The 576,716-nt window shown below is 38.4% G+C and overlaps 12 protein-coding genes and 2 long non-coding RNA genes across 25 annotated transcripts; 6 read left to right on the forward strand and 8 right to left on the reverse strand.

The window, feature by feature from the left end:
* The first annotated feature begins 2,354 nt into the window (after window positions 1–2,354).
* Window positions 2,355–22,370, forward strand: LOC131688706 (proteasome-associated protein ECM29 homolog). Its single transcript, XM_058973155.1, has 9 exons — window positions 2,355–5,678; window positions 5,802–6,046; window positions 6,104–6,222; window positions 6,274–6,657; window positions 6,726–6,989; window positions 7,044–8,977; window positions 9,038–9,221; window positions 19,690–21,938; window positions 22,004–22,370. The coding sequence occupies exons 1-9, from the start codon at window positions 5,651–5,653 to the stop codon at window positions 22,207–22,209; spliced, it is 5,613 nt and encodes a 1,870-aa protein (XP_058829138.1). The 5' UTR covers window positions 2,355–5,650; the 3' UTR covers window positions 22,210–22,370.
* A 9,339-nt stretch (window positions 22,371–31,709) lies between these two features.
* Window positions 31,710–34,562, reverse strand: LOC131691214 (probable cysteine--tRNA ligase, mitochondrial). Its single transcript, XM_058977443.1, has 2 exons — window positions 34,424–34,562; window positions 31,710–34,355 (listed from the first exon to the last, which is right to left on the reverse strand). The coding sequence occupies exons 1-2, from the start codon at window positions 34,457–34,459 to the stop codon at window positions 32,820–32,822; spliced, it is 1,572 nt and encodes a 523-aa protein (XP_058833426.1). The 5' UTR covers window positions 34,460–34,562; the 3' UTR covers window positions 31,710–32,819.
* A 6,118-nt stretch (window positions 34,563–40,680) lies between these two features.
* Window positions 40,681–41,347, forward strand: LOC131690169 (cytochrome c oxidase assembly factor 5). Its single transcript, XM_058975730.1, has 3 exons — window positions 40,681–40,917; window positions 40,988–41,089; window positions 41,178–41,347. Exons 1-3 carry the CDS (start codon window positions 40,813–40,815, stop codon window positions 41,217–41,219), a joined length of 249 nt encoding a protein of 82 aa, XP_058831713.1. The 5' UTR covers window positions 40,681–40,812; the 3' UTR covers window positions 41,220–41,347.
* A 46-nt stretch (window positions 41,348–41,393) lies between these two features.
* LOC131690170 (centriole and centriolar satellite protein OFD1) lies at window positions 41,394–44,153 on the reverse strand. Its single transcript, XM_058975732.1, has 2 exons — window positions 43,949–44,153; window positions 41,394–43,876 (listed from the first exon to the last, which is right to left on the reverse strand). Exons 1-2 carry the CDS (start codon window positions 44,103–44,105, stop codon window positions 41,535–41,537), a joined length of 2,499 nt encoding a protein of 832 aa, XP_058831715.1. The 5' UTR covers window positions 44,106–44,153; the 3' UTR covers window positions 41,394–41,534.
* Window positions 44,154–59,425: 15,272 nt separating this feature from the next.
* LOC131693822 (uncharacterized) lies at window positions 59,426–278,049 on the reverse strand. Of its 11 annotated transcripts, none has more exons than XM_058981979.1 (9): window positions 277,966–278,046; window positions 277,793–277,906; window positions 265,631–266,321; window positions 179,037–179,075; window positions 86,380–86,516; window positions 86,067–86,316; window positions 85,641–85,897; window positions 62,238–62,311; window positions 59,427–62,089 (listed from the first exon to the last, which is right to left on the reverse strand). In XM_058981979.1, exons 3-9 carry the CDS (start codon window positions 265,926–265,928, stop codon window positions 61,891–61,893), a joined length of 1,254 nt encoding a protein of 417 aa, XP_058837962.1. In that variant the 5' UTR covers window positions 265,929–266,321; window positions 277,793–277,906; window positions 277,966–278,046; the 3' UTR covers window positions 59,427–61,890. The 11 variants fall into 11 exon arrangements, with proteins under 11 accessions (XP_058837957.1, XP_058837967.1, XP_058837962.1 ...); XM_058981977.1 differs by having other exon boundaries at window positions 277,258–277,906; XM_058981978.1 differs by having other exon boundaries at window positions 277,258–277,906; window positions 277,961–278,031.
* Window positions 64,289–69,979, reverse strand: LOC131693823 (uncharacterized). Its single transcript, XR_009306337.1, has 3 exons — window positions 66,912–69,979; window positions 66,623–66,849; window positions 64,289–66,557 (listed from the first exon to the last, which is right to left on the reverse strand). It is a non-coding gene; the product is annotated as an uncharacterized LOC131693823 (long non-coding RNA).
* An 8,727-nt stretch (window positions 278,050–286,776) lies between the features above and the next one.
* LOC131691700 (membrane-bound transcription factor site-2 protease) lies at window positions 286,777–288,884 on the reverse strand. The gene is made up of 3 exons (XM_058978294.1): window positions 288,571–288,884; window positions 287,816–288,518; window positions 286,777–287,754 (listed from the first exon to the last, which is right to left on the reverse strand). The coding sequence occupies exons 1-3, from the start codon at window positions 288,643–288,645 to the stop codon at window positions 287,003–287,005; spliced, it is 1,530 nt and encodes a 509-aa protein (XP_058834277.1). The 5' UTR covers window positions 288,646–288,884; the 3' UTR covers window positions 286,777–287,002.
* A 4,936-nt stretch (window positions 288,885–293,820) lies between these two features.
* LOC131691597 (transmembrane protein 39A) lies at window positions 293,821–295,497 on the forward strand. The gene is made up of 3 exons (XM_058978126.1): window positions 293,821–294,359; window positions 294,419–295,204; window positions 295,261–295,497. Exons 1-3 carry the CDS (start codon window positions 293,985–293,987, stop codon window positions 295,495–295,497), a joined length of 1,398 nt encoding a protein of 465 aa, XP_058834109.1. The 5' UTR covers window positions 293,821–293,984.
* Window positions 295,498–295,571: 74 nt separating this feature from the next.
* Window positions 295,572–296,140, reverse strand: LOC131691598 (LYR motif-containing protein 2). The gene is made up of 2 exons (XM_058978127.1): window positions 296,009–296,140; window positions 295,572–295,878 (listed from the first exon to the last, which is right to left on the reverse strand). Exons 1-2 carry the CDS (start codon window positions 296,045–296,047, stop codon window positions 295,633–295,635), a joined length of 285 nt encoding a protein of 94 aa, XP_058834110.1. The 5' UTR covers window positions 296,048–296,140; the 3' UTR covers window positions 295,572–295,632.
* Window positions 296,141–312,143: 16,003 nt separating this feature from the next.
* LOC131686746 (sine oculis-binding protein homolog) lies at window positions 312,144–407,949 on the forward strand. The gene is made up of 4 exons (XM_058970696.1): window positions 312,144–312,776; window positions 371,410–371,980; window positions 395,567–395,884; window positions 395,941–407,949. The coding sequence occupies exons 1-4, from the start codon at window positions 312,684–312,686 to the stop codon at window positions 397,272–397,274; spliced, it is 2,316 nt and encodes a 771-aa protein (XP_058826679.1). The 5' UTR covers window positions 312,144–312,683; the 3' UTR covers window positions 397,275–407,949.
* Window positions 388,997–389,663, forward strand: LOC131686748 (uncharacterized). Its single transcript, XR_009305176.1, has 3 exons — window positions 388,997–389,103; window positions 389,213–389,368; window positions 389,426–389,663. It is a non-coding gene; the product is annotated as an uncharacterized LOC131686748 (long non-coding RNA).
* Window positions 407,950–408,070: 121 nt separating the features above from the next.
* LOC131686747 (guanine nucleotide-binding protein subunit beta-like protein 1) lies at window positions 408,071–409,937 on the reverse strand. The gene is made up of 2 exons (XM_058970697.1): window positions 409,298–409,937; window positions 408,071–409,135 (listed from the first exon to the last, which is right to left on the reverse strand). The coding sequence occupies exons 1-2, from the start codon at window positions 409,433–409,435 to the stop codon at window positions 408,281–408,283; spliced, it is 993 nt and encodes a 330-aa protein (XP_058826680.1). The 5' UTR covers window positions 409,436–409,937; the 3' UTR covers window positions 408,071–408,280.
* Window positions 409,938–415,805: 5,868 nt separating this feature from the next.
* On the forward strand, window positions 415,806–418,174 carry LOC131690585 (uncharacterized). Of its 2 annotated transcripts, XM_058976480.1 has the most exons (5): window positions 415,806–416,388; window positions 416,448–416,777; window positions 416,865–416,979; window positions 417,052–417,176; window positions 417,233–418,174. In XM_058976480.1, the coding sequence occupies exons 1-5, from the start codon at window positions 416,281–416,283 to the stop codon at window positions 417,557–417,559; spliced, it is 1,005 nt and encodes a 334-aa protein (XP_058832463.1). In that variant the 5' UTR covers window positions 415,806–416,280; the 3' UTR covers window positions 417,560–418,174. The 2 variants fall into 2 exon arrangements, with proteins under 2 accessions (XP_058832463.1, XP_058832464.1); XM_058976481.1 differs by having other exon boundaries at window positions 417,052–418,174.
* Window positions 418,175–423,303: 5,129 nt separating this feature from the next.
* LOC131686845 (uncharacterized) lies at window positions 423,304–424,764 on the reverse strand. The gene is made up of 2 exons (XM_058970839.1): window positions 424,467–424,764; window positions 423,304–423,920 (listed from the first exon to the last, which is right to left on the reverse strand). The coding sequence occupies exons 1-2, from the start codon at window positions 424,762–424,764 to the stop codon at window positions 423,304–423,306; spliced, it is 915 nt and encodes a 304-aa protein (XP_058826822.1).
* Between the last annotated feature and the right edge of the window lie 151,952 nt (window positions 424,765–576,716).

Here is a 576,716-nt window from a genome sequence, read left to right on the forward strand (position 1 = left end):
GCGTCCTGAAGGTGCGAAGAGAATGCCTTTATTATTCCATTGTCGCTCGAAAGTGCAAGAAGCAGAAATAAATCGGAAACAACCAGCTTTTCCTCTGAAATAGCGTACTCTCCCACAGGTTATGGGTCCAGATTGCGTTTCGGGAAGTGTAAAGTATTTGAGAATGTTTGTTTGGTCGGATAGTTTTGACTGGCTTCGCGAATTTTTCGGTCAAGGTTGATGCGGGTCGTAAAAGTGAGCGAACAAAATGGCGGACTTCAAGGCGCTCAAAATGGAGCATCGAAATATTGCTCACACGGGAAGATCTTTGGCACGTAATAGCCCATCCGAAACCGAAGCCAGTGAACGATCAGTGGAAAAAGGCTGATCATAAGGCAAGAGCTACGCTAGGGCTCTGTATAGAAGAAAGCCAATGCAGTCTTGTGAAAAATGCCGATTCAGCGAAAAATTTCTGGGAAAAATTGTGCTCGTATCACGAAACATCTACTATTACGAGTACGATGCTTCCTGAAGGTGGCGACATCGAAAATCACATTCGGGAGCTGTAAGAATTTTACGACAGACTCGCTGTCGCTGAACAAATTTAGTCCGAATCGTTCAAGATCGTTTTACTGTTCAGAAGTTGACCAGAGTCATGTCAGGGACTGGCTACAGAGCCAGCTGGATGCAGGTACGACTCAGGAGGTAGTGAAAGAAAAGGTGCTCAGGGAATATGAGCGAAAAGGTGAGCGAGGTAAGGTACTATGCTATATTTCACCCAAAGGAGGAAAATTGGGTAAATACCAAAATTTCTCACTACGGCGAAAGTTAGATGCGATGAAATTCGGAAGTGCGGTGGGTGCTCTAATGCATATCGCTGTATGTGCCCGCCCCGACATTACGAGGAGTGCTGCCTTTCTTGACCGCAAATTCAGTGCTTCTTCTGAGACTGACTATATCGCAGCAAAGCGCGTCATTCGCTACCTTAAAGGAACGCGTGATTCGAGACTGAAACTTAGTGGTGCGAATAGTGGTCTTATAGCCTGCTCGGACTGCGATTGGGTAGGAGGTACGGGAACCAGGAAGTCCAGGTTTCGTAGTATTCTACTCAGGAGGAGCTCTCTCGTGGGCCAGTCGCTGGCAAGAGTGCATTACGCTTTCGACGCTAGAAGCAGAATACGTTAACGGAAACATGTCAGGAGGTTCTGGTTGCGGCGATTGCTTGTCGATCTTGGTGATAAGTAGATCGATGCAACCGTAGTAAACGAAGATAATCAGGGGTGCCTAAGTTTCGCACAATCGGAGCGATCTATTAAGAGATCAAAACATAGAGACAAAGCGACATTTCGTGAAGGATCTCTGTGACCATGGTGAAGTGGTGATGCAGTATTGGGAGGTATCAAGCATCATAACTTCACAAGGCTATTTGGTTTGGTTGGCGATGGTCCGATGGCCAATCATTGAGGAGGAGTGCTACTAAGCAGCAATGCTGTCCACTCGTCATTCTCCGAACGTACAATCCGCCCATCGTTTTGCCACTGAGTGATCTGTGAACGTTTGCGTGCTGAATGTGCGAAGAAGAGAATACCGATATTATTCCATTGTCGCTACAACCAAACCAAAAGGATTTCAAAAGGATTTGAGACCGGGCTGTTGTGGCGTCATTACGGAGTGCAATTTCCCAATACCTTTCCAATGGCCATGCGCCACCCGGAATGTTTCGAGAGGAAAATCAATAAGGATCCTGAGTTACAAAAAAGCGAACAGTGCCAAATTGGCCAATACCTGAAGAGCAACTACATCTTAAAAGTAATTCCCTAGGAGCTGAAGTCTACTAACCCACTGCGGCAGTGAGAAATACCAAGAAGCCGGGCAAAATCAGACTGGTATGAGATGCTGCGGCGAAAGTCAAAGATATTGCATTGAACGCCATGCTCCTAATAGGTCCGGTTCTATTAGTACCCCTCGCAGCGGTGCTCTCAAGCTTTTGGGGACATTCGGTAGCAGTTTGGGGACCATTCATAAATTACGTAACGCAAAAATTGCCCAAAATTGACCCCCCTCCCCCTATATAACAAATTGTCACAAATGTTTCCATCCCCCCCTCCCCTGTTACGTAGCAAATTCCAAGAAAATTTTTTTTTCTTCGATGAAAACATATTACGTAACGATCTAGTTAACACCCCCTCCCCCCTATGTCACAACTTGTCGTACCCCTCCCCCCCCCCCCCTAAAAGCGTTACGTAATTTATGAATGGTCCCTTATGGAGATTTGAAACAAATGTTCCACCAGTTCAGAATACTCCAACAAGATATACACTGCCAGCGCTTTCTCTACCACAAGCGAAGGTTATAAGCGTCGACGCGAAGAGTGAAGCGGAAAGAGTGCTGGGTCTACTGTGGTTGTCGGAAGATGTCTTGGCTTTCGTAGTTGAGCTGCAGTTAGACGAGTTCTCTCCGGCGAAGCGGAGTGTTATAAGCTTGTTCGACTCCCACGGGCTGCTATCACACATTACTGTTAAAGCACAGACTAACAGACATAACACTATGAGGGAATTTCCTTAAAAAATATCGATCCGGCTATTTTCCCAGTACGCTAGCTTCACAGGCCCAAACACTCATTTGCTGGTGGGTTACTCCTCAGGCTTGGGAACAATTTTTCGCTAGTAGTCTATCCCCCATATGCTTGTTCATATGTCAGTAGCGCCATAATTTCAAAAGCGGCCACAGTCCCAACCACAAATATATTTAAAATGACCGTTAAAGTGTGCGAAGCATTATTTTCGAGTGTTATGTCTGTTAGTCTGTGGTTCAAGTTCGAATGGTTATCCAGGACACTTGGCGCAGTAAAGCGAGTCGGATGCGCTGGCAAAGATGGATCACACTGTTGCAGTCTGAGAATACCATACGTTTCCTATTTGTCGTCAAATAATGTGGACTGACATAGAAACAACCCTGGCTTGGGTTCAGTCCCAACATTTCCGTTACAGACAATTCGTAGCCTTCAGAGTAAGGGAGATCCTGAGCAAGACGGAAGCAATCGAGTGAAGCTAGCACCTTCACACAATGTAGCCGATGAAGCCACAATGAGGGGAAAGGTCCCAATATAGATCCATGTGTGTTAGTTTCGCGTTCCTGATTTCCTATACTTGCCGGAATCGGAGAAATTTCTCCAAATGGGGCGTCTGCTGAGAGCGGTAGCTTATGTCCATCGCTTCGCAGATACCTGCCGTGGTTGGATCCATAAGCAGCCCCACTGGTGGCGGATACCTGGAACAAGAGAAACTGTAGAGGGCGGAGCACAGCCTCTGGCCTTTAATGCAAGCCCCAGTATACTCGGACGAAGTAGCGGTGCTTAAGTATCGAAACGAGAATTCCAAACGGAACATCGAGAAAACAAGTCCCGTTTACAAACTGACACCATTTCTAGACGAGCATAGTGTGATGCAGGTCTACAGTAGTATCGGCGTCGTTTCCTATGTTACGTACGATTTCAGGTTCCCGACCATCTAATCATGTGACCAACCGTTGACGGAGTAGCTCGTTGGATGGTACAATCGCCGATATTTACACGTCAACCACGCGATGGTGCGCAACAAAATTATACAACGTTGCCACGTTTCTTATCTTCACATAGTGGTTAGAAAAATAGCGAAAAATTGTCAAGTTTACTAGGTTTTGGGGGCTGCACCAGCTGTTCCAAGGATGGCACTCTCTGCCATAGTCTCATCTCGCTGCTCGTCCATTCTTTTATGTCGGTTTATACTATTTCGAACCCTATTTACGTTCCTCACAGTGGGCGTCATACATCTGGAAGTTGTCCATTCACTAACTATGGAGTCCTGTAAGATGGCCGTTCGTCGGTTTGTAGCATGCTGTAGATCACCAATCGGAATCAGCTCTAACAACGGGACTGCTTTCCGGGGAGCGCGCAGGGGAAACAAGGAAAGAAATCGATGCGATCGGAAAGCAGTCAGCGGAGATTTTCATCAATTCGACCGCCAAGTGGATTTTCAATCCACCATCCGCTCCCCATTTGGGAGCGTCTCGTGAGGTTGGTCAAGGCGGCTCTAGGATCAATGACCGTCGAACAGATCCTGGAAGAGAAAACCGTCGTCGCGGAGGCCGAATCTATAGTAAATTCTAGTCCGTTAACCACAATTCTACTGGAGAACCCAAATCACCTAATCACTTCATACTCCTAAACTTGATTGGGATTGCACAGCCTCCCAGAGTCCGAGACACTGAAGATCACTCGTACAAATTTTAACATGGGCAGACAACTACTTAACCAGTTTTTGAGATGGTGGATCAGAGTACCTCCCAACCATCGCGAACAGAAACACATGGTTCGGAGCAGTAGAGCCGGTGAAGGTGAATGACTTGGTCGTGATCGAATTGGTTATGGAATTTGCGTTTCGATTTCGTCTCACCAGAATCCGACACCAACTTAGCCGGATTGACGCTAGCTCCAAAAACCGGAGACACAATTTGTGTTCCTGAGCAAACTGCTAGTCAAGCGTGATGTTCCGCAAAAAAGGAGCTCATTTTAAGCTGATAAAACTTATGTAATCGAAACATTTGGTTTGGCTTAGCAAGCCATTGTGGTAAAAACTACGAAACGCGTGAAGTGCACAAAACCTATAACTAAATTAGTTATTCAATTTGCGTTTCGACTTCGTTTCACGAAATGTTTCATTTTAAATAAATGCTAATACGTCGCGTGTTTCATTCGTCCACAGAACTTGTTTCGACCTGGGACGAGACTCGTGGAAAATGTTCATTTTTATTTTTTTCCCGATCATTTGGTTTTTCGTCTCGCTCTAGCTCACATATTTTTAACGAATTGGCTGCATTAATCAGTTTCTCATGGCTGCATTTGACGTTAAGTTTTTTTTGTATCCGCGAGTCTCGTCCCGCGTTTAGGCCACCGTCAATCGCGAACGGTTTGGTAGGCTATCAGTTCCTGTAGCTTGAACAGTGAAATTTTCTTTACAACCATGATCATCACCATATATGTACGATTGTTATGAAAAACTTATGCTGCATTTCCTGAAGTAACACGATCGTTACGTGCTGTTTTGGCTGGGTTTGGCATACTACCGTCATGAAAAAGGGCATGTAGTGACATGCCTCCAATAATGTTCAAATGGTGCCAGAAATAAGAACACTTCAGAGCATCATTTTTTTCATAAACAGTGACATTTAATGTTAATTTACTGTATCGTTATCTGTTGGACACTAAAATTAATTGTTGCGTGATGTTTTATTATGAATCTATTAGAAAAACTCTACCTTGAGCAATGTAAAAACAATAATTTAATATCTGTTATTCAATTTTTGTTTGTAGGGTAAATGCAATTGTTAATTTCTATTCGGGTTTACACTCCGAATGAAATTTTTGTAAACTATTATTTCGACGAGTTACGATTCGGGTTAGTAATAGCGACCCGCGCATACCCCTCGTTTAATTGTTGACTTTATGAAAATTTTGCCCCTTCTTCTAAACAACGCCCTTGAAAATTAAAAAGATTTCTGTTTTGACGTTTGCATGAGAAAACAAAAATTTTTCGCGAGTGTGCTGTTTAGTCTGGAAATTGTTTTTTGCAAAGTTTATTAGATTTTCTGGTAATTACTGTTCAATCCCAGCGTTTATCGTAAGCTTATCAGTATGGCTACCAATCCTGCAGAAGAACTGGGTAAGTTTGTTTTTTTTCACAACTTTCTCTTAATATATTCCAACTCGATTCAATGACGATGCATTTTGCTGGAATGGTTGCTGAACCAAATGACGCCAATTTTTTTCCTAATACTTTTTTAAGAACTTCTTGAGCGTGTTCTGCTCCGGCTCGGTTGTGCCGATACAGACGAACAACTGCAGAACACGGTGACCAAGTTTCTGACACCGGTTCTAATCAAGATTACGTCACCGCACGAAGGAGTACGCAAGAAGGTGATGGAGATCCTGACGCACATCAACAAGCGACTGAAATCTCGGAACCAGATTCAGATTCCACTGGGTCCGCTACTGCAGCACTACCAGCAGTCTAGTTCGTCATTTCTGATTGTATGTTTTAGTTGTATCGTTAGCTGAAAGTTGGTAGTCATTCTTATTTGTTTTTAGAATTTCGCAATCATCTACATCACGATGGGTTTTCCAAGATTAACAATCGAAGAGCAGACTGAAATGGCTCCGCTACTCATGAACTGTCTGGAGGGTAAACCTGAGCCTCATCAAGACAAGTAATATAACTAAATGTTTGATGTTTTCCAATACAAACTGTTGTTTTGTAGAATATTGATGTTGGTTCTCCCGCTACTGGGGGAAATAAAAATCCCCGAGAATCCGGAAAATCGCTCAGAGCTGCTGGGATTATCCGGGAAGCCGCATACCAAGCAGCAGTTTCTTTCGATTCTCATGGATGTCCTGCTTCTCCCATATGGAACAACCCAAGACGGCGAAGTTCCACCCGGGATGAGCACATACACCTTCAAGCGAGTAACCAGTGAACACCTGAAGGCGGAGGAACTGGAGCAACTGAAAAAAGGCATCGTTCGTTTGTTGTGTGGCGGAATTTTCCCTGAACCCGAAACGTTAACTCATTTAATCGTGGCTTCCGCGGACACCAGGTTCTCGGTTGCAACGCCGGCCATCGTGGAACTGAACAAAATATCCTCGTAAGTATTGAGTGGTTGATGAATATGAGATTGAAAGTTGGATGAGTCGTAACTATGTTCTTTTACAGATCATTGGACTGGACCGATCCGAAGCTGTCAGCACCGATCTACACCTTGTTTTCCGGCAACGGTTCCAAAATTCCAGATCGTAAAACTAGTCCCGTTAGCACCCGTGTGCGACAAAAACTTTTCCAACATTTACTAAAATGTCGCGGTAATGGAATCATCACTGCCAAAGGCATCCAGGTCATTTTTGAAGCACTGTTCGGAGAGAATACTAATCAGAAGTGTAAAATTCTGGCGCTGCAGTTTGCTGATAAATTGATCACAAAGTGAGTCCCGGTTTAATTTTTATTTATTGAATTTACAGCATTTCGTTTTTTTAGTGGTCAACCGGATCTTATTAACAAACTATCCAAAGTACTTCTGACTGGCATTTCAAAACTGATCGGAAAAGGTTCCGAGGAAGCCAATGAGGTGCAAAACGCGGCTTACAATGCACTGGCTCAACTGGCTATCGTTTGTCCAACGACCGTAAATAACGATGTCCAACTGGTTGCTTCCTATTTTGACCATCTATCACAGGGACCGGTTGAATTGCATACGCCGATACGAGACGCCTTGGTAGCGTTGGCTCAGGCTTTCGACTGGAGGAAGCAACCGAAGGCTACTGGTGATACCGTATTGCCCAAGGGGGAAAAGGACACCGTTATGACTGCCAGAGGACGATTCGTTCCGAATTCCAATCAGATTCTGCTGCTGGGGCTGTTGGGCGAGAAGGCGGAATCCAAGTTGACAATCGTTCAGAATGTGGCCTCGGTGTTTCTGACCACGTGTTTCCCAGATTATTATGTTCCGTCGAGGTATTTGCTGTTGATCATCTGTGGAGAAAGTGCTCAGTTGAAGGAAATGATGACTACCTATTTGTATGGAGTTTCCAAGAAAGATCACCTGAACTATGGGTCAATTCTATCTTTTGACAACTATAAAGAAGAACCAACGGAGAAGGAACAGCCTAAAAATCCTTTCTCGGCTACTAATGAACCTAAACGGATTGTGCTTCCGTGTTTCAAGGATATGGTGGAGTATGTTGCTATGAAATCCGAACGGAAGACAGCGACGATCATTGATCGGCCAGGCTACGGAAAAGTTAAGCTTCCCTATAGTTTCGATACCTACATCGAAATTTTGGATTACCTTCGGGTCTGCCTGCTGTTCAATGCTGGAGTCAACACTCACCCCGACGAAGATAAGGAAATGCTCAAATTGACAGCCTTTCTGAAGAAGTTCGTTGCTGAGAGCGGAAATGAGGATGTTATTCGGAAGTACAACGACCTTATTCGAAGGTTGATTATTGTTAGAAAAGGGATTACCGAGCTAACCTGTTTGTTCGATTTGGTCAACAGTATTCCGGAAGTGTTAGCGAAAGAAAACAAAGATCTGCTTCATACGTTGGGATCTTCGCTGAAGGAAATCTCCGAACCGACCAGAGCTCTGATTGCCAAAGTGTACGGCGTGCTTTTGGCCTACAACAGTGACGAACAGGAGTTGGAGACACAAATCAAGGAGCTGCTGGCTCTGACCAACAAGTCTCTTGAAAATCGACATGGTTCAATTCTGGCGGCGTCTAATGCCATCCATCGTAAGCTGATTCTGACTCCTGAACTGCAAAACTGGCAAATTTTCAAAGATCTTGTCTCGCTATTAATCTCCCTGCTAAACGACCAGCAATCGATGCTTCAATCGGCCTCTATCAAAAGTCTTAGTTTAATTGGTTCTACCTCCAAACTACCACTCAGCTCGGAACCGACACCGGAAGGTACCGAGAAAATGGAAACTAATCAAGGCGATGTAAACACGAAAGCTACTTTATTGAAAGCCCTCATGACACTACTGCAGAGTGGTCACACCAAGGCTAAAATTCGAGAGGATGTCGCCCACTGCTTGGGCTATCTGGCTGTCGGTGATGAGGAATTTTTTGCCAAACGACTGCTTGAGGCTTTTCTGGGGTTGCTGAAGTTGACGAAGGACCCGGCACTGCATATCGCCATGGGACAAGCATTGGTTTATACTATTCAAGGACTTTCGAGTGGAGAGCGACAAGCGGACCAGGATTCGGTAGGAAATATTAACGATGAAATGCTGAATTGGTTCTTGATAGAATTAGTGCGAAAGGTGAACGAGCCACATGCATATTTAAAGCAGGCCTGTGCTATTTGGTTGCTGGCTATAGTTAAAAATTGTAGCAAGCGGAAGCCGGTCGAGAACAACAGACAGATTCTGCAGCTGGCGTTTACTGATTTGCTATCCGAGGATAATGGTGAGTTAGATTGCGTTGCGATGGAATCGGTCGGTTTAAATATGGAGTTGTTTTTTTCAGAACTGGTTCAGGATGTAGCATCGCGTGGTTTAGGAATAGTTTACTCAATTTCCACCAATGATAATCAGGAAGAACTATCGAATTTGTTGTTGGACCAGCTGGTTGGTGGTAGACGACAGGTGCAGAAAGTAACGGAAGACACTAAGCTCTTCGAGGAAGGCGTACTGGGGAAGGCTCCGAGTGGGTAAGTAAAACTGAGTTAGTTGGGTTTAATGTTTTACGTTCCGCTCATCAGCATACGGCAGTTCGTCATGATCGCCGTATAGGCGTGAGTCCTTTAAATGGTTCTCTACAATCTACTTGGCGAGTGCCTTCTATCACGTCATTTTGGATGAAAGTTTGTGCCACCTGACACCTGAATTTCATTACGGGGGACGCAATGTATAGATTCCCAAGGGTTCTATACTGCCGTGATACGCATAACATTCCCATTTGCTATGGATTTCCTATGCAGGTGGGACTGTTATGCATATCACGGCAGTATAGGGTCTCACAAACTCTCTAGATATTTTTCATGAAATTATGCAGACTTATGCAAATTATGCAGACTTGTATTGATTGGATGTAAAGGAGTTCGTAACTACCTCGACAACGTTATAGTACTCGGAAAAAACACAAAAAAGGATGAGAACTTGAGCATCTGCATAAACGATGAGAAGTGTGTATTTAGTCAGCGGTCAGTAATTTTTTTGAATTCCAAGTGGGTCATGACGGACTCAGAGTTGAAGATGAAAAACTAAAAGCCATTTGGGGATTTCGTAAACCAGAAACGCAACAAGAAGTGAAGAGTTTTGAACGTAACAGAACGCTTCATCCCTAACAGAACTAACAAGAATATGATGTTAAGAGAACTTGCTAAATGTGAATATTTTTACAGGAGTGAGAAAGATGAGGTGGAATTTGTGTTCCTAAAAATGAGGCATTGAAAACTATATCAAAGCTTGGTTATTTCAACGTTAAGGTTGATACGGAGCTTTTCGTTGATGCATCTCCATTTGGATTAGGCACGGCGCATAATACAACAAAGAAGGTGTTCCAAGGGTAATTTTTGTGCGTCCAAGACATTGACAGCAGCTGAAATCATGTACCCGCAAACACAAAAGAAAGCTCTCACGATATTTTGGACAATTGAGCGGTTCACGTTTTATCTAATTGTGGAAAGTTTTGTGGTACGCACATTTTTCGAAGCCAACGAATTTATTTTTGGTAAAGGATGCAAACTGAGCGATCGTGCTGATCTGTGGGCTTTGCGGCTGCAGGCTTATGATTTTAACCCTTGTGAAGGCAAGCTAAAATCCTAACATTAAAGGGCAAGCGGGCCTCTCAGGCCCGTCTAAATTCAAGCTCCTTTTTGCCGTTCTCATATAGAAAGGTTATGATATCGGTCGAAATTTCGACTTTTTAACCGCGACCCGCAGGGCCAAATCTCTTATACCATTCGACTCAGTTCGTTGAGATCGTAAAATGTATGTATGTGTGTGTATGTATGTATGGATGTATGTATGTGGCAAACAATCTCACCGATTTTTCTCTGAGGTGGCTGGACCGATTTGTACAAATTTAGTCTCAAATGAAATGCGCAGCCTTCCCATCGGTCGCTATTGATTTTTTTATTGATCCGACTTTCGGTTCTGGAGTTACGTGTTGAAGAGTACAATCACACAGCAAATTTCCATAGAAACTGATACCACCATAATGTCCAAATTATGCAATATATATTAAAATATGTGCAACATTACTTGGCTTTGCATGTCTAGATCATTAATGACCCACCGAAGGCACTTCGGCCACATTGGCCAGCTATGGCGGTTCTTGATGCCTCGGGGGAACTTACCAAGTTCTTAAGATAATGTCATACCTATTTCTCAGCGAATTCTTTACCGATTTTTACAAACTTGATTTCAAATTAAAGGTACAGCATTCGTATTGGCTGCTGTTGAATTTCTAATTGATTCGACTTCCGGTTCCGGAATTACAGGATGATGAGTACGAACACGCAGCAAATCCCGATTTCAGCGTATAAGGCGATGAATGTAAAAAGGTCATTTTTCCCAAAAGGTGAGTACTCGGAAGATCACGTCGACTGTCGATTGGTTCTGAGCTCCATTTCGTTTGAACACGATCAATAAATGTTTCTGGGTTGCTATTAATTTTTTCTGATGCATAACCGGAGTACATATTCATATTTTTCTGCATCAGATTTATCGTCGGAAGCAATATCATTCACATCTTCTTCCTCGCTTTGCAAATCAGTTTCGGAATCGTCTACTGTTGAATTTGCTCGAATTTCTTCCATTATTTCAGATTCTTTAAGACGATTGAAAGCATGGGCATATCGTCTTATAGCCATTTCAATTTTTTGTTGCTTTTAGATCCTACAATTTGAATAATTACGACAACTATAACGCAAAGAATAGACAACAAAAATAGACAATAACGACAGAGTTAGGTTATATTGTATCCAAATAATTGTCAAGTAGATCACAGTGGGTGAATTAAAGGATTTACCCAAAAAAATATGACACACGTCATTATCGTATGCTATTTTTACATTTCTTATAAAAGAAAAGTATAGAATTCGCTCAAAATTTCAGGTAAAGATAAAACCAATCGAAACATGAAAAAAATTCCTGCTAATATGAAGATGAACTCATCAAAATGTTTTTTTCAGATAAATATTAATGTATAAAACCCGTGGTATTACTAGTAAATATTGCATGCACACCGGGCCTGCCAGGCCCGGCTTGCCTTTTTGTGCATGTAAAAAATTCAAACATAGCTGTGCATCACCCCATAGATGAAAATTTCACAATTCTTTATTTTTGTTATAGATTTCAAAGCTACTTATCAAAATTTCCATGCCCAAGCTTATACTGCATACATATTTTTTTGTAACTAAAAAATTGTAACGTGCCGGGCCTCTGAGACCCGGTTGCCTTTTTGAGGGTTAAATACCGAAACACTTGAAAGTAGCAGACTTCCTTTCTTGATTAATCTCAAAGGCACGGGTTGACGAGCGAACGAGGGAGAGAATGAAGAAATTTGTTGTATGCTTCAGATTTCGGTTATATGAACAAGATATTGAATGGGGATCGGAGAAGGACAACGACTTAGATGAGGTGCGTACATCGGAAAAGTCTAAAGTTTAATCGAAATTTCATCGTTCCTCAAACTTTTCTACCGCTGGAAACGGGCTCAGCGAACTTCACGAGTATGTTACTCATCTGGCGGCTGAGGTTCGTCGATTGAAGACTCCCAGTGGAAGAAGTCGTTCGCCGTCGCAACTCCGTGAAATCACACTGCATTCCAGGATGCGACAAGATGTGAAAGAAAGAAATGTTAAGCAGTTGCATCGAAAGCTCGTAGACTAGCACCTAGTGGAAATATTTTCTTCTGAGATAAAATTAATGTAACAATTGCTTAGTGATTTCGGACATTTCATAATTATGGAGTGAGAATCCAAGTGCCGTACTGTTTTGGAACTATTAAGGAAATAGAAGTCTGCTGAAGACGTAACGAAGCTGCTCGGTGTGAATCGAAATTATGTCTGGCGATGCAAGAAACGATTGCAAGCACTGGCGGCTCCAGGGGGAAGTGCAGGGGGCACGTGGCCCACCTATTCATCCGGAAAGTTATTTAGTAGAAATGCATGTATACGCAAATCTTTCGTGAATGCTTCTTTTGTGAATCATTATAATGTGTTAAGGTCGTGTACATCGTAGCTTATTGAATCAATACTATTGATGAATAAAATGGATACTAGTAGTCCTTAGAGGTATTGTCTCTTCGTTGCAGATACTACTGCAGAAGTTACTGGTTTCCAGTTTACAGGGGAAGTATACTTGCCTGGATGGATCACCATTCGAAGATTACCGCGATGTAAGTCCATGACTGGATTACGCCAATCTCGGGCACGGAATCAAATGTCCTGAAGGTAGGCGGATCGAATCGATTGCCCTCAATACCTGCTTGGGGTGGAAGAATTACTGCAATTGTACTGGTAACGGGGAGACCGGCGAATACGAAAATTTTCACGATGTGGGAAGATGTGAGTGTAGGCTGAAGAATGACAATGATCTTCACAAAGCGATGAAATCTTACTTCACGCTGGATAGCATGGGAGTCATCAACCCAAATAAGCTATTTCTCTCTCAGGACGATCAATAGGCTAAGTCATTGTTAGAATCCCTAACGTGGCCACGTGAGCAGAAGATCCAAGAACATGTCAAGAAGGGTTACGTGAGAAAACTGACTTCGGAAGAACTTCAAGAAAAGCGTGCGCGTATTTGGTGCCTACCTATATTCGTTCTGGTGAACCCAAATTTCGCGTAGTGTGGAACGCAGTTGCCACCGTCTATGATGTTTCCTCAAACTCAGCCCCCCTGAAAGATCCAGATCAGCTAACACTGCTGTTGTCGGCGCTGATCCATTTCCATGAGTTCCGAGTAGCAGTAAGCGGGGACATCAAGGAGATGTTTCACCAAGTGCGGATGAGAGACAAAGACCAACATTGCCGGCGCTTCTTCTAAAAAAAGTACCAAAGAGTCTAAGCCCAATATTTGCATCTTTTAGGAACTTCGTTGCATGTTGTTCACCGAGCACTGCACAACACGTCAAGAACCTGAATGCAAGATGATTCGAGCAGGACCATAAATAAGCGGTCGATGCAATCATCAAGCAATACTACGTTGATGATATGCTCGTTAACACTGATACAGAGGAAAACACAGTGAAGCTCCACAGGAACTCAAAAAGATTCACGAGCAAGCTGGGTTAGAAATTTGAAACTGAATATGAAACTCGGAACGGATGGTACGATCTGTGGTAACGACATGTCCGAACATCAACGACTGTTAAGACGAGGGTGAATGGATGTGGATGCGAGTGAGAATGGGCTCACGATTGAGAGCAAGTTGGTAGGAGCGAAAACGAGAGTAGCGCCATTGAAATTCCTGTACATCCGGAAAGTCCGGGCTGCAAGCATCCTTACTCGGTGACCGATTGGCGGATATGATAATGGCATCACTAGCCATCACAGTTAGCGAGCGGCACTTCTGGACAGATTTCACGGACATGTTATGCTGGCTGAGATCCGACCACCGAGGTGCACTGGCTATATAGTCCATTCGTTGCGTTTCTCGTCAGTGAAATTTTACAGTCGATGGAAGCTGGTGAGTGGCGTTGAATTTCGACGAAGCAGAGCGTTGCCGATGAAGGGACGCAGTTGACACGTGTTCCCAATCTCTCGCAGGACAGTCGCTTGTTCTGGGGACCAGAAGTTCTTGGACAAAACGAACACGTCTGGCTACCGACTCCTAGGTTCGAGAAACCGACAACAAACCGACAAGTCCACATCTACTTATTCAATCCAGAATCATGGATCCTGTTATAAGGCCGCAATAATACTCTACATGGACCACTCTTCTGACTAGCGCGGCTTTCGTTTTTCGGTACGTCGACAACTTGCAGCACTCCACGAGACAAGAACATCGTATTATTGGACCGTTGGTGCAACAAGAGCTAGCTAAAGCGAAGGACTACTTGTTCATCGTGCTAACCGCAAATCACTTGGCGAGATATGAGTGGACGAAGATGATTAAGAACAATCCACTGTTCCATTGGGCCTTCCTCGACGAGAATGGAGTTGTACGTTTGTCAAACACGATTTTGTTGAACCTATCATTCTTCCTCGTAACCTTCGCATCAAACAGCTGATCATTCGACATTCCCGAACGTTCCAACCACCAAAACCATTCGACAATCATCAACGAAGTTCTACAACGCTACCATATTCCTCGTTTGAAAGTAACCTACCATGCAGAACCGCAACCTTCAGCAATGGCTGATCTTCCACATTCTCGTCTGGCCGGTTTCAGATATCCGCCCGTTCACCTACATAGGGGCGGATTATTTCGGGCTGATTCTGGTTTTGCTTGCACGACACTCGGAGAAAAGGTGATTACCGACTCTTGCGTAATGGCAATTCGAAACATCATGGCTAGGAGGGGAGTACTGGCTGTCAACTATGGCGGTCGTGGAACTAGCTTCGAAGTTACAAGCAAGGTTATCGAGCAGCTCGATTTCAGAAAACTGGTAAGTGAATTGACCTCAAGTCGCACCGAATGGTGGACCTTCAATTTGTCATGCTCGCCCCACTTAGGAACATTTGATCCACAGCGTGAAGCTGAATTTAAGCAAGCTACAACCCAGTAGACTACCTACCGTCGAAGTGCATAAGAACGCGTTGATCGAGGTAGAAAACATTGTCAACTAGTGACCACTGACAAACATTTCCCTGAATAACGACAAATTACCTGTGCTAACACCTCACCATTTTCTGTTAGGATCAGTAAACGGTCTGAGGTCGTGGGTTCACTTCAAAGGAACTGTCGAACTCAATTACAGAACATGGCGAACTTATTCTGGAAGCAGTGAATCCGTGACTATCTACTCACGATCACACGCAGAACCAAGTGGTTTACTCCAGCAAAACCAATTGATGTCGGCGACATTGTAGTAATCGTCTAGCCAAAGTTTGACCGAAACTGCTGGCCTAAGAGTAGGGTTATTGCAACGCAACATGCTCCCAACGTACGTACTAGTGGATAATTGGTGAAATTTCGGTTCACGAATAGTAGCCTCAAAATTCCGTTGCCCCCGCGTGCGAAACGGAGAAGAAGCATGGAGAATGGTAAAATTCCACATGATAATGGCCGGGAGCAGGTTCTACTACCAGCAGTAGATCCGCTCATCGTGAAGGTAGTTTCTTCAGCGGCATCAGCAAAACAATGAGCAGCAGCAACCATTTTTTCCGGAGTGCAGGTTCATCCATCCACGTACAAGTACCACCCAACCCAGAGCAAATTCATGACTCCCTGGCAGGCAATGTGAAGGACGACGAAACGAAAGTCAGGTTACTGCTGCGAAAGCTGGGTAGAAGAGATAGTTGAACATGGCAGGTGTTTCTTTTATTCTACCGAAACTTCCGAAAGAACATCTTTGTCCTTGCGCTGAAGAAGCCACCCATCGACCAATTCTACCGGCCAACAAACCAACCAACAACTCCAATTCACCGCTGGCCCATTAATCTAAGTAATTACATGTAACTAAAATGCTAAATGGCGAATGACTAAAAGGTTAGGCCACAAATAAACAACAACAATGTGCCGATGAATTGGCCAGAGCAAGCCCAGATGTTAACTTTGTTGGTTCTGAGCCTGCTTTAACAATTTTTACAAGTTGCATAAAGGAAAAGAGGGGGCTTCAATCGAGCACTGCAACTATTGGTGAAATCTACAAATTTGTCGAACAAGTTTTTTTTTTTTGAAAATCCATGCCGATTGCGAAAAACCTCTTACTTTTTGAAATGTCTCTGTGAGGTGCTGATCAGTGCTGCAACCGGCCACTGCAAACTCAATTATGACATGGTTATTATTCAGCGGGCTGAGTCATTTTCAAGCGATCTTTGGCGAACTTGTGTATTATGCACGTAGTTCCCAATTCACCGGATATACAATGGTTCTAAATTTAGACCTTGCCACACAGTTTGCCGAAGAATGTAAGGTGCTGCAGTTTGACAAGCTCAGTTAGTATAAATCTCATAACCTCTAGGTTTCCTTATTGCCGATGAAAATATATTTATATGAAAATATTTGTAATCGTAGAACCCTCCCCAAGGTTTGGGGTTTTGACGGTATTGCAAACATCATCAAGCATATTGCGTGCATCAGTCCTACAGAACCTCTGACAGACAATTGCTTTATGATGGGTATTGCATTACGTCTCGATAGTGGTGCATCGAGGAGACCGAGAGGGCTTATGTGCCTTTTTGTTATATGTTTCTTCATACTCTACACCTGCGCATACCAACGCTAAACCACTGGTCTATGCACGGTGGCGTAGCCGACTGGCGGATCGACGTAGATTGACTTTTGCTGTGTGCCGTGTTTGCAAATATTGTTCTATTGGTGGTATTCGTGGACGGGGCTCACAGAGGGAATCATTGTGTGTCCATTTATCGGTCGACTTCGTCATCGTGCATATACTAATTAAATTAATTTAATAATTAAATTAATTTAATAAAGTAGAATAAGTAGAAACCTATTGTAGCTTTGTGATAATCGTAGTTTTTCGTACTAGTGTACAACTGTTATGTGCTAGTCGTATGTCTATCTATGTATGTATTCGTCTGAGTATTTGTGACAGTTGTGTCAGGGAATGGATGAAGAACTGGCGTATAAGATAAAATAATGGCTAATACTTCTGGTGTCTATCTGAGCATTTGGTTCTATTCATTCAGGAAAGTCGGGTTGGATCAATTAGGGTAAAATAAATTTACCGACGCACGTGAGTCATCCATTCCCGGCCAGCATAGTATGATGAAAGTCTAACAGCATGCAATTGTCGTTAATGATATACAACATTTGCTGCATTTAGACGAGTTTGATTGCATGATACATCTGTTTTTCTATTCTACTTCATTAGTCTGTTTCTTTTGTACATCTATTAGTTTGCTTTCCCATTATTTATGTTTACCAAAATAGTATTGTTCAATTTATACACTTCTAGTCAAGCTCTTTGCATATTTTTTTTTCTTTATTTGGCATGTTATGATTCCTTTTATTAGTATATCTCTACTATACGCTAACTATACTCATACAACACTCGTGTCCTTCGCGATAACACAAACCTGGCCACAAACGCGACCATGCAATTGCAATAATCCAAATATACTTACGCCCGCGATTTCGCCTACACTAAAACACCCGGTAGTTAAGTAAACGTGGCTTCTTTAAACTTCCAAACGCGGTCTCAAACATTAACCCACCACTCGCACGATCATGAAACGGTCACGTCCGAAAGTTTTACTTATCTGTACTAATGCCTTCAGTTGAACCAATCAAAAAAGTGACGCTCATATTCACTAAACAACACGTTCCATGGTGACATGACCTGGAACTCAAGTGATATCATCTGTACCATACACTAAAAATTAAGCATCAGATTCAGATCGCGCGCGATCAAATAAGAATACACGCTACATCATAATAAAATCAAAATTATACAAGCGAAGTCACATACACGTGACAAACACGTTAATATACAAATGCTTGAGCCCTTCGCGACCATCCCCGGCACCTACACCCGCGATCTCGTAAACATGATAACATCCCGGTTATAAAGTGAATGTATCAGCTCCTATAAATTTTCAAGCGCGGTCTCAAGCGTGAGCCTAAAAACTCCCGCACTCGCACGATCATGAATCGGTCACTTCCGGATGTTTCTATCCTTGATAGCAGCAGACTAGGTCCATGCCTTGAATTGGATCAATTAAAAAAAGAAAGCTTTCATATCCACTGGACGTCACGTTACATGGCGGCATGACCGAGGACTCTAGTGATATGGGGTAACTTACTTCCTGTCAGAATGTGAATTGTACACCAAAATCTAACTATCAGAATGAAGGCCCGCGTGACCATCCAAGAACGTATGCGTATATATGAAAATCTCACACGGTAACAAAATCTAGTCTTGTACACGCGAAGTCGCATGAACGCGAGCACACGTGACAAACACGTTAACATACGAACGCTTAAGCCCTTCGCGATTAACAACGCACACCTACGTTCGCGATCGCGCAAACGTAACAACACCCCGCAAATAAGGAGAACGTTTTAGTACTCATGAAGTTTCAAACGCTGTCTCAAACACGAACCTACAAACGTCCGTTCTCGCGCGCTCATGAATCGGTCACGTCCGGAAACCATTACTCTCTGTCCTAATAACTTACGCCCATACATTCAGTAGGACCAATCAAAAAATAAAGCACATATCCACTAGTCAACACATCCCATGGCGACATCACCGGGCACTCTAGTGATATGGAAGATCTCACACTCTTTAGCATCTTATCAGTACACCAAAAAATAAAGTATTAGATTCACGTTCCGCGCTCGATTATCCAAGAACACACGCGAATATGCGAAAGGCACACGGTTATAAAATAGAATTCATACACGCGAAGTTACATAGGGATCATCCATAAATGATTTAGCATTATATGGGGGAGGGGGGAGTTTTGTATTTTGTGATGATGTGTGACGACAGGGGGGTAGGGGGTCATGTCATGCTGCGTAGCTGTATTAAAGGAGAATAACTAACATCGTTTTTATTTTTTTTTAATTTTTACTGGGACAAGAGGGGGGGGAGAATTACCGTCAAGCTACGTAATTACCAGGGGGTATGTAGAGGTTTGTGACGAAATGCTACGATGGGGGAGGGGGTGTTAAAAATCACTCAAAAAATGCTACGTCATTTATGGATCGTCCCATACACGTTAGCACACGCGACATACAAACGCACACGCGATCGAACACGTTAACGTACAAATGCTCGAGCTCTTCGCGATGATACACGCGATCGCACATACGTGAACCGTACAATGAATATCACATTCAGAATCACGGCCTGCTACAATTGGCCTAATGCAGTGTTTTAGTGGGTTTTAGTCTCGTCTGCAAATTCTGACGGGGAGCCCTTCCGAGAACGTAGCTCTACAGCTCTAGTTGGACAACTCTCGAAAAAAAGAAAATATTTCTAATCGTAGAGACAATAACTAAATTCACTACATTTTCCCCTTTCGCTTCTTCCAGCGGAAACCTGACCACCTACAAGGAACTGTGCAGTCTCGCTTCGGACCTAAACCAACCGGAAATGATCTACCAGTTCATGCAGCTGGCAAACCACAACGCCACTTGGAACAGCAAACTGGGTGCCGCCTTCGGGCTGCAATCGATCTCCAAATCAGCCAAACTGAAGATGGAACCATACCTGGGGAAGATCGTACCCCGGCTGTTTCGCTACAAGTACGACCCGACGCCGAAGATTCAGAACTCGATGATCAGCATCTGGGATTCGGTGGTCAGTGATTCCAAGACGACGGTGGAAGCTTACTATTGGGAGATTTTGGATGATGTCAGTAAAAATTTGACCTCACCGGAGTGGAGAACGCGCATTGCGTGCTGTTTAGCGGTACGGGATTTGATCAAACGGAATGCTGGTTTGAAACTCCGTTCGGATGAAATGGCAAATAAGAATGACGAGGGTGTGGAACGAATGGAAGTGGACGAGAAAGCGGTTCCGGAGCCAGAGTTGGTTTTCCTGTGGAATCAGTTGTTTCGGGTGATGGACGATATTCACGAGGGGACTCGTTTGGCTGCCGAAGGAACGGCAAGTGCACTGAGTAAGGTTTGTGTTGCTGCGGCATCCAGTGATCGTAGCAAATCCGGATTGAATGTTTCGGCTTCGATCATACCGCTGTTTCTGGAGACCGGTGTAACGAATACGGTGGCGGAGATTCGAAAGCTCAGCATTAAGACGCTTTCGGATTTGATTGACTGGGCGGGGTCGTTGATTTTGCCCCATTTGACCAGTTTGGTGCCGTGTTTACTGCGTGCTACCGGGGAACTGGACTCCGCTAAGTTATCCTATTTATCAACGATGATGGCCGGTCAGACTGGCACACAGGAGGTGGTAGATTCAATGAGAGCGGAAGCAGCCAAGCAACATTATACGATGGAAACCTTGACCAAATGTATTAGACACATCGATTATGCCACCCTGGAGAAGATGACTCCAGCAGTTCTGGATGTATTGAAGACTGGTGTCAATCTGGGTACGAAGGTGGCCTGTGCTCACTTTGTATGCTTGATTAGCATTCAACTGGGATCTGAAATGCAGCCTCTAACAAGTAAATATTTGGGCTCTTGCTTCACTGGTCTATCCGATAGAAATGCGACTGTCAGGAAATATTTTGCATCTGCCATCGGTCACCTGATGGGAACGGCAAAAGAACAGTCGATCGTTCGTTTGTTCGCCAAACTTCAGGAGCTTTACTTTGAACAGCAATCGAACCGAGCTGTTCCGTTGACCATCCAGGCGATCAACAAGCGCCATCAGGAGATCCTCAAAGACTACTCCTCCAACGTTCTACCGTTGATGTTCTATGCAATGCACGAAGAGGTAACAGAGGATAATAAATCCACCAACGAACTGTGGCAAGAGCTTTGGCACGAGATAAACACGGGAGATGCTGGCTTGCGTATGAATTTGCCAGCGATTCTGGAGATTTTGGAGGGTAAACTGAATGATCCTTCGTGGTTGCTGAAAGCACAGGCAGGAAATGCAATCAGTACCTTGGCCACTAAACTCAGCAGCAACCTGGATGACGAGGTACGACATAAGCTGATCGATTTGATTTTGACCAACGTAACTGGGAGAACCTTCCACGGTAAAGAGAAACTGTTGCAAGCTCTGGCAAGTTTATGTAAGAATTTGAAAAAAGATACCAACCATTATACTCGAATAATCGATGCCGTGATGAAGGAGTGTCGAAAGGAGGAACCGGTCTATCGGACACATGCACTCAAATCACTGGGAAATATCCTGGATGAGCTGAAGGAAGACCGGTTTGAAGAAGTATACAACATGGTTTGGCATTTACTCGATAAGCAGGATCTTTCGGATGGCGATAAAGACGACAAGGAGGTAGTTTCATCGGACGAGAAGAACAAACAGATGTTGATTTTTGTCAATCTCAAGGAGACGGTTTGTGAAACGTTGGGAAAAGCATGGCCCGAAAATTCGATGGAGACGCAGAATCGCTATCAGGCGTTGTTTGTTGAAAAGTGTGTGCAATGTTTGAAGCTGAACACGCGACAAGTTCAAATTTGCCTGCTGCAATCGTTGGGCAGATTTCTGGAAAGGTTGAATCTGTTTAAAGTGGAGGAAACGGCGGCCCTGGAGGAGAATAAGGAGAAGAAGGCGAAGGTAGATTCGGAGAGCGGGGAGATTCTGGAGAACATTTGTAAAACCGTTTTATCGGCAATCGTTGAAGTCGCAGGTTAGTTACAAGTTGACGTTATCAGGTAGTGATGGGTTTTACAGTCGTTTTTTTCTATTTGAAAGGAATTCCCCACACCGGACTAAAGAAGGAAGCTCTCAATATTATGCTAATTTTGATTAATAAGTTGAAGGCAAGGGATTCGTTGACCAATGGCCCGGAACTGGTGATGGTGCGACAGACCTTCGAACAGATTACAACTCTGCTGCAGAAAGATGCGGCACCGGAAATCAAGTGTCGACTGAAGGACATCGAGGATAAGCTGAAGTAAGTGTCGTCAAGGGGAATGACTGATGGTAAGACTGCTGCTCTTGAAGAGAACTGCGAGCCAGACGTAAGTACTCATTTCATAACAGTTCTATGCTCTCGACTTAACTTCATTCACAGTATTGTGAACATACAATTGAATAAAATACATTCTTTACAATCAGAGACCGAGCTGCTGAGATTGGGGAAAATTTGAGAAACTTCATACAATTGGGTTTCGTCGTTGCGTGAAATTTGATAAAATTAATCCCGAGTAGATTTCCCTCTACGCAGCTCACCTGGGTTCGGTTTCCAACTACTGCACATGGGGCACAGATTTTTTTAATAGTAATACTCCCCAGTGGTGAACTCACCCTACTCCAACTGAAAGTTCCCAGACCTAGGAATTTCTCACGACACCGATACCCGCTTCTTTGAGCTGTTTGGCTCCCAATTTTATCAAGATTTACTCGGATATCCGGCGGTGAATTTTCATAATCCGACGCAGAGTTTCCTGGTAGCGGAATTTCCGATGTCTGTTTCGTGACCCATTAACTCCCATTTTGTCAAGATATAGTCGGATAGTCCACGGTGGTGAATTTACCCTACTGTGAACTCCCCGGTGGTAGATTTCTTCCAATACCGAGGTTTGTTGCTCACACACTACTCCATCTAGTCCCCAGCGGTGGACCTAACCTACTCAACGGGAGAGCCAGTAGGTGCTGAGTTCTGCCCAGCGATTCCGGGTGGAGCGTAGCTTCCGGTTCACTGGCGCTATACGACGCTATCTAATCGCTCCAATCCCCCGCGGTGAATCTAGCCTACTCACGAGCTACCCGGTAGGGTGTCGAGATCGGTCCGGCGATTATGGTGAAGCTTGACGTCCGGTGCACTGGCGCCCGACGACCCGGACCCCGTGCTACGTCGCATATTGCGCTCATTTGTAGGTCCCTTCGCCACTTTCTCTGCAGCTCGGAGAGTATATTCGTCACACCTCTGTTGACAGCATCGCAGATATGCTCGTCGTGGACCATCTCTTCGACAATATTGTCAACTGTCACACCAGGCATAACTTCTTCGAATCTAAGGCAGTCGAAGACCACGTGTTCCAGTGTCTGTTGCACGTTCACATACTCCGGGCAAAGGGATGACAAAGCGTAACCAAACCTTACTTACTTACGGAAGCATCCGTGCTCGGACAAAAACTGCGTTGAATTAAAGTTCACCTGTCCATGCTTCCTATGTACCCAAGCAGACACATTTGGGATTTGTCGGTCGGTCCATCTTCTTTTCTACGCGTTGTCCAGTCTCCTTGCATTACGTGCTTTTCTCCGCTGGTAGCATTCCACGTCCTCAGCCAGAGTGATGCAGATAAGAATCATCCCGGCAAATACGCATACCGCCTCCGACGATATCGTTCTGTACACCCTCGCGTCACGAACGGCCATTAGGCGAAACGTGCTTTTCAGCTTCGTCCTGTTTTGCTTTGAATTCAGCGCGTTAGTCCAGGCCGAACCGCTTTACCTCAGTATTGATGAGACACCCACCACGTCTCTAATACGTCTCGTGCTGCTTCTTTCTCCTCCGATGTTCAGCATGATCCTTGCTAATACGTTAGTTGTTCTCGCAACCTTCTCGCATTCGTAGTTGATCTGGGTGTTGTAATTTAACCGATCGTCTATTATCACACCTAGGTGCCGAAGCGCACGTATCGATAGAATTGAGTGTCCACCAACGCTGATTACGACGCGCTGTTTTTTTTTTTCGTTTGCTGATCATCACTACCTCCGTCTTGTGGTGAGCCAGCTGCAACTTTACATCAGCCATCTAGATTTCTACGATACCTATTGTCTCGACCTTCAACATTTCCACTTCTCGCCGGTTATCTGCATAGCCCATGATCTCGACTTAATTGGGCAGTTGCAGTGTTAACACTACGTTGTACATCATATTCCAGAGTGTTGGACCGAGTATGGAGCCCTGAGGTACTTCCGTTGTGACCCTAATCGACCTCTTTCCCATGTTCGTCTCGTAGATCAGTACTCGATTCTGAAAATTACTTTGCAGAACGTTGCACAAATAGTCCGGGACTCGCATTCTATGGAGCGCTACGACGCTATTGAACGCGTTCTCCACGTTGATCGTCGCTATTAAAATCCAACTGAGTAAACATTTCTGCTTATTTTAACAGGTCATGGGAACAGTCGCGCTGAGAATTGCAGCAGATTGGTTGATTTGGCGGATGGAATCGTATCTCGAAGAGTTTGGGTTGGTGCACTGTATTCGGAATTGTATTGTTGATTTGGCAGAAGATACCGTGGAAATAAAAGAAGAGTAGGAAATACTGCGTGAACGGCGGAAACAACAGGATGCCAAATGCAAATCCTGATCTACAAATTCGCTGACTTGCGCTTCGATTTTACCAAAGGGAATGCGTCCCCGAAAGAGATATGGACTATATTGGAGCGGCTACTTGAAAAGAAAGGAGTTGCTGGATTTGCCAGTAAACAAAGGAAGAGAAACAAGGAAACGGTCAACATGATTTGACATTGGTTTTGATTACGAGGAAACATATGCCCCCTTAGTTCGGATGAGTACTGTAAGATTATTGAAGAATAGCCGTGGCTGTCAAGCAAGATATGCAACTACACCAAATGGATGTCCGCACTGCGTTCCTAAACAGTGTCCACACAGGAAATTTTCATGCGTCAACTACCAGGATTTGAGAAAGGGAAGAAGGTCTGCAAACAAATCCTTGTACGGGTTGAAGCAAGCGCCGCGAAGCTGGAATGACCAGTTTAACCAATTTATTTTGAAGCTTGGATTCCAACGTTCCCAGTATGACAGTTGCTTATACACCTTGAAGAAAAAGAAGATAAACGTCTACGTCGCACAGTGGCGGGTTTTCAAACAAAAGTCGGACAAAACCTCAAATGTTACCTAATTTGGCTGAAAATCACAATTTAATCTAATTTTGAGGTGCTGAGCTCATTTTTTATGTCAAAAGTCGTAAAATATTAAATTCATTTTTCCATACAGTGTCATTGAACCTTTCTTATAACTATGATCTCGTTTTCATGATAGACTTTCCGTTACTGTTCACCAATGTCACCAATATCATAAAAAATGAAGAACACTACTTTAAATCCTTTGTATAACGTGTTGGTTTACTGCAGATTGTCTAACTATTTTACATAAAACACCATGCGCCTCCATATCAGCAACAAAGCTTCAAAATCTCCTTAAACCTTTTTGCGCACCTAGGCGCAGAAAGAGACCATGATATTCGAAAAGTAGAGGTTATTTCCCATAGAATGTATGCTATGTGACCGTTCCGAAATGATTCCAAAATTTGTACAGCATACATTAGTGAAAAAAGTATTTTTGATCTGACCCCCTAAAACATATTTAAACTAAAAAGTCATAGTTTCAAGCAAATTTACCAAATGCATTTTATTCACTAACCAAGTTCTTTTGTTCCTCTATACAATGAAACTAGTTGTGCTAGAATCGGACCAAAATCAAAAGAGCAACATGCATTTGAAGTGAACAAAGCAATGGTGATTTCGGAAATGAAAATCATTAAAAAGTCCGGACTTTGCTACGTTTAAACTCATGTTAAAAATCATGTTCTTGTCCAATGATCATAGAATTTTGAATATGCATCATTCAATACATGAGAAATTTAGGAAAAATATAATATATCAATATTTCAAAAACAAATTTTTGAGGTTTTGGCCAGCCTCCAGCCACTGTGCGTCGTCTTGTGCGTAGATGACATACTTCTAGCTTCAAACTCGTTGAAGACTCTGGACGCGATAACAGATTTTAATGAGCTAATCACTTTCTGTAATTACGCATCGAACGTGACTGGAGGCAAGGTATTTTGATTATTAACCAGACAAGCAACTGTGGTCATCACTGGAACCAAACGTGAAGCTTGAGAAGCTTGGGAATGATCAGTCCAGCATCCGTACAGTTAACTAATGGGTTGCTTGACATATTTGATGCCCTCCATCCGTCCTGACATCTGTGTGGCTGTCAACGTCCTGAGTCGCTTTCGAAGTGGCCCTTCAGAAGATCACTGGAAACGTTTAGAGAGGATCCTTCGCATTCTCCAAGGAACGAAGAACTTTTCTCTGATATACACGCGTGATCACAAGTCTGGTTCGTTAAAAGGCTTTGCCGATGTTGATTGGGGTAGCGATATCGTCAACCACGGGATTCGTATTCCAAGCAAACCCCAGTGTATCACTCATCCATTGAGGCTGAATATGTGTCGCTCAGTCGGCCTTCGTGTGAGGTTATCTGGATTCGAAACTTACTCTTCGAATTTTTATTTCATTCGCTATTAAAACCCAACTGGGGGGAAGGGAAGGAGTTGCTTCTCTAATCTTCCGGTCATCACATCGCATGCTTTGGTATACTTAGTATGTATAACAAACATGAAGATGTGACACAAGATGCCAAGAGCGCACTAAAATCCTGTCAATCCTATTTCTCATTGGATTGTCTGCTCTAAATATATCACCAGGGGATCATTCATAAATGATGTTGGATATTGACAATAGGGAAGAGCGTCACGTAACGAGATAAAAAAACTAAAAATGAATTTTAGACGTATCAGCGGATCAGGGATAAAAAAAACGTACAACATTGTTTATGAATGGCCCCCAAACAAAGAATATTCCATAACGAATATCACGTAACATCGGTGACAGAGCATTGGGATCAAGGCCAGGTCCCCCCTGGGTCGTGCAAAACTGAGAAGCAACATCAATTTAGGCACAGATAGCACACTTCCATTTATTTTCATTATGTTTTGTTTTGTCTTTTCATTTGTTTCTCCTGCTACGATGTGTGCGGGAGAGCGGGATGGCCAAGGAAACGGAAAGCCAGTGGCCCAAACAGATCAGGAACAGGAGGGAGGACTGCGAACAGGGAAACCGACAACAGAGGAGAAATCGTTTATTTATTTATTATAGCTACGATACTAAACACAATTGTTTTGCTTTTCTTGTTTCGTTTCAGCGAACCAAAATCTATACGGAGTAGCACATACGAACAGTTAGGCTTTGTAGGTTCTCATCTTGAGAAATGACAATGACACTGTACGAGATAGCGCTGGGCCTGTGGCCTTCGACTGGCAAGGTCCATTCTCATTGATTCGGAAGTCTTCTTGGCTGGTTGGTAGATATGTGCTCCTACTTGCAAGTTGATCAATTCGCTTGGGTGGGGGACATGTGGATCCTACTAGTTGTCGACTCTTTTGATCGTGAGTATGAGGCTAGTTCAGGAAAGGAGTGCAGGACTGGCACCTAAGAGATAGTTAATTATTCAGGACTTGTTATGATTACTAAACTCGACCAAGCACACCGGCTCTCAGAAATGATAAGCAACCCTTTCGGGTCGGTGTGGTCTATTCGAGTCAAACCAGGCGGACATTCGGTTCGAGCAAACTTTGTGGTTAATAGTGGATAAATATTTCTTATGCCTTTATTGGCAGAGATTCTTTTGCGAAATCCTAAAATACCTTCACTGGTATAGCTACTCAGGATAATAATAATAGAAAAATTAAGGGTTTGCCTGGTCCATAATGTAATGAATATGTATATTGACTAGAACAGGGATAATCGAGTTATGTTATAAGATAGAGAAAAAAAAAACGGAACAGTTGAAGGAAAAGTATTCGCGAGTAAGGACTAATAGTGCTAGTATGTTTACCGTTTCAATTAATAGTCGATTGATCTGCTTCGGACCTAGCAGACAAAAAGGAGATTAGGAAGAGACAGAAACGGATTCAATGCGAAATTTGCCAATATGACGTTGACCCCAAGGCGATGGTAGGATGATTTTCCATAGGATGACAGACTAGATGATACGACGTTACACGTTCTGAACTTGCGCCAAATAGTTTGTATGTATGTATGAAATTCGCGGACATCACGGCTGACTGCGATCTCTAATTTACTTAACAGTCGATTGATCCGCTTCTGACCTAGGGGACCTATGAGGAGATCAGGAAGAAAATAGAAGCGGAATCAATGCGAAGTTTTAATTGCATCACTGACGACTTAGCACGCGTTGTTAGGAGCAGGATACATTGGACCAGACAAAATAGAGAACTTGACGTTACGTTAAGCTGCAGTCCCATCTGCCCGATAAAAAAAACTAATCACAATTATTTTGCTTTTCTTGTCTCGTTTCAGCAAACCAAAATCTCTTTACTATCTCTTCATTTTCTGTCTCCAACTATCCTCTATGTAATGTATCTGAAACTTGTGGGACTGGTTAACAGCCGGCGCCTGCTTGTGGAAGAAACTGGTGTGCTATACGGACTAGCACATACGAACAGTTAGGCTTTGTAGGTCCTCATCTTGACAGAGTCTAGATGGGCGGATGAACGTCTGCCAGGGTGTGGGCTGAGAAATGACAATGACAATGATTCGCTATTAAAACCCAACTGAGCAAACATCTCTGCTTATTTTAACAAGTATCACCGTGCAGAAGAATCATGCCGTATCCAGAATAACCAATATCATCAAGACTAACAATTTTTCAAGCTGATCGAATGGCCCTTGAGACTCGACGTGATACGCTGAAGGAATGCTATAAATCGTACGATCAAGTACAAAGACCACTGGAACCCCGAGGATAGTCAAAATCGCGATAAAGTAGAAATTCATTACATCAATATTGTCTTACTACATTCGAACGGACAATCGTATCCACGAGCTGGGAAGACACGGGTTGTAATGCAACCAGTAAGGACTCCGTGAGGCTTCCTATTATTGATTTTCCAGTATTGTCTGGTCATGGCGAAAACTGGTTCGATAAATTCAATGCTTTAATTCATCACCGCGAATCACTTCCTGTAATACAGGGACTCGAGTATTTGAAGCTGTCCCTCCGAGGTGCAGCCTTGAGATTGATTGATTCCTTACTGAGAACCGTTGACAACTACTCAATTGCCTATGATGTGATCAAACAGCGTTATATCAATCCTAAACTACTGGTTCACAAACACGCACGAGAATTGTTTGAAGTGAGCTGCGGAATTAAGAAATCTGATAATGCTAAAAAACATCTTCGCTGTCTCGAAAATTTAAAACAGCCCGTAACATCCTGGGATGCAATGCTAATCCACCTCATGGTCAATAAGCTGGATCCACCCACAGAGGATGAGAATCGGTTGCGTCGGGAATAACATCGCCGCTGTACAATCAATTGGAAAATTTCGTATCGGTTAGATTCAAAGTGCTAGACGCGATACTCATCAAACGAAAACGGTTCATCAGTTGTTGCTGCTTGATTCTAGATCAGAGTCCAATTTAATTACAACATCGATTCACGAGGGAGCCGCGGTGTCATTCAAATCACGCATGAGCAACTACCGCAAAACGATTTCTGCGCCAGTAATAGACAATACCACTGGATTTCTACCACCAACTAACGTGGACATAGGCGATTGGAGCATTATAGATGAGCATCTGGTCGATCCAGATTTTCACCTGAGCAGAGCAGTTGATATCGAGGTTCATATGTTACTTGGAACTTTAGTAATATTCTATATACTTCCAAGTGAAAGAGACAAATTTACGAGCACTTACTATTAATGCAGAATACAGTATTAGGTTGGATTATAGGAGGAACAGTAACACAGATAAGTGCGAACCATATAGTGACCAGATTCATGAACAACTAACTTATTGCGCAGAGACTGGGCGGAGGAAGAGGTTTTATGTGAACAACATCAGGGCCGGCGGAAAGCGTGGGTAGTACTACCCACTCGAAAATAACCGAGTGGGTAATTACCCATTCGAAATTTTGAACCATTTCAAAAAATTTAGATGCGCAACGCATGTATCTCGCACTACACACATTTGAAAACATCGATGTACCACAATCCCATTTGCATAAACGAACGTGATTTAATGTGAATGTAATGTAAGCTTGTGCATTGCAAAAAGGGAAACAATCCTTACTAATGGACCCCTCACCCTATGCTTTCTACCCACTCGGGCGTAAAGTGTTTCGCCGCCCCTGAACAACATTTTGTGGAAACCACATAACGAACACCGGATGGTAGATTCAATGTCAGATAACCACTAAAATCAACTGTTGTTCAACTCGGCGATTGCAGAAGTTGGGCTTTGGATAAGCTGTTGAGACTTGAGAAAAGATTTGAAAAGGACCCTCAGTTACAAAAGGAATACGTAGCGTTCATGATTGACTATCTGAAATTGTATCATATGGAGAAGCTAGAGGCCCAACCAATTACAAAATGATACGTCGACATAGATCTTTCATTAGGGCTTAAATCGCAAATGTAAACAAACTGCGTTTTCGCTATTATGACATTATGCAACAAAAATACTACAAGATTGAGGTGAAAATTAGTTAAAATGGTTTTTAGTTAGATTTATAATTAAAGAAAACAAAACGGCGAAACATGCATTTTCTTCGAGGTTTCGACTTAGGCCCTTCCTCTCATATGGAATATAAAGGCTAAACTTACATTTTTAGACAGAACCGGGCGTACGGTTATTATTCACAAAATTATTCTTTAAACGGCGGTTCTATTATATAAACGATAAGCAATATCTACTATGATCATGTCTACTCGATAGTTGTTGCCCATAAACATTTGAATATTTCGATATTTTCATGAAATTTGAAGAAAAGATGTACGCGCCCTTTCATTTACATTGGGTTTCTATGCGCCCATTTGCTGAGCCCTATTAAAAAGTATACTGTCAAGCTCGCCCATTTACCCAGCCCTACCCAGCAAGACAGAGTCAGTTTAGCCCATTTACCGCGCCCTTCTGAAAATTATGTAAACGGTTTAGCCCTTTCGCAAATGGTGGTTGCTGAAGGGCGAAATCACGACTGGGATGCAAATTGGGCGTAAGCATTTTTTTTAGTTTCTACCCACTCAAAGCACATAGGAATTAAATTCTTTGTTATATTGTCATAAGGTTTAACCAAAGATGCTTCCGGAAAAACATGGCCATAAAGTAATTTATACCTACAATAAAAAACTACATTTAGAAAAGCATCGCCGAATATTGAAACTGATTTTTCTCCATTTGAGTACATTGCGACTTAGGCCCTAATGAAAGATCTGTGTCGACGTATTCTATTTCGCTCATTATGCAGTGCTTAGACCTGAAAGTAGCACCACCAAATTGAGAACCGTGTTTCATGGGTCAGCTGCAACATCCAATGGAATAGCATTGAATGATGTGATGATGACTGGACCTTCATTGCAATAAGAAATTTTTGATATGAGATTTCAGTTTCATAGATACGTGCTAACAGCCGATATAAAGAAAATGTTTCGACAAATAGAAGTTCATGAAGAAGATCGGTAATTACAACTGATATTATGGCGGTTTTCGCCAGACGAGCGAGTAAGCACGTTTCGATTGAATACTGTAATTTATGGCCCTTTCATTGCAGCTTGTTGCCTCAAACAGCTGGCGATGGATTTCGAGATTATATATACTGAGGCAAGTCGAGTCATTCAGACTGATTTTTATATTGACAATGCGTTAACGGGTCATGATCGACTTGATAGACTTATTGAACGGAAGGATCAGCTTACCACTATCCTAAGTAGTGTAGGGTTGGAAGTTCAGAAATGAAAGTCAAATTGTCCGAAGATAAAAAAGAAACAGGTAGGCAGCACGGAGGACGCTGGCTCCATTTTGCTCGTTGGTATGTACCATGCCCTTGCTAATGTTTCTGACAGCTTATCGGCATTCGAAATTGGAATGAGGCTGTCAGCACGAAGTGCTTCCACAAAAAGGTCCTTGTCGAAGTCCTTTATTTTCCACTTTCGTTCGCCAGTCCTCACTCTCCGCGTCACAATGCAATTCCACTGACCAGTGGTGTAGTGGATCGCCTGGTGGTCGCTGTGTGTACTGCTCTCTAGCTCGTCAATTCATGCTATCCATCAGCGACGCGCTGCAGAATGTTACGTCGATGATGGATTCCCCGCCGTCTTTACGGAATGTGCTAGCGGGGCCTTACATCTAGCTTCGCCAGAGCTTCCTGTAAACTCTTGCATTGGCCAGCCTGCTCCCCACTCCATAGCCCAAGCGTTACAATCTCCTTCTATAACAACCGGCATTCGTCCAACTAACGAGTCGGTTTGTGCGTCCAGAATCCAACTGTACTGCTCTGGTGCATCGTGGGGGAGCATAAAAGCTACATACGAATACGATGTTGATTCTGGCGATCACGAAGTCTTCGTGTGTGTTATCCACCATCTCTTGGACAGGGATACCGCGCATCCCTGCACTAGCTACAACCCATTTATTGTTATCGAGAGGAACACGATACGGCTCTGCAGAAATTGCTAATTTGCACTTCGTTTCTGTTGTTGACTGCCAAAAGAGTTGCTATAATAGAGTTTGAGCTGTGTTATCTCCATCATTGAGCACAGGTATAAAATAGGTATGTATCTGCAATCCTGATACCTATATCTTGATAGTAAATAGTCTTTATTATAGCACAGTCGACGTCTTATAAAAACTTGAGAAGCAATCCGAGTGAAACATGCAAATAGAACACATGTATTTCCAATCCTATATTATATAGATACTATCCGCTAACGTAACAATTATTTCATCATTTAACATAACTCCATGAGGAGCTTTTCCCGTGATCTTTCACTTCTACATTCACCTCCCGGAGACGATCTCTCATTTGATCGCAGATCGCAAACAACGAACGATCTTTAGAAACCATCGCTTGCGTCCGCACGGTACTTCGTATCGCAACAACATTTTCAATCAACCGTTCCACCGATTCATGGCCAACATCAGGCGAGCCGAACTGCTGCCTATCTCCCGTAACGTGTTCCAATCCGAACATTGCCAGTTTTCCTCGAATATAGTTGGCAATACCTTGAATCGTCCCACCCTCCGAAGCTAGCACCACTTCTACATCCCTTCGATTAATCACTTTGTTAACCTCCGAAGCTAAATCGCCTAGACTCGTAATCGCGCTGGCGGTGTTGAAATCATCCCTAAGAAAACCATCGAATCTTCGATCCACTTCTGTTAGCTTTGTTTGTAGTATGCTAGCATCAACCGGGACAGCTGGTTTTACTCCCAAAACATACGCCCTACAGTCATCAAAAAACGACCGGAACTTTTTCAACACGTTTATCGAAACCGTCATCGATTCGCTTCCGTACTCAATCATACTCCGATAGTGTGACAACAGACAAAGCATACGGAACTCATCAGCCGAATACTGATCAAGCAGTTCCCCTATGCTGATGGTATTTTTCAACGATTTTGACATCTTGCTCGTTTGTCCTTCTAGATGTAGCTGACCGGTGTGGATCCAATGGTCAACCCAATCCTGCACATGATGGTAGCAGCAACTTTGTGCCTCTTCATTCTCATGGTGAGGAAACCGGAGATCCAATCCGCCGGCATGAAAATTCAGTCTTTTGCCAAAAATTTGCGAAGCAAGCGTTGAACACTCAATGTGCCATCCGGGGCGGCCTGGCCCGAATGGGGAATCCCAGAATGGTTCGCTCGGTTTCGATGCCTTCCACAGAGCGAAGTCGGAGGCACTTTTCTTACCCTCCGCAGGGGTATCATCCGATGGAATGTTCTGCAACTTACCATATTGAGGGTATCGTGATGTTTCGAAATATATGGAATTGTCGATCGATTTGTATGCATAACCCGAACTTAGTAGTTTCGAAATGAACTCAATAATGGCCGGGATGTGATCCGTAACGCGCATTTTTACATCCGGTGGACGAACATTCAAACGATTGAGATCCGTCCAAAACTCGTGTTCGTAGTGGCGTGCAATTTCGTGCCATGGTTTCGTCTGTTCATTGGCCCGCTGAATGATTTTATCATCGATATCGGTGATGTTCATCGCTGTCACAATATTCTGATTGAAATGGCTTCTAAGAATACACTGCAGAATGTCCAGTCGAACGTAGCAGCTGGCATGACCGATGTGAGCCGAGTCATACACCGTTGGGCCACATGTGTAGAACGTACTACTTGTGGTGTTGGGTGAGTGGAGTAGGAGAGGTATTTTATCGCGCGTTTTGCATGAATATATTCGAGGTGCCGTGCCCAGAGTTGGTTTGGTGCAAAAGTTTCTAGTGTGGCGTAAATGTGTTATCATTTTCTGGAAATGAAAGAATATGGTGGAACTAAGCGGTGGATAATTGTGCATAGTACGTTAACTATTCGGACCTTCTCGATTCTAAGGTTCCATGTTCCAAGCATCATCGATGTGATATTCAAAACACGTTACCTGATGTTGGTTTACTTAAAATCTATAAATGAAATGGGTGAAAATATTGGGGTAACTATTCCGGCTGCCGACTGTTGAAAAAAAATGAAAACAGCTGTGATTTGACAATGAGAACTGTCAAAATTAGCTGTAGCGCGAGATAAAAACAATGTACAAGGGTGCCAGTATTCAGTTTTTCGGTAGTTTCGTCGTGAACCGTTAAAAGGGCCTAGTTTACACCAATTTCACATACGGAAAAATCGCTCAGAAATTTAGAAAACGAATTTGCAATTAATTTAGAATCATCTTCGCGCTAGTGCTATGCTACAATACAAAAACAATAAACTTTAAACAGTAAATTTCAATGCAAAATCGACTTTTATAGTGAAAAAGAGAAGTGGCTATGTATCTTAACCACTGAGAACTTAACATTAAAATAATCGATTTTTTTTCCATACATTTTTTTCTCGAAAACAGTAAAATCTATTGTAAGTTTACTGTATCAGTTTTTTACTGAGCAGTAAAATTTATTGTTACATGAAATATTATTGTAAATCTATTGTGAGAACTTTGCGTCGAACAATGTCGAAACAGTAATAACTATAATATTTGTTGTTTTATGATTGTTTGTAGGGTAAATTGTTTGTAGGCTATTGAAAAATTCTATCCGGGTTAGCAACACACTCCTGAAAGAACAATCATCGTTCACGACCAACACATTCCTTGGATCACACAAGAGATCAATGCGAATGGTTTCAACAAGTTGCAATAAAATGTGTAGCCCCTGACTGCTCAGGGTATCGAACCTAAGTTCGGGAAGGGTCAATAAGGGCTCGTAAACCCGTCTGCATGTACCAGGAGAATAATTACTCATCAAGCGGGAGCTCGCACACGCTTACCCCGTTAATAAAAATCAATCCGAAAGACAACTGCCAACCAAATCTCACAACTAGGGATGCTCAAAAGCTGCTCTTTTCGAGGTGTTTTGAACGACAACCAGGGCGAGGCCTTAAGACTACTTTCGAGTCCGGAATTAGCAAACAAGAGACACGTGTAACAAATACGATAAAATGGTGTTTGAGGCCACTACGATATGGTGCGCTAGTACCCGGTCAGCGTGGCAAACAGAAAGTTAGCAAAAGTTGAGCGAAGCGAAATTGATGCTGGCAGAGTTTCTGCGAGCATTTTGCGCGATTTGTGCGAGAATTCTGGCAACGAATTCGCTCAAATGCAACAACCGTTTCTGACGGTTAAACCAACCGATGCTGCTCACTTTTATCCAGGATCCAGTCAGAAATGTACGGCCAAGATCTTTGCTCGCTTCTTGCCACATCTTTGTCAGATGTTTTGCTCGATTCGTGCTAAATTCTAACAGGTAGGAATTGCCAGGATCTAGGCACAGTTTATGTCTGAGTTATGCCAGGGTTTTGCTCGGTTCCAGTCAAAATTTGCCAGAAACCGCGAGCGAAACCGAATTCGCCCTAGCTCAACTAACCCGACAGGATACGCGCAGAAATCTGACAGGGCTACCAAACCAAGACTTACAGAAATCTACCCAGTAAAGCTCAGCCGGAATTGAACTGGAATTCTGGCTGGTTCCAGTTCGTACACGGGCTCCAGTGACACAACCGATTCTAACTAGAATCGGTTGTGTCACTGGAGCCGGAATACGAACTGGAACCTGCCAGAATTCCGGTTCATTTCCGACTGAGCTTAACTGGGTAGCAGAGCGGTCTCTGCCAGAAAATTTGCTCACTGGGTAGATGTCTCTGCTGGTAGTCTAACGGTTCGCCTTCGCTGCGCCTTCTCGGCTAATCACCTGCGGCCTGAAAACACCACTTTATGGTGCGTTAATCAGCTTTGGTAGTCTCTCTGTTCGCCTTCGCTGCGTCTTCTCGGCTAATCACCTGCGGTCTGAAGACACCACGATATAGTGCGTTAATCGGTTTTTCCGTTGGTAGTCTCGATGTTCGCCTTCGCTGTGCCTTCGCGGCTAATTCGAAAGCAGTAGTGTCACGACGAGGAGAGAAAATTACAATTCTTTACCGATTTCGAGACAGCAAGTCCAGCGCTGCCACAGTGATGATGAAACGGTGATGCCAACGTAGATCCGTGTGTACTTACTTTCCAAAGGGAGTGATTGGATGGTTACCTCGTCGATGAATAGGAATAGTCCTTCCTGATGCTTTCTCTTACTTAAGTGAACTGGGTTTAGAACTTTGAAACTTAATTTATTCAGAAAATATTTACAAAAGTTATCTTAAAGCTACATGTTGCTCGCGCGATCCATATATCGCTACGGGAAAATTTGTCCCTTTTAGTCCTTAAGTTTTTCCCTATTCTCCTGAGATACGGTGTAGATTTCCTATGGCCTTAGAAGGGCGCAATTCCTATTTGTTTACTTATATATTTGGCCCTGCTTCTTCACGACTAACGTATTTAACCACAATACGGATTCGTGCTATTCAATCCTAGTCCAGTCCCGCAAGGGCTCACAAAATATGCGGTTACATTTGTACCGCTTTCTAAGATTTTATTACTATCCTAACCGCAGAGTAAGTGAGAAGGACAAACTAAAGCTAGCTAATCAGACTGCGTATGGCACGCTTATGTATATTAGGCGCGGGAGGTTGGTAAATAGACAGTGATCCCTTTTTCTGTGTTCTTTTCATTTCATTTTCGGGATTTTAAGATCAACATCCACCTTCCCTACGTGTAGCAGTGATGCATTTCTTATGCACTGCTGACATTGTATAATTAACTCATTTGCGCGGCAACAAGTAGCTTTCCTGTATTTTCCTGTTCGGGACCTTTCGTTCTCCAATTCTGATGTAAAGTAGTCCCCGATGACGGTATACCTTGTAACCCTTGGTTCCAGTTTGTGGTCTTGATGACTTTGCCACAAGATGCGTTTTACCCCTTTTATCCCATGTATGCCAAACGAGTGTAAGGGACTCACCCACACCTAGAGGGACTACCCGTAGCCAGTCAGGTACTCACTACGGTTGGTCTTTATTCACAGCGGTTTGAACTGGGAAAAAATAACACTCCCGATTTCGTAGTTGGTAGCCAGTTAATAAATAGGTCAACAGGAAGGAGGGGTGCAAAATTAAACGACTGTCTGCCAAGTAAACACCGGTCCCCGAGAGGAGGACTAAATTTTGCGCCTGTTTGTCTTGAAGTGTGTAACGTCGTCCTCTATTTTATCTAGTCCAATGTATCCTGCTCCTAACAACGCGTGTTAAGTCATCAGTGATGCAATTAAAACTTCGTATTGATTCTGCTTCCGTCTTTTTCCTGATCTCATCTTGGGTCCCCTAAGTCTGAAGCGGATCAATCTACTATTAAGTAAATCAGAGAGCGCTGGTTACCATAATGTCCACGAATATTAATTTCTTTGCAACTATTCTACCAGTTACTATTCTGTTCTAGTATGTATTAATGATTGTTTAGTTTGATAATCAGATATATTTGCAGAGAACAGGAATCCTTCGAACAAACCAGTTTAAAATATTTCATACTTAGTTGCGTTTCGGCTTCGCCTCATCAGAACCCGACACTAACTTATTGTCGGAATAGATTAGCGCCGGCTTGACGCAAATCCCTTAAAACTAAAACACTTTTTGTTTCAATCGAACGACTGATCAAACGTGATGTCCCGTTCGAGCAGAAGCTCTGTTTATGCCGATGAGACACAGTGAAGCCGAAGCTTGTCTTAGCTTAGCAGGCCTATGCGAAAGCACTATGCTATATTGCACCCTCAGAAGGAAAATGTGGTAAAAACCAAAATTTTTCAGTAGGGTGAAAATTTGTTGGTAAAACCAGTCTTTGTACAGGAGGGCACAAATCCTTATTTCATACTTAGTTGCGTTTCGGCTTCGCCTCATCAGTTTAAAATATTTGTTTTGTCATTTAAACAAATATCCGCTAGAACGATTTTTCCCATGCTTGATTATTCCTATAATCGGCTTTCCAACTAAGGCACGGAGGGCTAAGTGTCATACACCATTCAATTCAATTCGTCGGGACCGTAAAATGTGTTTCAAATAATGCCACTCAACTTTCTCAGTGATGGAGGAACCAATAGGTTCTATTGAATTTTTAGTTGATCCTACTTCCATACAGCTAAAAGACCAATCAAAATAGCTTTGTCCATATTAGCCACCTATTACGGCTTTTTATACCCTCGGGGAACTTGTCAAGCTCCGAAGATAATGTCACACCTATTTCTCAGCAAATTCTGGACTGATTTTTTTTACAAATTTGATAAATGCAATCCATACTTTGACTGCTAATGAATTTCATTCAAATCTGACATTTGAATACGGAATTATAGGTTGGTTTCGACGGTTACATAGCATTTTTCCATATAACCCGTACATTGGATATTAAATTATTTCTTTGAGATATATTGTCCACTATCGACATTTCCAGAAGTACCGGGCACCGAGCATATTCCACAATAAAAGTCACATCGATTATTCGGTGATGGTTGACCCATTTTTATCAACAACGCTACCCTCATACTCCCTTTTACACTTATAATCCCTCCTCCCACTGCATTCCAAAATACGTGAACACGAAGACAACATTTAAGTCATGCTGATTTATCTAGTTCAATATTATATTTCTTGTTCCATTGTCGACATGTTGGTCATCAGGTTCGCGGCAGTCGTACCCTTGTAAATCTGTCCCAAATGTAAAATCGTTTTTAAGTATTACAACGATTTTTTTTTGAAATAACGTTATATTATGTATATTGGACCTAAAATTTATCGAATGGAACGAAAAACTATATATAGCTTAATGACCCAATTGGGTCATTAAATGAGGAAAAAAATCTTTTTTATTACATACATCGATAAAGCTGATTTTCATGATTGCAACAATGTTTTTTCATACTCAGGAAACGTGAAAATAATATTAAAATTTAAAATAAAGAAATATGTTGACAGTCTGGATTTGACACTATCAGAAGCATTTGACATATGAAATTTCACGACAAATGATGCCCAGTCAGAAAAAAATTAGTACATGCTTTCCCGGTTTTCTCGCAGGTTTTTTTTTATTTGACATAAACACCATCCAATGCATATAGTTTTTTTTTTATTTTGGGTGTTGTCTTGATAGGCCAGACCGCAGTTTTCCTATGTATTGTTGCCAAGTTTCCATAAGATTTATTTTGAAAAACAAAAAAATCGTTTTTACGTATTAGAACGAATTTTTTTTTTGAAATACTGTTATATTATGTATATTGGAAAAAAAACCTAAAATTTATCGAATAGAACGGAAAACTATATATAGCTTAATAACCCAATTGCACCACTAGGTGGATTAAAACAGGTTTTTAGTCTTGAATGCGTTCAACGTTCAAATCAGTGAGAAAATTGTAAAATTCCTTTCTCTAGGTTCTAAAATAATGAAATGTTGCCTTATAAAGTAGCAGCAGAATTTTCGCAATTGTTTCATGCACATCTGTCACGCTTCTTGTGATCATTTGTTCCCAATCCCAATAGTATTTTATAAATGAAATTTAATCAAATGTATTGTTAATATTTGAGCATACACGCCACCGAAAAACCACCTAAAATTAAGTATTTTTGACTCAATCTCGTGGTATCGTGCAGGAAGGTAAAATTAGGTAAACCGTGTTGAAGGTAGTTTCCATTCAACTACAGCAAAAATCATAACTCAATCTTGAGTTTAATTTACTTAAACTTAAGTTGAATTTACCTAATTTTGAGTATACCCCAAACAACTCAAAAGTACCTTACTGCATGGAAGACCTCGACTGAGTCGAATCTCTCGTTTTGTTTTTGACAACACCAATAAGTGCGAAAGCGACGCACAACTCAAAATACCTAAATTTACGTTAAAAGAACTTATTCTGTATTGTTTTATTTTTGCGTGTACACATTATAAATTATTAGGCATTAATTAACGTTCAACGAAGACAAGAAGTTTCAAAACACATTTCCTGTATAAAAAGCATGGTTTAGGAATATTGTTTATTGTTTATTATTAATCGTACGATAGCCTGTCAGTTTAGTACTATAAATCAGGTCAAGGAATAAATATGTTTTTTGCGTATGAAATATCAGACGCTGGGTCATAAGGGTTAACGGAACGTTCTTTGCAAAAAAAATTGGCAGCCTTGGCGATGAAATAAAAAATAATATCAACAATCGCTCTGAGAGCGCACTCCGATACAGAAATGTCATAACAAAGTCACTGTTTATTGTGCAATCTTGGTTATGGAAAATAATATCCTTTGGGTGGAGAAGCATTAAAATCTACGATTTGGCACCATAACTAAAATCTTTATTAGCAACAACGCAACTAATTCAGGATGATGCGCTACGAAGGAAACGAAAAGCTTGCAGATGAGACCGCCTGTGCCAGGGTACGAGCCGATTTAAAGATGTGTCTATTAGAGTCCGACTGTTGCAAGAAGGTCGGTGCCGCTTGAAAACAGTTTGAATTGGAATATCGAAAATAAATCAACTCTTCCGATGTTATTACAGGAACACAAACTACCTCGCGATTGCCTCAGTCGAACGGATAACTCAGTACCGGACGAGTGTCGGGCGTTGCGGACGACATTTTTCGAATGTAAGCGGTCCCTGGTGAGTGCGTTTGGTCAATATCAATTCTTGTGTGTGGACCTATTCACATTCAGGTAACTATTGTTTTTTATCTTCCCATTTGCATTAGCTGGACAATCGACAGCGTTTCAGGGGTAGGAAAGGCTACTGAAATATAGTGCAGTCAATCATTTGGTTGATTGGTTCTAACTTTGAGCGAAGAGTGATGAAACACGTATTTTCAACCAATGTAATATAGGAATGATTTGATGAATAAAAACGAGTTGCGTTAGTATTTTATTTATAATTACTTTTGAATAGTGTATACACTAACCGCTAGTATAGTTAATAGTCGACAGTAGAAGTAGAAATAGCTTAGAACAATTTGTATGGCGTTTAGTTTTATTTCATATTTGTCTTTTTAGGTTAACTACTAAATTACAAATGTAAAATCTTTTCGCGTAATTCAAAAATCGCACTTGAACACCTAACTCCAACTTTTATCGGAACCGGAACGTTGGCCGGTTGAAATTTGTTCTAATCTATCTAATGAACTGTCCGCTCCATCAGTCACGTGTACCGATTGGCTATCGCCGCTGATGTCCAAATCACTTAGCGATCCCAACGACATCAGTTCCAGAGAAAGTTTCTTCTCTTTATTAACACCGGTCTCCTTCACCATGCCATCATCGATGGGGAAATTATCCCGGGCAAAATCAAGTAACTCACGGGTGGTGTTTAGATTGAGAATATCTACGTTAGCGTCTGCTGTTCGCTCCTTGGGACTTCCTTCGTTGGGTAGATCCTTATCGGAAAGCTCTAACTCTGCCGCGCTGGATAAATCATCCAAACTCGCCTTTTCGATTATTTTTTCCGTTTCGATCGTAGGTTTTATGTTGTATGTATTTTCCTGCCTATCCGACGACGACGTGCTGGACTTTGTGTAGGTCTTACTCATTTGATCAAGTTTTTGTAAGTTTTTCTCAATACTTTTCTTGAGATTTCGAGTATCAGTAGCTAATAGTTTGCTTAGTTTAGATTCCGCTTGAGGCGCGTTTCTCTCTTTGCTAGTATTGCAATTGACGTTTGTTTGGGATTCGGCTGAAGATGGTTTAGGAGCTTTATCTGTAGGTATAAAGGTTGTTTCTTTGTCCCATAAACTAGCTGCTTCCGCAAAATTTACATTATTAGGCGTCTTTCCTCTGACAGCTACGGATGAAGATTGTGGATTTGGTTCGAATGAGGTATTTACTGCTACATCAACTACATCGAGTGGTTCAGGGACAAACTGTATATTGCAAACTTTTGATCTCTTAAGATATTTGCGTGGATCAAAATTTCTGAAAGGGTTTTCAAACGTAGGCATTTTGGGAAAATCATCGTTGTGTGGTACAACAACTTCTTTAATCACCGGTACCGTTTGCGAGGATTCATTAAACTCCATCAATTCACGTTGGTTAAATTCCAGCTTATCTTCATTGTATTTCTGCCAAATTTGAACCTTTTCATCGTTAAGTTTTCGCTTATCCTCCCTTTGTTTATGCAAATATAACTGGAATGAGCGGTTAATCCTATTGTTTTCACTTTCCAATTGTTCGATAGTTGCCTTTGCATTTCGTACGACAGCTTGGGTTTCGTCTTCGAACGTTGCTAGAAGTTGCCTTTCCACGTCCTGCAGAACCAACAGTCTTTTCTCTTTCGTTTCGGCTGCCTTTAGTGTTTGAAAATGTTTGCTATGTCTACGTTCTTGCTGTTCCAAATTGTCTTTTAGCGTAACCAACTTTTCGTTGACATTCTTCTCGTGTTGATAGAGCATGTCTAGTTTTTCATCAATCTTTTTCATGAAAAGTGTACTTTCTTCGGTTTCGTCGGTTTGGTTTGGGAGTTTTGGCGAACGTCGAACATCAACCGGCAGTTCTTTGATTCGTTCAGAAAGCAAGTTTTCTAACTTGGATTTGTACTCTAATTCTGCACGATGTAATTTCTCTAAAAATTTAGCCTCAATTAAGGCTTTCTCCTTATCCATCAGTTTTAGTATTTGCTTCTGCAGTTTCGCAACATATTTCTTACCGTACTCAGTACTTTTTAGCTCATTCAAAAAATCTGTATATGTTTTCTTTGCAGGCTTTTTGGCTTCATCATCTGGAGGCTTTTCTTCAACCACTTCAATTTTTTGTTCTGTTTGTTCTTGTAGCTTTTCGACAACTCTCTCGAAATTAGAAGAACAAATCTCCAATTTGCTAACTAACTTTTGCACATTTTCCGTACAAACCTTCAACGATTGGGTCTCTTCTTCGCGGCTATCTTCACGATTGTCGTTTCGATGCAACTCTTCGATTCGTTCGATACTTTTATTAACGACTTTTACCCTGTGCAGCAGCTTCTCCACATTTCGGTGCAGCTTCTCCATACCTAACTCATTCAGCAGGGATTTGTTTGTCTCTCGTTCCACTTCCTGCTTCTGTTGACTTTTAATCTTATTCTCATAGGACTTAACGGATGCTAGCATGGATTTGAATATTATATAGATGAGGGATTTGGCACCGTCTTTAGTTGTTTTTGATTCGTACTTTTCAACCAACCCCGAGTAGTGCTCAATTCCAAGGGCTTCAAAGATTTCCCTCAGTTCTGTGCGCTGCAACCGAAAATTTGTGGACTTGGTGAAATCGGGCAAGGTATTCTTAAACGGAACCTCATTGCTAAAGACCGACAGGGTAAAGTGGCAGTTTTGGGTATACAGGAACTCAGCAACCAGCGTGTTCAAGACTAGAACCAGTGGCGACAGTACAATTCCTTGATGGGTTTGCAGCTTGAGAGACATCTTTCGTCCTGGAAGAACACGATGGTTAACATTGACATTATAATCTTTTTCTACCTTAAACATTCCTAGCTGGTACATACCCAAGGCAGTTCGACTGATCTGATCGATTAGGTCCTTCTTCATTTGAAGTTGTAGGTTAGCATTGATTCCCTGTTCTTCGATCCAACTCTTGATATGTTGCCTAAATTCGGAATTGGTGATTCTGTCCAGATCGACAAACTCGTTTTCACAGTTCATTGTTGGAACCTTGAACAAATTATTTAAATTATCGTATATGCAGCTAAACATTACCAGAATTTATGTTTACTGATGTTTAATATGCTTGGCGCTTTTGTGTAAGTGCAACGTGTTTCCGTGGTAACGGTATTTCAGGTGCAGCTGGCATAGTACCGTTCGTGTTGAATCGACTTGGTTGCAAGATTGTACTCAATATTGGAAATACATTATGATGTTAACCCTCTCATGGTAATAGTTGCTTTAGTGCAATTACGTAAATAATTTTTATTGAACTTTTGCGGATAGGAGATTATTTTGTTATAATTTCTTTTTGCCTTTCTCAATAGAAAGGTATTGCAATTGCTCTGAAAACCGGAGGCCCGGAGGGCCGAGTGACATATACCATTCGATTCAGTTAATCGAGTTCGGCAAATGTCTGTGCGTGTGTATGTATGTATGTATGTATGTATGTGTGTGTATGTGCGTCTGTGTGTGTATGTGACCAAAAATGTCACTCATTTTTCTCAGAGATGGCTGAACCGATTTTGACAAACTTAGTCTCAAATGAAAGGTACAACGTTCCCATAGGCTGCTATTGAATTTCTAATGGATCCGACTTCCGGTTCCGGAATTACAGGATGATGAGTACGAACACGCAGAAAATGTCGATTTTAATAAATTCTGTAATGAATGTATAAAGGTGAAATTTTTTCCAAAATACGACCACAGCTGCTTGGATTTGTAGTATTAGGTCACTAACATCCATTCAAAGTCTATTTGGCCACATTGGCCACCATCATCGGTTCCGGCTAGACCGATTCAACTAAAACTGGTCTCAAATGAAAGGTATTGCGTCCCCGTAAATGGCTATTTAGTTTCATCCCGATCCGACTTCCGGTTCCGGAGTTACAGGTTGTGGCGTGCGATCACATAGCAAATTGTGATTCAAGCCGATACTCCGATGAAAGCAAAAAAGGTAAAAATTTCGCTAAAATGTCTCTCAAACAACATAAATTTGCTGTTCTAGGTCATCGACGACCAACCAAACGTTCGTTGACTACATTGACCACCATAGACGGTTCCGGAAGTGGCCGGGAAAAGCGGCCACTTTCAAAATTGACGAACTCACATCAGTTTTCCGGAAATGGTTGGGCCGATTTCACAAACACAAATGATAGCTATAATATCCCCACAGATGTCTACAAAATTTCGCACGGATCGATTATATGGTTCCGGAAATATAGACTAAATCGTCCGGTCACATATGAAATTCCCATATAAGCCGGAACTCAAAATTTTTTTCAACGTGGGGACCCCATGAAATTTCAGAAATCGAATTCGTATTTTTGATGCCAACCATCTTTAAAATGTATGAAACGTCGAGATTTTATGTCATCACAAAAATTTTTTTTTTTATTAAAATCGACTTTTTTGGACTTAACCGATTTCGCACTTTTTCAGTTCAATTACCGTGACTCTTTTTTCTTTTACAAAATTTTAGAACTTGAATAATGATTTCTTTTCTTGTATATTTGTCATGTCATGTATAATAATAAAATATAATATTCGCATGTGAAAGCTTTTAATGAATATAAACAACGCAAACATTCTCGTGTTCATGACTGAGAAAGGCACAATTGCACCGCTAGGTGGACTGAAACATTTTTTTTACTCAAAATCAAAGGCGTGCCATATGTTGACACACAGATTCTAAATAATCGCTTCAAAACTACTGTAATTTTATAATAATTTAGAAAAGTCTACTTACTCGCGATCTTACTCTTCCGGTCCATTATCCCCCTTCTTTCTCTCAGTTCATTTGCTAACCATAGGTAAGCTCATGCAAGATGAACATCGACTTTTATTATTTTCCTGGTTGGTTAAAATGTTACATGATCTGAATTATTGCTAAATGACTTAAAATGAATGCCTTACTTTTTTTAAATTATATTTGTTTTCTATAACTAACCTAACCTAAAATAACTGGTGAAAAAGGACTGAACATTCGTATGTTTTAATGTAGTAATTGAGATAAACAAATATTCCGTGGGCTTGCCGGTGGACTCCAGTCTGCAATTTTTTATGCTTAGGGATTTGTTGCTTGGAGACCTTGGATTCGGTTGGTTCCTAGAATCTAATAGCAACACGGCGCGTGCTTCTGGTGGTGGATAGAAGTAAAGGGATACCCTGACGACTGGCAGATTGCATTATTTTTGCTGTCAATTCAACTAGATCCAGACCGATGCAGTGTCTTATGGTTGATGGTTCATTACATATAATCTAAATTAAATATCATTCAATTTGTACAATGCATTAAAACTTAGTTCAGCCAAAGTCCTGCGATCATAACAATTTAAACCTAAATCTAAAGTAAACATCATTCAATTGCACAATGTATTGAATTTAAAATTTAAATGAACTATTCAAAGTATTGGGACCATATCAAGCCAAATGTTCAAAATGTGTCTAGTAATCTTAAAGAACCATCATCCACGCGAACCAAACCGTCAATTAAAGTGGCTATAATCCTAAATATAAGCAACTTTGAATACATTCCTCCCGTTCTTTTCATCTACTTCATTTGTCTGTTTTTGTTTTACTTCTATTAGTTTGCTTTTCATAACACAAATTTACCTTGGTTCTACGGCCATCCCTACCGCAAAATTGCATTTGTACGGTAAGAGGAACAACGTTTCAATTTGAATCACTTTCATCGACTTGCAAGGAGGAACGCAATCTGCCAATTTTAACCTAATGAGAACGCAAGCCTCGGACTCGTACAGTCAGGCTAGGGTCGCCTTATCCGAGGGACCACCGGTTCCCGCGTCTGTCAAATATGAATTCACCACTCATTCGGACCGAAGGACTATTAGTGTACCGTATTGTACCTGTGTATATTAGATTCCAATCTCTTGTCAGGATCTTGACAGTATCCAGTTTGTCCTCAGTGAATCCAGCGCAGCAAATGAAATCGTCGTTGTAGGTGATCATGAACTTATTCTTTTCATGTTTGCCACATTAAACGAAGTGTTGCAGATTTCGACTTCAAGAACCGGCTCGAATTTTTGATTTGCCTGAAATTGGATTCATTATTATAATTCCTATTACTTTTTGTACACTATTGTAATTTTCTTTTTTAGGAAGGTGGCAGCACTGCCGAATCTCTCGGAAGTGATTTTGTGTTCCTCCCATAGTTTACAAAATTTTGCAGTGAAATATAGTATATTTAATAGGAAATCGAAGTTAATCGCTCGGTAGGTCGTTTCTCCTGTTGTGTTATGTGTTGGTAGGCAAAAATGTCGTTGGAATAGTGTAATTTGACGTAGTGATTTTATCTTCACATCACAATTATTTTACTATGTATGTGCGCGACTCGAGCGAGCTACCAAAAAAAATGTTTCCACTTAGCATCGACAGCGCCATCTGAACTTGACTAGTTGATGCAACGATTTCACTGATTCCCAGTTAAACTCATTCCGGAACCGGTTCGGATATCTGAATGGAGTCAGTACCCGGTCAAAAAAAAATGCGGACGAAGATCGTCAGGCGATTTAAATAGTTTGACGTTTGACTCAACTCGCCTGTGTTAATTGCCCCTAGGAACAAATGCTATTTGCGAATGCAATTTAAAGGCAATTTCAATACTTAGACGACAAATTTTCAGGCAGCTGCAATGGACTTGGTTGTTTTTGCATTTTTCAAACATGGCGGTTAGTGTTATCCACATTATTCATATTATTTATCTTATTAATTCAATAATTTTTTTATTGTTTTATTCATGTTATTTGTTTCATTTGTTTTAATCATTTTATTAAATTGTTCGTTTTTCCCAGTTCATATATTGTTCAGTTTCTTCATTTTATTAATTCGGTTTAGTCAGTTCTTTTAGTTATTGGATGACAGTTATTTAGCTTGAAACAATTTAGTTTACTCTCTTAATTTCATAACTTTTTTTAATATTGTCTGATTTTCATTTGAGCTAATTTGATTTGTTTTATCAATTTGATATATATGGATCATTCTATCCATTTTATGAATAACTTTTTTTTGCTTCATAATTGTTTTGATTTTTGGTTTCTTTTGTTATTGTTTTTTAATTTATTCAGTTTATTATACGTGTTATACGTGCAGGACTCGAGGCTGTGCTTGTCTCACATATAGTTGCTTGCCAGCTTTGCGTGCGTTTGGCAATTTAATGAATAATACAACAGTTATATGTATGAGAGGTGTCTCATCCCACTGATGGGTGGATTAAATCGGTTTTATGTATACATGTGTGTATATATGTGTATGTGTGTATGTGTGTATATGAACATATAAATGTTCAAAAAATGGTTGCATTTAACACGGGATTGTTTTGTAGTGTACACATATAATCTATTAATGTGAAAAACTGATACTTCTGGATAGAAGTCAGATCTTCCTCCAATTACAGCTCCTTGGATATCTCCAATGGAACAACTTACACAAGTCCAACAGGCAGTGACACCAGACTAGGAGAAACGGAAGCGCTGAGGAAAACACGGAGTCTATCGGTTCTTTTTTATTATCTCTCTTTTCTTTCTTAAATAAGCAGGAATTCAAGAAATGTGGATGAGAGTAAAGGAGACATAAATGGGAGATAGGAATGAAGGTAGAAAACTGAAAAAATGGTAAGTTCTAGTACACATGTGTTATGTTATATATATATATATATATATATATATATATATATATATATATATATATATATATATATATATATATATATATATATATATATATATATATATATATATATATATATATATATATATATATATATATATATATATATATATATATATATATATATATATATATATATATATATATATATATATATATATATATATATATATATATATATATATATATATATATACAAATTGAACTATTATAATAAATACGCGTCGATTTCCTGCTTAAATGGAATCGAAAGTTTTACTGTAATGTTACAATCCAATTGATACAAACATTACAGTAAGGCGGGGCTAGTTGATGGAACGATGACCTCGGAACATGTCTGGCACTGTACACGAAATGGGTCATCGGAAAGTCAATTGAGCTAACACCTTCCTAAATCCGTGAACCAAGTTATTTGCATGAATGTTTAAATACATGCAAACATCTTTTTTCTGTAAATCACTACCAGCTAGTGGGAGATAGGAAGGTTAACACACACACACACACACACACTTCTATTAGTTTGCTTTTCCACTACTCATGTATACCAAAAAAAAGTCAATCTATACGCTTCTACTTAATCTCTTCATTTTTTCTTTTAATTTGGCATGTTCTTTTTGCTTTTATTACTATATCTTAACTTAGATTCATAATAACACTCACTAACACATTCAATTGTATATTTTCTCATTTACGCTCATAATATGTTATTCAAAACGTACAAACGCCCGCTAGCCTTCGCGATAACACAAACCGGGTCACAAACGCGAACATGCAATTGCAATCAACTCACCGCTCGCGCGATCATGAGTCGGTAACGTTAGGAAGCCCCTGCCCTCGTTCTTAACAGCCTAGATTTATTTCTTCAGTTGGACCAAAGGCTCATATTCATTAGACAACACATTCCATGGAAACGTGACTGGGAACTCTAGTGTTATTGGGGAACTCTCTTCTAGTACCTGAACCATACACTAAAAACTAAGCACCAAATTCAAGGTCCGCGCGATCATTCAAGAACACACGCGAAAATGCATATGACCACTAGAGTGGGACATGGTTATATGAAAAAAAATAAAATTTCGCTCCGAGTAACTTTTTGGGTCCCATTTATCTTCCAGAACAACTCTGCAAATTTTTAGTTCGATCGGTAAAACTATATTTTTGCGCCCAAGGTTTAAAGTTAACATGGGATTTCGTATGGGGAAAACGTCTTTTACAAATTAATTCTTCCAAGAGTCGCCCGTTACCTCCTAAAAATAAAAAGATATCTGATTTTTATAGGAAATTTGTCAAGGAAACAAAGTCCACGAAACGATCTGATACTTGTGGAAAAAGTTATTAAGCAAAAACCGATTGATGCCCTGCAGATTAATGAAAATTTTACTTTTCATAGCATCACTGCTGCTGGCAGTCGAATTATATACAAAACCTTTAACTTTCTCTTATTATGTACAAAAGAAGACTTAATTTATCCCTCAAATCTCTTGCGAAATTGCCAAATAGTATAGATAAATGTTTTGGACGCATTAAGAGAAGATCAAAACAAAATTGCATATAATTCTAGAGAAAATTTTTAAAAAAGGACGTAAGTAACATTGAGAGCCTCTTTTTGTTTACTTTCTCTTTCGTTTATTACGACGTCAATACAACACTTTGCACTAGTTTTCCAGCATATATCGAAAGCTGACGGTTTTTACTAGAATATTATGCAAAGAGTAGAGTAGTAAATGTTGAAATGGCCGAGTAAGAGAAAGACCCCACAGAGAATCTCTCATTGTTACTTACGTCCTATTGAAAATTTTCTCTAGAATTGGACAATCAACAACAGTGTTGCTAGAAACAATAAATATTTTATCGATCGTCAGAGCATCAATTGGTTTCAGCTTAATAACATTTTCCTCAAGCGTCAGATCGTTTCGTAGTTTTCGAGACTTTGTTTCTTTGTTAAATTTCCTACAAAAGCCGCATACCGGTTTATTTTTAGGAAGCAATGGGCGACTCCTGGAGGAACTATTTTGTATATATAGTTTCAGGGATCGAGCCAAGAATTTGCGCAGATGTTCTAGGACCCAAATGGTACCCAAAAAGTTGCTCGGAGCTGGAATCTATTTTTTGTCCCACCTTACTGACCACACAGATACAAAATCGAATTTATGCACGCAAAATCACATACGTTCTGGCATACGCGACAAACACGTGAATATACAAACGCTTGAGCTTTTCGCGATCTTCCACGCACTTCTACGGTTGCGGTCTCACAAACTTGATAAAACGACGGGATAAAATGAACTTTTTACAACTTATAAATTGGCATCACATAATCACAAAATACATACAATTGCTGTCAGACCTTATGGAGAAACATATTATATTTATTTCTGAACAGCCAATAGTAGTACTGTTCAATGCACCTTTACATCACATTCTGCAGCGCAATTATTCGTCTAGTATACATCAATTCATTAACCCTACCCCAGCCCACACTCTGATCCTCTCCCATAGGGTTTTTGTGGTCTGCATGGACCATTCTGCCATTACCTCTCCTATCATCGCCCTTGGACCGACTTGCGCTCTCATTGACCCACCAAAGGCTGCAAAATGAAAATGAAAATGAACAAATAAGATACACAATAATTGAAAAATTATTGCTCAATCGGGACAGAGAAAAGATCACTGAGATCAATCGCGAGCGGAAAGGCTCGCGTAACTTCTAGTACCCACTAAGAACTGTGGTTGGTAATTATTAAAAAGGAAAAACAACTTCAGGGTATAGAGTTAACTTCGGAAAATAATACGCAAGCTGGTGACGTAAGCGCGTAATATAGCTGAGAATAGAATATTCGAAGAGGAAAACTAACTAAATAGCGGGACCTTCTGAAGCAATTCGTAGAAGAAAACGGTAAAATAGTATGACAGCTTTTATGATATGGCATTTTTTGTAAAATTCCGTTTTGTAAATTTCACCGTTGATTGTGCCTTTGTGGTTAATATTTTACTTCGCTATCCACAGTTGCAGATTGCCTGTCAAATGAGGCATTTTGATGCGAATTTCAACAAAATTTCTGTCTCCCTCTCGCAGGTTGATGGGATTGACGGTATTGTAAACATCATCAAGCCACAATATATTCAATAGAGTTATCTAAATATAAGGACCTTCGCTCTTTTTAGTTTTTATTTGCACCAAATTCTACTACTAGAGGTTAATTAGTTCTCATGTTAATAATCCACCAAACATTATGACTACTGAGGATTTGATTTATATAAGAAGCCCGCTTCAAGATGTTGATTACAATACGCCTCGATAGTGGTGTGTCGAGGAGGCCGGGAGAGCTGATATGAGCCTTTTGTCTGTTCTATACCTTTCCTCTATTCACCAGTTCATAACCAACAATCAACCAATAACAAATAGATAATTGAGAAAGGATGTGCTATGTGTGGTGATTGGCTATTCAAGTATTAGTAGTGTTTGAAGTACTAATATATGTCTCATGTGATGATCATAACTTCAGCTGTATCTTGTACCTATCTAATCTATTACGTCTCTCATATATTGTCTTTTATTTCTTCTTTTCGAGTCCTATACTGCCATTCTACACCCGCCTTCAGCTGAATCAACAACGATGGTGATAGTGAACGTCTTAACACTCACACATTCTCAAACGCGGTCTCAGCGGGAACCTACAAAAATGCCATCGTGCACGCGATTACGAATCGGTGACGTCCGAAAGTCTATCCTTGATCCTAGAAGCCTAGGTCCATGCCTTCAGCTGGACCAATTAAAAAAATACGCCCATACCTATTAGACAACACGTCTCATGGCGACATGACCGGGAACACTATCGATATAAACGATCCCACTCTCTGCCAGAATTCAAACCGCGCACTGAAAATTTAATATCAGACTCACGGTTCGCGCAACCATTCAAGACCACACGTTACAAAATCACGTCAGCGCACAAACGTTAGAGCCCCTCGCGATTTTCCAAGCAGCCTACGAACTCGCAAACATGATTACACCTCAGCACTCATAAACTTACCAACACGATCTCAAGTGTCAACCTACAAACTCCCGCGCTCGCGCCATCATGAATCGGGATCGTCCGGAAGTATCTATCCTCGGTACAAACAATCTAGGTCCTTGTTAATTAATAAAAAAATAATAAAATTGAAAAATAACTACCATATCCACTAGACAAAACGTTCCATGGCGACATGACCGGAAACTCTAGTGATATGGGGTAACTCTCTCCCTGTCAGAATGTGATCCGTACACCGAAAACTAAAGATCAGAATGACGGTCCGCGAATATATAAATCGCCGCAGGGCTTCAAAATCGAATTTATACACGCGAAGTCACATACACGCGAGCACACGGGACAAACACGTCAACATACGAACGCTTAAGCCCTTCGCGATCATCTACGCACACCTATGCCCGCGATCGCGTAAACTTGATAACACTGCGGCAATTGTGTGAACGTTTTAGCACTTACGAAGTTACAAACGCGATCTCAAACGCCAACCCGCAAATGCGCGATCATGAATCGGTCACGTCCGGAAATCTTTAACCTTTATTCTAGCAATTTAGGTCCATACATTCAGTTGGACCAATAAAAAAAAAAATAAATAAAGCTCATATCCACTAGACCACGCGTTCTACGACGACATGATTGGGATCTCTAATGATATGGAAGAGCCCACTTCCTTCTGGAATCTGAACCGTACACAAAAAATTAAGTATCAGATTCACGGTCCGCGCGCGATCATTCTAGAACACACGCGAATATGCGAAAGGCACACGGTTATGAAATAGAATTTATGCACGCGAAGTTACACGTTAGCACACGCGACATACAAACGCACACGCGATCGAGCACATTAACGTACAAATATTCGAGCCCTTCGCGATGATACACGCGATTCCGAGTCCCTACGCCCGCACATGCCTGAACCGTACAAAGAATATCACATTCAGAATTACGGCCCGCTACAATTGGCCTATTGCAGTGTTTTATTGGGCGACATTGCCTGTCTCGTCTGCAAATTGTAGTATGTGATTCTGACGGGGAGCCCTTCCGAGAACCTAGCTCTACAGCTCCAGTAGGACAACTCTCGAAAAAAAAAATAATTTCAACAAAATTTCTGTCTGGGAGTATGCTTTCTCGTATGTTTCGTCTTTCATCACACAGCAACTGTGTTGGGTAACCAAGCTAATTTGAACCCCCACATATTTAGGACCCTGCTAATCAGGGGCTGATCCAGAAAAAAAATTCGGGAGGGGTCAAAAATTCCCATTCTAAAATAAACATTGTACAATTTGTAATACGTAATAACCTTATTTAATAAGTGTATGTTTTGTTGGTCAAATTAGGTTTGGAATGATTTTGAGTTTGAACCTTATATCACTGAGAATGAAATGACAACAGCAAGTAGCAACTTGCCACTTGGCGGCGCTTCGATCGGCCAGCAATCGCTATACGGGACTTGTGTGCAAACTTGGATACAAAGGTGGCTCATGCATGCGAACCTATATGCGATGGTGATTTTCAACGTATTTTCATTTAAATGTTTACACAGGTCTTTCGGGAAAGTTTGTTCCAGCTTATATGTCTGTTCTCTGTGCTTATTAGAGTGACAGAAAAAAATGACCCCCATCGGCCCACCCCTGAGTCGATTCCTAGTCCCACCAGGAGTGTCTGCTCCAAATTTGAGCCAAATCGAACAAGTCTAGCTACCGGACCAACGTGCTTGAAGTTTGTATGGGATTTTTCGACAATTTACATGGAGAAAACCCTCTTGCTCACATTTTCGCCACTAGGTGGCACTGTATACATCAGAATATCACCAAAAGTAAAACTTAAGAAGATAATTCTATTGTCTACAACTTTGTTGAAGACTGCAAAGCGATTCGACTCGAATAGGAAAAGTTATTAAACTTTTAACGAAGTGATGTCTGAGTCTGTTTTGCATGGGGCCTAGCAGTGCATGATAGTGTATCAGTACTAGGTTTTAACAAACTAAACATTTTTGTGGATTAATGATTATATTTAGCTGAATAGTATGTTCGGAAGAATTGCAGTACATAATACGAGTTATGTTTTGGTTAGAAAATTTTAGTTCAATCTGTGACCGCATAGATGGCGCCAACACTAACTTTTCAACGGAGAGAGATAGAATAACGAAATGTTTGGAAGAATTACTGCAATATTCTTGTTCTACAACTTTGTAGAAGACACCTAGTTTCTATCTCTCTTCGTTGAAAAGTTAGTGTTGGCGCCATCTATGCGGTCAGATTTGGAACTACAATTTTCTAACCAAAACATAACTCGTATTATGTACTACAATTCTTCCGAACATACTATTCAGCTAAATCTAACCATTATTCCATAAAAATGTTTAGTTTGTTAGAACCTAGTACTGATACACTATCATGCACTGCTAGGCCCCATGCAAAACTGACTCAGACATCGCTTCGTTAAAAGTTTAATAACTTTTCCTATTGGAGTCGGATCGCTTTGCAGTCTTCAACAAAGTTGTAGATAATAAAATTATCTTCTTAAGTTTCACTTTTGGTGATAATCTGATGTATACAGTGCCACCTAGTGGCGAAAATATGAGCAAGTGGGTTTTCTCCATGTAAATTGTCGAAAAATCCCATACAAACTTCAAGCACGTTGGTCCGGTAGCTAGACTTGTTCGATTTGGCTCAAATTTGGAGCAGACACTCCTGGTGGGACTAGGAATCGACTCAGGGGTGGGCCGATTGAGTTTTCAAAAATTCATTATTTTTCTGGGCAGTCTAGTGCTTATATATACTTGAAACTAATTGAAAATTTCTCAGCAAGTAAAAACATGTCGGAGGGGGTCCGGATTCCCAGGATCCGCCACTGCTGTTAATGTATTTGCCTGCTGCACTGCCAGGTTTCCCTGCATTTGTTTGGTTTGATGCAACAATTATATTCCTTGGGTTGTCTATTAAGTTTCAATATCATTAGTTCATCTCTAAATGTTTAACATTAAACAGAATCCAGTTTTAAAAAATATCACCGAAAACGTTTCACATTTCAACAATTGCCAAAAGGAACTGGTAGAAGTTATACATTTGGATTTAAATATTCAATTGTATTTTTTTATTGATTCAATTAGTTTGTCTGATTTGGTATTATGCATGTTACATGTTTGAAAAGGTTTCTTTGTAAAGTTTTATAAATTCGATTTTTTGCTATTCGCATGTCTCGTCTCAGATACAGACAACTTGAAATTGTTCGGTGGTGATTCCTAGCGGTGATAGGTAGAAAAATAAAATACAAAATATGTCCTGATATCATACTTTTGCTTACATTAAAGCGGATCATTCCTATATTGAACAATAAATAACAATAAACAAATAACATTTATAGCATACAAGATAGACACTTGGTGTCTTCAGCAAAATTGTTCGCAAAAGAAAGAGCCATAAATTTGCTGAAGACATCATCTCAATATAATCACTTAAAAGAAAATATAATATCAAAAGAAAGAGCATATTACATCCAGTAAGTTCTCCGAAGGTGCTACTGACCAAAACTTATAATAGTTGATGGCTTATTTTTGGCCTTATTTCTAGATACTGGATCCGTATTGAATGTTAAATATCTCTTTTGATAATAGTCCGATTTCAACAAACTATAGCTCGTTCGAAAGGTATTCGTATAAGCTACGAACTTTGATGATGTCATCACAAATTCCCAATAGTATCGTGATTAGCGCGGCAGCCTTCAATTCCTCCCAATTGACCTATCGAATTCCAATGTCTCCTATAAGCAGATGTCCCGATCGATGAGAGGGAGAGGTTACGATCTGCTTATAGGAGACATTGGGGGTCGATAGGTCAATAGGGAGGAATTGGAGACTGCCGCGGTAATCACGATACTATTGGGAATTTGTGATGACATCATCACAATTCCTCGATTGCGGAGTGGTTAACGCACCCAACTAGAGACTGGGAGACCGCAGGTTCGATTTCTGCTTGAGGACATATCTTTTCTCAGTGTTTCCAATAAAAAGGTGAATTTTCACCGTTTCTTCATTCTCACCTCTGTCTGTTTTCTAGTCATTCTTTCTCTCTATCTGTTTTCCAGTGGACACGCTCATAAAAATCTTTAAGTGACTAACGACGAGCTCACAGTAGCATCGAAGCGCCTGAGATCAAAGAAAGCCCCCAGTCCGTGTGCTGCAGAAGTGTCTAAATGAAGGCAACTTCCCCGAAATGTAGAAGGTACAGAAGCTTGTGTTGCTGCCAAAGCTTTGGAAGCCACCTAGTGATCCGGCCTCGTACAGGCCCATATGTCTGCTGGATACACTTGGAAAACTCCTGGAAAGGATTAACCTAAACAGATTGACGAAATTCAGGGGGAAGGTGAGTGCGGAGTGACCAAGATGCAGTTCGGATTCCACAAAGGACCATCGACAGTTGATGCGATTCGGACAGTGCGGGGATGGGTGAAGAAGTGGAGGTGTCGGTGACGGAGACAATAGACGCGATCGAGAGCTGGATGAACGGGGTCAAGCTGCAAATAGCTTACCGCAAGACGGAGGTGTTGTCGGTCAGCAACTGCAAAGCGGTTCAGCGTATGCAGATCGTGGTTGTATCGAAGCGTGCACTGAAGTAATTGGGAGTGATAATCGACGACCGGTTGAGCTTCAATAACCACGTCGACTACGCCTACGAAACGTCGGCGAAGGCAACGAACGCAACAGCGAGACGCCTGCTATCTACTGTTTCGTCATCGATACTCCGATATGGGGTTCCTGCCTGGTGTGCTGCGCTGAAAACCAAGCGGGACCGTGAAAAACTGAACAGGACATTCCGGCTGATGGCCGTACGAGTTGCGAGTTCTTTCAGAACAATATCGTCGGAGGCAGTAATCGTTATCGCCGGGATGCATCACTCTGACTGAGGACGTAGAATGCTACCAGCGGAGAAATGCACGTAATGCACGGAGACTGGTCCGACCGGACTCGTTGGTTAAATGGCAGCAGGAGTGGGACAACGCAGAGAAAGGAAGATTGACCCATCGGCTCATTCCAAATGTGTCGGCTTGGGTGCATAGGAAGCATGGAGAGGTGAACTTCCATTTGACGCAGTTTTTGTCTGGCACGGATGCTTCCGGAAGTATCTGCATCGATGTGGACGTGCTACGTCACTCCTTTGCCCGGAGTGTGCGAACGTGCAAGAGATACTAGAACACGTGAGCTTTGAATGTCATAGGTTCGAAGAAGTTCGTAGGGGTATGCCTGGTGTGACAGTTGACAATATCGTCGAAAAGATGTGCCATGATGAGCGTACCTGGGGCGCTGTCAACAGAGTGGTTACGCGTATACTCTCCGAGCTGCAGAGGAAATGGCGAAAGGACCACCAAAGTAGCGCCATTGGCTAGAAAGTTGCTGTGAAACCACAAATCGGGTTTCGAGAGAAATTCAGCCACCGGGGGGCTCTCCGGCGATGTAGACTAGGTCCACCGCCGGGGACCAGTTGAGTAGTACGCGACGTTGGGTCGTCGGGGTCCCAGTGAACCGGATGTCAGGCTTCACTGGAATCACCGGACCGACCTCGACAGAAATCTACCGCTTGGCTTCGGGAGAGCCTCTCTCGCCTGGGAATTCTCCGCCGGAGTAGGCTAGATCCATCGTTGAGGGCTAGATCAAGTAGTTCGCAAACAAGTAAGAGCGGGAGCTGAAATGCTCATTGGGAAAGTGGAGCGAGAGGGGAACCAAAGAGCTCAAAGGAGCTAAATGGCACAGGACAGGGCTCAAGAAGTTGTGGTGCTTAAACCAAAGAATCGGTACGGGAGAGCTTCCTTCGCCGGGGAACTCTCCGTCGGCGTAAGCTAGATTCACCGCCGGAGACTAGACTGTGTAGACCGCGTTGAGACACCGCCAGGTGCGGGTCGTCGGGGCACCAGCGAACCAGACGCCCTGCTCCACCGGAATCGCCGAACTGACCTCGACATCTGGCTGGTTGGCTTGGTTTCGGGAGAATTTCTCTCGCCTGGGAATTCTCCGTCGGAGTAGGCTAGGTTCATTGTCGGGGAGTAGACCGAGTAGCTCGCGAACAAGTCGGGAGCTCAACGAGTAAGTGGCGCTGAATGGTACGAGAAGGGAGTTGCGGTGCTGAATGGCACAAGAGAGCCGAAGGGATCGGTAAATTAAACAATCTAAAGTTGCCGCCCGATTGTCTTCGTAGGGGAGGAGTCTAGACCCACAGCTAGCTCTCCGAATGGCATGGTCTGTGTGGATCACGAGTATACACGCTCCGTCCTTGGTACTAGCTTCTTCAGTGATGGGAGTGGTTATTGATTAAGGTTCCAGGTAAGGTGCAGTTGCCATTATTGTTGGAACTACAGGTAAAAATTCGTCAACCGTTTGTGGTTCGGACAATGGTGCTGGGGACTGTATGTTAGTTACCGTATAAAAAGTTTTTCCCGGTTGTTTTAGGGCCAGATTGTATTTAATATTGGAAAAAATAGCATTAACCATCTCATGATAATGTTTACTTTATTGGAATCATAATATGTAAGAGAAATACTTAATTGCACATTTACCCATCAAATGCCAGTAATAAACTAAGTTCTTTTGTTCTATTTCAGTCAGACGATTCGTTTGTGAGAGACGTTTATTTTCTTCTTTTTCCAAACTTTTTTTTATTCCAGGAATAATTCTCCAGTTGCAAGTTTCCGCAACCGTATCTGCTTCATTATCGTATAGAGAAAAGCTGTTCGATCGTTTTTGTTTGTGTTGAAATATGTTTCCGTATTTTCTCAATTTGCCCCATATCGCACCGTTAATCCTAAGGAAAAATTCAAAATTTATTTTAGCTAGTGTTTGATCCGCTGTTCTACTGTTGGAAAGATATTTAGCTAATTTTTAATGTTTTGTTGCTATTTAGAATCGAAATTTACCACCCTATGCAGTGTTTATCTATGTGTAGTGTGTGTTTTTTTACAGGATATATGTTCGGTTTGAATCCCAATACAATTTTACAGATGCTGTTTCGGGGTTGGCCATCAGGCATTTCCAATCGCCAGAAGTAATTGCGTAAAATAGCGAGATTCTAAAAGTGTTAAAATCGAGGCGAGATTTTTGAAATCTCTTCGCGTGGATTTCCATTTACAGCTGTTGTAGCTACCGGTGTGAATTTTCTTTCATATTTATCACATATCACAGCGTTAAATTTAATAATTATTTTGATCAACCTCGCGGCATGGTTGATTGTTTTGGTTGCCTAAAACAATAATGTTGCGTGTTATGAATGATGTTGCAAACGGGTTACGATTTTTTTTCTATAGTAAACTCAAAACCATGATTTGGTTGAAGATTTGGTATAATCAAAATTTGTTTACTGTTGTTGATATATTTTTTTCTCTGTTTCGCATTATGCTGTATAATTGTTCGCGTAGGAATCACAGAGCTGCTTTTCTTGTCAACTTCGAATCGAATTGCTTTCGGTTCTATCCTATTTGAGATGTGAAGATTTAAATCGCTTATTTAGCGTGTACAACGTGGACGTTCCTCCATTTTCTACATATATCAATTTGGCGGTTGGTGCTGTTTTGAAGCAGAATATTTTCGAAAAGATTTAGTTAGTTAGTATTGGTACTGATCTTGGCGAATTCTTCAAGTTTGTCGAACTACAAGATTTTCTGTTTGGCTTTATTAAAATTCCCCATGCTGGATCCTGCATCCTTCGCATCTTCTCTTGAAACTGTTACAGATTAGAAAAGACCTTCATTATGAAATATATTGAATCGGTGGTGCCATAAACAAAAATATCAATTTAATTACAATTTATCAAAGAGATAAGGGTACGCCAACATTTTAACCACTAAAATAGGAAGAGCTATCCCCTGAAAGTTTTAGGCTAATTTTCACTGATAAATTTGAAAGGAGACACTTGATTTGGCAAGCGATTCGTAGCTGCGGATTAAAAAACCAAGGTATTCGTCACTAACAAAATTTCATATTAGAAGAATCTAGAGAGACGCAGCTGAGTATCCAAGCACTGCGAACTGAAACATGTGTTCTTTCAAGTAAATGATGAAAAAGCATGAAATATCTTGGTACGCGGAAAAAAAGAACAAACCATTGATTCCACGGCCTACTATTTTACCATGTACCACTATATTTCGATGAAAGAAACACGAAGTGTTTTTTTCTGGAGGAAATGAGAAGAGTATCTTCTTATCTGTAACAGTCTCCTTTTGACACATATTCCTTAAACTTATTCATTGAACTGGTTTAAACTGTTCATCTGACGAGCAGTAAAATCGAATATAGTAATTTGGAAAAATATTTTCTTTTCTAAATATAGTATTATTTCATTACAGAAAGTTTTAATTTCACTGCTTCAGCACTTAAAACGTTTCGGTTTGCTTTGTATTGTTGATGTGTTTGTGTTGCGTGAATAAGTATGCGTCGTGTTAACGCGTGTGGTGTCTGCGTGACGAGTGTAAATAAAATCAGCTTTGATGATTGTATAATATTGTGTGAAACCATGGGTGGTTTGTTCTCGTTTGTATTCGTTTTGTTTGCTTATCTAGTCTTTGCTGGAGAAGAAATAATTACGTTTCACGCCATCGCTATGTCAGTGGCAGTTGCATTTGTTCTTATAGATCGTTTTCTACTATAAATACTGGTAACTTATTGCTCTTTTCTGTTCGTTAAAAAGATAAGCATATAAATGTACCGCGTGGTAACGGATTGTTTTATTTCTTTCTCGTCTTATTTGCGTGATTTCGGTTGATATTTTAAGCGCTTTTCTCAGGTATCTAACCTGCTTTGCATTGCATACGCATTTGCAATTTTTCATAGCGATAATTCCCTATCTCATCTACCGATTAATTGCACAACCGTGTATTGGAAAAAAAAGTACTAGAAAGTAGTAAATTTAAGAGAACGTTTGATTCTTTACCGTCACTTCCGATTTACACTAATCTGCAATTGATATCGCCACTCGTACACCGTAACTATTGAAAACAAGGTAATAAATTCGATCTCTTTTGACACAATTGAAAATGTACAACGTAACATAAACTTAGTATAACCGTAACACACCGGTACCGAACTAGAAGGTCTGTATCGGTCGATAGAGACCGGTGTAGCCGCAGAGTCTCGCCCGGAGGGCCGGTATCAGGAGTGCCGCCGCCGACAGATCCTTGAGCAGGTCGGCACATTCACACACCAGCAGATACATTTTATCCCCCCGCGGCGATACGCTTTTGTGAAGGGTGATCCGTCGAAGGCCGGCGGTTTTTGGCAGATATCTGTGAAAAGGGGAAAATGATTTAGTGCGTCAACGACCCATTGTGGGAACTTTTAAATGTTTTAATTTTTATATGCTGTCCGTTTCAACTCCATTCATTGCTTGCCGATATCCAGAAGAGGGTCGGGTGGACTAGTGAGGAGACTAACCTGTATATCATTCTGGCACCGGTCCAGTAGAGCCAATTCCGTTCAAATCGTTCGCCATCGTCACCTTCGTAGACCTGCCGAAACGAGAAGAGGGACGGTGAAAGCTTGTATACGAAAGAGCTAAAGGATTTATTCATGGCTAATTATCACGTTTATGGCGATAATACGGAAAATGACACTCGATTTTTATGCTAACTCGATTGTTTCTGTGTCGTTCGATACTCGAGAAATTTGATTTTCATTTCGTCGGTGTTAAGTCAGACCGGACTAAGTGATATTGTATTGTTTTCGAAGAAAATGCGTTTAAAATTTGAAGCGCTGCATCCTTTACGTTATAGTTCAAAATTAATGTTTGCCATAATTCTTGTTTATTTTTACATAATTCAAATCTAGCAAAAGTCGAATGTATCTGAAGAAATTCTTTATCCAATGCTATCATTATCTCATTTTTTGAGATTTTGCGACTTAGTCCGATCTGACATAACACCGACCATTTAGTGGGCTTTTGATTTGATTTTGTTTTTATTAACGTTGCGCATTTTATACGCAGTGTGTTCATGTATTTAGAGTGAATTAGTTATGGAATTTGCGTTGCGACTTCGTCTCATCAGAATCCAACACTAACTTAGTGACAGGACTAACCTACCGCCGGATCGACGCTAGCTCCCAAACAATAGAGACACAATTTGTGTTCCTGAGCAAACTCCTAGTCAAGCGTGATATCCCGCAAGAAAAGAAGCTCATTTTAAGCTGATGAAATCGAAACATTTGCTTTGGCTTAGCAGGCCAATGCAAGATGCACTATGCTATATTTAGGGTGACCACATCAGACGAGTAAAAAACCAGGACGTAAGGGGGCTCGCCTAATTCCTGCTCGAACATACCTGAGGAATTCCACGAAGATCCGTCCGACAATCTTTAAAATCGTGACCGACCATCTTAGATTCCAATGAAACTCTACACGTTTCACCGTCATGCAAGACTAAATATTTTCCACAGGTAATAAGATTATTTGGACTCAAGAGTAACTTTTCAAAAGGGCGTAAATGTTTCTACGTGCATGAATTTCAATTTTTTTTTGTTCGATTACTGTATTTTATACAGCAAAACTATCTGAGAACGAGTTACAGGGAATGAATACAACCAACATATGATTCAGCTATATAGTTTAATCAACAGACCCTATGGTTGAAATATATTTTGGTTACTTTCATGTAACTTTCAAATGGTTTACAATATCGCCTTGATGTCAAAGAGAAATTTGCACGAAAGTTTACGGGCCTTTTGAAAAACCTATTATTGTTGATGGAGAAACGCGACTAACTTATGAAAAGGTCGTAATAAAACAAAATAATTGTGTTGTTAAAACAAAAATTAAAATATCTCGAGAATTACTACATTTTAGAAATTTTTTGTTGAGAGCATTTCGATTTAAAATGGCGTTTAGAATCATATTCAAAAAGAAAATTGCATTTTTGACTGCAAATAGTAAGAATTATAAAAAAATGTCAAAAGTTGTTGTTACGAAAACTTTTTTTATTGAAAGCTTCTCCATGATCCAAATACACTAAAAAGGTTGCTTTTACGTCTTTAAAACGATAAACATTAAATTTTTGACATTTTTTGTTGGGGTAACGCGAATAACTTTTAAAAAGAGCATAATTACACGAATTAATTGTTTTTGAAGTAGCAAAATTTCAAATATCTCGAAAACTATCGTATTTTGGAAGATTTTTGTTAAATGCATTTTGATTTTCAATGGTGCTTAGAATTATATTCTGTAATAAAATTACAATTTTGTATGTCAATTAGTATGAAATTTAAAAACATGTACGAAGTTATTGTTAGAAAAACTTTTTTACCGATTTTTTCTCCATCATGCAATCACAATCAAAATGTTTCTTTTCTCTTTAGGTTTTTGGTAACAAAATAAAAAAATTTAAAAAAATGGGTTTTTTCGCAATTTAAATTTTTATCATAAATTTTTATTTTTTTGAAAAAATGACACATTTTTTTCAGTGCATATTTTTTTCGGACAGAACATTCCCTGTAACTTGTTCTCAGACAGTTTTGCTGTATAAAATACAGTAATCGCACAAAAAAAATGAATTCATGCACGTAGAAACGTTTACGCCCTTTTGAAAAATTACTCTTGTATCAAAATATTCCAATTGCCAGAGAATATCATGGTGATTCATACAGCGAACACAGCTGCAAAGTTTCGTTCGAATCGACGATGGTCATATTTTGCGGTCGGCCGGTTTCTCATGGAATCCCTCACCTGGCAGTTTTTTTTTTCTAGATTTTCGGTAGTGAAAAAGTGTCAATTTCTGCAGATAGTTGAAACCAACCGAGTCTTTCTTTTGAGAGTATGAGCTGGCCGAGCGCTACTTCAGATTTACACACATTTCGATACCAATCAACGAAAACTGGATGCAGATGTTCGAGGAAACGTCAATCTTCAATTGAGCGAATCAGACGAAATATTTTGAGATCCTCCGCAAAGGACAGTCGGGAAGTCTTAAGTATTAGATGTGCATCACTGAAGTATAGCATGAACATCAACAGTATCATGTGCCTTCCATGAGGTATTTGTTGATGTTGATATAAATGTGGGTATCTGGATATCCTTCTTGTAAGGTAGGATCGAAACAACGACACGACTAGACACTTGAATTTTAAAACTGTATCTCATATCACTACCCCTCAGTGACTCAGGTAACTGGAAAAGTCAAATTTGACATTTGGTTTGAATATGTATAAAACTAGCAACATTGACTAAACTATTATTTTTTCAAATCGTTCTATAGTAACCTCAATCCTAGTTACGCAGGAGAAAATAAATAAATAACAAAATAAATCGATAGCATAAGCTACCGGACTACAGTCGTCTTTTACCGGGACGTTATCGTGCCCCTCCGTTCATTCTAGCAAGCTCCGTAAATTTGTGTCCGTTGCATTCATTCCAGCAAGCTCCCTCAATTTTCCGGAACTGGTTAATATGACCAAAATAGTCTCTAAATTAATTTTGGTCTATAGATTTTCTTTGACACGTAGTAGGTTACATTTTGAGATTTGACCTCAGGATATTCCGAATTCACCGAAATCTACTGCGTGGAAAAATGGTTTCCTAATTAGATCATACGTTCCGGTTTGTAAATTTCTTTTGGGATTATAGTCCGGATTCGCCATTCATGCAACAATTTGTTTTGGATATATGTGGTTATTTACCATCAGTTTTGTAGTTTTCAGGCATGCAATACAATGCATTTAATGAAGGGAAGAATGGTTAGATCTCAAATTACTTCAGTATGCTGTATTTCAGACAACTACAAATTATAGCAATAGCATATTTCAATTTATTAATCAAATACCTTCCAAGTGACAAAACCAAATAAAGCAAACTCAATCAAAAATGACATGCAAATGAGTTGACTATCAAGTGTTATAAAATTGAGTGAAAAATTTCGGATTTAGGTTTAAAACTGATTTTGAATCAAATAAGCTTTATTGCAGCCATTGTCTCCCAACGGTTTTCAAGGCTTAACTTTTAGCATTTAAACGTTCATCTCCTTCGTTTACGTGTCTTTATACATTGGCATAAAAAGCTCGCGTACGAGCAACATGAACTATAGCAACGAATAGAACCAAATATATTGCAGTAATAGAACTGCCTATAATCGCAAGTCAGTCCCATGTGGATAGGGAATCCCATAGAACATGGTATTGACTTACGATTATGGGCAGAGAATGTGTTCTTCAACACTTCGCGAAGAATCCGTGAGATTTGCCTGGACAATGAATTGATATACGATAAGAAAAAGTTGCTCTGGCTATAACCAAAAATGAGTCGAATGTTGTTAAAAGTTTAAGAAAGGAAATGACGATGTAAGTTTTCAATTACTTTCAGTTAGAAGTGTCAAATTAGTAATACATTTCGATGCATGTTTATTACAATAGCTAATGATTAGTAATATTACAAAAACTTATTCACATGCATTAAACAGAACCTCATGAACGACAAGTGGAGCTACCCTTTTTAGGTGAGACTCCACCACTCCAGGGCTTCAGCAGCTTTCGATTCGTTCGGATAGAAATCCGTGTAAAAATTATCCAATAAAATTTCAACGCCTTCGTCGCGAATTCAGCATGGCTGGAAGGTAATTTAGTTCAGCTTTCAGAAACCAATTTGTCGTCAGCTTTCTGCAGTGCTCGCCAATTGCAATTAGAACTGTCTTGATTTATATTCCTATATTCGGTTGAAGATGATTGTTTGAACCCCTATCTTTCATTACTTCGAGAATGGAGATGTGCGAATTGCTGAAAATGAGAAGTATTACAAAAGAACGGACGTGAGCTTCGTGATACTGAGCTTTTTTGCTCACAATTGGAACGGAATTCACGAATTTCCGTACACTTGCTACGAAAGATTACTTTGTTCACACGAAATTATTGATAGGATGGGATTCGTATCAATAGTCAGATACAGGCTATCAAACTTGGGACTTCTCAGGAACGACATCCAATTGGCATCGTTAAAATTGCGATCGTAGGTCAGCGCCTGGTAGCGTATCTTGGGTGCCACATTGAGACAAATGCTTGGCAGCAGCTTCTACAATTTAATAGGCGATATAGGATTTTATTCCGCTACCTTCCTGCAGCAGCATTACTCACCTTTTCAAGTCTGTTTTACGGCCACATTGATCTCCTGGCATACAATCGGTGTCATGTAGTCAAAACTAGCTAAACAAGCACAAGCACAATATTGGCAACTGTTTGAGTTTTTCCCCGATGAGCACGTCAAACGATCCAGAGAACGGATCGACTACCGAAGCAACGGATGGAGATTCTGTCACAAACGGTATATCGAACAAATCGGCTAAAAGATCACCCGGTAAATTGGCAGGATATATTTTCCGGCTATTGTCAGGCAACAAACGTAATTGAACGAAAAAGCAGAAAAATAACATGGTTGCTATACAGCAACCAAAAATAAAATAAACAAAGAAGTGTTGGTGGAAAAATTATTTTTTAGTTCACATCGAGGGGCCACTCAATGTGCTGGTAACTGTCGGTAAAAAACTCGATCACTTTTTGTCCAGGATGTTTCATTAAGTGGTACGTCGTGTCGTTGATCGAAACAACTACAAACAATATTGATTAAAAATATCTGCATTTTAGCGAATGTTATATCGTGGATCGATTTATCAAACGCGGTAGGTGTGTTGTTGCCTGATCCCGACATTCCATACTCCTTATTATGCAGGATGTTTGAAACAGAAAGTTACCGGCTGTCAAACGTCTAGATCTGAAACTATGTTATTCATCACCAAGGTATTGCTGTCACATAGCCTTTTGAGGTTCCAGAATGACTAGCTTGAAATACTTCACCGTACTCTTTTGAAGGTATGGGAAGAAGAAAAACTACCTGCTGACTGGCTAGAGGGCCTCATTTGCCCCTTTTACAAATAGGGACACAGACTGGAGTGCGCCAATTATCGAAGAATATTGCTCCTAAATTCGGCGTACAAAATTATGTCACGTATTCCGTTCAACAGATTGAGGCCGTTGGAGGAGTCTTTCGTCGGTGAATACCAAGGTGGTTTTCGTGAAGGCCGATCAACAACGGATCAAATGTTCACCCTGCGATAGATCCTAGATAAATTCGGGGAATACAACTTGCAGACACACCATCTGTTCATTGATTTCAAAGCGGCGTACGATTCAGTGAAAAGAAACGAGTTATGGCAGATAATGGTAGAACATGGGTTTCCGACGAAACTGATTAGGCTGATTCGTGCAACGCTGGATGGATCGAAATCAAGTGTTCGGGTAGCGGATGAGATTTCGACGTCCTTCGTAACCTAAGACGGATTAAAGCAGGGTGATGCGCTGTCAGACTTGCTGTTCAACATTGCTCTTGAAGGTGCCACTACCCGAGCAGAAGAAAATAACTGCGGAATACTAAATTTAGGTATCAATACCAACGACTGTTTACCACAATATGGTATTAATGAGCTCTACATAAGAGGTAAAATACCAAAACAAAATAACACAGATATGTTCAACAAATAACTATTTGATAATAAAACGAGTTATTATAATACCTGAATAATAATAAAACATTTTTCAACCTTCCAGTAACAAAATTCACACTATGGAGGTATTCAATAAGGTATTGATTTGGTATTTGAAAAAATCACTGGAATACATAAATAATAATAAAATAAAGTATTATACCTCATTGAGGTATTAGGCAGGTATTGAAAAATGTTTCTTCAATACCAGCTTAATACCTCAATGAGGTATAATAATCAATTAATACCAAGTTTTGGTATGAATACCAAAAAATAGTATGCTCGGGTTATTGCCCAGTTATTTTCTCCTGGTCGGGTAGGAGAGCAGGCGTGCAAAGGAACGGTACCATCGTCACTCGGTAGTATATGCTTCTAGGATTTGCGGACGATATTGATATCATTGGAATCGACCGCCGAGCCATGGAAGAGGCATTCGTGCCTTTTGAAAGGAAGACAGCAAGAATTGGTCTCACAATCAACACCAGCAAGACGAAGTACATGATAGTTGAAGAATACGTGGGTCCAATAGTGATGTTGGTGGTGAAGTGGTGTTAGGTGGTGATAAAGCGGAAGAATTTGTGTACCTTGGAACTCTAGTAACGTGCGATAATGATGTTACCCGCTAGGTGAAAAGGCATCTTGCCGCTGCAAATAGGGCTTTTTACGGAATTCGTAGCCAGCTGAAGTCCCGTAGTTTGCAGACGAAGACAAAATTCGCGTTGTACAAGACATTGATAGTTTCGGTTGCCTTGTACGGCCATGAAACGTGGACGTTAAAGGAAGTAGATCGTAGAGCGTTCGGTGTCTTCGAACGTAAGGTGCTGCGAACAATACTCGGCGGTAAAGAAGAAAATCGCATCTGGCGGCGTCGCATGAATCACGAGTTATACCAAGTATATAAAGGAGTGGATATTGTCAAGCTAATAAAAAACGGCAGGCTGCGGTGGGCTGGTCATGTGGCACGAATGCCGGAAGAACGACAGGCGAAGATAATATTCAGTAGAGAACCGGGAAGAGGCCGACGACTTCATGGCAGGCCGCGTGCACGATGGCTGTTTGCAGTGGAAGAAGACCTAAAAGCACTCAATGTTCAGGGTGACTGGAAGAGATTGCCCACGACCGGGTCCAGTGGAGGAGAATTCTTAACTCGGCGTAGATTCAACGAAGCGAATTGTTGCCCATCAAGTATCAAGTATCAAGTAATGACCAGCTTGAAAAAACTTCGGTTCAACTCTCAATGAAGTAAATCGATAGTTATTGATGTCTCGCATAATGGCCTTGTTATGGACTGGAAGCATGTTCGCGAATTTCTAGGATCTTAAGATGGAAATATGCCAATGGCAAGATATGCTCGTAAGATGGGAAAAGTCGGATTCACCGAACCGTCGAAGTGATTTTGTAAAAGTTGTGGAGGAAATCCGCTGGGATTGAAAGACGATATAAACCAAGAAGAAACTCAGGTAATTAACGTTTACTCAACATCGATAGCGATCAGAGTTTGGTTCATGGCCGGAACTGAGTCGATTTGTTTACGGTGCGATCAGAATGAATCAAGCAACGATTTTGTTGCCTTGGAAGAGAAAAACCAGGACAAATCAAGCATTTTCGTCGAAGTCCCAGGACACCAGGACAGTTCGTTAAAAACCAGGACATGTCATAGGAATCCAGGACGTCTGGTCACCCTACTATATTTCTTTTTTTTTATAACTTTGCGTGAAGCGCATCGATCAAAATATATATCAGTTCAATAACATGCTGTAATTTTTCTATGCAAAAATATCGACGAACGACTTTTTGAGATCAATTTTATGAGTAAACACCCCCTTAATATAAAATTTATTTCAAAAACTCAACGTTGGGGTTAGGTATTTTTAACATAGAATGTGCATGCAAAGTTTGAAAGAAATCGGGTAAGTAGTTTTGGAATGGTAGGTAACACCGCAAATCATGTTTTTCCAGAGATGTTCTACAAAAAGCTTCGTCACCTAGTCGTTTGTCTATATTTTTGCATAGAAAAATTACAGCATGTTATTGAACTGATATACTATAATGTACAAAAGCAAAAAAGGGTTTTTTTCACGCTGAAACCCTTAGACCCCCCCTGACTTTGCACGGAAGGTATGTCCGGACTCTGTCCCTACACAGAAAATTGTGCGCGACGAAATTGACTCACCTTCAGACAATGGAATGCTTAGTTGCACCCCTGTCTGGGAAGAATAATGCTTCAGGATAGAATAAAATTAAACTTATTGAAGAGTTTGCCTGACCCCGCAAAGGGAGGTTTATTGAATTTGTTCAATAGATTTCTCGTGCAGAACGCTGTTCCAGGTGAATGACAAGTGAGAGTGATTGTTATTCGTAAACTGGGAAAACCAGCCTTTGACCGCAATTCGTATTGACCGATTGAAATGCTTTCCTGTATCCGAAAATTGGTGGAGAAAATAATCTTAGAACGCCTCGATGATTTGGTTGAGACGAAAAGCTCGTTATGAGATACTCGGTTTGGCTTTCGCATAGGCAAAAGGACGAACGATTTTCCTGCAAGGTTTCCATCAGAAATTCAATTATTTGTACAACTTTTTTCGAACTAAGTGCCAACGTCATATTTAAGATTATTTTTGCGGTACCCAACGAAAAAAAAACGAAATATTGAATTAAGCAGAAGTAATTTTGTACCGCAGAGGCCGAATTCGAACCAACAACTTTTGGGTATTCGGCTCAATGCACTGGATTATGTCGATATCCCAGGGACAACACATGATTATTGCATTGGCGACAGTGATCGTACTACTGCCTCTAATGCAAATTTGATCTATTTGAATTTCCTCGTTAGATACTAAGGTTCGAGTTTTATTATCGTCTGGTGTCCCACCGATTCTCCTTCATTGCACATCGGACTTCGGTGGAAGGCACAGTTAATAAAAACGATTTCTGTCCCTTGCCCAGTGGACAAATGACGAACTTCAAAGAAAAGAATCCTTCAATAAAAAGAATTCGGCTCGGATTTTCCCGTTTGGGAATGTTTGAATTTTACCATCCAGTTGTTGAAGTGCAAGGGTTGTTGCAAGATGACATACTTTTTGGAATTTAGTGTCTAATTGGGCCAATTTGGTGCTGGTTTCGACTTAACTAATTAGCATTAAGTTGGTGTTAGTTACTGAGGAGGAAAATCCGAAACACTAAAAAACCAAACTTTTATGTAAGATTTTCTGCCCTTACGTACAAAAATTGGTCTTGTCCAATAATTTTTCCGTTTACGTTTAAATACTTATTCTATTTGCTGCTTATAGTTACATAGGATCTGTGAAGCTTCGATTCATTAGGTTTTCTTGAGTATACATTTCTTGTTGCCAATTGTTCCAGAGAAAACAAGAGGAACAAGAAAAGCTTGCTTCATTTTATTTCGGTTTGCTACGTTTCTTTCGGAGAAAAGAGAAGAAGAGAATGCAGTAACAATTTCCATCCTGTTTACTTCGGAGCTCTCCCGGTTTCTTCTACTACTAGAACGAAAGTTTTGATCCCCCGAGTCAAATCAGATTTTTCCATAGATAAACAGTACAATTCAAAAACAGCAACAGTTCCAATCTGCCTGCCTGGAGCAGTTTGGTTCAGTTTAGTCTAGGAACCGGATGAACATAGTGGGCTTCGTAACTCAACGACTTTACGACCGCAAAATTAGTTTTCCTTTGTCAAACATATCGTCCTCATCGTGTTGCGCTACAAGTTTGCACCATTTTGTGCTGTTCGTCGGTTCTGGTTCAATCAGAATGACACAAACGACACCGCGCGCTCGTGAACATCCTTCAGTAATGCATAATGAATCGATATTGGTTTTCATTTTTTTGTGTGTACAGGATAAGACAGCGTACACTACTGAATACTGTTTTCATAGTCGAACGAAAGTTTAGAAAGCGAAAGAGGTACAGTATGTATACATTTTCATTGTATCTGCTGTGTTGCTGTCGTCGGTTTGCCTTGGTGATATGCTAACGACCGAGTATTTGCCTATCTAATGTACACATAAATCGATGTGTGCCTACAGGAGGAGAAAAATGGACGACGAAAAACAGACTTTCTACTGCGGGCTGTGATGAATGGTCGTTGAGAGGTCGCCTGGTGAATTTGTAATAACATGACCACAGACTATTCGGATGGAACTCATTTGTTTTGACCGTTTTGACTTAGAGTGTCTTTCATACTGGATGCTAATTCGTTTTTCAAAACGGAAGCAATATATACACTTTATTAGCTTTATGCCTCTAATTATTAAAATATTTTACTGATCGAATTAGAAGCGTTCAATTTTCTTTACTGACGCCATTTTTAAATCCAAGATGGCGACTTCCGGTTTAATGAAATTCTGTATAACAGCGGTTCTCAACCTTTTTCGTACCACGAACCCCTTAGTGTTACCTCTGGATTGTTGCGGACCCCCTCGGTTAAACATAGATTTTATATGCTTTCAATATATGATTTTCAGTTTTTTAATAAACAAGACTTGAACTTTCAAAACCCACTCGGAAAAAATATTTTTCTTCGCGGAACCCTAACAACCACTTCTCGACCGCTAAGGGTTCGCGTACCCTAGGATGAGAATCACTGTTCTATGTGTTATATGGGTATTTTCGGAATGTCTTGACGAATAGGAGACAAAGGTCGATGTGACGACCCCTTGGTCAGCGCGACTCACTGTAAGGAACAATGCGCTGTTCGTAGCAACACGTCATGCCGAGAGGTAAATGACGTACTAACAAACTGTCACTACGAATGATGACTGGCGCAATTTTCGGAAACCATGAGTAATCTACTTGGCGACGAAGACGAATAGTGCATTAGTTGTTTTCCGCTAGAATTATACGGTTCATTAATTGTGAAGTTTCTTCAGCAGCAGAAATTGGCTTTCGGACGGATGTGCATTGAGTAATGTAAGATAGAAAACTTATATTCGTATCCCTTAAACTGCTAATAAAAGTTATACATATGTAGGTTGAGAGGTTAAGATTTGGAAGAAAGGAAGAACTAAGATAGTAAAGAAGGAAGAAGAAAACAGAAATAGACTAAACGTAAGTGAATTAATTATGTGAAATAGGGATGAAATCTAAAAGATGGTGAAATTTCAGGATTTTTTTTAACGTGCAATAATATACGTTACTGAATTGGAAACCCGTTTCTTCTTCTACTCCGTTTCGTTGACCGGCGCGTCAACAATTTAAAAAAAATCGTTTATCCACGACACGGAGATCATTCGGAAGGTTCAAGATGCCACGGCGAGGTAAACAACAGCTAGAACTGGCCGCCCCAAACGATACAGCCACCAACCAACACTGCAAGTTGTGCACAAATGCGGACGATAGTCGCATGGTCCAGTGCGACAAGTGTGTTGATTGGTACCACTTCGTATGTGTGGGTGTTACCGAGGACGTTCAGCATCACGATTTTATCTGCCCTCCATGCGGAGCCGCCAAGGAAAAGGCTAATAAAAAGCGCAAGTCATCAAAGGCTTCATCGAAAGTCCCGTCACTAAGTACGAATGTGAATGTTCCGGCGAGCATTCAAGTACCAGTACAAACGGCTCAATCAGCATCCGAAGCAGCGTTGCTAGACCGTTCCGCGTACATCGATACAACTACCGCGGTTACTACAAGTATTTTGACGACTGCTCCTGTTATCCCAACAACAGAATTAGGATTAGCAACGAATATTCCACCCTACAAGTATGCCCCCACGGTCCCTCAAGCTCCAGTTGTATCGTGGAGTACCACCATACCCTCAGCCAACTCGTTTCCGCCTCTAGCGTATGGACAGTTTAACCAGATCCCAACGTCTAGTTTATCGTTGCCCTACCCAGTTCCACCACCCGCTCTGCCAAAGCCCTCGTGTGCAATTCTACCGCCAAATACGTGCGAGTCGAGCTACTATCCGGGAGTACTTGCAGCTCAGAATTTCGCAGTACCTTCCTGTGGCAATCAGCTGATTCCATCCCTGCATTATAGCACTCCTCTATCGTCTCGAAATGCGCCAATCACTACTTTGCCCAACAAGACAACCCAGAACACTGCAATCACGTTTATAGGAAATAAACCATCTGACACCAAGAAACAAGGTCGGGAGGAGATTCTCAGTCAGCGTTCCGTTGCAGCTAGTTCCAGAAGGTCTAAGAAGGATGAAAGGCTTCAATTGGAGCTGCAAATTCTTGACGAAGAAAGGAAGTTGCAGGAAGAAGAACAGGCGAAGAAACGTGAATACCTTCAAAAGAAACATACACTGTTGAGAGAGATGGCTAACGATTCGACGACGGATGACGAAAGTGAAGGATACGATGAAGATAAACAAGCACTAAATAATAAGGTGACCCAGTGGATACAAGAAGTGCCGCAAGCCGGAAGCAATCCTATCCAGAATGACAGAGTGCAATCAACGCAACCCCCCTTGTATCGCAACCAGCTATTTAGTCAGTTTGTTCCCGAATTTCGACAGCTAAGAGTAGGCGAAGGCATCCAAATTCCATCGAGGATTGAGAACAGTGGAGCTAATATCGGTATGTTTAACCCAGCACGGCGTTCGACACCTCGACAAGCAGCACTGGTGGACGACGATGAAAATAACCTCTCACGTAGTCAAATAGCTGCACGCCAAGCAGTATCACGCGAACTTCCAACGTTCACTGGCATTCCTGAGGAGTGGCCATTATTCTACTCGACATTCATCACCACGACCAATATGTGTGGGTACACATCGGAAGAGAATCTCGTTCGCCTACAGAAATGCCTGAAGGGGAAAGCGTATGAGGCAATCAAATGCAGATTAATGCATCCTTCAAACGTCCCCGGAATCATCTCTACTTTGAAGATGCTGTACGGTAACCCCGATGTAATTGTACACAATTTAATTGCGAAAATAAAGTCCACTCCCCCACCGAGACCCGATAGATTAGACACACTTATCGAGTTTTCTCTAGCTGTCCAGAATCTATGCGCCACAATAGAAGCCTGCCAGTTGGACGAATACTCTCACAACGTTGTACTTCTTCGTGAACTCGTTGAAAAGCTACCATCTTCGGTAAAAGTCGATTGGGCAAAGTATCGGCGAACGCTTTCACACGTCAACCTCACCATGTTTTCGGCATGGTTGTACGAGCTTGCGGAGACTGTTTGTCCTATTGTTTCGCTGTCAAGTATTGAGTCGAAAGTAAGTCGGGGCAAAAGGGATTCCGCTTACCTCAACGCACATATGGAAGACATGCATGATTATCAGACATCGAAGGCCTGTGTGCTGTGCAAAGGCAGCTGTACTAGCATTGATAAGTGCACTCGATTTGCTGAATTCAGTTACAACTCGCGATGGGCAACTGTAAAAGAGTTTGGGTTGTGTAGAAAATGCCTAAAAAAACACAAGGCATCATGCAAATCTCAACAAGTTTGTGGAAAAAACGGATGCCAATTCAAACACCACCAATTACTCCACAATAACCAACGAGATAGCGCTACGTCGACCAGCGCGCCACCACGTCAGGCCCCAACAGCGGCAGTTACTCTACAGAGTACGATAGAACGAGAGTGTAACACACATCTGAAACAAAAGAACAAGATGCTGTTTCGTGTCGTTCCGGTCATTCTGTACGGAATCCACAAAGCCGTGAAAACCTTTGCATTTCTGGACGACGGATCGTCGCTTACGCTGATAGATGCCGCACTTGCAGCCGAGTTAAACCTAAATGGAATAGCAGAGCCTTTATGCCTTCGCTGGACAAGCACTCAAAGTCGCTCCGAGAACGATTCGGTACGACTGAGCATTGAAATATCGGGTACGGGGGAGAACCACAAGAAGTACCGCCTCCAAGAGGTACACACAGTCTCCAATCTCGACCTGTTTCATCAGTCCATCAATATGAAGGAGTTAGCAAAGCAGCATCCTTACCTGAGAGGCATTCCAGTTGAATCCTATCAGGATGCCCAACCACGTATTCTTATCGGTATGGACAACGCAAACTTGACACTTCCATTGAAAGGAAAGGAAGGAGGATGGTGTCAACCCATCGTCACAAAAACACGGTTGGGATGGATCATACACGGTGGAACTGAATCACAGGAAGAACTTGTAGGCTATCATAGTCCCCAAAGGTGTCTCTGTAGCGGAATAAATGATACTGTACTGCAGCAGACGGTGAACGAGTATTTCTCACTTGAAAACGTAGGAATTTTCAAACCAAAGCAGTCTCTTGCATCAACTGAGGACCAACGGGCTGCAGATATATTGAAGACTGTCAAACAAACCGAAAACGGACACTACGTTTCTCGGCTGCTCTGGAAGTATGATGAGTTCCACCTTCCGAATAGTAAACCTATGGCTTTACAGCGATTTCGTTGCCTAGAGTCGCGTCTGAAGAAAGATCCTGAGTTAGCAGCAATACTCCGAACGAAAATCGAAGAGTACCTGGAAAAGGGTTATGCCCGCAAGCTGATGGAGGCCGAATTAGCAGAAACGCGGCAACGGATATGGTATCTCCCGATCTTTCCGGTCTTCAATCCGAACAAGCCGGGGAAGGTGCGCATCGTTTGGGATGCAGCAGCTAAAACCAATGGTGTGTCATTAAATTCGATGATGTTAACTGGACCAGATCAACTAACATCCCTCCTATCGGTACTCATCCAGTTTCGAGAAAATCGGGTAGCGATTTGCGGTGATTTAAGAGAGATGTTCCACCAGGTTAGGATTTCGGAAGAGGATCAAAACTGCTTACGTTTTCTTTGGAGAGAAAACCCGTCGGATGCAGAACCCAGTACCTACGTAATGCAGGTAATGACGTTCGGGGCTTGTTGTTCTCCCAGTTGCGCCCAATACGTCAAAAACTTAAACGCTGAGAAGCATGGAGGGCAGTACCCGAAGGCAGCTAATGCAATCATCAAGAACCACTATGTGGACGATATGCTAACGAGTACGGAGTCAGAGGAAGAGGCGATCCAGTTAGCTCGTGAAGTACGACACGTCCACGCTCAGGGCGGATTCGAGATACGTAACTGGATATCGAACTCACCAGTGGTTCTCAACGCTTTGCAAAAGGAACGGATCGATGAGAAGAGCCTGAATCTAGGGTCCGAACTAGCTACGGAGAAGGTTCTTGGCTTGTGGTGGTGTACCGCAACGGATACGCTCACGTTCAAACTTTCACCGAAGCACGATGAGGATCTGTTATCGGGAAAACGTCGACCTACCAAGAGAGAAGTGTTGCGGACCTTGATGACCATCTTCGACCCTCTGGGATTGCTGTCGCACTTGTTAATCTTTCTCAAAATTCTACTGCAGGAGATATGGCGCTCAGGAGTTGGCTGGGACGACGAAATTCCTGATGCTCTTAATGAGAAATGGGAAAAATGGTTAATGGTTCTTCCATCGGTACGGGATGTACGTGTACCGAGATGCTACCGACTGCTCGTGTCAAACGGTCCGGAAACAAATGTGCAGTTGCACACATTCGTCGATGCCAGTGAGGATGGTTACGCAGCCGTAGTGTATCTACGATTCCAGCAAGGCAACCGCATAGAGTGTTCAATCGTTGCGGCGAAATCACGGGTGGCCCCTCTAAAGTTTGTTTCGATACCGAGGCTTGAACTTCAAGCGGCGGTTACAGGAGCGCGGCTAGCGAATATGGTGACCAATAGTTTATCATTCAAGGTGAACGAACGGTACTTTTGGACTGACTCTCGTGACGTGCTGTGCTGGATCCGGTCCGATCACCGACGATATTCGCAGTTTGTCGCCTTTCGTGTCAGCGACATCTTGGAAACCAGCGAAATTGCGAACTGGAGGTGGGTCGGCACAAAGCAGAATGTGGCGGATGAAGCAACCAAGTGGCAACGTCTGCCGGATCTTGGAAATGACAGTCGATGGTTTAAGAGTCCGGAGTTTCTATGGCAAGAACGCGACAATTGGCCAGTTGAACCATTTACAACTGGAACTACTAAGGAAGAGATACGTTCCAACTTATTTCATCATAGAGTTGTCATGAAACCATGTATCAACGCAGAGTACTTCAGCAACTGGAAACGATTGGTTGGTACAGTAGGTTTCGTGTTTCGATTTCTGTGTAACTGTCGGAGCAAAGTAACGGGAATCCATCGTAAGCTCGGCCCCCTATCCAGCATGGAATTACAGCAAGCATCGAACTACCTCTTCAGAGAAGCGCAGAGAGAATCATTTCCAGAAGAAGTGGCCATTCTTTTAAATAGAAATGGTACAACAAAGGCGCTCCCTAAGCAGAGCGCAATATACACGATGAAACCATTCTTAGACGAGAATCAGTTGATGCGAATGTTTGGTAGAATTAGCAGGTGCGAGTATGCCACAATGGACGCGCAGAATCCTGTCGTTCTCCCGAAAGATCATCACATCACGAAGCTACTTGTTCGAGACTACCATGAACGTTTCCATCATTGTAATCATGAAACCGTGATTAACGAACTGCGACAGAAATTCAGGATACCGAAACTGCGAGTTGTATATCGAAACGTGAGGGCAAACTGTCAGAAATGCAAGAATCAGCGAGCAATTCTCCAGCCCCCTCCGATGGGCGATCTCCCAAAGGTTAGGCTGGCGGCCTTCTGCAGACCGTTCACGTTCGTAGGCGTGGATTACTTTGGCCCTATCATGGTAGCGCTAGGGCGAAGATCGGAAAAACGATGGGGCGTACTTGTGACATGCTTGACGACACGAGCAGTGTACATAGAGGTCGCACACACACTAAATGCGGACTCATGTGTTATGGCGATCAGGAATTTTATGGTCAGACGTGGCGTTCCGAATCAAATATTCAGCGACCGTGGCACGAATTTCACGGCAGCAAACAAGGAGCTCGGGGCGGCTCTGGCAGAGCTAGATCAGGAGAAAATTGTGCAGGAAATTGTCAGTCCCAACACTGAATGGTGTTTTATTCCTCCAGCGTCTCCCCACATGGGTGGGTCGTGGGAAAGACTAATCCAATCTGTAAAGCGTAACCTAGAACAAATTCGCCCACGATGTTATCTCAGTGATGAAGTCCTTCGGAATCAGTTGATCGAGATAGAAGGCACAATTAACTCACGTCCACTAACACATGTACCGGCAGATGATCCAGATGCTCCTGTTCTCACGCCAAACCACTTTATTCTGGGTTCATCTAGTGGGCTTGAACCGGCTTCTTTACTCGACGACAGTGCTCTGGCATTGAAACGTTCTTGGCGTAATTCGCAGGTGGAGGCGAACATCTTTTGGCGTTGGTGGGTTCGCGATTACATGCCAGACCTCACAAGGCGCACAAAATGGTTCAGCGAGGTAAAAGCAATCGAGGTGGGAGACATTGTGGTCATTGTAGATCCAGACCATCCGCGGAACTGCTGGCCCAAGGGGCGGATCATCTCCGTGAATAGAGGCAAAGATGGCAAGGTGCGATCGGCGGCTGTCCAAACAGCGATCGGAGGTGTGTATGAACGTCCAGCGGTCAAGCTGGCAGTGCTTGATGTTCGACGCGATGAGCAGGTAAGCCACGACTGTGGCGTACCCGGGGGGGAGTGTGACGACCCCTTGGTCAGCGCGACTCACTGTAAGGAACAATGCGCTGTTCGTAGCAACACGTCATGCCGAGAGGTAAATGACGTACTAACAAACTGTCACTACGAATGATGACTGGCGCAATTTTCGGAAACCATGAGTAATCTACTTGGCGACGAAGACGAATAGTGCATTAGTTGTTTTCCGCTAGAATTATACGGTTCATTAATTGTGAAGTTTCTTCAGCAGCAGAAATTGGCTTTCGGACGGATGTGCATTGAGTAATGTAAGATAGAAAACTTATATTCGTATCCCTTAAACTGCTAATAAAAGTTATACATATGTAGGTTGAGAGGTTAAGATTTGGAAGAAAGGAAGAACTAAGATAGTAAAGAAGGAAGAAGAAAACAGAAATAGACTAAACGTAAGTGAATTAATTATGTGAAATAGGGATGAAATCTAAAAGATGGTGAAATTTCAGGATTTTTTTAACGTGCAATAATATACGTTACTGAATTGGAAACCCGTTTCTTCTACTCCGTTTCGTTGACCGGCGCGTCAACAGTCGACGATTGACATCATTTTGAAATTCAAGATGACGACTTCCGGTTCACTGAAATTCTCTATGAACCAATCAATATGAAAAACCTCCCACATCCAAAGCTTTCTCGAATATAAGAGCTAATCATAAACCAGCGAAATCCATAATATTTTTATGTGTTCTTCCAGAAGAGTACGCTGAGAATGGCTTTTTTAAAAAGTTAAAAAAAAGGTCGAAAATTAAAAAGTTCGCCATTTTGTTTTTTTTTCCCGGTGCAACTGTTTCATTGTAGTACTGACCAGATGTTTTAAAGAAAATATTGGCATTCTACTACGAATAGTTCATCAAAAGTGTACTCCAAAATTTAAACCCGTTTATCTAAAAACATTATTTGTCAAAACTGCGTGCAATCTGATTTGAAAATGGTTCAATTTAAAGACTTCATCTTTTGACCTTTCAAAACCTTTTTCATTGGAGGAATGACCTATAAAATCTACAAATAATTTATATTCACTACTTTTTATGCAACCTTGAAGTGGAAAAGATTTAAAATATCGATCTCAAAGTAGGAGATCGCACCATTATGTAAAATTTGAGGTTTTTACCCGTTCTTAGGTCCTTCCTCCAATACATTTTCATTAATTTTGTTTCAGATCGCACCTAAGTAGACAAAACGTCACCACGGCGCACGACTTAGAATAGAAGGTGGACTAAAGTCAAAACTTTACTGTATCAAATAGTTTCTGATATTAAAATATATTAAAAATAATCATTTAATATTCATTAGGGTGTCTCAAAAATATCTATTTTATCGAAACTGTTCTTAAAGTTTTTTTATATTAACACTCATTAAAAACAATCTTCACTTTACGTTAGGGTGGCTCAAAAATTATTTTGTCGTGAATGATCATAATTTTTTGAAGACATTTTTGTACGCTGGATTCCTTTGTTGGCTATAACAATTTTAAAAGTTCACCTTACCGCTTATTAGGGTGGCTCAGAAGTATTTTAGTTTTACGGGTATAATGGTTTTTTAATAGTACTTATGGTAAGCTCATTATGGTGCTTCAGAAATGATTATTTAGTTTTTACGAATCAAATAAGTTGTGGTCGAATAATTTTGGAATGTAAAATTCATTATTAGGCTACTTGAGCTTGAGCTTGTGCGACCACCCCTGGCTGCTACTCCGTTATCGATCTGGACTAGCTGAAGTTGCACAGGGAATCAGTAGATAATTATGCTTGGGAGTAGCGAAACATCTTTCAATGTGCAACTCCTGGTAATCCTACAGTGTTTATTGATCAATACCAGCGCCGGCCAGGCCCGAACGTATATCGCGGAAGGAAAGGGAAGGAATTGTTAGTCCGATACTTGCTTTTGCTAGAGGCCGTATATACTACTGCGCACTCCACAAGTATCATGGGAGGAGGATATTTGTTAGTAAGTATAGAAGTTGGATTCTACTTCTTCTTTACCGACGCCAGAGAGGTGACTCTACTATCTGGATGAGATATCGATCCATCAACTCATGGACCGGGGACCAACGGCTTTACTTCCCTTCCAAAGGAAGACCTGACCACAGATTTCAGAAAAATCTCAACGACCTCGGCTGGAATTGAACCCAGGACAACTGGAATGAGTAGTGGCGGTCACGCTTACCACTCAACCACCGGCGCCACTGTAAAATTCATTATTAGGCTACTTGAAATGAAAACTACAATTTCTATATTTTTAAAAACAAAATTTTTGAGCGTGTTAATGGAATGCTTATATGCATTCACTAATCAACAGGATGGTTAACGAATTTTTTTTCGCAGGTGTTTTAAGTAACTTTGGTCACTTATTTCCTACCTTTAAAAACATTTTTTTTTTATTTTAGTCCAATGTTTAGAGTAATTTCCCGTAAAAAAATGTATTTAATTTATAAATTAAATACATTTTTTTACGGGAAATTACCTTAAACATTGGACTAAAATAAATTAGTGAACTTTTTTGTTCCCAAAAATAATCACGACTAGTTTTAGCTCTTTTTTGGTAGGGGTCGGACTCAGACCAAGTTTAGAGTTTCCCCCTAGCTCTATTTTCGTGTATTTGGTTCATTTAAAGTGATCCTATTTTATTTGGGTACTATCGCTTACCATTATGATAAATCCTATACAAATTCTGATCAAAATAGTTCTACCAAATTACAAGAACTCAACTGTGTTCACTCAACTCGACTGTTACTGAGTAAATTATCAATAAATAGTTCCCGAAACATTTAATGTCATATTCAAATAGGTTGAAAATATTTGCTTCATCTTAAACATTCTGAATACCTTCACCGTCTAAAAAACACTCTTTCCACTCGGCTCCTCTCTCCTGATCACTAGTAAAACCCTTATAGATCATGCTGTCAATGCTATTTGAAAGTTGTTTTTTTTTAATTCGTTTATTTGACACGGCTCATAGCGGTAGCTTAACGGAGCCGTGGATCTTTTATACGTTTACAATACATGTAAAAATAAAAACACAAACAAGAATTAATTAATTGGATCTCGTGCGCGCAACTTTTTATTGCGAGCGGAGACCTTCTTTCGCAAAGTCTGTTGGCAAACAGCGTCAGGGGATTCATTTAATTCTCTCTTGTTTTTCATGTCCCCGTCGAAGCTGGCTTGGTGTCCGGGATCAGATGTTCTCCCCTGCTTCTTGCACTTATTGTTGATCAGTGTAAATCCGTAGTCATCGTTACCGTTGTTGCTTACAGTTGCTTGTGGGGTGCTTGATGATTCTTTTGTGGTTGTCATTATGGTCTGAACAGCTGCCACAAATTTGGCCACCGTTTTTAGTTCAGGCATTGGTATTGAAAACTTTGTTTTAGGTTGGTTTGCCGTAGATGAGTTGGCAATCGGTTGAGATGCATTTTCCTCTGCATCTTCCGCGCAAGGTTGTCCATGATGAGCTGTCTGATTTCAATACTTGGACGTAGGAGTTTGCCCCTCATGGGTGCATAGCGTAGTTTGCATAATTGTAGTTCCGTGAGTTTTGAGTTTTATTGTCAAGTAGGAGGGTATAGGCCTTTCAACCCGCATTCTCACTACAAAAACGCCGTTAGGAGTACCCGGGAAGAAGTTTCTCCAAGTATCAGGTGTAACGGATTCTACTTCTCCGTATTGCGACATGCATTTTGCAATTGGCTCAGGAGGGGTACGAGGTGATAGGTCACATAACCTTACATCTATATAATCATTCTCATTATATACGGGAATCTTAATTCCAACATTTTCTCTTTCAACCACGTGTTTTAAGTTGTTCTTCAAAACGAAACGCTCGGCTTGTGCTAACGTGTTGAATGATATTAACACTACATTGCGAAGATAATGATACTGAAGGTACAAGACTTCCGCAAGCATAAGTTGCATTTTTACCTTCAGAAGGTATTCCACTTCACTAAAACTAGTAGTAGGAGGAGTAGAGCTTTTTCGTCAACTTTGCTCATGATGACAAGAATAATCCGATATTTTCTTTGTTCTCGAGACAATGCAGACTAGATCGAGAGGCCTGTTGTTCACTTGGCGCGATTGTACGTCTGACTGCGGCAGAAGTAGAAAGTAGACTATTTGAAAGTTGTGTATGTATTCGTGTCATTATAATAGCTATAATGTGATTATTCAAATTTAATATCAGTAATAACCACCCACTCACAGTTTTCTTAAATTATGGCTGCTTATCGTAAATTTTCGAAATGAGTATAGTGTGATCACGGGCATTCGTTCTGGTTATCGCGATAGAAGTACGGGTTCAATAAAAAGTTTATGACAAAAAGTTAGCTAAACAATAACTAAACCAACCAGTGACTTATTTTTTGAGATTTTACAATGTTATTTATTCACATGGATAATTTTGATGAAGTAATGCATAAAATCAACCATTTCGTCGAAAAATGAAAATAACATGATATAGCTCCTATAACCAAATTATGCAAAAAAAAAACTTGAAATATGCACCTCAAAGAGCTGTCAAAAATTCATTTTACGTCCAAATCACTTAAAATTCCACAAAAATGTCTGATAGCTTAACTGATACCAGAACAATACTAACGCGAATATCGCGTAACAATGATATATAGATTTAAGGTCGGACTCGTCTCACTATGCACGGGCAGGATTTTGTTTTTTTTTCGCCAAGAAAAAAAAATTGTAAATGAAGACGATAATATAAGCTTTTGGAACCCTAAAACTGTTTCTTTATATGTTTTTTGATTGGCCCACTACAAAAATCCAAATTTTGCTTACTTTTTGGTTGTTTGAATGAGAACCTCCCCTTCAAGCGAAAAATGTGAAGAAATCAGTCAAAAACCTGCTATTATCAAAAACAGAAAGCTATATATAAGCTTAGAACAATGGGAAATCGGAAACATTGAAACAATGGGATAACTGAAAAATTCAAAAATGAACGAAATAAAAAATATCAAAACCAGCAAAAGATGAAAACATAATTATTAGAAAATTAATAATAGAGAAAAACCATAAATAAAAGTGGAACAGAATAATATCACAACGGTTAAAAAAAACAACGAAAGTTAAAAAAATAAACAGAACCAAAAAATGTGAAGCGAAAAACACAAAAAATAAAAAAAAGATTGATATGAAACCAAGGGTTGTAAATAAAAAACTTGAATGAATCGAGAGTAAAAATAGGGCCAGAGATATTTCTGAATAGATCTAAAATGATAATATGGAACAAAATAAAAAAGAATCAAACAGTATGATCGGAATTGCCTGCAAAATGATTATTTTTGATTTACCTATCAACAAAAAGTTTTTTTTCGGTGAAATTTAAAATTGCTCCAAATTTGAGACAAGCAAGCTATCATCATATACAAGATTAGGAATTTTAAGTTCATATTAATTTAAAATAATTTTTTGTCGCAATAATATTGACTGGAATTACAGTTTCCGTTCAAAATCCGGGCCTCCTCTAGAACCCTGGGCTCGGCGGGACACACTCCGATCCACCATATTATTCTCAGATATTTGTCCGTAGTATCTCACAACACTAACCAGAAACGATGAATAAATAATTAGAAGAGAAATCTAGCAATCGGCCACCATATCGTCCAAAATTTATGTTCGATAATAGCTGCTATTTGTGCCTATGTATACCGACATCAGCACAACATGGGTTGAAAATTTCCAATACTATCGACTATCAAGTTTGTCAACCCCTGTTTATCGTATATACGGTACGGTCAATTAGTAGCCCTCGGTTCTCACACTAACCTTATACACACTAATGATGTAGCCGGTCGATGGAGTTTGGCCCTTTTTGACGCTGCCTATTTCATTCGGTGCCAGCGCTAGGGGCGGCCGGCAAATGGATGCCACCTCACTGTACAGGTCCAGGGTGTGGGCTGCCGTGTAGCGGGTGTTTTTCGGTTCGAACTTGGATAGCGAGGCTCCCCGGACCCCGGTGTAGAACAGCGTCGGATCAGTCTGGGTGGTGTTTATCACGTAGTAGGCGATGAAAGGGAATTCGGCTAGAAATTTTGAAAGAAAAAAACAAAAATAGTGAATTTCGGTAAATGGGTTTGTTTGGTTAGGCAAAATCTGGCTTATTATGCAAGTTTGCTTCAAAAGGGAAGCGAAGCAATTGAATTTTGATTGAAAGAACCGCTGGAAGCACCAACATGTTTACCAAACACTCACCCGAACTTCGCTCCATGTTGGCCAGCAGCATCCCACTGACGGCACTATTAGCCTGCTGTATTTCGTTCAGCAGCTCCGAGGCGACCGCTCGCTGTTTCGTCAGAGGATGTGCCAGGGGTGACTCCAGCAGGGGATCGATCGGTTCCAGTGGACTCATCAGGTGCGCAAGGATGCAAATTTTCGGATCGGACACCTCGAGCACGCTAAGCGGACCGACCTGGGAAGCATCGGTTGTCTCTGGGGTTGGTAGCTGGAGAGACGGTGCCAATTTAGAACAATTTCGGTCGTTATAAGGAGATCAAACTGTACTCACGGGGATTCCTGCCGGTAGAAACCGGTCTAAACTGTGCACCGGGATGATGAAACAGTCCTTGTCCAACGTTGCCAGGGAGATAGGTTCGCTGCGGGAACTGACGAAGCCTCCGGTACCGGGCTGACCACCGAAGCTCACTGCACGTAATTGAACGTTTTGCATTCGGTTGCAGTTTTCGATGGAAACGGAAATGGAATTCAAAGAGAAAAAGAATAACCAATCAATCAAGTGGCTTCCTGATGCTTCGGGGCCGTTGTTTGCTATTTATAAATTTTATTTAAATCTCTAGAGAATGTACAACCGCGAAATGATATTTATTGTGTGACTCTCTGTGTACGATCCTGATTCCGGAGTTCGTTTTTTGCTATTTTTAAGCGAAGCATTTTTCAAGATAAAGCGATAGAAAAATTCGAAACCTAGAACATACACCATAGAGCAATTCCAGTTCATTCCAAATAGTCGCAGCAGCGAGGAAAATATTTGCAAACACTCACACCAACGTCAATCATGCTGGCTCGACTTGCGGTTCAACATGCGGCGGGAAGCACATGCAAAGCGAAAGCTGGGTTTGTTTTCAAGGGGGTGACCGTGATGGCGACCAATGTCGCGCCAAACAGTATCTGAGCAAGAGAAAATATTTTTACTTTTGTTCGTTCGTGTCTAAAAGCGACAGGCAACAGATAGGCTTAGGGAAATGTGATAAGTTTGAGATTATATGCTGTACAGCTTCTGGCATGTAGGAATGCGTTTGCTTTTGCGGAGGATGTGTTTTGTCGGATTGGAGTTTCTTTGAAAAATAATTTTAACTTCTTGTAGGAGTTCTTGGATATTATTTGAGACTTTTTAAAATTCCTAGTGTTAGGGTAAAGTCGAAAGTTTTATTTAACATTCAAGGAGATATCGAAGTGGCTTCAATGACTTTTTTAAGGAACTGATTCCCCACACGTTTTTGACAATAACACATAAAAACAGACACATTTTTTAAACGAACTACGAACAACTTGCAATTCCGCATCCTCCGTGGATACTCTAGTGTAGGATCCCCCAAAAAAACCAGAAAATCCCTTTTCATGTCATGGTGGTTCAGCCCCCATTACTCGACTTGATTTAGTTGGCCGCAGCCTGCCCACATAATATTGTATATGTTAAATTCTACTTGAAATAGCTGCTCGTTGTTGTTTGTAGTTTGTTCAAACAAAGTAGAATAAAACAGATATCTTTTGTCGCATTGCAACCCGCCCACAATCCGTATACATTCTGGTATAAAAAGTACTATGCTATCAGAGCAAACGTTGAATGCTGGCAATCCGGGATTGAACAAGGGCAAATAATGAAATAAAAAAATAAATATGGCATAGGGTCCCATTCCGTGAGTATCTTCAGCTAGCACCGCAATGATGCAACATTGAACTTGGATCTGTTTCAAGACTCAGTGAAATAATAAAAAAAAATCGCCAAAAATGATTTATGTTTCTGTAGTTTTGGGGGCTTTGGAAAGATGAAGTGAAACCGCATTGCATTATTTTAACTTTTCTTTGTAGGATTTCAGTGTGATCTGCCTATTTCAGTTGAATCAGGCAAGATACCACGTTATTTCCTCAATCGATGAAATGGAAACAATTTCTTTGCTTCGTTGGTAAGGAATATCAACACTGACAAAGCGAACATTCGAATCGAGTGCTCTATTTTTTTCCTTAGTTTTTGAAGTGATACATTGAACAGAGATTACTGATTCAACTAACAAATAGGAGGTAGCATTATGGCTAAAATAGGCTCAGCACCTTATGTTCATTCTGCATGCCCCCGATTGTTTTTCGCGTTAGCAAGAGCATCTACCTACGATTTGGCTTATGCTCAAAAAGGAATGTAAGAGTAGGGTAGCTTTAGCTTAATCGAATTTCATTTTTACAAGCATGTTTTGTTTTTGTGGAGATTCCAACATATGTTATCTTGGCGTCGCGGAATTACTTGGATCAAACTATTTGTTACCCCGAGTCCGGATTTTCAATCGGCGCGTGGGGCATAGTATTTTTTGCAGTAGTTATTACTCATTTTCTAAAGTTCTTATATATAAACAAAAAAATGTTCCCAAAATCGTGGATAAAGTGCCATGAATTCTGGAACCATCACGTTTTTACGATACGAAAACACGAATGGAAACATTTGTTTTTGTTTTGTAAACTTCAGTCACGGTTTCCGCCATGTCATTACTAAACCAATTTTCTGTACGTGAGCTAGTCCACAACTTTATGAACAAAGGGTGACCCATGATGTTATTGATAGCTTTAGGAACATTAGTTCACAAAATCAAAACATTCTAGTTATTTTCTCGTGAATCATTTCACGAAACTCGACATTTTATTCATGACTCCATTTAATCCTCGTGAACTAATTCATGATTCCTAATATATAAGTCACGGTGCAATATCCGTACTCGTGAAATAATTCTCAATATTATGAAATATTATTCATGTATTCGGTAATTGATTTATGATTCCTATTACAATAGTCATGACCAACCATGCGTGCCCGTAAAGTAAATCACAAAATTATAAACTACTATTCAAACCGAACTTCAATACGAGACAGCCCGGAATAGTGCATTCGGCGAGTATATAAGTCACGTCCAAAGCAACCTTCGGAACAACCCTTCGACGTTCTGAAAGTTTGTGAACAGCAGAAAACGCGCTGGTGGCATTCCCGTAAATGTTTATCTTGGAGATGCCAGTGCGCAATACACACCCGAATCCGTCGACCTTTTAGCAGAACTTTTTCGTGGGGCATTCACCAACCCAGCTATCTCTCCGTCACAAGAGTATATAGACACATTACCATCATACAATATCAGTCTCCCTAGCTTGAATATGACTGAAGCAGACGTGTTGAAAGCTCTACCCAGTGTCGACGCATCGAGAGGACCAGGCCCGGATGGTTTGCCTCCGATATTCATAAAAGGATGTGCACGATCATTGTCATTGCCGGTCAGCATTATTTTTAACCGCTCAATCACTGAAAGCGTCTTCCCGAGTGCATGGAAACAAGCGGCTATATTTCCAATTCGCAAGGCTGGAGACATTCATAATGTTGAAAATTACAGAGGAATCTCACTTTTGAACTGTTTTGTTAAAGCCCTTGACAAATTTGTTTACAATGAGATGTACGCTGCTGCTTCTCACATCATCGACGAATGTCAGCATGGATTTGTGAAGCAACGTTCTACAACTTCAAATTTGATGATGTACATTAGCATCTTGGTCCTCTCTGTTGAAAAGTGTCAACAAACCTATGCAATATATTTTGACTTCTCAAAAGCATTCGATAAAGTACCTCACAACATTGCTCTTCTGAAACTGCAAAGACTAGGATTTCCTGCGTGGTTATCTGGATGGTTGCAATCATATCTGTCTAGTCGGAGTGCTTTCGTTGAAATTGGTTCAACATGTTCTAGCTTGCTCGACATGCCAACCGGAGTTTCTCAAGGAAGTCACCTAGGGCCGCTAATTTTTATTTTATTTATAAACGACATTTGAGCTAGTATCAAATCTGGACAACTATTCTTCGCCGACGATTTGAAGATTTTTCGTTCCATTGCTTCTGGACTTGACTCTGCTGCACTTCAAGATGATGTACTTAATATTGAACAATGGTGCCTCTTGAATGGTATGCAGATAAACGTTGACAAATGTAAAATGATAAGTTTCAGGCGATCATCCACTCTATCTCATTATGAGTACTTGCTCCAAGGCCGCGTCATCGTAAGAGTGGACTCCATTCGTGACTTGGGAGTGCTTTTTGATAGAAAGCTTAGGCGAAGGCATTCGCAACACTTGGTTTTCTGAAGCGAAATACCTCTGGCTTTAACGATTTCTACGCCCTAAAATCTCTATATTCAATAATTCATGAAATTATTAATATAATAATTCATAAACTTATTAATATTATTTAAGTTTTCGTGAATTGGTTCATGATTCCTAGCATAATAGTTACGACTAACCTTTCGTGCTCCTGATATAGTTCACAAAATCATCAAATATTATTCGTGTATGCGTGAACTGTTTCATGAATCCTAATATATTAGTCACGATCCAATATCCGTGCTCGTGAAATAGTTCACAAAATCATCGAATATTATTCATGTTATCGTAAATTGGTTCGTGATTCCTAGTTTAATAGTCATGACTGACCATGCGTGTCCGTGAAGTACATCAGCAATTTTTCATGAAATGTTCAAGTGCTAACGACTAGTAGTCGGTACGAGCAGTAGATATAAGAAAACTATAAGGACCTCGAATATTTGATAAGGTTCTGTGTGATGTCTGGACAGAAAACACAAACCATGCTGAGCACCAAAAATCGTGTTCGTGATATAGTTCACAAAAGAATATACTGAGAATCAGTCACACTTTTATTATCCAGTTCATATTGCACGGTACTCCGAATAAAAAAACGATAGTAACCAAAAAATAGCAGATCACGATATGGTGAAGAGAATTTACGAATACCATGATAAAACTGCTGATATCATAAGCATGAGTCACATTACTCCACGTGTCAAATTCGAAAGTAAGCTCTAACAGAAATTACGAAAATCGTGACTAAGATCCTGAAATCAAGAACACAAATCACACAACTCGTGACAGAAATATAAAAAATCGTGACTAAGATCCGAAAATCATGAACATAAATAAATATAAATCTCTTCTTGCGACTAAAATATCACGACAACGTGAATTGAGATTATGAAATTCATGACGAAGTTCCTGAAATCATAAACATAAATAATTTTTTTCGTGATTAAAATAACAAAAACCTAAGATCCTAAAATCATCAACATGAATCACTCTACTCATGACGTAAATATCACGCTAACGTGAAGTTACGAAAATCGCGACTACTAGATCCTGAAATCATGAACATACACCCCGCTAGTCTGACAGAAAGATTTGATAGAGACGTGAATAGAAATCGCAAAAATGTCGAACAAGCATCCGAAATCATGAACACCGTTTGATTGTTGTTGGAAAACACAAATAGGTTCATGAATACGAGGTTTCTTATTCATAATTTCAGGAACTTGGTCACGGTTTTCTTAAAGCAACTTCAGTTCAAGAAATCGTGATCGTTTGTTCATGAATTTATGAACGGATTTTTTCCGTAATGGTACGTTTATTTCCAGACCAAATAATAGATAGAAACACTGGCGCTAGTCTCATAAGCTACTCGTCGTATGCTAGAGCCCCAGCCAGGACGGATTCGTACAGGTCAATAGGGGCGCAACACTAACTCTGCAATTATCCTGTGATGAATGGAACGGTCAAAATCTAGTTAAATTTGATTGAATGTACGCTGGTTATGTTGTTATGTAGATGGACAAATTATGTTTCTTTTGAAGCTCAGTGACTACAAAATACAATATGATGTGATCGATGCAATGCAGTCGGAGTCCAGTTGTCAAACACGTGCAGCAAACAGTTGCGTAGATGACAATAGTGAAACATGGATTTCCAACGTTTATCAGTTTGAAAGTTTACACAGGTTTTTGCAGAAATTTTGTTCTAGCCTAAATGTCTGTTATCTGTGCCTAAACCATTCGTTAGGAGGCGATAGGTCTAACGGTAAACGTCTGTTGAGCCCGGAGTAAACGTGAATAAAATGAGTTTTTTTTATAAAAAAAAACTTTGACAATGCAAATTGTCAGACAGATAGGACATCTAATATCTGTGTCGAACATAGGTTAAATGCCACTCGTTTAACTTTTCTTGTTTGTTTACATCCTTCAAAACGCATATTTCATTTCAAAATATATCAAAATATCAGTCAATCATCTCATCTCGTTGTTTATTTGCAAAGTCATTAAGAGCACGGAAATATCGCTTTCAGTTTTAGTTTCAACATGCACAGTTAGACTAAAATGATTCTGTCAGCGTCGCGTCGTGTCAAATTTGATTGATTTCAACTCTGAACTAGGTAACCGACCATTCAAATATCGCACCGAAGTGATTAATGTCATGTTTACTATAGCAGGTGGGGCTAAGATGGCACTTTGATATTCGTAAGATGAATCGTACATGAGTAGTGTGAGTGATATCAGAATAAATCGGCTTGCCTACATCATATCGTTCGTTCAGCTCCCATTGAATCGTATGAAGGCTATGACGGCGACCCGTTGTGCTTCTGGATTGTTTACATAATTCTTGGGCGTTTTTTCAAAACGTCATATCTGCAATGAGTTACTTTCTTTGTTTAATTTCTCTTCTGTTAATAATTCGGTCACTTTAACATTTATCCCTCAACTCTTTGCATAATATGCTAGTCAAAACCACCGTCTTTCGATCTGTACTGTAAAATAAGTGAAAAGTGTTATAGTGACGCCGTAAAAATCGAAAGAGAAAGTAAACAAAGAGAGTAACTCATTGCAGATATGACGTTTTGAAAAAACGCTCAAGAATTATGGTTTCCAACATAAGCAACTCAGCTAGCTACACTTATTTCTGAATTGTTAATGATGTACAACACTCAGGCAAAAAATGAAGAATTTCAAAAGAATATAGTTCATTACAGACAGACTAGACATATTAATCAGTTCTTTGTCATTTATCTGTTAGTGTCATTCTAATCGAACACGAGAATTGTCAACGTCCTCGTTCGAGATAGTTTCTAAGAGTTTTTCCTAAATTTTAATGCTGTTTACATGTCTCTTTCTTGATTGGAACTACATAAACAGATAAATAGTAAGCAAAGAATTAAGATGTCAGGTCGTTATATAGAGTTTCAGCGTCTTTAATGTTTATAAGAATCATAGGATTCTTGTATGATATTGAATCGAGTAGTGATCCTATAAGGACTTGTTATTTGCTCACACAATGTGCACAAAGAGCGAAATACATCGATGAAAAATAGAGCAGCACAAAAACACTGCGATGTGCGGATCACTCGCACAAAGAGAAACTCGAAAACGAAAAAGAGAAAGTTCTGTGCAACCCTGTTTCCGTGCGCGTGTAACCAAGATGCACACAAAAGAGCCTCTTTATTTCTATTGTTTTATGTATGCAGCCATGGAGTAGAATGCACACATGGGAGCCACACACATCGGAGTGAAGAGGTTTATGGTAAAAGAGAAGAGCGGTGGTTCGCTTAAAAAGTGCAAAGAGCGGTTTTATTCTTCTCTTTATGTACTCTGAGGTGCATTCCATCCCTGATCCTATACTGGTCATACCATGGAGGATCTTCAATCCATGGAATGCCTTTAGCAAGGTATCAATATCTTTGGTTCTTTCTGAAGAGTTTGTATTATGAAAACAAAAAGCACCTAAAACGGTGAGGGTGATAATAGGAATAAGGTAACAATATTCAGACACATTATCCTATGTAGGTTAAAGTGCATATTTTTACCCTATTGGGGAGGGTGCCTCACTAATTCATTAATTATTCGGCCAACAATCGATGGAATGCGCACAAATTGGCACCAACAACTTTGCTTCGTTGTTGAGAACCAACATAATAATACGAATACCTAACCTCGGTGAATTGCTTGTGTTTGAGCGCAACGAAAACTCGAATCGAGTGCCTCAATTGTCGTCCTGCCGTTTGACTCAATGCGTTCAACAAAGATGGAAGACGGCGCTGCTCTAACCAACGGCTTCAAATAGATAGAGTGATAATAGAAACATGGCGAAAATAGGCTCATTATACCCTAATTCCTAATGGCATGTCATAAGTCTGCTTCCTCATCTCGTACAAATCCGAAGTAAAAAAAAAACGCCGCTTGCGAATAGTAATCAAAAAATACTAACCGCGCCGTTTTGTTCCAGCGTTCTAGTGTGTACGTGTAACTTATCGATACAGCAAAGTATCGCAGCCCCGAAATGCGAGTGAAATGAGTGAATCACAAATTAAATTTCATCCGGAAGAACACAATCGCAATTGACTTTATGTAGACCCGTCGTAGACTTATAGTGCGCGAGAGGTGAACAGTTGATCAAGGTGAAAATGGAACTTGTGCTTACAGAAGTATCACACATACGCTTACATCATACGAGGTATGTAGTACTGATAATATTCAACTCCTTAACCAAGGCAGAAAGCTTCGGTGCGAGAAACAATATGAATCATGACGACGAATACGAAAACGCCAAAACCGTATCGTGTATATGGACAACGATTTTGCGCAAATTCGCCTCCATGATTTGGCACCGGGCATTAGTACGGATTATATTAAAAGATTCACGTCGAAGTATGAATCCGTCACAAATGACAATTGAATGTTTTTCCCTGGCATTCTTATGGGGAGGCCCAAAATTTTCAAAAATTTGATTTTTTTTCTGTGCATTTTTTGAAAGGTATAAGTGTTTACGCTATGGGACGATCTTGGCTCGAGACGCGTGCCTCAGGTAGAAACCTTTTCACGCCATTATGTAAGTTCCCTGAATGCTTCGCGTTGCACTGTATATGTGTACAGAACGTATTTCACGGCTTGATCTGTACAGGCGTCGCAAACTAATCGTGAGTTATCAATCAACCACAGAAAACAGTGAAAAACGAAACATTTTGGTCAAAATTTTTTTCCAAGAGATCAATTTTTTAAATTTAAAAATCGAAGGTTTAAAGTATCTATATCGCTTACCTATATCGTGAGCGTTGACAGACGCTCAGAAACAAGTTCGTCGCGCGCTCTAAAACAAGTTACTATACCGACCGAAGGTAACTCTGGCAGTCCACATTAATTCTATAGGTGGCAATAGTGTTAATTGGTGTGTTGCCAGTATTGAGCATTGCAAAATGACGTCATATGAGTAAAATGCTCGACAAAATGACAGTTCAGCTAGCTTGTTTACATGGTGTTAGAATTCGAACCAAGTTTCTTATACTGGGTGGAATTAAAAATTGTCTAAGTCCATGTGAACAAGCTCTCTGAACGGTCAGAAAAGTGAGGTTATACATTTTCATGCAATGCTCTATGGCCTAACCAACAATTTTAGTGATTTCTAGAAAGCAGAGTAGGGCTTTCGAATAATAATGGGAGGGGTCCGCACAAATATAGTCGCTGGGGTACTGGGCGTCCTTAATATTAATATATATTTCGCTTTTTTAGTCCGCCTTATTAGATTCGCCATTTTGAATTTTACAAATCTAACCTCAAATTCATGATGACCTTGGAAACCGTAAAAGCCGGCTAAAGCAGAAAAATCATGCGAAATAACGATACTTTATATTCAATTGGCCTCCATTTTGTTTCTATAACGATTTTTTCATGTTTTTTAGATTGGGACTCCTCTATGAAATGTAATCTTCAAGATCGTTTTGGTTTTCTGCTTTTAGACTCTTTTTGCTGGAGCTGCCATTTTGACACCTTAAAATCGAATATTTTGATTTTATAGATGAAACCTTAATAAACATTTTGCAGAATAGCGCACATGTTTAAGTCAATTTACTTCTTCAAAAAAATGATCAAACATTAGGTACTTTCAGTACAATTATATAAGACAACCCCTTTAAGTCACATTTTTGTCCGCCATATTGGAATCGCCATTTTTATTCTTTTGTTTCTGATACATATTAACTCAAATTCGTGTGTATAAATCACGAACCTTTTTGTGGGTTTCGCTGTATTGAATCGGCCATTTTGAATTTAGAAAAACTGCCTTTAGACTTTAATCAGCGATGTCCAAAACCAATAATTCCGTGTAATTGTTACAAAATATTGACAATCAACCACGAATAATCCATCCAATGTGTTCTGAAAGTTTAAATACGTTTCTCTCAAAACGTAATTTTTCAAAACTGCGTGCAATCTCATTTGAAAACGGTTCAATTAAAAGAAAACCTTTTTCATTGGAGGAATGACCTATAAAATCTACAAACTCTTTGTATTCACTATTATTAGTGAAGCTTTAAAGTGGAACAAAGGGATAAAAAATCGATCTCAAAGCTTAAGATCGCGCCATTACGTCAAATTTGAAGTTTTTTTTACCGTTCTTAGGCCATTTTCTCAATAAATATAGTTTAAGAGCCCTCTTATTAGTTTTGTGTTTCATATCGATCTTAAGGCAGCAGGTTGTACGCAGTTTTGGAATTCCACGCGCATCTAACCTTAAACAGAATTTTACCACGGACGCAAATTTGTTGTTTTCGTCTTGAAAAAAATTATGAATGTGGACGAAAATATAAGCTTTATGTATCCTAAAACTGTTTCCTTATACGTTTGTTCAATGGCCCACAAAAAATCTAAATTTTTCATAATTTTTGATCATTTGAATGAGAACCTTCCCTTAATGGTGTTCGGGTGGTGCGAATGCAGCTGAAACAACCTATACCTTCTTTCTTGACTTTCCAGGGTAGATCATCTTATGGTGCTCACTACATCCAAAGAACGCTATGCACATACGCTGACCAGACGCCCACGAACCCGTTCTGTAATCAGATGACACGCCACAGTAAACCTTGCGCCGAAACAACTAAAAAACATCTGTTTCACGAAGACCTTCTACATCTGCTGTTACGCCACAGGCAATACGCAAAAAAAAATGCCGTTGTAACAATATTCCACGCTAATAGCTAACATACCTAGGGAAGTATTAAACAAAAAAAGACGTACAAGAGTTATCCGAAAACACAAAAAAGCAACAAACATCTAACAGCGAAAACCAAAGCTGCTCTAGTAACGACGACATAAACGTAAAAATGGGCGATGGAGAAAGCAGACGAAACTCAGGAAGCAGCAGAGGGTAAACTTGACCTTTACTGTTCGCCAAGAAAGAAAATTAACACAATGAGCGGAAAGTAGTGCGAGCAGGATAGACCACAGCAATAATTTTCGTTTAATTTTTTATCTTTCATCAATTGTAAATTAAATGTATCTTTGATATCTAAATTATTTTCTAGAAAGACCACCCTCGAGATTCAAGCCTAAAGACATAAAAAATTAAAGGGTTGTGTGCAGGATGCGACCACGGTGACATTGAAAATGTAGTGTGCAATATAATTCGTGGCGTCGGCGGTAAAACATGATGATGAGTTATGTTCTGTCAACGACCATGCGGTAAATTTGGGTGGAAAGCCCAACTCCTACCAGCAGAAGGCAATGGATTCTTCACATTTCCTTTCGATCATGGCTATACAAGCCTGCCTAGTCCTAGTTTTCTGTGTTATGTTTATAACTGATTCGTTCTAGAATACCTATCTTTCAATTTCATGACATTTGCTTCTCTTAGTCTTAAATTTGTCGGAAACAGCCCACAAAATCAATACTGCCAGGGATAGATTGACTGATGTATGGGAGTTTTCACGTCTTCCGAGATCTATTCATTTTTGCTTGTTTTTCAATAGTGTTCTATTGAAATACAAAAACACTACAGCAATAAAACATAATTTCAGTTAATCCCGAATTGTTTCGTGATAACCAGACGGAAATCCGTTCATAAATAACAAAGTTCAAAATAGTGACGCAAAAACGTGACATCGTTTGATTTTAGATTTTAGAATGACACCCCGCCCCAGATGGTGCAGTAAGACATTTTCAATGTCAATAACAATAACAATAGGTAATGTCGTCAATGTTACATAATTACATAATAACGAAACGAAAAGTTATATTTGATACTTTTCAAGGCAAAATTCTTATAAACTTAACTATACGTTTTACCCGAGTTTACTGAAGCTTCTTGTTCATTTCTATTTCGATGAGTACAGTTTATAAAGGTTTATCTTTGTTGGAGGTGGTAAGACACTTCTCGTTTTTACCTTTTTTGCACCTTTTTTCGTTAGAATTGATGCAGGACAGACCAAATGTTTTTTTTTCTTTCTTTATGCTAGGGTTCTGAAAGGTCCGTATACATATGAGGTAATTTCTCTATCACGATCAACCGACCAAGACGTGCGTTGTATCAATTTTCGCCACTGACCGGGTTAGTCCCGACCAACCGTAACGAATGATTCGATTGGATTTGATTGAAGCTATAAATTCTGTCTTTCGATTAACTTTAAGTATGTTGAACTGAGAGAGATTGCAGTATTTCAATTTAACATTTTGATTTAGAAAGAATGAAGAATTTCTCGACAAGCATATGATTAGGGCTCAAAAGCCAATTGTCAAAATTCACTTTGAGGAGACATTCCGGACGAACCGTTAAGCCCCAGCACAGCCGTTGATAGTAAACGATAGAAAACAGTTTTCTCTTTCGTTAAGGTTGAACAGAGAATGGGCGAAAATCGAAACCGAAAAAAGCAGTTTTTTTCCACACCGTGTGTTAGATCTTCATAAAAATCAGTCAGCAGTACTGTAACAACATTCTACGTAAGCTGATTGATTTTTATGAAGATCTAACCTTAACTGCTATGCACCGTGTTTGGGTAAGAACGGTTTCTCCGGAATTCCTCCTCAAAGCGAATTTTGACATTTGGTTTTTGAGCCCTAATCATATGTTCGTCGAGATTTCTTCACAATGTGTTTCTTTTAACATTTTACTGACCTCATTGATTCAAATAGCACAAACTAACTCACTCGACTAATAAACTGTTTCGATAATCGTAGACCTTTAAAGAGAATATTCCTCGAAATATGTAACAGCCGTTAGCGGATAGAGTTCTGAAAAACGAAAACGGTTCAATCGCAATTGGATTGCGTATCACGCTTTCCTTCCCAGGCATGTTAGTGTTTTTAAAAGCAAGCAGCAATCAGCACGCGTCTAACAAACACACAATTGAAAAATTTCACCAGTTGCAGTTAGTATTCTCTAGCTTTAGGATTTTATTTATTCACAATACAAAAAGGGCAATCCGCATATGCCGCTGGAGAGCACCCGGATCCGCAAAGGATCATCACCGCAGAATAGGAGACAAACGGTCACCATTATCATCATTATACTAATCGACGGTGGCTAGCTTTTATATCGCACCTACAACACTTCGAGTAACTTGGTTTCATTTTGGGTATATAACTATAAGGTGTCGTAAGCATTTTACATCAACTCGATGAAGTCGGCGTATCAGAACTAGGAACTGGAGGCCAGGATGGGACAAAGGTATTGTACATTCGGAACGGCTAGGAAATATTCGGTGAGCAATTTTATTAATCGCAATTATTCAAACCTTGCCTGGCGGTAGCGGGCGCGGTGTGATCGGCTCTCCGGCCCGGGGAGCCACCCCACCAGGTGCGCATCATTGACGAGGAGGGTCTACGGTCTACCAGGGGCTGTTGCAGGAGTGCTGCTTCCACTGCACCATCGGTGGAGGTGGTGGCGGTGGTGGTGGTGGTGTTTGTGGTTGGTATGCTCACGGGTGGTGTTTGTGGGGGAAACTGAAAACCCGAAATGGGGGTGCAGCGAAGTTCTGCGAACAAACATACATACATTTGTACATTCCGATTTTTGTTTGTTTGTTTGTGGCGGTAGGTTGTCGGAAAGGAATGGATGGAAGGTCACACGTCCTTGTTAGAGGCGGATGCAATGGGACATTTTATTTGGCAAATTGGTTCTATCTGTACATCCCGCTAGTAAGATAGGGTGGAATACATTGTTATTATGGCTTCGAGGGCAGAGTCGTATGGCATTCAGGGTGAATGAAGCTAGTAGAGGAATTATCGGAAACAAATACTTCTCTTGGGGTTAGGAATTAACAGCAAATTGCATCGCTGTAGTGGATACGATACATTGTGGGAAAGGAATAATTCTAATTCTAGGAAAACGTGTCAAACAGGCATATGATTATCCGCCCTTTGTAAATGATTAAAAAACAATGGTCAAGTAACGCGTTCTAAAGAGTTGAAATTCGATATATTCAATATGATCTTGATGAGTAGGTTCCTGAAAGTGTAAGGAAGAAGAAACTGTCGCAGTTCGCCAAAAATTTCTTGCCTGGCAAGTGATCTGTCAATATGACACAAATGTGTCAGCCCATCATAACATCTGATGGGGGAAAGGGACTGGGAGACCAATGGCCATATCCATCACGCTTACGACTCAAGAGTCCTTACTGAGCTGAGAGATAAGTTTAAAAAAAAGTGGTGGAATTTGGGTGGTGAGATGAGAGAAATGAATCTTAAGAAGCAAAACATGAAAGAGGAAAATTTAGTGATAAGGGATGGGTGCATGACAAGTGCAATTAATCACTTTTTATGAAAATGAAGTTAAAGTTTGATATTGAATAACTAGAAAATTATAAATAGTACAAACATTTCGGAAAAAAATTACCGATGCTTCTATTTATTCTGCATTAATCTTTTTTTTTGCGAAGATCGGTTGACTATATCAAGAATTATTATTTAAACTGTAAACAAAAGTCGCTCCCACACTTGCCATAGGCATGTATTGATGACAAACTATGTATGGCGTGTCACAATTATGTGTACGCGTCTTTTACTGATATCTCCGGTATTATTTGGTCGGTGTTAAGTCAGACCGGACTAAGTGACAAAATATTGATTTCGGGAGAAACGAGTTTAAAGTTTGAATCGCAGCATCCTTTACATTATGATTGGAAATTAATTTTTGCCATAATTCTTGTTTATGGTTACATATTTCAAATCTGACAAACGTCGAATGTAGCTGACGATAATATTTATCCAGTGCTATCAATATCTTATTTTTTATGTTTTGCGGATTAGTTCGGTCTGACTTAACAACGACCATTTGGTCCAGCAATAATCCGCAAGATGTGAAGGAACGTAAAAAAAATAATTTTTGGCGGCTGTGTTGCCGAATCTGATTTTTTCTAGTTTAAAAGATGAGAACAAATTTGAGAAATAGGAGAGATGAAAAGTAGAATGTGAGAGTTGATAATCATTTACCTATAGAATACACTCAGGTTTTTTTACGCGGGATACAGGCCGTGTATATTTAAAAATCCATGTAAAGGAAAACCGCGTAAATAAAAGAATCCGCATGAATGGAAACCGCGTAAATATACCGCGTAGAACAAATTGCGTAAAAAAACCTGTGTAAGTCTAAAATTATCTGGCTGAGATTTGTATCTGGACCAAATGGACAAAAAAATAAATATGATGTCTAAGCAGTCAATGAGCTCTTACCTACACCTTGAACCTAAAGCACCGGTTAATAGAGTCAAAACTTAGAACAGGTTCTTTAGTTGTTTATTGTTCTCTGCCGTGCTAGTCGACGGAGACAGTGCTTAACGGTGACAGTGGCTCACCTGATTATATACACTAACGTTGATCCAGTCTGTTGCTAACCATCGAAGTCAACGATTACTCTACTTAGTCCATTGTACAGTCCACAGTGGAACGAGCCCGGACTTAAGCCCAGATAAGTTCATCAATACTTTTTTTTGTATTTCCTTATGCGTCGGAGACAATTTGACAAGATTTTAGTCTATTTGGATGAAAAATGAATGTTTAAAGCTTTTAGAAGGGTGTATCTCCAGTGTTTTTTGCATAATTTTCTCACAGGAATTTGCTCATTTCCTGTAGCCAAACATTTGCTCAATTCCTGTAGCCAAAAAATCTGTTTTAAGCAGTCACATGGGCAAAAAATTCGAATCATGACGAAAAAAATATACGTAAACCAAACTACTGATTAGTGAAGTTTCGTTTTTATTATCAGTTTACGCCAAACATAAATTCCACATTCCGAAGTTATTCAAAATCATATTAGTTGAATCGTTAAGAAACAACAATCATTTTAAACATCCTAATAAGTTGGAAAGTAACTCTTTTGAATATCAAACATAAATATTTCTAAGTTGTTTTAATACCAAAAAGTAATACAGTGTATAAACATAACTACTAAAAAAATATTAAATGATGCGACAAAATAATTATTTTTGAACCACCCTAATGAGAGAGAATTTTTTATATGTCATCATGTTAAATTCAAATTCAGCGCACAATCATTATAATTCAACAATTTTATGAACGATTACATCAAAATAATTATTTTTAAGCCACCCTAATGAGTGATAATACCTTGTTTTACTATTAAAAACGAATCTACAGTTACACAACAGTTACTTTTAAAACAATTTTATGAATCGTTTCGACAAAAACTATTTTTGAGCCACCCTAATGAACAGTAAATGTTTGATTTTAATATATTTTGATATCAAAAACGAATTGAACGTACCAAAATTACATAAAACCGTCCTACTTGACCTGATACGACAAAGTTTTGACTTTAGTCCACCTTTTGCTCTAAGCCGAGCCACTGTGCAGTCTAGTGTACTCGAAAAACATTTGCGTTGAAGGCACGTATTTGTGATGATTATAATGTGCTCATCACAGCATGCTTTTACGCTTGATTGTTACTTTTTCTTTGCTTACTCTTTTGTACGGTTTAAATTTTTCGTTTTCAAAACACCCGTCTTGAAAATGAAGTGAAAATTAAGGTTTTCGTGGCTATGAGAAAAGGGTGTAACTAACGTAGTAATTGTAGAAACGCTTTGGAATTCATCACACGAGTGTAAAAAACCCCATAAACAAGTTTGGGGGACATCATTCTTTGTATGAACTGCCGGAAAGAGAAAACTAATTAGGATGAATAAATCGATAGGTGATTTGATCAACTATAGAGGAAACGAGCGTCAGAATGATCCAACCTATCAAAAAACGGAACAACCTGAAGGCCTATAAAAACATGAAATCTCCAAACAAACTGCAATGTGCTGCAACAAGGTCCCGGGATGTGAAAGTGGACTCAAAAATCCTTCTAGGTTCACAATACTACACTGCCGTAGTATAGGTGACGATGTCGGCGATAAGGTAGATTCAAGAGAGAAAAAATAGATCGAAAAATGCTAGTATGGCAAGCAATATGTTCTTGCGCCCTAGCATATTTTACACTACCGGAACTATAAATGCGGAGATCTTTCGATCTGAGTGGCTGTAGAATAGTTTACGGTCTTTATGCAGGATGCATAGTACATCTCTACTGTTTTGGTCGGATTTAGCGTATGCGCACTACCTCAAAACTGGAGTTTGTGTAGTCTGGAGTCCCGTACAGAGGAATGCGCGACACTTCATAAAATTAATAATTATACCTACTTCTTTGTTCCTGGCACCCAGCATTTTTCTGTAACTCTGAGTGACTTTAACCGAGTTACACAATAAATCCATACGGAGTTAATTTGAAAAATTACTCTTTCGTGGCATATTGCATTTTATTTATAATACTCTTCTAAGCAATTTATTATACATCGTTACAAAAAAGTAACTAAAACTGAATAAAGTGTTTGGTTTAGTCGTTTGAAATATTTTGCCATAATATTATTGTTATCAACACCAATACTTTTCTTGCATGTTCTCCGGAAGACTTTGCACGATAGGTAGTCATCTGATATGTTCGATTTGTAGATTTGGCTTCACTCTGGGCGAACCTTTAAGGGGAGCGTCTGGTGTAAAGTGCTCAAAACGAAACTTATTTTGTTTTACGATTTTGAAGGTAAGGCTACAATGGATCTTTTGTGTAATGTTAGGATCGCTTTATAGATTCATTGTGTTCGAAAAAAATATTTTCACTCGCACAGAGCCACACATACGATCGTTCCAAGAGTAGACGTCCAACCATTTCCAAGTCTAGGAGCGCCGCACAGTGGCGGGTCTTCAAACAAAAGTCGGACAAAACCTCAAATGTTACCTAATTTGGCTGAAAATCACAATTTAAGCTAATTTTGAGGTATTGAGCTAATTTTTGATGTTAAAAGTCGTAAAATATTAAAGGCATTTTTTCCATACAGTGTCATTGAACCTTTCTTATAACTATGATCCCGTTTTCATGATAGATTTTCCATTACTGTTCACCAATGTCAGCAATATCATAAAAAATGAAGAACACTACTTGAAATCCATTGTATAACGTGTTGGTTTACTGTAGATTGTCTAACTATTTTACACAAAACACCATGCGCCTCCATCTCAGCAACAAAGCTTCAAAATCTCCTTAAACCTTTTTGCGCATCTAGGCGCAGAACGAGACCATGATATTCGGAAAGTAGAGGTTATTCCCCATAGAATGTATACTATGTGACCATTCCGAAATGATTCCGAAATTTGTACAGAATACATTAGTGAAAAAAGTATTTTTGATCTGACCACCTCAAACATATTTAATCTAAGAAGTCATAGTTTCAAGCAAAATTAACAAATGTATTTTATTCACTAACCAAGTTATTTCCTCTACACAATGGAACTAGTTGTGCTAAAATCGGACCAAAATCAAAAGAGCAACATGCATTTGAAGTGAATAGAGCAATGGTGGTTTCGGAAATGAAAATCATTAAAAAGTCCGGACTTTGCTACGTTTAAACTCGTGTTAAAAATCGTGTTCTTATCCAATGATCATAAAATTTTGAATATACATCATTCAATACATGAGAAATTTAGGAAAACATATAATACATCAATATTTCAAAAATTATTTTTGAGGTTTGGCCAGCCTCCAGCCACTGTGCGCCGCTGCGAACACGATAACTCTCGATAAAATTGACTGATACGGGAAATTCAATAAGTTTCGTAAAGCTTAGAATTGTAGTTAGTCGATGAACCACAAAAAGTAGAAAAAAGTTCGAGTTTCGGAAAATGGTTTCATGAAAACCGAAAAATCTCATATTTTACTATAAAATTCACTCATTTTTCTTCAAAATAGTAGGGAATTTTTTTTTTATTCGGTTTTCTGTGGTTCTGTATTGCGTCACGAAAAACACGCTGTAGAAAATGGGAAACCCATTGGGTATTTTCTCTTAAAAATTTGGCTAGAAGTAGTTTAGAGTATATTGTTTACACTGTATTTTTATCGCTTTCAGTTTTTCGAAAATTGTAGCCGATAGATTGATATCACCGCGTGTTATAGCAAATACGAGCGTGGAATGCATGGCTGTTTAAAACAAAAGAAGTTCAGCGAGGCCACCGAGATTGCGGGAGACATTTCTATAGGTTTAATACTAACAATAAAGCGGATAAAAAAGAAGTCGACTATTTTTGCCCTTTATATCATACAACAAAAATTACGCCTTTGCCTAAAAGAACTTTCAATTGGCTCACGGAAAAATCTAGATAGTTCGTCGAAATAAGGGATCAAACGGTTTGAACAAAATTTCATTTTCTATCTGATTTAAAAGAAAAATCCTTATCTTGATGCATCGCCTGAAGAATAAAGGAAACAGTAACTTTCATTTTACCGTTGTAACCTATTGAGGTGAATTCTAATGTAAGTGTCAAAATGTTCTTGCCTAATGCGGTCTCTTCGTATACGGCCAAGTATTCAAGATGTACAGCAATCACTGTCGATGAAAATGGAACTTAGGTTAACGGAAGTAACTTATATTCAATTTCATCATATCGGCAACACAGTACTAATCACGTTCAGCAAATTGGTTAAGGTAGAATAATTCGTTTTGCATAACGATGTAAAAGACGCGGTTAAGTTTGACACCGTAAATAAAGATGGGAAAATGGAGGTAACTACTCCCAGTAATACAAAATCGACAACCAACCAGACAGCAAACTCGAAAGGCTTTGGATTCCCAGTCGTGACCTGTAAGCGCAACAGGCAAAGAAAAGCATCAAGGTGGCATTGACGCTGATGACATGGACGTGTACATAAATGACATAGATGACCCCTAATGCAATAGCAAGTCGCGTGCACGAAATTTGACGGACAACTACCAAAACTGGTTTGTTAAACATATTTGATAGATCTTATAAAAAAGGCCCACTGAACCGTGAAGCTAACATATTTAGCCGTGTCAAATAACCCAATTATAAAAAAAAGTTTAATTTGACAGTTCTGGCGTACGTGTGGCTCATTACTCATTGAGTTCTGTACCAAAAACGGTCCTGAGCTGATATTGTCACAGACAACAGACGTTTACTTCAGACGTTAACGGTCACATCTTCCAGTCCTTTGCTAATTCAATGTCTTTACAACATCAAAAGGTAAATTTAACTAATATCTTATTTCACACCCAAAACCGTATAACAATGGCACAATAAGCATTCAACGAAATATAACCATCAAATCGTCCTCAATAGAATGCAGCGTTAGGCTTTAAATATGATGTAAACCTTCAGATTTCATTTTGGAGTCCTATTAGTCATTTTTGTGGACACTGGCCGGAGCCCTGAGGAGCCTAGTAAATCGAAACTGCGTAAAAAAAATATAATAAAATATAAAATATTCATAAAGCACCCATAAACTATTGCTGAACAATATCCTAAGCATCCGGGTTATCTTGGGGACACTTTACGAATGGTTCTGGTAATTTCCGAACTCGACTCTTCGGAGGAATTTTTCAATATGAAGTCACACGTGGTCTCTCTAAATCCGACTTCGGATTCCGTGTATCCAGACAACTTGAAACGTTATAGCATTGTTCAAAGATTACCGCGTAACACATTGGTTATTAGCAGGCTTTAATTTCCCATATAAATTTAATTTTATTCGGATTACTTTATCTTGCCCAAAATATTGATCAACGCTTCATTAAAATGAGGAAAAATTATGAAAAAGTTCAATAAACTCGTAAATAACGCCAGAACAAGTAAAACTAAAACAAAATGTTCAAATGACCAAAAGTGCATCCAATTACCTTTAATTCAACATAATAATATTGCATATCGGTGCACTACAGCCGAAGATATTTGGATTTTACAGGACGTACTTTTTATTTTAAAGGTAAAATTCATTTTTTTTTGCTGTAACTCGAAAGCTGTCCTATTGTACATTTTTTAAACCTCCTTTTCGGATTCAGCACACGATTTTACATTAAAGATTACCACCAGCTTATTGAGTTCAGAAATGCTGTAAACTAGTGTAATTGATCCCAATAAATTGATCGATTTCATTAGCTCACATCAGCTTAAACATGAACTCCTTTCCTTGCGGGACATCACGCTTGACAAGGAGTATGATCAAAAACATAATAAATATCTCTGTTATTGAAGCTAGCGTCAATTCGACGCTAGCTTAATCCTGAGTTAGTGTCGACTTCTGACGAGACGAAGCATTATCAAACGTTATGTGTCGTACTGGGTACCTACACGCCGCGGCGGTACCTTTTCAGATCCATGAAATTCCCGTGCTATTCCCATAGCTGGAAATTGGCATTTGGCGATATTTAGGAACATCACCAAGCATAGTTCCTGGGGGAATAAAATTGATAATGCCGAAAATAGAGGGGCCCGAGGGAGGGCTTCTGTTTTTTTTACTCTGTAATAGGCCGGCAAGGGTATCAAGGTACCCGCAAAACTAAAATGCCCATAATTATGGAATTTTTACTGACTTGGACGCTTTTGGATGTTTTGGATTCAGTGACTTATCTGCACTTCGACACTGTGAAATTGACCGAATGCATTCATATGGTTCCCGGATATTCGGATTTCCGAAGGAATGTTTCAGTTTCGTGTCACTAGTTGTGAAATTTAAAATTGTCCAGGTACCCTTGTAGGCTTGTTAATTTTTTTATTGGGAACACAACGGCCAAATAATGAATTAATGAATAATTAAGTTCACAAGATGGAATAAATATCGATAGTCATGATCCCAATCGAGCACTCGAGTAAAAGCAATATTTTCTTCAGACGTCAACTAATTTTATGAAAAACCAAAAAGTTTCATGAATTCATTATCCATATTTCCGCGAGTTCACGAATTTCGTAAAAGTTTCACTTTACGTAATCGTGAGTTTCTGTTTCTTGTGTGGAACAACTGGGATTATGCAAAGGTACTTGAATTCGACACTTTAGAAAACTCTGTTAAAATTTTAACTTATGTTTGTCTCTACTAAAACCTTAGACGAAAAAGAAATTCTCGAATTCGTGAATAAAGTGCCATGAATTTTGAAACAATCATGATTTTACGTAACGAAGACAGGACCGTGAACAAAACACATACATTTCATAATTAGTTGACATTGTTTACGGATCGACTATACGACGTGTACTGGCTCATGATTTGTGACATACGGATCATGATTTTTGAATTAGTTCATAAAGTCAAGAGTCTTGATTTTTTTCGTGAACTGTTTCACAGAGCTCGTAATATCATACCTCATGAAATAATGTATGATTCTTATATATTCGTACTCATGAGATAGTTCACAAAATCATGAAATATGTAGGTTATAAAAATTCATAATGTAGGTCATAAAAATGCAATTATGCATGGTTTCGTGAACTGGTTCATGATTTCTAGTAAATTAATCACGACTCACTATTCGTTTTCGATAAATATAGAGGGATTCAACATGAGTTATTTACAGGACTTTTTTCAGTGGTTAACAACAAATTGTCATGATATTGTTCAAATAATTAACTTTTTTGGGTTTTTGACGTAAGTGCCAATATCTTATTTAAAACTTTTGGTGGTATCCAGCTGGAAAAACAAATCTAAATTGTGAGTTGAACGAAGTCATTCATGTGAATAAATCGCTTCACAGCCAGGATTCGAGCCTGCAACCCTTGGGACTCCAGCCCAATGCAGAAACCCTTATGCTATCCCTGGGCTAATTTTTCAGAAAACACAAATGGTTTCAAAAACCGAGGACTATTAATTATGATTTCGGGAACTTGGATTTTCGTAAACGGTTCAGTACACGTGATTGTAATTTTTCCATAAATATATGAAAAGATTTTTTACGTGTAATGGAGATCACACTTTTTTGCAATCTTTTTACCTAGTTCCGACTTATTGTATGGAATCGCGAGGTATCATGAATCCGTAAAGTTGGATTTGCATGTTGTTCACTAACCGTCTCTGCAACCGTTTACTTTCGCATTTGTTTGGTGGAGTTCTACAGCATAATGAATTGCGTGAGGTTTGGACGTTGGATTTTTATTATGATTAGCATTCATGAGCGGTCATAGCGTTGATCGCAGAATATTTGAAAGTATGTAAGAGAAAGGTCGTGAAATCTAGCTCACCTACATAGCAATAAAAGAAATGTTCAAATATAATGAAAATCAACGCGGGTATTAAATTACATTACCTCAATCGAACATTTGATTTAAAATTAAGTGAATTATTCGTCGAAGAATATTGAAAGAATTTTTCTTAAAGTTTTAGGTTAGGCTCCAAAACTGTATCTAAATATAAATACTAGTTCGATTTGCTGTAAGGCTTTGGAAAACCGTTGTTTGTTTTTTTTTGTCACAAATGCTGTGTACCTTTAGTCCCCCCTTTCCCCATCTACCTCTCACTCTCTCCCTTCGCCCTTTTCATTGCTGAAGTGCTGCGACAGCTAGCTGTTTAGTTCTACACAAACACACCCAGAAGGAAGCGATACAGCATACCTAGTCGTTATTTGATTAGTTTTCTAAATCTCTACGGATTAGCTGAAATTGCGATTTTTTTTGGTGTCTCACACGGTGTAGGGAAAATTAATTATGCAAGTATTTCATCACCTGCCTGCTAGTGCTTGGCGTGTTCATGGTTAATATGTTTCAGCTCCTGTACTCCGACATGCGAACGCATGACTGTTGGGTAGTCCACAGTTTTCCATTTTTTTTGCACAATTCATACTGCGGTCTAGACGCGCTCCAATCTGGTCTACTTGTGTGCACACCTTCGTTGCGTGCCGTAATTGATTTGTATCTCAGTTCTGCAATCTGGATTTGTTATTCTTACAACTTTTCCCTTGCTCGCTTTCACACTGTCTGTCTCTCTCCCTCCAAATCTCCCTTCCTCGTACTAAGCCAAGCCAACTGTGTGTTCTGATTAAATTACGTTGTTTGTCGGGGGATTAATCAGGACCTGCCATCGATCCTAAATGCTCTGCCTTAATGGTAGGCTATAAAATTTGTATAGTAATGGTTGGCGCTTGAAAAATTGATATTGGTTTTTGCTCGGTCGGAAGGAAAGTGCTATAAACTGTATAATCGGCAATATTGCGTATGAGGCTGAAGTGATTCCTGACATGCAAGTGGGTGTTCTAGCGGAAGTAGCAATTTGCCGGTGGTGATTGAGCTATAAGAAGCGACTGTTAGCAAAGGGTATGTTTCGCTAATTGAATCGAATAATTATTTTTGTGAGGTGTGGTAGAGCCCTTTGTAAGTAGTGTCAATGTCTGATCTCATTTAGAAAATTCCAATATTTCTAAAATTAATATTGGAAAATAAATACATACTTTCCTAATTTAATTTGCACGAGTTTCTCATATTGTAGGGTGGATGTACCAATAGTTGCATGCTTAAGGAAAACTTTTGATAAAAATAATGATAATAGACGGTTAATAGACCTATGGGCAATGTTAATACATTAAACGAAAGCTTTCAGTCCCTACTTCATAGGAAAAATATAAAGATGGCTTAATAACCAATTTATGTATTCAAAACCGCTTGTACCACTATAGGAACACATGTACCAATAGTGGTGCAATCGCTAATTTCGGTTCCTATTTATGCAAATCCCATTGCTTTCTTATGGGACTTGCAACTATAGGTACACTACATCAACTATAGGTGCAAGGGAGCTCAAAATTCTAAGAAAATCATTTTTTTCAATAGTTATTTGAGCAAATTTCAAGGATAACAGTTTTATTGTCGCATAATTTTAGTGCGATGAATCGATAAAAAAATATTTGTTGATGGTTGGTACCTTAGTTAGGCGTATAACGCACTACTGCAACTATTGGTACACCTCAACTATAGAAGCACCCACCCTATTCGACAATGATATAACTTTATCACGAATAATATAAATCTTATATATTGATGCAACCTGAGTCTGAAACTCGGCCGCATATCATGATGAATGTGAGCTCACATTCTATTTTTAATTTTCAATAAACAAAATCACAAACCTTGATGAGTCAATCGGAATATAGTATCGAAAAATCATTTCGATGCAGCCATCGTGTGACGCCAGAACATTAATCAACATTATCTGACACATAATGTCATTAAGTAACAGGCTCAGGAAGTTATGTTTCGATAGCAAGGGGATGCTCCAATTCGTGACCGTTTCGGCAGCGATTATTTATTAAATCTCATAATTCATACACTTTTCTCCCGCCCCGGACATCACGACTGGCGCTTGAATCATCACAGTGGTGAATTATTCCGAACAGAGCATCGATGATGAATTCTCGTCGAATTTATGCTCATTCTCATCGGATGACATTTTTGTGTATTTTGATGGTGTGGCCACCGGTCGGTCGCTTCAATTCATAAGGCACGACTAGACAATAAATTTAGCCACAGCTGCGTTTCCAACACCTCGTTCGCCGACTTGTTTGCTTGATCCAATTATCCAGTTCGCCGTTGGTCCAAATCGACTCTGTCGCGGGGGGGTGTTGGAACAGAGGCTATTCTCTCGAATGGGATATAATTTATTGTACTGATTTCATTGGTTTTACTATCGTAGATTAATTTTCGTTATCGGTATTATCGTTTTAATGTGTCGGATGACATGAGCTATCTTTAGGAATATTAGTTTGGTGGACAAATCCACGGTTGGAATCGTAATTAGTTTTATTAGGGAATGATATAGTGGCGTAGTCAGAAATTTGGCTGGGAGAATTGTTGGTACAAATTGTCGATTTTTCTACAAAATATAAAAACTAGATATTTCGTTTTGGAAGTTCAGGTGCAAAAATAGTCTAACAGGTATCATTCAAGTCAAAATACTGCCCTCCGTAGAGGTGATGACAGCATACCACCTTGAGGACATCCACAGACACTCAGTTTACTAATATCTACTTGTCTTAACTATGAGCACAGATGTCGGTTGCTAAGCAGTGCGTGTATCCAGTTCATTATATATGAAGCTTCTCAATGACCTCGTGCTGGTTCCAAAATGGATTCGAACGACACATGGAGGTCAGACTGATCGGTTAAATCTCTTTGCCTGTTCATAAGTAACGCGACCACTTTATTTTTCGAAATATGTTTGAAGTAGAACTGGAATAACTCCATCTTGTCTTGGAGACTAATATGGAGCAAAACTTTCAATCGTCCATTAGATCGATTCCAACCAAGAATCAGAACTACCTGAAAAGAACTCAGGGGTTATCGTCAGAATTGGCTCTGTACAGCCTAGAAAGTGTGTGTCAAAAATACAGTTGAGTACTACATTTCCATCAGACGAGTATTCACCATTAGCAGTTCTAATCGAACTGACATGAAAGTCGATTTCGACAGTAAATTATTTAATCTACTAGTCTCGTTGAAATTTGAGACATTCGTGCAGAGACTTTTCCAACCACTTCACTCAGATCATCGAAGGGCATTTCTGTATGCTTTGCGAGCCACCAGGTGCGTAACCAGTGTTGTCTGATTAATGGGCACATCGTCGTGTGATAACACTGTGATGGTTAAGTATGAGCTAATTGGCTTGGTCACATGCATTCTCACCATACGAACACCGTTAGGAATGCCTGGGAAAAAGTTCCTCCATGTATCGTTAGTAACGGAGTATACTACTACGATTCTTTCTAGATATTTCTAATCACGCTGACAGGGGTAGGCGGAGCCAAATCATGTACGCGAACTTCTATCGTGTCATTTTTGATGTATACGGGGATGCTATATTTAACATTGCCGCGTTCGGTTTCGGTTCCGCGAAACGAATGATTCAACTTGACCGATATTTTCAAACATAATCAGCATGATTCATTTGTAGCGTTTTCACTTGTGCCAGGTTAAGATCCATCTGCACTTTTAGTAATTGTTCCACTGTCCGAATGGCTGGTCTTACAGGACATTTCGAAAAATCAACAGCAAGACAGTTAAACCGCAGCGCGGCTGCTTTTTTGCTGGGTACCGACACTCGTCACTCTCACACAGTAGGGAGGACACGATACATTGTTATGTTGTTTGCGCAGTTTATATGGACCGATTTTTTGCTTTACAAAATAGACAAAGAACGGATAGGAAATTGGTTTGCCTTGTTGCTCACGGCAGATCGCTTTAGCTTCTGTTCTGAACGAGAAGAGCAGATAGACTGCCGGGATAAGGTTGATGATTTTTAGAGTGATTGCATAACCTTTCTTCACGTCAAAAAGAATTTCCAAGATTACGTCCAATCTCGACGTTTCATACATTTTAAAGACACCAAATGTCTATTAAAAATATAAATTCGATTTTTCAATTTCCCTTTACCAGCTCATTTTCCATGTAAATGTAGATCAATGCGATTTTGGTTTGTCATTAATGATCTAGACGCACGAATCCAAGTAATTTTACACCAATTTTAATGATTTTTGCATTATTTTGATATCACAGTTGTACTAGTTTATAGGAAAAAATTGTTGTGTGGCCGCACTTTTCAACCCGTAACTCCGGAACCGATATTCAGATCGACACAAAATTCGATAGCAGTCGATAGGAAGGTTGCATCTTTCATTTGAGGTTAAGTTTGTACAAAATTGGTCCAGCCATCTCTGAAAATGGGTGACGCTTCTTACACATACTCACATAGAGACTTTTCCGATCTCGACGAACTGAATCGAATGGTTTATAACACTAGGCCTTCCGGAATTAGGTTCACAATTTCCAGAGTGATTGCATAACCTTTCTAAATGAGAAAGTCAAAAAGGTAAAAAATCACAATCGATATTTTCCAAAATTCTTTTTTTCGAGATTTTATCAAAACTCGACGTTTCATGCATTTTAATGACATTTGGTATCAAAAATACGGATTCGATTTCTGAAATTTCATGTGGTTCCCCTTTGAAAAAGGGATTGCAAAACCTTTCAATATTAGGAAATCAAAAAGCTTTGACTAAACGAAATGAATAAAAAAAAAAGCTTTGACAAATTTTATATGTAATACCACGCTTTGTCTCATAACTCTGGAATCAGCACTCCGATCTAAATGAAATCCGACAGCAGCTGATGAGGATACTTACTATACCTTTCATTTGGAAATTGAGTTAGCCATCCCGGAGAAAAATGTGCATTTAATTCAGGGCCGTTGTCATTTCCTCGAAGCTTCCGGTTTCATCGTAGGTGGCCAAAGTCGTCAAAAAGGGTTTAATTGGACATAAGTAAGCCCGAATCTCTAATCACAGTTATTTATATTTTATTATTTTTTGCGTAATTAAGATAGCTAGGTGATACCGGTTTATCGGAAAATTTGGTGGGTGACCGCCCTCTTCAACCCGTAACTCCGGAACCAGAGATAATTCAAAGGTAGCTTAGACGTTTCATTTGAATGCAATATTAATTAAATCCGTACGGCCACCTCTGAGAAAAACGGGTGAGATTATTTGACCTATACACATATACATACATACATACATACATACAAACATACATGCATATACAAAATCGAGTTAGCCATTCCGGAGAAATAGGTTTGTATTTAATTCAGGGACTTTGTCACTTCCTCGAAGCATCTGGTTCCACCATAGGTAGCGAAGGTGGTCAAAGAGGATTAAATTGGGCGTCAGTAAATCAGCATAATAAGTTTCAGAAATTTAGAAGATATTTGAATAATTTTTGCGCCATATTCAGTAGCAATGTAATTCCGGTTTATATGGGAATATGAAGTGACAGCATTCTTCAACCCGTAACTCTGGAATCAAAAGTCCAATCCAAATGAAATTCAGTAGCGACCTATGGCGATACTACACCTTTCATCGAGTCGATTTGCGTAAGAGACTTGAACCTTCTGCGTAGAATGGCAGGCTACACTAATGCAGTTTTGTGTTGACCCCAAAACTAAGCCATACACTTTAAGAAGTCGTGCTCTTGTTCACCCTCTATCTCTTCTCCATATGCTATGCTCTCCGAATGTTGAAATAGTCCTTTAGTTATAATTCACTGTTTTAAATGAAGTAATAAATTTGTCTCCCTTGTTTAAGTGGCACACTACGTAAGCTAAGTATAAATGATTGTGCATCAGAGCTCGTGCACGAGACTTTTCGTTGCGCGTGAAGACCTTTTTACGCGGCGGGGAAACCTTTGCGTCTTCTTCAACTGTGTTTTGGGAGTAGTTCACTTTTTTCGTTATAGTACCCTTTCGTGTATTCATCGTGGTTGTCAACTTGACATTCGCGATCAGATGTTCTTCTTTGCTTTTTGAAGTAGAATACTTCCAACGTTTCAATATAGGGGTACCCTTTTTAAAATTTTCTGTCGGAATTTTACCCGATTTTGTAAACGTGAATATCTGCCGTTGTACTGAATGGAAAAATAAGATTATTGCGCTATCTGGTTGGAAATATGTACAACAGTTTTGTATCCAATTCGGTAGTATGTACAATTACTAAAAATAGCGGAAATAATGGATTTAATGAAAGTAGTAATTATCTGATCCATGATTGGTCGGTATAATTAACTCAAAAAGCAAGCGTTGTTGGAACTGCCTCTTTTTCATCGAATGAACTGCGACGCGTATAAAAAGGGAACACAAGAAAAATTCATTAGTTTGTGTTCTGACGTTGTAAGCGTAGCAGCTGCTGCGTTTCATGTCAGCTCACATTCTTAGATACCATGACTGCCGCCAGGCGCTGATAGAATTTTAATCTAATCATGAAATGACGTGCCAGTTTCAAGCATACACGGAAGATAGAATGATGACACACCACAGCAAAAGCAGAAAGCTCTTTTTTCAGAGCCGAATAAATGGATTTGGTTTAGTGTGAGAACCGCGCTCTCTTGTTCTTTAAATTATATGTGGCGTTAGGTGCGTGTACAGATAAATTCACCACAGCGCGCGTTCCAGAGTGCACCGTGGTGAATTTATCTGCGTGTTTCCTCTGGCAAGCCGTAGTGCGTACTGGTTGTTTCGTTGTGTAAATGAGATGGTGTTGGCTTATTGGATGCTGATACTATGATTTTTTGTTGATGATTTGATACAAGTTACTTCGGAAAGTTTATTTACGAGTTTATAGAGATTTTTTAGACTACAGGGGAAACTTAAAATACTCAGTCCTCGGAGCAAACGGAGAAAAAGTTTTACGTATCATCATGCTATAAACACATTTTCCATAAAACAGATTTATTGTATCCACATTAAGCCTATTTTATGTGCGGCTAAATGACGCAATGTGCATTTTACTTATTTTGTTTGCGAATATCGCGGCTACACAAGTGAAAAGCTCCATTATTGTGAAAACTCCACTCTAAGATACCTGCTTGGTTAAGGTTCGAGCATATTATTATTTATGAAAACATGGGGTAAAACACGCCTCCTAAGGAAATATGATCATAGTTTAGCTATAGAAGATTAGTTGGGAGAATTTAATAAATATCATTCAACCAACATTTCCCACTGTAATCGCAATCATAACGCTTTGAAAAATGTTCAAAATTTTAATAATTCACAACAACGAGACAAAAAGCTCGTTGGACTAACACGTAATTTTATTTTTTGTCGAGATGTCACAAAAGTGTAGCTTTAAATCGTCTTAAGTTATGCAATTATTAGGTTTTTAAAACAATTGTTCTTTTTTAGATTAGAAAGATGGGTAGGTAATGTCAACGACATTACCGAAATGAAGTAGCATACATTTTAAGTTGTTAATACGAATTCTGCAATTTTTACTAATTTCTGAAAGGTTTTATTAAAATAATTCTCATGGAAAAAAACGAAATAACCGTACAAGTATATACGATTCTCTACTGTTGTCAAATGAATTGTTTCACTCTCATTAAATGCTATTTTCAGGGTTACCATATGAAAATAAATATGTTGGAATATTTTGGGTTTCGTTGTACGTGTACCGATATTTCCATTAGAAATAGCGAAATAGCTGGTTTTAATATAACCTATCAGAAGATAGTCAAAATTGTAGCATTCGAACTAACAGCCTAAAGTGCATTCTACTTCACTCCGGTTATGTCTATGACATTACCCACCCATGTTTTTGCCCTTACGAGTCACTAGTTTGAACATTCGCCCCTTGGTAGTGGTTCCCATGCTGATGATACTGTTTGTCGATTTTAAAGTACTAGATACAGCTTATGCCGCTGTTAGTATTGCCTAAACATCAGCCCCATTTTGGCAACCGTTTGTGGTTCAGGTAATGGTATTGGAGACTGTGTGTTTGACTTTATATCTGTAGATTAGCTTTCCTCAGCGATTTCTGGGCAGGGTTGTTTGCCCTATTCCATCTGCTCACAGAACTGGCATGTATTAATCTGTCCTTAAAATGTGCACAGATTTCTTCGTGTAATGTCACAATGTATTGTTTTTTTTTATACGAGCCACCGCATTCTCACCACAAGAACACCATTTGAAATACTTTGATTCTACTTTATTGAATGTTATCAGCACCAAATGACTGACATGGTCAAACTGCATAAAGGGCTTCCGAAACTCAAAGCCCTATTTTCAAAATTTCACGAATTATTGGCCTTACGTAAAAACAAAGCACACAAGATAAAAAATTGTAACTGATTTTGCGTGATTCTTTAGATCCAAAAGAGCTAATGTTCTTATATTCTGTTTGTAGAATAATTGACATAGTTAGAGTGCACACTTTGTAATACTCCACCGTTCCCGGGATCGTTATCTATGATTGTTAATTGATGTCCAAGGAAGTGTTAAGACATTGCAAAGTAATATCAGATAGAGTTTACAAACCAATTCAGAAATGTGACTAAAATGTTGCGTCTGGTTGCATCTTTAAGTTAAAAAATTGGGATTGCCATATCGGTTTCATCGCTTCAGTACGTGTCAGCCGACTTGTCTACATATATCTTTATGTAAGACTTGAGATCAAGGCCTTAAAGAGCAGCAATTCGTTTCGATTATTGACCAGTCAAAAGAGCTAATGTTCCAATATTCGCTTCGTAGTAAACTTAACATTGTTAGAGCACACACCCTCTAATATTCCACTATTGTTCCAAAAAATCTTCAGAACAAGAAAAAGCTTTCCGCGATATTTTAAATTCGTAGATTCTGATAAAATCTGGGCTGATAAAATCGGATCTTCACTGTACCACATTTATCGTTTTTTACCAATCTCATGTTCAAATGGTATCTTCGAGTGGAGATTGCCAGATAGCAGTCACTGGCGCAAGACGTGATAATTTTTTTCTCCCGTCAAGTTTTTTTCGGTTGTTCGGTTATTTTGATTTCTACCATCAGTCCCTGGATATCCAAGTATTTTTATTTGATATTATTCCTTGAGCGATGTTGACCATCTCATTGGTATCCTTTTGGTCCGATCGAGCCTTTTCAATCTTGATGGAGTCGACGCTGGAAACCTCCAGGATTAATACTTTGGTGTGCAGATTACCAGGACAGGGATCGACGGAAAACAGTCTGATGCTGAACTACAGAAGACCGGCATAGCGGTCGGCCATTACTTGGTCGTCAACAGGGGAAAGAAATAAGTAAGAAATTTTTTTCGCGATTATTCGTACTTCAGAAGAAGCAGCGCATTGCACGGCAGGGATGCCACATTGAAATCTGTGTTTCGGTCAAAAAATCTTTTTGCTATCTATGATGACTAAAACAGAAAAAACTGTGAAAATCTGTGAAAAATTTCCAGACAATCTGTGAAAAATCTCAATATTTCCAAAAATCTATGGAAATCTTTGAAATTTTCTTCAAAATGCTAAAAATCTGTCATCTGTGAAAAAGAATCTGTGATCAAAAAATATCCAAAAAATATGTGACATTACAGAAAAACCTGTGAATATGGTAACCCTGTTGCACGGTCGGATGGCACATTTTCTCGGTGTGAGTGTTTCTACAAAGCAGTGTAGCTACGTACCGACGTCACGAGAACATAACCAGACCAAGGAGCTGTTACGAATTGTTGGGCAAAGCATCAAGCCTATTCATCACGTAAAAAGCTTCAGAGGGACTGGACAAACATACCGGTGAGCCCGTTCTAATTATATTTTTAGTATATTTATAGGATATTAACGCTAGTACACGGCTTTATGATGATTGTGAAATCTTTTACGGTCCTTAAGGTCGGACTGGGGCTTAATCTTGCTTTTATTAAACATTATAGGGGAAAGTAGTCGGTTGCCGGCACTAGTCGGTTGTCGGCACTCCCAAGTAAGTTTTGACAGAAAGTAGACATGGACATTCTGATAAATATCATTTATGTGTTATATTAGCACGATCTTTTTGTGCTGTTTTTAAGGAAGTGTTTTCGTTGGACTTTATTTTTTTTCGGCTCTCAGAGCTGTTTAGGCGTTTTTGCCTTTTGTCTTTATGTTTAGCAATAACTAACTGTTTTGGCCAATTTTCTTTATCATTATCTCAGAGAGCGAGTAAATGCGCTATAACCTTGGCTCATCAGCCAGGACAGGGCTAATAACCTCTGCCTCATCCCAGGAACTCCGGAACAAAGGTGTGACATTAACCCTCTTAACAAAGTCACTCCCAACGATTTATCAAACCCCCATCAAATTGAAACGGTTGTGTACGGTTGTCCACGTTTCTTCCTTATTCAAGGTTCAAAATAATTGATTAAATTATTTATCAAACGAATAATTTGATTGCCGTATAATTTTGAATCATCTTTATTTTGTACGCTGCACAGTTGGCCTGGCCGCCCTAATGCTTGTGTCATGAATATGTGCCACAAACATTAATAATGACAAGAAAAATTGTGGGCGATCGCTGCAATTTTCCAGGATCATGTATTGGCTGTGTATGTGTAGACTAGACTAAACTAGAATCTCATGTTCAAATGGTATCTTCAAGGAAAATTAGTAGTTCTTATTAGGGCTCGTTAAATTTCTCATTTATCTAACAATGTTACCGAACACATTGTGTAAAAGTACACACAAGTTATGAGTGCAGTTTCATTTTTAGCGCAAAATTCGCATAATACCATAATAATAATTGCAGGACGCTAGATCAAAACAGAGTGGAACGGTTTCACTACATCCTCAAATCGCTTGCCCGATAGTAAATTTTGGGGTGAAATTTGCCATTCTCTTTTCTCGAACCTACTTTAGCACGGTAAACTTGGACTATACGCTAAAATATCCTTGTCCAGAGAGTTGGGGGAGTCGAGTTTGTCGTTAGGTTCGTCATACATAACGATGCAATATTATTTGATCAGCAACAGATTTATATAAATTGAGCTTGTACGACATTTTCTCTGAAAGCAACTGCTCAATTTGAGGTTAACAGTGCAGCAGGAGTACAGTTAAGTGTGAATCGTTCCACAAGTGATCGGGTTCTAACTGGCTATATTCAAAAGCTGTTATCATTCATTTCTCGTATTAAACCGTTGTAGCAGTGTGCTTTTGTGAACCAAAATTGATTAGGTATCACTAAAACAACAAACAACAGCTGCAATACAAGTGGTCTTGTAGAGCGTCGTTTTTGGTCGCAAAATAAGCGAAACGACAGAGAAACGTGAATTCGCGCGTGGGTAAATAAGATTAGAATCGGGATTATTTCACCCGGTTGCGGAACATACGTCCGAGACCGTCAGTTGATGGTACAGAAGATTAGACGCTGGTCTCTTAAATCGTCGTATGTTCAAATCCCGACCAGGAAGGATCCGAAGTGACAGTAGGACCTGCCCTGTCAATGCCATGTATGCTTCTGTTCGACTATGTGATGCTTCTTGTCGAAACAGACGGTCAAGTTCCACATCGAAATTTAGTACCAAAGATTCATTGGATGTAGGTTTCCTTTTTGTATTGTCAGTTGAAATGATTGGAGACAGAAACCGGGTGGTTTCGGTGTGGCCATTGTTTACCGATCGACCAAGTGAATAATTCTAATCAATTGGAAGTGATAGATTTTTGTTTATCTGTCCCGGTTCCATTTTTTTTCGTGAATGTGTTGGCGTTTTCTGCAACCAAGGAAATTAAACAGCACAGAAAATTTTCTGATTTAGTGTGGAAAATGATAGTATCTCCTAACCCACCGTTATTATTAGAAGTATTTTAGACGTTTAATTCAACAGGAATAACTGAAAACATGGAAAATATTTTTGATGCCAACAATAATTATCCCAGTTCTTGATGAGTTTTAGTGCTTGTGCTGATTTATTTAGTTAAAGCAAAAGAATGTCACAGTGGATGCTAATTTTTAGCTTCTAATTTAATTGCAAGTTTGGCTTGAATTCTCTTGAATAATTACTCCTCCCATCTAGAGTTAAATAGTTGAGACGCATTTTGCATACCAACTTTTCTGTTTTGCATTTAGTCCTGGCAATCGGTTTGAGAACCGAAAACAGAAGACGAATTTGAATTTCGAAGTGAAGAATTTAATAGTAAAATAAATTCAAATGAACGCTATTGTTTCGGTGAGAATAAATCGAATGAATAAAAATACGGCGGAACACCAGCGTTTTTATTGTATTAGAAACAAATCATAACATATTTATCGGCCCACAGAGTTTTTTAGCATCGATTTTATGATGAACGCATCAACCGAAGAAATGAGCGTTAGCATTCGTTGTTGTGTCTGGTCAGTGAGCAGAACGATTTATCCGTTCCCTTCCCACATTTTTTTGTCTGTCGATCAAATTAGATTTATATATTACCTGTATTTCTTCGTTCGTTATTGATTTTTCTAACTTTTCAGCTATTTTGTATTTTTGGTGGGAGTGTGATGAAAAACGAAGGAAGATACATATACCACACCGGTTACCGGTAGTGAACTGTATACAGTTACATTTTCTTGACATTCGTTCTGCTCCTATTTTAACCGGAGCCCTAAAATTTGCTGTTTGATATAGAGCCATAACATCTTTTATCAACTTGGTAACAGCGGAACGGAGAGATCAAATTCAAATTTTCAAGCGAACCAACAACCCACAGTCATAAAATTCAGAAAGATGATTACGTTTCCTTTTAGTGAAAACAAACTAAATGTGTAAACATAAGGTCTGAAACCATTCACGGAACATCATCATGGTTTCATTATTTATCAAAATATCAAAAACCAATCTCGACAGTTTACGATGGCAGACTATCTATTCGTTATATTTATCGGTTCCTATAAATCGTTTTCGCCTTCATTTTTACATCATGTTTGTGTAATTTTATTATTGCGTGTATGGGACAGACAGTAAACAGAACGCTACATTCTAGTAGGCTGTAAAATTAACAGCATCTAGTGGTCCATTTTCAACAAGGGTTATCAGTGCCTACAGCTGTTTAATTTCAAAGCGGACGTTTTTGTTAGCTACGGAGGAAAAGTAAATCGTGCCCGCGGGGATTTGCAAGTTCAAGGATGTTCGAACAGTGCAGTGTAAGTCTCTTAATATGCCGGATGAAATCATCCCGTTATATAAACATCCCAACTATTTTTTTCGCCTCGTCGAAGGCGAAAGTACAGAGAATTCTCGAACACTTCAAACTATTATAGCTACCATGCTAAGATTGTAGCAAATTCTTCCAAGCCGAGGCTGCCCAGGAGAAGTAAACTAAAAGAAACAGAGTGAAAAGTAGTTTAAACTCAATCTTAAGTTGCATGAATTAATCACATCGCATTTAAAGCATGTAAACGTTAAAGCAAGCAGTACACTTTCTGGCATATCGTATCCTTTTCTTTATTTCGATTGTAGAGTTTATGTTTTATTTTATTTTGTTTATAGTTTAACCTTAAGGTTGCCTTTCATTTGAGTATTAATGGTTCCAAGGACCAGATCTAGAGCTGAAGTTATCGCAATTAGTCTGGATTCCGATGGAGCAGTGTTGTGTTGAAGACGAAAAATGATTTTTTCATATATCTTCGTTACGTCGCAATATTATTGAAAATTGATAAAACTTATCAATTTAGACTGTCTTTGGCTACATTTTCCACGCAATTGGACTATTGTAAATATTCTAGGAGAATTGTATTGAGCATTGGAAGATAAAAATTGAGCAGCTTCTAGCACTGCAAGGGAAGCACCTGTCTTTATGAAAAAATTGCTTTTCGTGTTTCTTGACCCCGCTTAGTTTTGAAACCCTGCATGCACTAGAAAAAAGTTGGGCATGAAAGGGTTAAAAATAACAAACATTCATCGCTGTGCCTGCACGTGTGGTTGCCCGGTCGGTTTCATTCACTTGCTGTGACGATTGCGAGTGTGACGGTGACGGTGGGCTGGAAACAAGCTTTTTTTCGAGTTGTGAAATTGATGAAAAGTTTGTAAAAAAAGAAAAAAAATCTTGCGTTAACCTGCCGAAGAGAGTAGTACAGTACGTTACAATGTAGTACAGTGGACGCCACAGTGCTTACCGAAAGTATTGGAACTGCAAAAAAAGAAAAAAAAAAGTCGCAGTCATTTTTTGCGCGTTATATCAATTGAAGACGCGGAAAAAGGGAAACTGCAATTCTGCTTGCATACACTGTGTTCCAAAATTGTGGGAACACTTCAGAAAAGTGGACGTTGACGAGGCAAATAAGGTAAGATATTTCCTTATCCTCATTTGTGGTTTATACAGGGTGACTGTGCCACATAGTTGTTTCCAACGTCTGATGGTGTGATCCAAAATGACGGCCGCTAGTGGCAGTGATCCGGGAGGGTCAAGCAAAGAAAGACTGCAGGAGTATATGGACCCGACGAACTGACGAACGGCGAATTGACGTTCCTGCAGCTGACAGGTAAAGACGGTGTAACATTGCCACGAAACCCGTTCATTGTTGGCAAACCGGTGGAGGTTGTGGCTGGAGGTTCAATTGAAGATGCGAATACCGGAGCTTAAGGGGCACGGTATACCCTTCGAGTTCGGAACCGAGTTCAATTTTCCAAGCTGATGAAAATGGCCCAGCTCATTGATGGCACCGATGTTGTGGTTGAATCTCATCCGAATCGGTACCTAAGCAGATGTGTAATTTCCTTCTGTGATCTGATTCATACAGAGGAGAAAAATGTCCGAAATACTTAGTCTTGTACAGCGAATCACACGAAACGAAGCCGGAAAGAGAATAAATGCACCAGCACTTATTTTGACCTTTTGCAAAACTACGTACCCAGAATTCATGAAGAACGGTCTGCTTCACGTCCTCACTCGCCCATATTTCTCGAACCCGATGCTCTACTATGGTTGCTATTTGCCATATGCGTCTTCGCTGTCCTGGCTCGCAACGTTGTTTCTACGTTTTCAAGGCGCAGAAGAGTGTGGTAAAGCAGCGTACTGCCAAAATTGTAAAGACGACCATTGTCCAACGAGCCGTCAATGCCCAGTATTTAAAAAAGAAGTTGAGGTTTTTAAAATAAAAGTTCGCGACAATTTGATATTCCCGGAAACACGGAAACGAGCAGAACAGCTAGGCAGTTATGCTTAGACCATAACTCAACAAAATGAGATCCTAAACAAGCTGAAAGAGATTTAAAATGCAATGCAGAAAAAAGATCAGCAGATCTGAAACCATGGCTTCAGACGACGAAATTGAGATAATCGAGAAGTTTCTTAGCGAGCTTTTTGATAATCCTTATTTTCAGCAACCTTTAAATCCCGAATCGCACGAATACTGACCACGGAATAGATCGGTTTAGAAATGAGGAAAGAGTAGTACTCTTTCCAACGCAACCACAGAGGGATCAATGAACCATCTGGGCCGTAATACTCCAACCCGTTGATGATGAATTCACCTCTGTTGCCGATAAAAACACCGATTTCACCACTCGAACCCACAAACCAGAGCAACCGGATCGTCATCTACGAGCATAATTACACAAAGTCCTGTGTCCATCCACAGGTCAGTTCCGAAGTGTGAAGTGAAGTGAATTCCCTAGCAGATACTGCTTGTTTTGATGTTCTTTCAGGTTTGACTGACAACATCGATGACACGCTGCTTCCACATCACCACTTGCCATTGCCCGGAGAAGGCCGATTGAGATATCCATCACCACATCACTAGCGTCGAAGCAGCGAACAACGAAAACTACACAAAGTCTTTCCCCAGTGCCCGTCGCTGTCGGTAGTTCTAGAAGTAATCGAGTAGTAGTTTCGACAGCGGCTGGCACTGTGAGGCTAGACGTCCCACAGGTCAGTCCCATTCCACGTCGTTTACGAACGGATTCTGTTGTGGCTTCTCTCGTTACATATGTGACCAACATGCATCAAATGAGTAACCGGTCTGGGGAAGGAGAGAAGAAAGTAGCTTCCCCACTTCGTCATGAAGGGATCGACCTGGGAAAGAGAGCTGTCCCTATCTCCCAAATATACAACCACCGCAATTCTCCTCCTGGCTTTCCACCGGTGAAGGCAGCTCCAGAGCACTGATCTCCCAACAACACGAAATCGTAGACGTCCGCCACAACACATCGCCTTCGTCAGCAACGATCACCAGTCGCGATAGCACTGCAGTTTCGCATTGCAGTAGAATAATCGGGGCCTGCGTACCAATATCAATGACCTTAAACAGCTGATCGCCCAATACGAACCTAACTTGATAGCATTACTAGAAACAAAGTTGGACAATCGAGTGATTTCAGCAGATTTCGTCGGTAACAATTACACTCTACTACTTGAGACTGGGAGCCGCCGATACTGGTAACAAGATGTACGGCTTTCCATTCGGGATCGTGTACTCTTCGAGAGACTTGAGGTCGGTAGCAATATTCAAACAATCGCTGTTCGGATACAGCTGCTACATAAAATGACTCCCAGTACTCAACAGTGTCAAGAGCAGCTGGGTGAATTCTTTGAGCAGCTCCCACGTCCGGTGCTTGTACTGGGTGACTTCAACGGGGACCATGTCTACTGGGGTTTCCACAAATCTATCGCACTAGGCTACTTTATCGCCGAGAAAACGTTGTCGGAAAGACTAATCATTCTCAACGACGGAACGAATACCCGGATTGATCCAGCTACCGGTGTCACTTCAGCTATTCCTGCACGACCTACTTTGAAACTGTAGCCTCGAAATTTATTTGGCGAACTCTCCCGGACACCCATAACAGTGACCTCTTTCCCACAAAACCTATAACTAAATTAGTTATGGAATTTGCGTTTCAACTTCGTCTTATCAGAATCCGACACTATCTTAGTGATAGGACTAATCTAGCGCCGGATTGACGCTAGCTCCAAAAAAACGGAAGCACAATTTGTGTTCCTGGTGTCGGATTCTGATGAGACAAAGTCAAAACGCAAATTCCATAACTAATTTAAGTGTCCGGAGGTTGAAGCGGCCATTAAAGCAAGAAGAAAACACTGAGAGAACTAAGGCGTATTCAAGTAGAAGACCCACGGAAAGCTGATGCACTAAAATGCTTACAAGAGGCACGGACAGCCGCAAAAAAGTCGATCCATGACGCCAAACAACGAACGTGCGAGGAATTCGTCGCGAACATATCTCCAAGTTCCACTGCGGCGGAGATGTGGCAGACAGTGAACAGGTTGAGAGGGTAATGTCAGCATCCACCAACTGTCATCAAGCGGTTCAGTAGCTACACGGATGAGGCGGAAGAAGTAGCTGAAGAACTGGCACAGCATTACAGCGAAAGATTCGCTACGTCCAGCTATTCGCCATTGTTACAAAGAGAGAAGGAAAATATCGAACAAAATCACGTGAATTTCTCGCCAGATACCGACGATACTTACAACACCGACTTCACTTTGAACGAGCTACTGTGGGCACTCGATAGAGGCCGAAGTGGCTGCATCAGTTATCCAATGCTTCAGCGACTACCATTGTCGGTGAAAATTGCATTGTTCCAACTCTTCAACAGAATATGGCGCAGTGGTGTCCTGTTGGCAAACTGGAATTGTCGTACCAATACCAAAGCCAAACACGAGTGTCGCGGGCCCAGCTGAATTTCGTCCAATCACCTTAACGAGCTGTATGGTGAAGGTTTTTGAACGAATAGTCCACAGACGGTTGACTACCGAACTCGAGCGGGCGTCGAGACGAACGACAAAACGCCGTTAGGTCCGGTAGGGATGCTGACACATACCTTACGGAGTTAGGGAGATCATTATTCGACCGTGACGAGCACTGGCTGATAGCGTCGCTTGACTTGTCCAAAGCTTACGGCACCACCTGGAGATATGGCATATTTCGAACACTTTGGAAATGGCAGATACGCGGTAGTATGATCAACGTGTTGAACAGTTTTCTGGCAGCAGGATCGTTCCAGCTTAATGTAGATGGACACTTATCGCCCGCGCATCCACTGGAAAATGGTGTGCCACAAGGTTCAATGCTCTCGGATACGCTGTTTCTCGTGGCTATTGAACCAATCTTTCGCGTGGTTCCAAATACTTGTTCTACGCCGATGGTATTCCACTCGTTGTATGGGGGAAGAAATACCAATCGCTTTACCGAAAACTTCAGTCAGCAGTAAAAGCCGCCCATAAATGGGCGAGTAGTGTTGGATTTACGATATCTGCAACGAAATCCAGCATCTTCTTTTGCAGCCCGAACGCCCTCCGTGCGCCCAGTCAAGTAGTCACGATAGATCGAGTTGCTATATCGACTGAAACCCGCCTGAGAACCCTTGGTGTCACTCGATCACTCAACTTCATATCTCACTGCAAATTGACGAAGAAGGTATACGAATCCAGGCTGCGCATCCTCAAGATGATCGGTGCTAAGCTACCCCGTGGTCAACGCTCCTCTTTACTACAAATCGGATCCGTAATTATTACTTCGCGACTTTTTTGTGGGAACGCACTCGTTATTAGGGATGGAGATACTGTCATCAAAACCCTGGCACCTGCTTACAACAAGGTGATCAGATATGCATCTGGAGCATACGTCACCAGTCCGATCATCGCCATTCTGGCCAAAACAGGTACTCTAACGTTAGATCACCTCATTCTCCAAACTATAGCTCAACTGGCCATCAGAATGTTGAGAAACAGCAGGGAGAATGCTGACCTTCCCCTGGTACACTGAGCTTCCGAAGTTGGTGACAGAAATTCCCAGAAACCTCCAACAGTCACTTGGCCTTCCACCGCAATGTAGTGTCTTCTTGGCAGAGGCATTCGCAAAAAAACATACACCACGGTTAGTGATTTAGTGATCATGTCCGACTTGGCCAGCTGTTTATCGGTAAATGAAGCCGGTACATCCCGCCATCCGTGGAGCCAGGAAATTGAAAACCTGCTACGAAATTTTCCAAAAACGAGGAGGTCGACAAACTCGCAGGTGAAGCCTGATTAGGTATCTCCGTTCCGGGGGCAACAGTTATACGAAACCAATGGTACCGGCGGTGGTCAGCGTTTACTGAGATAAAAGTGCGCGAAAAAAATTCAACACGGTGAAGTGGACTGACTGAGAGATTTCGGCAGATCAACGAGCTCTCATAAGGATGCGAATAGGGCATACACGTTTAACGAATGACTTCTTGCTGAAGAGGATCTCTCCACCAGTGTGCGATTGCTGCAGAGCCACCGTAGATGTCCGTCATATAATCCTTCACTGCAGGATATACGACGAAGCGAGGAAAACGCACGACATCGAGTCGACGAATTTGCGAGCAGCGTTAGGCAACGACAACGACAGCGAGAAGAAAATTTTAAACTTCCTCAAGGAAACTAATTTGTTCAAACGAATGTAAAATGAAATGTAACATACACTGAATTGCTGTTTTATATAATTTTTCTTTCGACACGAATGCACAACCTGTCGGTGTCAAGTGTCGTTAATGAAAAATAACAACCATAGTTGATTGACTTTATTTTCAATACCCGGGTACTCACGTTTAATCATAGTAAGTAATTATAAATGAGTTATATGAAATACTTCTAAGTTAATTTAAAATTGTTTAGCGATATTGTACTATTGAAACAAATACTTTGAAAATGGATAATCCGATTCTTGATTTCTTTTGGAAAAGAAAAAAAGGAATTTTTTAATTAAAGTTGGATAAACTTTCAAATAATGAGCAGCACTCTCACAATAATCGAAATCTGTACGCTGATTGATTTGAAAATATCCAATTTTATACAAATGCATAAATTATATGCTAAAACATACCGTTTAATACCGCTCTTGACATTGTTAGACTTATTCGCTATGCCCTACTCTTTGGCTGCGAATCACTGCTGCTGGTGACATACAACGCAATAGTGAATTAACTGCTGAGTAGCACTTGTCGTGAAACGGGAACATACTTGGAGAGCGCGATGATGCGGGGGTGACCGAACACGATGTCACCCGTTGACGTCACAGACCGTATTGCATCTTAAATTCTTAAATATGCCAACGTCTAAGCGTCGCTGGGCAGCAGAAGGTAATTGGATGGAAATATTACATGCACATACACACACACATATATATGAGCGGTGCCAACATGAATGACTTTAAAAATAGAGCGTAAATCCTCGGTCAGCATCATTGGCGGGAGCATCAGGTGTGGAAAAACATCACCGGCGATGATTGCACCATATATCATTGGGAGCACGAGGGTTTTAACCGTTCTCTTATGGAACATGCCGAGTAGCTTATCTTTCACTTTGAGATGCCAACCCGATGTCTGCGGCCTCGATGGAAATGGATCGTGAAACCTTCAATGAGCCGGTGACAATAAAAGCGACAGCTAATGGATGATGGGTCTATCCTGCTTGAGGAGGAGATCTATTTTTATGGTGCGAAATGATTGGCGGTGATTTTCGAAGCGGAAAATGGTACTTCACTGTGACACAATCAGAAGTAACTAGCTTACTTTACTGCTACATTAATGACCGTTAACTCGACGGCTCATTAGTTAATATCTACACTTTCCTAGTTTCGAATTATTTTCGATGTATCTGAGCTGAATAATTGCATTGGAGTCGGATAGTTGAAATCTTGTTATTTTCAGTAAATGAAACCACTATTAAACATAAATTCAAACTTCAAACTATAAGTATTTTAAATTTCATGAAACGATTTCATCACTAGGTGTCGTTGTAAATATCCAAGTACCGTCGAAAAGCGCAAGATAATTTCGGTAGATACTAAAAAGTTACTATCATTTGTAACCGGTAGAGAGAGCCTAAAACACTATTTGCTGCGGTGGGATTTCGTGTGTTCTGCGCACATTGTAATGATCTTATCCTCTCTGGAAAATGTAATCTAATTTTTATAGTTCAATATCAATTCTTCAAAAGGGTTAATGAGATTTTTATAAACAAACTTATTTCGCTCATTACTCCGCTGTCGAATTTCATGAAAGATACACATGAATCAACATCTTTAACCTTGGTAGAATCAATTTCAAATGTCTTCTGGGTTGAAAATATAACAAATTAAGAGAAATCAGCAAAACAAAAGTTTGTTTACAAATCTTATTAGCCCTATTCTAATGTTGATATGGAGTTGTAAGACTTTGTTTGAGGATGAAGAGTGTCTCCGTCAAGAAGGGAGAATGATGGAGTAGGGCGGGTTAATCGTCCATTGTTTGAACGTTACCCAGACTATTTTTGCGTACATAGTCCATAATTATGTGAAATCTAAAACGAAGCACATTGCTCTTGCTTATTTCTGGAATACTTTATGAAGTGTTCACATGTTATATCTGAATTACTTTACACTGAGGATATTCGATAGCAGTAGCTATCAAACTTCGTTAACATTTATACAAACATTGCTATTTTAGAAGACCATCTTCAAAACACCAACTTTTAAAACGGCACGTAGCTGGCAAAATATATTAGCAAAAATGTTGACTTTTTTTTTGTTTTATTTACGATCCAAACATGATGATGCTATGAAACATATGTATTTCAGAACTTAGACTACGGAACTTACAATCAGTGGTGCGACATTTCAAACTCAGTTGTCTTCTGGTTGAATTTACCGAAACCAGCAGTCAGTTTCAACGTCTCCCTCATTTATTCACTTCTCTACTGACTGAAATTTCATGCAGAATTGAATGCTTGAATACAGAGGAAATATAAATTCATTCACCAACCGAAGCGTTTATTTGTTATTATGTGTACGGTTTGAAGACAAAGGTTCGCATCTTTTTTACAATTTGGAGTATAAGTGAGGTGCATAATGTATATGCGAACGTGAATGCGCTGTATCGAAAAAACGAATGACGAGGGAAACGAACATAACATATTATTCATCGCGGCTGGCATGAATATAATTTCGTTTCTCTTTCAAGCTCACACGGGGATGTCCATTTTCTAAGCTCTTCTTACAATAGTTACATTGTCTCTTTCGGTGTTGTTCTCAACTTCTTGACGTTTATGATATGATGAAATTGAATAAAATCGATTCCACATTTTTTCTTTCAATAAATATTCCATTTTTTTTTCTAGATGAGCGAATATTACAGGCTTTGAAATTAATCAATATTATGTTGAATCTAAGCGCGCGAGTCGCCTTGAGATACGTTTATTTTTGATGTTAGTATGCTAGAACTAACGATTCTTACAAATATTGAATCTTTTTTAACCCTTTCATGCTCAACTTTTTCTAGTGCATGTAGGATTTCAAAACTATTTTTCCTTGAAAAAGGTGGGGCCAAGAAACTCGAAAAGCCATTTTTCATAAAGATAGGCATTTCTTTCGCAGTGCTAGAAGCTGCTCAATTTTTACCTTCCAATGCTCAATACAATTCTTCTAGAATATTTACAATTGTTCACTTGCGTGGAAAACGTAGTCAAATGCACTCTAAATTGATAAGTTTTATCAGTTTTCAATAATATTGCAACATAACGAAGATATATTAAAAGTTCATTTTTCGTCGTCAACTTAAACTGTCCCAATTGGAATCCAATCAGATTAACTGCAATAACTTCAGTTCTTCAACCGATCTTTGTAACTGTTAGTACTCAAATGAAAGGCAATAGTCACATTTATAAGCCCTACTTGGTTTTGTGAGCAAATCTTGTCGCAATCAAAAGTTATAGCTGTATAAAAACGTTGTTGTCCACAAACAACATGGGCATGAATGGGTTAAGTAATAATAACAATCTGCCTATTCAACAAATTAATATTTCTATTTTATATTAGATGGCGCCAGTGTTTATGTGTCAAGGCTTGGGCTAAAATAGTGCAGTCGACTCTCTGGTCGGTGCGCGGAATCAGGCCGACGGATAAATAAATTTGAATAATAATTTATTTTATTTATTGAACCTATTAATATTAGCGGTACAATTGATTTCTATGCTAGTCACGAAAAACAGTCGAAATAGGAAACACAATAGCATTTTTCCGATTTTCCCTACCGCGATTCACTGCAACTCGTCCAATTTTAAACATTTCCGAATGAAAATTTAGAAAAATGTTATTGAAATGTTGCATTATTAAATGGAAATTTACTGAATAAACCCACTTCGCAATGCAAAAAAGTTGAATATTTATTTAACCGTGGAAACCTTTCCTCTCCCCACTCATTAACCATACTTTAATTGGAAATATCCCACATTAAATATTTTGTGGCAAAAATATCGGAACCAATCGAAAAAAATTGTACACATAATATATACTACCAAATGTTTTCAAATATTCCTTAAAGCGCGCACATTTGCCTTGATTTCTTTAAACAGATTTGAGGTAATGGTATGGTTGATTTGTGTGAACGCTTTCAATCAAACTTTCGCAAGGGAATTTTTAAACTTTTTTTGGGGTTATGCGAAAATAAAATTATAGATTTTTCCTTCGACGGTTCCAAGCATCTTGAACAATTCAATATTTACCACATATTCAGATCGCTTGCCAAATTAGGATTTTGTAGCAGATTTCGACATATTCCGCTTCCACTGCCTGTACAACTTCCTTGTGCAAGTTCTAATGCGGTGCTCTGGTTACCGCTCATGTTCGGTGCCTTGTGAACTTTGAATCGGAATGTAGAATTGGCACAATTGAATCGGTTCAATATTATCCTGGGTCTGCAATGCCTGCTTTCCTACCGCTACCATCCCCCAGCGCTGTTAACTGATGCTTTTTAAACGTCTTGTTTACATGGGATACTCACAATGTTCTAGCCGTTACCGATCAATTGTTACCCACATGCTAAAGTGTTACAAAGAATTGAGAGCAACTTTTTTTAAATAAAACCCTTAGAATGATTTGTATATTCTTCCTAATTTTGGGGCCTCCAAAATCCCTGTGCCTATGCGTAAAGACGGTACTGTGGTATAGACTTCGCTGCAAAAGGTACCAATCCATCAATATACCCTTAGCCTCGGGTTACCGAACATTACTAGGCGGATGTGAAAGTGGGTGTTCGAAAACATTAGTAAGGTAGCTATGTCGAATATGAATAATTAAAAAAATGAGCTAAAGCGCCCAAAAAATGCAAAGAAGCACTTGTCTGGATGTTGTTGAAATGTGTTCGACCAAATATTCGGAAATTCGTAAAGGAACTTATTATTTTCTTGTCTTCACAATGTCCAATCTCCATCTTTTGAGAAAAAATTCATTTGAATAATCATTTTTATGAAAAAATAAACCCGCAACCAACACCACCCAATGTTGTTCCAAAAGAAAGAAAAAATGACACGGTCCAAATTCGGGAGGAATCGGCTAACCCTAACCCTTCATCCAAAGAGCTTAAAGTTTGTATGGGATTTTTTTGTCTAAATGTATGGGGAAACACTCGTAGTTCACAAAATAGCCGCTAGAGATCACTTTAAACATCCGAACACGGGCCTAGGAAGGAGTTGAGCTTTTGAAGATATTATAGAAAGTTATGATGTTCCATAAAATTGTAGAAAAATCAATAAATGGACTTTCAGTTATCACATGAACGTTTCAGATTTTCTCTGCATGGTGGCGGTTGTGAGCCAAACAATTTGAATGGAATACTCCTATCTGCACAATGGTATGAGGTGGAGCAGTTTGTTGTTCTACAAAGTTGTAGAGCACTAAATAAACTTTCATTTTTTTATTTATCCGCTTGGTAGCGTTGTTCCAGTTCCAGTGAGCAAAACTAAGGTAATACGTACTATATGTACAATGGTAAGCGATATCGCAATTTGATGTTCTAAGAAATTGTAGAGTATTTAAACGGCTTCGTATCTCGTTATAAAAATTGGAATTAGGCCGGATGGTGTGCATGAAGCTAAACAAATTGCCTGGAAATAATTTCTTTCATACCACGGGGGCACCTGTAAGATATCTAGAAAATCACGATTTTTCAAAGCAAATTGACAGTTTACGCCATGTTAAAATGAGCAGCTAGTTGAGACACTTCTTCGATAACTTGTCTAGAGAAAAATCAAGGGGTACTCTTTGGGACACAGCCATAAGAATTCGAAATTGAAGCGTAACTACTGATAAGAAGGAATTTTCGAAACGTTGGACTTTTAATTTTGTCAGAAATGTTTGTTCAGATTCTGCGCAGAATATGATATGCGATGCTCCCACAAGTAACGTCTCTATCGACTCACCCTTGACGTCATTATCAATTTTATTTAAACACCTACCATGCAACAATAATGCCTGGAGCGGAGCCAGCAAAGAATTAAATTCAACTTGATGAAAAATCTGTCTGACCTATGTGACAAGTGAAAGTTGTCGTCATTTCAAAACCGGGAAACAGACTCCGATCATAACTCGCGTAACCTGACTGAAATTGAAATTGTTGGAGAAAATTATTCTACGAAGTCTCGACAATTGGGTTGAAGCGAACTGTTTGTTATCAGATATCCAGTTTGGTTTCCGGGGAATAAAAGAACTCATGATTCGAATACAGTATAGTTGACTACGAATCGCCTTAGTTGTATACATCCGACCCATAAGATGAGGCTTGAAATACTAGCGGGGGTTCTTCCTTCAAATTCTTATATTTTTGATTTTTTATCTCTCGGTTGTGAATCCTTGAATCCACTGGTAACATTTTTAATAGCTCATTGAACTTTAATTCCAAACCAGATTCATGACAGAGTATTCCAATCATATGTCACAAGGAATAAATTGTTCCACATCAACTTAGTGAACCCATCTTGCAGCTTCTTCTGTACGGAAGCCCTCATCTTTTGACATTAAAAATGTCTTACTCCACTATCTGGGGCTAGGTGTCATTCTAAAATCTAAACTATCTCCCATGTAACGAAACTATGTAAGGTTTGCACGCTTATAACTCCGATATTACTAGATGGATTTTAATCATTCATACACCAACCGATTCAGAAACACCTAACTTAAATATTGGTATTAATTTAAAATCTCCCCTATAAAAGTAGACTTTTGGAAATTGTAAAATTAAAAAGTTCACGAAAAACGGGAAAATTACCATTCGTGAGGCAGATTTCTCAGACACAGCCTTCAAGAGAGGGCAGCTTAGTTGCTCAATGAAACACGAAATGTCTTAAATAGAAGCAACGCATGTCCGTTTAAATCAGTTGTTGCTCTTATCCCATACGAGCAACATCGTCTCCGGGCGATGCAATAAGCGCTATCGATTTTCGGTAACGTTGGCATTTGCACACACTCGCACCTAAGTGACTAAACCATACACTGTTAGTTTATAAATAGAGGTGACGCGTACGCGTTTGAATCAGTTTTTGTTCTTATGTCGAACGGGTAAGATCATGGCTGCAGCGTCTGGGCACTACAATAAGCGGTAGACGCTATGCATTTTCGGCAGTGGTGGCCGTGTGCGGATTTTTCGGGTACCAGCACGGTGTCACAGAATGATTTGCGAAGTGGGTGGGCGGGGTGGTTTTGATTTAATTCAATACGGTGTGCGCTGCTTAAGAGTGTTGCGTTTGAAAAAAATATATTTATTTTATGGTGTGCGTTGTAACTTGTTAATCCATGTTTACGGCGCTTTGTAGCTGCGTAGGGTAAAGAGCCTATTGGTTTTCATGTTTCATATTTCGGTTATATGTTTTTTATCAGTAAGGCATCTGACAACGTGCTTCTGTAGTTATTGCACTGTTCAGCAGCGTAGTATTTTATATAGGAGAGTACACTCAGGTTTCTTTACGCGGATTTTGAAATTTACGCGGTTTTCATTAACGCGTTTTTTTTTTAAATTTACGCGGTTTTCATTTACACGGCCTGTATCCCCTGCGTGAAAAATCTGAGTGTAATTGCATCGGAAACAATCACATTCCCAGCAGAACTTTTTGTTTTATAATTTCAAACACCTTTGTTTCGTACTGCACACAACGGAAAATTTTAAAACAGAACTTACCGTCCCAGCAGCAGTTGAAGCGGGTGTTCTTTTTCGATTCATATTCAAGCCATGTCTTAAGCGTTACTGGACTTAAAATTGTTTTCCCAGTTTATCCAGTCAGAATATCTGTCCTACCCTATGTATTTAAAATACAGTTCTAATTGCGTTTTAAAGTATACAACAAATAGAACGGTTGGGTATACTAATTTACATTTTAAAATAAATCTGTTTTAAATTATGAAACAAACCGCTGTACTGAAGATATAATTATGTCAGTCCTATTACCACATAAAACACCTATATAACATAAAACGCTGCAGAATTGATTTAATAATACAATGTTTACACTACAGAGTTATAACACCTTTTCATAATTAGCAACAAGAAAAATATCACCAAGATAGCATAAAAACCCGTTTTAACTGGTAGTGCGAACGATGCATAACAATGTAATTTATCAAATAATTTCATTTTTTCCACCACTAATCGATCAAGAAATACTTAAACTTAAGATTGTTTACTTAAGTTCATTAGTACATTATTGAAAATTTAAATGGAAAATGAAATTTCATATTTCATGGAGAATCTGTATATTTCCGTTGGCGGGCGTGGGCTTCCTCATCACAGCTCTCAATATGGAACTTTTCTTTTGAATATATTTTCTGGACAGACCAACCTATTTTTACTAGATGGATCAGCCAAATAATGCCAATCACCTAGTGAGATACTTGATTAATTAATAGATTTCCGTTAAAAGACCTTCAATAAATTATGTTTTGATGGGGAGGGTATATAGCAAATTGTAACATATGAAAACAGGCGAGTGAACAAGAACGTGAGTCGATATGTATGATAGATAAAATTCATTTGCAAGCTCTTGAAAAAAGCTACATTTTTAATGTCACCGTGGTCGTGTCCTGTACACAACCCTTTAATTTTTTTTCTTTATGTCTTCCTCAGATTTGCCCTCTTTGAGATGCTTCCGTAGTGTCTGCTTTATATTTGCCAATATTTTTCGATAGGCGTTAGTCCCGGTGCGTTGGAAGAGTTCATGCCCTTGGGTACGAAAGCGACCCCGTTGGCTTCGTAGCCCAACAGGACAACATGTGAATTGTGGCACGAAGCTAGATCCGATCAGAAGATTGTAGGGCCCTCGTGTTGTTTCAACAGAGGAAGCAGACGCTTCTGTATACTCTTTGAGGTAGATCTCCCCGTTTCCAGTCCCGGTAGCCACAAACGACGCACTCCGTTCGCCACATGAGCAGACCGCTTGCCAAATCAAGTATTTATTGGCAAACTTTGAAAGTTCCGAGCCCGTGACTTTCCCACCACATTTTTCCGTTTGTCACTATTTGGAGCCTTCTGCACTTTGTACGTCTTGGCTTCCTGAACGAAAGACTTGAACAGATTCAACTTTTTGGCCACATCCCTGACCGAAGATTTAGGATTCCGCTTAAACGCTTTCCGCTTTATAGTCTTGGTCACTAATTGAACATCCATTCTGACCGTATTTTACCAATTATTTACACCAATTTTCGATACAGTGATAGCGATAAAAATTACAGTGTAAAGACTAAACTACTTCTATCAAAATTTTCAAGAGAAGACACCCAATGGGTTATTTTCTACAGCATATCAGAAGATATATAAATTCAATGTCACAACCCCAACCCCTGTTAATTGGATGTAGCTGAAAGCTTGTATTACTTACGCGTGTAAAAGATGGTCCGCTTCACGCATCTACATTTGATTATTATATACATAGTGGAATTAAAAAAGGAGTGTGTAGTATGTCTAAACTAATTTTATGGACAATGTAAAAAATATAGTTTCGTCTTCGCGAAAGAATTGCATTGCACAAGACTTTTCTATTAATTTTAATACCGGGTAGTGTGGTTCAAATTTAATTAAAAATCGGAAAATTTTCTTTTATATGGTTAGAGATAGTTTCACAGTTCTCCAGAAAATTAAAGGAAATTGTATTTAACCGTTGTGTGTCCGACGCGGTACCCGGGTACCTTTTTAAGTTTCAATTAATTAAATTCCTATGTTTTATGCATAGCTGTAAATTGAAATTTTGTGACATCTTAGAACTTCACTAAGTCAAGCTTTTGAGTTAATAATATTGTTGATATAGTAAGGGTGGGAGTGAGGAGGGGCTCCTGAATTTTTTTACTACGTAAAAGGCCCGGGTACCCACAAAACTAAAATGCTCATAACTAAGGTAATATCCAACCGATTTCGATACTTTTGGCCGTTTTGGATTTAGGAACTCATCCACTTTTGGACTTGGTAAAAATGAATTGGGTTACTTCATTTGGTTCCCGGGAATCCGGGTTTCCGGAAGCTGGTTCCAGTGCTGGGGTACTATTTGCGAACTTCAATGGAATACTAGCAATATGGGTATCAAAATTCTTGGAATTGCATGAGTAGGCTGTATCTCGTGATTTTGGAACCATTTGGTGATTTGACCCCGGAACGGACATTTCGGAGCAGGTTCCCGTGGGGCCGTGAGTGGACATTCCATTCCAATTCCATTTTTCAAATTGCCATAGGGTCCCGTAACAATAAAAAACAGACTTCCGAGACAATTTGAAGAGTTTTGATACTCATATTGCTAGGACATTATTATAATTTGCAAATCATATCCTAGTACTGGAACATTACTCCGGAAAATCCAGATTACCAAAAATCAGATCCATTATTCCGGTTATATTGTACAGAATCAAAAAGTAAATGAGTTCCTGAATTCAAAACACCTAAAAGTGTCCAAATCGGTTAAAGGAAGCCATAGTTATGAGCATTTCAATTTGTGGGTACCCGGGTACCCTCGTTGGCCTGTTAAAGGTGTCTTTTTTTGTTGGACACATAACTGTTAAACCCCTACCATGCAACAATAATACCTGGAGCGGAGCAAAGAATTAAATTCAACTTGATGAAAAATCTGTCTGACCTTTCAAAAAGAGGTTGATTGAAATTATTCAACAGGTGTGTGACAAGTGAAAGTTGTCGTCATTTCAAAACCGGGAAACAGACTCCGATCATAACTCGTAACCTGACTGAAATTGAAATTGTTGGAGAAAATTATTCTACGAAGTCTCGACAGTTGGGTTGAGGCGAACTGTTTGTTATCAGATACCCAGTTTGGTTTCCGGGGAATAAAAGAACTCATGATTCGAATACAGTATAGTTGACTACGAATCGCCTTAGTTGTATACATCCGACCCATAAGATGAGGCTTGAAATACTAGCGGAGGTTCTTCCTACAAATTCTCATATTTTTGATTTTTTATCTCTCGGTTACTTATTCGAAGTGAATCTATGAATCCAATGGTAACATTTTTAATAGCTCATTGAACTTTAATTCCAAACCAGATTCATGACAGAGTCACACGGAATAAACATTGTTCCACATCAAATTGCATCACGGAACAAACGCTGTAGAAAATTACTTAGTAAACCGATCTTGCAACTTCTTCTGTACGGAAGCCCTCTGTTTCTTAATGTCTTCCTCAGATTTGCCCTCTTTGAGATGCTTCCGTAGTGTCTGCTTTATATTTGCCAATATTTTTCGATGGGCGTTAGTCCCGGTGCGTTGGAAGGGTTCATTCTGACGGTGCGTTGGAAGAGTTCATTCTGACCGCATTTTTACCAATTTTCGATACAGTGACAGCGATAAAAATTACAGTGTAAACACTAAACTACTTCTACACAAATTTTCAAGAGAAGATACCCAATGGGTTATTTTCTACAGCATATGTGTAGCATGTCTAAACTAATTTTATGGACAATTTAAAAAATATAGTTTCGTCTTCGCGAAAAAATTGCATTGCACAAGACTTTTCTATTAATTTTAATACCGGGTAGTGTGGTTCTAATTTAATTAAAATTGGAAATTTAATGGTTAGAGATAGTTTCACAGTTCTCCAGAAAATTAAAGGAAATTTGCCAAAGACATTGGAGCTCAAGACATAAACTTTTCACTTTATAACAAATTTACCGAAAAGTGTGGTTCTTAAAAATGTTTTTATTTATGTAGTTCTTGCAGTTTTGATTTATCGTTTTGATATCTTTTGAAATAGTTTCAGGTATTTTGAAGGAGAACAATTTGTCTCAAATGCCGAATCTCTAGCTTCTTTCGTTAGAAAGTTATAAACACTTTGTACAAAAAGTCTACTATTTTTCATTAAATCTGTGAAATATGAAAAAAAAAATATCGTCATTGGTATTTTTGGTGATGTGTACTAAAAACTACGATAACTTAGTAGTTGGTTTATTGAAACAAACCGTGAGCAATGGCAATTTCCTAAACTAAGAAAACTGGCCGCACGTCCTACTTGGATCCAAGCCAAATTTTCTCTTTCCCATCCTGCCAACAGATGGCCAAATCATGCAGTTCTTGAAATCAATCGATTTTCGGTTGAGTGGGTAAATCCCTTTGAGATTCATTTATTTTTGATCCTACCGTTTCTTTTTGTAGAGATTGAAATATCAATTCCTGGTTATATTCTTGTTGACGATGAATGCGACATTCGAACGAAAGTGGTGTTCGTATTCTCGTTTACGATAGCAAAATCAAATAGGCTTACTATTCGTTCGAACCGCTTTCGAACGAATCTCGCATTCGTCGTAAACATGGATAAGGGTGATTGTCTCTTATTGCACGAGTTGTGATTGCGGAAAGTTATTCGTTATCGATTTTGTAAACTATATTTTGGCGAGCGGGCCGAGAAGGTCTAGTAAGTGAAGTATTAGCCTATTAGTAACAATCTCCATATTCAACGTATTGACATTTGCACCCATTAAAAGAAAAAGCAATCAATGTCTTCTATGCTATGTAAAGTTTTCTATAAATTTCTTTCCGAGAAAACATCAAAATTACTCGAACCTACCAATATAAGCGGAACAACTTACTTCAACGCCAAAGCTGATGGAATAGATTAAATGTCGAATTTAAGTCGCTGCTGATGAGTTCTGGAGTTTGGCGTAATACAGGTTTTGAAGTTAAAAGAAAGTTCAACTATTTTACTTCAACAGTAAAAGAATCTTCTGCTTGCGATTGTCAATTCTAGAAATTCACATAATATTGTTTGTGGGAAAAGGAAGGGTTCGCTTCGCTTTATAGTTTTCGGGGCGAATTTATTGTTGTTTTGATTTCTATTGCAGTTATGTGGACAGAAATATCGTATATGTTTGACTCATTAACCAATAAATTGTTTTATGACGTAAATAATATCGGAATTTTGACAACCTGAGAATATCAATAAAATCTTGATCCAAGAAATTTCTCAAAAACTATCTTTACTTTTCGGTGGAACAGTTAACTTACACAATGACTAACTAGTGAAAGTTTTCGATTGAGTTCCAAACCAGCAATAAACAAATCGACCGAGTTCATCGAACATAAACGATCTCAAATAATTCATTCAGCTTGTTATGTCCTCGATAACGACGGCAAACAAATTCAAAACATAAACAGCTATTCAAAAGTAGGTTAGTCGGCACATATTGGCACCAGTCCCGGACATTATTATCATGTCACAACGATCTATTACTATATTTCCCTTAATCCGGTCGAATCGAAAAGTTCTGGGGGTGTAAAAAAGTTTTTTTCACATTATTTATACTAGCAGTTATTCATACAATATGTCAGTTACATAAGTAAGTAAATTTGTTTCGATTCAAATTATGTTCCGAAATTTGCCAAGACATTGAAGTAAAAATGGACCGAGGAAAACCATTCGAGTTTAATTAAAGACAGCAATAAAAACAACAAACACTCTTTGATTAATTGTGAAATCATGAACGATAAAGTTGATGATAGCTCCCTAGGAAAAAAAATACCAGCTTTACAGTCATAAAATTTGTACTCTTGCTGTGACCCCTATGCAGCGCTGCTGCAGTAATTGTAAATGGGCTATTTGCTGCTGTGCGGGTGGAGCTGAAGAAAATGCTCGTTGGAAGCTTGGCAGCGTTACAGTTTGTTAATATTCCGGCAACATCGTTCGGCAAACTGGGATATTCATGGTTTCCTCCGTTACGAAACGGTCCGGTAGTAAAGTGCGATTAAACCTGTGAGTAAAATTTATTTCTTTCCTAAGCGAAGGTTCTGTTTCGGCGGTGTTTTTTGGGGCGTCTATGTCAGCTTTAAAGGTGAAAATAATGGGAAACTTTGTGAAAATTTCAAAACTCTATAAATTTATGACACCACTCTCGAATGAGAACAAAAAATGGAAATTGTAGTATAAAATTGAAGGTTTGTTTGGCTTGAAATTAGTTTGTTACTAAAAAGGGAAAAGAAGGTCGGGTTTCAAAACACGGTGGAAGCTGACAAAACATCAGATCCTAGCAGGCAGATGAGTTTGTTTTCTACTGTTACTGCTATAATAAAATGACTATGTATTGCTATTCTGTCCCGAAAAAGAAATCTAAACATGACGTAAGTAATATTAAGAGTGTACTTTCCCATTCAATTTATAGCATGCGTTTTATTTTATATTGATAGAACGAGAAAAATTAACTTTGAGTCCAGTATCTTGGAAACTTTTCGAATTAGGCTTGACGTTGCGTCGGTGTCGGATTATTCTGTTTCATTACTCAAGGTTATTTCTTCTGCGTCGCAGAGGCAAAATCGCTTACAAAGTGTTAATGAATTCCACGGAAGCCACTTTGTGATCATTGGGTACCCAATGAAGAAGAAAAAATATTCAAACATTAGTCACAACATAGAACTAGCATCAGTCTGCCACTTCGACTTTAGCCAAACTATCGTACGGTGAACTTTTTGATGATTCCGATTGTTTTGATTCAACACTTTTACGTTCGTTTGCTCGTTTTCCAACCACAATTTCACCCACTTTTTTGTCCTATACATTGCTATGACTGACAAGGTTGAAAGGCGCTAGGTAATGAAGCGGCAAATGTTTGCGCTCTGGTTGCATGCAACGTAATCTGGTTGTCGTTTCTAAATGGGTAATGTACGTTTGCTTTTCCATAGTCTGTCCGTTTTTTTTCTGTGTGCAGTGGATCACAGGACAGTTGTTCTTCCCACGCAACCAGGCCGTGTATGTTTTTTGGGAAACATCTGTGTGATGAAATGTGACAACCGGACTCACTAATTTACAATCACTCGTGTGTCTGTTTTTCCTTCTCTGAGTAATATTATGTCAGATCGGTAGTGACGTTCAATGCTTTGATGAATAAATAAACTACTTCTAAAATTCGCTTTGTTGTAAAAGTTACACGAGTGCATTAAAAAAAAGTTTTACTCTGACTGTTCCAAATGGCCAATAAAACTCAAGTCGCGTTTTATTTAATGCTCTGACAAGACATAAACCATATTGCATCGGTAACTACCTATGTCGAAGGCAGAAAAGCGTCCATTAATACAAGCGACAAAAAAAAACAAACATATCTCATCCGTTACATGCCCGGTACTGTGCACAGCTAATCCACTTTAGTTTACAACAAGTAAGCGGTGTCATTGAAAAATTTATTATCTATCGATCGAGCAAGGAAACCCATATGAAAAAGGACAAGGCGGAAAGGTACACACCGAAGCTACCGAGCACAGCCTGCTGTGATTTCCAGGGCAATATCTCATTCTATAAACACTTTGCTACATAGACCTGCGGAGATACAAACAATAAAACTCAACCAAACTAAGAACAATAACCACAAAAACTGACAACACCCCATGCACAAGCATTTGGTTGCATATTTCGATAGTTCGATTGGTTGCATAAAACGTATATTCGTAAGTCTGTGTAGCATAGTGTCTGTATTTCCTCCCCCTCGAGTTTGGTGATGTCTTGTTCGTGGGTTGTGCAGTTAGTGGTGCATCAGGTGTTGGGCCCAAAGCAGTTCCATGAGCTGAACTTTTGCCAAGAATTGAATGAATTTTAATTAAAGCTTATTAAACATTCAGCGGATAGAGTTACATTTGATCCAGAATAAACTTGATTCGACAGGTTCAAGACGGATATTGCTGACTGTTCCATTTTTTCTATTGCATAATGCTTTAGCGGATTCCATATTTCAGAAAATTAGTTTTCAGGCTAATTGAAATGAATGCTTAGATATATGCCTTATTTTGAGTCATTAACCGTGAATTTCATGTATCTCATCTTTCAAAAACCTATTTTAATCCACCTAGCGGTGCAATTGTGCCTTTCTCAATCATGAATCACGAGATTGTGTGCGTTGTTTATATTCATTAAAAGCTTTTAAATGCATATATTACATTTTATTATTATACATTGTCATGTGATGTCATGATTTTTACAGGAAAATAAATCATTATTCGAGTTCTAAAATTTTGAAAAAGAAAAAACAGCCTCGGTAATATTGAACTGAAAAAAGGTGCGAAATCGGCAGTCCCAAAAAGTAGATCTTCATAAAAAAAATTTTCTAGATAACATAAAATCTCGACGTTTCATGCATTTTAAAGATGTTTGGCATCAAAAATACGAATTCGATTTCTGAAATTTCATGGGGTCCCCTCTTTGAAAAAAAAAATTGAGTTCCGACTTATATGGGAATTTCATATGTGACCGTACGATTTAGTCTATATGTCCGGACCCATATAAGCGATCCGTACGAAATTTTATAGACATCTGTGGGGATATTATAGCTGTCATTTGGGACTAAGTTTTTGAAAATCGGCTCAACCATTTCCGGGAAACTGATGTGAGTTCGTAAATTTTGAAAGATGGCCGCTTTTCCCGGGCACTTCCGGGACCGTCTATGGTGGTCAATGTAGTCAATGAAAGTTTGGTTGGCCGTCGGTGACCTAGAACAGAAAATTTAAGTTGTTTGAGAGACATTTTAGCGAAATTTTTACCTTTTTTGCTTTCATCGGAGTATCGGTTTGAATCACAATTTACTATGTGATCGCACGCCACAACCTGTAACTCCGGAACCGGAAGTCGGATCGGGATGAAATTAAATAGCTATTTACGGGGTCGCAATACCTTTCATTTGAGACCAAGTTGGATTTTAGTTAGTTGAATCGGTCTAGCCATCTCCGAGAAACCGATGTGGAATGGATGTTAGTGACCTAATACTACAAATCGAAGCAGTTGTGGTCATATTTTGGAAAAAAATTCACCTTTATACATTCACTGCAGAATTTATTAAAATCGACATTTTCTGCGTGTTCGTACTCATCACCCTGTAATTCCGGAACCGGAAGTCGGATCCATTAGAAATTCAATAGCAGCCTATGGGAACGTTTCATTTGAAATTAAATTTGTCAAAATCGGTTCAGCCATCTCTGAGAAAAATTAGTGACATTTTTGGTCACATACACACACAGACGCACATACACACATACATACATACACACAGACATTTGCCGAACTCGACGAACTGAATCGAATGGTATATGTCACTCGGCCCTCCGGGCCTCCGTTAAAAAGTCGGTTTTCAGAGCAATTGCAATACCTTTCTATTGAGAAAGGCAAAAACACAATAAGTCATTCATTTCTGTCTTTCATCTTTAACCTTCCCTTTTTCATATTTTATGTCACATTTTTATCCTAAATGTTTCCTCTTTATGCAATCTAACCGGTGTCATAAGCTTTATCAGCCTTCCGATGTCAGCATGTTTATACACTTTGACCAGCTCGTTATGGAGTTATGATTAAGGGGGGCGTCCGGTGTAGCGGGCACAAAAAGTCGATTTCCTTTTTATCCGCTTAATTACTAGTATTGAACCTCCAGAATAGACTCCACGCTGAACTTCTTTTGTTTTCTACATTCCTTCCGCGTATTTGCTATAACACAAGCAGATTTCAATCTATTGGTAGCAATTTTCGAAAAACTGACAGTGATTACAATACAGTGTAAAAAATACACTCTAAACTACTTCTGCCCAATCAAAAAATTAACTTGTTTTTTGAGAATGCGCAATATGTGTAGCCTGTCGATGAACCACGGAAAACTGAATAATTTTTTCTCTCTCCCTAAAGTATCGGTTCTCACGGTAAAGAGGGACAAGTCTGTATTTACCAGGAGACATGCTGGTAAACTTGAGTGATTCTTAGTTATGCTGCCTAAGTTTGACCGCCATCAGCAGAAATCAAAAGTTAAGTCCGTAAGGTATTAAGCCTGTTCTAATGACCCTGCCACTTCTAGTTTTCTGATCTGTATACTTCACATCCTTGCTCTCTTTTGAGTAATATGGCTCTAAATTTCCCTACCCATTAATCTCTAGCTAATTAAATGTCGTTAAAATGTAAAAAAGAAATTTCAACTACATCAGTTCTGGTGTTAGTTTAAATAAAAAAATAAAAAAAGGAAAAATAAGAAAAGAATTTTACAGTAAAATATGAGATTTTCCGATTTTCATAAAGCTATTTTCCGAAACTCATGCTTTTTTCTATGTTTTTTTGGTTCATCGAGTAACTACAAGACTAAGCTTTACCAATCTTATTGATTTTCCTGTGTCAGACAATTTAATCGAGAGTGTTCGCAGCGGTGCTCCTTGACGTGGAAATGGTTGGACGTCTACTCCTGGGACGCTCGTATGTGAGGCTCTGCATGACTGAAGATATTTTTTTCGTACACAATGAATGTATAAATAGATCTTAATATTGCTCAAAAGATCCATTGTTGCCTTGCCTCCAAGGTCGTAAAACTAAATAACTTTTGGTTTGTGCACTTTACACCAGAACCCCTTAATCTTGGTTCAGCTTAGCAATGCAATATGCACTACGTTATATTTCTACCTAAGGAGAAAAATTTGGGTGACGAAGTCGAAGCGTAAATTCCATAACTAATTTAGTTTTATGTTTTGGGCCCTCCCGCACACATCTGGTTTTATCCAAATTTCTCCTTAGTGAAGAAAAAATGGTTGTACCCAAATTTCACCTATGCATCCCATGTACCCAAATTTCATCTATGCATCACCACTACGTGTTCTGTATTTGTCTAATGGCCGATTTCTTCATCCTCGCTTAACGTATAAGCCAGGTTAAACGTACTGGTAAACCTACTATAAAAGTTAGGCGAGAGTGAATAAACCGACCCTAAGACAAGACGTTACAATCGGCTTCTTATTTTGCCTTCGACATTCTTCTTTTCGCACATTTTCTCCCTGCCGAAATCTTCCGAACAGTGTTGCTATTTTTATTAATGAAAATGGATTCTTGTTAATTTATTTTATGCCTGCAATATTTTGTATCTTGAATCCACTAAATTGATGAAGGGCACCGTTCTTCCAAGTCATGCGTGTTTAGTAAGGTTTTTTCACATTTTCTCCCTGCCGAAATCTTCCGAACAGTGTTGCTATTTTTATTAATGAAAATGGATTCTTGTTAATTTATTTTATGCCTGCAATATTTTGTATCTTGAATCCACTAAATTGATGAAGGGCACCGTTCTTCCAAGTCATGCGTGTTTAGTAAGGTTTTTTCACATTTTCTCCCTGCCGAAATCTTCCGAACAGTGTTGCTATTTTTATTAATGAAAATGGATTCTTGTTAATTTATTTTATGCCTGCAATATTTTGTATCTTGAATCCACTAAATTGATGAAGGGCACCGTTCTTCCAAGTCATGCGTGTTTAGTAAGGTTTGATGAAGTCATTTTCTGAAAAATTTCAGATTATGATTTGATTGCTGTCTTATTTTTTGTTAAAGTTAATCAACCACGTATACGACCAAAGTGTGGTAGGACTTTTTCTACTTTTCCGCACAATTTCTGTTCAATTTAATCATTTTTACTCATTTAACGATTATAATTTTGGCTAAGAGCAGAGACGATAACAGGCTTCTTGCTCTTCTTACTTTTCGCTACAAATTTTCGCCAACCGTAAATTGAAAGTCAACAAGCGTTCATCGTTGCCAGATTCCTTTTGTATGCTTTTCACAATTGGTGGAAATGATTGTACGTTGTAAAACGTCATTCTGGATCTTTATTCAACTTGCATTAAATGGTGATGCATATGAAAAGTAGCCAGATAGGATTCAGCAGCATTGTTTTTCATTCCATTTGTAAATATGATGAACGCGCTTGACTGACAAAATTATCAATCCGAAGCTGGTGAAATATTGAGGTTAGGACTGAATCAAATTAGCTACGAGATTGTTTCTCTTATCTTAGGTAAAAGATGGTAAATAACTCGGACACTTTTCCTTCGCAATGTTATATTAAGTCTCAGGTCATGTCATTGGCGAAGACTCCGGTCAACCGCCACAAGCCCGTCCAGCAGGGCGTCAAATCATTTTTGTGGAAGGCCGAATAATTTAACGGTAATTTGTTGAATTAAATTATCTTTTATAGTTTTTTCATCGCCTTCCAAAATTAATGCATTAGTCATGAGGATAGGTGTAGCAGCCCTAGTAAGGACTCCTTCGAACATTACTTGCTTTTCGAATCCCTGATAGGTTATGAGCCTAGGTCAAAGTAGACTGTCTGCAGTTGTTTTTTTTTCGTTTTTCGCTACCAACGGAGGGACGATTCTGGAATTGGCGTGGAAGAAGCAGGATTTCAGACGTGAAGCTGAACATGCGGACGTACATAGAGGACTAAGCCTATGCCGTATTCACAACGTTCAAAGAATATAACCGAAGGGATCGATTGAGATGGCAGGAAATGCAGAATTGCGAGATCAGGATGGCACCGAATTAATTTAAGTGTTGAGCCTTCGTTTAGATTTGAGTTTCACGTTAGTTTTAGCATAAACAATGAAAGGTTCCGGAAGCAACAACCGCAATACTTTGACATAATGCACACAACGAAGTAGTACCCTGTACAGGAAGTAATGGCAGAAATTAACGAGATTCAGCAAAAAATACTTGTTTGTCAAGCGATTCGTAGATGTTGAAAGATGATTGAACTCATCATGATTTCTAGGACCTTCAACGGACAAATCTATAAGGATGACGGTACCCAGAACCCATTTCGGCACTTATTGAAGTCTCTCATACGCCCAATAGTATTTTGGAAGGATTTGGCATCTTTCACTATACCTGGCCCATGCGAGAAATTTTGGGCCATCATTACCTTTGTTAAATCCCAAAAGTGGTTAAAATGTATTTGAATTCAAGAAAGAATGATTGAGAGTGACCACACAGGTCGAATCAATCTTTGTCCTAAACCTGACGAAAGGAGTCAAACGTGCAAAGGTGCGTGTGGTGGTTTGGAAAGAAGGTTCAATAAAGTAATATCATTACTGCATTTACAGAATATTTGAAAAAAAAAAATCGAACTTCACCATTTGAATCCTGCATATTGGTCCATCAACACATAGACCGCGATCAACGATAATTCTTGAGCGTTTTTTCGAAAAGAAATCTGCAATGAGTGACTCTCTTTGTTTACTTTCTTTTTCGATTTGTAAGGCGTCAATATAGCACTTTTCACCTATTTACAGGACAGATCGAAAGACGGTGGTTTTCACTAGCATATTATGCACAGAGTTGAGGGATAAATGTTAAAGCGACCGAATTATTAACAGAAGAGAAAGTAAACAAATAGAATCACTCATTGTAGATATGTCGTTTTGAATAAAAGGTCTAGAATTTCTTACAGAGGAAAACAGGACAAGAGACTCTTGAAGGTGAGACCAATGAAGGAGTTGCTTTTGGTGGCGAGAGATCACCACAATGCAGAATGCAACTAACAGTGCAATCTACAGCCCCGCGGTTTTTCAATGAAAAAACACATACGAAAGAGAAGGATTTCATCGATAAATTAAGTGGATTCTGTCAGAATCCTGAATCATTTTTTACTTGAATTCTTGACAGGTCTTTATTACACTCTTGAGTAGGATTTCTTTAAAACATGAGCAGGATTTCCTTGGATTTGAATGTATATTAAGTCGTCCAATATGCCATTGCAGAATGGACCGGAATCTATGCCAGAATGGATAAGATACCATGCAAAAAGGATAGTAGCTAGGTTAAAGGGTGGTCGAGTGAAAATGCGAGATATCAACGTTAAACGTTAGATATCTAAAAATCTAGAAATGGAAATTAACTAAATTGTTTATCCTAAAAGTAGAAAAAACTCTACAAAGAGAACTGCGGACACTAAATTTTACATCGTTTGGATTCTGTTAAAAAATGCTGTTTTAAATTGAGTTCGATATTTGTGTTTCGAATTCATCTCGTCAATAACTAGCACCGAGTTGGGACCAAGCTAGATGATGTATCAAAACTAGTACCCAAATTAGCACTATTTAGACACTATATCCAAACAGTCATATGTCACACATAACGTATAAAACTATTTTCTAACGAGGTAAATTTCAAACACAAAAATTCGACTTGATTTAACGGGCGTTCAATAAAAATGAGAATGATTTCAATACCTTTTTGTAATTAAAGTAAAGAGCGTAAGTTTTTTCTCTCTCCAAGAAAATTGCTCTGTGGACTCCCTAGAAATGGATGGCATGTATCTTTTCGCTCGGGTGCTGTCAGTTCAATCGAAGATGGCGTCGAAACAGCAAGCACTGCGCGAGCGTGTTGTACGGTTTTACGAAACGCATGGTCATCGTAGAAAAAAGTCTACATATTCCAGGAAATGACAGCTACTATTCCAGCGACAAGTCGGCCACACTCCCCGAAGTAAAATATAAATTTAAGCATAAATTTGAAAAAAAATGCTGTGCATCGCCATATCGGACTGAGGGATTTCAAAGCCGTGGTCCAAGCCAAGCGGTCTGGCCATCAATAAACAAGTGTACCAGCAGGAGTGTCTTGAGACAATTATTCTGCCGTTCTTAAGGTTGGAGAATGGGCAGAAATCGAAATCGAAAATTAAAAATCATAAAAATCAATAAGCTTATGTAGAATGTTGTTACAATACTGCTGATTGATTTTTATGAAGATCTAACACACGGTGTGCCTTTTTCGTTATTGATTTTTGCCCTTTCCCTGTTCAACCTTAAAGGAGCATCATGCGGAAGGGAAGTACGTCTGCTGGCCGGACAAGGCGTCTTCCCATTACGCCATGAAGGCGGGCCAAGGATACGAAGCAGTTGACGACCAGGATCCGGAATGGTATCCGGAAGATGGACGTCAGAAATGAATCACGTTAAGTGGAAATGAATCAATGAATTGATCGAACGTAAATGATAAACTTTCGTTGTGATTTCCATCGATCCGCGTAAATTTGTTGCTAAGAAAGTTTTCGTCTTTGCGCAACGAAAGCACAGATTGCTATGCATGCAACCGCTAACAAACAAGGATGCCACATTGAAATCTGTGTTTCGGTCAAAAACATCTTTTTGCCATCTATGATAACTGAAACAGGAAAAAAATCTGTGATAAATTTCCGAAAAACTGTGAAAAATTACAACATTTCCAAAAATCTGTGAAACTTTCATCAAAATGCCAAAAATCTGCCATTTGCGAAAAAGAATCTGTGATCAAAAATTGTGAAAAAAAATCTGTGACATTACAGAAAAATCTGTGAATATTGCAACCCTGCTAACAAATTAGATATACCTACCTACACATTCGCCTCAAACAACCAACCGCACAAAGCAAAATGAGTCAACACTGACGATGATGGGTAGAGCGAAAGAGACAACTAGTACCTCGACACTATGTTAACCGTGTTTGCAAAAGGAGCCCGAATGTACAAGCGATTTTGTGTATGAATAATTGTGCGTGATTGTACATAACAGTATGCTGCAAACGAGCACAACACAAAAGAAAGCCTAGTGTTTGAACGGACAAGCTCAGTCGCGTGTTGGACGGCACTGGGTAGCGTACCTCCTCAGCCAGTGTAACGGACTTCTAACTCAGCTACACTGGCTGTGAAACCACACAGCGCAGTGATCTGCTCCGCCTGCCGTTCAACAGGCAACTACGCTTATCCGGCCAAATCCGTTCTTTAAATAGTCGAAGATGACGTCATTCATAGAAGCGTAGCGCGCTAGTTACACAAATCTGTCGTGCCGAACTTGGGAAGCGCTATCTTTTGTGTGTAAATACGCGATATTTTGACTAGGTTGTAAATTATTTAAATTTTTAATGCCATGATATAAAAAATCATTGGGTTTGTCTATTGGAATCTATTCTTAGAAGTATTTCGGGGTGATATGCGCAAAAAAATTGAAAATTTATCGTGAGATGGCTGAATTATATGCGTTTAAAATTGGACCACTTTTCATTACATACCATTTTTGTAGTGAACCCCCATATCGAAAGCAAAGACGTAGTCCTACGTCAAAATTTTGAGCTCCGGCTTATCTGTGACCGGACGGTTTGCCCGATGCTGTCATTTAAAAATTATGTTGCAATATGATAAAATTCTTATCATCAAGGTGGATTTTTCCGAGATGTTCTTAACGTTAGTACCCAAATTAATACAGTCACACGACAAACATAACGCATAAAGCCTCGTCAGGAATTCGAAACACAAAAATCCGACTTAATTTAAGTCCTGTGCCCTTAATGCACAAACTGGTGTAATCAAATTTTTCTCATTTGGTAAGAAATATTGCATAATGCTTTTTTTATTTCCTCAGTTCATTTTCTTGAGCTTTTAACTATAAAATTCCATTAGTTTTGACAGGTCATTATTAATAATAATATCTGCTAGGCGAAAGAGTACAATATAATTTTAAACTCGTTTTAATATTGCAAAAAAAGCGCGATGAGCCTTTTATTTAATTGGATACTGCAAATAGAAGCGTCCGCTAGCCGGCTTTTTGTTTCATCTTTGTCGGCAACGTAATTTAGATGTCAGCTCTAAAAATTAACGCCATTTGCATTTCGAAATAAACAAAAAGTGACCGGTTTCAGTGTTTAGTGTCACTTAAAATCAAACATCCCCCGCTTTTGCGAGTTGTTGTTTCACACAGTATCCTCTACTTACGCAAATCGTTTTACGATTAAATACACGAAATCATGAACAAAAGGTTCACAACTCCAAAACAGGACGGATTACTGAAAATGTTTCAGTTCATTATTTCCAAAAACCGTTTTCTTGCACGTCTACTAAACAGTTTTCAAGTACACCCGGTAAACGAGGAAAAGTGTAATTTTCGCTATACCGAAAAATTGAAGTTATGCCAGAATATGCGAAAAAGAAGAAGGGAGAGAGAGTGACAGAAGTGAGGAGCGCGCGCTCTTCGGGATGTACCTAGTAGAACTTATTTTTAAAGAACACCGAATTTTCTATGTGAAACGAGACATGGTGACTTTTTCGGTTCCGATTGATTGGAGATTTATTTTGGAATTTTCATCTAAGCGGGACGTCAGACTCAGTAACGTAAAGGCCAATGAAACCTATAAATATCCCATTTCAAATTTGACGGATTAATGTATTCTGTTAGGAGGACGGCGAGGTGGAAAGGATTTGGGACTCCTTCGTGGGGATGCATCGCGAAGAACCAATTGCACGTGATGGGAAGGAGCAAGGAACGGAAGGGGGAGACCTTCGACTGAAGAAAGGGGTGGAAATAACCTTCGTTGTCCATCTTGAGATGTGCTGGAGAAAAGAAAATGTGCGTCCGAAAGTGATACTCGTCCGCACCGGCACCACCGTAGCTTTCGCGCGCCTTCCGCTGGTGACGGCCAGTCATCTTGCTTTTGGCTCCTCCGCCACCAGAACGCCCACCACCTTCGCGTATGTTTTTCCGGAACATTAAATTCATCTTGGTTTAGCTGTCGACGACCTCGCCCGTAAATCGTCCAACTCGTTGTCGTTTAATAAACAATCCACAAAACGATCAATCCGTTTTGGCGCCGTCCTCGGGAACGTGTATTTACGATTACTTAATTAAGTTAAGAGGTGCACTAAAAATCACAGTCAATTTAGAAAGGGAATACTAGTAAATATTTATAAACCAGCCAACTCTAGTCGGCAAACACTGCACGCTTGAATACGCGACCGATTTGAGCCGTTGCTCGGAGAAGACTAAACCCCACGCGCAGCCAATGAGGCAGGATCGAATTGCCGCCGTTGGAACGAGTGAAGCTGCGGTCAAATGTGTCCACCACTCTGGGAGATTCAAATTTCCGCGAGAGTCGAGCATATTTCACGGCATATGACAAGCGGTATATGATTGAAGTTTTTTTTTAATTCTCACACGGGAAGAACTGCCCATAGGAACTACACACCGTCTAGGATTCGCTGGTCGCTTAGCCGGTCTTTTCTCAGACCAAACGAAAGCGAAAGTGGTAACTTGATTTCTCGCATCATTTCAGGAGGTGGTGGATTTTTTTTTATTAGCGTGGGACGCTAAGTAGGTTTATGATGGTTTCGAAGAGGATACCACAGCTGACAGTTTCGGTGTGCGATTTGCGCTGTCGTGTGGATTAATATGTTCTAATATTATGAAGCGGATATCTTGATCTGATGGTGTTGGGTTGAGCATATAGTTCGAATATCGGAGAAACTGGAAAACAGCTGAAAGTTTGTTTTAGCAAATTATTAACTTTACAGAAGTAGGCCTTCAAGTGTTTTGGTTGCATGTTATCGGTGAGTGTGGTCTACTAGGAAACATTAGAATAAGAGTAAGCAGTAAGCTGTTTTCAAAATTTTAGTAAATAATCAACAAAGCGTTCCAAAATCCAAGACCAGTGTTCGAATAAAACCTTGGTATGACGGTTCGGAGGTCTGACCCTTTTCGTCGTATGTTTGAGTCACACCTAGGAAGGAGCTGGCGAAACAGAAGATTAAGTTCTGCAACGAAGTGTAGTACCGAGGTTTTGCTTTTTTGTTTGGTTTGATCAAATCAACTCTGTTTCATTTAGAATTTGGTCACTTTGTTCAACTTACTGTAATGTAACGAGAAAATAACGACGGTGCTTTAAACAGATTGAATTTTTCATCCAAATGAAAACGAAACGAAAATCTGGACGAATTAATGCGTTGATATTTTTTCAATAAAATCTTGATATTTTTGTCAAGTTGTCCATTTATAGATGCTCCAACGATGAAATTCATCGTTTTTCTTCCACAACTGCAGATGTCTTGCCAAATCATCAACTTGCAGACGAATTTATTTACGAATAGAAGTTTGTGGTTATCAGGAGCATTTTCCTCATCTTTGCGAAGTTTTAGGCCTGATATTTACTTGAAGTCCGTTTTAGGAGAGAGAGAGAGAGAGAGAGAGAGAGAGAGAAAGAGACATTCGTCGTTCATCAAAATGCATTATTAGGCACACGGCTGCTGTCCATAAGAAAGCCGTCTATACTCTTTCTCCAGACTAAATCAGCCTATTGGACATATTGTGTCCAGTTAGAAGACGTATCTTAACCAAGAATTTATTCATGGAATTCCTTCTCTCATGTCATACGATTCCACTGACAATAAGAGTCTATAGTAAAAGTGTGGTCACGTCTTCATTCGGAAGGGATGTAAAACGGTTTGTTCTGGCCCATGTGTTAATGGACCGATATCTAAGGTCCAGATTGTCGTAATCTACACTCTTAGAAAAATGAAAATTATACTTGACGTAAACAACGTCTGTCAGATAATAGGATTTTACATGTTCCGATATGTAAAATTAAAAATTGTAACTTTTTTCATGCAAAACTCAGACTGAACGACCTAAGAAAAGCCGTGCAACTCGCATTTCTACATGTAATTAAATGCAAATTTATGTCAATTGGGACACTCCTTTTATGTGCATTTGGGAAGACGAAAAGTTACAAGATTTTTTTTTTGCTGTGTAACGATGCTTCTCCTGAGAGCTGAGCATCTGTGCTAGCCAAGATTAGACTAATAACTGACTTTTTATCTGAAAAACATCTCTCTCGACCCGCCTGCTTATTAACAGAGTTGCCAGAAGCATTGGTAGATTACGACAATATGGATCTTAGATATCGGTCCATCAACACATGGGCCAGGACAAACGGTTTTACATCCCTTCCGAATGAAGACGTGACCACACTTTTACTATAGACTCTTCTTTATTGTTTATTCTTTATTGTTTATGACATGAGAGAAGGAACTCCCTGAATAAAATCTTGGCCAAGATACGTCTTCTAACTGGATACAATACAGCCTCTGGGCTGATTTCATCTGGAGAGAGAGAGTAGAGACGGCTTCCTTATGGACAACAGCCGTGTACCTAATGATGCATTTTGATGAACGACGAATCTCTTTCTCTCCTAAAACGGACTTCAAGGAAATATCAGGACTAAAACTTCGCATTGTTAAAGATGAAGGAAATGCTCCTGGTAAGAACAAATTTCTATTTTTAGATAAATTCGTCTGCAAGTTGATGATTTGGCAAGACATCTGCAGTTGTGGAAGAAAAAACGATGAGCTAATCTTATGATCTGCCTTTCTTTCAAGTTCGTATTATTGGTAGTAGATATTTAGCGATAGCTGCTAGGCTCATTGCTGCCCGGTTTTGTTGTTTTTTGAAATGTCTTGCAGTTTTCACCTCTGTCCGACTCGACCAACTAGAAAAATGGTTCGATGATGCGTGAAGTGGAATTTAGAATGCCATACTTGATAGTATTTTATTTTAGGAATGTGTTTGGAGTTTACATAATCGTTAATAATGTTATTAGAGGTACATGGAACTAGTTCATGTGTTCGTGCCTCGATTGTGTCATCGCCTATATATATATATATATATATGCATATATATATATATATATATATATATATATATATATATATATATATATATATATATATATATATATATATATATATATATATATATATATATATATATATATATATATATATATATATATATATATATATATATATATATATATATATATATATATATATATATATATATATATATATATATATATATATATATATATACAAGGGTACCGTAAAACGGGGTATCTTTGATCACCGAAGTGAGTATTGTATTACGTTACCCTAACGTGCACTGGGTAATAGGCCAGTGCAAAACTGGATTCCTCTGACAATGGTTCGCCTCAAGGTGAGATGGATGTCGAAACGAAATCGACTCCGCGGCTCATGCTAAGACAAAAATTAAAAAAAAAATTAATATATTACAGATTTCTCGAGTTCTGACGGAGTGATATTTGCCCGTGACAGAAATATCGAAAATTCGCCTTGATATGCTTTGGGTGGTGGTAAATTGTTTGAATCAGGCAAATGATATTTCTGGCTACGGGCCCTTTACGAAGAAGTACATAGTATATGTACCAGCAAATAGGGTTTAAGTCTGCGGGGTCGTTTCCAATTTTGAGTTTGAATTGCGCGAATCTGCTAACACTTGGGGTGGGCTTTTTTAAAGGCCCCATGCTCCAGCCAATGAATAAACTGCAGTGCAAACGTTTGCATTCAGCATCAGTCAACTCAGACTCTTTTTGAGTGACCTTCGCCGGATCTGCTCTACCCAACTACCTCTTCTTTAACAAAGTTCGTCTAATCTAAACTGCGCTAATTGCAATCAACTGAGACACACAGCCCCCAATATAACAATAAGCTTCGCTGTGGGAAATGCAGTGGGAATCATGTGGATGATTGCTGTGCACAGTGTTTTAAAACGTCGTTTTCGTGCTCAAAATTAGTAGCGTCTAAACCGTTGACTTTAGAGATATAGTTTGTTCGGAGAAGTTGTTGTTGTTATGATTGCGCATCCACAGGAGTATACCGTTCAGTGATTAATTCACCTATAAGTGATATACGAAATTTATTTTCCGAACTAATTAAGATAGAGACTTTGTGTCTTCGGCAAAGTTGTAGCCAATGTTACTACAAAAGAAATTACTGAAGACACCATATATCTATCTTTAGTAGTTTACGAGTTATGAAACATATTATATGGAAGACCCCTTAAAATTAGTTTTTTCATGATAACTTTTTTAGACATTCTCGCATCTACTTGGAATCTTCCACAAAGTTATTTGCGGTATCGAAACACATATTTTTGCCGAACATAGTTACTTCCTATCTGTTGAATCTAAAAAGATATTCGAAACAGGTTAACATCCCTTCCACAGCTGTGGAAGGGATGTTAACCTTTCCGTTGTCGCGCTAGTGCACTGAATGCACGCTGCTTTTAAAATCTACCAAAATCGTCTTAGGGCACCAGCGGGTGCTTGTTCAGTGAGCCATTTGCCGACCTCCGAAGACTTAAAAATGTGTCTCTACTGTGGGGGATACCTGCAAGACCTCCCGACATGTTCCGTGTGCTAACAGCAGGAGGAGAAACTTAAGCATCCCGCTCAGGAACGCATCTTAATAAGCTTTCTCCCCGCAGTAGAAACATTCTTGATGCAGCCCACGGCAAAATGATCCCTCCTTTCAGCGATTGTATCGTTTAATCTCTAATTCATCAAACGAGGTCCCGGATGTGATCACTGTTCTACTGTGGATTTGCAGAAGAATTATCCCGAAAAATTTTGATAAATAATTTAAATTGCCATGCTTTTGCATTGTGCTTCATGGCTTACTTCAGAAATACACCTCAACTTTCATGATTTTAATATTGTTCGTTTGGATCGAGAAGACTCCACACAAAAACCTTCCTCCTGGCTTGCTTGATTCTCGACACCGCGATTCAAGCCCAGGCCAAACGCGTACCAGGCGCGAATTCTCGCGGCCGGCCTCTCAACCCATAGTGGGGCAAAGAGTGCTCAGACTTATGCGCCGCCGCGAATGAGACCTTTCGGGATGGCGGGCTACCCGCTAGTTATCGACACTACGCGACGTTACGTAGACGAATGAGGAGTTTGATGAAAGGCAAGACACGGAGTTACTGGAATCGGTTCGTTGGCGAACTAACAGGAAAAACAACGATCTTTGGGGCAATATTCAAACCGTTGGATATTCGATTTCGCCAAGAAGGTTTGTCGGGATTCCGCTTCGGACCAGAAGATCCTCACGATAGCGCGAACGAAAAACCCTTTTCGATGTTGATGTTGTTGTCTCACTTGCTCACTTATCATGTAAAAATAAAGCCCCAGCGACAGACAGAATCAAATTCAACTTATTAAGGAATCTGTCAGACTCTGCCAAGAGACGCTTGTTGAATTTATTTAATAAGTTTCTTGCGGGTACAATTGTCCCTTGCGACTGGAGGCAAGTGACGGTCATCGTCATCAAAAACCAGGAAAGCCAGTCTCTGACCACAACTCGTATCGACCGATTGAAATGCTGTCCTGTATTCGAAAGTTGTTTGAGAAAATGATCTTATTTTAAGCAAATGGCTAACTATCAGATACACAATTTGGCTTCCCCAATGCATCTGCTATTTGTTAGCATTTTAATTTATGTTGAGAGCAACGCAAGGCAATCGTTCGACCCTTTATTGCCTTGCGTTGCTCTCAACATAAATTAAAATGCTAACAAATAGCAGATGCATTAGTCTTCTTGGATATTAACCTTCTTTAGGTGTTGGGGTCAATATGGCCCCAAATGAACTTTCAAAATGTGATAACTTTTCAAGTTGTGCACCTAGAAGTTTAGAATTTCTTGACTTTTACTCTTTCATGGAGAGCAACCATTTTCAATAGAGGTCAAAATTTTGGCTCATTCCTGAAGGGCTGTACAAAAAATGTTACGAATAAGGTGTTAGCGGGCCATATTGACCCCGATTTCGAACTAAGTTTTAAGACACATCATCGATATGGGCGTCTCGGATCATGTCCAATCACTACATGATAGACGCTCGTCTCCGACGTATTGGGTTAGCAAATAGCGGTATCTGTACCTGTGGCAACGATTATCACAATATCGAACATATTGTCTGGGCATGCGCCGAATACTGATCTGCCAGATCTCATCTATTGGATTCCCTTCGGGCCCGAGGAAGATCACGCAATGTCCCGGTTACAGATGTACTGGCAAGCAGCGATCTCCTCGTATACACATCTCAAAAAACAATCAATATCCAGATTTAGCAGCCCCTTCTATTTTTCTTAGCATTCTCAGAAGTGCCCTCTTCCGCTTGCACCATACACCAACGATGTTTTGATGCGACTTCAAGTTGACACGAAAGATCTCTGTCGACTGAATCATTAAAGACCTACAGAATAAATATCACACGCGCAACGCGGTGTGTTGCCGATCCGCATCTGAGCCGTACTACAAAACCGTCTGGAGGAACCCTTGCCGACTCGAGGAAGACCGCCCGGCGTCCCACTACATGATGCTTCCTGATAAAGTCCGTCCGAGTCCGTAATCCATACCGTTGATTTCCTGATTTAAAAAACTAAAAGTTAATATCTTTCTCCCCTTGTCAGTTTTGTCCGCCCTCTCTCCCTTTTCAGTGATACTCAGTTATAGGAATTCACTCCCCCCTCCCTTTATATCATCCCAAAAACTATTTTCTAGTTTTACTTGGTGTCTCGGCCGTCTGGTGTAAAGTGCTCAAACCGAAGTTTATTTTGGGTTACGATTTTGAAGGCAAGGTAATAATGGATCTTTTTTGTAATGTTAAGATTTATTTATACATTCATCGCGTACAATTTTTTTTCTGTCATGTGGAGCCACACATACGAACGTTCCAAAACAAGACGTCCAACCATTTCCGCGGCGAACACGATAACTCTCGATAAAATTGTCTGATACGGGAATAAGTTTTGTAAAGCTTGGACTTGTAGTTAGTCGATAAACCACAAAAATATAAAAAAGTTCGAGATTCGGATAACGGCTTCATGAAAACCGAAAAATCTCATTTTACTGTAAAATCCGCTCACTTTTCTCCAAAATAAAAGGGAGAAAAATTGTTCATTCAGTTTTCTGTGGTTCATCGACAAACTACACATATTGTGCATTCTCATAAAAAATCAAGTCAATTCGTTGATTAGTGTTCAGTTAACGTGTTCGCCAATTAGAAAAACGCAGCTTCGAGACAACCGCTATTGAAGGGTGTTAAATCATCAAATTGCATCACGAAAAAACGCTGTAAAAATGATCCATTGGGTATTTTCTCTTGAAAATTTGTGTTGAAGTAGTTTAGAGTGTATTGTTTACGGTGTACTTTTATCACTGTTAGTTTTTCGAAAATTGCTGCCGAAATCTTCGTGCATAACACACAAATCCGAGCGAGAAATGACCTTAGGTAGACCATAGAGAGCTATAGAAAATGTTGGATGAGAACGGATTCTTCGAAAGGTTGACTAATAAAGGCTACGATGAATGGTGTGCGGTGTTGTGTCAAGATTTCTGACGCTTTATCGGCCCCGATTGAATCACGTCGAGGACCAATACAAGACGATGGACTGACTTTATTATTATTATTATTATTATTATTATTATTTATTATTACTCTTTGATTTTTTTAGAAGTAGGGAAAAACCTCTTTGAGTGAAATTTCATTTGAATCTCTTCTCAAAAAGGCGTAAAAAACCTACTTATCTTTTCAAAAATATGTAAATATAATAAATTCTTAAACTATTTTAGCCCACTCGGTTAAAGAAAAACCATAACGGAGCTGTACTTTATCTCAACTATCTTGATTATATAATTTTCATGATAAGTAATTCATCGTCAGTTATCGATTGTGTACCTGTAAAGATATTAGAATATATGAAGTATCAAAGTTTGATGTTAGATTTTAAAAGGAATTCAAATATGATTTTAAAGAGAACAAAGCCTCTATTACTTAATACATCTCTTACAGAATGGAAAATTTGTCTCCCTATAGCAGAAGGAGAAGAGAGAAAATGTTGTCTTGTTTCAAAGAATCTAGGACAATGTAAAATAATATGGTCAATATCTTCATATGATTCTGAACATTCACATAAATTAGTTTCAATAATATTAATGCGGTAAAGGTGACTTCTGCATGAATAATGATTTGACATTAAACGAGAAAAAGTTTGTATAAATAATCTTTCAACGTTTAGTTTATAAAACCAAGGTTTACGACTAATAGTTGGTAAAATAGAGTGACATAAACGACCCATTTCACTTGAATCCCAAAATTCTTGCCAATGCATATTGATTTTTCGTCGTATCGAAGGAAAGTATTCATTACCTCAAATACCACGATCATAAAAAATACCTTTTACTGCTCCTAATTTAGCCAACCTAACTGCTTGTTCATTTCCATATATTTATATAATAAAAGTAATTGAAAAACCTTCTGTACTCAGTTTATTAATTACTTCTCGAATTAACCAAATCAAATGAAGAGTTTTGTTGTTAGAATTTTGACAATTCAATGCTAATAAAGAACTTAGACTATCTTTACATATATAATAAGTTTGCGGTTCAAAGGTTCGTATTATTGCGCATACGAAGAAAAAAGCTGTTAATTCCGCTATAAAAATAGAGCATTGTAAATGTAAGCGAAAAAATAAATGATTTCATTGTTATAAATACCAAAACCTGATTTTTCATTAATCATAGATCCGTCAGTAAAAAAGAGATATTTATCATGAATATTTACAAATTTTTGATTAAAAAGTTTGACAAATTGTAATAAATGACGTGAAGGAATATTGGTTAGTTGAGTAATTAAAGAAGTATCTATAATAGGTTTTGTACAATGAACATTAATAATGAAAGAACAATAAATATGAGGAAGTGATTTAACTATTTGTTCTGTGATACAAGATATATACTGCCCATGATCGCAAATCAGTGCCATAAAGAAAGGAAATCCCATAGAAAACGGGACAAATATGCGATCAAGGGCAGTGTAAGGCATTAAAATTCTGCTAGAAGGATTGATTTCAAATAATGAATTAAGAATAAGAACTATTGGATGAGTAGTAGAAAAACATTGAGTTAAAAACCTACAATTTAGTTCATGAAATCTAAGTTTTAAAGGAAGAACAGAAGAAATAACTTCAATAGATTTAGTATGTGTTGGTTGCATTAAACCCAAACATATTCTTAAGAAGCGATTTTGAATTTTCTCTAATTTTAAAAGATGTGTATTAGTAGCTGATCCAAAGGTATAGCAACCATATTCTAAAACTAATAAAATAGTCGTTTTATAAAGAATTATTAAATCAGAAGGAGAGGCACCCCACCACGACCCAGTAATGCTTCTCAAAAAATTTACTCTCCTATTACAAGCTTTAATAAGGTAATCAATGTGTTTTCTCCAAGTAAGCTTACTATCAAACCAAACACCTAAATATTTATATTCATCATCTTTCACGATTTCCTGATTATTAAGATAAAGATGAAAATTCGAAATTGATCGTTTACGTGTAAAAATTATATATTGTGTTTTAGAAACCGAAAAGGTAAATCCATTTTCAATAGACCAATTTTCTAATCTGTCCAAGGCAGACTGTAAGAAATTTTGAATAACGTATCTATCTTTTCCAACAACTGAAAGTACCTTAATATCGTTATGTCGGGATAATTTGATTGAACCATTTAAATAAAAATGCATAATTTTGAAGGAAAAAAGATTGTTTAGAAAATTAACAAGTATAGTAGAAAATCCTAATTGAAACATTTTTTGGGAAAGTATTTTCATCAATACTGAATCATAAGCTCCTGAAATGTCTAAAAATGTTGTAGCCATGTCTTGTTTCTGATTGAAACATAATAGAATTTGAGATGCCAGAAGAGCCAGAGAAGAGTTTAGGAATTGTTAAGAACAAAATCAGGACAAACCTTTGAAGCAAATTGATCAATCCAATTTTCAGAGTATTCAGAATTTGATGTATCAGAAGGGTTAGAATTACGAAGTCTCCTAGCAGTGGACCATAATGTGGACATTGGACTGTTCCTATCTAAATTTTTAATAAAATTTCTCCAATAAAAACGTTTCTTTAATTTTGTTTTCCGTGTAAACACAGCTTCTATTTTGCGATAGTGTAGATAATCTTTTTGTAAACCAGTTGATCGAAATTGTTTGTAAGCCAAAGATTTAGATTCTAGAAGAGTGGAACATTCTGTATCCCACCAAAATGTAGGATTGTAGTATAGTAAACCATTTATAGTTATCAAGAGTACCTAACGATCTATCGATTTTATGGATGTCTGTAGATATTAAATTTGAAAATTCTGGCCAATCAATGTTTTTAGTTAAATCTATTGTTATGTATTCTACAGAATTGTATAAAATAGAAGAAAATTGAAAATTTATTAGAATTGGTAAATGATCACTAGCATTAAAATCTTCAAGTACATTCCAAGAACAATTTAGACTCAAGTTTCTTGAACATAAGGCTATATCAATAGCTGAATTTGTTGCTGGAGCTACTGCAATTCTAGTGGGTGAGCCATCATTTAATATAGCTAAATTGAACCCATCAATAATATCTAAAAGAAGAACACCTCTACCATTGTCTCTATCACATCCCCAGGAAGAACTATGAGCATTGAAATCGCCAAGAATAAAATATGGTTCAGGAACATTAGCTATTATTCTATTAAATTCAGAAGATGAAAAATTACCATTTGGTGGAATATAAATAGATAAAATGGAATATTTGATTTTATTTTATTTAATTGATAAGCTTACACATTCAATGGAATTAGATGTAGGAAGATTTAAAGTAGAATACTCAATATTTTGACGAATTGCAATCATAACACCACCATATGAATCATTCCGGTCTTTCCTAAAAATATTGAAACTAGGAATACGAAAAAAAATCGATTCGTTTAACCAAGTTTCACAGATACAAAATATATCTATGTTATTATTTACAATTGATGCTTTTAGTAGTATCAATCTTTGGTAAGATGCTACTGTTCCATTGAAGAAATTTCAAATTATTTTTTGATAAGTTGTCAGCCATTAAAAGTTTGATAATAGTTGAACAAGGGGAGTCAAAAATGAATAAATTTTACTAAGAAGTGATGATATAAAGGGAACAATTTTTATAATTAAGTTTTTTCCAAAAGTCACTTAAACCTAAAAAATTTGAAATATTTTCAATAATTTCACTAATAATAGATTTTGGAGGGTTGTGTGATGAATCAGAAGATTTTTCCTCTGTATTAATTTTTTGAAAACCTGGAATTTCAGACGTTGGTTTGAGAGAAGGGAATTCATTTCGATTATTAAAGTTAGATCTCGGAGTTTCACAATTTTCTTTTGTTTTATATCGTAAATTACTCCTTCTTCTTTTAATTGGAGGAGAATGGTAACTACAATGTCTTTAAGAATATTGAATGAATTTTCTGTTGCAATTATTGATGCAGAAGATTTTAATAATTCAGCATATGAATATTTAGGTATTTCTATTTAATGTTTTTGGTGAAGTTAGTGCAATCTTTGTATGAAGGACATTCATTGTGTCTGGTATGTTTACCCTGACAATAAATACAATTTTCTGTGATTTTTTTACACGAAGATGTGCTATGATCACCACTACCACTACACATTTGATTTTATTGGAACAAAATTTTTCTGTATGTCCAAAAAGTTGACAACGTTCGCCATGCATCACCTTAGGAGTGAAAATTCGAACATTAAAAATTACATTATTTACATACAGGAAATCAGGAAGGCCAGGATCAAGGAGTTTTTATTCTCAGGTGATGCGATCCTCAAAAACGCCGATCAGCCATGTTGGTTTTACAAACGACAGCTAACAACATTGTTTACTAGTTCTCTCCATATGTTTGCTTGGATTTCAGTGGGTAAACAAAGTTATTCGCTGTCATTTTTGTTCCCCGCAGTCTGTGGCACGCTTACCTCACTCCTCACCTAGTTACTGCCAAAGACGAATCACCTTAGAACTCTAAGCACCTTGGGCAGAACACGTACTGCATTAGAAGTAATAAAATTTTGATTAATATCTTCGTTTGATTTTTAATATAGACGTTCACTTTGTAATATTTGAACGGAAGAAATGTTTTTGTTTTTAAAAACTCCTGTACCAAAATTAATACGTTCAATAGTTTCATAAAAAATTACCCTTTCAATCTCAACGAGATCGCATGGAATATAAACACGGTATATATTAGCAAAAAGTTTTGATGTGACTAATAAATTTGCTTCATCACAATCGGAAAAAATATTTCTGAATTTGTTCAAAGAGATTTTTTAATTTCTTTTACTGATTTAAAAAGTTTATAAATTTCAGCAGAAATGAGGAGAACATTAATTGGTTTTTCCTTTTTCCTGAAATAAACAGAAAAAGGACATTTGGCTGATAAAGGATGCTAATCATGCTAATAGCGTTGACATAGAGACAGACAAACTATTTTTTAAAGACTACAAAATACAAAAAAAGCATGTCGGTCTTTACCTTTCATCAGATTTTGTACCACTGTTGTGTCCACTTTGTTTGATGCAAAACGTGCACTTGCTTGTTACTTAAAATCTGCCTTGACGTGTACGTGCGCTTGCTTTATCCTTGGTGTTTAATGGCTCTTTGCCCCGTTTTGTGTGATATCCCCAATTTATTACCGACATATCTAATGGAAAGCTTAGGATCACGTTTGAAAGTGATGGCTATTCTTCTTTCGGTTGCCGCGGAATTCTGATTTCGGTTTCTTCCTGATCCCGGTTTCCTAGCAGTCGTTAGACGTTTTTCGAACATTTCAATAATATTTCACACAGTCTTTTTGATAACTTTCAGTAATTTTGCCATAGCCGCGTGAGAGTATTTTGAATAAATTAAATTATAATTTACAAATTTTGACTGAAGCCAGATCCTACCTGACTATGAGCTTGCGATGAAAATATCTAAAACGAAGTTTCAGCGATTAAATAAATTTGCTCTGTTATCCGGAAATAAGATCCAAGTACTACGACGTATGTGATATGTATATTTATAGGAAAACAATTCTTACAACGCTAAAACAAATTGATAAAAAAAAGACTTCGTAGTTTTCTGTTTCGGTTTAAAACTGTTTTGTTTCGAAAAAGGGTTTAAAGATATACTCGTTTGCCATACCAAAATTCAAACTTCTTTTATTCCGTTCTAGAAAATAACTCATGATTTAATCAAAACTTTATCTATCCGACATTTTTCCATTGTAGTTATGTTTACTGATCAGACGTAAACATATTCGAACACGATCCGTCATATACACCTACTCATAAACATAGACTCCGTTTCAGTTTCCTGTGAAATCATGCGTGATGAATTATACGCGTTCCGCGAAGATTGATAAATTTTCATTGGCAACGTACCCCAATCCCCATTTGAACATCTTCGATGGAGGCGCAGTATTCATTGTAAAAATAAACGGACATATCCGAGCAGCAAACGGTCTTTTCACGCTTGTCTGTGCTGTTGTCGTTTTATAATCCACAGCACTATGAAAACGTCAACATTCCCACAGCATTTCGGTGTGAAGTGAACGTTAACAAACTTTACGCTGCAAAACAAACAAAATGAGAAACATGCGATGAGGGTATAATTAGACAACATTTCGCATATATAAATAAAACAGTGGGAGAAATATTAGCTTCTCACAATAGATCATCCCCATTATCGTTCCTGTTGAGTGGTTGTGGTTGTAACTCTCTTCTTTGAGAGTGAGTTACCCAGTCATTCACTAGCTCAATAGCAAACTGTGGAGTCGACCAGCAGTTGTGAAAAATCGATGCTCGAAGCACAATGTTCGTTGTGTACAAAGGGGAAAAACAAAACGGCCAATAACAACAAGCAATAAAAGTTTAGTCGCCTATAATGTTGACAGGCCTTTTCATACGAACAGATGAGTTATGTCCTGCCTTCAAGGCCATCCTCGGAGATATACAGACGATGCCAAGTGCGGATTACTGGAACTGTTCGCACTACGGCAGCCTCGGTTTGGCCGTCGTCCAAACTGACCAAAAGAGAATGGAAACGAGTTAACGAATACATTATTAGAAGTAGGAAAAAATGGGCTATACTTTTGGTTCAGAGCAATCCGTTAGGACTCAAAGTTTCTACTCCGATGAAAGCATTATCTGAGGTTAATTCAATTTTCTGGAAGCAAATTGAATAATGAATATTTAATGGAAACTCGTCTATCCGCGTGCGGGTTATCCACCAGTGCACAGTACAGTGGTCGCGGTGGTATGAAAACGTGCGTTTTTAATCGTACTTCAATAGCTATTTTTTTTGGTTTATTATATTAGGAAAAAGGGTTCTTGGAATTGAATATTGATATACCGATAGAGATTATCCTGATTTGTGATTAATTCATCTATAAATAAGATTGAGTTCGCCTATCGTAGGTTGTTTTAGATGTACCATACAAACTCAATTCGATTTCAACAATAATCAAATTTAGTAACCAACGCACTTTTGATGACACGATCGAAAATTGCACAAATATTTGCTCAGATTAAATGCAAACAGTTGTTAGTAAATCGAATCCAACCTAACCGCCACTTATAGGGAAAGGGATTCTTAAAATTCGTAAATTTCGGTAAACAACAGCTCATATTTATTCGCAGTAGACACTGTCAATTTTTAAGAATTTTATTAAACAGCCTGTTTTAGGGCATTAAAACTGGATTTTATTTGGATTTGGCACTATGCTATATTTTCTGCTCAGTTGAGAAAAATTTGAGGTAAAAACTACTTTTTCTCCACTAAAGAGACCATATTAGCTCGCTATGGGCACAAAACCTACAACCGAATAACTCAGTGGCGTAGCCAGAAGTTTGGTTTGGAGGGGGTTTTGATGAAAATCGCAATTTTTTTGAAAAAATGCTAAAATTTAATATGAGTTTGATAAATTATTGAAAACTTTAAAACATAAGTAGTCTAACAGATGTCATTCCAGTGTGAAAAATAGAAGGATCAACATGGAACAGTTTTCAAACCTCTATAGATTATTTTCTTGTATAATATGTCAATGAAGTCAAAAATTGCGATCTTTTAAAGTGGGATAAATGATCTAAAAAATTTTCAACGTTCAAGATCACCTAATATAATAATCCTTGACTTTGAAGGTTTGACAACTTCGGGAAGTTATCAACATAAAACAGCGCCTGCTTTGATATAGAAATTTTAGTGATTAACTCTCATAGAGGTAATTATGGTGAATTAATTTTTCAAAAATATTAAGAGACATGGTGCCTTCAGCAAAGTTTTTGATAATGTCATTTCAAACAATTTTGTTGAAAATATGAAGGCTACATGAATTCAACATATAGGGATTTAAATGGACTGGGCCTGCTATATTTCTTCTTAGTGAAGAAAAATTTAGGTGAAAACTTTTTTTTTCTGCGTTACGGATAAAATTGTTTGAAACAATCATTGCGAGTTGAGAACACAAAACCTATAACTAAATTATGGATGGATGGAACTGAAACTTGCGTTTCGACTTCATCTCATCAGAATCCGACACTAACTTGGTGGGCGGACTAAGCTTGCGCCGAATTGATGCTAGCTCCTGAAAATGGAATCACTCTTTGTGTTTTTGAGTCCTTTTAATATCTGGGAATTATTTGTTTTATATCCAGTTCCCTTATTTGTTTTTGTAAGCTTCAAAGGCACCTTGAACGCAATGTGAATTTATTATTTAATTACCGCAGAAGAGATTTATCAAATACAGTAATTTCAGAATAGCTAGTTGTTTTCTACTACTATATTTCGATACTCTGAATATGTGGGATATTTATGTATTTGACAAAGTTGTTTGAAATAGCATTTTCGAAAACTTTGCTGGAGACATTAAGTCTCGACCCAAATTTGGTTGAAGAGTAATTCTTGTCTATAATTACTTCTAGGAGGATTAACCGTCAAAATTATTCTATCAGCAGATGAACAGTTTTACGTTTTGAAATTCTTCAATGTTACTTAACATCGAAATTTGGCAGTTTCGAATGAATGTGATCGTGACCGTTAAAAATTTATCGAGCATTAATTTTACTTTTCTTTATTAGTCAACCTCACAACTTGCAGTACTAGAACGTAGTACACAAAATTTTAGTACGCCATTCATTGCATCCTGCTAAGAGGCTATTCATATAGTTGATAATACAACAAAAATCCAATGCTCATAAAACCGATCCTGACCTGCTAGAGACAAAATTACATCAGCTTTCAACTAGTTTCTGAAATGTTATTCTTGTTGTAACCCATATTGAATTCTTGTCTAAACTCTACACAATCTAAAAAAATACATTTTCAGCAAATGTTGAAATGTATGTAAGTTTTCGGTAAACAAGCTTATGTTTTATATGCAATCAACCTATTCAAATTTAGATTCCCATTCGAAAAATTGTCTCTAATCCATATTTTGAAGCATCTTTCCAAAAATGAGCTCATAATAATTCAGACAGTTATTTTATTTTACATTGAAGAAATTTGACAACTATGGGATTTTGGCTAAGAGATAAGTTACAAGATCCCCTTCTCATAATTTTTCAAAAGTTCTCATGACGCTCTAAACACAGTTATCAATGTAGTGATCAGAGAATATTTTTCCAAAAATATTTTGTGGAATATTAAATTAAATTCGTCAGCATCAATATTTTTTCCAATCCAATTAATTTTGGTTTGGGGGGGGGGGTTTCACCCCCAAAACCCCCCCTGGCTACGCCACTGGAATAACTTATGCAATTTGCGTTTCGACTTCATCTCATCAGGGTCCGACACTAACTTAGTGACGGGACTGAGCTAGCTCCTAAAACGAAAACATCACTTTTTTTGAGCTAGCGTCAATCCGGCGCTAACTTAGTCAAGTCACTAAGTTAGTGTCGGATTCCGATTAGACGAAGTCGAAACACAAATAAATAATTTAACATATTTTGTGTCTTATTAGGTACTATTCTAACAATTTTGTAGAACATTTGGCACAGAAAAATTGCATTGAAAAAAGTTATTTTGGAAATAGCACATTTTGTCACAAAACGTGCGCTTTTTTTAGTAGTTACATATGAAGTGGAATACTAATAGTGTTCGATACGCGGGTTCTGTTCAGAATTTTTAGCTCCTCAGTTTTTCAAAGTGGATAACTGCTGCTGTACTGAATGAAACAGCTAGATTTTTGCATTATCTGCTGGAAATGTATGCAATAATTTGAAATCTAGTATAACTTCGTCATAAATGATAAATGATTCTCCGGGACACGAATCCCATGGAGATGAGTGTAGTTGTGAACTTGTCCTTCTCAGATCCAACTGTAAGATGCTCTGTCGTGTTCAGTTCAACAGATGAGTCAAAATCAACCGTCAGAATATCCGTGGAGACATTCGACTCGGTTGTGGTTTTTAAAGGGTTGCAACAGAACGATGTACTTTCTGTTGCTGGTCAACAGTCGTTGTGCTGTTTGAACTTGGAACTTTGATAGAGTACATGATAGCTGATAGACAATGAGGCAGTCCACTTCGGGGCAGAGACCGCTCTCACTGACTATGTACTCTGGCGAAAGATGAGCGTGCAGCGGACGTGCAAGCAGACTGCAGATTGCCGGTCCAAGATCTAGCAACTTGGAAGTCTAAAACACATTCGGTCATGAATCGGAACACCAGCGTTGTTGGGCCATGATGATGTTGTTGACAAGCTAAATTATCATGCTTATGTTTATGTCGCATAGTTAGCTGAAAAGCAACCGATCGCCCCCTCTCCGGGATGTTGACGAAATTCCAATAGCCATAAGATATTGACAGAGGCCTGATTGAACGAGTTGAAAATAAGTTGGGATTTCTTTCGAGGGATATTCAGGTTCATTTCCAAAAACTATACCTTCGACTTTCATCTCTTTTTTTATTAAGCGCTTAAAGTAATCTTTTCATTTGTGGTGAGGGTTAGAAAAACATCGAGTGCGTTGTTTGGTCGTGTGCTGAATATCGTGGTACTGTTTCACTGCTTGGTTATCTATGGAGGCTGTCCTTCAATATCAGCTTCTTTCTACGAGGAGCCTAGATGCCGTGTAGTGTCGCCGATGGTTGTTTCCGGCTAAGAATTGTACTATGGACCTGTTCCGGTGGTAAAAACCTACCAGTGGTGTAGTTAAAATTGATGAGGGATCTGAATGATAAACTGAGCCTGGGAAGTGCCGACCGAACTCCCCAGCATGCAGTATCAGCGGAACGTTCGCCCATTATCAAATTTTGATGTATACAGACGAATTTAACGAAACCACTCTCAATTGATAGACCTATGTGGCCATTATATGCTATTATTTTTGGGTTTTGAATATGTTGTTTACTTTCTGAGGCATAGGTAATTTTGTCAAAATACGACATGTTTTATGCACATAACTTTGAAAACAAGCGATTTTTTTACGCTATAATTAAAATTCAATTTAACAGCCTATAAAATATTTCTCAACAAGCTCTAGATTATTAAAATCCTTTCAAGGGCGCGGAGATATTAAACATTTTATATTTCTAATGCTCACTTACTAATTCTTAATAACTAAAAATGAGACCGTTACATAAAGAGTGTTGGTTTACTGTTTTTAGAGGCAAAACTAAAGCTTTTTTGAATATAGGGATATGAAAACACATCTACGTGATTCAAGAAATTCGATTCTGAAAACATTTTGTTAATTTACTCAATGATGAATGAACATTTTCTAAAAAATAAATATGTAAGTTCACTATAAATATAAAGAGCAAACTTTTTCCAAAGTTAAGGTGTTTGACCCTTGCATAAGGTATTGCGCTCAACCGTGAGTTGAATGTTCGCTGGTATATGAATCTGTGTTGTCATATAATCCTCCTAGTAGTGGGGTAAAAGGTGTTTCTTATAGTTCACATTTATATTATACTAATGACATTACCTAGAATAACAGTCTTTTGAATCCATGATTTCTAGTTGAAATTACTGTTTAGGGCAATGATCCTATTTTCGCGCTGTTTCTGTCATCAATCTATTCATACGAAGCCGTTGCACAGTGGGAAAAATGTACTTAAAATACAATTTTTTTTCAGCAGGCTGGATAAAGGTGTTTTTTATGTAAAAAGGTTGGTATTCACAACGACGCTATCGTGCTCGTTTTTCCCCAATTCCCTTTTTGTTTGTGTTTATACTTAATACCGAATATATCACTAGGAAAAAAGTTGGATGCGGCTGACCAAAGTTAGTAGTTCTTATGTAAAAAGAGTCCAGAGAACCGATTGAAGATAGTTATAATAGTCTCACGAACCGTGTATACCCATTTTACCCCCATTCATCGAACAATTTAAGTTGGAAGTTTATCCACGTTCATACTTCGGTAAAAGACGAAATTAGGCTGAACAAAAGTAATCATTCTTATGCAAAAAAATCTTACCCTTTGTATATAGTTTACCGTTGATATAGTTTACCGTTTGGATATAGTTTGAATAACCGCACGGAACGTGTATTCCCGTTTTACCCCAATTCCTCCCGTAATTCAAGTATAAAGTTGAACATGGCTCTACATTTCAGAAAGAGGCTGAATGCAGCTGATCAAAAGCAGTAATTCTTATGCAAACAAGACCAGGGAATCGAATGAAGATAGTTAGAATGACCCGACGAAACGTGTGTACCCGTTTTACCCCTCTTCTTCCCATAATAAATCCATGAAGTTGTACAGACCCTATATTTCAAGAACAGTTGAAAGCGGCTGATCAAAAGCAGTTTTTTATGTAAAATATGCCAGGGTATGAATTATACTTAAAATGACCGCACGAAGCGTGTCTAACTGCTTTACTCAAATTCTTCCCAGAACACAAGTTAACCCTTCCATGGCCAACTTTTTCTAGTGCATGTAGGATTTCAAAACTTTTCTTGAAAACGGTGGGATCAAGAAACACGAATAACCTTTTTTCGTAAAGATAGGTCCGTCCCTCGCAAGGTTAGAAGCTGCTCAATTTTTAACCTTCCAATGCTCAATACAATTCTCCTAGAATATTTACAATAGTCCAATTGCGTGGAAAACATAGCCAAAGAGAGTCTAAATTGATGCGTTTTATCAATTTCCAATAATATTGCAATATGACGAAGATATATGAAAAATTCATTTTCCGTCGTTAACGTAAACTGTCCCTGGCAGCACTGCTCCATCGGAAGCCAACCAGACTAATTGCAATAACTTCAGTTCTAGAGCTGATTCTTGTAACTGTTAATACTCAAATGAAAGGTAATAGGCACATTTATTAGCCTTACTTGTTTTTGTGAGCAAATCTTACCTCAATCAAAAGTTGTAGCTGTTTAAAAACGTTGTTTTTTACAAACACCATGGGCATGAAGGGGTTAAGTTAAACATGATTGCACTTCTCGGAAAAAGACTGGATGCGGATGATCTTCTGTTAAACAAACCAGTGGAATCGATTGAAGTTTGTGAGAATGACTGCGCGAAACCCATGTACCCCCTCCACAAATGTGGAGTTATACCTGACTGCTGATTTTGATGCTGATCAAAACTGTATTTTTTGTAGTAAATAGTCCAGGGAATCGATCTCGAATCTTATACATTTGAAACAAACACGCCAAACTGGTGTTGAGGGGGGTCATGCATGGTGGTTGTCTGATGTATTCTTGATGGTCACATCGTTAGAATTACGGCTGAATAATTGGGAATTGGGACAAAACGAGCAAGATAGTGTATTTTACTGTCAGTTTAAATACCTACAATTGATTCCCCAGATATTTGTATATAAGGAGAACGTTCACTTAATTTTCTATCATACTATTGAGTAAAGTCACATTTTAAATATTTTTTTCCACTGTGCAATGGTTCTCGAATTCATCTAATTTGTTTTATTCATTCACTTTATTTAAATTGCTTTTATTTTCAATTTCATTCCATTTACTCATTCTTTTAGTTTATTAATTTCATCGATTTTTTTTCGATTTGTTGTTTTTGTGCGCTTTGAATATGGGCCTTAATTTAAATATATGATCATTTCGATTTAATAATTCATTTCACACAGTATTCTTTTTATTCATTTTCTTCATCTGAGTAATTTTTGTTCATTTCATATAATTCATTCGTTTCATTCATTGGATGCATTCCGATCAGTTTAGTCATTTCATGTATTTTACTTATTATATTTACTGTTATCATTTAATACATTTAATCCAGTTTCTTCATTTTAATACTCTTACTAATTTTTCATTCATTCATTTTATTCCTTTCATCCAAATTATTAATGTGATCCAATATAATTCATTCTAGTAATCTTTTAATTTTGTTTTACATTATCTAATTTTTCGTTTTAGTAATTCAATTCATTTCATTCTGTTTGATTTTTTCTTATTTTTGTTCATTTTATCAATTCTATTCTTTTTTTTTAAATTTTTTTCACTCTTTATTTCATTGATTATATTAAATCAATCCATATTATTTATTTATTCTAATAATTTTATTCCCTTCGTTTATTTTTTTTTATTTTTTTTTAAATTTATTAATTATATCCATTTTAATCATTTTTCTCATCTTATTCGTTCTCTTTTCTTTATCCATTTAATTCATTTTATTTATTTTATTTATTTGTTTTCATTTCATTAATTTTATTATTTTTTATTTTCATTCATTTAATTTACATTGTTTATTTCAGTATTTTTAATAATTTATATGATTTCAATAATTTTGTCAATTTCACAAATTTTATTAATTTGATTAATTTTATAATTTCCGTTAATTTTATCCATTTTTTTCGAGAGTTGTCGTACTGGAGCTGTAGAGCTAGATTCTCGGAAGGGCTCCCGGCTCACTACAATTGCAACTGAGATAGGCAATGACGCCCACTAAAACACTGCTTTAGGCCAATTGTAGTGGGTTGTGATTCTGAATGTGATATTCATTGTACGGTTGAGGCATGTGCGAGCATTGGGACTTCGCGATCGCGTGTATCATCGCGAACGGCTCGAGCATTTGTACGTTAACGTGTTCGATCGCGTGTGCGTTTGTATGTCGCGTGTGCAAACGTGTACGTAACTACGCGTGTTAAGATCTATTTTATAACCGTATGCCTTTCGCATATTCTTTAATGATCGTGCGCGGACTGTGAATCTGATACTTAATTTGCGATGTACGGTTCAGACGCTAGGAGAAAGGAAGATCTTCCATATCACTAGAGCTCCCGGTCATGTCGCCATAGATGGTGTTGTCTAGTGGATATGAGCTTTATTTTTTGATTGGTCCAACTGAATGTATGGACCTAAGTTGCTAGGACGGAGGGTAATGATTTCCGAACGTGACCGATTCATGATCGCGCGAACACGGACGTTTGATATCGCGTTTGAAACTGCGTAAGTGCAAACATTCACCTTATTTCCGGGGTGTTTTCAAATTTGCGCGATCGCGGGCGTAGGTGTGCATAGATGATCGTGCATTTGATTTCGCGTGTATAAATTCGATTTTGTAACCGTGCGTTCTTGGATGGTCACGCGGATCGCCATTCTAATATTTAGTTTTCGGTGTATAGTCCACATTCTGACAGGAAGTGAGTTACCCCGCATTACTAGAGTTCTCGGTCATGTCGTCTAGTGGATATGAGAGCATTCTTTTTAATTGGTTCAATAGAAGGCAAGGACCTAGACTGCTGGTATCGAGAATAGTCTTCCGGACGTGACCAATTCATGATCGCCCGAGTGCGGGAGAATGTAGGTTCACGCTTAAGATTGCGTTTGAATGTTTATAAGTGCTGAGACGCTCATATTATCACCGGGATGGTATCATGTCTGCGAGAACGCAGGTGTAGGTTGCGTGGATGATCGCGAAGGGCTCAAGCATTTGTATGTTTGTTTGGCGCGTGGATAAATTCGATTTTTATGTCACTATAAAACATGTTGTTTAGTGGATATGAGCATCATCTTTTTGATTGGTCCACCTGACAGCATTGGACTTATGCTACTAGGGCCGAGAATAGGGACTTTCGGGCGAAAACGACTCATGATAACGCGAACACGGGCTCTTGGAGATCGCGGGCGTTCGCGTTTAGGACCAGAATAAGCAATTTATTGTGTTAAGGAATGTTAGCTTGGATCTAATCTAAAATAGAACGATAAAAGAAGGGTACCTCTAGAGAGAACTTGGCCCTAACCCCTCATTGTACGTTATTTGACCATGGCATAAATGTCTAATAAAGGTCGTTAAGTTAAATTAGATCACAATGTAGCTTAACTAAAAAGAAAGTAATAGTAGACTGCAACCTCCATTTACGAACCAAACCGGGGGTACGTAAATTGATTTAGTTCGTAAAAAAGTTTGCTCCACATTCATATTAAAATTCGTTGGTTGAGCAATATTCAAGATAACCTTAAAAATATGGGTATTTTTGGAACTGACTTGACAAGTAGATGATGAAAATGGACACTTGGAATCTTTTTGAAATCCAAGATGGCGACTTCCGGTTGAGCAATATTCTAGATAACACTAACAATTTAAACGGGAATACGCCATTTTAAGTTTAAAAATAGCTTTAGATATTGATTTTCGTCATGTACTAGTCAACCCGCGCTGAAAAAACCCATATTGTTGAGGTTTTAGAAAATCTATCTAAGCCGGAAGTCGCTATCTTGGATTACAAAATGGCTCAAGACATCGATTCCCGCTTTTACTCGTCAATCCGATTCCGAAAATACCCATATTGTTGAGGTTATAGAGAATTTATTTAAACCAGAAGTCACCATCTTGGATTTCAAAATGACTTCAGACATCGTTTTTCGGCATTAACTCGTTAACCCCATTCCAAAAATACCCTACTTTTATTAGTTACAGTTAGCTAAGAATATGTAAAATTGTAAACAACTTCTTACTCAAACTTTTTTTACGAACTTCGCAAAAAAGAGCTCGTTATTTCGAATTTATTTCGTAAAAAAAGTTACGTAAATCGAATATTACGTAAAAAAAGAGTTCGTAAATGAAGGGTTTAGTGTATTTCAAGTTTCTTTTTAACTTTTTTTCCTTTTTTGTCTTATTTATTTTTTTATTTTCTTCGTTTTATTGATTTTCTATAATTTGTTAAGATTCTTCGAGGTTTGATTGCTATTGAGTTAAATCCAACTATTAGTTCTCAAAAAAGCTACTGATTCACCACCATGTGCTGTTAGGTCCCATGCAAGACTGACTCAGACTTAATTAAAAGTATAATGACTTCTCTTAAGGAAGTTGGATTGATTTGCAGTCTTCGACAAAGTTGTAGACAGTAAAATTATCGTTATTGTGTTTTTTTTATTTTTGATTATGGAGGTTTTAACTTTAGCGTCATTCGCCTCTTTTTCGGGTTAGAAAAATCTCTTTGTAAAAATTTCAAACAGAGGCTCCTGGTGGGAATAGAACTCGACTTAGGGGTGGACCGATTGAGTTTCCAAAAATTCGTTTTTTTCCGGGTAGTCTATTGTAATGCTAGCAATCATTTTATCATTTTTTTTCTAAATAAAAATACACACCTGCTAGTAAACTTTATCTAGCAATTATAAAGAATAGCCATTTTTGATATATTGTCTCACTGTGGGGAAGATTAGTGATAAGCGTGACTGCTGCTCACCCCAGTAGGTCTGGCTTCAGTCAAAGCCAAGGTCATCGAGATTTTCTGAGGTGTAACATTTCTGGTCACGTGTTTCTTCGGAAGGGAAGTAAAGCCGTTTGTCTCCTTATTAATGTATTGATGTGCCGGTATCCAGCGCTCTGATCTGGCTCGGTGATAGCCAATCAGTGTGGACCTACCAAAATATAAATGATTTGTTCGTTTCCGCTGAATTCTGAAACCGCTTTCGCGGTTCCGCTGGATTAATATCTTTCAATCTTGCTTTGTTGGTATATTAAATACATTTCTCCACCTACTCTTAACCTCTTGTATATCATTAGACTACATCTACCGTTTCTACATTCACCAACCACTACTCATTAGATTGCTCCCATGAAAAGATACTCCCCGTGCAATCAGCTTCCGGCAACAGAAGCATACCCTTGAACCACGAAGCAGAATCATTGTTCGCCAGTAGTGTATTGTAGTAGGATTTCTTTGAAACCATTCTAATTCGAAATATAACACGTATCAAACGACGAAATAAAAATAGATCCGCGACAGACAAACGAACCAACAGAGCTTACCGACAATGCATATACATACAACACTTTCTACAGAATGTGCAAAAGAGAGATTGAGATAGATAGAGCAGAGTAAGATGTACCTGTTTTCTTGATGTCGCTGACAATGATAAAGCGCTTGCCTAATTATTTTTAATTGTAATTTATGCAGTAGGCAAATGGGAGAAAGTGTACACGCGTGGTAGCAGAGTTGGCAGCCGAGCAGTTTCAGGCAGCATTCGTTCGTTCGTTCGTGCGATCATACCCGCGCCAGCGAGTCAATTGTTTCGAGCGTGAGCGGGGTGGGCGCGCGCGACAGTGCAGCAGCATCAGCGGTGGAAGATGGGTGGCAGGTTGGTATTTGTTAGTTGGTTGTTTGGGTGGTAGGTTGACCGTGGGATGATCAACCGCAGCGACGCAGACGATCGGTATATGTTTTATAGGTATGTTTTGATTTCAGTTTTCGACCCCGTGATCATACGAAAGAGAAAAAAAGAGAAAATGAAAGAAATGCTTTAAACAATCGTCGTTGTTTACACTGGTGGTTTTCATCTAACGGTAGCGTTAAATTTACGACGTCAAACTACACGATGCTAGCTATCCTAAAGGTAAAGGTCAGATTGTGTGTAATGCATTCTTGTCTACTCTATGGGGCAGTGATATTTTCAGAAAGGGGGAAAGGTCTAGGTCTAGGAGCTGAAACAGACAGACTACCGAGAGGAAACGTGTACAGGAGTGACATTTAAAAGTTTGGGCAAACTCTGTTCGGAGAATTTTAATAGGAACACTAACACAAACACAGATCTACCTACAAAAGTTCAACATTAATATTCTAATTTTGCTAATGATATGCAAACTCACATTTTACTAATGAAGACTATTTCATATTTGGTCGAAATTGGATGTGCAGTTATGCGTGGCATGCGATTTAATGACGCCCTACTCATCACATTTGATGTGGCCATTGTGGGCCATCACGTGTTTTTCTGCCATTTGTTGGTAATAAAATTTAACTTTTATGAATATCTTGCAGCATAATTGTCCAATTCAAAAATTGAGCTCGAACGGATCACCTTCGTCAGAGATTCAACCGACATACATAAAAAATTAGCTCTCCTAGCAGTTCTAGAATGCTGTAGCTGGTTGGTCGGTCGGATGGTCAGTTGATGGTGGTGCCGAGATGAAAAACGATAATGCTAGTTTACCCTTAAACCACAAAATTACCCCAGCAGTTGTTTGCACTAAACACCCCAGATGTGGGTTTGATGGTTCTTCTGGGAATAGCTGCAGTATGAAATGGACCTTGCACAGAAGCGGACTGTGCAGTGATTTGGCCAAATAAAATAGCATGGTGACGATTCCGTTATAGTTATTATCTGAACAGGGTTTGATTTTCTCTACCAAGCATGTTTCACTGCTAATGGTTTATAATATGACGCCGTGTGAAAATTGGCATCTCTAAAACTTCATCATGTGATAAAATGGATTTTTCCCTTTCATTCGCAACTAAAAGTAGAATAATCGATAACAGCAACAACTTTTTATTTTAAAATTTTTGCTTGATAATTTAAGTTATACAATGGCAGGTTCACATTTTTGTCACTAGGTGATACATTAGACATTTAAATATTACTTATAGTGAGAAGCTGACGCACAATTTCATTGTCTTTAACATTGTAGAATATATTCGCTAGGAATGGGCCATGTCGATGCAATTTTTTCAAAATCGATTTTCTTAACTCGATAAATAGATTTTTTACATCCGATCTTTTGATTCAATAAAATCGATTTGGTGATATCGATTTTTTGATTCCCATTGAAAAAACACGATTTTTCCATAATCGATCTTTTACCCTGAAAAATCGATTTTTTCCCGGCTCGATGTTTGACAAGATCGATTTTTTAAATTAAAAAGATCGATGTAGCAAAATCGATTTAAAATACTCATTACTAATATGCGCTTCTTTTTTTCATTTATTCGCTCATTCTGGAGAATGACTAATCATTTTCCTACAGCATATTAAAAATATATTTGGCTTAAAATTAAACATGTCCTGGAATACCGTGGACAACGCTTGATTTGTCCTGGTTTTTTTTACTACAGATTTTTTCACTCTTGTCCAGATTGCAGTTACAGTCTCGATCGCAGCGCATATCTGCAACGTTATTTTATTTAAAAACAAATACGAGAAAATGACTAATGCAGTGGAATCTACCATTTGTACCATCCAATGTCTCTTATGACTCTCTCAATAGATGGGTCGTTATTCCTCTTTCCAATTTTGTTTTCTTACATGGAAACTGCAAAGAGAAACAACGTCTTTCGTGAGAATTCGACTCAACTGAGATGATAGGATACAATATTTTGAAATCGTCTGTGAAGGACCAGCGAAGAGTCTTCAACACGAATACACGTCATTGAAGTAAAGCAGAAACCTCAACGGTCTTAAGTAGCTTCCCTGAGCTATTCATGGCGTAATTTAACCAAAAAGAAACCTATAACAGCACCATATTTTCTTGCAAGTGGGTAACAATTAATTCATATGACACGTATGTTAACACGTTACGTACGATAACAAACCAGTTTTCCCAAATGAACATCGAATACCATGTTCGCTCTAGTTATGTGCTCATCCTACACCATCATTTCATGTGCAAACTCGAACGCGCTAATGCGTACCAAAACACGAGCACATGTTCTTCTGTACAACCGAACTTCATGTATGTACGCGGTGTTCGTACACACAGGTTCTTAATACTAGTTTTCTTTTTCTCTCACCCGTCATCACTAGCATTGACTCATTCTGTTTTGTGTGTGCCTTTCTTATGAACGCACACGGTGTACGTACACGGTGTTTAAACCTAAGTTTGCACATTGTTCGCTTGGGTTCGGTGTTGGATGCGAACCTGTACACAAAGGCAAAGCATGTTTGAGGTTGAACGCGTGCACGAAATTTTGTACACGGGTGCAAACTTGTCGATGTTCATGGCAAGACTGTAACGAACTATCCAGATTTTGGAAACAGCCAAAAGAAATGGTAAATGGTTTACCTGCCCAATGCCGAGTACCGTTGAAGCAAATATTGAAGGAATGTCAACGAGCCTTTCCTCTTGGGTGACATTTTATCGATAGATACCCATTTTACGAGTTTAGGTAGATATTTGAGTAGGTTTTAGTAATACATGATCAAAATTTAATGATATCGACCTTCAAAATAGGTTACACCCATGATCAGGGCCGCCGAGAGCGGAGGGGGGAGGGAGTTTTAGAAGGGGCCCGGACTTTGAACAGAAGGAATGATTCTGATAAATAAAATTTCAATAACAATTTATTAAAAACAGTGCTCGATTGTTTTTTTTTTTGATTTGTGAATAACTTCACAAATCACAAAAGGAACATTATGCTATATTTCTCCACAGTAAAGAACAATTTCGATAAAAACTATTATTTTTCCATTAAGGAAAAAATTGTTTAAAACCATCTTTGCGCGTGAAGAGCACAATACCTATAACTAAATTAGAATTTGCGTTTCGATTTCGTCTCATCAGAATTCGACACTAACTTAGTGACAGGGACAGGGAATATAGCATAGTGCATCTTGCATTGGCTGGCTAAGCCAAACCAAGTTTCAATTTCATTAAGTCTCATCAGTTTCAGAATTCCTTTTCTTGCGGGATATCACGCAGGACTAGAAGTTTGCTCGGAAACACAAATGGTGTTTTCGTTTTTTGGAGCTGGTGTCGGATTTCAACGAGACGAAGTCGAAACGCAAATTCCATTACTAATTAAGAAAGTACATGAAAATTCACGAAGAAAACGATTCCTAGTAATTTCTCGTGTTTATTTAAAAATATTATTCAAATACGAGAACCCGGAAAAAAAATCCTCTTTAACTGACTTTTTCAATTTAAGCATTTTTTCCATTTTTTTGGCTTTTCGTCGGAGAAATTTTATATTCTTCATATAATCTAGAGTTCATTCCTATTTTTTCTCTTGATATGTTGTTTCGTATTTTAATTTTCTGCATTTTTTGTTGTTTCTATTTTTATTTCATCCAGGTTTTTCAATCTTTCTATTTTTTCATATGTTCTTGTTTTACATTTTGTTTCATATATTTCGCTTCATATTTTCCTTCCTATATATTTACCATTCCCGCTGTTTTTTTTTTAAATTTGCCCAATTTTTTTATGTTTGACCCATTTTTTTCGATTCATTACATTTTTTCACGTTTTGCTTTCTCATATAAAGAAAGGCTATGTAATCACTTCAAAAATCGATTGTCCAACCGAGGCCCGAAAGGCCGAGTGTCATATCTCATTCTATTCAGTTCATCGAGATCGCAAAATGTCTGTGTGCGTGTATGTATGTGTGTGTCAAATAAATTCACTTAATTTTCTTAGAGATGGCTGAACCGAGTTCCACAAACTTAGCTTCAAATGAACGGTATAACGCTTCCATAAGACGCAATTGAATTTTTAATTGATCGGACTTCCGGTTCTGGAGTTACGGGTTGAAGAGTATGGTCACACAGTAAATTCCCATGTAAACTGGTAACCCTATGACGTCCGAATGATGTAATACATATTCAAATGCGTTCAACATTACTTGGATTTGCGGGTCTAGATCACTAATGACCAATCAAAGTAGTTTTGACCACATTGGTCATCTACGACGGATCTTGCGGCCCCCTGGGAACTCGCTAAGCTCCCGAGCTAATGCCACACCTATTTTCCAGCAAACTCTTAACCGATTTTTACAAACTTGATTTGAAATAAAAGATATAATACTCTCATTGACTGTTATTGAATTTCATCCAGTTCTGACTACTGGCTCTGGAGTTATAGGTTGGTTCTTGCGATCACATTTGAATTTCTCATATAAACCGGTACATTCGTGATACCTCATAGGTTTAAAATCTATTGAAATGAATATCAAATTACTTCGATTCGCAGGCCTAGATCCCAGATGGCGAATCAAAGATTGTTAGAATATAAAATCCACTATCGATAATTCAGGAAGTTCCGGGTTCCGGGCATATTCCAGATCTAAAGTCACTTCGGTGATGACTGAACCAATTTTCACTAACCTAGTCCCAAATCGATGGCATATTATGAAGTTTGCGGTTGAACCCGCCTTCTACCCCTCCACTTCCTACCTTTCAACCCCCACCCCCTCTCTCACCAACCACCCTCTCAGACCAAACTCCCACCTGCATTCCCTTCATCCACCCCTTTACTAAAATAAGTTAGATGATTCCTGACGCATCCTACCCCTCCCACTAATTATATCCTTTCCATTCTCCACCCATGAAGATAACATGAAGACAACATTGAACTCATGCTGATTAAGCTATATAAATATTATATTTTCGTTTGTTTCAAGTGTGTCAGTGTTGACATGTTGCTTATCAGGTTCGTGGCAGTTGTGCACTTATATAATGCTTATCAAGTGTAAGTGTAAGTTCTGTTGTTTCTCTGCTATGCTTTTTATTATATTGTTGGATTTTTGACTATTTGTTATTTGTCTTTTTCCATTATTTTAAATGTCACTTTTCAGCTTTCTCGTTTTGTTCCATTTTATCTACTTATTATTTGTTTCTTGTTTGTTCCTTACTTGTTTTTTTGTTTTTCTCTTTTTAAATCCAGCCTCTATTAAACGATCTTTTCGCTATTTTGCACCAATTATATAAATGAGGGACTCGCAAAAATCAGTTTTCCTCGAAACCGGAAAAATACAGCTACAACACCATCGAACAAATGATATGCTGCATTTTCAGAGGCTGATAATGCTGTAGCCCATTGACTTGGTCGAATATGTAGCTGAAACTAGACAAAGATTCGATAAAATCCATGCAATAACGCACCATTCATTCATATCATGAAGTTTCACGGATGCCGAATTTTTTTAAATAAATTTGTTCGGCAAAGACACCGAGATGAATATAAGACTGGCTCCAATATTAGGCCACTTATTTTAATGGTTATTGTATCAAAAAAAATTTTAATTTTTTTTGGAAATGTATGTGAATAAAATTCTCATAATTCGACTAATAATATTTAGTAGAGCCTCATTTGTTTCAGGCAGTTATCCATCAGTTCACAACACAGTGATCGCGATGGTACCAAAACGTGCTTAAGGGGTGATTATCATATGAACTGTTAAAATCATGTTTAATCTTTGCGCGTGGTTAAAAACAAAGTTATCATGTTAAAGGATTAAACTTTTTTTTTATTTCGAAAACTTTTAAATGCGAAAAAAAGCTTTTTTCGTTAAATTATATTCGTTTATTTGGGAGATATTAACATGCAAAGTCAACGTGTTTATTCAGCTGGCGTCATGGATCGCAAGAGAACGGCTTGATCGATTTTCTTGATATGGATATCAAATTAAAGGGAAACCGTATACACTATAATCCCCCCTAATTTTACTTTGGGAGCTGATTTGACTGGTTTTGTGTACTAGGAAAAAAATCTTGGAATTGACGCCTCATAAGATGTGTATTCTGATTTAGAATTAATCAGTCAAAAATTCCAATGTTTCAATTTCACTTGTTCTTATCAGTTTAAAATAAACTCCTTTTCTTGCGGGACATCAATTTGAGCTGCTCACAAATTGTGTTTTGGGGACTTTGGGTTTGACCAGGAGCATAAATGATGCATAATTCATAATCCTGGCACTAAGTTAGTGTCGGATTCTGACGAGATGAAGTCGAAACGCAAACTCCATAATTAATTTAAAATTCCATAGCCATTCTGCATGCATTAAACCTTCAAGATCTATAGTTAATTTTATAACAAACAGCTTTGTTCAGGGTTGCACAGTAATTGGAGATTGTTGGACAAAACTGTTCAACTTTAAACGTCAACAGATTTTTCGAAAATGTTCTATTCTGAATATGTGTTGGAAGGAGAAGCCACACTTAACTTTATACATGAATAACTTTTTATATTAACATCGGATTCATTTGCACTTTCGGCAATGTTGATTCTCACACTTTAAACCAGATTTCTGAAGATTTTGTGACTAAACTTAACTGAATTTATTATTTTCCGTGCCCACTGTCTACTTTCCAGCCAAACTTGAACATTCCTGTGAGTAAAGCAGAAGCAACGGAACGTGTACCTATTTCGCAAATCGTTTGTGTGGAGCCAATTACCATTCGATTAAGCGATGATCCGAGAAGTGTAAATGTTTGTGCCGGTCTAAATTGAATGTTAAATTGAGCACCAAAGTACGGCTTTCGGTTCACCAAGGTACAATAGCGTTTCGACTGGGACAAAGCTCGGGAATGACGTTTTATTCGTCGCCCACCGAAGAAAAAAACTAATTTATGGTCGCTAATAAAACAGCATTTTAATGGATTTCCCCCAGAGGAGTTTTCTTTGGGTGATTTCGTCGGAGTCTGTGCGCTGCATAAATTTTTTGGATGCTTTAGACATTTTCTGCAAATCATCTTTGTTTGTGATGGCAGTATATTATGCCTATACTATAGCGAGAGTCATCATAAAATGAACAACTGTGATATTTATTGTTGTAGTACCTCACCTGTTCGCAGGATTTTTAGTGGTCAAGTAGGATCGTACCACTAGCCAGTCTGCGAAATGTGTCAAAACAGAAGGTTGGGCTCCACAACGGAATGTAATATCAAGTTTCAGCTTTTATTGACTACAGTGTCAAGCACGCAAGATTTACTCCAAAGCTCATAAAATATAATCAGAAATCCATACCCATTTCGGAAGTCCGGTTTCGTTAGGCAATCTTACATCACCGACCAACAGTGAGCGCTGGTTTGTTGACGCACTGCGGATGCCATCAGCAAGTAAAGCAAGTTTGAATTATCATATATCAAAGTAACTTGAAGTTGAAGCAATAAAACACCAGCACTACCCTTCTTACACAACGTTCCTTGCCTAGAGTTAGCTGTGGAAAATTAAATCACAAAAAGGGCAAATGTCAACAAGTTTAGTGCCATTGGCAGCGGATGAGAAAGAAAAGCCGATTTCCAACTTATAATTTAATTCGGAAACTATTCGAAGCCCACTCGCTTAATAGCGCAACAAATTGCACGAACAATATCCCGGGCGTACTTTGTTGTACGATCGGTTTAACCTTTCAAGAGCTTCCGTTCGCTCACGTCAAACTTTTAATTCAATTAAATCTGTGGATAATCCGGCGGTAAGAATCGAAACACTTCGTTGAGGTTGTTCGGCTAAGAATATTCACGTTGAATTACACAGGCCGGGGACGTGTTTGATAAGTAAATTTCATGATGTGTCCTCAATACTTGCTACAATTTTAGCGTTAAAGTATATGTGTAACAAATGGGATATGTATTTTATGAATCCTAATGTTTTACTAAAATTAGTTCAAAGTATATTATCGTCATCCAATCAATTATATTGCAATATCCCTTAAGTACACCATCCCAAGCATCAATTTATTGATATATACTGCCCATGATCGCAAATCAGTCCCATAAACATAGGAATCCCATAGAAAATGAGACAAATATGCGATCATGGGTAGTACAGCACGCTATAAGTTCTTGTCATAAGGGTATGCAGTGTCTACTAATAGGAGATCAATCGTAGTAGCTAAACGCGTCGGACGTAAAAAAATCAACAAATTTATAACAAAAAGATGAAAGGTTGTTTCCTGGTTTCTATTTTGGTGAAAAAAATCTGAGCCATGAAAATGTGAAACCCATTCCGACAAAAGACCATGCGACGATATAGGAACCGTACGGCCCGTTACTAGGGTAAGTCGAACAATCCTTTCGTACAATTGAAAAGTTTTGGTCGTCGCAGGAATCATCCACATATGGTCGGTGTTAGGTCAAACCGGACTAAGTGACAGTGCATTGATTTCGAGGAAAACACGTTTAAAGTTTGAATCGCAGCATCCTTTACATTATAATTGGAAAATAATTTTTACCATAATTCTTGTTTATTGTTTCATATTTCAAATCTGGTAAAAGTTGAATGTAGATGAAGTAATTCTTTATCCAGTGCTATCATTAACTCATTTTTTTATGTTTTGCGACTTGGTCCGGTCTGACTTAACACCGACCATATGATGATTGGTGCTGTAGGCCGTTCAGTCTAGACATGTTTATTGGCAGTGTTTGTGGTGGTATGGTACTTTTGTACATCTTCGACTACGGCAGCACGAGACACCACGACAACTGCAGTTAATCCAAGGGCGTCATGGGGCTTCAACCTATTTACAACTCTCCGGAAGTAAATAATTATTTTATCCGAGACGATATTTTTTCACCGTGAATGTTACAAATACAAATAAATGTCGGGCCCTGGACAACTTCTGGGGTTCAACTAACAGTTCTTCTCATGTTGGAATTATAGGTATCAGACCGTCACAATTTTGACCTTTTTCTGAATATTGTTAGTTCAAATGGTAATTGGCTCTACGAAACGTGTGCCAAATATAAGTTGTCCCATAACTCCAGTTCACTCTCAAACGTATTTCAAGTTCATGTAGATCGAAAAAATAACTCATAACATAACTCATAATTCATTAGAGATAACCTACAGGAGGAAGGGGAACAATCCAATCCCGAAAGGCGAACTAGACTGATGTGAGGACAAAGAGTTGTGGTCCTTACTAGATGGAAAAAATCCGTTTATAAATTCATGAATGAAAGATCACGATTTCGTGAAATGAACCATTTACGAAAACCGTGACCAAGTTCCTGAAATTATGGATAATAAACCTCTCATTCAGGAAACATGTTTTCGTTATGATTCTTGTTCATGATTTAGGAATACACAACCAACATTCAAGTTCATGATTTCAGGCGCTTATTCGTGAATGTTTGCCATTTCTCATCAGGGTACCATGTCATTTTTTTCATGAGTTCGCTATCGTATTTTTCTGTCAGGTTAGCAAGATTTATGTTTATGATTTCAAGATCTTCGTCGCGATTTTTGTAATTATCATTCACGTTATCGTGATATTTTATTCATGAATAGAGTGATTCCAGTTCATGATTTCAGAATCGTAGTCGTGATTTTTGATTTTTTAATCACAAGTGATATGATTTATGTTTATGATTTCAGAAACTTTGTCATGATTTTTACAATCTTTATTCACGTTGTCATGATATTTATAAATTTATATTTATTTCTATTCATGATTTCAGGATCTTGGTCATGATTTTTGTTATTTTTGTCACGAGTTGTGTGATTTGTGTTCATCATTTTAGAATCTTAGTCACGATTTTCGTAATTTCTGTTCACAGTATCGTGACATTTTATTCTAGAACATGGATTCGAATTTGACACGTGGAGTAATGTGACTCGTGTTTATGATATCAGCAGTTTTACCAAGCCCATGTAACCATAAGCATTAGGCCATTGCACTATATTGGCTATACATTTGCACTAATGTTGCATTGAAACTCCATTACAGCGCTAACAATGCAATAAAGCTCTATACAAGCACAGTTGAAATATAGCATTATCACTTGCTCTATATGCGTATATAAAGCTGATATAACGCGTACATTAGACTGCCCAGAAAAATAATGAATTTTTGAAAACGCAATCGGCCCACACCTGATTCGATTCCTAGTCCCACCAGGAGTACTTGCATCAAATTTGAAGCAAATCGGACAAGTCTAGCTACCGGACCAACGTGCCTGAAGTTTGTATGGGATTTTTTGACAATTTACATGGAGAAAACCTACTAACTCGCATTTTTGTCGCTAGGTGGCACTGCATGTATTGTATTATCACTGTAAGTGAAAATAAGACAGATAATTTAATTGTCTACAACTTTGTCGAAGACTGCTAGTGAATCCGGCTTTGCTAAAAGAAGTTATTAAACTTTTAACGAAGTGATGTCTGAGTTAGTTTTGCATGGGGCCTAGCAGTGCATGGTTGTGTATGAGTACTCGATTCCCACGAACTATGAATTTTTGTGAAATAATCGATAGGTTTAGCCCAATATTATGTTCAGAAGAGTTATAAGACATAATACGAGTTATGTTTTGGTTGGAAAATTTTAGTTCCAATGTTCCATAGAGGGCGCAAACACTAACTTTTCATAGAAGAGATAGAATATCACGATGTTCGGAAGAATTATTGCAAAATGCATTTTCTACAACTTTGTAGAAGACACCTAATTTCTATCTCTTTCCGTTGAAAAGTTAGTGTTAGCACCCTCTATGTGGTAAAATGTGGAACTAAAATGATATAACCAAAACATGGCCCGTATTATTTATTACAATTCTTCTGAACATACCATAGAGCTAAATCTTATGATTATTTTACAAAAATGTTTAGATCGCGCGAATCGAGTACTGGTACACAACCATGCACTGCTAGGCCCCATGCAAAACTGACTCAAACATCACTTCACTAAAAGTTTAATAACTTCTTTTAACAAAGCCGAATTCACTAGCAGTCTTCGGAAAAGTTGTAGACAATTAAATTATCTTTCTTATTTTTACTTATAGCGATAATACAACACATACAATGCCACCTAGCGGCAAAAATACGAGTTAGTGGGTTTTCTCCATGTAAATTGTCGAAAAATCCCATACAAACTTTAGGCACGTTGGTCCGGTAGCTAGACTTGTCCGATTTGCTTCAAATTTGGAATCTAATCAGGGGTGGGCCGATAGGGGTAATTTTTTCCTGTCACTCTAGCGTACATGCTTCAAGGATCTTTAAAGCATGTAAGCTTTTTACATATGCATTTAGTGCCATTATAGAGCAAACAGAAAGCCTATATAATGCTATTGTAATGCTGTGGCTTTATCAGTTATGCAACTCTTCTTGAAAACTATATTCGGCATATTTCATTTCAATCGAACGTATGCAATATAGTCCAGGCAGCAAACGCAACGCACTTACCGTGAAGAACGAGGCAAGCTACCTCAGTTCGAGACTTACTAAAGGTAATTTTCGTAAAACATTCATATCATGTGGGAACGAAAACCCATTAAGGATATTTATTACAATGCATTAGAAAGGAGGGGACAATTACGGTTTTAAACAGTACATTTTATTTTAAAAATTGCTCCTTTTTGCGTATCATACCGAAAGGAAACATAAGAAATGGTTTTAAAACCATGGCAGACAATGACAGCCTACTGAAGCTGTTTAATAGCATTAGTAGTGCCAATATGAGGATTTCAAATTAGACACTTGTGCGCTGGTGCTGTATAACAGCATTAGTACTGCAGAAGCGAGCTGTCAATCTCTGCACAGTAACATCACTATATTTCGCCTTTTCTGGCATAATACCAGCATTATATCAGTATTTAGGCCATCACGGCTCTTTAAGACTGCTTTATATGTGGATCTAAAGAAGATATTAGGCTACGTTATAATGCTTATTGGTTACTTGGGTGGTTCCCCTTAATTTCTTTTCGCCTCATTGCGATTTATATTTCAACTACTATTTGTTTTTTTCCGGGGTAACGTGACAATATGAATTGGATCATAAAGTGTGACTGATTCGCGGTATCTTGTTGTGTGAGCTATATCATGAACACGATTTGTGGTGTTCAACGCAGTTTTCGTTTTGACGTATTCTACAAAAATGGTATGTAACGAAAAGTGGTCCAATTTTAAACGCATATAATTCAGCCATCTCACGATAAATTTTCAATTTTTTTGCACGTATCGCCCCGAAATACTTCTAAGAATAGATTCCAATAGATAAACCCAAAGATTTTTGATATCATGGCATTAAAAATTTAAATAATGAACAAACTAGTCAAAATATCGCGCATTTACACACAGAAGATAGCGCTTCCCTAGTCCAGCACGACAGATTTGTATACCTAGCGCGCTACGCTTCTATGAATGACGTCATCATCGACTATTTAAACGGACGGATTTCGCCAGAGCAGCTCAGTTGCCTGTTGAACAGCAGGCGAAGCAGATCACTGCGCTGTGTGTTTCCACAGCCAGTGTAGCTGATTTAGAAATCCATTACACTACCTGTGGAGGTGCTACCCAGTGAATGCGAATGAGCTTGCCCGTATGCTATCTTTTGTGTTGTGCTCGTTTCCAGCACACTTTTATGTATAAACCCATACACAAAATAGTACATGCGAGCTCCATTTGCGAACACGGTTAACATAGTATCGTGGTATTAGTTGTCTCTTGTTTGAGGCGAATGCGTAGGTTGGTAGATCTAATCAATTGCACAACGAAAGTTTATTATTTACGTTCGATCAATTCATAGATTCATTTCCCCATCACGTGATTCATTTCCACTCAGCCTATAGTAGTATAATAGGTACATACTACAAAAACGCAGCTTGTCCATATACAAAATTGTTTTCGATTCTTGTATATTTATAGTTTCGATATATGATTAAGACCTTCTCTATATTTGTATGCGTACTCTAGGAAAGTTACAATAATGGCAAAATATAACTAGAATGCTTGGTCTTTACATGAAATATGATTATATCTGAGATCTTCTTAAATAAGTTTAATCGGATTCGATCACCTACTACAAATGACCTTATAACCAAGAAGGTTTGGTTCAATATGTAATATTCGATGTTGATTGGTTGTGATTAAACCATAAGTAAGAAATATGTTTGATTTATTATTACTATCAATGTAATAAGAAAATAAATATTTTACATTAAGGTTGGACAGAGAAAGGGTAAAATTCGCAAACGAAAAAAGCAGTTTTTTCCACACCGTATGTCAGATCTTCATAAAAATCAATCAGCAGTACTGTAGCAACATTCTAAATACGCTGATTGATTTTTATGAAGGTCTGACGTACGGTGCGGAAAAAAACTGCTTTTTTCCGTTTGCAAATTTTGCGCATTCTCTGTCCAACCTTAAGTAGTATAGTCCTACGTCTACAGCTCGCGCAACCCCATGGGGCTGCCCCTTGTAGTTTTTTGTCCACATATCACACTGAACCTTATCAAATGAATGACGATGATCCAGGTTCTAATAGTTTTCTTATATCTACTGCTCATACGTAGTCGCTGAAAGCTGGACATTTAATGAAAAAGTTCATGGAACAAAAATGGATGCACATATAATACTCCAAATTTTGGGCAAAAGTTCACGTAAAAATGTCATTACTGAGTTACATGAAATTGAAAATGACTAGGAATATCTTCTAAATATCATCAGCACGCAAAATAGATCGTAAATCATGTACTATGAATCATGAATCAGTTCATGAATAATATTTTATAATTTCGTGAATTATACGAGCACTAATGGTCGCGACTGTTATACTAGGTATCATGAACTAGTTCACGAATACATGAGTAATATTTCATGATTTTGTGAACTATTTCCCGAGCACGGATATTGGATCGTGACTAATATATTAGGAATCATGAACCAGTTGACAAATACATCAATAATATTTTATGAGTATGTGAACAATTTCACGAGTACGAATGGTAAGTCGGACTATTATACTACGATTTGTGAACCAGTTCACGAATACATGAATAATAGTTTAAAATTTTGCGATTTATTTCATGAGCATGCATGGTCAGTCATGATAATTATACTTGAAATCATGAATACATGAATATTTTATGATTTGTTAAAGCATTTCACAAGCACGAATGGTAAGTCTTGACTATTGTACTAGGAATCATGAATAATATTTTAAGATTTTGTGAACTATTACACGAGTACGGATATTGGATCGTGACTAATATAAGTTCACGAAGATTTAATGGATTCATTCGCGAGAAAAGATCCAGAATGTTTTGATTTTGTGAACTAATGTTTCTAGATCTATGAATAATATCATAAGTCAACTTCTGGTTTTATGAATAATGTTCATAAAGTTGTGAATTAATTCACGTACAGAAAATCGATTTAATAATGACATGGCGGAAACCGTGACTGCAATTCACAAAGCAGAAACAATATTTTAAAAGCGTTATTCGGGCGTTACTGAAAGGAAAGTGAACATAATTATTAAAACACATGAATTTTGTTCATGGTCCTGTTTTCGTAACGTAAAAACGTGATTGTTCCAGAATTCAGGCATTTTATTCACAATTTTGTGAACAATTTTTTTCCGTGTATAGGTTCAATAAGACCCTAGGTTCTACCTACACCGTCAGTTTTTCAAGCAATTGAAACTTGTATCGGAAAGTAGAAACCTGAGGGGAACAAAGCTGTTCATTTTGTCGGATTGCCAGGCCGGGTTAAGAGCTCTGTGTTCCTGTAACTTCGAATCCAGTAAATTCTGATGGATTTGGCAAGCGAATGCAAGTTCCAGAGGACAAGGGAACAGTAGGCAATGAGATGGCTGACGACAGGCACATAACAAGAGGCTAAAACCCCGTTCGGCATTTTTAATTAAATTTTTTTTGTTCCAAATAGGAAACACTGTAATTTGCAAACATGTATGCAAGTTGGCAGAAAAATTTCGATTGTTCTTTCAGATTCAACTAAGAAAGCCTCGTAAAGTGGCCATCTTTGAAAACAAAAAAGCGGTTTTTTGCGCACCTTTGGAATATCTATCAGTAGTATACATTCAAGGTCCCGTAAGATCTTCATAAAGCTTGTGTAGAGAGTAGCGAAAAATGTATTCGTTTTTAAAGATGGCTTTCTAAATTGAGCCTTAAGAAACTTGTGTCTTGACGCCTTTTACCAAACTTTTTCTTTATGGATGCATTAGATAATATTTGATTAAATTGATATGGAAATGTTCAAGAAGAATTTGATAGAAGACTCTAAAAAGCAGTGCTCTTTCGCTATTGGTTGCCATGATTAACGGACAATGGTATGCGATCCTGAAGATGAGAGCTTTTGGAGTTCTTCCCTTTGAATATTTAAAATGATCATTTAAATGAGCTTTTAAAGTGTACTCTATTAGCTTTTCAGTCGAAACTCACAGATTACTGAAACAAAAAATAAAGTTCATCGTTCCTTTGGCTAAAATACTCACGCACAAAGAACTTTATTTAGCTGCGAGAATCAGGTTGTTACATGTAAATTCTGTCACCATTCAAATCGGCAATCGGAAAAGAAACACATCGAATCTGCAATTCCCTGTACATCATAACACACATCTAACGAAAACAATGCTAAAACAACAAACATAGGCCGGATTCACAATTGGCACCAAAAAAACAAAAACCGTGACGAGTACATGGACGAATTGGATAACTTTGGAATAAACGCACGGCGCCATATAAACAACAACTGAGATTTAAAGTAACTTATTCCTAGACATATTATCTCCAGTTACAAAATTAATTGTGCTTTCTTATAATTTACACAGAACGCCAGTTTGCCTTTCATGTCTTCTTGAGTTTCCGCTTGAAGATTGCCTAATATTTTTCCATTGAGCGGAGCTGTAGCATGCTGGGAGGATTTATGTTCTTGGGCACCACCTGGATATTGTTCGCGGCACACTACTGCATGGTATTGTTTCCGTAATGACAAGGAACCAAATCCGTCCAAAAAAGAACATAATCATTGTGTTGCTTGAGGAAAGGCTGCAGACGGTTTTCCAGGTAGTCTTGTACATAAGTTTCCTGGTTGATGGTTCGGAGCAGTGAATACCGTTAAGGAAGATACTTGGAGGAACTTCTTTTCAGGTTTCCGCAACGGCGTACGTGTGATGAGAATGTGTCCAACAAAACCAATCCCCTGCTACCTGACCATCCAGTGCAAATCAATCCAGGATGTTACATATAGTCAGCGAACATTGGTCACGCACCCAGAACAGATTCCTATCTGTCAATTATGTGATCAGCCGCTACATAACGGAAAATTTTGCGTATACGCTCATCTACCACGAGCAAGACCGATACCTAGTCGTCGTATGGTAAACCACAGCCGGTTGCAAAACCAATGACTGCGAATCTAGCAGCAACAAACACAAAATCAATAATGATCGTGCCTAGTAGCAGTAAATCAACTGGCATAACTAAATGCGAAGTAACAACAAGTACGTCAAATGCCTTTAAACTCATAACTAACACCATCAATAAAGAAACAATTGCCGGATTTACAACAGCGGCCCGTAAGAACAAGAAATAAATTAGAACATCCGGTCATGAATAGCATGAAAGCAGTGCCGATAATGACATGGACGTGAACTACAATGCGAAAACAGATAGACAAACTGTCCCCCAGAGAGACAACGCAGCTAATGCAGCACCACCAAGAAAAAGGATTTCTACACGCAGAAGCAAGCTGCGTCAACAAGACCCAGCGGACAGACTGTAAATTTATGCTATTTTTTTTAATTTTTACATCTTGTGAAAACACAAAAGATGTACGGCTCAGTTATGCTAATACATTGAGGCGTGTCAAATAAATTAGAAGAAAAAATATTAAATTGCGCTCTCCGGTGAAATGTCAGTATTAGAATTATAAGAATCAAAAAGGTAATCTCGGGTAATAGTTTGGAGACGGAAAATTGCACGTCTCCACCCTTCCGGAGAAGATGGACACGGAATAATTTTCAATTCGCGGTGTTTGAACAAGAACATATAGGGTAGACGAGCCCTTATTCATTTCATTAGTCAGGATGTCACACTATTGCGATTGTAACTCGGATTACAGAAATTGGATTGCGCTTAAATAGGTATGCTTCGTTTTTAAGAATGAATAACATAAAATCTGTTTTGGAAAATGCAAAATACTCTCGTTTAAGCGAAGTGAAAAGTCGAGTACAACGCACCCTTATTTAGCCTACCATTTGACCTAATGAGTTGAATAGAGAGAGCAGACACTGCTCTAACTAATGTATTTAAATGGGTGGGATGAATACTGGAGCTAAGATGAATTAGGGCACAGTAATCCTATGTGAATGAAAACATCTATGTGTGCGTTCAAGTTGGTTGCCACATACTGATGAGATCGAAACATTTATTCCAAATTTTGGTCGGTGTTAAGTCAGACCGGACTAAGTCGCAAAACATCAAAAAATGAGATAATGATAGCACTGGATACAGAATTTCGTCAGCTACATTCGATTTTTGCCAGATTTGAAATATGTAACAGTAAACAAGAATTATGGCAAAAATAAATTTCCAATCATAATGTAAAGGATGCTGCGATTCAAACTTTAAACTCGTTTTTCTCGAAATCAATGTTTTGTCACTTAGTCCGGTCTGACATAATACCGACCAAATAGGAAACCGAAAAGCCTGCGTTGTCCCCATATTACTCAAGTCGATGAAAACGCTTGGTGGTTTGAGCAGTCACGCAAGCATGCGACTCTACCCAAAGTAGGTAAGGTTGGAGGTTTGTGTCCGCAACATAGTAGTGCTGCACACATTTAACTTTATATGGTAGCTTTCACAAGAGTTCACTTTTTCGATCATTAGGTTGTAGCACAATATAGGTGTCAGACTGTACTTGCAGACATCGTGCTCTTTGCGTGACTTCACAAATATACATACTGGCAAAATCCTTTGAAAACATTTCACGTTCCCCAAGAGGTGTCATAATAAAAACAGAAATAAAAAAATCCAAGCTGTCGATTATGACCAAGATTCTCGCAGTTTATAGCTTTTCCTGTTTATTGCTCCTACCAAGTCGTAAGCCCGCACTACTGTCTGCAGCTGAAATGTTGGTTAAAAATGTTATCCTGTTCCTTGTTACAAAAATAAACTAGAAACTCTTCACCACGAGTTTTTCAACCTTCGCAAACACATAATAAAAAGATACGACCATCAACCATAGCACGAGGGCGCTGACAGGCGAAAGTGAACAAAAACCAACCACTCGAGCTTTCGTCCGAAAATAATAACCTGCTTGATTTAAAATGTTGATTTTCTCAGCTGGCAGAACCCTTACTTCATCACACGCAGCAAGTGTCTTCAAGTCACACCTGCTCGAAGTAGCAGAAGATGATGCTGCGCGGAAATGTTTATTTTTTTCGCAGTTGAGAGCTATCTTTTCCACCAGACAGACCACCGCCGTCATCAAGCCAGCACGCGAGGAACTTTTTAATCATTCATGCGAATAACGTGATGAGGTGAGGCGACAAAGTAAATTTTTAATTGAAATTTCCCTTCCAACCATTCACTCCACTACCTTCCCAGTACCACCCGACCCCGATTGTCGGCGGAGTTTGTTCAAGTACTGAAGAGATTCGCACGTTTGTTTTATCTAATTTAATCGTGAAACAGTCACCTTTCCGTAGAAGAGGAAAAATTTGAAGAAAAGGACAAAATTTCTGAAGAAAATGTCTTCACGTCGTTTAGTCTTATCAAACCGATTAGAAAGACAATTTAAAGGAAAAGCTGGCTTTGGGTAGATAATCCTTCTGGTGTTTGAAGAAAAAGATTTTGCACATCTTTCGCAGTTTTCTTTTGGCAAGTGTTTCCACTTTGTCACAGTAGGCCACAGACGCAATCTAGCAACACAAAATTAATAGATTCTTGAGCTTACGCACTAGAGAGATTTGGAATCTTTCAAAAGTTTGAGATCAAGATGCGACATGGATGGCGCTCGAATTTTACTTTTTAACTGTAAGTTCAGTTGGCTTGATGATTTCGACAAAGTTGTTTATTTAAAAATAACAAATAAAATTACTGAAGGAATTAAAATTCCACGGCCTACTGAATTCAAGCTACAAATCAAAATTGATCTTATAAACAGTTTTTGTAATTCTTTCTAATTAGTGCCCAACAAAGTGCATATTTTTTGCATTTTTTATAGATGAAGAAGAGTTAAACTTATCGCACAGCACGTTATTACATTCAGGAAAACTACCCCATCAAGATTAACTGACAAAGTTCCAAACAAACGCAACAGAAAAATGTTCTCGTGTAACATTTCGATGTACGTGTGTCTACGGAAGTTCGCACAACATGTCGGTACCATAAAGTTCTCTTTGGCGATGGTTCTGCGAAGCTAAAAAGCATCGGATTTTTCACAATTGAATCTAAGCATCATTTCCTGGTGGCTTCAGCGTGGCGATGGAAGTTACTTTGTCTATACCTACTGGTAGGTTTCGTACCCTACATGTGTAGCGACTAACGTCCTACAGTGTGGTGTCTTCTGCCGGAAGAGATTTATTGCCAACTGAGATGTGCTTGGAAGCGAAGCAAATGAATGACATCTTGGTGGATACGGTTCTGGTAGAGAGAAAGGTTATGCGAATATGTATTCGAAAACCAGCTATGTACCTACGATTGCATTAGTAGGCTACAAACGCATGCTGAGCTAATTAATGTTGGTAATTTTTCATCTGACCTTCAGTGCTGTGTTTTCGGAAGGAAAAAGCGCTTTTGAAGATGCATTTCAAATGCTCGTAAAAACCCATCATATTTTCAATATTACTTACAAACATGCTTACAAAGTTAATTTCACATTAAGCATTGTTACTAAAACAAACATTATAATTGCATTGTCAATATATGTCAATATTCTAAGCCTATTTTTAAAAGCATCACTAGATACAACATATTCAACACAGTCATTCACACTATTAACACAAACATGTGATTCTAGCAACCATGCCAAACAAAACTTTTTCAACCGAAGCTCTGGCAACAATGCCCACACCGCTTGTCAAATGCAAGATGATAAATGAAAGGTGGAAACATTTTCACTGTTGTGAAATTTGAAGATCGAAAAATGTCACCTGCTTCGATTTTCGGATGAAAATAGAAGAATAAAGAGCAACGACTGGTAGACACTTTATTTTATTTCACAGTCTGGCGTTTACTTCTACTTCTTGTAAGTACAAAGATTTGTAATTTATTTTCAAAGAATCGGCTGCGCTGTCGGGGTCATCATTGGATCTAGATCGCGTAGAGATAAATCCTAAATTTCCTCGCCAATATCAGAACAATTCACATTCGCATCAATGATTTAATTTTCCACGTCTTCCGTGGGTTCATCATGTAGAATAGATGAATTCGATTTTATATAGTTCTAAATTGATGATTCGCCACGATGATTCCGCATACGAGTCCGTGGCACTACAGGGAAGATCCATTTTTATTAGCTTCTTGGCGTATTTTAGGATGACCGAATGGGGACATTGACAAAATAAGCATGTATTTTTCCTTTTTTCATTAAACCGAAGCTGTGAAAATTTGCTTCATTAGTCCCTTGACGTATTCTCATAACCCTTTCTGATTGTTTAGTATAAATAGTCTTCCAGTGCGAAATAAAAAAAACCTGTTTTAATCCACCTAGCGGTGCAATTGTGCCTTTCTCAATCATGAACGTTTCGTGGATTCCATGGTAAATTATGTTCATTATAAACTTTCCAATGAATAAATTACAATTGATTATACATCAGTCCGGTTTCTCATTTTGCTCAGTTCAGAAGCTATAAATCGCTCCGCTGCTGTAGCAGGCCAAGTGATCAAATTTACCCGGGCGCCGCAGCTTTGTCTATTTGCAAAAGCAAAAATTGATTCCTTCTACCTAGTGTGTAAAACGTGATCAAACAATGAGTGACAATGCAAAGCAAGAGTATATCCCGTTGCGGACAAACTGTGTTGCTGTTGATTTCTCGAAATGTCCGGTAAGACCATCGATGTGAAGTGGAGTAATTGTTGAAGGTGGACATGAAGCTCTATATAGCAGAAGTAAGTGCTGTGCAATTTCATCATTTACGTCATGCGGTACTGATTACGTTAAAAAACAGTAGTCAAGCAGAATCATTTGCTTCGCAGAACAACTTGATACACGTCGTCGAATGCAATGACATTTTATACAGCATCCCACCGTATATTGATAATGACAGCATTGAAATAAAGCTACGTGACCTGGCACCACGTACTAGTTCCGCCGCTATCAAACAACTCATGTCAAAATACGGAGAGGTGGATAATGTTAACGAAAATACTTGGATTAATTTCTTCCCTGGACTTCGCAACGGCATTCGTGTAGTGAGAATGCGGCCGACAAAACCTCCTACTAGACCATCTCAGGCAGATTACCTCAAGGTATTGCACGGAAAACCTTGCACAGAAGCTGCTAAGGAAACTCCTCCTGCTACGACCAAAGCCGGTATACAGTCGTCGTATGCTAAACCACAACCGGTTGGTAAACCAACGACTGCGGACAGTAACAAACACCAGCTCAAGAACGATCGGGTCCAGCACTACTAAACCAACTACCATCACCAACATCGAAGTAACAACGATTACACCAAATGTCTCCAAACCAAAAACCAACACCACCAATAAAGAATCAAACGCCGATGAAGAAGGATTTACAACAGCGACCCGGAAGTGCAAGAAACAAACAAGGACATCCGACCGTGAGCACCATGAATGCAGTTTTGATGACGACTTAGATGTGAACGAAAACGCGAGAGATGACGGACCGAATGACCCTCAAGGTGCGGAAGACAACGCACCTAATGTTTCACCACCAAGGAAGAGGATCTCAACACGCAGCAGCAAGCTGCGTCAACAAGACCCTATGGACAGTATAAAGTTAATTTAAATTTTTGCATATTGTAAAAATCTTAAAAGACCCACGGCTCAGTTATGCTAACGCATTGAGCCGTGTCAAATAATAAAAAAATTATTATACATGACCAGTGATGTACCAAATCGAGTTTTTATTATTTTGGGGAAAAACGCTTGAGCACTATTATTCTAATTTTCATTAGTCAGAGTAACTATGACTATTGTTCACTATATAAAATTTATCGATCTATCTTCTATCTTCTTCTCTATACTAAAAATGAAAGTGTTTTTGAGATGAACGAGCATCACGATTAAATCGTTGCATGGATCGACTCCAAACTTTGCATATGTGCTCAGGAGTCTGCTGTGAAGGTTATAGGCATGCTTTTTTGTCACATTCGTATAGATATATAGGTTATATATAAGTTACATATGGGATGTATTATCCACATATATCAAAATCAATATATGTATGTATGTTCGCTAATTACTTCTAAACGACAAGTCCGATTTTGAAGAAATTTGGCATACGGGTTCCTTCTGTCAAGGAGATGTTCATGAGATGATTTATTGGAGGTGTGGTGCCCTGAGCTTTAGGGGAGTCTTTGTATATTATTTGATATAAGTCCCACCAAGGAAGTAGTTGATGCGGGCGGGTTCTGAAGAGGGGAGGGATCAAAGAGGATTCTTTTTGGGTCCCATTTAGCTTTTTGGTTCCCAATTAGCTCCCAGAACAACTATGCAAATTTTTAGCACGATCGGTGAAACTATATTTTTGCGCCCACGGTTTAAAGTTTACATGGGATTTCGCATGGGAAAATTGTCTTTTGCAAATTAATTCTTCCAAGAGTCGCCCGTTATCTCATAAAAATAAATAGATGTCAGATTTTTGTAGGAAATTTGTCAAGGAAATAAAGTCTAGAAGACTGCAAAACGATTTGATGCTTGTGGAAAAAGTTATTAAACAAAAACCGATTGACGCCCTGAAGATTGATGAAAATTTCATTTTTAATGGCATCACTGCTTCTGATGGTCTAATTATATACAAAAATTTTAACTTTCTCTTATTATGTACAAAAGAAGCCTCAATTTATCCCTCAAAACCTTGCGAAGTGGCCATATAGTATAGATAAACGATTTAGACACATTAAGAGAGGATTAAAACAAAATTGCGTATAATTGGACAACCAACAGCAGTGGTGCTAGAAAAATGAATATTTTATCAATCGTCAGAGCATCCACCGGTTTCTGCTTAACCCTTTCATGCCCAACTTTTTTCTAGTAGATGTAGGGTTTCAAAACTATTTTTCCTTGAAAACGGTGAGATCAAGAAACACGAAAAGTATTTTCATAAAGATAGGTGCTTGCCTTGCAGTGCAAGAAGCTGCTCAATTTTTACTTTCCAATGCTCAGTATAATTCTCCAAGAATATTTACCATAGTCCAATTGCATGGAAAACGTAGCTAAAAACCGTCTAAATTGATAAGTTTTATCAGTTCTCAATAATATTGCACCATAACGAAGATATATGGAAAAATCATTTTCCGATGTCAAAGTAAACTGTGCCTGGCAGCACTGCTCCATCGGAATCCAAACAGACTAATTTCAATAACTTTGCTTCTAGAGCTGTTCCTTGGAACTGTTATTACTCAAATGAAAGGCAATAGTCACATTCATTAGCCTTACTTATTTTTGTGAGCAAATCTTGCCTCCATCAAAAGTTATAGCTGTTTAAAAACATTGTTGTCCACAAACATGGGCATTTTAAAGATGGGCATGAATGGGTTAATAACTTTTTTCTCAAGCGTCAAATCGCTTCGTGGTTTTCGAGCCTTTGTTTTCTATAAAAGCCACATAACGATTTATTTTTAGGAAGTAATGGGCGATTGCTGGAGGAATTATTTTGTAAAAGTTAATTTTCCCATACAAAATCCCATGTAAACTTTAAACAGTGGGCGCAAAAATATAGTTTCACCGATCGAGCTAAGAATTTTCACAGTTGTTCTAGGACCCAAATGGTACCTAAAAAGTTGCTCGGAGCTGGAATCTAATTTTTGTCTCACCCTAATGTATATATTGTTTGGCATATGTATTTTTTCGACCAAGGCACTATGGGTCACAAGGGTGGTTTTTCGGTACAAAAATCAATAACTCAAAAACCGTTCATTTCAGAGAAATTGTGTCTGAGAGAATATTTTTGGAAATTAAATTAGCTTTCTTTTAAAGCAAAATGTAACTAGGGTGATCCTCTCGAACATTTTTTTTCGAAAAATTATTTTTCGAACTAAATGGTGTAGCATTCAGCAAAGTTGTAGAAAAATGTTTTACAAGGAACATTTTCAAAGGCATCAAAGTTATAGCACTATCGGTTTTCATATTATAATTATTTTTCTTCTTTAACTTATGGTTTTTCTGAAAAAGTCAGTTTTTTAACTATAACTTTTTAAATAGTTAGTCTATCTTCATATTCTCTATGAAGCAATTTTAGCACTTTTCATTGTGCATATTTCTGCTGAAGAATGTGAATCGATATCATTCTTCGTTATCGTTGGAAAGTGTGTGTCAAAAAGACAGTTGAGTACTACATCTTCGTCAGACGAGGATTCATTAGCAGTGCTAATTGAGCTGACATAAAAGTCTTTGGATTTCGAAAGTAACTTATTTAATCCACTAGTCTCGTTAAGACTTGAGCCATTTGTGCAGTAGCTTTTCCAACCACTTCGCTCAGAGGATCGAAGGGCTTTTCTGAATGCTTTGAGAGCCAACTTAAATGCCTCCGACCCGTCCCTGCGTCTGCGATTCCAAGCTCTTCTACATAACTTTTTGAGTCGAACAAGTTCGGTATTCCACCAAGGTGTTCCTCTAGAAGCACGCAAAACTCGAAGCGGACAAGCCTCTTGGTATGCTGCTACTATGAATGAGCTTGTTTTATTCACGACCTCATCTAAGTCACTTGGAGATTCAATCGTCAATGCGTAATACCGTCAGAGCAAAGAGTTACATCAAATACCTCTTCTCTACCAGCTCGTGCAAATGTTGGGCGGTTTCCTGCATTAAGTATTTGCAGATTTGTACTACTTAAGTAACCCCGTAATTCGGTGCCTCTCAGATTGATATCTGAGCTGCCCCAAATTATGTGGTGGGCATTTGCATCACTGTCGATTATGAGGGGAAACCCATTTCTGCCACAGTATGATACAACCCTTTTGAAATCATCAGATGGTGATGGTACGCTATGCGGTAAATATGCCGAACAATAGACGTATTTCTTGTTTATGTTGTCAATAGTCATATTTACCGTGACAGCACAAACATCGCGAGTGGTGAGGTCGGATATAAGACATGCTCAATATTCACTCACTATTCGAAAGTATACATGCACGAGGCATTTCACGTGGATTTGTCATGCCATTTTTGTTGAAAGCTACGAATACGGGGTTAAGTGGCTTTTCAACATAGAAGTTTCCTTTATGGAAATACGGTTCTCGAACCAAAGCTATGGAAGCTTTTCCTTCCTGCACAAGGCGGGATAGATTCATAGTTGCTGTACGTTTATGCTGAAGATTAATTTGTGCTACTCTAACCATACTACATATTTCATTATCAGAACTTGTACAGCAACTAGAAGATACCAAACACGTTGGCTTATAATCGCCTATAGCGAACCCCGAAATGGGTATTAGGGACATGACCATCATTTGAATCCCACGATTTTCGAAGAAACAAACGTCCACTGTGTCAGAGATTCGCATAACATAGCAAGGGTAAGACCCACGATACTCCGTGCGCGATTGGCATATTTTAGTCCTACCAGCCATTCAGTCCTCGGCACGGAGTAACACCTTGACTTGAGGACTCCTGTTTTCAGTCGCCTCTTTCGACGTGGGAACAGGAACCCAGTGGATCAATTCTTGGTTGAGATACTTCAACTCGCCGGATGCCACATCCTAGCGGACCACAGCCAACAAACATATTACGAAGGGTGCTCTAACTAATGTGTTCAAATGGGTGGGACAAATTGAGGTGCTAAGATGAATTAGGGAACTGTTACCCTATAATAATAAAACATGAACGATGTGTGTTGTCATTTTGTCAAATATTAAATGAAGTTTTCACTTCGATGCGCCATCTTTAAAATTCAACAAAAACATTGAATAAGAAGCCATTCCAAGTCTCTAACAGTTTCAGCTATCCTTTTTTCACGCAATTATAAATGATAGGATCTGTTGAAAATACTACGTAATTATTTCCAATGGGGATAAACTTGAGATTAATAATTAAAACAAAGAAAAGTTGGCTTAATCCGAAGCACTGCTAGTTGGATCGAGTAATAGGTTGTACCCTACTACCCTCAACGCCTATCGACTGTTTTTGCCCATGCTTCTGTAAGGCGACAGAACAGTTACTCTAAGCTCACACGCCTAGGCTAGGAAGATTGCAAGCTATTCTGAGTGTCCTTATAATCTTCTTAACAGACATGTTATCGAAACACAGAAGCGAAACGAGCTTAGTACTGAGCTGGTATTATGTCGTTACTACAGCTTCCGCTCCCTATCATCAGCTGGCAGAAACGTAGAGGTCTACCTCACAGTCTATGCGGCAGTCGAAAGGCGTTCTGGTATACTGACAGGATACGATAGCAGAGTTCAACAGCATGACGTGTGAACGTAGATGGCGTAAGATGTGATAGTTTGTGAAAAGAAGGAATGTCAGATGTGTGATAACAGAAATAGAGTACTCAACTTTAGTGACCTTCATTCTTCTATTCATTCTTTCACGAAAAAAAAAAATGTTCTGCTATAATAAATCAACCATAATTCTTCTATTCTAAGTTCTTCTTATTTTATTCATTTCACTACCACATAATGAAAATATTTTCGAAACCATAATTAAAACCAACAGACTCCCACCATAAATATGAAATCTTCATCAGCGAAGGCTACTGGTTAATGATGATCTCAGGTCATGACTGGCATTAATATTTTACACCTTCCCTTCAAAAAATCATGAAGATCTTTTTTCCTTTTATTGCCTTCAACTCCATTTCTCATCCTATTCCAAGCTGCTTCATCGGAAATGACCGACATTAAACGTGCTTCCCACATCAGTGAGTGGGGAACTACCGGGTTGGCTTTTCACTTTTCCACTATAGCTTTTCTCTTCAAAGGACTACCACTGACTGGATTGCGGTTTAGTATGTATTCCTATATGACCGCTGACCGCAAAAGAAGGGTTTTTGATTTTACATCACGTACGGGATAAGTCGGAAGCTCGGGTCTTCACTTGGATTTAAACTAAAGTGTTCTGGTTAGATCGGTTGTAGTAATCTTTACCAGAAGCTTGTTGTGTTATCTCATTAGAGCAAAGAATGTCGGTCGGTGGTTTACAAAACCGTGGCTAAGGTGAAGTTGTATCAAACTAAAACAAAGGAGTATTCCTAGATTGGAGTTTAATTACTCTTTAGTTAAAAAAAAACAACTTCTCAGCTATTAATTACGCTAACCTAAAATTATTCGATATCATAGTTCTTGCATCACTATCCAAAAAAAAAATACTAAGTTTCACTGTTTGTATCATTTGTGCTTACATTTTTCCCGCAGTTGATTTTTTTTCTTGTACATCCCGTCAGCGATGCGGATTGAATCGACTTTTTCCGACACATTTCATTTTCCAACACGAACAGGGGGAACAGTCGTAGTGATTCTCCACTTCTGTACACCTACATCTCCATACCTATGCTGAGGCCGCACTTGGACAGTGTGTATACATTTTTCCCAACCCAAGTCATATCAGTGTCTAGCGACCCCCATCTCGTGCCTGGGAAGAGCTCTCGCTAGCAGTTTTATCGCTGCTCATCACACTAAATTTGGCATATCTCGTTTTTTTTTTCTTTTCACCACGCCACATTCGACAGGAATAACACGATGACTTCCCTACCTCCCCGGGCAGTACAGAACAGGACAGGGCATGACGGGATCTCCGGTGGAATGCGATGATTTATATAGGGTGTAATTTCCGGTGGAAGTCAGGACCAGTTACGGTGAGTAGCAACTTTGTTGTGAGTGGAGTGAGTTTGAAAGAATTTTTCAATGATTGCATGTTAGATAAGTCAACATGGGTAGATGAATTTGAAAGATTGGGAGTGGGTAAGAGACAAAATTATTAATTTGGAATTTCCTGATTTAAGTTAGGCGAGATATAGATACATACATATATTACAGCAATAATATCACACCCTAACGTGTAGGGAGTTGTATGAGAAAGAAAAAAACAAAGACCTTGGATTTCATACAAACTTCTTTTTGCATTTCGTGACTATAGGCACAACTATAGACACTTTACTACTTAGACCTACCTTAAGGCAATACATTGCTATTTGGCTTCATGATTTTATTCAATGTTCTTTTCTGTTTTGCAATCTTTACCCCATCAGAGATGAAGCTTGTATGGAAATGCGAGAAAACTAAAAAGAAAAGTTTCAATCGCATTCAAACCAACGGTATCAATCGAGCAATATGTATACAAATATAGCTGATTCAGGAAGCAACGCGTGGAGAGAATTGGGATTGAGATTAAAACAAATTTAATTATGTTTGCATACGAAAGGCAAAACTGTACATTTATACGTACTTTCTACAATCCTTGGTCATATTTATTATTATATTTAAATTAAAAAATAGAATCTTCCGTTCCGGGTTCAACCTGGATTAGTCGTTTTGTCAAGCGAGGTCGTTTGCAATGTTTACTAAAGGGTTGCTAGCATTGGCGTGCAAACGGGGGGCAAGAGAGGGCTACTGTTTTGAATTTAGTTTTTAATTTTAATAAATATGATTATAACGTTGAAGACATACGAGAAGTATGTGTGATTCACTTACTGTATATTTTATTTTTCTCAAGTAATGAAGCAAGGAACGAATTAATAAAATCAAGCACAAGTCTATTGAAATCAAGAAATTTTTTTGGATAACAAGATGAGGCTGTCGATCACAAGCGGTAACTGCTTCAAAGTTTCGGTTTCAGACTTAACATACAAGGTGGGGTCAAGTAGGTCAGTTTTTGTGGCGAACTCGTGCGGTGGTATTTTTGAATTGATTTTGACAAACAAGCATTCGTTGGAAAGGTTAGACATCTGGCTAGGTATTGGCAATGATTTTATGCTTGGTTAATAATTAGTTTTCAAGCTAAATCCAATCAGGCGGAGGTACTTTTTACGATGTTTTTAAAATCTGGGGGTACGATAGGTCATAATATTCGAGGTTAACTAAAACATTAAATCAGCGGTTAAACTTTGATTTGAAGAGTATGAATTCTGCAGCTTATTTAAAAATTAAAATAATACATGCAATACATTGACGGCATGAAATATTATGAAACCGAGGAAGGAAATACTGAAAAAATGTTGAAAAGCATGTTTTTCCGGCAGCAGTGTCTGGCTTTGTACAATTGCGAATGATTTCTTCGGCGCCCTCGTCGTCGCCAGAGTGTCAAATTGAGGTTGTACATTTCGGCTCATGTAGTTGCTTAGTTGTGCGACGATCGTGTTTGCGCTTCGGAGCATTTTTTGGATTCCTTTTCCTTCTCTTTTTCGATCATGTTTTTCTCGATTATCTACTTCAATAACACCCTAAATTATTATATTATTAATTTAAGCAAAATGTCTGACACACTTTCATTGATGACGAGCACTTTTCTTTCAAACGAGCACGTAATGTTTTAAACGAAACCTTGAATTATTTAGAGGCTAATCGAGTACTGGAGCCATCTTGAACAGATACAATTGTGTTCTTTATGTCCTCTTCACTTCGTTTTGGCCTTTTTGGCACGAAATTACGCACAATTTTCCTGTCCCAATAATTCTAATTTACATTATAGTAGTGACCTACACATGGGATAATTATGCGTAGAGTGGTAGTACAGGTATACCTCGATTTAACATACATTTTCCGATTCAATCATGTACGTTAAATCTAATTTTATGTTAAATCGAAAGAAATATTTATTTACGAATAGAATTATTTTTTTTGTTCATCATACGAAATATTTACGAGGATATTACTGATTGTATCCACCTAACAGTGACATAGAAGCCACATTCACAATTAAACAATTAGATCGCTCTTCTGAACATAAACAACATATTTATCTTAACCTTGCCAAGTATTCGCCAATTCTAACAGATATTCATATCATAAAGTTCGTCGCAAAATTTTCTTAGAATTCAGGATAACTTATATGAATAGTGTTATTAGCAGTACAGTATTAGTTAATTTTTTTTCATTAGATTCTTTCTAACATCAACAAAGTGATTGACCATTGTGTGCATGAAGAGCACAATGCCTAACTTTAGTAAGTAAGAAAATTTGTGTTTCTATTTCGTCTCATCTTTATCTTGGTAGACAAACCTGTGCGTCAGATAATCGCAGAATTCAAAAGAGAACACTACTTGAGTTCACGAGCAAACGACTAGTCACGAAGTTTTGTAAGCACAGGATTTCTACTTGCTGAAAAAAAACAACCAAATCGAGCCATTGTAGCGCTGTAGTTCTCCTTAAGGAAAAAGTTTGATTAAATCATTTTATACACGATAGATACATTTTAATTACAATACAAAAATATTTAAAAAAATTTTTTTAATCCTTATGTACGTGGAGGTGGATTTCGCTAGAATGTTGATGTCACTATTATCGATCTCCAAAGTAGCCGCGTAGCATGGTTTCCTGCTGCAACGTTGTAAAAGGCGACAAAGACGGAAATCTTCTTTTTATTTTATTGGATCTATCTCCTTTTTCATTCATTGGATCCATCTCTTAGATTTCTATTTAAACGTGAACCTTTATTATGGTACTCCTGGGGACCATGTATCCAGAGTCTTCGATCATCTTGAATCGTACGCAAATGCCAGTACAGTTTATTTGAATCCCAATCTTTACTAACGACCATTCTCTACCCGTTGCAGTTGTTGAGAGTAATATATACAGATATACAGAATACGCAGTAATATAAAAAGAATATAATCACAATCAGTGTCGGACTAACATTGCTTTTGTGTGCTTCCTCTGTTTACATTAAGTAATGACCGGCTCCGGTATTTATAAATAAACACCGTGAGCTTACCAGGAGTCCTACATTGAAGAAAGACTTGTGTCTTCCATCATTATCGTCTATTGCAAGAGGATTCGATCCATAAAAAAGTTTTTGACGTGTTTTCGATATAGGGGTGCACGTTGCAAATTCTACAAAAATGGTATGTAACGAAAAGTGGTCCAATTTTAAACGCATATAATTCAGCTATCTCACGGTAAATTTTCAAAATTTTTGCGCATATCGCCCCGAAATACTTCTAAGAATAGATTCCAATAGATAAACCCAAAGATTTTTGATATCATGGCATTGAAAATTTAAATAATGAGCAACCTAGTCACAATATCGCGCATTCACACACAGAAGATAGCGCTTCCCTAGTCCAGCACGACAGATTTGTGTACCTAGCGCGCTACGCTTCTACGAATGACGTCATCATCGACTATTTAAACGGACGGATTTCGCCAGAGCAGCTCAGTTGCCTGTTGAGCGGCAGGTCACTGCGTTGTGTGTTTTCACAGCCAGTGCAGCTGAGGTAGAAGTCCGTTACACTGCCTGTGGAGGTACGCTACCCACTGAATGCGACTGTGCTTGCCTTTCAAACACTATGCTATCTTTTGTGTTGTGCTCGTTTCCAGCACACTTTTATGAATAATTATTCATATACAAAATAGTTTGTAAATGCGAGCTCCATTTGCAAACACGGTTAACATAGTGTCGTGGTATTAGTTGTCTCTTTCGCTCTACCCATCATCATCAGCGTTGATCATTTTGCTTTGTGCGCTTGGGTTTAATGTTTGAGTTGAATGTGTAGGTAGGTAGATCTAATTTGTTACTAAATTGCACAACGAAAGTTTATTATTTACGTTCGATCAATTCATTGATTCATTTCCCCTTCACGTGATTCATTTTCACTCAGCCTATAGTATTTTGATTCTACTAATAGGTACATACTACAAAGTCTATTTATGAATGAATACGCTGCCACTTAAAAAACCGTTGCAACAACGCATCTTGTCCATATATAAAATTGTTTTCGATTCTTGTATATTTATAGTTTCGATATATGATTAAGACCACTGCATTCGCTATATTTGTATGCGAACTTTAGGAAAGTTACAATAATGACAAAATATGACTAGAATGCTTGGTCTATACATGAAATGTGATTGTTGTCTAAAATTTGATTTTTCTTCACTGGTCCGGGTTTTTTACCACACACAATCGAAAAGTTTTTACAAGCCAATCTTATGCTATAAAGATTTAGTTCCAGATATTAGTTCGATCACAGTTTTCTATCTTCTTTCTTCAGATCTTCTTAAATAAGTTTAATCGGATTCGATCACCTACTACAAATGAAATGACCTGATAACCAAGAAGGTTTGGTTCAATATGTTATATTTAATGTTGATTAGTTGTGATTAAACCATACGTAAGAAATATATTTGATTTATTATTACTATAAATGCTATTATTACTATAAACTATAAATGAAAATAAATATTTTACATTAAGTAGTATAGTCATACGTCTACAGCTCGTGCAACCCCATAGGGCTGCCTCTTGTAGTTTTTTTTTGAAAAATGTCCACATGCACTGAGAAATTCACCTATTCAATACAGCCTGAGAAAATATATTATCTTAAGCAGGAATCGAGCTCACGTCCTTTCAAGCTCTAGTTGGGTGCGTTAACCCTTTCATGCCCAAATTTTCTTCAGTGGATGCAGGGTTTCAAAACTATTTTCCCTTGAAAATGGTGGGGTCAAATAACACGAAAAGCGTTTTTTCATAAAGATAGGTGCTTCCCTCGCAGTGCTAGAAGCTGCTCAATTTTTACCTTCCAATGCTCAATACAATTCTCCTAGAATATTTACAATAGTCCAATTGCGTGGCAAATGTAGCCAAAGACAGTCTAAATTGATAAGATATTGAAACATTACGAAGATATATGAAAAATTCATTTTCCATCGTCAACATAAACTGTTCCTGGCAGCACTGCTTCATCGGAATCCAATCAGACTAATTACAATCACTTCAGTTCTAGAGCTGGTCCTTGAAACTATTAATACTCAAATGAAAGGCAATAGTCACATTTATTAGCCTTACTTGTTTCTGTGAGGAAACAAACAACATGGGCATGAATGGGTTAACCACTTCACCATCAAGGAACTGTCACGACTTCATTACAAATTTCCAACAGTTTTGTAATAACCGCTACAGCCCCAATGCCTATTAGTGGGACTCACCGTCCGCCAATATCTCGTCACGGCCCTATACATTCCATCAACCATATCTTTCCCGTTATCTATTTTTAGCTTACACATAACAACCCATAAAACTATTATCAGCAAAGAACTTGAACCACAAATTTGTGTATTCATTTTGTTGTGCGGTATCAAAACAAGAATGTTTTTGTATCTCAGAATCGAAAAAATGAAAATAAATTATGTTTTCTTAAGCATTGGAAGCGGATCATAGAATAAATTTGATATTGATTCCTAACATTTCGTTTTAGTAACAATGATAATGAAAAAAAAATTAAAAAAAGTTTGCATGTATGTTAAATCGAGGCACAAATTACATTAAATCGAGGGTATGTTAAATCGTGAGTATGCTAAATCTAGGTATACCTGTATAGTGTCCCCAAAAGGCTGTCCTATCGTGTCCCCAAGCGTATGTTTCATGTTGATGTCTATATTTTTTTCAAAAACAAAAATATCGGAAAACCAACACAAAACTAGTGTTCAGCATTAATTTTTACGTAAGAAAAAATTCACTTGCTCTTTTTTACATTAATTAAATGCACTCTACTGACTTTAAAAGCATAAGAGTCCCATATGGATTTTTGTTGAAAATGAGTTATCTGTTGGGTTATAGGGTAAAAGCACTATATTTTGCCACCCTAGACAAGCGTTTGCCCAATAATGGTTCCACATTAAATGATTTTATGTGTTTTCCGTTCGATTCGAACACATTATAAAAATCTAACCTTCAGTTCCAACATTAGATGCTATTTTAGAGATCAGTTTTAGCAATCCCTGCAAAAAATTGTTTTTCGTCATGCTCTATATGATTTAATTTTCACCCCTCATTTTTAATTTTCGCCGCGGTTTAGTGTCAATTTTCGCCATTCTTAACAAATCGACAAATTTAGTATATTGCCTACCGGTCATTCCACGTCAGATTTACATCCAAAATTTTCATTCCTTCCAATATTTTTCGTGCATTCTCTCGCTAAAAATAATTGACACGTATTTTTTGTTTTGGCTGAATATAATATTTTTTTCAAGTTATTAGTTTTTGAACTTTTGAAGTTTAATAAATTGAACATTTTTCAATCACTGATAACTCGGAAACGATTCGATATATGGAAAAAATATTAAATAAAAAAATATGCGTCTTCAAATATGCTTACCGAAAAAAAATTATATAAAGAAATATTTCTAGTTATCTTACTTATGAACTTTGCAACTCTTTGAAACAAATTGATTTTTTTTTTAAAGTTGGACCAATTTTTTTTTACTTATTATTTTTTCAAATATTAAGAATCATGTTAAAAAGATTGTGTAAAAATTTGGGAGTGGATATCAAAATTCATTACGAGATATTTCAATTATAAACTTAAAACAAGGCCAATTTTACACTAAACGTTCAGTTCAGGCCTGTTATAATTGAAATATTTCGCAAAATGCTTCGAATTTCATTCTGAAATTTTCACATAATCTTCTTAATATACTTATGTCATCAAAAAATGTTTTTAGGGCGACTTAAAAAAATTTGTTTCTAACACTTCCACCAAAAAAGTCACATATTTGCAGACTATGAGTCATTCCACATCAGATTTACAGCTTCAATTTTTGTTCCCTCCAATTTCTTTTTGCTTTCTTTAGTTGAAAATTATTGACACGAATTTTAAGCTTTGACTGAACTATATGTTATTGTTATTATGTATGATATGTTTTTCAAGTTATGTTTTTTGGAGCTTTATAAAATATTTTATTAAATTTCATAAATTTTTTTTGGAAGGAATTAAAATGACATATACAAATTTACAAATTAATAGTTAAGAACAATTTACAAGCCAAGACCCAATTTTTAACCGAGATATTACATAATGTCTAGGTGTGTTTTTTTCCGCTCTCTCTATCGTCCATGTTCTAGGAATTATAGCAGATAGTTCCGCCTTAAAAGGCTCTATCTTCAAATATAATATTTGAGACCAAGTCACACTTATATAGGAATTTTAGATCAACTGGGACTGCATTGCGTATCAAGGCCTAATAGCGAATATTTTCAAATTGTGAGCACGGATGGGACAAAACGAACATTTGCTAGAGAGAATAAAACGTTCGGCAATTTTCCCCTGTGTTTGTTCTTTTACAACGCAGAAATTAAGGTATTTTGTTATTGATATATAGGCATATTCAGGAATACAAAATTGGCCTTGTTCGAATATTAAATGAGCACCCATAAATATGACTTTATTCTCCTTTTCCGTTTATTTTAGACTCAAATAAAATGCTCCTTGCAAATTGTAGGTTCGAGACAAAATAATTTGTCTTAACTCTTTGCATCACACGCCGTATGATACACATGTAGTTCTTTCGTTCTACAAAGCTTTCTTAAGGGGTTCCATACCTTTTTGTACGAAAAATTTCAACAAAGTTTGAATTTACGTAAAAGCATAAAGAAATGATTTCATTACATCGTACTTATAGTATTTTTGTAGTACAGTTTTCAATGAAATAAACAAACATAAGTTTATAAAAATATACTGATAATTGGCGGAGTTATACTACGTTCACACTACAGAGTTAAAACACGTTATAATAATTAGCAACAAGAAAAATGTCATCAAGATAGCGTTAAAACACGTTTCAACTCGTAGTGTGAACATAATGTTATGGCTTTTTCTCCGAAATCCTTTTTTATTTAAGGGGTTTGCGGTGATAACGATTAAAGACCAAAAGATCTAATAAAATCCCAAAACTGAAAAAAATCCATTAGTATATGAGTATTCCTCGTACCATAACGATTATTTGAGTAAATGATAAAATTTTCCTGCATTCTAAAAAATAGCTGTTTTAAGCTCTAAAAATTGTGCTAAAAAATTCTCATCTACAAAACAAAAAATTATGCATAAAAATGGAATCGTTAAGGTCGAGAAAAATTCATTACGATCAGTTTAAAAAAAAAACTGAAGAAAATCGGTTGAGTGGTTTTTCGGCAATCGTGAAAAACCATTTTTGGAAACCCGACATTTCGAGAAAATCGAATTTAAAATTTCAAGTTACCACTGCTCCTGGTAGAGGAAGCGCGCTTGCAAGCGCTGTAATTTTCGATAGATTATTCAGATCTCTATAAACATTTGGGAAAATATTCACAAGGAGTTGCACTTTCAGATAAAGTAAAAAAAATCGGTAAAAAGGTATGTGACCCCTTAAAAGCATTGATTGATAAAATATCATTGATAAATTTATAATTTCTGGTTCTTTTTTGAATCAGCGGGACGTACAGTGGCACCTTTTCATATAAAGTTGTGACAAAATTATAAAAATTGGTTTATGTGGCTAAACTTCGGGTTTTTTAACTAATTTTGGTTCTCTGAATCCATTTCTGATATCAGTTTTGAGATTACATAATTCTTTTTTTGTTCGACTACTTTTATATAAACCCGTTTGTAGGCATTGGACGTTAAAGGGTTAATATACACTTTAATAATAGTAGTCATTCACATTGGATAGCAGAAATGGGTGATAAAACTAGTAAAAATCAATAATTTTTCAGTAATATATTTAACATCTTTGGGCAACCAATTTGTAGGAAGATTTATGAGCTACAAGGCGTCTCCATATGGGTGTTTTCAAAAACATAAATATAACAACTTCGGCGCAAAAATGCGCAAGATGAGACCTTTATATCTTGAAACTATACTAAATTTTGAGTCAGATTGATGATAAGTGACCCATGGGAGACCATCTCAAAAATTGGAAGAGGTACAAAGATAAATAACTGATATGACATAGAATTTCTCAATTGCTTTTTCTTGATACAAAACAAACATGGATCATTTTTGCACAAAAAGCTCACAACTATAGTTCAGCATATTCATTCTTCTTTCTAAAAAACTCAAAACTACTTCAATCGGCCTTGCAGTTATTGAGATATCGCCATTTGAAATTCGAAGGTACGAAGGTACGAATAATGAATTTAACAGAAATCCTCGACATCGTCTGCTTCAACTACATGTGAAAAATTCAGTTTTCATCCGATTATGGTAAAATTTTGAAATAGTTTTATTCAAACTAGGAGAAAAATAAAATAAATATTTACAAAAGAATTACAAGACATCCATTTTTGGGGTTTTGTAACTTGTTGTGCCGTGTTGTATGGCACCATATATACTCAAGTTTTTTACGCGGTTTTTTTGCGCGGTATTCTTTTACGCGTTTTTTTACGCGGATTTTAAAATTTGCGCGGTTTTCATTTACGCGGATTTTGGAATTTACGCGGTTTTCATTTGCGCGGATTTTGAAATTTACGCGGTTTTCATTTACGCGGATTTTGAAATTTACGCGGTTTTCATTTACGCGGCCTGTATCCCCCTCGTAAAAAAAACCTGAGTGCATCTAACTATTACCGTTGAAAATATATGAGAACTTTTTCGCCAAAATGGGTTTGTTTGAAATAACAAATCGCTCATTTGAACTATAAATAAGGTCATGATTAGAGTTATAATAGAGCAAAAAATGGCGAAAAACATATTTTTGTAAAATTTCATAATATTGATTTAAAAAAATCCATTTTTGAAATATTAAGTGCTTATATCTTCAGAACAATAAAAGCTAGAGTTTTGATGTATTAGAAGAAAAGGTTCGTCTTCAAAAACATCTGAAGGATAGGTTGGAAAAACAATGAAAATTGAAAAAGTTACATTAAAAATTTGGTTTTTTACAGGAATTGACTCTTTGACTCTTACTTTCACGGTGAACAATATAAAAATGTAGTTTCGCTTTCATGATAAAATATTGCACTTTACTATACTTTTCTATTATTTTAAATAGTGGGTAGGGTGGTTCTAAGTTTTTTAAAATCAGAAAATTAACTTTTTAATGGTTCGAGACAGAGTTCCGCTGTCTTCCAGAAAATTGAAGAAAATGAACTTTTTAAAAACTTTTTCGAAGACACTGAAACTCTATGTCGTGTACTTTTCATTTTACAAGAAGTTCACGAAAAAAATTTAGGGTGTTTCTTAAAAAAATTGTTTTCTTTGTATAACTTTTGCAGTTTTGATTTTTCATTTTTCATTAAGATCACTTTAGAAATACTTTCAGATATTTTGAAGAAGAACAATTTGTCTTAATATATTGAACCTTTAGCTTCACTCGTTAGAAAGTTATATATACTTTTTACTAAAAATAAACTATTTTTTGAGTAAATATTGCAAGATATAAAAAAATATCGTATTTGCCATTTTTTGGTGATCTATACTACAAAGCATGCTATTTCATATGAAAGCAACGGTATTTAATGTTCAGTGCCCGAATCGAAGATAATTCTATTTGAAAAAGTTATATTTTTTATATAATAGTTCTTATAACTTTAAAACGAAAAAAGTTAAGTAGTTGGTGTTTTAAAGCAAATTAAGCGCCCTAAAATAATTTTCAAGTTGTCCAAAGGGAACTTTAGCGTAAAATAAAAACTTCAAAAGTTATAGAAATAAAACCGTTTTTTAACCGTTATGTGTCCAACGCGGTATCCGGGTACCTTTTTAGGTTTGAATTAATGAAATTTGTTCATGTTTTATCCGTAGCTGGAAATTGAAGCTTTGTGACATCTTAGAACTTCACTATGTCAAGCTTTTGGGTTAATAATATTGTTGATATAGTAAGGGAGGAGTTAGGAGGGACTCCTGAATTTTTTTACTACGTAACAGGCCGACGTGGGTACCCACAAAACTGAAATGCCAATAACTAAGGTAATTTCCAACCGATTTTGATGCTTTTGGGTGTTTTGGATTCAGAAAGTCATCCTTAAAAATAAATCGGTTTACTTCATTCGGTTTCCGGGAATCCGGAAGCAGGTTCCAGTACTGGGATACTATTTGTGAACTTCAATGAAATACTAGCAATATGGGTATCAAAATTCTTGGAATTGCATCAGTAGGCTGTATTTCGTGGATTTGGAACCATTTGGTGATTTGACCCCGGAACGGACATTCCGGAGCAGGTTCCCGTGGGGCCGTGGGTGGCCATTCCATTCCAATTCCATTTTTTAAATTGCCCGTAACAATAAATAACATACTTCCGAGACAATTTGAAGAGTTTTGATACTCATATTGCTAGGACATTAATAAAATTTACAAATCATACCCTAGTACTGGAACATTACTCCGGAAAATCCGGATTACCAAGCACCAGATCCATTCCTCCGGTTCAATTTTACAAATCAAAAAGTGGACGAGTTCCTGAACCGGGGGTGGGCGTAGCGTAGTTGGTAAATCGATTGTCTTGTACGCAGCGCATCTGGGTTCGAGTCCCAACCCCGCACATAGGGTTAGACATTTTTCATAAGAGATTTTTCTAACCCGAAGAGGCGAATGACCTTAAGGTTAAAACCTCTATAATCTAAAAAAAAGTTCCTGAATCCAAAAAATCTAAAAGTGTCCAAATCGGATAAAGGAAGCCACAGTTATGAGCATTTCAATTTGTGGGTACCCGGGTACCCACGTTGGCCTGTTAAAGGTGTTTTTTTTGTTGGACACATAACAGTTAAGGAACACCATAAAGCTTACATTTGAATTTCTCGTGCAATGGAACGTATAAAAGCTAGAGCTTGCATGTCTTCATCAAATTTGTCTGAAATGTGTTGCTCTACAACTTCATCGAAGACAGTAAAGCTCTATCTCAAACCGTTAAAAAGTTCTATTTTAAATATTGCTAAATTTAGAACCACCCTAGCATCGGTTTAAACAAAAAGAATGGCCTTGCAAAGTACAACAACTTTGTCAAACATCTTGTAAGGCTACGTCATTTAATTTTAGCAAAACAGTTAAAATTCCTGCTAAATTCGCATCCTGGACCACTGTGGGACGGTGGGGTCGACTGTCCTGGGTGTCCCCCTCTCTGATATGGTCACTCAATGTAAACCGTACTTATATTTATTGACATTTTTGAATCACGTGGCAGTATAATTGAAAGATATCTTTTTTAACACAAGCATTATAGTTTCTTTCTCTTTCGTAAAAGTACTTCTTCTGCTGATTCCAATATTGAATGCTTCCGAAACCAATACGTCATACGTGTGTGTCCGCTTGTTCTCTGTGATAATTCTATCTGTCAATAGTTTTCAATAATAAATTGCTATGGTTTGTGACAAAGATAATGTCGTCTAAAAATGTCGTCCAAAATGGGCCTTGAGAAACAAGGCATATTAAGAAATGACAATTTCGAATTATCCTTCATTTAAAGCATTTCCCACTAATTCTTCTGTTCGTCGAAATCTGCATACAATGGTCACAATAAACTTGTCTAATTTGAATTACACTCGTTCCACTACCTTCACGTGGAAATGCTAAATGTCAAGCTTTCAGCCTGTCGTGAATTTTCAATGAAATTGACACGCCGAAACTTGGGTTTCCCAGTCCCAAATTTACGACTCTTCTTACCTGTAGTAAGTTTATCCCCGGAGCCAATCGTAGCAGACTAACTTTCACTTTGGATCGTTGCAAAACTTCTCTACCGCAAAATCCGTTCACTAATCCCTACCAGCTGTCATGGGACCAACTCGCACGCCACAACCTAGTTCTACATACTTATGGCTGTGAAAGTGGAATCCTGGACTTCTGTTTTCCATGCAGCCAGTGGTCGAGCTATGGAGGACCTCCATTGAAGGTATGTACAACTCTGCCATATTATTAAGCATTCGCCGCCACGATTGGCAAAAAACTAGCGGGCGTGGAGAAGTAGTAATTTATCATGCGGATACATGACAACAAAATAGTTGCTCACTGGCAGCACTAGCGAGTGAAAAGCATGGGTAGGGTGATGTCCCTACTTTAACTATGCTAGCGAGAGTGTCGTGTTATTTTGTTCCTCTCTCGTGTTATATTCGATGGAATGGACAAAGTATAAAAAACAAATTGGGCATAAAAAAAATTAAAATATTTGTATGTTACTATGTTTTAATTGCCGCAAGGTTCTACTGTATCGATTTTGTTGGCTATTTTCGGCAAATTTGAGACTAAGAGAAACGAAAGCAATGAAATTGAAAGACGGATAGGTATTCTAGAGCGAATCAGTTATAAACTTAGAACGGAAAAAACTGTTCTACCATAGACCATGCGGTAGACTTGGGTGCAACGCCCAACTCCTACTCTGCATAAGGCAAAGAATTCTTCACATTTCCTTTCGATCATGCCCATATGAGCCTGCCTAGTTCTAGTTTTCCGTTCTAAGTTCATAACTGATTCGCTCTAGAATACCTATCCGTCTTTCAATTTCATTACTTTCGTTTCTCTTAGTCTCAAATTTGCCGAAAATAGCCAACAAAATCGATACAGTTAAAATATTTGTGTTTGGTTAACGAGGCCCCAATGTTCACTCTACTGTTCGAACAATAATAGCAGACGTTAAGTTACAATGTGAATAAGGCAAAAATGGGCTCAATGTCCCGTATTATTGCTTGTTTCGTTCTTCTGCACGGAAAGAAGCGATACGAATATTTCATTTTAGTTTCTACGACGGACTGGTTGTTCCCAGATGTCTTAGGATAGATAAATTGAAACCATCTATTCATTTTTCATATCCAAAAATGGTTGTAGAAGTTGACCTGTTCTACCCTAGTGTGTACTACAAAACCCTCCGGCATATTTTGTCATAATTAACTTCAGCTATGTGCCGGAGTTGTGTGGGAAGCGAGGAAAAGTGTCAGCTGTTAAGCCCAGCAACGCTTTAGTCATTCGCGCCTTGTAAATGAGCTGCGGGACTTGAAATAAGTTTGTTGTTTGTCATGGTTGGAATTCTCGGCCAAAATCTAGACAGAACATCCATCACCGCAGAGTAAAAGGCGAAGGGAGTTGGTGTTGGGTTTCACTTATCTGTACGAAACATCGGAGCACAGGTGTATTTAGTTCTGTGCCCGGGGATTGTGTGTTTTGTGATTATTAAGGGAGAGAACAATGTCGTTTTTTGATTCGACTTTTTCGGTTTGTTTCCAGAGATATGCGTACTATGAGAACTCGTTTATTCATTAGTTTTCGTTATTCCAATGTTTCTAGCGTGATTTATAGCTAAAGTTTGGTGGAGTTCCTGTACAGTCAGTTCTACATATGAGTATTACAGCAATTCCGGGCAACAGTAGGATTAACTGGGTTGATTTATGTTCGCTGGTACTTGTATTATCAAACGGTTATATGTTGGGTGGTACAACAGAGCCTGAATGAACGTACAAACCCCTGTATAATAAAATGAGAAGGCTAATACATAATGAAATAATGATAAATTTCTAAATGTCAACTTTTTTAATACGAACACAAGTCACCGTTCTGGAAAACATGTACAAGCTGCATAATTTTCCGAAAGGTTAATTTGCTTACTAATGTATTATAAAGTTGCCCGGAAACGGTAGGTGAGTTAAAAATGCTAAACAACTTCCCACGTGGCCACCACAAAAAAGTGTGAACTAGATATGTGCCAACCGCATGTAATTTCAGGAAACTAATTTCACACAAACAGACACACCAACAGTTCCACAAACCATTCATGGATAAATTGTTTTCTTCCATAAGCAATCGCTCACCGAGCCGTAGGATGTGTGTGTGTGTGTGTGTGTGTGTGTGTGTGGTTGTGTGTGCCTGCCTTACGTATACCAACTGCAGTATGAATAAATTAATTCTTTGCCATTGAATCACACTTGGCTGAAGTTCACCACATACTTTGGCTATAGGTACTCGGAAGAACTTTTCCATATGCACACTGAAGAGCGCGCTGAAATGGGGAAAACGGTTGTGGTCGTTGAAATGGAAAATGCCTTCATCATCCAAAGCCTTCGGAGTCCAGTGTGGAACGGTAGTACCTACGCGAAATGCATAAATTATGCATAAGCAGGGTTCCTTGTTCACGTTGGGACCAATAAAATGCACCGCACCCGACACAGGCAAGGGCTAGTATGTAGTAGGCATTGGCGGTAGAGTGTCACAAAGAAGCTCGAACTATAGTGTGTTCACATGTAGCGTAATGTTGATGAATAGGAATTATAAAATTCTCTACTACCGCATTTTCCGTTCGCGGTAAGTGCCGGTACTCGTAGGAAGGAAATTGTCGTTTTGCAGCGTTTAAATCGCATTCTAATGAATCCAGGGGGCCTCTTGTGCGGAAATATGTGCGAGTAATCGGATGTGAGTACGTATCCTGCCTCTGAAGTAGCCATGGCTGCATTGTTAATTGAACTTAAAGAAAGAACTCTGAACTGGGTAGGTGTAGTCTTAAGTCTTTTAGTCTTTTAGTCTTTTAGTCTTTTAGTCTTTTAATCTTTTAGCCTTTTAGCCTTTTAGCCTTTTAGCCTTTTAGCCTTTTAGCCTTTTAGCCTTTTAGCCTTTTAGCCTTTTTGCCTTTTAGCCTTTTAGTCTTTTAGTCTTTTAGTCTTTTAGTCTTTTAGTCTTTTAGTCTTTTAGTCTTTTAGTCTTTTAGTCTTTTAGCCTTTTAGCCTTTTAGCCTTTTAGCCTTTTAGCCTTTTAGCCTTTTAGCCTTTTAGCCTTTTAGCCTTTTAGCCTTTTAGCCTTTTAGCCTTTTAGCCTTTTAGCCTTTTAGCCTTTTAGCCTTTTAGCCTTTTAGCCTTTTAGCCTTTTAGCCTTTTAGCCTTTTAGCCTTTTTGCCTTTTTGCCTTTTTGCCTTTTTGCCTTTTTGCCTTTTTGCCTTTTTGCCTTTTTGCCTTTTTGCCTTTTTGCCTTTTTGCCTTTTTGCCTTTTTGCCTTTTTGCCTTTTTGCCTTTTTGCCTTTTTGCCTTTTTGCCTTTTTGCCTTTTTGCCTTTTTGCCTTTTTGCCTTTTTGCCTTTTTGCCTTTTTGCCTTTTTGCCTTTTTGCCTTTTTGCCTTTTTGCCTTTTTGCCTTTTTGCCTTTTTGCCTTTTTGCCTTTTTGCCTTTTTGCCTTTTTGCCTTTTTGCCTTTTTGCCTTTTTGCCTTTTTGCCTTCTTGCCTTTTTGCCTTTTTGCCTTTTTGCCTTTTTGCCTTTTTGCCTTTTTGCCTTTTTGCCTTATTGCCTTTTTGCCTTTTTGCCTTTTTGCCTTTTTGCCTTTTTGCCTTTTTGCCTTTTTGCCTTTTTGCCTTTTTGCCTTTTTGCCTTTTTGCCTTTTTGCCTTTTTGCCTTTTTGCCTTTTTGCCTTTTTGCCTTTTTGCCTTTTTGCCTTTTTGCCTTTTTGCCTTTTTGCCTTTTTGCCTTTTTGCCTTTTTGCCTTTTTGCCTTTTTGCCTTTTTGCCTTTTTGCCTTTTTGCCTTTTTGCCTTTTTGCCTTTTTGCCTTTTTGCCTTTTTGCCTTTTTGCCTTTTTGCCTTTTTGCCTTTTTGCCTTTTTGCCTTTTTGCCTTTTTGCCTTTTTGCCTTTTTGCCTTTTTGCCTTTTTGCCTTTTTGCCTTTTAGCCTTTTTGCCTTTTTGCCTTTTTGCCTTTTTGCCTTTTTGCCTTTTTGCCTTTTTGCCTTTTTGCCTTTTTGCCTTTTTGCCTTTTTGCCTTTTTGCCTTTTAGCCTTTTAGTTTTTTTAGTCTTTTAGTCTTTTAGTCTTTTAGTCTTTTAGTCTTTTAGTCTGTTAGTCTTTTAGTCTTTTAGTCTTTTAGTCTTTTAGTCTTTTAGTCTTTTAGTCTTTTAGTCTTTTAGTCTTTTAGTCTTTTAGTCTTTTAGTCTTTTAGTCTTTTAGTCTTTTAGTCTTTTAGTCTTTTAGTCTTTTAGTCTTTTAGTCTTTTAGTCTTTTAGTCTTTTAGTCTTTTAGTCTTTTAGTCTTTTAGTCTTTTAGTCTTTTAGTCTTTTAGTCTTTTAGTCTTTTAGTCTTTTAGTCTTTTAGTCTTTTAGTCTTTTAGTCTTTTAGTCTTTTAGTCTTTTAGTCTTTTAGTCTTTTAGTCTTTTAGTCTTTTAGTCTTTTAGTCTTTTAGTCTTTTAGTCTTTTAGTCTTTTAGTCTTTTAGTCTTTTAGTCTTTTAGTCTTTTAGTCTTTTAGTCTTTTAGTCTTTTAGTCTTTTAGTCTTTTAGTCTTTTAGTCTTTTAGTCTTTTAGTCTTTTAGTCTTTTAGTCTTTTAGTCTTTTAGTCTTTTAGTCTTTTAGTCTTTTAGTCTTTTAGTCTTTAGTCTTTTAGTCTTTTAGTCTTTTAGTCTTTTAGTTTCTTAGTCTTTTAGTCTTTTAGTCTTTTAGTCTTTTAGTCTTTTAGTTTCTTAGTCTTTTAGTCTTTTAGTCTTTTAGTCTTTTAGTCTTTTAGTCTTTTAGTCTTTTAGTCTTTTAGTCTTTTAGTTTCTTAGTCTTTTAGTCTTTTAGTCTTTTAGTCTTTTAGTTTCTTAGTCTTTTAGTCTTTTAGTTTCTTAGTCTTTTAGTCTTTTAGTCTTTTAGTCTTTTAGTCTTTTAGTCTTTTAGTCTTTTAGTCTTTTAGTCTTTTAGTCTTTTAGTCTTTTAGTCTTTTAGTCTTTTAGTCTTTTAGTCTTTTAGTCTTTTAGTCTTTTAGTCTTTTAGTCTTTTAGTCTTTTAGTCTTTTAGTCTTTTAGTCTTTTAGTCTTTTAGTCTTTTAGTCTTTTAGTCTTTTAGTCTTTTAGTCTTTTAGTCTTTTAGTCTTTTAGTCTTTTAGTCTTTTAGTCTTTTAGTCTTTTAGTCTTTTAGTCTTTTAGTCTTTTAGTCTTTTAGTCTTTTAGTCTTTTAGTCTTTTAGTCTTTTAGTCTTTTAGTCTTTTAGTCTTTTAGTCTTTTAGTCTTTTAGTCTTTTAGTCTTTTAGTCTTTTAGTCTTTTAGTCTTTTAGTCTTTTAGTCTTTTAGTCTTTTAGTCTTTTAGTCTTTTAGTCTTTTAGTCTTTTAGTCTTTTAGTCTTTTAGTCTTTTAGTCTTTTAGTCTTTTAGTCTTTTAGTCTTTTAGTCTTTTAGTCTTTTAGTCTTTTAGTCTTTTAGTCTTTTAGTCTTTTAGTCTTTTAGTCTTTTAGTCTTTTAGTCTTTTAGTCTTTTAGTCTTTTAGTCTTTTAGTCTTTTAGTCTTTTAGTCTTTTAGTCTTTTAGTCTTTTAGTCTTTTAGTCTTTTAGTCTTTTAGTCTTTTAGTCTTTTAGTCTTTTAGTCTTTTAGTCTTTTAGTCTTTTAGTCTTTTAGTCTTTTAGTCTTTTAGTCTTTTAGTCTTTTAGTCTTTTAGTCTTTTAGTCTTTTAGTCTTTTAGTCTTTTAGTCTTTTAGTCTTTTAGTCTTTTAGTCTTTTAGTCTTTTAGTCTTTTAGTCTTTTAGTCTTTTAGTCTTTTAGTCTTTTAGTCTTTTAGTCTTTTAGTCTTTTAGTCTTTTAGTCTTTTAGTCTTTTAGTCTTTTAGTCTTTTAGTCTTTTAGTCTTTTAGTCTTTTAGTCTTTTAGTCTTTTAGTCTTTTAGTCTTTTAGTCTTTTAGTCTTTTAGTCTTTTAGTCTTTTAGTCTTTTAGTCTTTTAGTCTTTTAGTCTTTTAGTCTTTTAGTCTTTTAGTCTTTTAGTCTTTTAGTCTTTTAGTCTTTTAGTCTTTTAGTCTTTTAGTCTTTTAGTCTTTTAGTCTTTTAGTCTTTTAGTCTTTTAGTCTTTTAGTCTTTTAGTCTTTTAGTCTTTTAGTCTTTTAGTCTTTTAGTCTTTTAGTCTTTTAGTCTTTTAGTCTTTTAGTCTTTTAGTCTTTTAGTCTTTTAGTCTTTTAGTCTTTTAGTCTTTTAGTCTTTTAGTCTTTTAGTCTTTTAGTCTTTTAGTCTTTTAGTCTTTTAGTCTTTTAGTCTTTTAGTCTTTTAGTCTTTTAGTCTTTTAGTCTTTTAGTCTTTTAGTCTTTTAGTCTTTTAGTCTTTTAGTCTTTTAGTCTTTTAGTCTTTTAGTCTTTTAGTCTTTTAGTCTTTTAGTCTTTTAGTCTTTTAGTCTTTTAGTCTTTTAGTCTTTTAGTCTTTTAGTCTTTTAGTCTTTTAGTCTTTTAGTCTTTTAGTCTTTTAGTCTTTTAGTCTTTTAGTCTTTTAGTCTTTTAGTCTTTTAGTCTTTTAGTCTTTTAGTCTTTTAGTCTTTTAGTCTTTTAGTCTTTTAGTCTTTTAGTCTTTTAGTCTTTTAGTCTTTTAGTCTTTTAGTCTTTTAGTCTTTTAGTCTTTTAGTCTTTTAGTCTTTTAGTCTTTTAGTCTTTTAGTCTTTTAGTCTTTTAGTCTTTTAGTCTTTTAGTCTTTTAGTCTTTTAGTCTTTTAGTCTTTTAGTCTTTTAGTCTTTTAGTCTTTTAGTCTTTTAGTCTTTTAGTCTTTTAGTCTTTTAGTCTTTTAGTCTTTTAGTCTTTTAGTCTTTTAGTCTTTTAGTCTTTTAGTCTTTTAGTCTTTTAGTCTTTTAGTCTTTTAGTCTTTTAGTCTTTTAGTCTTTTAGTCTTTTAGTCTTTTAGTCTTTTAGTCTTTTAGTCTTTTAGTCTTTTAGTCTTTTAGTCTTTTAGTCTTTTAGTCTTTTAGTCTTTTAGTCTTTTAGTCTTTTAGTCTTTTAGTCTTTTAGTCTTTTAGTCTTTTAGTCTTTTAGTCTTTTAGTCTTTTAGTCTTTTAGTCTTTTAGTCTTTTAGTCTTTTAGTCTTTTAGTCTTTTAGTCTTTTAGTCTTTTAGTCTTTTAGTCTTTTAGTCTTTTAGTCTTTTAGTCTTTTAGTCTTTTAGTCTTTTAGTCTTTTAGTCTTTTAGTCTTTTAGTCTTTTAGTCTTTTAGTCTTTTAGTCTTTTAGTCTTTTAGTCTTTTAGTCTTTTAGTCTTTTAGTCTTTTAGTCTTTTAGTCTTTTAGTCTTTTAGTCTTTTAGTCTTTTAGTCTTTTAGTCTTTTAGTCTTTTAGTCTTTTAGTCTTTTAGTCTTTTAGTCTTTTAGTCTTTTAGTCTTTTAGTCTTTTAGTCTTTTAGTCTTTTAGTCTTTTAGTCTTTTAGTCTTTTAGTCTTTTAGTCTTTTAGTCTTTTAGTCTTTTAGTCTTTTAGTCTTTTAGTCTTTTAGTCTTTTAGTCTTTTAGTCTTTTAGTCTTTTAGTCTTTTAGTCTTTTAGTCTTTTAGTCTTTTAGTCTTTTAGTCTTTTAGTCTTTTAGTCTTTTAGTCTTTTAGTCTTTTAGTCTTTTAGTCTTTTAGTCTTTTAGTCTTTTAGTCTTTTAGTCTTTTAGTCTTTTAGTCTTTTAGTCTTTTAGTCTTTTAGTCTTTTAGTCTTTTAGTCTTTTAGTCTTTTAGTCTTTTAGTCTTTTAGTCTTTTAGTCTTTTAGTCTTTTAGTCTTTTAGTCTTTTAGTCTTTTAGTCTTTTAGTCTTTTAGTCTTTTAGTCTTTTAGTCTTTTAGTCTTTTAGTCTTTTAGTCTTTTAGTCTTTTAGTCTTTTAGTCTTTTAGTCTTTTAGTCTTTTAGTCTTTTAGTCTTTTAGTCTTTTAGTCTTTTAGTCTTTTAGTCTTTTAGTCTTTTAGTCTTTTAGTCTTTTAGTCTTTTAGTCTTTTAGTCTTTTAGTCTTTTAGTCTTTTAGTCTTTTAGTCTTTTAGTCTTTTAGTCTTTTAGTCTTTTAGTCTTTTAGTCTTTTAGTCTTTTAGTCTTTTAGTCTTTTAGTCTTTTAGTCTTTTAGTCTTTTAGTCTTTTAGTCTTTTAGTCTTTTAGTCTTTTAGTCTTTTAGTCTTTTAGTCTTTTAGTCTTTTAGTCTTTTAGTCTTTTAGTCTTTTAGTCTTTTAGTCTTTTAGTCTTTTAGTCTTTTAGTCTTTTAGTCTTTTAGTCTTTTAGTCTTTTAGTCTTTTAGTCTTTTAGTCTTTTAGTCTTTTAGTCTTTTAGTCTTTTAGTCTTTTAGTCTTTTAGTCTTTTAGTCTTTTAGTCTTTTAGTCTTTTAGTCTTTTAGTCTTTTAGTCTTTTAGTCTTTTAGTCTTTTAGTCTTTTAGTCTTTTAGTCTTTTAGTCTTTTAGTCTTTTAGTCTTTTAGTCTTTTAGTCTTTTAGTCTTTTAGTCTTTTAGTCTTTTAGTCTTTTAGTCTTTTAGTCTTTTAGTCTTTTAGTCTTTTAGTCTTTTAGTCTTTTAGTCTTTTAGTCTTTTAGTCTTTTAGTCTTTTAGTCTTTTAGTCTTTTAGTCTTTTAGTCTTTTAGTCTTTTAGTCTTTTAGTCTTTTAGTCTTTTAGTCTTTTAGTCTTTTAGTCTTTTAGTCTTTTAGTCTTTTAGTCTTTTAGTCTTTTAGTCTTTTAGTCTTTTAGTCTTTTAGTCTTTTAGTCTTTTAGTCTTTTAGTCTTTTAGTCTTTTAGTCTTTTAGTCTTTTAGTCTTTTAGTCTTTTAGTCTTTTAGTCTTTTAGTCTTTTAGTCTTTTAGTCTTTTAGTCTTTTAGTCTTTTAGTCTTTTAGTCTTTTAGTCTTTTAGTCTTTTAGTCTTTTAGTCTTTTAGTCTTTTAGTCTTTTAGTCTTTTAGTCTTTTAGTCTTTTAGTCTTTTAGTCTTTTAGTCTTTTAGTCTTTTAGTCTTTTAGTCTTTTAGTCTTTTAGTCTTTTAGTCTTTTAGTCTTTTAGTCTTTTAGTCTTTTAGTCTTTTAGTCTTTTAGTCTTTTAGTCTTTTAGTCTTTTAGTCTTTTAGTCTTTTAGTCTTTTAGTCTTTTAGTCTTTTAGTCTTTTAGTCTTTTAGTCTTTTAGTCTTTTAGTCTTTTAGTCTTTTAGTCTTTTAGTCTTTTAGTCTTTTAGTCTTTTAGTCTTTTAGTCTTTTAGTCTTTTAGTCTTTTAGTCTTTTAGTCTTTTAGTCTTTTAGTCTTTTAGTCTTTTAGTCTTTTAGTCTTTTAGTCTTTTAGTCTTTTAGTCTTTTAGTCTTTTAGTCTTTTAGTCTTTTAGTCTTTTAGTCTTTTAGTCTTTTAGTCTTTTAGTCTTTTAGTCTTTTAGTCTTTTAGTCTTTTAGTCTTTTAGTCTTTTAGTCTTTTAGTCTTTTAGTCTTTTAGTCTTTTAGTCTTTTAGTCTTTTAGTCTTTTAGTCTTTTAGTCTTTTAGTCTTTTAGTCTTTTAGTCTTTTAGTCTTTTAGTCTTTTAGTCTTTTAGTCTTTTAGTCTTTTAGTCTTTTAGTCTTTTAGTCTTTTAGTCTTTTAGTCTTTTAGTCTTTTAGTCTTTTAGTCTTTTAGTCTTTTAGTCTTTTAGTCTTTTAGTCTTTTAGTCTTTTAGTCTTTTAGTCTTTTAGTCTTTTAGTCTTTTAGTCTTTTAGTCTTTTAGTCTTTTAGTCTTTTAGTCTTTTAGTCTTTTAGTCTTTTAGTCTTTTAGTCTTTTAGTCTTTTAGTCTTTTAGTCTTTTAGTCTTTTAGTCTTTTAGTCTTTTAGTCTTTTAGTCTTTTAGTCTTTTAGTCTTTTAGTCTTTTAGTCTTTTAGTCTTTTAGTCTTTTAGTCTTTTAGTCTTTTAGTCTTTTAGTCTTTTAGTCTTTTAGTCTTTTAGTCTTTTAGTCTTTTAGTCTTTTAGTCTTTTAGTCTTTTAGTCTTTTAGTCTTTTAGTCTTTTAGTCTTTTAGTCTTTTAGTCTTTTAGTCTTTTAGTCTTTTAGTCTTTTAGTCTTTTAGTCTTTTAGTCTTTTAGTCTTTTAGTCTTTTAGTCTTTTAGTCTTTTAGTCTTTTAGTCTTTTAGTCTTTTAGTCTTTTAGTCTTTTAGTCTTTTAGTCTTTTAGTCTTTTAGTCTTTTAGTCTTTTAGTCTTTTAGTCTTTTAGTCTTTTAGTCTTTTAGTCTTTTAGTCTTTTAGTCTTTTAGTCTTTTAGTCTTTTAGTCTTTTAGTCTTTTAGTCTTTTAGTCTTTTAGTCTTTTAGTCTTTTAGTTTCTTAGTCTTTTAGTTTCTTAGTCTTTTAGTTTCTTAGTCTTTTAGTCTTTTAGTCTTTTAGTCTTTTAGTCTTTTAGTCTTTTAGTCTTTTAGTCTTTTAGTCTTTTAGTCTTTTAGTCTTTTAGTCTTTTAGTCTTTTAGTCTTTTAGTCTTTTAGTCTTTTAGTCTTTTAGTCTTTTAGTCTTTTAGTCTTTTAGTCTTTTAGTCTTTTAGTCTTTTAGTCTTTTAGTCTTTTAGTCTTTTAGTCTTTTAGTCTTTTAGTCTTTTAGTCTTTTAGTCTTTTAGTCTTTTAGTCTTTTAGTCTTTTAGTCTTTTAGTCTTTTAGTCTTTTAGTCTTTTAGTCTTTTAGTCTTTTAGTCTTTTAGTCTTTTAGTCTTTTAGTCTTTTAGTCTTTTAGTCTTTTAGTCTTTTAGTCTTTTAGTCTTTTAGTCTTTTAGTCTTTTAGTCTTTTAGTCTTTTAGTCTTTTAGTCTTTTAGTCTTTTAGTCTTTTAGTCTTTTAGTCTTTTAGTCTTTTAGTCTTTTAGTCTTTTAGTCTTTTAGTCTAACGTGTTTAGACTTTAGGTCGATTTTACTGAAAATTTATAGAAAAATCGTAAAACACTATTTTAAATTTAAATACAAAACAAAAGATATATCGTTTTCCACGCCTTTTTTCCATTGCACAGTGGTCCAGATTGCAAAGTTAGCAGAAATTTTGAGATTTGAGTTTTTTTTTATAAAAACTGTTTTATTCAAATAACTTTTGCGGTATTGATTTAAAACCGACAACTTTAAGTTTACTTTAATGCGAATAATTAGCTAATTATTTTTGCTGAAAAGTTATGAGCACTTTTTCGCCAAAAATGGTGTTATTTCAAATAACAATGTCACTCATTGGGGTAAACAAAAGATAATTCTTTTTCAACTATAACTTAGATCATCATTAGAGTTATAATTGAGCAAAAAATGGTGAAGACGATATTTTTAAAAATTTTATAAAACTGATTAAAAAAAATCTATTTTTGATATTATAAGTACTTATATCATTTGAATAATAGAGGCTAGCGTTTTGATGTGTTAGAAGAAAATGTTCGTCTTTAAAAACTCTTAAAAACATTTGAAAAAAAAAATAAAAACTGGAAAAGTTATATTAAAAATTTAGTTTTTCATGAAAAGATATGTCTAACTTACTTTCACTGTGGTCAATATAAATCATAGAGTTTCGTTTTCATGATGACATATTGCACTTCACAATACTTTTCTATTTTTCAAATAGTGGGTAGGGTAGTTCCAATTTCTTTTAAATCAGAAAATTAACTTTTTAATGGTTCGAGATAGATTTTTGTTGTCTTCCAGAAAATTGCAGAAAATAAAATTTTGAGAAACTTTGTCGAAGACACTGGAACTCTTTGCCGTGTACTTTTCATTTTACAAGAAATTTACCACAAAAACAGGGTGTTTCTTAAAAAAAATGTTTTCTTTATATAACTTGTGCAGATTTGTTTTCTCATTAAGATCAATTTAGAAATATGTTCAAATATTTCAAAGGAGAACAATTTGTCTCAATACACCGAATCTATAGCTTCTCTCGTTAGAAAGTTATGTATACTTTTTACTAAAGATAAACTATTTTTTGAGTAAATATCGAAAAATATAATTTCACATTTTTTGGTGATCTATATTACAAAGTATGCTATTTCATGTGACAGCAACGGTATTTAATGTTAATGTTAATTACCCTAATCGAAGATGCTAATGCTATTTGAAAAAGTTGTATTTTTATAAAAAAGTTTGAAACGAAAAATGCTTAGTAGTTGTTATTTTAAAGCAAATTATGCGGCTTTAAAAAATATTCAAGTCATCCAAAGGGTACTTTAATGTAAAATAAAAACTTCACAAGTTATAAAAAATAAAACCGTTTTTAAGGAACACCCTAAAACCTACATTTGGATTTGTCGTACAACGGAAAATATAAAAGCTAGAACTTGCGTGTCTTCAGCAAATTTGTCTAAAATGTGTTGTTCTACAACTTCATCAAAGACAGTCAAGCTCTATCTCGAACCGTTGAAAAGTTCGATTTTAAAAATTGCTAAAATTAGAACCACCCTAGCTTCTGTTTAAACCAAAAGAAGGGTCTTGCTTAGTACAACAACTTTGCCAAACAAATTGTAAGGCAAAGTCGTTTAATTTTAGAAAGCTGTTAAAATTCCTACTAAATTTACATTCTGGACCATTGTGTATCAAAGTTTCGATTAGAAAACCTTTGAATTCAACAAAAAGTCGCTTAGGTACTTCTCATTCACCGTACCATTCCAACCATAAAAATTGAATTCGACGATACGGTATACATTCTAAACGAGAGACAATGAGACTGCAGAGGGCCCTTTTGCAGTACATAGTAACGCCAAAACAAACAAAAAAAATCATTTTCGCCATGACAACCGTGCACAAACGGAAGAAATTCAAAAAGTTGTTCCACTGTTTGTTTTCTCATTTTCAGCTTCTCACCAGGGTGCCATACCCTCTGGAGGGAAATTGCAAAACTTCTTCTGCAAATACAAAACCGGAAAAATGGCAGAAACAAAGGGGGGGGGGGGGGGTAGTACTAAGTTGGCCGTGCAACACATTTTATTCATTATTTGTTTCCATACTTGAACGACACATGGTAGATTTCTCCTTCGGGCAACACACATTCTGTTGCTATGATAACTCGTGCAACAGTTGTACAAATCTGGCAATGATAAGAACAGCGCTTACTTGTAGCAGGAAGGATTCACGCTTTTTGACTGGATATTGTTGTTTCCATAGAAGTTGAATGCTATTCACCAGTTGCCAGATTTGTCGTGTCATGTGCTTATTATTTGATTCATCATTTTGAACTAAAATGTGTGCATTTTTTCAACAACTTTTTTCCAACCCATTACAAATGAAACTCGACGGTATCTTTTAGCATGGCCATCCGGCATGGTTTACATAATGAGACGAGCAATTTGTCAACTACTACGATCACCTCCTTACAATGTTAAGCATTTGACAGTTCATCCAACTAACGGTTTCAGCTCAATCCAATCAGTAAATTGCGACGGTACATCCTTCCACTGGATTAAAACCAAAGCACGACACAATCTTTATCGCCATCCTTACCATAGTAAGCTCATCAGGAAACAACTCTAGCAGTCATCAGCAATGAACCGCTAAAGAGGTGGGTGTAATTCGAGAAGAGCTGCAAGGAGGAAAAGGCGAAACCGGCAATGTTCACTTGATATTTCCTTCCTTCCTTTCTATATTTCTGGTGTTTCTACCTCTATACATACTACGGCGGCACTGAGCTACAAATTTCCTTCTTACGCTCATCAGAGTGCTATGTACCCCACTACCGCAACAAGAGGGCTAACCATTTAGGTATAATAGTGCGGTAGAAGCACCTTCTCGTGTACTACTGTTATTATCCTGCTGCAGTAGCGGAAAACGGACATCCGGATGCGGAGGGTGAGAAAACATTATCGGGCTTTACTTGATCGGTGTTCGTAAGGCGCAGGAGTAAACAAAAAGGCGCATCTACTAACCGTAAGTGAAATCGAATTATTGTCCATTTAAGGGGAAGAAATAAGTGCTATACCAAGTGAATGCTCGGCACAGGAGAAGTCCTTTTATTATTGTAATTAATCATACTAGCTGAAAGGCAAGGAAATAGTGCATCCTCTGCGCTGCGATAAAATGGCAACGACTTTAATCATCCCGGGAGTAGTGATAGCAGTGGATATGAGTTGCGAGCAATATTAAGAAGGAGAACCTTGGGATGCTGTAATTTATTTTCATCACTGAACTTATTTTCATCACTGAACCACTGGAAAGATGGTAATAAAGGGTGAGCCGATGAGAATTACTATGTAGTACGAATTGAGATACTCAAAGGTAGTGTAACGCATGCTGAATATAAACCGGCAACCCTCCCTAGGAACAATTAAGGTTTTATGGTAGTTTTATAGCCACTGATAAAACTTAGATTGCACTTGTAGCATGCTATAAAACTTCAATTGTTACTTGGGCTGTGCGTCTAAACTCATACTGAGTCCACCCCGACCACGCTTATCTTTGCAACCGACATTTCCACATCCTCTTTCAACATCCAACCCAAGAGCAGGTAAGACGTGCGGAAACATAGCCAGCTGGGTGGTCCCTTTTCCAGTTCCGATTAGGGTTTCACAATGACGATCCTGCCAGGTGTTGCATTTTTTCCTTGCAACACAAATTCCAAATTAAAAGCTTTATTAATAACTAAACTCTAAAGTATGAAAAGTGACCACTCATAATCGAAAATACGGAAAGGGTAGTGAAATTGAAGCTAGGTTAAGTTGCGAAAAACATAATAGCATTATTGTCAAAAAGAAGCTAGCATTGAGCGGACATAGAAAATGCGCTGGCCTGAACAGTCATAACGAGCGGGTCAATAGCACCGCGCTCTTGTCCTCCATCTTGTAAATAGAATTGTATCCCTAGTTCTAAGATATCTGTGATATTTCTCATAAATATTTGTTCCCCCGCTTGTGTACTAAACTATATTGTTAGTTTTATGATAACTGTAAAATATTTCGTAGAATACTATTACTCCCCCTCTTGTATATCAAACTGAATCCCTTGTTTTGAATTTTTACATAAAAAAAAATCTTTTGGCCCTCTTTTGTATATTGAATCTTATTTCTAGACTTAAGATAGCTGTAAACTTTTTTTTCTTTAGTAAAAAAAAATATTTCAACATTGAAACCTCCTAGCTTTAAGCTATCCAAAATGTAAAAAGAATTTGGCACCGCCAAGCTAACGCATTTGTGCCTATCAAATAAACGAAACGAATAAAAAAATAGCACCGCGCAAAGTAGGCCGTAAAATTGTGCAGAGCGGGCCAGGAGACCGCGCAGAGCGGGACGTAAGACCGCGCAGAGTGCGTCGAAAGACCGCGAAAAGCAGGTAATGAGATGAGAAGAAAATAAATTTAAAAGTATATAGGGTGATGAGCCTATTTTCACCATACTAAGCAAGGTGCCTCACTAATTCGGTAATTTCTTGCCTTACAATCAATGGAATGCTTCAAAATTGACATCAACTGCTTTGCTTCATTGTTAAGAATCAATATAATAACACAAAGGCGTTGAAAACAGTAAAATTCTCGTGTTTGAGCACAATGAAAACTCGAATCGAGTGCCCCTATTGTTGCGCTACCATTTGATTCAGTGCGTTGAACAAAGATGGCAGACACTGCTCTAACCAACGGCTTCAAATGGGTAGGGTGATAATAGAAACATGGCGCAAATAGGCTCATCACCCTACTACACATTCTTTTGTTTAAGAACTGAAAGCAGATTGGACAGGAAAGCTGCCAAAAAAGCTTTCATGGCGTAGATCAGAGTCGATATATTTAAGTCGCTCCAGGATTGAAGCTCAAACCGATTGGCAAATGTCCATTCATCGTGCAGTGCGCATAGTTCAATACAGTAGGGGAAAGTGGTCGGATGTCGGAACCCTTGTGTAGCTTTTGACAGAAACCAGACATGGACATCCTGATAAATATTATTTGACCTGCGTTAAGCCAAACCGAACTGAGCGCCATAATTTTTTTCGAATATTTTTCATAGTAAAATTCATTTTTCGATAACTTATCATCAACATTGAAAGTTAAGGGACACGGATTGGCGTTTGATATTTTTGCTATTTGAGTCCCTCAAAATAAATAGATGTAGGTGTTTCTAGTGCTACAATTGATGTAATGGCGTTTTTTGAGCATGCATCTCAAAATGGCGCTTGGTCCTCTTTGGCTTAACACAGGCCATCTGTGTGTTATATTAGTACAATCTTTTTGTGCCGATTGCTGAAGCAAACAGACTCGAATGTTCTGTTCTACAACCAATATATTTTTTGAAGAAGTGAAAATCTACTTTAAAGTTTTTTTTTATGATTTGCTTAGTGTTATACAAAGAAGTAAATCGATCGAACAAGGATGTGCATGGAATATTTATGATGTGAATTTGTTCTACTTTGTGATTCAATATTGAATGGCGCCGAAATGTTCGCCACAATTTTTTTTGATCAGTTTTCAAACATGTTACTAAAATCGGTTGTCGGCACCCAAACATGGTCGGTTGTCGGCACCCTATTTTTGTGGCAAATACTCTCAATAGCCTAATCAATATGGATATATTGGAACGAGCTTTACGAATAGATACCAGAGATCGATCGTTGGCACCATTCTGAAAACTAGGAAGGCAATTTCCGGTTTGGTGTTCAACATTTACATGAAGAAAGCCCACTTGGTCGTTTTTACACCGCTAGGTACAGGGTTTAACCCTGTAGCTCCCCTCCCCCTTTGGCTGACCTCTATCTGATCGGTCTGAAGCTTTGGTGAAAAATGGATTGCCTGAAACTAACTCAATTTCAGTGAACACGATCCGTCAGTGCCTTAGCAGTGCATAATATTCGCACTAGTTTTTCAAATACACAAATTGTGGTTATTTTGAAGAATGATGCCTAATGCCTTTGATGTTTGTTGAAATGAATAAATTTCCTTTTCCTTTTGATTCTTGATAATTATCATTAATATTTTTCCATTTTTAGTAAATTTTCTTCTTGACAACCGACCACATTTTTCAGAATGGTAAAAAATTATCATTTTACTAAATTGTTTATAAATTTTTCCAAGTTGACAGGATAAATTAATTTCTTTGATAGATTATTAGCTAAGACCTCTAGCTTTTCGTTGGTACGCTTATTCCTATATATTGTTCAATTGGAGTAATGTTGTGAGCCAAAAACAAAAGTGAGTCGACAACCGAACACATTCCCCTATATAAACTTGTTTCACATTGATTCCAAAAGTTTCACATTGAAACATTTATGTTGAACGATGCTTAGTTCATTTCAAATACAAACACTCACAATTCAACACTTTTCTTAGCTGCAGGGTTAAAAACTATACATTTTGTTTTACATAATTTTAACTGAAATATGCAACCGCTCAAACGTATATATGATGTATAATGCTTAGATATTGCTATGAAATTTTACAATGTTTCGTATATTTTAATTTAGTATTTGAAGAACAGGTGCATCAATTTAGTGTGTGCTTTATTTTGGCCTTAATTTGCTCGATTTGTTTTTTCGATCTAGTGATCGTTGAAATTTTCACTCCATAGCTTGGTATCAAACTGGTAAACGTTTATTTGTGTGCCAAAGTTGTGAAGTACATTTCAATATTAATTCGTCAAAAGGGCGAAAGTGTTTTTTGTAAACAAACTTGTTTTGATCATTAGTCTGCTGTAGAGTGGAATTTCATGAAAAATATGCGTTAATGTAAATTTTTACCCTTCGTAGAAGTAAGTTCAATTGTTTTCTGCTTCGAAATTATAGTAAATTAAGAGAAACTATCAAAATAAAAGTTTGTTTACAAATCTTATTCGCCCTTTTGCAAATTTAATATGGATTTGTTTGATGTGGAAACTGTTTTGCATCAAATCCCGTTGCAAATAACAATGTATCATACCATGGTTAGACCCTTATTTTTACAGCAAAATGGGGAAGAATGCCACGATAAAAGCAGCGCAGTACCCAGAAGATACGTTGGGCATAAAACGAATATGCAATGGCATGACGAGGTATACCGCATGCAAGACCAGGCATTCCCGTTTCTACGGTCCGGTACTGACTGAGTGGCCACTGGTAGAATAAAAATGGACCAAGATGTGTGCTAAAGATGGAGGAGGAAAAAGTTACTAAGTTGTTGTCTGACAAGCAGGATAGAGATTTTCTGGTTTCCTGGACGACCTTGCTCTTTAAAGTCAACACATTTGTCGGTCTAATCATGTCAGCATTGCATCTGAACCAACATCGTCTGATAAATGTACCGTTACTGAAAAGCACAATGCTGTCGAGCAAACTGAAAATATATCAGGCAAAATCTCGCCACTAGATGCACTGAATATTATGCCGAACACCCTTCGAGAAACATCTAAAGTACATATTTTCTGAGCTTGCCACCATTACTGCGCTGCAGTGAAAAGCACAAAAAATTACAAAAAACAATTTCACCCCATTCTAAAGCTAAATTATGTTACGCAAAAATTGTCCAAAATTTACTCCCTCTTCTACATGTAACAAATTGTCACAATTTTACAATTTTCTTTAATTCTTTAATTCCCTCTAATAGTACGTAACAAATACAAACTTCTTCACTAAAATCATGTCATGTAACTAGTTTACTGCCACCCCCCTCATTTAACAAAATGTCACATTTTGTCGTACCCCTAACCTCTGAAGTGTTACGTAACTCGTGAATCGTCCTCGTCCCTAAGGAGCGACTGGACGAAATACACTTTAAAGAAGAAAAAATTTAAGCAGCAGGAGCAAAGAAAATGCGAGCCACTCAACGCCAAAATTTGAAAATGGAAAAAAGATGAAAACAGGAGAAAGCAAACGAAAGAGAGAAGACATAAAAAGGGGGAAACAAGATAAAACAATGTAATTAGTTACACAATAAAACACGCAAAAGATATGAACTCACTATATCAGAAAATGTGTTATTGTACATGAAATCGTTCGAAGTCTGAAGTAGTCAATGTGATCTAGTGGTCTACTTTGTCCACCAATTAAGTAGACATGTAAATCCTGGTACCCTAAACCGGGGTGACTTTGGTCATTGGGGTGACTTTGATCACTCAAAACTTTTTCCGTAGATTACTTATTTAACTAGAATATTCTACCTAATCATTCCCATTTGAATTATGTTTTACTCTAAGCTTATAAAGTAGTGATTTGTTATACTTTTTGAGTATATTGTTCGATTTTTGAGCACAAAATATACAAAAATCCAAAATTTTACTTTACCTGATTTTGACGAAGCTTCGTAAAGTGTCTATTTTTTAAGCAACAAATAAATTTTAGATTTTGGCAAGAATAGTAAATTCCAAGCGAATTTTTATTTTTCTTACACACAGAAAAAAAATGTTGGTAAAAATAAGAGTTTTTCACTCTTAGCAAAAAACAACCAACGCATACTCTTAGTTTAAAAATAAAACTTTTGTTTTGAGTACTATTCTTCATTTGCTTAAAAGGAAAACTTTTACTTTGATTATTATTCTTGATTAATTTAAAAGTTTTACTTTCAACCTAATAGTTGGCGTTGGTTGGTTTTTGCTAAGAGCGGAACACTCTTACTTTCACCAATATTTTTTTTCTGTGTGTAAGAGTCGGATATGCTAAATTGATTTTTATTAGCTTGCTTATTTTTAAAACATTTTTTTGTGAAGCTATTTCGCAATTTTTTCAAATTATTTCAAGCTTTAATTCGCAATATTTTTTTATATTCCATACTCTAACGTGTTAAAATGGATGAAACTCAATTATTAAATTGATCAATTGATAAATCGCTGAAATAAAACAAATTTATTGGTTAAAAAAGTTTTCAGAATCTGTTATTCAAGTTTTTTTTGAGAGTTGTCCTACTGGAGCTGTAGAGCTAGGTTCTCGGCTCCCCGTCAGAATCACATATTACAATTTGCAGACGAGACAGGCAATGTCGCCCACTAAAACACTGCATTAGGCCAATTGTAGCGGGCCGTGATTCTGAATGTGATATTCATTGTACGGTTCAGGTACGTGCGGGCGCAGCACAGTGGGACCAATCCAAAAAAGATGGGACAAAAAGATGGGACAAAACCTATTTGAGACCTTAGATGCCATTTTAGAGCCAGCATTTCTTTGTAGGATATATTCAAAATATTATCCTGCAACTTTTTAAAAAGAAAATTTTTTGGTTAGACTAAAGTAGAGTACCCGAGCAAAAACAAATTTTCAAGAAATTTTTTTGGAGGGTCGATGTCTTCGACAAGTTGTAGAACATTATGTTTTGAATAACTTTTTCTAAGGTACCACAGATATCAGACCTCATTTTTGAGGCAAAATTGTTGTTTTTTGTAAATATGACTAAAAAATCAGTTTTTCGGCTTTTTCATGCTAAAAACCTCAACTGATTGATTTAATACTTTCTATAAACTTGCTGGTATCACTAAAATACAACTTTTTGTTGAAGGAACTAATAACGTAAAATCAATTTTTTGGCTTCTAATACTATTTTTCATATAAATTTGCTGTATTTCTTAAAAGATTTTTGTTTTTTTTTGGTCACTTTTGTGCAGCCAAACTTTGGCTATTCCGATACTATATTATTCCTAGAATACATTTAATATTACATGGACACAAGATATAGTTGGACGCTTTGTTTGGGTTACCATTCATGTACGACGGTTTATAACATAAAATGTGTTTATATTATTTGTAATTTATATACATTATTAGCTATTCCCAAAATCTTATAATTCGCATGCACCTACCAGCATATAGAACATATTGAGATAATGAATTACGGTTACAAAATGGAAAAGTGAAAACATATAATTTTTGAAGTTAAACTGCCAAAGAACAACGATTGCGGCTAAAAAAATAAATCTACAGTATGTATATGGAATTTTCGAAAAAATTGTTCCAAACACAATATTTGGCATCTTTGCTGAAGATCTGAATCATTTAAACAAAATTTGATTTTTTTAGTCCGGGATTTCTACTTTAGTTTAACCAATAAGGTTAGTTCTACAAATTCATAAAAGTTGAACAATACCTATTTGAGGCTTTAGATATTATAGAACATTGGCGTCTTTGGAAAAAACATTCACAATATAATTCAAACATTTCTATTTTTTAGATGGTTGAGGACTTCAGCAAAGTTGTATAATGTTCAATTTCGAATATTTTTGTTGAAAGTGCCTTACACATAATGTCGATTAATTTTTTAAGCCGAAATCGTTGTTCTTTGGTAGTTTAACTACAAAATTTGTATTTTTCTTTACTTTTACATGTTGTAACCGCAATTGATCTACTCAATATATTCTACATGCTTGTAGGTGCGTGTAAAATATAAGATTTTGATAATAGCTAATAGCTAATACATATAAAAATAATATAAACACATTTTATGTTATAAACTGTCGTACATGAATGGTCACCCACGCAATGCGTCTAACTATATCCTGTTTCCATGTAATATTAAATGTATTCTAAGAATAATGAAGTATCGGAATAGACAAAGTTTGGCTGCCCAAAAGAGCCCAAAAAACAAAAATCTTTAATGAAAATAGAGCAAATTTATATGAAAAATAGCTTTAGAAGCCAAAAAATTGATTTTACGTTATTAGTTCCTTCAACAAAAAGTTGTATTTTAGTGATACCTGCAAGTTTATAGAACATATTGAATTACTCAATTGAGGTTTTTAGCATGGAAAAGTCGAAAAACTGATTTTTAGTCATATTTACAAAAAACAACACTTTTGCCTCAAAAATGAGGTCTGATGTCTGTGGTATCTTAGAAGAAGTTATTCAAAACATAATGTTCTACAACTTTGTCGAAGACATCAACCCTCTAAAAAAAATCTTTGAATTTTTTTTTTTGCTCGGGTACTCTACTTTAGTAGAAACAAAAAAAAAATATTTAAAAAGTTATGCAAAATTCCCAAGTGGGAAAAATTTTGGACAAGACCAATTTCTTTGTGCATGAGGGCACATGCCTTACATGAAGTATGGTTTTTTTGTTTTAGTGTTTCGGATTCTCCTCGTCAGTAACTAGCACCATCTGGGTGTCCAGTTAGACTATGTATCTGAACTAGTACCCAAATTAGCACTAGTTAGACACTAAATTCCAAAAAGTCACACGTCTTGCGTGAACACTAAACCACTGGCTTATACCGAGTGATGTCTCGATAGTAAGCACAGTGGTTCTGTTTGCCGACGAGGAATATGAACCGAAACTGTCTTTTGGTATGAGTACCAAACGCCTGGAATTATGCAAAATTCCCAAGTGGGAAAAATTTTGGACAAGACCAATTTCTTTGTGCATGAGGGCACATGCCTTACATGAAGTATGGTTTTTTTGTTTTAGTGTTTCGGATTCTCCTCGTCAGTCAGAGTGCTAATTTGGGTACTAGTTCAGATACATAGTCTAACTGGACACCCAGATGGTGCTAGTTACTGACGAGGAGAATCCGAAACACTAAAACAAATTTAAAAAGTTGCCGAATAATATTGTGAACATATCCTAAGAAGAAATGCTGGCTCTAAAATGGCATCTAAGGTCTCAAATAGGTTTTGTCCCACCTTTTTTGGATTGGTCCCACTGTGCGCAGGTACTCGCGATCGCGTGTATCATCGCGACGGGCTCGAACATTTGTACGTTAACGCGGTCGATCGCGTGTGCGTTTTTATGTTGCGTGTGCTAACGTGTATGTAACTTCGCGTGTATAAATTCTATTTCATAACCGTGTGCCAATTTAATTGAATTTTACAGTATATTGAAAAGCATTGTACAATACGAATTAACATCTATTTAACAATGAGTATCTTTTCAGAATCAGCTTAAATAAACATTTAAATGAGAAACATTGTTTTCAAGAACTCAGTGTGGGTGAACATACAGGTTACCAAAGTCACCCGGAATACGAAAACCGACTTCAAATTGTAATGCTTTTCAATTTCAGGAAAAACTATCCAATCTTGTTCGTCATCCATCAGTACATGGTTTAAAATATTAAACTTGAATAAAATGTGCTCGAAAAATATGTAATGATTACTTCGAAAAATGATCAATGTCACCCCGGTTTACGGTATTTTAAAGCCCATGTCGATAGAGTTTGAACCATTATTTTGTTATTATAGTATGTGCTAATTTAGGGAAATGCTATCCGTGTGCGCACTTATCAACCTGTATCTCCAAACCCTTAAAAACACAGATACGTACAAAATGCATCTATGAAAATATTACAATTTGCATTTAACTTTAAGTATTGTAAACACTGGCTAAGGCATCTCCGAAATAATAATAGTGTCAATAACTGGAGCATTATTAGGGCCATAATTGGAGCAAGAGAACAAGTTTTGACTTCACATTAAAAACTATTTCGACGAAAAATAGGTTGAATTCAAGACAGCTTCTTGTTAAGAACTCTCGGACCTTCCCAAAAATATATAAATTGTAATTTAGTGTGGAATATAGACAAAAATTAAGGACCAAATTCTTTCGTTATGCTTAACTGGTGCCATAACTGGTTCACTCATCCTATTCGAAACAGGTTTTACGAAGCATGTTCTGTCCTTGCGACTGGTTGAGATGAGGTTAAGATCTACAACCGGAATTCTTGATTTTGAACCATCCAACGTCGCACGTTGATACGTGCTATCAATTTCGCCAAAAAACTATGTTCTGACATAATCTGCCACAGCTCATTTCTTTTCACTGAGTCGTACGCCGCCTTAAAATCAATGAACAGATGGTGGGTCTACAAGTTGTACTTCCGGAATTTGTCTAAGATCGTCCGCAGGCTGAACATTTGATCCATCGTTGATCGGCCCTCATGAAAACCAGCATGGCATTCGCCGACGAAGGACTCCTCAAGCGGTTTCAGTCTTCTAAACAGGATACGCGACAGTATTTTTTACGCCAAGTTCAGGAGAGATATCCCTCTGTAATTAGCGCACTCCAGTCTGTGCCCTTTCTTGTAAATGGTGCAAATGAGTCCATCCAGCCAACTAGCAGGCAATTCTTCGTCCGCCCATATTCTTAGAATAATGCGGTGGATTATTTGATGCAGCTGCTCACTATCGTGTTTGAGAAGTTCAAACAGGATCTCGTCCTTCCTAGCAGCTTTACCGGTTTTTAGTTCACGTATATCGTTCTTAATCTCATCTAGTGTTGGTGGATCCAAAACTTGTCCATCATTGTCAATTCATATCCTGTTCCTAGATACACTACAATTTCCGCTATTCAACAACACCTCGAAATGATCCTTCCACCTGGCAGCCACCATTGTTTTGTCTATCAGCGAATTTCCCAATCACACTTTCTTCGTGCTGCCTCTTCTTTTCGCGGTGGATTCGTGTCTTGGCACTTCTCGCTTCCCCGTACCACTCTCTGTTGAGGCGTGTACCGGCTTCTGGCCGCTTTCTTCCCGTTCGTCACTCTCTGGCACTCTTCATCGAACCAACCGCATCGTTGACGCCGCTGAGCTGTACCTATCACTACTCACGCCGTTATAGTCATAGCTTCGTACACAGCCTGCCACATGCTGTTGACATTGCCAGTTACGTTGGTCTCATCTATCCGCCCATCCTGCTTCTGACAATACTCAGTTGCTACACCTTCAGCCGAAAAACGTTGGATATTGAACCGCATCGTTCTGTTGTTTCTTGGACTCGTGACGCTGGATAATCGTGCATGAATCTTTGCTACTACGAGATAATGATCCGAGTCGATATTTGGTCCTCTGAAGGTCCTCACATCAATGACGCCGGAGAAATGCCGTTCATCTACCAGTACGAAATCTATTTGGAAACAAATACTGCTGCTTGGGTGTCTTCAGGTGTACTTTCGGATATCCTTATATGCAAAATAGGTACTACTGATTGCCATCTCCCTAGCAGTAGCGAAAGTTACAAGCCATAGGCCATTATCATTGGTAGAAGAATGGAGGCTTTGCTTACCAATGTTTGGGTGAAATAACTGCTCCCTTTCAACCTGTGCGTTAGCATCTCCGATGAGTATTTTAACATCTTGTCTTGAGCAATTTCCGCAGGCTTTATCCGATTTACAAATCAATCTAAAGTGTCGCAATAATTATCGACTCACCCTGTAAAATGTGTTGTTTTCGCGTTAATAAGTCGGATTGTATTTTGAATTATTCACATCAGTAGCTAGCTCCGCTTGTTAGAAAGAAATAAAATCACAAAATAACACACAACTTGAGTGTTTATTATAACGACTGGTCGGGGCTGACGTCCTGGTTCGTACAGAAGTTCTGATAAAACCATAGCGAGATCGAAACTACCCCAAATTCATAACAATTTTCAGCTCAAGCGTGACTTCCGAATTGCATTGCGCCAATATTTTTCCCATTCATTCAAGGCATGCTATTGACCTCTCTTTATGGGAACGTATTTCCAAAAAGCCATAATTATTATGCCACATTGAAAGCGAAATCGGAACACCGGTCTAGCACGCTATTCCACCGTATCGGGTAGCGTATACTGGCCAAACAGATTTACAATTCAAACTAGCGTACACTACGATAAGAAATCTTTATACCCAATGACCCACAACCGACTGGCCGGGCAGAAATTTATGCTTCACAGGTTTGCAGGCAATCAAAGACGAAATGCCAAAAGCTTTTGAGTTACGGTCCGAATAGAGTACACCGGTTGAATGGAACTAACTTTTTATTGCCGCAATGCGGGCGCGGCCCCTGTACTACTAAAATTGAAACACTGACTGATGGAAAAGCAATGTGAAATCTACTAACGAACAACTTGAACCCTTCATGAATAAACAGATTTGTTGAAATTTTATTTCCCTTCTCACCTCTAGACAGAGGCAGCAGCAGTGAATATTTATTGGCTTGTTGCCTCCTAAGGCCAAAGCGTGTTAGAAACTTTCTCGTTCCGTTAAAAATGTTGACGCTACCTGTTGAACCCGTCCATCAGTGCAAAATGCGAGCTGGAAAGCGATTTTTCTTTGGTGCTCCCACAGCACAGTCTCTGAAGGAACGTGATTAATGACTCCATTTTTCTTCCCATCATCATCACCCACCACCATCGCCATCGGAGTGTGAGGAACTATGAAAAATGATGAGGTGTTAAAGTGTAGGATCGAGTGGCACATTCTTAAACCTGCCAAGCATCTTCGCCGCTTTTGCATCGATTCCGTCGTAGGTGATCGGCTAGAACGGGCACATTGGGGGGCGAATGTTGGTCAAATATCTTATTTTTGTTTAAAGTAAGTTTTCAGACATATGTAGTCATATAATTTAAAAGTTTCTAGAAGATTGTTCAAAATGGTTTGACGAAGAAAATGGAATGAAACGGGTTTCACGCACTGCAACACTTGAGATACTTAGACGATGTGTTCAGAAAAGTTACTGAAAACTGAATATTTACGAAAGGTTTTTCAAAAAAATATTTGATTCACTTTTTTAAATAATATATAAAAATTAAAGTGGACCTATGGTAAAATATATGCGAAAGACGCATAATAAAATACAATAATTTTTTTTTGATTAAGGAACCATTTTCACAGATAAAATCACACATTTTTTAACCATCGACGCAAATTATGTGCCACAGACTAAATATTTTCGTAAATTTAGCATGTTCCTATAGATTTTCACAAATTTCATAAAAACCACTTCCTATTTTAATACGATGTTTGCAGATGTTTTGAGATGAACACGAATTTAAAGATTATTCAGTAAACTTTTGACCGCTTTTTTGATCGATTGGTCTCACTGTGGTGGGGCGGCAACGTGCTCGGTTGCGCTGTTTGCGTTCGGCGTGCGAAGAAAGAACACTTGGCTGGTTTGGACCATTTATCACCGATACTCTAGAGGAATGCTCGGAACGCCAGTTCAGTGTCAATTTGTGGTGCCCTCCAAGCAGGGGGTTAAATCAAATGCCACGAACCTGGGAAGTTTTCAACAGGTAAGTTATATTTGTTCATTAGCCTTTCCGCATCGCTGGTTTTTTCTTCCTCTTTGAACCAGAAATTGAGATATTAGCTATCTATGGACGAGTTGAAATTTTCCGACTGTTGGTGGATGAAATAGACAACATTTCGTGCAGCGTTCTACGTGCTGTCGATTTCAATCTCATTCGCAATTGAGCCGTAGGGAATCGATCGTTGGTGTTTACGATAAATTAATTTCGTTTAATGTGTTTTTATGGGTTTTTGATTGGAGTCTGCAGGGAGAGAAGTCAAAAATCAACGTCCCTCGGGTGTACGTAGAAATTTGCGCTAGATGAGAGCGTTGTGTAAACTTTTAACGTTAGCTTCGGCAGCTTTTTCTGTTAATTTAAAATAAAAGTTTAAACTAACGCTGGGTGCTGGATCTTGTTCGGTGTGTGCAAAGCTTTTGTGGAATTAGTTTCAAATGGTAAGGCTGGCCGACTTAGAGAAATATGACGAGTACTAAAAATACACTGATTTTGCAATAAGTTCCTTACAAATTATTACAATTTAATAATGGTTAAGTATTCTATAGCGAAGCAATTATAAATCATGAACCGAAACTATAGCTAGACAAGTTTGCTTGAGAGAAACTTATTTTCAACTTGTAAATTTATGAAATATTATAAAATATTATTAGTATTAGCATATATGTAGGATATTGAGATAGATTTGTTCTCTGAGTTGTTTTAAATATCCCTTCTCTTGTACCAACATTTTTTCCATCTAACCTACCAAAGCCAACTTTTTTCCTATTAAACATTCTACCATGATGACAAAATATCCCTTTGTACAGATCTCTTTTCCTCAAAATCCCCAAGAACGAAATTTTATCCTCAAGAGTCTTGTGGACAATTTTCTGTAGGCGAAATGTAAAGTCGATAAATGTTATACAAATTGCGTGGACATTGACTTCACGATATTCATCAGTGAAAGAGATTGTGATAGTCTATAAAGAAAAGTCTTGCGTGGGCATTGCTAAGCTTGTACGCGGTTTTCTCCTGCAAGCTCGTACGCATGAGTATCGCATATACATACCATCGCAGGGCGTCGTGATTGAAGGTGTTATCACTGAATCGAGACTTACTGTCGTTACTCTATAGCTGCAAGATCTCCATCTTGAACGAAATTGAGAGATATTCGATTGTACGTATATCTCAAAGGAGGGAAATAGTTTTGTCGACCGTCAGTTTTTTAGAGTGACTCTCACCGGTTCTCAATTGCCAAATCAGGTATTCCTTCATTAAATTCCTTTCTTTTCGCTTGTACGTCTCTCGCGCGATGCTTTGCCTTCAAAATAACTACGGATAAGTCAATGTATATTAGAGTGCCCAGAAAAATAATGAATTTTTGAAAACTCACTCGGCCCACCCTGAGTCCTAGTCCCACCAGGAGTACTTGCTCCAAATTTGAACCAAATCGAACAAGTCTAGCTACCGGACCAAGATGCCTGAAGTTTGTATGGGATTTTTCGACGATTTACATGGAGAAAACCCACTAGCTCGCATTTTCACCGCTAGGTGGCACTGTATACATCGTATTATCACTGTAAGTGAAAATAAGAAAGATAATTTAATTGTCTACAACTTTGTCGAAGACTGCTAGTCAATCTGGCTTTGTTGAAAGAAGTTATTAAACTTTTAGTGAAGTGATGTCTGAGTCAGTTTTGCATGGGGCCTAGCAGTACGTGGTAGTATATCAGTACTAGGTTCTAACAAACTAAACATTTTTGTGGAATAATGGTTAGATTTAGCTCACTAGTATGTTCGGAAGAATTGCAGTACATAACACGAGTTATGTTTTGGTTAGAAAATTTTAGTTCCACCTGTGACCGCATAGATGGCGCCAACACTAACTTTTCAACGAAGAGAGATAGAATATCGAGATGTTTGGCAAAATTACTGAAAAAATCTTGTTCTACAACTTTGTAGAAGACACCTAATTTCTATCTCTCTCCGTTGAAAAGTTAGTGTTGGTGCCATCTATGCGGTCACAGCTGGAACTAAAGTTTTCTAACCAAAACATAACTCGTATTACGTACTACAATTCTTCCGAATACATCAGTGAGCTAAATCTAACCATTATTCCATAAAAATGTTTAGTTTGTTAGAACCTAGTACTGATACACTACCATGCACTGCTAGGCCCCATGCAAAACTGACTCAGACATCACTTCGTTATAAGTTTAATAACTTTTCTTGTTCGAGTCGGATCGCTTTGCAATCTTCAACAAAGTTGTAGATAATAGAATTATCTTCTTAAGTTTCACTTTTGGTGATAATCTGATGTATACAGTGCCTCCTAGCAGTGAAAATGTTCGCAAGTGGGTTTTCTCCATGTAAATTGTCGAAAAATCCCATACAAACTTCAAGCACGTTGGTCCGGTAGCTAGACTTGTTCGATTTGGCTCAAATTTGGAGCAGACACTTCTGGTGGGACTAGGAATCGACTCAGGGGTGGGCCGATGGGGGTCATTTCTTTTCTGTCACTCTAATGTATATATGTGCTACATAGACCAAATTATTGTTCGAAAGTCGAACTGGAAAAGGAAGTCTATGTGCCAAAAGGGCGCAGAACTGGGACTCAACTAAAGGCATCCGAAGAGCACGCTATGGCCCTGTCAGTCCCATTCAAATTTATTCACAATAAATGGTTTTGTTCTCAAATGTAAAAAGGATAAAATAATTCAACTGAAAAGACAAGTGAGCAAACTAATTTATTTGTTTGTTTAGTGTTTATTTGACCAAATAGGGAACTAATCCACTGGGCATTTAATGTGCGTGGGGAATACGCATTGTATTGTCTGAGTAAAAAAATGGGAATTGATGCTTTCTCGAGAAGAATCAGAAGCCAGCAACCAATTTGCAGCAGTCATACCAGCACGAAGAACATACATTTTATTGTCATATTCATTGGCTCACTTTTAGACCAATAAATCAATTAAATTAAATAAAAAAATTATGGTCCATTTTATATTGTCGACAACACTCCCGAAAGCCGGCTGTCCGGAGTTCAAGTTGTTTTCGATGGAACAAACTCTCGATAAACGGTTTTCCAGAGTTTAAACACCTACGCATTGCGAACATTTACGCATCCTAGTCAATAAACTATTCAAACTTCTTATGCACGAAAATAAATTCTCAGTCGCATCCTGACTAACAACCCACCCACTACTTAATCCGTGGTACTTATGGGAAAGTCACTGAGTCGGGGCCTTCCGTTAAGTAAGTCCTACATCAACACTTCCTTTCTCATATCCCAAGCTATGGGTAAAGATGGTCATGGCCAGCAATGGTGGTTCTCAGGCGAAATTCTCGCTTGGACTGGATCAATTGTTATTCCCAAACAATGCTCCTCAAGTAGTCTGGCTAGAAATGAGAGTCATCAGTCTGCAATCTACGAAGTATACCGTGCTTACGCAACGCAACGCTTACAAGATGCGTGATACACATAATCTAACAGGCAGAGGCGAACCTTGTCGAAAAAGACGTTATTAGGCATAACAGTTCTATCAGTCGTTTCTAAGGTCACTCAACACAAGGGACATTCCATTTTGTTCCGTCCTGTGCGATTGCCATTTAAAGTCTACACTCACGGGGTACTTTAAAAAGCAAAATCGAATCGGGGAAAACACCATCGATCTCAACTTTGTGAGAGGGTATGTATACGCGGTAGCCTTTCGTAAAAGGCTTACCGCCAGTAACATCATTTGCTTACTTAAGATAGATTTGTCAGGGCTGAATATATCTGCATCAAGTCTCTCCAAAATATTCAGAATCCTTGGCGGTTTATCTTTGATCTGGAAGAAGATCAGATATGATTTGGCCCAGTTCAATGTGTATGATTTAAAACGGGATGTTGAAATCGTTCATGACGTTGTTCAACATCCATTTTACCCCCAGCTGGATTTTATCAGAAGAGTTTATTTATGTACAAACTTCGAGTCCGGCGCAAACTCAAAACTTTAAGAATACGAAGGAGGAAACAAACTACGGAAGATATAATTAATTGAAAAACAAGTTAGAGATGGTAAAGCAAAAATTTGTACCTATCTTTACTCACATGGCAAGATGATACCGATTTTCTAAGCAACTGGCACGAAGAATATGAATACAAAACTATATGAGCAACAGATTATAAAAGCATCTTGGTTTCACTCGCATGTGCAAAAAGATGGGTACGTAGTCTGGGAAATAACAGGAAAGTCGTGACGGCACTTTAATTGGTAATTCAAATCTATTTATATACTTCGTAAACGATGAATTATTGCTACACTTTCAAACTTGCGTAACTTATTTCATACTTAGCCGAAATAAACGTAATTTGGCCCAACTTCTTTTAAAGTGCATTGTTTACATTTGCTAAGTTTTTCAGTTGTCAGTGAGAATCCGGTCGAGATGGAAAAAAATCAACAGTCCACCAACCATAGACGGCGCCGATGATTGATTGGTAAGCGTGATCGCAACTCGCCCCAGTGGATCTGGGTTCAATACCAGCCGAGGTCGTTGAGATTTTTGAGGTGAAAAACCTGTGGTCATGTCGTCTTTCGGAAGGGAGGTAAAGACCGTTGGTCGCGGTCCATGTGCTGATGGGCCGATAGATAGGGTCCAGATGGTGGAGTTACCTCTCTGGTGTCTGTGTTTGGCGCATAGTGCGGCCAGGGGTCGACGGAAATAAGCAACAAAAAAAAACAAAGAGGCGCAAGACTGAGACTTTGTCAAGGACGCCAGAAGACCACGCTACGGTAGCACAATACAACAATTTCAATAGCAAAGAATTTAAATAAAAAAATAGTGAAAAATATTACTTGTATTCAGAGTGTCACAATAACAAATATACAACAGAAATGATGGACAGTAGAGTAAGCCACCTCCTTAGAGCTGTATTAAGAATTGTGAAGACAGTAAGATCAAATTCCGTCGAGAATAACTAAATACCATATCTCGTGAATTGAAATCTCCTCGGTCCCGAGGGGAGTTCCGAGATATCGTAAAGTTCTCAACCTGCCCTATCCAGTCCAGTAAGTTTCATTTCCAGGTAAAATGTTGAAATGTTTGGTGTTCCTGGAAGATGCTTGCTTGATCTCAATTTTCCGAGACCAGAAGCTGTTTGCTTCGGCGTCTTGTCAGCGCTCCCTCGAGCTATTACATTCGACGGAGAAAACTTTCTAGCCTTTACAGAGAACCTCACTTGCTTATTCTTTTTAGGAACAGTAATAGATGTCCCCACATGGACAACACCCATGTAATGGCATCTATTACTAGATTACTAGAAGAATCTTCACTCACTGACGTAACGAAGCCTTGAAATAGCCAACCCTTTCACTCGACGCATGACTAAATCGAATTGGTAAGCACACCGTCGATCTCAACTATATGAACGGATATGTAGACGCAGTAGTCCATTAGAAAAGACTTATCGTCAATAATGCCATTTATTTGCTGTAAATAGAAAATTACAATTCTGAGCTTATCTTGGTGAACTTCCGAGATATCTATCACGTCTGAATATTCCTGCCTCAGTTCGTAGCTTCAGAACACTTAGCAGATTATCTTTGATTCGACAGAAGATCAGATATGGTCCGACCGAGTTCAAAACGAACGTTGAACGGAAAATCAAAGTCTTCGATAACGAATCATGTTCGACATCCATATCACCACCACAGATTCTTTTTCAAGGAAATTCTGCGCCCGTCGTAATGTGCAAGCTTCAAGAATACGAATGGAGAGACAGAAATAACGAGAGATAGATGGAATAGACAAACGTGTCCTTCGATACATCAGTGAGTCCGTTGGCTTCGTACCACTCCAGCTAGATCCGTAAGGCTCCTGTGTTGCTTCAACAGAAAAAGCAGAAGCTTCTGTAGACACTCCTTGAGGTAGAATTTTCCATTTACAGTCCCGGTAGTTACGCACTCCCTTTGCCAAATAAGCAGATCGATTGCCAAATCATGTATTGATTGACAAACTTTGAAAGTTACTGATTCGTTACTTCTTCCGGAACATCTTGTGCTGAGTGGTAAAGAACAGTAGCCCCGGAAGCTGTCGGAAGTCCGCCTGGACGTAAGTCTCATCATTCATGATGAGACAATCAGGCTTTGTCAGCATCTGGGTGTACAGTTTCGGGGCCCGTGACTTTCCCACCGTGTGTTGCCATTCGTCACGATATTGAGCCTTCTGCACTTTGTAGGCATGCAGTCCCTCCGAGTCCTTGGCTCTCTGAACGAAAGACTTGGACAGATTCATTTTTTTTTGCCACATCCTGCACGATTCCGAGTTTTTTTTCCGATGTCCCGATGAGAGAGTTGAGAATTTCATTTAATATTTTGCATTAGCAACTTCTTGGAGCCGGAGGGGTAAAGGGATTTTCGCATGCCTTTGTAAACTGCTTTTCAAGTGTGATTTATAATACAATGAAAGCTTCAATATATTATTCAGTTTTCGTTAAAAAAGAGATCTTGAAAGTGAGTCGCAAACATGGTCAAAACTCCTCTGCACCCTTAAGCTGTCTGCAGACGAGGGAACAGTACACACGCCACATAAAATATTCACTATGCATTTCTCGACAAACATATGATTACGACCTAAAAGCCAACTGTCAAAATCCACTTTTAATGGAAATTCCGAACAAACCGTTACTAGCTGAACACAGCTCACAACAGTTTATGAAAGAGAAAACTTTTCTCTTTCGTTTACTACCAACATCTGTAATTGGCATGTAACGGTTTGTCCGGAATTTCCATTTAAAGTGGATTTTGACAGTTGGCTTTTAGGCCGTAATCATATGTTTGTCGAGATTTTATTCTAGCTATTACCATGCGCAACGCATTGTTGCTGTTGACCCATCTGAATAGCTAAAATAAAACCATTGTGAACGTTTTATATGGCGTATATTCTGTTGGCTCGTCTGCGGCCATCTTTAACAACATATTGAATGCAGACGTGACTTAGCTAGGCCAGAAAATAATTTTGTAGGTACACAGTGGGTTGATGGGCTCCAAACAGAACGGTTCTTCTGATGCGAGAACGTTGTAACTATAATCGACAAAATAATACAGGAATTAGAATACCCCACCGGGAAATACTAACGTTAAACCAGTTAATCTTAAAGCGTTAGCTAGTCGAAATTTTAAAAAGGGGCACATAGTAGCCCCTAACGTTTTTCCATAGAAAAAGTGTCAGTCAGAGTTAGAGTTGTTTTTTTCTTCTATTCGTGAATTCTTTCAAAAACTACATATAATAAACTATACTGGATTATCACCAAGTGGGTGTAGATTTATATCACACGTGGGCCGTCCATCAGACTAGCAAACTACGCTCTTACTGAATTTTGATTTACTATCACATGGTAGATGCTCCCTTATTTATCTCATTCCTTCTAATCATTTTTGCCATTTGTATCCATTGGTTAGAGCATCTAGTGAACTTACGCTTCACTCAAAATTAAGAATATATTTTTCATTTTTAACGCCAGTTACATTATTTAACTGATTCTTACCAACGAAGCAAAGAATTCAAAAGCAATTTAAGCGCAATTTATTGATTGCGCACTAGTTAGTCTGTGACGAACGAGATGAATATGGGACCATCTATCCTTCGAGTGGTTGCAATTTTTTGTCACATAGTCACTGCATGACATACTGTATACTGCAGGAAAGGTTTTTGCTTACTATGCTACGAATTTCATCACACACTGACAATTGCTAGCGGAAATAAAGCGAACGCTTTGGAATGATTTTTTTTTTTTCGTTCCTGTGGTTTCAGTTTGATAAATAGTATTTATGGCATGAACGACATAGACGGTTTCAACAAATGCTGTCAGATCGAAGAGCAGTATTTTTTCCTCAATTAGAATTAATGTGAATCGTGTGCGCGTACAATGCTAATGCTAACCGGTTAGATAAATCAACGTAGCTTGTGCGTTTCAATTGTCTTCTTTTATTCTGAGGGCACGCCTGGTTATTTATATCGAATCCAAATTCGGTCGTTCTGTATCACGAACTGTGCGAAAACCAAAAAAAGGGTTATTTACCTATGTTGGACTTATCAGGAAGTAAACTGCATATACTCGCGCTACGATCGATGAAGTATATAAATTGGATCCACTATGTTTACATAGTAATAGTAGAAAGTAGCGTAAAAACGGTGACCCGAGTTTTCGTCGTATCACTGAACCTCTAACCAACACTCAAAGAGTAGGATAATAACGGAAAATATATGGACCCATCACCCTACTTAGTATATATTTTTGGTTTATTCATCGCGAATACATTCAACCGAATCATCGCGTATCATTTCGCTAGCAGAAATGCAAATTTCCAATAAAACGTCTAGCAGATGACATGAAATCGATACTCATTGTCATGAATTGCGCTATTTTCTGGTTCGGTTCAATCTAGCATGATACTCAGCAATATAGAGCCTTCTTTCTCGAACACCCGCAGACACCCCTCTGACAGCAGGTGTGCATTCTTTCCTATACCATATCATTGATAAAAACGAAACGTTGGTTTTGATATTGTACACCCCCCCCCCCCCCCCGCCAAAGGTTCAACGCCTCCATCGAGTCTTTGATGTTGATCCTGTCGAGATTTGACAAACCCATTCATATCTGCACGTATCAGCTGGTGTTGTGTGCTACTTAATTGTGGTGTGGAGCGCCAGAAACGAGAAACGTATGCCCGCTCGTTTGCTTATCGCATCACGGAATCACGGACAAGTGCTACTATAGTTCTGTATGCGACAAGAATGAACCTCTCGACATGCGAGTCGCTCAGCTTGCTTACCCGTTCGTTGTTTTCGGCATGAGATAGGTTGCACTCACTCTCTCACCGCTGCTAGCAGCTGGCGACCGACGAAATGATTGGGATCGGGATGCAAGTGAGAAGCTATATCGTTTCTCATCATGGCTTTATATTTTACATGGAGGAAATTGCAAAGTATACACTGGATTGCACGAGTGCACGGTTAGATGGGATTAACGGCTCTGTCCGTTGCTGCCTTTTTCGTCCTTGTGGTGAAGTGATACCGGATTCTCGCAGTCGACTAGGAACTTGATTTCTAGCAACTTTTTTTTTCTATATCTGGTGATGTTGAATATGGTAAATTTATTCCAGAGGGTCTTGACAATGTTTATATGCTGAAACTGGGTGGGTTCTGTATGACACTACCCAATTTGCAACTTTCGTATTTGAGTTTTCAATTTGTTTCAATAATTTGAAAGTGCTTTTTTGCATGATTAGCATATGGAATTCAATTTGCCAAATTTCTCTGTGATGATTCGTTAGACACAGTAGGCTCCAGTTCTGGTTGGAAGCATCTCACTACGTTTGATGGATACGCATGGTACTTTTCGAAACCTAACAAATCACAAAGCGTCTCCATTGTAATACTACGTTCACACTACAGTTAAAACGTATTTTAACGCTAGCTTGATGACATTTTTCTTGTTGCTAATTATTATAACGTGTTTTAACTCTGTAGTGTGAACATAGTATAACGAATTTTAATGAAATGAGTAATGGCGGTAAGTGGCTTATGTTTTACGCTGAATTTAAATAATCTAGGTATGTAGTGCCGTCCAAAAATGCAACATAAATACAAATAAAGTAGAAAAAAAGTTAGGTATCACGAAATTTTTTGTTTCGTAATGTTTATTTGGTTCAGTCGCTTTAATGTGTTAATAACCACAACTTTCGTCGTAGATAGAAACCACAAATCTCTTTACAGATGCTGTGACAAGAATTTTGAGATGGGAGAATAATTGTAATTGTTCTAATAGTTTCGAAAAGGAAGGTTTATTAAAAGAATACTTGAATGGACTAAGTATAAACATAAGTATTCTGACTAACTCGGACGTTCATCATGAAGACTATCTAATCGTAGTGGACGGCAAGTTATGGCGTCAATATACAATTTTCTCAGATTAAAATTGCGCTTCGTTGCTAAATAGTGTACGGATTTTTTAAAAGATGATCGGCGTAGGCATAAGAGATCGCCCGTATGCTGCTATTCTGTTATTGACTAAAACCAATAACGAAGTAGCAGTAAAGGGCGAACACGAAATTATTACGACACCGAAAATGTCATGCCCATTTTCTTATAATGTTTAAAATCAAACCAAAATTTTAGGGTAGTTTTATACATATATTTACTTCAAAAATCAAAAGAAAAGTTAATCGATGGAGCCTTGAGTGTAAAACTGAACGCATTTTCGCTTGATGCCCTCCATCAAAGTTTTTACAGTGTCATCCTGTATCAGTTTCTCAGTTTTTTTTTCCATTTTCTTAACATGTCCTTCTAGTCTTTGACTGTCTTCTTGCTCTTCCGAAGTTCCCGCTTCATCATTGCCCAGTACTGCTCTACCGGGCGCAGCTCCGGACAGTTTGGCGGATTCATGTCCTTTGGAACAAAATGGACAGAATTGGCCTCATACCACTTCAGGATACTTTTAGAATAGTGGCATGGTGCCAAATCTGGCCAAAAATAGCGGAGCTTTGTCGTGCTGCTGCAAGAACGGCAAAAGGCGCTTCTCGAGGCACTCAGATTTGTAGATCTCGCCATTTACTGTGCCCTTTGTCACGAAAGGCTCACTCCTCAGTCCGCAAGAGCAGATGGCCTGCCAAATGAGATATTTGGAGGCGAACTTCGACATTTTCTTCTTCTTAAATTTGTCGTTCACATAGAACTTGCTCTTGCCGGTGAAAAACTCCAACCCCGGAATTTGCTTAAAATCGGCTTTTATATACGTTTCGTCGTCCATCACACAGCAGCCATATTTTGTCAGCATCTTCTCGTAGAGCTTCCGTGCCCGAGTTTTAGCCGTCGATTGTTGCCGCTCATCGCGGTTCGGGAAGATCTGTACCTTGTATGTATGAAGTCCAGCTCTCTTTTTTACATTCTGGACGTAGCTCTGCGACATGCCGATCTTTTTAGCCAAATCACGGCTTGAGACGTTGGGATTTGCTTTAATCATCCGCTTCACCTTTCCCTCCGTCTTTTTGTTCTCCGGTCTCGGTTTTCTTCCAGCTCCTTTGCCGTGGTCCAACGTCAACCGCTCCTGGAACCGCTCCAACACTCTGGAGACGGTTGAATGGTGAATGTTCAACATTTTTCCCAACTGCCGGTGCGACAGGTCAGGAAATTCCAGGTGTTTGGAAAGAATTTGTTCTCTCGACTCGCGTTGGTTCACCTCCATTTTCGTTGAATCGAAAAACACAACTTCGAGTTTGACAGCATGTAAACAATACACATCAATGAGAAAGTGTGCAAAATTTGGTTGATTTTTACCCAATGGTAAAAAAGTTATGCCCTGTTGAATGTGTCGCAATAATTTTGTATTCGCCCTTTACATGTATGATCTGTTATGCTAAGATCTATTGAAATTGTAAAACATAACATTTAGTTCTACATTATGCAAGCTGTATTGATCCTTGCATGTTGATCAATACTGCACCGAAAAAAAATTGTTACCAGGATCGTGAATTCTGGAATAATCATGTTTTAACGTTACGTGAACAAGACCATAAACAAAAATCATGTGCTTTATAATTGTGTTTAATTTCGCTTCAGTAACACCCGCATAACGATTTTATTAGTGTAAATATTTGTTTTTGTTTTATGGACTTTAGTCAATTATGAAGATTATTCATAAAACCAAATGTTGACTCATGATTTTATTCATAGATTTAGCAACATTAGTTCACAAAATCAAAACAGTTTAAATATTTTGTCGTGAATTATTTTACGAAACTCGGAGTTTTATTATTCGATATATTCAATCCTCGTGATCTAATTCATGATTTCTAATCAATTATTCACGATTTAAAAAAACATCGTATATTATTCATGTATCCGTGAACTTGCTCATGATTCTTAGTACAATAGTCACGACTTTCCATTCGTGCTCGAAAAATAGTTCACGAAATCAAAGTATTATTCATGTATTCGTGAACTGGTTCATGATAGTCTAGTACAATAGTCACGATAGACCATTCGTGCTTGTGAAAAAGTTCACAAAATTATGAAGTATTATTCATGGACCCGTGAACTGGTTCATGATTCCTAGTACATGATTTTCGATCTATCTTGCGTACTTGTGGTATTTAGAAGAAATCCCTAATCATTGTCAATTTCATGTAACATGGTCATAAAATTTTCACGTGAATTATTTCACAAAATTTGGAGTAATATTCGTGGAGTCATTTGTGTTCCATGCACTATTTCATGAAATATCAGATATATCCTGCTACTAGCAACCTGTAATGGGTGTGAGCAGATTAAAAAAAGCTATTAGGACATCGAACCTTGATATTTATTTTATAAGGTTCAGTATCATGTCTGGACAGAAAACGAAAGCTGCACTGAGCACCAAAATACATTATAAAGGGTGCCCGACATCAAATTGCATCACGAAAAACACGCTGTAGAAAATAACCCATAGGGTATTTTGTCTTCAATATTTGAGTAGAAGTGGTTTAGAGTGTATTGTCTGCACTGTATTTTTATCGCTGTTAGTTTTTCGAAAATTGAAAAAAATGGCGTCAGTCGAAAAACAAAGTCGCGAATTGATTTTGCGCAAGCAACTGGAAAATTCTCAACTCTCTCACCGGGACATCGGAAAAAACTCGGAATTGTGCAGTCAACGGTGAGTCGTGTGATTAAACGTGACTACCAAACTCTGACCATCAAATGGAAGGAGAAACGCAGTCAGAATTGATGTTCTATTAGTGATCAGGATCACAAGCGTGTAGTGAAAGCGTTTAAGCGGAATCCCAATGCTTCGGTCAGGGATGTGGCCAAAAAAGGAATCTGTCCAAGTCTTTCGTTCAGAGAGCCAAAGACTCGAAGGGACTGCATGCCTACAAAGTGCAGAAGGCTCAATATCGTGACGAATGGCAACACACGGTGGGAAAGTCACGGGCCCCGAAACTGTACGCCCAGATGCTGACAAAGCCTGATTGTCTCATCATGAATGATGAGACTTACGTCAAGACGGACTTCCGACAGCTTCCGGGGCTACTGTTCTTTACCGCTCAGCACAAAATGTTCCGGAAGAAGTAACGAATCAGTAACTTTCAAAGTTTGTCAATCAATACATGATTTGGCAATTGATCTGCTTATTTGGCAAACGGCGTGCGTAACTACCGGGACTGTAAATGGAAAATTCTACCTCAAGGAGTGTCTACAGAAGCTTCTGCTTTTTCTGCTGAAGCAACACAGGGGCCTTACGGATCTAGCTGGAGTGGTATGAAGCCAACGGACTCACTGATGTATCGAAGGACACGAACCCCCAATGCACCGGAACTAAGGCCCATTGAAAAATATTAGGCAATCATGAATCAGGTACTACGCAAGCATCCCAAGGAGGTTAAATCTGAGGAAGACATAAAGAAAACGTGGGTTTCCGTACAGAAGAAGCTGCAGCCAGATGTTGTACAGAACCCAATGAGTGGAGTTAAGCGTAAGGTATGAGCGAACGGTTATGGTATTGAAGCTGAATGAAATAAATTTGCTAAAAGCTTACTTACGGGATATATAATATTGTCTGAAAGTTTGAAAAGGATCGGTTCACTAGGTAATTTTCTACAGCATTTTTTCCGTGGTAAGATTAGATGTGGGACACCCTTTATATCGACAAATGTCTAGAGACACTAAAAGTAATCGCATTTTATTATATTGTATTGTATTCGAAATGTAGTGATTCACCGGAATGAAGAAGTAAGGAATAATAAAATCGTTCACCTGCGGTTAGATTCGATTAAACATAAGTAACACTCCCGACTGTCGGCTTTTCGGAGCTGAAGTTGATTTTTTTACAATCCGAGCATTCCCAAATTAATTCTACAAACGATAAATCTATCATAAATTCTCGGTGGCCGGCTACCCTTAGCAATAAACACATAATAACACTTCTGAGAGTTGCATAGATCGTATCACTTATCAAAGTGAATCCAGATTTGTGTAACTCTTTACCCTTTCTACTAACAAAAATTCCTTCCACCCCAAACGTGGAGGTGCAGAGGTATACACGGTTTCCATAACAACGTTTGTTATACTAACATTTCTTTCCTTCCCCGATGACCGTAAGAAGAGGGCCGGCGCGGCTATTGGCATTTCAAAGTATAGAGCTCTCGAAACGTGCACATTGAGAGTAGAAACCTATTCCCAGTCCTGATTCGCAGATTCTCTGTACAATTTCACTTGTTCTGGCCAATCACAAAGTAGCAACCACGAATTGTACGGTCATCATGCTCATGCTCAATTTCAATAATTTTGCTTCCAGTTGACTTTAAAGGAAGTGGGATTATATATTATCGAAACCAGAAGTCATTGACTTCGGACTGGGGCCAGTATTTTTTTGACTTTATCATTTAGAAGTAAAAATTCCAGTCCCCTAACTTCTACTGTAACAGGCAAGACAAATGATGTATAATAAATTTTGGGCATAGAAGGCTCAAAGTATTTTCTTGGAATTTCTGCGTAAGAGCTTTTAGACGCCTATTTCAATGTTCGTTTTTCTTATAACGTCGCGCAATTTATATATGGGACATGCAGCAAGCTTATGTGGATTATCTCCACAAAGCAAACATTTTTCAGTACCATTATTGCATGCATCATCCAGACGAGACCCCCCACATGTGTCTACGTTATTAGAACAATAGGTGGTTGCGAGGTCAGGGCCGTAACGTTGACGTTCGGCACCCTTGACGGAGTATAAGTTTTTCGCCTTATTTCTGTTTAGTGTGTACTTGGAAATGGCATACTTATCCTGACTTGTTTTATGACTTATCGTCACTTAACTTATAAATTAAATCAAGATTTCAGCGCTCTCTTCCTGTCATCTTTTTGCACATGCGAGTGAAACAAAGATACTTTTACGATCTGTAGCCGATATAGGTATATACACATTCCTTAAGCCACTTGCTAAGAAAGCCATACATCGAGTAAAAATAGGTGATCACATGTTTGCTTCACTTTCTCCTACATCGTCGTTCAATTTCATCTATCTCCCGTTATTTCTGTCTCACCATTCGTTTTCTTTAAGTTTGCACATTGCGACGGGCGCAGAATTTCCCTGAAAAAGAATCTCAGTTGGTGAAATGGGTCTCGAACATGTTTTGTTATTGAAGACTTCGACTTCCCATTCAAAATCATACGTATTGAACTTGGTCGGACCATATATAATCTTCTGTTGAATCAAAGAAAACCTGCTAAGTGTTCTAAAGCTACGAACTGAGGCAGGAACATTCAGCCGTGATAGATATCTCGGAAGTTCACCAAGATAAGCTCAGAATTGTAATTTTCCATTTACAGCAAATAAATGGCATTATTGACGATAAGTCTTTTCTAAAGGACTACTGCGTCTACATATCCGTTCATATAGTTGAGATCGACGGTGTGCTTACCGATTCGATTTAGTCATGCGTCGAGTGAAAGGGTTGGCTATTTCAAGGCCTCGTTACGTCAGTGAGTGAAGATTCTTCTAGTAATCTAGTAATAGATGCCATTACATGGGTGTTGTGCATGTGGGGACATCTATTTCTGTTCCTAAAAAGAATAAGCAAGTGAGGTTCCCTGTAAAGGCTAAAAAGTTTTCTCCGTCGAATATAATAGCTCGAGGGAGTGCTGACATGACGCCGAAGCAAACAGCTTCTGGTCTCGGAAAATTGAGATCAAGCAAGCATCTTCCAGGAACACCAAACATTTCAACATTTTACCTGGAAATGAAACTTACTTGACTGGATAGGGCAGGTTGAGAGCTTTACGATATTTCGGCACTCCCCTCGGGACCGAGGAGATTTCAATTCACGAGGTATGGTATTTAGTTGTTCTCGCCGGAATCACGTGGCTTTAATGCCTCCACATCGTGTACACGAAGAGTGGAAAAAATTATAAGTAAAACACGAAGTTTAAGGGGATACGAAATGATTTATAAATCGATAACCTTGAGTAGTACAAGTTCAAGTTCTTCGGCAATTTTTTCTAATGCGAGCTTTTCTAAAACTTTGTCGAAGACACCAACTTTTTACCTAGTCTGTAAAAAGTTGTTTATAGTTCGATCATAGTAAGGTATGCCCAGTTTTGATTTTTATCAGATTGTGAAGAATATTCAAATGAACAATTTTTCCAAAGATACTTTGTGAATATATTTGGTGGTTTGGCCGCTAGTGAATTAAGTTCACGTTTTTCGGCGTTTCCGACCACTGTGCCGTGGTGACGTTCTGTCTAAGGTTAGGTGCGCGTGGAATTCCAAAATGCCTCAGAATCGATCTGAACCGTAAAACTAATAATAAGGCACCAAATGGAACTAAATTTATGGGGGGAATGACCCAAAAACAGGGTAAAAACTTCAAATTTGACGTAATGGTGCGATCTCAAACTTTGAGAACGATTTATTAGCGCTTTTTCCCACTTTAAAGATTCACTTAAAATAGTGGATGCAAAAAAATCTGTAGATTTTATAGATCTTTTTAAACGCGTTTCAGATTTGAAAACACTTTCGATGAATTATTTGTACGAAAGGCCAATATTACGCAACAATTACACGGATAGGTTTTACATACAAATCTGTTTGAAATTCAAAATGGACGATCCAATCTGGCGGATCCCGCTAAAAATATGTGTTATTTTAGCCAAAATCGAGAAAAAAAGATTTTGTGATTCATCAACACGAATTTGAATTAATATGTATCAACATCAAAAAATAAAAATAACGATTCCAATATGGCGGACTAAAATTTGTCGTTAACAATGTTGACAAAAAATTTAATTTTTCACCGTTTCCTGTAGTTGTTTGACAACTCGCGATTAGTCTGCGATGTCCCTAGAAGATCAAACAGTGAATTACGGTCTCGCGACCTGTACACATGTACAATGCAGCGCGAAGCATTCTGTGAACGTGTATAATGCCATGAAAAGGTTTCTACTTGAAGCGCGCGTCTCGAGCCGTAGAAACTTGATGTGCGAACCGAAAACCTCGTTTAACGCAATATAGTAGACATTTGTACCTTTCAAAAAATTCAAAGAAGAAAATCATTTTTTTTTTAAATTTTGGATGAGAACCTCTTCTTTATAATTGTCGGATGAGTTGAACGAAAATAAAATTACCTGGGAAAAATACGGATGAATGTTTTAAGGGTCTGACGGGGATCATAAAAATATATTGAACGTTTTGAGGAAATCGTAAAATACATATTAGATGTTTAAATAATCGCGGCTGAAGTTTAACATGTTAAGAAAAGATATTTGGTTGTTGTTTTGAGAATTTAGTTCGAACATATCGTTTTAACGAACTATGCAGACTTAAATTTAAGCCTCTCGTTCTTCTTTCGTACCTAAAATCCCCAATGACTCAGCTACTGTGCAAAGTTAGCAAAATGCAAGTACATCATACAAACCATACAGCGCGGGTCCTACCCCATCTACATCAGCCTGTGATGCACTAACTCGCAATTGAACCGTGCTACACGAAACCCCTGCGACTCTGCCATTTCAAAAATCAACCCAACGCAAGATCTACACTATCAACATTAACCCACCTACACAGTTTTTATTTACTCTGTTACACGATCATCCAGATTCACACCAGAGTTTGATGGAAAAAGTTTTCACATTAGCTCAAACTACTTGTGTAAAGCCATTGAATAAAAAATAGTTAACACGTTAGTGCCGCAAGCCAGTAGGGGAAGCCGAGGTGAGTTGAAACAGAGGAGAGTTCAAACAATGTCCGTTGCTAGCAAAAGCATACAGTTAGGGATTTTGCAACAGTGCTTTTGTTAAACATATACGAAAGATGTAAAACAAAAGCATTTTAACCAGATCTCTAACGGCATGGTTTCGGCAGTAATGGGTTTTGTTTGAACTCTCCTCCATTTCAACTCTCCTTCCCCTGCTGAGAAAATAAAAATTACTCATCAAATCAAAAACTTTAACTCAAATGAAGACTTTTTTTCATTGTCCAATCTGCAAATGAGAGCCCCCTTTTTCGCTTTTTCTTTCGATTATTACGGCAAAACCATAAAACCTTTTAAACATTTAACAGTATGTTTCGAAAGACTAAGGTTTTTACTAGCTTATTACGCAAACAGTTGAAGTGAAATTAGAAAGGTGACTGTGTAATTTGCGGAAGAGAAAGTTAACAAAGAGAGGCTCTCTTTTGTAGATTGGACCTATTGAAAAAAAAAGTCTTCAAATAGTTTATTGAAAGTAGTTAGAATAAAAAGAAAACTTCTGTCCGTAAAGGGTTGAAACCAATTGCTTGCAGGAAAAAAAACGTTTCCCCGGTCAGGTTGCATTTAGCATGATGATGATTGTCACTGCGTAAAGGTCGAGGTTATCCGTTATGCGCTTTTATCCTACACGATATTTTCTAGAGCGCTGCATCAGTAAACGTTCTAAATAAAGCCAGCACGGCCATGACAGCTACAAAAGACGTAAACACGCATCACACTAAAGGATCTATTCTGAATGTTTAACGATCCGATAAAAACGAGGCGACACAAGAGAAAGAGAAAGAGTGCATAATGATCTGAGAAACGTTCTTCGAGTCTCGGAGCAAAAAATGCATACAAATAGAAACATCGACATTGAAATACAAACAAACGAGTGATTTAGTCATTCTCTAATGATTTTTTTTCTGCTGCTATCAGAGAAGTGGATTAGTTTAGTGCACGCGAGCAAGTGTAACAAACATCTAAACACTTTCTATGTAATACGCCTAATATCTATCCTAGATCTACGTTACCGTTAGTGTTATTGTTCTGACCGGCATGTTTGTTGGCCACTCCGTCCGGGAATGGGTGTGAGTTCAGGACAACCCCCTTCTGTCCCACGGTTCCAAGTGGAGGCGGCGGTCCCGATTTCTGGTAGTTGTTGTTATCCGTCTGGATGGCGGACAACGGAATCGCGAGACAGTTATTGCCCGGCGCCTGCAGGCAGTCCTGCTCGGACTTGGGCAACGGGGAATAGGCAATAATAGAACCACGACCAGATGATGGGCTGATACGGTTGTACCGTCCACCACCGGCCAGCTTGTCACTCATCTTCGCCTCCGCTGAGACCGACAGTAGCGGCGGTTGCGGCGTCTGCGACGACTTTGACCTTCCGAACGGTTCCCACGGTAGCACCGTTCCTTCTGCCAACAGTAGCAATCTCCCCGGCGGCGGTGGCAGCTATTTGCATTCTCTCACTCGGTGGGTGTGAATGTTTTTTCTTCTCCCTCCGCCTGGCACCGTAACGTGTATTATTATCGCCACCGCGTGAGAGAAAGCCCGAAGATTACGAAATTACTTTCATTGGCATTTTCTTCCTCGTTGCGGTACGCTGCAACATTTTTTTTTCTTTTCACTAGAGGGTTACACGCGCACTTATTTGGCTTATTCTCACAAAATTAAATTTACATCAGGGCAATCTACTATATTTTCACAGTTTTTATCCTATAATTTCAAAATAAAATATTAATTATAAAAAGCACTTATTCGCAATCACTCACACTGTTCTTTTGAAAGAGGCCAATTCAATAATTTTATTCGGGATATCAAGTGAATGTGCCGGATTACATACGTTCGATTATATAAACACGGTCATCTCCCCCCCCCCAAACGCCTCTTTAAACACATTCATCGAACGGTATGCTTGTCTCTGGATATCGTACTAACTACTAACTATATAGCTTCACAAATGGAGAAATATCACTGAAATGGCATTTGATTTTGTAAAAACATTTGTTTTGGTATTGCAAATTGAATATTCTGAGTGTAACTTCGTTCAACAATACAAGAAAGAAAGCCTGAAATAAATTATGATTTATCGGTGAATTGAGTGAATTGGTATCATACTCACCGCAAATGTTATGAAAAAAAAACTTTGCATGGAAACGGTTGTAGCTCCGCCCGAAGAACGAAAACTTAGTTCTGAAGCGAAAATAATAATTCATTTTTTTAAAACAAATTCTTATTTCGAACATAATATCTAAGTATTGATATTAACGCCTTTTTTCAACATTTTTGGCTAAATGAAGATTAATTTTAGATTTGTTTTTGGAAGAGCGGTGTTCATGACGATTTTGGAGATACACTTCAAACGCTATTTCACTAATCTTCTCAAAGAGGATAACATACGTTCCAAATTTATCTTGCAACATTAGAAAGACCTTCTTGATCAAGCAATCTAGCTTTGATGTATTCCCAGATATTGAGGGTGCGTTCGACAATGTGTCCTTCTAGTCAATTCTGGCAGTGACGTACGGTCATGAGGTATCTGCACGTATCTCGCATTGGATAAACACAATGCTTAGTAACCGCATTCTTTGCTCGTCGCTTAGACAGGCAAAGATAAAGAAATTGAGTATTTGCGGCTGTCCTCAGGGTAGCGATCTATCACCTTTGCTATGGGACATGGTTGCCAACGACTTGTTGAGAAAACTCAATGAGGCTTGGATTTCCAATCTACGGGTTTGCTGACAATTACCCAATACTAATTACTTTGCATCGGAACAATATTTGACTTAATTTTTTTTTTGTTTCGATTATACTGCCCATGATCGCATATCAGTCCCATAAAGATAGGAAAACCCATAGAAAACGGGACAACTATGCGATCATGGGTAGTATAAAGGTTTTAACTTTTAAGGTCATTCGCCTCTGCGGGTTAGAAAAATCTCTTATGAAAAATTTCGAACCCTATGTGCGGGGTCGGGACTCGAACCCAGGTGCGGTGCGTACAAGACAATCGATTTTTATATAAAACTACTAAAAAAAATAAAGAAACCTTTCCGAAGACAACAAAGTGCCATAACCAATAGTTTCGTCGCAAATCTCAACGTCTGGCTTTTTTTGATTCCGTCCCACTGTGCGGCGTAACCATAAAACTTTCCAATAATTTTCCAATGCAATGAAAGACTATGATTTCGATTGTCATATTATGCAGAGTTAAGGGGTTATATACAAAGTTGAAACTCAAAAAATCGAAATTTTTTATTGCATATTCTGAAAGTACATGCTTTTGAAAATATTTGTGAGAAATTTCATCCAGATCGGAGTGCTAAATTTTAAATTACAGTCGTTTGCTGGTTCTTCCACGAATGAAGTTAACACCAAACATTAAACGTAATTATCTCGGAATAGTTTTTTGCGTTGCGGTGGACGTGATATCTTAAAAACTAGTCATCCGATTTTGAAAAACTTTTTTTGTTTGTATTTATTTTCTCGTGTACTTGAACGGTTCTTTTTTAATCAAAAACATTTTGATTCTTTTCAATGATTTTTTGTTTAAAATTTTGAACACCACTAAATTAAATTTTTTGGTCAACATGTTTTACATTTCTTACAAAAGAAATGTATAGGATTCGCTCAAACTTTGACAACTTTTTCCGAGGCCCGGAGGGCCAAGTCTCATATACCAATAGACTCAGCTCGACAAATTGAGACAATGTCTGTATGTGTGTGTGTATGTATGTATGTACAAAATGTCATGTAATTATCTCAGCAATGGCTGAACCGATCTTAATGAAATTAGTTTCAAATGAAAGGCCTAACGTTGCCATTTGACACTATTATTTTTGATTTTCGATATGTTGTTTACTTTCTTAGATATGGGCGATTTTGTCAAAACACAGCAGGTTTTTTGCAAATAACTTTCGAACAATACAATATTGTCCCACTGCACATAAATAGAAAGCTTGTAAAAATACCTTTCTAACAAGCTATAGATTGTCTAAATCCGTGCACGAGCGGTGGAGATATTAGACATTTTTAGTCCTCGCTTACCAATTTCCACTAATTAAAAATGAGATTGTTTCATACAGAGCATTGCTTTACTGGTGTTTTAGGGGCAAAACTAAACCGATTTTGAATATCGGGGTATGAAAACACATCTACGTGATTCAAGGAATTCGATGTTGAGAACATTTTGTGAATTACCTTTATAATAAATGAACTATTTCTCAAAAATCAATGTATAAGTTCACTTCAAAGCCAAAATAATGTGTTGATAAAGAAACAGTGAGTTCTAGTATTTATTCCTTGGATTAGGCATTGCGTTCAATCATGAGGTAAATGTTGGATGGTATATCAATACACAGATCAACAAGTAATTCTCCTAGTAGTGAGATAAAAGATTTCTAATATAATTATACTTGTGGCGTCACCGAAAGCAACTGTATGTTTGAAGCCCAAAAATCTAGCGAAAATTTAGCTCTTTTGCAAGATTTAGGTTATACTGGTTATGGCGCTAAAATTACTACTTACATTATTTATGATAAGAATGTAAGAATCAATATATCATAATAATATACCTTTAAAAATAATGTCACTGCATTAACCATCATTTGCCATTCCTCACACGCCCCCTCCCCATCTCTCTCTCTCTCTCTCTCTCTCTCTCTCTCTCTCTTTCTCTCTCTCTCTCTGTCTCTCTTCTGTCGCATCTATCTAGCTATTTCTGTATGCATTTCTAAGTTGTGTGATAAGATCTTCTGCCAATCTGAAATATTTATTAATTGTAATTGCGAAGGTTTGAGAAAACAAAACTATTTTTTGTCTGCTGCTACATCAACTCAACTTTAATTCAATTGTATTCAAAGCCTGTATCTACACTATAATTAAGGAAATTCATGGCTATATCAGAAAAATATTTGGCTTGACTGGGTAATATGAAAGTTTGACGATGGAAATTTTCAAAAGAGACATTCCACGTGCGATATTTAAACTATTCGTATCTCTATTGAATTTTGAATGAAATATATGCTCAAAGACTGAAAGCTGAAGCCAGCAGGATTGGAATTGCCATCAACGTTTCGAAGACAAAATACATGAGAGGAAGAGGCTCTAGAGACGACAATGTGAACCTCCCACCCGAGTTCGGATTGACGGTGACGAAATCGAGATGGTCGACGAATTCATGTATTTGGGTTCACTGGCAACCGACGACGATGATAACAGCAGAGAAATTCAGAGACGGATCTTAGTGGGAAATCGTGCCTACTTTGGACTCTAGAGGACACTCCGGTCGAACAAAATTCGCCGCCGCACGAAGTTGATTATCTTCAAGACGCTGATTAGATCGGTGGTCCTCTACGGCCACGAGACCTGGACTATGCTCGTGGAGGACCAACGCGCCCTTGGAGTTTTCGAACGAAAGGTGTTGCGTACCATCTATGGTGGCGTGCAGATGGAAGATGGAACGTTGCGCAGGCGAATGAACCATGAGTTGTATCAGCTGCACATTCGTTGTATTGGTACGAACTTTCATGAAAAATAACGGATCAAAGACCAAAAATATCCACAAATTAGATCCAGGAAAAGAAGTCTCCCAAAGTACCCACTCTCGATGGGGGTTGCATCCCAATGTGTCTTCTAACTTATCGTCGTCCATATTTGGATATACTGAGTAGTTTGAACCATTTCTTTTTCACAGTATTGGTCTGTGTAGGACTTATTTATCCATATTTCCTGCATGAGAATTCCGAACGAAACAATATGAAAGCTATAAGGATGAATGGAAAGAGACTGCATTGCAATCAACTGAATGCACGGCTTTTATGCTATCTACATAGCCTAGACATTTCACACTATTTACTTCAATGCAAATAAAAACTTTGAAATATCTACCTGTCTCATTCACGAATCGCATTCTCCCTCTGTCGTTCTCTGTTCAAGGGGCTTGAAAGCACATGTGACCTTGTCTCACTTTACTATATTCAATTGCGCGTTAAAATACTGGACCAGTAAATTATGTTCTGCACATAAATCTTTTTTCGGGAATATGTGACCAAAAAGTAAACTTCGAATTCGTCAAGTAAAGAAGCATGAAAACAAAAAGAATAAAACCAAAAAAAGATGGAAGCCCTAGAAAGTACATTGCATATTTATTAGCCTTTTCTCAGAAGATGGGATTTTCAAAAACATTTCAAAACTTTCTGATGCAATGGTTTTCAAATTCGTACAATCCGGTTTATTCATTTTCTTTATTCAAACATGTTTTTGGCTTCAAATATATGACCATTTCATTTTAATTAATTATTTCATTCCGCATTTATTCGTTTTGTTCATCTGCGTTCATTTTACTTATTTTATTCGTTTCATTCTTTGGAATCACTCTGATCAGTTTATTCTTTTTGTGCATTTTACTCATATCATTCATTGTTTTCATTGTATGCATTTTATTAATTTTTTCCAGTTTATTCATTTTGTTCAGCTTCTCTATTTTAATAATTTGACTACTTTTTCAGTTTTAATCGTTTCATCCAAATTATTTATTTGATTAAATTTATTTCTTTATATTAATTTATAACCTTTTACTGTTGTTCAATTTTTCATTTTAATCAATGCATTTAATTCTGCTCATTTTCTTTTTTTTATTCATTTTATCACTTCAGCTCATTTTGTTTATTTGATTCGTTTGTTTTATTTATGCATTTCATTTATTTTTTACTTTATTCATTTTGTTCATCAATTCTTTTTATTAATTTGATCCATTTCATTAATTTGATTCATTGTATTCACTGGATGAATTAAATCAATTTGATTCATTTAATTAATTTGATTCATGTGATTCATGTGATTTATTTGATTTATTTGATTGATTTGATTGATTTGATTGATTTGATTGATTTGATTCATTTGATTCATTTGCTTCATTTGATTCATTTGATTCATTTGATTCATTTGATTCATTTGATTCATTTGATTCAGTTGATTCATTTGATTCATTTGATTCATTTGATTCATTTGATTCATTTGATTCATTTGATTCATTTGATTCATTTGATTCATTTGATTCATTTGATTCATTTGATTCATTTGATTCATTTGATTCATTTGATTCATTTGATTCATTTGATTCATTTGATTCATTTGATTTATCTGATTCATTTTATTCATATCTTTAATTTTATGCATTTAAGGTTCAGTCATTCGTTTTATTTCATTCAATTTGTTAGTATGAGTCAATTTATTCTATTAATCTTATAACTATTTCCAAATATAATCTTAATTTTTATGTAATAACCTAATCTAATTTGATTCGTGTATATTATAATTTTGGTTTCCATCAATTTTTCTACTCATTTTATGAATTTAAAAACCTATTGTTTCATTTTTTGCTTTACTTTTTTATTTCGGTCGTTTTGTTGATTTCTATAATTTATTCGGTTAATTCGAGATTTTATTCGGGCAAGACTAGAAACTGTTTTCATCCCACCTCTAGTTGGGTGCCTACTTCGTGAGTTCTGCAAACTAATCCAATAGTGAAATGTGTAAGAAATGTCTCATCTCGCTGCTAGGTGGATTAAATCGGTTTTTTATGCAAGAAAAGAAATTTTTATTGGGAAACCGATCCTTTCAAGTACACCACAATACATTTTTCTTGAATAATCTTTTTAGTTTTGGAATTTCAGTCAAGTGGTTCGGCTTGGAGAGCGTTCACCGCAAACCTCTACCAAAAATACGCTTCGGGGGATGGATCATAACTCCGACAACTTTGATTATTTTGTAATTCAACTTGTTTTTTCTATCTTCGATAGCGCTACCAACGAACTGTCTTTCGCTTTTTCAAATAAAATTTGCATAAAACACTTTAAAAAAAATCACGAACTTTGCTCACTTTTTCGCCACGACTTTGTATATAACCCCTTAAGCAGCATCCATAAGTCCGACCGAGTTCTTAATGGAAGAGAAAGTAAACAAAGGGAGGTCTCATTTTCACATCTTTTCAGAAAGCTTGCTAGAAATATTTCTAGAGAAAATTTTCAGTAGGACGTAAGTAACAATGAGAGATTCTCTTTGGGGTCTTTCTCTTCTGTTCATTACTCGGCCATTTCAGCATTTACTACTCTACTCTTTGCATAATATTCTAGTAAAAACCGTCGGGTTTCGATATGTACTGGAAAATTAGTGCAAAGTGTTGTAATGACGTCGTAATAAACGAAAGAGAAAGTAAACAAAGAGAGGCTCTCAATGTTACTTACGTCCTATTGAAAATTTTCTCTAGATTTCACCGCCTAGAAAAAAGATCCCAACGCAGCAGCGAACTGCGTCAACGGGACTTGAATAAAGAATTCGTTCCCTTTTACATATTAGGCAATTCCATGCTAAATCTTTTTCTATTTTGACGAAATTTGGCACATGTCTAAGATACAGAAAATGATGTATTTTATACCGGTCAATTCGGACCTCCAATGGTCTCTCGCCCACGGAAATGTTACGAAAAGCGCATATGCCACGTCATATTTCTTGAAATCTGTGCGCAGTCCGTGTAAAAAATTGTGCAAATCGGTCTTAAGGAAAACGTACAAATTAGTCTCAAAACAAGAAATGGCAATATTTTCTTTTTTTTAAGTTTTTGCTGCAGGCAAAAATTGAGCGCCAGGTCAAAAATTTGTGAAACACAGATTAATCTGTGTACCTGGCATCCCTGACGCATATGACATTTTCATGGCTGTCCTGTCATGTTGTTCGTCACAGAATTCGACGTATCTCAGTATTAGTGGGTTGTCGCTAGAGAGTTCTATGCAAATGATTTCACTCATACTACTTGAGGGTTTGTTTTCTTCCAGCTGTCATATATAAAACTGTCAGCCAATTTAAACATTTGAATTAGCTCTCGTAAACTATTTATAATGGTGTTGAAATGTTCTATGTCGCTATAAAACTTATTCGGAAGCCGTACAATTCCGGTTGGTCAGATTCCATCATGAAAATAATCCGACCGAAAAGTTATTTTCGATTTCAACGCTTTTTCTTGAAAAGGGCGATACTAGCAGTGACACCATTCACAGAAAATCAACAGTGAATATTTCAAGGCTTGGTTTTATTTCCTATTTAAGAACTATTGTGTTTTTTACATCCTAAATTGCATGATTCAGTGATCAAAACCCAAAACTGCATAAAGCATTTGAAATTATTAAATTAAAATTTGTTTTTGCTATTTAAATCGACAAAATGATGGTATCGCCCCTTTGGCGATTGTTTACTTTTTCGGTCCCACCTATCAGCATTGAAGTATCGCCCTTACGTTTTTTTTACCGTATTACACCACCGATTTCGTCCAAGTTTTTTCAAGAGCGATCATTGTTACTATTTACAGCTGGTATCAGCTTGATTATCCAAAAAAAATCGAAAAAAACAGTTTCGCCTCTAAACTGCTAGCAAAATAAGTATCGCCCTGCTTGTTTGCATGGAGCGTGGAGGGCGAAACTTTAAATAAACAAACAAAAATACAGTTTCGCCCGATGTATTTTTTGCTGTAGTTTAAGAAAGCAATATCGTAGAATCAAAATTTTTAGGTTAATTTGTTGCGTTTCAAAGCCCTCATTCGCATGTATGAAAAAAGCCTTATGTTTACATTTGTAAGTATCGCCCTTTTCACAAAAAAGCGTTGATTTGTTTTCCTCTATCTATGACAGGTGGAGGAAAACAAACCGTTGAACACACTAATACGGTTACAGATTGTTAAGTACTCTAGAGGCACATGTTGCTTCGGAGCGCTTTCTCGACAGACTTGCATTCCAAATAACTAGATTTGGGTCAGACTATCAACTGTTGGTTAGATTCGGATCTTTTGCTGTAGACATAATCTGGTACGAGATTGCGTTAAACCATCTGAGAAAAATCTGCGAAAAGGGTCACACTTTCAGGTAAAAATAAGTTTTTGCAAATCAGTGGACTTAGTTCAATAACATAGATCATAACCCCGTTTTAGGTATGATTTTCACGACCCTATACAGTTTATAGTATATAGTTTATTCACAATTGAAAATTAAATTAAAAAATAAATTGGATTTTTGAATTTCATATTACAATCACATTTTTCGTGTGGTCTGCTCTCACTGATCGAAATTAATTATACACTAGACTGCCCAGAAAAACAATGAATTTTTGAAAATTCAATCGGCCCACCCCTGAGTCGATTCATAGTCCCACCAGGAGTACTTGTACCAAATTTGAAGTAAATCGGACAAGTCTAGCTACAGGACCAACGTGCCTGAAGTGTGTATGGAATTTTTCGACAATTTACAGGGAGAAAATCCACTAGCTCGTATTTTCGCCGCTAGGTTGAACTATACGCATCGTATTATCACTGTACGTTAAAATAAGAAAGATAATTTAATTGTCTACAACTTTGACGAAGACTGCTAGTCAATCCGGCTTTGTTGAAAGAAGTTATTAAGCTTTTAACGAAGTGATGTCTGAGTCAGTTTTAAGGTGGGGCCTAGCAGTGCATGGTTGTGTAGCAGTACTCGATTCTCACGATCTAGGGGAGCCAGGGACTAGTTGGCGGTTGGGGTAAGTTGGCGGAACCCCCTTTTCTCCGTTTCTATTAGACATAAAGCGCTGTCTCTCGTTGTGTACCTCAAGTAAGGTGAAACGCATTATCCAAATTTGTTTTTGTTGTGAAACATTATGTTTTGTAGAAGCTGTAGGCGATATTGTGTTTTTGAACATACTTTGTAAATTTTCCTTATTTTAAACATTTTGTGTTATTTAAGATGCAGAAACATGCAGAATTTCGAAAATTTGCTTTCGAATATGGAGTACGCATCGAAGTCAAAATGACGGGGTATTGGGACTGAAATATAATGAAAAGTGTCGAATACTCTACAGTTTTATTGAAAAGACAATCCGCACATTTCATATCGACCACTAATGTAATTGTATTTTCATTAGATTGCTTATTTCTTGGCAGTCCGCCAACTTACCCCGAGGTTGGGGTAAGTTGGCGGCTTTTCGGTGTCACATATTTTTGTCTCTAGAAATGAAGAGAACGTATCAAACATTTTAATAAAATTCAGAGATGTTGCCAACAGTCTACCCTTTCATCCAACGTGTTCTATTTTGCAAGATCTACCAAAATCAAAGCGCTAAAAAAAATGAAAACACCACTAACTAGCCCCGGTCTCCTCTATACATTTTTGTGAAATAATGGTTAGATTTAACTGAATAGTATGTTTGGAAGAATTTTAATGCATAATATGAGATGTTTTGGTTAGAACATTTTAGTTCTATCTGTGCCCGCATAGATAGCGCCAACACTAACTTTCCATAGAAGAAAGATACTAAGAACTAGAAATCGACTATTTGCCTTTCTCCTATAAAAAGGTTATGCAATCACTCTAAAAATCGTCAACCTAATCCCGGCCCGGAGGGGCCGAATGTCATATGCCATTCGACTCAGTTCGTCGAGATTGGAAAATGTCTGTGTTTGTATGTATGTGTGTGCGTATGTGTGCATGTGGAAAAAAAATGTCACCTCTGTTTCTCAGAGATGGCTGGACCGATTTGCACAAACTTAGTCTCAAATGAAAGGTACAACCTTCCCATCGGCTGTTATTGAATTTTTTTTATTGATTGGTCTTCAGGTTCCAGACTTACGGGTTGAATAGTGCGTCCACACAGCAAATTTCCATATAAACTAAAATGAAAAATTCTCATTTGCATTTTTGCATTTTTGATGCCAAATGACTTTAAAATGCATGAAACGTTGAGATTTGATGAAATATCGAAAAAATTTTTTTTGACTAAAATTGACTTTTTTGAACTTTGGCACCTTTTTGCCTTTCTCATAGAAAGGTTATGCAATTACTCTAAAAATCGTCAACCTATTTTTTTACTTATTTAGGCGTAGGTAGGAGTATGCATTGAGGGGTTGCCACTTTAAAATTGAAACTAGTTTTAAATTTCTTAACAAGTTGAAAATTTTCGGCAGGATCCGGACCCCCCGGATCCTCTTCCTTGATCCGCCGCTGGTTTCAAGCGATGTTTCAGTGTCGATACACAGCATCTCAAGATCGTGGCTGTCGATCCATTGTATGTATGTGCAAATCGTACTGAATATGTAATATTCATTTCCACCGTTGTATTGAACATAACCAGCCATGGAATCGTAGTTTGGACAAATGAGAAAGGCACAATTGCACCACTAGGTGGATTAAAACAGGTTTTTTCTTGTCACTCTACTAAACACCACCTCATTCGGCTTAGCGCTGCCTCGGATACTTGGACTCGACTATGCGGCCAAACCACATCACACTACCTTTGTCCCAAACGTCACTTTCTCATGTCAAGTTCCACTGTTAGTAAGGTTAGTAGGAACAACTTTTTCAGTTTGAACTACCTTGAAGCTTTCCTCAATTATTTTTCATTTGTTGTTGAGAAATAGACCAATTTGAACCATTTCCAAAAAATACACCTTTCTTTGAATAAGCCACGATTTGAAATGAAAAAGAATTAATTTTTTTCCCAGAAAAACTCAATTTACAATAAACCGCCACATCCTCCTAAAATCCCGAAGAAAACGAATCAACTGAAGCCCAGGAAAATGCCACCATTCTGGCAACACTGCCCTTCGATTGATAATAAACAGCAGTAAACTCACTATTTCTTCACTCGATTACGTGCTCAAGCACTGTACGGATGTCGCGGATTTCACCACCATTTGAGCACTTACAGGGAAACAAAACAAAATTCACAAACCGCTTGTTGGTTGCAAAAGAAAATCAGATAACTTTTCCTCTTCACCCTTTTTTCGCTAAAATTAGACCTATCACTTTTCCGCTCGATTATTCTTTCACTTTTTTCATCAACCTCGACAGAATTTACTTCTTCTGATCAGCAAAAAACCATCATCAGCTGGGCCCATTATCACACGCAGAGAGCGAGCAAAATTTTCAAACTGGTCGTCAGTCGCTCTTCTTCCGCCTAATTATACCATCTCTCGGCAACAGCGGCTCGTTGGCATATTCCATTCAGCAGATGATCGGTTCCCATCATCCGAATTTAGCCCTATCATCAAGACCGCAGAAAACATCCTGAGCTGCATCATCTCGGTAACCTTTCCGCTTCATCTCTACCGGGCTTTTTCCCGTTCACAGCGTATCCTTGGACCCCCGCCCTCACAGTCATCTACCCACCTTCCAGGAAAAAGGCACCCGACCGAGCAACCGACCGACCGACGAACTTGTATCGACGAACAGTGTTGCAGAATGAAACGCGCGTGTATAACTCAAAAACCGGTGCTGCAGGTCCTGGAATTATATGTGTTATTTCTTTTTTTTTCTCACTCCCCCTTGGGATACAACTTTACTATGCTTTTTACGGTATCCGAGCACTGCTGTTTCCCGTGCCGACAAAACTAAACAAACTAACCCGAACCGGTCGATGGCGCTGAAACAACTGAGGATTCCGAGAGAGAGAAAAAGATCCGCAGCACGCCGAGGCTTGTTCGTTGGAATGAACATCCCTGCCGAACTACCGCCACCACGCTGCTGCTGTGAGCTGGTCGGGTGCCGCATCGTGGCAGCCCACGACGATACCTGCGGCGGAAGCCGAAGTTTGTCACAACCGAAGCCTAATCCCTGTCCGGTCGATGTGCGATGAACACCGAGCGTTCATTTCGTTTAGGAGAGGGCTTCAAAGAGGGTTGAGGCACTGAATCGACGGGCGCCTCCTTTGTCGAATACGTGTGACGGATCATGCGCCTCCATTGATGCCTAGTGCTGTATAGGTAGCTGCGGGGGAGCGATCAGAATTGTTCGAATGGGATTTAGACACGTGGTGTTTCTTTATTAACCCGAAAGGGCAATAATACTGTGGGCGTTACTGTCAAAAGATTTAGTAGCAATATATTAAGATAAATTATCCCAATAGCAGTGACAAACTTGTTTGTTTATATGTGCAGCGATATGTCAGTTTCATTATTTTAACGATATATAATTTCATTAATTCATTGACACTCATTGATCTGACGTTTGATTATTAAAATTAACCGTAGGTTCTGTGGATTATTTTCCAGAAGCAGCTCAATATGGTGGTACGGGCTTTATGCCAAGGCTTCATATTCAAATCTCCGCAGCAGCTGTGCCTGATCGCGTAACTCTTTAGGATTAAAAAGAATGCGCCCCGGCGCAATGTTTTAAAGCTAGGATTAAAAAATCTACCAAACGATGGATTGCTTTCTTGGGCGAGCAAGGTGGTGTTACAACTGTGTGGCTTCTCAAATTGCGCCTGACACTGTGTCAATGACGGAGCATTCTGTTTGAACCTTAACTATTTCGATCATAGACACTCTTTTGTCCCCATAGACAACAGAGTAGGCGAAGCATTTGTTTCAGATTAGTGATGGGGGGTTGGCGGTTTTTGACATCTTTCTTCATAGTAAAAGTAAAATTAAGCCTAACAAAATGTTATGTGTTCAGTTTCAGTCGCAGGAATATCTCAGTTAATAAATATCACATACCACATAGACGGTGTAGATTAATGAGCTCAAAGTGCTGCTAGATGGGAAGCTGTCCTTTCGCGACCACTACTCCAGCAGCATATCGAAGGCAAACCGCAGTGTGGGCTTTATCGTCGGAATAGCAATTAAGTTCCGTGACCCGCGCTGCTTGCGGTCACTATTACCATTCGGTACGATCAATGTTTCATATAGCCGCCATACTGTCGACTTCTCGTGTTTGGATGTTTGGTGCATAGATGGTAGTTGTCGGATCAAATTAATCTTCGACTCTATGCTGACCGTTGCAGACTATTAGGCATACTAACAGTGTCCAGCAGGAAAAATATGCTTTAATTGGTTAACTTTTACGGGGTTCAATCGGTGCCCCAAATATCCTGGCTAATAGTGACAACCAGGTGGGCTAACAGATAAATTTGTCACTGTTTTTTCTTACGATTTTTTTAATAACAGCTACGAGTGAGTTATTTTTTTCTTTTTATGTCGTAACGACATTCATTTAGCAAGAGACTGGAAGGGGTCAGGGCCGGCGGAATAATTTTTTCCCGAGTGGGTAGTAAGATTCCAAGTAATTTCTACCCTAGTGACGCAAGGTCAAACATGACGTGTATAACTGAAAATGAAAATTCCGGGATAATAGCTGGTGGCTTTGGAAACACCCTTTGTTAACTGGCTATATAACCGACGGCTCAGAGAAAATGTGTTTGTTGATTACTGATACTATAAATGTTCCGCAACTAAGCTAAAATTTTGTGGCATCAACTTTCCGTTCCCTCCGATAAAAACTTTTTTTCGTGGTTACTGAAGCTCGCATGATAGTGTTGGCTAGTAGGAAGGTATCTCGGACGACCGACATCCCCTCAGGTTCAATGGAGGTCGATTTTAATATTCCTTCGATGGCATAAATATCCATTTCTCCTTTTCGATACAAATTATATCCATCTAATACAACCGGCCCTTGGATGGGCTACTTCTGGATCAAAGATAATCCATTTAACATCAACGATATATGCGTGATCTAACTAAACAACACTCGGCCGTGTACGTATCTTGTGTACGTACCCGCCCGGGAAGTAGAAATTGATGGTGTAGTCTCCGCCAATTGGCTGGGGTTGGCTACCTTTGCTTCAGTCTGTGAAAATTCTGGTTTGCAAGCATTTACGCTCAGCTAAAATCTAAGTGTATAAGAAAACAACTTATTTCCGCCGGAACTACTATTCCAAACTTGGTTCTTTTGAACGGGGCTTGTCTAACTCTTCGCCTAGTTGTGCCTCGAGACATGGTTATACGGGACGTTTGGGTGATTTCTGGCCACTTGGAGAAGGAGTCGACGGCGATCAGGTAATATTCGCCTTCGATTGGACCAGCATAATCCACGTGGACGCGCTGCCACGGAGCGGTCTGCTTGGGCCACGGCACCGGTGAAGAGTAAGGAGGTGACCTGGCTACGGCCGCACAGTGTTGGCATGCCTTGACGAAGTTGACGATGTCAGCATCCAAACTGGGCCAATACACGTAGCTTCGAGCGAGGGCCTTCATACGCTGCATACCAGGATGGCCACAATGGAGCTGTTCGAGGCATCGCTTGCGATGGAGCGACGGGATGACGAGCCGTTCGGCAAACATGATGCACCCATCTACCACGGAGAGTGATTCCTGTCTGGCTTGGAATCGCTGGATGTCGGATTCTGAATGTTCAGATTGCGGCCAACCGTGCTGAATGTGATGGTAGACTTTTCGGAGCAGTGGGTCTGCTTGGGTGCTTTGTGCGACGGCTCTGAAATTGAGAGGCAAAACTTTAACTGTATGAGATACAACCGACCTGAGGTCCTCTTCCAGGTTGATGCTAGCGATGATATAGTCCTCATCGCGTTTGATGTGCTGGTTGATCAACCTCGAGAGTAAGTCTGCGTCGCCGAACTTGTGAGTGGGCACGTACTCGATGTCAAAATCGTAGAGCAGTAGATTGAGCGCAAATCGTTGGAGGCGGTTGGCTGTGTAGACCGGTATTCCCTTTTTAGAACCAAAGATACGGAGCAGAGGCTGGTGGTCGGTTTTCAAACGAAAGTGCCGTCCGAAGAGCATTTTGTGAAACTTTGTGACGGCGAAGACGATAGCTAAACCTTCACGATCCGCTTGGCTGTAGCCTTGTTCAGCTTTTGTGAGTGCTCTGGAAGCATGTTGGACGACTTTGATTGTGCCGTCGGGGAACTTGTGGCTAATCGTTGCCCCGAGCCCAACGGAAGAAGCGTCGGCAGAGACAATGATCTCCCGCTTCGGATCATAATGTGTGAGAAGTAGATCCGAGGAGAGTATTTGTTTGAAGTGCTCGAACGCTCTCTGGCACTCATCAGTCCACTGGAACTTCGCATCGTCCTTGAGAAGGTTGTCCAGCGGATATCGTAACTTGCGCATATTGGGAACAAACTTGCCGTAGTAGTTGATAGCCCCCAAAAATGATCGCACACCGGATACATCGGTTGGAGGCGGCAGCTTGGATATCACTTCGATTTTGGCAGGATCTGGACGTAATCCGCGACTGTCGACAATATGACCCACGTACTGCACTTGCTGCTTGCGGAAGGTGCATTTATCGACTCGAATGGTGAACCCGAAATCCTGAATTCGCTTTAGAACAGCCCACAAATTGCGATCGTGGTCTTCTTGTTTTTCCGCCGACGATGACGTCATCGAGGTAGCCACACGTGCACTGCAGGCCGGCTAGCATTGTATCGATGAGCTGCTGGAAGGCACCAGGTGCGATCTTAACACCCGGCGGGAGGCGGTTGTAGGAGTAGAGGCCACGATGCGTGTTGATGGTTAGCAACTTACGGTACTGTTTGTCGACTTCCACCTGCAAGAAAGCGTCGGACAAATAGATCTGGCTGAACACCTTACAGTTAGTCAGCTTGGTGAAGATATCGTCCGGTAGGGAAAGTGGATACTGATTTGGTTGGAGCGCAGCGTTAAGCCCCGTGGAATAGTCTCCACAAATTCGAATGGATCCATTGGCTTTACGGACGACAACGATCGGAGCAGCCCACTCCGAATATTCGACTGGGATGATGATATTAAAATTTTCCAGTCGGTCGAGTTCCTGGTCAACGGCATCATACATCGCGTACGCAACCGGGCGCTTAGGGCAGAAAACGGGTCGAACACTTTTGTTCAGCTCCAACTTCACTTTAGTTTTGCTGCACAAACCGAGCTGATCGGTGAACACATTTGGGAAAATCGATTGTAGTGCAGCGGGTGCCGCAGGAGAGCCTGACACGTGACAACAGAAGGTGTCCATGGGCGCGGACCAAAGGTTGAAACTCTCGACCAAATCGGAACCGAGCAGATGTAGTTGTTTCTCGGTAACACGGATCAGATCACGTCGTGTACTTTCTCCGATTGTGACGTCACACTCGAATTCCCCATCGAGTAACAAAATGTTACCAGATGTTGTCTTCGCTTTGACTGTTGCAGGCAAAAGCGCAGGACTACCGAGTTTCTGCCAACTCTCCCTGCTGATGACGGTGATGTCAGATGCAGCGTCAAGTTGCAGTCGAATATCCGTTCCAGATAGGCCAACAGATACATATCTGCGTCGCTGCTACACGCTGCATACGTCGACCACCACCACTTTGGCTGAGACGTCTCGCTTCTTACGTCTGCTTCCAGGTTTCCGAGACTTTGCACTGTCACAGTATCCTTCACGATGTCCGACTTGGCCGCAATCGGAGCACTTATGGTTGTCGTAACTACAGTCTCGGACAAAATGTAATGCACCGCAAAGCCAACAAGGATAACTTCCTTCCGGTAGCACTCGAAGACAGTTGTGGTGACTCACGGTCACGCTCGCCGAATCGCTTCCCACCAAACTTCTGTATCGCTTGCACTTGGTTGTATGGTGCCGCAGACTCTATCATCGCACTGTCGTGTTTGAGATTGTACAGACGCTGACACTCCTCGGAGAGCTGCTCCAATGTAACGTCGTTATTGTCCTCAATTTTTGTAAGGAGACGGGTACGAATCTCGACGTCATTCTCCGATTTTAGACCACACAGTTATACTAAGCATTTGAACTGTTCTTCCGTGAGCTTTCCCAGTTCAAATTCTACGCAAGCCTTGTTTACCCTACACGCGAACGCCACATGATCCTCAGTAGGATTCTTCGCGATTTGCAGACATCGGTATCGACGACTGATAACCGACTCTTTCGCTCCAAACAGGCTCTTGAGCTTGTCAACTGTCTGTGCGAAACTAAAATGCTTGGGAAACTTTGGTAAAATGAAGCTTACGTTCCTCTCATGCTCTGCTAAACCCAACTTTCGCATTAGGAGACGAACTTTTGCCTCGTCATCCAGCCTAGCAGCATCCTTTTCGAAAAGATCGTCGTATCTAGAGTACCACACTGCGAAAGTGGCATTACTCTCGATCTCGTACCGGAATTCCCTGATATTGCTTGCCAAAGAGTCAAGTATATGTTCCGGGTTCGGTGGTACTTGCACGTTTATTGATGATGCAATAGTACGAAAAAACTGTTGTTGCTGCTCGTCAGACTGTTGCTGCCGCTGTACCAGCTGAGCCATAAGCTGTTGGTGTTGGAGCTGGCTTTGAGCAAACTGCTGTTGGCTTTGAGCAATCGTCTGTTGCATCATCTGCATTATTTGCATGAGCATATCATTACTGACCTGGGGTTGCGATTGGTGGGGCGGAATGTTTGTAAACAGCTGCTGCAGAGCTGCAGTAACGGGAATGAACGGCTGCTGCTGCTGATGTGTAGTCACAACGGGAGCGAAAAATTGCTGCTGCTGGTGGGCCGCTGGCGCGGGATAATTCTGCTGATTCAACTGCTGCCGTTGATTTAACAGTCCTGGGGGGTCAACACCATTTTGTCCGTTCAACTCACTACCGTCATCAGCCATCGCATTCCACTTTCGTCACTTTAGGCAACCCAGACTACTACACAGGTATGACCTGGACTGCTCTCGCTGCTGTAGCGGCTGCATTTGTTGTTGCACTTGGTCGGCGACCTCATAGGCCCACCTTTGGCGAATGGGTTCATCACTCTTGCTCCGTTATTTTTTTTATTTTTGTGTGATTTTGTCTTCTGTCATGCTGTTTTGGGTTCTAACTCCAAGCCGCTATCTACACCCATAGTAATTAATCGTCTCCATATGACCCCATGGTTAAAGTTACAAGCAGTCAGGGTGCATGCGAGGTGGAATGTTAAGCCACTGAACTTCTGTCCCTGTTGCATCCTCGGCAAAAGTGTGTGTGCGTATGTTTTTTATAGTAAGGTTTGACAAGGTTCAAAAGCCTGGTCTGTAGGGTATTGGCACTGTGGGGGACTCACGACTTACGCCCTTCTTCTTGAAGGAACAACGTCAAGGTATTACTTCGTGAGGGGGCTCGTTGTGCTTTCGTCGCACCTTTTTGTTCTGCTCTATCTCGGAGCCAGGGGCGGATCCAGAAAAAAAATCGGGAGGGGTCCAAACTTTTGACTTGGGAATGAATAATCAATGGTTGGTGGTTTGAAAAGATTTTATGTTTGAAACTAATATCAAATTGAAACTAATTCGAAATTACTCAACAAGCTGAAAATTTTTGGAGGGGGTTCCCAGGACCCTCCCCCTGGATCTGCCACTTCTCGAAGCCTCACATGTTTCTTGGAATGGCTCGACCTATGAGCTTTGATTTAACTCTCGACTCTTATACCCGCTTCCTTGAGTCATTTAGCTCCCACCTTTATCGAGATACTCGGATGTTATCCTACTCCGACTGAGTGTTCCCCGGCAACGGAATTTCTCTCGGTACCGGTGTTTGTTTCGTGAGCCAGTTAGTTCCCATTTTTGTCACGATTCTGTTGGGTAGTCCATGGCGGAGAATCTACCCTACCGTGAATTCCCCGGCGGCAGATTGCTCCCAATATTGATGTTAGTTTTTGTGAGTCATTTAGCTCCTCGTTTCGTCCCGATCTACTCAATCTATTGCCCGGCGGTGGACCTAGCCTACACAACGGGCCAGCCAGTAGGTGCTGAGGACCCCAACGACCCACTGCTAGCGGTCTACTCGGTCTAACCCCCGGCGGTGGAGCTAGCCTACTAACAAGCTACCCGGTAGGGTGTCGAGGTCGATCCGGCGATTCCGGTGAAACCTGACGTCCGATTCGCTGGCGCCCACGCTCACACACTCCGGGCAAAGGGGCGACGAAGCGTGTCTAAACCGATGCAGATACTTCTGGAAGCATCCGTGCCCGGACAGAAACTGCGTCAAATGGAAGTTCATCTCTCCATGTTTCCTGTGTACCCAAACAGATACATTTGTCCACCTTCCTTTCTCCGCATTGTCCCACTCTTGCTGCCACTTAGCCAACGAATCCGCTGTGCGTATGTATGTGTATTAGGTTGCTATTGAATTTAATTCTGATCCCTCATCCGGTTCCGGAGTTACTGGTTGAGAAGTGCGATCATACAGTAAATCCCCATATAAACTGGTACCACCATGATTACTTAATTACTGAGATTCGCAGGTTCGTAGTCGTTTTGACCACATTGGCCAGCCAGGACGGTCTTGATTCCCCTGAGAACTTGCCAATGTTCAGAGTTGATTTCACACCTATTCCTCAGACCTCTTGACCGATTTCCACCATCTGCCTGTTTGCTTCAATTCGCTACTATTGAATTTCATTTCGATCTGACTTTCGGTTTCGGAGTTACAGGTTCGTTAATGTGGTCATATAGAAATTTCCTATATACCTGTACCATCGTAATACTTACTTTTTGCCTCTCGTATAGAAAGGTTTTGTTATTAGTTGAAAAATCGTCATTAAAAAAATAATTAAAGAAACATGTATTTCAGCGACTCTCAACAAATTGGTATCTCATTTGGTTTTAACAAATTGATGAGGAAATGGTGAGAAGATTGCTATTTCAAACCATCAATGACAACGGTCACAATACTCAGTGTGCTTTCTGCTTCTGCCCGAGCTAGCGCGAAGTGAATGACAAAATCATTTGCCGAAAGTGAAAATGGAGCTAAGACTTGTCGATTCCATTGCATAGAACACATATAGGAACTACTTTCCGGTATCGAAAATAGTGTTTTGTGGTGGAAATGTAGGTCTTCCTACCTAACCGTGTAGTACAAAACAGAATGCGAAAGTCCTCTTATACACAGTCCTCAATACTATTACCATAAAAAGTTGGCAAATTTATGACAGCTGTTCTGGTAATATTTACAACACTGTAAAGCTGCATCGAGTACCTCAAAATCAAAAGCGAGCACCAATCGCGAACATGAGCGACTCCCAAGACGTAGTTGGTGAGGAAGGGTTCCACAAGTATCGCATCCTCAGATACGTCGAACAATCAGAGAATGTAACTGTTTGGTTACCTGAGACTGATTATACGCGATTCGGTGCTCGAGCTCTGGCCAGGTAAGATTCAAAGATTCATCAGGACCGTGGCACTAGCCGTGCAGTTGTCCTATACAGTAAGAATCGACGACGAAATCTATTCAAATAGGAGATTGAAATTTCCCATAGCACCAAGGCATTTCTCTAATCCGAGCCCCTTCGAAATATTTGTTGTGGAAAGGTAGGTTGCTAGTACCACGTTAAAGTTTGTTGAATTTCGGCATAAGGAAATCACTTTTATTTTTAAAATAGGTAATTGTAATTAGCTTTAGATCAGTACATAAACTACCACTAGTAAAGATGCCACATTAGCATCTACCGTTGCACTATCATTATCGCTGCATCGCTTCATCTTAAATTTGTCCTCTTAGACACTATTGACTAAAGATTGATTTTATCGTACTTACTAATTATTCCGCTATTTTTCATTTTCCCTCATTTCACTGCCAACAGTTCATCTCACAGAGCGAAAACTAACCCCATTTACTCCCACATGGCTTTGAAAATCATTTGCCAGAACACTTTCATCAGCAGAATGAAAACGAACAGCGTTCCAATGATGTTGATGCACAGTGCAACCACATCCCTTTTGCTTTTCTGTGGAACCCGGCGCTCGATAACGCTGCCGGATAGTAGCGTACTTACAATATGCTGTCCATCGAAACCGAAGCAAGGGATCACGTTAATAATTGCCAGTCCGAGAGCAAAAACGGTCACATATTTGAGCAGCAATTGAATGGAATCAGCGAGTCCGGGCCGAAAGAAGGAAGTCTTTGGAACAAATTGTGAGATTCTTATCGTTCGTGTAAAATCGCCCGGGTGACCAATGTAGATCACGTCCGCTTTTCCTTCCCTGCGTATCTGCATGATGGTAGTAAAATTATTAATCATTGGTTTGAAGCAGTGACCTTCCGAACAGGTTGGTTTGTGCTGGCAGTAGCCGAAAGAATTTTCTATCATCTTCCGGATGTTGAGACACATGTGCTGCGGTAAAGCCACGTCTTCCTCGTTTACGTCGACCATGTACTCGAAACAGTTGGATGCTTTATTTTCCGCGTTACAACACTCGATTAGTCCGTCGTTTTTGTGGGATATGGGAACAGATTCATCGTTTAAATGCACAAAATCGGGTGATATACAGTAAGATGGTTGTGCTTGAAGAGACTCCAGTAAACAACCGTACCAGGAAATATCATTGCGGATTTCACAATCGTTGATCGATGTTATAATATCCCCTGAAATACGACAAATAGATATTGAACATTGCAATTAAAACAGCGTAAATGTATACTTCACCTTCTTCCAATCCCTTCGCTCCCAGTAACGGTGAATTGTTTTTGATATCTGTTACCAGCACAGCCTCATTTACTCGGTAGATGGCTGACAGCATGACGGGAGTTGTCACACACAACAGATAGGTACATGCCGCTAGCATCAAATTATGCCAAATTCCGGCACAGAGCACCTTCAATCGTTTCCACATTTTCAAAGCATTTAGTTGATCCGAATCCATCTGAGTATAGGCCATCGGGAGTATCAACATCACGTGAAGCCCAAAGCCTTTAATCGGAATATCCTCCAGAACCGCTGCCAGTCCGTGACCCAGCTCATGAATAATACTATTTATCGCCAGGGCAGATATGTAGTAACCAATTTCGTTGATTGGAAGATTAACGCCCGGAATCAGTAGGTCAAGCGAAACCGCTTCTTTGTTACCGGTCCATGAAGCAGTAGAACCACTGTTCGAACCATCCGAGCCAGCCTTCCCCGTACCCTTGGTGTGGAATGCAGAGACGATGATCAAACAGGATGCCAAGGGCATCAACAGCAGAGACATGTATACCCCCAGACTAAAGCTCAGATCTAGCAGTTTAGGGTAGGCCGTACTCCACTTCACAATAGACCGATTCAGCGCTGTAGTGTGCCATTGTATCCGGAAGAACTTCACAGATAGACCGGTACCTCTCAGGAATGCATCGTAAGGGTAATGCATGCAGCTCTAAAATTTATCTTATTAATTGATATATTAACCAGAAAAACGGCGCATTTACCTTAAAGAAGTTATCGAAAAACAGCAGTACCCCGTAGATTGCAACCACCACGCCCAGGAAGATTAGGAAATCCATTTTTTCTCAGAATGTATTTTTTTTGTTTCGTTCACAAATATCCTCTACAGAGCTCAACTATTTATTGAATAACCATATTTTCCTGTCGGTATGGCTAATTTATTTTAGATTCACTTACAACTTGCAATTTCGAGCTGACCGGCTAAATTTTAGCTGATTATGGATCATAACAAAAATGTATATGCTCGCTGTTAAATTTTGCGTTTGTGTCGGTTTTGTTTTGGGTGGTTGCTTTTTGTGTTGGGTATTCGCATCGATTTTGACAGTGGTGGAAAGCGTCAAAACCGATAAAACAGAGACGATGTGTTTGTATCAAGATGCGCGGAGAATGAATATTGTATTTTCTCTTATTTTTTTACCATTGTACGTTTCATTGGAAACGAGCCATTCAATCATTTTGAGGTGACGAATTAAATTGGCGCATTTGATGATAAATCTAGGACGTTTTTTCATTACATCATATCTAACAGAAACGTCAAACGGAGAAAATCGCGTGCAAAAATTTCCTTGCTACTTTCAAATTTATTTAACAATTAAAGCACACAGAAGGCAATCAATTCTCGACAAACATATGATTACGGCCTAAAAGCCAACTGTCAAAATCCACTTTGAATGGAAATTCCAAACAAACCGTTACATGCCAATCACAGATGTTGATAGTAAACGAAAGAGAAAAGTTTTCTCTTTCATGAACTGTCGTGAACTGTGTTCAGCTAGTAACGGTTTGTCCGGAATTTTCATTAAAAGGGGATTTTGACAGTTGGCTTTTAGGCCGTAATCATATGTTTGTCGAGAATTCTACTATCACCTCTGCATTTACTCATTGCAGGATCGCATAAGCATATTACATGTTTTTCGCGAAGATAATGGGGAGATAATTGATAACTATTATTTTATTACATTTTGCCGTTCACTTTTGCTATTATGCTCTTTAACATATGTGGTCTTGGCAACTCCGTTTGTAGATGTCACATTTTACTGTGACGTTTTGAGAGACGGGCTTGTAGTTGTGATATATTTCATGTGCTGTATTGCAACCGAGAGTGTAGATATGAGGTTTGGCATTGGAAAAACATACTAACTACAGTTGACTTGGAGAAACATCACAACGCAAAACATCACATCTACAAAATATTAGCAAAGCTTTGGTATACTATATGTGACATTTTGACTTAAGATTAAATTAACATATAAAGAGTTATCATTTTTCTCTATTATTTGTGGACGATAAAGAGTCAATGCTTAGCTTTTATTTGGCATAACAAACTCAGTTTGTTTACATTTGTTAAATATTACGTTTTGAATAAACGGTATAGAAATGCTGAAAAACGTCGAAAAATATGTACTACCCAAGTTGAATGTTTGCTAATTATTTACTTTAGCTGAATTTGTCAATAAAACTGACTGAAAACTATGCTTCCAAAGTTTCAGGTTTTCGTGTTTTTTTATTTATAATAAGGGTTTTACACAAAATTGCACCACCTTTTATTAAAGTGTCATTCGTCCCATTAGAAATACATTGCGCCGAATAGCGCTACAAATCTTGCTGCGACAAAATATAATCGTCTCATCTCCTTTGGAAAAGCACGGACAATATGTAGGTTTTCACCTGAGGGCCATTCGCCTCTTTTTCGGGTTAGAAAAATACCCAACCATGGATGAAACCCAAGACAAGACGTGACAATAGGGGGCGCCATTTTTGTTCCAATTTTACGTCAGAATGATCCAGATCCTGATAGGTTGATTCTAATTTTTTGCACCATCCGCAGTATTACTATAGTTAAAACAGTAAAAATGACTAAATTGAACAGAAATTGTGCAGCAAAGTGAAACAGGTACTAATCATGCATTTACCGTATACGTGGTTGATTAACTTCAACAAAAATAAGACAGAAACCACACCCTAATCTTAATTTTTCAGAAAATGGCTTCATAAAATCTTACTAAACACCCATGACATGAAAACGGTGCCCTTCATCGATATAGTAGATTCAAGATACAAAATATTGTCAGCAATAAATTAAAAAGACTCCATTTTCATTCATTAAAATAGCAACAGTGTTCGGAAGATTTCAGCATGGTGAAAATGTGCGAAAAGAAGAATGTTGAAAGAAAATAAGAATCCGACGTCTTGTAGGATGAAAATAAAATAGAATATTTCTATAGCAGCATAACTGCATGACCAAATCAAGGCAAAAACATAAATTTTGTTGCCAGAATTATTGAAAGATTCGAACTTAGTGCATACAGAGTGGCCAGTTATATCAAATTGGCCGAAATTCGAGCAAAATTGGATTGAAATTGGATAGATTTGTTGTAATTTCTTCGAATTTGTTTAGAAATGCTCGATTTGCAAGAATTTTTTTTTAAATTTTCTAAAGTTACCCGCGGACAGCCGTAAAACAAACTGGTGAGTTTTCTGTTGCTACAGATACTTTCACTTGTGCTTCGCTGTCTCGTGTCTGTCTATCCGCTGCTAGCTTAGGACAATTTCTCCGGAAGTGCCCTTCTTGCTTGCAGTAATAACAGGATCGCTTCACATTGATTCCATCATCCCATTGAACCGTTGCTCTCAAAACCTTATCTATGTCACAATTTTTGCTATTTCGTCGCCACTCATCCAAGAGCTTATCTTTGACATACTCCAACTTTATCTCATCTTCCGGACGCCCCTCGAGAACCGTAATCAAAGAACTGTACGATTCCGGTAGACTTGACAAGATTATCGCAAACACCAAATGTTCATGCAAGCCTTCTCCTATAGCTACCGATCGATGGGTTAACTCCGACTCTTCCATCAGATGAGGGGCCGTACACAAATGACGTAGCTTTTTTCTGGCGATTTTCGACCCCTCCCTCCCCCCTCGTAGCATTTGGTCACAAAATTCATACCTCCCCCTTGTAAATGACGTAGCATTTCCCTACCCCCCCCCCCCCACGCAACGCGTCCGTGAGATGAAAAAAATTACGTATGTTTTTCACTTCTTTTAAATATATGTTCTTACAAAATGTTCGACGACTTTTATCAACATTTTCATCATAACAGCAAATTGTCTACAAAACAAGCCCATTTATCATGTCAAATAAAGTGTGGATAGTTTTGTTTAGAATTTTACATGTCATAGACCATGAAGAGAAGTTCACAATCCTGCAGCTGCCAACGATTTTAGGAAACATAAGCTGAACTAAATTACTAAATTTTCCTTGAATGAATCCGAAAGAAAATTTAATTCAGCTACCAAAATAAGTCTACTAGTTAGCAATATTAGCTAAGTAATGTGGAAATTTAAATCCACATGAAAAATCTTTCCTTTTCTTTGCGAGCCTGCCATTCCGCGAACAGTAAAATTTACTAAATGAAAAACTGCGTGAAAAGCAACTTGGGAATGGAGGAACATTAAATTTTTTCTCTAATTAATGGGTTTTGATGTCCGTCAAAAAAAATTAACCTTATGCTACGTCGCTCAACTTCTGACCCTACCCTCCCCCTCGTCACACTTCGTCACAAATTTGATATACCCCCCCTACCCCCTAAAATGCTACGTCATTTATGCATGACCCCTGATCTGATATATCTCCTCCTTCTCCCAGTCGCATTGAACCTAGGGGCAGATCACTTGTGACTCATTTTTAAAAATCAGCTAAATTAAATGCATTTCTTTCCATCTAAATAGAAATTCGTAATGCATTTTGCGTTGCATACAATGTATTTTGCGTTGCGTGTAAGACGTCAAAACCCTACAAAAAACAGCCCTACATTCAACAAAACATCGAACAAAGTGGATCAGCGTAGGATGATTGTTAAGTAATCTTTTCTGAGAGGGAGTGTAAAGTTGATGCAAAAATGGAAATTAAATGCATTTTTTCTAAGTTGATGAAAATTTGTTATACCAAATACAAATTAAATACGCCAAGGTCCCATACAAAAGGGTCTCGATTTCTTGGCTCATCGAACAATCAAATTTGCCTGCCCTATTCGGCTATTTCGCTTTGACAGAATATAGTTACAGAAAAAAAAATGAAACTGGCAACGATTTCTGATCAAAGCATGCCATTTGATTTCGTTTTTATTCGTTAATGAAATTATATTTTTTTCACTTCATATTTGTATTTGGTTATACATTCGCAATGCTGAGATGCAGTTCTATTTTTCGAGCACTTTTTTGGATCAGATTTAACACAGCTCGACTATTCTGTTTTAAATTTTCCACAATTTGAAACAGGAATAGAATACTGTTCTAATTTTTTTTCATTAGTATGTGTGACGCTTGACCGCAGAAAAAACAATATGTGTCACATAAGTGATAAACAATAACAAAATCAAATAAACAACATTTAGATCAGGTGGCTAAATCATCGCATTGGGAACACCGTGTTCTAGATGTATTTTGACAGATCCAAATTATCCGTCTTGTCATTTTAAAACAAATTTACATCATTGTGAACAGCCTTACTTGTTCAATATTATTATTACTAGAGAGTATTCACAAAAGCATTGTACGCGTAATGTAAAAAAATATATTGACGATGTGCATTTCAAATTAGATTGACGTATTGAAGCAATATCATCAGTAGAGTGTATTGACAAAAATATTGAACGTGTAAGGGCCGCTACCCATGTCACCAAATTTTCTGGCAGAGACCGCTCTACTAGATTTCTGTCAGTCTTGGTTTGGCAGCCCTGTCAGATTTCTGCGCGTATTCTGTCGGGTTAGTTGCGCTAGGGCGAACTCGGTTTCGCTCGCGTTTTCTGGCAAATTTTGACAGGAACTGAGCAAAACCCGGAAAAACCCTGGCATAACTCGGACATAAACTGTGCAAAGATCCTGGCAATTCGTACCTGGTAGAATTTAGCACGAATCGAGCAAAACATCTGACAAAGATGTGGTAGGAAGCGTAGATCTTGGCCATGCATTGCTGGATTCTGGATAAAAGTGAGCAGCATCGGTTGGTTTAACCGCTTCTGTCAGAAACAGTTGTTGCATTTGAGTGAATTCTTTGCCAGAATTCTCTGCCAGCATCATTTTCGCTTTGCTCAACTTTTGCTACGGTGTTCTCCCACATGTTTTCCGACAGTAAAATATTAAAATTACTTTTTTGTAGATGATGAAATTTAAGTGTGTACGTCATTTGCGAGATTCCCAAACGGTGCCACTGGTATAAAGATAAAAGTATTCAAATGATTCCGTTCACACATAACTGTAAACATCATAACAAAATTTATCGTCAAAATACTATCAATAGTGTCCTACCCTAAACAAACAACTTCACGCAGTTTTTCGGTGTTTTCCCGACGCGTAGGTGAAAAATGCAGTAATAAGCCAGTCGATTTTACTACAATGACAGTGACCAATCGACGAATTCCGCGGCTCTCAAACCATCGAGCCCATCTACCCCATCAGCATTTCCCACATCCGACTGGTGCTGGTGGTGGCGGTGCCCTAGGAGCAGGAGCGAACATCGGTGTGGCCGGTATTAACGGTGATGAACTGCCACACGGTGGTGCAGCCATCATCAATGGGGACGAGGATGGACAGTTTACCTTTGGGACACCTTTTCCGAAACATGTACCCTTTCCCAATGTGGAACACAGCTCGGAGCTGCTGAATGAGTTTCTTATTTTCGGATTTACGATCATTGCTAGTGCAACGCAGTTTCTGCATCTGTATCGAACGGTTTGGTGGCTTCCGAATTCTTATACCCGACAGGCCGTGGTAGGTTGAGTTAGTTTAAAGAATTGGTAAAGCAAATTATATTTCCTGTTCTGTTTCAGAATTTCTATCTGATTGACTGGGATTTAGCTATTTTTATCTACGTTATGGCCAGCCGCCGCTTACTCTACTGTTGCATACTCAAACTTATTGATCTGAACTGCCCGGAGTCGTACGTAGAAATTAGCAAGAAAATCGCAAAGTACATATTTTTAGCTTGCGTTCTGATCTCATTCGTCGGTTGTGGCATTCAGATATTCCAGAAAAACAGTTACCTTTATCTGTTTTGTTTGTCGTATCCATTTGTACTGTATCTGACCATTTTCGGTTTCAACCTGGAGCAGTTTCTACGTACGATCGTTGACACTGAAGTGAACTGCATCAATGGAATGCCCGTGCACAGTTGTTCCTCTAATGCAATTGCCGTTCGATCTGAAATCGACGCACTGAAGACGGATTTCAACAATCGGTTCAAGCAAATCATCTTCACTTCGGTGCTGAATGCTTACTATTCCGGCTTTGTGCCGTGTGTGTTAGTCCCGAAGCATCTCTATTACGATATATTTTGGGCGACACAGCATTTAGGTTTTATTTTCATCGGAGGTTTCACAATGTGCGTTGCATATTGCTTCCCAGTTAAGTACTGCGATGTGTTCCATAGGGCGGCATTGCACTTGGGACAGTGGAATCGGATGACCCATCGGACGCATCATCCACCACCGTACGCTTGGTCTAAGACAACTATTTTTCCCTATGGAGCATATGTGAAACATATGGGAGAGATCTATAGAGCGTCCGGGTACTGTACTTCAGCCATTCCGGCTAATAACAGTCATCTAAGGTTTTATGTATGTATCAAGCTTTTGTTCCAAAGGTCGAATAATAAAAGCAGTTTCTATTTCAGGCCATATTCAAGAACCCCGCTTTAATCTACATGGTTTTGTTTGGGGTCCAAGTGGTATTGGTTGTCCTACAGCTGCTGATTCTGTGTTTGTCACGCGAATGGCACAACCTTATCTCGCTTGGTTTCCTATTGTTGGCAAATTATTTCACGCTGTTCAAAATTTCTCGCGACTACATGATTGCGAAACGAATATACGCTGGAGAAAATGCAATCAACGACAAGTTCAAAGCGCAGTAGTTTTAGGGCGTAGATCACGATGGTAAGTATTTATTTGCTAACAGTAACTATTTAATGGCATACAATTAAAAACACTGCTCAGCACAACTAGTAAATCTCAATTCAAAATTCCGATATCAAGTAATGTATTAAAAGTCATCGTACTGGTTTAGAATCGCTAGAACTTCCACTGAGGTCGAGACTGGTTTGCAACTCCTTCAGAGATCGATTGGCGTGCTGAATTAACATTTTGATTGCTAGCTCCTCGGATTGGTGCTTGTTAGCGCGAAAGTCTGTCCGAGCCCATTCTCGAAGCTCTTGTCGGCTCGTGGCATCCGGAACTTTACGAATTGTTCGAAAGATGGTCCGGTACAGGTTTAGAACTTCTTGGCGGAGCATGAACTACAGAAATAAAAATGGGTTAAAAAAGAAACAGCTTTTAATCGTGTATTGTGCACTCAAACGGATTGATTTTTCCGAATGAGATTCGCATCCTTGTCATTCAGAGTTTGGGGATACTGATTTCAAATACCTGCTTTAAACTAAGCGCTGATTTCGGAAATTTAGGCATTTTTAGTTAATTTTAAGACGGTTAAGGGTCCTAGATCATAATATTTAGCAATATTCTTCGTTCTGTGTCGCGACCGCGGTGTAAACATACTGGGATCCGTTCGCATGTGCGAGTTCCGTTCGCTTTGGTTGACGTTCAGACCCACTGCTAAATCAATAGCGAGCTTTAAAAGCAAACCCGCCATTTGAATAGGGCCTATTGTGTTATAATTTTCGCGAAGCCAGTCATTTTGCATAATAGCTTGTAGCATGTGGTTTCTGTGACGCCGCTATACCTCGATTTAACATACTCACGATTTAACATACCCTCGATTTAACGTACTTCGATTTAACATAATTTTTACCTCGATTTAACATATATGTATACATGTATACATGTAATTTTTTTTTAATTTTTTCTTTATCAATGTTACTAAAGCGAAATGTTAAAAATCATGATCCGCTTCAGTGAGCGTTTCTAATGCTTAAAGCAACATCATTTATCTTCGTTTTTTAGCTAGATTATGTTCAAGATCCCAAGACTTTCTTATGTTTATTTTTGGTACGTACAACAAGGTGAATAAACGTATAATTTTCGTGGTACAAGTTAGTTTCTGATTTTGATTTTATAAGTTTTTTCGTGTAAGATAAAAAAAGATAACTGGAAAGATATGACTAATCGAAGAAATAGGGCGGTGACGAAACATTGACGCTCGGTGAGTCCCACTAATAGGTCTTGGGGCTATAGCGGTGACTACGAAACTATTGGGAATTTGTATTAAGATCATGAAAGTTTCTCGATTGTTGATTGAGATCATGAAGATCTCGATGGTATTAAAATCATGAAAGTTTCTCGATGGGTGAATGCACCCAACTCGAGCTTTGCAGAAAAAAAAACTCGTGGATCGACACCTCCTGGAATTGCACAGAAAATCAACAGACGATAACGACGAAAGACACAAATCATCCTCCAATGTACGACTCTTGGTAAGATAACGGTGTTTATTTATCACTATTGTCAAACAAACATTGCGAGCTTACCAGGAGCCGGTCATGACTTAATGTAGATAGAGGAAGGATACAGAAGCGATGTTAGTCCGACACAAGTTGTGATTAGATTCTGTATATATTACTGCGTACTCCACAAAAGGAGAAGAGATAGGGGTTCAAAAAAATTGTACTGGCATTTGCGTGCGGTTCAAGATGTTCAAAGACTTTTGGTACTAGTCCCAGTATTGGGAAAATCATAATAAAAAAAAAAAAAAATCAAACCGCGATCATGGCTGATAATTATCGCTTATGATTTTTTCGAAAATTCTCACTGCCGATAAAATCATGCCATGATCACTCTCTTAACTATCAAAAGATCATCTCATAAAAATCACTACCGATTTTTTCTTGCCCTCTATCAGTGGTGATTTTGATTTGTGGTTGAATTTGATAACTGAGAGGGTGATCACGGCATGATTCTATCTGCAGCGAGCAATTCGGAAAAATCACAAGTGAGCATTACCAGCCATGATTGCGATTTGATTTAATTCTTGGATCAATGATCATTATCTATTTTCGAACATTATGGATATGTTAGGGGTGTCAATGAGCCAAGCTGAAATTTTTTTCAACTTTTTGGGAAAGTGTTTTATGTTGAAAGGCAAGTTGAGGGCTGTTGAAAATCAATAGTTTTGGACATTTTCAATGCACAGGGGGGTCCGCCGATGCATCAAAATGGAATTTTTTTCAACTTTTTGGGAAAGTGTTTTATATTGAAAGGCAAATTGACGGCTATTGAAAATCAATAGTTCTAAACATTTTCAATGCACAGGGGATCCGCCGATGTGTCAAAATGGAATTTTTTTCAACTTTTTGAGAGTGTTTTATATTGAAAGGCAAATCGAGGGCTGTTGAAAATCAATAGTTTTGAACATTTTCAATGCACAGGGGGGGGGGGGGGGGTCCGCCGACGCATCAAAATGGAATTTTTTTCAACTTTTTGGGAAAGTGTTTTATATTGAAAGGCAAGTTGAGGGCTGTTGAAAATCAATAGTTTTGGACATTTTCAAAACTTTGATGTGCCAAAGTGGATTTTTTTCCATTTTGTCACTTCGCGGACCCCCTGTGCATTGAAACTGTCCAAAACTATTGATTTTCAACTACCAACAACTTGTCCTTTAATATAAAACACTTTCTCGAAAAGTTAAAAAAAATTCCATTTTGACGCATCGGCGGACCCCCCTGTACATTGAAAATGTCCAAAACTATTGATTTTCAACTACCAACAACTTGTCCTTCAATATAAAACACTTTCCCGAAAAGTTGAAGAAAATTCCATTTTGACACATCGGCGGACCCCCCAGTGCATTGACCGGTCGTGGCGTAATCGAACCGCATTCATTGTCGTCGTTTGTTATTAAAAATATTGAATCGATTAAAAATATGAAAAAGTATAAAATAAGGAAAGAGAAGCTGTACCGCTCGCGTCTGGTGGCTGTACTGGGGGCAGTAATTTTTTGTCATGTTACTGCTTTGCTTACAGACTGCCGTACAGCGCTGAGCGTCCTACACTAGCGAACGACAGCAGCGTCAAAAGAGAAATGAGAATGTAGGCAGAAAAATTACAGCCGCAGAAAAGATAGGCATTTTGCATCCTTGGTAATAGGTTAGTGCACTGTACGCTCAGTATAAACACCAGACATTTCACTCAAGCGTGCTAGACAAAAACATTTCAAGTCAATAACAATACAGCTATAAAGACAGTTTTTGTTTCGTGCCATTTTAATTCAATAATATTTCTACTGACACTCAATTGTTTATGCAGGAAATGCGTTCCGCACTAAAACACTGTTAATCCGGAAACCGTGATATTTTTAACAATCGAAAAATAAGCAAGGAAAATATTAAAAGTAATCAAGCCAAAAAGTGGTAGAACAGCGGTTTTACTGAGATATTGATATACCCACGAGTTATATACACTCGTATACCACTAACCTCGCTGATATGCAGAAACGTACACAGACGCGTAAGACTAAATGTCGAGATTTTATCTTTACTTTTCATCGGATGTCAATTAATGATAAACCATATATTAGCGAATCAATCATAGTAAACTTCATGTTGCAACCAGCAGCAGCATTTTAGTCGCTTTCGATGGTTTCCAATCAATGTATGGTACAGTGAGCAGGCATCACTAGGGCATCACGGAGAGCGACTAAAAGATTGTAACTGGATGAATCTATAAGTCAATAAGTTGGAATTATTGTTTCGATTTCATGTTTTCAGTATTCGTTTTATTTTTGTTAGCAATGGAATAAAATGAGAGAGATGATAAAAAAAACGGAAAAAAGAAATAATCAATTATAATTAACTCAGGAGCACTTCTTTTATCTTTTCTATACACTCAACTCAAGCGGTGTACAACACTCGTCGTAGTCGGACGCCAAAGCCCAACATCGCACAACTTCGGGACGCCGGGGTTGCCCAAGACTACGCACGGCGACTGGAAGCAGCACTACCCACGGAAGAACAGCTGGGTGCAGCTACTCTTGAAGATGGCTGGAGGGAGATCCGTTCCGTCATAGGAAGTACTGCTATAGCGGCACTAGGTACAGCGATTTCGAATCGAGGAAACGACTGGTTCGGTGACGAATGTAAGCAGTTAATAGAGGAGAAGAATGCAGCACGTGCGAGGATGCTGCAGTAACGGAACGAGACAGAGTGTGGAGCGATACAAACAAGCACGGAACAGGCAAACCTGGCCAACAGGAGGAACGAGATCGCGAAGCGATGGAACAACTGTATCGCGTAAACGATACACGGAAGTTCTACGAGAAGCTGAACAGTTCGCGCAAAGGTTACGTTCCGCAAGCCGATATGTGCAGGGACTTAGACGGCAACCTTTTTACGAACGAGTGTGAGGTGCTTGAGATGTGGAAGCAGTACTATGACGAGCACCTCAGAAGACGATAGGCTGCCGGCCCCTGATCTCCAAGAAATCAAGGAGGAGATCGGTCGGCTGAAAACAAAGCTGCCGGTGTAGATCAACTACCCAGCTAGCTATTAAAATACGGTGGTGAAACACTGGCTAGAGCGCTGCACTGGGTAATCGCCAACATTTGAGGACGAGATTCTTCCGGAGGAGTGGATGGGGGGTATCGTTTGCCCAATCTACAAAAAGGGTGACAAGTTCGATTGCTGCAAATACCGCGCGATCACACTACATAGCGCCGCCTACAAGGTCCTCACCCAAATTCTTTGCCGCCGATTGTCATCATTTGCAAGGGAGTTCGTAGGGCACTACCAAGCGGGATTCATGGGCTCCCGCGCCACCACGGACCAAATATTCGCGATTCTGCCTGCTGTTCAACGTTGCGTTAGAAGGTGTAATAAAAAGAGCAGGGATAGACACGAGTGGCACGATATTCATGTAGTCCGTCCCGCTTCTTGACTTCGCCGACGACATTGACATAATAGAACGGAACTTTGAGGCGATGTCGGAAACGTACATCAAACTGAAAGCTGAAGCCAGCAGGATTGGACTTGTCATCTACGTTTCGAAGACAAAATACATGAGAGGAAGAGATTCTAAAGACGACAATGTGAACCTCCCATCCCGAGTTCGAATTGACGGTGACGAAATCGAGATGGTCGACGAATTCGTGTATTTGGGCTCAATGGTAACCGCCGACAATGATACCAGCAGAGAACTTCAGAGACGGATCTTGGCGGGCCTACTTTGGACTCCGGAGGACGCTCCGGTCGAATAAAACTCACCGTCGCTCGAAGTTGATTATCTACAAGACGCTGATTAGACCGATGGTCCTCTACGGCCACGAGACCTGGACTACGCTCGTGAAGGACCAACGCGCCCTTGGAGTTTTCGAACGAAAGGTTGTTGCGTACCATCTATGGTGGCGTGCAGATGGAAGACGGAACGTGGCGCAGGCGAATGAACCATGAGTTACATCAGCTGCTGGAAGAACCATCCATCGTGCATACCGCAAAAATAGGACGTTTGCGGTGGGCTGGACACGTCGTAAGAATGTCGGACGACGACCCGGTGAAGATGGTTCTTGAGGGCGACCCTACAGGAACAAGAAGACGGGCACGGTAGATCGACCGGATAGAGGACGACCTGCGGACCTTTCGAAGACTGCTGGGCTGGCGACAAGCGGCAATGGACCGGCAATTTTTAAATATTCTAAGGGACCTTTTGTTTTTTCACCGGGTGAAAAATTTTGCGCAACCTCTTAATCGTGTCCAATTGATTTGCAAAGAGACTTTTTTAAATTTGATGGTCACCTGTTTCCGCTACGACCCTGAATTTATGCATCATAACTTCCTATATTTCAACAGAAACATGGAACGATATGTAGTATCCACAGTAGCAGACTATTTTGTTTATTTTGTAAAAACCAGACCACAGGATATAAATTTCGGGAGCTAAAGATTTGATGTAGATAATAGATAAGCTGACGCAATAAATGATTTTATAAAAAAAAATGATAGGATGATAATAGAAACAGGGCAAAGAGATGGCTCAATACCCTACTAACCTTAAATCACGAATATTATTATCTAAAAAAATAATTCCTTGCATCGGTTTGCAGCCGCCTGTGGTGTAGACCAACTATCGCTGGCACAATCGCCACGTCTGTAAGCGCAACCTCGCGTCTCCACTACTGGAACTTCACTCGCAGCGCAAGTTTCTTAAATCCCTATCGCAATTCGAAAGAATGAGAGAGCACAAATTTTACCCACAGAAGCGCGCAATGCTGCAAATCATGTTCAACGGTCTCCAGAACATGATTCCCGGCAAGCATCATACCGGTGCCGCATAGCCACGCAGAGGAATCAAAACATTATGTCCTCCATTCCGGAGTATGTAATGTGATCCTCTCCGATTCGCACAGCCATACCGTGCCGTTTTGTAATTCTATATCCTCTTTTTACCATCTCCCATGCCATGCCACGATCACCACCAATAGTAGTAGCAGCACCAGCAGGAGTATAGCTTGCGGGTGCACGATTGAGAAGGTACACAACACTATATACATACAGCACCCCCAGCTCTGCTCAGCTCAGCTCAGCCAGATTCGTTTCAAATGCCGTTCGAAGTGGACGTGTTTTCGCTTGCGCTCGTGAACCGGTTCCATGTGCGTTTTTCCTGTCTGTCTCTGATGGTCAATTTCTTCAAAGGGCACATTTGATTCTCCGGTCTCCCTGCGGTTTTTTGATTGTGTATGTGGACGATTCGTGGGAAATTTATTTTTAATTGAGTGTACATTCTCGTCGGTGAAGATTGCGCTGTTTGTGCGGCCAAAAGTGAAGAAGATCGGCCTGGCACCTGGCATCGGCAGATGACGGATTATTAATTGCGACACAATGTGAGAAGCAGTAGGAACCAGTTCGCGACGGAGACGCCCGGTAGATTGTGCGGTAGTTGCAGTGCAGGAAATTGATCCATTTCAGTTGTGTTCGGGGTGTACTAGGAGCAAACCAAGCGGTCGGTGCTGGTGAAATGTTTACTGGTGCTCTGGTGTTTTTTTGTAATTTGGAGAAAAAAGATTAAAAATAGCATCTAGAGTTTACCGCCGAAACGGTCAGTGAGCGAGAATTCTGTGCGACTGACTCCGGTCGCGTTGCAGAGAACTGCAAATCGGTCATTTGATACATTTCCAATACAAACCGCGCGCTCTGTTGGGGCTCGGTTCAAAGATCTGAAACTGAACTGAACTGGTGTTCGGTGATGTTTGTTTGCTTTGCTCTCGGAAATTGGCAGAAAAAAAAATAACAACTCACAGCAATCGCTCGTGTCGTGCTAAATATTATCCAGTGTCTAGTAGAAGTTGCGAAATTGAAAGTGCATGTGAGTGCTGCTACAATGTTGTAACATAAACCTGTGAGAAACCTGGTACGGGAGTCAGCACACATTCAGCTGTTTTCTCGCACTTGGTGAATTAATTGGCTTGACAGCGGATTTACGTACAAATGCCATCAGATACCAATTAGTGCGAAAATTGTTGGTTGCTTATGGTTGAAAATAACAAAGGTAAGAAAACTTTTAGTTGAATATATCGCCAAGACAGTTTATGAAATATTTCAAATTGTATTAGTTATGTTGGAATGATAATGGGAGGGTTGGGACTCGCAACGTGTTCCATGCCACGGATCCCTTTTAAATCATTCTGGATAATGTTTAAAATTGATTTTTAGGCATAATGTTCAATCCGTTACGCTTGGTGAGCTACTTCAAAGCTCGATTTATACTTATGAGATATGAGTTATTGGTTAAGGATTTGCTTTTTTATGTAGAACATACCTAAAGTTTGCACAAGTTACATTAGTAGAATAGATCACGATAATTGCAGCAAATACTATGAACCACAGCAAATACTCATCTTGATAACATTCCGCATGAAATCAGTAAGAGTCATATCTCACGAATTACATTCTGGAACAAAATCTTCCAGCTGGTAGCCAATTAATCCATGCCAGTTTTATATCGCGACTCTTTTAATCAAAAGTAACTCAGAATCTGATTGGTTTAGATCAAACCGGTACTACAATAAAATGTTATGTATTTATTGTAGTTTTAGAGGGCCCTATAAATGTACTTTCAAAAAATCGTTTTTTTTGCATTTTTCTACTCCACAACAAGTTTGAAAATTCACTAGGTCTTAATGGAATACGCATTAGTTTAGGGGCTGCGCGCTTTTCCCTATAATTGTTTGGCAAGATATGTCAGAGACTAATTTATCAATCGATTTGGATCAACTTGTGAAAAGTTCGAAAAACGAACCGTCTTCTGTTCGTTCTTTGAGCTTCTGGACGTAACTTTATGAAAAATCGGCCTTTTTGACAATAACTACCACGTGTTGAAATGTTGGGCTTTCTGGCAAAATTACTTTTAACATTTCTTTCCATCTTCTTGTGATTCCTAAATCGTTTTAGTCCTCTGTCTTGAGACGGTTGAATTACAGATGTCCTGCATTTTATCCGTAGCATACAACATTTTGTCGCACGTCTCAAAACACACGATATCGAAATTAATAAGCTATTCACTCCAAAAAGAAACAATAAGATGCTATTTGTCATCGTTATTCCATGTAACTGTGCTCCAAAATATATGAAATCGGCAAGAAGTTCGTACCTTACTGCATTTATTTCTACCTCGCTACCAACCCTGTTGGGACTGCCTCGTTATCCCAGTAAAATTCAGCCAGAAATGAACTGGAATTCTGGCTGGTTCCAGCTCGCATTCCGGCTCCAGTGACACAACCGATTCTAACTAGAAACGATTGTGTCACTGGAGCCGGAATACGAACTGGAATCAGTCAGAATTCCAGTTCGTTTCCGGCTGAGCTTAACTGGGATATACCTACTACCACGCACTTTGTCTTATCAAACTTTATAGTAACAAATACATCTTTCACTGCTCTGTGATCAACCCCGTATATGATGTCAATATTATCCGCGGAATAAAGAAGCATGCGAGATCTTGTGATGATGATTTCATTTCCTTGTACACACGGTCTTTGTATCGCACTCGGGCGCAAAGTTGGACAAGAAGTTAGAAAGTTAGAACCAATATAATATATGGTTAGTCCAGAATTAGGGTTCGCAGTACCGACCCTTTTTGGCGAGAACCGGTACTACGGTACTGAAGCCCTCAGTACCGGTACACGAAATTTAAAAAAAAAATCGATAAAAGCTTCAAAGTGAAATGGAATGCTCAAACTGATGACCTTATTCTCAGATGATTGATTTGTGCTGATCAAAAAAACATGTTTATTGTTTTTAATTGATTCGGAATGACATGACTCATATCAGCAGAAAATATTTTTCGTATGCAGCACCTTCTTTTATTTCAAAATCTAGGCCACTTTGAAATCAACAACTGCTAAGCAGTGCGACTTCTAACGACTTCAACAGATGGTAAATGTAAGAAACACTATTAACAACAGTAAATGAATGCGAAAATGGCAGTAAATCCGAGCAGGTTGTTCGCATTTCCTCTCTTGATTCTGTAAATTGGTTTCGACCTGCATACCAAGACTGCTTGCTTTACTGTAAACTATGAAGTTTTGCTGAATTTTCCGATCACCAATAATTACAAATCGCCCCATTTGGAGTAGTTCACTAAGTCTAAAATAGTTAGTTACTAAATCGCTGTTCGTTCTTTTATAAATAAAGGTTTAAGAGCAAACCAAAGACATGAATTAGACCATAGTCTTATTACGCGCCACCCAGTGAATAATGGAAACTAATCAGAATGTCGCTAATAAAAAAATTCGTAGTAAATTTTAACGTCTCTTACGCTAGATGTGAATATTTTGAAATTTAGTACAAGATCGTTAAAATTTAATTTCGACAAAATAAAGCAGGAATTTAAACATACCTTTCAGTACAACGGGAGCTAGTAATGTTTAACTTAAATATAGAAGGTAATTAATATAATTAAAAGTCATATTGCAGACCGATATTTTGAAACAGGCCCCCATAGAGAATCCACATATTTTTCATAAAAAAATTGTATTGTACCGAAAATACCGGTACTGGCTTTTGTTCAGTACTGGTATTACGGTACCAAAAATGGGGCGGTATTCCCGGAATTTTTGGTACCGGTATTACCGGTACCACAACCCTATCCAGAATGCGATTAACAACTTTGCCGAAAACTGTAACTTGTTAGGATCTTTTTACAAAATATTAGTACTATTTTAAAATAGAAGGCTCAAATTATGTGATGAAATTTATTGTTCTGTCAGTGTTGATCACCAACAGCTAAATTTCGATCCTAAACATCTCGGAACATGTTTATTCGAAATTTGAACGAAAGAGGTAATTTTAGAATTCTGAGAGCATTTTTTTTGCAGTACATATGGGTCATTAACGGTTTGCAAACATATGGTTAATTCTTTCTTCTTACATTCTTTAGCAGAAAATTATTGACCCGTATTTTTTTGTTTTGTCTGAATATGATTTTTCCAAGTTATGATGTTTTGAACTTTAAAATTTTCTAAAAATAAATATTCAATCACTCATAACTCGGAAACTATTCAATGTACGGACAAAAATAAATAAAAAAAATGCGATTTCACATGAGCTTAACGGAAAATTATTAATAGTTTCTGTTATTTAACTTCTTATTCTGAAATTATTCCAAACAAATTGGGGGCCGACGGTGGTGGCTAGCGGGTTTCATACATCCTTGACCTGACGGACGAAGCTATGGTGCCTTGAGCACAAGCAACGCAGATCCAAGACCATCATTAAAATGTTACGTTCTGCGTACTTCGCCCGGTTGCCAGACGAAAACCTGTAATTATTGCGTGTGATGTTGTATGTGATTGCGGGCGGAACGTGATTCTGATGCTTAATTTTTAGTGTATGATATAGAGTTCCCGGTCATGTCGCCGTGGGACGTTTTGTCTAGTGAGTATGAGCGTCAATGTTTGCAAACACAGCCCACAGAAAAGGTCAATCCACGATACATGAAATCATTTTTGGTATTTTTTAAGATCTTTTAATTGATTATTACCGCTGTAGACACATTTCAGCGTTAGGGGACAACGTTTGCACGCATCATGCAACTGTTAACAGCTTGTCGTTTGAAAAATCCTACGATGCATGCTCAAAAAACTTAATTGAACACTTTAAAAGTCCTAACATAACGATTACGTTATGGGTTTGATGTTTTTCAGGTTGTCCTTTCATTCTGAGAGGTGAAAATGTCGCGTTAGGGGACAACAGAGAAAAAAATTGATATTCCAACCTACACTTGTATTTATCAAAAACTCTGCTCTGTCTCAAACTTTAGAGCATCTATTTGTTTTAGAAATTTGATCATCGATAGTCACCGAACAATACTGTACACTTAGATTTTTGAGTTTTTAGGAAATTTTTTTCACGACCGCTGCGAACGCTGCGTTAGGGGACAACACCAAAATGAACACAAACGGTTGCATATGAAGTGTTGTCCCCTAACGAGACTGAAGTATTTGTTGAAGCTCAAACAAAGCGATGTATATTACCTCTAAACCTGTAAATAAATCAAAATAAAGATTTGAAATGCCAAACCAGATGTATTTCTATTTTCACCTTTATGTGTATTTGACGAATGATATATAGAAATCAAATTAATATGGATTGAGAACAGGTTACACCGCATACCATAGTGTGGCCCGGTATAGAAGAGATTATAGACCACAATCGCCACTTTCTAATGGATTGAAAATGGTGGTTTCAAGTAGTTTTGATATACATTATTGACATCGGATAATATATGGAATAAAATTAACTGTTTGTTAGGGTGACTCGAAATTTGTTTTTATTTTGTTGACCAAATAAGTTTTTTTCAAGTAATTTTGGTGCACTGACTTTGTTTTTTGACATTATAAAATCTTGAAAATAAAATTAACTGTTGATTAGGGCAAATAATAAACGTCATTGGTGGGTGGTTCAATATTTATTTTCTTGTTGCGTTTGTACAACTGTTTCTACTCATAGATCTGCAAGACGACACTTATTAGTGATGATTGCGGAAATGTAGCCGTTTTACGCAATTTTTGGAAGAGAAGGGTAATTTTGAAGGGGTCCGCGACCGCCCAGGATAGTTTCGAAGGGGTCCGCGATGACCCAAGGTGATTTCGGAGGGGTCCGCGGAGCAAACAAGGTTGAGAACAGCTGATCTAAATGATTGAAAACTGGAGAATTTCGTTTGTTTGTTTGTTTGCTTATTTATGACACTTTACACCTTTGGGTGGTGCATTCGTGTCAAGGAGAATTTCGTGAAATTGTATCTTTTATTAGCGGATTCTAAGAAATGCGTATCCTCAGGATAACATTTTGAATTTAACGTGCAATAAAAACATTAAAAAGCTGCGTTAAACTACGATGTTTGGTTCATGTTAAAGAAAATCTATCCCGAAAAGATAAACCGTCAATTTGAAAGAATGTTTAAGGAGGACGAGTGAGTGTTATTCCCTATGACCAAATTCTTCCGCGCGCTCTCATACTTATTTGGCATTCTAATGCGTTCCATTCTATATCTTTGAAATCACTTCGAACTCTGTTCTAAAATTGTTGAGTTATGCTTAGATAGTTAATTTACTGATAGATGTAATAAAAAACTTGATTATTTTTCGATATTATAAGGTAGGTCTCCCCCTTAATGGCAACCCCCGTTTGGTTTGGCATGCGACGACTTTGCACCGGTCTTGGACGTAACAGCTGGAATTTCCTTAGCAGCTCCCGCTCATGGTTTTTCCTGGTGTAGTGACTGATCACAACAAATCTGCAAAGCAAATGGCTGATGTTTTTTTTATTTACGTGACTTTAAAAACAAATTCATTCGTCACATCGACTGAGTTTTTTTTAACATATTCAGTACCTCATGACGTGGATGGTGGAATTGCATAGTATTAACTTCTGCTATATTGAGCTTCATGTTCACCTTCAACAATAGCTCCACTACACAAATTGATGGCGTTATCGGACATTTTGAAAAGTCAACAGCAACCCAGTTAGACCGCATCGTAAAATAATCATTATTCAATAGCGATTGACCCAAATGGCACGTTCCCCATGTTGATCGGAGCTTTGTGTCTTGCCGTGATTTGTCTTTTCATGATTTCCTGATGGGTAGGATTGAAGTAGTGGTTGTTAAGGATAAGGAAAATGACGATACACAGAACATAGAAAATACGGAAGTATTTTTCACTTCCAAGGGAATAAGACACTTCTCGTTGAGCGGATATATCAACAACCTTAAAGAGATATTGTCATTAAAATAATTAAATTTAATATAGATCTTTACCACACTAGCTTAGGAACAATCGCATATCCTTGAGTTTCAGCTCCCTGTAGATAGGTTCATTTATGTTTGGAGAACCAAAATCCAGATTCGCAATTTCATTACTGCAGGGCAGTTACATATCAAGTGATATAAAGTTCCGCGATCGGATTCACAAAGATCACTCGAATAATACTCGGCACGCTGAATAGTATCTATGTAATAATTTAGTTCGAAATGTTTAGTGTGCGCCCTGACTACAACACTGTGTTTGAAAAAATGCCACAAATTGTTGGACATTTTCGGGTATATCTGAACAGAGGCACATACATGTCCAACTTGCAATTTATATGCCCAAAGAACTTTGCATTGAACTACAATTTATTTATCACACTTTCGACTTATGAGACTAATTTATCGGTCACGGTAAATTTTATTCTTCATCACATGCAGGTTTAGTGACTGTCAGCTCGATCTTCACAGATCGAATAAACTGGTATAATTATGCGCCCGTTACCACCAATAGCATGCAAAACGCGATGTTGCTCATTACGGTTGCCAATAATTCTGTGCGGAACAACAGTACTATTTGAAAGTATACATGCACGAGGCATTTCACGTGGATTGGTCATGCCATTTTTGTTGAAAGCTACGAAGACAGGATTATATAGCTTTCCAACATAGAAGTGTCTTTTATAACAATTCTGTTCTTGGATCAAAGTTATGGAAGTTTTTCCTTCTTACACAAAGCGGGATAGTTACTGTATCTTTATACTGAAGTGTTACTCTTACCATACTCGATCACAGCATTACACATTTCATCATGAACACTTATTGTACAGGAACTAGAAGATACCCGAGACGTTGGCTTATAATCGCCTGTAGCGAACCCCCTTGAAATGGGACATGACCATGATTTGAATCTTCACGATTGCGAAGCAACAAATGTTCACTGTGTCAGAGATTCGCTTGACACGTTAAGGTTAAGACCCATGGTACTCCGTGCGCGATTGGCATATTTTAGTCCCGCCAGCCATTCAGTCCACGGCACGGAGAATCACCTCCTTCGTGTTATCGTTCTCGTCCATGTCGTCATTGGTACTGCATTCATGCTGATTACGGTCGGATGTTCTTATTTGTTTCTTGTGCTTACGGGTCACTGTCGCAAGTTCCGATCGAAGTAGGCATCGACCGAAGGTGGACATAAATATTTACTCGCGTCACATTTTTGCTTTGCGAACAGGAACAAACAAGTCTCAGTGTGGAAGCATTTGTCGTGAATTCTGAAAAATGGATCGGTTGGAGTGTGTGGTGAAGAAAGGAACTAATCCGGTTGATAGACTGGATGCACTGAATTCGCCGGGAGTGGTGTAGGTGGCAGCAGAAACCAGATTCAGCCAAAAGTTATACATGTCCTGCCATTGAAGTACCTTCAGAAGTGAAGAGCGGATTAAGTCATGGAAAGCCACTGATACAATATAAGCTGAGTGAGCTGCCACGGATGGTTAGGAAGTGACCCGAAGTCTGCAGATTGATGTGTTCAGCAACAGAGTATTTCAGCACAACTGGCTGGAGATACCGGTGAGATCGTTTAAATTTTAATTGAGTCGTTGAATGGTACTTTTGGTCCTCCGGTAGTCGCGTCATTTTCTGCGTTTGGACCGCATGAAGCTCTATGTGAGGCTTTGCTAGAGCTTCTCAGTTATGCGACTTAAGTAGGGTCTATTTTCATTTATCTGGTGTTCTCTTCGTTTTATTAGTTTTTTCTTGTGTTATTAATACTAAAATATTAATAATTTAATAGCTCAATTCTAGACAAATATCTGATTGGAGCTTAGGGGCCGGATGTCGGAATTCACTTTCAGGGGAAGTTCTGAAGGAACCACCATTACCCAAGCACGGTGCATAGCAGTTAACGAAAGAGAAAATTTTTCTCTTTTGTTTGCTGCCAACGATTGTGTTGGGCGATTGGTGGTTCGTCCGGAGTTGTCCCCTGAAGTGAATTTTGACAGTTGAGCCCTAATCATAAACATAATCATATGTTTATCGAGAATTTTAAGATAAAAGTTATTGAGCGAGCGCTTTATCCTAGGCATTTTAGCCAGGGCAAGGTGCCTGTGCCATCCCAAAGGACCAAAGGAGCGACATTAACCTTCTTAGCAAACTCACTCCCAACGATTTATCATATCCCCTTCAAACGGAAACGGTTGGTACGGTTGTCCTCGTTTCTTCCTCCATTAAGATTCGAAATGATTCGTTAATCAAATTATTCATTAATTGAATAATTTGAGTGCCGTTTAATTTTGAAACATCTTCAAACCCAACTCTGCACAGTAGGCCTGGCCGTTTTAATATTTGCGACATGTGAAAATATGCTTCAAATATTAATATTGACAAGAAAAACACTATAGAATAACTGTAGTGTATTCCAGGATGCTTTTCAATACTGACTGTGTAAGGGTTAGAATAGAATAGAATTTGATGTTTTATTGGTGGTTTGGGGTAATCTTTATTATGTCGGGTGTGGGAAACGGTAGTTGGTGTTGCGGTACTGGGTACGATCGTTGTTAAGTTAGTGTATAGTAACCTGTTCCGGTCAGGTAGGATGGAATAGGTTTTGTCAGGCGCATTCTCAACAAACGAACACCCTTACGACAGCATAAACTGCTAGGTCACTTTACGCTTATCATGGCATGCTGCAGACTCAGTTGTTTCGCATTCAATAAAAATGCCAAAACATCCCTACTCCTGCAGTAGAAGGTGAAGGGTTAAATCGTCGGAAAACTCTAAGCTTTACTCATATGACCCTATTCAACGCTTTTCTAAATTTTCTACCTTTGCATTATTGCTCTTCCTTGAGTACTATGGTTCTTAATATTAAAAGACTTCATGTTTTAAAATATTAAAATACTTCTTCATGTCATGACCTACTCAAAGTCGGTAATAAAAAAATACAAAAAAACTGCTGTGTTTTCCAGGACGCTTTTCATTATTGGTTGCGTAAAAGTTAGAATAGAATAGAATAGTATAGTGCATAGTTCAGTGAAACGAATCAAACCGTAACACATAATACTAGAGCATTGCTCGACAAAACTGATTTGTCGCTGTCGAGCCCATTTTGAATTGCCGGTGAGACATCCGACTCTCGATTTTTGGAAGCATTAATTCTTTGGCTCTCTGTGACATTTCGTTTGCTCTGGTCAATCACGTAATGACAACTGCGAAATCTACGATCATCACGCTCCTGCTCATGCAAACAGCCCACGTCAAATGTAATAATTTATAAATAATAATCTATTTTTATTCCCACTTCCCATTTTTCAGATACTGTAGAACCCACCAAACGAGGCTTAAACGTAAACACTCGCGATCGCGCGAGAAGAAAATTCTCCAAAACAAATTGTAGCCGGCCCCAGTCCGATTGGATCTAGAATGAGGAAAAGCAGCACCGGACAAAAATATGCAGATCACATGTAACCTTCGTTTCAAGTTACTTGCATCAGCGCCGTTTTATGCCAAGCAGTGTGTGCTCGAATTTTGAAATCAAATATTTTTCCGCTCGGTCGAGCAGCGTGGGATAGATTATTTCAGTGGTCCCATTGGATAGTGATCGACGGCCAATGACGTCACGCGTTTGACCCATTCCCAACCACCTTCGTGTTGTGTGTGTACGTGTATTTAAGCTTCTGCTGGTTCCCCGTCCCCATACCCGTCCGATCGATTGTTCGTTGAGGCATGTGAAACGGATCAAGTTTCACGACTGAAACAACGCGTTCCGTGGGGCGCGAGTGTAAATTCCAAGCAACACACACAAATCGAACGTTTGCTGAAGTTGCCGGTTGGTCAGTTAGTCACGAATCGTCGACCCATGGATTTAGTCATGGCAGCGCCGACCAAAAGTTCTTCGCCCCACCGGATTAAGGTCAAGAAGGAGGTATGCAGCGAACCGGAAAATATTAAGGTAAGCTTTCGGTTTGAATATTTGCGCGTTGATGTTGCATTCTGCGCCAAAATGATGCACAATTTTCGTATTTTAGCATTTCACCGATTCTCCACGGTCAAAATTCTCCCAGGACCCATTAATAATCCCACTTGCTTGCGGGGTCAAGTTTCCATTTTCTCTGTCGTTTCGTCGCAATTTACAGTCACAGCATGGATAACAATATGGTTGGTAGTGCAGCAATAGGAAGCCGGAGCCAGGTTCGCGGCTGCGGTAATCCAATCTCGTCGTACATGGTGAATGTAATCGGATACCGTCTGATTCGTATCGGATATAGAAGAACTTTTGTTCGTGTTTTTTTCGTAGAGAAGAGGGTAATGCTCTTGAAGTGGGACAGAATGTTTATTTGGTGTGTCTTTTATCGCTAGTACCAATCATCTTTCTGATGTTCGTTTGTATCTTTCTTTTTATTGATATGCTAATTTTATGGCACTTCAAATGATTAATCTGTTTCTTGTATAAACTAACAATGATACCAAATCATTTAGGAAAACCCATCAGGGGATTCCATCTAGATTTATCAAACGATTTTTAAAATAGTTTGCGTAAGAATACCTGAAGATTATATGCTTATTTTTTGATTTGAACAAAAAATGATCGCAACACACGCCTACGCTGCACATAATCCTGTAGTCCCTGAAATTCTCTAATTATAGACAGTAAAGTTTAAAGTATAATATTTCAAGCAAGAACTCAATTTAAGTTTTAGTTCAATAATGATGATAAACTTAGGTTCGATACTGACTTTACATAAACAATAAACAATAGTTATGTTCTGAAATGAGTCACTTTCAAAGTCGGTAGCCATCAACCACATTTCTTCAATCTTGTTCAGTTATGTGTGATCCTTTCATAAAATACCCATTCACAGTCAAAGTATTATTAACGTGATTGCAACTAAATGTTCTAACAATATGCTCACACGCTAACCAGGTAAGCAATTATGTTTGAATCAATTTCCACAACCTACCGCTTCTCGTGCCATCCTTTATTCCGCACTAATGTGTCGTCTGTCGGTGATAAAAATAGGCCCTTCGAGGTCTAAACATTTCGCAGATAATGGTATTGGGTTGCAGGCAGGTACCTACTACACATCACACACCTTTGTAATAGTCGCCCCTTGACTTTAGGTTGTAAGTGATGTAGGGAGAGAGAGAGACTAAAACAGAGTATGAATTTCAGAAGCGGTTATTTTTGGCCAAAAATGAGGGAACTTGTGTACGAATGTTGTAATCGGATACTGTCGTTTTTCGAGCATGTATTTTCTTGTGACGTGACTCGCTGACTGACTGACTGACTGGCGGGTTGGGAGATGAGCGCGTCAATGCGATTGTAGTTCAGGAAACCGGCTTGCTGAGATACACAAAAGGTTTGTCGGTTGAATAGGGTTATGAGCACATTCTAGTTACGCTTTAGACTGAATATGAAAGGCTCTAAAAAATCTTACATTTGATGACAAGTAAAAATATATGTAAATCTTAATCCCCCATCTGATTTGAACTGGGTTTCACATTAAAATAGAGACGATGTTTTATTGATTGTTAGAGTATTGGTATTGTGCCCTTTATGCGTAAAATGATTTTTAACCCAATTTTCTGACTAGAGAGTAATATAGCCTAGCCCATCGTATTGGATCGTTAGTCGAACCATGTTTTGATTTCGCTATTTTTTATCAGCAAATTAGAGCTTAATTCAGCTGCTTTTTTCGCGAACACAAGTTGTGCTTCGGTTTTGGCATTAGCGTCTATCTACATACGTACAAAGTCTGTGCAAGATACTGATGAGACTCAGTCCATGACTTGCCAAAACATTTTGAGAGTAAGAAATAGTTCTCACTATTCTCTTTCCCGGGGTTCGGGAAATAAATAAACTATTTTCCGGGAAATCCTGGCAATGCAGAAGAAAAATAAAATTATTGAAACTTTATAAGGTAGCTGAGTTTATAAAACGTCAACTTCTTTTGGATCATTTTTCTTGGATATATAATCTAAATTGTAGTTATCAAGGTTACGATTAATTTAATAATTGAATTATTTAATAAACACATAAGTAGAAACCTATTAGTTGTCGTTTTGTAATTATTGTAGTTTTTAGAACTAGTGTACAATTATTATGTGCTAGTCGTGTGTCTATCTGTGCATGTGTTCGTCTGAGTATTTGTGAGAGTTGGATCAGGGAACGGATGCAGAACTGGCGTATATGATAGAATAGGGGCTAATACCTGCGGTTTTAAATTTGTGCACTCGATTCTATTCATTCGGGAAGGTCGATAAATTAAGATACAATTAATTTACCGACGCACGCAATCATCCATTCTCGGTCAGCATAGCACGATGAAAGTCTAACAGAATGCAATTGTCGTTAATTGTAAATAAACAACATTTGCTGCATTTGGACGAGTTAAACAAGTTTGATTGCATGTTACATGTGCTCTTCTCTTCAACTTCATTAGTCTGTTTTTTTTGTACTTCTATCATTTTGCTTTTCCATTACTCATGTATACCAAAATAGTACCAGTCAATTTATACATTTCTATTCAATTTCTTCCCATCTTTTTTTCTTTATTCGGTATGTTATGATTTATTTTATTACTCTATCATTGTACTATACTCTATCTATACTCATACACGTACAAACATACGAACGCTCGTGGCCTTCGCGATAACAAAAAACTTGGTCACAAACGCGACCATGCGATTGCAATCACCTATAAATACTTACCCCCACGATTTCACCAACGTTAAAATACCCCGGTAGTTGGGTAAACGTAGCACCTATAAACTTCAGATTCACGGTGCGCCCGCGATCATTCAAGAATACACGCCACATGATTATGAAATCGAAATTATTCACGCGAAGTCACATACACGTGATAAACATGTAAACATACAAATGCTTGAACCCCTCGCGACCATCTACAGCACCTACACCCGCGATATCGCAAACATGATAATATCCCGGTGATAAAGTGAACGTCTTCGCGCTTATACATTTTCAAATGTGGTCTCAAGCGTTAACCTAAAAACTCCCGCACGATCATGAATCGGTCACTTCCGGAGATTTCTCTCCTTGGTATCAGCAAACTAAGTGCCATACCTTCAATTGGACCAATTAAAAAAAGAAAGATCTCATATCCACTGGACAACACGTTCCAAGGCGACATGACCGGGAACTCTAGTGGAACTCTCACTTCCTGTCAGAATGTGAATTGTACACCGAAAACTAAATGTCAGAATGACGGTAGGGGTGGGCGTAGCGTAGTTGATAAATCGATTGTCTTGTACGCAGCGCATCTGGGTTCGAGTCCCGACCCCGCACACAGGGTTAGAAATTTTTCATAAGAAATTTTTCTAACCAGAAGCGGCGAATAACCTTAAGGTTAAAACTTCTATAATCGAAATAAAATAAAAAAGAATGACGGTCCGCATGACCATCCAAGAACGCACGCGTACATGTGAATGAACACACGGTTACAAAATCAAATTTTGTACACGCGAGATCACATGCACGCGAGCACACGTGACAAACACGTTAACATACGAACGCTTAAGCCCTTTGCGATCAACAACGCACACCTACGCCCACGATCGCGCAAACGTGATAACATTCCGGTAATAAGGTGAACGTTTTAGCACTTACGAAATTTCAACGCGGTCTCAAACGCGAACCTGCAACCGTCCGTGTTCGCGCGATCATGTATCGATCACGTCCGGAAATCATTACCCTCTGTCCTAGCAACTTAGGTCCATAAATTCAGTTGAACCAATCAACAATATAGCTCATATTCACTAGACAACACGTTCCATGGCGACATGGACCACGAATATGGAAAATCTCACTTTCTTCTAGCATCTGAGCCGCACACCAAAAATTAATAAGTGTTAGATTCTCGGTTTACGCGCGTTCATCCAAGAACACACTCGAATATGTGAAAGGCACACGGTTTTCAAATATAATTAGTACACGCAAAGTTACTTAACGTTCAAATGCTCGAGCCCTTCGCGATGATGCACGCGATCGCGAAGTCTCTTTCCCCACACATATCTGAACCGTACAATGAACATCACATTCAGAATCACGGCCCGCTGCAATTGACCTTAAGCAGTGTTTTAGTGGGCAACATAGCCTGTCTAGTCTGCAATTGTAGTGTGTGATACGGAGGGGGAGCCATTCTTCATACACGATTAAAGAGTCATCATTTCACTCAGACAAAACCATGCGTATTCCTTACGCACACTAAATGCCTGCTGGATTAGTTCCCTAGTTGGGCTGGTAAACACTAAACAAACAAAGAAATTAGTTTGCTCAGTTCAAAGAAATGTCTGGTCGATTGGCATCACCCAGCGGGTACAAATTTTATCATTTTCTCATGCTCTCTATTATTCTTCCATTGATTTTCGTGAAATGTACCGTGTTAAACGTGTAAAATAGGATGAAAGGCAACAAAGTGGAAGTTGATTCGTTATAGGTAAAATTCAGAAACATCAAATTTCTTGACATTTAGTCTCTTAGTTTTTTTCATCTTAATGTATATATCAATTCTTTTTAATAATATTTTTTATTTAATTCATTATCCCTGTAGTAAGAAAAGCTTAGAAATCACATGATAGAAGTGTCATTTAAGGAAAAAACCACAAAAGCCCCAAGGCGGAGTATTTGTAACATGTCATGAAAACGTACGCTGTATTGCAAATCAATTTTTCCACCGAATATCAAATCGAGTTCAATTATGTTTGGAAAATTTTCGGTGTTGGAATAATTCTATGTTATTTTGTCAAGATTAAATGGAACATTTGGAAGCGAATATTTTGCTCGTCTATACTTAAATTTTACCGGCGCATCTAGATTCACTGCGAATTTTTCAATTTATTTTATTTATTTTATTCGATTTTCGGCAGATACCGTACAGATTAAGTGTTAATGAGTTAAAAGTTTATAATCGCTAACTTATAACTAGATTTAGTATTATGATAGTCAAAGAGTTCGGAAGTTTCATTAAATTTGCGGCAACATCTATCTACCGGATTATTCTGGCCGTATGTTGTACGGTGCCTAGGGATCCATAAAACCGGCCGGTTTCTTATAACACGAGGAGGAACAAACAAATTAATCCTTGAAAGAATATCGGGAGAGTCAATATTGCTCGACAACATATCAAAAATGAACATTCTTTGCAAGAAGGTACGACGTGACTCCAGCGTTGGCAAATCTAGTAGCATACATCTATTATTATACGGTGGTAAACGGATAGGGTCGTTCCAAGGCAGTTGTCTTAAAGCAAACCGTACAAAGCTTCTTTGAACACGCTCTAATCGATTGCTTTGCACGGCGTTGTACGGCGCCCACACTTGTACAGCGTACTCCAAAATGCTACGGACCAGTACGCAGTATATAGATTTCAGAGTGTAGAAATCCTCGAAGTCAGCAGTGTTTCGTTTCAAAAAACCCAATGTTGCAAAAGCTTTAGCCGTTGTCGCTGTGATGTGGTCGGCGAAGCGAAGTTTTCTGTCAAATAACACTCCCAGGTCACGGATAGATTCCACGTACTCGATGACACACGCTTGAAGGGTATATTCGCAGCGCCTTAGAGTTATCGAGCGCCCGAAGCTTATCACCCTACATTTATCGACATTGATCTGCATTCCATTCAGCGAGCACCACTCTTCAATATTGACTATATCCTCTTGGAGCACAGCTGAATCGAGTCTCGAAGCAATGGAGCGAAAGATTTTCAGATCATCAGCGTAGAGTAGTTTTCCAGACTTGATGCGGGTGCAGAGATCGTTGATGAATAATATAAAGATAAGTAACCCTCAGTGACTTTCTTGAGAGACACCGGTTGGCGTTTCAAATACGCTTGAGCATGTGGTGCCGATTCTAACAAAAGCGGATCGTTCAGAAAGGTAAAATTGTAACCACCTGGTTACCCACGGAGGAAATCCTAATCGCTGCAGTTTCATAACCTCAATGTTGTGCGGCACCTTGTCGAATGGATCGTTTTACATTTTCTTTTCCTATGGATCGTTTTGTAAATATCCATGAACCATAATTTAACGTTCGATATATGAATCATTTCTAATGTTCATTTCTACATCTTCTATGGAGCAAGAAAAATTATTTAGCAAACATTTTTATCAAATTTATGGAACTTTTTCTGACATTTTATTGCTCCATTTTGTAATACCGTGGAGCATTTTTGTCGATATTATGGAACATATCGACGTGTTTTAATGTACATTGTCAATATTCTATGGATCAATGTCAGGAAATTAATGGCGCAAAATGTATCATTTTATGGAACATTTCCAATATTTTTATGGGGCATTAGTTGATTTTAATTGCTCTTTTATTACTATTTTAGTGCTCTTTTGCGACCATTTTATGGTTCAATTTTACATAATCTATGGATCAAATCACCCCTTTTTATGGATCATTCACACTGTTTTATGGATTTTCAGTTTTGTTTTATGGAACATGGACAACTTTTTTATGGATCGTTTTTCAATTTTTTATGGATCATTTTTGTTGTTTTAGCGGCGCAAACTTAGGGCTGCCCTTTAGCGAAATCAAAATATATTGCATCAACTTGCTGGCGCTTCTCGACGGCTGGAACTAGAAAACTTGTGTACGTCATCAAGTTCGAAGTTGTCGAGCGTTTCTTTACAAAGCCGTGCTGACGTTCATCAATTATGTGTGAAGATGCAGCGTACATTGCGTTGTAAACAAACTTTTCCAGAACATTGGCCAAACAATTCAGAAGCGAGATCCCTCTATAGTTTTCAATATTATGTGTGTTTCCTGCCTTATGGATAGGAACTATAGCAGCTTCTTTCCACACACTTGGAAAAACATTTTCCGTGATCGAGCGCTTGAAAATAATGCTTACTGGTACAGAAAGCGCTCGGGCACAATGTTTTATGAACAAAGGAGGCAAACAATCCGGACCTGGCCCTTTCAACGGGTCAACGCTGGATAAAGCTATCAAAACATCGGTAGGGCAGGGGAGGCTGATATTATAGGTTGGCAGTGTTTCAAGGTAGTCTTGCGATGGGTAGACAGGAGGGCTGGTAAATACATCTCGAAAGTGATCTGCAAAAAGATCCACCGATTCGGCTGTGGACTGTGAACATTTGTCTCGAAGATAAACATTTTCTGGAATACCCCCGGAGCGTCTTCTCCTATTTATAAAGGCAGCCCTAAGTTTGCACCGCTAAAACAACAAAAATGATCCATAAAAAATTGACAAACGATCCATAAAAAAGTTGTCCATGTTCCATAAAACAAAACTGAAAATCCATAAAACAGTGTGAATGATCCATAAAAAAGGGTGATTTGATCCATAGATTATGTAAAATTGAACCATAAAATGGTCGCAAAAGAGCACTAAAATAGTAATAAAAGAGCAATTAAAATCAACCAATGCCCCATAAAAATATGGAAATGTTCCATAAAATGATACATTTTGCGCCATAAATTAACTGACATTGATCCATAGAATATTAACAATGTACATTAAAACACGTCGATATGTTCCATAATATCGATAAAAATGTTCCACGGTATTACGAAATGGAACAATAAAATGTTAGAAAAAGTTCCATAAATTTGATGATAATGTTTGCTAAATATTTTTTCTTGGTGTAAAAATGAACATTAGAAATGATTCATATATCGAACGTTAAATTATGGTTCATGGATATTTACAAAACGCTCCATAAGAAAAGAAAATGTAAAACGATCCATTAACATGTGCTTATGCACCAGAAAAATTAAATTTAATGAGTTCATGCGAGATTTTTGCTATTCGAACTAATAATAAAGTGTATTACATTTGGTTGTAATGTCAAACTACAACAAAAAATGCATACATTATAGTTAAACTTGAGCTTCCGTATCCCACTAGTCAGGAAACTGACCTTAGCTAACCTGAAATTTTTATGGCAACTCTTTAAACGGCAGGGTATCTATGATATTAGCGCGCTGAGAATTATTAGACCACTAACACAGGCTGGCATGAGTCGCAAATACCAACTATCTGAAGCGAAAACGGACACTTTATACACGAACACTGACTAATGTGGCTACGCCACATCGCGTTCTAGTGCACTGTCCGACTTCGCTGCCGCTCAGTCGGCTTTAAACTAGCTATATCCCCTATGTTTAAGAAAACCGGGCAAACGAGAGGACCCCAGGTTCGCTTTCAATTCTAGCTACGGGTTAATCAATGCCTCGTCCAACGGATCCTCAGCGGCTTTGCGCCGCTTTGGATCCTTGGCCTCGGATATGCGGCCAAGCCGCATCACACTAGCTCCCAGTATAAGCTCACTTGTTAAACACTGTCACTGTTATGAGTATTATTAAGCACAACTTATTTTTTCAGTTTACCATAAAATTTCGCATGAATTCATTAAATTTAATTTTTCTACTGCATAAGCACATATTAATGGTTCGTTTTACATTTTCTTTTCTTATGAATCGTTTTGTAAATATCCATGAACCATAATTTAACGTTCGATATATGAATCATTTCTAATGTTCATTTTTACACCAAGAAAAATTGTTTAGCAAACATTTTCATCAAACTTATGGAACTTTTTCTAACATTTTGTTGCTCCATTTTGTAATACCGTGGAACATTTTTGTCGATATTGTGGAACATATCGACGTGTTTTAATGTACATTGTTAATATTCTATGGATCAATGTCAGTTAATTTATGGCGCAAAATGTATCATTTTATGGAACATTTCCAATATTTTTATGGGGCATTGGTTGATTTTAATTGCTCTTTTATTACTATTTTAGTGCTCTTTTGCGACTATTTTATGGTTCAATTTTACATAATCTATGGATCAAATCACCCTTTTTTATGGATCATTCACACTGTTTTATGAATTTTCAGTTTTGTTTTATGGGACATGAACAACTTTTTTATGGATCGTTTTACAATTCTTTATGGATTATTTTAAATATTTTATATGCAAAAGTATATTTTCCCATTTATAAACTTCCAGAATGTCGAGGGATTATTTCGCAGGTTGCATTGGACTTGGTTGAGATACTCACCGAATGCACTGTTTCGGGCTGTTTCATATTGCAGCTCAATTTGTCGAAGAATAACTTTGTTGTCGTCGGTCCTGTGATGTAAGAATCGCTTACGTTGCTTCCGTAGTACGTTAATTTTACGTTTATATTTTCAACGCACCCTCAAATGAAATCAGAAATGGATGAAAATATAATAATTAGAGGGGGCACTCCAGGCGAATGACGCAGTTTTCGATTGCGCCCAACTATATGCAATTCGAATAAGGCGCAAACATTTGTGAAAGCATTATGGCCGCTTTCTCGTTGTAGCTGATTCGTTGACAGCCGAAAAACAATGATTAAAGATGTATCGTCGACGCCTTCTCGTTGTTGCAAATTTGTTTTGTTGAATTGCCTGCTAGTATTTTCCGAGTTTGCAAATATTTTTGTAGTATGTTGCTTGGAAAGTGCCTTTTTAAACCGAAATGCTCATAGCAAAAAAAATCATTCTGAAATTTAGTAGTTCTCGAGATATTTTAAGTTTTTTTAATAACACAATTATTTTGTTTTATTATGACCTACTTTTTTTTCGCATTTTTAGGTTTTTCAAAAGGCCCATAAAATTTCAATTTTATAGTTTAATCATCAGACCCTATGGTTGAATAATATTTTGATTGTTTTCGTGCAGCCTCTAAATAGTTTACAATATCGCCTTTTGATGTCAAAGAAAAAGTAAAATGAAATTTTATGGCTCTTTGAAAAACCTATTGTTGTTGATGGAGAAATTCGAATAACCTATAAAAGTATCGTAATAATACAAAATAATTGTATTGATAAAACATATCTCGAGAACTACTAAATTTCAATATTTTTTGCTATGAGCATTTTGATTTTAAAAGGCATTTGGAATCACATTCACTAAGAAAGTTGTATTTTTGAATGCAAATACAGGGAAGATCCGATTATATCAGCATCCGATTGTATCAGCCCCCGATTTTATCAGCTTTTTGACCCGATTTTATCAGCCTTATATGTAAATTGATAGTTGGAAGTTTGATGGGCTCTAGCAGACGAAGCAAGTTGATTTCGAGTAAATCCTTTTTTGAGCAAATTTTTCTTATCTTAGAGATCCGAGGAATGCAAAAAAAAAATTTAATGCTTTTTTAAATTGTGCGCTATTAGACCCCCTTAAGGAAATTTAAACTAAATAATAATAAAAGGTTATGAGGCACATCTAGGGACTAAAGAAGGATATTTTAAGAGCCCCGATTTATTAAAAAAAAGATAAATATATATCACGATTTTATTAGCCTAAAATTCACCAAGGGGCTGATTAAAATGGGTCTTTACTGTAATATAAATTATAAAAATATGTCTAGATTTGTTGTTAGGAAAACATTTTTAATGAAAGGTTCTCCATTCAGCATATTTGTAGCCTGAAAAAGTTTTTTTTTTTGCGTTTTTAAATTGATATATTTTAGATTGTTGACATCTTACGATGGAGAAACACGTATAACTTTTAACACGAATTAATTGTTTTTGTTGGAGCAAAATTTCAAATACCTCGAAAACTAATGCATTTAAGAAGTTTGTGATATTAAATGATACTTGGAATCATATTCTGTAATATAATTGCAGTTATGTTTGTCAATTGGGTCATTAAATGAAGAATTAAATTATTTTGTTTCATAAACCGATAGAGTTCATCTTTCTAAATATAACAATATATATGTACAAGCTTTTAAAGGTTCAGAATGATTTTTAATTGATTTTCTAAAAAATGTGAATACTACATCGTTTGACACTATCGAACTTCTTTGACAGTAAATTTGGCCACATGGGTTGGCATGTTTGACAGCTACCACAGCAAAAGGATAGGGATTAAGGTTTCTCAATGGAAGATGTGTAACCCGCCAGGGTAACAATTTAGCACTGTGTGAAAATGTATCCATTTTTTGTAAACACTCCCTAGAGTGCATTATTTATGTAACATGAGGCTCACCGCTGTTCCTTATGATCGTTCACTTTTTCTTGTTAATTTTGTTTGTTTTAGCTTTTGCGATTGATTTTGTTGGTCTATATAGGTGTAGTAAATTATGTTTCATATTTCTGTATAATTAACATAGACATTAGTTAGGTCACCGTTCTTCTTTTGCTGTTAAATTGATTGCTGGTTATGCTGCAAGGGCGATGACAGCTATGCACCGAGACGGTTTGTCGTTTTCGTTTTGGTCGGGTGGAAGGCGGCCATCGCAGTGATAGATCAGTTAGTGACGAACCAAAGATGTTATCAGACGCCCGAATTAACAAATCCTTTTCGGGACAGTTTACCACCATTGCACAGTGGTCCAGGAAGCGAAATTAGCGGGAAACAATTGTTAACGCATTCATCTTTAGGTTTAGAGATTTGGTGTCTTAGAAACATTTATTGTGCGTGACAAACAGCATCTTTTGGCTGAAACGGTTTTAGGGTGGCCCTTAAAATGTCAAAGTTGTAGACATTATTTCAAATTGTAGTTCAAAGAGAATGATACTTTCTTCTGCAATATTCTAGAACAATTAATTCTGAGCAACGTTATTGAAGATACTAACTTTGTATCTCAAACTGTTTTCATTTTATAGTGAGTTCCATATCATAACTTAGGGTGTCTCTCAAAAAAGCAGTTTTCTCCGTACAGTTTTTTAACATGATTTTTCTCACAAAAGTACCTTTCAGTGTACTTTTAGAGAATGATTAGAGGCAACTTTTGCTGAAGAAAGAAAATTTTTATCTTGTCTAGTTCAAAAGTTATACTTAATTTTCACGTAAAAATACGCCCTTTTCAAATGTCGATATCTCAAAAGGGGGCAAACGAAAATTGATAATTTTGATTGCATTTGAAAGACTGTACTTTTGCCTACAATATATTGAAAAATTGGAGAACGCTTTTTTGTCTTTCTTAAATAAATCAAATTTAAGTAAAAGCATTTTTGCGTATAATCCTACAGCGCTCATATTAAAAAAAATATTTGTTTTACGCGGATTCTGTGAATTCTTATAAAGACTTTTCAAGGATCACATACATTTGGAGGTTTTTCATAATGCAGATAGGGTAAAAACCACCAATCACCAATGACTTGACCTATAATTTGCTTTCAATTATTGCCAAGATTTCCCAAAATCTACACAAATTTACAAGCGATTTGGTTCATTTGCAGGAACGGTTTCAGCAGGTAGCAGTATCAAGATCTGCAATCTACTAACCTCAAACCAAAAAACAAAATTGACCTTCATATAACAGTATTGTTGAAGTAAAAAAAATCTGATATCCTTCTGTTACATAAATGCATCAAATTATTCAACATAGTTTTTATTATTTTTAAATGAAATAAGAGAATCATTCAAGTACTTTAAAACGACTGTCGTAGATTTGGTAGACCACTCTGCAAAGAGCTTAATTGAGTGCATCAAGTGCAATACTGAAACCCAGAAACTAAGCATGATTTCGATTATCAAATGGGGAACTGATGAGAGTTCGACTCATTGCAGCTAAGATGTAACGATTTCCAGTATTACACGCACTAGCAGTAATCTTTAAAAGACGCGCTTATTGTGGTTTTTAAATCATCAAACTAATCTTCTACTACAAAAATTAATGGCTATGATCAAAGCTTCATCGACGAAGATGAAAACAGAGAATTGCGCGAATGAAACAATTCCTATATACAGTATGTAAAAAATTAAAGACACCCCTTTATCGTTTCAGTAGTTTTGGTCATAGGAAAGGTTTGTTGTATTGTACGATGAGCATTCTTTTTAAATTTTTGATATACCGTTTACAGCCAACAAATAAAAAAACTAAATAAGCTACTCGTCGTAATAAAGTGTGGCAGTCTAGTGGTGGTAATGGGATTAAATAGAAAAGAACGAGGGTGTCTTTAATTATTTTACATACTGTACATTTAGGCTTCTTTATGTAGGGGATGCGCGCATAAAAAACCGCCTAAGAAGACTTCAGTGTATATTTGCATTTTCGATAGCTCCATTATGTTTGTTGGTGGTATGGTAGGGTGGAAGTAAGAGGAAAGCGATTATAGTTTCTATTGCACTCGTATACAAGTTATTTAATATACTGGTTCTCAGGAATAAAGCAAATATATTGACCCTAACGCATTGATCATAATTTATATGCATTTCAAAGATTGTACATAGGTCTAGAAATTAATGACAGAGTGTGCCACCCTAACGAGTGAGCCCAAAATAGGGTCATCACCCTATTTGCAATATGAAAAGCCTGCAAATGTATGTGATCCTTGAAAAGTCTTGACAAGAATTCACAGAATCCGCGTAAAACAAATATTTTTTTAATATGAGCGCTGTAGGATTATACGCAAAAATGCTTTTACTTAAATTTGATTTATTTGAGAAAGACAAAAAAGCGTTCTCCAATTTTTCAATATATTGTAGGCAAAAGTACAGTCTTTCAAATGCAATCAAAATTATCAATTTTCGTTTGCCCCCTTTTGAGATATCGACATTTGAAAAGGGCGTATTTTTACGTGAAAATTAAGTATAACTTTTGAACTAGACAAGATAAAAATTTTCTTTCTTCAGCAAAAGTTGCCTCTAATCATTCTCTAAAAGTACACTGAAAGGTACTTTTGTGAGAAAATTCATATTAAAAAACTGTACGGAGAAAACTGCTTTTTTGAGAGACACCCTAAGTTATGATATGGAACTCACTATAAAATGAAAACGGTTTGGGATACAAAGTTAGTATCTTCAACAAAGTTGCTCAGAATTAATTGTTCTAGAATATTGCAGAAGAAAGTATCATTCTCTTTGAACTACAATTTGAAATAATGTCTACAACTTTGACATTTTAAGGGACACCCTAAAACCGTTTCAGCCAAAAGATGCTGTTTGTCACGCACAATAAATGTTTCTAAGACACCAAATCTCTAAACCTAAAGATGAATGCGTTAACAATTGTTTCCCGCTAATTTCGCTTCCTGGACCACTGCATTGTTGCCATTGAAGTAAAGTGTGTGCGTGTGATGGTCAGTTGAATCTGTCGTAGAATGCCGGCCCGTAACACCACGTAAAAGTGGTGTTGATTCTACATTAAAGGGTAACCTAAACGTTAAGCAGTGTTTTCACTACCCCGGCTAAACATCAAAAAATCGAATCATTGACCGTTTTCGCTGTAGAGGCTAAGTCAAACGAGCCAAGCTCTCCTCTACAGCTAATCGTCAAGAATAACGAAGCAGAGCGGCCTAAGGTTCCTCCTGGGAAGATTACTGCGGAGACTTCCGGGATCGTTTACGGTGAGTAGACGATCCGGTGATTTATCGCCACCGTTGCTAGGGAGGTTCCAACAAAGGAGACAAGCTCACTTCCCTAGCTAAATGGCACAGACCGCTCTCGGAGCAGTGAATAAACATGACGAAGGGGCCTCTACTATTGGCTCGAATCAAAACTCGTAGAAATGTCAATTGACGATAAGTTCATCCGGAGTGTTCATTTGTGTTTAAATTTTGCTAGCGTTGCCAATTTTATTTTGATTCCACCACCCAATGTAGGCGTAGCCACACCGCTTTTGCGCGTGCTGTCCGACTTCGTTGCCGCTCGGTCGGACTTCAAATAGGGATAACCTCTATGTTTGAGTAAGCCGGGCAAACGAGTGGATCACAGGTTCGCTTGCATCCGATGGCGGGTAGAACAGAACTAACTGTAACTGTAACTCGTTCACAGATAGTTTTACTGTTTAAAAAAATTGATTTAAAACTTCTGGTAAAAAGTAAAGCAGTAAAAATATTTTGACGAAAGCAGCTTTTTAATATTTTTTTAATCTAGTGATCACGCCGTCGATGTCTACTTTGTGAGCGGGAATGTAGACACGGTAGTCCTTTGTAAAATATTTGTCGTCAGTATCACAATGTCACAATATTGAACTAATCTGGGCGTGCTTTCGAGTTATATGCCGTGGCTGAATATGTCTGTATCAGTTTATTAGAATCGGTCTTTTTCAGGCGAGTTCATTTATGCACGGTCCTAGAACCCGAGGCAAGGTGAAAAGCTAAAGATAGAGAATACGAGAGATATAAGAAATTGTAAGACGAGTCAGACGATAGTAAAGCAAAAATGTGGTAATCTACCTTTTCTCGATGTACGGCTGGATGTTACCGATACCAAATGGCAAAACCGATAGGAAATGTCAAAAATAATGTGTAAAACTATTAACATTAGTAGATCTTAAAAGCGTATTTGCTTTAAAAACAATGTCGTGTCGGCATATGAACTGGTAATTCGATTCTAATATTATTCACCGTCAATCCACAAACCAGGTGTTCCTAAAAATTGTCTCCTCAGTGTACTGGTCTTGATATGAAGTCTATTGAATATGACGAATTTCGCGCCAACTTGAACAAATGTTTGCAGCACCCTCTCAGATTTTAACGAAACTTTTTGTACATGCGAACTTTGTCAGAAGAAGCCACTTTGCATACTTTGTTTTTCCAAAAATGATCTGGACTGTCTTTTGAAAAAGGTCAAACTTTTTTTTATTTATTTCAAATGGCTATAGTCTAAAAATGACAAATCGTACCAAAAAATGTTGTAGGAGTGATTTTCACAAAATTTGTCAAATTTTTGAATAAGAATATTGAAAAAATTCTTTATCGACTTCTACACTTAAAAAAATTGATTTTAAAAATTTTAAGGCCGATTTACAAAAAAAATCTTTGATTTGGATGAAATTTGGTTCCAAAATAGGTAATTATGTTCCCTACCTACCATTATCATTCTAATCCAAGTGTCCGCCTTCTCATTACCCGGAATGAAGTACTGCGAAATAATTCAAACTAAGGTAATCTGCTATGATTTTTCAGATGAAGTACTCAAAAATTCCCATGTTTTCCCCAGGAATTAAAAAGAGTGCTTTCCATTCTCCATCAAACGGAGAGCCGCCTGTAACTGTAACGATGTGGACATGGTCTTTGATAGGTAAATATAAAACCATAAATTTTGTGGGGAGAATGTTGGCAGCACAGCCTCTTTGATGATTGCACTCACCACTACTGTCATAATAATTAGCATAAAAGCGACGAACGTTCCGTGTATTCCAATCGAAGACGAAGCATTGTTTCTGTGATTATCTGTCCGTTAATCCGTTGACGGACCGGTGCCAATAATCGCGTTTTTCAGCTTTCATCAAGTTTTTAATTTGCACTTGTAGCGTCGCGTATATTGGAAAAAAAATTCGGGTGATCCAACGTTCAAAAGTCCCCTTCGCATATAATTCTAAGCAATCTCTGCCCACCACGAAGTAGGAGACTATTCATGGTTGTAGAGACTGAAATATATGGACCCTTGGGGTTTTTGATGACCCATGTGGAAATTCCTGCTAGTTTCCAAGATTACCGAGACCAAGAACCACTTACTTCGGTTTTATAACAGCACCCATCAATGGACACTCTCAGGCCTTCACGAGTAAGCTTAGGAGAGAAAACCTTATTTTCCTCTTTCGGAAATTTATAGGCATATTAGAAGATGTTCCCACAATGGAACTCTCGCGCTTTAGTGTACAAGGAAACGTAGAAATTAGTCGTTGTCGGTGGCGTAGCGCTCTTTTGCATTATCGGATTAGTTTAGTTAGTTAGATTATTCGCTGCAGGCCCAATTGTTTGCAACAACGGCGGTTAATGCCTCGCAGCACAAAAAGTCAAACAGGTAAACTAGCCCCGTCCAAAAGATCGAAGTTTGGAAGAGCACATTCGGCTAAAGGTAATGAGGCTGATGGAAAATAAGTTGTTTTCTTATACTCCTTGATTTTTCCTGAACGCAATTGTTTGCGAACCAGAATTTTCACTGGCCGAAGCAAAGGATTCTATAAGGAGCGAACTCCATGCATCGCAATTAAGGCTCGTGTTGGAGACTACACCATCAATCTCTACTTTCCGGGCGGGTACATAGACAAGATACTTCTTCGTACACGGCCAAGTGGTATTTAGTTAAATTTCTCATATATCGATGCTGTTAAATGGCTTATATTTGCCCTCATTCAAGTTTGTTATGAATATATACCAAATTACTTACTTTGATACTTTTTGCATGTATCAGGCAACTAGAAGTTCGAAAATTGGATTCTGAGACGATTATGACTTTCATTGGTTTAGTTTTCGATGAAAATACACAGGAAAAAGAATTCAGTTTGGACAAAAAAAAGTTTTTTTCAAATAACTTTTTTTCCTTAAAAGTGCCCAACTTTAATTTTTGACGGTAGGAAGGGAACATAATTACCTATATTGTAAAAAAAAATTTCATCCAAATCAAAGTTTTTTTTGTAAATCGACTTTAAATTTTCAAAATCGATTTTTTTCAGAGTAGAAGTCGATGAAGAATTTTTTTAAAATTCTTATTAAAAAAATTGACTAATTTAGTGAAAATCACTCCTACAACATTTTTTGTAGGATTTGTCATTTTTAGACTAACCATTTGAAAAAAATGGTAAAAAAAGTTTGACCCTTTTTAAAAGACAGTCTAGATCATTTGTGGAAAAACGGGAAAACAGAGTATGCAAAGTGGCTTTTTGTGTCAAAGTTCTCATATACAGAATGTTTTGTTAAAATCTGAGAGGGTGCTGCCAACTCTGAACACGATTTAGCGCGAAATTCGTCATATATGCTCCGTCCGCTGTACTCAAACATCCAGCATCAACTGATTCCACGAATCGACGGTAGTTATATTTATTGGTTATATTTACCATTGAAAGTAGTTATAGTTATGGTGTAGGAACAAATATTTAACCGTTATGTGTCCGACGGGGTACCCGAATTAAGTTCCAATTAATGAAATTCCAGTGCATTATCCATAGCTGGAAATTGAAACTTTGTGAAATCTTAGAACTTCACTAAGTCAATTAAAGTCAGGGTCAATAATATTGTTGATGTAATAAGGGGAAGTGAGGAGTGACTCCAGAATTTTTGACTACGTAACAGGTTGACGAGGGTACCCCGGTACCCACAAAACTTAAATGCCAATAACTAAGGCAATCCCCAACCGATTTCGACACTTTTGGATGTTTTGGATTTAGGAACTCACCCACTTTTAGACTTGGGTAAAATGAATCGAGTTAGTTCATTTCGTTCCCCGGAATCCGGATCGTCGGAAGAATGTTCCAGTTAGGCTGGGACACTATTTCTGAATTTCAATGGAATGCTGGCAATATAGGTATCAAAATTCTTGGAATTGCATCAGTGGGCCGTATCTCGTTGATTTGGAACCATTTGGTAATTTCACCCCAGAACGGACATAGCGGAGCAGGTTCCCGTGGGGCCGTGATCAAATTGCCATATGGTCCCGTAACAATAAATAACAAATATCCAAGACAATATATGTTTTGATACTCAATATGAGAACATTATTTAAATTTACAACTCATACCCTAGTACTGGAATATTACTCCGGAATGTTCAGATTACCAAGAACCATATCTATTCATCTGGTTCAATGTTACAGAATCAAAAAGTGGATGAGTTCCTGAATCCAAAACATCTTAAAGTGTCCAAATTGGTTGAATTGGTCATAGTTATGAGCATTTAAAATTGTGGCTACCCGGATACCCTCGTCGGCCTGTTAAAGGTGTTTTTTGTTGGACACAAGATTGTACAAATTTTTCGTGACAGCGGTGGAGGGGGGCGCTAAATTTTCTAATAAATCGTCTGCATAGTTGACCGATCTGCATAGTAATGATACTTTTACTGGCCCTCCTAATTCAAGAATGAACTTTGTCCTATCGAAGTGAATGTCATACTCATCCAGTTTATGTCAGTTAAATGTTTACAGCTTCTGTTGTATTGTTGTTTAAATCAGAATAAATATGCCATTTCCATGTACATACTAAATTGTTAAAAAGTTGAATTGAAAAACGAATGCAATGTAAATGCCAAAGGGGTGCAAAAGTGAGACCCCGTCAAGGACGAACCACGCTAACCCACGCTACGTCCCTGAATAAGTACCATAAGTTTCATGACAGTGTGCATCGAGTATATTCCACAATCGTTATTTTACTACTACCCTAGGTGTCGATTCCTTTCAGGTCGAGATTTGTATCTTTTCAATGCACTTTTAAATTTTTTGTGTCATTCAGCTTAAATTAGTGCTAATACATCGTGGTGTGATACATTTTTACACACATCTTCATTCTCATTCTGCCGTTATAAGCATATTTGTCCCATGTTCTATGGGATTTCCTATATACATGGGACAATTATACTTAGATCGGCAGTATACTGCCGTTCTACGCCCAATTGTCCCATGTTACAAAACTGGCAACTGAGAAAAACGCGATTGAAGATGAAAATTGTATTAGCAATCTGGAGAGAAACGGTGCAACAAATAAAGCTTTATTGTCTAAAATTACGTTCATGGCAATCGTTTTCAATATAATCAGTCCAGTTTTTTATTATAGAGATCAATTAACGTTAGTTTTTAAGAAAAAATGTTAGGTGGGACTGTTATGCCGAGAAATCGAGCGTAAACTAGAAAGTTCTACGCATATCAGTCCCATAACGATCTATGTAAATGATGCTCATAACTCATTTTTTTACAAAACTGTATGTCGTGAGTTTTTCTGTTACTCGGAAGTTTGTTGCTTCATCAAAATTGGAAATAGGGTAAAGTACCTATTTTTACTGTATTTAGAAGGGTACCTCACAAGATATATTATATTCATTAATTACTCTGCCTACACTCGATGGAGTGCATTAATTTGGCATTCACAATTTTGCTTCGTTCTTAAGAACCAATCTAATAACACAAATGGCCTGAAAACGATGAAATGCTAGTGTTTGATCGCAACTAAAGTTCCAATCGAGTGCTCCAATTGTCGCCCTACCATTTGATCCAATTTGATGAACAAAGATAGCAAACGCTGAACTAACCAACGGCTTCAAATGGGTAGCGTGATAATAGAAACATTGCGAAAATAGGCTCATTATCCTAGATGCGTTCGCCATGTTATGCAAGCGACGATAGTAATGAAGAGCTTTACAGGATTGTTCTCACTGCTGTGATTAATATTGCCACTGCCATCTCTTTTTTAATGATCCTGTATTTTTCCATCAATTTTTTCAATGCCCGACATCTAGCGTAATGTACTTCTTAACTAAACGCTACGTAATTATTTTTTTATTGCGCACTTTTTTGGGATTTTTGTTAGTGGGACAATTATGCGTAGAATATCAACAATGGGACAAACAGACTTGGTATTTTTTCACGAAGTCTTCGAACAAACTTTATGATTTGGATGTGGTTTCTGAAAATATACATCAAAAAGGACTGTTTGATTAAAAAAAGTGAAAATGACCAAAAAGCAACATGGGACAATTATGCGTAGAACGGCAGTATAAGCACCAGAAAACAGATCGGCTTACTTAATTAAAACAGGCAGTCATTTTAGTGCGCCAACCGACCAGTGAACAAAAGCATCACGCAATTTCGAAATCGAGAATAACATTGCAACGTAACACGATACCCGTGAAACGAAATACTTTTCCTCGTTGCTACACGGGACACCATCTCATCTCATCTCATCTCGGAGTTCAGCTCTACCCGGTTCACTCACAAACAAGCTTCCAAACACCAAACTGACTCATCCTCCCATAGCCGTCGTCGTCGTCGGTTGGTACAGGCATCACATCCTTTGCCAGGCACTTCGGATCTGGGCGGCAGATAGACGGATGATGGCTGCAGGCTGCTGCTAGCTGGGGATCATCCAATTCAAGATGCGATTCGAGCTCAAGTTGAAACTTGAAACAAATACCTATCTACTAAAACAAGCCGGGGCGCGATAGTCGCATGCTGCGAGCGGATAGCCCGTTCCGTGCGCTGTCGACTTTGTCGGTTCGGATTCCACTTTGACTGCGGAAAAGCACCATCAGAACACAAATTAATGAATCGGATATTCAAAACTTTAATTATGAACATATTTACCATCGATGAACGTAGGCAATAAATAATGCAGTCGGTTTCGATTACTGGGGCGATGGTGATGTTTCTCAGGGCGACAAGCGCTGCCAAGGCGAATGAAAGTGACACTATTTCGACATGCTCTGCCTGCGAATCAGCAACAGCAGCAGGCGGGGACAAAATATCATATGTTTTCAATAATCAAATAAAATACACTGAAGCGTATTGAATTAATCCGGATGAATATTTTTTTTTCGATTTGCATAAAATGTTTTAATTTGTTCCATTCGGTTGAAACCGCAGTTGATTAATCCATTAGCTGTACGTATTACCAGCATGTCACATTACCAGAATGTCGTACGTTGAATGACCTAATAAATGGAACACTGGTGCCTCACGATGCCTGGGTACTGTTACATAGGTACTTTATTTTAATTATTGAATGAAAATTTAAATTTTTAAATTTGGAATATTGTAGTTCAGTATTGAAGCAGGATAATCACGATACATAACATACCTGATAAAAAGTCCTTTGAAGCTTTGAAAATTTGAGCTAAACTGGTCAAAACATAATGTTGGTCGATGCTAGAAAGCGCAGATCAAATCGCCTATGCAAAAGTGGCTCAGTTCCGCTCGGTTTTTACTCTGCTCTGACATGCTCGCTTCGTTTCGCAGTAAAGCGTTTTTTTTCTCGTTTACGTTCAACTCAGCTCAGTTTCTCGGATCGCACCTTCAGACAAGTATGTTGTATGTCCAATCTTAACAGTGAATCTTATTAACGACCATACGATGCCGCTAGCCAAATGCTCGTATGACAGCCCTACATGCCAAGAATTGTGCGCTAATAGGTTGAGAACGTTAAACAGTCTCGGTTTCAGTTCGCCTCCCGGCCGAAAAAAGGTGCACCTGTCGGCTGTCAGTTGCGCGCGAGATCATCCATGCCTTTTACCCGACGTCGTTCGTCAACGGTTTTGTTACATTGCTGTACCGATGCCGTTTGGCTGACGCCTTAGACCAAGATGGTTTACATTTATGTGTATGTATTTACATACGTTCAAATCAGTCCAAGATGTTGCGTTTCTCGATCTTTTCGCCGAGGGTCGCCGCTCGAACAGATAGTCTATTTATCATCTTTAAGTCGTTAATGGGGCATAGTTTGTCATAATTAGATTACATCTACGAGTAGGACGGCCGATCAAAACTATTAGGTTACGATTCGGACATCAGCTTTTCGCTACAGAGAATGGCCAAATCGGCAAACATCGGATTCAATCAAAATATTTTAACTGGATCAAAACCTCTGAGGGGATTGACATTCCTTCGGTGCGATTATCTTAACTAGAGCATGTGAGCCCTAGCATTCAAACCCGGTTGGAGTCGGGGTTAGGTGTTATTTGATGATAAAATAGGAGATGAAAACCTCTAGCCTAGCATCTCGTTTCGAACACAGAAAGCTGAAAGACCGATAAATCTGACACTTTGGCAAACAACTCCGTACCCACCCTGTCCTGCAGCATTAATATACGATAAATGATTTATTATCATCTTACAACCTACCTTTACAGCTGGGTGGTGTTTCAAATTTATTCAGTCAGTGCAATCCGAGACGAAAAGTTTTACCCTCCGCATGTTTCGTTTCATCGCAAGCCCGGTTCGCGCGTCTGTCAGCGTCACATACATCGTCGGTAGGTACTCGATGGAAGGTATTTTGTTACACGTGTGCATTTTTCGAGTGGGTATAAATGTACAAGAATTACCGAAGCAGGCGGAAAAGATGCCCTATTTTGCGAAGCTGCAAAAGTTTTTTTTTCGTGATTTTTAGCTACTGTAGCGAGACTGTCTTATCGTTCTATTCGAGTGCGTGTTTGATCGGGTTATTCTGGATCTTTCAACAATTTTACCATATTAGCAGTAGGCTGTCATAAAATTGCACTCTGTCTGAAAATTTTAGGGCTCACCCTCCAAACAGGATTTTGATTTTATGCAAAAATGAAAGTTTGTTGAGCTCAGGAATCAGGAATCCGTCGCGACTACCTCAAATTGTACCTTCCCCATGTTGATCGGAGATTGGTCCCTTGCCGTGATTTGTCTTTTCATCATGTCCTGATGGAAAGGATTGGGAAAGTGGTCAGGTTAGGCATAAGAAAAATAACGACACTGAGAACATAGACAATATGGAAGTATTCTTCACTCCCGAGAAATTAAAAAGTACTTCTCGAGATAACAGAACGACAACACCCCCGAAGAGATATTGTCATTCAGATACGGCTTAAACTATAGCTCTTTACTACACTGAATTAGGAACAATAGCATATCCTTGAGTTTCAGCTCTGTGTACATAGGTTCATTTATGTACGGAGAACCAAAGATCCGCATATGCAATTGCATTACTGCGGAGCAGTTATATATCAAATGATATGAAGTTCCGCAATCGGAATAACAAAGATCACATGAATAATGCTCAGCACACTCAATAGTAGCCCTGTAATAATTGAGTTTGCAATGCCCAGTCAGTGCCCTGACTGGACTAGGGCAGCCTGACTATCAGAGCGAAAATAAAATCTTTTACCGTAAGTTCCTTGTTGAAGTGCCGATTTTACGCCGCACAGATTCGCAAAGATTTCTGGTTGAAGTACGGTACAGTATCTACCAAGCGAATGAGATTGGTTTAATCTCATTTCACGACATTAGACACCAACACCGGCTCGGTCCACCATCAAAGAACCGTCAGTATAACAATCTACGTATTCTTCAAGTTGTCGCTTCATCCAGCCAGACAGCCATTCCTCGCGAAGAGGAATTCTCACATTGAAAGTTCTAAAAGGAAAACGACATGTAAGCGTAAGGTGACTGGGAGCAAGTGTATACTCATCCCAAGTAACCATTTGGGCCACAGTCTTGTGTGGCTAGTTGCACGATTTATTTTTTATGTTCAAGAGTGCCTCTAGAGCACCAGGAGGTGTTGTCGAAAACGCACCAACATCGCCATCAAGACCATCCTCTGGAGATGGTTTACCTTTGATTGGATTGTCATGACTTCTCCCTTCTGCCACCAAACCATGGGGCCTGTATGTCAGCATCTGTCTAGCAATTGTTGTGAATGTACTTGGGTTTGAGTCCCCAAGATTTGCCGAAGTCCATGCAAGCTTTCTTGATCCTGAAATCGATGTGAGCTGTCCAATTTAGTTTTGAGTCAAGAATTATCCCAACGTACTTAACTTGATCTGCGACAATAATTTCAGCGTCAAAAACTGCAATGGACGAGCTCCGGTTGTAATCCTTCGTTGCGCGAAAAGTACCATTGATGTTTTATTTGGATTAACTGATAGTCCAACATGAATACATTATTGCATAGACTTGTTACATCAAATCAAAAAGCGTGTTAATGCAAACACCGGTGATTATTATATGATAATTCGAAACCCAAGCTCATGAAGATTCCTCAGCAAGCCATCCGCGACAAGATTGCATAAAAGTACATGATTACGATTCTGAACAGAATTTGAAAATTCATAATGGCGAATACTGGCAGCCATTTTTTACGAAATTTGCGAATTTTGTTACAATGAAAAAAATTCGAAAATTCAAAATGGCGCCTACAAAATGGCATGGAATTTTCCCAAGCGCAGTCGCCATATTGGATTCGCTATTTTGAATTAAACATTTTCGATGTCAGAATTAAAATCAGTGACCCCAAAAACCTATATGAAGCTAAAAATAACCGTATTAACAACGAAAAAAATTGCGTCGCGAAGGGTTAAGAGGCTAAAAATTGGGTTCTTGGGTCGCTGAATCCATTTCAGCTATCAGTTTATAAATTCCATTTTTTTACTATTTTCATGTAAACCATCACTAGATTACTAATTTTTCCGATATTCATTTTTTCTATTGCTATTTCTTGATGCAGAACAAACGTAAATAGTTTGTGCACAAAAAACTTAGATTTTTAGTTTAACACAATCACTCTTCTTTTCAAAGAACTCAAAACTATTCCAATCGACCGTGCAGTTCTTGAGATACTGCCAATTGAAATTCAAAGTTAAGAACAATTCTTATGAATTGAATTGAACAGAAATCCTTGACATTGCGACGACGCGTTTAAAATTTATTTTTCATTCGATTATGGAAAAAACCGAAAGAAAAATAAAATAAATATTTGCAAAAGACTTATAAGACAATGATTTTTGGGGTTTTGTCACTCGTCGTACCACTGTGCACAATTTTTTGATCATACTCATACTCGAGCTATTTATACTAGTTCAATTATGGGGTTACATACCGTTTTGTGCGAAAAATGTCAAAAAAGTTTGGATTTCATTACATCAAACTTATAGTATTTTGGTAGTACATTTTTCAGTGAAATAAACAAGTTTGTAAAATATATATTAATAATTGGCGGAGTTATGACGTTTCCCCGAAACCCTTTTATATTTAAGAGGATTGCGGTGATCACGACTGAAGACCAATAGATCAACTAAAATCCCACAACTCAAGAAAATTCCAAAAGTATATGAGTATTCCTCGGGAACGTTTTTCCTAAAAAAATCGCTTTTTTAAGTTCTTAAAATTGCATTAACCCTTTATAAGGCCCAGAGTTTGGAGCTATTAATGAATGTTATGTTAATAGAAACACGGTTCTGTCGCTTAGTTTAGAATATATTTACATTTATTTCGTAATAAAACCTGTTTTGAAAATAGCAGCGGTAGCAGTATGCCCGTTAGAAAACGTCAGTCTTTGTAATGTTTGATGTTTTTCCAACGAGATTGGTGCAAATATAAAGACTTATCGAGCTGGGTCAGAAATTCAAAAAGAAATTAAGGTGGTTTACTGATTTTTACCTAATTAACAGTAAATAACCCCTGGATTCTGAGGATAAGTTGAAAAATGGGACCACAGATTACAGACGTTCATTTATTCATTTTATTTTTTTCTTTGCAATTTTTACCAACCAAATTTTCGGATTAAAAATAGTTTTTTTTCCATACGTTTATTTGACACGGCATTTGCAAAAGCTTTTTACGCCAGTTTCTTTTTTTACATAGCACGTTACAAAAATCCTTAAGACTAATTTTAACTATACTAGTAACTTGTCTAAAACTAACACTGAAATCACTTTATTGTTTGCTTTTTTCCTTACATTGTTATATTTCATAATGATCTAGTATTTTTTGTATTTATTTACTTTTTTTCTGTTATTGTCTAAATTGAAAAACTGAATATTCTAGGACACTTTAATTGGTGAATGATTAGCCTTGGATGAGAGTATGAGGAGATGAATTTAATTAAATTTTGACAGACACTGTTTTTAGAAAATGATAGATAAGTTCCATGTATAGAGGATCGCGATACGCCAGGATGTCTCTAACAGGAACATGGATTGGTCTTCCTCGGACTTGTAAAGAATCTACTAATTGTGATCTGGCTTCACGATATTCAGTGCAGGACCAAACAACATGCTCAATGTCATGGTAACCCTCTCCACAAGCACAATGATTAGCCTCAGCGAGCCCAATACGACGGAGATGTGCATCTAAAGTATAATGATTGGACATGAGTCTTGACATCACACGGATGAAGTCCCGACTTACATCCAATCCTTTGAACCATGCCTTCGTTGATACTTTAGGGATAATTGAGTGTAGCCATCGTCCCATATCTCCATTGTCCCAAGATGTTTGCCAGCTAGCAAGTGTCCTCTGTCGAGAAGCGCTATAAAATTCATTGTAAGCGATGGGTCTTTCATATATTTCACCATCTAGTGCACCAATCTTGGCTAAATTATCAGCTTTCTCATTTCCCGCAATAGAGCAATGGGCGGGGAGCCACACTAGGGTAAATTTATAACATTTTCTTGTTAGGTTACTCAGAGATTCTCGTATCTTCCCCAAAAAGAATGGATCTTGATTATCAATCCTCTTTGAGCGTAGAGCTGCAATTGTGCTGAGACTATCAGTGAGGATAAAGTAATGGTTCGGGGGTAAAGTATTAATTATTTGCAAACTATAGTGAACTGCTGCTAGTTCCGCTATATAAACAGAGGCGGGTTCTGCAAGTTTGAGAGAAATTGAAAAATTATTGTTGAAAATACCGAAACCAGTGGCCTCACTGATTCGTGACCCATCAGTGTAAAACATTTTAAGGCAGTCTATGTGTTGATATTTACTTGTGAATATTTTAGGGATCTCCCGCGAGCGTAGATGATCCGGAATTCCACGAATCTCTGCTTGCATGGACGTGTCGAAGAATAAAGTGGATTCAGGAGTATCTAGTATATTGACGTATGTGGGAACATACCTAGCAGGCGTTATTTCTTGTGACATGTGATTGAAATACACTGTCATGAATCTGGTTTGGGGTTGAAGCTCAACAAGTCTTTCAAAATTTTCAATTACCAGTGGGTTCATAACCTCACATCGAATAAGTAAACGAGAGGAGAGATCCCAGAATCGGTCTTTTAAAGGAAGAACTCCCGCTAGTACTTCAAGACTCATCGTATGGGTCGATTGCATGCAACCTAGGGCAATTCGTAAACAACGATACTGTATCCGTTCCAGTTTAATAATGTGAGTGTTTGCAGCTGAACGGAAACAGAAGCACCCATATTCCATTACTGAAAGTATTGTTGTTTGATACAATCTTATCATGTCACTTGGATGAGAACCCCACCATGATCCAGTTATTGTTCGCAGAAAATTTATCCTTTGTTGGCATTTCGTTATTAGATATCTAATGTGGCCTCCCCATGTGCCTTTAGAATCGAACCAAATTCCAAGGTATTTAAAAGTCAGGACTTGGGCTATCGTTCTACCAACCAACTGAAGCTGAAGCTGAGCCGGATCACGCTTCCTTGAGAAAACGACCAACTCTGTTTTCTCCGTAGAGAAATCTATGCCCAGTTTTAAAGCCTAAATTGATAAATTATCCAAGCTATCTTGCAATGGTTGTTGTAAATTTATAGCTTTTGGTCCTGTGGCAGAAACCACGCCATCATCTGCAAGTTGTCTTAGAGTGCATGGGCTGACAATACAATTATCAATGTCATTCACGTAAAAATTATAGAGAAGGGGGCTTAGACAAGAGCCTTGTGGGAGGCCCATGTAATTTATTCTGAGTGTCGCCAAATCGCCATATGAAAAATGCATGTGCTTTTCTGACAATAAATTGTATAGATAATTATTTAATATCGGTGAAAGACCACATTGATGTAGCTTCTCCGAGAGAACATCAATGGAGACTGAGTCGAATGCTCCTTTTATGTCTAAGAACACAGACGCCATTTGTTCTTTTTTTGCGTAAGCGAGTTGGATTTCTGACGAAAGTAGCGCCAGGCAATCATTCGTTCCCTTTCCTCTCCGAAAACCAAACTGGGTATCTGAAAGCAAGCCGTTCGCCTCAACCCAATTGTCGAGACGTCGTAGGATAATTTTTTCCAACAATTTCCTGATGCAGGATAGCATTGCAATCGGTCGATACGAGTTATGATCGGAGGCTGGTTTTCCCGGTTTTGGAATGGCGATAACTCTCACTTGTCTCCAGTCACGCGGGACAATATTCTGCTCAAGAAACTTGTTGAATAAATTCAACAAGCGTCTTTTTGCTAGGTCAGGCAGATTCTTCACCAAGTTGAATTTAATTCTGTCTAGTCCCGGAGCATTATTGTTGCATGAGAGGAGTGCAATTGAAAATTCCATCATTGTCAACGGCGAATCTATGGAATCGTTTCTTGTGGGAGCATCGCGAATGATTTTCTGCGCAGGAGCAGAATCTGGACAAACTTTCTTGGCAAAATTAAATATCCAACGATTCGAAAAATCTTCGCTTTCATTAGTCACGTTACGATTCCTCATTCTTCTGGCTGTGTTCCAAAGAGTACTCATTGATGTTTCTCTTGACAAGCCATCAACGAAGCGTCTCCAATAACTAGACTTTTTGGCACGACGGAGACTGTCAAATTTGTTTTGCAAAATGAAATAATTTTCAAAGTTCTCACGTATACCCCCTTTCTGTTTCATAATTTCTTTGTAGGCAACTTGTTTAGCTTCATATGCATCAGAGCACTCTTTGTCCCACCAAGGATTAGGGGGCCGTCTATTTATTGTCATTCCAGGATTGCATTTCGTTTGGGCTTGTTCTGCTGCTTCAATAATTAAACCCGCTAGGAATTCATATTCTTCGGTAGGGGGTAGCTCTTCTGTCGAAGCAAGAGAAGTGGAAATTAATGTTTCGTATGTTTTCCAATCAATATTTCGTGTTAAGTCATAAGGAACATTGATTGAATTCGTAAGGCCTAATTCACTGTTAATTGAAACAACGATTGGCAAATGATCGCTACCGTGAGGATCAGGTACAACCTTCCACGTGCAATCTAACCGAAGCGATGTCGAGCACAGAGATAGATCTAATGCACTTGGACGTGCAGGAGGTCTGGGGATGCGTGTTGTTTCACCAGTATTTAAAACTGTCATATTAAATTCGTCACAAACATTGTATATCAAAGAGGATCGATTATCATTGTAGAGGGAACCCCACAATACTCCGTGCGAGTTGAAGTCTCCCAGTATCAGACGCGGAGCAGCCATGGATTCCACTACCTCAAAAATTTGACGTTGTCCAATTTGAACTTTGGGAGGTATATATATATAGAAGCGATAGACATGTCTTTGCCTTTAATATTCGTTTGGACTGCTACAGCCTCAATGCCAGCAATCATGGGGATGGTAATTCTATAAAAAGAATAGCACTTTTTAATTCCTAGAAGCACTCCTCCATATGGGGTGTCTCGGTCTAGGCGAATAATGTTGAAATCATTTAAGTTGATATTAATGTTTGAGGTAAGCCATGTTTCACATAGAGCAAAAGCATCGCATTTTAAATTATGCAGTAAAATTTTTAAAGAATCAATTTTTGGTATGATACTTCTGCAATTCCACTGTAAAACAGTGATGGAGTCTTTCACCTTAGGAGTTGAATTAACCATTGAAGGATATAATTGCTGCAAGGATGGGCCATTGAGCAATCAGCTGCTCTAAAAATGTTCTAATTGTTGGGAGGAAAGCTGAAAGTATACTCTTTAGTGGTTCAGAAATATTGAATGCTTTAAAAATCCAATCAACAATTTCAGAAAATTTCAATAATCCTACCCCCGGCTGAGGCTCAGAGGAAGTCGAAATTTTATTATTTCCAGTAATGGTGTTCTGTTTGGATTGTACGTTCCCAAAACCGGGTGGAATTGATTTCGGTTTTGAATCGGAATTTTTCGGTTTTGGGCGCAGTTTATCTATTGGTGTAGAAATTTTAAGGCCCTTGCTTGGCAGCTTGGGAAAAGAAGACTGTTTTCTTTTTCTGGAATTTCCGGGTAAAACAAATGATGTACCTTCGCACGCTCCGTCGGAGTCAGACTGTTCCGAAAATAGAGATGTGTAAGTGTTTTCTAAGAAGATGGGTTTAGGGGTAGCATTTTTCAACATTTCAGCATAGGAGCGCTTAGACCTCTCCTTCAAGGATCGTTTAATTTTATCCTCGCGCAATTTATAAATGGGGCATGCAGGGAGCTCATGCGAGTTTTCTCCGCACATTAAACATTTTTCTGAATTTTCATTGCATGTATCCTCTTGATGAGAACCGCAGTGGGGAGACTTTACCAAAAAAACGATCGCAGAAAAACTTTTATAACATTTCAAAAATCAAATTAAAAATTCTGCAAAAAATCATGAAGACGCACAATAACTTTGCACAGTATATCTCCATTACTTTGAAGGCCTTTTTAGAGATTTAGCTGTTTTAGCTGAAAACCTGGTCAAGTCTCGCCATGTTCCCCTACTTTCAGATAAAGTAATAAGAAAAAAAATCGATAATTAGAAAAATAAAAAGGTATGTAAAGGCGCCCCTCAGTTTAATAGTGCCCAGGAACGGAAGGTTAATCTGTTAATTTAATTTTGATCTTAGGTTTCGACTTCTTCTCATCAGAATCCGACACTGATCAGACGAAGTCGAAACGCAAATTCTATAACTAATTTAGTTATTTTTTGTGCTCTTCACGCGCCAAGATGGTTTTAAACAATTTTCTCATTAATGGAGAAAAAATAGTTTTTACCAAAATTGTTCTTCACTAAGCAGAAATATAGCATAGAGTATTAACTAGTTTTTTTTTCTATTTATTATTACGTTTTGTATTGTGTATTCAATTGAAAAGATATGGGGTTTTATGCCCATTTGAGAAGCGTTGATGTTTCACTCAAATTAACTTTTCCCCTTCCCAATGTTCACTAAGACCAACCAAGGTCAGATGATGAATAAATAAATAAAATAAAATACAATGTCTGCTGCTCTTGTTCCCCTTACTTGTTTGATCCTTTTCATTAAGCACTGTTGAAGCATACGTTATTTGACTACTAGACAAGCCAAAATTGCTAGTCGGTGCTCGTTCTTTTATAGGTAAGGATTGAACTACAAACTTGGTTTCGCAACAAATTAATTTCAGCAGCATACTTCGAATAGGAGAACATGGGGAGATTTAATCAGGTTTTCAGTTAAATCTACTCAAATCTCCAGAAAAAATTCAATCCTTCAAAACTCATTGAAACGTAATGTGCAGCAGTATTATGGGAGCTTGAACTCAGGTGGACTGCGTACAGTGTAATGGACTGAGAAACTACGCTATCGTCTGCTCAGACGGTGTAATCTGTCCTTCATAGTTGCAAGACGTTGTTTGAGGATTATGACTGCATCCATCAAGAAGGAGGAATGTTGGAGTAGGGTGGGTTAAACGTTTCCTATTGTAACGTTGTCTAGAGTAGCGAAAATGTCATCGTATATACTCCCAAATGTGTAACCATAATCGAAGTGCGTTGCTGTTTATAATTTCTGGAATACTTTATGTAGTTTGCTCCTGCTTTGAAAAGGCCACAATGTTTCTTTTAATCAATATTCCTCTTTGCTTATAGATTCATTTTGTTAGCATTTGTTTCTGCTGGAATAGAAATAACGGTTCTTTGAAACATTGTTTCTTTTTGCTCGAATTAGTGGTGAGGTACATTCTTAAAATTTTTGTTGCATATTCTGACAGAAGTTTTGTGAATTCTGATTTGAGAGCGCGTAGAGAGCGGACTGGAGCATTTCAAGTAATAATAACCATATCCCCACTCAACAAATTGGTTTTTTGAAGACAGCCCTGATGGTTGGGCGGCAAGCCTGAATGTTTCTATGATCAGTGGGCCTGGGTTCATTCCTAGTAGAAGTCTTTAAGATCTTTTGATTTACAGTAATTCTCGTTACTTCTCGCTACGTGATAGAATTAAAGACCAACCCATGTGAGATCTAGGGTTCAGATGATGGATCCGCTTCTAAGGTGTCGGTGATAGGAACCCAATGCGGAAAGAGACCGATGGGAAATAAATTCGAATATTGACAAGTTTTTGGCATTTCGGATTCTCCTCATCAGTAACTAGCACCATCTTGGTGCTCGTTAAATGATAAATCCAAACTAGCGCCAAAATTGGCACGAGTTAGGAGCCAAAACCATCTAACTGGTTCCAACACGGTGCTAGTTACTAATGAGAAGAATCCGAAACACTAAAAACTAACTTTACGTTCCGCATAAAAAATTGGATCGATTAAAAAAAAATTTGCGTCGCAATAAGTAACATTTTCACTATTTGATATTAGAAGTGTTCAATACTTTTATTGTCACGCAAAGTTTGTTTAAAATTGCTTTCAAAACGAATCATACAAATTACTCTAAGACTAACTGGGCAGAGTGAAACATGCCAGATTGGGCCAAAAAGGGGCGAGTCTTCCTTTCTAGAACTCATGAAGTCACTTTTGGGCGCTTCCACGTGGATTTGTCCGTTGACAGACCTAGATGTAACGAAGAAATGAATATTTTGTCACATACGTAGAGCCAAACAAGGTTTTCTGGTTAGTTGGCTATGGTCCGGTGCCTTCCATACTTTGTATACGTGGTCTACCAAACGTACATTGTTGTTGTTAAAAATGAACTGAAACTTGAATCGAAATGTTGGTTTGACGTTTGAATCTGTTCAATAGCCATGTAGTTCCTCGTTTCCTGTCGCTCTGAAGTTTTTTAAACATTTTCATCAGATGGGATACGGTGTGTGGTTCCTAGCTGTACTGATCTATTCTATCGCTAAAAAGTAACCCGGGGCCCCTGGCCCTGGCCCAGTGAGCCCATGCATAAAGACGGTACTGGACCTAACTCTCCTAGAAGAATCTTGCCGACGAAAACAACTTGAGCTACTTTTCTTCTCGTTTCAAGCGTGTGTAGACCTAATAAACTACAGCGGTCTTCGTGTGGCGCAACATTAATAGGGTCCTGCCACGGAAGCCGTCTTAATGCATAACGATCGAATTTTCTTTGAATTGCTTCAATTATTGCTTTACATGTTGCTTGATACGGACACCATATTATGGAGTTAAATTCAATATCGATTATACTAATGCGCATTACAATCAGCGGAGATAAAGAGGATCATTGAATTCATTCGAAATTTTAATTCCATCTGGCGGTTTGCCTTGTCAATAATATATTCGAAACGAGGTCGGAAAGTGAGTGAAGAATCCAAAGTGACTCCAAGGTCACACACTTGCAGTATACGCTCAAGATTCAGATCTCCAATACAGTAGTCGTATGAAATTGGCTTGTGCTTGCAATGATACGATATTACACTGCACTTGTGAATACTAATTATAGGCGAATTTTAGAAGCACCAGTCACTGAAAGTGTCGTAGAGCTGTTGTAAAGCTAAGCAATCCCTGATTCACTTGATGATCATATATTATTTAATGTCATCAGCGTAGAATATACAACACCCCGGTGCACAGTGGTCGGAAAAACCGAACCATCGAATAGATTCACAGGGTGTCTTTGAAGGAATTGTTCGTATGAATATTCCCCAAAATCGGATACAAATTAAAATTAGGCATGGCTTATTATGATCGAACTAAAAAAATAAATCAAATTAACATCTCGTCAGTAACTAGCACCAACTCGGTGTATAGTGTAGACGATGTATCTAAACTATTACCCAAGTTGGCACTAGTTAGACACAAAAAAAAAAATCCAAACAGTTCACACGACATATTGATCTATAAAGCGTTTTCTATGGTAACTCTCTTAAATTTAGTTTTTTTAAAATAACTTTTTCTACTGCGACTTTTCGTGCAAATGAAAGACAAATGTGGTGGTATTACAACCACATAATATTGTTAAACACTGTATGTAATAATACTCATTCGTTTATTCGTTCAAAAAGATCAGTTTAACGATCAGTTATTCAAGCGAAACGTCAACCGGTGTTGGATCGACGAAACTATTCAATACAGTAGATTAGTACGCCTCCTCCGCGTGATTTACGGCTGTTCACAAAACTGCAGTCCTTTCTAAAAACAGCATAGCATTCAGCGCCAAAAACTGACTAGAATGCATCCTATCATCTAATCAAGTCTCGGTGAAAACAATTATGTCGTAATGGGAATAAGAGATTGATAGGAAAACTTTATCCATTTTCGTGCGTAGGCCTCGGACATTCTGGTAATAAACCGTCAGTTTACCATTCAAGTCCGCGTCCAGAGTGAATTCCTCAAATTCCTCCACACCATACCAGAAATGATCGTCTGATAGCCCGTACGCCTGGAAGTTGTCCTTATTTGAGAGACGAGCAATCCCATTCGAAGCTTCAGCAGGACATATACTGGTTCTTATATTACCTGATGGAGTAACACCTGCGTACTGATGGAATCACGCTGGATGCTTGAAGACTAAACAGATTTGAAAACGTGTCGGAGCATTGAAACATGGTGACAGTTGATGGATCGACAGTCGAAAGGTGTTTTCACCGTGGTTTTTAGTGCTTCCTGGTGAAGATAAGGCTACCGATTCTAAACGTTCTAATGTAACGGCTCCATCGTCGGCTCCATATGCGACGTGGGTTTCCTCTCCAACGGCATCGCCGATGTTAATCTGACAATTTACACACCGTTTTTTAATCCGCTATCTTCAAATTTACGAAATCGAACATTTTATGGCCATGATTCATTCGAAAGAGCTTTGTCTTTGAATTTTTCAGCGATGCCAACTTTTTTACATGCCTTGTAGTTGTTGTGGTTTCCGACCAGTATACTGAGAAGATCAATTACTAGCTTTATACGCATTTATGACACTCCGTTTATGTTCCATGTTTCACCAGCCCGTCTTTTCAACCAGAAAATATGGTAGCTACACCTACAAATATAATAAAAACCCATGAAACTTAGAAGAATGTCAGGTCTAGTACATCACAATTTTAATGACAAAGGATAATTAACTCACAGTGTTAAACCGCACCAGAATTCAATAACTCACATATCCCTAAAACTCACTGTAGAACTATTATCGTTCTTTAATGCAACAAATATTAGTGTTGCAATTAATACTTAGCCATTCGAGTACTGCCAACAGGTCATCATCCCAGGTAAATGAAACGCTATACCAACTTCCGCTATTGTGTGAGTAACTTAGGTCATTAAAAAGTAATCAAGACGCTCCTGAGCTTCATATACCGGTCGACTAGCTATCTGATATACTAGCCATTGTATCAGGTTTTACTCGGTCCTGCACCATTCTTTTCTGCAGTGTTTAAATATATCCTTATGAAAGAGTTGACAGTGTTAATGAAAAGACCACTCAGCTTTAATTAGTTTTACTATAGAAAATCGACTCAAATGTGGAACCGGGTTATGCCAACAATTCTCAGCCTGTCATCGATACTGACAGATTGGTATGCTTCTGTTAATATATACTAACATTTACCACCAATTTATCGACCTATTCGGTGCCAAATTGCATCCAATCAATCACAAGATACCAACCGGCTTATCTAAACAACAACCGAAAAACTAATGGTCCAGCTTCGAAATACCCTTTTCATAAAAGATGACTATCGTCGGAATCGACGCTTGTTGACAATTAATATGCTCCCAATCCCTACTGACCATTTGGCTTATTTTGACATTGACTATTTTTGACACTTTGGTATGCTACTGCTGGTTTTTTTTTCCATCCCCCGAAGGTGCCATATCATACACAATGAAATCCAATCAATCATAGCTAAACGTTTCGGGCCTTTGCCGTTGTTTTAGCCTCTGTCTTTTGAATCCAGGCGAAAAGCGAACGGACACTGCTCCAACTGTGGTAACTGTGAAATGTGATCCTCTACTATAGCTGTAGCTGCTGCTTGGTTAATGGGTTACGTGCCGGGATACACACATCGCTTGGATGTTTCGAAACTACTGTTTTGTCTCTTCTACAGTTGCCTCACCACGTGTACTGTTGATCAGGGCCGTTTTACATTTCCCTGGTGTCCCTGGGTACAATTAAAACAAAGCAGTCCCTGACTACCCGATTGCTCTTCTATTTTTTCGGGCCAAAAGATTATTATAAACTTATCTCCAAAACAACAGTAGTTTAGTTACGAGAAAATCAAATCTCCACACGCCGCTGTTGTATATGTTGCTGTTTATTTTACATGAACCAACCAGTGCGATGCGTTTTGCCCGCGAAGTCGTGCAACATGTTCGAAATAATTTGAGCCGACAAAGCGAGAAGCCCACCGAGTCTCACTTTCGCAATATTAAGTAACTGAAACTCATCCACTGCCGTCCGTGGTGCAGTTTATTTTCGCTTTTTTCACGTGTTTTTTCCGCTTTAGGTGTTTTTACCGTGAGATGTTTTGCAAGTTTATTTGCACTGTATCACATTTCAATTAGCAATTCTTCTTTTGAACGCGCTTTTTTTCGCTGTAAGCTCGAAGGTATGGGTAGCGTATTTTGTGTCACACTCGGGCCGCTTTTCGCCGTTTTACTGGCACTTTGTGCTCGCTCGTCGATGTGCCTGGTCGGCTAGAATTTCCCTTCGGTTCAGGTTTTTCCACCCAGTGTCGCTTTCGACGTCGGTTCCAGCAATAACAAAAACAAGCCCTACATATATAATACACTGTATAATTATAATTTGAATCGTATCGCATTGCAACTCTGAGATTCTTTTACGAACGCGGGATCAACGAATGCCTGCAGGTCTGTGATGGCTGGGTCCAGATAGGTCTGTCTGTCTGTCCGCGTCGAAATTCGATTCGCGTCCGTAGGCATACATATATGGCGTATACCACCGCTGCTGCTGGCTGGAAGTGATATTTCATCGCCCCACAGCTGCATCTCGCTATTATTTTCCGATATATTTATTACCTCCATTGCACCGGGTGGTGGTGGTGTGCTGACTTTGCATAATGGGTAGGGTTTCAACAGGTCTGGCTGATCGTAATTTTCACCCAAGCACTGTCACACAGCACTGACCAACTGGCAGGCCAATCAAGCGAGTAACAAGCTTCGATTAAATTGATTAAATTTCATATCGAGCTTTAAAATGTTAATTTTAATTCGTTTCCACAAATGGACGGTACATTTGCGCCAAGTCACTCGCTCGAGTGGACAAGTCCGGTGTGTGTGTGTATCTGTGTGTATGTAGACTCTGACAGCGTTGAGTCACTTTGGATCGGATTCCGACCAGGTTGGCTTATCCGTTGGCTATGGCACGACATGTTTCCCATCAGTATTGCCAAACAAACATGAGAACTCGCCAGTCGTATTAATTTTCCGTCTGGTTGTGGATCATTTTTCCTCGGCTACCATGCGAATGCCTAAGACTGATGTTCAGTTAAAAGCTCTCTCGTTGGGACAGTCCTTTTTTGAACATCCTTGCTAGAACATTGTGAATTTTATTCGGAATGCATTCGGAATCTGTTTTGCACTTACCTCTTAGTTGAAAGAATATTTGGGTCATTCCATGCGAAGTGATCAAGGCACGTGTAATCGACCTCCACGGATTTGAACAAAATTTAGAGGAATTGTTCATCTAGGGTCACTATAGAAAAACCCAAATTTTTGTGACTATTGAACCACCCCTCATGGTCATGGGAGCACCCCCCGTTTTGGCAAATTGCCAAAACCCTTGATTTTCTTTTGATCATATCTCCGGTTCTATTTACTCTAGAATCAAACTACAAAATGGCTTTTGAAGAAAATTGTTCAAGGAGTCTATAAAAAAATAGTATTTTTTGCCGACAGTGTTGCCAACTATGCAAATTTTTCAGTTAAATATTAAAAGTTAATTTTTCTCTCAATATGTATATTTTAATTTTGAAAATTTTAATGCCATCGCGTTTCTCAGACATTTTTACATAAAAAGCACTTATCATCCCAATATAATATGAGCGCATCCTGAGATACACCGTCGATTTCAAGTTTGCATCTTTTTTTTATCACTTCGCGTGTAATGACCCATTTCCATACACCCATACAGCATTGCACGAAATTCATTGGTATTCGCTATTTTTTGCTGACAAGAGAAAAACGCTGCTAATATATAATTCTTGTTCCTATCAATAAACCATCAAGCTATATTTATCTGGGAATAAGTCTTAGTGTGAGAGTTTAAGAGGAACCATATTTCGTGGTTCTCGAGGAATGGCAGATTTGGCAGTTGAATGGATTTTATCCCACACTATCCCATATGTTATTATTCTTGAACAAGTCTTTTCCAGACGACAGGCAGTCTGTTATCGACGAAAATCAGAGAGCTAGATGTCACATCTACCATCAGGCAGCAACCCTCAGAATGCTTTTCATCAAAATGTATTTGCTGTTATCTTTCAGACGCAAATGAGTATTTTTTAACAGATTTATTTTGCTATTGGTGCAATGTTATTCGTTCGAAATTTCAATGGTTCGTTCAGACTGGCTAACTGTGTTGGTGGCCTGTCTAACGCAGTGCATGATATTGCTCAAAACGTGCTTTCTTCGCAAGAGAACTGTGCATATGGGCCACCTAGCAAAGTCGAGATCGACGGTGTGGTTACCGATGCGAGTGTAAATTATGAGGAGTTGATGATGCACGTGATTTTTGAAGTAGAATACTTCTAACGTTTCAATATGGGGGTCCCTTTTCAAAAATTTCTGTTGAGATTTTTTCCCAGTCTTCAAATGCGATTAACTTCCGTTGTACTGATCGAAATCGCTATATTTTTGCACTATCTGATCGGAAATATGTGCACGTGTATTGTATTTGATCCCGAAAAATGTACGTCTATTATAGATAACGAAAATAATGTAATTTGTAAAGGTGGTAATTATCTGCGCTGATTGGTCCGTACAATTCAACCAAGCAGCGAGCGTTGTTAGGACTGCCTCTTTTTTATCAAATGAACTTCACCAGGTATAAAAACGGCACATACGAGAAAATTCGTTAGTTTGCTTTCTGACCTCGTAGTAGCTGCTACGTTTTGTGTCAGCTCAAACTCTTCGGTTATTCAATGACTGCCGCCAGGCATCATTCCATCCAATGATGCACAGGCCACGCCACGTGCAATGATCAGCGCACATCGCAGAAAAAGCAGAACGCTCTTTTTTCGGAGTTCAATATGCGGATACACACTTGCGTGCGAAGGGATGGTTGAGTGCGAAAGACCCAGCTCTCTTGCTCTTTAAATTATGCGTGGTGGGCTCAGATAAATTCATCATTTGGTTAATTTTCTTTTGGCAAGCGGTAGTATGATTGACGATGACGATTTTGGTAGCATTGGTTGTTGTGTTGTGTGAAGGAGATGATGTTGGCTTATTGGATACTGATATATGTTTCTGCCGTTTAATTGATACTCGGGGCAAACTGGGATAACTTTTTACATATCATCTATGTATATTAGGGTGGCACAAATTTTAGAATTCAGTAGAACCGATCTAAAACTACTTGCTATACGACCTCATTCAACCATGCAAAATGTTGATTTGATAGGTTGCACTATATTTTAGCACAAATGATTTAAAGTTTGTATGTGATTTAACATGGATAATTATTCAATATTTCGTAGACGTATTCTAAAAATAAATGCTATGCTAATTTCGGTAGATACGAGTACCGTATACAACTTCCCCGAAGAGTGTAATAGGCTGCAACTTCTGATTCAAAAGTTATTCTTTATACAATGCTTAAGTGTCTACATCGTTGGTGAAAATTGAATTTTTCTGGATACTCTGGCTGATACTTCAATCAAGTTAACCGTGATATGCTGGTCATAAACCGAATCAGGCAGCTATCAACATAGGCGGTTTTATAGTTCAGATGCGAGCGTCGTAAATAGACAATCTGAAGGACATGAGTTCGGTTCTTAATATTATTTTTTTTTGCTGTCTGTAAAGCGGGAACGTTATCATGTAGAATTGTTAGTTTTAAATAAAGTAATAAGGGAGATCATAACTGTTATTTCTGACGTGTTATTTAACTTGCGGCGTAACGCTGCGTTGTGAACATCGTTTATTGTATATTTTAGCAAAGTTATGTTCTAACGTTACATTCACGATGCTAGTCCAATCTTAATCCCTGGATGATTCGTTGAAAAGTGTTGGTTAAAATCAAATCGTGCTTCATGGCCGGAGACACTCTTACTGGCGTATAGTGACAGATCGTTACTTAACGTTTACTCAATTAACTTACCTTCAATTCACGGGGCAATCTATAGCAGTTCCAGTTCCAGCTCCACAGGGATGTGGTGAACATCAGTTGAGCTTCAAAATAACAAGAATTTTTCTCGCTTCAATCTCGTTTCTATTTTAATTTGCTCAACGTATAATTGTACTAAAAAAATACATAAAAATAATTCTGTTACAATTCGATCCCAAGTCCTTTAGATCCCATGTTTCTGATGATATCATCTCTGGACTATATTTCCACTTTACACCAACGGCATAGCTGGTGACCACAATAAATACGTCAAGGTTCACTTGATTGAAGATTCAACTCGCCGGGTAGCCAGAGATAGCACTATTTTCATAACTTTCAGGGCAACGAAAGTTTAATTTTGCAATAACTCATAAACCAGTTGTCATAGCTATGAACTGTCTTTAGTACAAGTTGTTCTACTCTTCACTGAATCTATAGCATGTAGAATATAACATATTATTCAGGGGCACCAGGCGGCATATTTATGAATTTAATGAAAATGTATTATTTTCTCATAGTAAATTCCATACAAACTAAGAATCATTTGTGCTAAAACATGCTCCAACAGATTCGATTTAGATTTAGCGTAGGAGTTCGTTGAAGAATTACAAATTTTTCTAACTTGGTTCTGCGGTATTCAATTTTTTTCATACATCCTCGTGCCACCCTTGAGTAGACGCAAGGAAAAATATTCGATGCGTAATTTTTGTGTCAATCTTCCTTCTTCCTTGTATTAGAAACGGTTGAATTTGCCCGCAATATAATTCGAAAGGGCCGAACTTACAGTGTTATGTGCTATCCTGATAAATACTGTTTTCTTTGAACAATTCATGGCAAGTGTTTCCGGTGAAGTTTTCCTGCCTCAACTGGAGTTACTGGAAGAGATTTTTCTCCCTGAAGCATCAAACTGTGTTACATGGGGGTGGTCGAGCAACTATTGCAGACAGCTCTGAGGAGTCGAAGACGGACCTGAATGATAAGGGAGTATTTCCATTTTTTTTGTTGACCATTGTAGGGTAATGTTGGAAGAAATGCCGAGTAGGCGTAAGATGCCGCACACTCTGTATCTCGTATATGGGGTACTTTTGTGCGGTAATGGGTTATTGTGAGTTTGTCTTTCGAGGCGTTACAACACTGGATATGTGAAATAATTTTTATTACTGGCTCACGAAGGTTTTATTAATGAAAATATGCGACCAGTTGCTGATGTTTTAGAGAGAATCAATAGAATGACAATAGAACTAGACTTAGATATAAACCTGCTGTCAGGAGTCTAAGGTTACATCTGAGAGTTTCATTTTAAGCTCATAACTTCTATACCGTATAATCATCTTTTTGTATCACTTGTTTCCTTTCTGTCAGTCATCAACTGAACGAAAATGACCGTTCTGCCAAGCTCCAATCTATTTATACTTAAATACTAAAACTAGGAAATAATCACATAAATTTTTTCTCGAAATAATCTTCTAAGGACAATGAAAGTTTAAAGCACAGGTGCATGCTAATGCTGATTTTATTTTTGGATCGCGGTCGTTCTAGGTTCGCTCTGAACTGTCATTTTTATATAGCTTTTGTAAATATTAGAGCGAACCTAGAGCGACTCGGATCTAAAACCGATGTCAGTATTATTTGGTGGAGAGCGAGTAAAGGCGCTTTAACCTAGGCTTAATGAGCCAGGGCAAGGTGTAAATACCTCTGTCCCATCCCGAAGGACCGAAGGAGTGACATTAACCTTTTTAGCAAAGTCACTCCCAACGTTTTATCCTAGCCCCCTATAAACTGAAACGGTCGGTACGGTTGTCCTCGTTTCTTCCTCATTCAAGTTTCAAAACGATTCGTTGGTTCAATTGTTCTTTAAATGAATAATTCAATTGCCGTATAATATTGAAATATCTTCAAACCCAACTCTGCACAGTAGGCCTGGCCGTTTTAATATTTGCAACATATTGTAATATGCTTCAAATATTAATGTTGACAAGAAAAACACTAAAGAATATCTGCAGTGTTTTCCAGGATGCTTTTCAATACTGGCTGTGTAAGGGTTAGAATAGAATGGAATAGAACATCCTCGTGCCACCCTAATGTATATGCTGTTATAAACACAGTTTATTTGTATAACTGCTGCATGTATGACGGGATTTACAGACATGTCGGAATTCTACAGACTTTTGACAGCTTCCTACAGACGTAGCAAGAAATCTACAGACTTTTAAAAGAGTAATACTATTTAGCAAAATTGTACTAGAATAGCTGTATTCGACTACGAGTGATTCCTTCATTAATAGTATTCTAATTTTAATCTATTTTTAAATTAATATTTTAATAATATCTAGAGACATTTACAGACATTTTTATTATTCTTCTGCAGACATTTCATAAAAAACATGTGGCATCGCTGCCTGGCACTACATTCGTTGTGGGTTATTATCATACGTGGCAATTGCAGGGTTATTGCGAAAACTCCACGCTAGGAAACCTGCTTGGTGAAGGTTTGAACATATTATGTATAGGGTATTCGTCTTAACTCTAATGCTGATATTCCACGCGCAAATGCCCTTCTGTTGGCTCTTAACTGTAAAGTAAGTACAATTTACAGTAAGTCCAAAAACTATTTGTTATCCGATTTGGCCCTTAATTTACTTTATTTGTGCATACTTTAAAGTGGCTCATTTCTAAAAATATTCAGCAAGTGAATGCATTTTGATCCCACTATACATATGTGTAATGATATATTCAATAATCAGGGCCGGTGGGTAATATGAGTAGTAAAGGTAGTACTATCCAAGGTGCTTAGAGTTATAAGGTGATCCGTCTTTGGCAGTAACTAGGTGAGGAGTGAGGTAAGCGTGCAGCAAGCTGCGGAGTAGAAAGATGACGGCGAACAACTTTGTTTACATACTGAAATCCAAGAAAACATGCATGCGGATGTAGTAAACAATGTTGTTAGCTGTCTTTTCTAGAAACAACGTGGCTGATCGGCGATGTCGAGCATCATATCACCTGAGAATAAAAGCTCCTTGGCACTATCCACTTTTTTTTATTACCCTCCACTATCCCCCACACCAAAGAGCTCACACAGAGAGCCCCCTGGTAATGGACACAACAAGTAAACAAAAAGAAACGCGGAGATCAAAACAACAAACAAAATAATATGCAATCCCAGTGGAACTTAGTTCCTTTACATTCACAAAATTCACTTGAAAATAATCGAGTTGGTAATTACTCACTCGAAACATTGGAACAAACCTAACATTTGAATTTTGCAACGCATGTGCCTCGGGTGCACGTTTGAAATTTTCAAGGTATGATCAAGATTCCATTTGCACAAACGCGTCGCTAGTGATTTATGTGAATGTAATGCAAGCGTATGTAGAGATAGATGGGATAAAATACACCCCTAAGAAAATATAATCATAACTTAGCTAAAGACCATCAATTGGGAGAATTTAATTATTTATATAATTTAGCCAACATGTTACTCTCACAATCGCAAAATATTCAGGAACATAAAAAATATTCAATTTAGCTTAAAGTGCCTTATCAAATTTTTTCATTGTTCTACATTTTGAATTTCTTAAAACTAGGAGGTTACACATTTCAATATTATTTATGTAATGAAACTAAAAAAAAATTACAGCTAACTTCCACATATACAAGAGGGGATAATATAATATTCGTAAGATTAGGGGGACGTGTCATTTTGTGTGTTCTTTGTATAGTAATGCATTTTATGTTTTGTAGAAGAGAGATTATTGAAGCAATTAATTACAAGCTTATTAACTAGAAATAACTAGAGGGAGTGGTTCAATTTCATTAAGATTAGGTGGATTAACCAGGACTATTTTTAAATAGTGGTACTGTTGGGCATTTCTTAACGAGATTAAATATTGATCAACTAAAACTAGAAGATAGGGGGGCACATAAGTTTTGGGAAGATATTGAAGGGGAAGAAGGGAGGGTGAAGTCCTACATCTGTGTATCGGAGACATGGGAGAGACGGTGGACAAGGCTGACAGGGGGGGGGGGGGGGGGGAGAGTTATAAAGTTTCAGTTTCCGGCACTGGGAATCAACGACAAGGATTAGAGATTCGGACGGATGCATCATGCATTGGAACGCCGGGCGGTCTTCCTCGAGCCGGCAGGTGTTCCTCCAGACGATTTAGTAGTACGGCTCAGATACGGATCGGCAACACATTGCGTTGCGCGTGTGATGTTGTACTGTAGGTCTCGTCTTGTTGGGTCATTCGACAGAGGTTTTGTCTCGTCTTGGAGTCGCATCAAACCATCATTGGGGTAGGATAGACGAAAGAGGGCATTTCTGAGAATGATAAGAAAAAAAATGATAGGGGCAGTTAAATCTGGATATTGATGGTTTTTAAGAAGGTGTATATGAGGGTCATATAGAGGTGATCGCGGCTTGCCAGTACATCTCGAACATTGGGTGATCTTCCTCGGGCCCGAAGGGAATCGAATAGTTGAGATCTGGCAGAACAGTACTCGGTGCATGCCCAGACAATATGTTCGATGTCGTGATAACCGTTGCCACAAGCGCAGATACCGCTATCCGCGAGTCCAACACGTCGGAGATGAGCGTCCAGCGTATACTGGTTGGACACGAGCCGAGTCCTCACGCGAATGAAATCCCGACCCACATCCATCCCCTTCAACCAAGGTTTCGTCGATACCTTAGGGATTATCGAATGTAGCCATCTTTCCCAGTTCCCCATTGCTCCATGAAGTTTGCCAACTTTCGAGAGTTCTCTGATGAGTAATACTGAAAAATTCGCTGAAGCTAATTGGTTTCTCCTATATGTTACCTTTTAAAGCGCCCGCCTTAGCTAAAGAGTCCGCTTCTTCAATACCTGGAATAGAGCAATGCGAGGGAACCCAAACTAAGGTAATCGTGTACGATCTTACAGACAAAGAACGCAGGCACTCCAAGATTTTCCCCAGAAAATATGGAATGTGCTCGGTGGGTAAAGTATCAATGATCCCAAGGGTATACTGAATAGCAGCAAGTTGTGAGACGTAAACTGAAGCAGGATCATTTAGTTTGAATGATGCGGTGATGTTTTGACTGAATATACCGAAGCCAGTGGAGCCGTCGAGGCTTGACCCGTCGGTGTAAAACATCTTGTTGCAGTCGACTTCTCGAAATTTACTATGAAAGATGCTTGGTATTACTTGCGGACGTATGTGATCCGGGATTCCACGAATCTCGCCCTTCATGGATACGTCGAAGAATACAGTTGAATCAGAAGCATGGGGGAGATTGACACGGTTGGGATAATATGAAGAAGGATTGATATTTTGTGCCATGTAATCGAAGTACAAGGACATAAATCGGGTTTGAGAATTGAGCTCGACAAGCCTTTCGAAATTTGCAATTACTAACGGGTTCAAGATATCGCATCGGATGAGCAATCGATATGAGAGTTCCCAAAATCGATTTTTCAGCGGAAGGACGCCCGCCACCACTTCTAAACTCATCGTATGTGCCGAGTTCATGCAACCCAAAGCAATACGCAAACAACAATATTGGATTCGCTCTAGTTTGATGAAATGTATATTCGCAGTGGAGCGGAAAAAGAAACTCCCGTGCTCCATCACCGACAATATCATTGTTTGGTACAGCCTGATCAGGTCTCCTGGGTGGGCACCCCACCATGTTCCGGTTATTGTACGGAGAAAATTGATCCTTTGTTGGCATTTCTGTTTCAGATACCTAATGTGACATCCCCAGGTTCCTTTAGAGTTTCCTGAGCAATAGTTTGACCCATAATTTGAAGCTGTAGTTGCGCTGGTTCACGCTTCCTTGAAAAAACGACTAGCTCAGGTTTCTCCGTGGAGAACTCGATTCTCAGCTGGAGGGCCCAAGCAGAAAAATTGTCCAAGGTATCTTGCAGTGGTCCTTGTAGATCGACGGCTTTGGGTCCTGTAATAGAGACCACACCGTCATCTGCAAGCTGCCTTAGCGTGCAGGAATTGACAAGACATTCGTCAATGTCATTTACGTAAAAGTTATAGAGAAGGGGCTTAGGCATGAGCCCTGGAGAAGACCTATGTAGCTAATTCGTGATGTCGATAAATCACCATGCGAAAAATGCATGTGTTTTTCAGACAGAAAGTTTAGCGAAAAGTTGTTTAGAGTCGGTCAAAGACCATGCTGGTGCAGCTTCTCACAAAAAATTTTCATAGAAACTGAATCAAAAGCCCCCTTTATACCTAGGAAAACTGATGCCATCTGCTCTTTGCTAGCATAAGCCATTTGAATTTCTATTGAGGGCAACGCAAGACAGTCGTTCGTGCCTTTGCCTTTGCGGAAGGCAAATTGTGTATCTGACAGTAAGCCATTTGCTTCAACCCAATTGTCGAGGCGAAACAAGATCATTTTCTCGAACAACTTTCGGATACAGGACAGCATCGCAATCGGTCGATACGAGTTGTGGTTGGAGGTTGGTTTTCCTAGTCCAGTCATGAGGGACAATGTTATCCTCAAGAAACTTGTTAAATATTTTCAACAAGCGCCTTTTTGCAGTGTCAGGCAGATTCTTCAGCAAGTTGAATTCGATTTTTTCTCACCCTGGAGCGTTATTATTGCATGACAAGAGAGCAAGTGAAAATTCCACCATCGAAAACGGTGTTTCGTTCGCGGTATCGTGAGGAGACGCGGCGCGGTAAGTTTTCTGTACCGGCACAGAGTCCGGACAGATCTTCTTGGCGAAAGCGAATATCCAGCGGTTTGAATATTCCACGTTCTCGTTGGTACTGTTTCGGTTAAGCATACGTCAAGCCGTACCCCGAAGAGTGTTCATCGCTGTTTCTCTCGTTAATCCGTCGACGAACCGGCACCAATAACTGCGTTTTTTGGCTTTCATTAGACTCTTCATTCGCCTTTCTAACGACGCGTACTGTTGGTAGCTAGCGGGTAACCCGTCTTCCCCGAAGGCCTTATAGGCAGTGGACTTCTCCGCGTACAGCTCTGAGCATTCTTTGTCCCGCCACAGTGTGGGAGACCGTACTTGGGTATTCGCGCCGGGTACTGGTTTAGTCTGAGCTTGATTCGCGCTGTCGAGAATTAAGCCAGCCAAAAACCTGTACTCTTCCACCGTAGGAAGTTCTTGAGTGGATTCGATTTTAATCCTTTATAAGGCAGTGGCAACTATAATGCCACCTTTTCGTTTCATTCATAACGCACGAATATGAAGTAAAAAGTGTTCCATTCTTATATTATCTACTTGTTAGAAGTCTGGCAACTCTTCTTATTACTTTTTATTGGGATACAGTGAAAAGGGAAGTTTTTGATAAAAAAATACAGCGATTTCCTTTCGGACAATAAAATGAGCTCGATTTAGAAAAAAATACTCTAGACCCTATAAGTTGGTGATGGAAATTTGTAAAATCCACTATTTTTAATCCGAAAATTTAGTTTATGAGTGGTTAATTTGCGAGGAAAAAAATAAAAAGAATAAATGAACGTCTGTAATCTGTGGTCTCATTTTTCGATTTCTCCTCAGAATCCAGAGGTTATTTATATTTCTCCTCAGAATCCAGAGTTTATTTATCTCCTCAGAATCCAGGGGGTTAATCAGGCAATAACCAGTAAGTCACATTAATTTCTTTCTGAATTTCTGATCCAGTTCGATTTGTATTTATATTTGCACTAATCTCGTTGGAAATACATTAAACGTTACGAAGACTGATTTCATTTTCCAACGGACGGTAGCAAGTAGATATATTTTCAAAACAGTTGTTATTACGAAATAAATGTAAATATATTCTAAACTAAGTGAAAGAACCGTGTTTCTATAAATATAACATTCATTAAAAGCCCCAAAGCTTGGGCCTTATAAATGTTAACGGATATCGCGGTCGCGTATATCTTCCTATCAATGTTCCGTGTGAGGTCATACGAAACATTGCTTGTTTCTGATGGCCTTGAATCGTTGGCAATTGAAGTGACGATAGGCAAATGATCGCTACCGTGGGGATCATTGATCACCTTCCACACGCAATCTAACTGTAGCGATGTCGAGCATAGCGATATATCCAACGCGCTCGCGCGTGCTGGTGATGTGGGAATCCGCGTCATTTCTCCCATGTTTAACCCCTTCATGTCCATGTTGCTTGTGGACAACAACGTTTTTAAACAGCTGTAACTTTTAATTGAGACAAAACTTGCTCACAAAAACAAGGAAGGCTCATAAATCTGACTATTGCCTTTCATTTGAGTATTAACAGTTACAAGGACCAGCTATAGAACTGAAGTTATTGCAATTAATCTGATTGGATTTCGATGGAGCAGTGCTGCCAGGAACAGTTTACATTGATGACGAAAAATTTATTTTGCATATATCTTTGTTATGTTGCACTATCATTGAAAACTGATAAAACTCATCAATTTATGCTGTCTTTGACTACGTTTTCTCCGCAATTGGACTATTGTAAATATTCTAGAAGAATTGTATTGAGCATTGGAAGGTTAAAATAAAGAAGCTTCTAGCACTGCGAGAAAAGCACCTATCTTTATGAAAAAAGGCTTTTCGTGTTTCTTGATCCCATCGTTTTCAAGGAAAAATAGTTTTGAAACCCTACATGCAATAGAAAAAAATAAGATGGTCATGTTGAAATTGTCGCAAAGATCTTGGATTAATGTTGATCTATTATTATCATGAAGACAACCCCATACCGTACCGTGCGAGTTAAAGTCTCCTAGAACTAGCTGCGCTGCCGGTAAGGGGCCATGCATAAATGACGGAGCATTTTGGGGGGTAGGGAGGGTATACCAAATTTGTGACGAAGTGTGACGAGGGGGAGAGTAGGGTCAGAAGTTGCGCGACGTAGCATTAAGTTTAAAACCCATTGTTTAGAGAAAACAATTTAATGATCCTCCATTTTCAAGAGAAATAAATTTAAATTCAAACAAGTTACTTTTGATGCGGTTTTTCATGAGATAAATTTTACGATTCGCGGAATTACAAGGTCGCAAAAATACGAAAAGATTTTGTATGCGGATTTAACTTGCTACATTAGTTAGCTAATGTTGCTAACTAGTAGACTTAGTTTGGAAGCTACATTAAATTTTCACTTCGGATTCAACCAAATAAAATTTAGTAATTTGGATGAACGTATGCTTCTTAGAATCATAGGCAGCTGCAGGATTGTGAACTGAGAGAACTTCTCTTCATGCTACCCTTGACATATAAAATTCAAAACAAAACTATCAACACTATATTTGTCATGAAATGGGCTTATTTTACACGCATTTTGCTGTTATAATGAAAATGCTGAAGCATTTTGAAAGGACATGTATTTAAAATAATTGAAAAACATTTGTTATTTTTGCCTTTCTCATATAAAGAAAGGCTATGCAATCACTGTAAAAATCGACTTTTTAACCGAGGCCCGGAGGGCCGAGTGTCATACACCATTCGATTCAGTTCGTCGAGATCGGCAAATGTCTGTGTGTGTGTATGTATGTGTGTGTGTGTATGTGTGTGTGTATGTGTGTGTGTGTCATTTAAACTCACACAATTTTCTCAGAGATGGCTGAACCGATTTTCGCAAACTTAGTTTCATCTGAAAGGTATAACGCTCCCATAAGCTGCTATTGAATTTTTAGTTGATCCGATTTCCGGTTCCGGAGTTACGGGTTGAAGAGTGCGGTCACACAGCAAATTCCCATATAAACTGGTACCACCATGATGTTAAAATGATGTAAAACATATTAAAATTGATGTAACATTACTCTAGTTTGCGGGTCTGGATCACTAATGATCAATCAAAGCAGTTTTGACCACATTGGCCACCTATGACGGTTCATGACGCCCCCGGGGAACCCGCCAAGTTCCTAAGCTAATATCACACCCATTCCCCAACGAATTCTCTACCGATTTTTACAAACTTGATTTCAAATGAAAGATACAGTAATGCCATTGACTGCTGCTGAATTTCATTCTGTTCTGACTCTTGCTTCCGGAGTTACAGGGGTGTTAGTAAGGATACACTGGAATTTCCCATATAAATCGGTACAATCGTAATACCTCAGAAGCTAAAAACTATTGAAATGGTCACCAAATTACTTCTAATCGCAGATCTAGATCACTGATTGCCAATCAAACATTCTTTGAATATATTGTCCACTATCGACGATTCCGGAAGTCCGGAATTCCGGGCATATTCTACAATTAAAGTCACATCGGTTCTTCGGTGATGACTGAACCGATTTTCTCAAACCAAGTCTCAAATGGAAGGCAAAATATGCAGTTGAGTATTACGTCGCCGCCCCTCCTACCCCCGCCTTGCCCTTACACCTCCCTCCTTCATCACTTCCCTCCCCTTGGACCACCCTCACGCCCGCATTTCCTTCATCCGCCCCGTATACCGAAATAAGATGAAGGATTTCTGACGCATCCTCCACTCTCACTCTACTAACCCCCCATTCCCTCCACTTTCAAACCCATTCCACCAACATTTCAAAATATAATTACATGAAGATAACATTGAACTCATGCTGATTAAGGTAATTAAATACTATTCTTTTGCCTTTCTCATATAGAAAGGTTATGCAATTGCTCCAAAAACCGACTTCCTAACCGAAGCCCGGAGGGCCAAGTCTCATATAACATTCGACTCAGTTCGCCGAGATCGCAAAATATCTGTGTGTATGTATGTGTGTTTGTATGTGCGTATGTATGTGTGCATGTATGTATGTATGTATGTATGTATGTATGTATGTATGTATGTGCGTGTATGTGCGGATTTGTTAACAAAATGTCCACATCGGTTTCTCGGAGATGGTTGAACCGATTTTTAGAAACTAAGATTCAAATGAAAGGTATACTATTCTCATAGGTTGCTATTGAATTTCATTTTCAACCGACATCTTGTTCCGGATTACGAGTTGAAGAGTATGGTTACAAAACAAAATTTGTTGATTTGTCCACATCGGTTTCTCGGAATTTTCTGAACCGATTTTGACAAACTTGATTTTAAATGGAAGGTCCATCAGCTGCTGTTGAATTTTGTGTGGATCCGAGTTCTGGTTCCTGAATTACAGGGTGATACGTACGATCACGCAGCAAATCTCGATTCTAACGAATTCTGCGATGAATGTAAAAAGGTAAAATTTTTGCCTTTCTCAATAGAAAGGTATTGCAATTGCTCTGAAAACCGACTTTTTAACGGAGGCCCGGAGGGCCGAGTGGCATATACCATTCGATTCAGTTCGTCGAGTTCGGCAAATGTCTGAGCGTGTGTATGTATGTGTGTATGTATGTATGTGTGTGTATGTGCGTCTGTGTGTGTGTATGTGACCAAAAATGTCACTCATTTTTCTCAGAGCTGGCTGAACCGATTTTGACAAACTTAGTCTCAAATGAAAGATACAACGTTCCCATAGGCTGCAATTGAATTTCTGATGGATCCGACTTCCGGTTCCGGAATTACAGGGTGGTGAGCACGATCACGCAGAAAATGTCGATTTTAATAAATTCTGCAATGAATGAATAAAGGTGAAAATTTTTCCAAAATATGACCACAACTGCTTCGATTTGTAGTATTAGGTCACTAACATCCATTCAAAGTCTTTTTGGCCCCATTGGCCACCATCATCGGTTCTGGAAGCCCCGGCGGAAGTATCCAAATTCAGAATAACAGTCACATCGGTTTCTCGGAGATGGCTAGACCGATTCAACCAAACTTAGTCTCAAATGAAAGGTGTTGCGCCTTCGTAAATGGTTATTTAATTTCATCCCAATCTGACTTCCGGTTCCGGAGTTACAGGTTGTGGCGTGCGATCACATAGCAAATTGCGATTCAAACCGATACTCCGATGAAAGCAAAAAAGGTAAAAATTTCGCTAAAATGTCTCTCAAACAACTTAAATTTGCTGTTCTAGGTCATCGACGGCCAACCAAACTTTCGTTGACTACATTGACCACCATAGACGGTTCCGGAAGTGCCCGGGAAAAGCGGCCATCTTTCAAAATTGACGTACTCACATCAGTTTCCCGGAAATGGTTGGGCCGATTTTCACAAACACTATCCCAAATGATAGCTATAGTATCCCCACAGATGTCTATAAAATTTCGTACGGATCGCTTGGATGCGTCCGGAAATATAGACTAATCCATCCGGTCACATATGAAATTCCCATATAAGCCGGAACTAAATTTTTTTTCAAAGGGGGGACCCCATGAAATTTCAGAAATCAAATTCGTTTTTGATGCCAAACATCTTTAAAATGCATGAAACGTCGAGATTTCATGTTATCTCGAAAATTTTTTTTTTATGAAAATCGACTTTTTGGGACTGCCGATTTCGCACCTTTTTTCAATTTAATATTAATGTAGCTGTTTTTTCTTTTACAAAATTTTAGAACTCGAATAGTGATTTTTTCTTGTATATTTGTCATGTCATGTATAATAATAAAATGTAATATATTCATTTGAAAGCTTTTAATGAATATAAACAACGCAAACATTCACGTGTTCATGATTGAGAAAGGCACAATTGCACCGCTAGGTGGATTAAAATAGGTTTTTTTATCCCCCGATCGCTTTGCATAGGACAAGGAGTTGGGGGTAGGTAAATGCTACGTTATTTATGAGGGGGAGGTTAGAATTTTGTGACCAAATGCTACGAGGGGGGAGGGAGGGGTCAAAAATCGCCGAAAAAAAAGCTACGTCATTTGTGTACGGCCCCTAAGGATTCCGTGATATTACAAAGGGTTCGGTGCCCTACCGAGGCTCTAGGAAGAATGTAGATGGAAGCAATTCAAAGGTCTTTGCCTTTGATTAGAACTTGACAAGCGACAATTTCAATGCCTGGTGTCGAAGGGAGATTAATTTGAATGAATAGCACACTCTTAGAAAAAAAGAAAATTACATTCGACGTAAACAACGCAACGACGTATTTTTCCATCCGATGTTAGGATTTCACATGCTATGATATGTAAAATTGAATATTGTGACTCTTTTGATGTAAAACTCAGGCTGAATGACCTACGAAAAGCCGAACACCTCACATTTTTACATGAAATTGCATGTAAATTTTAGTTTATTGGGACGCTCCTTTTATGTGCATCTGGCAAGACGTAAAGTTACACGACTTTTTTTTGCTGTGCACTTTTTAATCCCCAAAAGTACTCCTCCGTAAGGGTTTTCTCGATCCAGACGAATTATATTAAAGTCGGGGAAGTTGATATTTATATCGAAAGTTAACCAAGTTTCACATGATGACTTAGCCATCGAAGGATACGATCGCTACAAGGAGAGGCCATTTAGTAGTCAACTGCTTGAAAAAATGTTTGCACTATAGGGAGAAAACGTATTAGAGGCTTTTAAGAGGATCAGTTACATTGCAAGCTGTGAAAATTAAGTCCACGATGTCAGAAAATTTCATTAGTCCGTTACTGGACTGAGTGCCTGTTTGAATAAAGAGGACACTTGGGATTCCTGGTGTCCCTGGAAGTGGTGGGTACTCCTTGTTAGAATTAAAATTTCCAAGTCCTGGAGCAACTTGCTTCGGTTTTAGGGCAGCACTTCCGTTGAATTTATTAGAAGTTGTTGGCGCACTCTCAGAGGAGGACATCTTGAGACCCTTACGAGGTAGTCTTGGGGAGGCAAGATTTTTCCTCTTCCTGGACTCCCCCGGGTTAACGAGAGATGTTCCCTCTTGAGGATCTTGCTCAACGTTAGCCAAATCAGCAAAGGGATTTTCGGACAGGACAGATGGCGAAGCATTCTTTAGCATTTCTGCATAAGAGCACCTAATTTTATCCTCGCGCTGCTTGTACGCAGGGCACGATTTAAGTGCATGCGAAGGGCCCCGCAGCAAATACACTTTTCAGTTTCTTTGCCGCAAGAGTCATCCTCATGCTCTCCCTCGCATTTGCCGCATCGTTTCTTATTTCCACAATATGTGGTTGTGTGGCCCAACTGCTTGCAATTGTAGCAGCTCATGACCCGCGGTACAAACAGGGGAACAGGTAGGCCAACCTTGTCAAGGAGGATGTAGTTGGGAAGAGAGGACCCGGCGAATGTCACCCGAAGCGAGCCTGATAGAGAGTAGGTAGTCTTACCTCCCTCGGTGTTTGCGGTATACAATTGTTTTGCATTCCAAGATCTTAATCTGTTGAAGTGAGGGGTCCTTAAAGCAGCCAACCCCGTGCTCCAACAGTTCTTCGCATATCAGGCCCGGTTTTGACACTACCCCATCGATCTCTACGGCCATAGCAGGCACGTACGCCTTAAATTCCCGCGTAAAGCGCAATCGCGTTTTCCTGGCCGAGATCATTCACTAGAGCACGTATCTTGTTTGCCCGAACACGTGTTATCTGAGTTACGGCCGGGTAGTTAGCAGTCCGATCCCGAGAAAGTTTTAATATATTAACCGGTTTCTCTCCGGTCCGAAAATATACCACCTATGGTCCAGAGGAACCTTGTGGATACTGCTTTATACGGGGAGCAATGCGAGTGCCAGGTACTTCCATGATGGCATCAGATGGTATTTCGCCCTCTGCCATTTAAGCACGAGGGCAGAGCGTTATAAAAACGGGAATGTATAGATTTATTTTTTTGGATTACAGTAGAGATGGGGAAGGGTAAGAAAAAAAGCACACGAAGGGAATGAAAAAATTAACAAAACTTATCTGTAGTAACGTCGATTGTTCTGTTCCAGCGAGAACAATGTACTGGATTAGCTACCGGCACCAGCAGAATGGCTGCAAACAACGCACAAAGGCTGACCTTCACTCACTGAATAAACACACCGAAACACCACTGTGAAGCAAATCGGTCTGCTCCGTTGAATGGCTTGGAAACAACTGGTTTTCAGTATTGAAACAAACATCTTTTGTGGAACTGTTAACAACAGCTCAGAACCAGCCATTTCGATATTGCCCCATCGACTCTCAACAACTAATTGAACTCAATTCAGTTGTCTATTCGGCAGCACGGCAGACGAATTTACTGCCTCTTCTTTCAACCGAAGCACCGTGCACAGAAAAAATCAGTTTCGGTTTTTTGAAGCCGAACCGAAACCGCTGCTGAGAATATATCAACACAAGTTGTAATTCGTACACACATGTAAACGGTGCTGAGTGACTCGGCTTGGTTTTCGAAACTGAGTGTCGGTTGCGGTTTTGATTTCGTTTACCGTGTGAACGATATCAAAACCCAACACGATGTGGATCACTCGTTTACACGTGTTGAGATTTTTAGAACCGTACCGGTGAATGTACGTACCGGTTGGTTTTCTTACCCACCTATGCGGTGAACCGAGTTCAACGAGGGGTCTTACTTAGATGGTACATGGGAAATCTCTGACCACTCTATCTTGAGTTTATCTTTGCTAACATTACACAAAAGATGCATTGTTGCCTTGCCTTTAAAATCGTAAAACAAAATAACTTTCGTTTTGAGCACTTTACACCAGACGCTCCCCTTAATTGCCCCGGATTCCCCTACTTATATACGAGAATAATGATATTGTTTTTAAATTGAGGTAGACAACTCTATTTTATATTCTCCTTGGGGGAAATTTTTGATAAGATGCCTATCAGTTCAATAATGAAAAAATAATAAGAATCGGTGTTGAAACCACCATTTGAAGTAAGCAATCCAACTTTTAGCCGAGTTCTTTAATTTACACGTTTCACTATAATGTTAGGTAAACAACTCTACTTCCCATTTTTTCAGCGCAGCAATTGAAAAACACCGATTACACATTATAAATATGTAAATAAATGATAAGGTTTTGTTCAAAACTGAGATACGTATAAACGTTCTAAATGATCAAGGAACAAACATAGATTGTATGCCTGTTAAGTAAACGATCTAGATCGTAAAATTAACTTTCGCGAAAAACACCTTCAAAATTTTTTCGCATTTTTTATGGAACATACTATTTGCACTACTTTCCCTTTCTTTTACGTATCGGATTCATGTCTATTTAAAATTTGAAACCTGAGATTACTGATTTCCTTCAGAGATGATAGCTCAGACTTCAGAGCATTAAATATCTCAAAACGCAGTTTATAGTGGAAGCTTACATGGAGGTCGCAAGTGGACTTCAATCGAATCCGGTGACATAAAAACGAAAGCAAAACACATAAAGCAGTGAAATTTTGTCCCGCTTTGACCAACCATTAAGTGTAATGTGAGAAGCCATGAAACCCTGCCCGGTATCTTGATGAGCGTACTTTTTTCGGGTGTTTTCGCTGGCTGTCTTTCAGCTATGGCAACCGACAACCTTCGCGCACTGCCCGTCGTCAGCTTACGGGGCTGTGTGATAAATCACGCAGAGATATCGGTGGAAATATCGCTAACCATCGCTGACCTTATCGATTGAACGGAGTAAACCGTTCGCGCTAGTCAACAGTATCCGGCTAGCGTATTTAGCAGAGCTTTCCGACAAAAAAGGGTCGAAGCTCGAAATTCAAGATTGGCCCGCGAATCGATGCGATTTTAAACCAATAAATTTGCGTGACACTAATAAAAGTCAGTTTTATTTTAGTAACCTGAGTCCAGCATCTAAAGAGCGACGATAAAACGGCGAGCGAAAACCTTCAAATAAATGTTCATATTTCAATCTGCACACAGTGGATCTATTAAATAATTTTTATCGCAGGTTTCGAATCTCGCAGCGTCGGGCAAGGATCGATTACCATCATGCACGCCGAGTGGAAGTCGATTCGGCCAGGTGGCTTCGTTGGGGAGTTACGAGGGGATGAGCGCAAGTAGTTTCGAGGTTACGGTATTAAAAAAGCGTAATCGGAGCAAAAATCTTCATTTTAAGGAAAGTGAACAATAATAAGACACGTATTTAATAAATAAACATGTTGCGTAAGAATTTCGTCGAGTCATGCACGGTATTTATGAACGATTTTCTCTCTCGTGTGACTATTCATGTCTTCTGTAATAAGCTTCTGGGACTTCTATTAAACACTCTCGATCTTGCTTTAAACGTGAGCAAATTCCCATAATTTATTGTGGACAACTAGAATTTAAGCTGCAACAATCAAATCCAGCCCGTTAAACTTTTTGGCGGTGTAGCAGAAGACATTATCCCAACACAGATACAAAACCGAGTCGCTCTAGGTTCGCTCTGAGCTGTCACTTTTGTATGGATTTTGTAAATATTCGAGCGAACCTAGGTCGACTCTATTCTAAAACCGAAATCAGCAAGAATATTAATACTCATCTTTTTTCTTTTGTTACCATGGCTACCAGCGATTTATACTGAAAAATAACAAAAATGTAAATACGCTTTCCATTCAAAGTATAAAGTTTGAAGCTTATTAGAAAAGTTTTTCTTCAGTTAAAATCAACGGAAATCCGACATCACACCCATTTCGACATTGTTTGTAGCAACATGTAGTGGCCAATTAAGTAGTAAAGTGAAACTTGATACCGTCCTTTTTCCGTGTTCAATGAGGATTTAATTTTAGAATCTGCGCTAGACCCGTTGGTTTGACGGATGTGTTGCCCCTATGAAAAGCAAGCATGGTGAAATTAAAAAAAATCGTTGCAAAGATTCAAATTACAGGTGCTGTCAGTGTCTACTGGCCTGGTAGGGTTTTCCTGAAAGTTTTCACTTAATTTAATTGGGCATATGCCACCAGAGTATGTCCAAAATCAGCATATTCGCTACTACTGTTAAGCTTAAAATAGAACTAGTGTGTTTTTTTGGATCAATGTCCTGTTTCTGTGCCACTTTCGAGGCACTATTCCGAAAGCGCACGACGATATCATGGATATTTTTCACACCTATCCTTTTTTCGCACAAAATCCTTGCCTTCCAAACCCACCCCACTATCCACCAGCATGCTCATCAATCCCAACCAGGCATCAGGCGAGCTGACAAACTGGCACACCGATCCTGTTACAATTATTATCGCTCCGTTCCTCATGCGCCGGGCACCCGGTGAAATCGGACCGTGGTCCGGTATCATGATTTTAATAAAATAATGACTTTACTTTACAAAATATCACCTTACACTGCTCGGCTCAGGTTCTCATCGAGTTTTTTTTTTGCTCCCTCTCTATCCCATCTCTTGCTCATTTCGCACACAGGACTTTGCGGAGACGGCCATGAACGATATCCTCGGCTGGTACGGCTACGGGGACAGTGTGGATCGTATCGATATCGCATTGTCCTCATCTACCCCGGCACCGGCTGTCGGAAGTGAATCCAATCGCAGTAGCAGTGGCAGCAACAAGGATAATGACGGCACAAGTAAAGGCTCATCCACGATGAAATCGAAGCACAACAAGGCCCAGCAGCAGCAGCAGCACAAGCCAAGGCAATTCAATATGCGGCAGCATAATTCCAGTGAGTTAAGTGATACTATTGCATCGGTAGCAGTCATCGCATCAGGTGTACCATCGCCATCAGCCTCGTTAGCAAAAACTACCAGCGGTGGTGGTAGTGGCAGTGGGGGTGGTTCAGCAGGTGGCAGTACAGGTTCTGCTTCCACTAACAACGAATGCAGAAGTGGCGGCAGCACTATCAGCAACAACAACAACAACAGCACTAGAAATGGTGTTAATTTACATCATCATGGGGAAAGCTCAACTTCGGAGAAGGACAGCTCACGGGAAAGTTCCAAGAGTCCCATGCTGGTGAAGATGCTGGACAAGCAAGGTGAGAATGTGTATTTTTTTTAAATTGTTGAGCTCAATCCACGTGTGGTCCAGGACGCTAATTTAGCAAGAAACAATTGTTCACGCTTTCTTATTGGGTTTAGAGTTAATGTCGCAGAAAAGTTTATTGTGCGCGACAAACTGTTTCTTTTGGTTGAAGCGGTTTTAGGGTGGTCCCAAAGGAATCCAAGTTCCAAAAATTATTTTGAATTCAAGTTTAGATAGAACTATACTTTCTTCTGCAAAGTTCTAGATCGATAAATTGTAAACAACTTTGTTGAAGATGCCTTGTTTGTATCTCAAACCGTTCTGCTTTTAAAGTGGTTTTCATAACATAACTTAGGGTGCTTCGTAAAAAACAGTCTTTTGAAAACATTTTTCCTGTAAAAGTGGTGTTCCTAGCACATGAACGAGCGTTATCATGCTGAAAGAACGAAGTTTTTATCTTGTCTGGCTCAAAATTTATACACGATTTTCATTGAAAAATAGGCGGTAAGACATCAGTTTATGTGCTATATTGGTGGCTCGGAAGAAGACCGATGATTGGTAGTTCGCGAGACATATGATTTAATTTCGAGCTCTTTCACTTAAATTTCGGAACAACATCTGGAAATAGCTTACAAACGACGCACGGAGGCGTAACTACTACCAAATCTACTGGCCAATATAGCTAAAAATATTTTATTGTGTTTACCCATTTTCTTCAACAAAATTGTTTTAAAGCCATACTCTAATGAATGATTTCAGAAAAATAGGTTTATCAGTTGATAATTTTTTTTTATATGATAATATTTGAAAATGGTGAATTTGTAGTACATTTCTTGCCATTCTCATATAGAAAGATCGACTCCAGACATCGACTTTTTAATCGAGGCTCTGAGGGCCGATTCACATATACCATTCGACTCAGTTCGTCGAGATCGGAAAATGTCTATGTGCATGTGTGTATGTGTATGTGAAAAAATGTCACCTCTGTTTCTTATAGATGGCTGAACTGATTTGCACAAACTTAGTCTCAAATGAAAGGTACAACCTTCCCATCGCACAGTAGGGCATTGCAAAAAAATTTTTTTTTAAATTCTCAATGGCCCCCCTCTTATATTGTGACAAATGTCAAAGTAAGCTCAGATGCCAAATTTCACATCATTTGGACAATTTTAGACCCCCGCCCACTTCGCTTGAAATTTTTTGAAATTGGTAGTATGGGAAAATATGGAGGAAAAATACAATAAATGCTATAACTTTTGAAGTAGCAATCAGAAAATTACAATTTATACCTCTTTTGAAAGGAAATAATCATAGTATTTGAATGGAGATATTTTTGTTTCTAGGAAAATACGGAAAAGTTGGGTACTGGGTCATTTTGGCCCTGAAATCCCATATTTTTCAAGATTTTTCTGCTCCGTGACGCAAATCATACATATTTTGTAGTTTTTCTAATGTGAAAAAATCTCAGAAATCGAACGGAACCTTTTGACCTTAGTCCGAATACAAGAAGTTGGGGTTATTAGGAAATTTTTAGTGCCAAAAAAAACAATATTTTGGTATGAAATAACGCTCTAATCCGTAAATTTCCGCAGACAAAGCCATATTCATTCGAACCTATAAAGCAAACGCTACCGAATCCAATGATAACCATTTGTCGCATGCTGTCTCTTGCATGCAAAAACATATATCAAAAAAACGATTTTTATTTTTTCACTTTTATTTGTTGCTTTAATCACGGTTGATTTTTGTTTTGAGAATGGCAAAAAAACGAAACACATTGTATCTCCTTTCTACAAAGAACAAATAATCAACTTCAGTTCTCAAAATTAATGTTTCAGAATAGCATTTACACGAATATGTGCGATAGTCAGAAAGTTTTGCTATTTTCTGAGAAATCGAGGGAGTCAAATTACCCCCACTGTCCTAATAGCCCAGGGGTCCCCCTAATTTCAATCCAAACAAACAACAATTTAGAATTGAAAACATAGTATTGGTATATTTCCAATATTTAATTCTATTTTGTAGTTGGTAAGCTTTGTTAACCCCTACCCACCGCCTACATCTCCACCATGTAACAACATGCTTTATACTTCCTCCTTTTACCCTTAAATGTGTGATGTAATTTTTGAACGGCCTTATAAAAGGGTTTTACAGTCGTTTTTTGAATATATGTTTTTGCATGCAAGAGACAGCATGCGACAAATAGTTTTCCCTGGATTCGATAGCGTTTGCTTTATAGATTCGAATGAATATGGCTTTGTCTGCGGAAATTTGTGGGTTGAAATGTCAGTTCATACCAAAATATTGCTTTTTTGACACTAAAAATTTCAATAACTCATCAGATATAAGAGATAGAAATAAACTTACATAACAAACATTGTGTATTTTCTTACGCCCAACAAAATTTTAGAATATTTTGAAACTCAAAAAAAGCACCCAGAAAAGTTATGTTGAAGAAAGTGATTTTCAGGAGTGTATCATAGAAAACTCCACAAATGTGCATTAAAATTAAAAATACATGGTCTCTTCATCAAAGTTTCTTATTATATTCCCTACAACTTTGCTGAATGCAGTTTTTTATTATTTTCATGAATGACCAAACAAAAGGTTGCTTCTCAGCTTTAGGGGGATTAATCACTAAACTAATACTTTAATAAGATGGGGAATATTTTATAGACAAACTTTGCTGAAGACACTATAGCACGAAAATTGTTTTTTCGTGGTCAAAACAATTTCGATCACGTTTTTTGCCTATTTGGAAACATTGTGCATCGGCTGCTATTGAATTCTTTGTTAATCGGAATTCCGGTTCCGGAGGTACGGGTCGAAGAGTGCGGTTACACAGCAAATTCTTATTGGATTTGCGGGTCTAGATCGTTAATGGCCAATTCAAGTAGCTTTGACCACATTGGCCACCTATGACGGTTGTTGATGCCCTCGAGGAACTTGCCAAATTCCTAAGATGCTGTCCCGTCTATTTCTCAGCAAATTCTTGATCAATTTGAACAAACTTGATTCAAATGAAAGAAATGACCTTGCCATTATCTGCTATTGAATTTTATTCAGATCTGACTATTGGTTCCGGAGTTATAGGTTGATTAGTGTGGTCACACAGGAATTTCCTATATAAACCGTTACAATCGTAATACCTCAGAGGTTCAAAATCTACTGAAATGGACATAAAATTACTTCGATTTTCGGATCTAGATCACTGATGGCCAATTAAAGATTCTCGGGTATATTCCAGAATTAAAATCCTATCGGTTATTCGGTGATAACTGCACCTTGCACCTCCCATCAACCCTCCTCTGACTCCCTCTTTTCGAAGTCTCCTTGGCCATATTAACCACAATGAAAGGTTCCGGCAGTCCCGGGAAAAATGGCCGTCTTTCAAAATTACCAAACTAACATCAGTTTCTCGGAAATGGTTGGACCGATTTTCACAAAATAGATCTCAAATGAAAGGGCTATTATCTCCATAGATAGCCATAAAATTTCGTATGGACCGGTTATACGGTTCCCGAAATATAGACTGAACAGTGAGATTTGATGATGTTGAAAAAAAATTTGGACAAAAATCAACTTTTTGGGACTCGGCTGATTTTGCCTTTGTCATATAGAAAGGTTATACAATCGCTCCAAACATCGACTTTTAACCGAGGCCGTGAGGGCCGATTCACATATACCATTCCACTCAGTTCGTCGAGATCGGAAAATGTATTTTGTTTATAGTAAGGTTTAAAAAGCTTCAAAAGCATGGGCTGTAGTGTATTGGTACTGTGTAAGACTCACGACTCACGTTCGTGCCCAACCACTAAAAACAATACTTACTTTTTATGCCCTTCTTCCCCTCGGAACTACGACAAGGTATTACTTTGTGGGGGGATCGTTGTGCTTTCGTCGCACCTCTTTCTTCTGCTCTATCTCGGAGCCTCACTTGGTTCATGGAGTGGCTCGACCTATAAGCTTTGATTTAACTTTCGACTCTTCTCACGCTTCTTGTCTCCATCGCCGTTTAGCTCTCGTCCCCGTGAGCGGTTTAGCTGCTGATTCCTTGAGCCATTTAACTCATGTTTCCGTGAGTCATTCAGCTCCCGGCCTTATCCGATCTACTTGGATAGTCCCCAATGGTGAACTCACCCTACTCCGATTGATAGTTCTCCGACGGAGAAATTTACCCCGACACCGATACCCACTTCCTTGAGCTATTTAGCTCCCAGCTTTATCGAGATCAACTCGGATATTGTCCTACTCCGACTGAGAGTTCCCCGGCAACGGAATTTCGGTACCGGTGTTCGTCAGCCAATTAGCTCCTCTTTTTCTTCACGATTCTGTCGGGTAGTCCACGGCGGCGAATCTACCCTACCATGAATTCCCAGGCGGTAGATTGCTCCCGATACTTTAGCTCGTCGCTCCGTTTACTCGGTCTAGTCCCCGGCGGTGGACCTAGCCTACTCAACCGGCCAGCTGGTCCGTCCAGTGATTCCGGGTGGAGCGTACCTTCCGGTTCACTAGCGCCCCAACGACCCACCGCTAGCTAGTCGACGCGGTCTACTCGGTCTAATCCCCGGCGGTAGATCTAGCCTACCTACGAGCTACCCGCTAGGGTGTCGAGGGCGGTCCGGCGATTCCGGTGAAGCCTGACAACGTCCGGTTCACTGGCACTCCGACGACCCAAGCCCGGTGTTATGTCGCGTACTACTCAACTAGTCCCCGGCGTTGGACCTAGTTACCACCGTCGGAGTTCCCCGGCGGCGGAATTTCTCCCGAAACCCAATTTGTGCTATCCCGGCGGCGTTCTAGCCAATGGCGCTACTTTGTTGGTCCCTTCCCCACTTCCTCTGCAGTTCGGAACCACTCTGTTCACAGCGTCCCAGATATGCTCGTCGTGGCACATCTCTTCGACGATATTGTCCACTCTCACACCAGGCATACTCCTACGAATTTCTTCGAACCTAGGGCATTCAAATCCAACGTGTTCCGGTGTCTCTGCGTCAAAATGTCCATGTTTCTTATGCACCCAAGCCGACACATTTGCCGACTTTCCTTACTTCGCGTTGTCCCACTCCTGCTGCCATTTAGCCAACAAGTCTGCTCGGACCAGTCTCCTTGCATTACGTGCATTTCTCCGCTGGTAGTATTTCACGTCCTCGGCCAGAGTGATGCAGATGGGGGTCGTCCCGGCGATAACGCATACTGCCTCCGACGATATTGTTCTCTAAGTACTGGCTACTTATACAGCCATCAGCCGGAATGCCCTGTTCAGCTTTTCATGGTTCCGCTTGGTTTTCAGCGCAGTACCCCAGGCAGGAACCCGATATCGGAGTAACGATGACGAAACAGTAGATAGTAGGCATCTCGTGCTGCTTCTCGGCCCGCCGACGTTTGGCATGATTCTCGCTATTGTGTTCGTTGCCTTCGCCAACGTTTCGCAGGCGTATTCTACGTGATTGTTGAAGCTGAACTGGTCGTCGATTATCACTCCTAGTAGCTTCAGTGCTCGCTTCGATGCAATCGCTTGCCCACCGACGTTGATCAGCATCCGCTTTGTAGTTGCTGACCAACAACACCTCCGTCTTGTGGTGAGCTATCTGTAGCTTCACTCCGTTCATCCAGTTCTCGATCGCGTCTATTGCCTCGGACACTGACACCTCCACTTCTTCAAGTGTCTCATCCATCACCATTAATAGCACGTCGTCCGCAAAACAAACGATTTTACTTTCCTGGGTAGCTGCACCATTAGGACCCCATCGTGTATCCCGTTCCATGGTGTTGGGCCTAGAATAGAGCCCTGAGAAACGCCCGCTGTGACTCGCATTGACTTCTGCTCTTCACTCGTCTCGTACAGCAGCACTCTGCTTTGGAAGTAGCTTTTCAGGATCTGGCATAGATAGTTGAGAGCTCTCATTCTGTGAAGCACTGCAGCGATCGCTTCCCAGCTAGGGCCGTTAAATGCATTCTTCACATCTATGGTGACCAGAGCGCAGTATCTATCTCCTCTTCGCTTCTGTTTAGTTGCCTTCGCAGCACTCTCGAGCACTGTCCAAATTGCATCCACTGTCGATGCTCCTTTGCGGAATCCGAACTGTACCTTGGACAATCCGCGCTCACCCTGCGTGCATTTCGTCAACATGTTAAGGAAAATTCTTTCCAGGGATTTTCCAAGTGTAGACAGCAGACATATGGGCATGTATGATGCCGGATCGTCCGGTGGCTTCCCTGGCTTCGGCAGCAACACCCGTTTTTGTACCTTCAACATTTCGGGAATGTTGTCTTCATTTAAAAACTTATGCAGTACCATCCTGAGCATGTCCGGATATTCCAGAATCGTAGCCTTCAGCACCACGTTTGGCATTCCATCCGGACTGGGGGTCTTCTTTGACGCTTCTACGAGCTCATCGTTAGTCACTAGCCGTTCGTCCGTGTTTGCTCCTTCTTATTCGCTATACGGTGTCGGTGGCCAGACAGTTGGATCGTGTTTCGGGAAAAGACCCTCTACTATTATCTTCAACTTATTGGCACATTTCGGCTGGCATCGTCGAGCCCTTCATTTTTGCCATCGCGACTCGGTAGCTTCTTGTAGCAATCTGACTTGCTAAGTCTGTTTTCCCGTTTTGATGCAGCCCTAGCTTCCCGAAACACTTCCGATATTGCTCTCTGAGCCCGTCTTCTGGCTATGAGACAAGCAGTGCGTTGCGTACTAAGCGTCTCGTTCCACCAGTAAGCTGGACGCCGTCAATAGCGTGGTTCCAGTTTTCGCGTCGTTGTGGCGTCGCAAGCCGCCACAATCCTTCTTGTTAGGTCAGCCGCATCCACATTCTCGGTCCGTTCGCCTCAACCAAGAGGTCTTTGTTGAAGACTTTCGTCTTCCATTTTCGCTCGCCGTTCATCCTTCTCCGTGCTGCAGCATCGTTGACCGATACGGTAGCGAATCGTCTGGTGGTCACTATGCGTATACGTTTCGCATACTCTTCAATCCTTGTTCGCCGTCAATGAAGGACTACAGAATGTGACGCCGATGATAGACTCCCTCCCGTCTCTCCGAAACGTGCTAACAGAACCTTCATTGCACAATCGTACGTCTGATTTCGCTAGAGCTTCCTGCGGGATACACCCTCTTGTGTTGGTATCACCACCAATGACTATCGGCTTCCGACCGATCAACTGCTCGGTTAACTGCTCCAGCATTAGGCTAAATTGCTCTACTGTACACCTTCGAGGAGCATAACAGCTGCACACGAAAACGCCGTTGATTTCGGTGATCACGAAGCCCTCGTATGAGCGTTCTACCATTTCTTGAATGAGGAATCTGCCCTTGGCCTATAACGCAGCCATTCCCGTTCTATCCGGTTACCGTCATCAAGGGGGACTTGAGACGGCTCTGCAATCAAAGCGACATCACACCGCAGTGTTTCCAGGGCCGGCGAAACACTTTTTTCCCGAGTGGGTAATAAGATTCGGAGTGATTTCTACTCGTAGTGACGAAAGTTTAGACATGGTGTATGTTAGTAAAAGTGAAAATTTACTTATAATACCAGGATATTTGGAAACACCCTTTGTTAACGGGCTGTGTGACCGACGCATTAGCAAAAATGTGTTTGTTGATTACTGATACTACAAATGTTCCACAGCTAAGTACCAATTACTCTATTCTTTTAAATTTCGTTGCATTAATTTTCTGTTTCCACTGATAAAATCTTCTTTTCGCGGGTACTGAAATCCGCATGGTAGTGTTGACTAATGGGAAGGTATCTCCGACAAGAGACAACTTCTCTGGCTCAATCGAGGTCGATATGAATATTTATTTATTTATTGAATAAATAATGCCGATAAATATTCTTTTCGATATAAATTGTATTCAACTAATACAACAGGCCCCTGGAAGGTCTATTTCAAGACCGAATATAACCCATTTAACATCATCGATATATCGCGTAAACGAACTAAAGAACACTCGACCGTGTACGAAGAAGTATTTTGTCTACATACCCGCCTGGGAAGTAGAGATTGACGGTGTAGTCTCTCGGAGGGGTCTTAATTACGAAATATATTTATGCATTCAGCATAAATCGAGGAGTATAATAACTTATTTTCAATCAGTTTCATGTCAAGACTTTCGCCGCATCTACTCTTCCAAACTTTGTTCTTTTGAACGGGGCTCGTCTACCTATTCACCTTTTTGTGCCTCAGGGCATGCCGTCATTACGAACGCTTGGGCCATACAGTTACCCAATGTAGAAACGTATTTCATTCCCATGATTTTCCTAGGTTTAACACAAAGCATTCGGTTAACTTTCGACGTAGATCTTCCAAAATTTTACCGTTATTCGCCAGGGCCGAGTTAATCCTCGGTACCAGATATTGAAGTTGTCGGTTGTCAAGTCCGAATCAAAGGCAGACATTGTACCCCTATAGATCGCACCTCAGTTGGTTGAAGACGTCTTCAACTCTCACGGTATGCCATAGGGTTGTCTTCACGTTGATAACCGATCTATCCACGGTATACTGCATGATATTCGCGACAATTTCAATATGATCATGACTACTCCACCACCGCGGCCAAGCACGTGGAATTTATGTATTCGACCTCAATTAGTGATTGTACAGCTACGCGTCCACTATATCCAAAATAATCGCATCAAAAGAAAAAAATTCTCCGGTTTCAACTGGCTTGATTATCGACACTGCGATTAAAGATCAGACGAAACGTGATCCGGCGCAAACAGCAGTGGACGATCTCTCACTTCGCGCTCAAAATTGTACGTGAAAGGCTCCTATAAGGACTTTAGGAATGTCAGATCGCCTGATTTTTTCCGAATATACGCAACGTTAGAAACGTAAATGAAAAACTTAATGAATGCTGAAAACGCGGTTATTGACACCGGTTTGTCGAAGGATTAACGAGAGAAATAATATTTCATCTGGTGGCTAGGCCCTACGTTATGTATTCTATTCAACCCGAATGCACGGAACCAAGAATCCTTTTTCGGCGACAACAGTATTCCATATAGATATACACTCAAACAATTGATGTTTCGCGATGAAATGATAATACTTTATTTAAGCGTAATGCTCTTTGTACACACAAATTTATCTGACAGCAAAGATGTTCGCGCTAAGCATTGTAGTGCGCATATCACTATAGCGTTCGTTTAATGATGACAGCCATGCATCGCTTCTATGCTAATTATTGTGACAGTAGTGATGAGGGTGATCATAAAAGAGGCTGTGCTACATACATTCTCCCCACAAAAGTGATGGTTTTATATTTACCCATCAACGACCATGTCCACATTGTTAGAGTTCCATTCGATGGAGCGTGGAATGTACTCCTTGCATTTTCTGGGGAAGACATGGGAGTTTCTTAGTTCTTTACCTGATAAATCATATCAGATTACCTAAGTTTGATTTTATTGAATTGCTCCATTCCGGGTAATGAGCAAAGGCGTACAGTTAGGCATTAGATGGTGATATTCATGAAAGATCACGTAGTTTCAACGAGTTTTTCAGTACTTCTTGTCAGAGGACGCTCGAAATTTCGTTGAACAATGGATGATTAGGAACCCAAAAGGTACAAACAAGCTTTCGTTCAAGGGGATGGATAAGGCTCGTGACTTCATTCGGATGATATCTCGGGTCATGTCCAGCCATTATACATTGTATGAGCATTGAGCATCTCCGGTGTAGTGGAGTCGTGGAGAGCGGTTTCTGCGCTTATGATGACGATTATCGCAATATTAAACATGTTGTCTGGTCGTGCGCCTAGTGCCCTAGCGCCAGATCTCCGTTAAACGAATCCCTTCGGCCTCGTCCCAGTCCGAGATGTGCTATTTATGTCTTTCATATACAAATTTTTCAACAGGATAGATAGCCAAATTTAGTTATCTCTTCTCATTTGTTTGATGTGCTATCAGCTACAGAGTTCCCAGCAGATCCAAGGAGTGCAGTCGGCGATCCGGTTCATGATGTTCTGTAGTATTCTTACGTTTGCCAAAAAGCTGCACATTTAATTTCTTCTTTTTCTTAATATTGTTGTCCGGACTCTCTTCACTTTCTCTGATACGGTCTCTTCTACTCTGATTCTGAAATCAATTCCTCTTTTGCCTTCCTTATAATAAGCCTAATACCATTTCTCCTTGTTTCAATTGTTAATCAAATAATAAAAACAAATTGTATATCTATTTTTTGAAAATATTTCTAACTGCATCCATTATTCTGAATAAAAATGCACTAATATTTTACTCTACATATAGATCTGAATTCCTTGTTTTAAGATGTAGATGTGTTAAAATGTATTCCCTTTAGTATTACTAAAAATAAGTTTAAATTTTAAACAAATCCTAATTATTTTTCAAAAAAAATTAAATTGTAATCCAAAAGACATTAGTATCTCAATAAAAAAATGAAATTATTGTGCATCTGGAAATTTCAGACGCATGCATTTTGTGCGCAAGGCAAATATGGGGTTAATTTCAAGTTTTAGATTGTCCCAAACTTTCGAGTGGGTATTTCCCCTCTCGGTTAATTTCGAGTGAGTAGTACTACCCACGCTATCCGCCGGCCCTGAGTATCGTAAACTGCCACAACAGTTGCTGTGTGGTGTCACAGTGATTCTGATTTATCTGGGCATCATCATTTCCGTTGGTCTGCAGTCGCCTTCTTGTATGCAAAGCATTTCAAGCCACCCGTCTGATGATCGTTTCCATCCGCTGGAGTGCTAAGCAACCACTTCGGCCTATGCGTGCAGTCTCTCGCATTTCCAGTAGATCCCGGATCTATCCGGGCCTTTACAATTCCCTGCTAAATGTCCAAAGCCCAAACTTTTGAAGCATTTCTTCGCTTGTTTAGTTACTCGTGGGGCGGCTCTCAATGGCCATCTCGACCATGCAACCGCAACTTTGCCTACCTACAATGCCTTATTGGCAGCTGTTACCAGCAAACGAATCATCGCTGTTTGAGTTCCTGCGTATCCCTTCTTAAGCTGGATCGTCATGTGCACCTCGACCAGGTTACATTGCTGCTTCAGTGTGCCTCTCAACTCTTTCGTGCCTTCTGACGAGCCGGAGGTTTTCCTTTTCTCTTTTGCTCCACTTTTCACTCTTCCTTCTGCTTTTGCTGTTTCCCGTGTTTCTCCTTCCGACCTACAACGGTACTCTAACTTTATGGAAGATTTCAAGAGGGTAGGAGAATGTCTAAAAAAGTTATCATGAAAAAACTAATTTTAAGGGGTCTTCTATATAATATGTTCCATATTCTATTCTAATCTATTCTATTCCAACCCTTACATAGCCAGTATTAAAAAGAATCCTGGAAAACACTGCAGTTATTCTTCAGTGTTTTTCTTGTCAACATTAATATTTGAAGGATATTATGTGTAATATGTCGCAGATATTAAAACGGCCAGGCCTACTGTGCAGAGTTTGGTTTGAAGATGTTTCATAATTAGACGGCAATCAAATTATTCATTTAATGAATAATCTAATTAACGAATCTTTTTGAATCTTGAAGGAGGAAGAAACGAGGACAACCGTACCGACCGTTTCAGATTAAAGGGGATATGATAAATCGTTGGGAGTGACTTGGCTAAGAAGGTTAATGTCACTCCTTTGGTCCTTTGGGATGGGACAGAGGTATTTACACCTTGCCTTGGCTAATGCGCCTAGGTTAAAGCGCCTTTACTCGCTCTTATACAGACCGAAAATATAATGTTGATAAATACATAAAGTTACATATAGTAGTATCATTTTAAAAATGGAAAGAAAATATTCGAAACATCCAGAATGTAAAGGCTTAAAGGCTTTTAATACCACTTATTTAGAAGGAACGTTGTCGATTCCTCATAAATTCGGGCCGCTTGAGACAATAGTTTCTATATGTAAGACGATCCTTCCCACAAATGATGTTCACAGCACTTAGTGAAGGTTCGGAAATGAAGTAAGCACCCGCACACCTCAAACATCTTAACTGATGGAAATGGGTTGAGTATTCATCCGTACCTCAGATACTTTCCTAATTAATCCGCACGCGAAATTCGCTTACGGTCTGCTATCGAGTAGCATCCAGACGTCCTTTTCTCGTACAGTAGATGTATTCCGCTTTATTTCCACTTTTGGCACCATAAACACTTGTAAGTTATTACACGACGCTGTCAACAGCTTTCCGACATTTCCTCTTCGATTTCACTGTATAAGGGACCGCGATTTTCACGTTCATGCCAGCGGTGAACGATTCACGGAGATTACGTGGTGGCTTGACTTCCTCACCTTTGATTAACACCAAACTTCGAAAAAGAACTTCTAAACCAGTTGAGTAGCTTTCCGTCCCCCACTTTAATCGGTCTTCACGAATTGCAACTTTTTAAATTCATTCTAATGTAACTTACATATTAATTTCAAAAAAGTATGATGGGAGCGGAAAAGTTTGCCTCCGTCGTCTAAGGTTGCTGCGATCGAATCTGTAGCAACATTAGTCAGTGTTCGTGTATAAAGTGTCCGTTTTCGCTTCAGATAGTTGGTATTTGCGACTCATGCCAGCCTGTATCCTCTTCCATATAATAGGTTCCATAACTTGTAAACTATTAAAGTTAGATATATGGTGTCTTCAACAATTTTTTTAGTAACATTTGCTACAACTTGGCCGAAGACCCAAAGTCTCTATCTTAATTAGTTCGGAAAATAAATTTCGTATATAACTTATAGGTGAATTAATCACTAAATGGTATACTCTTGTGGATAAGGGCAACAACTTCTCCGAACAAACTATACTTCTAAGATTATCGGTTTAGACGCTATTAACTGTGAGCACGAAAACGAGGTTTTAAAAAACTGTGCACCAACAGTGTTGTTAAAATAAATGATTTTTGCAATTTGATTCGAGCCATCAAACTTTGAACAGCTATAACTTTGTTCTAAGACATGCTAGCACCTTGCTCCCTTCGGCAATGTTGTTGGGCAAATCCTGAACTATATTTCTATTTAATTAGTCGCATATTGCAGGAAAAAACTATGGTCTCTAGGATTGAAAATGCAAAAAAGTGGGTTTTCCCACACAAATTCCCATGTAAACTTTAAACGCAATGCGCTACACTGGGTCAAAACCAATCGACCTCATATATTGGACAGTTATTTTGGACCACAAAAAGAACCAAAAAACTTTGTGCTGAAAAAACGACCATTTTACCCTACCCTAGTATGTATGTATGTGTCAAATAAACTCACTCATATTTCTCAGAGACTGGACCGATTTGAACAATATTATATTCTAATGAAAGGTGTAGCATCGCCATAGGTCTCTGTTGAATTTAATTTGGATAGGAGTTCTGGTTCCGGAGTTACGGGTAAGAGTGCGGTCATATAGCAAATTCCATATGAACTGGTACCACATCATGGCCAAATGATGCAATATATATATAAAAAAAAAAGTGCAAAATTATTTGGATTTGCGGATCTAGATCGCTGATGACCAATCGATTCGTTGCTCCTATTGTTTCGATGCGATTTTCACAACCGAAGAGCAAATGTCACAGTCAAACAGTAGACATGATGTTACACACATACTGGCTATGATCGCAAATCAGTCCTATAAAGATAGGAAATCCTATAGAAAACGGGACAAATATGCGATCATGGGTAGCATACATCTTTAAAATGAGGGATTTACAGTTTTTTTAGAGTGCGATGAAGAAAAATGCATCAAGTTGAAGTTGACCAATTATTGATTGTAACACCGTTTATGTCTGTACTCTGTGGCTGTGTGTTAAAATCGTTTCACTAGCGTTACACCAGGTGACATGAAGCGCTTTTTGTAATTTGCAATAGAACTTTTTTATGACGAGACTTCAATAGGTGTAGGTGAGTTCATTTTTCACAACAATGCCTGATAAATTACAAAAAATAACTGAAAACAGAAAATCGAATCTAAACCACATTATACCAACGCACCTCAATTAGAAGCAAAGATGTTTTTTCCACAATCTCTCCACCAGCGTAAGCAAATTCGGGTGCAAATGAACCAAATTTCACATTTCGATCATTCATTAATCTAATGATTGCTTCAGCACCCAAACTGATGGGGGCAAATTGATAGCTCAACAGCCGGTGGCATCTGCACTGTAGTGGCTGGTCGTATTTAGCGGTCTATTATATGTAGGCAGCAAATAGGCGAACAAATTATTTTTCCGTGGTCCTGTTCGAGAGCCGGGAGAACCGTCAGGTGTCAAATTACATTCGATCACCAATTCCGAGCGGGCAATAGCATAGCGTAATGAGCGTTGGGAACGTGTGCAGTTTGACTCATCCCGTCCGGCTCCAACGTCCGACGGGTGCGCTTTCGAGAATTCAATCCGAATAAATCGAAATAGTAATCATAATGAGAGCATGGGTCGTCGCTCGTGGTCACCAACCTCGCTTCCCGACGGTGGCGTAAAATCCACAACGGACATATGACGGGGTAACATTCCGCGATTTTAATGAACTAACTCGCAAATCAGACCTCCAGCCACATCCATGTTCGATTTCGTCCGGTTTCCGACTGGCGATTGGTTTTTGTTGATGATGCTGTGCGGCACGTCCCATATTTAGGCGCACGGCTAGGGCACGACGGTGAAGCGTTCATCACGTTTGGATGCTCGTTTGTTGCCGGACAGAGCTGCAGAGCTCGAGACCCCATCAGTACGCTCGTTTGACGATGATTATCAATTAAAATAATGTGAAAATTGATCCGCTTGAGAAAGGATCGATTTCAAAAAGGTTTCGTTTTGCTGCTGCCATGCCAGTCAACTGGCAGTGTACCATACCTACTGTAGTTTGTCGTACTGATGTCAGTGTAGGAAGGTAACATCTCTGCGTACATTTGAAAGGTGTCTGCTGTTTGGATATTTATAAGACGCCACCGTATTGGTCGTTTGTTGTCATCATCAGAAGGAGCCATGTGGATACGTCAATGAGATGCACACATCAAAGCAGGTCAAGGGGTGCCTATTAGTATTAGACGTGTTGAATTACCTTCTTTGGTGATATTTTTCAGAACTAATAGTTGTAAAAATACTAGGTGCCTAAGTAACAAGTAATAAAGTCTCTTCCTATGAGTTTTAGCCAACACAGTTTACTACTCGTTCCGGTTAGTGTTAGTTGCCTTCCTGAACATTTCATATTTTGACAAAATGCTACTCTGCATTGCACAGTGGGGCAGGAGCAAAAACTAGCCAGACAAAACCTTTTGCGCCTTGGGAGTGCATTTTTTGTAGTTGCTATGTTCAGCAAAGTATATTTCACCTTATTCAGACGGATCGCTTTTTCGAACGAATGTGATTTGCATTCTCAATAACGACAACAAAATCAAACGGGAGCCTGCTTCGATCGAATGGTTTTATCTGTGCTTTATTTTGAAGATTTTAGTTTGGATTTTCACGATGTTAACTTTTTATTTTACATCCTAGAGGTTTGGTATCTTCGGCAAAATTTTTGAAGTTAAAAAGTACGATAAGTTGTCGAAGATAGTTAAGCTCTATGTCTTCAAGTAACAAAGATATAGCGATTATTATAAAATTCCACTGAAATTCACGTTTTTATGTAATATGTGCTTTATTTTCGTTAAATTTATCACACATTACGATTTTATTAGAACTGATGTTTACGTTATTATAGAAGATTTTGTGAATTTTCGATACGTTTTAAGTAAAATATGAGCAAAAATATTGAAAAAAATTATGATTTTCAAAATCAGTTTTCTCAAAAAGTTGCAAGTTTTGGATAACAATCATCAACGTTTCTTAGTCTTACCAAAAGTGAAAATACGCCGCATACATATTTTGATATATTTGTGATATCTTGCTTTGTAATTTTGATAATTAACCGCCCGGAAGCCGTGTTAATGCCTCCCTAAACGAGCAGCCGCTGATACTCAAAGACGGTTTCGCTGGAGTATCTGAACTTAATACACATTTATCCAATTCATCGCGTGACTGTCGGAAGGTTAAACATCTATCTCAACGGAACTAACCTTGGAGAATCGAAAATCGGTTTGAAAAATGGCCACACAGAAAAAAATTTCGATCCGAAAATCCTAAAAAATAGTTTTTTTTGCTATAAATCAAGATTTTGAGGATATATTGAATTGCTCAAACGTGGTTTTGTATTGTAACAGTGAACGTAGTACTCTACGGGGGGGGGTCAAGTAGGTCAGTTTTTTATCGAGCTCGATGGTGTTTTAAATGATTTTTTCGGTGTCCTCGTCACCGACAGAGTGTGGAATGGAAGAAGTGCATTCCGGCTCACGTGGTTACTTAATTGTGGGAGCACCACGTTCGATGAATTTTTATTCTTTTTCCTTCACTTTTTCGATCGTGTTTTTTCGATTATCTGCTTTAACTACCCCTTCAGCTATTATATTGTCACCGCACGCGAAATTTCTGACGCGCTTTCATTGATGACAAGCACTTTTCTTTCACACGAGCACGTAATGTTTCGGACGGAACCTTCAACTGTTTAGAAGCTGATTGAATACTGGCGCCATCTTGAACAGATGCAATAGACCTTTCTCGTCAAAAAAATTTATGTGATAAAATTGTTCCTTTTTCCTATCAAAATCGACGCTGCATATTGTCGCGATGATTTTGTGCCTCTAACTATTGAAAAAATTGAAAAAACAGGGAACTACCGGTTTCACCCCATATGCTCTTGTCCTAACTTGCCTTGGTTCCCCATACTTTTACACCATTTGAATGAATTCCAAGTGGGGAATATCAAATAACTCAGGGTGACCAGACATACTGATTTATCAGTAGCCGTCGATTTTGGGCTTTCCTACCGGGAAAGAGATATTTTTTAATTGCTTCTATGCATCATTTATTGTTTCAGTAGATTAGTATTTTGCAATTTAATGTCAACAACAATATGATTTCCGATGACTACTGATACACTGTTGATTGGTCTAACGACATTAAGAAATTTTATCTGGCTACCCTGCTCAAAATTGTCAAAATATAAGTGTTGTTTTGATTTGTATGAACTTCAAAAAATCAAAAGAAAAAGTCCCACGAGAACCAAATCCGGCTGGATATACTTAATCTTCCGTATCCCAGATGTGTGCCTTGTGATTGTTACAGTAGCCAGGAACATGGAGCGATTGGACCATCAGGTGAGTTAGTTATGGTAAAGTGGCCTAACGTACACGATTAGGTGAGACAAAAGTATCTGAAAAATCTTCGTTAGGTTTATCGAGATAACTAATTATGTCTTGCTTACAGTACCTGATGTTTTTGCCGAATAACCAATCGGCTTCGTTTCAACATTTGTTCCGGATTAATGAAAGAAAACGGAAACAGCGTTTAGTTTGCTCACCGCCTCTGTTGTATGCAAAGGTTTAAATGAAAATGTTCGGAGTACCTGCAGCGTCAAAAACAGTAAGAAGTCGATGTGTATTAAAACGGTAGCAGTATAACGACAAAATCTTTATATAGCAGCTGAAAGAATAGCGGATGCTTGGCAATATCGAAACGGGAAAGGGACGTTAGTCAACTAAAGCAACGTGCGAGTGTCTGCTCAGAAAGTGTTATGTATCGGCAAAATAAGGAGTTGAGGTATGGCCAGTGAAACCAACAGTGGCTGAATCCAGTGGGCTTCTGGAGCAAAACTGGACAAGGAATATTATGTTCGAAATCAAACAGTTCATAGATATATAATAAAGAATTGCTAAAAATAGAAACAGCAGAGGAATATGAGAAATTTCTGTGGTTTTGTAGAACGAAAACATTGTTTGTCTGTTTTGTCGATTTTTTATCATCAGGTGTAGATACTTATTCTGCAGAACGTATGGGTATTAGGGTGGGACAAAAATTAGATTCCAGCTCCGAGCAACTTTTTAGGTGCCATTTGGGTCCTAGAACAACTGTGCAAATTAATAGCTCGATCCCTGAAACTATATTTTTGCGCCCATTGTTTAAAGTTTACATGGGATTTTGCATGGAAAAATTAACTTTCACAAAATAATTCTTCCAGGAGCAGCCCATTATTTCCTAAAAATAAATCGTTATGTGGCTTTTATAGGAAATTTAAAAACGAAACAAAGTCTCAAAAACCACGAAGCGATCTGACGCTTGAGAAAAAAGTTATTAAGCAGAAACCGATTGATGCTCTGACGATTGTTAAAATATTCATTTTTTCTTGCACCACTGCTTTTGGTTGTCCATTTATACGCGATTTGGTTTTAATTTTCTCTTAATGTGTCTAAATCATTTATCTATGCTGTTTGGACACTGCAAGAGATTTGAGGAATAAATTGAGGCTTCTTTTGTACATAATAAAAGAATGTTAAAAAAATTGTGTATAATTCGACCATCAGCAGCAGTGATGCTATGAAAAGTGAAATTTTCATCAATCTTCAGGACATCAATCGGTTTTAATTTAATAACTTTTTCCACAAGCATCAGATCGTTTCACGGTCTTCTAGACTTTGTTTCCTTGAAAAATTTCCTATAAAAATCGGACATCTATTTATTTTTAGGAGGTAAAGGGTGACTCTTGGAAGAATTATTTTGCAAAAGACGATTTCCCCATACAAAATCCCATGTAAACTTTAAACCGTGGGCGCAAAAATATAGTTTCACCGATCGAGCTAAAAATTTGCAGAGTTGTTCTGGGAGCTAAATGGGACCCAAAAAGTAAGTCGGAACAAAATTTTATTTTTTTCATATAACCATGTTCCACTCTAATGGGTATATCTTCGGGTGAACGAGTTTCTTGGATAAGATGTACAAGTCAACGTTTCCATATGTAAATTTAAACAATATATGTATCATCCTCCGTGAGGGGATAGTTTTTTAATGAAATTCTCTAAGCAAAATTTCGAAGCTATGCGATTTTTATATATTATCTGAAATTATACTGTTGATTTCTCAGTGCGTGGCGCTACATTCGGAGACTGTAAGACTAGAGGGCCACTAGTACTAGTTGGATATTGATATGATGCTCAGGTGCCCATTAGCTTTACATGTATTGTCCCATTTATGTACAACTAATAGTGATCAACGATGTGCTGTAGTAAGACCAGTAAATGCATGGTGACACTAATGCTTTGTGCTCTCTAGTACATTGTGTTGATCTTATGACTTCGTCTTCAATTACTGTCGTGATTTGCTGGTTGGGACACCCTCTGTCCAACAAACGAATTTTATTCGCTTGTTGGACCGACCAACAGATGTCAAAACCTCCCCAAAGAAAACGTTAGTAGAGTAACTGCATTTGTTCACATCTCCAATTATAGTCAGACTGAATGTCAAAGAAAATTTGACATGAAATTTTGGCATTCGGATGCTTCTTAATTGTACAATTGAACTAGCGGAGGTTCAACTAAGAAGTGGTTTAGTTAAAAAGTGTCCAACCAGTGAATCACAACTGTAGACCGGGTAGAAAGCGTTGTGAGGGCACTGATATTGATTTGCGAAACAAATGAGGTTTTCTGTGAACAAGAAAATGCGATTTTTACGAACTCGGAATCGATATGAACAAGTTTAACCTGAACAAGTATTTTATATGCTCATATTTCGCTAACGTAAATAATTTGGCAAATATCAGTAACTAAGAAAAATCAATGCCAACAAATGAGAGAAAATGAAAGTTTTAGACTATAAGTTAAAAAAAAGTAAGCTATTAAATAGCTACTGAACATGTTTGTATGATTTACAAATCAATTGTGAAATAATTTTTTTATCATACTGATGATTTCCGAACATTCACCCCTCTGCATGAGATTGAGCAGAAAATTAATACTGAGCGTCAAAGCCGTAAGTGATGGTCTTCTCGTGGAAACTTGTAATCGCCGTTTTTCGATTTACTCAGTTTATTTTTTAGGTATTAAGGTTCAAGTGGACGGTGGGAGTTACTTGGTTGTTTCAACGGATCTCTATATGTAGATCTATACAGAAAATTAAATGTTTCACACGATCGTTAAACGATAACTTCCGGCCGCCTAACGCAAACTAACCTTCAAGACAACAAACCCAAAGGAACTGTACATAGAAATGAAAATTTGAAATAGGTCCGGATAGAAAAATATATTTTCCAAGTGCATATTGAAGTTTGAAGTCTTGTTTCCCAACAAACTGAAAATAACATATTGATAGAATACAAAATCGATGTTTATCCGTAGGGGTCCGCAGCAACCCAGGGTGATTTCTAAGGAGTCCGTGATACGAAAAAGGTTGAGAACCGCTGGTGTACAGTGTTTATTCAGGAAGAGCGGTTCGGAATTCTGAATGGATTCCAGCTCAAATGCAACAACCAAGGCTGCGTCCGATCTGGAAAGGTAAGAGATCGTGACTCTAGGTAATGCATTTGCCACTTGACATGTGAGCATTTGTGGAGGAGACAAATAGTTCCCGTTCTGCACGTCGCCGAATTATGGGAACTGATTAATCGCCCGCAAAATATTCAAAATAAAACTGAAAACCAGAAAAAAACAAACAATAATTGAATACTGCACAGCGACGATATAGAAGGAAAAATTACAGTTTACAAGGTATTAACATTTTAAAGCGATTAGAATCAAGTTTCTCGCATTGTGGTCGAATGAAAAATCCAAGTCCGTGTAAACAAGCTCTCTAAACTGTCAAAAAAGTGAGGTTAAGCATTTTCATGCATTGCTCTATAAAATTTGACAGTTGAAATTCACTCAGTTTGTTTGAATTCATTCATGAACGTTATACCGCAATTCACCACTTCATTTGCAGTGTTGCCGATAACTTAATCTGAAATATGTTAAACAGTGCTGCCGAAACGGATATTTCGTGTCCCACCATTCTTGCATTGGTGAAAAATATATTCAACATTCTTGCATTCTTTGACTTTTAAAAAATCATAACAAAATCAGGAAAAGTTTTAAAAATATCTTTTCAACTGATTTGTTCTTAAAAATGTGGACTCTTTTGATAAAAATTAAGAAAAATAGGGGTTAGGTCTGACAAGAAAGGTCTATTGAGTTCCTTACTTCATTTTGGCATTTTCACACAAAATTACGCATCATTTTCTTGTTAAAATTATTTAAATTTTCATTATAGTAGTGAGCTATGGTGGCCCCCAAACGGCTGACCTATCTTGCCCCCAAGCGTATGTCTTCTGTTGATGTCCGTTTTTTTTCAAAACCAAAAATATCGAAAAACCAAAACAAAACTAGTGTTTCACTTGACATTTTTTTACATTGATTGAATGTACTGCAGTGCGAACTGTAGTAGATAAGACCTTCCCAGAAAATATAAATAGAGCACACAAAAATATCAACATTCATGGTTGCTAGTTTTATTGTTTTTCTCTCCGCTAGTCTGTTATTTAAAGTGTCTGTAACCGTAACTAATAACAGCTAATCCACGGTAACAGCTGGAAAAGCAGTCGTCAACAATGTTGTATACCTATTCTACTCTAACTATAAGACATATCATCCATTAATAGTTTGCTGATAATTTTTCTGTTCAGTTTTTCAAGTCGTCGTGTTATACTATAATTATAAAACGAATGATAAATCACATTACAAAATATCTCACACTTATCATTCAGCTTATCGTTACTTTAACTCGTATGATCTACACACTGTTATGTAAGATACTTCTATAGTTTTTGAAACGTTGTATAGTAAACGAATTATGTGATTATCACAATTACAACTGAAATGGATAGTGTATAATTTGAACTATACACTGTAAGATTTATTTCTACTCGGGCAGTCGCTTCTATTGGAATATGACAGGCGTGAGTGTTGATGAATGTACACTGATAATATAAATTCGTAAATGTAATGAAATTGATCGTGCATTGCACGAGTTCATTCGTCGTTTTCTGACGTATAGCAACAAGGACTCCATATTCTACCTTTATTGAAGCTCTTTTGACGTTAGCGGTTTGACGAATGGTGCTCGTAAATATTATTAAGACGTTCGTATGTAGCAGTGAACAATTCGTTTGTCTAATGAAGCCGTTTCGTAATAAGCCAACGAAAGTCGTTTCGTGATTTTCACGAAAAACTCATAATAAAAAATAATAGTGTTTCAATAGAACTACGAATGATTCATCCTATGTACGAAAAATTCGCATATTTTATGAAAATTGTCTGTACGAAACTAAATCGCATCCATTTACAAATATATTATATCAAATATAGGGGAGCCCGGGTAAGTTGGCGGAATCTCTTTTTCTCTGATTCTATTAGACATATAGCGCTGCCTCTTTTTGTGTACCTCAAGTTATGTGAAACCCATTATCCAATGTGTTTTTGTTGCAAAACCATTTGTTTGGTGGAAGTTGTGGGTGATATTGTGTTTTTGAGCATACCAAGTAAATTTTCTAAATTTTAAATACTTTGCGTTATTTTGGGTGATTTTCAATCTATTTCCCGAATGATTATATTTACAGTGCAAAAAAGTCATAAAAAAAATTTATTTCTGGAATTCACTCCAAAGTAAGAAAATCTTTTTCTTGTGTATCTCGTCAATGCAGGAAACATTTATTCCGGCCAATCGCATAAAGAATTTCGAAAATTTGCTTTGGAATAGGGAGTACGCGTCAAAGTCAAAATAACGTGGTATTGAAACTGAAATATAATAGCAAATGTCGGTTAATATACAGATATCATGAAAAGACATTCAGCACGTTGCAAAAGGACCCTTGAAGTAATTGAATCTCCATTTGATTGCTTAGTTTTTGGCGTGTCCACACATACCGCCAACTTACCCCGGGGCCGGGGTAAGTTGGCGGGTTTTCCGCGTCACATATTTTTGTCTCTAAAAATGGATACAATGCATCAAACATTTCATAAAAATCAGAGATGTTGCCAACGGTCTGCTCTTTCATGCCACGTGTTCTATTTTGCAAGATCTACCTACATCAAAGCGGTAAACATTTAAAACTGAAAACACCGCCAACAGGCCCCGGTCTCCCCTATTCTATCAGTGTATTCCCTTGAGTTTCAATCGGCCGATAGAATCAATTATGTTTGGGTATTTCGTCGCTATTGGTCTATCGAATTCTGCGTATAGTTTCAAATCGAGTTGAGCTCGTTATAGCCATTAAAAAACCTGTTTTAATCCACCTAGCGGTGCAATTGTGCCTTTCTCATTTCTCTAATCTATGACTAATAATCAATATAATTGTGAAAATGTATATTACATCCTTAGTACTCTTTGCACCTATACACAATGGTTCGCCAGCCACGAACCTGATGAGCAGAGTATCGACGGTAACACACTTGAAACAAAATAAAATATCTGAGTTTCTGCCCCATATAAGACAAAAGAAATAGGGACGGCGCCGGTGGTTGAGTGGTAATCGTGACCGCCACCCATGCCAGTTGGTCTGGGTTCAATCCCATCCGAGGTCGTTGAGATTTTCTGAGGTGAAAACGTCTTTCTTCGGAAGGGAAGTAAAGCTGTTGGTTCCATGAGTTGATGGGTCGATATCTAGTCCAGATAGTGGAGTCACCTCTCTGGTGTCCCTGTAAGGTCTGATAAGTCGGCATGATCGGTAGTAGTGTCCAGACACTTTTCCAACTGCTATAATAAAATAAAAATACTCCTTTCAATAATCATACATCCTATCTGTCTATTTTCTATTCACAGAACCCATATGCCAGTGGTGTCGACGTGGCGTTCCACCAAATCAAACCGGCATCCTTGGTACGACAGAGGGAACAATCTTTTGTTCGGAGTCCTGCTTTTCCCAAAGTAGGCGTGCTTCATTCAAACGTGCTAAAATGTGCGATTGGTGCCGCCACGTGCGCCATGCCGTCAGTTACGTGGATTTTCAAGATGGCGTCACCCAGCTGCAGTTCTGTTCGGACAAATGTCTCAATCAGTACAAGATGCAGATTTTCTGTAACGAAACGCAAGCCCATCTGGATATGAATCCACACCTGAAGGAGAAAAGTGTTTCAACAGGTAGCAATAGGTCAGCTTTCATATTTTTCCTTTTTCTACATTACGTCTCATTTTAGGAAGCCTCATAACTCCCGATCTGTGGTTGAAAAATTGTAAAAGTCGCTCCATTTCACCGGCGTCCGACCGATCGGAATCGATCTCTCCTGCTCCCTCGCGCCCATCACCGGAACCATCTCCTGTTATGCTATCGCCTCCTGTCAAAAAACCGCTCATATCTGTGGCCCCACCCTCAAAATTACTATCGAAAAATCTTCAAGCGGCCATGACACGATCAGTTGCAAAATCAAATCGAAAGCGCCGATCTGGCCTACGTCCACATCAGCAAGCCGTACTTCACTGCAGAAGAAACTCGAATAGCAAAGTCAATTTTCCCCAAGGGAATAACAACAATAACTCTAACGTGCTGAACAATAATTTGAACGTCACCAGTTCCCCAAGTATACCGAAAGCGGTCACATCCATCGGTGGCAACGTTCAAGACTTGCGGTCCAGTATCGTGATTCCGAAACTTTCGCACCCAACGAAATTCGAAAACCGGGACGCTTCATCAACTCCTCGTCCTCAAATTAACATACCATCACCTTTCCTGCCGAATGCGACTATGCGGCATCCATTCTTCCCACCAAACCCAGCCTTCCGTTACGGATCGCCACCGTCTCCTCAAAACACAATGCCACCACCTCCCCCTTTGAACAACCCACTAACCAATCTGGATGGTTCTAATCGGCAACAGCCATCGTTGTTAGGTTTGTCGGCTCCACCTGTAACCATACTTGTTCCATACCCAATTGTTATTCCTCTGCCGCTTCCAATCCCTATACCAATTCCGTTGATCGACTTCCTTAAAGCAACGGTTCCAAAGACGACCACGGAACCAGGTGGAATGAGTGATTCACCATCATCGAATACCGTCGAATTTCCAATCAACTTCAGTGATACTCGGGAAGCGATAAGTGAAGCTGAACCGGACGAAGACATCGGTGAATCTCCATTAGATTTCACTATTGTCAACCATGAACAGCGACGGCAGAGGGAGGTTGAGCAAGTTGCGACTACTGTTCGAGCTAGCAGCGTAGAAAGCTATTCCTTGGAGGCAATGAATTATGGCGAGCGGAATACGGGAGTTGAGGGTAGAAGTCCGGAACAAAAGTTACCGAAATTTAAGATTACCAGAGTGAATACGAGATTGGTTGAAGGTGAGTCGATGGAACGTACCACGAATGGTGTGGAGAGCGCAGAACAGCGATCGACCAAGGATAGTGACGCTGAAAGTAGGGAAATGGTAGAACGTAGTAGGCCGCTTCGAAAGCGAAAACGATTAGTGGTGCATCACGAGGAAGCTAGCGTAGTCGGGTTTAGGGAAAGTGATTCTGGCGATGCTAAGGGATAAGCTGAGGTAGGAGGAATGGATAATTCGGGGTGTCCGATTTTTCAGATATATAAAAGAATCCGTGTTATTTCGAAATAGTGACATTTTGAAATTCAATATTTTGTCGACTTATGTTTAGCCCTGGAACGGCTAAATTCTCTGCTCTGTTGCTGAAATCGATGTGACTGTGTTATAACGTTCGTTTTTACTTCAGTGATATTCCAGTCTGATGAAACAAAGAGCTAAGCTCATAACATTAAAGTTTGAGCGAGTGTAGACGCCTACGTAACTAAAGATTCAGATGAATGAGTATTGAGCGCTTGAGGGTCACTTTAACAATAAGAGTTTCAAGCAGTCAAATTTTCAAATCGTTATGTTTAAACTTTACTCAAAGAAGATTGAAGTTGCTGTTCACATTGAGACGGAAAGCTCTGATATTAGGTTTCAACCTACTCTTGCGATGGATAGACAGGACTGTTGAATACATCGGAAGTGATCTGCAAATAAGATCAACGATTCGGCTGAGGACTGTGAGATAAATATTTTTTGGAATAATCCCATAGCATTTTCTACTTTTCAAAAATGTATAAAATGACGAAATACTATTTTAAAGACTGCTCTGAACTTGTTTATGAAACTCATCGAATGTACTATTAAGGAAAGCTTCGTATTGATATTCGATTTGATGAAGAGCAGTTTGGATGTCGTCGGTATTATGGCACGTTAGACCTTCCACATCTGATAGTCCTCATTGACCAGTATCGGGAAAACCAGATGCTCGCTAACAACTAACATTATAGTATCTGGATCCATCTTAGCCCATGCAGCCACTTGGCAAGGGCTACGTACTCAGCTTCGGTACTAGACAAGTTCACGCACTCTTGTTTATGGCAGCCTTATCTGATGAGTTCCCGAGCAAATTATCAACTACAACTGAATTGAAGCGGATCGTGCGAGGAACTAGAACTGATTGAAGCGGATCGTTCGACACCAGATGCGATTATCAGAGAGGATCATCAGACTCCATAACGGGACAAGCGTATGGATAAAGTGGAGTTTAATACAATGCAAAACGATGAAGAAAACATAGAAGAGTTCGTGAAGAACTCCCAAGAAGAAAGCGACAGATTGTGGTTATACATTGGAGGAACAAAAAAAAACTATTGAAAGATCGGTTGATTGCGGGAGTTCGAGATCACCAGAAAAGAAAAGGGTTACTCAAAGCCAGTGGATGATATGGTGAAGAAAATTCAAGATCATCAGCAGTGCCTCGAATACGGCACCCTCAATCACCTCAAGAAGGTCTGTCGGGCGAAGACAACGAAGAAGAGATTCAGGAGCAAATGGAAGACCCTGTAGGAAGCACGGAGACCTCTGACGATAAAGAAGAATGCGAGTTCGTCAATATCGCGAAGGTCGACAATGTGGATACAAAAGATGCTGGCAAATTCATGGTACAACTGAAAGTAGTGGATGGCATTGGAACAATTAAGCCTTTGGAGATACAGGGTTGCCAAGTTGCAAAGTGCAATTACATCAGAGTTGATTGAAGGGTTTATTGTTGTACTATTCCACACATTCCGGGCGGCAAGGACCGCTTTTAAACGGCAGAGGAGTTTGCAAAGAATTAGACACTAACTCCTAAGGCTACGGTTGCTGTGTCGTGTTGGCTAAGATCAAGAGTCACACGACGTCAGCTGAAAGGTGCACTGACGAATTGAAGACTATCGTGGAGGGTCTCTTCCCGAGGCACGAGCCAACCGCATGGCCGCCTTCACTATACGTCGATGCAGAGGTGAAAATATTGGTGACAATCGAGTCTCCAACGACGAGATCCTTACAATGGCAAAAGTACTGAAAACGAAGAAAGTTTCCGATCCGGACGGTATCTCCAACGTGGCTCTAAAAACCGCGATCCTGGCGTTTCCGGACATGTTCAAGACAGTGCTGTAGAAAACCCTGGACGAATGCTACTGCCCGGATAGATGGAAGATCCAGAAGATGATGCCTGTGCCGAAACCAAGAAGGCCACCAGGAGATCTTCAAATCGGTTTATATACCTACTGGATACTTTTGGTAAGCTTCTGGCAAGATTCATGCTCAACAAGCTGGCGAACTACACTGAAAGTGAGTACGGGTTATCGCAGAGCAGTGATGCCACAAGTACAGATTTATCTAGAAAGGTTAAGTATTTTTGGTGCAGATTCTGTACGCTAAAGATTACAGACTTTTGTAAAAACGTACAGAGTGGTCCTATGAGATCGATATGAATACGACGAAATCCGTCCTGGTAAAGTTGAAAGTATTATCACTGTGTTACGAGATATTTTTGAGCGCTGATGGTATGTCCTCACGAATTAGTTAATGTCCTTGTGCATGGAAGGCCAAACCAAACGACGGCGCCGGTGGTTGGGTGGTAAGCGTGACCGCCACTCATTCCAGTTGGTCTGGGTTCAATTCCAGCCGAGGTCGTTGAGATTTTTCTGAGGTAAAAAAATCTGTGGTCCCGTCTTCCTTCGGAAGGGAAGTAAAGCTGTTGGTCCCCGGTCCATGGGTTTGATAGATCGATATCTAGTCCAGATATTGGAGTTACCTCTCTCGCTCTGGCGTCGGTAATGAAGACGTAGAAGCCAACTTCTATTCTTACTAACAAATATCCTCACGGGAGGATTGCGCAGTAGTATATACGGCCTCCAGCAAAAGCAAGTATTGGACTAACATTCTCCTTCCGCGATCTGGCCGCCGCCGGTATTGATCAATAAACAAGTTAGGATTGCCAGGAGTTGCACATTGAAAGATGTTTCGCTACTCCCAAGTATAGTTGTCTACTGATTCCCTGTGCAACATCAGCTAGTCCAGATGGATAACAGAGTAGCAGCCGGGAATGGTTGCACAAGTTCGAGCTCAAAGTATGAAGGGCCAAACCAAACGATCGGAAATGAGCGCTAGGGGCTTTGACGTATCGGGATAGTACATCATCTGCAAGACAACGTTTACATTCGTCGAAAGATTGCTGTGCTCATTCATCTCAAGTAATTGTCCTTGAGTCGTTTTTTCGATTGTCGCGAATGAGTTTCCGAAGAACTTCATGAGGTTCCACAGCGTGTGGGATAAATGGTTCATATATGTTCACCAACGCGAGGAACCGTCGCAATCCCTTAACTGTTGTTGCTGTAGTGAAGTTCAACACGCGATGGTAGGCCAGTTTCTCGAAGGTGGTCAGTATTGTCTTGTGCTCTTCCTCGCTTGACGATACGACGGAAATATCGTCAATAAAAACCACTACAAACTCCAGGTCGCCGAAGAGCTTATTTATAAACTTTTGGAATGTTAGACTGGCATTGCAGAGCCCGAACGGCATTCGAAGGAATTCGAATAGGAAATCACCTCGCTTGGTCCGAATAGTTGTACAATACGGGCTTGTGGTGGTAATGCAAAACGGGTGTTGAGCCGATCTTTGGTCGATTTGTATAGTTCTCGTTCTATGGTGGTGTGTTTACCCCATCCGAAATATGGCAAATGACGGTCTGGTCGATCCTAGCGATGATATGCCAAAACTTCGTTTAGTCTTGTGTAATATGAGCGAGATGAAATTGGGCTTCTGCCTACTCAGATCACATATTTGCATAGTTTTCCCAGATGTCTGGCAGCTTCACAGAAAAGCGGCCCTTACACGTTCAATATTTTTATCAATACGAGTATTGACGATATTGCTTCAATGCGTCAGTCAAAGGTCCTCGCCCTCAAAAACACGACGTGTCCAGCCCACTGCAAACGTCCAATTTTTTGCGGTATGCGCGATGGATGGTTCTTCCAGCAGCTGATGCAACTCATGGTTTATTCGTCTGCGCCACGTTCCGTCTTCCATCTGCACGCCACCATAGATGGTACGCAGCACCTTTTCAGGTCCAGGTCTAGTGCGTAGAGGACCACCGGTCTAATTAGCGTCAACTTCGTGCGGTGGCGAATTTTGTTCGACCGAAGCGTCCTCCGGAGTCTAAAGTAGGCACGATTTCCCGCCAAGATCCCTCTCTGAATTTCTCCGCTGGTGTCATTGTCGGCAGTTACCAGTGATACCAAATACATGAATTCGTCGACCATCTCGATTTCGTCACCGTCAATCCGAACTTGGGATGGGAGGTTCACATTGTCGTCTCTAAAACCTCCCATGTATTTTGTCTTCGAAATGTTGATGGCAAGTCCAATCCAGCTGGCTTCAGCTTTCAGTCTGATGTACGTTTCCGACATCGCCTCAAAGCTCCGTGACGTTCAGTCAATGTCGTCGGCGAAGCCAAGAAGCTGGACGAACTTCCTGAAGATCGTGCCACTCATGTCTATCCCCGCTCTCTTTATTACACCTTCTAACGCAACGTTGAACTGTAGGCCGAATCGCGAATATTTGGTCCGTGGTGGCGCGGGAGCCCATGAATCCCGCTTGATAGTGCCCCACGAACTCTCTTGCGAATGGTGACAAACGGTGGCAAATAATTTGGGGGAGGTCCTTGTAGGCGGTGATAAGTAGTGTGATCGCGCGGTGTTTACAGCAATCCAACTTGTCACCCTTTTTGTAGATTGGGTAAACGATACCCCCCACCCACTCCTCAGGAAGAATCTCCTCCTCACAAATTTTGGCGATTACCCAAGGTAGTGCTCTAGCCAGTGTTTCACCAGCGTATTTTAGTAACGCGCTGGGTAGATCTGCATCGGCAGCTTTGTTGTTTTTCAGCCGACCGATCTCCTCTTTGACTTCTTAGAGATCAGGGGCCGGCAGCCTATCGTCTTCTGCGCGTGCTCCGAGATCCGTTGCCATATCGCCTTCGTCCTCTGCTGCTTCACCGTTGAGGTGCTCGTCATAGTACTGCTTCCACCTCTCAATCACCTCACACTCGTTCGTAAGATGGTTGCCGCCTAAGTCCCTGCACATATCGGCTTGCGGAACGTAACCTTTTCGCGAACTGTTCAGCTTCTCGTAGAACTTTCGTGTGTCGGTTACGCGGTACAGTTGTTCCATCGCTTCGCGATCTCGTTCTTCCTGTTGGCGCTTCTTTCTCCGGAGGATCGAGGTTTGCCTGTTCCGTGCTTGTTTGTATCGCTCCATATTCTGTCTCGTTTCGTGCTGCATTCTTCTCCTCTATTAACTGCTTACATTCGTCATCGGGCGTTTCCTCGATTCGGAATCGCTGTTTGCTGTAACCGCTGTTAGCAGTTACGAGGAAAAAGCGAAATACGAAAAACCTGACTTATTTTCATTGTCTTACTCGATCGCCTTGATCCTCTGGAATGCTCCCAAGACTTGATCTTTTCTCACGGTCACTGCTACCTTCTTGCTGGCAACATTCACAAAGTAAGGTCCGCTTCCTGTTTACACGAGGTATGTCCTTATTGTCTGTTTCTGTTCAACTGACTTGCCCTGTCAATGCAAGGTTGTTTTATGTAAGGTGTGACTAAATACAACATCCTCCCTTTCCAAATTTAACAAAATGTCAAAGAATCAAAAGTGAAAAAAGTCTACTTCAATTAATTAAAAATAATCAGAATATTTAGCCGGTCTTTTCACATTTCTTTTTGGTCGTTGACTATCTGTTTTTTGCAGCTTGTCTTGAACTGGTGTTTCAGCGTGTGACATCAACTCCGACTTGGTTTCGGTTGGTGCTGCGAACGGAGAATCTGCTCGTTCTCCTTCCGTATTCGGGTCTCCATAATTATACCGCTCGAATATCCTTTGCGACTCGCATCGTTCTGGCGGTGGTGAAAGTATCCTTCCCCTGATCCTACCAACTGAATCGTCCTTGTTATGTAACTTTGGTGTTGTGGGAGTCGATTTTAGGTGAATAGCACTCCTACGATAAATTCAACCATTTGCCATGCCAACCTCACAGGATTGATCCGGAAGTTTCCTAAGTAGTAGCGCTTTTTCCCAATGCGATGTTATATCCGGTCTTCGTTGGACAAGCACATTATCACCCACTTCAAGCTCAGGTAACTGTTTGCTCCGCTTATCATAACTGACTTTCGTCACTCTCCTCTTTTGTGCAATACGTTCAGTTATTTGCGAAGCCCCCGGCGGTTGAAGCTTATTTGTTATCATTGGAATCTCGTTTCGGGTATTCCTTGAGAATAGTCGTTGATTGGGACTTGTGCCAACTGAGTTTGGTGTATTCCAATGTTGTAGCAAGGCTTTTCAGAATTCAGTTCCATCTTTCATGCATTTCTTATACAATTGCTTTATTGTTTTTACGGCCGACGCCAATACCAAATCTATATTAACCCTTTGAAAGGGATATTCCGGAATTTCATGAGTGGTCATGGGTGTTCTTGTTTGACTCGCGTTAAATTCCATGCGTATTTCACAATTTCGCACATATTTTGTGATTTGGTCAGTTATTCCCGGCCAAAATAGTGCCTCTCTGGCTGCTCGCAATGTGTAATCTACACCCAAATGTGCTGAATGTATCTTTTCCATCAATTTACTACGAATACTTCTTGGTACGACTATCCTGTCACCCTTGAATACAACTCCTCTCTGAATTGTCAACTCGTTCTGTAGTGCATATTACCGTAGCAGGTCATCATCCAGCTCTTCCTTGCTTTGTGGCCACCCTTCGACAAGCACTGTTGTTAGTTTCGATGATGTTGCATCATTCCTGGTTGCTTCAGCTATCTTTCTGAAACGCTCATCCGACATACTTATATATTCAACCACATTTATATCAGCCACTTCTTTAAGTGCTGCCCTTTCGCAGTATAATACATGTCCGATCCTTGATCGTTTTGTGACTTCTCAGTTGCTGTTCTAGATAACGAGTCCGCAATATGAAACTCGATTCCTCTCTTATATTGCACCACTATATCGTAACGTTGAAGTGACATTCTCATTCGTTGAAGACGAAGAGGCGCCTCTGTTATCGGTTTTTTAAAAATATCCTATAGCGGCTTGTGGTCCGACTCTACAATCACTTGACATCGTCCCGCCACGTATTGGTCAAAACGCTTACAGGCAAACAAAATCGGTAGACATTCGCGTTCGATAGGTGCATAATTGCTTTCAATTTGTGTTAACGTTCTAGATGCATATGCCACTGGAAGCCCTTCTTGGAGCAAAACACATCCCACCCCGTACTTGCTTGCATCGCATTGGGTAACCAACTTGAGGGAGGGATCATAATACCGAAGAACTGGTGCTTGGGTAACTAAACGTTTGATTTGTTTGAAAGCTTCCGGTGCATGGATATCCCATTCAAATTCTTCATTTTCTCTCGTATTAGTCTTCGAAGCACAGCACTCACTTCCGCTAACATCGGCAGATATCGTCCCAGGTACGTGACTAAACCCAAGAATGTCCTTAGCTCCTTTTTATCCTTCGGGTTTGGTATGTTCAACACCGCTGAAACTTTACTCGGATCCGGTTTAACACCTTTTTCTGTCAAAATATGACCATAGAACGGAACTGATGAAAGTGCTATCTTGGCCTATGAACTTAAACTTAGCTTTAAACCCCTCTCTCGAAATCTTTGCATAACTGCTTCCAAATTTCGGTTGTGGTTCAGTATGGCTTGTTCCATCGTATCACCACAGCCAAATACCACGACACCATCCGCTAAACATCTTACCCCACGAATGCCAGAAATAATTTGCTGTTGTGCCTTTTGATAAATTTCTGGTGCACATGAAACTTCAAACGGCATTCTTTTCCAACGGTAAACGCCCATCGGAGTCCAAAAGGCTGTCACGTCGGCGCTGTCCTCGTCTAATTTAAGATGCCAGAATCCGTTTTTAGCATCCAGTACAGAGAAAATTTTTGCCTTGGTGAAGTCTGGAAGCATTTCCTCAATAGTTGGAATTTGATGGTTAGCTCGTTTGATCGCACGATTCAATTCCGGAGGGTCTAAACACAAACGCAGCTTATTTCCTCTTTGCACCAAAACCAGATTGCTCAGCTTATTCATATGCCTATTGATAGGCTCAATCACTTGTTGTCGTTCTAGTTCATTTATTTTTGCTTTCAATTCTGGAAGATACGCTAGGGGGATTCGACGGGGTTTTTGCTGCACTGCTGCAATAGAGTGATCAATCTCAATTTTAAATTTTCCTTCAAAAAGCCCCTCCCCTTCAAATACGTCCGCGTACTTACTCAGAATGTGTACGCACTCTTGCTGTAGTGAGTGCATGCTGTAAATATCGTGAACTTTAATAGTTCCGAGATCGATAGCCGATTGCGAAGACAATAATGCCGGGCGTTTTTTTACCACAATGAATGTTAGTTGCTTGCTCCCTTGCTTCCATCTTATTTCAAGTTCAACCTTTCCTTTAGGTGTGATATCCTTTCCCGAGTAGCACCTCAACTTAATGTTAGTACCTTGCATCTGACTTGACGGGCAAAGCTTCTTCAGATCCTTACAGCAGAGAACGTTCACTCTTGCGCCGGTGTCTACCTGAATATCCATTGACTTCACCTGTCGATTTACATCTAACACTTTCAACTGTTCCATTATTTTACCGGTGTTACTCGAGCCTTCCCTGTCCAGCTTGGCTATATCAACGAGCTCACAGTTCTCTTCGGTCTCAGATTCTCCAGAAGATGCTGAACTGTCCTCCATTTGGCGCACGTTTCGTCGCGAAGGCTTTCGCTTATCATTTTTTGAGCGACACATTCTCTTGAAATGATTTGCCTTCCGAGACATTTTTTTCCGAATGCAGGACATTTGTTTTTGTCACGTATATGTTTTCCGCCACAGTACTGACATGGTCTGTCATTGACTTTTGTCGCCGTCACGTTGAAGGTGGTTCCCGCATTTTCCTTACTGGTTGACATTAGTTCGATCTTACGGTCGAGCTCCTCGATTTGATGATGTTCGTTACTCTTCTTCACCATTTTGGCCACTGAAAGGTCTCCGGATTTGAGTAGTTCTCTTCTCATCTGATGGTCGTTAATGCCATCTATTATCCTATCCTTCAATAGTTCCTCCTGCTGCACAGCGTCATAACCACACATATTTGCTTTTTTCTTCAGTCGTTTAACGAAATCCTCAATTTTTTCATTCTCCCACTGGTGCAGGGTATTGAATTCTGCTCGTTCAACACGACAATCTCTTGCCGGGGTCAATCGTTCCTGAATTTTTCCCAAAATTCTGTAGCTTGAATATTCTAAAAGCTTCTTCGTCATCTGCCCCCAATTTGAGAGCTGCCGGAACGGGGATACTGCTCATTACGAGATATTATAATTCTTAAACGCGTAGCGACGTTTTATTTTCCGACGTAAAACAGCTTCTCGACGATAATTAAATAATACTAGCGTGAAAATTTAATCTTCTGACACCATGTTTACACGAGGTGTGTCTTTATTGTCTGTTTCTGTTCAACTGACTTGCCCTGCCAATGCAAGGTTGTTTTATGTAAGGTGTGCCTAAATACAACACATCCAAACGACGGAACGTTTACAGCATCACACAAATCAGAATGCACCAGGTCTAGCTATTCTTTTGTTCCTGAACCATTGGTCAGTAAAGGAATATGTGTCTGTTTACCTTTAAAGCATGCTTCACAATCCATGCGTACTTCATCCATGAAATCGAATTCAGCTACCATTTACTTAAGTTTCTTCAAGCTGCCTTCGTTCAAGTGACCAAGCAAATCGATGCCTTTTGCCGGAAACAACTTCTGTGGTTGCGTAACACGATATAAGCCTTCTTGAATTCCGGTGACTACAAGCTCACCGCTTTCGTCCAAGACTTCACAGATGTTCACCGTAGCTACCTCTTTGTTGTCTCGCGCTTGCAGGTAGTGCTCGCCGAAAGTAAAAATGTGTTCAGGTCCGATATTTTCAAAACGTTAGAAACCTCTCTACTCTTCCGTGATGTGGCCTCAATGTTTCTTTAGCACTTTCTTTCATTTTTTCAAATTTCATATTGAAGTTCATGTTCCTGTTGTTCGCTGTTCCGACATCGTAGTCCATGGCACTAGTTGATTAGAACGTGTAATGGTGGACTGGTGGCACGGGAACCGAAATACCACCCATCAGTCTTCACATCTCCGATTGCTAAAATGCTGTACAGTTCTTTCGGCGTTTATCATGAATCAGAATCATCCGCATCGCAAACACTCATGTCATTAGTTTCCCCATCTTTTCAGATTATCGATGGCTGGCAAAGCCACGGAGCTTCTGGTAACTCGAGCACTTCCTGTTTTGTATGCTCTTTCGTCGGTAGCAACTCCTCCTTTTTTGACACCTTCTTGGATACTTTTATAAAATTCTGGGAATTTCTACACATTAAACAGTCGTTTACTCACCAACCTACTTTCTGAAAAAAAAACTGTTAACAAACGAATAAATGACACCGAAGATTTTTCACACGCTAGGCAAAGCCTACCTCGTTTCTCATTTCGATTCTCTTCTAGCAAAATGTTATTTTTAACTAGTTCCACAGGGCTTTACTGACTATGATTACAAATCTGTCCCATTAAGATAGGAAATCCCATAAAAAATTGGAAAAATATGCGATCATGGGCAGTTTACACGAGTCGACCAAATAGAAAAATACAAACTCCGTTCCGAGCCCGAAAAATGTCCAAGGAATAAAAAACCTGTCGGTCGGTTAGTTAATGGTAAATAAGGCATTTTCGGCATCCATAGACAGCAGTTGATGTTTTTTTGTAAACTTGTAGAAAAATAATTATACATATATTATCATTCTAGTCGTAGATTCGCCGTTGATCAGATAATTGTTCAAATTTACTGCTAGCCAGAAGCGTGTGCTTAAAAAGTAGTTACGTTTCCAGAAACAATCAGAATTTCGCGGAGAATTTCATGTAGTCAACAATGTGGTTATCTTTATATATTTATAACTGTACATACAGTAATAATTTAACTAGAATTGTAATAGCCGCATCACCGGCAGTTTACTCAAAACAGCTATTGAGGAAAGCTAGTAAGTAACGAATAAAAATTGAAATATATAAAATATAAAAAAGCAGCACGTACATCTTCCAGTAACTCAAGCATATAACCTCATTCCATCCTGAACCTTCCTTCAGTTGTACAGATCCCAAAGAGAAATCTGCCCATCGGAACCGGCAGCCGCCATGATGACAGCCTTCCACATGGACACCTTCTCGTCCGAGTAGACAATATCCATCAGTTCACCCTTGTGCTCGGTCAGCACTGCCAGTGGGCGTAAACTTTTCCAAGAGAATATGCGAACCCTTCCGTCCCAGCCGGCACTGGCAAACACTTTCAAATCCTTGCGGATCCTCACTCGATGCACGCCAGCATTTTTTATTGCTATTTCAGACTTTCGGCAAAGCTCCAACGTTTTGCGGTCGAGCGAGAAGACGGTGATTTTATCGGAAGATCCTCCACAGATGCCCCGGTTTGTGACTGGATCGTAGTCCAGGTCCATTAGACATTCTTCGCCATCCAGCTGGATATGGCTTATCGGTTTCGACGTGTTCAGGTCCCAGAGAATAATCGTACCGGATTCGTACCCGGCAAGTAAGTAACTGCCTCCCTGCAGCTCGATTGGCTTAAAGCACATCACCGTACCCAATGGGGGCAGGCGAGATTGATGCGCTTTATCACCAGCGGTCAGCTTCTGACGCTCGCAGAAGGTACGCCCGCAGAGAATTGAAATGCTTGATCCCCCCTTGGGGATTATCACAGACGTCGGTGTGTTGGCTGGACTACGCTGAGGAGTGCCGAGGTAAACGAAACGACAAAAACCCACATGATTGGTGCTGACCTCGTGACGGAGGACATACGCCGAATTGGTCAGCTCCCACAGCTTGACGTAGCCCTCCTTTTCCTGAGTGATCAAGGCATCTTCGGTGTGTGTGATGTTGATGATGGGGCTGGTCCCAACCGAGAGCTGGTAGTTGGTGCGGTTGCTCTAAATAGAAGAAAAAATATGGTTACTGATTCTGTTCTACATTAGTCCGGTATATCATTCAGCAACAGGTTTTAAAGAATTGCGAAGTTTTTAGTGTACTTCTGACGGTAAAGTACCGTTATTAAATTTATTTGAGTTTATGAGTTAAAATAATAGCAATACCTGCAGATCCCACAGCTGGACGGTGCCTTTGGTAGTGCCTGCGTGTAGTCTTTCGGAAGTATGGAAGCACAGCGAATGGAATGCGCTAAGATCCGGTGATTTGAGACAGTAAACTGGATCCGGCGGAAGCAGTGCCATCGTTCGGTGATTATTATTGAGCAAACTGTAATTTTCCTTGAGCCTTTATTGCTGATACGCAGTAGGCGAAGCGATGACGGTATATTTTTCTTTCTCCACTTCGAATAATGCCAATAAAAATGAATAATCCGCTTCACCGGTAACGGTATTCCATCGTTATGCTGGGCCGGTTTGGAAGTTTGTCGACCTTCCCACGACCTATCCTTACTATTTGCCTGGATATTTTCGACTTTTCGCGTTGGAATCGGCAGTCGCAATGACTGTTGCGTTGCAGAAAAACTTCCTCTTTCCTGCCACTTACCTTCCGACCGGCCGTGCACTTTTTCGCAAACACGCACCACCGTTGCCGACCGAAATATACGTGCAAAAAAAAACCGAAATGTTTTCGTCGGTTCTTTTCCTTGCACAACTTTCTCCTTTTGTGTTTGTTTATGTGGAACAGCGATGCCAGATTTACAGATATGTCTGTAGTTTACAGACTTTTGATGGTCTCCTACAGACGTAATCAAAAATCTACAGACTTTTAAAAGAGTAACAGTGTTTAACAAAATTGTACTAGAACAATTGTATCCGAATTCGAGCGATTCCTTCATAATAGTTTTCTAATTTCAAGCTACTTTTAAAGTAATAAACTAGTGTAAATAGGATTTACACAACCATCTACAGACTTTTACAGACATTTTAATTATTCTGATACAGACATTTCACAAAAACATGTGGCATCGCTGATGTGGAAGACGGTGAGTCGGCTGTCAGTCAGCAGGTCTGTATGCAGGGGTGCCAACCTTCCAGATTTATCTGTATTCTTCCAGATTTTTAAGCGTCGTCCAGATATACAGATTTATGTTTGTCCGATCCAGATTTCAGAAAATTTCTCCAAAATTATCCAGAAAATTTTAAAAATAAAAAAATGAGATACAAAAATGCATCGTAGATTATTAAACAACCTTTTCGAGCTATGATTTTGAAAATAAAACTTTTTAGACTAGCTGGAAATTGTGTTTCAATAGCAAATTTTTCACTAAAAGCGAATAAATATTGTTGAGTTTTCATCAGCTGAAAATTTCAGCAATCCAACATGCTCACAGCTCACAGCCTCAAGTTCAATCCTCTAGCTTTTTCAAAAAAAAAAATAGGCTATCCAGACAATTCCAGACTTTTTCGAAAATTATTACAGACTTTTTAGAAAAACACTTGGCATCCCTGTCTGTATGGATGTACATCGATTTAGCAGTGGGTTTAGCGAGAACACAAAAAATTAGCAAGAACCTGAACCAGGCAACATCAGTTTGATTGCTAAAGACTAGATGGCACGGCTCATATGTTTACCAGAGAGAATAAGGAGAGAGACGAATAGTGTAAAGCCAAAAATACCTTATTGAACAGAGCAATCGTATAATGTAAATGAACATTACTTATGCCTGAGTTGAATGAGATAGGTGTTAGGCAATCCATTAGACGTTTCTGATCAGGTGATTTTTTCTTGTTTGCCTCTTTTGACGTTACTCCGAGGGGTGCGACGTCCGACAATATCGTTGATTCGATCCAACATCAAACGAATCGGACTAACGAAAGATGTTTGTCGGACAAGTTTTTCTGTTCGCAGGAGTAGCCTTGTTGACAGTAGATACAGAACACTAGATTATGATTGTCGCTGCCATCAATGCACGCTCGTAAAAAGTTACTCAGATTCTGAGTACTTTTAACTCAGTTTTGAATGATGTTCGTAAACGTCAAAAATTGAGTTGTCATGTATAATATCTCTGAGTAACTCTGACTCTATTTTTGGGTATTACACAAGAAACCGTTTTGGAGTTACCAAACGGAAAAGCCGTTTCTCGCCAAGTTAAAAATTCCAAGCGTCATCCGCCATTTTCCATTAGTAGGTACACGCTCGTTTAGTTATCGCTCATCACTTTTTCACAAATAAAAATTTGTTCAAATATTTATAATAGTTGAAGCTAGAGTTGTAGTGTGTAAAATACATTTTAATTGAAAGAGTGGATTTGAACAACCAGCATGCAGAAGATTTCGGAAGAGGTGGATGCTGAAACTGCAATGAAGTTGCGAGGTAATATTCACGTTATATTATATATATATATATATATATATATATATATATATATATATATATATATATATATATATATATATATATATATATATATATATATATATATATATATATATATATATATATATATATATATATATATATATATATATATATATATATATATATATATATATATATATATATATATATATATATATATATATATATATACTGGAAAAAAGTGTAAGGTTTCAGGTTTCTCATGCCATGTGCCAAATTGTGGGAAGATGATTCCTGGACACGTGGATGAATTGAAGGAACACTTCCGGTTGGTACACAATTTGAACACCAGCAAAGCAGCCGCTCAACCTTTCCTTTGTTCAGAATGTGGTTCACTGTACCAGAGGTTTAAGAGCTTGAAACGGCACATAGAGAGTGTTCATCCACTAATTACAGAAAATTCTACAAATATTTCATACGACCATGACGCTGTTGAACAAATTCAAAATAATCATCCGGAAAATATGCTCGTAGATGATGATTATCTGTTGAGAATAACGAATACTATATTCTTTTAAACGGCGCCGTCGTTGGATGAAATTACTAAGAAAATTAGTAAATTCGCCACAGATTTGCGAAAAGATGTATCTCTTCCCGAGACAAAAATCAAAAAGTTCTTACAGGTTACCTCGAATCTTATAGAAGATTACGAGTGTTACATGTTGAATCTATTCAGAGAATTTTTGAAATCGAAGTCGATCCCATTAAACGATACCGACGCTTTGAAATTTATAAACGACGCATCTTTGGATGGAATTTTTGCAGACGTAGCTTCTCCAAAAGACAACCTAGCATATTTGTCTGGAGTTGCGGGTTGTGCTGTGCCAAACCCTAGGGAAGAAGTCTTGGGAAGAACTAGAATCACTAAAACTGTCCCCGCGATTACCAAACTAGGCAAAAGAAAAAGTGTACAAATAGTGAAAGACGTTGCTCACTATATTCCACTAACCAGCATTTTAGCACTGGTTATGAAGAATCCCGGAGCTCGCAAGATGATAGCAGAAGAAGCAGTGAATGACGATATCTTGTGCGGTTTCAAAGATGGTCAACGTTTCAAAACACACCCGTTCCTGACACGGTTTCCCGATGCATTACGACTCTCGCTTCATCTGGACGATGTCGAATATCTGAACCCTTTGGGATCACGCAAATCAAAAAAAAAAACTTACCAATTTCAGTGTTAAAATTGAGAATCTCCACCCCGCAATTAATTCATCCTCCAACAGGATATATCTAACGCTTACAGTTCGCTCAAGAGATGTAAAAAAATATGGCTACAATAACGTTATGAAACCGCTGATTCAAGATTTGCGTGAGCTTGAATCAGATGATGGTGTTGTAGTACAATATGGGAGTGAAAAGTTTACGATGAGGGCAGTTCTAGTGCATGTTTTGGGGGACACGCTGGCAATTCATGAAATTTTCGAGTTAATGGGGCCCCAATCAAGTCTATTCTGTAGAATGTGCTATGCGACGCGTACTGCACTTCATTGTGGAAACATTGGTGATACCTTCCCTCATCGCACTGAAGAAAGCATACAAGGTGATTTAAATGCTCTTCAAAGCGGAACTAAAACACCTTGACAATGCGGAATCATTCGAAAATCAGCACTGAATGAAGTTAAATATTTCAACATAGCGGAAAATAACACGTTTGATCCAATGCATGATCTTTTGGAAGGCGTCGTCATGGTCGTAATCAAATGTGTTTTGAACGAAGCTGTAAATATCCATAAAGTGATAACGATTAGTCAAGTCAACCAAATTATACAGCATTACGAATACGGTATAACTGAATCGGCTGATAAACCTACCGCTAATTTTACTTGCGAGAAGTTAAAAGCACGTGGACATGCTATTCCTCAGTCAGCTTCGCAATGTTGGCTTCTCCTTCGAGCATTCCCTTTTATGTTCAACCAGATTCTCGGATTTAATTCAAATTTATCATCATTGCTTAGAGCTCTCATGAAAATAACTTATTATAGTTTCTCCAATAAGCTAACATTGAATCAGATTAACGATCTGGAAAACGAAATCGAATGTTTTTACAAGTTGTTCAAATCCTGCTTCCCTGCCATCAACCCTACCAATAAATTCCATCACATCTCTCATTATCCCTACATAATTCGTCAGGATGGGCCAGTTGTTAATCATAGTTGCTTACGCTTCGAAGCGAAATTCAAGGAGTCGAAATCCCAAGCGAAGACATGCAACAATTTCATCAATTTAACAAACAGCTTTGCTAAGCGCCTGAATCTAGCACAGATAACCACTATTCTTGACCATTCATACGAAATTGGTACGGTAGATATCGTTTCGTCAAAGCACATACACAAAAAATCTCTAAATAATTTACTCCTGATCCGGGATCTACCAGATTCAATCAAATATATAAACCATATGAAAATAAATAACACAAGCTTTCGGCCGGGACTGATAGCGAAATACCAAGTATGCAACGAAATGTCCTATGGTTTGATAATAGATATATTGCAATCGGATAATCAAATTGTTTGCCTAATACAGCATCTCGAATGCGAATATTGTTTACAATACAACAGTTACAAACTCAAAACTGACAGTCAAGTTATTCGCATATCACACAAGAACTTGCAAACGAAAAAAACATACAACTTATGGAGTATATACGGAGATTCAGAAGAAAACTACTATATAAGTTTGAAATATGTAGATAGTTAGTAGGGAAATAAACTTGGAAATAAATTTATAATAAAATAAACAACAATCAAGAAGGTAGTGCAAACAACTTGAGATGTCACTTTAAACCTTTATATATACTTATTCGCTCTTTTCAGCCCAAAAAATAAACGATCAGAACCTAGTTCTGCTCAACGATGCCGACCTAGTTGAAATGGGGATAATCGAAAAAGGATCCCGTCTAACAATTCTTAACATAATAAAAAACTATAGTTCTGAAGCTAATCCGACCAAAGATAAAATTGATGAGACTTCCACTAATGTTCAAAATTTGGTAAACTTTCTACTATAATTACTGTAAGCGCTTGTCGTACTATACATATTTAACGTTTTCAGATTAACCGTTCGACATTCGAAGATGACGCAAAACTCCGAATGAAAATTTTGTATCCAATTTTGGATCAAGGGATCGTACCAGATAAGGACGGTTTAAATCATCTTACACGAGTCGCATGCAAGCAAATGGAGACTCAAATAATGGACGGTCAAAGGCAAGTAGAAAGTTTTATTTGTTACTCTACTAGTGCATCAAACTATGAACACTCCTTAAAGTGTGATAGAATGAATTGTTTACATTGAACCGCACGAGTCTCTCCGCTAGAGCAACCTTGCGGCGAAATGCGCAATGCCTATACATATTTATAGGGCTTACGGCCAATTTCTTTATCCTCGCTTAAATTTTAAACCGGGTTCACCAGTACGTTTAAACCTGGTTAAGACGTTAAGCGAGAATGAAGAAATCGGCCCTTAGTAGTCCTTCGAGCAAATATGCAGGTGATCTAACACTGTCTATGAGCAGAGAAAAGCAATGCCTTTCGTTGTGAAGCTTCTATTTCAAAAAACATCGTAGTCAATCAGTATCATGCATTATTACTTCATTGAGCCTATGAAACTATGAAGTATGCATAGTAATGAAGCACGGCCAACTTCACTTCTGATTATCAATGTAAAGAAATGTATGAAACACAGTACAAACTGCTAGAGGAAACCACATAGTTATCAGTTCTTCGCATCCTGATTTCAATATTGACCATTCTTTTCACATCTTCAATCTGGTTCGATTTATAAACTTCGGCATAAGAACGTACATGCGTCTTTGACGGTGGTACTTAGAAAGCGTAATTCGTCATGTTCCGGCACAAAATTATAAAGACGACCGACGACGACGAATTATAATAACTTAAACATTTAAACCAACAGAATTTAAAGGTATACAATTTCTGTTTATAGCGAGCGTGTTTATTTGTTTACATATACAGTTCAATCGTAAATCGACCAAAGGGTCTAACTAAGCCGCAATGTCGTTGAATCGAGCAACAGCGATGCCAGATTTACAGACTGTGGACAGATTTGCTGCACTGAGAAACAAAAATATGCAGAATTAGCATACTTTCATTCCCGTCTCTTTTGCTGTAATTCTCGACGAACATATGATTACGGCCTAAAAGCCAACCGTCAAAATCCACTTTGAATGGAAATTCCAGACAAACCGTTACTAGTCGAACACAGCTCACAACAGTTTATGAAAGAGAAAACTTTTCTCTTTCGTTTACTACCAACATCTGTGATTGGCGTGTAACGGTTTGTCCGGAATTTCCATTCAAAGTGGATTTTGACAGTTGGCTTTTAGGCCGTAATCATATGTTTGTCGAGAATTTTCATGCATTTTCTAGCATATACTTCTAGTAAATATTCAATTAGTGGATAGACCGAATACGTCCAATGCACAAAATTTTCAGCAGAAGAAACGAGAGGCAGATCAAAAAGTATGATATCGGTGATTAAAAAAAAGTTCTGCGTATGCCTGGTCCAGACATTTACAGACTTTTAAAACAGTAATAAACTGACCGATTTTCTTCAGAAAATAATAGATGTGTCCCAGCATGCAAAGAATTACGAATCAAATACCGTTCATACTTTTACCATTTAGATTTTTTTTAAGAAATTTAGAACTTAATCTTTCACGGAATCTTTTTGGTCTTTTTCGGAGTAACGAACCAATGATCTCTAAATGCGCAGGTATCCTTCTGTTGATCAACAGCATGCGGCAGCTGTTCAAATCGTAAAATTATTTCCACAACTTAGTAATACGCGAGTCACACCAACTGCTCCTGATGAGGTTTGTTATTCTATGCTTATTTAATTTCTCTAATATAATTATAATTATTTTCATGCTAGTCATTTTTCTTTTGGCGCAACGGAGGCAAGGAAAAGGGTGCTCATACTGGCATGATATTTCATCGCATCCGGAATGTCATCAAACAGCTACCTGCAGAAAAACATAAATATAATCGAGGAACTATGCCTGTAGAAGAGTCCGTTTCAACTGAACTTGTAGAGCGGGCTCAATTGCTCCGAGTAATGCTTGCATCGGCATCAGTAGCAGAACATATTTGTGATGAAATGGACCGATGCTTTCCAGTCCTCAAACTGTTATTAAAAGAAAAGAAACCCGTTAATGATATCTTGGATATGTTTCCACACCTGTGTTCATATGAAGGATTGGTGGTAACATGTTTATTTTTTATTATTTACTATTTCACTTTATGGTATTCACGGAACATATGAATATTTATATCATATCACTTTTTCTAGATTCGTCAAATGTTTGAGAGATTGTATCCTAACAGAACAGAAGGTCTCAAAATCGAGGATGTCTTCTCTCAGTGTCTATCTTATTCACCGTCCAGATTCTCTAGAGTAGAAGATGGTGAGATATAATTTTTTTTAATTTAGCCCAAAGGTCTGTCATAAAATTTTAAATTTGTAAAACTATTCACAGATCACATTCGAGGATGCTTGAGAATAATTTCTCATATGCCAATTCGCGGACAAAAAAGAACGCTGGTAGGCTGTCCAACTGTAGGCGAAGAACATTCGGCTTCAATTTTAATTCGTTGGATTGGGGTAAATGCAATATAATATACATAAGGTTAGATGTAATGATTTTATATCATCATTAGGAGTGCTTAGATACATACATGGCATCCCCCGCAACTGATTCCATACTACACATGGTGTGCGTAGCAAGCCCGATGAAAAGAGGAAATTATGCCGTCATTTGTGAGAAAAAAGTTATATTCGAGACTAACAATTCTATTCATGCAGTGGAAATTTTATTCAAATGCCACGCAGTTCTCGGAGTGGAGGTGCCACCTAATTTTAGAATGTTTTGGGACTTTCTGGCATGTGCCATATATAATATAATTCCGCACAGTCAGAGGACAACTGTGAATAGACTCGTCCAAACTTTTATTGAAGTTTCCCGCGCACGTATTGACAACAAATAAAAGGACAACTTTTTTATACAATACTTACTAAAAACCATAAAATTTAATAAACAGAAGTTTCTTTAATTATTATTGTAAAAATATTCCATAAGAAAAGAAAGACTGCATTGTGTTGTATCCAAAACAAAATTTTGACGGCCAATTTCTTCACTGGATGTAAACCGGTTTAGTTCCAGTTCAAATGCAACAATCGATCATGAACCAATTTAAATAGGAATCGGTTGTTGCATTTCTTCTTACAGAAACCATTCAGAATTGCAAGTCATAATCCGGATGGCTCCAGTCAGTATTCCGGCTCCAGTGACACAACCTATTCTAACTAGAATCGATTGTGTCACTGGAGCCGGAATACTGACTGGAAACAGCTGCAATTCCGGCTCATTTCCGGCTGAACTTTACTGGGTTTTAATGAAATCCCACTGAGACGTCCAAAAAATTGTTTCAAAATCGTTCAACACGGGTCCAACGATGGACGTTCGTTGAACGGTTATTTGGACGATGCCCAAATTGGTCCAACGAACGTCCTTCATTGGACGATTTTGAAACCAACCGTTCTTAGAGGAATATTGCACTCATAAATTGGGTAATATTCTACCCAAAAACTGAGGAATTACAACTGGCTTTGTTGTCTACTCATAAATTGGGTAAGCTTCTGCTCATAATATGAGTAAAAATCGATCAATTTTTGGTTTTGTTGAAGTTCTACTGAACCCAAAATTTGAGTAATGTTCAACTCAAAGTCTGCGTAATAATTACTTAATTTTTGGTTTTGTTAAATTTGTACTGAACTCAAAATTTGAGCAATGTTGAACTCAAAATCTGAGTACTAGTGAAGCACTTTTGGGTTTAGTGTAGATAATATTGTACTCAAAAACCGAGTAATAATTACTCAGTTTTTGGTTCAGGCTGGCTTACTCAAATTTGAGTAACTCCGGAATTACTCAATTTAAGGGTTGTTCCACTTTATCTGGAAATGGGTGGGATTAAACTCATTTTTGAGTAACTTTTTACGAGCGTGTGGTACAGGTACATCATTTTTTTTAATTAAAATTGTTTATTTGATAAGGCAAGTTTGCGTTAGCTTAAAGGTACATCATTGTTTTGATTCCGGGATATACCTGTCAAATAGGCCAAATAAAAAAAAAATCAAAAGAATAATCCTCTATCGTCGTTTTATAGCGACGAATCCTTTTTGTTCCTTTTAGCCAGCAACACAATGGTCATTCTTGGCTGATGTTTTTTCACTTATTAGAATGCACAAATTATCTAAACCTGTACTGAATTTTGATGATTTTTTATTTCCTTGTGTAGTATATACAAACTCTTTCATTTCATAACAATAACAGTCGAAAATTTACACCGAGAAAATTCGTTATATTGAATATATTGATTTCATACATTTTTTTTGCAATTTGTAGTAGAACATAAAAATTATCTGTCACGCATAGATACCACCATGCGAAAATTAATGAAATTATAATAGTATGCCACTTAGAAATTTGTTTCAGAGCAGATATCACATGATTTTTCTGTTTGCCTATCGTTTATTCTGCTGTAAATTTTATGCATTGGATATTTTCGGTTTTGAATGCATAAAAATCACAGCAGAATAAACGAGACTGAAATGAAAAAGGTAAACTCTGCATTTTACTAATTTGAAGTTCAACTAAACGGTTTGTGGTTACATGCAGGCCATATTTTTCTGCGTGTACAAAAGAGATTATAACTACTAGAGGGAACAAAGCGCTACTGTCTCCATGTATTCACGGACTGAAACATGGGGTCTCGCTCTAGCATATTGTATCCCATTGCTTTGACAGGTGTAAACCCGGGCAATATGTGTCAATCTAATGGGCCTAGTGTATGTAAGAGCGAGATGATAAATTTTCAGTGTTAACAGCGACATGCGACCTCTAGTAGTTATAATCTCTTTTGCGTGTACCAAAAGTGCAGACCAAAGACTTTTTCTAGAGAGACTTTCGACCTTGACTCGTTGCTCGAGCATGGTGGTTCACCTTCTATTGACCATTCGTTCGAACCTTTTACCAATGCGGGGAAGTAAATTGATTGGCCGGAAGTATATTTGGGTATAGGGACCACCAGGGCCGTTTGCCACGAAACCGAGAGGGGCCTGCCCTCCCAGATTCGGTTGTAGCAAAGTGTGGAGGTTTCTTTTTCCGGGAGGTGGTAGGCTCCCGAGTAGTGGGTATCCAATGTGACAGGGCTTGCCACAGTTATAGCACAACCTTTTGGACATGAGTGCACCTTGATTCATTGCTTTTGCATCACTTCTTGTACCATTAGATCGTTCTTTTATTCGCTCGAATTCCTCGAGTAACTTAAATTTCACCAATTCCATGGGTAAATCCGCATCTGGACGACTCTCCAAGGCCTGTCCACCGTGTGAATCCGGCAAGCTCCAAAGGATCATCACAATCCGAAGCGAATCTTGCAGCTCTTGTCCAGCAGTAGTAAGCCTGTCGTACAACTCTTCCACCTGCTGGAGGTGTTTCTCCAAATAAGCACATTCACTCAGGTTAAAGTTTCACAATTTCTTTAGAAGCGACACACGCGATGTTACGGTCATCTTCTCGTGATATTCACGTAATTTGCACCAGTTAGAATTTGACGTATCTGCATTCTTCACTAGGCTAAACTGACTCTCTTCGATGCAAAGTCCGATTGTAGCACGGGCCTTCCGATCGTCTTTCATCCACTGCACTTTAACGGGTTTTTCGTCCTTGTAAGTAGCATCTCACTTTCACTTTCACTCACTTTCAACTTTGGAAGTTAATTGTTCAATTTGGTAAATGACAAGGTAAATGAGGTTCTCCCGGTCCGATTTTTCTTGGTTTTTGCTATATTTCTACGGTCAACCGGTAGAGTATCGTGATCGGTTTGGCGAATCCGGGTGGAACGTGGCGTCCGATTCGTTGGCGCCCCGCGACCCATACCCAGAGCTTTGTCGCGGTATATTGGACTAATCTCTGGCGATGAATCTTGCCTACTTTGGCGGGGAGTTTCCCGGTGGTGATTGCTCTTCCGTTCATCACGCTGTGCGCCACCACCCTATCAACCACGTTCCACGTGTTTACATGGCTTATCATTCTGTAGACGATATTATCCGAGTTGATGTCCACTCTCCTTCTCTTTGTGTGTCGCTTCGAACCTCGGACATTCAAAGACCACGTGCTCGGTTGTCTCGCCGACGTTCTCTCACTCCGAGCACAACGGTGACGTTCCGTGCCGTTACTCCTTTACGAAATCCGAACTGAATCTTGGACAGCTCCGAGTCTATCCAGCAGACATATAGGCCTATACGAGGCCGGATCGTCCGGTGGTTTCCCTGGCTTCGGCAGCAGCACCAGCTTCTGTACCTTCCACATTTCGAAGAATTTGCCTTCAATTGGGTCATTAAGCTATATATAGTTTTCCGTTCCATTCGATAAATTTTAGGTCCAATATACATAATATAACAAAATTCCAAAAAAAAAAAAAAAAATTCGTTGTGATACGTAAAAACGATTTTTTTGTTTTTAAATTAAATCTTGTGTAAACTTGGCAACCATACATAGGAAAACTGCGGTTGTTTACATCTGGCCTATCAGGATAACACCCAAAATGAAAAAAAAACTATATATATGGTGTTTATGTCAAATAAAAATAACCCTCCGGGAAAACCGAGAAAACATGCCCTATTTTTTTCTGACAGGGCATAATTTGTCGTGAGATTCGATATGTCAACTCCTTCCTATAGTGTCAAATCCAGACTGTCCACATATTTCTTTATTTTAAATTTTAATATTATTTTCACGTTTCCTGAGTTGGAAAAAACATTGTTGCAATCACGAAAATCAGCTTTATCGATGTAAGTAATAAAAAACGACTTTTTTTCTCATGTAATGACCCAATTAAACAGTTCTGTGTCACCATCCTGAATATGTCCGGATATGCCAGGATCGCAGCTTTCAGCACCTCGCTTGGTATTCTATCCGGACCGGAAGTTTTCTTTGATTTCAGGCGTCTACTTCTGGGCACAGCTCCTTGTGACAATATGACTTGCTAAGCCTTACCTCCCGTTTGAAAGCAACCCTAGCATCACGAAACGCTGCCTTACGCTCTTCTCTATGTGGCTCTGATATTGCTTTCTGAGACAAGCAGCGCATAGCGTAGCGTCTCGTTCCATTAGTAAGCTGGGCGCTGTCTGTTGCGTGGTTCCAGTTTTCGTGGCATTGTGGCGTCACAAATCGTCACAATCCTTCTTGTTAGATCAACCGCATCCACGTTCTCAGTCCCGCCGTTCGGCCGAAGTGCCTCAACGAAGAGCTGTAGCCTTTTGCCTTCCACTTTCACTTGCCGGTCATCCTTCTCTGTGCTGCGGCAGGGTTCCGTTGACCGATAAGGTAGCTAATGGTCTGGTAGTCGCTATGCGTAAACGTTTCGCATACTCTTCAATCCATGTTCACCGTCAATGAAGGACTGCAGAATGCTATCGGAATCAATCCATCGTACCTCCAACTTTCCTAGAGCTTCCTGCATGATATATTCTCTTGTGTTGGACAGTAGAGTCTCACTCCGCAGCCCAGACGTTGCAGGCTTTCGACCGTTTAACTGTTCGGTTGACTACTCCAGCATTAGGCTAAACTGCTCCACCATCCACCTTGGAGAAGAGTAACAACTGCACACGAAGACGTTGTTAATTTTGACGATCATGAAGTCCTCGTCGCCACCCAGTTACCGTTATCAGGGAGGACTTGGTACGGCTCTGCAATCAAAGCGACGTCACACATAGTTTCTGTCGTAGACAGTCACAACAGTTGCCTTCCGTTGTCGCAGTGATTCAGATTTATCTGGGTTATCTCCATTACCGTTGGCCTGCAGTGTCCCTCTTGCAGGCAGGGCATTTAAAGCCTCTCGTCCGCTCGAGTGTAAAGCATGCACTTCGGTCTCTGCGTGCAGTCTCCGTAACCGTAACTTTGCCTAACTGCAGCGCCTTATCAGCAGTGGTTACCGGTAAACGAATCATCTGAGTTCCTTCGCATCCCTTCTTTAACCGGACCGTCATGTGCACCTCGCCCAGAGTACACTGCTGCCTAAGTGCACCTCTCAGCTCGTCATCCGTCGTGATTTCATCAAGGTTCTTGCACACAATCACCATCTCCGGGTTTATAGCTTTTACTTCTGCCTTTTCACCTAGTTACTGTGGGAGGGAGGAAAACATACGACGTACAAATCGTATTCGCGTGGTACAGTTTGGACACAAATAGAAAAACACTGACGTTTGTGAAACGAAAAACCGAATTGATTTAATGCGTGTTAGTACTTTAAGTTACAATGATGGAATGATAAAACACTTGTTGTTTTCTCTTCGCTCACTAGCGGCGCGCACGACATCGGTGATTTCGCGAGGGGTATGACACCAAAATGATGAGGGATAGAGGTTGCTTTTTCATCACTCCTTCTCAATGATTAGCCCTCAGCTTCTAACCGATCAGCCCCAGCTGTCTCGCGAACTGGTTGTGCTTTACCGCTCCTAATGGCTTCGTGAGAATGTCCGCATTCATTTGGTCTGTAGGACAGTATCGCAATGCTATATCACCACGCTCACACAAATCTCGCACGAAATGATGTTTTGTCTCGATATGCTTTGATCTTTTGCTGATTTTCTCCGATTGAGCAAACGACAAACATGCTTGATTGTCCTCGTTCACTATCGTCGCACTCTTCTGATCTTCACCAAGACCTTAAGTAGTCGCAGCAACCAAATTATTTCTTGACAGGTCTCGGCTAAAGCGACGGTTTGCCCAGGACACAGCTGCTCCTGCATAGTAAATCACAAAACCAGTTGTAGATTTGCATGTTCCAACATCACCTGCCCAATCTGAATCGGAAAACGCGACTAACTCTCCGTTGTGATCCTCGCCAAGTTGCAATCTCCAATCTCTGGTGCCTTTCAGGTATCTGACTGCGCGTTTTGCAGCAGTCCAATCATTTTCCGATGGAGCGCTGAACTTCTTTCCAAGTAGGGCAGCACACGCTATGATATCAGGGCGAGCGCAAACCGCTGCGTACAGTAGCGCTCCCACAATCGACCGATATTTAGAACTGTCATCTAGTAGCTTGCTTTCAACCTCGTCCTTCAAGTATCCCTGATCCATTGGCGTTTTGGCCACTTTTGCCTCAATGAGCCCCGTTCTGGCCACTAACTTGTCGATGTAATTCGTTAGTCCAATGCTGTATACACCGTTTTCCTTCTGAACATCCAGACCTAAGAAGAACTTAACATCGCCTAGATATACGACCTCGAAGTGCTCTTTCAGCTGCTCGAAGACTCGAGAAATTGCTGCCTTGCTTTCACTCCCTACAAGGAAATAATCGACGTAGACGATAATGTACACCGTCGTACCATTTCTATCCGCCACAAATAAACAGGGATCAGCAGAGCTTGCTGTGAAACCCAGTTTCGATAGCACATCCGAGAGCTTCCGGTTCCAGCACCGGGCTGATTGTTTTAGCCCGTATATACTCCTCCTAAGGCGACCCACAAGGTCCTCCTTTCCCTGGACCACATATCCGGGAGGCTGGCGCATGAAGATTTCCTCGTCGATATCCCCATAGAGATACGCGGTACATACATCTAAATGTTGCAGTAGTAGGTTCTTCCTTCCAGCCAACGTCAATAATATTCGAAGAGTAGCATATTTAGTCACAGGAGCGAATACCTCATCATAATCTCCACCATAGAGCTGCGTGTACCCTTGTGCCACAATTCGCGCCTTGTGACGGATAACCTCATCTGCTTCGTTCCGTTTCACTTTGAATACCCATTTACTGCCGACGACACGTTTGCCCTCAGGAAGCTTCACCAACTCCCAGGTTCCGTTCTACTTATGCGACTGGAACTCACTGTCCATAGCAACCTTCCATGAATCTCGATCACCGCTGGATATTGCTTGCTTGTAGGTCGAAGGTTCCTCTATGGAGTGCGTGGCCACACCAACTACATATTCGGAAAATTTGACAGGAAGTTCACCGCGATTGGGACGACTGGAACGCCGGATACATCCGTGTTCTTCTTGCTGATCGTTTCCTTCATCCTCTTTTATCGTGAGGGGATCATCAATAATATCAACATTGATCGAGTCAAAAAAATCTTGTTCGCTTACATCGCTTCTTGCATCAGCATCCTCGGGGACCAGATTCATAGTTGGTTGATACACCGGGCTCGATTGAAAGGGCCTCGTGATCTCACTGCCCATAGAGTTATTACATAACTTCTCTTGAGACAATGTTTCTGACTTCCTCTGCTCCTGAGACGATCCGTTTCTTATCTCCAGAAATCTGGCATCACGACTGATCCGTTTCTGTGTCCACAAAACGGTAGGCCTTGCGATCTTCTGAGTATCCGATAAACGTCAATTTCGTAGCTTTGCTGTCAAATTTCCCTCTATTGACGCCTGGAATATGAACGTAGGCGTACACCTTCAAATGCCCTAGCTCTGGCTTACGTCCATACCACTTCTCGTACGGGGTTGTACTAACGGACCGCGATGGAAGCCTATTTTGCAAATAGGGTTAACACCGCCTCGCCTTAGTACCGCTTGTCCAAACTAGCGTCTATAAGCATCGTCGTTGCCATTTATTGAAGTGACCTATTTTTCCTTTCGGCTACACCGTTTTGTTGCGGAGTGTACGCTGTGGTATATTGTGCTTTTATACCCTGATTGGAGAAAAATGTTCGCAATTCCTCGTTGGCATATTCTCCTCCTCTATCGGATCGAATTATTCGCGGCTTTCGATCAAGCAAATTTTCTACAAAATGAACATATTCCTTGATCCGTTCTGTTACATCGGACTTCTTTTCCAACAAGTATACGACAGTGAAGCGGCTGTAGTCGTCTATCATAGTCATAAGGTATCTCTTTCCACCAGGCGTCGTTGTTCGCATAGGTCCGCAGAGATCAGTGTGAATTAAATCTAAAACCTGCAACGATTTTCTCTCCGCCGCCTTTGGGATTGGGTTTCGCGCCAACTTCTCCTTAAGACACGGCTCGCAAATTTCACGAATGCAACAGTCCGTAACATTCATCCCAACAGCCAATTTTTCATTCGAAATTCTCGTAATTACACTTGGATCCCGATGACCAAAACGTCGGTGCCGTTGGTGCTGACAATTGTGATTATGCGTCTTACCTTCAACCTTTTTAGATGCTTCTGCTATCTGCAGTTTGTACAGGCAGCCAGAACGCTCACCTATTAACGACACCTCTTCAGTTACGTCCCGAATTTCGCATCCATCGGCCTTAAAGACGGCTGTGTATCCCCTGGATGTTAATTTGTCCACCGAAATCAATCGGCTCGTCAACGATGGAACATACAGCACGTCTTTTAATTTCACGTCGACTACGTTACCATTTCCATTCACACTACACACTTGTCCATCTCCGGAGCCGGTCGTCTCAGCGACCTTTCCATCGGCCAACACAACATTCGGACCGATTTTCTTCGTGAACGATGAAAAAACTTTTGTCACTGGTCATATGACAACTGGCACCACTGTCTATGAACCATGACTCGCGCTGGTCTGAGCCAGCCAAAAAACACACCACCGCATTCTGTCTGCTTTACTTCAGGCTTCTTTTCTTTGTTACTTTTAATGGGCTGCGATAGTAAACGACAATTTCGCTGAAGGTGACCCGGCTTGCCACAGTTATAGCACAACCTTTTGGACATGAACGCACCTTGATTCACCGCACTTTTCATTGCTTTTGCATCGCTTCTTGTACCATTAGATCGTTCTTTTCTTAGCTCGAATTCATCAAGTAGCTTGAATTTCACCAATTCCATGATTAAATCCGCATCTGGACGACTCTCCAAGGCCGTCACCAGTCCACCGTATGAATCCGGCAAGCTCCGAAGGATCATCGCAATCCGAAGCGAATCTTGTAGCTCTTGTCCAGCAGTAGTAAGCCTGTCGAACAACTCTACCACCTGCTGGAGGCGTTTCTCCAAATCACCACCTTCACTCAGGTTTAAGTTACACATTTTCTTTAGAAGCGACACACGCGATGTTAGTCGTTTTCTCGTGATATTCACGTCATTTGCACCAGTAAGCCTTTGCAGTATCTGCATTCTTCACTAGGCTAAACTGATTCTCTTCGATGCAAAGTCCGATTGTAGCACGTGCCTTCCGATCGTCTTTCATCCACTGCACTGTAACCGGTTCTGGTTTTTCGTCTTCTATCACATACCAAAGCTCTTCCCTTGTAAATAGCATCTCGATTCTAAACTTCCAACTTTGGAAGTTTTGATTGTTCAATTTGGTAAATGAAAATTTTCCAGCGTCCGCCATTTTGTCCAAAGCCGTACACCTCGTGAGCAAAAAATGAAGAAAAACACTCGCGACGGCAACCGAACCACTTTTTCACTAGTTTTTTTTTAACGATCCGAAACGTTCCCTGGGCCCATAACCTATGGGAGGGAGGAAAACATACGACGTACAAATCGTATTCGCGTGGTACAGTTTGGACACAAATAGAAAAACACTGACGTTTGTGAAACGAAAAACCGAATTGATTTAATGCGTGTTAGTACTTCAAGTTACAATGATGGAATGATAAAACACTTGTTGTTTTCTCTTCGCTCACTAGCGGCGCGCACGACATCGGTGATTTCTCGAGGGGTATGACACCAAAATGATGAGGGATGCGCGTGCTGTCCGACTTTGCTACCGCTCAGTCGGACTTAAACCACAGATTAACAGACAGAACACTCAAAAACAGAGCTTCGCCTGCTTTAACGGTCATTTTAAATATATTTGTACTTTGGACTGTGGTCACATTTGAAATGATGTCGCATATGGGGGATAGACTACTAGTGAAAAATTGTTCCCAAACATGAGGGGTAACCCACCAGTCGGATCGATGTTTTTTGAGGGAATTCCCTGTTAGTCTGTGGTTTTCCTATGTATGGTTGTCTATGTTTACATAAGATTTATTTTAAAAAACAAAAAAATCGTTTTTACATATTACAACAAATTTTTTTTGAAATAATGCTATATTATGTATATTGGACCGAAAATTTATCGAATGGATTGGAAAATATAGCTTAATGACCCAATTTTCTAAACCGATTTTCGCAAACTTAATTTTCAATGAAAGATACAACGTTCTCATCGGCTGCTATCGAATATTATGTGGATCAGACTTCCAGTTCCTGAATTACAGCACGATGTTAATAATAAAAAAGCTGTATTGGCCTAGCAGTAGATGCGACATTTGTTTCAAAATAAACGAAGGCCAATAAGCTGTCAAACTTTAATCAAAGTATGCGGTGTCATCCGCACAGGGATTTCGGATAAACAACAACTATGGATGGATTTAGTAATCCGTCTGGAAAGCGGTACTTTTCGCTTCTCTCCAGGAAGGTTAACAATCATACTACAGTGTTTTTGGTTTTTTTGTTTGATTTTCATACTGACTGAGGCATTTATTTTACATACATCTTATCCGACTAGATTACACAATAAATAAATAATTATGTATATGATCAATCTTGTTTTTAGTATATTGGTATAATTATCTCTTAATGTTGATGCTTTAAGTTTATTTATATTTCATGTATTTTCGTGCCGATCAAGTCACGTTAGCTGCACGACGTAATAAATATCGCCTGTTCAACACTTTACACACTTGTTTGGAACGTTTGGTAACACAGTGTGCCAGTTTTGCGTGTACATTTATTCTTTTTGTTTTTGTTCTCGATTAATGTTTGTTTTGAATATGATCACATAAAGAAGGCAAAAATGTGTTTGTTTCAAATACGTTCGCGGTTTCTCTTTAATTGTTTGTTTAATTTTAATTAGTTGAAAATAATTTGCAGCGTGAAGATGAGGCAAGTCGTTTATTCTCTTCCGTCAGAGCTTGATGTTTTTTTAGAAATTATTGATAAAAATGATTTTCGACGGTGAATATTTATATATTGAAGTTTGCCAAACCATGTATCTTAGTTTTTAGAGTATTCTCAGAGTGAAATATTACTTTTCCTTTGTTTTTTGTGTTTGGATTGTGGAAAACTTAAACTTGTATACACTTGGATTTCGATTGTCTTAAAAGAGCTCTTTTTTGTGCAGTGCATTTTTAAATAGAGGCTTTGAAATTAACTGATAAATAACCTTGACCATGCAGGTATAATTGACATTCATAATTAAAATTAATTTCGTAGAGCTGGGCGATATTTGCACCATTCAGTCGCAGATATTTTATTGAGTTTGCCCCCTGCTTGAAAGTCAACAGATTTTTTTCTTCTCTGTATGGCCTGCACGATACTGAAGTATACATTTTTCATACGTGTAGGAACTCATGGCGTCAACGCAAAGCTTAAGATTGTTCATTTACTTAATCGTCTATTCTAAGTACTAGTTGAATTGTTTGGCATTGCTATTCTTATATCTGTTTGACATTCCGATCGGCGGAAGACTGCTCCGTGAACGACTTATACCTGACCGGATAACGGCAAAGCTTCTACTGTTATTCCTTGGATTTCACTTTCACATTTACGTAATTATATTTACAGAGATTTACAAATTGAATAGTCAAAATTAAGATGAGTGTTTAGGCAATCCTCACTGTTAGATGAATTTGTCGAGTAAATTTAATTGAAATATCCTTTCAAAAATAGTGTTTTATATTATGTTTCACATACTTTATCGCTATATTTATAAGTGCTTTCTATCAGTGTATAGCTAAGTGCATTCATTGACTTGTGTACTTTATTTTTGTTAGTGCATCACAACGGTTAGCTAAAGTGCGCTTTAATTTGTTTTTGTTTGATAACTTTATCTTGGTGCGTGGAGTTGAAGCTATATGCTTCCGGTGTGTGGATATTTTTGCTGCTCATGTCCGTCCAGTCTTTTTTCCGGAGGACAAGTGTCTGATGGAACTAAATTGTCGCCGGTAGGTTGTTTTATTCTGACTGTTTTCAATGCGATTCTAACTGGAAGAAACTGCATCCTACATGTTTTGAACTTTTTGCTCGTAAAACGTAAACCAATGTACAATGAATGTATTTTAAATAGTCAGTGGTAACAGACACCAATAAAACTGTCTAGTCTTTCTTCGATCATATCTCGATACAAACGACGCTGAATCTTTGAATAAAGGCTTGACATTTCAATCTTTTGTTTATCATTTATGTGTCAGTGTCATTCTAATGAGGCCATTGACAGTTCCCGTGTTCGATTGAAATGACACTGACAGATAAATTGTAAACAAAAGATTGAGTTGTCTATTTATAGAAGAGTGTTTTGTCTGTTAGTTTGAGCTTCTACACACGATTATTGGTTCAGTTCTGAAATATTGTGTTATGGTAAAACAATAGTCAAATCACATTCAGTTTTTTAGGTGCCAAAATAGCGGCCATCATTGTTCTGTTTGTAGTACGTCCACGATATCTATTATAGCAATGGTCTTTCGCGATATTTGCCATGTGAAATGCCACGTTCCCAATGTTGTTCGGAGATTAGTAGCTTCTGTATGTGGTAGTAACTGTCAAACTGACGTAAATAACTTATCAACGTGGAGTTGTTTGAACATAACAAAAAATACATATTAAATTGACTGTCGTTCTGCCGTTGTTTCAGCCAGACAATAATTTCGAAAAAAAATAATGTAACAAAAGAATCAATATGTTAGAAAAGTGCAATAGCAACAAACACGCATATGATCTGGTAAAGATTTTTATCACATTTTTTACAGTGCTTTACATTTTGTTGGTTTGATACATGTAACACACATATTTGTTAGTATCTCGGAAGTGCGAAATATCTTGTGAATTATTGTTACTGTTTCTAATCTACGGTAGATTCCTGGTTTTGTTTTCGTCGGCGAATCACAACAGTGCGTTGACATATCGGTTTGTATGGAAGTGCTTTTAGCAATGATTCGGTGTTTTCCATATTTGATCTATACGTACGCGTGTTTTTACATAGCCTATGATGGGAATATAATGTGAAATTGATTGCTGACATCTCTATGTTTTTCTCAGTCACCTTATTTTTTTATAAATTACAAATAAAACAAATTTAAACATTTTTTCTGTTCTGATTCCATTGACTTTAGTGCGTCAATTTTTTTCTGTTTCGAATAATGAAATGCTATTACGATAACTTTCCTCGCGAATGTCAGTCAAATGAATGAAATGGTTCAATGGCTTTCGGATAGTTTCTTTCGATGGCATGTGCTCTTATGTCAACCGAAGTTTTCATAGTGTTGGGTAACGATGCTGAATCCCACTGGATAAAGATTGGCCATCTCTATCAATTGTTCACCATTTATTTGTCAGTGTCAGAGTTAAAAATATTCAAATTCATTGAATGAAAATTGATCCAATTCAGCCGCATTCATTTTCAATATTCAGTGACGCAGCTGAAAACGTCAAACGAACAAATCGCCCATTCATCCATGCAGATTTTCATTCGTCTCCGATTATTACACGAAGCGACCGTGCAGCAGCGAATCAAACGCATCAAAGCAGGCCCTGGCACAATGTACGCGATGATGATTGTTGTTTCATATGCTTTACCGCCATTTGAAAACATTTTCCTAGTTAATTAGTGAAATGAATATATTCTACGACATTCAACTGAATGAATAACATGGAAAAGCGGACATGGAACCCGGTAGTGGATGTCTACCATCTGAATAGATTCGTAGCGCGGAGCCCAGAGCCCACCAACCGCGTGAGTGTAACTTTCCGAGCGAAGCAGCTGCCGAAAAAAAAAACGAAATTTCGAACCAGGAAGTAAATATTGGTTCGCAACCAACCGAGATGTTTACCGGAGTTGGCACTGGACTTAGAAAACATTCAAAAAGACGGATCGGGAACGATGGGAAACATGGAAGCGAAGCAAGCTGCAGAAACGAGTATGAGAGGAACATTGATGAACTTCTATACCGACCTCGTACAGAAGAATTTGCCCGCCGAATGGCAGGAAATCATTAAGGAAGTATCCAAACAACACTAAAAACTTAATACTACAATATTCTAAACATTTTCGTTTCAGAAATGGATGCGGTCAAACTTATTCAATTGAATATACAAAGTCTATATAAAAATAAAGATGAACTCCACAGATCGCTTTTGGGTAATGAATACTCGGCGGCTTTAATATCAGAAACTTGGACAAAAACTGAACTTGAACCGACTAGTAAATACAGCATAACAGGATACCACACATTTTTTTAAATCAAGAGACATGATTACGTAGGAGTAGAAATTTACTTAAAAATAGTCTTAGCTTCATAGAAATTAAATTTCTGCCGTTATCAAAATCAACACAAGTAGTTGGTGTAAAAATAGTAAAGCTGGATATGGTGATTGTTTCCATCTATATAGCACCGTCAATATAACTCAATGATCTTAAAAATGATTTAACACTAATATTTGAAAATTTAGTTTTTTGAAAAAGGTATCATTGGAGGCAATTTGAATGCACATGATTCAAAAGGAGATATAATAATGAACCAAATCAACAATAATAACGTACTAATTATCAATGATGGATCACAAACATTCATTCCAATGTAGTTTAACAAAAGATCTACCGCAATAGATGTAACTGTTTGTTTACTAGACTGCCCAGAAAAATAATGAATTTTTGAAAACACAATCGGCCCACACCTGATTCGATTCCTAGTCCCACCAGGAGTACTTGCACCAAATTTGAAGCAAATCGGACAAGTCTAGCTACCGGACCAACGTGCCTGAAGATTGCATGGGATTTTTCGACAATTTACATGGAGAAAACCTACTAACTCGCATTTTTGTCGCTAGGTTGCACTGCATGTATTGTATTATCACTGTAAGTGAAAATAAGAAAGATAATTCAATTGTCTACAACTTTTTCGAAGACTGCTAGTGAATCCGGCTTTGCTAAAAGAAGTTATTAAACTTTTAACGAAGTGATGTCTGAGTCAGTTGTGCATGGGGCCTAGCAGTGCATGGTTGTGTATCAGTACTCGATTCCCACGAACTATGATTTTTTGTGAAATAATCGATAGGTTTAACCCAATAGTATGTTCAGAAGAATTATAAAACATAATACGAGTTATGTTTTGGTTGGAAAATTTTAGTTCCAAATGTGACCGCATAGAGGGCGCCAACACTAACTTTTTCATAGAAGAGAGATAGAATATCACGATGTTCGGAAGAATTATTGCAAAATGCCTGTTCTACCACTTTGTAAAAGACACCTAATTTCTATCTCTTTCCGTTGAAAAGTTAGTGTTGGCGCCCTCTATGTGGTAAAATGTGGAACTAAAATGATCTAACCAAAAACATGGCCCGTATTATTTACTACAATTCTTCTGAATATACCATAGAGCTAAATCTTATGGTTATTTCACAAAAATGTTTAGTTCGCGCGAATAGAGTACTGGTACACAACCATGCACTGCTAGGCCCCATACAAAACTGACTCAAACATCACTTCACCAAAAGTTTAATAACTTCTTTTAACAAAGCCGAATTCACTAGCAGTCTTCGGCAAAGTTGTAGACAATTGAATTATCTTTCTTACTTTCACTTACAGTGATGATACGATACATACAATGCCACCTAGGGGCAAAAATGCGAGTTAGTGGGTTTTCTCCATGTAAATTGTCGAAAAATCCCATACAAACTTCAGGCACGTTGGTCCGGTAGCTAGACTTGTCCGATTTGCTTCAAATTTGGTGCAAGTACTCCTGGTGGGACTAGGAATCTAATCAGGGGTGGGCCGATAGGGGTCATTTTTTCCTGTCACTCTATTGTGCACCCTCTTTATACAACAATCTAGTTTGGAAAACATTAAATTACAGCATTGGAAGCCACCATGTAGTTATTGAAATATCCATATCGAATCAAAATACCACGAATAATAGACTAGAATGATATAGCAGATAGCCTTGCGAAAAGTGCAGTAGAGAAAACCACGGTCATATCCAATGTCATATTGTTAAAAGATGCATTCTTATACTTTAAAAACAAAATGAAACAAAAAACTAGGCAATTTAAGTAGATATGGTTTTTATTCATTCAATACTTAATTTGAATTAATTAACACACGCACACGCAAAGCGCTTGGATTTGTTTGACAGTTCGATTGCTTCATGGGTTCAGCCGCACCCCAGTAAAGTTCAGCCGGAAATTAACTGGAATTCTGGCTGGTTCCAATTCGCAATCCGGCTCCAGTGACACTACCGCCAGAGTTCCGAATTATTTCCGGTTGAGATTAATTGGGACTGGCCAAAACAACAGGGGTAGGATATTGCCAATCTTAACAAACCAAAACACTACGTTTTTTCTAAGATCATCCAATTAACCAACTTTTTAAAAATATTAATATGGGTCAGTTTACCCTGTTATTCAAAATTTATTTCAGAATTCATTATAGAGTTCTATGCAAACGATTTCACCCACACTACTGGGGGGTTTCTTTTCCTCCAGCTGTCAAATATAAAACTGTCAGCAAATTTAAACATTTGAATTAGTTCTCGTAAAATATTTATAATGGTGTTGAAATGCTCTATGTCGCTGTAAAACTTATTTGGGGGACGTACAATTCCGGTTGGTCATATTTCATTATGAAAATAATCCGACCAAAAAGTTATTTTCGATTTGTTTTCCTCCATCTATGACAGGTGGAGGAAACAAACCGTTGAACACACTAATATAGTTACAGATTGTCAAGTACTCTACACGCTTATCCTCAGCTACTCATTGCAACTAAAACACTTTTACTCAAAAATGAGTAAAATTTGTTTGATAGTTCAATATGATGTCTGATCGAAGTAGGTCATCTCCATCTGACATCGGTACTACATCATTCCGACTATACTCTCACCTACTTTTACTCATTTTTCTCGGTTTCTGTCAGAAACGCGTCAAATCTACTCATTTGTGAAAAACCGTACCTTGTCAAAAATGAGTAAAAGTAGTTGAGGCTATTCGGAATGATGTAGTACCGATGTCGGATGGAGATGACCTACTTCGATCAGACATCATATTGAACTTTCAAACAAATTTTACTCATTTTTGAGTAAAAGCGTTTTAGTTGCAATGAGTAGCTGAGGATAAGCGTGTATATGGATTCTACACAGTGTCAAAATAGGTGTCACTACATACACTTTATACACAGACTAGCGAAATGTCGAAAATTGCAGGCAAACGAACTGTCAAAAAGTGCAGCCAAACGAGTATGAGGGTATTGTGAGAGGAAGCCCATGCCAAAGGCGTTTACTTATATAAAGGCTCGCACCGAATGAAGCCAAATCTACCAATCGAACATGTCACCGGCTTTTACTTCTTTAGCTATACCCTCATGAGTGCTCGCAAGGGGAGTACTGTTATTGGCAGGAAAAATATTAGAATAGACGAATTTCGCGCCAACTCGAACCCTCTCAGATTTTAATAAAATTTCTGTACATGAGAACTTTGTCACAAAAAGCCACTTTGTTTTTCCAAAAATGACCTAGACTGTTTTGAAAAGGGCCAAACTTTTTTTACCAATTTTTTTCAAATCGCTATAATCTAAAAATCTATACCGTTTATTCAAAACTTACAAATGTAAACAAACTGAGTTTATAATGCCAAATAAAAGCTAAGCATTGACTCTTTATCGTCCACTAAATAATAGAGAAAAATGATAACTCTTTATATGTTAATTTAATCTTAAGTCAAAATGTCACATATAGTACACTAAAGCTTTGCTAATATTTTGTAGATGTGATGTTTTGCGTTGTGATGTTTCTCCAAGTCGACTGTAGTTAGTATGTTTTTTCCAATGCCAAACCTCATATCTACACTCTCGGTTGCAATACAGCACATGAAATATATCACAACTACAAGCCCGTCTCTCTAAACGTCACAGTAAACTGTGTCATCTACAAACGGTGTTGCCAAGACCACATATGTAAAAGAGCATAATAGCAACAGTGATCGGCAAAATGTAATAAAATAATAGTTATCAATTATCTCCCTATTATCTTCGCGAAAAACATGTAATATGCTTATACGATCCTGCAATGAGTAAATGCAGAGGTGATAGTAGAATTAATAGCCTTCTGTGTGCTTTAATTGTTAAATAAATTTGAAAATTGCAAGGAAATTTTTGCACGCGATTTTCTCCGTTTGACGTTTCTGTTAGATATGATGTAAAGAAAAAATGCTCTAGAAATGACAAATCCTACAAAAAACTGTTTTAGGAGTGATTTTCACAAAATTAGTCAAATCTTTTAATAAAAATATTGAAAAATTTCTTCATTGACTTCTACATTGAAAAAAATCGATTTTAAAAATTTAAAGTCGATTTACAAAAAAAAAACCATTTTTGATTTGGATGAAATTTTGTTCCAAGATAGGTTATTATGTTCCCTACCTACCGTCAAAATTTTAAGTTGGGCACTTTCAAGGAAAAAAAAAATTATTTGAAAAAAACTTTTCCTTGTCCAAACTGATTTTTTTTCTTCAGTGTATTTTTATCGAAAACTAAACCAATGAAAGTCATAATGATCTCAGAATCCAATAAAGCTCAGTTTGTGAGAAGATATTGTCTAATTTAGCAACTAAGTATATTTTTAATAAGGGGTTACAAACTTTTTCATTTTTCATAAAATCGAATTTTTTTTATTGCTTTATCTGAAAGTACAACTCTTCGAGAATATTTTTTCCAAATTTTTATAGTGTTTCTATTCGTGGTTCACGACTGCTGATAATCTGAAACAGCGTCAACCATACGGCAATACATTTTAATACACCAACCATACATCTAACAACCAGAGTGTATGTAAGGAGAGTGAAGACAACTGTCATGATTATCCGTCAGTGATATTCCAAACGAACAAACGACCTGTCAAAATACATGAATTTGACTCGTTTGGAATGACACTGACAAATAATAATTGTTCCAATTTTGACAGTGTCGTCACTCTCCTTATATGCACTCAGCTAACAACGATTGACGAGCTATAACCACATCATCAATGTGTCAAGCTAGAATCAACTGTAACAAGCCATCCAATCAAAGCAAGCTACGATGCCATTAAAATCAGCATTTCCCGCCACAGTGGGTCGAGATTGATGGGCTAAACTGTAGCAGGCTGCAGTCGAAAAATCAAAACGAAGGCGTTTCTGCCCCTGCAGCTATACAATTCGTCGTTAAAGTCAACAAATTCGCGGCACAGTTCATGAATAACAGGAAGGAACAAATAAAAAACCTAGAGAGCAAAAATTGTTGGACTGCGGGGTGCGGCGAAAGCCATGCAAAGAATCCACTCAGACCGGGGGGTTCTCCCCAAGTAACCAATAAGCATTATAACGTAGCCTAATATCTGCTTTAGATCCACATATAAAGCTGTCCTTAAAAGCTGTGAAGCCCTAAATACTTATATAATGCTGATATTATGCCAGAAAAGGCGAAATATAGTGCTATTACTGTGCAGAGATTGACAGCTCTTTTCTGCAGTACTAATGCTATTATATAGCAAAAGCGTACAAATGTCAAATTTGGAAGCCTTATATTGGCACTACTAATGCTATTAAAAAGCTTCAGTTGTCATTGTTCGCCATGGTTTTAAAACCATTTCTTATGTTTCCTTTCGGTATGATGAGCAAAAAGGAAAAATTTTAAAATAAAATATTCTGTTTAAAACCGTAATTGTCTCTCTTCTAATGCATTGTAATGAATATCTTTAATGGGTTTTCGTTCTCACATGATATGAATGTTGAAAATTACCTTTAGTAAGTCTCGAACTGAGGTACCTTGCCTCGTCCTTCACGGTAGGTGCGCTGCGTTTGCTTCCTGGACTATATTGCATATGTTCGATTGAAATGAAATATGCCGAATATAATCTTCAAGGAGAGTTGCATAACAAATAAACCCACAGCATTACAATAGCATTATATCAGCTTTTTATTTGCTCTATAATGGCATTAAATGCACTTGTAAAGCTTACATGCTTTAAAGATCCTTGAAGCATGTACGCGTTATATCAGCTTTATATACGCATATAGAGCAAGCTATAATGCTATATGTCGGCTGTGCAGTTATGCATTATTGATGCTAATATAAAGCTTTATTGCGTTGTTAATGCTGTAATGGAGTTTCAATGCAACATTAGTGCAAATGTATAGCCAATATAATGCAATGACTTAATGCTTATGGTTACTTGGGTCGTGACGAGCGTAAATGATTTATGAGCTATCGCGTTGTATTCTTTTATGTTGGGCCATTCTTTCGCGATACCTACTCAAGTCTCGAGCCTTCTTGACAGCCGCCAAACGTTAGGACCTTTGAAGATTGCTGTTCCCATTCGGCTCGAACGAAGCTGTGTGGTGGTATCATTGGGAGGGATGTCACATTGAAAGCTGTGTTTCAGTCAAATCTAGAGAAAATTTTCAATAGGACGTAAGTAACATTGAGAGTCTCTCTTTGTTTACTTTCTCTTTCGTTTATTACAACGTCAATACAACACTTTGCACTAATTTTCCAGCACATATCGAAAGCTGACGGTTTTTACTAGAATATTATGCAAAGAGCAGAGTAGTAAATGCTGAAATCTTGAGCGTTTTTTCAAAACGTCATATCTGCAATGAGTTACTCTCTTTGTTTATTTTCTCTTCTGTTAATAATTCGGTCACTTTAACATTTATCCCTCAGCTCTTTGCATAATATGCTAGCAAAAACCACCGTCTTTCGATCTGTACTGTAAAATAAGTGAAAAGTGTTATAGTGACGCCGTAAAAATCGAAAGAGAAAGTATAAACAGAGAGTAACTCATTGCAGATATGACGTTTTGAAAAAACGCTCAAGAAATAATCTTTTTACTGTCTGCGATGCCTAGAATAGAAACAGAATCTGAATATCATAAAAAATATTTAAAAAAGCTGTGACATTATCGAGAAATTTGTGAATGATGTCACCCTGATCACTTGGAATGCACGACTCCAGTGCTGTTCCCTGGAGCCTACAAACCCGTCAATTGATATCCATTCTCTACTCTTATTTTTCAACTATTAAAACGATCAAAACATTAGCATCGATACCATTTCCAAAAGGAAGCAAGATTGCATTCACTTGACAGCGCATCTGGTCGATGACAACGACGGCAGAAAGTCAGCTCGATAAAATCACTCATTCAAACGAAACAGCCTTGTTTTACTTTGAATTGACTTTCTTCATTGTGTCAAAACTCATAAGCAATGAAATTTATTTTACAGAAGATTGATTGAAAACTCTGCAGGTGAGCTGTGGTTGTACGGTAGATCGAAGCAACCATTTTGTTGTGTCAAACCGGTTAGCACAAGGCTAGAGAAAATTTTCAATAGGACGTAAGTAACATTGAGAGCCTCTCTTTGTTTACTTTCTCTTTCGTTTATTACGACGTCACTACAACACTTTGCACTAATTTTCCAGTACATATCGAAAGCCGACGGTTTTTACTAGAATATTATGCAAAGAGTAGAGTAGTAAATGTTGAAATGGCCGAGTAATGAACAGAAGAGAAAGACCCCAAAGAGAATCTGTCATTGTTACTTATGTCCTACTGTAAATTTTCTCTAGAAGGGTCCAAGTTGTATTTCTCGCGTACTTTTTGAAATGGACGTATGTGCAAAAGAGAGCCTCTCTTTGTTTACTTTCTCTTCCGATTATCACGGCATTACCATTAATCTTTCCAATAATGATCCAGTACATATTGGAAGAGCATGGTTTTGACTAGTATATTATGCAAAGAGTTAAGCAGCAAACGCAAATGCGACCGAGTTATTAGCGGAAGAGAAAGTAAACAAAGAGAGGCTCTCATTTGCACATAGGACCTTTTCAATAAATTTGCTTGATTTAAATTAAACATTTTATAGGGCTATGTCGAAAATGGCCTACCTCTTCCGTTCAAACTTTAAATTATACCATAATAAAATAATATTTACTCAGAAGTTCATAAAGTGAAATCTTTCAACATCAAATTTTGTTCATTCGTCCTAGATTGAAAAATGTGGCTTCCACGTAAAGAACGGCCTAGACACGACGACGATGATGATCATGATGATGACGATGATGATGATGATGATGATGCGAATGCTGACGATGCTGATACGGTTCCGGCTCTGGCCCGGACAGGAAAACCATTCACGCTAATAACTTCGGGGAACGAGTGGTCGGAGCGTATTTTGTTTTCTTCCTGCACGCACCGACGCCTTCCCGGAAAGATGCTTTTCAATTTGAAACCATCCCAGATCGGGCTACCCACCGCCTACCACCCCATCACGCCTGGAGAGTGGAGGAGGAATAAGGATGGATTGTAGGGTAGACGAGCCCTTATTCATCTCATTAGTCAGGTTGTCACACTATTTCGCTGATAACTCGGCTTACAGTGATTGGATTACGCTTATATATGTATTAACATCTTTGCTTCCTTCCTAAGAAACAGTTCCATAAAAGATCTAGTTTGGAAAATGTAAAATATTCGCGTTTGAGCGAAGTGAAAAGTTGAGTACGACGCACCTTTATTCATCCTACCATATGAGCTAATGCGTTGAATAGAGATAGCAGACACTGCTCTAACTAATGTGTTCAAATGGGTAAGATGAATAGAGGTGCTAAGATGAATTAGGGCACAGTAACCCTATGTAGGGAAATTCAGATGCTTATCTAGCGCTCCAAAGTCATCGCATGTTGAAGATTGTGATGTATCAGATCGGTTGCCTGATATTCGTCGTTACTTTCGTTAGTGCTTTCCGAGAACCGTTTTAAGTATCGAGTTATCCATTGGGGAAATCGACGCAACAGGTGGAGAAAAGGAGAGAGAGACACACACAGACAGCTATATATTATTGAAAACGGTAAAGAGAAAATGATACTTGTCTTGTCTGGACAAACTTGTTACGAATTATGATGCCTGAAGAAGCATTTTCATATTGTTTGATCTTTGATATGGTTCGTTCAAATTTCATAACGTAGAATGTCGCATCAACCAATCCAAATATTATGTTCATTTGAATTTCCACGGTCACCCATAATGGAAAATTTTCAAGAATGTTACCCAAATTGAAGCCGCTTTAGCTTGATATCACTTCATCCATAATTCTAGGAAAGACGAAGCATAGCTCGGCTGTAGCTTTCCACCAGCGTTGCATACCCGGAACGAAGACAATGATCTCGAGAAACGGTCCCCATCACCAGGACAGCGCCACCGGAGATGCAAGCTGTTTTGAAATTCTCTTCTTAATGATTCGGTCAGTTGGCAGATTCTTATTGACAGATGTCGGTCGCTCGATTCATAATCGCCTAGTGGGACAGGCTGATGATTTGATGATGGTGGAGACTAACATTTCTACTACGGAGGCTAAATATCTGAAGCTATACAAAGTGGGCCGGTCCGACCGTCAGCTTTTACAATCGGGTTGGTTTTTTTACGGTAAAATTATGTTTATATTGCAGTGGGCTTGGATTCATTGCCATGGAATAATGAGGAGATAAAAAAAAATTTGGTAATAGGTATCGGCACAGCAGATTGAAAATGATTGAATGTAGGGTTACTGTGCCCTAATTCATCTTAGCACCTCTATTCATCCTACCCATTTGAACACATTAGTTAGAGCAGTATCTGCTCTCTCTATTCAATGCATTGGCTCAAATGGCAGGACGAATAAGGGTGCGTTGTACTCGACTTTTCGCTTTGCTCAAACGGGAGTATTTTACATTTTCCAGGAGAGATTTTTTATTGTACTGTTTCTTAGGAACGAAACAAAGATGTTGATATCGATTTAAGAGCATTCCAATCACTGAAAGCCGAGTTATCCGCGAAATAGTGTGCTATCCCGACTAATGAGATGAATAAGGGCTCGTCTACCCTAGTAGATACATTCTGCGGGTTTGTTCAATAAAATAAATATTTTTGCGTTCTATTATTTTGATGTCACAATTACTTTTTATGATACAGTTTTTGTACTAGGGTTACTGAATTGGCTTAGAGCAAATTAAGGACACATTAAATAAAATGTTAAAGCATGTAGCACTTCTTATTCGGCTATTTTAATAATTTTGTAGCAACTACGCTATGCCCGCCCCATTTGGAAAGTTCTAACAGCGATTTGCTTGGAAAATACACATGTTTCTGTGGAAAAAGTTTCGTCTCCTCAGTAAAATTTGTGCTAGATAGAGGACGAGAACAATGAGATGTGTGTGTAATGTTCTAAATATGAAACGTGTGTGCCAATAGGTCCGTTAGCCTAGGTACCTACAAATCGCCAAAAGCATGTTGACATGAGAATTACCAGCCCAACGCACACACAGTGTGCGGAACTTAATCCAAACCCACCGTACCGACTTCATTTTCAATCATCGAGTGTACACGACTCAAACTACACCATAGCATTACTATACACCGGATTCTGTTTTTACACGCACTTTTTTTTGCACGGTTTTGCAAAATAACACGATTTTTATGTATAAAATACCTATTTCGATATTCCAGTTTAATGATTTGATCATCCCGTGAAGAAAAAACCGTGCAAAAAAGATGGGTGGGTAATGTCGGAGACATAACCGGAGAGAAGTAGAATACACTTTAGGATGTTAATGCGAATGCTACAATTTTGACTATATTCTGATAGGTTATATTAAAACCAGCCATTTCGTTATTTCTAATAGAAATGCCGAAATATCGGTACACGTACATCGAAACCTAAAATATTCCAACATATTTATTCTCATATGGTAACCCTGCAAAGAGCATTAAATGAGAGTGAATCAATTAATTTGGCAACAGTACACTGAAAAAAATCCAAACGTTAATTCTATTTGCTTCAAACCGCTTAAAATTCATATGAAGAAGAAATGCTATTGTTATCACGCGCACACATACCTTCCATGTGTCAACTGTATAAACTATGTATGCAGACACATAAGTTATATGTGCATATTGTTATAGAATGGGGTTTTATGTGCCTAATAGCTATGAAATGTGAATGTAAGATTAATATTTCTTGTAAATACACACATTAGGTTTATGTGTTAGCAAATAGTGTCTATATGCCTCCGTTAATTGCAAAAATCTATGTGTAAAATCAATAGGCATAACGTTTACTTTTTTTTGAGTGTAGAGAATCGTTTATACTTGTACCTTTATTTCGCTATTTCCATTAGAAATACCGAAATAACTTATTTTAATAAAACCTTTCAGAAATTAGTAAAAATTGCAGCATTCGTATTAACAACTTAAAACGTATGCTACTTCATTTCGGTAAAGTCGTTGACATTACCTACCCATCTTTCTAATCTAAAACAGAACAATTGTTTTGAAAACCTAATAATTGCATAACCTAAGACGATTTAAAGCTACACTTTTGTGAAATCTCAACAGAAAACCAAATTACGTGTTAATCCAACGAGCTTTCTGCACAGACTAACAGACATAACACTATGAAGAAATTCCTGTAAAAAATATCGTTCTTCCAATTTTGCCAGTACACTAACTCCACCTATAACACACAGTCCCAACCACTCAGATGCTAGCGGTGCATCCCTCGTATAAAGCAAAATTTTTACTAGTGGGTTCTCCCCCGCTCAACTGCATATCAGCTTTCTGTCAAAATCTGAACAAAAGCAACTCATGAGAAAAGTGTAAACAAACTTCTTCGATGCAGATTCTGGTTCCAGCGTCGATTGAGCCCAATTGCGTTCTGTACAATGGTAAATATAAATTATTATTTTTTCCAGAAAACCAACCACCACTGCCATCGTCTTCCTTCCATCTAAAACAGATACACTTCACGGATTTATTGAGGAATGCAAGGAGCTTACCAGCGGATGCATGCAGAATGAAGAGTAGAACAGTCTCATTCTGTATTACAACAATTTTCCAAACAAATGATAGGATTCGACTATCGCTTAATATGCAGAATATGGTACGCCACCGTGAAGTGAAGACAATTTCGTCCCCCGGCGTAATACAAAAATTAGCCAGGCATAGCATAAACAAACATTTGTGGAATGATGTTATGCATCCGAATTTGCAGTGCATGTGCAATATGTGTGAAGGATGGAATAAACGGACATAAACTGTTGTAATTGTTTTTTTTTTAAATTGATGCGAATTTTTATTTTTTCATTTTATAATGAATGAAGGAATGTACGTTTTTGGATCAACTGCTAAATATCTAACTTTTCAGGAAGGTTCATTCTTTTTGCCTTACGGTTACGTTTACCATATCCAACTTTTTTCTTCGAAGCAGTGTGTCTTTGTGCTCTAAGCTCTTTCAAGTAACCGGATATAAGAGTGTTAAAAATTTTATCCACGGTAGTTTTGAAACAAGAGGGACAAACAAATGCTTCGAACCTGTCATACTCAACGTGTTCAGATAATCTTGCTCTGACGTATTTGCGATTCTGGTACAAATATTTAGAGAACCGTTGCCTGTATGCAGTGAAAGCAAGCAGTCCAATATCAAACAATATGGTTCCTGGATAATATTTAGCATTCTTCAATAAGCAGAATGTATAAGACATGTTGGAATTCTTTACTGCCTCTGTACGACTGAAAAGCAGTTGTTTTCTACAACGATTGTGATGAAGTTTTGACACTGATGCACCTAAAATATACATTAGTGCATTTATTTCCTTAGAGGTGTATTTACTCTGATCAACCGGTGCAAGTGGTTTAAATCTATACGTGAACCGTTCAGAATTTTCGTAAACTCCATCATTGGAGAAGTCATTATCCTCAAGAATAGGTAATGCATTATCGTTCTCACAATTGGTACCCTCAGTCAATTTTGCATTCGCAGCTATTGCAGCGTACTTATACGCTGTACCGAACTGGTATGCAGTTGGTATATCATTATGTCCACATCTCCTACGAATTTCAGAAAAATTGTTTTCTTGGGGATCTTGGTTAAGATGATTTGTGCATAAATGCTCACAATCGAAGTTATTTTGTAGATAACTCCAAAGCCAACGCAGAGCATATATATTGTTAATAAGACGACTCACGAAGGCTGGCTTGCGTTGTCGCATTAAAAGCGTTCTGGCTTCATATTTGGCCTTGAAGCGAGAAATTATAATTGTAGATCATTTATGCTTATTTTATTGTTTCATTAATACCTTAACTAAATCAAAACAGCTTTGAGGTATAAAGTATAATTTGTGCAAGGTTTCTTCTCCATCCTTTAGGAAGTCCCAATGAAATGACTCACTCCTGATTGCTGTTCGATAGGGCTATAAGAAAACATGATAAAAAAACAAGTGCATGAACTACAAGCTACTGTAACTGTATACCTTTGAAATCGTTTCTTGGGAGCTCCTAGAATTAAAAACATCAAATAAGGTATCAAAGAATTCGGCGTAATTTGCGGTTCCTTCTGCGCTTTTAGGCATTTCTCCTGATTTGACGTAATATAGCAAACTTTTAGATACTGAGGCACTCAATGTACGCGCTGCTTGGGCCACATTCATTGATGTAAATGGTTTTTGGTAAACATAGCGTTCTATTAGTTTCGGAGCCAATCTTGGTACTGAAGAATTATCAATATGGTACAGCTTTCTTATATCTTCGAAGCTAGCAATCTTCCCATCAAATACCGCGTTTTGTTTATATAAATTATTTCTAGCATTTTTCATGAGATGGGGACTATCATAGAGTAAGGCGAGAATAGTGTTATCGACTGGTATCAACGGGATTTTTTCCGTAGCACCAGCTTCTCTGGCCATTTTTACGTTCGTTGAGCATTGGTCCATTATTAACGCTACTGGTTCCAAGCCTCGTTGCTTCAAGGATTTAACCGCTTGTGTAACTATTTGTAGTTGCGCTTCACTACCAAGAGTATGATGAGCTAGGACGTAGCCGATGGCCTGAAATTAAATCTGTCTGTGTCTAAACAATTTAAAAATGAAAATATTTGCAGATAACTCCTTTCATTTTGATTTTTAAGGTACTATATTGTAGATGAAGGTACCATGTTTATGTAGCACTGATATTAAAGCCGGTTGCCAACGTGCTACCAGCGCATAATGTAAACGCTGCAAGCGCCAAGCTGTTTGTACCAGCAGCTGACATGCATTTATATTATACTGAAATCGTGCTAGTACCAGCATATTGGCAAACTAACTGCAATACATTACGGTAAATAATAGCTAGTTAGAGCTTTTGAATAGAGAAACTGTTCAGCTGTAGCTAGAATTAGGCAAATAACGAGTTAGGACGATATCGAATTAATGAAATGTAACCTGCTTGAAACGACGATGTTCATTTGAACGTTTTCCAACTTTCTTATTCCTGTCCCACCGTTTAGGATCCAGTGTACTAACGCCAGATATCATTACAGCAACTGCCTCGGTCGCCAAATTTTTTGGATTGTTTTTTTCCAGTCTCTTCAGTTTACCATCACATGGGAAACCCATAAAAGTATCGGTGCGAGCGTTATATGTTAGTTCGGCTTTAATTGACATCCCATCAATGGCAATGACAACTGCCTTTTCCTGCTTTGAAAAATTTCTTGTTTTTTTCTTCAATTTATCTAGAATTTTGTAGTTGATTCCTGGTGTTAGCTGGATATCTGCGTTCCATCTACGTAACGTCATTTTATGAGGTAGGGTCAGTACATCTGACTGCTGAATCGATCTGTATGCTGATGGCCCCGCAAGATATGTACCCATAGCAAATTTTTTAGTTTCCTTGTTGAACCTACGACCTTGTGGCTTTTGCACTGCATTGATTAGAGAATTGTGTAACACTTTATTAGATTTCAGCAGGTCAGCTAGTCATTTAGACTCAATGCCAGATTGTCTTTCGAGTCGCAAGGCTTTTCTTAATGCAGTGATCTTCTTCTTAGAAATATTCGACTGCACTCTCCAATTATTTTTGCGTTTCGCTGCTTTCAACTTTAATTTAAGTGTTAAATTTTCCGCTTCATAACGTCTTTTTTCGTCCTTTTCTGCTTCGTACATATGTTTATAGCTTGTTTCATTGTTATTGTTGTCATCATATGAATCTAAATCGGCATACTCTACGAATTCTAAGTTGTTCAAAATTTCAGGAAAAGCTGTTGAAATTTCTTTGTTTTCAGTACCTGATTGTTGGTTGAATTATATTGAATTATATTCTCCCAATTAATGTTCTATAGCTAAACTATGATCATATTTCCTTAGGAGGCGCGTTCACCCCATTCGGTGGTTTAATTTACATTAACTCTGAAATGTTTTATATTTAGGGTCCTAAAAGATCGATTTTAAGGGAATCATTCAAATTAACTGTTTTGTATGTGGGGTCCTGAAAAGGACTATTTGTGGGATACACAAACACGCGTGCTATGGAATGAAAAATATTAAACTAGCTAAGGGCTTTTGGTTTAACAAAAATAACATGCAGAATGGAACAATTAGTCAGCTGCAAAAAAAGGTTTGACATCTCTTCCAGCTGCACGTTACTTACATCAGATAAATATTTCGAAATGAAAAGAAACAACCTTTCTCTTCAGCATCTAATATGAAATACTGATAACTTGAAACGTGACATCGGCTTTTATCACTTTCGCACTGATGATGGAAGGACTGCCTTCATGCAGAATAACGAAAAAAAAAAAATTGCGGATTCTTTTTGGTACGGCTTTCGCTAGCTGGCAGTGTTGCCACATCCTCCAATTTTCTGAAACATTGCAGAATTTTGGATTTTGTTTCCGAAAGACTATTTTTAATAAATCACAGGTTATCGCTAATTTCAACCTGGAAATGTACTTTAAGTAGCTGCACATTTTTGTATTGTTTCGGAAGGATAAATTTAAACAAATAACAGATTGTTGCAAATTTCAGATTGTCAATATACGCGCAAGCAACAAATAACGAATATAAACTGCGCAATTGGATTATCGCTATCAATGATTGGAAATATTCCAATTTGTTCTTTATTGTTTGTTATTGTTATAGCCCTTAAAAGGGCTTTTAATTTATGGAACAATTAGCTTAAACTGAGGTTTGCCAACTCTTCCAGCCGCGCGTTTTTTACATCGGTTCACCCCCAGCGGTAGCAGTGACCAAATGCAGCACTCATCGCAGCGCATTGTCAACATGCATGACTGCTACTGCTGTTCTTTACGGCCCGACGTTTGACGGGAGAATGAAGTCGCTCGAGAACAGGGTTGCCACTATTTTTCAAAGAAAATCTGGCAGTTCAATTAAAAATATCTGGCAAAATCTGACACTTGACAGCGACCTCATAGTCATCGAATTTTGGCATATATTTTAGTTTTCGTAGAATGTGCATCAATCGATTTTTGTAAAATTTGGGACATTATTACCCAAATTTCCAAAATGTGTATGTAGCCGCTTCCAAAACTTAAAAATCTGGCAGAATGAGAGATTTGTCTTTTTGTCTGGAAGCTGCCAAAACCTCTGGTTGTGCCAGATAAATCTGGCATAATGGCATCCCTGCTCGAGAAATGATATTCTTTAAATAGTCGATGATGACGTCGTTCATAGAAGCGTAGTGTGCTGGGTGCTCAAATCGGTCGCACGAGACGCTATAGGCACGATGTTACTTGTCTGGCAAAAGAGCAACAACTGATTCAAACAGGCACGCGGCACATTTATTTATAACTTTTCGTGTTCGTTTGAATTACTAACCTGCTCCCTATTGAGGGGATAGATTGACTGATGTATGGGAGTTTTCACGTTTTTCAGATCTGTTCATTTTTGCTTGTTTTTCAATAGTGTGATATTGACATACAAAAATTGTCACGTCATTTCATGACTAGAATCATCAGCGCCTGGCGGCAATCATGGTATCTGTTACCTACCATCGAAGAATGTGAGCTGACATGAAACGCAGCAGCTGCTACGCTTACAACGTCAGAACACAAACTAACGAAATTTTCTTGTGTTCTCTTTTTTTACCCGTCACAGTTCTTTCGATGAAAAAGAGGCAGTCCCAGCAACGCTTGCTGTTTGAGCGAATTGTACCAACCAACCATGGATCAGATAATTACTACTTTCATAAAATCCATTATTTCCGCAATTTTTAGTAATTGTACATACTACCGAATTGGATACAAAATTGTTGTACATATTTCCAATCAGATATCGTAATAATCTTATTTTTTCATTCAGTACAAAGGCAGATATTCACGTTTGAAAAATCGGGTAAAATTCTGGCAGAAAATTTTGAAGCGGGACCCCTATATTGAAACGTTAAAAGTATTCTTCAAAAAATTCGTGCTATTTCGAGAAACCGTGCAAAAAAAAAAATTTAATAGGCATTTAGTAACGGCAGCTGAAAATAAATGGCATTGGATATTTGCAATGCAAATGGGGATGATCTGCCAATGTGTAAAAATCGCGTATTTTTCAATTTTAGGAAATGAGTTGTTATTCAAAATTCAAGTTATGGTAGTTGAAAATCAATAATGTTGGGCAATGGTTTTTATAGGATTTTAGATATCATCAAATAATATTCCGGTTCATATATCACATCGCATTGACAATGGAGTAATTGGTATATGGCCAAGTTTCTCCGGGTAGTGCCACTACACAAAGTATATTAATTTTGCTTGTTCAGTATGATAAGCTAGAAACTGATAGCGGAGATTTTAATATGCAGGGATACGCAATACGTATTGTTTGGTCTGAGTAGATAACGACTGATGTTTCTTTTTATCAACCAATTAGTGATCTCTGATTAAATAGAGTTTTCAAAGAGTTAGGGACACGCACAAGTCTATTTTTACTGAGATGGGACAAGTTGGTGCTGGACCTGTGGCCTTCGTCTGGCATGATCCATTATCGTTGGTACGGATGTGGTTTGTGGATGAGTGGTCCTACTTACAAGTGAATTGATCACTTCGCTTGGGTGGAGATATATGTGACTTCTGCTAGCTGTCAAGCTTGGATATGTTAGCTGGTTCCAAGAAGATGTGCAGGACTGACACCTACGAGAATGTTGATTGTTTCACTCGAGCTTTGGTTCTTATTTCCTTAATCACTTCCTCGGTGTGATAGGTTCGAGTTGAATGCTCAGTGGTTGAAATGTGCATTCGGTTCGAGCAGATTGAGTCGTTTGGAGGATTGATGGTCTCCGAGGGGAGATGCGAATAACTCTGAAGTATCCAATAAAGAGAGATTGTATCTGTGGAACTGAAAAATATTGTCACTAGCATATTTTCCTAATGTATTGTACATCATAACAACTACCAATATCGACTATTTGAAACAGAGATTTTCAAATTCTGTTATAAGATCGAGAAGAAATATAGCACAGTTGTAGTGAATAAAGTATTTGCGAATAAGGGCCAATACTGCTGGCATCTTTTATCATATTTATTAATAGTTGATTGATCCGCTTCAGACCTAGGAGACGAAAGAGAAGAATAGGAACAAGACAAAAGGCGGTTCTAATTCTAAATTGGTTTAGTATAGATATAAACGACTCAAACGCACTGGCAGGAGAATATTTTTTAGAAGTAGACGTATTAGAGAACATCACACAGCAGCAGAAACGAGGGGCAGATAGAACAGTATGCTATCGATGAATAAATAAAGTTTTGTGTGCACACAACAAAAAAACGAGTGCAAATTCGAACATGATTAAAAGTGTTTAATCACTTATTGTGCCGACCGGACGTTATAGCCACTAGCCATGATGTTGCACGTTTGGCAGGCGAGCGACGAATGATATTAATGGACGAGCGGCACTTCTATTTATAACTTCACGTACTTTTAATTGAGTCTCTCAGGTTCCACCACATTGACTGCTCTGGGTAACCAATGCGCGATCTGCGTTTAACGGGCAACTGCAATCAGGCTGCAGTTGCTACGGCGTAAAAATGCAAACTGATGTATTTTTCTTCGCCAGCTCGCTCAGTTGAATAGTAAGGACCAATCATGGACCATGATGCAGATGTGTCTAACCGGCAGTCTTGAAAGAAATCACGTCTTATCTGTAGGACGATTGAAAGTCGACAGAGGCAGAGTCAAAGACTGCTTTGATTAATTTCATATGGTGGTAATCACGATGAGTGTGAGTGCATAGGCTGATTCCGTTGATGCCCTGTATATAATCTCATAAATAGAACTCTTAAGTAACCAATAAATGTCACCTTTTCTCCCGAGAAAAAAAAAATACGAAGAAAATAGTTTTTTGATATTCTGACATTTTGCAAATATTGCGAAGATTTTGTAGATACGAAATTTTATAGTATATTTTGTCCCGTAAACAATAGTTACCTACTATTTTCAAACCACTATAATTCTGGAAAAATATCGTATATAAAAGTTCGCCTAACAAAACATCATAGTAAAGCGAGCAATTTACAATTTATGTTGTCAAAAAAACATACAGAAAATCATATAAGCAGTAGTGATGGATGAAACCTGCGATAACACGTAATGTATTCGTTGCATTCAATAATTGACAAAGATCTGGGGTCGTTTCGATTTTATTGCATAATGCGTCTGTTTTCATTTTCAAAAAAAACATTTTTCGTCATTCTGAAATTTAAGTGGTTGGAAATAAATATATAAGGGGTTATGAGCTATAAAATTAAAGTGCGTCATCCGATTTGCAGAAGCTTTTGTTTTCCTAGCTTTTTCGATTTCGACATCTCTAAGAAGCTTTCGTTTTCGTGATCTCGTACCAAATAATATCTATAGCAAAATGTCCGAATTGGACCGACGAATATTTCACAATTCACAGCGATTGACAAAAACAGTTGTTAGCCCCACAAAAAGTAAAATACCAGATGAAAGATTTTATCCAGTAGATCCACAAACACGATAAAGCAATGAATTAGATTAATTATCATCGCATTAAAAAAATCTAGCTATTTGGCATATCATTTTTTTTAAATGGGGTTCCGAAACAACGGGCACTCGAGCATATGCGAAAACTGAGAGTCGTCAAATTTTGTGAGGCATATCAGAGCTTCATGACAACTATGAACATGATAAAAGACGAATTTCGCGCCAACTCGAACAAATGTTGGCAGCACCCTCTCAGATTTTAATGAAACTTTCTGTACTTTGTCACAAAAAACCACTTTGCATATTTTGTTTTTCCAAAAATGATCTAGACTGTCTTTTGAAAAGGGCCAAACTTTTTTTACCAATTTTTTTCTTGAAATGGATATCCAGTCTAAAAATGACAAATCCTACAAAAAAATGTTGTACAAGTGGTTTTTACAAAATTAGTCAAAGTTTGGAAAAACATATTGAAAAAATTCTCCATTGACTCATACACTGAAAAAAATCGATTTTGAAAATTTAAAGTCGATTTACAAAAGAAACTATTTTTGATTTGGATGAAATTTTGTTCCAAGATAGATAAATATGTTCCCTACCTACTTTCATTAGGCTGGAGATGATTGATGTGCCTAATTACTGTTTTTCATATTCGATATTCTTTACCGACGAATCAGAGTTAATCTTATATAGTGTTGCGGAATCGCGCTTAACGTGTATATTGTTGTCAGAAATCGTCAATTCCAATCGCTATGTACGTGTATCGCCTCCAGTTTGGTACGCATATGCCGATTTTGAGCATTTAGTGCAACTTTTTTGGAGGCATATAAACATGTATTATTCAGTTGCAACTTGGATATACGATCAAAAAGGCTGGCTGGTGCCTTTCAACAGTCTCTTCTTGCAATCGAAAAACGAAATGTAAAACGAAGACAGTAACATATGTTTCATAGAAATAACAGAAAGAATTCATTCGTCGTTGTTTCCAAAACATTTTCTCTCTTTTCTATCGCTGTCTTTGCTACAATGGCAACTGGCTAGATTTGACCAAAACGTAACTAGACCAACATGGGATTTAATTGAGGTGAAATTTATAGCACCCTTTTTTTAAAACTTTCAAAATTTTTAGCCACAAAAAACGCAGATTTTCTTGCCACAGGAACATATTCCTTGCCAAGCCATAATTCTTTTTCGTGAAAATAAACTTGAATCGAACAGAAAACTTTTGACGGTAGCCTCGTAACAGTTTGAGCTTCAGGATTTTGCTCCCAGATAAGCTTTCGCGTCTAATTCATCGTCGATCAAGACAAGTCAATTGAACTTCATCGTCACCTGGTCGTATAGACCAACTGCAGTCGGATCTTGATCACTGTTTGTTGTTTGGGGCTCCGGTTGGGTTTTTTCAGTAACATTTGTCTCGATATCGGGGAGCGTAGATTGTTTGTCTATACTTTCGGTCATCATGTTGAAGATAACTTAATATTTGTACCTAGAAATGCGATACGAGACCTCGTGCAGAAAGCTCGTAGCCGAATATGACATGTAATGCCAGTGATAGGTGGAGAAAACGAGGAAGATGGTGGAAGATGATGGAAGAGCAGTGGGTACAAAGCCAAGTTCTCTCGGGTTGATGCTAAACTGATAACCAAAGGGAAAGTTTAAGGGCTTTGCTCGTGGTCGGAACTTCATACGTATGAGGCAGATAGAATCATAGAGAACCAAAAATCTGCAGGGCAGTTACCTACCAAATGATATGAAGTTCCGTAATCGGATTCACAAAGATCACACGAATAATACTCAGCACGCTGAATAGTAGCTATGTGATAATTGAGTTTGCGATGTTCTGTCTGTGGCCTGACAAGAATATTGCGATTGTGCTTGGAAAAATGCATTTCTTTGACATTTTCAGACTCACATCCGGCAGAAAAGTTTTTGTTTCAATGCAAGCTCGCAAGCTAGACCAATGGTTGGCATGTTCGGATACAGCGAACTAATCCTGTGCTTTATCCAACTTATCGAAAGTGGTAAAACTGGTTCTGGTCCAACGAAGTCAGTCTCAGCACATGTTCTAGCCAATTCGTTAACTCAATCATTTCCAGTAATACCGGAATGACCGGGTACCCATTGAAAGTAGATAGCATTTGAAATTCTTTTGAAGTTCTTTGAATTGAGTTCGACATGCGATTACTACTTTCGATCTCGAATCTGTCGAGCTAAGTGCTTTTAGTACAACCTGTCTGTCAGAGCAAAAATAGATATTTCTATCGCAAATTTTTGTTGAAGTGTGGCGTACAACAGAATCTCGAAGATTTCTGCTTGGAATACGGTACAGTATCTACCAAGCAAATGAGATTGGTTTAATCTAATTTCACGACAATAGACACTAGCACCGGCTCATGCCTTCAACAAAGAATCGTCAGTATAACAAACTAGGTATTCTTCAAGTTGTCGCTCCATTCAGCCAGGCAGCCATTCATCGCAAGGAGGAATTCTCACATTGAAAGTTTTGAAAGAAAAACTACATATGAATGGACCGAAACGTCGGATGAAGACAAAATAGTGTTTTTGTAAACCGCAGACTGCATAACCGAAACACAAAACCTTATGAATGTAAGGTCACTGGGAGCTAGTACATACCCATCCCAACTAATTATTTGGGGCCACAGTCTTGTGGGACTAGTTGCACGATCTATAGGGTTACTGTTCCAAAGCCTAGCAACTTTAAGACGGAATTCACAGGAAAGTTCTTCTTGTCTCAGAAACATATGTAGTGGTTTTATTTTCAAAAAAGTCATATTGGGCACTTTTGAGGAAAAAAAGTTATTTGAGAAAAACTTTACCTTTTCCAAACTAGATTTTTTTTCTTCAAAGTATTTTTATCGAACACTAAACCAATGAAAGCCATGATCATCTCAATCCATTGAAGATTGAAAGATCGGAAGACTGGAAGATTGGAAGACTAAAAGACTGGAAGACTAAAAGACTGTAATACTGGACTTGAAGACTGCTGTTCATTTATTCCTCTCAAAACTGATAAATTTTATGAAACAATTGACAAACTTTCAAAAATTTATTTTATGTCTGATGGAGCAGCAGCACAATACAAAAATAAGAAAAACTTTGCAAACTTGTGTAGATTCCAGTCAAAGTATGAGTTAAGGTTGGAGAGAGAATGGGCCAAAATCGAAAACGAAAGAAGCAGTTTTTTTTCCACACCGAGTGTTAGATCTTCATAAAAATCAATCAGCTTATGTAAAATGTTGTTACAGTACTGCTGATTAATTTTTATGAAGATCACATGATCTATTACCATGTCTTACGTACAAACCGTAAAATCTGAAGAATTCTCTCAAACAACGCTTTAAGCACTCTTTTGCAGGAATACTGAAAAAGTAATGCACACTACGATAAATATGATTCTTTTGGCTCATAAATAAGACAGGACCGCTTGGGTCTAAGTTGGGTTCCGACATATTTGTGATATTGTGGAACTTCTCCCGACATTGAGGAGACTTCACTTCTTATGGTACGGCATGGAGTTGTTTTCTCGATGATATCGATAAATTAAAAGTTTTGCATGGTACTGGTATCTCCAAAAAGTGCTTTAACTCTGTGAACATCGATAAGAAATTATGTAGATATTTATATAGCATGAACCATGTTTATTTTAAAATAAACCACGACAGGTAAATTTCAATTGCAATGTTTCCATAATCGGAAACTTAGTGAAAATGTGTTACAAATTTCAACGTTCTATTGCTCAGTATCATGAAAACGACAGAATGTGGTCACGGACAGTCTATTGTCAGCCAAAACAAATGTTTGCATAAAGGAAGATACGCAACGATGCATTTCAGTGATCTACGAAACCGAAACGTGCTCAAACTGTGCACTCGTCTCGTCGGTGTCCGCTGCCTATTCCTCGCTGGAAAAAAGGTCAAACCGTGCTTGTGTCTTTTTCGGTGCGACATATGGAACGTGGTGCTGCTGCTGGTTCAGTCCTGGTCCTGGTTCACCGCGCCCGGCATCCCAAATGTCGGGGCCACAAAATTTACTCTCGCTTCGCATCAATTATTACTGCGGTTGCCTGGTGGAACTCAAATCGTACCTTGCTTGCTTCAGACTCGGTGGCGATGGCGGCTCGCAACATATTCTAGAGTTTAATTACCGGTTAATTAATTAACAACGTTGGTGATTGCGTGGCCATATTTGTTCAGCAGGTTGCCTGTGTGCGTCTGTGTTTGATAAATCTGTGAAAGCTTTTAGCTTTGATTGGCGAAGTTGGGCTCTCTAGTTGGGTTTTGATTTTCCCAGTTTCGGTTTCTGTGAACCACTTTTCTCTATTGCAGCGATTCTGGCGTTAACATAAGGGAAGCTAAATAAATCAAAGTTGATTTGATTGAAGGATCCAATTGAATTGATTGATTCTCAAAAACAGTAGTATATTTTTATAGTTGAATACATTTGAACTTCGGAGAAAAATTGAACCGAATTTATACTGCGTTTAAAAACAGATTGGGCAGTATTGGTTTGAACTGTATACCTGGCATTCCTGACTCAAAGTTGTGTTAGACGAAAGTAGCTCCCTGCTTCACCATCAATACGATGAACGATAAGACCCTGCATTAATGCCGACACCAAACAAATGACGAGACAACATTACTACTTTCATTCCTGATAGTGTGCAGATGAAGAAGCTGTCAAACATCACCAAAAAATCTTTGTCTGGCAAGCGATCTGTAGATGGACGAAAGGTTTCGTTTTTTATTTCGGTTGACTTCCGGTCTCTACGAGTCCCCTCCCTAATTTCATTTTTGTTTAAATAAGTGGTATTATACATTGAATGATGTGAAATCAGCTCAAGATTCCGGATACATTTTGATCGTTAAAATTTGAAGACAAGCAACATCTTTAACTCCTCTTGTATATAGAATCTTATTTCTAGTCTTAAGATAGCTGTAAAATTTTTCTTTTTTAAAAAAATATTTCAACATTGTAACCTCCTAGTTTTAAAATATACAAAATGTAAAAACAAAAGAATTTGGCACCGCCAAGCTAACGCATTTGTGCCTATCAAATAAACGAAATGAATAAAAAAAAAAAAAACATCTTTAACTTTACTGAATACATTTCAATAAATGCTGGAACATGAATCAGAATTTTCGCTTCTAATTAAATAACTGATTGAGTGAGTTTGTGATGGATTAAGGATCAACCACCCTAATTGATCGGAACAAACGTGCATAATTTTGCATTGATTTAATGCTTGGATCAAACCTCTTACGCCCATTCGCTATCACACGACCATTGTGCGACTGCCGCTTCTGGTAAACAATATAACAGGTTTGTAATATCTAGTTTTGACGTAGACACGAGTTGACACGTATTTATGCCCAATTATGACATCGTTTGTGTGTGTATGTGTGTGGGTGGTGAACTGATACCACCACCGCGGGAGAAAGGAACTGATCCAAAATTTACATACCATCTGACTAATTAGCATTCAACCACTGCTGAATGGTGCTTGTGTAGAGCCGCACATATGTCACACGTGTCAGTTTCTGAACACAGTTGGATGGTTTGAAATTTGTTATTCAGGATTAACTTGATTAGAATAATTATATTATTGATCAATACTGAAATTCAAAATTAAGTAATTTTAACAACCTAATTGAATTGATGAATTGAAAGCTCCTCACAGTTATGTGAAACTTGCTTTATTGTATGGATATGTTCTGCCTTCCATGCATAATTGACACTAATTACTCAACTTTGTTCATCAGTAAATCACAGCTCCGTAATATATTAATTGTAGAATCAAAATCCACAACTGCGATACGACACAGTCCATTTTAAGCTGATCTTATACAATTCAGAAAAACGCTGTTTCGTTTCAAGCAACCTGAAGAAGCTGCTCGAAAGCAATAGATTTAATCTTCGGCAATTATTTTTCATTTTCCGTCCATTCTCCCCCCCCCCCCCCTCCATTCCACAACGAAACCTGGCTGCGCGAGCAAATAATTATTCGGCAAACAATTAGTGAGTGGTACATTTCCTGGAAGGAATACAGTGACGCTCACCCGCACACCCACAAACCTACGTAGACAAATAGATCACCTGAAGCGGAACATGCACCCCCCCCCCTCCCACGGTACCGGGTCCTGCCTCCAGCGAGCGAGTTGCAGTCAAACGGACGAACGAACGGACGTGATGGATTGCCTTCTAGTAGTGCGCTCCCAGTGGCATTGCAAAGGTATCTGCACGAAACCATGCCTCCCGCATGTTTAGAACTGGGGCTGGAGTGTTCTTCAAGTTCCCCTGTTCTCGCCTCCTCGACAACGAATCAACCAACCAACCATTTCATGTACGATTTCCAGGAAGGTTGACTTGCTGTTGTTTGTAACAACAATTAGGCGTTGCACTGTGAAAAATGGTCGGGCTGATTTGCGTACTTTTAGCACTAGCTGTAGGTGATATTGTGTTTTTGAGCAAATTTGAGTTAATTTTCAAAATTTAAAATATTTTGTGTTATTTGTTGTGAATATCAATCTATACCACGAATGATTATATTTTTAGATTATGCATCAATAGAGCTTTCAGCATCCGTATAAATACTACAAAGAAAGGTGTTTTTTCCCAATTGCTTCTAAAGCTAACTATCAAAATAACTCCAAACGTGTGTAGTACGGAATCAAATTGCATCACAAAAACGTATTTAATCCACCTAACAGTGTGATGAGACATTTCTTATATCTCTTATCACTCTCTTCGGATATTATATCGTTTGAAAACATTTAGAACTTGATGTTTCGCGATGTTTTTGATAACACATACTACATGGGATAGTGGCAGGACTCAGAGAATCGCTCAAATCAGCATAGGACAACATCAGTGCTAGAAATCTCAAACCAAATCAATGGGAAAGCGAAAAAATGGCCCATAAAATAGACATTCCAACGAATTATTGTTAATGCTCTGTTAATAAAATATCTAAATTGTGGTGGGAAAACTGAATTTTCCTAAAGGGGTTATATATTGTACTGTGCCAAAAAAATCGAAAATTTTTTTTGAATCGATTTGAAGTTTATACTTTACTCAAATTTCCAACGCGACTGAGAACTAAGAAAATTTTAATGAAATCGCAGCTCCGGATATCACGCTATCTCTGAAGTGCATGCGTGCATAGTTTCAAATTTTACTTCGACATCGACTTTTTCTAAAGGTGACTTCCCAGTAGTATCCTTGATTTGAATTATTATTGCTAATCCTAATGCCAAAGAAAAAATAAAACCTCTAGAAAACGAACCATTTGGGAAAATCATCATCATTACTGGAATTTTCATTTTCACGAAACTTTTCGATAACCTTCCGTCACTTGCGTTAATGCACTGGGTGCACAGTGCTCTGAAAATCTAGCGAAATCGTCTTAGGGCACCAGCGGGTCTGTAAAGAATACTAAAAATTAATTTCTATTCCATAATTTTCAGTTCAGCAATTCGAGAGATCGTGCTCACCGCAAGTCATGAAAAATAGACTACGTTGTGAAGCGTCACTATTTATTAAAAAATCACGCTTAAATAAAAAAAATTTATTAAGAAATCACGGTTAAATAAAAAAAATTATACTATTAAAAAATTTCAAATAGTTTATAATTTTCACAAACTTATTAAGAAAAATTGTTTAATAATCTTTCGTAATATTGTGTAAGAAAAAAGCTGAAAATTTCAGTATTTTCTCTATCTGCAACATATAAACCCTTAAGTATACCAATTAATTGATATACGAATAGGAATAGGTTCGCCAAATTTTGGAAGAAGTCTATAAAATAATCCCTTGAAAACTACCTAAAAATTGTTGTAGTTCGATGCAATAAAAAAATCTCCAAAAAAGAAATGTACCTATTAATGTGAAACACAGTGAATAATACATACAGTAAAGGCCCATTTTTATCAGTCTCATGGTGTATTTTTGGCTGACAAAATGGGGACATTGACTAAATCGGGCATTTTATTTTCTTTATAATAAACTGAAGCTGTTAAAATATTCTTCTCGTCCCTTGATGTAGTCTGATAACTATTTCTGATTATGATGAGCTTTTTATTTTCGCATATTTCGCATATCTTCATGATAAGGAAAACATGTTCAAGAAAGGATTTGCTCGAATTCAGTCTTGTTCGTCTGCTAGAGCCCATCAAACATATATTCATATTTGGCTGATAAAATCGGGGTTTCAATGTGTTATAATAGATAGTAAGCATTCGAAGAAGTTTCTTTTGAACGAGTGTAGAACGACTTTGTCTCTACTTACTTGAAATCAGCGGCGTAGCCAGAAATTCGGTTTGGTGAAAATCGATCTTACTGTCCAAACGGCATAATTCCGAAACCGTAATTTTTGAAGTTTTAAAATTATGCAGAATTAATTTTTCAGAAAATAGTAACAGAGTTCGTGTCTTTAGCGAATTTGTTGAGACTTTATTGTAGTCATGAATATTAACCTGAGAAAATTCACCATAAATACTTCTTGGACGATATATCGTCAACGTTGTTTAACGTTTGTAAAACTCATCGAAGATATTAACCCTCCGAAATTGGCGGTTTCAAAATGATGCTATCTTGACCTTAAATTACTGTTTTTGAACATTTGACCTATACATATAATTGGTCATACAATAAAAATCAAATGCTCATCAAAATCGATCAGGACCTGCTAGAATCGAATGGAAATCGTCATTTTTCATAAATTTCTCTCTACATTCGGAAAGCGTTATCCTCGTTATTAATCATATTACGTTTTCGTCTCAACTCGACGCATTCCCAAAATAAAAACCTATTTTAATCCACCTAGTGGTGCAATTGTGCTTGTCTCATTTGTCCAGACTACGATTCCATGGCTGGTTATGTTCAATACAATGGTGGAAATGAATATTACATGTTCAGTACGATTTGCACATACATACAATGGATCGACAGCCACGATCTTGAGATACTATGTGATACTGAAACATCGCTTGAAACCAGCGGCGGATCATGGAGAAAGATCCGGGAGATCCAGGTCTTGCCGAAAATTTTCAACTTGTTAAGAAATTTTAAACTAGTTTTAATTTTAAAGTAGCAACCTCTCACTGCATTCTCCCTCCGGGCCGGTATGATTGACGATTTTTGGAGTGATTGCATAACCTTTCTATATGAGAAAGGCAAAAATGTACCAAAGTCTAAAGAAGTCAATTTTTGTCAAACATCTCAATGTTTCATGCATTTTAAAGTCATTTGGCATCAAAAATACAAATTTGATTTTGAAAATTTTTCATTTCAGTTTATATGGGAATTTGCTGTGTGATTGCACTATTCAACTCGTAACTCCGGAACCGGAAGTCCAATCAATAAAAATTCGATAGCAGCCGATGGGAAGGTTGTACCTTTCATTTGAGACTAACTTTGTGCAAATCGATCCAGCCATCTCTGATTAACAGAGGTCACATTTTTTTCCACATACACACATACACACACAGACATTTTCCAATCTCGACGAACTCAGTCGATTGGCATATGACACTCGGCCCTCCGGGTCGGGATTAGATTGACGAATTCTAGAGTGAATGAGAAAGGCAAAAACATTTTTAGCATATGTTGAAAGTTATGCATTTTTTTAGTGAGCAGTTCTATGTTGCATAGACATTAAATCAATTTTAACTTCGCTTCCTATTAAATAAAGACCCTTATGACAGTACATCTCTACAAAAGCGAGATCAATTTGAAAATAAATCTGAGGATTATGATTGATTACAGAACTCTGGAATTTTCTATTGGAATGTTTTCAGGCAGGAATTTGATATTGATGCTATTAGACAACTGTTAAATCAAGACCAAGAGATCAGTTACATATCAGGACCCCATTCCGACAATTTATCAAAAGTCCTAATGATGTTAACAACAACAGGTTATCAATCTACGGATCAGATAATTGTTATTGTAATATTGAATTAAATCAGTCTGCATCAATAAATTTTCAACTTCAATCCAATTTTTTTTTGGGTGTTGTGGGGGGGGGGTTGTATGGTGTTAAACCCCAAAACCTTCTCTTGGCTACGCCGTTGCTTGGAGTTATTTATTTCGCTTCTCATTTTCCGATATGTTTCAGATCGATCCGATGGTTATAAGTTAGCAAAATTGCAGTCAGAAGGTTCGCACAAATGAACATTTTTGTACTGATAAGTTATCAAGTTCCTTCCAGATAACTTGGAAGTGTTCGGTGATTATTTCTAGCGGTTGTAGATAGTAAAATGAAATACAAAATTCGTTTTATCGAAATAATGTTTGGCTTATTTCAATGGATTATTACTATATTGAACAATAAATAAGCGACAAAGAGTAATCAACAAACAACAAGCCATAACTTTTAAACTATTCAAAATAGATATTTGAAGTCTTCAGTAACGTTATTCGCAAAAGTAAGAGCTACAAATTTGCTGAAGGCATCATTTCGATATAATCACTTCCAAGAAAATTTGTGAAAATATCTCACTCATAGGGGGATTAATCAGCAAAAGCACAATACCAAAAGAAAGGGCATATTGCCTCCATTAAATTCTCCGAAGATACTATTGACCTAAAATAAGCCGTTTTGGCGTTAATAATAGATTACATGTTTTTGGTCATATTTCTGGCTATGGGAAATGATAAAAATCTTTCGTCCGCATTTAATGTTAAATATCTCTTTTGATAATAGTCCGATTTCAACAATCTATAGCTTGTTCGAAAGGTATTCGTTAAAGCTGTCTAAAAACATATAAATTGTTAATCTATATTGTCAATTTCGGCAGATCATTTTAAAAAAACTGCAAAAAACGCCATTTTTACGCATTCAAACATTCATATCTTGAAAACTAAACATCAGAATCAAAAACAAATTAAAAGCGTTCATACTGTTTTTTAGTTCTTTCATTTAAACACTAGATTAGGATTGTCGCTGGCATCAGTGGTAGGAACATCATTGTTTTGATTCCGGTATATATCTGTCAAATTCGCCAAAAAGAAATAAGCAAAAGAAAAATTCCTCTATTTTCGTTTCATAGCGACGAATCATTTTTGTGTTTTTTAGCCAGCAAAACAATGGCCATTGACTAGTGCATTTTCATTAATTAGATAGCACAATCGTCTAAAACCTGTACGGAATTTTGATAGGTTTTCATTGCCTTGTGCGGCATATTCAAACTCTTTCAGTGCAGAAACGCTGCGTTCGCATGGCACTAAGAAGCCTGCCATGGCGAGACCCAGTTAATCTGCCACCATATCCGGATAGGTGTCAATTGCTGGGACTTGAAACATTACAAAGTCGCCAAAAATTCAACAGGCGCTATTTATCGCAAAACTAATCAACGGAGAGATTGACGCTCCAGAGATACTTGCGGAAGTAGATTTTCGTATACCAAATCGATCACTGCGAAACGGAACTCTACTTCAACACAGATTCCATAGAACCGTATTTGGATACAACGAACTGATTGCTGCAAGTATTCGCGCATTTACCGCCGTGGAGGAGCTCTTTGATGATATTGATATTACTTTTAATGTGAAGTTATAATTATTGTATATGTTTGTGATTTTAAAAGATGGTGGTTTCTGCGCCCGTCTGAGAATGGCATGAAAGATGTCCAACTCAGATGGGCTTTTTCCCATCCTGACTGTCCATGTAGACTCTAAAGTCCGATGGATATAATAAATAAATAAATAAATAAATAAATAAGTAAATAAATAAATAAATAAATAAATAAATAAATAAATAAATAAATAAATCAATAAATAAATAAATAAATAAATAAATAAATAAATAAACAAATAAATAAATAAATAAATAAATAAATAAATAAATAAATAAATAAATAAATTTCATACCGACTGGAACCTTCGTTCAAACCGGTCACATCTTGATAACTTCTGGTTTACCAAGAGTTTTTCAACAGCAACAGTCTCTCTCAAGACTACCTATATTTTCGCTCGATCAGTCTATCTCAAGATTAACTACTTTTTCATGACTAATACTTTGTTCACACTACAGAGTTAAAACATGTTATAATAATTAGCAACAGGAAAAATGTTATCAAGATGACGTTAAAACATGTTTTAACTCGTAGTGTGAACGTAGTATAAAACATTTTTCAAGTATAATTCAGCCTAAATAAGTGTTTAACTTTTCCAACATGTCTGGCTCCTCCCAGAAAGGCCGTGTGCCAAATATTAAACATAAACGAAAAAGGGTGGCTTCTCCACCTGATAATTCAATTGATTGCAGCAACTCATTGATGTTTTATCTGAATGCACAGTGGGATGAGCCCGGACTTAAGTCCATATATGAAGGTTACGCGATATTCTCACTAGTATTTTTCTCGCATTAGCTGAGTTATTAGCGACATTTTTGTGAGATTTTAGGTAATTTAAACGTAAAATGAATTTTTCACAGCTTCTTGAAGGGCTTAACTCAAGGGTTTTTTGCATAAATTTGATCATAAGAACTACATCCGATTATTTCCGTTTTTTTGAAGAAACGGTTGATTTTATGCATTACATTACTTCACCAAAATTATTCATGTGATTGAATTACATCGTAAAATCACCAAAAATAAGTCCCTAGCTGGTTTAGTTATTGTTTATATAACTGTTTGTCATGAACTTTTATTGAATTCGATCTTCTAATGCGATAACAACAACGACGCCCGTGAATGCCCGCGATCACACTATACTCATTCGAAAGCTTTTAATTTTTTATTTAAAATGAGTCTATGCTAGTTTTGCGAAAACTTGCGATAAGCAGTCAAATTATTAAAAAAAACTGTGAATGGAGACACATGGTTATTATTGATATTCAATTTGAATAATCACTTTATAGCTAGAATAGTGACACGAATACATGCACAACTTTCAAATAGCATTGGAAACATAATCTACGAAGAATTTATTAGTGATCAAGAGAGAGGAGGCAAGTGAAAAGTATGGTGTTTTGGATATTTTTAACCTATTGAAATATGTCATTAAATATTTCTGGAAGTATTTCTTGATAACTTACACAGTAACTATCAAATTGAGTGAACATAGTTGCATTCTAGTCATTTGGTATAACTGTTTTGATCAAAAGTTGTATAGTACTGATTTAACTTAAGGGTAATATTACCAAAATAAAATAAGACAATTTTTAAATGAACCATATACGCCGGTTTTTTTTTATTTTTTATGTAAGATATGAAATAAGCAATCTAAGTAACTTAAAAGCAAAAAATGGTGTTAACCATCCTGTTCACTAGTGTCTGTAATTAAACATTTCACTAAGACGCTGAAAATTTTCTTTTAGGCGTTAAAGAAAATTTAGTTTTCATATGAAGTAATCCAATAATGAATTGCACGTTCCAAAGTTTGTCGAACACATCGTATTTGATCTGTAAAGCCTAAATAATCCTATCTGAAGCACCATAATGAGACGTAAATCAATTAGTTTCATCATGGAAAATAAATTCTGCTTACCATAATTGCTATTGAAAAAAATCATTATAAAACTTTACTTTTGAACCACCCTAATAAGTAAGAAAGTTAATTTCGAAAATGTTTATATCCAAACAAGCAATTCAGCGTACAAAAATGTCTTTTTAAATATTATGGATCTTCGCAACAAAATAATTATTTTTGAGCCACCCTAATGTGCAACAAAGATTTTTTTCAACAAGTTTAAGTTATATTAACATCTAAAACGATTTAGCACACGAAAATTAATATACAGACATTTTAAGAACAATTTTGATAAAATATATATTTTTGAGACACCCTAATAGATAGCAAATGCCTACTTTCAATATGTTCTAATATCAAAATCAAATTCATCGTACCAAAATTAAATAAAACCGTCGTATTTAAACAAATACGGCATATTTTGGCTTTAGTCCACGTTTTGCTCTAAGTCGTCCCACTGTGGAATGTGAGGCTGACGAAATTTGCAAATTTCCTCGCATTGCGCATACTGTCAATGAGAAGAAATGGAAATGACTTCACAGCCTTTCGATCTGAGCTTTCGACGTTCTTTCCGGAAGTGGAAGCCTCTTTCCGGATTGACCGAAGAGGAGAATGACGAGTTACAGCGGAGGACTTGATTGGCCACAAACGACTTCCCCAGTATCTTACGGAGAAGTTATATAAATTTTATTCATATGATTTCAAGAAAGATAGAACATTCAAGGCTGTCTTGAAAGGGTTACCGCAAGGTCAAAGTTTGAACGAAATATCTAACAAATTGAGAAATTTACTTGACTTTCTCTCCTTCATAGGTTATTCTTATGGAAGCTAATGGCTCTAACGCACCACAACGCTCTGGGCGGTAACCCATAGATTTCAATTTTTGCCAAAAACGGGAAAGATGGGAGGTCGTACCTGAATGTTCAACTTATATTAACAAACTAAAACAATGAATGTTCAACTTATATTAAAAAACCAAAACTAAACAATTGCACCTAGTGACTCTATGGCTGGTTATGTTTAATGTAATTGTGGAAATTTCTATTACATTCATAGTACACTTTGCACCTACCCACAATGGCTCGCCAGCCGCGAACTTGATAAGCTAAGTTTCGACACTTGAAACGAATAAATATATAACCTTTAATTAGCTTAATCAGCATTAATTGAATGTTGTGTTCCTGCTTACTAATTTTGACATGCGGTGGTGGGTATGTGAGGGAAGTGCCTAACCCATAACCAAAGCACCCCCCAGTTTATTTTAGTATGCCTGGTGGTATTGATGGTATAATAGTGAATGGGTTGTGCAGGGGGAGGGGTTTGAGAGATGGAATGGGTGGTGGTCTGAGGTGCGTGTATCGAGGGTGATCTGAGGGGCGTCTAAATGGAGGGGTGAGGGGTGATCAATGGAGAGGTGGTGGTTAACCTCTCTCCTTTCACTTTTAGATATGCTCCTATTAAAATTCTGAAACCCTTTCTCAGGCACACTGGCTGGGAATAGGTTTAAAATTTTCCAAGTGATTAACCTGCACAAAAGCCAAGTGATAACCTGCACAAAAGCCAATATTCGTCAATTTTTTTTCGAGATTACATCAATTCACGACGTTCGATGCATTTAAAAGACATTTGGCATAAAAAAATACAAATTCGATTTTTAAAATTTCCTTTAAAATTCCCCCCTTAAACCATAATTTAGTTTCTTATTCTATGGACTCAGGAACCATCATTTGGTTCTTTGGTTTGTCATTAGTAGGGGAACATGGGGAGATTTGACCAGGTTTTCAGCTAAAACTGCATAAATCTCTAAAAAGGTCTTCAATCCATTAAAAGTCATTGAGATATAATGCGCAAAGTTATTGTGCGTCTTCATGATTTTTTGCAGAATTTTTAATTTAATTTTTGAAAAGTTACAAAAGTTTTTCAGAGGACGTTTTTTTTGGTCAAGTCTCCCCACTGCGGGGAGACTTGACCAAGAGATTTTTTAAAAATCATAACAAAAAATAATGACATAAAACATACTGTAATTATTTTTCTTCCATATTGTCGAGATCTTTAGGTAGCAGTAAAAAATATAAACGGGTTGCATTTGATAAATTTCGATTTTTTATAATGCATTGCATGTTCACACATCACGAAATCAGTCCTACTATTGCTAACTTTGTTTACTAATACTAAAATATAAAGACTTATGTTTGAGGTGGGATTTTTTATGGCGTGATTAACATTAACAGTAGATACCCAAAGCATAATAAATATCAGGAATTTTGCATCTTTCTTCAGCTAATTGCCACTTGGTCAAGTCTCCCCATAAAATCTTGGTCAAGTCTCCCCAACATTAGTTATTACGTTCAATGTCATTCGAATTCTAGTAATAATTATTCCAATGTTCCAATTTATGTATAATCATTTCACTGCTTCACAAAGATTAAGATGGTATATTAGTACATTAATAGTAATTAGTAGTCGAGTAGATATGTCCATACAAAGTTTGATAAAAAATTACATAATTTAATGCAAATTTATTAATCACGTAATATTTTCTGTAAGGAAAGGATTTTTCATTCCAAACTTTTAAAGTTGCCTTAAGGGATCGAAACAAGTATAAAAATATTTTTGAAAAAAATTTAAGAATCGAATAGAAGACACCATAGCCAAAAATAGAATTTTGCGCTTGGTCAAGTCTCCCCATGTTCCCCTAATTTAAACTGGCAAACCCAAGTAATTTTGCACTAATTTTAATTAGTTTTGCATCATTTTGATATCATAGTGGTCTCAGGTTATATTGAAAATTGCTGTGCGGTCACTCTCTTCAACCCGTAATTCCGGAACGGGAATACCGATGGACACAAAAATTCATTGACAGCTGATGGGAAGATTGTACCTTTTATTGGATGTTAAGCTTCTGCAAATTGGCCTACCCATCTCTGAGGAAAATGAGTAATATTTTTGACACTTACACATACATACACACGCATACATATATACACAGACAAACATAAACACATATACAAACTTTTTCCGATATCGACGAACTGATTTAAATGGTATATGACACTCGGCCCTCCAAGCCGGGATTAGGTTCACGATTTTCAGAGTGATTGCTTAAATTTACTATAAGAGAAAGGTAAACATGATCCTATTGTTCAAAGTCTAAAAAGTCAATTCCCGCAAAAAATATCGAGATTGCGTCAAATCTCAAAGTTTCATGCATTTTAGCCTCTTTTTGGCATCATAATACATTTTATTTTTTAATTTCAATAAGTTTTTCATCATTTTATTATCATGGTAGTACCAGTTTTTATGGAATATTGCTGTGTGGCCGCGCTCTTCAATACGTAACTCCGGAACCGGAACTCTGATCGATATAAAAAAATCAATAGCAGTCTATGGGAAGGTCGTTCCTTTCATTTAAGATTAAGTTTGTGGAAATCTGTCCAACCCTCTCTCAGAAACAGAAGTGACATTTTTTTTTTCATATTCCCACATATACATTCACATACGCATACATGGACCTTTTCCGATCTTGATTAACTGAGTCGAATGACACTTGGCCTTCCCTCTGGCCGGGATTAGGTTGGAGTTGCGATAACCCCGAATTTTGTTGACAACTGTTCAACTTGGCAGATGTGAACAAAATGCTCAAATTTTAATTTTCAAATGATCCACCCCCATCATGATTCAAATTTAAAGCCTCCCTTAATCATTCACTTTCAAGTTGGCGGGATTTTCATAACTAAGCCGTACGTGTTCATTTCAAACTGATGCATTTTCATTCACCAACCAAAGTTGTTATCTGCTCTGTAGAGGCCAGTTTAGGTTAAATATTGACATGTTTTGCGTTTTCAAGCTTACAGGAACAGTTAGAAGTACAGATTAGTTTTGCTTGAAAAACCTGGTCAATATCCCACTAGAGAGATATTCACAGGGTCAATTAAATTGAAAATGATTGAGCAGCGCGGCTGTTTGAATGAATGATACGAGCAACTGCAAATTGAACATAGTAGGACATGATTTGAGATTTGTTGCTCCTTCAAGTTCAAAACAACCTGTTGAAAATTTGCAGCTCTACTAAAGATAAAGGTTTAGGTACAAAAGGTTGAAAGACAAATGGTCAAAAGAAAAAAAGTCAAAAAGTAGCTAATAGGAACGAAAGGATAAAAAGTCAAAATGGACAAATGGTCGAAGGTACAAAAGGCCAAAAAGGACAGAGGGTCGAAATACAAAAGTTCGAAGGGACAAAATGTCAGAGAAAATGATAAATTAAAACTAATAGTTTACAAACAGCGTACCATCAAACCCATCTTCGATTCTGATATTTTTTCTTCTTCATAGCATGAGCTGTTCTTTAAATGATGATTGACCTGCTAATTATGTTCCTTCATCGAGGATAATTTTCGATATGCATTACAGTAGGAACAAGCGATTTTCATATAGTTCAGGAGACTTTGATTCTTTTAAATGTGAGTTTTCTACGAGTTACCAATGTTTGAATCGACTACTGCAATGGAGATAAAATAGAAAATCGTATTCGAAGGCATATAGGCTTCAAATTTAATAATTCCCACTATCGCCAAATGTATCGTATAGCAAAACGCGTGTTTGCTGTAAAGGTTTTACAAAGAAATTATGTTTGTGTTTTATTTATTTCGATGATGGTTTTTACAGAAATGCAAATGAAGATGTGTGTTCAGTTCAACAAAATACATGCTCAAAGATATGCCATTCCGCGTAAAGGAATCAGAAGTAGTAAAGCATTCGGGGCAATTATATCCAAGGTGATGGATTTCTGGATAATGGCGTAGAATCATACACTCAGATGAAAGTTGTCAGTTTTATCATTGCTGATGCGATCCACTCTAATTTCCACAATATATTTTTATAAATGAAACTTTCTTTGGTTGCTATATTGTTCTAGAGGCCAAAAAAGTGAAACAGCGCAAAGCCGCTGAGGATCCGCTGGACGAGGCGGGTAGGCGGCGCCTCGCAAGCAAACCTGTGATATACTCATTTGTTCGGATTATCTAAACCAAGGGGCTATTGATTAGTTTAGGTCAGATTGAGCAGAACTAAGTCGGACAAAACTCAAATAAAACCGATGTGGCGTAGCCACATGAAGTGGTACTGTTTATTTCTTTATTCCATTAACTCAGTTACACTTTGTTATATTTCTTCTTAGTGGAGAAATATTTTGGTAAAAACTATTTTCTCCGTCAAGGAGAAAATTCTCTGCGAGCTAAGTGCACAAAACCTATAACTAAATTAGTTATGGAATTTGCGTTTCGACTTCGTCTCATCAGAATCCGACACTGACTTAGTGACAGGACTCAGCTATAGGGCTTATTACAATCTTCGGAATTCTGCTAAAGTCTCGCAGACTGCGAACGAAGACGAAATTCGCTCCATATACTACCCTGATTCTCCTGGTGGCGTTATATGTTCATATGCGTTAAAGGGAGCCAACCGTAGAGCGTTCGGAGTATTCGAGCATAAGGGACCATTCATAAATTACGTAACGCAAAAATTGCGCGAAATTGACTCCCCCTCCCCCCTTGTGACAAATTTCTCTACCCCCCTCTCCTATTACGTAACAAACTCTTTTAATTTTTTTTTCTTCGGTAAAAATATGTTACGTAACGTTCTAGCTTACTCCCCCTCTCCCACTTGTCCCAATATGTCACAACTTGTCGAACCCCCTCCTCCATAAACGCGTTACGTAATTTATGAATGGTCCCTAGGATGCTGTGAACAATAATCGACGGTAAGCAGGAGAATGTAATCTGGCGGCGCCGCATGAATGATACCTAGTATATAAAGGGAGGGATATTGTGAAGCTGACACAACACAGCAGACTGCGATGGGCGAATGCCGGATGAGCGTCAAGCGAAGACAATATTAAACAGGGAACCCGGAAGAGGCGGCTTCGTGGCAGTCCGCGTATGCGATGGCTTTATGCGGCTTAGGAAGACCTGAGGGCGCTCAACGTTCAGGGCGATTGGAAGAGATTGGCTCATGATCGAGTCCAGTACAGGAGGATACTCCATTCGGCATAGGCGCATCGAGGAACAGCTGTAGCCCACCAAGTATAAAGTAAATTATATCCGTTTATATGAGAATTTCGTATGTGATTGCACACTTGAACATGTAACACAGAAATCAGAGCTCCGGTCCACTCGTACCTCAAAAGTCAAAAGGGATGGTAAAGCTTTCATTTGAGATTGAGTTCAACAAAAATCGAGTCAGACATCTCTGAGAAACAGATTTGATTTCAATTCAGGAGCGTGGCAACTTCCCGGAAGCTTCCGGTTACGTCGGAGATGGCCAAGATGACGAAAAAGAGTTTGATTGAGCATAAGTGAGCTGAGCTGGAGTTATGCATTCAGGCAATTAATAACGTATATTTCAATCAGTTTTGCATCATTTAGATAACATGGTGATGCCGCATTATATGAGAATTCACGCTGTGTTCGCACTCTTCAACCCGTAACTCTGGAACCAGCACTTCCATTTCAATGAATTGGCAGCTTTTGGTGACGTTTCGTGTTTCATTTGAGGCAGGTAGATTTATGGAGCAATTGCAAAACCTTCCTATATGAGAAAGGCGAAAATCACGAAAAGAATACTGAACATTACCGAGTGCTTGTTTGAATTCTTTGAAACTTATGTACAGACAATGAGTGATTATTTCCATTTATTTTTATCTGTGCCCGCCAGGACTGGATTAAACATTCGCAATGCCCTGCTCGGGAAGGGCGGCGGGGCAAATGTCATGAAGCAGCAAAGCTAATTAAATTAATTTATTAGCTTTTGTCTTCCCCGGGTTAATCAATTGTACTACACGAGAGCGAATTCTATCGACTCCGGCTTGCTGATGTGTACCTATAGCTACTCAGAATCGTTGTTGGTCGTGTACTTGGCGCAGGGAATGTTTACAATACTGGACGGGAGTCGGTCGAGAGGATTCCGGGAATGTTTTCGGGAGGTAGCCGGCAGGTTGATGGATCCGTTCGTCTAGATGTGTCTAGATTAGGTTGCAAATATGCACGATTCCTTCCTGTTCACTGCCTCTTGTATGATGGGTGTCGGGGAAATGAATTGTAATTGCGACGCCCACACTGATGGAAAGTGGAGCAATTTGCGTGTAACAAGCGATAATTGGTATAATTGCATGTATTAATTAGTTCCAGTTACTTATTGGGTGGATTCAAGTTTATTCCGAGTGTGATTCAGACGCTCATAAAGATAAAGCGTTCTGAGATGCTTGTAGAAGCCGAGTACTAAGCTGATTCACCTCAAGTATAATTTTTATCCTTTCAAGACCGCACACGTGCAAGCAAGTTTATTATGGAAATTGTCTCATTAGTTCAACGCAGTGTAGCTTGTCAAATTATCACACAGTCTAACAAAGATAATCCCGTAAAACAATTCACGCTATTCACGGAGAACGAGATTATAACCCCATTCATGGCAGCCTAACCTCATTTACGAGTTTTCCAACTAATAGAATTTCCCCATAATATCTATCATCGTCTCATGCCGTCGTCGTTCGCTGCTTCAGTCTAGCGTCATCAGTGTCTTCTCGATATCTATCTCAACTCGCATCCCGCCCGGTCCTGCCTTGGCCACCAGGCGCCCCAACCCAACGATTCGATCCTGCTCGTTCAGCATCCGCAGCGCATTAATCACACATTTTCCGATGGTGACGATGAGGGATCCCTATCATAGTGCCCGGATCGGAACCGGATCATTTGGGGAGGACAGATGGGTGGGAGAATTATCTCACTTTCTAATCACCCCGAGTGCCGTCATCGTCATGCATTGCCTCGGTCGGTCGGTCGGTCGGATCAGCTGCCATTTAGGAGGGGATTATCCGGTAATCTTACCTTTCCGTACCAGCCAGAGCAGGTGCAGGAAATCATTTTCCGGTTGTATTATTTTCTTCTTTTTTTTTCAAACTGTTGCATGCTTGTGTCGAGAAGAATGTTAGTAAGGGGGTCAGTCGAAACTGTGGTATCATGATGATGGATCTAGCGCAGTTTTGTATAGGAATGAATTCTTGGATTTGTATGGAAATGTGCACAAATGATACGACACTCGAGGGGAAAGGGGTGATTCGAAAATTTATCGAATGATTGAAAGAGTGCAAAATAGCTTTTGCATTAAATGATAAACTCAGAAACAGAGAATGATCGTGATGCGAATTGTTTTGAATGGATAAATTTTCATTCCAGCATCCGTGTACAATTATGTTCATTTCACTAAATATGTAGGAATTTTTTTTCAAATGTTGGAAAAACACATTAAACAATAATTATTATTGATAGTATCTTGTCAGCGTCTACTTTGATTAGTTTGATTCGTTGATACACGTGTGTTTTGTGCAATACAAATATTTTGTAATTTTGAATTTATTTTCATGCACATATTTGGAGCATTAATATAAATGTAAAATTAAGTTCCACCACAAATATACGCAACTTGTGGTGCTTTCTTCAACGAATTTTATTATAATTTTACACGTTGATTGAAAATTACAGTTTCATTAAACGGGATACCAATGCACTTTAATGTATTTTTAATCGAATATTGCTGTAAAATAAATGACATGTAATATTACACGAACGAAATTCCCTCCCAAGGTTGAGGGGTTTGACGGTATTGCAAACATCATCAGGCATATTGCGTGCATCAGCGCTAAAGAACAACTGCTTTAAGATGGTTATTGCATTACGCCTCGACAGTGGTGCATCGAAGAGACCGAGTGGGCTTGTGTGCCTTTTTTATGTTCTGTGTTTCTTCATACTCTACACCAGTGCATACCAACGCTCAACCACTGCACAGTGGAAGAAATACGACAAAAAAGGCAATTAATTGGAAGCCGCTGAAAAAGTATGACAATATATACACCAAAAGTTGCGAATTTTTTTAGGAGATAAAATGTTATAAAATTTGTTCATCGCACGTACTTGTGACCGGAGATATGGGGCTTTGAAAATCCGGAACATTACCGGTATTCGTCAAATCTCATAGTATTCATCAAATCTGAGGCCTAATTCAGAAGCCGCTAAAAAGATCAAAGAATTACAAATTGAACAAATTTGATTGCATCTTGATCGCTAGAGTTTTCCGCAGCTTTAGGGATATAATCCTTTGTACTTTTACTGCGGTTTCTTAATTAGACCTCAGATTTGAAGAAAACCGGTAATATTCCGGATCTTCATAGCCCCATATCTCCGGTCACAGTTGCGTACGGTGAACAAATTTCATTGCATTTTATTACCTAAAAACGCCTTTAATCCACCTAACAGTGTGATGAGACATTTCTTATAACTCTTATCACTCTCTTCGGATATTATATCGTTTGAGAACATTTAGAACTTGATGCTTCGCGATGTTTTTGATAACACATACTACATGGGATTGTGGCAGGACTCAGCATAGCCATAGGACAACATCAGTGCTAGAAATCTCAAACCAAATCAATGGGAAAGCGAAAAAATGCCCCATAAAATAGACATACAAACGAATTATTGCTAATGCTCTGTTAATAAAATATCTAAATTCCTCAATCAATGCATTGTGGTGGGAAAACTGAATTTTCCTAAAGGGGTTATGTATATTGTACTGAGCCAAAAAATCGAAGTTTATACTTTACTCAAATTTCCAACGCGACTGAGACCTAAAAATCAACGCTTTTTCTGAAAAAAAAACGCGATACTAGCATTGACACCATTCAAAGAAAATCAACAGTGAATATTTCCAGACTTGGTTTTATTTCCTATTTAAGAACTATTGTGTTTTTTACATCCTAGATTGCATGATTCAGTGATCGAAACCCAAAACTTGAATGAAGTATTTGAAATTATTAAATTATAATTTGTGTTTGCCATTGAAATTGACAAAATGATAGTATCGCCCCTTTGACGATTGTTTACTTTTTCGGTCCCACTTATCAGCATTGAAGTATCGCCCTTACGTTTTTTTACAATACCAATTTTACAATTGGTGAGGGTTTGGTGAAAATCGATCTTACTGTCCAAACGGCATAATTCCGAAACCGTAATTTTTGAAGTTTTAAAATTATGCAGAATTAATTTTTCAGAAAATAGTTCAGAGTTCGTGTTTTTAGCGAATTTGTTGAGACTTTATTGTAGTCATGAATATTAACCTGAGAAAATTCACCATAAATACTTCTTGGACGATATATCGTCAACGTTGTTTAACGTTTGTAAAACTCATCGAAGATATTAACCCTCCGAAATTGGCGGTTTCAAAATGATGCTATCTTGACCTTAAATTACTGTTTTTGAACATTTGACCTATACATATAATTGGTCATACAATAAAAATCAAATGCTCATCAAAATCGATCAGGACCTGCTAGAATCGAATGGAAATCGTCATTTTTCATAAATTTCTCTCTACATTCGGAAAGCGTTATCCTCGTTATTAATCATATTACGTTTTCGTCTCAACTCGACGCATTCCCAAAATAAAAACCTGTTTTAATCCACCTAGTGGTGCAATTGTGCTTTTTTCATTTGTCCAGACTACGATTCCATGGCGGGTTATGTTCAATACAATGGTGGAAATGAATATTACATGTTCAGTACGATTTGCACATACGTACAATGGATCGACAGCCACGATCTTGAGATACTATGTGATACTGAAACATCGCTTGAAACCAGCGGCGGATCATGGAGAAAGATCCGGGAGATCCAGGTCTTGCCGAAAATTTTCAACTTGTTAAGAAATTTTAAACTAGTTTTAATTTTAAAGTAGCAACCTCTCACTGCATTCTCCCTCCGGGCCGGTATGATTGACGATTTTTGGAGTGATTGCATAACCTTTCTATATGAGAAAGGCAAAAATGTACCAAAGTCTAAAGAAGTCAATTTTTGTCAATCATTATTTTTTTCGAGTTTACATCAAATCTCGATGTTTCATGCATTATAAAGTCATTTGGCATCAAAAATACAAATTTGATTTTGAAAATTTTTATTCCAGTTTATATGGGAATTTTCTGTGTGATTGCACTCTTCAACCGGAACCGGAAGTCCAATCAATAAAAAAAACTCAATAGCAGCCGATGTACCTTTCATTTGAGACTAACTTTGTGCAAATCGATCCAGCCATCTCTGATTAACAGAGGTCACATTTTTTTCCACATACACACATACACACATACATACACACACAGACATTTTCCGATCTCGACGAACTGAATCAATAGACATATGACACTCGGCCCTCCCGGTCGGGATTAGATTGACGAATTTTAGAGTGAATGAGAAAGGCAAAAACATGTTTAGCAAATGTTGAAAGTTATGCATTTTTTTGGTGCGCAGTTCTATGTTTCATAGACATTAAATCAATTTTAACTTCGCTTCCTATTAAATAAAGACCCTTATTACAGTACATCTCTACAAAAACGAGCTCAATTTGAAAAGAAATCTGAGGATTATGATTGATTACAGAATTCTGGAATTTTCTATTGGAATGTTTTCAGGATTTTGATATTGATGCAATTAGACAACTGTGAAATCAAGACCAATAGATCAGTTACATATCAGGACCCCATTCCGACAATTTATCAAAAGTCCTCATGACATTTACAACAACAGGATATCAATGTACGGATCAGATAATTGTTATTGTAATATTGAATTAAATCAGTCTGCATCAATAAATTTTCAACTTCAATACAATTTTTTGTGGGTGTGGTGGGGGGGGGGGGGGGAGCGTTGTATGGTGTTAAACCCCAAAACCTTCTCTTGGCAACGCCTGCGCTTGGAGTTATTTATTTCGCTTTTCATTTTCCGATATGTTTCAGATCGATCCGATGATCACGAGTTAGAAAAATTGCAGTCAGAAGGTTCGCACAAATGAACATTTTTGCACTGATAAGTTATCAAGTTCCTTCCAGACAACTTGGAAGTATTCGGTGATTATTTCTAGCGGTTGTAGATAGAAAAATGAAATGCAAAATTCGTTTTATCGAAATAATGTTTGGCTTATTTCAATGGATTATTGCTATATGGAACAATAAATGGGCGACAAAGAGTAATCAAGCCATAACTTTTAAAGTATTCAAAATAGATATTTGAAGTCTTCAGTAAAGTTATTCGCAAAAGTAAGAGCTACAAATTTGCTGAAGGCATCATTTCGATATAATCACTTCCAAGAAAATTTGTGAAAATATCTCACTCATAGGGGGATTAATCAGCAAAAGCACAATACCAAAAGAAAGGGCATATTTCCTCCATTAAATTCACCGAAGATACTATTGACCTAAAATAAACCGTTTTGGCGTTAAAAATAGATTACATGTTTTTGGTCATATTTCTGGCAATGGGAAATGATAAAAATCTTTCGTCCGCATTTAATGTTAAATATCTCTTTTGATAATAGTCCGATTTCGACAATCTATAGCTTGTTCGAAAGGTATTCGTTAAAGCTGTCTAAAAACATATAAATTGGTAATCTATATTGTCAATTTCGGCAGATAATTAAAAAAAACTGCAAAAACGCCATTTTTACGCATTCAAACATTCATATCTTGGAAACTAAACATCAGAATCAAAAACAAATTAATAGCGTTCATACTGTTTTTTAGTTCTTTCATTTAAAATTGGTTTGGATAAGATCGGTTCAGCCATTGCTGAGAAACACGAATGAGAATTTGTCCGTTACATACACACACACACACAGACACACACACACACACAGACATTGTCCCAAATCGTCGAGCTGAGCCGATTGGTATATAAGACTCGGCCCTCCGGGCCTCGGAAAAAATCTTGAAAGTTTGAGCGAATTCTATACATTTCTTTTATAAGAAATGTAAAAATTGGTGTATACATTGTGCAACTTTTGGTGTATACATTGTGACATTTTTTCAGCGGCTTCCAATTAATTGCCTTTTTGGTCGGATTTCCTCTACTGTGCACTGGTCTGTGCGCGTTGATGTAGCCGACTGGCGGGTCGACGTGGATTGACTTTTGCTGTGTGCCGTGTTTGCAAATATTGTTCCACAATTTGAGTGCGGTATTCGTAGACGGGGCTAACAGTGGGAGTCATTGTGTGTCCATTTATCGGTCGAATTCGTCATCGTGCATATACTACTTAAATTAATTTAATAAATACACAAGTAGAAACCTATTAGTTGTCGCTTTGTATTAATCGTAATTTTTCGTACTAGTGTACAATTGTTATGTGCTAGTCGTATGTCTATCTATGTATGTTTTCGTCTGAGTATTTGTGGCAGTTGGGTCCGGGAATGAATGCATAACTGGCGTATATGATAGAATAGTGGCTAATACTTCTGATGATCAATTTGTGCATTTGGTTCTATTCTTCCGGGAAAGTCGGATTGGATAAGTTACACACCTAGAAAATACAGTGTAAATTTACGTCTCCTGACCCTGATATATACGAGCATAAAAAATGACTTAGTTTTACGTTTGATTTTAATTTTACATGACGTTAATTTCGTAAATCATGTAATTTTACTCCTCATACAGCGTTTGTTCTGAATGGTAGGAAGTGTAATTCTATGTCATAGCGCATGTAAAGTGTATGTTTCATGTAAAATTAAACGGAACACGGTAATGTTCCGCCATTTCGTAAATTACGGTTTGTTGAATTGTGTCATGTTTGCAATTACGTCAACGATAAAATTTAGATTTTTTTGGTGTGTAGAGTACAATGAATTTACCGACGCCGGTGAGTCATCCATTCCCGGCCAGCATAGCATGATGAAAGTCTAACAGCATGCAATTGTCGTTAAATAATATACAACATTAGCTGCATTTAGACGAGTTTGATTGCATGTTACATTTGTTTTTTTATTGTACCTCACAAATCTGTCTCTTTTGTACATCTATTAGTTTGCTTTTCCATTATAGATGTATACCAAAATAGTATCGGTCAATTTATACACTTCTAATCAAGCTCTTTGCATCTTTTTTTTTCTTTGTTCGGCATGTTATGATTCCTTTTATTAGTATATCTCTACTATACGCTATCTATACTCATATAGGTACAAAAGATCGTGGCTTTCGCGATAACATAAACCTGGCCACAAACGCGACCATGCAATTGCAATAATCCACACTTATACCCGCGATTTCGCCTACTAATGTTTGGAATGAAGGAAATGAATAAAATTAATAGAATAAAAAAATGAATTGAATAAAATGAATAAATATGACAAACGAATCAAATAAATGAAACGAATAGAGTTGATAAAATAAATAAAAAGACAATGAAAATGAGCAGAACAAAATTAATTGATTAAAATGAACAATTAAGCGCTCTTAAAAAGTTATATATTAATAGAAAAATATAAATTGCGTCAAATAAATAATTTGGATAAAATGAATTCATTTGAAAAAATAGTCAGATTATTAAAATGAAGAAACTGAAAACATGTATGAACTGGAAAACACGAATAGAAGAAATCCATGTTTTAATAAAGTAAATCAATAAACCTGATTGCACGAATTTTAGAACTATTGTATCAGAAAGTTATGAATTGTTTTTGAAAATCCCATCATATGAAAAATGGCTAAATAAAATGCAATAAACTCTCTAGGGTTTTCATTCTTTTTTTATTTTCACCTTTTCGTTTTCGTTGTTCTTTTCTTGGCTGCGTCATTGTCTACTTTATTGGTGGATCTTAATTAGTTGACAGGAACATCAGGATTTGTAATTCAAAGTTGTATTTTTGGTCACATATTCCCAAAAAAAAAAAGATTTTTGCGCAGAATACGTAAATACGCGCTATTGGAAATAAAGTGAAGATACGATTTTGTCTACCCCAATTTCATTAGCTTTTCGACCTGATTTTGTCAGACTCATATGAAAATTGATAGTTGATAGTTTGATGGGCTCTGGCAGACGAGCTAAGTGGAATTCGAGTAAAAAGGATTTACTTGAGCATATCTTTCTTATCTTAGACATTCGAAATATGTAAACAGGTAGATATTTCAAAGTTTTCATTTGCATTGTAAGTAGTATGAAGCTATGCTATGTCGATAGTACAAAAGCCGCTCAGTTGATTATAACACACTCTCTTTCCAGTCATCCTTATAGCTTGCATATTATTTCGTTCGAAATTCTCGTTCAGGTAATATGGATAAATGAGTCGTATACAAACCAATACTACGAAAAAGAAATGGTTCAAATTTTCAGGATAAGTATTTAATTGGGTGGAAATGCAAGGGGTCATTGAAAGTGTCACTGGACATAAAAACTGTCCTTGATGGATGGACATGCTTGAAATTACAAGTCTTAATTTTCTGCGAATAAATATTGTTCTAGTTACATTGGTCATGAAAAGGATACCTTCGGGTTCATTTGTTGCTACACAGTAATGTGTATGGCAAAAATGTAGTCAGATCACACGTGTTCTGAATAATCCAATGTCTCTCTACTAATTGTGACTCTACTAATTGTGACTAGAATTGCGGATTGTGTCGCCATTGCAACATCAATTGAATTGTACTTAACATAGAGCAAAAATGGACAACGATAAGTTAGAAGAAACAATGTACATGGATCCCCCTTCGAGAGTGGGGTCTTTGGGAGACTTCTTTCCTGGATCTAATTGGATAATTTGGATATTTTTAGGTATGATCCGTTATTCTTCATAGTAGGGTGTAATATTAAACTTATTTTCACGAGTTGCTCTCTTCTACACTAAAATGCAAAAAAAAAACTATTTACAGATAAACGGCAGACGAAACATAGTTTGTCTTCTTAAACCTCCACAATTACATCTCACACATGATTGGGAATTAATAAATATTTCAGATTATCAGAAGATCTTATCACACAACTTAGAAATGGATAGAGAATCAGCAAGAAAGATGTGAGTCGTGACAGTTACCACGAACACGAAGGAAGGGAGAGAGAGAGAGAGAGAGAGTGAGAAAGGGAGGGGGCGTGGTCGAAATGGCAAAAGGTGGTTAGTACCGTGACCTTATATTTATTGGTATATTATGCGATATATTTATTTCCTTACAACTTTATTATAAATAACGCAAGTAGTAATTTTCGCGCCATGATCACTATGGGTCACAGGGGCGGTTTTTGGTACAAAAATCAATAACTCCCAAACCGTTCATTTTAGAGTAATTATGTCTGAGAGAATATTTTTGGAAATTAAATTGTCTTTCTTTTAAAGTAAAATGTAACTAGGGTGGTCCTCTCGAACATTCTTTTCGAAAAATTATTTTTCGAACTGAATGGTGTAGCAATGTACTTACTTCAGCAAAGTTGTAGAAAAATGGTTTTCAAGTAACATTTTCAAATGCATCAAATTTATAGCATTATCGGTTTTCATGCTATAATTATTTTTCTTCTTTAACCTAGGGTGCTCCTGAAAAAGTCAGTTTTTTAACTATAACTTTTTAAGTAGTTAGTCTATCTTCATACTCTCTATGAAACAATTTTAGTACTTTTCATTGCGGATATTTCTGCTGAAGAATGTGAATCGATATCATTTTTCGTTATCGAGTTACGATCATTTTTTTCAATAAAAATGATAGTTTTCAATGACCTCTAACTCAGAAGGTTGCAAAAAGTAGCAGCTAAATTTGTACTCTTTCGAAAATGCATCAAAAATACTATAAAATATCTCAAAATCAACTTTTGCTTTTTTGTCCTTCGATGCCAAATATAAACAACAACACCACGAGTAGTGACAGTTTAATTGGTATCAATCCCATTCACGAATCGAATCGCAGTAGCCAACGACTGCTTTGATGAACGCGTGTAGTGCTTTGTATTATTAGTTCCGTTAAAATTGATAAAAGAAAACCATTCGATCTCTGGAAAGTGACCAAAGGTGAAAATAAAAATAAAATAAAGGTTGTGTTTGAGGAAATTATGAGATCTCAGAATGCAAAAGCTGTAGCAATTAAAACATGTAAAAGGTTTGATTAATTTTGGAAAGACAGTCATCAAATTGAGACGAAAGTGCTCTATAAAAATTCGAAATATTTCGAAAAGCTGTTAACAGTTAAAAAAAATGCACTTCCTCCCAAACCAGCATTCACAGAAATTCGTCGCTTACTCAGAACAGAATAAAGGGTAATCGTTAATTCATTCGCTTATTAAAGTAAAATGCTCTACATTTTATATTGTTTATATAATGTTCAAAATTATGGGCCGTCTAGAAAAACGAGTGCATGAATTGTGCTTGAAAAGGAAAAGGAAACTTAATCTTTGGTGAAAGAAATACGATTCAGATAACTATAGCGACGAGGATGCTGATGATATTGAAGATTGTGATTATAATAATTATGACGATTATAATAAAATAGTTATGTATAATAGTAAAATAAATATCTGCCTGAGCCTAACGTTTTCAATATTTGTGTACATATATTTGACAAGCTCAAAAATCATTTAAAAACTCGACTTTTTGATCTAGTAAAGCAGATGCTAAATGGCGATGACCAGGCCCTTAAAAACAACCGTAAGCTGATGTCATTTGATCATAATGTTGATGTCAACATTTTTCGCTGAAGGATAAAAAAGCAAAAGTTGATTTTGAGATACTTTATAGTATTTTTGATGAACTTTCGAAAAAGTTCAAATTTAGCTGCAACTTTTTGCAACCTTCTGAGTTAGAGGTCATCGAAAACTATCGTTTTTATTTAAAAAAATGATCGTAACTCGATAACGAAAAATGATATCGATTCACATTCTTCAGCAGAAATATCCGCAATGAAAAGTACTAAAATTGCTTCATAGAGAGTATGAAGATAGACTAACTACTTAAAAAGTTATATTTAAAAAACTGACTTTTTCAGGAGCACCCTAGGTTAAAGAAGAAAAATAATTATAGCATGAAAACCGATAATGCTATAACTTTGATGCATTTGAAAATGTTACTTGAAAACCATTTTTCTACAACTTTGCTTAAATAAGTACCTTGCTACACCATTTAGCTCGAAAAATAATTTTTCGAAAAGAATGTTCGAGAGGACCACCCTAGTTACATGTTACTTTAAAAGAAAGCCAATTTAATTTCCAAAAATATTCTCTCAGGCATAATTTCTCTAAAATGAACGGTTTGGGAGTTATTGATTTTTGTGCCGAAAAACCGCCCTTGTGACCCATAGTGCATGACCAGTATAACCTAAATCTTGCAAAAGAAGCCAAATTTTCGCTAGAATTTTGGGATTAAAAAATACAGTTGCTCTCGATGATGCTACGAGTATGAGAAATCGTTGTGTTTTTTGAAAAAGGCCAATAAGCATACTCTAAAAATTTACTTTGAGAGGAAATTCTGGCCAAACCATCCATCGTCGATTATTAGTGACAGCAGTAAACGAAAGAGCAATCTTTTCTCTTTTATACAATGCCAACGTCCACTCTTGGAAAGTTACGGAAAGAATTTTCTCTCAAAGTGAAATTTGACAGTATGCTTAGTGGCCGTTTAAAAAAAAAACACGCGAGATATCAAAGGCATTGTTTATGTTATAAAGGCTCGCACAGAGTTAAGCCAAATCAACCTATCGAACAGTCAGATGGCCACCTATCGTGCAAAGTAAACAAACATTCTTCTTTCGGAGAACATGCAAGAAAAGTATTAGTGTCGAGAAAAATAATATCATGGCGAAATATTTCAATCGCCTAAACAAGACACTGTACTCAGTTTATTATACTTTTTTGTAACGATGTAAAATAAATTACATGGAATAGTATTATGAATAAAGTGCTATGAGCCACGAAACAGTAGGTTTTCAATTCACTCCACCCCGGTCAAACCATTCGGAATTAGATTCGGAATCCTGAATGGAGTCATTATGGATTCCAAATCAAATGCAACAACCGATTCTGAGTCGGAATCGGTTGTTGCATTTGATTTGGAATCCATAATGACTCCATTCAGAAATCCGAACCGGTTCCGGAATGATTTTTACTGGGACTGTGTAACTCGGTTGAAGTCACTCAAAGTTACAGCAAAAGCTGTGGGTGCCAGGAACAATGAAGAGGACATCATTTTAGGCAGTGTTGCGCATTCCTCTGTGCGGGACTCTATAATACCACAGACTCTAGTTTATATAATGAAATTCACAAAATGTTTTTAGAATCGAATTCCTTGAATTACGCAGATGTGTTGTCATATCTAGATATTCAAAATCGGTTTAGTTTAGCCCCTAAAACAGCAGTAAAGCAATACTCTGTATGAAACGGTCTCATTTTTAGTTATTGGAAATTGGTAAGCAAAGAATAAAAATACAAAATCTTTAATATCTCCACCGCTCGTGAACGGATTTTGATAATCTATAGCTTGTTAGAAAGGTATTTTCAAAAGCTTTCTTTTTCTTTGTAAATTGCTTTATTCGAAAGTTATTTGCTTAAAACATTTGTTTAGATAAAATCACCCAAATCTCAGAAAGTAAACAACAAATCGAAAAACAAAAATAATAGTGTCTAACTGTCACGTTAGGCCTTTCATTTGAAACTGGTTTCATTAAAATCGGCTCAGCCATTGCTGAGATAACATTGTGCCAATTTGTCGAACTGAGTCGATGCCGTGTTTTTCGTGTCAAAGTCATTCCAAACGAACATGAGAGTTGTCAATCTAAAATGTTTAGTAATATTTTTGGTGGAGTATTGTTATTTAATTAATTGGAGTTGTCAAATCATGTATGTACTTTCAATTATTCCATTCTGAGAAATACCGAATGAGTCAATGGGATGACTTGCGGCGATTTACAAGAATAAAATTCAGTATAAAGTGAAGCGAGACCAAATGATGAAACTATTTAAATTGAATTATTCTACACCGCCAAAACAAAGCAAATAAAATAGGTATACCACCGACAAGACAGAAAGTACTCGCATACAAAATTTCAACCTTACCTTACTCTGTTTTGGTTTTTCTGGAAATCGAAAAACGCAATGTTCTTGAAGTTGGTTGAGGTTTCGTTGCTGGAAAATCTCGCCGAACATATCATTTCTGGGAATGTAGTTAGGATGTTCTAACTGCTTGAGAAAAACAACAACCAGAAACTCGCAGCGGGAGCAGAACAATGGCTAGCAGCAAACGGAACAACAGCAAACAAGCTAAGCGAATTTTAAACATTTATGGTACTGCTTGTAGCCTGAAGTTGATATCGTTTTCGCTGAATGACGGCGTTTTATTGTTATTCTACATTGTAACCAAAAGCACTTTTACTCAAAAATGAGTTGAATTTGTTTGATAGTTCAATATGATCGAAGTAGGCTATCTTCATCCAATATTGAAACTATAAAATGCTACTCCTGCGGGAATCTTCCAATAAATTAACTGGTTTTCAACCATTTCCACCCTCACCAGTACGCTACCATTTCAACAGTCATCTTATGCTCGACAAATGGCGATGCCATAGGTGTCGACGGAAAACTAAAAACCTCTTTATAGGTCATGGTTTTGACGTGTGGCCAAGACGGTAAGGCAGGTTTTGCCAAGGGGAATACCGACACCGGTTTCTTGATAAACGAGAAAGCCTCCTCCGGTGCGAACTTTCACCCGCAGCAGAAATAAAAAATCCTGTAGGCCTAGGTTGCCGGTTTTAGATTGGTTTGGTTTGGTTTGTGCTGATGGGTGGAAAAACGTCCTCCCCCGACAAGAAAGCATATGCTGAAAGTTGAAGTGCTAAACACACATCTGCACATCGGGCACTAGCGGAAAAGCACCGACAACCGGAGCAGTAATGATTGCATTAGTAATTCATGAAAATGAGATTCTTAATCTTATCTACTTGCTTGGCTGTTCGCTTTTGTGTGACGGCTTACGGATAAAGGGGCGAGGAGAAAAGCACGAGTTGATGGGATTCATGGCAGCTTTTCTTTGAAGGTGGCGCTGTTCAGGGGTTTCCTTGTCAAAGAAATGTGGGTTTGCATTAATCTGTGTAGGAAACAACAACTGTTTGATGGAAATTCGGTGTGATGTGTGACAAGTGTGTGTGTGTGTGTGTGTGTTTGAGGCGAAGCGACGGCGTTGTGGGCGGACAGAGCTTCAAGTGTGCCGCAACGACGACGGGAAGAGTCGAAACAAAAAGCGGGAAAATACCTGTCTGCACTGATTGAAGGCTATGTCTGAAAGGATCTCGAAAAGTGTTGTTGAAATGCGGATAACATTACGAAACCATTTGGACTCATAAATACGCAATAGTGCTTCCATTATCGAAATTGATGAATCCATTTAGAGAAACGTGGGGTATTAATAAAAAGTTATTTTTGGGCTTTTTTTAATGGTTCCGAGAACACTTTTCAATTTAACGTGCGGTTAACAAACAATTCATCCCATCCAAATTAACCAAAGCGGTAAATAAGTCAACGTAATTAGTCATTGTGGCACCAATTTCGTAACCCGCCCTGTCACTTTGATTGATCATTTTAACACCCACTCAATCATTCCGAGCCGCGTGCCAGCCGCCCTGGGGGTAGATACAAGTACACATCTGTTGGTAAAAATGTATTACTTCATCCTGCCGGGGTGGTTGCCGCGCAACCACCATTGGCTCGGATTCGGGACCGTCTGCGGTCTGCCAGCAATTTGCGACCCAAATTGCTTTGACTGCATCTTTTTTTTTGTTGTGTTTTCATTGTTCTTCACCGGAAAATTATTCAAATTTGCATATTTTTCCGCTGTGCGACCATACAAACTAGGCTTGGGTTAATGGAGGCAAAAGTTTTACCAATTCTCGAAGAAATGAGTTTTTTTTCTCTCGGTTCAGTAATCGGCCAAAGTTTAGCTCAGTCGCAGATAGGGGATGATTGTTCAGCTTAATGAATAAATGGTAATTTCATCAACCAACTTGCGCAATTGGATTCTTTAGAGGACGGATTTGCATTGCGTTCACATTGTTCTAAACGGATGTTAGCGGAGCTCCGTTGTGATTCTGACGCCGTTGCCGGTTTATGTGTCCGGTTTCGACCGGGGAAGTCGAATTGCTTAATAGTCGGTAGCAAAATGACGAATGGAGAAAGGCACAGACGAATAAACTACGCTCTGTATCAAGTGAATCAATATGTTTTAATTGGAAGGCTGAATCTTTTTCATTCACCAACCAGTTATCATATGCTCTCAGGGCCGGCGGAACACTTTTTTTCCCGAGTGGGTACCATAGGCGGCACCAGCCGGCTGACAAAGGGGGGGGGGCACTCCTTTCTGACAAAATAGTGTCGAATTTTGGAAACTTATTTCTTAACACGGTTTGTATTTACAAATTGGTGAATAGTTAGACAAATCACATGATCTATTCTTTTTTTTTCTCTACTAATCGCCAGGGAATCCATTTCGCTATTGATTTTGTTAACATAAACAACGCGTGGTGAATGTTTTTGTTTTCCAGTCAGTCAAGCCAAATTTTTCGCAATCGAATTTTCAATTTACACAAATTGAAATTCTGTTTGATGTCATGGTGCAATTTTTCTGACCCAACATCACATAGGAATTTTTCATCCTTGAAGAACAGCATATACAGTAATGTACCCCTATTGCTTCCTGTTGTGTACCTATCTGTATTTATTTACCTCACTTAGGGATTGAAAGAATTCAATGTGTTATGTTCGGAATCGAGCATTATTAACCCAATTATGGGAGATTATTGTTTAACGTGCATTGCTTGAAAAGTCGAGCAGTACAAACATAAATAGCTTTGAATAAACAAGAGCTGGTCTTTTTTACAACTGACAGTTCTCCGAGTAAGTAAATAATCCGAAAGTCCTATTGTTCGTTTCAAGTAGGGAAGTAAAGTTATATTATACAGTCTGGCGAAAGTTAGGTTATTACAAGTGGCGACGAGGATAATTCGGATCAGTGCGTGTGATTCATTACTGTGGTGGAAGCCATCACTACCAGCACCAGTACAAACCGGATGACATTGGGACCAATTCGGGACGGAAGGTGATTTTTAGTCCCCGTTGTATAACGGCTATTTCATCAGGAGGAACAAACGAAGGATTTTCGACAGGTTTTAAATACTGTTGGAGGATTTGCCTTTTGGAAAATTGTATAATGGAAAGAGCAGTTTTTTTTCTCGAAGAGCCATTGTGGGAGCGGAATCGCTTTGGGTGTTTTGTGCGGCTTTTGTTTAAATAAATATAATCATGCAAAATACTTTCATTCCATTCAATTTGCTTGTTTGAAGTTTCTTTTGTTTTTCATTATTCTAATATCCTTTATATATCTTTTCTTTACATGATTGAGTTTCCGGAATAGAAACCTGCTGGGAATTCGACCACCCATTGGCACCTGCACCTGCAGCAATTCGGATCTGGACCTGAACAGAAAGTTGGACAATTTGGTCTAAAACCTCCGGTAATGCGCGATCAGGATTGATCGGGTGAGTTTTTATTTCTTTTACCGTTATATTGGGCTAGTGCATTTCATTTTAAAATTTCAATCGTTGCCCATATTTTATTTGTGATGAAGCAATCCGAAATAGTGAAATTTTTATTTCGTTGATATGACCAGTGTTGCTAGTTTTATTTATTGTTTTTTGAACGATTAGTTTCAATTTGTTTAGCAAGTGATTTTTTATTTGGATTTTTTTAGGATCAAGTGCTGCCAGTATTTTTTTTTCAAATTGTTTTTTTTTTAAAGTTCAGTGAATATGTTTTTTGTTTAAATTTATTGTGTTTTTTACAAGATTTTTTAATTGAATTATATGAGTATTTTATAGTGGTGATTTTTTATTAATTTCCTGTTTTTTGCCATTAGGTTTTTCTTTTAAAACATGGTTCAATTTTTCACTTTGATGGAACCCTTTAGGAAGGGTACATCATTTACTCATTGGGCAGAACGATTAGATTTATTTTTTATTGCAAATAAAATACCTGAGTGATCGCATAGCGCATTTTATCACTTGTAGGACCGTTTGTCTACTCTGAGCTGAAATTGTTATTCCCGACTGCTAGTTTGGCCGATGTGCCTCTAGCAACAATGATTGAGAAATTAAAAATAAAATTAGACAAGATTGCTTCTGGTGCTTGCCAGCGTATTTTGTTCAACCAGCGCGCCCAGAATGCTGATGAGTCAGCTTCAGATTTTTTACTAGCACTCAGGCTTCAGGCTGAGCTGTGTGGCTATGGGAAATTTAAAGAAACAGCAATACGTGATAGATTGTTGGTTGGTTTGCGAGACGATAGGTTGAAAATAAAAATTTTAAGTGAAGCTGATCAAACACTCGAATCAGCGGAGAAAATTTTACAGGCCTGGGATGCAGAAAAAAACTTCGTGAATGTTTTGGCATCTGCTTCTTTTTCCAAAAACTTTGCCGCTTCGGTAAGCCATTGTGGGTTGATGGATAAAGAGTTGAGTAGACTGACAGTTACAGAAAATCCAGTACGTTATTCATATTCTTCGATGAAACCTGATGGCAGGATACCGGTTAGGGCAAGACGAGTGTATAGCCCCTATTTCGTTGCTCAGTCTGAGCGTACAAATTTCCACCAGTGTAAACTATTCAAACAAAGGAACCGACTAAATTCTCGGAGTATTTTTAAGCCGATATTCTATTTTTGTGGACGCAATGGTCATTTGAAAAGAAACTGCTTCAAATTGAAGAATTTTAGGAATGAAGCCGTGAAGCTGGCACCAAAAATTAAAACGGGCATTTCAGGTAGTTCACAGGATTTGACACAGCAATCAGGCCAAATGAGGACAGCAAAGTCTGACATGAATGTGTTGAAAGGAGGTAGTTTTAAATGTATGGATGTGACATCCGTTGACAAATAAAATGAATTGTTCATTGCAAAGGAAATAGAGATTGACTGTGATTCCTCTGTTTCTATTATTACTAATACAAAGTATTTTTCGTTATTTACAAAACCTTTGCAGAAATCCTCCGAGCAATTGGTAATTGCCAATGATGCAAAAATAGTTAAAATTTTGGAGGTTGAAGTCAGAGTTGACTTTAAAGGAAATCAGAAAAATTTAAAACTTGTGCTTAATGGCAACATTAATTGGATTCCTCTGTTTGGTAGATCAAGGTCGAATGCTTTTATTCTAAACTGGAGAAGATTTTTCTCAATTTTTTTATGTTAGATGATGAAACTGAAAATAGTACTTGTTCAAATGACTTTGAAATAGAAGAAAAGTTTGAAAATTCATTTAAAGGAATTTTTTTTTGTCGGTAAATGATTGTGAAGCAGATCTGGAAATAATATATAATAAATATAAATCAGCTATCAATTTTCGATACAATTTGTCAATGGATTATTACAGCATTGCTTCAGTGGCAAAGAATAATAAATTTCAGCAGCAGTTTAATGACATGCGATTGGTTGAAAAATATTTACAAGAGCTTTACTAATGTAATTTCACATCAGCATAATTTGAATTTTCCTAAGAGGTGTTTGTTTTATAAGGACAAATTATTTGTGCCGCAGTTTTGGCAAAGCAAGCTTTTAAAATCCTTACAAGCCAATCGCGGAAATTTTGTTTCTTTTTCCACGGTATTTGGAGAATAACTTCTCAAAGGGGGTGGAATTATGGTGGATTGTGGCAGTAGCACATTTTGCGCTGTTTTGTTTGTTAATTGTTTTTGTTTTGGACGGTGATCTTCAGTCCAACTCACAAACTTCCAAGGCCGTTATAAGTAAGGCAAACAAACGCAGGAAAATATTAAAGATGGTATTGAACAAGTTTTTGCTTGAAAAAGATGTTAATGTGTTGGATATTGAGGATCAGATAAATTTATTGTTAATCATATTTCATAGCTTTTCGACAAGCGATGGACGATTTCCATCTGAGAAGATTTTCTCATTTACTTTTAGGACACAATTTGACAAAGAGTTATATGCTAAATTTAACACAAATAGTACAGCATGTACTACAAGAACAACCAAATGACATGGTTATATCAAAAGGCAATTCTGCTATTAATGTAGCGAATTCTTTGGATAGTATGAAGACGGGGTAGTACAAAAACCGCAATCCTCATCATCATACTCGATTAATTAAAGCGCCATTTTTAAGACAAATCTCTAAATATATTTTACAGGATACTGAAAACGTGCGGGTCAATACTCACGAAAGTCAGCTTAAGGCGGAAAATTGGGACTTAATGGTTCGATAGAATATTCGTTTCCCATACCTACTGGTTGGGATGGCAACGTCCAGCGAAGAGAGATACACTGATAGTTTCTCCAACAAGGTTTTCGGACGACGCAATGCAAGGAGTAAAATAGTGGTACAATTTCGCCAGTATAGGCGTTCGAAAAGTATTGCAGTTAGCAGATCAAGGTTATTATTTTTAATTAGATCAAGTTTAGATATTTTATAATGTATCAAACAGAATTGATTTTTGTCAATTCGTTCGTTTATCAGTGTTCAAATTTAAGAGGGAAGAGCTGTTGTGTACCTATCTGTATTTATTTACCTCACTTAGGGATTGAAAAAATTCAATGTGAAAAGTCGAGCAGTACAACCATAAATAGCTTCGAATAAACAAGAGCTGGTCTTTTTTACAACTGACAGTTCTCCGAGTAAGTAAATAATCCGAAAGTCCTATTGTTCGTTTCAAGTAGGGAAGTAAAGTTATATTATACAGTCTGGCGAAAGTTAGGTTATTACACTTCCTTGTGTGACTCCTGATTTGTTGCTAAACTGAGAAGAAACACGAAGATGTAGGAACCATTTTTTCAAACAAATAAAGTCCTGTCAGTCAGTTGACGTCTATTGGACCGAAGTCATCCTTTAAATTGGCATCCTTTGCAATTCACTGATTCAGGCGAATTCCTCGTTCCACGAAAAGCAGATTTCCGTAAAACCAACAAGAGACCAACAAGTCCAAGTACAAGTGGTGATTCAACCACATTCAATAGAGGTCAGTCTGTTGAGAAGCGTCGTTTCTCACTCGTTGACCATAGTTGATTGAAATCCAATATCTTAATGCAGCCTTTGATGTGTTGGTACCTCAGACTCAATCTTAGTTGAAATTCCTACAGGTTTCACACAAGGAAGTCACTTAGGACAGTTGATTTTTGCTTTATTCGTTAAAAACTATGCCATTATGGCGAAAAAACTGAACACTGAACTGTGTCGCGAATTCGTCTTCGAGAAGGCTACAAATGTTACCGAGCAAATAAACAACCTATCAGTAGCCCCAAACAACAGGCTCGTTAGCTGTACGGCCAGGTGTTGACGAAATGTGATGGATGTGTCGTGATCGATAGAACTGCGACAACCAATTTCGAATTAATGCAGGGACTCGAATTTTACAACGCTACTGCTCACGGTTTCTAGCAAAATAAAGGATGTTTTTGAAACAAATGGTTTGGCAAGAGAACTGTTCCTGTGGCAACAAAATCAGCATCAGCAGTCCCATGATGGCCCAATTACGTTATGGCCAAATCTAGCCAGCTGTCATAACATCAAGGACTTGCTTCAATGGTCGACAAAGGGGTCCAGTTGTGTGTGTATTTTTTGTTATTTGGTGGTAAAGCTTTTACGCCGACCCAGCACGCGTTGAATAGTTAGACCATAGTCGTCCACTTCGAGTGATTTCGTCCATCGTGTACCAGAGTGAGGGACTCTGAACAGAAAAGATAACTCTGAACCCTACTCCTCTAACCTCCACCAAGGAGTCCGACAATTGCCTGATCCCTTTGAATTCCATTTGAAATGACTACTTTGGATTCCATTTGAAATGACTACTTCAGGGGGAGGCTGTGCTTATGCACTTCACTTGATTCTAGGTGTAACTGGTCGTGCTGCACGGCATGATATTCTACATGCGCTCCACTCGGCGTTGACCAGTTGGATGCTGTGGTCGATCCAGCGATTCCGGTTGGAGGGTGGCTTCCCGTTCACTGGTGCCCTGACGACCCTATACTGGTGGTTTGTCGCGTTCGGTGCTGCTCGGCATAATCCCCGACGGTGGAGCTAGCCTACCTTGGCGGAGAGTTCCCCGACGAAAGTCGATTCCGGGTTTAGGGTTGACTTCCAGTTCACAGGCGCCCTGACAACTATTTGCCGATGCTACTTCACGATCTACTCGAACTAGTCTCCGACGGTGGGCCTGGCCTACTCCGACGGAGCAATTTTTCGACGTCGAAAGTTCTCTCGTTAGGTGCCGAGGTCAGTCCTGCGATTCCGGGGGGAGGATGACTTCCGGTTCTCAGGTGCCCCGACGACCTTTCGTCGACGATATCCCCGGCGATGGATCTAGCCTACTGCGGTCGCACCTGCTGGTCTATTTTATCTACCTTCAGCAGACTGACTAGTCGAGTGCCAAGGTCGGTCCGGCGATTCCGGTTGAGTGTAACTTCCGGTGCATCGGTGCCTCGACGACCCGAAGCCGTGTACTGCTATGTTGTTGGTCGTTGCTCCTCTCGCCATCTTTGTTGCAACGCTGACATGATCTGAACGACTATTCTGTTCACCGCATCCCATTTTTATTTGTCCCTGCACATTCTTTGGACAATATTGTTCATGTTAACGTCCTAACCGACAATGGTTCTCATTTCGTTTTGCTCGTGCTCGAATCGCGGGAATTCGAAGAGCACGTGCTAAGACATTTACTTAGCATCTGTTTAGAGCGTACAGGGTTCTCCAAGGGCTGTACAATACCGGGAAAAAATATTTGTGAACTGTACACGGCTGGTGGATGAATCAACTTGTGTCGTTACCTACTACTAGCAGAGCAAATTATTTTCATTTCTGATAGAGAGTAGCATGCACGACGAAAAACCGGATTTTAAACACCCGCCCGTAACCAGTTCGTGATTCTTTACTGCTAACTTCATGCACCGAGCCGAAAAAAACGGATTTTACAACACCCAACTAAAACCAGTTCGTGATTGGTTACCGCTAATTTCGTGCACCGAACCACACATCTTGAACAAAATAATTGTAATTTTAGTCGGTTTCTATTAGTCGACCTAGTTGAATAACCGGAGACTACATTTCAACATTTTTCCTGCATTCGTGAACGTTTTTCCTAATAAATCGCTGTTTTAGGCTTTTAAAATTGTATTAAAAAATTCTCATCTACAAAACAAACATAAAAAAGGAATTGTTAAGGTATTGTTAAGGAATTGTTAAGGTAAAAACTAATTACGATCAATTAAAAAACAAAAAAATAAAGACAATCGGTTGAGTGGTATTTCAGGAATCGTGATCACGGCAAAACCATTTTTTTTTAAATCGGTATTTCGAGATAATCGAGTTTAAAATTACCACTGCGCTTGGTAGATGAAGCACGCCTGGAAGCGCTGTAACTTTCGATCTATTTCTCAGATCTCTATAAAAATTTGGAAAAATATTCTCAAGGAGTTGTACTTTCAGATAAAGTAATAAAAAAATCGATTTTTTGAAAAATAAAAAAGGTATGTAACCCCTTAAGCTTCATACACACAGTATATATGCGTCCTTATTCCAATTTTAATAACGAGACACGAAATCCTTTGAAATACTGTATAACTTCGCAGAACATCAGATTGCACTAGCTCTTACCATTGTATGGCTAGTAGTATTACCTTGAATTAATTTTGATCACTGGCGCCACCATGTGATTGAATTCTGTATTTTTCAAACGAGAAAAGAAAATATTTTTTGCTACTCTACAACTTTGTAGAACATTCAAATGCTCCATCTCTTACCGTTATACAGATAGGAGTATTCCCTTTAAATTGCTTGGCTCACTACCGCCACCTTGCGGAGAAATCCTGAAACTTTCTAATGAAACCAAAAAGTCCTTTTATTCCTCTACAACTTTGTGGAACATCATAGCTTTCTATCTCTCATCGTTTCAGAGATATATGAGTTTTTCCTAACTTTGTCCCACCTTCACTCGTGGTTCACATACATGAGATAAGCGGAGTACGCCCTTTGCGAATGTTAAGCAGCAGTATCCAACTTTAAACGTTAATAACTCTTTAACAGTTGGTTGAATTGTCTTGCAGTCTTCGACAAACTTGTTCAGCATATCTTCAAAAGCTTAACTCCTTGCTAGGTCAGTGTTCGAAAGTTTACAGCGATCTCTAGCGGCGATTTTGTGAACTGCGAGTGTTTCCCCATACATTTTGGCCAAAAATCCCATACAAACTTTAAGCTCTTTGGGGGAGGGGTTAGGGTTAACCGATTTCGCTCAAATTTGGACAGTGTCATTTTTTCATGATTTGGAACGACGCTAGCGGGTGTAGGTTGCGAAATTTGTTTTTCATATAAATCATTGTCACCCTCAGAGCCTAAAATTCTCATACCTATTCAATGAACGACGAAATTCAGAGAATTCATCTTGATCCTTTCCTTGTCTCTTTCGTCGCAAAATGCATGAAAAAATAAAACAATAAAGGCGATGTCCCCTCCTCTCTCGATTCTACGAAAACGAGTAGCAGCAGCAGCGACTTTCATTTTCCTATGACAATCCGAATTTCAATTTCGTTTTGATGCATGGTCAGTAGAGTGACAGAAAAAAATGACCCCCATCGTCCCACTCCTGAGTCGATTCCTAGTCCCACCAGGAGTGTCTGCTCCAAATTTGAGCCAAATCGAACAAGTCTAGCTACCGGACCAACGTGCTTGAAGTTTGGATGGGATTTTTCGACAATTTACATGGAGAAAACCCACTTATTATGTACTGCAATTCTTCCGAACATACTATTCATCTAAATCTAACCATTAATCCACAAAAATGTTTAGTTTGTTAGAACCTAGTACTGATACACTATCATGCACTGCTAGGCCCCATGCAAAACTGACTCAAACATCACTTCGTTAAAAGTTCAATAACTTTTCCTATTGGAGTCGGATCGCTTTGCAGACTTCAACAAAGTTGTAGATAATAAAATTATCTTCTTAAGTTTCACTTTTAGTGGTAATCTGATTATACAGTGCCACCTAGCGGCGAAAATGTGAGCAAAGGGGTTTTCTCCATGTAAATTGTCGAAAAATCCCATACAAACTTCAAGCACGTTGGTCCGGTAGCTAGACTTGTCCGATTTGCTTCAAATTTGGAGTAAGTACTCCTGGTGGGACTAGGAATGGACTCAGGGTTGGCCCGATTGAGTTTTCAAAAATTCATTATTTTTCTGGGCAGTCTAATGGTCAGTAATTTGCGATTATCATTCATTAAATGAAATTAATGCAATGTGCATCTAATAATACAACTAGAACATAGTTAAAATGAGAAATATGCACACCGATCAGGCTTCCGTCTTACAATACCATCTGTTTTCGCACATCAAAGCGTCTGTATGGTTTGTCGGTGAAGATTCTTTTTCTGCCTAGTAAAACTCTGGTACTTTCTGGTTTACACTTTTACTGTTTATTGTAGCGAACTATATCAGACTGGCAGACACGGAGAACACGGAGGACGGTTAGCGAGCGAACTTAGACTGTATTGTAACGTTTATAGACGGACTAACGGATACGGAATAACGAACGACTGTACTAACTAAACTGTATTGACAAAGTAACTTAAAAACGTATAAACGAAAAGAACGTGAAAACGTGCCTGACCTGCTGCGAGCTAGGCTTTTATAGTCCTGCTGTACCCTTTGATGACTGTAGATTAGTTCAACCGGAAACCCTTTTCTGACCGGAAACACATACTGACGACGATATATGACTGACAGAAAGGCAAAATATCCTCACTACCACTACGATGAATCAATCTGATCTAAAGTGCATGCCGATGGCACTTATGTTGTGGGTACAGTGAAACTCTATTACTGTGTTGATAAGAAATTGGACATAGGCGCAAACACCATCATTAGCTCGCAAATCTACAGAATCGAGCATCGACAACTAAATATCATTGCTAGTGTATTTTCGTTTCCCCAGCAGTAAGGTCAATATCGAAGTTACCAATATCATTATGAATCTCAAAGCGAAAACGAGCATGCGGAGAAAATAATGAAAACGCTCTGCTACATGCTTGCTTTGTCCTAACCGCTGTCTCATTTTCGATTTCGCAAAGTGCTAGTGGTATGGAAAGAAGCTTCGTTCTTTCGTCAGTTTCGCCTGATTTCGGCAAATGAAAAAAACATTTTCCGACTCTGGTCACCCTAGTGTACGTATGTGTGTGTATGTGCGAGTGTGTGTATGTGACGTACAACACGTACAACATATTAAAATTACTCTAGTTTGCGGGTCTGGATCACTAATGATAAATCAAAGCAGCTTTGACCATATTGGCCACCCATGACGGTTCATGATGCCTCCGGGGAACTCGCCAAGTTTCTAAGCTAATATCACACCTATTACCCAGCGAATTTTCTACCGATTTTTACAAACTTGATTTCAAATGAAAGATGCAGTAATGCCATTAACTGCTGCTGAATTTCATTCGGTTCTGACTCTTGGTTCCGTAGTTACAGGTTGGTTAGTAAGGTTACACTGGAATTTCCCGTATAAATCGGTACAATTGTAACACCGCAGAGGCTAAAAATTATTTAAATGGTCACCAAATTACTTCGATTCGCACATCTAGATCACTGATTGCCAATCAATCTTTCTTTGGACATATGGTCCACTATTGACGATTCCGGAAGTCCCGGATTCCGGGCATATTCCACAATTTAAGTCACATCGGTTCTTCGGTGACGAATGAACCGATGTTCTCAAAGAAAGTCTCAAATGAAAGGCAACATTTACGGTGTCGCCACAGCCGTTTGGCCCGCTAGAACACATTAGCACACGCGACAGTCAAACAAACACGCGATCGAACACGTTAACGTACAAACGCTCGAGCACTTCGCGATGATACACGCGATCGCGAAGTTCCTACGCCCGCATATACCTGTACCGTACAATGAATATCACATTCAGAATCACGGCCCGCTTCAATTGGCCTTAAGTAGTGCTTTAGTAGATGACTTTTCTGATTCTGATGGAGAGCCCTTTCGAGAACCTAGCTCTTTAGCTTTATTAGGACAAATTACTCGACTCATCATTAACTAGAGTAAACAAAACAACTCCCGTAGCCATTTATTTTATATCATCAAACCAAACATTTGACCTATTCGGCGGAAATCGACAAATCTGATTTCCCGCAAGCAACTTAAGACATTATTCGAACATAATTCTCCCACCAACAGCAGCATTGATGACTTGTCAGCCCATAAACGGAAGCCCATTTGCAGTTACTTCGTGCGGCTTAGAACTCACTTGACCTTTGGAAGGTTACATTACGAACGCCGTCTTTCTTTTTTTTGGCAGCCTTTCAGGAAATATAAAAGCATGTAATAGCTTCCCGACCGGGGCATTATCGTCCTACTCGTCTCACCGGCTGGCATTGTTGGCTCGGGCGGAGACAAAGCAGCAATTTTATGGCGTTGTCATGAAATTTTCAACGCCATAACCAAGCGTCAATGTGTTCCCACAGCCGCCCCCCACTCGACTCGACTCGACTCGACAGATAGACAAATATTTACGCATTGAAAATTTGCTACTTTTCTGCCTGTGTACGAGAGTGTACCAACTGCGCCTACTGTGCGACAGGCTTTATTATTTTCGTTTTTCGTATTAAAAAGCTCGTCTCATTTGAATACCCTTGGGTTGTGTAGCTTTTGTCATTTCTATGCCACCCTGTTTCGACTATAGATGGGATGGCGGGTGTGAAGTGAAAGCGAACATTCTGCGGCAACTGAAGACTTAATTTGCGAATCAATGCTTACTGTGCGTTTATGCTTTGCTCCCTGGTGGGTTTAAGCTGGCGAGACAGGTTCACTCTGGAAAAAAAATCAATTTCAATTGATACGAGAAGAGAATACGAATCGGAACAATTGGCGGGAAGATCTACGCAACGAAAAGAAGCTAACGATTGAAAATGTGGAATTGAATGATGCTTGGGTTTTTTCAGGACAAGTTACAAGTTTGTATTGTTACAACTATAAAAATGATCCACGAAAAATGGGAATCTGAATAAGATTTTACTAGTTTCCTAAAATGAAACTAACAATTGCTGAAAATGGTGTTTGATCTATACTAGCGTTAAATACAGGTTCTTAGGTTGTCCTAAGCAGATATTATTATGTATTTGGAAGTCATTTTTCTATGGAACTTGTGGTTGCTCGGAAACAGTTAATTTATTGAACAAGCACATATGAATCTGTCTTTGAACGGTGCTAAGGGGTTCTGTAGAATGGTCGTTCCATGTATTTTATATTAAATCGTGAGGTAGGAATGAATTGGTTAGTTCCAGGCTAGGGTAATCATGTTTTTGAAAATAAATTTCAAAAACATTATTATCAGCGACTTTAGCTTGTAGCTCGATTGGTTTGAGATAAAGTTAGAAGATTGCTGTTTCCAACAACCAAAATCATTGGTCACGAAATTCAGTGTGGTTTATGCTTCTGTCCCAGCCGGTGTGAAGCGAACGACAAATAAAGTTACTTTTATATTGTGTTCCTTGTCTGAAGAACGAGGGAAACTTCTACTATACTATGCTCTAGTAATCTGTCGAGATGAGTGAGTCGCAGAAGCAAGAAGTGGTGCACCGGCCAAATACACTAAGGTTTTTTTTACACGAGGGATACGTGCCGTGTAAAAAATCCGTGTAAAAAAAACCGCGTTAATTGCGAAATCCGTGTAAAAAAAACCGTGTTAATTCCGAAAACCGTGTAAAAAACCGCGGTAATTCCGGAATCCGTGCAAAAAAACGCGTTAATTTCAAAAACCGTGCAAAAAAAAAATACTGCGTTACATTGAATGCAAAAGACTTTGAACGATTTTTGAATTTTGTTTGCACGGATTTCGCAATTACATACCACGGTTTCTGCATTCATTCTATGTCTTTTTAAATATGTACAAAAAACTTAGAAGATTGTTGAACAATGTAGACGAATCTTGAAGATTGAAGTCGGTACTTCAAGGATATGGGTGTTTTCAGAACAGGATTAACGCCTAGACGCCAAACTAAGATGGCACCTTTCGGTTAAGTGAAATTCTCTAAAACCCAATCAATATGAGTATTGTCGGAACGGGCTTGATGAGTGTATAATAGAGATCAATACCCGAAGATATTTTGTAATACATGATGACTACTTCCGGCATAGGAAAATTTTATATAGCTAAGACAATATGGAATGTTTTGGAACCGGATGACTAAGCAGTTTCCAGATGTCTACATCTGAAGCCATTTTAAGATCCAAGATTTCAACTTACCGAAAATACATATACACTAGGTTTTTTTACACTAGGTTTTTTTTACACGGGTGATACATACCGTATAAAAAGTGCAAATCACCGCGATAATTGCGGACTCCATGTAAAAAACAGTGTTAATGTAACTACAAAATGCGCAATAAACACGGTTTTGGCGGAAACAATCTATATTCTTTTGAAAGTAAAAAACTTAGAAAATTACAGAATGAGAGATAACGACTGGTCTTGGAGATTCCTTTTGAAAATCAAGATGGCAAGTTCAGGTTCAGCGGAATTCTCAATAATTCAGTCAATATTAGTGCTTTCGGAACGGGATTAGCACGTAGATGCCAGAGATCGAAGTCAGATGGCATTTTGAAACCAAAGATGACGATTTCCGATTTTGTGGATAATAATAAAAAAACCTATGAGAATTTTCGAAATGGGATTAGGGCGATGTCTGGCCCGTAAACCATTGTTTCTTAAACCAAATAATAATTATTTTATCAATTCTAATGGATTGGATTTAGCCCGGTCTGATTTAGTCAATTTCTTGGGACTGAAATCTTACTTTTATGCATAAACACTAAAGAAATTCAAGAAACGTAATAAACAGGCCCGTAGCCAGGATTTTGTTTCGGGAGGGGCTTAAAAATTATTGCATAAATGTATTAATTCTGACGACTTGAGATAGTCACTGGAAACGTAATTATGAAAAGTTTTTAGTGAAAACAAATCAAAAATTAAGACAATAGACACTAAAAAACCCTAAAAATATTTTGTCTGTTACAAGAAAGGCTATAGTACATCGACGAATTAAATTTGATTATTATTAATTTACAAGTTAGAAATTTCTCTAGTTACAAAAATGAATATTCAAGAGTTCAAATCATTTAGGGCTGATTGAAAATGCTACGCACTCTAGACTACACGTTTACAATTTGTAGAAGACGCTAAATTGGAATTAGTAGAAAAATATCCAAATATCCGTCTCACGAAACTTTACACGCATTTCCTTAATCAGGAGAACGAAACCAACGTCAAGGTTGTCTCTATGGATAGGAATATATCAGTGTGAAATTCAAGTTTACCGTTGCAAAGAATGTCCGAACAAAGTGAATGTCGAAATTTGCTTCAAATCTTCTGATAAGGCAGGCGATTTGTAGATGTGGGAAATAGGTTCAACTCCTATTTGCATGATCAGGCGTCTTGCTACTATTACTAGTTCTGTGACTTCATCCGAAGTTTGCGTTAACTCGACTTTATGAAATTTTCAATTTAAATGATACTGATCATGTCGTAATCATACCAATACTGAGAAAAACACATGTTTTTCTATTTGACTCACGTGGGGAATGGGTTAAAGCCTATCATCGACAATATTATCAGGCAACTGAGAATAATTTATATATTTAAATAGATTCTTTTTAGATATTTTTTATATCTTTGACTTACGAATTAAAAATATCGTAGACTGATTTTCCTAGATCGCTGAAACTATAGTAAAAGTCAAAATGTAAAGTGAGTGCAAAAACTACTGATTTCACTACAAAGCAAGAATAAGAACCTTAGCTCTCTTGACTATCAGCAATCTTGAAAAACCGTTGGAACTTGAGAAGATGAAGTAAATATTATATTTGAACATTTGAAGGTTTTATTTCGGAATTCATGGGTTTTTGGACAATGTAAAATATATATTTCAATGATTTAATCTAATAATGGAAACTACCCAGAATTTAATCTAATGAGCGAAACTGCTCAGAACATGTTCATTAATCGAAAGAAAATTACTTAGCACTGATTAGTGGATGCTTCTAATTTAGGTTAAATTTGGTAAATATAATATTGATGACACCACAAAAATAACTAGAAACTATAAACATAGGTGAGCTTAATAATTTCAGCATCACTTGCTTCCGACACATGGAAGAAAACACATCGCACTTACATCTAATTTGCCGAAGAGGCTTTATTTTAGAGTTGTCTGTTTTTAAATTACAGCAAATTATCCGTTTCCTGTGAAACTTTTGCAAAACTTTTTGTCAATTCGTTAAACAAATATGTGGACACTAATCTGCACAGTAATTGGTTTTTTTTTTTAAATATAAATAATTAGCTCTTGATTTTTTTACAATCATCATCAAGATTGGAAGGGATGTATGTCTTCTTGAAGAAAGTTGTAATGTGTGTGTGATTACAGGTTTGTTTTACCACTATTTGGGAAAAAGTTTCAATTAAAGTTGTTGCATCCAACGCATCAAAGTTGTACGGAAAAAGACGAAATTATAAGATCAGAGCGCAATTCCGAAAGCACTCGTGTTGAGTGTATAGAAAATATAGAAGAGTGATCTTGAGTCGATTTCGATTGGTTGATTTTTTTCCTCTCATTTTTAGATTATCTCTCTCATTTTATTCCAAGACGAGCAAAAACAGAACGGGGCATAACTCTCCGAGCTCTCGATCGAAGCAGTTCGTTTTCTGGTGCTGTGCATAAAGTGAACAAGAATAAATTGTCAGTGAAGGTCAACCATTGTTCGAGGCAGTCTTTGTTCGCCGGTGCCCAGGCTGGTGAAGTGAATACCAGAATAGCCGGAATCGCCGCTATATAAGCTAAGTATTTTTTTTTCTTTCATTTCCCTTTCCCCGATCGGTCTCTACTTCTGCCCTTTCCCCTGAATATAAGTTTCATCTCTCGTTTACACCACGTGTTATCCTCGTGCCTAAATGGCCGAGGGCGAAGTAACATTGGATGGGAATGATATTCCCATGGATATACCGGATAAACCCGAAATTACTCCCTCCCCTGATTCCCCCAGTCCTCCCCGTATTAAAACATACCCAGCCAGTTCGACTGGACCCTGGGTGGTGTATTTCCGGCCCAACACGAAATCGCCCAATATTCTAGAAATCTCACGGGAGCTGACTGCCAACTACCCGTCCGTGGCTCAGATAACACGTGTTCGAGCTAATAAGATACGCGTTATAGTAAATGACCTCGACCAGGCAAACCAGATTGCTCGCAGCGAGCGTTTTACGAAGCAATTCAAAGTGTATGTGCCTTGTAGAGTTGTGGAGATCGATGGGGTCGTCGCCGAACCGGGTCTAAAGTGCGAAGACCTGTTGAAGTACGGGGTTGGCTGCTTTAAGGACCCTTCACTTCAAAAGGTGAAAATTCTGGAATGCAAGCAATTGTATTCCGCAAAAACTGAAGATGATAAGACAACTTATTCTCCGTCAGACTCGATTCGGGTGACTTTCTCCGGATCTGCTCTTCCCAACTATGTCCTCCTGGATAAGGTTCGCCTACCTGTTCGCCTATTTGTACCGCGGGTAATGAACTGCAGGAATTGCAAGCAACTGGGCCACACAGCCACTTATTGTGGCAATAAAAAACGGTGCGGCAAATGCGAGGGAGAGCATGAGGATGACGCTTGCGGTGGAGAAACTGAGAAGTGTATTTACTGCGGGGGCCCTCCGCATGCTCTTAAGTCATGCCCGGCGTACAAGCAGCGCGGGGATAAAATTAAGCGCTCCCTTAAGGATCGCTCGAGGCACTCTTATGCAGAAATGCTAAAGAATGCTTCGCCATCTGTCGCTTCCGAAAATTCCTTTGCTCTTTTGGCTGGCGTTGAGCAAGAATCTGACGACCCACAAGAGGGAACATCATTGGTTAACCCAGGGGAATCCAGGAAGAGGAGAAATCTAGCCTCCCCTACATTGCCTCGTAAGGGTGCCAAGGTGTCGTCCACTCAGAGTGCGCCAACCGCAATCAATAAATCCAACGGAAGTGATGCACAAAAGCCGAAGCAATTTGCTCCAGGACTTGGAAATATTAATTCTAACAAGGAGTACCCACCACTTCCAGGGACATCCAAAACCCCAAGTGTCCCCTTTTTTCAAACAGATACTCAGTCCAGTAGCGGACTAATGAAATTTTCTGACATAGTGGACTTAATTTTCACAGCTTTCAATGTTACTGATCCTCTTAAAAGCCTTCTGATACGTTTTCTCCCTATAGTGCAAACATTTTTGAAGCAGTTGACTACTAAATGGCCCCTCCTTGCAGCGATCGTATCCTTCGATGGCTAAGTCATCGAACGAGGTCACCGATTCGATCACTGTTCTACAGTGGAACAGCAGAAGTATCCTCCCGAAAATCGATTCCTTTAAATTTTTACTAAATAGTTTAAAATGTGATGCTTTCGCATTATGTGAAACTTGGTTAACTTCCGATATAAATCTCAACTTCCACGACTTTAATATAATTCGTCTGGATCGAGAAAACCCCTATGGAGGAGTACTTTTGGGGATCAAAAAGTGCTATTCTTTCAACCGAATTAACCTCCCATCGACACCAGGCATTGAAATTGTCGCTTGTCAAGTTTTAATCAAAGGTAAAGACCTTTGCATTGCTTCCATCTACATTCCTCCTAGAGCCTCGGTAGGGCACCGAACGCTTTGTAATATCACGGAATCCTTACCGGCACCGCGGCTAGTTCTGGGAGACTTTAACTCGCACGGTACGGTATGGGGCTGCCTTCATGATGATAATAGATCAACATTAATCCAAGATCTTTGCGATAATTTCAACATGACCATCTTAAACACGGGAGAAATGACGCGGATTCCTACACCACCAGCACGCGCAAGCGCGTTGGATTTATCTCTATGCTCGACTTCGCTACAGTTAGATTGCATGTGGAAGGTGATCCCTGATCCCCACGGTAGCGACCATTTGCCTATCGTGATTTCAATTGCTAACGGTTCAAGACCATCGGAAACAATCAATGTATCGTATGACCTCACACGGAACATTGATTGGAAGAGTTACGCGACCGCGTTATCCGTTAAAATCGAATCCACTCAAGAACTTCCTCCGGAGGAAGAGTACAGGTTTTTGGATGGCTTGATTCTCGACAGTGCGAATCAAGCTCAGACTAAACCAGTACCCAGCGCGAATACCCATGGACGGTCTCCCACCCTGTGGTGGGATAAAGAGTGCTCAGAGCTGTACGCGGAAAAGTCCACTGCATATAAGGCCTTCCGGGAAGACGGGTTACCCGCTAGCTATCTACAGTACGCGTCGTTAGAAAGGCGAATGAAGAGTCTAATGAAAGCCAAAAAACGCAGTTATTGGCGCCGGTTCGTCGACGGGTTAACGAGAGAAACAGCGATGAGCACTCTTTGGGGTACGGCTCGACGTATGCGTAACCGTAATAGTACCAACGAGAACGTGGAATATTCAAACCGTTGGATATTTGCTTTCGCCAAGAAGATCTGTCCGGACTCTGTCCCGGTACAGAAAACGTACCGCGCCGCGTCTCCTCACGATACCGCGAACGAAACACCGTTTTCGATGGTGGAGTTTTCACTTGCTCTCTTATCATGCAACAATAACGCCCCAGGGTTAGACAGAATCAAATTCAACTTGCTGAAGAATCTACCTGACACTGCAAAAAGGCGCTTGTTGAATTTATTTAACAAGTTTCTTGAGGGTAACATTGTCCCTCATGACTGGAGGCAAGTGAAGGTCATCGCCATCCAAAAACCAGGAAAACCAGCCTCCGACCACAACTCATATCGGCCGATTGCAATGCTGTCCTGTATTCGGAAGTTGTTCGAGAAAATGATCTTGTTTCGCCTCGACAATTGGGTTGAAGCAAATGGCTTACTGTCAGATACACAATTTGGCTTCCGCAAAGGCAAAGGGACGAACGATTGCCTTGCGTTGCTTTCTACAGAAATCCAAATGGCCTATGCTAACAAAGAGCAGATGGCATCAGTCTTCTTGGATATTAAGGGGGCTTTTGACTCAGTTTCTATCAACATTCTGTCAGAGAAGCTGCACCAGCATGGTCTTTCGCCAATTTTAAATAACTTTTTGCTAAACCTGTTGTCTGAAAAGCACATGCACTTTTCGCATGGCGATTTAACAACATCGCGATTTAGCTACATGGGTCTTCCCCAGGGCTCATGTCTAAGTCCCCTGCTCTACAATTTCTACGTGAATGACATTGACGATTGTCTTGCCAATTCATGCACGCTAAGGCAACTTGCAGACGACGGGGTGGTCTCTGTTACAGGGCCCAAAGCTGCCGACTTGCAAGGACCATTACAAAATACCTTGGACAATTTGTCTGCTTGGGCTCTTCAGCTGGGTATTGAGTTCTCCACGGAGAAAACTGAGTTGGTTGTTTTTTCTAGGAAGCGTGAGCCGGCGCAACTCCAGCTTTTATTAATGGGTGCAACGATCAACCAGGTTTTCACATTTAAATATCTCGGGGTCTGGTTCGACTCTAAAGGTACCTGGGGATGTCACATTAGGTATCTGAAACAGAAATGCCAACAAAGGATCAATTTTCTCCGAACAATAACTGGAACATGGTGGGGTGCTCACCCAGGAGACCTGATCAGGTTATACCAAACAACGATATTGTCGGTGATGGAGTACGGGTGCTTCTGTTTCCGCTCCGCTGCGAACATACACTTCATCAAACTGGAGAGAATCCAGTATCGTTGCTTGCGCGTTGCCTTGGGTTGCATGCACTCGACCCATACGATGAGTCTCGAAGTGCTGGCGGGCGTTCTTCCGCTAAAAAATCGATTTTGGGAACTCTCATATCGATTGCTCATCCGATGCGACATTCTGAACCCGTTGGTGATTGAAAACTTCGAGAGGCTCGTCGAGCTTAATTCTCAAACCCGATTTATGGCCTTGTACTTCGACTACATGGCACAGAGCATTAATCCTTCTTCATATACTCCCAACCGTGTTCGTTTCCTAGATACTTCTGATTCTACTGTATTCTTCGACACATCCATGAAGGAAGAGATTCGTGGAATCCCGGACCATATACGCCCGCAAGTGATCCCCAATATATTTTATAATAAATTCCGAGAAGTCGACTGTGACAAAATGTTCTACACTGACGGATCAAATCTCGATGGGTCCACTGGCTTCGGTATCTTCAACAATACTATCACCGCTTCATTCAAGCTCAATGATCCCGCTTCAGTTTACGTCGCAGAGTTAGCTGCAATTCAGTACACCCTTGGGATCATCGACACTCTGCCCACAGATCACTACTTCATCATTTCGGACAGCCTCAGCTCCATCGAGGCTCTTCGTGCGATGAAGCCCAAAAAGCAATTCCCATATTTCCTGGGGAAGATACGGGAGTCCTTGTGTACGTTATCTGAAAAATATTATCAAATTACCTTTGTTTGGGTCCCCTCTCATTGCTCTATCTCGGGCAATGAAAAGGCCGACTCATTAGCAAAGGTGGGCGCATTAAATGGTGACATATACGAAAGACCAATCTGCTTCAACGAATTTTTTAGTATTTGTCGTCAGAGGACACTCAACAGTTGGCAAACCTCGTGGAGCAATGGTGAACTTGGACGATGGCTACATTCCATTATCCCAAAGGTATCAACGAAGCCTTGGTTCAGGGGGATGGATGTGGGTCGGGATTTTATTCGTGTAATGTCCCGACTTATGTCCAACCACTACACCTTGGATGCGCATTTGCGGCGTATTGGGCTTGCGGAGAGTAGTCTGTGCGCTTGTGACGAGGGCTATCACGACATCGAGCACGTTGTCTGGGTATGCGCCGGGTACTTGGACGCCAGGTCTCAGTTAAAGGATTCCCTTCGGGCCCGAGGTAGACCACCCAATGTCCCAGTCCGAGATATACTGGCAAATCGTGATTTCCCCTATATGTCCCTTATTTATACTTTCATAAAAACGACAAATATCCCAATTTAGCCCCTCTCTTTTTATTTCTCGTTTTAGAAGCTTACTCTTGCCTTGTGGGACCGATCAGCTCCAGACTGCAACTATGTAACCGCCGTCGCACTTACCACTACGGAAACTGAAGCGAGAGCGACTCAAGGTCCGATGACTTTTGAAGGATTCCCCGCGGGTCCGAAGAATACCATCCGCCAATCCGACCTACTAGACTGAGGCGGTAATCTTTCGCTGATCTCCCGTTTGAGCGAAAGTTGCAAGTTTTGCTCTTCTCTCCCGGTCACCATCTACGCTTTCTCTCCCCTGTCCTTGATACAACTGCTTCTACAGCCCCCCTCTGAATATCTTGACCAAGCATAAGTCTCCGCTAAAAAAGTTCAAATTTGTATTCTGTATTCCTAGTTTTAAGATAGTTGTAATTTTACCTCTTTGTTAAAACTATTGTCCCCCATCTTGTAAATAGAATTGTATCCCTAGTCTTAAAACACATGCGAATTTTCTCATAAATATTTGTTCCCCCTTTTGTGTACCAAACTATATTGTTAGTTTTAAGATAAGTGTAAATATTTCCTAAAAATTATTACTATTGAATTCCTTGTTTTAAAATTTTTTCATAAAAAAAATCTTTCGCCCCCTCTCTTGTATATAGAATCTTATTTCTAGTCTTAAGATAGCTGTAAAATTTTTCTTTTTTAAAAAAATATTTCAACATTGTAACCTCCTAGTTTTAAAATATACAAAATGTAAAAACAAAAGAATTTGGCACCGCCAAGCTAACGCATTTGTGCCTATCAAATAAACGAAATGAATAAAAAAAAAAAACAGAACGATAGACTGTCATATACTGAAGACATGAAATCGAAACACTTATCCTAACTTATTGGCTTAAAGTTTCAATCAGTCCCAACATTTTAGTCGCTCTTCGTGATTGCCTATTGTTTTACCACTTTTTGATCCGTCCACTTTTAAAAGAATTTTCTTCAACGCGTTTCTTGCAGATATCACGGATTAACGGATTAACAGTGTATTAGTGTGGAACTAATTCCTCGTAAAAATGAAATGAAGCGTCAATAAAAATGGTATTGCGTTAAAATGATGCGACACAAAAACTGTCTTCTCGGCTGACTCGTTCTTAGACAAATTGAAATACTTTTTGTGTAGCACAGTACAGAGTGCACAGTGTGTACTGACCTAATACAGAAATTCAAAATTGTATGCAATTCAAATACTTATCATTTAAAAATAAAAAAAAAGCGGGGTCGTGGGTCTTTTATATATTTCGTTATGTAAACAATAAAAATTATTTAACGAGTTTAAATGGTTGTCCGGCAGATCTCGCGCAAGCGCTTAGCCATTGCACGTGGAAACTTGTTTACGAGGCGAGGAAATATTTTTTTCCTCGCCAACTATGTTTTTGGGGCGGGAGTTATTCATTTCTATCTCACTATTGTGCATTTCCGTGTCATCATCGTAGTTGCTGCCTTTATGTTCGCGAATATCTGATTTCATCCTTGCTTCTCGCACTCAATAATTGTCCTTCCGAATGGATTCCATTTCTCCCAAATGTGACATTAATCTGCGAGTAAGCGGTATCCGATCTTTAGCGGAACATTGATTTTCTCATCGTCCATATACAGGATCTTAATTACAGCATTGTCACACACAACCATGTGTTTTAAGTTGTGCGAAATGAATTATTTCGTCTGGGCTAATTTTTTGAGCGCTAAATGCCTGACATGGTAGAACTCGATAAAGACGGCTTCCGATAGTCTAACCTCCATTTACAACTTCAGGAAATGTTCCACATTATGAATGTTCGGTCCTATGCGAATCATCAATAATTTTATAATCACCGTATGTGGCTGGAGCACCTCTTCTTGCTTCTGCTACTCACTGATCTCGACAGATTACTACAGCAACAATTATAGTAACAGTTTCTTTTATTCTTCGGACAAGGTACACAATATAAAAGTTACTATTTTTGTCGTTCGCTTCGCACTGGTTCGAGCAAAAGCATAAAGCACACTGAATTTCGTGACCAATGTTTTTGGTGGTTAGAAATAGCCTTCTTCAACTTTATCTCAATAATTTGTTCAAACCAAATGAGCAACAAATTTTGTTAAAAGTCGCCGGTTTTTTAATTTATTTTTGAAAAATTTCGGGAGGGGCTTTAGCTCCCTAGCCCTCCCCCTCTGGTTACGTGCCTGGTAACAAATATTTGAAAATGGCGAAAGTTATTACGAAAACCACCACCACTGGAAACGTTCCAACAGCGCTTAGAAAAGAAAAACCAACTTAATCCACCTAGCAGTGAGATGAGACATTTCTGATACATATCACTGTTGGAGCATTTATTAGTTTGCAGAATTTACGCGAAGTAGGCAAACAACAGTTTCTTGTCTGCACGCATAAAACCTCGAATAAACTGAATAAACTATCAAAAATCAATAAAACGAACAAAAAAGGAGCGAAAAACAAAAAAAAGGCTTTCAAATTCATAAAATGAATAGAAAGATTAATATAAATAAAATTAATTAAATACATAAATCAAACTAGATTAGCTCATTAAATGGAAAATTAGGCAATATTGAAAAATAGTTATAAAACTAATAAAATAAATTAAATTGACTCAAACTAACAAATTGAATAAAATAAATTATCATTAAATGAATCAAATGAATCAAATGAATCAAACGAATCAAAGGAATCAAATGGATCAAATGAATCAAACGAATCAAAGGAATCAAATGGATCAAATGAATCAAATGAATCAAGTGGATCGAATGAATTTAATGAATCCAGTGAATACAATGAATCAAACAAATGAAATGGATAAAATGAATATAATGATTGGAATAAATGAATTGAATATAATTAATAAAACAAAAAATTAATTAATTGAATAAGATGAAAACAAAGGAATCAAAAAATCAAAACGAATAGAATTGGTAGAATGCAGGACAAAATGAATTAAATAAAATTAAGCGATGTTAAAAAGTTATAAATTTATAGAAAAAAATAAATTGTGTCAAATAAATAATTTCGATGAAATCAATAAAACTGAAAAATAGTCAGATTATTAAAATGAAGAATCTGAATAACATGTATGAACTGGAATAAAAACGAATAGAATGCATAGAATGAAAACAGTGAATAAAATAAGTTAAATGAATGACATAAATAAAATGCACGAAAGAAATAAACTGATCAGAAAGAATCCAAATAATGAAACCAATAAAATAGTTACCATAAACTCAAATGAACAAAATTAATAACAATGCTGAATGAAATAAATAACACGCAATGATCATACATTTAAATTATTCAAATATTCAAAATGAATAAAATAAACAATACGAATGACTTCCATGAAATGAAGAAACTGAAAAAATTGACTATTTAGAATGAAATTAAAAATCATTTTGAATAAAGTAAATGAATAAATAGAATTGTACGAATTTGAGAACCATTGTATCAGAAAGTTATGAATTGTTTTTGAAAATCCCATTATCTGAAAAATGGCTAAATAATATAAAATGGACTTTCTAGGGTTTCCATTCTTTTTTTTTGTTTTCATCTTTTCGTTTTCGTTCTTCTTTTCTTGACGGCGTCGTTTAAGATTATCTGGTGATTCTTCTTCATTGATCAACCTTAATTAGGCATCAGGAACCTGGAACGTTCAATTTGTTTTGGAATTACAAATTGACGTGCTAGAAGGAACCCTTTTCCACTTTTTCAAAAATCTTTAGTCTTTGAATAAAAGCAAAATCCGCGCAAAAAACTTGATTAAAAATCATCTAAGTCATTTGCTTTCAACTGCGAATAACCGTGTTAATTGCAAAATCCGTGCAAAAAAAACTTGATCAAAAATCGTCTAAGTCTTTTGCCTTTAAAAGGACTTAGAACATTTTTGCGAAATCCGTGCAAAAAAACTTGTTGAGAAATCGTCTAAGTCTTTTGCCTTTAAAAGGACTTAGAATATTTTTGCGAAAACCGTGCAAAAAAAACCGTGCTAATTGCGAAAACCGTGTAAAAAAGGCCGTGTAAAAAAACCGTGCAAAAAAAACCGTGTAAAAAAACCTTAGTGTACTGTGATTTGTGGTGATTCGCATAAGACCGAGTATTTAGGATGAGGAACATTTTCTGAAAGTGAAAATGGAGGCCACACTTACGATAGTTACCTTTATTGAGTTCTACCACCTCAGGTATTCTTCGCTCATAGCGTTCAACAAATTGGATCAGGCTAAATCATTGATTTTGAATGATTTAAAGCCATTAAATTTTAATGGCTGTGTATGACAATGCTGTAATTAAGATCTTCATATAAATGGACGGTGAGGGAATCAATGTTCGGTTACAAGATCGGATACCGCTTACTTGCAGATACATATCACATATGGGAGAAATGCTGTACAAAACATAATGCGATAGTACAATTACACACAGTATTCTTTGTAGATATCAAAGACAAAATACTACGTTCCAGTTCTGTGAAAAAACGTCACATTACGATTTATTTACCGCTGAACACAAACAATTACCAAATATGTGGCACATGTTCAGGTAATATTGACAACGGCAAAAGCTGCGTCAATATCTCAAAATCTACAGCCAGCACAATCATCTCGGAAATTCACAATCATAAAGGCAACAAGCAAGCATGTTTGCGAACATAAAGGCAGCAACTACGATGATGACACGGAAGTGTACAATAGCTAGATAGATATGAACGACCCCCTGTACGCAGTAGGTGAGGAAAAAATATTTCTCTGCTTCGTAAACAGGTATCTACGTGCAATGGTTAAGAGCTTGTGTGAGATCTGTTGGACAACCAGTAAAACTCATTTTCATATTTTTATTGTTGGAAATAGATATAACTAGGAAGCAGAACCACTGTTTCGATTGGCTAAAGCACTGAACCGAGTTCACTTATGAATTATTTAGAAAATAGTACAATAAGTTTCATGGACGACTGAGTACTAAAACTCTGCGAAAGTGAACGCATCATCGCAAGTGATTGTCCCGTTTAACAAAACTCAGATGTAATACTCGATATTGGCAACTCTATTTTAAATTGAAATGACAGGTTTTTAAATTGCACCCAATTTGAATTACTGTATTAGGTCTGTGCACTCTGTACTCTTAGTATAAATACTAGACGTCACATTGAAGCGTACTAGACAAAAAATATTTCAATCATGTATTTCGAAAATAAGTCAACCGGTCATTCTAAGTTCCTTTAACAGGGCTCCGCTAAAAAAAGTTTCAACCATTTGAATACATTCATGCGCCGTATTAACTCATGTAACAATTTCCTTGTTACCTTTTTGAACTCCGCCGGCGCAAAACGAAGACAAAAAATCTGCAAACACTTTCTTTATTCCTTCCGCAACATGAGAACGTTTGAAACGTGCTAGGAAGCAACAGGACCCACCGACGACGACATTGGGGTATGACCTGTCAAAGATGGCCCTGTGGGGTAGGTAGGGACCACGGCGGCGGCGGGATTCTTTAGGTCTATTTTTAGCCTGCTACCGCAGCTGTTTGATGGTTCTTCTCGTCGGTTTTTCTGAATGAAAGTTGAGTACCTTTTCCCTTTCCAATCCTCTTTGCTAACTACACTTTGCCGCCACCCTCGCACCTCGACAACTTTCACCGTTTCGGCATGTTTTTCCCTTTTTCCCCAAATCCTGCTGTATCCTGTCAGTGTTGTAGCACAGCCCTCCGGCCGATCCGGGGAAGGCTGACAAATGGAACCAAATCTTGCTGTGCTTAGAACTGAACCGTGGAGAATGATGTAAATTACTTCCATCCTTTGTGTGCGGTTGGGTTTGTAAGTCAGTCGCGGTGTGGTACAACGTACAACGTACCATCGCTCGAAACAGGTGTGAGTCTAGTACCGGGCTTACCCAGCTTGGCTTGGCTTGTCGGAAATGACGCGTTGGAAAAAAAGAAGTCACAACTTTTCTTCGACACGGGGCTCTGTTGTTCTGCTTTTTTGTTCGCTCGTGCCCATCTAAATGTGCCCCGGAGGTTGCGGAGCCGGTGGTTGATCTTGTGAATAAATGGTTTATTTCTTGTTGCTCTCGAAAGTTGCTGCTTTGTGGATGAGATGCGATGATTGCTTGTCCTGATGGTCTATTATGAAGAGGGGGAAAGAGAGGGGCGACGGAAGCAATTCAATTACGCTTGTGTGTTCCTCTTGGGAGCGCTCCGCACAGTAAATACCCATTGGTGATTGGAAGCTTTTGCAATGGTGATGAGTTGAATGTAAATCACGGAACCGGCCGTCATTCGAAAGAGTCATTATCTCGTAATGTGATTGCGGGGAGTAATCAAGTCGGTTGCTGCAGGAAATCATGCGGATGTTTATTCTGTTCGTTGTCCTGAATAAAGCGTGGAGTTTTTTTTTCTTTTTGACGCAGACAGTCGCAATTTCCTTGCAAATGAATAACTTCTATTTAAGTTGTTCCGGAATTAGACACCAGTTTGGAAAAGTGTAGGCTCTAATTTATGTACTCAAATCCGTGCGGAACTATCTTGAAAACAAGCTCAACCATTATGCAATCTTAAATTCCCATAAGGGAAAATTGGACTGAACCACTTTGTGCATTAAGGGCACAAAATCTAACTTAAATTAAGTTTTATTTTTTGTGTTTTGAATTCATCTCGTCAATAACTAGCACCATCTGGGTGTCTAGTTAGACGATGTATATAAACTAGTACCCAAATTAGCACAAGTTAGACAAAAAAAAATTCCAAACAGTTCGCACGACACATGTGAACGTTCAAAGCAACTGACTCGTCCCGAGTGATGTCCCGGGAAGCTCAACCAACCAAGCACACCGAAAAATAAAACAACCCAATAAGAGTAAATTCCTTGAATTTTATTCTGGATACTGTCAGTGAGTGATGGCGTTACGGGGAAGCAAAGGGAGCAACCGCTCCGAGTAATTGTTTCAGTAAACACGATAAAAGTCAAATGCATGTAACACGACTGAATTTATATTATAATATTTATATTACTGGGATCACGGATGCGATCAAATGAAACTATATACTGTTGCGGAGACAACGAAGCTGGATCTAAATGAAACAATTTATTCCGTGGTAGAATTCAATTATAAATTCCTGTAAAATGTAATTACTAATTCAGTGTTCAATAATTCAACAACTTTTCTACATACTTTTAGCGATCTAGCTTCGGCTAAAATTCTCTGGCAACACTGTCTAGTCCGAGCGATCGTACCTTATGTCAATAATCAACTGAACGCGGTTATGATCACTACTTCTCTGTTTTTGTCTAGCTTATGTTGCTATTTACTAGGTTTTTCACTAGGTAGCTTTAACAATAGCACTAGCAGTAGTAGTAGATTTATTACTTTAACAAATAAATTTAGTTTAAGCAATAGTGCAGTGCACTTTTGATTTTTGTGTAGCAGTAGGATGTAGTATCGAGTAGGTTTACGATGGCAATTTGTTTATGTTTACGTCCTTCAGGTTGCTCCCGATCCTTTCATCAGTGGCGTAACATTTAGTGGGGGCAACGAAGCGGTAGTTGTTGACGGGGCGTATTCAACATATACATATTGTGCAATCTCAAAGGATGCGTAGAAAACTACACTGAGTTGACCTTGCGTAAGAATACGCATGTATCCTAAGACGACTGTCCCATTCGCCGTTTGTACAGCCACTCGACGTACTCTGTCTTCTTTGCCTGGATAAACCTTCAGCACGCGCTCCCGAAGCCAACGATTGCGAAACAACAACACTAAATCACCTTCTTTGATTGGTTTCACATCAAGGAACCACTTTATCCACAATATGAAACAAATATGTTCAAATTTTGTCAGTCTTCAATACATAATGGGGCTGCTAAATCGGTCATTGTATTAATTCTAAAAATTACACAGGAAATCACAGACATCTACAGGAAAATATTGCTTGTAGCCAATCTATTATGTGCATCAAATTTTATAGAACACCGCATTGAATTGAAATATTTGTTGATTAAATGAAATTTGTTTATTTCCCCAAAATATTGTAATTTTTAAGAGTTTAATATTTTGTGCTTCCATGAATTGTAGCTGATATCAATTTCTATCGATTTTTGTATTTAAACATTGGGATAGACAAAGCTTTTTTTTGTAAAAAAACGCTTTTAATCCACCTAACAGTGTGATGAGACATTTCTTATAACTCTAAATACTCTCTTCGGATAATATATCGTTTGAGAACATTTAGAACTTGATGCTTCGCGATGTTTTTGATAACACATACTACATGGGATAGTGGCAGGACTCAGAGAATCGCTCAAATCAGCATAGGACAACATCAGTGCTAGAAATCTCAAACCAAATCAATGGGAAAGCGAAAAAATGGCCCATAAAATAGACATACCAACGAATTATTGTTAATGCTCTGTTAATAAAATATCTAAATTGTGGTGGGAAAACTGAATTTTCATAAAGGGGTTATATATTGTACTGAGACAAAAAAATCGAATTTTTTTTTTGAATCGATTTGAAGTTTATACTTTACTCAAATTTCCAACGCGACTGAGAACTAAGAAATCAACGCTTTTTCTTGAAAAGGGCGATACTAGCAGTGATACCATTCAAAGAAAATCAACAGTGAATATTTCCAGACTTGGTTTTATTTCCTATTTAAGAACTATTGTGTTTTTTACATCCTAGATTGCATGATTCAGTGAACGAAACCCAAAACTTCATAAAGTATTTGAAATTATTAAATAAAAATTTGTTTTGACGTAGGACTACGTCTTTGTTTTCGATATGGAGGTGCACTTTGCAAATTCAACAAAAATGGTATGTAACGAAAAGTGGTTCAATTTTAAACGCTTATAATTCAGCCATCTTGTGGTAAATTTTCATTTTTTTGCGCATATCACTCAGAAATACTTCTAAGAATAGATTCCAATAGATAAACCAAAAAATTTTTGATATCATGACATTAAAATTTTAAATAAGGTTCAACACAGTTAAAACACCACGCATTTGCACACAGAAGGCTGCGCTTCCCTAGTCTGGCGCGGCAGATTTATATACCTAACGCGCAACGCTTCTATGAATGACGTCATCATCGACTATTTAATGAGCAGATTTGGTCGGGCAAGCTCAGTTAACTCTTGGACAGCAGGCGGAGCAGAGCATTGCGCTGCATGCTCCCACAGCCAGTGTAGCAGAGGCTAGCGTCGTGGTACTAGTTGTCTCTTTCGCGCCACCCATTATCACCAGCGTTGACTCATTTTGCTTGGTGCGTATCTTCCATTCGTATACGGACACGATGTACTGTCACAGCTTTTTGATTCAAGCACGGCACACCGTTCGCTTGAGTTTATTGTTGAGGCGAATGTGTAGGTATGTTCAAGTGTTGCGTGTATGATAGCTTTCGGTTTTTCTTTGCGTTGTCGTCTCCATGACAGGCTAAGTAGACGAAAAGTTTCTTAGCAACAAATTCACGCGAATGGATAGAAGAAAGTGCAACGAAGGTTTATTATTTACGTTTCATCAATTTATTGATTCCACGAGATTCATTTCCACTCAACCTATCCCACTCTGATTCTACCAATACATAGGTACTACAAAGCCTATTTATGAATGGATGCACTGTTACTCAAAAAATCGCTGCAAAAAATGCATCTAGGTCCATCCATAAAACTATTTTCGATTCTTGTATATGTTTTGCTTCGATATATGATTAAGACCACTGCATTCGCTACACTTATGTGTACTTTAGGAAAATTACAATAACAGCAAAATAAAACTATAAAACTTGTCCTATACAAGAACTGTGACTGTATTGTCTAAAACATGGCTTTTAAGCATCGGTCTGGTTGTTTACCGCACACAATAGAAAGCTTTTTAAAAGTTTTAAAGCAGTTCCAGATATTAGTTCCGTTTTCCATCGCAGTTTTCTGTCTGCTTTCGTTAATCGGATTCGATCGCTCATTGTAAATAAAATGACCTGATGAGCAAGACGGTTTGATTCATGAATTGAACTGTAGAAAGAAATGTTTGATTAATTATTAATCCAAATGTAATAAGAAATTAAATATTTCACGTATTGCAGTCATACGTCTGCACTACGTACAACCCCATAGTAGTTTTTGCTAGTATCGCCCCTTTGGCGATTGTTTACTTTTTCGGTCCCACCTATCAGCATCGAAGTATCGCCCTTACGTTTTTTTACAATAACTACCGTTCTGCACCACCGATTTCGTCCGTGTTTTTTCAATAGCGATCATTGTTACTATTTACAGCTGGTATCAGCTTAATAATCCTAAAAAAACAGTTTCGCCTCTAAACTGCTAGCAAAAAAAGTATTGCCCTGTTTGTTTACATGAAGCGTGGAGGGCGAAACTTTAAATAAACAAACAAAAATACAGTTTCGCCCGTTGTATTTTTTGCTGTAGTTTAAGAGAGCAATATCGTAGAATCAAATTTTTTAGGTTAATTTGTTGCGTTTCAAAGCCCTCATTCGCATGTATGAAAAAAGCCCTATGTTTACATTTGTAAGTATCGCCCTTTTCACAAAAAAGCGTTGAAATGAAATCGCAGCTCCTCATATCACGCTATCTCTGAAGTGCATGCGTGCATAGTTTCAAATTTTACTTCAACATCGACTTTTTCTAAAGGTGACTTCCCAGTAGTATCCTTGATTTAAATTATTATCGCTAATCCTAATGCCAAAGAACAAATAAAAACCTCTCCAAAACGAACCGTTTGGGAAAATCATCATAATTACTGGAATTTTCATTTTCACGAATCTTTTCGATAACGTTCCGTCACTTGCGTTAATGCACTGGGTGAACAGTGCTCTGAAAATCTAGCGAAATCGTCTTAGGGCACCAGCGGGTCTAATTCAGAGCCATCTGCGCGGCTGTAAATCTGTAAAGAATACTAAAAATTAATTTCTATTCCGTAATTTTCAGTTCAGCAATTCGAGAGATCCTTCTCACCGCAAGCCATGAAAAATAGACTACGTTGTGAAGCGATGGTCACTATTTATTAAAAAATCACGGTTAAATAAAAAATAAAACTATTAAAAAATTTCAAATAGTTTATAATTTTCACAAACTTAAGCTTTCGTAATATTGTGTAGGGAAAAAGCTGAAAATTTCAGTGTTTTCTCTATCTGCAAGATATAAACCCTTAAGTATACCAATTAATTGGTATACGAATTGGAATAGGTTCGCCAAATTTTGGAAGAAGTCTATAAAATAACCCCTTGAAAACTACTTAAAAATTGTTGTAGTTCGATGCAATAAAAAAATCTTCAAAAATGAAATGTACCTATTAATGTGAAACACAGTGAATAATACATACAATAAAGACCCATTTTTATCAGTCTCATGGTGCATTTTAGGCTGACAGAATGGGGACATTGACTAAATCGGGCATTTTTTTTCTTTATAATAAACTGAAGCTGTTAAAATATTCTTCCCGTCCCTTGATGTAGTCTGATAATTATTTCTGAACTTTTTATTTTTGCATATTTCCATCTTCATGATAAGGAAAACATGCTCAAGAAAGGATTTACTCGAATTCAGTCTTGTTCGTCTGCTAGAGCCCATCAAACATATGTTCATATTTGGCTGATAAAATCGGAGCTTCAATGTATTATAATAGATATTCAGCATTCGAAGAAGTTTCTTGTGAACGAGTGTAGAACGACTTTGTTTCTACTTACTTGAAGTCAGCAGCGTAGCGAGAAATTCGAAGTTTTAAAAATATTGTAGAATTAATTTTTCAGAAAATAGTAACAGAGTTCGTGTCTTTAGCGAATTTGTTGAGACTTTGTTGTAGTCATGGATATTAACCTGAGAAAATTCACCATAAATACTTCTTGGACGATATACCGTCAAAATTATTTTATCAAATGATGCGCTGTTTAACGTTTGTAAAACTCATTGAAGATACTAAACCTCCGAAATTGGCGGTTTCAAAATGATGCTATCTTGACCTTAAATTACTGTTTTTGAACATTTGACTAATATATATAATTGGTCATACAACAAAAATCAAATGCTCATCAAAATCGATCAGGACCTGCTAGAGTCGAATGGAAATCGTCATTTTTCATAAATTTCTCTCTACATTCGGAAAGTGTTATCCTCGTTATTAATCATATTACGTTTCCGTCTCAACTCGACGCATTCCCAAAATAAAAACCTGTTGTAATCCACCTAGTGATGCAATTGTGCTTTTCTCATTTGTTCAGACTACGATTCCATGGCTGGTTATGTTCAATACAATGGTGGAAATGAATATTACATGTTCAGTACGATTTACACATACATACAATGGATCGACAGCCACGATCTTGAGATACTATGTGATACTGAAACATCGCTTGAAACCAGCGGCGGATCATGGAGAAAGATTCGGGAGGTCCAGGTCCTGCCGAAAATTTTCAACTTGTTAAGAAATTTTAAACTAGTTTTAATTTCAAAGTAGCAACCCCTTACTGCATACTCCCTCTGGGCCGGTATGATTGACGATTTTTAGAGTGATTGCATAACCTTTCTATATGAGAAAGGCAAAAATGTACCAAAGTCCAAAGAAGTCAATTTTTGTCAAACATTTCAATGTTTCATGCATTTTAAAGTAATTTGGCATCAAAAATACAAATTTGATTTTGAAAATTTTTCATTTCGGTTTATATGGGAATTTGCTGTGTGATTGCACTTTGCAATTCGTAACTCCGGAACCGGAAGTCCAATCAATAAAAAATTCAATAGCAGCCGATGGTTGCTGGAAGATTGTACCTTTCATTTGAGACTAACTTTGTGCAAGTCGGTCCAGCCATCTCTGAGAAACAGAGGTCACATTTTTTTCCACATACACACATATACATACCCACACAGACATTTTCCGATCTCGACGAACTCAGTCGATTGGCATATGACACTCGGCCCTCCGGGTCGGGATTAGATTGACGAATTTTAGAGTGAATGAGAAAGGCAAAAACATTTTTGGCAAATGTTGAAAGTTATGCATTTTTTTGGTGAGCAGTTCTATGTTTCATAGACATCAAATCAATTTTAACTTCGCTTTCTATTAAATAAAGACCCTTATTACAGTACATCTCTACAAAAACGAGATCAATTTGAAAATAAATCTGAGGATTATGATTGATTACAAAACGAATTTTATATTGGAATGTTTTCAGGCAGGAATTTGATATTGATGCAATTAGACAACTGTGAAATCAAGACACATAGATCAGTTACATATCAGGACCCCATTCCGACAATTTATCAATAGTCCTCATGATGTTTACAACAACAGGTTATCAATCTACGGATCAGATAATTGTTATTGTAATATTGAATTAAATCAGTCTGCATCAATAAATTTTTAACTTCAATCCAATATTTTTTTTGGGTGTGGTGGGGGGTTTGTATGGTGTTAAACCCCAAAACCTTCTCTTGGCTACGCCGTTGCTGGGAGTTATTTATTTCGCTTTTCATTTTCCGATATGTTTCAGATCGATCCGATGGTTATAAGTTAGAAAAATTGCAGTCAGAAGGTTCGCACAAATGAACATTTTTGCACTGATAAGTTATCAAGTTGCTTCCAGACAACTTGGAAGTGTTCGGTGATTATTCCTAGTGGTTGTCGATAGAAAAATGAAATACAAAATTCGATTGTTTGGCTTATTTCAATGGATTATTACTATATTGAACAATAAATAGGCGACAAAGAGTAATCAACAAACAACAAGCCATAACTTTTAAAGTATTCAAAATAGATTTTGAAGTCTTCAGTAAAGTTATTCGCAAAAGTAAGAGCTACAAATTTGCTGAAGGCATCATTTCGATATAATCACTTCCAAGAAAATTTGTGAAAATATCTCACTCATCGGGGGATTAATCAGCAAAAGCATAATACCAAAAGAAAGGGCATATTGCCTCCATTAAATTCTCCGAAGATACTATTGACCTACAATAAGCCGTTTTGGCGTTAATAATAGATTACATGTTTTTGGTCATATTTCTGGCAATGGGAAATGATAAAAATCTTTCGTCCGCATTTAATGTTAAATATCTCTTTTGATAATAGTCCGATTTCAACAACCTATAGCTTCTTCGAAAGGTATTCATTAAAGCTATCTAAAAACATATATAGTTAATCTATATTGTCAATTTTGGCAGATAATTCAAAAAAACTGCAAAAAACGCCATTTTTACGCGTTTAAACATTTATATCTTGGAAACTAAACATCAGAATCAAAATCAAATTAATAGCGTTCTTACTGTTTTTTAGTTCTTTCATTTAGAATTGGTTTTGATAAGATCGGTTCAGCCATTGCTGAGAAACACGAATGAGAATTTGTCCGTTACATACACACACACAGACACACACACAGACATTGTCCCAAATCGTCGAGCTGAGTCGATTGGTATATAAGACTCGGCCCTCGGGGCCTCGAAAAAAATCTTTAAAGTTTGAGCGAATTCTATACATTTCTTTTATAAGAAATGTAAAAATGCAAAATTTTTGTATTTCTACGTATTTTTGTGAATATTTTTTGAGAATATAAAATTCAGGCCTCTCAGAAACTGTAGCTAGTATCAATTGTAAGTGATTAGTGTACGAAAATATGTAAGTCATCGCATCGAATTCAAAACTATATGCTAAATAAATAAAAAAAATGTATTTCTACAAAGTTTTCATTACTTTTAGGAAATATGTATTCTTTCAGACACTATAGTTGGTATCAACTAAAAATTATAGATATGTAATGCAGCTTGAGAAAAAAATGTGCGGAAAATTGAAACAATTTTCTACGGATAATCGAACATGGCCTATAATCCTATGTAAAAATGAAAATATAAAAACTTCAAACGGGACAAAAGTTACACGGCGCACATCAAACATTAATTTCAACTTAAATGATATTAACATTATTCGCCTAGACCGAGACACCTCGTATGGAGGAGTGCTTCTAGGAATTAAAAAGAATTCTTTCTAAAGAATTAGCATCCCCTTGATTGCTGGCATTGAGGCTGTAGCTGTTCAAACGAACATTAAACGCAAAGTCATGTGTATCGCTTCCATATATATATATATATATATATATATATATATATATATATATATATATATATATATATATATATATATATATATATATATATATATATATATATATATATATATATATATATATATATATATATATATATATATATATATATATATATATATATATATATATATATATATATATATATATATATATATATATATATATATATATATATATATATATATATATATATATATATATATATATATATATATATATATATATATATATATATATATATATATATATATATATATATATATTCGTACGATACCGTACGGATGCTTACGTTATCTGGGGTGCATTTTAGATAAATCGACCAACGGATCGATAATATGGCAACAAGTGGTAATAACGAGACCCCACAGACGCCAACTGGAGGCGTTGCTTTGAGCTGTGCGAATTGCGACCGTCCGGATAGTGCGGATAATTTTGTGCAGTGTGACAAATGCGACGCGTGGTGGCATATGTCGTGCGCTGGTGTATCGGAGTCGGTTGAAGGTCGTCCGTGGTCGTGTCGTAAATGCACCCCAGATAACGTAAGCATCCGTACGGTATCGTCAGCCACTCGAGCCGCTCGATTAGCGCTACAACTAGAGGAGCTTGAAGCGAAACGAGCCTTGGAAAAACAAATGTTGGAAGCGGAAAAACGACATCTGTCACAAATGTTCCAACTTAGAAAGGCCCAACTGGAATGTGAGGAAGAACACACGGACCGCAGCCGGATAAGCAAGCGGCAGAGTATCGACCAGGTGCGTCAGTGGATGGAAGAATGCGCTGAACAAGCAGAAGGTGCCGTTAGATTCTCAACCAATCTAGAAACAGCCTCGTTGTCAATGCCGCAGCAAACATCCCAGTTCGAGGGGAACACGAAAGACAGTTGCTACCCCGGTAGGACAGTGATGCCACAGGTAGGACAAGTCCAGAGTCCGCTGAGGCATCCTTCGTTACCAAACGTACTTCAGCGTACGTCATTGTCAGCAGTAAATCCAGCTGGCCAATACGGCTACTCCGTTCCAGGTGCCGGTAATTATAAGCAAATCCAACTGGTGGATACCGGTGCGATCCCCAAGGGAACCAACGTTGAGCAAGCCGTAGTAAGCGTTACCCACAACCCCGCAGGTAACCCTTTACCCCCCGTAGTACCAGGTAAGCCACCACATAGTAAAAATAAAATGAAAGCCCAACTGTGTTGCGAGGATAATATTGCTCAATTAACCGAGCAGTTCGGGAACATTCAAATTCCCTCGGCATTACTAATGAACCAAAAGAGTGATGCTGTATTCCCAAAGAATCTAACGAGGAATGTGTGTATAGAGCAGGTACAACCGAACCCTTCGTTTGGAACAGTCCCAGTTCCTCAAGGGCTTTTGAATATGTCTACATTTGTTCCAACCCCCTCGCAGTTAGCAGCCCGACAGGTGATGACGAAAGAATTGCCCCCCTTTTCGGGCAACCCAACCGACTGGCCCGTATTCATAAGCAGCTTTATGACAACTACGCTTGCTTGTGGATATTCGAGTGCCGAAAATTTAACACGTTTACAACGCTGCTTGAAAGGTGCTGCATACGAAGCTGTCCAGAGTCGTTTGGTTCTACCTGAGTGTGTTCCCCACGTGTTGGAGGACCTGCATTTTCTCTTTGGTAGGCCTGAGCTTTTAATCGACGCACTTCTTGAAAAGGTTCGTTCTGTCGCTGCACCGAAATCCGAAAAATTGGAATCCCTTATCGATTTTGGTATGGTGGTACGAACTCTTTGCGACCACTTGGAAGCTGCCGGTCAACGTGAACATTTATCGAATCCGTCCTTGTTGACGGAGCTTGTCGGGAAGCTTCCCGCTCACGTTAAAATGGAATGGGGTGCACATCTGAAAAACTGCCGAGAAGTCAATTTGAAAACTTTCGCCAGTTTCATGTCCAGTGTGATGACTTCTGTGGGTAGAGTGACAATGACAAAAGTGAACAAGCCGCCGGAGAAAACGAATCAAAGAACTAGAGGATCGATTAACACACACGCTGCTAATCCAGTAGCCGCCGTTGTTCCGGATAGGTTGTGCTATTCGTGTAGAAAACCTGGTCACCGCATTCAGGATTGTGGAATGTTCAAAGCGCTGCCTATGGAAGAACGTTGGAGGTACGTGAATACGAACGGACTTTGCCGAAACTGCTTGAATGCCCACGGGAAACGTAGCTGTCGCAGCAAGGGCTCGTGTGGCATCCAGGGTTGCGAGTATCGTCATCATCCTCTACTGCACGCAGCACGAAACAATCAAGTCTTGAACGGCCAACACCAACATTCAGCGGGAAACTTCACGCATAGAGTACTCGAACAAGTCATCCTGTTTCGTATTGTGCCTGTGGTGTTACGCGGGAGTAAAGCTACCATTAACACGTTCGCTTTTCTCGACGAAGGATCGTCACTGACGCTTGTCGAAGATAAACTAGCAAACGAGCTCGGCGCCAACGGGATTACGAAGCCTTTGTGTCTGATGTGGACCGGAAACGTGACGAGGATGGAATCAGCATCAAAACAAATTTCTCTGACGATCTCGGCGATGAACGGAAATAAGGAGTACGAGGTAGAAGATGCACGTACAGTGAAGGAGTTGTCTCTTCCAAAACAAACAGTATCATTTGAACGCTTGGTCAACCAGTATCGTCATCTCCAAGGACTTCCGATTGCCAGCTATGAAGATGCAACACCCAGACTGTTGATAGGAGTAAATAATTTGAATCTGATTGTTCCACTACGAACTAAAGAAGGCCTACGTTACGAACCCGTTGCTGTCAAAACCAGATTGGGCTGGTGCGTCTACGGCGGAAAGACGGGTGATGGAACAACACATACAGTGAACTGTCATTCATGCGGTTGCACTGTAACTCAAGAGCTGCATAACACAGTGAGAGTTTATTTCGCGCTAGAAGATGTCGCGGCTAAGGCGGTGACCGTGCTTGTGTCAGAAGAAGAGAAGCGTGCCCATCGTATCCTGGAACAAACGACAACTCGTATTGGCAAACGCTTCGAAACGGGGCTGCTATGGAAGTATGACCATATTGAGTTCCCTGATAGCTACAATATGGCTATAAGCCGACTGGAATGCCTGGAGAAGAAACTGTCACGAGAACCGAAGCTTAAGGAGATCGTTCAGGAGCAGTTGACTGCATACCAAACAAAAGGCTACGCCCATCTCGCTTCAAAGGAGGAACTACTCAATGCGGACCTGAAACGAGTCTGGTATCTGCCACTAGGACTGGTGACGAATCCTCGGAAGCCAGGCAAAGTGCGAATAATTTGGGATGCAGCGGCGAAGGTCAGCGGAATTTCTCTCAATACGGCGCTTCTGAAAGGTCCCGATCAACTGACTTCGTTACCAGCGGTCCTGTTACGTTTCCGCCAGTTCAAAGTTGGAGTTACCGCAGACATCAAAGAGATGTTCCATCAAATCTCCATACGCAAAGAAGATCGCCATTCTCAGCGATTCCTCTGGCGTTCGGATCCTATATATATATATATATATATATATATATATATATATATATATATATATATATATATATATATATATATATATATATATATATATATATATATATATATATATATATATATATATATATATATATATATATATATATATATATATATATATATATATATATATATATATATATATATATATATATATATATATATATATATATATATATATATATATATATATATATATATATATATATATATATATATATATATATATATATATATATATATATATATATATATATATATATATATATATAGCGATCATTTGCCAGTCGTTATTTCAATTAACAGTGATTTAGGCCTCACGAATCAATGTTCCTTATGACTTGACACGAAATATTGTTTGGAAAATATACGAAACATTAATTTCCACTTCTCTTACTTTGACGGAAGAGCTACCCCCTACCGAAGAATATGAATTCCTAGCGGGTTTGATTATTGAAGCAGCAGAACAAGCCCAAACGAAATGCAATCCTGGCATGACAATAAATAGTAGGGCATTGCAAAAAAATTTTTTTTTTGAATTCTCAAAGGCCCCCCCTCTCATATTGTGACAATTGTCAAAGTAAGCTCAGATGCCAAATTTCACATCATTTGGACAATTTTAGACCCCCGCCCACTTCGCTTGAATTTTTTTGAAATTGGTACTATGGGAAAATATGGAGGAAAAACACATTAAATGCAATAACTTTGGAGGTAGCAATCAGAAAATTACAATTTATACCTCTTTTGAAAGGAAATTTTTGTATTTGAGTAAAGATATATTTGTTTCTAGAAAAATACGGGAAAGTGGGGTACTGAGTCATTTTGGCTCCAAAATCCCCTATTTTTAATGATTTTTCTGCTCCGTGATGCAAATCATACATATTTTGTAGTTTTTCTAATGTGAAAAAATCTCAGAAATCGAACGGAACCCTTTTGACCTTAGTCCGAATACGAGAAGTTGGGGTTATAGGGCTTTTTGTCAGTCATATTAAATTTTATCATTTTCTCATGCATATATCTCTATTATTCTTCAATCAATTTTCATAAAATGTAACTTATTGAACGTGTAAAATTCTGAGGAATAAAACAAAAATAAAAACGTTAAAGGTAAAATTCAGAAACATCAAACTTTTTGATATTTACTCTACAAATCTCATTTTTTTCATTATTTGTCCTAATACCTCAACTTGCCCTATTTTTCCAGGAATGAAACTTTTCTCAGTGATCCCTAAGCATATTTTACACTAAAAGTAGTAAATTAAATAAGAATTTTGTTGTTAAATGGAGTTAATATGTGCGATTTTATGATAAAAATGTGAAATCGACACTATATGTCAGATAATTTGATGTTCCTGAATTTTACCGGTAACGAATCTATTTTTGTTATAATCCTAAGGATTTTCCACGTTCAACAAGGTATAGTTTATGAAAATTGAGTGAAGAGTAATAGAGATATATTCACGAGAAAATGATGAAGTTTAATATGAATGACAAAAGGCCATTTAACCCCAACTTCTCGTATTCGGACTAAGGTCAAAAGGGTTCCTTTCGATTTCTGAGATTTTTTCACATTAGAAAAACTACAAAATATGTATGATTTGCATCACGGAGCAGAAAAATCATTAAAAATAGGGGATTTTGGGGCCAAAATGACCCAGTACCCCACTTTCCCATATTTTTCTAGAAACAAATATATCTTTATTCAAATACTAAAATTATTTCCTTTCAAAAGAGGTATAAATTGTAATTTTCTGATTGCTACTTCCAAAGTTATTGCATTTAATGTTTTTTTCCTCAATATTTTCCCATAGTACCAATTTCAAAAAATTTCAAGCGTAGTGGGCGGGGGTCTAAAATTGTCCAAATGATGTGAAATTTGGCATCTGAGCTTACTTTGACATTTGTCACAATATGAAGGGGGGCCTTCGAGAATTCAAAAAAAAAATTTTTTTCAATGCCCTAATAAATAGACGCCCTCCTAATCCTTGGTGAGACAAAGAGTGCTCTGATGCATATAAAGCTAAACAAGTTTACTACAAAGAAATTATGAAACGGAAAGGGGGTATACGTAAAAACTCTGAAAATTATTTGATTTTTCAAAACAAATTTGACAGTCTACGTCGCGCCAAAAAGTCTAGTTATTGAAGACGCTTCGTTGATGGCTTGTCAAGGGAAACATCAGCGAGTACTCTTCGGAACACAGCCAGAAGAATGCGAAATCGAAACGTGACTAATAAAAGCGAAGATTTTTCGAATCTGTGGATATTTAGTTTTGCCAAGAAAGTTTGTACAGATTCTGTTCCTGCGCAGAGAATCATTCGCGCTGCTCCCACAAGTAACGATTTCATAGGCCGATGGAATTCTGTCTAAATTGAAATTGGTGAAGAATCTGCCTGACATAGCAAAAAGACGCTTGTTGAATTTATTCAACAAGTTTCTTGAGCAGAATATTGCCCCGCGTGACTGGAGACAACTGAGAGTTATCGCCATTCCAAAACCGGGAAAACCAGCCTCCGATCATAACTTGCATCGACCGTTTGCAATGCTATCCTGCATCAGGAAATTGTTGGAAAAAATTATCCTTCGACATCTCGACAATTAGGTTGCGCAGAATGGCTTGCTCTCAGATACTAAGTTTGGTTTTCGGAGAGGAAAGGGAACGAATGATTGCCTGCCGCTACTTTCGTCAGAAAGCCAACTCGCTTACGCAAAAAAAAGAACAAATGGCGTCTGTGTTCTTAGACATAAAAGGAGCATTCGATTCAGTCTCCATTGATGTTCTCTCGGAGAAGCTACATCAATGTGGTCTTTCACCGATAAATTTAAATAATTATTTATACAATTTATTGTCAGAAAAGCAAATGCATTTTTCATATGACGATTTGGCGACATTCAGAATAAGCTTCATGGACCTCCCACAAGGCAGATGATGGTGTAGTTTCTGCACGGGAACAAAAGCTACAAATTTACAACAACCATTGCAAGATAGCTTGGATAATTTATCAATTTGGGCTTTAAAGCTGGGCTTCCTTTTCTCTACGAAGAAAACAATGTTGGTCGTTTTTTCACGGAAGCGTGATCCAGCTCAGCTTCAGTTGGTTGGTAGAACGATATCCCAAGTCCCGACTTTCAAATACCTTGGAATTTGGTTCGATTCTAAGGGCACATGGGAAGTCACATTAGGTATCTAATAACGAAATGCCAACAAAGGATAAATTTTCTGAGAAACAATAACTGGATCATGGTGGGATTCTCATCCAAGTGACGTGATAAGATTCTATCAATCAACAATACTTTCAGTAATGAAATATTGGTTTCCGTTCAGCTGCCAACACTCACAGTATTAAACTGGAATGTACAAAGTAGTTTTGTTTACGAATCGCCTTAGATTGCATGCAGTCAACCCTTGAAGTACTAGCGGGAGTTCTTTCTTTAAAAGACCGATTCTGGGATCCCTCCTCTCGTTTACTTATTCGATGTGAGGTTATGAATCCACTGGTAATTAAAAATTTTGAAAGACTTGTCGAGGTTCAATCCCAAGCTAGATTAATGACAATCTATTTAAATCACATGTCACAAGAAATAACGCCTGCTAGGTATGTTCCCGCATACACCAATATACTAGATACTCCCAAATCCACTTTATTCTTCGACACGTCCATGCAAGCGGAGACTCGTGGAATTCCGGATCATGTACGCTCGCTGGAGATCCCTATAATATTCACAAGTAAATACCAACACATAGACTGCCTTAAAATGTTTTACAATGATGGATCACGAATCAGTGAGACCACTGGTTTCGGTATCTTCAACAATAATTTTTCAATTTCTCTCAAACCTCCAGAATTCGCCTCTGTTTATATAGCGGAACTGGCAGCAGTTCACTATAGTTTGCAAATAATTAATACATTACCCCCGAGCCATTACTTTATCCTAACTGATAGTCTCAGCACAATTGCAGCTCTACGCTCAAAAAGGTTTGATAATCACGATCCATTCTTGTTGGGGAAGATACGAGAATTTCTGAGTAACCTAACAAGAAAATGTTATCAATTTACCCTAGTGTGGGTCCCCGCCCATTGTTCTATTGCGGACAATGAGAAAGCTGATTGAGCTTTCAATGAATTTTATTGGGCTTCTTGTCAGAGGACGCTTGCTAGTTGGCAAACATCTTGGGACAATGTAGATCTGGGACAATGACTATACTCAATTATCCCTAAAGTATCAACGAAGGCATGGTTCAAAGGATTGGATATAAGTCGGGACTTCATCCGTGTAATTTCTAGGCTTATGTCCAATTATTATACTTTGGATTCGCATCTTCGCCGTATTGGGCTCGCAGAGGGTAATCATTGAGCTTGTGGAGAGGGTTACCACGACATTGAGCATGTTGTTTGGTCGTGCACTGAATATCGTGAAACCAGATCACAATTAGTAGATTCATTACAAGTCCGAGGAAGACCAATCCATGTTCCTGTTAGAGATATCCTAGTTTACTGCGATCCTCTATACATGGAAGTTATCTATCATTTTCTAAAAACAGTGTCTGTAAAAATTTAATTAGATTAATCTCCTCATACTCTCATACAAGGGCAATCATTCACCAATTAAAGTGTCCTAGAATATTCAGTTTTGTTTTAAGCTCAGACAATAGCAGAAAAAATTTATATAAATGCACTCGAAAATACAAGATCGATATGAAATACAAGAATCTAAGAAAAAAAAGCAAATATTAAAGTGATTACAGTGTTAGTTTTAGACAAATTACTAGTATAGTTGAAATTAGTCTTAAGAATTCTGGCGTAAAAAGCGTTCGTAAATGCCGTGTCAAATAAACGTATGAAAAAAGGGACAAAAGTTATTCACGTTGTTCTATCGATGCACAATAAGCGCCACGCGAATCAAGGCTGCGCGCCTTGCGTGCGCGTTGCAACCAAGCCCGTAGCCAAGATTTTGTTTCGGGAGGGGCTTAAAAAATCATTGCATAATGCTTTTAATTCTGATGACTTGATATAGTCACTAGAAATTAAATGAAATTTTGAAAAGTTCTTTAAGAAAACTATTCTAAACCTAAGACAATCCTAAAAACTTTGTTCTTTGTCACAAGAAAGGCTATAGTGAATCATCGAATTACTGATGTTGAACTTGATTTTTATTATTTATTTACAAGATACAATTTACTCTCGCTACAACAATGGATATTCTAGAGTTCACAGTATTTACGCGCTAACCGAATATCCTTGACGGAAAACCCAAGGTATTCTAAGCTATATGTTGAAAAGGTGTAGAAGACGCCAAATTGAAAATCTTTGTAGATGCGGAGAAACTGCTCAACTTCTATTATCTTGATCTCGCACCCTGAAACTATTACCAGTTCTAAAGTATTATGCTAACACAATTTTTATATATTCTATAAAATGAAACTATTGAACTGGTTAGGAAGGAGTTTTGGTGATCAATAGGATCAAAATAATCAACTAAAGGAAACTGTCCAGAATTTAATCTATAAAAAAAATGTTCACACTGTTAGTCACGGAAAAGCCCACAAAATAATTATGCTATTCCATGTACTATTTCTCAGGGTTGTATTGCGACTCAAAAAAAAAGGAAAATAATTGGAAATAATGTGCTTTAACCTACTATATTAAACTTGTATTCTAAATATTTAATGCTAACCTAAATTGCTAATTGTGACCCTAATCTAATATGTACAAACTACTTACTAGTGTTTTGTGTAATGTGTTCGTTGGGGCCCAGAGACGGTTTCCTGCGATATCCTGCGGTTACTGGCTCCACGGTTGTTGGGACGACTCTCGGGTATGTTACCCTATAGCGGAGCGCTGCTGAGAATGAGCGCGCCTCGTTGCTCAGTGAAACGATTCGTGCGGCAGATTGGATTTTGGTTTTCTGGGAAAATTGTTCGCCGGGTAATGGGCGCACTCGGACCCGATGGAGGTGATCAAATGATGTTTTATCATTAAAAATTAATCCGCAGTGCATGCGAACGATGACACTGCAATATGGTGATGCTATGGAGAATATGGTTTAGTTTACGATTTGGCTACAATTTTCCGTGCCGTTGGTGTTTAGTTACCTTGATCCTTCTTACACTCTCTCTCCAAATTTATCGAAGGCGGAGAGTTCCAAACACTGCGGATTAATCGAACAATTTACACTATGGCCTAGCTTTGCTTCCACAATTCGGTACTGCTTCGGAAGATTAGCCACACGTAAATGAACGAGACATTCATCTCCTGATAGCCAGTCACCTCCGGGAAAACTTTTAGTACTTCCCGGTTTAGTTTTTTTTATTGTTGGTAGCTACTGAACGATGGGTAGCAGCAGGTAGCCTCGGAATGTAAGTGATGTTAAGTGTGAACCAAGCTGAATATAATACCTACCAGTCTATACATTTAATTTGATTTTTATTTTGCTCTATTATTTCCATTTCGTTTATTTATTTAATTCATAGGTTCTCTTAATTTCAAATATTCTATGCTCTAGATTTAGTCGGAACCAATTCCTGGTTACGTAGCGTTAGAGTAGCATAATTTTAAATGTTTTACTTCGTCTATAATTGTGATTGCATGTAAACCCAAGAGACAGACAGTCATCGAACCATTGTAAACGATTTGGTCGGTTACAACACATCGAATGAAAACCACTTAACACTGATTACTAATATCTCCTAAATTCTAATGTATTATTGACGACACCACCAAAATAAATAGATACTATAAATGTGAACAAGCTCAATATTTTCGGCATCTCTTGATTCCGACACATAGAAGGGAAACATCGCATTTACTACCCCTTTGCCGAAAAGTAACATAGGTGTAAGGACAACTTTTTATAATAATTTCGGTTACACTTTCTAAGTCAATTCATCACTTCGTTAAACAAATATAGACACTAATCTGTTCAATAATTGTTTTAATTTGCCTTTCTCATATAGAAAGAGTATACAATCACTCTGAACATCGTTAACCCGGAGGGCCGTGTGTCATATACCATTCGACTCAGTACGTCGAGATCGGAAAATGTCTGTGTATGTATGTATGTATGTGTGCGTGTATGCGTGTATGTGGAAAAATGTCACCTCTTTTTCTCAGGGATGGCTGGACTGATTTGCACAAACTTAGTCTCAAATGAAATGAAATGAAACCTTCCCATCGGCTTTTATTGATTTTTTTTATTGATTGGACCTTCGGTTCCGGAGTTACGGGTTGAAGAGTGCGGTCACACAGCAAAGTCCCATAAAAACTCCCATAAAAATACGATGATATCAAAATGATGCAAAAAACTTATTAAAATAGGAACAAAATTACTTTGATTAGTCAGTCCAGATCAATAATGACTAACCAAACTACATTGGCCACCTACGACGGTTCTTGATTCCATATAATCAGGAACTGAAAAAACCTTAAAGGGGGGAGTAATGGAAAATTTCAAAATCCAAATTTGTATTTTTGATGCCAAATGTCTTGAAAATGCATGAAACGTCGAGATTTGATGTAATCTCGAAAAATTTTCTTTGACGAAAATTGATTTTTTTGGACTAGCAAATTTTTGCCTTTTACTTCCAATGGTTGAAAATTTCTCAAAATGCAGAAAAAAAACTCACTTGCCAGAAGATTTGACCGTGGTTCGTTCGTGTTTGATTGTCGCTCATTTTATGGAGATTCATTCCGTAAATCTTGCACTATATATAACTGTATATTTTCGTGAAATCAGTTGACGCAAAGTGTTTGAAAGCGACACAGGAGGTATTTATTCATGAAACTGTATTATTGACGAAGCAGTAAACTGAAAAGACAATTTTTAGGATCTGAAACCTGGTTGATGTATTGTAGATTACGGGGCACAGCATTAGATTTGAATTCGCTGTTTAAGTACTGTCGCAGAATTCCGTTATGTCCCAGATATTACTTACTTATCTTTTTGCACATGTGAGAGAATAAAAATAATTTTATGATCTATTGTTAGGCATTCACAATTTTTTTTATGACAGTTGCCTAGAAAAATCGGTCATTTATAGATTAAAATTAGATGACCATATGTTTGCATTACATCCTTCTGATTTCTTTTTCAATTTACTATATCTCCCGTAATTTGTCTCTGCCTTCGTATTCTTTAAGTTTTCAGTTTACGCCAAAGTTCTAGGCCCGTGCATATATAAGCTCTCCTGAAAGCCCCAGTTTCCGACATCGGGTTCAAAACATTGAACATTGAATTCGGTCGGACCATATCTGATCTTCTTTCGGGATCATAGATAATCCGCTAAGTACTCTAAAGATTTCGAGAGAACTGATGCAGATATCCCGACAGTTCGCCCAGATTAAAGTGAGCAAATGACGTTAGTGGGGACAAGGCTTGTACGAAGGAATACCACGTCTACATGCCTGCTCACAAAGTTGAGATCGACGCTGGGATTACCGATTCGAGTTTCTCATACGTGCGGATCTACTGAAGTACGGGGTTGGTTGTTTTAAGGTCCCTTTGCTCCATTGAGCGAAGATTTTAGAATGGGAATTGCACTGGACGGAAAAAAAATTGTGTGTCCTTTTAAACTTGACCTTTGGTGTTTAATTATGTCTTCTTCGACAAAAATCGTCTGTCTGTCTAGTTTTTTGTACCGCTCGTCATGCATTGCAGCATTGTACTAAACACAAGCAAATAGGCCTTTGTTGTATTAAAGCTCGATGTGAGAATTGCGCTGAGAATAATGAGGATAACACTTACATTTGGGAATTCTGTTGAATAAGTCTATTGCGGGGGGAGTACATATTTTCTATTTCCAAGCCCCGTGTACAAACAGCGCCCGTGGAATCTGTAGCATTCCCTTAAAAGACGCTCAAAGCAGTCTTTTTTACGCTACTTACTACGACAAAAATTATTATCGTCTCTTGACTCAGCAATGGTATCACTCTGACGATGCCCACGTGGGGACATTTTTACTACCCCTTAAAACAAATGGCAGACCCATGTAGACGAAAAAAACAACTCGCTTCCAACTACACTGGATTCGGGCAATTTGTAACATGTAGAGCAAACAGGGGCAGCCACAAAAGAAACCTGAATAGTGGTCGCAGTGACAAAGGTTCCCTTAACAAAAATAAATTATTGTAACTATTTTAGACCAAACGCTGTAACAAATAAATTATTCAATTATTCTGATTAGTACATCAGGAGTTAAAAACATTTAAAACATCCTGTTAGTTTTCTGATGAAATAATGTCTGGTCCCCTATATTGAAAGATTAGGTTTTCCTACTCGATTTCAGTTGCTCTCTTTTTTAGGTTAAAACTGTTTCTAAGTCGATATGCGGGGCTGAGAATCGAACCTATAGGTGAGCTGCGTACAAGACAATCGACTAGCCAACTACGCTTTGCCCGTCATGGTTGGGAATAAAGTAGGGCTTGGTGAAGTTACGTGATTATTAGAAGGAGTACAAAAATTTGTTACAATTTGAAACGAATGCCGAGGGGGTGTCAAAATCATTAAAAAAATTTTATTTAATTTTGCATTGCCATGTTCATATGTGTATTAAAAAGTGCATTAATGCACTGAACTATTCTTTTTTTTGAGTTCATAAATTTGCATTGAACAGCAAATTAGCTGGCTAGCGCTCCGAAAATTTCTTGAACAGTGAGTGAGTACCATTGGAATCTGACATTAAATAAACAATCCAAATGAACATTCGGCGAAAAGCTAAGCAAAACAAAAATTCATTACTTTAATTATCTAAGATGAGGCCCTACTGTTCCTTGCTATTCTACTATTTTCAATTACAGGAAACCATCCAAACCCAAAATCCCCCTAAGCAAGGTCCTAGCATGCGTCAAAACTGTTAGTGGTAGTGAAGAGAGACAGCCTATAAAATATGGTATTGATGACGTAGACGCTACCATTCGCCCTTAGAAACCGTCACACATACGAGCACAGAGGCAGTGTTCGTTTTGACGCATGCTAGGACCTTCCTATATAAGGACTTTGATCCAAACCCAAATTTCAGGCGTCGCCAGCGTGCTTTGATTTTGACACAGCGTGATCTCACGACTCACCAGAAAATTCACCATCATTGCACGATACATTAAAGTAACGATTCTAAAGTGGACTAACCTTTCCCCATCCTCACTGGCGGTCTCTATTTCCACCGGCTAACTCTCACCGCAAAGTTCACCTGTTCCACGTGAGGAAATTTATGACCGCTCCGTTTGACGGTTTGGCATGTTTTTTCCCCGAACCAATCTTTCCACCGCGTAGCCCGGTGGTGGTCTTTCAGAGGGAAACGCCAGGATAACTAACGCGAATCCATCCAGCATCGCATGAACACGCATAAATATTGACATTTTCTGTTCCACCCAGTTTCACATTACTCCCACTGCTGTTGCTGATGTTGATGCTATCTTCTGCTCACTCCCGGTATAACCTCTTCGTGACAGTCGAGGCTGGGGGAGGGGCAAAAGCAGCATATCATCCGGCTTGATACACGAGTGTAGGATGCACCATTCCCCAGTGCTTTTTCGTGGCTCCAGATAAGTTTCCAATAAATTACCGATGAAGCATGAAGAGACGTCCCCTGCTGCTGTTGCTCTGCCCTCGCTCCTGCTCCTGTTCCTGTGTTGCCTCCACTTCTGCCAACTCGTTGGGGGCGCCATTTTCATTTATCTGCTCTGTTGCTGCTGTTTGTGGTGAGCATGCTGGCAGGGAACGTCTCCGGGAAGATCAAGCGTCCCACGCTGACAAGCTGGTTTCTACACACAGATGTTTGTTTTGCGTGTGAACGATGAGCGATTTTTGCTTATTGAAAAATTATCACATTACACACTGTGGGGGAGTGGTGAATTCCTAAGCCTACTTGTGTGTGCGGTTTCGTTTACGGCGATATCATGCGCTGGGGGCTCCTCTAACTCATTTCTATCAGGATCGTTTTCGCTTGTGTGGGGGATGAGTTGGAATATTATTATGTCACTGAAACTTTTCTCAACTTCTCGGTTTATGCCTCCCCTGAAGATGAGAATAGAATAGGGTTAGATCTTTTCGAGGGTTGGTCACGACAGTATGTTTTTCACAATCTTAATCTATGAGTAATACAGCTTAATTTATCGATTATTTTTTATTATGAAGAGTACATTTATCTTAATCCACATATTTTGTGCTTGGTCAAATTATGTCGGTGTGGGATTTTCCCCCCACAGATTCTCGACGTGTTTCAAGAATCACAAATTGCTCTTTAGCGAGCGTCAAAAATTTTGCTATACAAACTATCTTTGCAACTGTTATGTCACAGTACACTCTTAATACAAACCGCTTTCTTCCCTAAAGGCTATATTTATTTCCAAGCATACAATATTTATTTTACAACAATACATAAATGTATGTCTACAGTCTACCAAATACTAATTGCACATGTTATCCTTAAAGCGAATATTCCTAGCGTACTACAAAAGTATGAAGAGTTCGTACCAAGCCTCGAATCGATCGATAGTGACACACAAACATCCACAGCACAACCCACACGGATGCGTAATATACCTTTCCAGACACCCACGAACGCGGTTACGACCGCTCCAAGCACGTGTAGCGTGCCGGAGAAAAAAAACATACGAACCACCTATCAAAAGTCTGCTAATTATGCAGCAAATTCAAACCCGCTGAACAGTATGTTCGTTCAGCCGTCGCCTACTTCACGTAAAACGCACAACTTCACCAGGGGCTGTGCGGTGCGGCGCTGTTCATTACGACAAGATGGGTCGGTACCTGAGGCTGAGATGCTGGCATCCCAGTTTTGCTCACATTGCTTTGCCGTAGGGTGTCCCTTGCCCAGGGTGGTATAATGATTGTTTCTATCGTATTTTTTGTGCAATGAAAAATGACAAATGGTACCTTGTTAAAAAACACAATCTTTAAATTTTTCTCCTCAGTCTTAGGATATACCACAAATACTTTAAAAAAATATGAAATCGTTACTTCCGTACTTTAGTTTAAAAAAAAAAACAGAAACCATATGAAAACTAACGCAACGGTGTTAAGTAAACAGACTGATTAATGAATCTAGCTTTTTAATGAATGTCGTTTGGAGGGTATATAATTAATCTTGGGCGCCATGCGGCGAAAAAAAAATATTTCCATTGTTGGCATTACTGTAAACAAGAACAACCATGTATGATATAATACTTTGATGATTTTTGACACCTCCTTCAATCACCATACAATTTTGTCATAAATTTTAATACCTCTTTCTGATAATCACTTTTTATGAAACTTTTTTTTTATTTCGATTATAGAGGTTTTAACCTTAAGGTCATTCGCCTCTTCGGGTTAGAAAAATCTCTTATGAAAAATTTCTAACCCTATGTGCGGGGTCGGGAATCGAACCCAGGTGCGCTGCGTACAAGGCAATCGATTTACCAACTACGCCACGCCCACCCTTTATGAAACTTTTTATAAAAGGCAGGAAGTTAAGAAAGCTACGGAATCCTTCAAGATTTTAAGGTTATCATTGTAAGTGACTGTAAACATATTGGTGCTATCAGTCGGTATTAACTTCGTTGCTGTTTTTATTAATTTCCTTTCTTTCGCGTAACCAAGGTTTAAATTGAGGTATTTGCTGTACTGAATAGAAATAAGTACCAGTATTTTCGGTATTATCCATAACTTTTGATGAGAAATTTGGCTAATTTTTCAATATGTTGACCCGTTTCAAAATGTCGGCTTTCAATGTGGCGTTAGAATGAGCGGAATGTTATATTTCCTGTACTGTTTGATCGAAAATAATTACAACAATCTTGAATCAAATTTCAAAATATTAAGCAATAACAAATAGTTTGATTGAATCTTTCATAAGCGATGTTCGAATTTGTTCCCATTAGTCGCTCCGACAAAATTGTTTTATGGCGTAAGCCACGTATTGGTCTGCTGCTAAATCTTTATCGATAGAAGAACGAACACCGACTTAGCAGCTAACCGTGCTAATCATAGCCTTTGTCTTGCGTTGATTGGTCGTTCTATTTGTTTCTGGCAGTTATACTCTTTTACCGTTTGTTTTGCCCGTTTCAACGGGCTTGATTCCACACGCTAAAGAGAATGTCCCGGGTTATATCTAGTCACTACACGTTGGATGCGCATTTTTGGCATGTTAGGCTTGCAGAGAACAGTCTGTGCGCTTGTAACGAGGACTATCACGACATCGAGCACGTTGTCTGGGTATAAACCGGGTATTCTGACATAAGATCAAAGTTAAAGAATTTCCTTCGGGCCCGAATCACCCATGTTCCAACACGGGAAATCTTGACAAGCCGCCACCATAAATATCCAAATTATTTATATTAATCGTTTCTTAGATGTCCCCTGCACTACCATTATGGAGGCCATCAGCAGCCCCCATCAGACCAATCAAGGCTATAATGAATGTCTCTGATCTTCGGTTTGTGCCAGGCTTGGCGGATGACGTAGGTAGTATGGATAATACTACCTTCTCGAAAATATTCGATTGGGTAATTACTAGAGTAACAAGAAAAAAATGACCCCTATCGGCCCACCCCTGAGTCGATTCCTAGTCCCACCAGGAGTACTTGCTCCAAATTTGAAGCAAATCGGACAAGTCTAGCTACCGGAGCAACGTGCCTAAAGTTTGTATGGGATTTTCGACAATTTATATGGAGAAAACCCACTAGCTCGCATTTCACCGCTAGGTGGCACTGTGTACATCGTATCATAACTGTAAGTGAAAATAAGAAAGATAATTTAATTGTCTACAACTTTGTTGAAGACTGCTAGTCAATGCGGCTTTGTTGAAAGATGTTATTAAGGTTTTAGCGAAGTGATGTCTGAGTCATTTTTGCATGGGGCCTAGCAGTGCATCGTTGTGTATCAGTACTCGATTCGCATGAACTAAACATTTTAGTGAAATAATGGTTAGGTTTAGCTCAATAGCATGTTCAGAAGAATTGTAGTACATTATACGAGTTATGTTTTGGTTAGAAAATTTTAGTTCCACCCGTGACCGCACAGATGGCGCCAACACTAACTTTTTAACGGAGAGAGATAGACATTAGATGTCTTCCACAAAGTTGTAGAACAAGCATTTTGCAATAATTATTCCGAACGTCTTGATATGCTATCTCTTTTCTATGAAAAGTTAGTGTTGGCACCCTCTATGCGGCCACAGGTGGAACTAAAATTTTATAACCAAATCATAGCTCGTATTATGTACTACAATTCTTCTGAACATAGTATTGGGCTAAATCTAACCATTTTTCTACAAAAATGTGTAGCTTATGGGAATCGAGTACTGATACACAACCATTCAATGCTAGGCCCCATGCAAAACTGACTCAGACATCACTTCGTTAAAAGTTTAATAACTTCTTTCAACAAAGCCGGATTGAATAGCAGTATTTGACAAAGTTGTAGACAATTAAATTATCTTTCTTATTTTCACTTACAGCCGGATTGAATAGCAGTATTTGACAAAGTTGTAGACAATTAAATTATCTTTCTTATTTTCACTTACAGCGATAATACGATGCATGCAGTGCCACCTAGCGGCGAAAATGCGATCTAGTGGGTTTTCTCCATGTAAATTGTCCAAAAACCCCATACAAACTTTAGGCACGTTAGTCCGGTAGCTAGACTTGTCCGATTTGCTTCAAATTTGAAGCAAGTACTTCTGGTGGGACTACGAATCGATTCAGGGGTGGGCCTATTGAGTTTTCAAAAATTCATTATTTTTCTGGGCAGTCTAGTAATTACTCACCCGAATTTTTTTTGTTGGGGGAAACTTTGCCACTGCGACCAGTATTCAGGTTGTCTTTTGTGGCTGAAATCTCGAAATTTTGAACAAACTTATAATTTGGATACTGTCACGCATGTATTTCGCGTACATAAAGAGTGTACGGAATCAAATTTCATCACTTTTAAATTGCTGTAACTGTATTTTATGTTAACATTTTGGGTGAAATTTGTTTAATGTCGAACTCTAAGCGTGTCGTATCATTCACTGCTGAGGGATTCCATGAGAAACCAGTCGACCGCCAAATATGACCATCGGCGATTCGAACGAAACTTTGCTGTTGTGTTCTGTTTATGAATATCCATGATTTTCTCTGCCAATTTCAATATTTTGATACAAGAGCAATTGTTCAAAAGGGTGTAGACGTTTCTACGTGCATAAATTTCAATTATTTTTTGTTCTACTACTGTATTTTATACAGCAAAACTATTTGAGAACGAGTTACAGAGAATGAATACTTATGTGCGAAAAAAATATACACTGAAAATATTGTGTCATTTTTCACAAAAATAAAAATTTATGTTAAAAATTTAAATTGCAAAAAACCCCATTTTTTCAATTTTTGATATTTTGTCAACAAATGTAAATAGTAACTTTCAAATGGTTTACTATATCGCCTTCATGCCAAAAGGAAAGTTACAGGATTCCTTATGGGCCTTTTGAAAAAAAAAAACGAATTGTTGATAGAAAAACGCGAATAACTTATAAAAAGGTCGTAATAAAATACATCGAAGACCCGTTTTTATCAGCCCCTTTGGTGTAACTTTGGTTGACAAAATGGGGGTAATGACAAAACATATCTATTTATTTTCTTTTTTAAACCGAAGTTATGAAAATATTTAACATTACTCCGTATACATAGTCTCATAACTCTGACTGGTTAACAAAATCTGGTCGAAAAGCTGACAAAATTAGGCGCTGATAAAAACGGGTTTTCACTGTAAAATAATTGTACTGTATCGATTTTTGATTTTTACTTTAATTTTTTTAATCGAACTTAAAATTATTGAAATTGATGTACGTAGAAAAGTTTTCGCCCTTTTAAATTTTTTTTCTTGACTCCAAATAATCTTATTAACTTTCAAAAATGTAATTTTTCATGCCGGTGAAAGTCACGATTTTAAATTTTAAAGCACTGCGCTAGGGCCAGAGGCACTGGGATTTAGCTGGCCCCACGCTCAGGATAGACAAAACTGGATGACTTTGCAAGGGACCAACACAATATTATTTAAACTAATAACTCAATTTTTGGTTTTTGACTTAAGTGTCAATACCGTATTAAGGACTGGTGGCATGATGATGCCAAATGATCGAAAATGGTGAGTGAAACTAAACAATCATGTAAAAAAATATTATTTGTTTTCAAACGATGCCGGATTTGGCATTCTGTTAGCGAAGTGAAATATTTATTGAGAACCAAAGGTGGCTAGAAGCTAATTTTTTTCCAGTTTCTACTCATCAGGAACATTGTACTGCTAATGTTCATATTCATGATGGTACTGTTAGTAAGTTCGGTCGTCTTAAAAATATAGATCGATTCTTGTGAAATACAATTTAGGACGTTCATGAGTTTAATTTTATTAACATATTTTTACTTGATTCACTTCAAATTACACCGCATACAGGGCGCTAAACTTCATTGGCTGTGGCTTATTTGCCATCAATCCGGTTAGAACACGTTACACAAAACGGCGAACCGGTGGATGAATATTGTTAATAAGGTGATAGATAGGTAAATGAGACCCAGGAAAGGTCATCCGATATGAGTTTTAGCTGACATGGGTCTTTATTCCGTTAGCTGTAACTGATATTGTATACAATCGTTTACAGTCTTCACTGGCTGAAGTATGGGGTCCTTAAAACCGTCAACCCTGTGCTTCAGCATATTCGCGCAAACCAAACTCGTCTCGTTGGCCACGCTGTCGATCTCAACTTCCTTTGTAGGTACTTACACGCGGTACACTTTCGTAAAAGGGTCGTCATTAGTATTGTCATTTGTTTATTTTAGACTGAATACCAAGAAGGGCTTATTGTGATGAATCTTTGATATTTCGGTCTCAGTCGTATGTTGTCTAGTAATAGATCCCCACGTCATAAAACTGTCGTTTGCAATAAAACTTTCCTTGTCGTCGTTGTGCACCTTCTCTCCTCGGTTCCTGATACGATTGCTGCTACCCAGATGTTGGAATGAAGCCCCCATTTGAATATATAATTTTTAAGCAAAACCCTCTATTACGAAAAGCGAATTTGAATGCATATTTCTAATCTTTGTTGTTAAATATCATATCTCTTATTAAACAATACCGAACTTTTAAAAAGAAGTCTTTTAATGATCACAAGAAACCCATCTTTCCTCGCACCACTTACTCCCAATAAGATGCAATTATTCTTTCTATCGTACTGTATTCCTTGTTTTAAAATAGTTGTGAAATTGTTCCTTTTAGATTGAATACAGAAATAGTTTCAAATTATTATTAGTTGTAGGAAAATTAGAATGGAAACAAAGAAATTGGTAACGTCCAGCTAACGTAAACGTGTCTATCAATCAAATGAACGAACTGAATAAAACACGTTAAAGGGAACAACGTGGGTCGTAATTACCCCAGTGAGGAAACTGTTGAAGCTTCACCAATCAGTACGCGTCTTTTTGTCCGGTCCAGTACTTTTAGTGGTTGATTCTGACCCTTTTGACAGCAATTTTTTAACAAAGTCTTTTTCTTGGGTAGCGTAAACCGGTGTGACTTTGATCATCGGGGTGACTTTGATCACTCGAAACTTTTTTCGTAGATCGCTTACTAAACCAGAATAGTCTACCGAATCATTTTAATTTGAAATGATTTTTACTCTAAACTTATAAAATACTGATTTGTTATATTTTTTGAGTATATTGTTCGGTTTTTGGGTTCAAAAACCACAAAAAACCGAAAATTTGACTTTACCTTATTTTTTCGAAGGTTTGTAATGTGTCTATTTTTAATAAAACAAATAAATCTCAAATTTGAGCAAGAGTAATAAATTACTAGCGAGTTTTTATTTTCCTTTAAAGTGGGATGTGCCAAATTTATTTTTAAGAGTTTGGTTATTTTAAATACATTTTTTGTGAAACTAGTTGGCAATTATTTCAAATTATTTCAAGCTAAAGTTCGCAATATTTTTTATTGTTCAATAGTCCAACGTGTTATAATGGATGAAACTTTTTGTATATTGATAAAGCACTTAAATAAACAATATTAGCAGTTTTAAAGGTTTTCAGAATCATTTATTCTAGTTGGACACAAATTATACGAATTTTGGTTACTCGAATTTTAAAGTATATTGAAATACTTTGTACAATACCAACTAACATCTATTTAACAATAAGTATCTTTCCAGAATTAGTTTAAACAAACATTTGAATGAAAAACATTGACATCAATAACCTAAGGTGGGTGAACATACAAGTTATCAAAGTCACCCCGGAATACGAAAATGGACTTCAATTTGAAATCATTTTTGGAAAAGTAACTGGAAGCGGACAATTTTAGGTAAAACCATCCAATCTTGTTCTCCATACATCAGTACATGGTTTAAAAATATGAAACTTGAAAAAAATCTGTTGCATCTAAAAATATGCAATGATTGCTTCGAAAAGTGATCAATGTCACCCCGATTTACGCTATATTGCAAATATTACCGGAAAAGTTCATGTTTTCTTTAATTCTGCAAAAAACAATTCAAAACCCAACTTAGTTGGGTACGAATATCACAAAGAAGCTAAAAATGGCCAAAACAATCATGTTTGCAGGGCTAAACAGTTTTGGCGGTTTCCAGAAAGGTGCCATCAAAGTGTCGAAGTGGTAAAATGGACCGGGGACTGAGTCAGAAGTTCAAGATGATTTTCTAAGCAAATCCAGATCTGCTCGATGAGGCCCAACCAGATATAAGGATTTGTTTTCGTTGACAAGTTTACAGGTAATCTGATGATCTGGCAAGGAATCTGCACATATGGCCGGAAGACTCCGATTTTCACCAAAACAGTAAGATTACACAACAGCTGTATGTTGGTAATGACGCGGACGTCATTGGAATAAATCCCCATCCTGCCCGGAGTTTCGTCAAATAGAAATGTGTTTGAGTAGTGGCGTTGCCAGAAATTTGTTTTTTTTGGGGGGGGGGGGGGGTGATGAAAATCTTTGATTTTTCAAAACGCTTAAATTTACTGTAAGTTTGACAAATTAGTGAAAGTTCAGAAACAAAATTAGTCTAACAGATGCCTTTTATAATTTCTTTTACAATATGTCAATGAAGTCAAAGAAAGCAAATACAAAGTGCACTTTTTTAGTAAAATAAATGTTCAAAATCTTTTCTGATGGTCATATAATTTCAGAACCATCAACCTTGAAGGTTTAAGAACCTAAAATTAAATCTCTTAGAACTAATTATGGAGAAATAATTCTTCAAAAATATTAAGGGACTTGGTGTCTTCAGCAAAGTTGTTGATAGTGACAATTTAACCCTTTCATGCCCAACTTTTTTCTAGTGCATATAGGGTTTCAAAACTATTTTTCCTTGAAAACGGTGAGGTCAAGAAACATGAAAAGCCTATTTTCATAAAGATAGGTGCTTCCATGGCAGTGCTACAAGCTGGTCAATTTTTACCTTCTAATGCTCAATGCAATTCTCCTAGAATAATTACAATAGTCCAATTACGTGGAAAACGTAGCCAACGACAGTGTAAATTGATAAGTTTTATCAGTTTTCAATAATATTGAACCTTAACGAAGATATATGAAAAAATCGTTTTCCGTAGTCAACGTAAACTGTCCCTGACAGCACTGCTCCATCGGAATCCAATCAGACTAATTGCAATAACTTCAGTTCTAGAGCTGATCCTTGTAACTGTTAATACTCAAATTAAAGGCAATAATCACATTAATGAGCCTTATTTGTTTGTGTGAGTAAATCTCGTCTCAATCAAAAGTTATAGCTGTTTAAAAACGTTGTTGTCCACAAACAACATGGGCATGAATGGGTTAAACAACTTTGTTGAAAATATGAAGGCTAGACAAAAGCAATATATTTATGAAATTTTCTCAAAACAGTTCTTTTCAATAAAACTTTTTATTGTAAGCTTCAGAGACTATAATGAATAGAATGTGATTTTTTTGTTTATACACAGCAATAGTGTTTTATCAATTACAGTAATATCAGAATAACTTGTTTTCTAGTCTAATACATTCACGGAGTCTTGATAAAAATTAGTTATGGAATGTATTCAACAAAGTTTTTTTTTCATTTTCAATATAGAGGCCTTAGGGTCTTTCGGTTTGGATGTGTCGAGGAATACAGTTGAATCAGAAGCATGAAAGAGATTGACACGGTTGGGATAATATGAAGAAGGATTGATATTTTGAGCCATGTAATCGAAATACAAGGACATAAATTGGGTTTGAGAATTGAGCTCGACAAGCCTTTCGAAATTTGCAATTACTAACGGGTTCAAGATATCGCATCGGATGAGCAATCGAAATGAGAGTTCCCAAAATCGATTTTTCAGCGGAAGGACGTCCGCCAGAACTTCTAGACTCATCGTATGTGTCGAGTGCATGCAACCCAAAGCAATACGCAAACAACAATATTGAATTTGTTCTAGCTTGATGAAATGTATGTTTACAGCGGAGCGGAAACAGAAACTCCCATACTCCATCACCGATAATATCGTTGTTTGGTACAGCCTGATCAGGTCTCCTGGGTGGACACCCCACCATGTTCCGGTTACTGTACGGAGAAAGTTGATCCTTTGTTGGCACTTCTGTTTCAGATACCTAATGTGACATCCTCAGGTTCCTTTAGAGTCGAACCAGACCCCGAGATATTTGAAAGTTGAAACCTGAGCAATAGTTTGACTCATTAATTGAAGCTGTAGTTGCGCTGGTTCACGCTTCCTTGAAAATAGCTCAAATTGTCCAAGGTATCTTGCAATGGTCCTTGCAGATCGACGGCTTTGGGTCCTGTAATAGAGACCACGCCGTCATCTGCAAGCTGCCTTAGAGTGCAGGAATTGACAAGGCATTCGTCAATGTCATTCACGTAAAAGTTATAGAGAAGGGGGCTTAGACATGAGCCCTGGGGAAGACCCATGTAGCTAATTCCTGATGTCGATATATCACCATGCGAAAAATGCATATGTTTTTCAGACAGCAAGTTTAGCAAAAAGTTGTTTAGAGTCGGTGAAAGACCATGCTGGTGCAGCTTCTCAGGAAGATTTTTGATAGAAACTGAATCAAAAGCCCCCTTTATATCTAGGAAAACTGATGCCATCTGTTCTTTGCTAGCATAAGCCATTTGAATTTCTGAGCAACGCAAGACAGTTGTTCGTGCCTTCGCCTTTGCGGAAACCAAGTTGTGTATCTGACAGTAAGCCATTTGCTTCAACCCAATTGTCGAGGCGAAACAAGATCATTTTCTCGAACAACTTTCGGATACAGGACAGCATCGCAATCGGTCGATACGAATTGTGGTCGGAGGCTGGTTTTCCTGGTTTTTGAATGGCGATGACCTTCACTTGCCTCCAGTCATAAGGGACAATATTACCCTCAAGAAACTTGTTAAATAAATTCAACAAGCGTCTCTTGGCAGAGTCTGGCAGATTCTTTAACAAGTTAAATTTGATTCTGTCTGGCCCTGGGGCTTTATTGTTACATGACAAGAGAGCAAGTGAGAATTCCACAATCGAAAACGGTGTTTCGTTCGCGTTATCGTGAGGGGACGCGGCGCGGTAGATCTTCTGTGTCGGGGCGGAATCCGGACAAACCTTCTTGGCAAAATTGAATATCCAACGGTTTGAATATTCCACCCTCTCGTTAGTACTGTTTCGGATTCGTAAACGCCGGGCCGTACTCCAAAGAGTGCTCATCGATGTTTCTCTCGTTAGTCCGTCGACGAACCGGCGCCAGTAGCTACGTTTTTTGGTTTTCATCAAACTCTTCGTGCGCGTTTCCGCCATCGCGTACTGTCGGTAGCTAGCTGGCAGCCCGTCGTCCCGGAAGGTCTTATACGCAGCGGCCTTCTCCGCGTACACGTCTGAGCACTCTTTGTCCCACCATGGATTGGGAGGACGCCCGCGTGAGTTCGCGTCTGGTACGCGTTTAGTCTGAGCTTGAATCGCGGTATCGAGAATCAAGCCAGCCAGAAACCCGTACTCTTCCTCCGGTGGAAGCTCTTGTGTCGATTCTACTTTTTCGGATATCGCGGACGCGTAGCTCTTCCAATCAATATTTCGTGTGAGGCCATACGTAACATTGATTGTATTCGGTGGCCCTGAACCGTTAGCAATATTAATTACAATTGGTAGATGGTCGCTGCCGTGGGGCTCAGAGACTACCTTCCACATGCAATCTAACCGCAGCGATGTCGAGCAGAGGGACAGGTCTAAGGCGCTCGGACGCGCTGGAGGGGCAGGAATCCGTGTCGTTTCACGTGTCGTCAAAGGTCTTTGCCTCGCGCTGTTTGTACGCGGGACATGAAGGGAGATCATGTGGGTTTCCCCCACAGTAGAGACACTTTTCGACATCTCTACCACAGGAATCATCCGCATGATTCCCACCGCATTTCCCATAACGGGATTTATTGCTAGAATGGGAGGCTGTGCCCCAATTGTTTGCAATTAGTACAGTTCATGACCAGCGGCACAACGAGGCGAACAGGTAGACGAACCTTGTCAAAGAGGAGGTAATTGGGTAGGGCAGAGCTGGCGAAGGTCACCCGATAAGAGTCTGAGTTGATGTATATTTTCTTGCCGTCAGCTGCGACTGATGCTGAATGCAAACGTTTGCATTCCAGTATCCTCACTGGCTTAAGCATGGGGTCTTTGAAACAGCCCATATTTTAGCAGGTCCTCGCAATTCAGACTCGAATCGGAAACGACCCCACTGACTTCAACCCTGCCCTCGTAAAGGGCTCGTTGCCAGCAATATCGTTGCCTGGGTTGAACTGTTAACCACCACCCGAAGCTTATCAGGGCGAATTTTCGATATTTCTGTCACGGCCTAATACCGATCCGTCCGAACTCGAGAATTCTGCCACAGATTCAAACACTTTTTTTCTTTGGTCCGAAAGAAGATCACAAATGGCCCGGTGGCCGAGCTCGGATATACTTTGAGCCGGGGAGCCGATTTTGTTTCGACGTCCATCTCACCTTGAGATGAACCGCCGTCAGGGGAAGTCATTTTTGCACGGGCCTATTGCCCGGTGCACGTTATTAAGACAACCAAGAAGGGGAAACGAAAACTAATACTTAGCTTGTGTAGGTAACGGTATCCAGACGGCTTACTAGAATAACACTGCTTCACTTGTCACTGACCGGCTAACGGTACTCAGAAACAGAAACACAAAAGAAGAGAAAAAATACTGAAACCTCGACTAGGCGTAGAGTGTGTGAAATAACCTTGAACGCGGATTAACACTATATGTCGCTATAGAGTGTACGGACTGACAACAAAAGACTTCTATCTCGACTGAGTGCTCGATAACCAACAAATTTTATATTATTGAATATTTCTAGAGAAAATTTTCAATATGACGTAAATAACATTGAGAGCCTCTCTTTGTTTACTTTCTCTTTCGTTTATTACGACGTCATTACAACACTTTGCACTAATTGTCCAGTACATATCGAAAGCCGACGGTTTTTACTAGAATATTATGCAAAAAGTAGAGTAGTAAATGTTGAAATGGACGAGTAATGAACAGAAGAGAAAGACCCCAAAGAGAATCTCTCATTATTACTTACGTCTTATTCTAAATTTTCTCTAGATTTAATTAAATTAGTCAGCATTTAGTTTTTATCAATCCAATTAATTTTGGTTTGGTGCGGGGGGGGGCGAGGTTTGACCACCAAAATCACCTTAGGTACGCCACTGTGTTTGAGTATCATCAAAGCTAGCTTGATGTTCTCTCAATGAACAGATACTGGAGAAAATCGTCCAATGAGGTTTACTTATGTGGAAGTTGATAGCGCGTATCAAGTCCGTTTCAAGAACTCAGAAAGAATTAAAATCGCAAAAACCCCTATTCTAGCTGTAAACTACAATAAATGTGCATTAAACCTTGCTTGAAGCTGTGTAATATTAGCACGAAAATATCCGGTATATCTTTTACTTCTGCCCGAGTCACAGCTACAAACGATTAAAGTGAGTCAACGCACACTAGCTTTTGAGCTAGTGTGCGTTGACTTCATTCTTTCCATCATAAGTGTAGTTTACGAAAAGTGCTACTCCGATCCATCGCTTCAGTCGTTGACTTCAAATTTTGTTCTGCGCGACTAAGTTTTCGTAAGGTGGAATATATTCTGAAGACACAAAAGGAGTTCAGGCTAACGGAAGTCGCCTATATTCAGATATTTATCACTTGCGTCATTCAATTGTGATATCATTCAACATGTCATTCGAATCAGAGGGTTTCATTTTTTTTAAAGCAATCCAAAATTTGTGGTTGAAAGGGACAGCGTTTTAATTCAGATTCCTGGGTATGTATGGAAGCTGGCTAAATAGAAATACGCTACATGACATAACACTGCGTACCTCACGTGAGCCATTGTAAAATGGATGTCGCAATACATAGATGTAGAATACGCCACACATGACTACACAAAACTTCTTCCAGGATATCCCTAAAGATGCACTGCGATTTGTATGGTATGAAGCGATTCAATTGGTCAACCAATTAGGTACACTCAGGAGTCCAAGTACATGAAAAATGCCATAACAATGGAACCTGCGCACATTGTTACGACCACAGCGTCTATTACTTTCACCATTTACTATGTAATGATGTAATGCCAAATTTCCATTCGGCCTAATGTCCTTCGACCTAGTGACCTTCAGCGTAATAGCCGAACACCAACATAAACACTGCGGACAGCTTGGACGGATACCCTAACCACAAACGACAAGCCCATAATTCTCCTATGCTCATGGTCCAGGTTCATCCTCAACTACATGGTATTTTGATAGTGTGTGATATGGGTTCAACCTATCAAAACACCATTTTCATGGATTTTTTAGGGGGTTGTCTAAATCTGCGCCAAAAAAGTAAATCAGCCATTTGCGCCACTTCCGGAAGGTTAATGTGTTGATTTCTACCTTAGAATGCTTTTTTGTTCAATAATGTTCATTTTTTCAAGATTTTGTTTTCAAGAAGGCGCAGCATGACCATTTCAAAATCAAAATTTTAAAAAATAAAATAAATGTTTGATCAAAATGTCGAATGAGTACATATCATCACATAGTAAATGGTCTTTATTAATAAAATACCCTGAAAACCCCAGTTAATCTACTACATCCACATCTAATTTATCAGTGAGATGAGACATTTTTATATCACTATTTTGTTTATCCTAGTGATTTTTTTTTTTAAAAATTTATGCTTAATACGTACGCCACTACAAACGAAAAGAAGAGAATAACGTAGATGAAAAGAAAAACAAAAATTTGTATAATATGAATAAAATAAATAAATGGAATAAAATGAATTGGACGAATAGCATATTAAAACGAAGAAAATGAATAATTCGTACAAAATAAACCTAATGAATAAAATAAGTTCACGAATAAAATTAATAAAATGTATAAAATGAATTGAATAAAATAAAGCAATTCAATACAATAAATAAAATAAAGGAAAAGTAACCTTTTTTTCGTGTGAGAAAAATCCCTGTAGAAAAATCTCTAACCCTGGATTCCAGTTTAGGAATTTAACCTAGGTGAAGTGCGTATAAAGCAATCGTTTTACCAACTACGCTATTTCAGCGGAGTATTAAATTAATATAATGAACAAAATGAATAAGGAGAATAATGTCATCTAAATTAGAAAAATCAGCCAAATTAATTTAAGAAAAAATGAATGAAGTGATGAAAATGACTAAAATGAATAAACTTAATAATAGAAAAATAAAACGACAATAAAACGCATCCAAAGAATGTAACCATCAAACTAACTAATTAATAACGTGAATTACATGAAAAAAAATCAAATAAATATAATGAATTGATGAAGAGCATAAATAAAACTATTAAATGAAAAAAAAATCAGTCTACTTTCTACTTCTGCCCAAGTCAGACGTACAATCGAACCAAGTGAACAACAACTAGCAACCTCTCGATGTAGTGTGCATTGTCTCGAGAACAAAGGAAACATTTCATTTATTCTTGCCATCATGACAAAAGTTGACGAAAAATCTCTGCTCCGACCCAACACAGCGGTCGTTGGAATACCTGCTGAAGGTGAAGATGCAGCTAAAGCTCAAGGAGGTTATGTATCTACAGTATCATCATCTTCGCAATGTAGTGCTCATATCATTCAACACGTTGGCACAAGCCGAACGTTTCGTTTTGCAGAACAACTTGAAGCACGTGGCTGAAAGTGATAAAGTTGGAATTAAGATTCCCGTGTATATAGAAAAAGACTATGTAGATGTTAAATTACATGACCTATCACCACGTACCCCTCCTGATCTAATCGCAAAATTCATGTCGCAATACGGAGAAGTAGAATCCGTTACACGTGATACGTGGAGAAATTTCTTCCCGGGTACATCTAACGGTGTTCTTGTGGTGAGGATGCGGATCGAAAGACCTATCCCCTCCCACTTGACTATAAAACTTAAAACCCACGAAGCTACTATTCATCAAACTACGTTATGCACCCATGAGGGGCAAACTCCTACGTGCAAGTATTGTAATCAGACAGCACACCACGGACAACCTTGCGCGGAAGATACAGAGGAGAATGTATCGCTACCCATTGCCAACGAATCCACGGAAAACCAACCCAAAAAAGAATTTTCAATATCAATACCTGAACCACAAACGGTTGCCAAATTTGTGGCAGCTGTTCAGTCCATATTGACAACTGCCAAAGCAGCATCCAGCATCCCTGAAACAACTGTAAGTAATATCGGTGATGAAGATAATAAGAATGACGACGGACTTACATTGGTCATCCGTAAGTGCAACAAGCAGGAAAGAACATCTGGTCGCGAGCACCAAGGCACTTTTAACGATGATGACCTTGATACAGAGGACAGGAGAGAATTAAACGGTCCTCATGATGCAGTAGGCGAGCCGCGAAAGAAGGTCTCCGCTAGCAATAAAAAGTTGCGCGCGCGAGATCCAACGAACAAACAATAATATTTGTTTTTATTTTTATTTTTAACATATTGTAAACACATAACAGATCCACGGCTCCGTTAAGCTACCGCTATGAGCCGTGTCAAATAAACGAAATAAAAAAAAAATGAATAAATTGAATGAATTGGACCAAATTAATTTGGTGAATGCATGGATCATGCAAAAAAAATAAATAAAAATTAATATAATCAATAAAATGAATGAAAATACAAATACTGTGTAAACCTGATTTTATCAGTCCCAGGTTTTGTCTGCCTTCGATTTTGTCTACCCCTGAGTGTATCAGCTTTTTGACTCGATTTTGTCAGCCTTGCGTGGGAAACCGTTTGAAGGGTTCTAGCAGACGAACATTTTACTCGGGAAATTAACATTAAATAATCCAATAGGCATATTTTTTTTAGATTTTGACGTAAATGTCAATACGTGATTTTTTAAGTCTTTTCTGGTGGTATCCAACGGGGAAAACAGATCGGAATGATAAATTAAACGAAAGCAATTACGTGAAAAAGATTTCCCCAGAGGCCGGATTTGAACCTGCAACCCTTGGGACTCCGGCCGAAGATTAAAGTTTTAAGAGGGTTCTGCCAAATAAAATTTTTAGCATTGAAAATGCTTTACTCTACTATATGGGGCTGGGGCTAGGTGTGAAACTAAAATCTGATTTAGAACAGCGTCACGAAAATGTGGCATAATTTTAAATTACTATAGCGTTGTTAAGTGTTGATAGATTTGCGTAATTTCTACACTAATCGATTCAGAGAAGTTCAACTTAAAAATTGGTTGCAACTATAAATTGGTAATACAACTGCACACTATTGAAAAATCCGTATTATTGTGAAAACATAGGGAAAATGTAAGACAATAGACAAAGTTTTCGCTTACGTTTTGTTAATTGTTGATGGATTTTCATAATTTGAACACCAATCGATTCTTAAAATTGCCAGTAAAAAATTTTTACCAAATTTATCTGTGTATTTTATTAGCACATTATTGAAAAATCCGTAAATATGGAGTAAATAGGGATAAACGCATACAATTTTCACAAATTTGCGCAAGATTTTCCCTAACACGGACCTCATTTCGACATTCATAAGCATTCTATACATTCCATCGCTTTATATAAAAGGAATATTTTTGACCGAATTCCTTCATTGCTATGCCTGCTCTGCTCGCAGAACCAATTAGATTATCGCTACTGTTGCTTGTAGGATAGCTGTTAGATCTTTTACTTGACAGGGGCTACAGAAGGGGAACGTTTATCTGTCGGCTGGAAGGATTTTGTTCGCAGTTCCAAATGACGATGGCGAAGCGAGATGGCGAATTGCTGGTTCACACCGTTAATAGTAGTCGTGCAGGCAAGGCTCAAATCGTTCCGTATGATTTTCGTCCGTAACCCAAAACATGGTTATTAGCAAACCGTCCTTGTTGGGACGAATATTTATTGGAAAAAGAATTCAATTAGAAAATTCCTTTAATTAACTTGTATTAAGTTTGTGCTTGTTAATTCTCTCTTCAAAATAATAATCTCCGACGATTTCTGCAAAACCTTTATGAAAATTAGTGAATATGGCAACCCTGCCACTAAGCGAAAGCCGCACCAAAAAGAATGATGAAAATATTTTTATTTATCGTATAAAAGGAGGGTCTTCCATCTGCACCAAAAAGTTGATAAAAGAGATCGCCTTGTGTCACATAGTGCTCATTTGATCTGAGCTGTGAAAGAGGAATGTTCGTCTGTGTGTATGCAGAAGAAACGAATCGCCGGTTAAGTTCGAATTGTTTTAAAGGATTCTCGTCTCGCATCCGAAAAATAGTTATTAGGACGAATATATAATGGAAAAATAATTCAATTAGAAAATTCCTTTAATTAACTTGTATTAAGTTTGTGCTTGTTAATACTGTTCCTTTACCAGTGAATTGTAATATAAGCAAATATTCAAAATAATAATTCCCGATGATTTCTGCAAAACCTTTAAGAAAATTAGTGAATGTGACAACCCTGCCACTAGGCGAAAGCCACCAAGGATGCAAAATGCCTACCTTTTCCACGGCTGTAATTTTTCTGCCTACATTCTCATTTCTCTCTCGATGTTGCTGTCATTCGCTAGTGCAGGACGCCCAGCGCTGTACGGCTGCCTGTGTGTAAAGCAGTAACATGACAGAAAACTACTGTCCCCAGTACAGCCACCAGACGCGAGCGGTACAGCTTCTCTTTCCTTATTTTACATTTTTTAATATTTTCAATCTTTTTAATATTTTTATTCAAAAATGACTACAATGAATGCGGCTCATTTACGCCACGGCCGGCATCAACGCTTTCATGTGCGGGACTCTCCCTTTGACTATGCAGAGAAAAATGTACAAAGCGAGAGAACAAACTTTACTACGCCACACTCTCACCGAGCAGTCGGAGTACAGCAGCAAAACAAAAATGTATTCTACTGCTGTACGGGAAAATGTACTTGGTTTGGCTACTGTTCTGGCAAGAGCTGTAGTGATACGTCGCTGTAGCGGGCTGTACGGCTTGTGCAAATGTAAATATATCGAAAAAAATGTAGTTTATCGGTACCGTTGGCATCCCTGAAAGCCACACCAAAAATGCTGCATTTTCAATGTATCTGTGGTCGTGTCTTGTACACAACCCTTTAATTGTTGCACTTATAAGAGAACCAGGCTGTAATTTTCTGCCTCCAATCTGCTTGATTTTTTTTTTCTGTTGCTTGAAACTATTTAGATCAAACGTATTTTTCGAGTTTATCCATTTTACTGTTTGATCAACAAAAAAGTTATGGCTGGATGATAAAATCTGGTTAGTACTGTACTTCAGTGATTAATGGAAGATTGTTTTATAAAAATTCAAAACAATGCAACATTAATATGCTGAGTGTCATATTATTATTGACCGAAAAGTTTAAAATTGTTGAATGCCAAGAATTACGATTGTGGCATCGAAAAGGCGTCACTTATCTTCATAAAGGGTAGGCACGTTTAATTGTTTGCCCATTCAGTATGATGGTAATCATATATTTCTTGATTAGGATTATGACCATAGTTGGAACCTGTGTACATTTTTCGCGACATGTCAAGCCACCTGTACATTCACGCTCTGCTGAAAATGTCTCATGTCTCAAACAGGTTAGCTTCCAAGCCTCGATGGTTGGTCTCGTGACATGTCATGGAATTTAAATGCGTCATCGGTCTTGAGACTGGTCATGAGGATAATGTACCTGTCGCGCGTAAGGCGATACCAGTCACAAAGTTTAGGAACCTGTACAAAGATGAACATTTTGTTATGGTTTGCTTGTTTGACCTGTATCTTATTCTTGATCGTTTAAGCACCGTGCAGTGGCAGATAAACGGAATGGTAGACGCTATATAAATTCAATTATTTTGAACTTTTTCAACTTTTTGATAATAAATGTAGCGAGTTACGAGGAGTTAAAAATCAATAGTTTTAGACATTTTAAACGCACACTGGGAAGTAAATGCGTCAAAATTGAAATTTTTTCATCTTTTCATAGATAAATATTGTTCGTTATTACAAGCTACGAGGAGTTGAAAATCAATAGTTTTAGACATTTTAAACGCACACTGGGAAGTAAATGCGTCAAAATATGAAAATTTTCATCTCTTCACAGATAAATATTTTGTTATTGCGAGTTAAGAGATGTTGAAAATCAATCGTTTTAGACATTTTAAACGCACAAGGGGAAGTAAATGCGTCAAAATTGAAAATTTTTCATCTTTTCACAGATAAATATTGTTTGTTATTGCAAGCTACGAGGAGTTGAAAATCAATAGTTTTAGACATTTTAAACGCCCACTGGGAAGTGAATGCGTCAAAATTTGAAAATTTTCATCTCTTCACAGATAAATATTGTTTGTTATTGCAAGTTAAGAGGTGTTGAAAATCAATCGTTTTAGACATTTTAAACGCACAAGGGGAAGTAAATGCGTCAAAATTGAAAAATTTTCATTGAAAGCTACGAGTAGTTGAAAATCAATTGTTTTAGACATTTTAAACGCACACTGGGAAGTAAATGCGTCAAAATTTGAAAATTTTCATCTCTTCACAGATAAATATTTTTTGTTATTGCGAGTTAAGAGGTGTTGAAAATCAATAGTTTTAGACATTTTAAACGCACACTGGGAAGTAAATGCATCAAAATCGAAAAATTTTCAAGTTTTCACAGACAAATATTTTTCGTTATTGCGAGTTACTAGGAGTTGAAAATCAATAATTTTAGACATTTTAAACGCACACTGGGAAGTAAATGCGTCAAAATTTGAAAATTTTCATCTCTTCACAGATAAATATTTTTTGTTATTGCGAGTTAATAGGTGTTGAAAATCAATAGTTTTAGACATTTTAAACGCACATTGGGAAGTAAATGCGTCAAAATCGAAAATTTTTCATCTTTTCACCGATAAATATTGTTTGTTATTGCGAGTTACGAGGATTTGAAAATCAATAGCTTTTGACATTTCAACTTTTCACATTACTGCGAGTTACGAGGATTTGAAAATCAATAGTTTTAGACATTTTAAACGCACACTGGGAAATAAATGCGTCAAAATCGAAAAATTTTCAACTTTCCACAGATAAATATTGCTTGTTATTGCGAGTTACGAGGAGTAGAAAATCAATAGTTTTAGACATTTTAAACGTACACTTGAAAGTAAATGCGTCAAGATCGAAAAATTTTCAACTTTTCACAGATAAATATTGTTTGTTATTGCTAGTTACGTGAAGTTGAAAAACGATAGTTTTGGAGTTTTTAGACACACATTAGTAAGTAAATTTTTCAACTTTTCGCTATTTTTTTTTTGTTTTTCGAGTTACAGTAAGATTCCGTTTTGTCACGTTCCGTTTTTGGCATACTCCCATTTTTTGTCAACATTCTTGTTGTACATAATAAATCTTTTAAAAATGTGCATTGTATTTGACTTTATTTCCAAACATGGGAGTCATATTAATCCTCAAAAGCCCAAATCATTTTTTTTTAATTTTGTTAAAATTGTCTTACAGGTTCAATACTTTACTGTGATAATTTTGTGATGTTTTTCGCAATGTTGTTTTAAAAAAGCGTTATGCATTTAAAGGTTATGGTGAAGATATGCGGAAGCCACGTTGCTAGGCACCGACTCGCTTGTTTACATTAGCAAAAACTGAAATCTGAAGTGAAAATTCAAACGCACAAATGAGAGTTTCCGAACATTTTCTTTTGGTCATCTGCACATTGGCAGAAAATTTGAAGTTTTGTTAGTAAACGATTAAAGTTTCGCGAGTGTTTTTGCAGTGGTGTGTGAAAAAAGTGCATTTGAAAAAGTGCAATGAAAACGAGAAGAAGTGTTTCGAAAAGAAACCCCAAGTGAAGAGAGGCGATATTTTCGCACAAAATAGGAGCTACAGATGGCATTCCGTCAAAAACTCGGATTGATTGTATAGGAAAATATTCTAGCTTCCTTAAGTAGCAGTTTCGTGGCACACCAGCAAGGTTAGTGTGTTGAAAAACGTATTTTTATATTTGCTCATGTCAGATACATGGTTAGGCAGGGGAGAGGGGTGTGTGTGGCGCAGCAGCTATGTTGTGGCTTGCATGTATAATGTCCTTAAGTATGTTTCACACTATATGTGTCGTATTTAATGATAACAATAAGTATAGAAATGTATTGTTTATGTATAATACAAGTGGTAGCAGTGTAACTAGTGTTAGACGGAATCAATTTTTATAGTCGAATGTAGATGAATGCGCTACACCGCATAATAAAACGTCACTACAAAACTTGGCACTAAATTTGCAATACATATCGAAAGCCCGTATTTAGGAATACAAAACTGATAGCTCCCAAATAGTTTACGATGTCTTTTTGAAAATGCATTTTCAGATATAGTGCACTTTATATTCGTAAATATTGAATTTTCAAACCTCCCTAGGTGCCAAAATTTTCTGGTAAAAAGAAATAATAAATTAACACCAAACATGAATTCAGCGACGTAAAATTACCCCAATGTAAAGTTTTTATCAAATTCGGATCCCTTTTGAGGTTTTGACCGACTTTTTATGGAAGGTGATCACTGTGCGAAGACTGAATTTGATGAACATATGAATAAAATTGAATTTTCTTATTTTTTCCTTTCATCTAATTCCATTTCACACATGGTTAAAAATCCTTGAAACATTTTTGAAGTCGTAAATTGAAAATCCAAACTTTAAAAATAAGGTTCAATTTTTGGCACGGTTCCGGTTTTGGCAACAGCGAAAAATAAAATTGTTGCCAAAAACGGAATCCTACTGTACTAGGATATGAAAATCACTAGTTTTGAACATTTTAAACGCACATGGGGAAGTAAATGCGTCAAAATCGCAAAATTCACTTTTTACAGATGAATGTTGCTTGTTTTTCCGAGTTATTGGGACTTGAAAATCAAAAGTTTTGAACATTTGAAATGCACAAGGGGAAGTAATTTCGACAAAATGGAAATTTAAAAATGCGTTTAAAATTAGAGGTGTGCCCAGCGCCGCCGCGCCGACGGTTGCATGTAAAAATAGTAAACAACTCGTAATAACAAACAATGTTTATCTGCGAAAATTTGAAAATTTTTCGATTTCGATGCATTTACTTCCCAATGTGCGTTTAAAATGTCTAAAACTATTGATTTTCAATACCTCGTAACTCACAATAACAAAAAATATTTATCTGTGAAAAGTTGAAAATTTTTCGATTTTGACGCATTTACTTCCTAATGTGCGTTTAAAACGTCTAAAACTATTGATTTTCAACACCTCTTAACTCGCAATAACAAACAATATTAATTTGTGAAATGTTGAAAGAAATACAATTATCTCATTTTCTATATTTCCAATTATCCGCCAAAGTACGGTATCCAATATTTTACCCATTTTCAATACCGGTTCATTGTCGACATGTCACATAACAAGCAAACCTGTTTTTCTATTGTCGCGACTGTTCGCAAACGAACATACATGACACAGTTCAGTAAATGTACAGCCGCTTGACAAACCAGTTTTGTTTTGAAACATGTACAAATTTTATGACATGTCACGGGGAAAATGTATCGTGTCATAGTACACGCGCTTGTGCCACATGTCGCAAGAATCCGCAACTTGTACATGTCACGAGCAAACATGCGACCAGTCACCAGATGACTGGTCATAACCATGACATTTTCCAGCTATGATTATGACTGAAAAGGATTCAGGGACCTTAAATCGCCATACCAGACTAGAGTCACGTTAAGATTCCCCGCGGATTTTGGTAAAGGGGGAACAGTGTGGTCTCACGGTCACTGATATAAACTTATCCTGAAGACTTTACACACACACGTAGTAATATAACACACAGCTGCTACACATACATATTGTCCGATTTTCGATCTTAGTAATAATTTGACTACCATACCGACAACACGCCTTTCTTCTATCGTGAAGCTATTCTTAAATTTATGAATGGAATCATAAACATTTGGCGTCCGCATAATGTTCATAAAATTTTAAACTTGACGTTTACAAAATTAAGACCTCTTCATAATCCTCGCACACTAAATTTTTCTTCATCATATGGCATATTATAACCAATCAATATTTGTAAGAGGTGTTGTTTGTTGGAATAACTTGCCATTTTCAATCAAAACTTGTAATACAAAAATAGCCTTTAAGCGAGAGTTATTGCGCGAACTCAATAACATGAATTAAAATATTAGCAGTTGAGAGCAAAAATTAGAATAATAGATTAGCATTAGTTTTAATGATTCATAACTATCATGAATTCTGATCAAAGCAAAGTGTAACATTTAAAAAGGCAGGTGCCTTACGTTATACGGTGGAATAAGCAAATAAATAAATAAATAATAAATAAGAAAAATTGAATATTGTCACGGTCAGTCACGTAAAAACGTGATTATTCTAGAATTCATCAAGAGTTTCGGAACCATGTAGTTACTATTCTCAATGTTTCCTTTTTCTTTCTTGGCAAACAAACTTTAACTGCGATGCTCAGTCCTTTGAGGCCAGAAGCGGAACTCGAACTGTGCTCGTTCATCAGAACCATTTTTAATTTTGGCCGTCCCATTACGAACCATCCTAAGCGCGTTTGGGGCACGGTACATGCAGAAATTATCTACCTTTGTCCAAAAAACAGAAAGAGAGGAACAAAAAAAAATTTTTTTTTCTGTGCATTCAATCTGGATATTTTACTTTTTAACATAGTTTATCAGTTGTTTTGATATGTGGTAACAAAATTGTAAGCTATGTCGAATATTCGATACGATCGTTTGCATGAAGTTAACTATTTTAACTTCGTGGTACACCCTTCGCTCGGGAACTGCTCTGAGCTAGGATGTGGTGATTTTGCATTCCCAACACTAAAGCCAATTTGCATACATCTTTTTTCGCACTTGACTGCATACTCTCACGTTCGGTTTCGTTCGCTGCGCTGCTGTTGGTTGGTTTGGTATCTATGTACGTACATAGTCTACTTCGCGGTGTTGTAGGTAAGTGAAGTGAGTAGATAAAATGAAATGAAATAAAAAGCACGGAAAAGAGAAGGGGGCTGGAGGCGATGGGCCGGTTTACATGCTTGAAGAGAAGGAAACATATGTGACCCGCATCAGGATTGTTGATGGTGGACCGGGGCGGAAGAATTTCTAGGCGTGATGTCAGTCTCATTTTAGGTCAAGCCGTGTCAAGTGAGCTGAGCGGCTTTCATCTATTTGATAAACTCTATTACCAACGAGAATTGCATTTACTGTGCGCAGAGAAGTTTTGGTCGGCTGATGAGCTGTTCCAACGGCATATGCCACATCGTTACGTGTTAATGTGAAATATGTACACCCATAATACGATTTGTATTTGGCTTATGACTTTCCGCGTGGTTCTGATGAATTTTTGTGCAATGATATTTGCTAGGAAACATATGGCAAGACAAGATAATCGAATCGCAAATATTTCCAGCTATAAGTAGCTTTCAACTTATCCGTATAACAACCTTACTTCAATTGACAAACTTTCACTCGCTGAGATATTTTATTTCTGACTCGTTAAAGACATTGCATATTTTGCTAGCTACTGTTTCAGCATCAGTGATTTGGTTTGGGTGTACCTACTTTCGAAGCAAAATGTGGTGCACTTTTTCCGCCGAAACTACCATTATTGCATTGCGGGTAATTTTTTGATGGTCGTGCTTGCCTCGTGAGAGAAAATTGTGTTTTAGATAGCATATCAGTCACAAAAATGAACTGATATAATAAAAGGAGCTTATAAAGAAAATATTCATAGCACCGCAAACCACCTTAGTTACTTCATTATGCTACTCCGCATGTTGTTGTGGTAGTCAAAGTTATTACGGTGGGAAATAAATCTCTGAGCATTTCGTTCTCAGTGGACCGTCTAAATTTACCTTGCCAAATTGGATATACGCACTGCTTGTAGATTAATTCAGGTGATTTACAATGGTAAGTGCACCTTAGGGTAACATGATGGAAAATTCCATGGTGCTGTCCTGTGCCGCTTATTTGAATGCCTATGACGAGACTTACGTACTGACAGTGTTATTTTCAATAGACCGGTGAATCTGAAAGGAAACAGAAATTGGTTGTCAGTTTTTTGAATATTTTAGGTTAATCGTAAAATAGTACTTTACACAGAATAGAATAAAATAAAAATTAGTAAACGGTGGTAGAAATTTTATGAATGACCATGCTGGGGCAACTTCTCTGAAAGAAGCTTGATAGACACTGAGTCAAAATACCACAAATTTTCAATACCACTGATGCCATCTGCCCTTTGCTGGTTACATGTCGGAACAGTGCAGTGAGCTGAGAGAGTTAAAAAAACGATCATGAGGAAGAAAAATAACCAGCATCGATAACAATCAACGACTGGGGAGATCACCTGTTGTCCGATTATATAGGAGTGAATTGAGCAGTTTGAGTTGTTGAACGACAAATGTACACAAACAGAATAAGGCTTGAGAATTAGGGATTGGTATACTAGAGCAAAAAAAAAAACAAAAAAAAAGTGATATTCGGAAGCTGAAAAAAGCGCGAAAAGAGATCAACCACCTGATCATGATGATGGATGAAAAAGTTTGCATGGTTGGATGGCGCCATAACATGTCGGCTATAATTATTAAGACATAACTCCCTCAAATTTGCTTATACAATACTCTTCCGTATTCTGTTTAGCAGATAAGGCCTATTGACAGAATATTTTGAATATTACCACAGCGAGTTACGAGAAGACGAACAAAATTACACTATGACAATACTATCTGTCGACGTTTGCTTCTTTATTTTGGTTGCTGGTTGTTGCTTTGGCACTGGGTACAATCGTTGTATCTGCTTAGTCGGTACTGGCAGTAGATTTCGAGATACAAAATACATCACTTATTGGGTGGCCTTTTGATTGTATTTTATTGTGGTCTGATTTGGTACGCGGTGCTAGGTGAACATACTTCGAATTCGACATCGATGTAAACAGGGATCTGGATTTTAACGTCGTCATGTTCGCCTTAGTGTTACATGTTATTCTTTGCAATGAAGTTTTCTGGCCACGGCTAAACTTCTTAACGTTACTATTACGGACGTGGTGGAGCTGTATGTATGCTTAAGATCATACTCCAATGACTGTTCCACCTCGTCTACCGCTAGTCTAACATGAGTAAATCGAACTGGCGTATTCCCGCATGCAAAACAATATTAATTAGTTAAATTTCGCCAAAAGGATGGGCCAAAGACAAAATAATTTAATAACCTTTATCAACAAAAAATTAAAGGGAACAGCTTGACCAGCTCTTGAGATATTCATGATACCAAAGGCATGGTTCCAAAAAAACGCATATAAAATTTTGTATACGATTGCTTGCATATTGAAATCGTTTCAGTTCAGTATCTCATTGGATCTTCACTTTGTGTTCGACGATTCGGAAAATAAAAAAAAGGAACAAAAAGTAAAATAACTGTTTTGGTTATGCAAATGCTTACAATGCTATTCTATTTTTATTTCGATTATAGAGCTTTTAACCTTAAGCTCATTCGCCTCTTCGGGTTAGAAAAATCTCTTATGAAATTTTTTTACCCCTATGTGCAGGGTCGGGACCCGAACCCAGGTGCGCTGCGTACAAGGCAATCGATTTACCAACTACGCTACACCCACCTCCTACGCTACTGCTGATGTTCGTTACTACAGGACGTTCAGCGCTGCACGGCTGACTGTGTGCGAAGCAGTAACATAAAAAATCTACTGCCCCTAGAACAGCCACCAGGCGCGAGTGGTACTACCTCTCTTTCCTTGTTTTACTCCCTCCGCTCGTTCACTACTGTCGTCCGAATAGTGAAAAAATTAAATGAATTATATGAATAAAATTAACCTAATAAATCAGTCTAGTCCGTGATCTCGCACAGACCAGAAGCTAAATACACACCGCTCGTTCACAGCAAAGCAAACAAACGAATTTTTACCCGCGTCGCTTCGTTTCTTCTTTACACCAGTAACAGAAAAAAGCCTCGTTGCCCCACGGTGAGCAAAATGAGCGAACAAAAAAGCAAAGTGCGCCCACTAAAGGAAAACACTGTCGTGATTGACTTTACGCAAACTCGACGAAGACCTACAGTGCGTGAGGTGGAACAGTTAATAAAAGTGAACATGAATCTTGATCTTGCGGCAGTTACACACCTCCAGCTGCATCATACAAAAAACGTGATACTAATAACGTTCCAGACGCTATCCGATGCAGAATTCTTTAGTGTGATGAATAATATGCAACACGAAATTGAATACGACAACATTAAAACCAAGATCCCCGTCTATATAGACCGAGATTTTACTGAAGTTTTATTACATGATTTGGCACCGCGCACCAGCTCCGAGTACATTAAAAAATACATGTCCCAATACGGAGAAGTGGAATCCGTTAAGAATGACACCTGGAGAAACTTTTTCCCCGGTATTCTCAACGGGGTTCGTATCGTCAGAATACAGCCGCACAAACCTATACCATCTTACTTGACCTTTGAATGCAAATCTTCTCAAGGGATTACCTACATTCAAAAAACCCTTTGCACATACCCTGGGCAGACGGCCACGTGCCAGTTCTGCAACCAAACGGCACACTACGGTAAACCATGCGCTAAAACTGCTGCGGAAGATGGATCTACTACAACACGCACTGATAAACAGCCTTCCACCGCTAAACCACAGTCAATCGGCCAAAAGATAATCCCCGATAGCCCAAAACAAACATCCAGTACACCGGCCGCAGGAATGACCAAAAACGAAGACGGATACACCAAGGTCACTAGTAAACACAAGAAGCATCAAATATCAGCCAACAGTGAGCAATCAACCAACTCTAGCGATAGTGATATGGACGTACACGAGAGCGATGGAGAGGACACACAGATTAACCAACAAGCAGCAAACGGTAAAGGGAATAATGGCAATAACGCTTCGCCCCCGTGAAAGATAACGAGAAACAGCAAGCAGTGCGCCCAGGACAGACGATCGCAATAATTTTCGCATACTTTTGAAATGTAATTACCTGAAATGTTTATTATTTCTAAAAAAGGCGAATGACCCTTGTGGTTAAAACCTTTATAAATAATAATAATAATAATAATAACCTAATAAAAATATTATGAAAATAATAAATTTAATAAATTTTATCACATGAAAAATTTGAACTACACGAATAAAATAATAAAATTAATAAAACGAATGAAATGGTTGGATTGAATAAAATTAATGAAACAAAAAATAGACGAAATTAATAAAATGAATAAAATGCATTTAATAAATTAAATAGCTTACACGAATTGAATTAATTAAATAAGTTGAATACATGTAATGAATTAAGTGAATTAAATTAATTAAGCTGAATTAATGAATTAAACAAATCAATCAAATCAAATGAGTTACAATAATTAAATGAATAACATTAATTTAATAAATAAAATAACAGAAGTAAATAAATTTATGAACTTAAAAAATATTAAAATAATAAAATAATAAAATGAACAATTTATATAAAGTCTATAAAAAAATGAAATGAATAAAACTAATGAAATGAATTGAATGCATGAATTGAAAAAAAATATATAAAAAACGAATAAAATAATATGACGAATAAGATGAATAAAATGATTAAAAAGAATAATATGAACGACATGAACAGGATGAATGAAATGGATGAAATTAATAAATGAAAAAAAAAAAAACAAAAAAAAAAAACGGATGAATAAATAAATAAAATAAATTTGGCATAGGGATAAAATTATTAATATAAATAAAATGAATATAATGAATAAAAATTTAAAAAAAAAGAATAGAAATAAATTAACTTATTAAGGCGAAAAGTTATGCAGTTTCAAATGAATGAATGAAAAAATCCTAAGAAACTGATTGATAATGAATGAATAACTGAAACTAAAGTCATATAAAAATGAAGAAACTGAAAAATGTATGAACTAGAAAATATGGGTAAAATGAAAACAGTGAATAAAATAAGGTTAATGCATAAAATGAATAAATTGATTAGAATACATCCTAAGAATGAAAGGAATTCAATTCATCTACTGAATAAAATTAAGGCAATAAGAATAATGATGGATCATAAAAAAAATAATCCGATATTCAAAACGCATAAAATAAACCAAACGAATACAACTCATTAAATTAATAAACTGAATGAAATAATATATGGAATTAAATTAAAGACAAAAATGGTTTAAATAAAGCAAATGAATAAAACAAATTATACGAATTTGAGAACCATTGTTTCCGAAAGTTTTGAATTGATTGTGAAACTCCCATTATTTGAAGAATGGCTAATTAATACCTATATAATGCAATCTCCAGTGTTTGCTTTCTTTTCTGTTTTCACCTTTTCGTTCTTTTTTTCTTGGCGTCGTCGTTTTGTACTTTATTGATGTACCTGTATTAGTTATTAGGATACTGGAACGGTCAACTTGTTTTGGAATTCAATGATTTATTTTTGGTCACAGATTCCTGCAAAAAATATTTAGGGAAGCCCGGACCCACCTAAGCAAATCGCCATACTAGGTGGGTAAAGGGCGAACACGAAATTATTGCGACACCGAAAATGTCATGCCAATTTTCTTATAATGTTTAAAATCAAACCAAAATTTTAGGGTAGTTTTATACATATATTTACTTCAAAAATCAAAAGAAAAGGTAATCGATGGAGCCTTGAGTGTAAAATTGATTTTGCTTGATGCCCTCCATCAATGTCTTTACAGTGTCATCCGGTACCAGTTTCTCAGTTTTTTTCCATTTTCTTAACATGTTCTTCTCGTCTTTGACTGTCTTCTTGCTCTTCCGAAGTTCCCGCTTCATTATTGCCCAGTACTGCTCCACCGGGCGCAGCTCCGGACAGTTTGGCGGATTCATGTCCTTTGGAACAAAATGGACAGAATTGGCCTCATACCACTCCAGGACACTTTTAGAATAGTGGCATGATGCCAAATCTGGCCAAAATAGCGGAGCTTCGTCGTGCTGCTGCAAGAACGGCAAAAGGCGCTTCTCGAGGCACTCAGATTTGTAGATCTCGCCATTAACTGTGCCCTTTGTCACGAAAGGCTCACTCCTCAGTCCGCAAGAGTAGATGGCCTGCCAAATGAGATATTTGGAGGCGAACTTCTACATTTTCTTCTTCTTAAATTTGTCGTCCACATACAACTTGCTATTGCCGGTGAAAAACTCCAACCCCGGATTTTGCTTAAAGTCGGCTTTTATATACGTTTCGTCGTCCATCACACAGCAGCCATATTTTGTCAGCATCTTCTCGTAGAGCTGCCGTGCCCGAGTTTTAGCCGTCGATTGTTGCCGCTCATCGCGGTTTGGGACGTTCTATACCTTGTATGTATGTAGTTCAGCTCTCTTCTTTGCATTCTGGACGTAGCTCTGCGACATGCCGATCTTTTTAGCCAAATCACGGCTTGAGACGTTGGGATTTGCTTTAATCATCCGCTTCACCTCCTTTGCCGTGGTCCAACGTCAACCGCTCCTGGAACCGCTTCAACACTCTGGAGACGGTTGAATGGCGAATGTTCAACATTTTTCCCAACCGCCGATGCGACAGGTCAGGAAATTCCAGGTGCTTGGAAAGAATTTGTTCTCTCGACTCGCGTTGGTTCACCTCCATTTTCGTTGAATCGAAAAACACGACTTCGAGTTTGACAGTATGTAAACAATACACATCAATGAGAAAGTGTTCAAAATTTTGTTGATTTTTACCCAATGGTAAAAAATATGCCCTGTTGAATGTGTCGCAATAATTTCGTGTTCGCCCTTTAGATGTGAGAGTTTATCGGTCAAAAGTCTTAATTGTTAATTTGAAACCCCAGCTGGTTAGTCACTGCTGTCGATTGGCGCCTAATGTATTTTCTTTGCGGTGGCGTGTGCAATCGTGTGCGTAGCAGCAGTGGTCCAAATAGCCCCGTACGCTCATTTCGCACAAAATTGACGAGCGTCTTAAAATATGTGTTTTCACCAACCCTAACAAAAATCATTCTATTAAATTGTGTTACCGTAACACAACTTAGTTTTCTTAAAGATGTGTGAACCGTAGGGATAAATTATAATCAATTAGTGTAGGAGCAACGGTGAATTTAAAGTGGGCGGTCGGTAAAGAAGATATGTGGATTAGAACGCAGAGTTTGGGTGAAAAATGCAGTGGATTGACGCGGAAAATGAAACGGAAAGAGTGAGAGCGAGAGAGATAGTGAGCGGGAGTTGGAGTTGGTTAGAAGGCTACGATAAGGGAAGGCTATTGGATAGTTGGACTTGGACGATAGAAAGTGTAAGACGTGTTCGAGGTGCCATCGCTACGGCCCTTGTGGAAAAAGTTTAAACGAACATTATTAGCTAGACAGTTACTGCTACGTCCTTTTCCCAAATTGGGTCGCCGTTTTCCTAAAACTAAAAGTAACGGCTCACCGTCAAGGACCCCGTCGCAGGACACGATTGCCTCGTGCATTCCGGCACTTTCGCCTGCTAAACGCCAAGGACGACAAGGCCTGCGCGCCCAAATGCAGAACCACCCGTTTCTCGTGGTCCCGGATACAGTGAATGTAGTAGCTCTCCCGGCCTCGTAGCCCACAAAACAGCTCAACTTACCTGCCTGCCGCACGTGTCATCCCTGATCATCGTCGCCCGCTGCTCGCCGCCATCGAAGACTCACGCCATTGTCACCACCGCACCCGAACCGGAATAAATTTGTACGTAAGGTAGGAAGTGTGTTATTTTCTTTAGGACCGCCACACATCCGAAAGCTCCCCTACTTCCACAACGCCCTGGGACTCGGAACTAAAGAGGCCTTGAGTGCCCACTCCAGGACTCCCATACCAGGAGTCGGAGCTTAGGCAAAACCCCCATCTGGGACTTTGCACCTTCCGAGGCGAGAGCCTTATAATTGGATCCTAGTTTTCCAAAACACTTACATGATATTTCCGCCGTTCGTGAACGGATTTTGACAATCTATAGCTTGATAAAAGGGTATTTTATAGAATTTTTAATGTTATGTACATAGAATTGCTCTTTTGAAAAATTATATGCTTAAAACATGCCGTGTTTTGACAGAATCACCCATATCTCAGCCAGTAAGTTACATATCCAAAAATCAAAAATGATTGCGACCAACAGCTTGAAACTAGTTTCGTTACGATCGGTTCAGCCAGTCCTGAGATAATTACACGACTTTGGTGTACATACATACAGAGGCACACACAAACGGACATTGTCCCAATTTGTCGAGCTGAGTCGATTGGTATATGAGACTCGGCCCACTGGCCATCGGAAAAAATTTCCAAGGCTTGAGCGAAGCTTTCACATTTCTTTTGAAAGAAATGAAAAAAATCTGTAGTTGAGCGACTTTGCGGAATGTACAACATTTTGAATGGAATATTTTTTGTAAAAGTTGTTACTCAAGCATTCACTTCCAGGCCGACTGTTCAAAGGAAATAAAAATTAAGGGGTTATATACACAGTTGTGGCGAAAATCTGAACTAAGTTCATGATTTTTTTTTAAAGTGCTTTATGCAAATTTTATGTGAAAAAGGCGAATAACACTTCATTGGCAGCACTATCCAAGATAGAAAAAAACAAGTTGAATTAAATAAAAATATTTAATGTTGTCGGAGTTATGGCGTATCCCCCGAAGTGTGTTTTTGCCTTTCTCATATAGAAAGGTTATGCAATCACTCTGAAAAACGTCAACTTAATCCCGGCCCGGAGGGCCGAGTGTCATATCCCATTCGACTCAGTTCGTCGAGATCGGAAAAAGTCTGTATGTGTGTGTATGTATGTATGTGTGTGTGTGTATGTGTGTGTGTATGTGTGTGTGTATGTATGTGCGTATGTGTCAAATAATGTCACTCATTTTTCTCAGAGATGGCTGGACCGATTTGCCCAAAATTAGTCTCAAATGAAAGGTGCAACCTTCCCATCGGCTGCTATTGAATTTTGGATCGATCGGAATTCTGGTTCCGGAATTACGGGTTTCAGAGTGCGGCCACACAGAAATTTCTCATATAAACTATAGGATAAATAAAAATAGAATTTTTATTTTTGATGCTAAATGTGTTCAAGGTGCATGGAACGTCGAGATTTGATGCAAACTCGAAAAAAAAATTTGACTATGATTCACTTTTTTGGATTTTGGCACATTTTTGCCTTTCTCATATAGAAAGGTTATGCAATCACTCTGAAAAACGTCAACCTAATCCCGGCTTTCGACTCGCATAGGATTTCTGGACTTTAACAGGGGCGTAGTTGATGGTTTACGGAGAGGGGTTACACCCCCCCCCCCCTCTACTGTTCGCGCCCCTCCTTTAAAAATCTCCTTAAATCACCCCTCAGACCACCACCCCATCCAGCCCTCATACCCCTCCCTTTCAACCCCATCATTTTTAAACCACCACTATATCACAAAGTATACCAATTTAAACTGGGGAGTCGTTCGTTCATGGGACTTTCGCCCTCTTCACATACCCACCCCCGCATGACAAAATGAGTTAGCAAGCAGATAACATTGATCTAATGCTGATTAGGCTAATGGAGTATGATATTTTTTTGTTTCAAGTGTTTCACCGTCGACACGTAGCTCATCAAGTTCGTGGCTGGCATGCCATTGTGTATAAGTGCAAAGTGTACTAAGAATGTAATGGACATTCCACGATTATGTTGAACATAAAAAGCCTCCGTGCCATAGTTTAGAGAAAGGCACAATTGCACCGCTAGGTGGATTAAAACAGGTTTTTGCAGAGGTTTGCGGTGAACGCTCCCCAAGCTGAACCGCTCAACTAAAATCCAAAAACTAAAAAGATTATTGTAGAAAAATGTATTTTGGTGTACTTGAACGGATCGGTTTCCCAATAAAAATTTTTTTCTTGTAAAAACAACATGTTGACCAAAAAATTGAGTTTTGTGGTTTTCAAAATTTTAAACAAAGGAATCGAAAACGAAACACGAAAATGTAAATACAAACAATTAAAAAAAAATTATGGAAATCGGATGTTCAGTTTTTGACTACAGTTCACCGCAACGGTACTTATCAAAAACAAAATCATCCCGATGTTTAAGGGGGTCTTCTTTTATAATTGTGGCAAAAAGTACCTAAAGTTTAATAATTTTATTGAAGCAGTAAAATGACTTAGAGATGTGCGCTATTCTGCAAAATGTTTATTAAGATTTTATCCATAAAATCAAAATTTTCGAGTGCAAGGTGTCAAAAAGGGCGTCCTAAATGGCGGCTTTCTAGCAACAAGATTTTTCGAATCTGCGGGCATTCTCGTTTTTGAACCATTCAACCAATCAACATTGTCGGGCGCTGTAACCTATAAAATCGCAATATTTTGATCATTAACGATTTTTTACAGCCGGCCAAGGTGGAAAAATAATGCGAAAAAATGATACTTTATTTTCAAGTGGCCGCCATTTTCATTCTATATCGAATTTGCTCATGTGTTTTAGGTTGGGGTGCTTCTACGGAATGAATCTTAGAGAACGTTTTGATTTGCTGCTTGTAGACGACGAATTGCGACATGTATCGTGCCCGCAGCAGAAGTCGGTTTCCAAAACACCTTTTGCTGGAGCCGCCATTTTGGATGCCATTTTTGACACCTTACGCTCGAAAATTTTTATTTTATAGATGAAACCTTAATAAACATTTTGCAAAATAGCGCACATGTCTAAGTCATTTTACTTTAAAAAAAAAAAATATCAAACCTAAGGTATTTTTTGCACAATTATATAAACCCCTTAAAGTTTTATGTTAACTCTATTCGTGGAAGAATCAGCGCGCTGCAAACGGCTGTCATTTAAAATCTGGCTCTTCGATCTGGATGAAATTTTCTGGAAAATGTTCTAACATGCGATTGTCAAAGATCAATGAATGTCGAATATTTTCAGAGTGTGAACTGTATTTTAATTCAAGAAAATTCGAAGATGGTTAACTCGGAGCTATGCGTACGATAAGCGTCGCAGCTGGAATTAAGAATAAATTCATGCCTGAAGAGGTATAAACTCTTTTAAATTCTGCATCACAAGAAAATGATTCAAATGATCTAAATACTGGTCGCAGTGGTTCGTCTCCAACAAAAAAAGTGGAATATAGCAAAGCAGACAGTGGATTAAATTGGAGTTACTGAATATCTGACAACAGTTAGTCTTTCTGCAGATGATTACAGTTAAATTTTGTCATGAGTTTTCTTGTAATAATTCTATACATATCGTTTTCGCTATCTTATTATTTGATGAATTAACAATTCGATTTTTAAATTACGATAATCATGATAAGATCTTATGCAAGGGGAGGGGGAGTTCACCAAAATCTTACGAACTCTTATCTGGGGGGCCTTACGTAATTAGTGTACGACCCCTAATGTAGGAAACCTTTAGAATGTTAACGGTATCGACATTCTTTTCAATACACTCAAGTTTTTTTTTACGCGGTTTTTTTTTGTGCGGTATTTTTTTACGCGGTTTTTTTTTACGCGGATTTTGAAATTTACACGGTTTTCATTTACGCGGATTTTGAAATTTACGCGGTTTTCATTTACGCGGTTTTTGAAATTTACGCGGTTTTCATTTACGCGGATTTTGAAATTTACGCGGTTTTCATTTACGCGGTTTTCATTTACGCGGCTCGTATCCCCCGCGTAAAAAAAACCTGAGTGTACCTCATTATAGCATGCTTCGATTGCTAGTTAATTGCTTCTCAATAAGCTCCAAAAAGTAGAAGTGTGCAAAACTCCATAGAGCTTTCACAACCGTTTCCACAGTGACTTCCAGAGGCTTCCGCCACATTGTTTGCGATTTATTGTTATTGCTTTTTATAATCCCCGAACCTATATTTTCGGTGTTGTATATCAACCGACCGACGGGCTTGGAAATGGCAGATACCCTCCCTCTTGACGAAATAGTTGAAGAGCAGTCAGTACATAGAACGAAAAGTTGTTTTCAGTCGAAATGTGATACCCGCGTGCCAATCAAACAACTGTCGGCGCTGACTAGATCTGTAGGAAAATGATGAAAATCAACTTCCAACTGAGCGGTCAGTCACGACTAATGAATGACTGTGATGGGCTGTAAACGGCTAGCTGGGGGTATTATAAATGTCAGGATATCTCTGCGGTCAGATAATAGACGTCAAGGGTTTTTCCGGCTCAATCCAGTGAAATGGTAGTATGTGGTTTCGTGGTTAGAAATGAGTTATCAAAGGTATTAAGCTACTGACTGGTGAGGTAGGGACAGCATCCTTGTTCCCCGCCGTGAATGTTGAAGAGTGGAACAATTTTGTGGTTTCTCACTCCTGATGTGGGTTAGTAAATTGCGGTGAAGCAACAGATAGTCTTATTTGGTTTGTCAGTTCGGCAGCTTTGTTCGTTCGCTACTATGATGACAAATTTTGTTCGTATTATTAGATAACAAAGGGTTCAGATAATTTATTCAACCATTCGATGCATCCTGCTATCGAAACCAAAGAATTAAAAATCATGCTTCATTTATGTAAATTTGTTTCGATAGAAAAAAATCTCATTCGTTGATTACAATCCCATTCGTTGTCAGTTCGTTCAATTATCCCACGATATCTCCAATTTGCATCGCAATCCGCTACACGTGCTACACCGATGGAGATAATGGAAGGATCCAACTAGACACGTACGGACATATCATACCATGATCCTATAAGTCAGTTCGGGTACCGACCGCACCCCGGTCGGCCTGTATGCAAGGATTCGAATAATCACAGCGAGACCCAGTGATGGTGCTGTGAGCTGCGGTTTATCACTAGGTCTTTCGCTTAGAATGGCCCGAAATGGCTCAGCACCACCCCTTTCGTTGGCAGTAGAAGCCTGTTGAAAAAAAGTCGTTGACGTCATCAACGACGTATCATAGGTCGGTACAAGTTCAAAAGTCCATGTTTCGCTTCAGCAGTTTCCGGCCGTGTTGTGAATCTTGTGATCCGTATATGATTGAGCATTCAGCTGCTGCTTGGGTATGCCTGGAAGAGAGAGAAAAAAGAACCCAAGCAGGCTGCTTTTCAGGATTTATGTAGATCACAATGATTATATGGTAAATATAGCACAACACAGGACACGGTTGCGTGGAGCATAGGCAGGCGCGCTTGCTGTGAAGGTACAGGCTCAGAGCGTCACATCCTGACGGCAACGGATAGTAAAGGATGCCTGTCTTTGTCAGCTATTGATTGTGGTATGACAGAAAGGATGTTGCTACGGGGATGTACTCTGTCGTGAGGAGAACCTCTGATGTGAGGCTGTGTAATTCATCAGCAAGCTCGACAGTAGCGTAGCGAGACCAATTTCCTTTGACAGGTATTGATAAGAATTCTTGAAATTGTAAGTATTGGAAATATGCAATGGTAAAGTGTTACCTGTTCTTCAGCTGCCGACAAGGTACTATCAGTTACATGATATTGAGGTATTTCTGTATGCTCAAAGGGTTGAAAAAGCTCCATATTTGCGAACGAGAATTCCAATTCATTGAATTTTAGGAATTGTTGAAGTATTACACCGATACACAAGGCAGCTACCATCCATCATTATTGATCAATTCCAATTTTGAGCTGTTTACCGACGAGGCTTGCTAAAGGATCGAAGTAAGCAATGCCTGAGTGCAACCGGGAATTTTTTCTCGCCTCATTCATCGGTGTTCGAAAATATCTTAAAAATATTTTACTTAAATGTTAGTTTTTTTTTTTTTTTAAATTTGTATGTGTTGAAAAACTGTGTATCGCAAAATTGAAAAATATTTCTTGGTACTGCAAGTTCTGACTTCTTTATAGTGAAGAAGTTAACCGTTCAAAGCTGTGAAGTAATCTTGTTCGAGTGTGCAAAATAATATTGTCGATTTAGTGAAAACGTCAGCATCGGTGTCGGTTTTCCACTCATTTGCAGTCAGAATCGTCACCCGGGTTGTCATCGATGTCTTCTTCGTCAACTGCATTTTAGAGCTTTAAATAATGCGGTCCCTGATGCCTGCCACCACCCAAATAAATTTGGTGAGATCAATCCGGTTTATAATAATTTTAATTATCCATTTTGTTGAATATATAAAATTACTCCAGACCGACATCTTATTTTCCCTCCCTAGTAACAAAATCCAACACCCGTAATACCTATGAAGTGTAACCCGTCAGGGTTAGCGCGGGGGTGGAAATATACCCTTTTTTGTGTATACACTCCGTAGAGTGTGTTTGTTTACGTAAAATTATGCTCACAGCTGTTCGGTACCATTCGCATTTAGTTGTAAAGTTTGGTTTGTTTTCGCATTTTTGCACGGTTTTATTCGTGCAGATAGGTTAGATAATTTTTGTTTTATGTTTGTGAATTAGTGGCATAGGGATTAGATAGGCCACCGCTCTTCTCTTGTTGCAAAAGTGTTGTGATTATGCTGTACCATAACGATGACAGCTGTGCGGTTTTTTGATGTTGAACGTTTTGTTTTGGACGTGAGGAAGGTGGCCAGCGAGTTTTTTAGGTAGAAAGTGACGGACCACGACCGAGAACAGACTTCCAGAATATTTATCTTGTTTTCGGGACAGTTTCCCGCCACCGTAACTGTTTAGTTCTGTGTGCGCGTGTGACAGTGAAAATCCTGTCGAAAGGTGCCGCCCCGTGGTCCTGGTGGTCTTTGTTTTGTGGTGCCGGATCGCCGCCAAGGGAAGCTAAGTGCAAAGGAGTTTTCGCTTTCCCGGCTAACCGTTAAGGATCCAACGCACGCGCCCCTCTCGTTGTACAGGATAAATCGAACGAGCCTTGCTCTCCTCTATAGCTAACAGTCAAGGAGAGGGAAGCTGGTAGGACGACGACTCCACCTGGGAAGAACACTGCGGTGTCTTCCGGGATTCCTTGCGGGGAGCAAAGGAACCCGGTGATTCGTC

This window comes from Topomyia yanbarensis, chromosome 3 (genome assembly GCF_030247195.1).
Source record: "Topomyia yanbarensis strain Yona2022 chromosome 3, ASM3024719v1, whole genome shotgun sequence".
Classification (NCBI taxonomy): domain Eukaryota; kingdom Metazoa; phylum Arthropoda; class Insecta; order Diptera; family Culicidae; genus Topomyia; species Topomyia yanbarensis.

Bases quoted from the DNA above. Each gene is read 5' to 3' on its own strand.
- LOC131688706 (XM_058973155.1), top strand. From the start codon at position 5,651: ATGGCTACCAATCCTGCAGAAGAACTGG. The intron at 5,679-5,801 runs GTAAGTTTGTTT...TACTTTTTTAAG, and splicing joins CAATCCTGCAGAAGAACTGG to AACTTCTTGAGCGTGTTCTG. The intron at 9,222-19,689 runs GTAAGTAAAACT...CGCTTCTTCCAG, and splicing joins CTGGGGAAGGCTCCGAGTGG to CGGAAACCTGACCACCTACA.
- LOC131691214 (XM_058977443.1), bottom strand. From the start codon at position 34,459: ATGATGCTTGGAACATGGAACCTTAGAATCGAGAAG. The intron at 34,356-34,423 runs GTCCGAATAGTT...TTTCATTTCCAG, and splicing joins GGAACCTTAGAATCGAGAAG to AAAATGATAACACATTTACG.
- LOC131690169 (XM_058975730.1), top strand. From the start codon at position 40,813: ATGATGCGCTACGAAGGAAACGAAAAGCTTGCAGATGAGACCGCCTGT. The intron at 40,918-40,987 runs GTCGGTGCCGCT...ATGTTATTACAG, and splicing joins AGTCCGACTGTTGCAAGAAG to GAACACAAACTACCTCGCGA. The intron at 41,090-41,177 runs GTGAGTGCGTTT...CATTTGCATTAG, and splicing joins TCGAATGTAAGCGGTCCCTG to CTGGACAATCGACAGCGTTT.
- LOC131690170 (XM_058975732.1), bottom strand. From the start codon at position 44,105: ATGAACTGTGAAAACGAGTTTGTCGATCTGGACAGAATCACCAATTCC. The intron at 43,877-43,948 runs GTATGTACCAGC...GTGTTCTTCCAG, and splicing joins GATCAGTCGAACTGCCTTGG to GACGAAAGATGTCTCTCAAG.
- LOC131693822 (XM_058981974.1), bottom strand. From the start codon at position 153,811: ATGAATTTAATGTTCCGGAAAAACATACGCGAAGGTGGTGGGCGTTCT. The intron at 85,898-86,066 runs GTGAGTGTTTGG...CAAAATTTCTAG, and splicing joins CAACATGGAGCGAAGTTCGG to CCGAATTCCCTTTCATCGCC. The intron at 62,090-62,237 runs GTTAGTCTCCTC...CCCTTTTCACAG, and splicing joins GGTGCCAGAATGATATACAG to ATATCTGCCAAAAACCGCCG.
- LOC131691700 (XM_058978294.1), bottom strand. From the start codon at position 288,645: ATGGATTTCCTAATCTTCCTGGGCGTGGTGGTTGCAATCTACGGGGTA. The intron at 288,519-288,570 runs GTAAATGCGCCG...GATAAATTTTAG, and splicing joins TTTTCGATAACTTCTTTAAG to AGCTGCATGCATTACCCTTA. The intron at 287,755-287,815 runs GTGAAGTATACA...GTCGTATTTCAG, and splicing joins AGCGAAGGGATTGGAAGAAG to GGGATATTATAACATCGATC.
- LOC131691597 (XM_058978126.1), top strand. From the start codon at position 293,985: ATGACAGTGACCAATCGACGAATTCCGCGGCTCTCAAACCATCGAGCC. The intron at 294,360-294,418 runs GTAGGTTGAGTT...GTTCTGTTTCAG, and splicing joins CTTATACCCGACAGGCCGTG to AATTTCTATCTGATTGACTG. The intron at 295,205-295,260 runs GTATGTATCAAG...TTTCTATTTCAG, and splicing joins ACAGTCATCTAAGGTTTTAT to GCCATATTCAAGAACCCCGC.
- LOC131691598 (XM_058978127.1), bottom strand. From the start codon at position 296,047: ATGCCTAAATTTCCGAAATCAGCGCTTAGTTTAAAGCAG. The intron at 295,879-296,008 runs GTATTTGAAATC...TTATTTCTGTAG, and splicing joins CAGCGCTTAGTTTAAAGCAG to TTCATGCTCCGCCAAGAAGT.
- LOC131686746 (XM_058970696.1), top strand. From the start codon at position 312,684: ATGGATTTAGTCATGGCAGCGCCGACCAAAAGTTCTTCGCCCCACCGG. The intron at 312,777-371,409 runs GTAAGCTTTCGG...TTTCGCACACAG, and splicing joins GCGAACCGGAAAATATTAAG to GACTTTGCGGAGACGGCCAT. The intron at 395,885-395,940 runs GTAGCAATAGGT...GTCTCATTTTAG, and splicing joins GGAGAAAAGTGTTTCAACAG to GAAGCCTCATAACTCCCGAT.
- LOC131686747 (XM_058970697.1), bottom strand. From the start codon at position 409,435: ATGGCACTGCTTCCGCCGGATCCAGTTTACTGTCTCAAATCACCGGAT. The intron at 409,136-409,297 runs GTATTGCTATTA...TCTTCTATTTAG, and splicing joins TCCAGCTGTGGGATCTGCAG to AGCAACCGCACCAACTACCA.
- LOC131690585 (XM_058976480.1), top strand. From the start codon at position 416,281: ATGCGCAGGTATCCTTCTGTTGATCAACAGCATGCGGCAGCTGTTCAA. The intron at 416,389-416,447 runs GTTTGTTATTCT...TTTTCATGCTAG, and splicing joins CACCAACTGCTCCTGATGAG to TCATTTTTCTTTTGGCGCAA. The intron at 416,778-416,864 runs GTAACATGTTTA...CACTTTTTCTAG, and splicing joins GTTCATATGAAGGATTGGTG to ATTCGTCAAATGTTTGAGAG.
- LOC131686845 (XM_058970839.1), bottom strand. From the start codon at position 424,764: ATGAATCTGGTCCCCGAGGATGCTGATGCAAGAAGCGATGTAAGCGAA. The intron at 423,921-424,466 runs GTGAGTTCCAGT...ATTTCCTTGTAG, and splicing joins ATGGAAGGTTGCTATGGACA to GGAGTGAAAGCAAGGCAGCA.